General features: G+C 44.8%; 9 protein-coding genes and 2 pseudogenes across 12 annotated transcripts in view; 4 read left to right on the top strand and 7 right to left on the bottom strand.

Annotated features, from left to right (window-relative positions):
• Positions 1-28,023, top strand: part of MAP3K20 (mitogen-activated protein kinase kinase kinase 20) — a 216,017-nt gene extending 187,994 nt beyond the window's left edge. Inside the window, exons 16-20 of the mRNA XM_083154790.1 lie at positions 1,429-1,518; positions 15,007-15,123; positions 17,936-18,010; positions 21,201-21,336; positions 27,171-28,023. Of these exons, the coding sequence (XP_083010916.1) occupies positions 1,429-1,518; positions 15,007-15,123; positions 17,936-18,010; positions 21,201-21,336; positions 27,171-27,868 (1,116 nt within the window). The 3' untranslated portion in view covers positions 27,869-28,023. The remainder of the gene's footprint in view (positions 1-1,428; positions 1,519-15,006; positions 15,124-17,935; positions 18,011-21,200; positions 21,337-27,170) is intronic.
• Positions 28,024-66,062: 38,039 nt separating this feature from the next.
• CDCA7 (cell division cycle associated 7) lies at positions 66,063-82,484 on the top strand. Of its 2 annotated transcripts, none has more exons than XM_083154788.1 (10): positions 66,063-66,218; positions 68,739-68,858; positions 69,268-69,378; positions 70,173-70,421; positions 77,331-77,405; positions 77,795-77,989; positions 79,021-79,161; positions 79,635-79,784; positions 79,961-80,097; positions 80,180-82,484. In XM_083154788.1, exons 1-10 carry the CDS (start codon positions 66,198-66,200, stop codon positions 80,208-80,210), a joined length of 1,230 nt encoding a protein of 409 aa, XP_083010914.1. In that variant the 5' UTR covers positions 66,063-66,197; the 3' UTR covers positions 80,211-82,484. The 2 variants fall into 2 exon arrangements, with proteins under 2 accessions (XP_083010914.1, XP_083010915.1); XM_083154789.1 differs by lacking the exon at positions 66,063-66,218 and adding an exon at positions 66,274-66,434.
• A 1,191-nt stretch (positions 82,485-83,675) lies between these two features.
• LOC146021013 (dynein axonemal heavy chain 11-like) lies at positions 83,676-332,282 on the bottom strand. 3 transcript variants are annotated; one of them, XM_083154785.1, is made up of 37 exons: positions 332,150-332,282; positions 329,378-329,543; positions 327,401-327,503; positions 322,518-322,757; positions 316,938-317,099; positions 312,945-313,138; positions 308,894-309,056; positions 301,259-301,382; positions 296,453-296,595; positions 273,279-273,440; positions 265,194-265,427; positions 262,082-262,228; positions 250,444-250,557; positions 250,215-250,358; positions 238,611-238,793; positions 233,624-233,725; positions 228,465-228,599; positions 214,116-214,289; positions 212,607-212,842; positions 212,296-212,418; positions 202,160-202,364; positions 198,591-198,755; positions 181,326-181,466; positions 180,277-180,447; positions 174,025-174,147; positions 173,360-173,553; positions 168,063-168,211; positions 166,329-166,456; positions 151,073-151,300; positions 147,669-147,860; positions 145,041-145,160; positions 130,548-130,790; positions 108,692-108,874; positions 102,934-103,049; positions 89,016-89,128; positions 86,081-86,221; positions 83,676-84,886 (listed from the first exon to the last, which is right to left on the bottom strand). In XM_083154785.1, the coding sequence occupies exons 1-37, from the start codon at positions 332,274-332,276 to the stop codon at positions 84,639-84,641; spliced, it is 6,036 nt and encodes a 2,011-aa protein (XP_083010911.1). In that variant the 5' UTR covers positions 332,277-332,282; the 3' UTR covers positions 83,676-84,638. The 3 variants fall into 3 exon arrangements, with proteins under 3 accessions (XP_083010911.1, XP_083010912.1, XP_083010913.1); XM_083154786.1 differs by lacking the exons at positions 273,279-273,440; positions 296,453-296,595; positions 301,259-301,382; ... (5 more) ...; positions 329,378-329,543; positions 332,150-332,282 and adding an exon at positions 265,689-265,795; XM_083154787.1 differs by lacking the exons at positions 198,591-198,755; positions 202,160-202,364; positions 212,296-212,418; ... (17 more) ...; positions 329,378-329,543; positions 332,150-332,282 and adding an exon at positions 186,793-187,775.
• LOC146025460 (U2 spliceosomal RNA) lies at positions 96,417-96,489 on the top strand (annotated as a pseudogene).
• Positions 332,283-342,355: 10,073 nt separating the features above from the next.
• LOC146021333 (dynein axonemal heavy chain 17-like) lies at positions 342,356-348,198 on the bottom strand. The gene is made up of 5 exons (XM_083155125.1): positions 348,164-348,198; positions 346,878-347,028; positions 342,943-343,074; positions 342,689-342,862; positions 342,356-342,445 (listed from the first exon to the last, which is right to left on the bottom strand). Exons 1-5 carry the CDS (start codon positions 348,196-348,198, stop codon positions 342,356-342,358), a joined length of 582 nt encoding a protein of 193 aa, XP_083011251.1.
• A 555-nt stretch (positions 348,199-348,753) lies between these two features.
• Positions 348,754-367,968, bottom strand: LOC146021331 (dynein axonemal heavy chain 11-like). The gene is made up of 7 exons (XM_083155124.1): positions 367,753-367,968; positions 366,312-366,404; positions 362,092-362,286; positions 359,089-359,166; positions 358,045-358,177; positions 357,840-357,967; positions 348,754-348,906 (listed from the first exon to the last, which is right to left on the bottom strand). The coding sequence occupies exons 1-7, from the start codon at positions 367,966-367,968 to the stop codon at positions 348,754-348,756; spliced, it is 996 nt and encodes a 331-aa protein (XP_083011250.1).
• Positions 367,969-370,360: 2,392 nt separating this feature from the next.
• LOC146021330 (dynein beta chain, ciliary-like) lies at positions 370,361-379,757 on the bottom strand. Its single transcript, XM_083155123.1, has 5 exons — positions 379,653-379,757; positions 374,744-374,904; positions 371,442-371,598; positions 370,741-370,886; positions 370,361-370,481 (listed from the first exon to the last, which is right to left on the bottom strand). The coding sequence occupies exons 1-5, from the start codon at positions 379,755-379,757 to the stop codon at positions 370,361-370,363; spliced, it is 690 nt and encodes a 229-aa protein (XP_083011249.1).
• Positions 379,758-391,045: 11,288 nt separating this feature from the next.
• On the bottom strand, positions 391,046-401,393 carry LOC146021329 (dynein axonemal heavy chain 9-like). Its single transcript, XM_083155122.1, has 4 exons — positions 401,190-401,393; positions 399,597-399,688; positions 392,803-392,929; positions 391,046-391,063 (listed from the first exon to the last, which is right to left on the bottom strand). Exons 1-4 carry the CDS (start codon positions 401,391-401,393, stop codon positions 391,046-391,048), a joined length of 441 nt encoding a protein of 146 aa, XP_083011248.1.
• Positions 401,394-407,155: 5,762 nt separating this feature from the next.
• Positions 407,156-433,951, bottom strand: LOC146021328 (dynein axonemal heavy chain 11-like). Its single transcript, XM_083155121.1, has 5 exons — positions 433,762-433,951; positions 428,272-428,355; positions 411,756-411,878; positions 408,695-408,817; positions 407,156-407,263 (listed from the first exon to the last, which is right to left on the bottom strand). The coding sequence occupies exons 1-5, from the start codon at positions 433,885-433,887 to the stop codon at positions 407,156-407,158; spliced, it is 564 nt and encodes a 187-aa protein (XP_083011247.1). The 5' UTR covers positions 433,888-433,951.
• Positions 433,952-437,604: 3,653 nt separating this feature from the next.
• LOC146021327 (dynein beta chain, ciliary-like) lies at positions 437,605-458,780 on the bottom strand. Its single transcript, XM_083155120.1, has 8 exons — positions 458,736-458,780; positions 452,985-453,353; positions 451,708-452,040; positions 450,061-450,315; positions 448,393-448,562; positions 447,445-447,664; positions 437,684-437,800; positions 437,605-437,625 (listed from the first exon to the last, which is right to left on the bottom strand). Exons 1-8 carry the CDS (start codon positions 458,778-458,780, stop codon positions 437,605-437,607), a joined length of 1,530 nt encoding a protein of 509 aa, XP_083011246.1.
• A 29,049-nt stretch (positions 458,781-487,829) lies between these two features.
• Positions 487,830-487,968, top strand: LOC146025471 (U2 spliceosomal RNA; annotated as a pseudogene).
• The last annotated feature ends 35,584 nt before the right edge of the window (positions 487,969-523,552 follow it).

Raw genomic sequence — 523,552 nt, 5'->3', positions numbered from 1 at the left:
CTCGATGTGGTTCTGTCGGTTTTCTCTAGATACTTCAGTTTCCTTCTCACTGAAAAATGAAACATTGGGACTAATTTAGGTTGGGTCGCTAAGCAGCGCTCGTTTACTGCTTAGCGAGCACCGTAACGCTGCCTCGCCACACGCAGCAGCGCAAATACATGCATGCGCTGGCCCCCCCCCCACCATCCGATTATTGATGAATCACCCCCATTAGGTGCTTCTGTGTCCATTTAGTATAAAATATACTGTAGATTGCAAGCGCTACGGTGGCAGGGACTGGTACATTCTCTGTAATTGCTGAGAAATGTTCTATATAAACAACTGTTAATAAATATGAATGAAGGCAAGCAGAGGAGAGTTACAGCTGACATGGGTGTGTCCTGGCTTGAATCTGCAGTGTAAAAATAAAGCTTTGTCCGATCAAATATTTGCCCGAATTTAGTGGAATTTGCTCCCCACTGAAATGAATAGGCCATTGACATAAATAGATGATTGACATGAATAAGTTCCACAGCACGGTACATATTTTCCTTCATCATTGAGATCCAGTAAGTCTATGAATTGATGTATGATCAAAGTAAGAGGAGTCCCTAGGACAGACAATAACTGGCAGCCAACACTGGGACCACTTGTGATTGGCTAAGCAGCAGGAAAAAAAAGCTTCCACTTAATTCCTTATACAGTACTCTCAGGGGTAGATCTATGAAGCAGTGATAAGGGAAGAGAAGTGGTAAAGTGTCTGGTGCTTTATCACCGGCCAATCAGCTCCTGACTGTTAAGTTATAGGCTGGGTTTTAAAAACAGTACAGTCGGAGCTGATTGGCCGGTGATAAAGTACCAGGCACTTTATCACTTCTCCTCCCTTATCACTGCTTCATACATCTACCCCACTGAGCAGTTTTTGTTTTGGGAAGCAGGGTATTTTTTCTATCACATCGGCTCATTTAGGGACTTAGGGCCCCATTCAGATCCTATCTCAGGCTGATTAGCCCAGCGATCAGTTCTGAATCAGGCCCTTGGTGGGAGACTAAGGAATTATTTTTGAGCTATTGATTGCTGTTCGTTTAAGGCTGATTTAAATTGGGTTCCTAACATGTACCACATATGCCGGAAACCCCTGTAAATGAATGGGAAAAGCTGTGTTCTCAGTGTATTTGGAAATGCCTGCAAACATGTCAAGCGCATATCTACAGCATAAATATGCTTATTTGAGGCATACAAATGTCAAATGGTTATATTCATTTTCTATTGCATGTGTTGATGCAAACATGACTGCAGTGGGTAAGTAGCTTCTATCCCCAACATTGGGCATTATATAGTTGTTATTAAGTCTGTCCTTCCTGCATCTGTGATAGTCTTGGAGGTTCTAGGTACAAAGAGATTGAAAAGACAAACTGGGTGATGCGCTTTATCAAATCTGTTCCTTAGGATCTAGCATTTGAAGATGAAGACGAAGAAAAGATTGTGAACCTAGAACTGGTGTTTGGATACCATCTAAAATCTGGAAGCAACCCTGAGGTAAATGTCCATAATACTGCTCTCTATGGGCCTGATTCACACCTAGTCGCTGGGCTGCAAATCTTGGAGAAAAACACATTTCATTTCCATATTGATGATTCTGTCCTAAAAGAGCTGAGGTAAATAGCTCCAAGGCCTTGCACATAGAGCATATTTATCTTAGTCACAGAAACATACAGACATGTACTATAGTAGTCAAAATGGCGGCTTCTGTACTTTCAATTTGAACTGTGAATTTTTTACTTTCACTTTGAGCTGTGATCATTTTAGGGGCTTATTCTGGTTCACACGCAAAGGCAAATTTCTTCTCAAATGGATAAAACCATGTGCACTGCAGGTGTGGCAGATGTAACTTGTGCAGAGAGAGTTTTGGGTGAGTTATTATGTTTCTGTGCAGGGAAAATACTGGCTGCTTTATTTTTACACTGCAATATATATCTCAAAAGAAACCCCACCAAAATCTAATTCTCTGTGCACAAGTTACATCTACCCCACCTGCAGTGCACATGGTTTTGTCAAGTTAGAAACAGATCTGTGTCCCTTCAAATACTTTCTGTTAGTTTGGCGCACAAAGGAGTCATTTAGGACCTTAATCTGGTTGACACTCAACGCTGCGAATTGCGTGTGGACTAAACTCCACCCACAGCGCCACCTGCCCCCCATCGCAAGCCGCAATCACCCACACGGCTGCGAAAGGTTTGCATAATCGTCCATTTGCAGTCTTGGGTACGGGGGAGAAATCATTCGGCGACCATCGAATGATTTCTCCAGTGCTCGCACATCTGAGACACCTCTATGGTGTTTCTGATCTGCGATCGCCCTGTGCGGGATGCAGGCGGGCAGCTGACATCCGCTGACTTCAGCTGCCAGCCCCCGGCACCCGTGTTACCGGGAAATTTGCATGGGAGCGCCCAACGTTTTCATATGAATGTCCATGAAATGCTCGACGTTCCCATGGACTGTGCCCCCCGTCACCGCCCCCACGAGCCTCCGCCCGCACTGCTAGCTGAGAGCGGGATGGCAACATGTATTTCGTCGTGCCCGCTCGCACCCTCATCTGCACGTGCACAGAACGCGTGGGGGACCAAACCATATTAGGGCAGTGATGGCTAACCTTGGCAATCCAGCTGGTGTTGAACTACACATCCCAGCATGCCCTGCATCAGTTTTAGCATGGCCAAATAGTAAAACTGTAGCACGGCATGCTGGGATGTGTAGTTCAACAACGGCTGGAGTGTCAAGGTTAGTGATCACTGAATTAGAGTAACCCCTAAGTCAGAGGTTCCCAAAATTTTTTGAATCACGGCGCCCTAGAGCATCAAAATATTTTCAAGGCACCCCTAGGCCAAATACTTCTTATCGAGATTTTCAAGAAAAAAATATTAAAATAAGTGCATTGTGGTTATATGTCACAGTTATCTGGTGAGGGACAGAATTTGCTTCTGTTTGTCCACATACATTATGATTGGCAGCCACAAGCACTGGATTTGCCTGGTACATTGACCATAAATAATATGAATTGATCCTGGCCACCAACCCAAGGCACCCCTGCAAGTGATCTGAGGCACCCCAGGGTGCCTAGGCACACAGTTTGGGAACCACTGCCCTAAGTCCATCAAGTGGCCGCTAGTGGTCAGTGGTGGTACTTCACCTAATCAATCAGTGCAATTTGCCTATATCGCTCGAATGTGTACCCGGCATTAGAACTGTCCACAGACATATAGTACCTGGTGGGGTTATTTGCTGTTGGAAAAGCTAGCCTTGCTGTGTGTGTGTGTGTGTGTGTGTGTGTGTGTGTCTTTGTAGGGCCTATGTTTGGCAAATTACCTTGTAAACTCCATTAGTTCCCACTCAGTATTAATACATTCTCTATACAGCGTGGCATAATATGACAGCACTAATAAATGCAGATTACTGCTCCGTGTGGAACAAATCACTTCTCACTCCGGCTTTATCTCTCCATATCCATCCCTATATTACACATACACAGTCGCTTCTATCACAGAGGTATTTGTAGGTCAGACAAGCACCCTGGTGTTCAAATTGAAAATGTACAGAGATCTACATGAGAAAATGAATTTCATGCCCCTTTTCCCATGTGAATGATGAAAAAAAATCAATTAATTCTGAATACTGATCAACGCGGAGAATAATGATTCAGTGAAAACAATCTAATGAATTCTCCTTTCCTTTATTACCTGGTAGTTTTATGTTCTAATACACTGATCTGATGTCACACTGCGCCTGGTAGGGAAATCACTGTCGCTAATCGTTATATAATAATATATAAAAACCGTTCTGCTGCCCGAAATATAATTGTACTAGCCTTAAAGAACACATGATAATATTCCTGTGTTTGGGTAAGATAGAAGGACACAATAGAAGGACACAATATTGCCTGGGTACTCCCCTATGCTGCAATGTGATAGAACATGATTTAGAGGAGCATGCAGTTCCTGGTGGGTACTGCATCCATCCAATGGCGGCTTCTTCAGCTGCCTGCATCTGAAAACGCAGCATCAGTTCTACCGCTGCCCTGAACGGACCCCCGCCGCCCCACACGGAACCCCTGCCGACCCCCCCTCACCTGTGTCCGGGCAGCACAGCGCTGTGACCTCCTCCTCCTTGCACTGTAAATCCTCTTCCGTGTGCAGGGAGGAGGTGAGACTGCCCACCCGCAGCAGAAGCACATAAGCCGGGTAAGGGAGGGAGGGGGGAGCCGCCGGGACCCGCTGCGCATCGTTGGCTCACTGCAAAGGTCAGCTCTTAACGCAAGAGCTGTCCCTTGCCATAATTATTGCATATGTTAGAGCATAAGCAAAAGTTATGTCATCCATACCCTACTGTCAACATTCTGACAGTGTCGGCATTCCACTTGTTATTGCCGACCTTTTGACTACATCCCACGCACAGCAATGTTTCAGTCGTAGCTGTGGTGTTGCTAGCATCTCATGTCACATCTGTAATATGCCTCCTGTCTGTCCCGCACCGAAGGAGTCAATTATACAGAGGTTCCAGGGAAACTACCTTTCCACGTACAGTGCATCACGCTCACCACAAAGTCTGAGAGGGCTTCACGCTGTGACTGTTTCATCTTTCATAATTGTGTCAACAAAACATCAAGTTTCAAAAAAATAAATAAAAACGTAAGCCTTAAGTACGCGTATTACAAGTAAAGCCGTCCAAGTATAAGACTTTACAACACGCTGCCCTAATTAAAAGTATCCAGTTGAAAAGGGGCATATTTCTGCCTTTCTTAATTTAAGCTACATGTCATCTAGTCATGAAAACATGTCAGGACCTTTATAAACATGTCAGGCGATGATGCTTTCAAAGCTTATTTCGTATCGCGCAACGTGTATTGTGCCATTAAAAGTATGCTTCGTTTGACTCGCTTCAATTTAATCTTTAAGAATACCCAAAGGCTTTGTTTCAAACACAGAGAGAGAGAAAAAATAACATAAAAAATGCAATCGTATAGTAACCTTGTTGGCGCAGTGTCTAGTTAGTAGCAATCCCGCCTGACCTTAGGCACCCGCTATTGTTAAGTGTATAATACATTTACATATTTTGCAATAAAACATCAGTCATTTGCATTACAGTGTCAAGATTTATTTGATTTCTTCCACCTAAAAATGACTCATTTTCCTTTCTTGTATTTTTAAAAAACCAACTACTCTAAGCTTGTTTGAGAATAATCAAAAATTGCCCATTTAGCTAGAAGTCATTTTCTTTTCAAAAGGCAAATGTTATTTAATCTTTCAGCTGTTCATTGTGCCATCATAAATACTTTCTTTTCAGCACAGTTGTGGGGACTGAAATGAGCCCACTAATTGCCTCCCATTTCGACTGACATGTGGTGGTTTAGTGGAAAAGAATCACAGCGGGTAGAAGGAAATAGGAGGCTGAGAAAATGGGAGCTAATTATTTTCACTGCCTCATGTCAGGCTCTGTGTCAGCCTTGTTTTTACAAACTGGAAGGTTTAGCACTAAATAAAACAAACTGGCGTCATGTTTTCAGATACTGGCAGTGTCATGGAACCAGCTGCACATCTCAAAGACAATATAATGCCGGCATTCGTACGGACACCATCTGACAGTCACTGTGAGCCACTACTAATGAGGATATCACAGTGATGCCAAGTGAAAGGTGCTGAATAATTTATGATTCTACATCAGAACCGCAATAGTCCTTTACATCATTATGAGACATTGTTTTCCTGAAGAGATTAAAACATCCTTTAGTTCCAGACCCTGGAACCTACATTTGCTAAGAGAGGACTATTAATGGAATTTTTTGGGACACGTCCTTACCCTGGTGTTTTAAAAAAAAAATTTTTTTTACAAGAATATCTCATGGGACGAAGCTTTGGGGGGTCATGACACGTCGGCTATAGAAGGAGAGGAGAGAATTATCCTCACTTGTATTATCTAGATTTTTAAATCCGAAAAAGAATAAAGGGAAACGGGTTTAACATAATGAAAAACTAATCCAGGTGCGATAGATGAATGTTCAACTGTTGTGACTTGGAAACAGCAGGTCTCAGCATCTGAGCTAGATAATAGCAAAGACTTTGTAGGAGCTACTTTTAATAGCAGCGGGAACAGTTTTTTTTTTTTTTGTTTTATTACATTTTTTTATTAGATTTTCATTTTTTTTGCTCCATATTGCTGGCGTGTTTCACTATCAAAAAGTATGTACGCAGCTTCTAAGATGAATGTTTGGGGCAATACTTTATACTTTATTATGAAAGTTGCAAAGTAGTGCCTACGGTGATAACGATTGTACGTCAGTTTGAATGCATCAGTAGCTCCCCCTACGTCTTTGTATGGTTTACAGCTCCAGTACGTTGTACAGTGTCTGGGATTTAAATGGAGATTGGGTGGAGAGGTGATTTGCAGATAGCTCTGTTAGCATGCATCATATCACCGCTGATATCTCCAGCTGCAGCAGGATCCCAGGCGGCTGCGTGGAGCTGTTGGGTTGATGCATTTTTTTATGCATTATTCTGTTTCTTTGTGAAGTTTTGTTGCTTGTTTTGTCTTTTTTTTGTCTATTATTTATATAACAATATTTAGCCTCACAAAAAATAGTGGGAGTTTGAGAGTAAATATAAAGTGAATGTTTGAATATTACGGTAAGTATTTATGCTGCTTTAATAAACAACGCGCAATACAGGATATCACCAATTCTAATCGTCAAGTAGTGAAGTCAGCCATGATTATGAATGATTGTGTGTTATAAGATATAAGACACCATGTGATTGTGATTGCTATTTTTGGGGGCGCTCGAGCATCCTATTCGCAGCAATGGGACAGGCAAGTGTCTCACACGCATTCTCTGCGAATGGTGCGCCAAGGTGGTTCGCTGCAGTGCGATGGGAGGATAGATAAGGGCGTCTCCATCTGTAATTCAGACCTGGACGCACAGCTGCAAATTCGCAGACCGAGTGCTTATGGACAGACTGCGCACGCGTACAGCCTGTAGTATGCATGTGTGAGGCCGACCTGCAATAAAATAACTGGCTGGGTGAGTGCCAGGAAGCTGGCATTTTGGGGTGGTAACCGGACGCTTTTTGGGAGTGTCAGGGAAAACACAGACGTGGTCAGACATTTTAGGGGATGTCATGTGATGCCAGCTCCGGCCCTATTTCTATCACAGCTGCGAGTAAGTCCTGGGCTACGCACAGACTGCACAAACATCACTGCCCCTTTTCCACCACAAAATGGCTGCAGGCTATCTTTTTTATGTCTGTAGCTATTAGGGAATGCCAATCCCAGGGAATTTTTTTAATCAGTTATGGAATGGTAAAAAAATGCACAATCCCAGGATACCCGAAAATTGAGTTTGTCAATGAAAAGTCGCACTCCACACCTGGCATCCACCAAACCCAGACCCTCCGTACTGTCACACAGTGGCTGAGCGATGGTAGCACGCAGCAGGCAGGACCCTCCTACGCCAGGCACATTGTGTTACAAGACCTCTGACATCATCTTTTCACACTGCCGCACAGCCAGGGGCAGGAGCAGCCAGGCAGAGGGGGGGTGCACTAACATCCCCCGCTCCACTTCGCCCCATCCGCCAGCTACTGCAGCAATACTAATCGCATATGCTCTTAACATATGTGATTAGTGTCGCAAAGGACAGCTCTTGTGAAAAGAGCTGCCCTTTGCGAAGCAGCGCCGACAGCTCTCCCTTCCTCCTACCCGGCTGCTGCGAGGCAGGCTCCACCTCCTCCTCCTCCTCCCTGCACCTGGAAGGGGCTGTACGGGGCTAGGGAGGAGGAGGTCACTGGTGTGGGCAGCAGCGGGGGTCCGTCTTGGGTGGTGGCGGGTCGCCGTAAGAACCCCATAGGCTTCTATGAGTTTTCCTCCATACCAAAATGCAGTAAAAAACGCCCCCCAAACTCTAGATATTAGGGTCAGGTTATTATCAGCATAATACGACTAGCTGGTTGTATGCTTGTTGTCATCAAAATGTTTAATGCTTTTTTGCACATTGCCGTTACTGGAGGCTGACCGATGGGGCATTAAAAAAGGGATAGGCCGAGCTCCTCCAATCACCCCGATGAGGGAATTAACACCAAACAATGTTATTTATTTTGAAAAACATCTCTTTCTGGTAATACATTAATTGTTGACCCAGAATCATCCTAAATCGAATAATTTATATATATAAAAAAAAAAATCAAAACAGCTACTACACGTTGGCTAAGCATTTTACACTGGATTAACATTCCATAAAATAGTTTCAGAATTGATTTTGCTTTTAGGAGTGTAATCTTTATTATAAGTGTATTTGTCATTATAGATGAGAGAGTAATTCTCCAGTGCAGCAATAATTATTCACAGCACATCACATATTTTTATGCTAAATTAATCCATCACATCAAGGCTTCTGTAGACTATGAGTTTTAAATTAATTGTTGATCAATGCTTTGCACGCCTCACAGGCAAATATGCGGTAACTGCTGAACTATGACATGTGTGATGCTATTTGTTAACTGTAAAAAAATAAATCCTGATGTTGTTTTCACATACAGTGCATCCAGAAAGTATTCACAGCGCCTCACTTTGTCCACATTTTGTTATGTTACAGCCTTATTCCAAATTGGAATCAATTGATTATTTCCCACAAATTTCTACACACAATGCCCCATAAAGACCATGTGAAAAAAATGTTTTTGGGAGATTTTTGCAAATTTATAAAAAAATAAACAAAAAAAACTAAGAAATCACGTGCACATAAGTATTCAAAGCCTTTTCTCAATACTTTGTTGATGCACCTTTGGCAGCAATTACATCCTCGAGTCTTTGTAACTATGAGGACACAAGCTTGGCACACCTACTGTATCTTTGGGCATTTTTGCCCATTCCTCTTTGCATCACCTCTCAAGCTCCATCAGTTTAGGTGAGATGTCCGGTGCACAGCCATTTTTAGATCTCTCCAGAGATGTTCAATCGGCTACATGTCTGGGCTCTGGCTGGGTCGCTCAAGGACATTCACAGAGTAGTCCTGAAGCCACTCCTTTGATATGTTGGCTGTGTGCTTTGGGTCATTGTCCTGCTGAAAGATGTACCGTCGCCCCAGTATGAGTTCAAGAGCGCTCTGGAGCAGGTTTTCATCAAGGATTTCTCTGTACATTGCTGCATTTATCTTTCCCTCTATCCTGACTAGTCTCCCAGTTCCTGCCGCTGAAAAACATCCCCACAGCATGATACTGCCACCGCCATGCTTCACTGTAGGGATGGTATTGGCCTGGTGATGAGCGGTGCCTGGTTTCCTCCAAACATGACGTCTGGCAGTTACGCTATAGAGTTCAATGTTTGTGTCATCATGGTCTGAGAGTCCTTCAAGTGCATCCAGGTGAGCTGCCATGTGCTTTTTTTTTATTAAGGAGTGGCTTCCGTCTGGCCACTCTCCCACACAGGCCTGAATGGTGGATTGCCTTCGAGAAAGGTTCTCCTCTATCCACAGAGGAATGCTTTAGCTCTGACAGAGTGACCATCGGGTTCTTAGTCACCTCCTGCCAAAAACATGTCATAACAGAAAGTGAACACAATTTTTGCAGGGACACTGATCTATTTCAAACTTGCTGGATATGGAGAGAGGGAGCTGTGAAGACAGAGATTGGAGGTAGGAGCAGATAGGAACTGGGGTTGGGGTGAAGAATTTGTGGGCTAAAACTGTCACAGCTCAAAGTGAACGTAAAATTGGTCACAGCTCAAAGTGAAAGTACCTTGCAGAAGCTGTCATTTAGATGGGCTTTTAACTAGTGCAGTATAATACTTCAAGTCACTGTAGAAGTCAATGGGATCCAGAAAGGTCATCTAATCTCTCAGGATCTGTGTAGCAAGATGCAGCAGGGTTGTCTACTATCCCAGGAACTGTGTACAAGATCTGGGAAGGTTGTCTACTCTCCCAGCAGACATGGCCATAATACAAGAGGTAACGTCTACTTTCTCTAGAGCCATGGGCAGAATACAGGGGGCAGATGTGTACAGGATGCGGAAAGGTTGACAACTTTCCCCAGGAGCAATGCACAAAATGCAAGAGGGTTGTCTACTCTCTCTGGAGCCAGGCACAGGATTTGGGAGGGTCATCTTTCTTCCCATGAGCCATGGAAATTATATGGAAGGATTGTCTACTCTCCTGAGAGTCGGGAGAGCTCCCCCCAATCCAGGAATCTCACGGAAATTACTTTGCTACGTTTTGACCACTCTTGGCAATACAGACAAACTAATTGTTTTATTTTTTCAGTCACAACGCTTTGAACTTTTTGAAGACTTTTTCTGACCCATAGTAGATATGCAATGGTCTGTAATAGTCTCTAATCCTCTTTCCATAACAGTTATAATGTTAACGTAGAAAGACCAGGGAGCATTTATGCTGTAGGTTAAATGTGGGATTGTATACTACAGATTTACAACGCTCAGACCACAGAAAAACGACACGTTAAATTAGAATACAAATGGAAATGGAAGCACCGTCAATGTTTTCCCCATTAGAAGTATCACAGTCACAAGGGGAGAAAACATCATACACTTACAGTATAATGAGTTCAATCATTATGTTTTAAATAAATTAACAAATAACGTTGATAATTTGCTTCTGGGTAAATATATGTTATTAATATATTTGTAGTAACATTATTTAATTTTGTAAGGAGAGCAATATTGTTAATTGGTGTTTAAAAAATGTGATGATGAATTATTAAAAAGCTATTTGCTAGAACAAGCTAAATTAAAAATTGATTTTATTAAAAACAAATTTTTTAGGTGGGGAAATTGTACAGGTTCACGCCTGGCAAATATGTCCAAGCTGGTGAGGCGCAAGAACCATATAACTGTCCTTAGTTGCAAATGGCCCTGATTCTCTTATAATTAATTCTTCAGATATTTTAACGAGATTTCAAACTTATTTCCTCAAAACATATATTGCCCAAACATTGTGAACCTTATTTGCTATCTGCCCAAACTCGATGAGGCAGGACTTCCAGAGCTCTCACTATGTGAATTGTTGGGAGGCAGACATTGCGGACACAGAGATTTTCTTTTTAAGCTATCATAGAGATTCCGCTTCACAAAATTCCTGGCCCTGATGGATTATCCATAGAAAATGAGAAAATGTTTCAGGCTGAGATGGCGCTGACTCTGAGCGCCCTGTATTCCCATCGTTTAATGCAACTTACACCACCTTCATTTGGAAACCTGGGAAGGATCCTTTGTTGCCATCATCTTATCGTCCAATTACTTAATGTGGACTTGAAAATATTGACTATGGCAACCGATTTGCAAGGCATCTTGTCCTCGTTATTAATCGAACATCCGCTTGGTTTCGTTAGTGGCCATCATTCTGTGAAGGGCATATGATCTGCTATTGTGGCAGTGACAGCATCACCGTTATCTTCTCTAGTGACACAGTTAAACACGCTTCTCAGCCTGGATGCTCAAAACTTTTTGATACAGTGTTTTGGAAATATTTACATGAGGTCCTGTCTCGCTGTGGTTTTGGTGCGGATTTCAGAGCTTTGGTTAAAAAAAAATTATACTTCTCATTGAACCTTCTCTCTTAATAAATGGGCTTCGAAGCCATCGGGTCAAGGTAAGGCAAGGCAAGGTTGTTCCCTAAACCCATTTCTTTTTAACTTAGTATTAGACCCCATGCTTTGTGTTATCCATTCTTGGTCAGCAGTTGAGGGAATTCTGATTGGTAATCGGACTATTAAGATTTTGGCCTTTGCTGACTATTTTCTTGTGTATTTCAAATCCCAAAGTTTCTCTTATGCATAAGATCAAGCAATTTGTCTTGGCTTCAGAATTATCAGTTAACTTTGAGAAATCTGTAGCTTAATTACTTAAGAAATAATAATAATTTTATTTATATAGCGCTTATTCTTCAATAGGTCTCAAGCTGCTTAACAGATAGAATGAATGTAATACGGTACAAAAACAATTAAGTACAGAAAAGCTTTTCATAAACATTACTTAAGGGAATTAAGGAAATGCTTGAGTAAACAGGAAAGTCTTGAGTCTGTTTTTGAAGCATTCTAGAGTGGAGGCATCTCGAACTGTGCGGGGAAGGTTGTCCTCAGCACAAGAAAAAAGAGAAGTAGGAGCAGCGCTGTACTGAATATAAAAATATATTTAATTTAAGAATTGCAATTATACACGTTATCACAGTCAAAAAATAGACAAACAAGACTTACACACACATAACATTGAGAACTCCCCCCATTTAACTGGTGCTGGTTAGGCTTATTAATTTAGAATGCAATTGCTTCCTCAGGAGAAGTACTTCTCCTGAGGAAGCCGCTGAGAGGACACCACGGCGGAGAAACGCGTTGAGAGGGGACACTGAGGCTGCCAAATAACATCTGGCTGATGAATTGATCTCGGATATGACCGATTGCTAATGGTCAGAGAAATTCACCATCAATAACAAGCCATCTGCATGACCCCCGGATTACAAATAAGTATACCACGATAAATATGCACATTTCTGTGGGGACTTGAACTCAGTACTAACCTACTAACTGGCTCTGTATATGAGCAATAACCCTGCAATTGCATTCTAAATTAATAAGCCTAACCAGCACCAGTTAAAGAGGGGGAGTTCTCAATGTTATGTGTGTGTAAGTCTTGTTTGTCTATTTTTTGACTGTGATAACGTGTATAATTGCAATTCTTAAATTAAATATATTTTTATATTCAGTACAGCGCTGCTCCTACTTCTCTTTTTTCTTGTGCATATATTGATAGGGGTTTTGGTAATTCCCCTAAGGTTCAGCAGCAGTACAGAATATACAATCAGCGCTCGATATCAACCTGTGGTGTTTGTTGTCCTCAGCACACATGGGCCAGTGATATGGACCTACCTGTTGGCTAGACACTCCATTCCTTTATTAGGTATTCAAATTTAATTTATATACACTTAACATCAATGGCCATTCTTCAATTTATCTCTATTGCAAGGCTGAAAAACTTTAAGTATATCATGCATGAATAGGGAAAGTTTATTAAAAATGGTTTCTTCCTCTAGATTACTTTACCGTCTACAAACCCTTCCCATGTTGTTATGCCATAAGGACACTCTAGAACTAAATAGGCTTTTTTTGGAATTTCAAATGTCAGGTCAGGTAGTCCCGGATCAGCTTGATTAAAAATCCATGGTGGCACCAACTTTCCCAATGTGGTGTGATACAACTATTCTTCGACACCTTAGGGATTGGATTCAGTAGCCCAATGTTTATACAAATACAGGGCCTTATTCTGGTTCACTCCTTCTGGCAAAACTATTTATTTACAGTTTCTTATATAGAGATTCCGTTGAGATTTACAATAGTAGACAGTGATAAAACAAACTGGGTAACAACAGACAGACTTGGAGGTTAGAGGGCCCTGCTGCAAGCTTACAATCTCATTCTTAGATGGACAAAACCAGGGGGGGGGGGGCAGATGTACCATGTGCAGAGAGAGTTAGATTTGGGTGAGTTATTTTGTTTCTGTGCAGGGAAAATACTGGCTGCTTTATTCTCACACTGCAATATAGATCTCATTAAAAAAAAAAAACACCCAAATCTAACTCTCTCTTTGCACAAGTAACATCTACCCCACCCGCAGTGCACATGGTTTTGTCCATCTAAGAAGGAATTTACCAGAAGGAGTGAACCAGAATAAGGCCCACAGTTGTAGAACAAGGGTTCTTAGCAAAAACTCATCTTGTTGCGTTCTTTCATATACATGATGTGGATCTTGATCCTCTCATTCCTAGTAATCCCAGGCTTATGTCTATTAGACAGTTGTGGTTCATATTACACGAGAGGTTTTATGTGAACCCTCATATATCCCAATTTGTGCCCCTATTATGAAACCCGGAATTTTATAGTGGTGAGTCGGCCTACCGCTTTACTCTCTGGCATTTTGGAGGTAATTTGTAGTATTGGCCATCACTTGGACAAAACCGCTTTCTTTGCACAGGCTAGTTCAGGGGTTCTCAAACTCGGTCCTCAGGACCCCACACAGTTCATGTTTTCCAGGTCACCTGGCAGGTGCACAAGTGCATTCATTACTCAGGTTGAGCTAATTATATCACTTGTGATTCTGTGAGACCTGCAAAAAATGCACTGCGTGGGGTCCTGAGGACCGAGTTTGAGAGCCTATGGACTAGTTCTATATATACAGTACGGTATATTGAGGTATAATTTTGCAAGACCTAGTGTTTTCACAGGCCAAACATTACGGTAGCTATATTGCCCATCAGTAAACACCCGTGGGCCTGTACAATTCTTTGGATCAATTGCTGTTAGTCACTCCCCCATCAAGAGGCTCTTTCTGTTTACCAAACTCATTTGGCTGAAGTTTTTGCAGACCGATACGATGCTGCGTCTTCTGGAGCCGCAGCAGAACACAGAAGCCGTAGGAGGAGTCTGTTTACACAAAACATCTGTGGAATTAGCATATTATAATACAGCAGCTGAGTCCAAACATCCATAGTCTTTGTAAAACAGGTTTGAAACAATGTATCTCAGAATGAACTCCTCATCCATATAACATAACAATAACCAACAATGCAGTAACACCAGACAGAACAATAGACACCAGTGACATCCCACAATATTTGAGAATCCAGAGACAACTGTTATGTCTATTAGCTGGTATTTTGTATTATCATCAATGGCGGAGCTGAAGTGATACGTCCTAATTCATTATTGTAATTACTATCTGCAAATGCATTTCACAAACAGCTGATGATATTCCCATGCAAGTGCTTTGGTAGGTCTAGTAAAACAACCGTGAATTATTTGTCATGGAAACAAATATTTCCAATATCTTGTCTAGTTTTTCCATAGAACTCTGCAATCCATTAAATATCACCCAGCTTGTTCCTGTCTTACATTGTGCGTCGTCTCTATAAATAGATTTCTAAGAAATTAAAGGGACATTTTCTTGTCTCCAAATTAAAATAATCGTTTATCTGAATTCCAGGACAGTAAATGGAAAATGTACATGGAGTTGGATGGAGATGAAATCGCTGTAACATACATAAAGGACGTAACATTCAGCAGAAATCAGCCAGATGCAGAGGTTCTAAGGATGTCCAAAGTAAGTAATAGTGATGGTGAAGGCTTGTGTATTACTGAGCCACTGGCAGCGTCCTCCGCAAGATAGGGGCGGATCTATCTAGCATTGCAAAGAGGGACCAGTGGAGGAGTTGCCCACAGCAACCAATCAACTTTGAGGATGCATTTATTAAGTACATTCTATGAAATGATAGGTAGAACGATGGACAACTCCATCAGTGATCCACTTATCCACTCTATGCCATGCTTGATACATTAACCCCTGTTTCACATTAATTTTTCAAAACTCTAAAAATATTGTTCAATGTACCAATAGGTTTTAAATTAAAAAGAGGCAGATATACTAAGCATTACAGAGTGATAAAGTGAAGAGAGATAAACTACCAACCAATCAGCTCCTGTCATTTTTCAGCGGGTAGAGGTATTATACTGGCACATGATATCTCTTCCCGTTTTGCCTCCTCCACCACTCGTTTGTGAGTGGTGGAACAAAGACACCCCCACCGGCGATCCTTGCCAGTGCATCAGAACCCCCCCCCCCCCTCTCTGGTGGTGCCTTTGGGCATACATGAGATCTCCGTAGTATCTCCCCAATGCATTCCTATGCTGTCCCCGCTGTGGTGAATAGGCAAGAACACGTCCAGGTGCCAAAATCAATAGCTACAGTACAGGTGCCGCAATGGTCAAAGCATTACATCTGATAGATAGCGGTGACATTGAACAAATATATCCATGTTCAGCACTCCTACGCTGGTACATTGTCTCCCCCATAATGACTTATAATACATCTACCCTGCACCTTGTAACATGAAAGGAGCTGATTGGTTGGTACTTTATCTCTCTACAAGGCTTAGTACATCTCCCCCAAAATGTTAAAAAGTAAGTGTAAATATTTAAATCAGTCACACACACATATATATTTCAGAAGCATTATGGCCCTTGCCTGCAACCTAACCCCCCCCCCCCCCACTACAATAGTGCACTGCCAGGATAGGAAACCCCAGAAGATTTACCTGCATACCACTTTAACTAGTAGTAGTAGTATTACGTTTATTTATAAGGCACCGCAAAGTGTCCGCAGCGCCATACATAGCAAACAAAAAAAACAAATGACAAGGTAACGTACAGGGTGTGTTGAAAGATACAGTATAAATAGGGGTATAGCTGGTAGAACTAAAATCAGCATCAGTTCAGAAGTAGGTGTCAAAATTGTCGAGGAGACTGAAGATGAAGTAGAGGAAGGGAAGAACAGGACAGGAGCACAGGTGAGGTAATGAGGTAGGGTGAGTACGTGAGGAAGGAGGGCCCTACTCATAAGAGTTAACATACTAAAAGGAGGTGGGTGGACGAACGAAAAACAATAGGATAAGTAGGAACGGAGGCAGGATAGGAGGATCAAAAGAGGTTAGGAGGAGGGATAGGCTAGTCGAAAAAAGTGGGTTTTGAGGGAGCGCTTGAAGGAGGTAAGGGAATCAGAAAGCCTGATGGGTGGCGGGAGGTTGTTCCAGTGCAGGGGGGCAGCGCGAGAGAAGTCTTAGACACGGGAGTGGGAGGAGCTGATTAGGTGAGGTCAGTCGGCGGTCAGCGATGGAGCGAAGAGGACGGGAGGGAGTGTGGATAGATATCAGTGAAGAGAGGTAAGGAGCGGTGGAGGAGGAGAGAGCCTTGTAGGTGGTGGTGAGGAGTTCAAAGAGAACTCGGAAAGGAATGGGGAGCCAGTGAAGAGATAGACAGAGGGTGCCTTGCTTACAGAATATTTGCACTGTTGGCGCACCATGTGGCAGTACCAACCGCACGCCTGCTCCCGCCCATCAACTGCCGCTCAGAAACCATCGCCCTCCCATAACCATCCGAACATTCAACGCTCAGCTACAACTCACACACTTCAAATTTGGCACCAGCTCATGATTGCGATTGGCTGCCGCACAAATTTGAAATGCCTGCCAAAGTCAGCGAGGAGATGCAGAAGTGCGATCTCCGCTCTCCTCCCCTCAGAGTTGAAGGAGCCAGCGGCAGGGGTGGTGAGTGATCCAAAACACCCTGGAAGGTATGTCAGGGTATAAAACCCCACCTCTGAAGGGATTAATGGCCCCAGGGCAGGGAATTATACGATCATCCTGAGTTAATCGATGGATACTTAGTTGACCGATACTCACACAGATGATTCAATGCTTCTTCTTCAGATGCGGTATTGGACCACCAAAGGTGGCAAGAGGTGTCTACACCTGCGGCATTTACATAGTTTGAACTTCATGGCAGCGCTAAAGACGGCTGTGCTATTGAGTCCATCTTTGAATTAGGCCGAATGTTTGCAAGTGATGGACTGCTATGAGTTGTACAGTATTCGGTCAGAACTGGCTTTTGGGTGAAGGGCCTTCTTCATGCTAAAAAACAATAAAACAATACCAATATAGCAAGGATGTGCCAGTTGGCGTATTGGTCCTGCAGTAACTGACCGGTATACTGTGAAGGGATTTAAAGGTTAGCAAGCAAGTACATTTCTTATGTAGGGTACACACCAGAATGATTTGGCCTCAATTTCCCCAATTTCGATACAATCTTGACCAATTGTATGTAAATTAGGCATGTTTTGGATCCGATCCGATCAGGATTTGAAAACGACCCCTTCAACTGGGTACAAATCAGGATCGGAATCGGATCCGATGCATCGTATGGTTGTCTCACAATCTTCTCACGATCATGACCGTTCTGATGTGTACCCAGCATTAGAGGTTGGATGATGCAAAAGACAAGCAACGGCTTTGTAATACGTGTGCACTGACTTTATAAATGAAACTTTTGTAGCCAACTGTATCTTTGGTTCTTCTTTCCAGCCACCATTTGTAATGGAGAAGTGGATTGTGGGAATAACAGACAATGAGTCTGTAGAGTGCATTGTGACCTATGAGGTAAGCTATTCCCATACCATCACTAAGTGGCCTATCACTCCTGCAGGAACCATGCAATTAACCAGGTTCATGCATGTAGGGCATATGACGGGTTAATGCCCTCCTTTAATGGGGAATGTGTATGGACGTTTTCCCCCAAATCATTATTCCATATCTTTCTATCACAAGGCTGCCAGTTTCATAAGTTGCGTTTGACTTTGTATTGTATTGTCAGGGAACCTTGGTTATACCATGCGGATGTGTGCTTGCTACAATTAATACATAATACAATGTGCATATAAAAAAAATGTATAAAAACAATCCTGTGGTTCTGTATGCGAGGAAGGGACTGTGAAAAGCTGAAGGACTAATGAAGTATTCTGCACGTCTGCAGCAATGTGTTCAGCCCTGTTTGTTGTTACACGCCTCATTATTTCTGTTAGGAAACCTCTAGATCACAATCAGTGGGAACCACATCCCCGGATCGTTCTATCATTTCCCCTGTAAAATAATAGACATTGTGTCATTGTTTGCAGCAATGTCTGCCAGCGATGAGTTTGCATACTGACACCAGGCTTTGCCATTTCATATAATCAGTTATCATCATATGCATGTACAGTACATGCTTAGAAGCTCTCACAAGCAGGGCCCTCTTCCATCTTATGGTTTTTGTCCCCTCACTAAAGGCCCCCATACATTAGTCCAACTTGTCCTAAGGACAAGTCGGACCTGATTGTCCCGTCAGCTCCCCGGGATGGATCACATGCGATTAGGCACTTCATGTGCCAAGTTTTGCATGTGATAAATTGCATGCGATTTATCACATGCAACTCCTGGGGAGCTACAGGGACAATGGGAGTGGGGGACGGCAGTGGGGGTATGCCCGCGACCAGAGAGCTGGGCAGGGGAGTGCGGCACAGGGAGCAGAACAGGAGAGGAAGCCGATGCCGCCAGCGGGAGCAAGAGGGGGCCACCCAGGGAGTTGGGCAGGAGAAGACGCTGCCGGGCAGCGGCGGGAGCAGAGCACTTAAAAAAAAAAGGCCCATACAATCCATCGTTTGTATGGTCTTTTTTTTTTTAAAGTGCCCTGCTCCTGCCACTGGCAGCGTCTTTTCCTGCCCGACTCCCCCCCCCCCCCCTCCCTGCTACCACCGCCCGGTTCTGGTAGCCATCATACCCCGCCAGCTGCAGTTCCCTGCACGGCTCCGGCCAGCACATAAGATTTAGCAAATCTTATGTGCAGCCCGTCCGACCTCCTGACTCCGATCCGATGGGGCCGCACATCGGGTCGGAGAGGATGTCTACATATGTGATTTGCGTCGCTATCAATGTCCGATTAATCTGAATTGGGTGAAATCCTGCCTAGTGTATGGGGGCCTTTATACCATCATCTCCTGTCTGACAACAGCATCAGACCTTTAAGTTTGGCCGTCCTTCAGCTTATTTGGGTACTGTAACTGCTGCTGTAACAATGTCCTTGTTCTGCAGCGTTTTGTATTATTTTGTTTTGTCTTGTTTTTTATTATTAAATTGTATTGGCAAATTTGTATTGTATTTTGTCTTGTTTTGTATTTTATTTTGTCTTGTTTTGTATTGTATTGGCATTTTTTGTTTTATATTGTTTTATTTTGTTTTGTTTTGTATTGTATTTTTCATTTTGTCTTTTTTTTGTATTGTTTTGCTTTATCTTGATTTGCTCATTTGGTCTCTGTTTTGTATCCGGATGATAGAGCTACAATGTCTAGGAAAACAACCAATACTGTAGGTGAACACCATATGGTCGACATGCATTATTTCGGCAGCTACTAGAAGGTCGACATGACAATATTCAACCCACATATGGTCGGCATGGTTTTTTAAAATGTTTTCCCAACTTTTGCTTGATTTATTTTCCATGTGGACAACGATTGGGAATAGTAACGTGTAGCTAGCACAGCAGTAGCGGTGCCTGCCACCTTGCCCAAGGTGGGTCAGCAAAGTGAACCCACAGGGGTGCAAGTTTCTACTGGCGGTGGTTACATATTGCCAAATATACAAGATTTGACTGGAAAAAAATGTGCTTGAACCATTTATGTGTCGACAATTGTAAAGTTGACCTTTTGACCTTTAATCTGTCAACCTTTTGTAGCTGTCCGTCTTAGCTAGACACTGTAGATCTTCTTCCTGTTTATTGTATGTACAGTGTTTAGCTGCAGCAGAGCCCTTGTGGCCAGGGTTGGACTGGCCCACTGGGAAAAACCCGGGGGCCCACCTCCTCTGGTAGGGATCATGTTCCAGACTTGCGGTTGAATTATACCTTATACTGCACAGTACTACAGTATGGCATATGTTCTAAAGTGCATTGCTATTATAAATCTGGTACATTATCATGCATGCATTTACTATATATATTTATTAAGGGGACTAGGCCATCCACATACATAGTGGCCAAGCAGGTCTTGTTCAGCGGGACCCACATAGCCGCAAGGAAGAAGAAGGTGGGGGTGGGGGGGTCACACACAGTGACGTGGGCAGATCCTGCAGAACAGGATTTATAGTGTTACACAGTGTGTTAACCATGAAATCTGGTCTTTCCACTGTCTGGTCCTACTGCAGAATACTGCGGTAGGACCGGTGGCTACTCCCCTGCCGCTAATGGGTGGGTGGCCACATAGGAACGTGCAAACGGGACCCGATGCACCATTATATGTGGCCCGACCCTAAAAGTTAGGCAAACCAATGTGATGACTAGCCACAAACCCTCTGAAAACTGGCCACACTCCTGAACATGGGCCATACCACGCCATCCCCGGATTGGGGGGGGTTTGTCCTTCATGCCCCAGTTTGACACTGTTTGTGGCACCATATAAATCAAGGATAATAATCCTGCTCCTTCTAAATATTTGTACCATCATTGAATTACAAAGTCTTCTATGATTGTAATGAGTGACGTTCCCCTTTAAGCCTTTGTGCACATTTATATAATACATGGCGCTATACTGTGCCAGACACTTAGGCAATAATGGGAAACCCGTGCTCTCGGTAGGACAGCCAGTGACGGGGAGGGACTGGGAGACTGCAGCCAGTTGGCCCTGTTTATTTTCCCTAATAAAGATCACTCTAATTGTGTCTGTGTATCTATTTTGTATTTGCTGTTGTTTTGGTTAATTCATATGTGGAATGTTTATTGAGCTCTATTTTTTTAATTACTTGGTTATTTTGCTTTTAATAGAGCGATGTCAGAGTGCCTAAATTAACAAAACACATTCATAAAATCCACTGGAACAAGAAAAAGGAAGACGCGGTGAAATCAGTCCAACTCGCAATAAGGCAGATAAACTCCGAGAGCAAGCACAGCAACGACTCCAGTAAGATTCTCCCAATTACAGAACATTGTATCAGCTAATGCTAGCACTGATAACAGCTACAGTATAGAGGATGGAGGCTGCTTCCTACAGCTGGGGCCTGATTACATCCTGGGTGCTAAGTGCGTGGGTTCTGTGTCTTCTCCTAAAGACCGGCTACCAATTCCCCAGCATGCTTTCTCCAAAAGGAACGGCTGTAATCCGTGTTTATCATGCTGGAGAAAGGATATTAAAGCTGATGATGTGGAGGTTTTGCTACACTCAGGCCCTATTTCAGGTTGGCTCGGTATGCTGCGAACGAGCACCCGAGATGCCGCTCGCCACCTGGCAGATTGAGCTGCAACACCACTTACCACCCCCTCCCGCCGCTGACTCCTCCCAATACCATGCGATGACAGGGTGGGCTCCACTCGTACCCGGAGAAGGAAGAAATATGTGCCGGCGCTGGCTGTATCAAAGAACTAGAAAAACAACACAGTTCTCTAAATGAAAAATACACAAATGTATTAAATTACAATATTTGCATGGAGAGGTGAATCGGTTTAGACTAAAGAGTACTTGTGCACAATCACATAATATATCTCAGGGATACTTGATGTATTTGCTGTTTTTTGTATATGCGGCTGATAGAAAGTGCTGTATATATTACCATCCCATGGTAGCTGGGCGATTGATGTCCAGGAATGAGTGACGGTAGAGTCCTAGGTTGCCCTATATTTTCAAGGGCTCAGGTTTTCCCAATATGACAGTCCTCCTCTATTGGCTGGAGATTAGGGATCAGGCAGATATCCCATAGAAATTTGTATCCAGATGATGGTGGTGAGGGGCGTCTGTGGGTGATGGACACGTCACTGGTAGATGGATGGATGAAAACAGCAGTATTATAGAAGCTCAACGCGTTTCCCCGAGGTATGCACCCCGGCTTCATCAGGGGCTAGTGTTTTTCTAGTTCTTTGATACAGACAGCGCCGGCACATATTTCTTCCTTCTCCTTGATTGATTAGGGTTTGACAATCCTGTGCCGGCAGCTATTGATAGCGCACCACACATTTTATTTCTAATCTCACTCGTACCCATTGGAGTGCCCATCATTTTTTATGGGGACACCCATAAAACACTGGGCATTCACACAGATGAGCCCCAGTTTTGCCCCGTCCCTCCCTTCCTGCAGTGAATGGCCCGGCCCTGACAGGGTCCCTGACCATCACAGCTGGGACCTAATTCGGATCACTACTGTCCTGAATCAGCCCCTAAGTGAGGTCAATTTACTAAGATGGGAGTTCTGATGAAGATGGGATGTTGCCCATAGCAACCAATCAGATTCTACTTCTTATTTATTTAGCACCTTCTAGAAGATATTAGAATCGGATTGGTTGCTATGGGCAACATCCCATCTTCAATAGAACTCCCAGCTTAGTAAATTTACCTCTCTTTAGGCCAGATTCTCTAAGCTTCAAAAGTGATAAAATGGAGAGTGATAAACAGCCAGCCAATCAGCTCCTACCTGCCATGTCACAGACTGTGTTTGAAAAATGTCAGACAGGAGCTGATTGGCTGTCTGTTTATTACACTCCATTTTATCACTTTTGAAGCTTAGAGAATCTGGCCCTAACTCTTTAGTAAATAGACCTTTAGCTTTATATAGGGACTTGAGGCCCTAAGCCCTGCACTCTTCAGGAGGGCCTCAGCCATGCTAGGCTGCACTGCACCATTGCCAACATGGCTGAGAGGGCGCCTGCTCTGTCCCAGCAGATGGCCCACATCCTGGTCGTTAGACTCTTGCTGCTCTGCCAGTTGTGTGGCTGGTTTCTTGTGCAGGAATCATCTCCTAATCAGTCGTAAATATCAGCAGCACAGCTCCAAACCTTTAGTCAGGGCCCCATTTAACATTAAGGGGGGTATTCAATCCCTGCCGCTATTTTCGATGCAGGAAATAACGGCGGGCGCCTATTCAGTGCTCTCTTTCTCGGCAGCTTTGAAGATTCAGATCGACAGAACGTGCCGAACTTTAAAAGCTGCCAGGCCTGTATCACCGACAACGGCTGTGAATTGTCGCGATCACGGGCAAATCTCAACAATACACGGCCATTTACGCGGACATGCCCCTTTTTCGACGATCGGCAGGACATTGAATCCCACCTGGCATTGAGCAAAACGAAAACGGGCCAGGGTCACGGCTGTCGGGATGGATCGACAGTCGTGACCCGCGATTTGTATACCCCCCTGAGTCTTAATACCAGGGGCATATTTTATTTAGCATCGCATAGAAAGGAATATGCAGTTTCAATTCAGCAATACTGAATGACTGGCGAGGTCAGGTGACGACTAGCATCTGCTAAGTTATGCGCAATGGTGACGGCTAGTCTGCACATTTACATAACTCTGGTGTAAGTGGAACAGTAACAAGCAGCAGTTTGCTAAAATACTGAAAGGACATGAAGATACTATTTCATTTTATAAAAGTGATTTATACCACTGTTGTTTTGTATTAGAACACAGGAGCAAACTGGAGAGAAGTAGGTTCGGGGTAAATTTGAGTAAAAATTACTTCACAGCAAGGGTAGTGGACAAGTGGAATAGCACCCCCATCAGAGGTGGTAGAGGCTAAAGGTCCATACACACTGGGAAATTTCCCAGCGTGTATGGTCAAGGGTGAAGTGCAAATCACTGGCTGGAAAATCGCTCAGTCCATACACACTGAGCAATTTTCATGGTTTCATAGTAGGAGACTATGAGAAGCCGTTCACTTGTCCTGTCAAATAGGACTACGGATACAATATGGGTAAATATCACGTTAAATGATATTGCGCAATATGAAATGGCAGCTTTAAGGGGGGATCAGTCCAGAAAAAGGGTGTCCCCACACCACATATTGGCTTGAACGAAGGTGAGTATACAGGTATACAACAGGAAAGTTCCCTCCATCACTGCATTTACAATTAGATGGTACCACACGCTCCTTATCAGGGTTCAGCGTCTCCTCTTTTCCAATCAATACACATGATATAAGCCTGTGTATTGTATACTCACCTTCGTTCAGGACGACGTATGGCGGCAGCCTGGCAATGATGTGTGAGCATGCACACTAGCCGGTTTTGAGCTGAAAGCAGCTGAAAAGGTAAAAAGTGAGCTGATTTCATGTGTATGGACCTTAAGACAGTAGAGCAAATTAAACAAGCATGGTATAGACATAAAGATTACCTTACATAAGGATAAAATAGTGTTTGAAGAAACAATAGGGTTGAAAATGGGGCTAAATGAGCCAAGTGGTTCTTATGTGCCCTAAAAAAAAAGGCGGCCGCACTTTCGTAAAAAAAACAACATTTTAACGATCCATGTGTTTTACAACTGTATCAGATTTTTCGGGCATCGAAAAATCGGCAATTTAATTAAATAGGTCAAATGTAAGCTCAACCTGATAACACCGGAAAAAACTTTCGACTTGGGATGAACTTAAACAAAAGGTACAGGTACTGTATGGAATTATTCAGGACAAAACCTCTGAAAGTAAAGAGAGCAATCCTAACAAATGTCACAATAGTTTTTGGTCATTTAGTTCCACATTATATGATGTCTTGCCTACAACTATACTTCGTGGCCTGAAGTTGGAGTCCAAACTAGTCCAAAATATAGAGAGAAAAAATATGACACTTTTGGCGTAGCATTTTATTTAGCCGTTTCTATTAAAGCCACTTCCAATCCAATATCATTATTATGGCAGTAAATGGATATCACAAACCTCAGTTGTGGAAATCACTTTTATAAAGTTAAATTGTTCTGTTAAATACATATTAACAATACATTGTCCTTATATAGAGTATGTATGTATATTGCTTTATTTGTATGTGGTCACTTTTATCTCTAATGTTATCTCTGTAGATTGCCATCACTGTTTATTATACAATAATACAATTTTACACATAAGGAATATGTACAGGTATATAGTATATAAATAGTTATGTAAGAAATTACCAATTCTAGGATCTATTCTAATAACCAATTCTAGTATCCAATCTTAAGGGGTGTACACACGCTTCGATTTTGACAGGTTTTTGATTCGATTTTGCTTATAGAAGCAAAATCGAATCGAAATGGAATGGTTTTTAAGATGATTTCGATCTGCATTCGATTCAATGCGCGCTCCCGTTTTCTCTACATCAAAAAGAAAAATAGATTCTGCAGCCAAGAAAATATCAAATTCGATCCAGTAAATTAAATGTGTACAATTTGCCTTCAATGCAAATTGAATTCGATATCGAAATCGATATCGAATGCTAAGGTGCAGATCGAATGTGAAACCGAATGGAAAGCAAAGGCCAAATCGAATGGGGGTGGAATTGGAGAAATGGAAAGCAAATTGAATCAACAGTAAAATCAATGCGTGTGTACACACCTTATGTTCAAGATTCACAGATGATTTTGTTTTTATTATGTATAGAACTTTATGAATAAAGAGTTTCCAATTGGCCACAGAGGGGAGCTGTTGCTCCCTGGGAGGTAAAACAATGAGCTGTTGAAGAGTAAAGAGTATCGGGCATAATTTTGTATTTGTAAATTACATTTTATTAATGTTAATTACGAGTGGCATATTTTGCAACACTTTATTTGCATTTTAATGCAAATAAGATTCTCGCATTGGAATATTATTTGTTTTAAATAGGAAGATTTGTTAGATTTTTCCCAACAGAGAACTTACTTTATGTATTATTAGTTATTATTGATAGGTTTATAAAGGTGATGTTCACTTTGGGGCAAGTACTGAAGGTGACAGGGAAGTGCTCTATGCCACGGCCTGGTAATCTTTGTACAGTATTTGTAAAATTTAGTTTCCATCCTGTCTTTAATGATAAATCTCTCTGGAGCCCTTTTAAAGACCCTGGCCCCTGATACAGGGATGGATGCAAATGTATTCACAGCGGCTGATTTGTCGTTTCCTGCCAATGGAAATGGAGACACCAGAGTGTGGGATCGCAGTTGCCGCCAGTTACACACACCATCAAAAGAGGCACAAAGCACATTTTAATTTTAGCAGCCACCCCCATTATCGCCCACAAGTGGTGCCTGGCTGTCAATCACTTTGCAAATAAATACTCACTACAAATGTCGTCTCAAGCCCATTGCAGTACATGCACAACGCCAACAACAACAAAAATTTATCGCTGCACTGCATACAACATCGACATTGCATCCATCTCTGAAGCAGGCCCACGATACACATTCAAGGGTCTATATAATAATGGGGCCTACACACGGGGATATTCTGTTGAGCGATCTGAGCAATGTAGATCGCTCAGCAGAGATCGCTGAACAGTGATGTATCAGCGATGTGTGCCGAGCAATCTGTCAGAACCAGTGTTCTCTGGTGAGAACACTGGCCCTGACCGGCGATCTCACTAGATTTATCCAGCATGTTGGATATTAATCACCTGACGATAGCGATGCACGGGGCCATGCATCGCTGTGGCCCCTACACACGGAGCGATGAAGAGCATTTTCTAAGTGATCTAATGAGATCGCTTAGAAAATGCCCTGAAATCACCCCGCGTGTAGGCCCCTATACCAGCCAATCATTTCCTGTCTTGATACAGGCTACGGGGTCTAAGTACTAAGCCTTGGAGAGCAATAAAGTGGACAGAGATGAATTACCAGCCAATCAGCTCCTGTCATGCTACAAGTTCTGTATGAAAAATGAGTTAGGAGCTGGTTGATTGGTCCTTTATCTCCATTGAAGTGTCTTAAAAAATCTATATTTTAAATAGAGAAAAAAAGTTTTATATTTTTATAAATAGAATTTCAATATTACTTGCGGTCACTGATGCCATTTTTAATTGCTGCAGGTGTTGACTGCCAGTGGATCTATACGTTAAGGATGCGTCAGATGGCCATGGATAGGTCTTCCCAGCATCTGTCTGGCATGCCTGGCTCGCAGTCCTCCAGCCTTACTAATCTATCTCAGATTTTACCATACCTTCATAACCAAGAGTCTTATGCTGCTGCTGTCAAGCGGACACGTTCCACCTCAACGTTACAAATTACCCCTATCAATTACTCACGCAGCTCATCACCAACACAATTAGGAGTGACCAAAAATCTGTCTTCCTTGTCTATCCAAAGTTCTAAAGGCAGTAGTGCGTCAAGTACAGCTTCCGATAGCCCCTCTGAGAGAGAGAGGATCCGAAGCAGGGCAAATAATTCGTATTACTCCCACCAAAATGTCCACGGCGCGTCCATGCAAAGAAGAAGTGGCGGAAAAAGTCCTCATGCAAGCAATGGAAAATACTACAAGTCCTATACAATAGCACAAACCCACCCCAGGTCCCAGGAATACAAACCTCATAGAAATAGCCAAGTTCAACAGCGACCAATACCAGGAATGCCAGTGCCATCCTCAGATGCTGCCAATGGGGAACATAACAAGGTTAATAATGATGGTGAATGGATAAAGGTAGAATATTCAAAGAAAGGTCATAAGCAGCCTACAACAAGCAAATCGAAAAAAGACCGGCCCAAGGTGGCTAGCCGTAGCCGTCAATAGTATCAATTTAGGCCTACAATACTATTTATTTTAAAAGATGCTATAATTTTATCTAATTTAATTTGACTTTTTAACCTCAAATGTATCATAGCATTTTTTATTTATATTTATATATTTCCAAACAAAAAAAAGACGGTTTTTCTATGAAAATACAATTTGAGAATAAAATTTTAGAACTTTTTCATGATCTGGATGTTATTTATTTATGTTAACCAAGTTAAAAAAGTCAGTCTGTAGTATTTATATTATATACTGTAGTATTAAATGAAGGTGCAAGTTGCTGTTTCACATCAGAATTTGCAGGTTGCAATCCAATTAGAAACCCAATTAGATCACACGGAGAGTGATAAACAACCAGCCAATCTGCTCCTAACTGCCATTTTTACAGACTGGGTTTGAAAAATGACAGGTAGGAGCTGATTGGCTGGTTGTTTATCACTCTCCATTTTATCACTTTTTGAAGCTTGATACATCTGTCCCTAATTAGCCAATTGAAATTTACTTATTTAATACAATAATTAAATGTTATTTTGGGGGGGTTTAAGAAATGGTCTCCATTGACCACAAAAATCTAAAAAAAAAATGTGCTTTATGCACCCCAAATGTAATTGGAACATTTTTTTTTTATTGATTTACGTTTTTTTTTTTTTAAATCTCCTCAAAGTATGTCAAAAGCAACCATTTTCCTACATTTCTTTTTATTCTTTTCTTTATGAAAGTAATCAAAAAATCAGTTATTTAACACTCTTGAAATATCATCAGTATTTTATGACCATGAACAGCCTTCTGTATGATTCTGCAAACAAAATTAAAACATTTTTGGGGGCCCATGAAGGTCCCCATCATTTTTCATTCACTTCACAATAAGCAAACCCCCACCTCCCCTTGTAGGAATTGCAGATGAGCATCTTTATTTGGATTGGAGAACTCTGTGAGTTTCATGAAGCAACAAGTACCTAATTGGAGTAACCACATTTAGTAAAGTATAACATTTTCTGGGAAAGTGTGAGTCACTGTGCCACTGTTACTGTTGACGGGGGCCTTATCTGCTATGGTGTCCAGCAGTGTCCCAGCACGATCAGTAATGACTGCACTAAAGGTTGGTGTATGCTGTTACCTTGTACAGTATCTGTGCATCAAAGGGCTTGACTAGTTGTATAGTGGTCTCATCATGTAATGGGTCTGTACTGTATATCACCCCTTCCTCTCTCCGTGGGCCTTATTCTAGTTCACTCTTTCTGACAAAATCCTTCTTAGATGGACAAAACCATGTGCACTGCAGGTGGGGCAGATGTTACTTGTGCAGAGAGAATTAGATTTGGGTGAGTTATTTTGTTTCTGTGCAGGGTAAATACTGGCTGCTTTATTTTTACACTGCAATATAGATCTCACTTTGAAGTAAAACCCCACCCAAATCTAATTCTCTCTGCACAAGTAACATCTGCCCCACCTGCAGTGCACATGGTTTTGTCCATCTAAAGGAGCCCATACACGCTCCGTTCTGGGCGTCCGTTTTGTACTTTTAAAGTACACATCGTATCGCATCGCATGCCTTGTGCATGCATTGTGCATGCAATGCGATGCGATACGATGTAAAGCTAGTACAAAAAGTATGTGCAGCACATACTTTTTGTACTGTACGATGAGATGCGCGGAAGCGCACATCTCATAGTACAGAACGGACGGAGCAGGAACGGAGCGTGTATGGGCTCCTTAAGAAGGATTTTGTCAGAAAGAGTGAACTAGAATAAGGCCCCATGTGCTTTGTGTGTACACATTCTGGCCTGGGTATGATTCTGGTGGTAGTACAAGTCATCTTGTATTTAAATTAGCACCCTGTCCTCCAGGATCAATTAACAACCTTTATTTACATTAAATCTAGGGCTTACCGTTATTAAACAAAAATGTTACGTAGCAGTTCTCCAAGACCTTTAACTTGTTTCACGGGTTACAGTATATTGCCTGATAAAAATGTTCATCTGGCACTGGCCAAACAGAAAATGTAAAAAGAGGCTGAATATATGTAAAGGGTGTGGGATAGCTCACAGACTATCCGGGATATTCAATTATTTCCATTTTTTCGCATATCTGATCCCCGACTATTCAATTGAAGCCATTTTTGCCGCTATTGAAGGCCAATGGCTTTTTTTACTTTAGTTTTTTTGAGCGAAAAGGCATTGGCGAACAATGCCTAAATTTTTTTTTAGAAAAGAGTCACAATTTTGCCGGCAATGTGGCGAAAACACGTGAATCGGCGGCCAATTCACCGATCCAGGTGTTTCTCACCACTTTCAAATATTTCCCCTAGGCAAAAATCAGCACTAATTGAATACCCCCAATTAGACATTAGGGGTATTCAATTACTTAGACAGTCAATTAATTTGTCAAAATTTTGACATGCATTAGTTAGACATTAACATGTCGACAAGTAAAAGGTCGACATGGAAAAGTTGACACATTAAAATGTTGGCATGATTTTTTTTCACAATCTTTCGCATATAATTCTTTTCCCATTATACATATCCATTATTGGCATCCTTAATGCAGTAATAGATTGTGTTACATTTCCTCTACTAATGTCATTTCTTCCACTGTTTCCCCTGTCCCAGCAGTCAATAACTTGTTCTCCCCTTAGTTTAGCCCTGCTGTTGCCAGTTGTGACTTGAGGGGAATGTACTGTTGCCCAGGTCCGGCAGCAGTGGAGACTGTTTTATAAAGGGGCAATCACTTACAAGGAAAAAACATCCCTTCTAAGTGATTGCCAGCATCCCACACTGGTGCCGAACTCAGGTGGCATAACAATCTGCCATTGGTATCCAAAATGTAAAGTTCTTGTTCCAGGACAGGGAGGGTGCTGAGGGATGCTATATTCGGTCACTCAGTAGAATGGAACAAACCTCTCAACAGTCCCGGCAGTCCGCTAGAATCTGGACTGTGCGGGGTAATTGGATACTCTACGGAGTAATGGAAGGTAGGTTGTTTGATCTCTGGATTTTCCCTTTGCATATTGTATTGCATTACTTGTGTAGTTTCACGGTGGCAGTTACACCGTCAGCTTAACGTCCCTGCCAGAATCAGCGTAGTGTTCCCGTGGCCAGCGTAGTTAGCGTAGTCAGTCAGAATCAGCGTAGTGTTCCTGCGACCAGCGTAGTAGAATCAGCATAGTGTTCCCGCAGTCAGCGTAGTCAGTCAGAAGTAGCGTAGTGTTCCCTCGGCCGCTTAAGCATCCCTGTCAGATCCAGTGTAGTCAGTCAGTGTTGCTGTACCCTGCCGCAATAGCTACTCGGACGCAGGAGCGTCTCATTGCTGGAGCGTCTGAGACGCTCCTGCGTCCCAAACAGATGGAGCGCCTCTCCACCGGCGCCAGCATGATTCCCTCTCCGCCAAAGAGAGGAGATCATGCTGGCGCCAGCGGTGTGAGAGAGGCACTGACTAGGCTTGCCAGGGATGCCGGGGACAGAGATGCTGTTCCCGGCAACTGTACGGAAGTTACTTGTGTAGTTTCACGGCGGCAGCCTACACAGCTTAGGCTGCCGCCGTGAAACTACACAAGTAAGGCAGCCATTGGGCTACGCTGATAACGTAGCTTAGGCTGCCGCCATGAAACTACACAAGTAAGGCAGCCGTTGGGCTACGCTATTAGCGTAGCTTCAAACGTAGCGTAAGCTGCTGCCATGAAACTACACAAGTACCGAAGGCCCGAAAAAGATGCAAGTCCATGCTGGAGGTGGATCTTCCCATTTTTAGCAACTCTGCACATGTCTGAGGCCGCATACATGACTTCTGTGAGAGATGGCTAGTTGTACACGCTACAGTGGCTCAGCCGGATCTACACTTGTGGCTTAGTATGTGTAAGTGGGTGTCAACTGGGTATTTGCACATAGGATAAGTGTGCCATTGGTTTGTAATGGGCGTGTAAATGGAATCTTGTGCTATTCAGAGGTGAGCACAGTCACAGATCCATCTGATTTCAGACAGCTCTCCTTATCAAGTCCACGGTGATGATGATTTTAAAAGATTCTTTCACAAGCAGATTTATAGGACTAGTGTAGTCGCAAAGTCGGCCAACTTTGGGCACAAGCAGAAATGCATTCGCAATGTGGCTACAGATGTGTGCAAAATGTGCAAAACCATGGATCAGCTCCTGAGTGTTAAGGCCTCCATATATCTGAGATATGTTGGGTCACTGCCCCGATCCCCCAAAGGCGGGTCGTGGAATCGGTAATACCAAACGTTTTAAAATATCCCAATATCCCGAGTATGACTGTAAACAGTAGAGATTGACAAATCGGGCATATTTAACATGGTTAATTTCCCCGTTAGACCGCCAATCATCGATGGCTACCAATCGGTGGATCCAGACGGTGGATTGACAGTTCTGGTAGGCCTGGGGGGCTTTAATGCTACCTCACCATGATCGCCTGCATTTCATCACTATTAGACATACACAAGAATGATGTAGATATACAGTACGCGAGAGGTGGCCAGGAATGATAATGGCGCCATAAAAAATGCTCTTCACACAAAAACTGCAAGAGAAAAAATAATGTTTTTAATCTATTAACCATTCTGCCGAGATTAATTCTATGCTCCCCAGTGTGAGGAATTGGAAATGTGTGTTTTATTATACACTAAATCACAGGCCGGCTGCAGCAATGCAGTCAGCAGCTGGAGATCGGGAGAGATAATAGGAAGGAACTTCTGCGATCTGGGACTTTTACAATACACTTTAATGGAGCTGGAAATATACTGGCATTTTACCAACTACAACCAGACAGGTGGCAACCTTACTCATTATATTTCAAATATAGATATGCAGTTCCACAGTCACTTTTAAACAATGTAGCTCTTGCTGAGTATTCATCCTCCTGGGAACATCTATATCTGTGATTTTCAGCTTTAATGCTCATTGTAATTGTAATAATACAAGCAGAGATTGCCGTGAGTAATCAAATCAGTTGCTGGTCTACGCAGGAAACACTATGATTTATTTTGATGTTGATTGGTAGCAATCAATGCAATGGCTGTTACAGTAACAAGAGGCAGAGGAACAACGTGGTTTTATTCAGTACGTATCAGAAAGGGCTTTCAGCGTGACAAACTCTAAGGATTCACAAAGGGGATTGTTTGTACCTGCCTTGATTAGCACCTGAGTTAACTGAATGGTATAATGACGGCGCAGTAATTGCCGCTATCAGCTTGGGAATCAAAACATGAATAAGTGGACAATTATTTACTGCCTAAATGTTTTATAAAATAGTCTTCAGATTTGCAGAGTTAAGACGCGCGTAGGGCTGAATTGGCAGGAAGTTGGAAAATACTACTGTAGGCAAATATTATACAATACAGATTCTTCTCGAGCACTAACAGTATCTTTAATGCCTACAGTAAGAAATAGGATTTGCATAGAAGTCAAGAAAATCATTTACAGGGACACTGTTGGGAGTAATGTGCATGCAGGTGAGTCAGCCGCGGCGCAGCCTCGTCTGACCTGGGTGCACTACACTGTTCAGCACAACGCTTTGACTACTTACAGCTATAATGGCACCTTCTGTTACATTTTAAATGCATTTTTTTTTAAAACCTGTAGCGGTTTGCAGCCCTTTTCCTGCATGCGCAGTTCTAAGCAATCGTGAACTTCGGCATTGCATGGGACCTGAATCAGGCTATAGGTACACAGAAATGGCAAAGCAAGTGGACTTGTCAGGCATAATGGGACCTTTGTTGGGAAAAGGTGAAAAGAATCAACCAGAGATGTGGTTATCACTGGTAGTATGAGATGGTATTACGAGCCAGTGGTTCCCAACTCCATTCCTCATGTACCCTATACAGTTCACGTTTTCAAGGTCACCTGAGGATTTTTAAAATGTGACAGTTGGTGATACACATTGCATTGGCTGGGTGCTTGCGATTTGATCCCGATTCGATTTATATCGAATTGGGATCGAATCGAAAAGCAAGCAAAACACATTCGATTTGGACTATGTAGTCTTGCCTGCAGAGTCTATTTTTCTATTTGATTTTGATGCCGCGAATCGGAATTGAATGCGGCTGAAGACCATGCGATGTCCATTTGATTTTGCTTATATAAGCAAAATCAAATAGAAAACTAGACCAAATCGAAACGTGTGTAAGGGGCATTAGGGGTGTTTGAACACCGAGGATGGGAACCACTGTCCTTGTAGGTGGAGTAAGGACATATGGGTTTTACCTTTTACAGGGAAGCCCATTGTGTTCGTACACTTTACACACATGTACTGACAGATTACATACACCTACAGACAGTCCTTGTTTGATCAACTCAGTGCAGGAGAAGTTGTTCTGATCTTCACTTGAAGCAGGACGGGGTGTCAGGCAGCCTCTGAGCACAACATTACTCAGAAGAAGAGTATTTGCATACTGGAAGCATAGGAGCATAGATACAAAACCTCCGTAAGTGTTCTCATTATATAGTCCAAAATCCAAACCTTCACCTGCAGCCAATAGTGTACACATAATAACAGACAGCAGTAATAGTATGGTCATTTATATAGTACATCTTGTGACTTATTAGATGGCTACAATCCCCTAATTCTATAAACTGTAATATCTACCAGATTTCTGAGGATTTACATATTACTCAACTGCCTGGATTGCAACTACTATGAAGGACATTGTCTGTCACTACATGTCTTATGGTGGGTATGTACGATAAAGGTGCCCTTACAATGGTGCAATTTGGCCACTTTTTACCCGATTCCAACAGATCGGGCCATGAAATTGGGTGAGGTGTCCAAATAACACGTGTTTGATATCGATCCAATCAGAGGGCCCTGTAAACTCAATATCATTGACGATGGGTACTCATGCACATTGTTAACGCCCCCAGTAAGCTGAACATGCAGGTCAATTTTGGCTATAATAAGCTCCATGTTCAATGGGTCCCAGTGATGTAACTATTCCTGATTGAGATCTGATCACTGCTGTGTTAACTTACAGAGCCCTGCACTCACATAGTCATTGCCCCGACAGAGTGAATGAGTCCGCATATGAATTGTGAATGGATTGCTGGACACAATTTTTCTAGTCTGTGCAAGTGGGCGTAACTCTGACCTTTCCACAACTGTGGGACAGAGACCGCACATCAAGGCCTGGGCTGACGTCACACACTCTCACTGAAAATGCCTGGGCGCGCCTGTGTTTTTCCTGATACTTCCGGAAACCAGATGGTTACCATCAACAAATGCCGCCTTCCTGTCAGTGAACTTGCGAGGGGATTGCGAAAAAAGTTATCACTGACTTTTGACGCTGTTTGGCCTCGTACGCATGCGCAGTTGTTCAGTAATCTTATTAGCTTGCGAATTTGTAATACAGCGATCACCTCTGAATAACCCCCAATGTGTGTATGCTTAATTTATCCACTTACTGTGCAGATATGGGAGTCCAGTGCAGAGTTGACAGTAAATAAGAACAATTTCACACAGATGCACTGGCACCACATGCCCCTGGTTTACTACCAATCGTCACATAATTTGTGTGTAAATGCACTTGCATATATATAATATACCTATATACGGTATATTCGCATAAGTGCTGTGGTTGACACCCCCTAACGCCTATCTGTTCGGAAGTGTAGCTCTTGTCTCTGCATTCTAATAGATACCTGCACTGTGTTCTGAGCAGTAGAAAGGACATGGTCAATATTTCCAGCAATCGGGATGAGCTCTGCCATTTATTTACTTATTACAGTCCAGGTCTCCCTTATGATAAATGTATGTAAAGATGGGCCCCCTTCAGCCCTGGGCCCCATAGCAGCTGGACACCCTGCACCTATGGTAGTTACGTCCTTGGCCTGCTGGCAAGCTTACAATCTATATGGAAATCGGCATTGATACACAAGGATAGGTAATCTGTATTGCATAACTGCCCACCAGATTTCAAAGTTTCTTGGTGGGATGAATGATATGGTGACCCAACAAAGTAAGCCAGGGGTCAGGAGGAAAATAAGCAAAGATGCGTGCATGTTTGTGCTGTAAAGTAAGGATGTAATGGGGTGGGAAAGGTTTATAAAGCTAATGTGGAACATGATAAGCTGCCTTAAGAGGTGAGTTTTCAGGGAACACTTGAAGGTTTTGAGGCTGCATTTTACAGAGTGGGTTCAGCCCCTCCAAAAAGTCCCGCAATTGGGAGCGGGAACAGGTAATGCGTGTGGATGAGAGACGTGGATCTTGTGAAGAACGAAGAGGACGAGCTGGGAGATATTTTGAGATAAGAGATATGCAATGGTGTAGTTTGGTTTATGATCTTGTGTGTGAGTAAAAGTATTTTATATTGAGTACGGTACAATATAGGTAACCAATAGAGGGACTGACAGAGCAGCTTTGCAGACACTGAACATCTGGCAAGGAAGATTAGCCTTGCAGCTAATTTCATGAAATATTGTAGTGGTGAGAGTCCAGTATTGGGGAAGACCAGTAAGGAGACTATTGCAATAATCAAAGCGGGAGAGGATGAAAGCATGGAGCAGAGTTTTAGCAGTGTCTGGTGTAAGGTATGGCCTAATTTGGATATTTTTTTTAGACGTATGTAACTTGATTTTGAGACATTTTGAATGTGAGTAAAAAGGACAGTTCAGAGTAAAGGATGACCCCTAGGCAGCGAGCTTGTGGAGTAGGATTAATTGTGGTGTTCTCAACAGTGATAGAGATATCAGGTTGGTAACTACTGTTGGTTGGTGGAAATATAATTAATTCTGTTTTTTAGATATTCAGTTTGAGGTGGTAAGATGACATCCATGAAGAAACTGCAGAAAGGCATTCAGTAACACGGCCCAATACAGATGGTGATACGCCATCTTAACGTATAGGCACACTGGTCAGCTGCCAAGGGCCCACAATTCTAGGGGCCTCCGAGCAGGGCTGGATAGTGGTCACACAATCAAGATATGATTGAGGTTAATGGGTGTGTTTGGGCCACAATGCATTGCTTTGCCCTACAAAAGGACCCAAAATGTTTTTAGAATGACCCTATGGATGAGTGTCATAGCTGTGGGGACAGTTCCCCAGAATCTGAGAGGGAACTGAAATGAAAAATAATAGAATATTGTACTGTAGAGTTGGCCAATGACCATGGATAATTACCAACCATCGATGGTCTGAGGGCTATGGTAACTAGCAGCGACATTGATGGGAAGCCGCAGACTCAAAGGGCAAAGGCTGTCACAGTCTGCATTTTTGTGGGGTAAATCATTGTTGGCCCAATCATCATCGGTCTTTTACTAGTGGTTGAAAACCATGGACTATCGATGGCAGAGCCAGATCACATGATTCCAGAATATGGGTATTTGTAAGCAACAGGACCCAAGAGCCTGCCTTAGGTATGGCTCAGTTCAACTCAACTCTTACTAAACTTCTGCTGCAATCACGGACTTGAATTTATACTCTGAGCTAGAGGATACCACACAGTTACTGTCACTCAACAATACTTGTATCACAAGATAAATGTGATGGAAAACTGTCACAATCCTGCTGTATAATGAATCTTTACATGGAGATGAAAGGAACGGTAGAGGTGAGAGCGAGGTGCGCCTCAGCTTTTCTATAAATGCATGTTGCATTCATACACAAACTATATTTAAGCTATTTAAAAGAAGCGTAGAGACAGAAACGTATCAAAAACTCTTCATACACCTGAGAGAAGCTGGAAACACTCAAGTGTTCAAGTAAATGGTTCCAAGCTTTTACTGAGTCAGGGACAGCTTGACCTTCAGAATCTAGCAGTTTACAGAAACACAGTTTTTCTTGGAAGCAGCGACTGAGATTTTCCTGTAATCTCAGAGAACGGTGACAGATTAACTGAAATCATTAGAAGATGCTGCAAAGACCTCTGCATAGTAGTCTTGACAACAGTTTTACTGTGAACCTTGGGTTTTTCTTAACGTGTGCAATCGTGCCAACAATCACCTTAGTCTATCCATACAAATAGTAGCGTAATTTACTAAGTGCAGTTTATCATCAGTATTTTTTTTTTGCTGTGAATAAAGTAATTGGAGCAGTTTATACTTCACTTGTGCAAAAAATGCTTTTGTGTTATTGGAAGATGGCAATCGAAGGCTAGAAATATGTTGGTTCGTTGTTCTGGGCAATCCTTGGCATAAAAACATTGTTTGGCTTATGCCTAAATATGGCCACTGTATTATTTATTCCAGGGAGCCTGGATCAGTGTTACATAACAAGCAGTAGGCAGCCATATTCGGCTCGAGAACACGAGTCAGTTATGTTTGCACCACCTGGTGTGAGTAGCTGGTGAGAGGGTGTTTTCCTAGAGGGAAGTCAATGTGCTAAATACAGACTCGCTTCATCTCATTCAACATTCCACAGGAGGAATACAATTAGAAAATAAACAGATGAAGGCACAGGTGAATGAAGTAGATTACGTTGATCTTTTCCATTTATCCAGCTGTTTAATCAGCAAGAAACAAACAGTAAAAGCGTTTGTGTACACGGCATCATTTCACCTGATTTCTGTTATGTATAACAGGTGAACAGAGGAGAGATGACTGATCGTATATAACGTTGACTCTATGGGTGAAATTTACTAAGAATATGAATACGAAATTTCATATTCGTATTCTTAATACGAATGAACAAGACTGCATACGTCTGTTTCAGCCATATGCAATTTTGTGTTCCGGAGGATAATTTACAAAGCAGTCAAATACGACTGCTTTGGAAACCCTCCGATGGCGTATCCATTCGTATTAGCGGCCATATATACGGCCGCTAATACAAATTTGCATAGCCAGTCTGCATGGATCAGTCAGATCCGTGCAGGCTGCATTGTGTATAAAAAAAATATAGAAAAATAAATTAATTAATTTAAAAAACGGCGTGGGGTCCCCCCCCCCACAGCCGTAACCAGCACCAGGCTGAAAGAGCCAGGGCTGGTAATAAAAAAACAGGAAACCTGCCAAATAGGGGTTCCCTGATTTTTTACAACCAGCCCCAGGCTCCAGGGGGACAAAATGACTAGGGGTCCCCCGTATTTTAAGAACCAGCCCCAGGCCCAACCAGCCAGCAGGGTAATGCCACATCCGTGGGGAGACTTTTTATACAAGTCGGGGGGACCAAAGCATTAACCCTACCGAGCAGTCAGCCTGGCCTGGGGGAGTGGGGACCCCCCAATAAAAGGGGTGCCCCCCCCTCCAGGACTTACCTCACCAGTCTGAAGCCTGGTGCTGTCCCCAGTGACCCTGGAGTGGTGGTCACAGGGCTGATTAAGTGTAAAAAATAGAATAAACTATGAGTCCCAGCAAGCCTCCCCTGCATGCTGGGACTTAAAGAACCACAAGTCCCAGCATGCGGGGCATTAAAGGGCCCGCTGGCACTTTTAGTTCCACAGTATTAAAAATGGTAAAATAAACACACACAGACACATGAAAAATAAAACTTTAATACATCCAAAGCCCTTTCATACTGATACTTACCTATCTTGAGCCCGTAGGTGGGTCCCTGGGTCTGGGGCTCCATGGACCAGGGGTCCGGGGCTCCATGGTCCAGGGGTCTGCCAAAATCCATAGGGGACCTGTGGAAGGAAATTCTACTCACGGGTCTCCTATGGCATAGATCTGTCCTCTTCTTTCCTGTAGTAGTCCTCCGGTACTTGACAAAATAAAAAATTGACATCCCGGCACCAGCGAACAGGAAAAGCGCCGAAGGTTCATCTCCATCACTTCTCCTCTGAATTATTCTATTGGCTGCCTAGCGGCCAATCAGGAGCCGAATTTTGCGGCTCCTGATTGGCCGCTAGGCAGATCAGTGGCGCCGGCAATGGAAAATAGAGGAGATGCTTTTCAAGATGCCGGTGCTGCTGTGCTGTCATATAGGTACACTGACAGGCGCAGCACAGCCAGCAGCAACCACGGACGTGCAGAGCCTGCTGCATGTCCGTGGTTGCTGCTGGCTGCACTGTGCCTGTCACTGTATCTGTATGATGGCACAGCAGCGCCGGCAGCTTGATAAGCATCTCCTTCTATCTCTTCTATGGCTCTGCCCCTTCTTTACCTTCAGCCAGTTCCTCATTGCCATCTACTTTCTGGTTGGAGGAACAGGACCGCCCCCCCCATAAGCAGCCCAGTCCCCTCTAACTGGTTCTTCCTCTCAACCATCCCATCCAAAGGATCAAGCTCCACCCCTTACTTTCCATTGCTACGTGTGTTGTCCTGGCCAGAGGAGTGGAGGTACAACTAACAAGCCCTCTACCCAGCTGTCTCTTGGGCCCTGTCCCCACCTTCCACTGTACCAATCTGTAGGGTCATCCTCTGAATCTATTGTGGATACAAGACTTTATCATGGTGAGTTAAAATGAAGGGTGGCACAAGGATGGGTTAATGTTGTTGTGGGGAATGTAGCTCGATGTATAGGGGAGAGAGTACTGTAGTGATGTAGTGCAGCATATGGGGGTTTAGTGTAGTGATGAGGAGTAGCATATATGGGGTGAGATGTTTTGCTGTGAATATGGGGTATGTAGTGCAGCATGTAGTGCAATGATGTAGTACAGCATGTAGTGTGGATGTAGTGCATTGATGTAGTTAAGCATATAGTGGGGATGTACTGCAGTGAATAGGGGGTATGTAGTACAGGGACATAGGGCCTTATTCTAGTTCACTATTTCTGACAAAATCCTTCTTAGGTGGACAAAACCATGTGCACTGCAGAGGGGCAGATGTAACTTGTGCAGAGAGAGTTAGATTTGGGTGGGGTTTTACTTCAAAGTGAGATCTATATTGCAGTGTAAAAATAAAGCAGTCAGTATTTTCCTTGCACAGAAACAAAATAACTCAACCAAATCTAATTCTCTCTGCACATTTTACATTTGCCCCCCTGTAGTGCACATGGTTTTGTCCATTTAAGAAGGATTTTGTAAGAAAGAGTGAACTAGAATAAGGCCCATAGTCCCTTATTCTAGTTCAATCACAGAAAGTAAGCAGAACTATAGGGGGCTTTATGTGTTTGGTCATTAGGGTGTGTGGCATAAAGTTATTAAAGCATTACAGTGTTTTGCATAACGTCCACTAGGCATTACGGTGTGGGGCATAATGTGTAAAGGGTGTTTAGAAGGAAAAATTGTTGGGAGCCAATTGGCCTACCAGTATATTTTTGAATTGTGGGAGGAAACCGGAGTACCCGGAGGAAACCCACGCAAGTACGGGGAGAATATACAAACTCTGCACAGTTTGGGCCATGGTAGGAATGGAACCCATGACCTCAGTGGTGTGAGGCAGCAATGCTAACCATTACACCATCCGTACTGCCCCAGTATAAAAATTAAGGCTTGTTAATATAAACTTATTTTGAGTGAGCAGAGGTGCTATGATCCAAATTAACATAGCAGTACATATTCGTTCAGAAAATACTGCAAGAACCTATGAAATTTTGTTTTTGCAAAGAAACTGATTGCTAATTGGAAGAACTCAACAGAACGGACAAACTGCAGCATTGATGGGTATTTACAGAATGTTCTATGCTGATACAAATTCAAGAAAGGCTGAAGATTAGACCACATTCTGCGTCCTCAGCTGCACAATTCATCGAAACAAATAATAATAACTCAACACTATTCCAAATAAACTTTGTCCAAACAAAAATTTTGTCTCAAACTTTTTTTTTGTACAAAATTCTAAAACTGAAGAAAGATCTAAATGGTTATGTTTAAAATTTGCTAAAAATAAGAGCAGGACTTTAATATATTCCAGAGAAAGACACGGAACACATTAGATGTAATTCATTCATTACAAGACTTCAAATGGAAATAGCCTTATGCATTTCCCGCATACAATAAATAATTTCTTCAGCATCATATTTTGTGCTCTTCGTTTAAGATATACAACATAAACAATAGTAAGTGATTTGATAATTATTTTTTTTCTAACAGTTTGTATAATGCAGTAATTAAATAGAATATTTAAGCTTAAGGTACACATTCCACAATAAAATATTGGCATCCGGTAGAACAGCAGTTCCCAACCTTTTTTCTCTCCTGTACCCCTTGATTAGGCTTTTCATTTATGAGTACCCCCTCCCAATTTGAAATATCAACAGTATTTACAAGTGGAGCAGAAGTGAGCGGTATGTGCCTCCTTATATTAATGAGTAGCGGAGGACTAGTGTGCGGTCAAGAATCGGGTCCCTCTGTGTCTGGCCGCTGGCTGTGTGCTGCCTCTGGGCCGGTTCCTGCTAACTCCGTAGGATTAATGCTGGCTTCCTCCACTCATTTCAGTGCAGATGATCACTGATATCTGAGCGCAATGCAGGTAGCTCCCTGTGGATTGCTGGTCAGGCAAAAGATGACGATGCAGACGGAACCGGGAGTAACACAACATGGTTCATCTCCATGGAAATTGGAGACTTCTTACGCCATCAGAAGACTTCTTCTTCTGCCATTACCAATTTTATTTTCAAATACCCCAAAGTGGTCTTCAGCATTCCCCCAGGGGTATGAATAGGTAGGGAACCGCAGCAGTAGAAGCTAAATTATTTATCTGAAGGCTAAAGTTGTTGGATTGGTTTCTACAAGCAATATATGAGTTTTTTTTTTTTTTTAAATGTAGTAAGTCTACCCTATGGTCTGAGAGCAAGGAAGTTATAGAACCTGCAGAAGTGTTGGTCCTCACAGCTAAGAATCTGCTCGCATAACCACTAAATAAGTGAGCGCTAAAAGAGCTAGAGAGGAATCCTCACTCCACGCAGCGGAGCAATTCCCTGTGTTAGAGAACAGCAGGAGCAGATGGCTAAAATAATGGACTTTATGTCAGATGTCAGATCAACAATTAAGTACTGTGTGGTCGATTTAGTGGCAGCATATAAGGGGCCTGTGGTAAGGTGTTTTTTATGTGGATTTACAGACAATTCCCAACATTTTAGAGGGTCATGGACCGATTACTGTCATGCACACCTGTTAGGCTAGGCCCACCAAGGCATACCTCCCAACTCTAGAAGATCTGTAGGAGGGTCACCTAAATCGTGCACCCGAAATGTTGGGGGCTCGTCCTAGTGGAAAGAGGCATGAGCTGTACTTGTGACCCTTCCGCGAGGCCACGCCTCTGTGGAAGCGTGGCTAGCGGCTCTGTGAGCTGCTGACCATGCCACCAGCCCTTCAGTGAGGGGGGGGGGGGCGACTCCCAACTACCTCCCTCCCCGCCCCACTGCGGGACACTTCCGGACCTGGGAGCGGGACGCAGGAATGTCCAAGAAAACTGGGATGGTGCCAAGTAAAGCAGGACAGTTGGGAGGTATGCCAAGGGACAGCAAAGTTATCAGTCGGGTGATGACGTTACTACCATAAACTAGCAACATGTTACTTGTAGCCTTTCCCTGCTAATGCATTTTCCATTGCTCCCTTCTGATTACATAGGCCTATGAAGTTTTGGGTTCGTGAAATTCCAACTTTCATATTCACTATTTTTCTGTGAATTACACAAACTGTTTTTGTTTTAAGCGGAGTTGACATTGTTTTCTTTCTAGCCTAGACAAGAATGCACACTAGGAGTAAATCTAACTTGGGAGTTTTATTGAAGATCGGATGTTGCCCAGAGCAACCAGCCAGATGCTATCTATTATCTTCGAGGAGGTGCTAAATAAATAAGAAGTAAAATCACGATCACATCAGCCGCATTTTCGCGGCGTGTCGGCGGCAGGTTGGCGGCACTGTCAGCTTGTGAGCGGGTCGTACGTTTCTGTGCCGACCTGCTCACGAGCACCATCGTCCTGGTGTCTACCGGGCATTAGTCTGATGTTTTCCTTTCGGTCGTGAGTGCATGTAGAGGTCGCGCGGGGGGGGGGGGGGGGGGGTAAAAGAACAAAAAGCAGGCAAACTATGTAGGAAACTAGATATCCTACTGTACCTCACCAAATAAAGGCTCAATTACCATTATAATTTCACTGTGTAATGCACAATAGTTTCCATGAGGTGTTGCAATATGGAACAACTTTTTGAACTTTTCATTTATATACTCATTTAAAATGTATGATTATTATTATTTATTTATTTACAGTGTCTTATATAGCAGCAGATTTCATTGCGCTTTACAATAGTGATAAAACAAACTGGGTAACAACAGACAGACTTGGAGGTTATTATTATTATTATTATTATTATTATTATTATTATTATTATTATTATCTTTTAGTTACAAAAGGTTTAGTTACCTTCACAAAAGGATAACGTGCACTGGGTCGACTCAAGCTAAAAAAAACGACATGGAAACCGGTCAACATGATTTTTTCACATTTTCTGGTGTCAAAAATCTCATTCCCAATCAGAGCCACGTGGTTTGTAAATTGTGAAAAACACATGACAACCATTTCATGTCTTGACCATTGCCATTGTGACCTTTTGTCAATGTCAATCTAGTGCATGTCAACTTTTTTGCCCATGTCCACATGTTGTCATTTGTTGAGCTGGTGCATGTCAACTTTTTGGTGTCGATAATGACGGTCAACCTGGACACTATGGGTGAGATTTAATAGGATGAGAGATTCAGAAAGTGAGAGATTTAGTAAGAAATCTCCAGATTTTTTAAAGCGGCAATCATTTACACTGCAAAACCAGTTTGATTTTGAAGTGCAAATGATTGCCGGTTTAAAAAAACTGTGGCTCTATTAACTGGAACCACATAGTAATTGTACATGGTACACAAATATAACACTGCACAGCATGTAACATAAATGCAATACACAGCACAGCATACGTGCATAACAAAGGTGCCAAAATTCATAAATGACATACAAGCTGAGTAGAACAGATTACAGGGGTGTGGGTTGGGCAACGCTTTGAAGCTAGCAGGAGCGGGAGGTGGGATTCTGCACCGGCAACTTATGGGAGAGCAAACACTCAGAGTTGCTACAGGGGAGGAGAGAAGGGGTAGCTGGTGCTGGTGACATGCAGTGCGATAGGTAAGAACACAAGGGATTCAGAGATTTCTATAACATTTTTTGAAGAGCTTGTGGTCTCTCATCGAGAAAAAAAGACACTATCAATTGCAGCATTAAGGGGTGCAATAAACAGACCCTCTTTCTTTAATTGACATAAATATTTGTTTCTTTGTCAGATTATCATGAGTTGTTATCATAGGTGGTTCCAAAGTAGGGATGGCAATCGTTGCCATTGCCATTGTTGGTGGCATATTATGCAATAGATGGTTTTATCTATCGATGGACATCCATTTTCTTTGATTGGCCTGTGAGCCAATCAGAACCTGGGGGCCGGACTTCACAGGTGCTGGTGGCAGAGCTTTATCCCGTGTCCCGGACCCTTGGGAAAAAAAATAAAAAATAAATTTGGTTATGCTTGCCATGGATAGAGGGAAACCATCTGGTTCTCCCCCATCAATGGGAAAACTATTCTACATCGGCCATAAACCATCGATGATTATGAATGAATCATCGATGGGCGATGGCCATCTCGATTCCAAAGGTGGCCTGCAGAGCAATCTGTTAAACATTGTGACTTTGGAAGTGAACACAAAGCAAGAGCCCAGTAAAGTTCCTTGCAATAAATAATCAATAACACCTAAGAATCCAATAACAACATAAACTTTAAGCGTCATACAAAACTATTCTAGCAGTGTAATTTAATATGATAATTGATAAATGAATCATGGTCAAACATGCACAGCTATTTGAACTGGGCAAAATTGGAGCAATTAGAATCACATCAATTAAACAAAATAATTGAAATGAGCAGGATATACAGGATCCAATAGACGGCAGATTCTCACCTTGTGAGCGAATGACTCATTAATTAACCTTCTGTATAAAAGTGAACTTTACATGAGACACATAACTGTTCACTAGATGTCACTCTAGCTGACAGCTAGAGTGATAAGTCAGAGACATGAGGAATATGAGTCAGGGCACAGGTGTAAATCCTCTGGGTGAATCGCAGTGTTCAGCACATAAGCCATGCAATTTAAACCCTGAGTTTTACTTGCATGGTAAACACGAGGGTAATTGAAAATGTCTCTTACTGTATTTATTTATTTTCTTATATAGCGCAGCACATTCCGTTACAGTGTCTTATATAGCGCAGCAGATTCCGTTACAGTGTCTTATATAGCGCAGCAGATTCCGTTACAGTTTCTTATATAGCGCAGCAGATTCCGTTACAGTGTCTTATATAGCGCAGCAGATTCCGTTACAGCGTCTTATATAGCGCAGCAGATTCCGTTACAGTTTCTTATATAGCGCAGCAGATTCCGTTACAGCGTCTTATATAGCGCAGCAGATCCCGTTACAGTGTCTTATATAGCGCAGCAGATTCCGTTACAGTTTCTTATATAGCGCAGCAGATTCCGTTACAGTATCTTATATAGCGCAGCAGATTCCGTTACAGCGTCTTATATAGCGCAGCAGATTCCGTTACAGCGTCTTATATAGCGCAGCAGATTCCGTTACAGCGTCTTATATAGCGCAGCAGATTCCGTTACAGTGTCTTATATAGCGCAGCAGATTCTGTTACAGTGTCTTATATAGTGCAGCAGATTCCGTTACAGCGTCTTATATAATGCAGCAGATTCCGTTACAGCGTCTTATATAGCGCAGCAGATTCCGTTACAGTGTCTTATATAGCGCAGCAGATTCCGTTACAGTATCTTATATAGTGCAGCAGATTCCGTTACAGTTTCTTATATAGTGCAGCAGATTCCGTTACAGCGTCTTATATAGCGCAGCAGATTCCGTTACAGCGTCTTATATAGCGCAGCAGATTCCGTTACAGTTTCTTATATAGCGCAGCAGATTCCGTTACAGTTTCTTATATAGCGCAGCAGATTCCGTTACAGTTTCTTATATAGTGCAGCACATTAAGTTACAATGTCTTATATTGCGCAGCACATTCCGTTACAGTTTCTTATATAGCGCAGCAGATTCCGTTACAGTTTCTTATATAGTGCAGCAGATTCCGTTACAGTGTCTTATATAGCGCAGCAGATTCCGTTACAGTTTCTTATATAGTGCAGCAGATCCCGTTACAGTTTCTTATATAGTGCAGCACATTAAGTTACAATGTCTTATATTGCGCAGCACATTCCGTTACAGTTTCTTATATAGCGCAGCAGAATCCGTTGCGCTACAATTGTAGACAGAGATAGAACAAACTGGGTAACAACAGACAGACATGGAGGTAGAAAGGCCCTGCTGCAAGCTTACAATCTATATCTGGGGTAGCCAACTCTGGTCCTCGAGAGCTTGTTTTCCAGGTCACCACAAAGAATCACAAGTCAAGTAATTAGCGCCACCTGTGGATCATTTATAATGTGTCACCTTTGCAGCAGCTACTGTATGTTGTCTGGAAAATGTGAACTGTTGGTAGCTCTTGAGGACTGGAGTTGGCTACCACTGATCTATAGGGACTGGTATATCCTATCCGATGGACAATAAGTCGTAATGCTACACCAAACTGTTACCCTTTATTCCTAACTATGGGCATACCTAAGCATAACGCCGCATAGCGTAACTTATCTCCGTCCATGACACTCTTGTTATACCCTTATAGCGGTATTTTGTTAACAGTAATTCACACACTCAAACAGTATATCTCTGATTGCATCATGTAACTTCGTTATTTTGGACCTGATGAAAAGACCTGATAGGTCTTGAAACGTTGTCTCATCTGCCCAAGATGCCTTAAAAACTTTTTGCGCAATATAATATTTTTTTTTAAAAGTCCGTGGAGTGCCGCCTATTGTTTTCTATAGGGACCCAGCCAGGTACCCGAGGGAACACTTGCTTTTATATATATATATATATATATATATATATATATATATATATATATATATATATATATATATATACACAGTATATACTGTATCAGGGAGTGTCTCTGTCAGCTTACAGTAATAACTTACAGTAATAACTTTAATGTATTTAGTCCCTAGCGGACACAATGGCATGTATTCAATGCTCCTATGTCGCCGTAAATAACGGTGAGTGTGCATGTTTTTTTGAGAGTAGTGAAGTTTTCTCTCCTATTTTGTGCTTCCCTGTATTCAACTCTGTTGCTTCTCCAAAAATATTTTGCGAAGCTAACTCAGTTCACCCTGCACTTCTCCCCGGTGTTCGCAATGTCTGTTCAATGGGGATTTTAGTGTCTCTCTCCAAAAGTGTATTCAATGCACAAATTGCGAGTCCTGCTGGTTTCTTTTTTTAAAAATGTTCTCCATTTTTCCCTCGGCATCTTTTTTAGGTGAACTGTAGGGTTATCTTTGTTAAAGTTGTTATTTTTTTTTTGTTTTTTTATGGCTTATAAATTAAAAAAAAATGTACTCTAATGTATTTATTGCAAGTGCCATAATGCTGTACTTCTATATTAATTTATTTGGAATATAATAAGTTATTTTAATGGTAACCAATAAGAAATCATTTTGGAATGCTCCTAGTAATTTCCCATGCTTCCTCTCTTCTTCCTCACCTAACCCCCAAACAGGCTTTTAAACACGCTAACAATTATAAAATAAATTAAATAAAAACACAGGGCAAAGAAACAATGCCAAAAGCACAACACAAGGATAAAGGCCAAACAGAACAAAATACACCCGTCTGCACAAACCCAATTAAAATAGTCACACAGCCATTTGTTGTAAAATAAATACTGAACAAATCATTAACCTTTCTAAACCTTTGTAAAAAAATACAAGTCCACAAATGTGAGGAACACGCTGCTGAGATGAACACCCTGCTCAGGAATATCCCACTCTGACCAGCTCACGTGGAGAGCAGGAGATAACAGATGTCTCCAGTTACAGCACTCCCATTTGAACTCGCATAATTATGCTAAGTTCGCAAAAGGGGCCCGTGAGCTGGCCACACGTTGAATACTGAGGAAGTCAGAAATGAGGAGACAAGAAAAAGTGCCGAGCGCTTCAGCGAGATCACAGGGACACAGAACAGTGAGCGGTGAGCCAGACTCTCAAAAAAACATTGAATACTCCTCAATGGGGTAACAATGTAACACAATAGTAACAGAGTATAAATCATAGATACAATGGCCCTTATTCTGGTTGGTGCGGATATGTCCGCGTGCGTTCGTTCCGCCGATGTTTTGTGTTTGCGCATGTGCAGAGGCATATCTGCACATGTGCGAAAGGGACATACGTCCAAATTCCGCATGAATTGTTTACACTACGAACAGGGGGAGGAGAGGGGCGTGAAGGGCTGTTTGGCCTCATTAACATATGCATACACCCCACGTTTCATGGGCGTTCCCATGAAAACGCTGGGCGTACGTATGGTAATGCGGCCGTGATGCACGTGTAGGGGGCGGACATATGACATTGCCGGATGTCAGCTGCCCGCCCAGATCCCTGCTTTTGCATGGAGAAATGCCCGAGTGGTCTGAGCTCGCGGGAGCTGCCTGACCACTCGGTCCTGCATTGGATGGTATGCGACCATCGAATGATGGGGGAGGTTCCCAGAGATGGAGGAGGTGTATACATGAGAAATCCACTCGTGCTCCGTGCGGTCAGCGGCTTAGCGCATTCGGACGGAGTGAGCGATCCGTACGGAAGGCGGGGTTTAGGACGCACGGTCCTGGCCGCATATTCGGCTCCGGCCGCACAGACCAGAATAAGGCCCAATATTACAATACCTAACAGGGGAAAACAAATGTAAGTACAATCAGCAATTATACAACTACACCAATACAAAAGTAACAGTTACCGTCATCCTACACAGCGCTTCCTGGACCAGGAGACAGTACTCAGGATTGATCACAGCATATTGAGCTCCTAGGCCAGGGAACAGTAATTTAAAGGGAAAAAACAATAGGATTCAGCAGGTTTTCCATTGGTCAGGGGGTCAGCGTTCACCTCTTCTGATTGGCTTAGTCCAGATGCACAGTTGAGTCTTTGTTCCATGCTCGTCACCTTGCCCTAGGGGTCCCGCCATGAAGCTGGTTCAAACTGGATATAATATGAGCCCTTTCCATGTGGAAACACATTCATCGTATTTACTATGGTTCATAACCTGCTAAAATATGTACTACTATTTCCAATCAAACACCGGGACTAATAACACAATAAACATGATTGAAAACAAATATCTTTTAACCTTAAACTTGTGTATTTTATAGCTAAATGACTATACTGTATTTTATTATTATGAGAGTATACGTACCAGTAATAGCATAGGATGGGAGCAGCCAATGAAAGTCCAGTAATAGTGAATGGGAGCTAGTGACCCGTGCAGAAGACAGACACAGATCTTGTGCAGATCTTATAGCCCTTTCACATCGCAAATGCCGGGTCTCAATCGGGATTTGGACACGGGTTCCTCCTAGGTGTGACCCGGCATTTGCGATTCGGGTTACCCATTCACACCACACAGTGACCCAGGTTAGACCCGGGTTATTTGCGAGGGGTGAAAGGGGTCTTTACGTCTCTGTTTGCCCCCTCCCACCCATCGGGATGCAGTTGGCAGGTCGATTCTAATAGGGTCGACTGTCAATAGGTCGACTATTATTGTTCAACGGGCCATAGGTTAGCACATAAAAAAGGGTTGACGTACCTTATGTCGTCATGGTCAAAAGGTCAACACAAGCAATAGGTCGACATGAAAAAGGTGAACAGGAATTTTTAACTTTTAAGAAAAATAAAATTAATATTTTACAATCCAAGTGGAGATAGCGCAGCGATGCACCAGGCCCAAAGTTTGCTGGCCATGCGAGGGGGTATGGTACGCTTCTACCGTGTCCATGTTGGGATGGACCGCCACCCTGTGAGGGAACAATACTTAAGCAGGGTCAAGTAGCGCGCTGGGAAGATCGTGGCGGACAAACTCCACCCTGGCCATGACTTGTTTGATGTTCTCCCATCAGGTAGATGCTTCAGGTCCATCCCGGCCAAGTCATCTAGAACCGCAAAAAGCTTCTTCCTGACAGCTACTCAGCTATAGAACAATGTACTGTAAGATACTGATAATCTAACACCTGACTGCTCTGTCTAACACCTGACTGCTCTGTCTGACCACCTGACTGCTCTGTCTAACACCTGACTGCTCTGTCTAACACCTGACTGCTCTGTCTGACCACCTGACTGCTCTGTCTAACACCTGACTGCTCTGTCTAACACCTGACTGCTCTGTCTGACCACCTGACTGCTCTGTCTAACACCTGACTGCTCTGTCTAACACCTGACTGCTCTGTCTGACCACCTGACTGCTCTGTCTAACACCTGACTGCTCTGTCTAACACCTGACTGCTCTGTCTGACCGAGCCAATCATAACATGTGAATGTCATTTGTATGCGCACCTGATGCCATGTATGTATGTCCTGTCATCCCTCTTGTACCATGCTTGAAGCTGCACTGTATCCACAAACACTCCTAGTATATGAGAGTATACATGGCCAATAAAGTGATTCTGATGTCGACCTTTGTTAACATTGAAAAAAAAAAACATTAAAACCTCATGTCGACCTTTTCCATGACGGCATATTGCTTGTTGCAACCTGGAGTAAGTCGACTTTTAATTTGTCAACCTATTGACTGTCGACCTTATTAGTGTCAGCCCTATGACCCATACACCTCCCATCCAGCATTAGGGATACAAGCTCTGCTTAGCCCCCAGCTTTGTTGATGACATATAACCAGGGCTTAAAGTGGTCCTGGAGAGGTGGTGGAACTCATTTACCCTGACATCCCCCCCCCACACACACACACACACACACACACACACTCCACCCAATAGGAGGAACCCATGCCAGGTTCAGGGTAGCACAATCATATTCACATTACACCACATGTAGTGAACCTGATTCATATTATACCATAAAGTAGTGCCCCTTCTAAACCTCGGCTGTTTCTGTTCAGTGTGTTTCAACCTAAATATGACAGTGATGATCACCCGTCTGTTCTGATTGGTTCATCATACACTTGACTATGGGCCTGATTCCGAATCAGTTTCAGAATGATTTTCATATGCATGTTTTGTTCTTTCTATAACAATTACATGAGGACATATTACACATTACATGGCTTTAATGTTACATTAGGTACAAAAAAGCCGGTACTTATGTAGTATCTGGGCGTCCGATTTAGAAATCGGATCGCATCGCATCGCATGCGACCAAATCGTATGCGATGCGATGGTCAAGATTTTTCCATAGGATTCAATGTTAAAATGTCCATTTTAACATAGAATTCAATGGGAAAAAGGGGTCCTTTTCCTTTTCCCACTATCCAAGTGGGCATGGAGTTGGATATAAACCTGTGGCGAGCGTAGCGAGCCACCGAGCCCGAAGCGTGGCGAGCGTATCGAGCCCCGCGAGGGGACACAGAATACTTTTAAAGAAATATGCGTGCGCTCGCCACACTATATAAAATCAACTCTATGCCCACTTGGATAGTTGGGAAATGAACAGGACCTTCTTAACATTGAATCCTATGCAAAATCGCATCGAATCGCATCGCATCTGATTGTATGCCTTAAGGTAAGGCATACAATCACAAAATCGGCAGCCCAGATACTACATAAGTACCAAAAAGCCATTATTAATATGAATTACAGGAGAGGAGAGTCATATAATCCGGGTCACCTGAAGCAGGGGAGAGTGAGACAGATCTACTTATACACCTAATGGATAACTACAGGTTACTAATAATAGTGTTCTACACACGTGTGCACAGCACAGCTTCATTTCCAGGCAGGTTACCACATGTTTATCAGCATGGGTCATCATGTGCCGAACACCATGATTTATAACTTAGAATTGTATGATGTATGTACTGAATACAACTTTTAAGTTGGAGGATTTATATATCTGTCTTGACTTGTATTACATATGCCTCTGTCTTATCGCACTAGTTGGCACCTGCACCTTTTTGATTGAATAGTTATCTACAGTATCTCACACAAAGTTCATTGCCGTACAGAAGACTAATTAACGAGAACAGCTAAATGCCAGACTGCTGACACAGCTAGTTAGATCAACAATTCAGAGAGGGGATTCCCAGGTGCCGTCTGATCTTGCACATTACATTCATATAGGAAAGGTACCTGGATAAATGTATTTATATATATTTCAGACATACACATAGGATGTAGTCAGCATCCCAGCGTTCAGTATGCCTTGCTATCGTGAGGTCAGGGAATGGGGGTTAGGGTTTAGGCACTAGTGTTGAGGGTCAGGGTAAGGCTGCATGGGGGGGGGGAGAGATTGCCAGCATCACTATTCTGTCCACCGGCTTCTTGACCGCCGGTCATCTGTATGGGGTGTGGTATAAGAATCCCGACTGCCCGGACTCAGACAGTGAGGGAGCGGAGCGTAACGAAGCCCCTTGCGGGCACGGTGGCTCAGTGGATGCCCACGAGGGAGAATACCCGCTGGCCGTGTGTCTGGCTTTTAGCAGTCTGGATTCTGACGTCGGGGTAATGACTGTCGGAATCCTGACTGTCGGTGAGTCCTCCGGCACCCTCTGTATGCATCACACACACACAATTATATTAATGTATAAAATCAGCAAAACAAAAGTATGTTCTTGGAACTGGAAAAATAGCTACAAATGCTGCCAGCAGCAAACAGTGTCCATTCTAGTGAGGAACTGGCATGCGGTCGCATGTGGCGAAAAATCATTTGATGGTCGATCACATTGAATAATTTTTTTTCTCGGTTCGTAATGAAAAGTCAGCCTGGACTGACTTTTCACTTCAACGCCTTCCTCCAAATTCAGAGCGGTGCTGACATACGCGCAAACCCCGGACATCGGGGACGGGGACAAATTCCCCCCTAATGAACAGGTCTTAATCGGGCTGCAGAGTGACATAAAAAGACAGAGGGTGAGATTTAATAGGATGAGAGATTCAGAAAGTGAGAGATTTGGTAAGAAATCTCCAGTTTTTTTAAAGCGCCAATCATTCACACTGCAAAACCAGTTTGATTGTGCAGTGTAAATGATTGCCGCTTTAAAAAAACTGGAGATTTCTTACCAAATCTCTCACTTTCTGAATCTCTCATCCTATTAAATCTCACCCAGAAAGTTAGTTATGGCAATTTAAATAAAAATTAATTGGAACCCATAAATACAATGTTGTAACTTTTAAATTTACATAGATTTTATTTATTAAAATATAAGAGTTCTCATATTCAGTCAATACCCCATATTCATATAATCTTTTACATGAATATATCCTAGCACTGCTATATATTTTTTGGTGCGTATACAGGTGTTATTTGGTGCGTATACAGGTGTTATTTGGAAGTGACTATTCCCGATTTAGCAGCAGCGATAGAAAGACCCTTTAACAAGCACCCCAGATTTTTCACCTGGTAATCTCGTTTTTTCCATCCGTTTTACTACGGAAAGCATGGCCGCGGTTATTCAGTCATTTATCGGTTTTAAACCTCTTGGACAAGATTGCTTCACTATTGAAGTTGTTATAGAATCCTATTGCAGAACACTTACCAGCTTATTTTAGTTCTATTTTAGATTCTTTAGACTCAAGACTTTGCTGGATCACTTTAATCCTGCTTTTATAAAGGTAACAGCCCTTTATAAAGGCTATTATGGTGATTAGCTGTTAAAAATAAGGTGCTTACAAATAAACTTGCTGAGAGTCGATCCGCAACAGGTAGCCAACCAGGTTTATTTGGGGAAGAAATTCAGTATCAGATACCAGGGGCGAAATGTAATAGGGTGCGGTTTTTTTTCGTAACAAAAAAATCGCACCAAATCGCACATTTAAAAAAAATTTGAATTTTTTGCCGCAAATTCGCATATGTAATGAGATGCAAATTTGCGGCAAAAAAGTGCGATAGGGTGCGATTTCAGGCGATTTTTACTAACGAAAATGTGCACATTTTAAAACATGCGATTTTGTGTAAAAGAAAAAAAAAACGGGAAAAAAACGGCGTGGAGTGCCCCTCCTGAGCATAACAAGCCCCGGGCTCAAAGAGCCGATCCTGGTTTCATAAAATCACAGGAACGAACAAGTTGGGGTCCCCTGAATTTTATAAAACCAGCACCAGGCTCAAGGGCCGGTCCTGGTTCCCAAAATATGGGGGACAAAATGACTAGGGGTTCCCCGTATTTCAAGAACCAGCACCGGCCCAACCAGCCAGCAGGGTAATTCCACAGCCGGGGGGAGACTTTTTATACAAGTCCCCCCCGGCCAAAGCATTCACCCCCTGACCGGTCAACATGGGCAGGGGTCCTGGGGAAGTGGGGATCCCCCCCAAAGAAGGGGTTTCCCCCCTCAAAGACTTACCTGCCCATGCTGAAGCCCGGGGCTGTCCTCAATGCCCCTGGGCGGTGGGCATCGAGCTGATAAATGGTGTAAAAATATAGAAAAACTATTGTATACTGCTGTGGAACTATGAGTCCCAGCAAGCCTGCACCACATGCAGGGACTTGGAGAACCAAAGTCCCAGCATGTGGGGCAATAATTATTTCACACGGAGCCCATTCATCCATACTCACCTACTGTATGTTGATAGTAGATCGGTCCCCTTGTCCTGTAGAATCCATAGTGGGGTACCTGTGGAGATAAAACATACTTACCAGACGTCTTCAGCGCTTCTCCGGGTGCCCAGCAGCACTGTTATCACAGTCCGGTCTTCTGTTTACATCTGGGGCTCCGCCCCCAGACCGGGACTTAGGCCTGCCCACCAGCCAATGATGGTTCAGCATGGGGGTTTTCCCGGACCATAATTGGCTGGTGGGTCGGGCCTATGTAGTGCAATAACAGTGTGACAGTGCCCTGCTAACCCTGGATACAGACCCCCCTATGCAGGCTAATTACACCGCAGCACTTCCTCCTCCTTACCTGGCCCCATTTTGGCAGCAGTGGGAGGAAGGCAGGCAGGGAGATAGCTCTGAGTCTCAGGCCGAAGCACTAAATTGAATTCTCTCCCCCCTGCCTGATCAAGGACATCACTGAGAGCCGCCACCGGGGAGGTGGTTGAGGAGACCCCGGAGCACCAACTATGGGCTGCCGTTGCCATGCTACCTCCACTCTCATGCGGCCAGGACGTCACACCCACACATCCCCCACCCGCAGTACCCACGCATCCATCCCACCCCCGCTCCAACACTCACAGCACCCCCACGACTGCCCCTTACTCAACCGGTGCACCCGCGCACCTGCAACTCCAACACTATCCCTGCACCCGCCACTCCCCCCCACATCCCCCCCCAAGCACCTTCCCAACCCATGGCACCCTTGTACCGGACCCTCACCCACCCACCACACCTGTAACACCACTGCACCTGCCCCTCCACCACCCGCAGCACCCCCGCATCCACCTGTGGAAACACCAAACTCACCCCTCTCCATTCCGCAGTACACCCACACCCATCCCTACCCCACCCATGGCACACCGGCCTCTCCCCAGTGTCAAGCTAGATGTAAAAGGTTTAATTCGATGCCTTCCTGACGCTGGCTTGTATACTTGTGCTCACACCTCAGACAAGCCCACCCTCACTGGTCTGACATTCCGCACATACCACTGGAAGACCCCTGGTCACAGTTCTCTCAATCAGCTTGCAGGATCTTTGTGTTTCCCATCTGCTGGATCTTATCTACTGCACTTCCAAAGACACATTGCTCTTGTTTGGTGGTTCATGAACTTTAAAAATTGCCAAAGGGCAAAAGTACACAGTTCATGGGCTAGGAAAGATGTAATATGCACTGCAGCTATTTTATTAAGCAACTAAAAATTGTATAGATACAATAATGATTATCAGTTATTTATATAGCGCACACATATTCTGCAACGCTTCACAGAGAATATTTAAACAATCCCTGGCCCATTGAAGCTTACAATCTGTATCCCTTACCATGTACACAAACACACAGACATTGGCCAGTATTCATTGCCTCAGATTCGCCGTTTTTTTTCAGTGAATCTGGCAATTCGCTGGGTTAACGGCGAATTTTCTGTCACAAAAAACAATTCGTCATATTCAATGGAGGCAATTCGCCACAAATGAACAGCGAATGTCTGCCGATTCGCCATAAATGATTCTCCACAATTCGCCTGTGATTTTCAATGGGGTTTTTAGTGGAATTCGCTGACAGTGTATTCAATGCTCAAATGGAGAACTGCTTTCTCCATTGATTTTCGCCATGATTCTCCGTTTAGCATTCGGCAGCTTTTTTAGGTGAACTGTAATGTGATCTTTTAAATTAAAGCGTTTTTAATTTTTTTTTTTGTGTTAAAAAATCTGAATATTTTTCCTATGAAAGGGCATGCTATTTTTATTCATATACGTGCAGCACATGAATATATTTTTAATATATATATTTTTTTTTTAAACAATATATTTTTTTTTTTTTTACACATTCGCCAGCAGGGGGCCGGGAGCCGGAGCCGCTCATTAATATTCATATATTCACTGCACTGATCGGGACCAGTGAGTGTAGCGGCTCCGATCCCAGCACCCTGCCAGCACCCTGCGAGCCCTTCTTCACCCCCACAAAGTGACTGGACACCCCCACAGGTGGGACACATGTGTGTTGCTGCACTGATTGTGGTGGTGGGGGGGAGGGGATGTGGGGGACATGAGCTGACAGGCAAGAGGAGGGGACATGAGCTGACAGGCAGCGGAGGGGAAAGGGGTGAAGATACTGCTCATCAGTACACCCCGCCCGCTCTGTTCCCCGACCCCACAGACCTGCCTCAGCTGACGTAGAGACAGATCCAGCAGCAGTAGCAGACCTCCGTCTCAGGCAGCCCCAGCGCGGTGATAGCAGATGTCAGCGCTGGGACTGCTGGAGCCGGAGGTCTGCCACTGCTGCTTGAGCCGTCCCCATCCTCATGCTGTGCGGGGGCTCCTGGCAGTATCAGCGCGCTCCCCCGCCGGGACTCTGCTCAATCCCCTGCAGTGGCAGTGTAGCCGCAGCAGCAGGGGAGAGAGCCCTGCAGTATTCGCCCCAGAGAGTGATTATCGCCGTCAGGGGCAGAGAGCCCCTGACGCGTTGAATAGGGAGGACGGGAGGCTGCTGGGCGAATCTCTCTGAAGGGAGAATTGTGGCGAAAGTGCAGCGAATCCTACACAGGATTCGCTGCCAGCCGCCAGCCCGGCCATTGAATACTGGCCATTGTAGGGTCATTTTTTTGTTGGGAGCCAATTAACCTACCAGTATATTTTTGGATTGTGGGAGGAAACCGGAGTACCCGGAGGAAACCCATGCAAGTACGGGGAGAATATACAAACTCCGCACAGTGCTAACCATTACACCATCCGTACTGAGAGGGCCTGGTTAGATGAACAAGAGAATCTTTATCTCTCTCTAAGCTTTGATAAATCTTTCCCTATCTGCCCTGTGGATTGTAATGAGGTTTAGTGTTGTAAATTCAGAGTTGTAAATTGCACAGTGAAACTGTATGCAGACTATAGGGCACTGAACATCATTTATTAATTTTATTTCCAGTTATTTATATAGTGCACACATATTCCACAGTGCTTCACAGAAGGCCGTATTCTATGCCGTTTAACCCCCATGTCGGCCGCTCACCCTATTCAATGTTCAGAGGGAACCCTCATCCCTGTCAGATGACGGCGAGGATTCCCCCAAATGGCGAGGTTTGTGGCTAATGCAGGGAGCCCGCTGCATTTAGCCGCAAACCTCTCTGTTTTAGCGACCGCACACGCCGTTTCCACGTCACTGCAAAAACCCAGCGACATGGAAACGGCGTGTGCAGGGGGTCAGTTCAATACTGACCGTGCGAGCTGTGACAGCGAACAGTCAGCACTGCTCGCTGTCAGTGCTTGCAAAAGTCATTGCATATACCCCAGAGAATTCCCTTTGTATATAAGCTTAGACTGGATTTTAGCATCACAATGTAAAATAAATGTACAGAAGACATGACAATTTTCTTATCGCAGACTCATCTCTTTATGGGGTACAGTTTGAAAATTTAATTGCACTACATCCAATTAACCAACTGAAGTTTAGACAGCGGGCTGAGTCACAGATGGATGCTGTTTTCAGATCTGCACACACGCACAAGTCACAGTGCACATGTACAGATCTGGGTCTGCAGTTGGCATGATGCTGGCATTTAGGAGCAGAGACGGCGAGCATTAAAGAAAACGAGGATGTGTCAAACTCATTTTCTGTGTGTGCCAAAGCCAGTGGCCTTTGCGGTGTGAGAACAGACAAGTCTGCATTTTGCGTCTATTTACCTGTGTCTTAAGCATCACTTTACACGGCTGCTATGTACAAAAAAACTGTTTGTTTTAATATCTGCCGAATCAAGTGGCTTTACAGAGCAATATTGTGGTGTTGGTGTGGGAGCAGATGTTTGGTTGAGCCAATTGCTTTAATTACCAAGGGCCTGATACAGGGGGAGATTCTCTAAAGCAGAAATGCGGTAAAAACACCGTTATCGGGTTTTTACTGCATTTCTGTATACTCTATGGCCCCTCCGCAGTGGCAGCGCTGCGGAGGGAATCGCCAGCAAAAGCTGGCGATTACCTGTTGAAGCCTATGGGCTTCTTACCGCAGCGCTGTTTGAGGGATCCGTCATGGATCCCTCCCAGCATGCCCTGCGGCCGCATATGTTAGAGTATATGCCGTTATTAAGAATTCGGTGGCCGGCGAATGGGGGCGATAGCGGGCAGCGGATGTTACAACATCACGCCCTCAGAGATGTATGCGAATGCATTCGTATATGCGATCCTGTACGCTTTAGATGCTACTGCTGGAGTTGGCTGGAAATAATTTGAGATGCCCACCGATGGTCTAGCACATCTCTGGTTTGCATATCAGTGCTGATATACAGACCACACTGTGCTAGAAGCACTACAGCAGACAGCGACGCCCCAGGCAGGGAAGAGGAACTGCATGGGTTTTCAAAGATGGCGGGGGCTAGAATGAACACCAATGGCCTATATGCACGTATGGCAAATATTTGCATCTACCTACACGTACACAGCGGAAGTCACAGATCCTCCAATAATCTGAGTAACCCTACGGTCATGCAGAATGCCGGCAGGAACTGAGATGCCCCAAAAATGGTCGCAACACACCAGAAGGTTTTTTTTCAGCCACTCCCTGTAACCACCCCCATATGCTCTTTACAAATAAATCTTTACTGCAGGTGATTTCGCAAAGGTACATTGGTGCATGTGCAGAGGGACCACAATGCGACTGCAGTTGTCTGATGATCCCTCGACTGGCACTGCATGCATCTCTGAATTGAGCAGTCAATGTGGGGGGCATGAGAAATGTGAATTTTTTTCTTTTTGAAAACTTTTTTTTTAAAGAGATCCCATTAGCGCTTGTTTTTTTATGTCTGAAAAATTTGAATTTTTTTTTTTTGCAAAACACGAAGGATCCACAAAAATCATGGACCTAAGTGTTTTCATGGCTGCAGTTCCCGTAAAAAAAAGCTGCTTCTCTTGAATTTGGTTTCACCTGCCTGAAGCAGCATCGGGGCTAATTGGATAGCCCCAGATGAGGCAATTATGCGGTAATTGACTGTGTGTTCTTGCTTTAGTATTTTCTTTGTACCTGACCATGATAAAGTTGCTCATCTTTTGCTGAGGATACAAATTCTGAGGTTATTTGCTCCCAGGATAAAATGAAGAAAATGTTCAAATCCTGAAAATTATAAAAATGCAAAATACTTTGTAATTTCTCCTTACATCGTGTAAATTGTGTTTGGTTTTAGAAAAAAATAAATATTCTCACCCCTCTAAGTAATTTTAGGCGCGAATCATCAAGAAAGCATCTGCAAAGCCACAAAGAGGTTCTCTTGTAATATTTACTGCGTTTAAAAAAAAAATAATGTTAGCGAATGTTCTATCGCCCATGAATACATCATATTTCTCTAAACTTTTCTGTTGAGCATTTTGTAAAGAGGATAATGAAATACAAATTTAGTGCCAGTGTGTGCAACTTAATAACACTTTCTTGTGTGCTGTTGTATAGATCCACAATTACTTCAAATTGTGCACAAATAAACAGCTGGCGGTTTGTATTTAGAAGAAACATCTTGCGCATTATCCCTGCTGCATGAGGTTGTCTATTAAGGAGAGCCTAGCTATTTCTTCATTAAAGCAGAATACAATTCCATCACATTTTTATTGTCTCTAAATAGAAACCTAAAAAGGTTCTTTGGGATTACTTATACATGCAGTTGAAATTGAGTGTTCTTCTATTGTCTGACAGTAACCACTAAATGATAAAATGGTGCCCTCTGCAAATATTCATTTCTTATAATAACTAAAATAGCTGCAAATCTAATTCATGGTCCCATATGTCACTTACCAGGAGCTCATAAAAGATTGTTCGCTAACACATCCTTTCATCGTCCTCAAGCAGGAAAAAATCATTTGATGGTCACGATCATCGAATGATTTCTCCTGCCTTCGGAAATGAAAGTCAGTCTCAACTGTTATTTCCTGGGTGTCCATCTAGGGAACGCCCGCGGCCCAGTGGACGAGCCCTATTTCTGCCGCCGGACCTCCCTCCCGCAACAAACACTCCTGGCGAATCTGTAACTTGCAGAAGCCTGTCGTTGTCGGGGCTGCACATGCGCAAATACGCTTTTGTGTGTGTGCAGACCCCCAACCATCGGAACAGGGCCGAATTTGGCCCCGTCCAAGTCTTAAAATACGAGATTCAAAAGATCCATCTGGAAGTAGTGAGATGAAAGGTATAAACACATGGACTATGAGCATTCCATCTCTTATGTATATAATAAATAACAGAACCACCAGACACAAGGGTATGAGGGGCCAATCTCTAAAATACCCCATAAAACACTCTACTCCACCCCAATACCCCATAAAACACTCTAATGCACCACAACATCACACAAAACACTCTACTCCACCCCAACACCACACAAAACACTCTACTCCACCACAACATCACACAAAACACTCTACTCCACCCCAACATCACACAAAACACTCTACTTCACCACAACATCACACAAAACACTCTACTTCACCACAACATCACACAAAACACTCTACTTCACCACAACATCACACAAAACACTCTACTCCACCCCAACATAACACAAAACACTCTACTTCACCACAACATCACACAAAACACTCTACTCCACCACAACATCACACAAAACACTCTACTCCACCACCACAACATCACACAAAACACTCTACTCCACCCCAACATCAAACAAAACTCTCTACTCCACCACAACATCACACAAAACACTCTACTCCACCCCAACATAACACAAAACTCTCTACTCCACCACAACATCACACAAAACACTCTACTCCACCCCAACATAACACAAAACTCTCTACTCCACCACAACATCACACAAAACACTCTACTCCACCCCAACATCACACAAAACACTCTACTTCACCACAACATCACACAAAACACTCTACTTCACCACAACATCACACAAAACACTCTACTTCACCACAACATCACACAAAACACTCTACTTCACCACAACATCACACAAAACACTCTACTCCACCCCAACATAACACAAAACTCTCTACTCCACCCCAACATAACACAAAACACTCTACTTCACCACAACATCACACAAAACACTCTACTCCACCACAACATCACACAAAACACTCTACTCCACCACCACAACATCACACAAAACACTCTACTCCACCCCAACATAACACAAAACTCTCTACTCCACCACAACATCACACAAAACACTCTACTCCACCCCAACATCACACAAAACACTCTACTCCACTCTACTATAGAAAATGGGATAAACATAACACACTGTGTACCTTTTAAAAAGTAATGTTTTCTATTAGTCTCTTTTGTAATACTAAATAAACTTGCAAAGCAGGACACAAGTAGAATAAAAGGTAATTGCTCATCTTCTTGGCCACCGCTTACGCTACGGAACTACGTACTGTGAAACAAGCCCGCAGGGGGACAATGGTGCTGCTAAGCATCATCCTCCCCTCGCAGGCTCGCTTCACTCGCCACAACTTCACTGAAGGTAATAGATGGTGGTGTGGACACAGGAGGGTGCTGTAAAAGTACCTTTAGTTGTCGGAGACAGGTTCCCTCGCCGAAAATCCTTACGTAGCGCTTAAGTAGTGGCTAACGTAACTGGCATATCGGTGGCCGCAAAGATAAGGAAGTCTCGAATAAAATGGTCTTAGCATTATTTTCAAATATTGCAGACAATAGAAAAGAATTATGTGAAAACGCAACATTGTATAAACGGATTACCACACAAATAAAAGCAAATACAAAACTGACTGTAGAAGTGTCTTTTGCATTATTGACACTGCGCACGCATGCCGTGTCAGGTGCTGTAACTTCTGAGTGCAAGATGGAGGCAGCGGGAGAGGGATCACAATATCCCTCTCCTCCTTAGGCATTATGCAGCTAGACTTCAAGAACAAGCGATGAAAACCTACGCTTATTCTATTTGGTACATGGGACTCGTAGTCACTGCCAGGGCCGTAACTAGGGGGGGGGCTGGGGGGTCACGCGCACCGGGCGCTGGAGGGGGGGGGGGGGGGTGCTGTCAGGTCCGGGAGACAGCCAGCGGGGTTTCGGGGACTGATGTAGCCGAGTCCCGCTGCTGGCCAGCCGTATTGTAACTGTGTCTGTCAGCTAACCCGAGCGGGTAGCTCGCCGGGTGCTCAGTGGCTCGGCGCTTACTTTACGGTAAAGTTTACCTCCTGCCGCCAAGCGATGACGCGCTTCCCGACGGCGGAGAGGCAGGAGGTCACTATCTGACCTCCTGCCGCCAAGTGAGGGAACAGCACACAGCACAGCAGCACTTGCCTTCCCATCCCCAGCGCTAGAAATCGCGCTTTATTCCTCCTCCTTCCCTCATGCCTCATGACATGCCGTCAACGCCGCTGCTCCTCCCAATCATCTCCCTGCATCTGGTAATCGATGTTTCATTTTTAAACTGTGTCTGACTCCAGCCTGCATACCTACTGATGTATAATGGATATCATGTGTGCACTGTGGCAAATGTTTAATGACTCATTAAAGTTTAATGAGTCATTAAACATGTCATATGCCACACACATGATGCCCATTATACATATGCCCCACACCTTGATGCTCATTAATAAGGAGCATCAAGGTGTGTGGCATATGTATAATGGGCATCATGTGTGTGACATATATGTTTAATGGAGCATCACGCTGTGGGGCATATGTATAATGGGCATCATGTGTGTGACATAAGTTTAATGGAGCATCACGGTGTGTGTCATGTATAATGGGCATCACAGTGTGCTTCATATGTATAATGGCCATCATGGTGTGTGGCTTATGTATATGGAGCATCACGGTGTGTGTCATGTATAATGGGCATCACAGTGTGCGGCATATGTATAATGGGCATCACAGTGTGCGGCATATGTATAATGGGCATCACGGTGTGCGGCATATGTATAATGGGCATCACGGTGTGCGGCATATGTATAATGGGCATCACGGTGTGCGGCATATGTATAATGGAGCATCACGTTGTGGGGCATATGTATAATGGGCATCACGTTGTGGGGCATATGTATAATGGACATCATGTGTGTGGCATATGTATAATGGGCATCACGGTGTGCGGCATATGTATAATGGAGCATCACGTTGTGGGGCATATGTATAATGGGCATCACGTTGTGGGGCATATGTATAATGGACATCATGTGTGTGGCATATGTATAATGGAGCATCACGGTGCGGATCATATTTATAATGGGCATCACAGTATGCGCATAGGTATATTGGGCATCACGGACTGCACTTTTGGGGTCATGTGTATCTGGCACTGCACTATTGTGGGCATATGTGTATCACACCTCCATTTTCCATGGCCGCACCCCATGTGGCTACAGCTCTTAGAGAGCTGACCATGCCCTCATAGCGGAAAAAATGGGGGATGTAGTCTCGCAGGAGTACCACGGTAGTAGGTGAACGCTCTAATTTTGGCACGCGCAGATGTCTCCTCTACTCTGCCTCCTCTCCTCTGCCTCCAGTGTTGGGAGGTATGTTTGTGACATATTGGACATTGCAGTGTGTGGCACATTGTGTATCATTCAGGGACAGTGTTCTATCCAGTGGCAGCAGCAATTAACCATTGCTTATAATGTGTACTGGGGGGGCATTACGGTTTGTGGTGTAATGTGCTCTGGGCATTACGGTTTGTGGTGTAATGTGCTCTGGGCATTACGGTGTGTGCTGTAATGTGTACTGGGCAATATGTGCTATAATGTGAATTGATACCACTATGTGACCACACCACTTCCCCCCCCCCCCCCCCCAAAAAAAAATGCCCTAAATTTTTAGCGCGCGCCTTCGGCGCACTGTCCCTGTTTTCAGGTTCATATAGTTTCTAGAGGGATCATTTATAAATATATAATTCATTTCAGAATACAGTGTATATATAATATATGATATATTGTCTTGTTGTTGGTTTAATATCACCCTTCTGTTGTCTGTAAGCATATATATATATATATATATATATATAAATAAAAAAATATTATTTTTTACGGCGGGGGGGGGGGGGGGGGGGGGGTGTTCTAAATGAATGTCTTGCCCCGGGCACCAGAAACCCTAGTTTCGGCCCTGTCACCGCTATCCTCAGTGGGGTGTGTGATCCCCATGTACCAAATGATAAATGCATAGGTTTTCATAGCTTGCTCCTGAAGGTTATCTGCAAGTATATAACGCCTATGGGGGGTATTGCGACTCCTCTCCCATGTTTCACCAGCTGACTCGGGCCCTGATTCAGGTTGGCTTGCCGAATCTGTTCGTTGCCAGGGTCTGCACAGGCGCAAATACATTCTTTTGCATATGCAGAGCCCAAAACATTTGCCGAATTTGCCCCGTTCCGATTCATCTTGAATCAGGGCCATGGTGTGCATGCACTAGTTTGAATTTTGCGGAATATTGGACCTTATTCTGGTTGACCCCAAGGCTCTGCAACTCCCTGTATGTGCTGTGAGCCTTGCACTGTCTCTCTGTGCCTGCAAAACAAAACGAGTTGTGACTTGTGAGCCGAGTCATTAACACAACACACTGCATTGAGCTTTGTATCTCAACTCATTTCAATGGATCGTTTTGCCCATGGCTGCTGTGCACTGACCACACATGTATGGGAGAAATACAAAGCGCAGAGAGGTGCAGCAGCCCGCAGGAGGCGGGAGGAGGAGAGAATGATGAGAGAGATATTATACCGCTGTGATGTGGTGCGGGCAGGACCCAGCGTCAGCAGCCAGAGCCCCGCCTCCTGCACCCCGCCCACTACAAACTTTTCGCGGTAAAACTTTGGCGGGAAAGAAATCAGTGTGTCTGTGAGCGGTCCCGGAGCACGTGTGTGTACAGCAGCAGCAGCAGCAGCATCATGGATCCCTTCCGCCTACAGGTGAGTGCTCAGGGCGGGAGTAAAGATCTGCGGATGGTGGAGGTTAGGGGCTCCGGGGTGTGCACACCTGTCTGTCTAGGTGCAGGGTGACAGCGAAGGACACTGCGTGATAGCGCCCGGGGGGTGTCGCAGTGTAGTGTCCGCTGCCCAAGGGTGCATGATTGCGGATCCTCCCGCTACGTGACTCCACTTGAATCTCCTGTGGATTAGACGTGTGTAAGTGTCCCCGTGGGGTCCATGTATGCGTGTGCCAGCGAGGTGCATGTGTGTTTGTTCGCATGCATATCTGTGCATGTATGTGTGTCTGCATGCATTGTGTTAGTGTGGGGATGTGCGTGTATGTGTGTCTGCATGCATTGTGTTAGTGTGGGGATGTGCGTGTATGTGTGTCTGCATGCATTGTGTTAGTGTGGGGATGTGCGTGTATGTGTGTCTGCATGCATTGTGTTAGTGTGGGGATGTGCGTGTATGTGTGTCTGCATGCATTGTGTTAGTGTGGGGATGTGCGTGTATGTGTGTCTGCATGCATTGTGTTAGTGTGGGGATGTGCGTGTATGTGTGTCTGCATGCATTGTGTTAGTGTGGGGATGTGCGTGTATGTGTGTCTGCATGCATTGTGTTAGTGTGGGGATGTGCGTGTATGTGTGTCTGCATGCATTGTGTTAGTGTGGGGATGTGCGTGTATGTGTGTCTGCATGCATTGTGTTAGTGTGGGGATGTGCGTGTATGTGTGTCTGCATGCATTGTGTTAGTGTGGGGATGTGCGTGTATGTGTGTCTGCATGCTTTGTGTTAGTGTGGGGATGTGCGTGTATGTGTGTCTGCATGCTTTGTGTTTACTAGTGTGGGAATGTGCATGTATGTGTGTCTGCATGCTTTGTGTTTACTAGTGTGGGAATGTGCATGTATGTGTGTCCACATGCATTGTGTTTACTAGTGTATCTGGGATGTGTATGTATGTGTGTTTGCATGCTGTGTGTGTGTACTAGTGTGGGTATGTACATGCATATCAGGGGGATGTGCATGCATGTATGTGTGTGCTTGCAGTAGTAGAGGGAGTTTAACGTGTGTGCCAACTTCTCCAGGGGTGGCTATGTGTATGTATGAGACGGTGTCGTCAGGTGTGTGCCAATCTTTCTAAGGGGGGTGTTTACAAGCCTGTTTGTGTGGCAGTGTAAACATGGGTTGAGATCTATGTGTGCGGCCATGTATCCAGAGAAGTTGTGTCCTTGTACCAATGTGGGCATACATCGTTGTTTATCTTGGTAAACCCGCTTGAAGCAAATGCTTCGAAAGCTAGTCTGCTACCTTGTGTATGCCTCTGTGTGCATGCGTGAGAGAAAAAGATGTAGCCTCACTCGCTGCCAACAGGTTATTGATTGTGGCAATGTTTCAGAGACACAATCATACACTAAACATATATATCGGTGATCATGTGCACGTCACTGTATGTTCTTCTATCATTCATGCACATGTGAAGGTGCCCACACATTGATAGATTTAGTGTCCAATCCGATGTCTATTCAATTTTCCTTCAAATCCCGCATACGGAACAATTGAGAAAAAAAACGGTTAGAGGTTAGATGGGTTGTGTAACAACTATTTTTATCATTTTATTGTATACACTGGCTGGGGCTAGAGGTGGAGTTGGCGGGTGATGCCAATGCTTGGAGCTGGATCATGGCCACATCGTTCATTATGTCTGTGATGCCGAAACACGCTAAGTTTTTTTTTTTTTTTTTTTTCAATCTTACCGGGTGTAATGAGTGCATCTGATGTGCTCTTCCCAGCTCGTGTGTGTGTGTGAACATTAGATCGAAATAGATAACATTAACCACATGCGTCTTACATGGCGGCCTTTCTCTTTTTTTTTGTCTATTTTTAAAATGGGAAAGTATGCAGCCTTTGATGTTGCTGGTAGTTTAGTTTGCACCTGTTTCTAGAGTTGATTTTAAAACCATAACTTGTTTGCACCTTTTTTATTTTTCCCATTATACATAGTTTTTGCTGTAGGGTTTGTGTGTTACAAAGGTGACAATCCAGAGATGGCTATACCCTGCCCAGCGGAGATGGGGCGGAAGGGTAATGGTACATAGGAAAATGCGGTAAAACCCCTGTTTTACCGCATTTTCCCTTTAGTACATCCCGCCCAGAGTGAGCTGATTGTTTGAACTTGGTAGGCAAAGCAACCAATCTGGGTGCACACATCTGTTTCCTGTATGTTTAGCTCGGAAGTGTCTTCTACATGACCTGGCCCAGCAAGTGACAGGTCATAAATACTAGTCCTTAAATTAAAATGGTACATTTGGCTTTGCAGACTTATAGCTTTTCTGTTTTTCTTGATTTTTCAAAATGTGAGCTAGACAAGCTGTGGTATCTGGGCACCTATTGTGGTGGGTAAAATGGAGGACACCCATCCACGTGACGATATTATTACTGTATTGCCATAAGGATTCTTTTGGCGAGGTTTCCATTTGTTCTTACAGCAATGTTAAATGTGCTACCGCTTTATCCATTTCAGCAAACTGAAGAGAAAAAGAATTTCCAGAAATTTCGGAATGTGAACTTAATTCCCATGGAGACGTCGTCATCCTCCGATGACAGTTGTGACAGTTTTGGCTCTGATAATTTAGCAAACACAGTAAGTGTGGCAGAAGCATGCCTGGGAGCTGTGCCTTCCATGCTGGAAATGCTAGTAATGTGTTGTGCTTGATTGGAACCTGCATGCCTCTGCTAATATTTCTATAGAGCGCTTATGAATATACGCCGTCTCCTGTAATTTCATTTTACTTTTTTTGCTGGCGGTTCTAGGTGGTAATTGTTAGAAGTAGATTTTTCTGCTTATTTTCCACTTTGAAATGTCACCTGACCCCAAGGTGCTAGATGATTGCCACAATGCCTCCTGAAATGGTTATTAAACCTCGACCATTTTCTTAGTAACAAAAGCTATTCTTCTATAGTGCACTTGTAAATGTGATTTGGGTACTGAGCATTTTGTGGGGAAATGACGGCTAAACGTGTGTCTGTATATTTATCTCCCTCCTTTTCAGAAAAACATGTTTAGAAAAGGCACAAGTAAAGAACTGGCCAGAATATTTTCCACGGATTCGGATACAGAATCGTTTTGTGGATTTTCAGATGACGAGGTCCAGAATGCAATGGTGAGTTTCAGGTCCTTTAGTTTTCTGAAGAGGATTCTTTTCAATGGTCATTTAATAAATAAAACACTCTGGGGGATTCAGTTTGATTTTTCACTGCTGCCACCACTGCCTAAACGGGATAATGGGTTGTTGCTGAATTTGGGCACAATTCAACTCTCTGCCACCTCGCGGTGAAATGTGCAGTTACCCAAATGGCACTTTTAGCATCACACCTGTTAGTTTGGTTGCAATGTTATTATTTGATACGATTGAACATTGCTGGCTGATCTCCCATTACTTTGGATTGCCCCCTGGAAATTTAGTACAAGGGTTTGCTGAAGATGCAGCAACATATTGCGTACCTCTGCACAAAGATCTCCTTTATTGCCACTATGCGTGGTGATGCGGGAAGTCTTAAGGCCCATACACACCAGAAGATTCTTTCCAATCTGGCTGGTTGGAAGTTTTTTTTTTTTGGACATTTTTAGGAGCAAATGACAATTGATGGAAAACAGACAAATTGGTTAAATCAATTTATGCAGATGACTGCTTCTGTCCATTTTCCAGTGTTTTGCAGCAAACGGTTGATTGTAATTTGCTCCAAGACATTTCCAGATTTTCATTTCAACCAGTCAGATTGGAAAGATAATCTTCCAGTGTGTGCCTTTAGCGCTGCAATGATCATTATCCACTATCAGCATAGTCTGAACAGTCAATAGCTGAAATTGTGGCTTCCTGTAATTCACTGCCTATGACATAAACACCTAAGTCCGTTCTCTGTTGCTCTGTCAGACTTGAGCTGTTTTATTTTGTAGAAAATTGAATCTGATTCCGAGGAAGTGAAGCCTGTAAGAACTAGAAGGTCCATGAGAGGTCAAGCCAAAAAGAATGAGCCTCTGAAAGTAGCACTAAAGTTCCCACCAAAAAGGAATCCAAGAACAAATTCTGTCAAGGCGGAAGTGAAGAAGGAAGCAAAGGATGAAGGTTCTGATGTGTCGGATAGTGAGAGTGGCCCTGATTTCTTAAAGAAACGGGCCTTAAACATCAAACAAAACAAAGAAATGGTGCGTTAAATGCTTTCCACCTACATAAACTAATTTGTGGTTAATTATGGTCCATTTTTTAGCAACCTGACGCCCTGGGCAAGGTTTATCATATTTTTCCTTTTAACTCGATTTTTAAATACTGTATAGTTATCTTTATAGGATAGATGTGCAAAGTAAAGCCCGCCATACAGCTACACATCGATTGTCACATTGGGCTGTTTGGAACAAAAACCTGGTAATGGATGAGAGCAGATGGCAGTTGACCATTTGAATTGCTGGAAAACTGCTAAACTGCCATTCAGATACTACCAGGCTTTTGGCCAAATCTGACAACCAATCTGTAGATGTATGGCCATCTTAAGATTTGGTACGCTCGAATGCTTGATATAATGCCAATATGAGTGCATTACAGTAATACCAAAGAAAACACACAAACAGTAATATAATGCCAACGTCGCCACAAAAATAAAATTTCTCTTTCAATGGTCCTGGTGACACAGCTTCACATTGGGATGTAGGAGGGTCCGCAGGAGCCAGGCACCTATCCTAAAGCTTTTGGAGGGTAGGCTCCTCCCCTACTGCATCCCAGATTCCTCAGTTCGTGTTAGGTGCCCACTGGAGTGGGTGCTATTCTAAAGGGCTGCTGGAGCAGCCGAAGGAGTAGAGTTAGTTAGGGTTTTTATTATTTTATTAACTTCTACACTAGCTAGGTAGGCACAGTGTGAGGATTCTCATTAGTGAATCCTCACACTGCTAGCGCAGCAGGAGCTGACAGAAACGAGTCCTGTCAGCTCACTGTGCACGAGGGAGACGCTGTCTGGCCTCCCTGTGCAGCGCTTACAGCTTCTTTTAAGAAGCTGCCTGGGCTCCGGAGCGCTCTGAAACCGGCTTCACGCTAGGTGGGGATCATGGGGGACAGGCGCTCCGTGATGGCGGCGGCCATTTTCTGCGGAGCTTACACACTGAGCTCCTATACTGAGAGGACAGCAGTGTTGTTACAGGCATGTTCCGAGTGGTCCCCAGCTGAGGGGGAGATACTGGAACGAGGAGATCCTACAATGGGAGCGGCTGTCTGGGGGTAGTTGGCGCCAAAAGTCACAGACCCCGCAGCAGCAGGGACTTGGTCCCTTCCCTCACTCTGTTTTTGGCGCCATTCAGAACGCTTGCAGCGGAGCTGAGCTGGCTTACTGATCCTGACAGAGTGATTGGATTTCCTGGGCTTCGCTTTCCCCATTCTGAAGACTACAGAAAGCTAAGTGGCTGAGTACACTGTATATAATGTATGTACATTTAATGCTGTGACTGTGTTATTGAGAACATCATGTCTGAGCAACAGTCTGTGGTTTTGGGGGAGGGAGCCTTTAATGCAATGAGCGCTTGCAGTGGTTGTACACTGAAATTTGTCCCTAAGGGGGGCTTTTGTATTTTATGCGCTGCTGTGAAACCCATGGGGAGTGAACCCCAGAGGGTAGTGCATCGGACCTTGCGAGGGTTAAGTCCCTGAGACAGGTCGGAAAAATGCTTTGGTGCATTACTGGACAGGCAGAGTGATGGCTGGTAATTTCCCTAGACCAGGGCCATTCTCTCAGCAGTCCGGCCAGCTCTTTGCCTCGGACCCAGACAGATCCTGACTTATACAAGTCATGCAGGATACTGCTATGGGAATCAGCAGGTTTAAATTACTTGTTTGACAAGCTTTATGGTTACTCTGGGGGGACCCCTAAAAGGTCTGATTCAGTGCCATTATTAGCTGCTGATGAGGAGGGAGAGTACACAGACATACCCTGGGTTCAGGGTGATGTTTCTGAAGAGTCCTCACCCTCAGGGGTGGAGGATTTGATTACTGCTGTAAACAGGCATTGAATTTGTCTGTGAAGTAAAAAACTCCTGCTAAGGTTGTTTTTAAGAGACAGCGTGAGGGAAATGATATCTCTCTGCAGACAAGGGTATACAAGATTTATTGGAAAACCCCTGATATCTCTCTGCAGACAAGGGTTTACAAGATTTATTGGAAAACCCCTGACAAAAGGCTTTAGATGCCAAAATAGATGGTTAAGCCTGTATCCCATGCCTGAGGATCATGCAGACCTCTGGGAGAAAGTTCCAGTGGTAGAGGCTTCTGTGGTATACTTGTCAAAAACCAACTGTGCTACCAGTGCAAGCCTTCAAGCAAGCAAGTCCTCTGATTGGCTTCAGTCTGGGTCTCTAAGGCCAGGATTGGTGGGTCAGTGACCTGTGCTCTAGTTGACATACTGTCTTTTGTGTGTTGTTACTAGGCAGAGAAGTATAATGCTGCTGCAGAAATGTGATGCAGGCTGAGCAGGAAGCTCTCAAAATGGCTGCCAGAGTTTCCTCAGTGTTTGGAATGCCAGGAGAGTGCTCTGGCTTATAGCTTGGAAGGCAGATAACAAGTCTAAAAAGGCTTAGAGGCATTTGCTTTTAAAGGAAAGCTGTTATTGGTTTACAACTGGAAGAGATTAATAAGCAGGCCACAGGTGGAAAAAAGCACTTTCCTGCCTACCCCTGCAGCCAAAGCAGACATCAAGGTTTTCTGCTTTCAGGCCATCCTTTCGGCCCTCCCCTAGAGGAGGTGCGTCCTTTTGAGGACAGTCTTTTAAGGGATAGTCTCAGTCCTCCAGGGGCAAGGCCCCAAAGTCAAAATTTGGTTCTTTTTATAAGAAACCATAGGAGAGGAAAAATCCTCCGCATACTGCCAGGGGTTTTGCCCGGCGGTGTTTAAGGAGGGGGGACGTCTGTCACTGTTCAGAGACGCAGGGGCACTGTTAAGACCGGAACGCTTGGGTTAGAAATATAACCCAGGGTTAAAAGATTCCCTTCAAAGTTCTTCCACCGAGAAGGTTCATTCCTACACCACTGCCAAAGGAGGCTCGGCTCCGTACAGCTCTCTTGGGAGCGGCTCATTCTCTTTTAGAGAAGGGTGTGGTAGTCCCGGTCCCCAGAGCGGAGGGAAAAAAGGCTTTTATTTCACTCTGTTTTTGGTGCCCAAACCAGACGGGTCTTTCAGCTGATCCTAAACTTAAAGGCATTAATAGCTTTTTGTGGGTAGACCATTTCAAAATAGAGTCTCTACGGTCTGTGCTGCTAAGCCGGGACCAGGGAGAATTTTTAGCGTCCATGAAGGTCCAGGACGCATACTTGCAGGTTCCTATCCACCCGGAACTATTGGGGTGTGCAATAGGAGACCTTCTCCTGTAATTACAGGCGTTGCCTTTTGGTCTGGCCACAGCGTCAAGGGTATTCACCAAATAATGTCAGAAATGGCGGATGTGCTTCGACTGACGGAAATCATGGTTATTCCATTTTTGGACGACCTGCGGTTTAAAGCGGAGTCAGCAGACAAGTGAAGAGTCACTTGGCAGAAACCATCAGGTTTTGCAGATTCACGGCTGGCTTTTAAATTTACAAAAATCTCAATCGGTGCCGTCACAGAGACTCCAATTCTTGGGGATTGGTCTGGATACCCAGTTGCATTGGGTGTTTCTACCAGAGGCATAGGCCAGGGATCTGGCTGCCTTGGTACAGGAGATCCTAGGGTCTCAGAGCACAGCAGTATGGGGGTGACTCAAACTGCTGGGGAAGATGATGGCGTCTTTCGAGACGTTACAGTTCACCAGGTTCCACTCTAGAGTGTCCCAGCGGACAGGGAACTCTCAGACCATGAGGTCAGAACAAATGGTGTTGTTTTCAGAAACTCGATCCTTCCTAAAATGGTGGATGGAGGTGGATTCCCTTCGGGGGAGTCGGTCCCTGCAGTCCTGGAGCTGGGTGGTAGTCACTACCGACGCCAGTCTCAGAGGCTGAGGGGCAGTTGTCGTGGACCTGCGTCTGCAGGGCTTGTGGACTTTAGAGCAGAAAGACTGATACTTTACAGTCTGCCTTACTGATCAACATCTTGGAACTGAGGGCTGTGTGGAAGAGGTTTTCTCTGGCGGGAGAAAAGATTACAAGAGCTCCCTTTTAGGCATTCAGACCGACAACGTCACAGCTGTGGCGTATCTGAATCACCAGGGAGGCACACACAGCAATCTGGCCATGTGGGAAGTGTCCCGAATCTTCTTGTGGGCGGAACAGAATGTTCTAGCATTATCAGCAATCTTCATACCAGGAGTGGAGAATATAGAGGCCGACTTCCTGAGCAGGGAGAAACTGATGGAAGGAAAATGGAGGCTGAATCCACAAGTATTCCACTAGATTACAATAAGGGGTAAACCCCGGATAGGGACCTGAAGGCATACAGGTTCATCCATCAGGTACCCAGGTTGTATGACAGGACGTGGGATCCACTGGCAGAAGCAGTGGATGCCATGACTATCCCCTGGGAGGGGAATCTTCTTTATGATTTAACGCCAGTTCCAATACTGGCAAGAGAGTTGAAAACAATACAGGCCCAGACAATTCCAGTAATTTTAGTGGCCCCAGATTGGCCAGGGAGATCCTGGTACTCGAGGCTTCAGAGATTCTCTGTGGACTCGTGGCGTCTACATCTGAGGTCAGACCTTCTAAAACAAGGACCGTTCAACCAGCTGGATTCAGCTCGATTAATTTTGACGGTCTGGCTGTTGAAAACGCCATTTTGAGGAATATAGGATTCTCAAAGGCGGTGATTAACGCAATGAGGAAAGCCAGAAAGTCAGTGTCTTCTGTAAATTATTTTGGGGCCTGGAAGACCTATATTTGGTGGTGTGTAAGACAGAGATCACGCACATCGAGATTTAAAATGGCTAAATTGTTGGAGTTTTTTACAGGAGGGCCTTTCCTCTGGGTTAGGCCTTCAGTCACTCAGAGTACATATCTCGACCGTGTCAATTTTTCTTTCCAAAGAAGGATTGCGTTAGAACCAGAAGTACAGACCTTCCTGCAGGGGGTTTATCTATTGAAACCTCCCTACAACCAACCAGTAGCGCCAGGGGAATTATCTCTGGTTCTGGAGTACCTTAAAGAGGCGCCTTTTGAGCCGTTAAGGTCGGTTGACCTTAGTTTCCTTTCAGGGAAGCTGGTATTTTTGTTGGCGGTGGCGTCAAGAAAAAAAAAAAAAAAAAAAAAAAAAATATATCGGAGTTGATTGCTTTGTTCTTCAAGTCTTCCTCCCTTATATGTCACGATGATAGGGCTGCCTTTCGGACAGTACCCCTAGATTTTTACCAAAAGTAGTCTCTGCTTTTCATCTAAATCAGGAGATTGTTCTGCCTGTGTTTCAACCCTCAGAGGGTTGTTAGGAAAAGGGACAAATTAAGGAATTTGGATGTTGTGCGCGTCTTGCGCGTTTATGTGGACAGAGTTAAGAGTGTCAGAAAGACTGATACTTTACTGGTTTGTATGACATACACAAACTTAGTTGGCCTGCTTCTAAGCAGACCATTGCTAGGTGGTTGCGCTCTGTTATTGCGTTTGCATATACTAAAGTTGGTAGGCCTGTACCGGCCAGGATTAATGCGCATACCACCAGGTCGGTTGCCACCTCTTGGGCGGTTCGACATGGGGCAACAGCTGAGCAGGTTTGCAGGGCTGCCACTTGGTCTTCTGTTCATACTTTTGCCAAATTCGATAGGTTCCGTGAGTTCGCGTCGGTGGACGCATCATTCGGGCAAGCAGTGATGAAAACTGCAGACCTGAGCGTACCCACCCAAAAGGACCGGCTCTGGAACGTCCCAATGTGAAGCTGTGTCACCAGGACCATTGAAAGAGAAAAAGGGATTTTTGTAAGAACTTACCGTTCGAATCCCTTTCTCTGATATGGTCCTGGTGACACAGCGATCCCTCCCTTACGCTCAGTAAGTATGCCAGTGTTCATGATGTTTCATGTTATAATTGGTTGAAAAGTTAAATTTAAAATTGTGCATATAATATGTGCAGGTGTTTGTACTGAGTTAATGTATTCCAGTGGCTTTGAAAGATTGAACTGAGGAATCTGGGATGCAGTAGGGGAGGAGCCTACCCTCCAAAAGCTTTAGGATAGGTGCCTGGCTCCTGCGGACCCTCCTACATCCCAATGTGAAGCTGTGTCACCAGGACCATATCAGAGAAAGGGATTCGAACGGTAAGTTCTTACAAAAATCCCTTTGTATGCAATATAGAGGTTAAACTTTCATGTTGAGGACCCACTTCCGTTAACTCTTAACCCTATTGTTAGACTTCATGATTTGTATGGATATCATTGTTTTAAGTGACCAATACCTATTTGCTTAATCCTGTTTAAAAACACACAAACCCTGCCTGCTCCATTACATGGCTTTAGTGTAAGGTCCGTTACCTTCCAAAGCACTTGCTTTACTTCGAGCCTACTGCAGGGATGGCCATTGATCGTGGCACACTATGCAGTGGATTACCATCAGTGATTAGCCAGTGAAAGAAAATTGCTGACCAAGACATGGGGGCAGGGCTTTAGGGGTGTTGGGGGGCGGAGCTATTAAGTCCCGGCCCCTTGGGGGAAAAATTTTTTTTGTCGTGACACCGATGGAGGGAAACATCTGGTTCTCCTCAATCGATGGCAAAACTATTCTACATCGGTCATAAACCACCGATTATTTTGAATCGTCAATAGCCATCCCTAGTCTCCTTATGATGATCAATACTAAAGCCAGATACTCCAGTGGCTTAGGTGGACATGGCTAAAGGTGCCATTCACATGGTGCAGTAAAATTAGCAATATTGGTCCTTTTAGCTCTTCTGAGTGATATGGCTCCTCTTATCGCACCATTCCTATGCTGCAACAACGAGTGATGCACGCTCCTGCAGGGTGTCTACGACACCCTCCATCGTCTGTGCACACAGATGATGAAGCGGATTGTTAATGGGGGCTGTGGTCCTTGCTGGATCCCTACAGGTGCTGATATTGGCATTGCAGAACGTTTAATGACTTGGGTGTTTAGTTTATAACACATGTAAACTTTTTATTTAATATTGCAGCTTGCAAAGCTAATGGCAGAATTGAAAGACCTACCTGACTTCCTGTCCAGTAAAAACCCATTTTCTCCAAATCTGGTAAGTAGCTTGCTCAGAATTTCCTGAAAACGACCTCTGCATGTCATCCAAACAATATGGCAGATATTTCATCTCCCCCAGTAATGTGCCATGGGTAATTAATCCCATGGTAGACTGGTCAGTTCCATAAGCATCAGGGATGTTTTCCTTCACCGGGCTCTGGCTGGCAAAAGAAAATCTTTGATGCCTCCAGAAATGATTTGCTACCGCGGATATGTTTACATAGGAATTAGTGAGCCGTTTGCAGATTCTGTGCATTGCTGCCTGATGGCCTTTTGTTAATGCACAAATTTAATGGGTGTTGACATGCCATAAATTGCCTAAGCCCAGATTGTATGTGGGAAGATGTCACCAGTAGGCCATAAATGTATTTTATTTTTGGTATGCAGAAAACAAAGCGGACTCCTAGGACACCACAGTCTGCAGGACATGTTCGGAGGAATCCACAAAGAAACTCTCGCCCTCATACCAGGTCACGGTCGACAACTGACGGCCCACCCAGCCCGGCTCTGGATGATGATGATGATGAGGAAGATGACCACTACTACTTGGTTAGGAAAAGAAAGATGATGGATGACTTTGATGTAAGTTTCCGTATGATCAGCACACTGCAGGAATCACATACTACACTATAAACATATAAATGCGTCACACAAATATCTAAGCAGTTACAAATATACAGTAGGTCTTGATCTCTGTCCTGCTGCCTTGCCGTATGGCTCCTCAGACACTTATTTAAATTTTGAAGTTCAGTAATATCCATATTATTGGAGAAATGAGAACCCATGAAGACTTTACCACTTTAGTGGTATGGCCGGAAATTTTCCATGCTCAGCTGGCTGTCCGGGCATACCACCAACATGAAGGCGTGCACCACTGGCGCATCACCTCTCAGGGCACTTCCCACCTGTTGCTGCCCCTCGCCCCTCCGGCGATCATACGCCGGAGCTGCTATTAGTTGCAGTGAGCAGACGGGAGGCTCTCTGGGATGTTTGGGGGGGGACTCGGGAGTTTGGGCTCTCGAGCCGCCCCGAACATCCCCTGAGCCTGCCACCTTACTGGCTGCTGGGGCAGGGGAGTTCCAGCGTATGATCGCCAGAGCGGAGATTGGGGGGGGGGGGGGAGCTGGCCATACGTACTGTGGTGGGTTTTGCTGGGACAGGACAAACCTGCCTTGGTAGATTTGTCCTGCTCCAGCAAAACCCACCACTCAACGGGTTAATAGCAGCCCATCACAATCAAGGAATCAAGCTCGTGCTTTTGTTTTATGCTTCCTGTGGTCTGGGGAGAACATGGAGAAGTGGCATAAGCAAATTCAGGAACACGCTGCATACAACTTTATCCTCATTCCCAGGCCCCCCCCCACATTGCAACTTGCAGGAATGACTGCTGACTATGCAGGGAGGGAAGATGTAAGTAGTAACTTAGGACTTGAGGATAACGCTGTATGTGACCTAACTGGCAAGACACCTAATCACATTTCCTTGTGGTCTTTCTGCGGGTCCATGCTGTAGCCAGCATCCCCATTCTCTTGAGTATATAAGGTAGTATGAAAAAGGCACTTTTTCAGGTGTTATAGTGGCGTTGTTCTAAACATGCATGTTATGTATTGCAGGAAGACGATTATGTGCCCAGAGTCCGTCGCCAAAGTTCCATCACTTTGCCCCATATCATCCGACCAGTTGAGGACATTACAGAAGAGGAGCTGGATGCCATCTGTGTCATTGGGAGTGATAAAGTCTACAACAGAGCGACTGTAAGTATCACAATGTGTGACTCTTACTTTCATAAAGGTTCTGGACTACTAGCCACTATTAGGGCTGTTGTCTCATATGGCCTTGTGCTCTGAACATTCCAATGAAAGAAAGCATTTTACAGTAAAATGCTTGTTTACATAAATAACAGCAGTTCTTAAGCCCTGGACACATGGTGAGATATTGGCTAATGGCCAATTTGACTAAGCAATTTAGACCAGATGCATAAGATGCACTGGAGATTTTGATTAAGCGATGTTTGCGTCTATGATCTAGTCAATATTGCCTTGCCTGCACAGTCAATGTATGCTAAGCAATCTATGATAGACAATATTGCAGGATAAAACTGGGAGATTTTGACTAGTCACAATCTCCAGCCAAAATCTCACTCTGTACACCCCTTAACACTCCTAGAATGGTTTTAGATAAACTTATTTTAAATACAGCAGTTTAAACTTTCTTTGTTTTCATTTAGGGTACAACCTGCCATCAGTGCCGTCAGAAGACGATTGACACAAAGACTAATTGCCGGAACCCAGAGTGTATGGGTGTGAGGGGCCAGTTCTGTGGTCCGTGTCTGAAGAACCGGTATGGAGAGGAAGTGAGGACTGCTCTGCTTGATCCGGTAAGTCTGCTTTCACTGCACATCACTCGTTTTCCTAAAATATCATTCATTAGCTACCGCTGCCTGACTGTACAGTTTACAGGCAACCCAGAGAAAACAATCAGAGCTGCTTTCATTTTAATCTTATGTGCTAATGGACATTGTTTGCATCATGCGTATCTTTTTGTCCTTTCCAGGAGTGGCAGTGCCCCCCATGCAGAGGGATCTGTAACTGTAGTTTCTGCAGGCAGCGCAATGGTCGGTGTGCCACAGGTGTATTGGTTTACCTGGCCAAGTACCATGGATATGACAATGTTCATGCATATCTAAACAGGTAATGTATTAGCCTGGCATTATACCAGCCTCACAACTTGCTTTATTGTTATCTCTGGCTAAATTCTGTTCTTTCTTCACAGCTTGAAGAGGGAACTTGAAATGGAAGACTGAAAATGATCCGATTATTGCCTCCCTGATGATTTTGGTCACTAGAACACAATCCTCAGCATCCTTTGTTAGCCAGATACTAATACCATGTGTGATGTGGAGTTAAAATGTTCCATTGTTCAGTTAAGCCAAACAATGTTCGCCCATTGTGTGTTCTCTCTACTGAATGGTTTCTAAATTCGGTGCTAGCCAAATTAACAAAACTGGGAACTACACAATCAAAACTACCTGTTTGGGGGGTTTCTTGATGGCCACAGGTGGGAAAACACTGACACTGTAATGGTAAACACAAAAGGGGAAATTTAATGGGATGAGGGAATCAAAGAGATTTAGTAAGAAGTCTCTGGTCTTTTGAAAGCGGCATTCATTTACACTGATTTTGCTGTGTAAATTATTGCCGTGTTAAAAAAAAAAAAAACCTGGAGATTGCTTACTAAATCTTTTCTGAATCTCACCCTATTAAATTTCACCCATAGGATCTTACTGCATATATGAAGCAGTTATAGTCTTCACTGTGTAGCGCTGACAATGTTTTGTTAATGTAGAGTGCTTTTAGAGTTTGTCTGTTCCTTAGGGATAACCCTTTGCCTTCCAGGTCTTCTCTCTGAATCACAAATAAGATAATTGGCACCACTTCAACAAATAATCAATACATGTGGTCCCCGATGGCTGCATCTGAGAGATGTCAGTTTACAGGACATTCTATATTTGTATCTACCAGAAGCTTATAAATATATACTTTTGTCATATACTTATAGCTCCTGGCCTTCACTAAAATAGGTAGCAAAATCCCAGCTGACCAGTTTTTCCTCACCACCTGTAAAAGGACGTGTCCTGGGATTCAATTGTATTTCGTAGTTTTTCATTATGACCAGTTTTAAAAATTAGTCCTACGTGAAACTTTAGTACAAGGCCTGGTTTATTGTAGATGTTGCACATCGTGTATAGAGAGGTTTTAGGTTAATGGTCATGTTAATAGAGCTTTTTATATAAATACTAAAATTACCTTTTAAAAAAGACAGCTGTAAATTGTATATAGGCTAATTGTTTTTTTTTTTTTTTTTTGTTCTTGTATAATCCATATGTAGCTCTTCTGCAGTAAGATTCTCTTTATGATAAATGACAAATGGCCATTCCTGGAATACTGCCCCCACATAATGGTGGTTAGGGCATTTTGAAGCAGTACCATAATACTAGGTCACTTGTCCCTGTGCGTCCTTTAGTTACGGAGAATCTTACACAGGCATATTTATCTGACTTGGAAGAGACAAAAGGATTATTTCAGTTCCTGGGTTTTAAAGCTTGTATATATACGTTTTAATTGATAGATGGGCTGGTGGATCGCTCTGCTTGTAGCACAAGAAATATTGCTACGCTGGTTATTGGGGTATGAATAGAGTACTATGCTTGGAGATGTACGGTTGATTTATAACTAACCCTTTAAGTGCCAACTTCTCTGATGTCCAAAATATTGGCTAAAAGTGCCAACGTCTCACTTTTGTTATATAAATCTGAGTTTTAAAAAATCTTGTGAACCCCCCCCCCCCCCCTTCCTCCCCCAAAAGTGTGTATTTTTCCTGTATAAGGTAAACATTACAGGTCCTTATTATGAATGCAAAATATCCGCTTGGCAATTTTGTAGCCTGTTTTGACAAATTCACTTTGCACTCAAAGGGCTAATTCAAGGTCCATTCTAAACCTTTCACTGTGAAAAAAAAATTTGATCCCAACAGCCATATTCTTTTGAATGTAAAATTGGCCATTCCCTGTGCCTTCTACTGTAGAAAAATTCTGTTTAAATCACATTACTTTGTTGAAATGTAACCTGTAGTTAATAGAAAATACAGGTGTTTGTTATGGCTAAAACAATGTAAAAGGGGAAATTCAATTGTTTTTACTGAAGCTTTGCGTTAATGAGTAATTCTTCTTAGACGCCCATTACTTATCGTTCATGTTGTGCAAAAAAGAACCCAACTCCAGTTCTGGTCAAGGCACTCAAACCACTGACCTCACCGCTTCAGGAGCCAGCAAGCAGAAATATGGGTGTCTAATGGCAACAATTGAATTACTTCACTGGGTGCTCATTTAGTGAAGTTGTCATAAAACTATTTGAATTACCCTAAAAGCCTTCTAAATGGCAATCCTAACTACTAACTTTCACTGTGTAAATGTTCTGAAAATAAGACGTGAATACTTTGTTTTGGAAATAAACATTGTAATAAGCTTGTCATCTAGCTTCTCAGTTCATGTTTCATTAAAGTTTGTTTTTCTACTTTATATATGGCCATGTCTCGTTCATTGCATGGATTCTATTTACCGAAAAGGAACCTGTTCATTAAAGTCCTCTATCTCTGGAGTATACTGGTTTGGTTGTTTAAAGCTGGTACAGATCAACTATACAGTATGCTCTATAAAAGGGTATTCAGATAGCTGACAGACCATGTCTAGGTGGACACCGTGGTGAAAAGGTTGAGGTGAGTTTTTGGAGATTTTCGAGTCCATGTATATGCGCTGAGCACAGCAGTAAGGGAGAGTCACCTGGCACGGAGCAAGGCAACTGAATACGGTACACTTAGCTGGCTCCTTGTGTTCAGGTGTTTACACCAATCTGAACAACCTCAATGAAACCGACTTGTATCCAGCCAATCCTGAACCCTGTATCCAGCCAATCCTGAACCCTGTCACTCTTCAAACATGCATTCGCTGAACACATAACTTTTAGAGCTGATTGGCTCTAGCACCATTTATCAGCCAAAATTAGTTTTATCCCTCGTTAGACAATTCTCAAGGGTACCAAAGAATTTCTATGCCTGCACCATTGAGAGCATCCTGACCGGAAATATCACGGCCTGGTTTGGAAACGGCACCAAAAGGGACAGACAAGCTCTTCAGAAGGTTGTGCGATCGGCAGAGCGTACCATCCCTATCGAGCGTCCAGATCTGGACACTATATACAGCAAGCGATGCTGGACCAAAGCCAGGAAGATGATGAAGGACCTCAGCCATCCCAACAATTGACTCTTCTCCCTATTGCAATCAGGGAAATGCTACCGTTCATTTAGGCAAACACAGAGCGAATGAGAAGGAGCTTCTTTCCTGCCGCCTTCTCTCTACACCAGTGGTTCCCAACCCTGGTCCTCAAGTACCCCCAACAGTGCACGTTATATTTATTTCGGCCCATGTTATCCATGAACCAAAGTAGATTGCAGCACATTATTGGCTTGAGAGCCGTAGCTATGGGAGTGTACTGGCTTGTGGTACCTAGACTGGACATAAAGGAATACACATGGGCAGCAACCATTATCAGAAGGGCTGCTGCATAGAGCTCCTATCCCATACATACAGGTACTGGACTGCCTTATAAGTTTGTTTCTAGAGCACTTCTCTTCATTACGACTCTATGCGCTTTACAGTTGCGGTAGTCTCAAAGAATACAATAAAGGGAAGACAAATAATTGTGAGGAAATATTTGCATGACAATTTTAATGATGGGAGCAAAGACTAAATCAAAAAAATCATTCATTTCCCAGCAGTCATTAGCCCACTGGGGTATATTTAGTAAATTGTGGGTTTATAGGAGTGAAGCTGTTGCCCATGGCTCTCTGACCAAGCTAGATGAGAGGCATGGTGAGTGGACGGAAGGGGACTAATTACACTTCTCTGAAGGGGTGGGGGAAGGGTCCTAATGACACTGCTATGGGAGGGGAGATCTTTTAACACTATGGAAAGGGGGGCAGGAGGCAGACGCATGGGAAGAGGGTGTATGACACTATAGGTGGGAGGTTGAGATACAGAGTGGAGGCTTAGAGATGGTAGGGAGGTACAGGGGAGATAGATGGGAGTAAAGTACAGGTGTGGGAGTGAGGTACAGGGGAGTTGGAAGGTGGGAGTTCGTTTCATGTGGGAGATGGTAGACGAGAGTGAGGTGTAGAGGAGATGGAAGGTGGGAGTGAGGTTCAGGTGTGGCAGTATACATATAACTTCTATGGTAATGAAGCAGTAGGTGTCATGACTCCTGATTAATGATCTAGAGACTGTGTATGATCATTTGACACCGTGACCAATGGTATTAAGCTGTCCATCAGACATCCAATGAAGGCCCAGGAGATCATAGCCTCCTTACTCGCACACAATGGCACTGACCTGCCTCTGTTTTAGGAAAGGGAAGCAGTTGCCACCCTAGACCAGTACTGCATGTGTGTGCCATGCGTTTGTCTCATGTGCGAAGTACCATCCATGTGCAATACATGACCACCTCTAAATGATCCCCAATATGGTTCAAGTGTCAGGCTAAACAAGTAACACAAAATGGATACAAAGCAGCATAAAAATATAATACACCTCAAACAAACATCAGTAAAAATTGTGTTGATGTACTAAATTGAGAGCCAGAAACATAACAACGTAGCTCTGAGCTGTGCAATCTTTGTTTTACACACTTAACAGTAAAGCAACACCAGCAAGAATCCACTTTGAAGGCCTCTCCTTGGTCTTCAAGTGAAAAGCCCAAATATAGGTTGAACCTCTTATTTTTGTCTTGTAAACAGGGCATTCGTACATGTTTCTTGTGTCTTGTCTGTCGTTGGGAATAGCTCTCACAAAGATGACCGGCATCATTGGATTTGGGGACTTCAGACGTGCTTCAGCGATGTGTCCTCCTTGTATATCCCACTGGGCTCCTGCAACACCATGATACACAACAGAGTAATCGTAAGTGCACAATGACATTAACAGGCCCATAAGCTGTTCTAGGTACTAACAACTATGAATATCCCTACATGTCCACTGGGGTTTAAGTTCTAGAACATCTATCGTTCAAATATATTGCAATAAATGTTTTTGGTCAGTAACAGTCTTCAATTGAACAGTACACAGTAGTTCATAATGTGTTACGTACTAAAAGTATTTAGGGATCTAAGTAAATATGGGCACATCAACATTGGAGCTTTTTGCTTTAGTTATTTCATATTTTTAAAGTACAGGGATAACCCTAGCAGCAAAGGAATTCCTAGTGCGGGGATTCTGGTCATGTTTTGCATTTGTGATCGGTGCCTGCATGCACTGGTCAGCGTGGGCACCATCAGACCAATGCGGATCAGTAGCTGGTTGTAGGACGCAGAGAAGTGTAAGCCATCCAGGGAAGAAGTGAGCGGAGAACAGAACGAAATGAAGGCTCCTTCCCTGCTTGACTAGTTTGGAGAAATGTAAATGCAAGAGATACAAGTGGATGTCACAATTTTCAAGTAACTAGAGGGAGAATAAAAATATGGTTTTCTCCAGATAAAGGGCTAGTTGATTAAATACAACTTCCCATGAACTTTATCTGGGAGTTCATGAGAAATCGTTGACGACGCTATCGTTTGTGTGTCATCTAATGTGTACCCAGCTTTTGGGTGAAGCTTGAAAACAACATTCCCCATCTTTCCTTTCACTACCATCATTTACAATATACATGAGTGCTCATCCCTATCTGAAGCTGCTCATAAAGGTGATACGGTACACTCAGTGATTTCTAGGAGAACGTGGCCCATGAATAGACTATTATTGTGGAGAAACAGAAAAACTAGCGGGGAAGCCCAATGTTGGGTGTGTATTTTTACACCAGGTCCAACGGAGGCATTAAAGGGAACTGAACTCTTGCACATTTATGTCAATGTGAATGCTAAGTTATTAACACAATGTACTGAACACAGACTCCCAAGATTCCCAAATGAGGTATTGGTACTCATTTGGTACTGCAAAGCCCCATGTTTTCAATCCACGTGTGTCTGCCCTGAGAACTGTCCCAATCTGCGGATCATGATTTATCCTTATCTTGCCAGGATGGAATGAAAAGTAATGAGTAAGAAAAATCTCACACGCCCCTACTGTACCTTCCAAGTACAATCCATAGATGTATGCTCCCTCTCTGGCTGGCTGGGAAAATTCCTCCTTGTATTTCTTCATAACATCAACAGTGAGATGCATCTTATCCAGGGGCCATTCATTTTTCCGAGCTAAACTTTGCATGACAGCTGCAAGAATTGTTTTTAGTTGAATAATATAATTTGCAAATTGGTTCTTTTTATAATCACTCAGCATCTGTAACCACAGAGCTAAACACCAGTTTGCAAGATATGATATTCCCATAAATGTATGTTTCATAGTTAGATAAATGGCATGAGTGAAATAAAGCAGTTTTAAGCAGGAGAGCTCATTTCCAACCACCGCGCTTATTTCTCAAATCATTATACAACCTCTGTGTATTGGAAGAAGTAGCCAATTTCAGTTTTATTCATTTATGTTTTACGTTTCTTTTTATCCTGAAGAAAAATATTTAAAGCGATAGCGGAGCATACTGGGAGTTAAATATTGGCAAGCTAAAAAAAGGGGTAGCTTCCAAAATATTTTCCAGCTGTTCTAGAACTACATATCCCAGTACAGCCTTATCATTTCCAACTGTTCTAGAACTCCATATCCCACCACAAATTCATCATCAACCCTAATGGGCAAGAGCAGTGATGGCCAACCTTTGGCACTACAACTGTTATTGAACTGCACATCCCAGAATGCTCTGCATCAGTTTTAGTATGGCCAAACCGCAAAACTGTAGCAGGGCATGCTGGGATGTGTAGTTCAACAACAGTTGGAGTGCCAAAGGTTAGCCATCATTGAGCCAAGGTCTAACTACCATAGGTGCAGTGGTTGCGGCTGTTATGTGGCCCATAACTGTGAGGGGCCTACCTTTGCATGTATTAATACATTTTACATCATTGTGTGGTACAAAGGGGCCCTTACAATCTTTTGTTATGGGGCCTACAAATATAGAAACATAGAATTTGACGGCAGATAAGAACCATTTGACCCATCTAGTCTGCCCCTTTTTTATCCTTCAGGTAAACTCAACCCTTTTTGATCCTTATTTATAGAAACAGAATTTGACGGCAGATAAGAACCATTTGGCCCATCTAAATATCTAGTTACACCCTTGCTACCGGGTGATGCATTTTCTGAAAGTTGGTAAAGTCTGCTTATAATATGAACATATAACTTTAAAAAGTTTTAAGTAAAGGCCCCCATACACTAACTGGATTCAGGACGATTTCACCCGTTCCCAATGGAATGGGCCGAGAAATTGGCCTATATTGGGTCAGATCTGATGTGCAGTCCCGTGCGCATCGGACCTGAGTCGGAGGTCAGACCTTCCTCCCGGTGGGATATCCGGATGATAGATTGACTCTAAGTCGACAGTCATAAGGTCGATTGCTATTGGTCGACAGTGAAAAGGTTGACAGGGTCCAAATGTCGACATGCATTTTTTAACAAAATTATGAGCCAACATGTGCCGACAGCTGGTATTTCATACTCTATCATCCACTACGGCACGGAGGGAGAATATAATAGTGTGCCGAGTGCAGCAAGGCACCGTGTCCGAAGAATGACGTAGCGAGCAATGTGAGGGGACGCGGTACACTTAGGCGGTGTCCATGTCAACTTATGTCGATATAGACACCAAAAAAAAACATGAAAAACTCACGTCAGCCTTTTCCATTTCGACCTTTTGACCCTGTTGACCTTTTCACTGTCGTCCTTTTGAGTGTTGACCTTTTCACGGGCAACCTTTGCACACTGGCGACCTTTTGACCCTGTCAACCCTTTGACTGTCGACCATTAGTAGTCGACCATATGACTGTAGACCTACACATTCTAGATCTAATATACCATAACCCCTTGGAGGCGGGCCGGGGAACAGGGGTCGAATGCGATCCATCACAAGTTAAATGGCAGCATGTGATGGATCGCATGTGACCCTGGTTATCGGCTGGGCATACACTGCTAAGAGAAATTGCAGTAGATTATGCCCAGTTTAAGGATGGTATGCTAGTGGCTGGGGAAATAATGTTGGACCACAGCCTGCTTGAGCTCACTGCTTTCCAGTGCACCTTATGGGTCTCATCAGTGACATAAGTTTGGCCCAGGGGCAAGATAAATATTGGTATTTATTTATCCCCCCCCCCCCCCAACGAACACACATCATCTTATATAAATATATGTATGTATGGTATGATGGATATTATGTTTAGAATAATGAGAGTGGGACATCTATGGTCCTGGTGGGAGGAGGAGTCAGCCACAGAAGCGATATCAACGGCTTTCAATTAACTGATTCAAACTCACTGGAAAGGAGAGATGCCCCCTTTGGGAGCAGGAGCCCGGTGGCAGATGACTCCATTGCCTCCCAGAGTTCTGCGACTGGGCCTCCTTTGTAAGCATGGATAAAACTTTAATTTACTCCCAGAACTGTAAGTACAATAGCTGAGCCAATCAGACATCTATTTGCTTAGGAGAATTCTCCATTTAAAAAAAAGCAAATAATCCAATATCTATAATTTCCTTAAATATAGTTAAAACTGTAATACTACTGTAGTATATAGGTTGGTACGATTATTATTATTTTGGCTGCTAACGGTAACATTAGTTTCTGAAAGTCCCATCAGCTGCGCATTAACAGCACACACCACTGCAGATTTTATATATGTGCATCAACAAATCAGTCCCATCACTTTAATTGGCAAGTCTAATATCCCGAAGTACAATAAAATATGTATACATCATTTAATATATTCTAAAACGGCAAACCTGCATGGAACTATGATAAAGCGTGGAGGAAGAAAATAATTGTTTATGGCGCACAGTTAAGCAGTTCTGGTAATCATGTTGAAAAATACAATATTTATTCATTAGATCAAATTTAATGAGCCCTCCTGGCAGTAATTATAAAAATTACTGTAGCAGTAAATTACTAATGAGTTGTGATGTGCTCCCTACCTGTGAGGAAGGACTGCGGGTTGAAGAAACCTGATATCCAGACGACACTTGGGAGACAAAGATCTTGAGTCCAGGAGTCTAGTTCCCGGCAGCGAAGGAGCAGGTCACTATACCTAGAGATCGGGGGGAAAGGAAACCCTCAATACAGCTGGAGACCCTCCCATTATATCGCAGGTTTATTTTTCTAAAGTAATTCAAATGAAATAAAAAAAAGAATAAAAAGCCTCTTCCGCAAGTATCAATTAAATTCCTTGGCGAAGTTGAAATTGTAATCATTATGTATAGTATATTATTTGCGCAAGTGACATTATTATGGGCATATTTTAAATATATTAATTAATTTAAGCATTTTAAAACAAATTAACACCTTAGGAGTCACCTCTCATTTTCACGTTTGCCCTCAATTATCATTTGCATACACATTGTAACGTAGAGGTACATTTACTAATGTTTCTAAATTCTAAAAATAAAAAGAGGTGATAGCTCATATCAACCAATCAGAGTCTATCTATCAATTTTAAAGATGAGATAGAGAAATGATACACAGAATATGTTTGGTTGCTATGGACGACTTCACCTCTTCATTTTTAGAAGCTTTAGTAAATGTACCCCTTAGTGTAGATCAGGCATGTCCAAACTGTGGCCCTCCAGCTGGTGTGAATCTACACATCCCAGCATGCCTTGCCATAGTTTTAGCATTCCCTAATAGCAAAACTGTGGCATGGCATGATGGGACTTGTAGTTTCCCAACAGCTGGAGGGCCATAGTTTGGACATGCCTGGTGTAGATAGAATACATGAAGCATTAATGGTGCAGACAAGTTCTAGAACTAGAAGTTAAACGTTTAGAAAGCAGGTGGCAGATGAAAGGGACTTTGGAAGCTGGTCCTAACACTGTGATCCTGGCATGTGAAGGGAAGGCAGAATGCCCAGTGTCTTTATTAGAATTTAGGATTCATTCGTAGTTTATGAAGGTACATCCTAGGTGGTTAGTGTTGCCAGCTGCTTCAGGGGTTTTTTATGTGCATTTTATACCGCTTTCAGGCCGCACTCTGGACCCATGTTATTGCCATGTCCTTGTGTCTCCAAACCGGGTCGAGGTGCGGTGTGAAGGCGCCACTGTGAAAATTCCCAGGATGAGCAACACTAAATTTCAACCCTGGTCTTGACCAGGGTTGAACACGGCTCTAACCCGGGTTGGCGTGCAGTCTGAAAGCTCCCTACCCAGGTTATTCAACACTGCATTCATCAAACACAGCTATTGGGTGATTTCTCTGTCTCCTTTGATGAGGTCAGCGGCCAGAGACAATAAAAACAAGCAGCACATTTCAGTGCACACGTCTGAGGCAGCATTCCTGCAGTAGCACAGCCATGTCCTCAATGTGGTCAGCTGAGGAGGTGAGGGAATTGCTGAATATAAGGGGTATAACAGAGCAGGGAACCCACCAAAGCTGCTCTTTCGAGAAGTGAGAAGATTAAGTCAAATTCTTGGATAAAATAGAAATCCCTTTGTCAGCCTCAAGTGGAAATGGCCACTTAGTTTGGACTACATGCCCTAAAGGGATGATGGTTGAACTCAGACTTTTTTATTTAAAGAACTCAGAAGCTATTACATATGCCCCCAAATCTTGATGGTGCGCCAGAAAGAGGGAACAATTTGGACCATTTTTTCCAACTGGATTATTAAGAGGTTATTATGTGGCTATATATGGCCTAAATTCCCATTTTACAGATTGGCAAAAAAACAAAAAACAAAAAAAAACAACAGCATGTTAAATTTCCATCACTCAACGATCCTAATCATTTTTCGTTCAGAATCTCCAAATTGAGGGTTTCCAACATGTTCCCCAACCTAGGCATTGTCATAATGGGCAATTACCCCAATAACTACCTGATGTATGGGCCTAATTAGTTTTCAGTACAAGTGTATAAACCAACATACTTTGGGGGTGATTCTGATCTGGTCGCTGCATTGCTAATTCACAACGGCGACTGATGCTTACTGCTTGCTAATGCGCATAATCGTTGATGCGCATGTACAGGTCTTCACTGCGGGCGCTCTCGGAGGCTTGCATAGTCCTTCCTGGGCGTACCACAGAAAACACTGGAAAGCGAACCAAGGAGGCATCCTGCTTTCCAGGGGGCGGGCGGCTGACGTCACCGGATGTCAGCTGCCCGTCTTGTTCTTGGAGGGCGCCTTTAATCTAAGGCACCAGAGACTGATTTAGATTAGTGAGCACTTCAGAAATCATTCGATGGTCGGTGACCATCGAATGATTTTAGGCCCGCACACAAGGCTGCAAATGGATGTTTATGCAAAACGTAAATTTGCAGGCCTGCGGGGAAAGTCAGCATTTGAGCGGGGAGGGGGGGTCGGGCGGTCGTGCGGGCGGTGTTAGTGGGCTCGCAAAGCAGTGAAATTCGCTGCTTTGCAAATCTACCAGAATGACCTCCTTGTGTAGAGGCTCCAAGGTCTGGTGTCAGGAATACTGACCCTGTTTGTCTTAAACTCCTTGTGCTCTGAGCTTCTTATACCCAAGAATTAGGCATCAAGGCCCTTATTCAGATCTGATCGCAGTACAAATTTGGTCACAAAATGAGCAAAACCATGAATACAGGTGGGGCAGATGTAACATGTATAGAGAGAGTTAGATTTGTGTGAGTTATTTTGTTTCTGTGCAGGGTAAATACTGTCTGCTTTATTCTTACACTGCAATTTAGATTTCAGTTTCAACACACCCCACCCAAATGTAACTCTATCTGCACATATTACATCTGCCCCACCTGCAGTGCACATGGTTTTGCCCATTTTGAGAACAAATTTGTACTGGGATCAGAGCTGAATAAGGGCCCAAGTGTATGAATTTCAGGTACTCTTAGCAGACTGATGCTCAACCAATAGCATGACAAGATCTGACAACATTGGCTACATCCACGATATATATGCAGAGGTGTCAGTGTTTAATGTATGAAGATCTGGCATCTAAGACAAGCCAATTACTGTGCCTGAGAGTAGGAGATAAACAGGCAAAAAATAATGAATATTTATTAAGTTAAGGATAGTTAGGGATTTTTTTCTTCCTTTTACAAATGAAAACATAATCTCGTCTCAGAAAATCAATGATTCATTATCTATCTGCTGCCGATGACCTCTGAAGTAGTGTCACACAGAGAGTGCTTGTTAATGGAATGCAAATGTCCGAGTGTTCCATATTCTAAGAAGGACTTTTAAATAATTCCAAGAAATGTAGATGTTGCCAGAAGACGTGAGTCAGTGCTCGGACAAGATCACAGCTTGTTATTAAGACGCTTTCTTTGTCCTGAAAGCTTGGTTCAGCACCTCGGCGAGGTTGAAGGTCTGCTTTAAAATCCAAGTGCCTGATTCTGGTTGGCTTGGTAAACTGCGAAAATCGCAGATTACCGAGCGACAGAGAGGCCGGGACGGGACTAGCGGGACGCCGATTACCTGCCACACTGCTGCTGTGGAGGGGATGTGTAACGAAGACACGTCCCCTCGCAGGAGAAATCCTTAGATGGTCGCCTTTGCAAATAAAAGTTAGTCTCAACTGACTTTTATTTGAAGGCGAAGACAGAGCACAGAGTATACCCATGGGAATGCCCAGCGTTTTCATGGGGAACCCTATAAAACTGGGCCCAGTGCTGCCACAGAAATGCGCAAACCCCGACCATCAGGGCAGGGGCCGAATACGGATCATTGCGTGTGATCCAGCATCGGCCCCCCGAGTGTAAAGACATGGAAATGGCACCCTCACATCTGGCTTTTATTGGGTACTGTGTTAACGTAAGAGACACTTTTCTTTTGTAGAGGCCGTCGGTCAGATGACACCTTATCAAAAATTTCCTTGACAGTAGAGAAACACGCGTGCCAGATCATGATGACGTCCACACTGATCTCTACAGTAAGCCATGGTTTTCAATTACACCATAAACACGGCATTTGTCGCAAGGGCAGTAGGGAAATCACCAGGAAAATGCCCATCACGCCTTTTTCCTGGAGACAACTGGGTCTTCTAGTATACTGTAGCACATCACTTTCGTCTTCTAGCAAACACACTACAACCGGATACACGGGTGTGGTATATTTCACCGACAGTTGCGATTCCGACAGTCATTACTCAGACGTTGGAATCCCGAATGCACAGCGGGGGGAGCGCAATGAAGCCCCTTGTGGGCTCACTGCGCTTGCCACGCTGCAGTCACGGTGGCGAGCTGCGCTCCCCACCTATTTTATTCTCCCTCTACGGTGTACCCCCATGAGGGAGCAGTTGGGATTCCGACGTTGGAGTAATGACTGTCGGAATCCCGACTGTCGGGAAGCCGTCCGGCACCCGGATACACAAGCCCCCCCTCTCTTAAGCTGGCCATACATCAGAATGATTTCAGGCTCGAACGCACAATTTTGAAGGGTTGTGCAATGCATTTTGTCCTTAATTTTTGTGCACATCGTGAGGTGTTTTGGCATGATGCGCGGGCCCACGGGTTGTGAGGTCGATCCTATGATCTGAAGATGCTGCTAATGACCAGTATGCTGCCAGTTGCAGATCTTATGATAAATCTTATGTGAAATTACACACGTAAGATCTATGGTGTGTCTGGGAAACTCACGGGGAAATCGTATTATGATACGGATCGGAGGCTGGTCGTTCTGATGTATATATATTGTGTACCATAGCCCACACCCCCGGCCTATCACCTGGGCAACTCTTCCACCATCAGGAGCAATTACCTCCTACCCTGGAAACACTTATATCAGAAAGCCACAGGTGCTGCTAATCAGCCCAACCCCGATCATTGTAAATTTCTCCATTGTGAGACGAACAAAGGAATTCTATCACATCAGTTAGGAAACCTGGACTGGATCTGATTTTCCTGTTGCTGTTGCTCTAAAACCTGGTCTGGATCTGGACACGACTCTCTACTACTCTATGTTGAACCACCCCTGACCATGCACATATGCAGATAGGTGGCTGAATTTTGATAACCACCTGTCCATCAATCCCAGAATTTGCATCTGTTCTGTGTGTTTTCATGGATGGTAAGATCGTGTTGAAATACTGTCTAGAGCTAGTGATCCCAGCCTCTTACACATCGCGCTGTGGAGGAATAGAGTCTAGAACTGAAATATTCACACCCAACCCTTGTTGACTTTTCTGTAAGTCTTATTATATCTTTCACGTATCTAAAAACACATAAAAGTACAAATAACTGCTCATGAAGCAGATCTGACCAGCGAGGGCTGAATTATGACTATATTGCTCTATTGTTAATTCTCGACTTCAAAGCTTAGGAACAGAAAGAGCCTTTTTGTTTCCTCCAGGCACGGAACAGCTAACAGTACAAAGTACAAGTGTCAGGTGTAAGTGATAAGATCATATCCTGCGCAATCACATCGGTACAGCTTTGTAACACCGACAGGCTGACACACGCGGATGTTAGGGTTTTCTTCCAGAGTTACCATGAAAACAATGATAAATAATAAATAGCTGTGTGAGAAAGCAATAATCATGTATTAATTCAGGTATACGATCATTATCGATTCTGGTCGACATGCATCGGGTCGACCACTGAAGGTGGTCATGGCCTACGTTGACACATGAAATAGGTCCACATGGATAAGGTCGACAGAGATGGAAGGTTGACACAAGCATTAGGTCAACAATGGGAAAGTTTACAGTCAAAAGGTCGACATGAGTTTTTCACATTTTTTTCTTGACCCGACATGTGCTGACAGCCATTTTTTCATGCCCTACCATCCACTAGGCCGTGGATGGAGAATAGAGTAGGGTGCCTGAAGCATGGAGAGCGTAGCGAGCCATGCGAGGGGACGCAGTACACTTTGACAGTGTCCATATCTCTGTTGAACTTAGCCATGTCGATCTAATACACTGAGCCAAGCCTATAGGTCAGTGATGGAGATCATTGACACTCCATCTGTTGTTGAGCTACACATCCCAGCATGCCCTGGTATAGTTTTACTATTTGGCCATGCTAAAACTGCTGCAGGGCATGCTGGGATGTGTAGTTGAAGAACAGCTGAGGTGTCAAGGTTCTCATAACTGCTCATTACATTTATGAATTCAGAAACACTTAAAGCCTGGACCCAAGAACAACCTCATACCGCCCAACAGTCCTGTTTTTTGCCGGACTGTCCCGTTTCTTGGGGACGGTACTGCGTCTCGCCCGGGGCCGGCAGTGTCCTGCGGCGGTGGGGGGCAGTTGGGAGTTCCTCCAGCCTGAAGGAATAGACGCTGTGCGTACAGCATCAATTCACCGATACAGAGTGTGAAAAGGGGGCGTGGCTCGGTGGCATCATTTGTATATGACATGTCCACGCCCCCTTCCCAGCGCGGCACAAATGGTTGACATGCATTAGGTCAACAGGGTCAAAAGATTACATAACATGATGGTGAACACGTTTGGGGTTTTTACAGTTTTTGTGACAAATCTTGTATATTTGGTAATATGTAACCACCATCAGTAGAAATCTTTTTTAAAAATCACCATTTTTTTACGTCCACCATTGCAATGAACCTTTTGAACGTGATGAAGTAGACATAGTCAAACTTTCACCCAATGACCATATTGTGATAACCAATTACCTGCAGACCTAGACACTGTCTTACCATCATCTGAATGTCGGGAAACGGTATGGTGAAATAGCCTATGTGCCCTCTGCTCATGTGCGTTTCTATCTAGAACCGCCAACAAGTTTAGATTTACGCATTAACCTTTTGAGTGCCAAAATCTCTGTGAGTGATGCTCAAAATATCCACTATAAAAGCCAGCATCGCTCTCATTCATTATTTAATTCAAATTAAAAAATGTTGTGTAAAAAAAGATTATATTTTCTATATAAGGTGAACATTACAGGTCATTGCGGTGAATCAAAAAGTTTGCTTGCCAATTTTCACACCTATTTTGTCAAATTCACTTGACAATCAAAGGGTTAATAGTAACTGAAATCAGGCATCTATCTAGTTCTAGTCTGTGAAAACCTGTTTATTGTTAAAAGATTGTAGTATTATCTAAGCAAATTAACGGATTCACACAAATATTAAGAAAAGCTTTCATTAGAGTCAATGTAATAGTTATCTGCATAAAAACAGTAAAGTTGGTCTTTACTTTTACCTACACGTACTGTTTACATACATCTAACATGATGCCAAGACACCTACCACAATCTTTAACTAGGACTATTAGCCAAGGCCATAATACTGTAAAAGTGTTGTAAAATGTGATAACCCATTACACAGTATAACTGAAGCTGCCATATCTCTATGGGTGATGTGACTGCATCTTTAAAATGGGATAACCGCAAAATGTAATTTGAAGATTTCAAGGGCACAGCTTCACCTACTGACCAGGTGTCCATGTACTAACCATTGCTTCTCGGCCTTTTGGCTAAGATCAAGTGTAGTATCTGTTCTTTATCAGTTGGGTCTGGACCACCCCCTGGCAGAGAATAGAGAAAAGCAGTACCGTAGCATCTCGTTACTGAGCTGAGGATTAGTAATCACCTCATGTTCTGGGCGAGTGCTAGGAATGGCTTAGTATCGATGCCCTGCTGGGGAGGGAATACCATTCTTTCCACTGGTAGGGAGGGGAGAAGCATTGGGCTTTGAGATGGGGCTCTTGTTCAGGGGTCTTTGCCTCGGCCAGAGAGACAGCGAAAAGCCCAGCCCAGTACTCAATCCCTGGGAGAGGTGAAACGTCGGGACTGAGTAGGTGGTTTCTTCTTTCTCAGTTGGTCTATTTGGGCCTCTGCGGGGGAGACTCACCGAAAAAGCCCAGTGGAGTATCCATTCCCATGGCGGGGGGTCGGAAAGGGCCTGCTGGTGGAGCGGAGAAACACTTGGTCGGACACTGACTGGCCGGCTGCCTGGAGTCCGAGGCTGCACTGTGCCCCCGGGGAAACTCGGGGGTGCTGAACCTGCCCGGGTGATCCCCAAAATCACCTTGCACAAGTAAGCACTTGCACTGCGCACTTCCCCCTCTAGGTTAGGCATTACATCCTTACCTCGTCCTTTTGGATGGGGTAGGACAATTTTTCACACCCCCACCCCGGCCTTCTGGCTGGGGTCCTCTTTATTATTTATTTCTCTTCCTTCTCACGTTCATGCACTTTTTCACGTTTTCTGTTTTCTGTAGTGTGTCACTGTTTTTTTGGGTTGTGTGGTTGACCCTTATGGGCCTACCATTCCCCAATGTGCCGAAGCTCTCGCCTTTTGGGGAGAGCTTCGGTCCCCTCAAGGACGACCGCGAGCCGCAAGGCAGAGGGAAGTCTACTGAGGGTCTCTCCAAACCTTCGGGTGTGGAGGACCCACCGTCCTAACCCTTCCGGGGGTTGAGGAATGAGGGTCTCTCTAAGGTTCGGCGAAGAGGACCCACCGTTCCCTATTTTCCCCTCTTCGGCCTTATGGTTGAGAGGGGTTAGGGGAAAAACGGGGCCCTTCTCCTTCGGGAGAAAACCCAATTCGATCGCACGGCCCCCTTTGCACGTGTTTAGGCACAGCACTGGTGGTAGGGAGCACACCTCGGGCTCCTGAGTTTTTTCAAACTCATGTACTAACCCTTGGGACTAAACGCATACCTCCCAACATGACCCTCTCCAGAAGGAACACATTGCTCTGTTCCTGGACTTCCCTCTTAATATATAATTACCATCACCTTTGGTAATACATCTTTCTTATCAATGAATCTGTTCAAAACAGGTGATAGCAATCATAAATTAACAGAGAAGTTAAAAATAAGTTAGGAGCTGATTGGCTGGTACTAAGTAAATAGCAGGGGCGGATCTAGACTTTTCTTCTAGGGGGGGGGGGTGGTATAATCTTGACCCTCCCCCATTAGTCCTGACTCCTCCCCTTTCCCATCCCAACTCCTCCCCTTCCACAGTCCCGATTGCTCTCTTTTTTCACTCCTGGTTCACGTTACCAGTTACAAGGGGGGGAACCTGGCCTGGGGCAGGCAGGATCTTTGCAGAGTGACATGGTCTGGCAGTGGTTATGCATTGGGGGAGATGTCTTCTGCTAGTCGCTGCTGGGGGAGAGCCTGAAATATGTCGGGCATCATCGGCGCGGTCGGCATTGTGTCTCTCTTCGCTCACCTTCAGGAGTGCAGGGGAGGAGAGAGCCGCCCGCTGCCAATGCCCAGCCCAAACTAAGCTGCTGGAGCTTGATCCGGAGCACTGTCTGGGATTACCGCGCTGCACAGCCCCTCTCTCCCCAATGGTCACTTTCCCTGCAGAGCACCTTCTCTGCAGCGCGGACACTGGCAGCTGTCTCACTGCTACAGTGCCTGCGCTCCTCGCAGCACCTATTACCGTCAGAGCTGACTCCACACCGCCGACTGGGTTCACCAGGATGGTCATGGACGTCACATCGCTGCTGCCGCTTACCAGCAGCAGGGTCCCCTGCTCTAGCGCGCCACCTGCCCTGGTGCCCTGAGAGGCTGCTATGTCCTCTTCCTCCGGAATCATGGACTGGGAGTCCGGGTGCTGCAGGGAAGGACATAGACTTTGGGGGGAATTTACCAAAATGGATTCGTAAAAAATAGGTGTATTCGTAGGCAGAAATACACCTATTTTTTACACATTTGTATTTTCGGGTTTACTATCCCAAAAATACGGCAATTCGTATTCTTAAAGATGGCACATTCGTATTTGTATTTACAAATACGAATGTCTACACCATCGATAGAATACGACAGGAATCACCATTCAAAAGAATGGTGGTTCCTGATTTACTAAGCGGCCGTATTGATAATACGGCTGCTAATTGGTGTAAAACAGGCACGAAAATACGACAGGAAAATACACCTTGATTGTCCTGTCGTATTTGCTTTAAGCCTGCACGGATCAGTCAGATCCGTGCAGGCTGCAGTGTAAAAAAAAATAGAAAAATAAAGAAATAAAAAAAAAAACAGCGTGGGGTCCCCCCAACAGCTGTAACCAGCACCAGGCTGAAAGAGCCGGGGCCGGTAATTAAAAATCAGGGAACCCGACAAATAGGGTTTTTAACAACCAGCCCCAGGCTCCAGGTCCGGGGCTGGTTCCCAAAATACGGGGGACAAAATGACTAGGGGTCCCCCTGTATTTTAAGAACCAGCCCCAGGCCAAACCAGCCAGCAGGGTAATGCCACAGCCGGGGGGAGACTTTTTATACAAGTCCCCCCCGGCCAAACCATTAACCCTCTGACCAGTCAGCCTGGCCAGGGGCCCTGGGGTAGTGGGGACCCCCCCAATAAATGCCCCCCCCCTCCAGGACTTACCTGACCAGGCTGAAGCCTGGTGCTGTCCCCGGTGGCCACAGGGCTGATACTGGTGTAAAAAAAAATAGATGAATAAACTGTTGTTTTAAACTGTGGAACTATGAGTCCCAGCAAGCCTCCCCCGCAAGCTGGGACTTGAAGAACCACAAGTCCCAGCCTGCGGGGCATTAAAGGGCCCGCTGGGTCTTGTAGTTCCACAGTAAAAAAAATAGATCAATAAATACACACTGATACATGAAAAATAAAAGTTTAATAAATACATTACACACACACTGATACTTACCTATCTTGATCCCGTAGGTAGGTCCCAGAGTCTTGATCTGGTTCCGGATCCATGTAACCATTCTTCAGCATGTCGATTTCCATGTCGGCGTCTGGTCCGGGGTCCGAAGAAATCCATGCTGGACCTGTGGAAGGAAATCCAACTCCCAAGGAAACCACCCCCCCCCCCCCCATATGTGCAGCGCCGGGTAAATCAAGACTTATGGCCATGGGGAGATAGGGGCCGATGATGACATCAGCGTCCCTCCCTCCCAACATCTGGACCTACCTGAATTTTTCGAGCGGCACGCCCTGCAAATACCATTTGTCAATCAGGCAGCATACAGCCTGCGACCCCAGGCCATCACTGGCTGTGGCCAAATAGAGGGCTTGCGTACTGCGAACTGGGTGCATGCGCAGTCCTCTAATAATCATCAGGGCTGCAAATTTGCAGATCTGCAACGGGGTATGAATCGGCCCCTTTATCTCCATCAACTTTTTCTCTCTCCGAGGTTTAGTACATAGGTATATATTCAATTGATGCCGGATCCACGACGGAATTGTTTTGATGGAATGAATCCGACATCCATTATTCAATGCAGCGGCCAAATCTGGATGTCAAATTTGGCCGCTGATTGATGCTCACCCGGCCGGTGCAGGGACCATGTGGGAGAAGGCACAATTGCAAGGGAGGCAGCAGGAGGGTACAGGTATACGGTGGGAGGCTACGGAAGGTGGCTGGACGGTACAGGTTTGCGGCAGGAGGGTACGGGAGCAGTGTAAGCTGCTGCTCACCCGGCGCCGTCTTCCCTGCCTCAATCTGACATCTTTTCATGTCGGTTGAGATTGCCGGAAACATGGCTAAAACCGTTTTCCGTAAAAAAAAAACTGTTTCCGTCAAAAGCAGGTGGATTTGCGGCTATTCTGTCAATCCACCTGGTTTTCGGTAGGTCAAAATGTCCCGAACTGCCCAAAAAAACAGGTGGATTGACGGAATAGCCGCAAATCCACCTGCTTTTGATGGGAAAAACCAGCTAGCATTGACTAGATCGGAACCCCTTCCAATCTATCCATGTCAAAAAGTGGCATCTTTCTGGCAAGATGGCAGTTTAGACATCGATTGAATATACCCCATAGACCAATAAATGATGATGAAAAAATGGCAAGGAAGACTGGCCCTACCATAGAAACACATTTTCTGCAATATGGGAGGAGAGCACCATTATTCTACTCTGTGGGAAATATTTATTTATTATAAAATAATGATTTCTCTTGCATAATGTCTTTTTGATCAGAGCCATCATCAAGGATGTGCTTCTGCGTTCCTGCCTGCTTGTCTCCTCCTGTGCGATTTTCCCCATTCCTTTGAAGGATAGTGTGACAGGTGCGTTCATGTTAGTTAACCCACTATGTAAATGGATTTACGTTCAATTCATTATGAAGCAAAGCCATGCCGAACAACTGTACAATATATAAAAACATGTAATTTGCCATCGCATACAGCTTTTCCCAGCGAGAACAACAAATTGGCACTTTTAAAATTTTCGGACTGTTCTTACATTTTCATTTCCACAAGAATTTGTTTTAAATCAGTATAATTTCCCCGCACAATTACAGTACAGATACTCTTTAATGCATTTTAGTCAGATTCCCTTAAGATATGGAATTCAATGAATCTCTTTTGAAAATATTGTGTGAGACCAGAGTGCAGACAATGGAAAGCAAGATCAATTCTGGATTATGTGAAAGTCCTTATGTGCGATAAAAATAGCGCTAATTTAAAATCAATTTCAATAAAACATTAAGAACTGGAGTCTATGAAAAGAAGGAGAAGCCGGTAAACAAATTGTAGATAAGGATTTTTAGCGACTCATAAAGGGGAAAAAAGAGCTTATTCAGTTGGCCACTCGACTCACCAAGTATATAGAAATCTTATACTGATTTTCAATTACATTCACCCTCTTGGCTTCATCAGACGCCACTCCTCCTACAGTCACATTATTGTGTTATGGCTACACAAAATATGACATTTCTGCAATCCATTCTATCTGAGAATCACAGATATCAATATTTCTACAATTAGAGGATACATTTTAGAACGCTAGAGAGCCCAGCAGTCAGCTGACTATTACCAGGGTCTATTGATGTCTCATGTGGAACACGATCCGCTGCGGAAGTAGCTGGCTCACAAATATTAAGCTTAATATGATATTACACTTATAATACTATCGGTTAGTGGCGTATTTATAATGGGTGCAATTTGGCCATGATCCGGTCCGGGGGGGGGGGGTTGCATTGCCAGGGGTGTCATATCCGGTGGGGCTGCTCTGACACCTGTCACCAGGGAGAGGAGAAGGGGGAGAGTAGAGCCTCCCTGCATTGTCCGGGGATGTAATTAAAACCGGAACGGTCCGGACCACACAGGGAGGCTGTAATCTCCCCTTCCCCATGTCCCTGGTGAAAGCTATCACAGAGACCTCCCACGCCCCACCCCCTGGACATCAAACTCTGCATTCCAGAACTAGTTGTGTCCGGTCCTGCATTCCGGGATCTTGTCTGGGTCCGGTTTTTATTTAGTCCCAGTCTGGCCCTTGTATCCACCAGTGCCTACCCAGCCATTTACCACACTGCACATCCATGTAGATCCCTTCACCACCTCCAGCTCAGGCAGCGTACACGTGAGACCTAATGCCAAGCTTGTGCAGTAATACAGCAGAGACAGAACCCAGCAATATAATCATTCTACACTGTCATCAGAGGTTGTCAAACTTTTCTGTTTCCCTGAGACAGCTGTTAATTGGAGCTGCTGTCCCACACAGCATTGATAAGGGGTGCCAGGGGGCCTTATTCCGCGATGCAGGCTATGCCAATGATTTTGCAATTGAGAAATTATTGGTAAGTCGCGTGTCACTGCGGTAATGTGCACTCACCGCGATTGAGTTGCACTTATGCTCAAAGTAAGGATTTATTCAAAAGAGACTGACAGGAGGTGGCCATTTTGTGGTAGGTAAAGGGTGGCAAAAAGGCGGGTGTGTTGGGACTGTTTTCGGGGTGTATGTCAGCCGCAGACTGCGATCCTGTACGCAGGAATCACGCCTCCAACATCTCAGGTATTATGATTGACAATAGACTACTCAAGGAGTCCGGTTCTGCGTAGATGCCACAAATGTGTAGACAGTTGCGCACAGCAACAATGGAAATCCCAGGGGCTGAGTCAAAAATGGCATACAGTATGCGGCAGCATTGTAGTACAGCTGAGTCACACCCAGTATTTGGGCATATCAAGGAATTATAATAAACAGCTCCGTAATAAGACAACCCCAAGGTCATGGTTTCTGTTTCCCCATGAGCTGGAGCGGCAGACTTACCACTGCGCCAGGCTGTTTGTTGACGGATAAGCCAGCTTCATCCATGTGTCAGGGACGTAATCAAAGAAAAGGGCTGACTGCAGTTGCTCCATTTCGGAAGATATTGCCAACTCGCCCTAACAAAGGAAACATCAGTCAGTGATTAGCGTCTCAGATCTCGGCTGTGATAAGATGACGTGATAAATGCTGAAGAGCGCGTCGTTCCCTCTCACAGGTGAACACAAGGTGCTGAAAGGTGATTCCTAAAAAATGCAGAACCCTCAGCTTTCACCGGGAGCGTAACTCAATTTACCAACAGGAATATTAAGTAGCGGCAATAACTAACGTACTTCAGGTGCTGGGCCTGCAAGAGGGAAGAGATGCATTTGGTTTGCCAGCAGGATGATGTATATAACCTTTAGGGAAATATTAGAGATACATTTCCTGACATCCAGTTCACTCCTATATTTGTCCTGAACTTACCACACAGTGGCCCTCATTCAGCTTGGCATGGTAAGCAGCGAAGGTCACTGCTTACCGGGCGCTGAAATGCTGCCTCGCTGAATGCCCGGGGCTGAAGACGGGGCTAGGCGCTGATGACCTGTGATGTCACCTGCCTGCCCCTGGCAGGCATTAGCCCATCTGCGTTCCCATGGGAACTCTCTGCATTTTTATGGGAACGCTTTCTCATGGGCAATCCCGTTTTCACCCCCGCAGCGAACACCCCAGCGAGTATCTCGCCAAAGCCGTTCGGTGCCGGGCTCTGCACATGCGCAGACCTCCCACCATCGGTACGGGGCCTAATTCGCCCTGGTCCGAATGGTGCTGAATCACCCCTTGTGGCCTAATTGGGTGTGGATCAGTTCACAGACAACGTCCAAATGGACAGTCCATAGGTCAACATGCACAAGATCGACACTGAGAAAAGGTCAACATGCAAAGGTCATCATTGACAAAATGTGGACATGCATAAAGGTTGACAGTGACAAAGTATCAACACAAGCAGAAAGTCGACATGACAATGTTCGACACATGAAAAGGTCAACATGAGTTTTCACATTTTTATGTCAATGTCGACACCTGGACCCCCAAATAGCGTAGCGCATACCCTCATTTCGCTCACCACACATGGGGCCAGGTGCCTTGCTCTATTACCCCTGCGCTCGGCAACGTTACCATTGCAAATCGGACTCAACGTGGTTGGTAAACTATGATAAAGTCCAAAGAAATAGAAATAATTCACGTCAACATTTTCATGTGTCGACCATTGCCATGTCGACTTTTTGGATGTGTTGGCATTTTGTCACTGTGGACTTAGTATTGACCTATTGACTGTCAAACTAGACATTGCCTGTCAGACTTCCGGATGGCCTTTTACTTTTACCCTCTGGCAGAGGTCTCATTGGGAGGTGCGACATGTACCCCTCCGGCAGAGGTCTCATTGGGAGGTGCGACATGTACTCCTCCAGTAGAGATCTCATTAGGAGGTGCGACATGTACTCCTCTGGTAGAGATCTCATTGGGAGGTGCGACATGTACTCCTCCGGTAGAGATCTCATTGGGAGGTGCGACATGTACCCCTCCGGTAGAGGTCTCATTGGGAGGTGCTACATGTACTCTTCCGGTAGAGATCTCATTGGGAGGTGCGACATGTACCCCTCCGGCAGAGGTCTCATTGGGAGGTGCGACATGTACTCCTCTGGTAGAGATCTCATTGGGAAGTGCTACATGTACTCCTCCGGTAGAGATCTCATTGGGAGGTGCGACATGTACTCCTCCGGTAGAGATCTCATTGGGAAGTGCTACATGTACTCCTCCGCTAGAGATCTCATTGGGAGGTGCGACATGTACCCCTCCGGTAGAGGTCTCATTGGGAGGTGCGACATGTACCCCTCCGGTAGAGGTCTCATTGGGAGGTGCGACATGTACTCCTCTGGTAGAGATCTCATTGGGAAGTGCTACATGTACTCCTCCGGTAGAGATCTCATTGGGAGGTGCGACATGTACTCCTCCGGTAGAGATCTCATTGGGAAGTGCTACATGTACTCCTCCGGTAGAGATCTCATTGGGAGGTGCGACATGTACTCCTCCGGTAGAAATCTCATTGGGAAGTGCTTCATGTACTCCTCCGGTAGAGATCTCATTGGGAGGTGCGACATGTACTCCTCCAGTAGAGATCTCATTGGGAGGTGCGACATGTACTCCTCCGGTAGAGATCTCATTGGGAGGTGCGACATGTACTCCTCCGGTAGAGATCTCATTGGGAGGTGCGACATGTACTCCTCCGGCAGAGGTCTCATTGGGAGGTGCGACATGTACCCCTCCGGCAGAGGTCTCATTGGGAGGTGCGACATGTACTCCTCCGGTAGAGATCTCATTGGGAGGTGCGACATGTACTCCTCCGGTAGAGATATCATTGGGAGGTGCGACATGTACTCCTCCGGTAGAGATCTCATTGGGAGGTGCTACATGTACCCCTCCGGTAGAGATCTCATTGGGAGGTGCGACATGTACCCCTCCGGTAGAGATCTCATTGGGAGGTGCGACATGTACCCCTCCGGTAGAGATCTCATTGGGAGGTGCGACATGTACCCCTCCGGTAGAGGTCTCATTGGGAGGTGCGACATGTACCCCTCCGGCAGAGGTCTCATTGGGAGGTGCGACATGTACTCCTCTGGTAGAGATCTCATTGGGAAGTGCTACATGTACTCCTCCGGTAGAGATCTCATTGGGAGGTGCGACATGTACTCCTCCGGTAGAGATCTCATTGGGAAGTGCTACATGTACTCCTCCGGTAGAGATCTCATTGGGAGGTGCGACATGTACCCCTCCGGTAGAGGTCTCATTGGGAGGTGCGACATGTACCCCTCCGGCAGAGGTCTCATTGGGAGGTGCGACATGTACTCCTCCGGTAGAGATCTCATTGGGAAGTGCTACATGTACTCCTCCGGCAGAGATCTCATTGGGAGGTGCGACATGTACTCCTCCGGTAGAGATCTCATTGGGAAGTGCTACATGTACTCCTCCGGTAGAGATCTCATTGGGAGGTGCGACATGTACTCCTCCGGTAGAAATCTCATTGGGAAGTGCTACATGTACTCCTCCGGTAGAGATCTCATTGGGAGGTGCGACATGTACTACTCCAGTAGAGATCTCATTGGGAGGTGCGACATGTACTCCTCCGGTAGAGATCTCATTGGGAGGTGCGACATGTACTCCTCCGGTAGAGATCTCATTGGGAGGTGCGACATGTACTCCTCCGGTAGAGATCTCATTGGAAGGTGCGACATGTACTCCTCCGGCAGAGGTCTCATTGGGAGGTGCGACATGTACCCCTTCGGTAGAGATCTCATTGGAAGGTGCGACATGTACTCCTCCAGCAGAGGTCTCATTGGGAGGTGCGACATTTACCCCTTCGGTAGAGGTCTCATTGGAAGGTGTAACATGTACTCCTCCGGTAGAGACCTCATTGGAATATGCGACACGACCCCATCCCAGCTGTATTATGACACAATTTATTAAGCAGCTGGGTTGGGGCCATGACCACCAATTCCTCAGCAGTTTGCAAGGTTAGCCTCTCTCCTGGTTTCCCCGGACAGCTGCCCAAAATTTGGTGACTGTGATGTGTATGCCACCAGAGACACACGACTCTTCTTCGCCTCCTTCGCAAACATCTTTCGCCTGCTACAGAACCCAGCTCCCAGACTCTATACTTCTGCTAGAATACATATAAATACAGGCCCTTGCCTGGATCAATGTCTTACATGTTATTTACTGTGAGTGGAATATTGCAGAAATGTGATTTTAGGCAGCAATAGATTTTCCCAAGGGTAAGGTATTCTTGCTTTCTCTTATTCTCTCTATGTATTCTTGGAAAACACCAGTTCAAACAGCGGAGACGCAGCTTGAAGTGCAAGTCTCAACACTTGTCTATCAAAATGCCAGAAGAAGACACTGATCTTGCACGGACCACATCCCGAGCTGAGCGGCAAGTCTAGTCTCTATGGGACTCATTTAGGCATTGCTGGCTGTACAATCATTGCTGAGTATTTGCTCTCTGCAGAGTCAGGAACAGATAGCTTCACTTGGGAGCCTCTATCACATTCATTTAGAAATGATCCTGCATTCTGTAAAGCTGGACAAAGTTTAACTATATCATGACTTGTAGGAACCTTGCTTCAAAATGTCTTCCTGAATGCAATTCAATTTAGATAAAAAAAGAGACCTGCTTTAACGGTACACCATTTATTCACTGATATCACAGAATGCCAAGTTAGCATTTCTACCCTACTGCTATCCCACTCCTCCTGCCGACTAATCCTAACCATCCCCTCCTGCAGACTAATCCTAACCATCCCCTCCTGCAGACTAACCCTAACCATCCCCTCCCTCAGACTAATCCTAACCATCCCCTCCCGCAGACTAACCCTAACCATCCCCTCCTGCAGACTAACCCTAACCATCCCCTCCTGCACTCTAACTCTAAAATCCCCCCTGCAGACTAATCCTAACCATCCCCTCCCGTAGACTAACCCTAACCATCCTCTCCTGCAGACTAATCCTAACCATCCCCTCCTGCACTCTAAACTTAACCATCCCCTCTTGCAGACTAACCCTAAGCATTCCCTCCTGCAGACTAACCCTAGCCATCCCCTCCCGCAGACTAACCCTAACCATCTCCTCCCGCAGACTAATCCTAACCATCCCCTCCCGCAGACTAAACCTAACCATCCCCTCCCGCAGACTAACCCTAACCATCCCCTCCTGCAGACTTACCCTAGCCCTCTCCTCCTGCAGACTAACCCTAACCACCCCCTCCTGCAGACTAACCCTAAGCATCCCCTCCTGCAGACTAACCCTAACCATCCCCTCCCGCAGACTAACCTTAACCATCCCCTCCTGCAGACTAACCCTAGCCCTCTCCTACTGCAGACTAACCCTAACCACCCCATCCTGCAGATTAACCCTAAGCATCCCCTCCTGCAGACTAACCCTAACCATACCCTCCTGCAGACTTACCCTAGCCCTCTCCTCCTGCAGACTAACCCTAACCATCCCCTCCTGCAGACTAACCCTAACCATCCCCTCCTGCAGACTAACCCTAAGCACCCCCTCTTGCAGACTAACCCTAACCATCCCCTCCCGCAGACTAACCCTAACCATCCCCTCCCGCAGACTAACCCTAACATCCCCTCCCGCAGGCTAACCCTAACCATATCCTCCCGCAGACTAAACCTAACCATCTCCTCCCGCAGACTAACCCTAACCAACCCCCACCGCAGACTAACCCTAACCATCCCCTCCCGCAGACTAACCCTAACCATCCCCTCCTGCAGACTAACCCTAACCATCCCCTCCTGCAGACTTACCCTAGCCCTCTCCTCCTGCAGACTAACCCTAACCAATGGCAGCTGTGGCAGAGCGGGCGGAGGGCTGCTAAGCCTCCGACAGGATAGGTCGCGCAAGCGTCTAGTGCACACGCGCCCCCTACTGTTGGAGGATGTCAGCTGGCATTGGGCAGCGATTGGCGATAGAATCGCCAGGAGCACCTCAAATGAGAGCTGCTCTATTGTAGGCAAGGAAGAGCACCTTAGTCAAGTTTGTGTCACTCATGCCTATCTATAAATGGGGAGAGGAGGCTCCAGAGGAGCTGCTGCAGGACAGTTTAAAATTCAAACAGGGAAGACACACCAACTACCATTTCAAACTGACTAACTGGCAGTTGGTGTTTCTCCCATATCTGATTTGTAAATCAGCTGACCCATAGGCTGGTTTTTACCTTAAGGCCGAGATCAAGCTCTTTCAGCGAACGTCGGATTTCATGAATTAGGAGGTTCATCCTCTTGCATTCCTGGAAGCAAACTAGAATGTATGGAGTGCGCTCGGCCGTCTTTGACGTTATATCTGACATGTTAAAGCCTTCGGGGAGCTTATCCAAGATGTCCTCCAAGAATGTTTTAACCTGAAAATAAAAGCTGTACATTAGTGCCTCATAGATCTTACTCCTACAGCTGAATAATATCCCTATCGGAATACAAAAACTCTCAATGTAACTCTTACATATAAACCAAAATCAGAAGTATTTCTAATGAGCATTCCATGCTAAACTCTATTAGTAACACATCCTAGGCACATCTATCTTTCTGGCCCTTAAAAAGGACGATGGGTTTACTGGCTATGAACATCTGTATAAAATGAACCGGCTGGTGGCATTTTCTTTAAACGTAACTAAAATGGGAAGTTCCGTTTAGGGTTGAGTTCCACACGTGAAACATTAATTAGAAATGTGACTAACCGAGAGCCAATCCTTCTACCTGATCCAATGGGTATCATAGTCCTCTAGCATTCCAATTAAAAGATTCCAAGGAGAACTGTTATTATATTGTTGTAACAACAGTGTGACCACAGGCAGAATCGCTCAACTGACTGTGCATGGAGGCCGATTCAAACAAGGTTCCTACGGTTCTGAATTCTGCCCCGATTACGATTTTGGGGGTCAGCGTATCACACTCGCTGAGATGTTCAGACAGCAATGGGAGGGCCGGGGCTGTAGCAGGGGAACCAGTGTTTTATGTGCGTCCCCATAAAAACTCTGGGCATTCCAATGGGAATGCAGGGTGGCGATGCCTATGTGGGGCATACGTCACATGACATCAGCGCACTCCGAATTTGGAGATCAGCGGCCATCTGAATAGTAAGTATTGTGTTGCTTTTCAGATCGAAGGCTTCAGATATCATTCCATGGTGAACGGCCATGGAATGATTTCTTTCCTGGGGGATGGGGGGGGCCACATGCGAGGGAATTTTGGTGTCTGTGGGGGGGGGGGTTCGGAAGGGCAGCCTTCGGGACTTACCTGTTTGATAGGCTGCAAGCATACGCAGCCTAGCAAACATGTCTGAATCAGGCCCATGGTTCCGGATTCTTTTTTTCAATTTGAACATTGGGGGTTATTCTAGTTGATTCACCTTGTGAATGGCGGCCTGGGCGCCACCCATTCGCAAGGGCGATTCCCTCGCAGTGCCTATGAAGGATGCCATCTGGCCGCTCCCCACACCCGCGTCATCGGGGCATGTGCATGAGAACGCCAGTGGTCTCATGGGAACGCCCATGAAACGCTGGAAGTTCCGATATGCAAATGGCCCGGACCACTGCCCCACACCCCTTCACACCCCTTCACACCCCCTGCCTGCACACTTGGATGCATGCACCCGGGGGACAACCTGTTTGCCGTGGCCGCACACACCCAGCATCTGCACATGCACATAAATGCATCTGCGCATGTGCAGATGTACACCTTCGGACCCCTTGCGAAAGAAATGACAGAGTCATTAGGTCAAAAGGTCATGAGGTCGACATGGGTTATATCGACAGTCAAAAGGTCGACATGGGGTTTTTCACTGTTTTTTGAGCCGACATGTGCCGACAGGTGGTATTTCATGCCCTAGGCTGGTGTGGTGGAAGAATAAAACAGTGTGCCGAAGCATGGCGAGTGCAGAAAGCCATGCGAGGGGACGTGGTGCACTTTAACCTGTGTCCATGTAGACTGTGTCGACATTTGGGTAAAAAAAAAGTGAAAACCCCCATGTCGACCTTTTGACTGTCGACCTAATGACCCTGTCGAACTTATGACCCTGTCAACCTAACCCATGTTGACCTTCCTCCATGTTGACCTAGACACATGTCAACCTAATGGTGTTGACCTAATGACTGTCTAACAACTTGCTGGTGACCAACGAATCCACACCCATCTGAATTGCTACATTGTATTTAATCATCTTAGAGGCTCTGCAGCAGTCTAGCATACCAGGACATTACATAAAATAATCAGATCAGGTCCTGGGTATCCATCCTTCATAATACTGTAAAATGTACAGGAAGATGGAGGTCTGTTATCGTTACCAGTTTTATTTAACAATAATTCATACGTACACATTATATGCAAAGCTATATGAACCCGCAGTTAAATTCCCATTTGCTGTTTCAGGGGACAAAGATAAATTGGTGCAAAATTTGTGAAAAATGGCAACAAAAAGCCAGATGTAATTTAAAATAAGTGAAAATACCTTATACAATTTTATATTGACCCCAAGCATGGCAAATGTCAACAGAAAATGAATGTTTCTTACATAATCATATCTTAGTGGTATATTTATAATGGGCACCCATTTTTAAAAATAAATTCTTACAACCAGGGCCATCATCAGGGGGGGGGACTGTAGGGACTAGAGGCCCGGAACCGGAACATGGAGGCCCAGGGTTCAGTGGTGCATGCTCAGTGGACAGCCTTGGAAACAGTCAGCCCCATTCCCAGGACGCACATGCAGACAGGACAGATCAGTGCCGCCACACTGATGCTTTTGCGCTGCTCTCAGCTAGTATCTGACATCAGGGAGTGTCTGCTAGACAGAGCAGCTGACAACTGCCGCACAAAGCACAGAGGGCAATGAGAACGGAACCTGCCTGCATGTCTCTCCTGAGAGTCGGGTTCCACGTCTGCTGACCTATCTGCATGCGCATCCTTGGAGTCGGGCTGACGGTTTCCAAGGCTGACCAATAAGGATGCACCGCTGTCTGCTCCGGCCCCCACAGTCCTCCCTGATGGTGGCCCTGGATGAGAGTAAAGCAGACCATACACGGTCCGTTCAACGGATCCATTTGGGACTTAAACAGCACACATCGTGTCGGATCGCATCCCTAGTGCATGCAGTGTGCATGCACTGCGATCCGATACGATGTGTACCTAGTACAAAAAGTATGTGCAGCACATACTTTTTGTACCGTACTATGTGATGCACAGGAGCGCGCATCGCATAGTACAGAACGGAGCCGTACACAACGGAGCGTGTATGGGCTCCTTAAGATTAGTATGATTTCTGCAGGCATAGTAGAACAAACAAATAGATCTAAAAATATTTAAAAAAATTTAAAGTTACATAGTATGAGAATAGTTTTCAGTACATTGTCTTATACTGTGCATGTGTGCCCACCCCTGTTGTAGCTCCTCCCATCTTTGCCCACCACCATCCACCTATGCTCCCTGGGAGAAGGGCACCCTGCCATTTTTTCAGTCCCGAGTGTAAGACACAATGGGGTAAGATGGGGAGAGTGTAGGGGACAGAGGGGTAAGATGGGAAGAGTACAGTAAGATGGGGAGAGTGTAGGGGACAATGGGGTAAGATGGGGAGAGTGTAGGGGACAGTGGGGTAAGATGGGGAGAGTGTAGGTGACAGAGGGGTAAGATGGGAAGAGTACAGTAAGATGAGGAGAGTGTAGGGGACAGTGGGGTAAGATGGGCAGAGTGTAGAGGACAGTGGAGTAAGATGGGGAGAGTGTAGAGGACAGTGGGGTAAGATGGGGAGAGTGTAGGGGACAGTGGAGTAAGATGGGAAGAGTGCAGTAAAATGGGGAATGTTGGGCATAGTGGGGTAAGATGGGAAGAGCATAGGGAACAGTGGAGTAAGATGGGAAGAGTGCAGGGGACAGTGGTGTAAAATGGGAAAAGTGCAGTAAAATGGGGAGTGTTGGGGACAGTGTGGTAAGATTGGGAGAGTGTAGGGACAGTGGGGTAAAATGGGGAAAGGGTAGGGGACAGTGGGGTAAGATGGGGAACGTATAGGGGACAGTGGAGTAAACTGGGGAGAGTGTAGGGGACAGTGCAGTAAGAAGGGAAGCATTTAGTGGACAGTGGGGTAAGGTGTGGGGAGTGCATGTGTTGTTCTCTCCTTGTTATTACTCCAGGTTTTTGACACTTAAAATCACGATGTCGCCATCAATTTAAATTTTTAGCTTAATGATCTTTACCTTTAGCTATATGATTCACATGGTTTATACATTAGCAAATCACCAGCAGGTATGATATATATTTTTAGACCTGGATAAATTTGCTTTGACATAAAAGTCATTATAGATGACATGTAGACAATTTACTCTGACAAGCAAAAACCAGTTTCTTGTTGAATCACAGCCAGATAAAAAAGACGGTGCATCCTGAATTTATGGTCACATAACAACAAAAGCGTACAGTTGCCTAAACACGGGGGTGGGTCATCTTACCAGGGCAGGATTAAGGACCACATGGGCCTGGTGCTGAAAATGTCCCAGGGCCTATTAGGTTAAGTTGAGGAGGTGAAGCCAATGCCATGAAGGCATGTAGAAACCATACACTATAAAAGGCCTAGCCAACATGTTGCTCTCCAGCTGTTGTGAAACTACACATCCCAGCATGCCTTGCCACAGTTTCAGCATACCCTAATAGCAAAACTGTGGCAAGCTATGAAATGATTTGACACACCATGAGCTAGACCATTGACGGTCTAACTGCAATGTGTGGTGGGAAAGGGCGTTATTGCAAAGCTTGTTGTAGGAGCATGGCGGGGCCCCAGGTCAGCTGCTGAAGGAAAAAAAATAGATTACCCATAATGCACTCTGTGTTTACCCAGAATGCCACAGTGCACATATGCAAATTAGTTTACCCATAACTCACTCTGATTTTAAACAATGTCAGGTTTTATTGTTATTTACTTAGTGTAATTAATAGAAACAGTGATCAGCATACAATACTGTAAGTATTCTGCAAGACCAGATATAATTAAGACCAAAAAACACACAAAGGATTACTCTCCATGACCCTAAAAGCAATTGAAAACAAGGCCTTGAAAGTCGGCAGCATTGTTTTTCAATGGGTGTACATGTGTTGGGCTCTGACGGGGATCCCAACATCCGGTGCCCCAACAAGGGGGGTTCCAACTCACAGGGGCTATCTCCTACAAGGGGATAGTCAATGTAAGTCGGGATGCTTAATGTTGGAGCACCGGACGTCGGGATCCCCACCGTCGGAGTGTCATCTTGTGCCTGTACAAAACACCCAGGGGGGAAGATTGAACAGACTGACAGAGAAATCTTGGTCGGACGCTGATCGGTCGGTTGCTTGGAGTCCGAGGCTGCACTGTGCCCCCGGGGAAACTCGGGGGTGCCGAACATGCACGGGTGATCCCAAAAATCACCATGCACTAGTATGGCACTTGCACTGCGCACTTTCCCTTCAGGCGACGCTTCACGTCCTTACCCCGTCCTTTTGGATGGGGTAGGACAATTTTTCACACCCCCACTCTGGCCTTCTGGCTAGGGTCCTTTATTATTTATTTCTCTTCCCCCTCTCACGTTTGTCACTTTTCACGTTCCTTGTTTTTTGTAGTTTTGTCACGTTTTTTTGGGTTGTGTGGTCGACCCTTTCGGGCCTTCCATTTCCCCAATGTGCCGAAGCTCCCGCCTTTTGGGGAGAGCTTCGTGCCCCCCGAGGACGACCCCGAGCCGCAAGGCGGAGGGAAGTCTACCGAGGGTCTCTCCAAACCTTCGGGTGCGGAGGACCCACCGTCCTAACCCTTCCGGGGGTTGAGGAATGAGGGTCTCTCTAAGCTTCGGCGAAGAGGACCCACCGTTCCCTATTTTCCCCTCTTCGGCCTTATGGTTGAGAGGGGTTAGGGGAAAAACGGGGCCCTATCTCCTTCGGGAGATGGACCCACTTCGAACGCACGGCCCCCTTTGCACGTGTTTATTCACAGCACTGGTGGTAGGGAGCACACCTCGGGCTCCTGAGTTTTTTCAAACTCCCAACATCCGGTGCCCCAACAAGGGGGGTTCCAACTCACAGGGGCTATCTCCTACAAGGGGATAGTCAATGTAAGTCGGGATGCTTAATGTTGGAGCACCGGACGTCGGGATCCCCACCGTCAGAGTGTCATCTTGTGCCAGTACAAAACACCCAGGGGGGAAGAATCAACAGACCGACTCTTCCCCTTATCCACAAAAAAACTGTGAAAGATAGAAGTGTTTTCCAGAAGGGCTGCTGTAACATACCAGGTGCTTACTGTGGCACCCAGCAGCTGCTTCATCTGGCACATGCCATTTTTCCTCAGGGGCGTGTGACAGTTAAAACTGCCATTGGCTGCTGCTGGAAGTGTCTCATACTTTATGCGCTTTTGGATTAATCACTGTTTTCTTCAATTACCTGAGAGCTGCTCCTTTACTTTTCCCACGTAGTGGGGATGTGAGTGGTATTTAGGAATATTTTATGGGCCTTGCACATTTTTTTATTACCATATTGGAGTGCCACCTTGTCCGCAAATCCAATGTGTGTGTATATATATATATATATATATATATATATATATATATATATATATATATATATATATATATTTTGTAGGGGCTCTGCACTCACTAAATTAATTGATATTAATAAATAGTGGAGATTTAGTTCATGAATTGATCAATGCATTTATGCCTTCACGGTGGTTACAATACACATAGCTATCACATTAATGTTTGATTGCAGTAAGGGGGCTGCAGGCTTAAATGCATTGATCAATTCATGAACCAAATCTCCACTATATATTAATATCAGTTAATTTAGTGTGTGCGGAGCCCCTGCAATTTCTGTTTAAACAATGTGGTCACAAGCCATAGGGCACCCCAAAACTAGGAAAGGTGGGTGCCAATGTTAGTGTATAATATATATATATATATATATATATATATATATATATATACCAGCGTGGGGCCCGGCACTCCAAACAATGGCAGCAATAAGCGGTCGGTGCCTCCACAGCTCTGCAGGAGCAAATATAGACAGTGGTGGTGGTGTGGCACTCACGACTCTTACTCAGGTACACAAAAGGTATGCCAGTCAGAAATGAATCAACGTTTCAAATTTAATTTGTCATCAGGATCAGGATTTGTCATCCTGATGACAAATTAAATTTGAAACGTTGATTCATTTCTGACTGGCATACCTTTTGTGTACCTGAGTAAGAGTCGTGAGTGCCACACCACCACTATCTATATATATATATATATATATATATATATATATATATATATATATCCAAACAGATTGTTGTTTGATGCAACAAAGCGCACTCACCAGACTTCATCCACTGTTTAAAGGCAAATCTTTAATCCATGTCATCAAGCACAGTCGACGTTTCGAGTCTTAAACAACCCTTTGTCAAGACAGCTTATGGTGTCCTCACTCCATCTGAGCAGCAGCTAACTGAACAAGTCACAGACCCCCTGAAATACCAATCAACTCCGCCCCTAGGGTTGGAGTGTCTCAACCATAGCCAATCACGAATCTATAGTCAATAAACAAGGGCAGCAGTATCAGGTGTAATATTACTTACCATGCTAAACAGGGTCTGTACACCTGCACGCTGCCGCGATCACATAGCGGGCAGCATGCGTTCCATCTAAACAGACGGATTACCTCTTCCGGTATGTGTGTCATTGCCACATCATCTCCTAGCCGGAAGTCTATCAGCGTCATCACTGTAGTGATGCGCTGTACATCTCAACCTATCAGCGGAGCCCACCATGCGTTCCACTTCGTATTATACACTTCCTGGAGCCGCCATTTGCGTTCCACGCTCGGGTTTCAGTGTTATATTAATGTCATCTATATTTAGGATTACATTATGGCTTTATCAGGGTGCGCAGTCATTGTTCAGTATGCGGCTGCCCAGTAAAATATAAAAAACATCAATTATTACACTTTAAAATTGCCACAATCAATCCGATGGCTACCACTATCGGTCATCACCATCGGAATCGATTTTGGCAAAACATCTCTCTCCAGTGTTTGATATTATTATCTTATCCTCAAATAATATATAATGCAAACCTAGGCAAGGAAAAAATGAACAAGAACCCTACTCATAGAAAATTGCAAAATAACAATATCACAAATTATAGAAAATCGTTAGCATTGGATGATTGCCATCGATGTCACTGCTCCTCCAGGAACATGGTCAGAGTGTTTTTCTCGTTTAGCCCTTTGGGGGCTACAGTTTCAAGATAATGTATCCAGAAAGCTTCCTTTTTAAGGAGTGTCAGTCCACGGTCACCCCCTCTTGGTGATGGGGGTATCCAATCTATCACCATGTAGCGAAGATTTGAGATTTGGTGTTTGGCTCTCAAAAAGTGCATTGCTACCGGTTTATCTGAGGTGCCAGTAGCTAGTGCGGCCCGGATGGTGGATTTATGCTGGCTTATCCTCTCACGCAAAGTTCTTATAGTCTTTCCCACATATGCCAATCCACATGGGCACGTGAAGTAGTAGACTATGTGGTCTAATTGGCAATGTAGCCTATGGCGCAAGAAGATCTTCTTCCCACTATGGGGGTGGCAAAAGTATGTACCCACCATCAGTCCTTGACAGGTCGAACAGCCTAGACACTTGAAGCATCCTTTTTTCTTAGTCATCTAGTTGCTATCTGGTACTTCTAAGTGTCTCGTGCTTGTACGATACAAAGAGTCCTTCAGGTTACGGCCTCTCGTGATGCTCAGTAATGGCTTTGTTCCCTTCAACTTTTTGAAGGCCGGATCGGTGTCAACCAAATGCCAATTTTTACGTATTGAGTTTTGTGTTGTACTCAAATTGGTATCACAATGTACATTAAGTACCAGGCGTTCCTGTTTGATCTTATCAGTTGTATCATGCTTCATCTGGGGAGTGGCTCTGGCTTTCTTGAGACATCTCTCGATATCCTTTTTGTTGTATACTCTTGACAAAAATCTCTCAAAACACTCCGCCACTTGCCCCTCCGCAGTTTCACCATCAGAGTTATTGCGTAATACGCGAAGAAACTGAGATATGGGTAAATTTGATTTTAATTTTGGTGGATGGTGGCTTGTAGCCCACAGCAATGTATTGCGGTCCGTCTCTTTCCTAAAGAGTGTGTATTGTAGTATGCCTTCTTTCTGTGAAATGGTCACATCTAGGAAATTTATTCCAACAGTGCTGCAAGTAGCTGTGAAGCGCACTGGACTCGCAATTTCATTTAAATGTGTCACCATATCATTGAATGTGTCTACATCACCCTGCCAGATAATAATCACATCGTCAATAAAACGCTTGAAGTACACTAGGCGATCCCCATATTCTGGTATTATGTATGTTCTCTCATATTGGTCCATGTACAGGTTCGCGTAGCTAGGGGCCACATTGGACCCCATAGCTGTCCCCGCTAACTGTACAAAATGGTCACCTTCGTACATAAAATGATTTTCTTTCAAAACCAGTTCAAGGAGTGACAATAGAAATTCTACTGGGGGGCCTTTACTTTTACGTGCTTGTAAGGCTTCTCCCACTGCAAAAAGACCATCATCATGGGGTATAATTGTGTACAATGAGCACACATCAAGTGTGCCCAGTACCACATCATCTGGTAAAACCCGAATTTGGTCTAAATCCTTTAGCAAATGACCGGTGTCCTTTAAGTAGGTAGTGGTGTCTCTGACCAGGGGTTGTAAATGATAGTCAAGAAATTTAGCCAGGGGCTGTAAAACTGAACCCCTGGCCGAAATGATGGGACGTCCTGGTGGGTCCACAAGTGTCCTCTCCTCCTCTCCTCCTACAGCAGATTGATGAATATGAAAAAATTCACATGCCTTCTCTTGTGTCAGACCCTAGTAACAACTGGGTCCTAAAGCTACAGGAACAAATGGACACATATAAGAACAACCTTTTGGCTTTCAAAAGGGAGAAATTACGTAAAGTCCAGATGGACTATGAACAAAAAAGAGTTTATGAATGGCTCAATCCGACTCGTCCCCAAGGTCGAGCTAGGCCATTCAGAAAACGTCCTAATAAAAGGGGCGGAGCCAACCAGGACAGTTCCAACACCTCGCAAAGTGAGACGGATTCAGGTCCCACTGGCTCTGGCAGAGGGAGACTCCCTTTAGGGACCAAAACGCGGGCTATGCTATTGAAAAATCCAGATCCAGAGGCAGGAGGAGAACAAGGCGTGCAGGCCAAAACATCCGGCAAATCAAACAACAAAGTGTCGAAGTACAAAAATAATTAGTTTTCAATTTATCATCAGTATCGCTATCGGAGATTGAAATGCAGGTTTTGGCGAAAGGTTTGTCGTTTGTACCATCGAGACATACTGATCCCTTCCAGTGGAAGGTTGATACCTACAGACTGAATAGATCTTTACGTCTGAAAGACCATTTTGGTCGACAACCATCGCCTTCACCATCGATTACACCCGTTCCACCTATACCTCCGAAACTTCGACAAATTGCACCAAGATCCAAGTTTGATCCCATCACGTCAAATCCAGCCATTAAAACGTTTACCTGGCTTATGGAACAGCAAGCTGAAGTTTTTCAGTGCCCAACTTCTATGCCACTACAGCATAACCTCACAAAAGCGGAGAATGAGGCCCTAAAGTCCCTTTCTAAACGGAGGGACATTATTATTCGTGGGGCCGATAAAGGCGGAGCTGTGGTGGTTTTAAACACTGAGGACTACCGCCTAGAATGTGATCGATTACTCAGTGATATGTCTACCTATGGTTTGTTGGACAAAGACCCCACCTGGGGTTACAAAGCCGAATTGGATAAACTACTTAATGGTGCTGTTCGTGGTGGTATGATCTCACCATTATCAGTGGATTACCCTGTGGTGCCGTTATTCTACTGCATTCCTAAGATCCACAAGGCACTCAAGGACCCTACTGGCCGGCCCATCATTTCAGCCAGGGGGTCCTTGTACCATCCAATATCAGTATTCTTGGATGACTTATTGAATCCTTGTGTCCAAGCATTGCCCTCCTACCTAAAGGACACTACCTCTCTGCTAAGAATTTTGAGGGACTTACATCTTACTAAGGATTTGTCCACCTTTACATGTCTGTGTACGGCCGATGTGTCTAGCCTCTACACCTGCATCCCGCATGGTGCAGGTGTGGAGGCGGTGAGACAATTATTGACCAATAATCCTTTATACACTGGTCCTCCTATTGAGCTGTTTCTGGACCTGTTATTACTTGTACTGACCAGGAATTACTTCCTATATAATGGGAGGTTCTTCCTACAACGGTCTGGCGTGGCTATGGGATCCGCTGTGGCCCCCGCCTACGCCAACACATTTATGTACAGTATAGAGCAGTGGTAGCCAACCCTAGCCCTCGAGAGCTACCAACAGTTCACATTTTCCAGACAACCTAGCTGCTGCACAGCTGCACTCATTAATCACTGACACATTTTAAAAGATACACAGATGAGGCTAATTAGCTCACTTGTGATTCTGTGAGGAGACCTGGAAAACATGCACTGTTGGTAGCTCTCGAGGACTAGGGTTGGCTACCCCAGGTATAGAGAAACAATTGTTTTTTCATGGTGATAGTCTCATTCCTGGTGTTGTGCTGTATTATCGATATATCGATGATTTACTCATTTTTTGGTCAGAAAACCCCACACAACTTGAAGCTTTACTTATTGGACATAACAACAGTGGCAGTGTCATTCAGCTCACATCTCACATTGATTTGGGTAATGTTCAGTTTTTGGATGTGGACATCACTGTAGATAGTGGTCAGGTGATAACAGCTTTATATTCCAAGCCAACGGATAGAAATACCCTATTGCGCTACAACAGCTCACATCCCATTCCTCTGCGGAGTGGCCTCCCGTACTCACAATTATTGAGGGTACGGAGGATCACCTCTGATGAAAAAGCAGTACCTGGGGCCCTTAATACCATGGTTAATAAGTTTGTACAGAGGGGTTATCCACGTTCTACTCTGCTACCCATCAGAGACAAAGTCCTCAATTTATCCAGAGATAGTACTCTATGTGAGAAACCTGAGAAAATTCAAGATAGCCCTGCAGGTAAATTTCCCTGGGTGAATAAATTTTCAGTGGACAGTGGTCGCACCACCACTCTGGCGAAGAAGTGGTGGCCCATTGTGTCCACAGATAAGGACTTGCCCCTTTTACATAATACACAACTTATGCCCAGTTACTCTAGACAATCCAACCTGAAGGATCATTTGGTCAAACTCGACATATCAGGTTGGGATAAAAAAGCACCCACACATTTCCTCACTAGGAAAAATGGGTGCTTCAGATGTTTGGGGTGTGTTACCTGTAAAACCATGACTGTGAGCGATGTGTTTCTCCATCCTTTATCCAAAAAAAGTTTTTCTATCAAGTTTCCTTTAACTTGCAGTTCTACTTATGTTGTCTACCTTTTAACGTGCCCTTGTGGGCTGTCCTATGTGGGGAAGACCCAGCGTCAGTTTAAGGAACGCATGGCCCTGCATAGGACAGCCATCAATCAGGCCATTCAATCTGGCCACAGTGACCAGCCAATTGCTCGTCACTGTTTGACTTTTAAGCACTCGGTTGGTGACATTAAGTCTATTATTATTGATCATATACCCAGTACACTACGGGGGGGCAACAGGAACAAGGCATTACTACAACGAGAGAGCCAAGTGGATTTTTTTATTGGGGACTATGGCCCCCAATGGATTAAATGAGTCACTTGGACTCCAATGTTTTTTATAGGTTTAAGCCCAGGCTTGGCCTATACACTTGTTCTTCTGATATGTATCCGGGACTTAGTTCTTTTAATGAAGACTTATCTTCACCTATAACACGCTTACTTGTACTGCCTTGTATCCTGATGCGTCCCCTATATGTATCAATGTTGGTTGTGATTGACATTTGCCTAGCTGGGACACTGTTGTCAATAGGCTTCACTATGGGAGCCGTGTGTTTGTTCTTATGTATGTTTCCATGTGTATAGATATGTTTCCTGATTTTTATGGTGCTGGACCTAGCTATGTACAACAGCCATACTTGTGGTAATTCATGCAGCTGTTGTTTTTCATGTGTACACCATTTACAATTGCTCGGTGATATTATATAACTGAGCGTTGTTTTGTTTATACATGGGTTGCTAGGGAACCGATCGGGCTCCAATCAGAATCCGGGCTAGCATGACGCACTTCCGGTCTTGGTTGGCGCGGTCAGGAGAGTGCTCTGCTGGAGGGCGGAAGCTACACATTTGTGTGTGCTGATGCTCCCGGCGGCGCTTCCGGACGGGCAGTCATTGACCGGAGTTAGTGCTGCATGCCGTGCTGGGGATTTTCTGACTGCCGGACACGGGGGACGTGTGCAGCCGACGGGACACTTCCTGTTCTGGTCTGGCAATGCAGCTTGTCCCGCCGTCCGACAGGTGAGTTTGATCGGTTTGCTAATTGGGCTCTGGGGGTGTGTTTTATGTGCCTGCTATATATGTCAGTGTTTGATGTACCCATGTTGTATCTGCTGTCCTGCCCTGACGACAGGGGGTAACCCCGAAACGGTCGGTAATAAAAAGGACCTTTTTTCTTCAAGCCTGACGAGTGCCGCTTTCTTCCTGCCTCTATATTTGTGGACTTCAATTGGAGGGCACCGCAGCCCAACTCCAGCTAACAGTAAGCTGTATTATTTTCCATTTACCATTGAGTGCCGGATTCTTGCTACATGTATATATATATATATATATATATATATATATATATATATATATATATAGGAAAGAGGTGAGACGGGCGCCTTCTGGTGTAGTAGGTTTAGGTTCAATGTGGATCCCTTCACCTTTAGTGAGTGATCACCCCAGTGGTGTGTACGTGTACCGTTATTAGTGGATTCCAACCACTTTTTTATGAGCGTGTTATAGTCTCACCGCTTTCATAGATTTTTGCATAGAGGTTCCCTGGAACAGGAACCAATAGGAGAAGGAGCTGCCACTCTTAGAAGAAAGAGAAGATTGGTGTACCATAGGGGGAGAATTACACATCGTGTGATCAAGAGGATAGAACTTTCCTCGATCAGGAGAATCCACTCAGCGCTTGTACCACCCTCTTTTCCAATATATATATATATATATATATATATATATATATATATATATATATATATATATATATATATATATATATATATATATATAGCAATCCAAATCCCAAAGGATAAATCAGCACTCAGAAGACGGTCATCACTTGCAAATAAAATATATTTGGGGACGTTTCGGGGTATTAGCCCCGTCCCCAGCCCAAACCTACAGCCTCAGAATCATGCAACACAATAGTAACCCCCTTATACTGTACTTGCCACTTACACATTATGCCACATGGAATGAGCAAAAATTCACACCGGCTGAGCCAAAATTTACACTATGGCACATGGGTTGAGTCAAAATTCACGTTATGCCACACAGATTAAGGCAAAATTCACATTTTGCCATATGGATTGAGCCGAAATACACACTATTCCAAACGGATTGAGCAAAAATTCACAATGTGCTTTATAATTAAAAATACATATTACAAAATGAACACCATAATACCCATTACATGTTAAGTCACACACTATATTGTCCATTACGTATTATGCCAAACACCATAATGCCTATTAGCGCTGCTTACCTACATGCTCATCACCAGGGGTTCCATGCTCGTTGCCATGTGGGATTACATGCTCATTGCCAAGGGGGAATACATGCTTGAGGTAACTGCAGTACAGCTGCCGCCGGCACAAGTGACAGCCATTGACAGCCGGGCAGAGAGTAGGGGGCTGCCCTGTTTTATTCAGAGCACTGTAGGTTGAAGTAATACCCCAGAAAATGCAGGGACTTACCCGGGAATATGTTCCCAGGATCATGCAGGGACATTCCCTGCATTTTCTGATGTGAGGGGGAGAGAAAACAACCCCCTCTCCCCCCCTCCCTTTAACCAACTGGCTATATCTTCGGAACCAACTCATCAATTTACATGAGACCAGTATCATATTGAAGAACTTTTGAGTGGGCTTGAAATGATTTTGTGAAACTGGGACGTTTGGTTCTAGAGAAAAATGCCCTCAAACAACATGAACAGCCATGAAATTACATTTCAGAAATGAAAAAAATCGGTTTACCCGCAATATCTCTGGTATCAGCCAGCCTGGTATTAAATTGAAGGCCCAGCGATTTTGGTTTGACTGAGATCAACCTCAAGCTTCTGTGACGCCAGAGGGGGAACTAGCAGCCATTGGAACCAAGTAGGGGGCGGAATTAGCGGGTCCCATGTTATAGGTTTGCCCGGTGGTATCTCCAGTTCCCGGGGGGCTAGCGGCATGGGTCTGGGGTTGTTGGAAAGCCCTGGCGATCCGCTACAAATTAGGCCTATTTTTAAGAGTGGGCGTGGAGCTGCAGCTCCATCAGGCCCATTGTTAATCCGGCCCTGCATCTTACCCTACTGGCTCATGGTACCCCACTTTCCCCTTCAAATATTTTCTAACTTCTGCAAAATTATACATCCTTTCCAAAAACACACAGAGATTATAGCTGGTAGTACAATTTTGCACAGCGCCCAGTTGAGGGGAAGTGCCATGCTCCACCGCCTTATATGTGCTTAAATGCTTGTTCCAATATATTTCTAAACAATATTAACTATATACTATATATTTTGAGAATTTTAGCAAGTATGGATTGCTGCCTGCCATATTGGATTTGTTTGCAACTATTTGCTGTGATAGTTATCTTCTTCTATTGCAGCGCAATATACATGACAATAAATCTGATGCCTATGCAATAAATTCCAAATGCAATTTAACCATACTTGCCTTCTTTTGAAATAGCATGTCAGGGAGAGTGTGATGGTGGCACAGATAAGTGCGGATGTGTACTGCTACATCTGAGAGACACATCGTAAAATGACTCACACCCAAATGAAGATGAGCCCCCACATCAGTTAGAGAGATCTCCTGTACTTGTTGAAGAAAAGAAACTGATCCGTGTCAGGGTTGCTCGTGTATTGTGTTTCACATGTGGATCAATATAAGTGGCCATGAGAAATCTTATTTAATATGCATGCAGCCATAGGGATCATTGGGCCTTATAACCAATGCAGGGAAATGGGTACTTATGTAATATCTGGGCTCCCGTTTTTTTATGAGACAGCGTCCCCACGCGGGGCTCGCTACGCTTCGGGCACGGTGGCTTGCTGCGCTCGCCACACTATATAAAATCAACTCCATGCGTAGTTGGATAGTAGGGGTATGAAAAAATGGGGTGCATTTAACATGGGAGCCCAGATAATACATAAGTACCGGGAAATGTCATTGATGATTCCATTTGAATGTATACAGATGGAGCCCCTCTCATTCACTCTCAGCGCTCGCCAGAACCTCCTCGCTGGCGAACGCTGGAAGAGAGGGACTCCACCAGACTGGGACGCGCGTCTGTGTCATATGCACGCACATCCCAGTCACTCGGAGGCTGGGCGGCGTGACACTGCCTGTCTCCGCTTCAGTGAGATGGGCAGGGTTAGGGGGAGGTGCGAGGCGGGGCGGCGGTGGGGACTGACTATGACGGCCGGGGAGGCGGTTGACGGCGGCGGGGAGCTCCATCGGAACGGGGCTCACGAGTGTCTAGTGCGCATGCGCCCCCTTCCGACGGCTGGGGATGGAATTGCTGGCCCCTGCAAGGAAGAGGGGCGCTACGTCTGTATATCTGGGATTAATTTTTTCCCCCTTAAATGTAACAACTGCATAATGTGGTTTAGGTGAAATCAGGGATATTTCTAGACTTTCAGGGAGTTAGGGAGATTGCTGCTGTTTCACAGAGTCTCCTGCAGATTGCAGGAGGGTAGGCAACTATGATGAATAGGTAAACAAAACAATAAATTAATAATTAAGATCAAGAAACGCAAAATGAGGGTTTGATGGATTTTACTGCAACGTTTTAATTGTACTCATATACTCATATTAATTTTACAAGCATAACTGCAAGTGTTCCGCTCCTTTTCAAGCAGAGGTCTAGTGGCACCTTGGATGCGACCCAAATGCATTGGCAAATGCGGGGGGAGGGATGGGGCTGGATTCCAGTTGCCCAGAAACCCCCCACCTCTTGGCAAGTGGCTAAAATTATGACAACAATAGCAATATTAGCAATAATATGCAGTATAATACCCCTTTCACATCGCACTTTTAAAACGGTAAATTGCCGTTTTTTTCCCTTTTTAAAACGTTTAAGCCTGCACTGTGAATGCACCACAGCCGATTTACCGTTTAAAGTTAACTGGCATTTCGAACCGTGTAAAAAGCAGAGTCCTACACGGTTCCTTGCCGTTTTTTGTGCAATGTGAATGTGTACAATGCTATGCATTCACAGTGCAGGCTTAAACGTTTTAAAAAAGGGGAAAAAAAAACGGCAATTTACCGTTTTAAAAGTGCGATGTGAAAGGGGTATAAACCGGTATTTAAAACGGTAATCTGCGGCAATGTTAAGGCTCTGACCCGTTTTAATTACCGTTTTAAATACCGGTTTTTAAAACGTGTCGGCGATGTGAAAGTGGTATACGGGGCAATAGCAATATTTTGGTAACAGCTTCTAACAAGTTTCCTGTGTGTGTGTGGCTTTGAATCCACCATCAGTGCAGTAGACCAGAGAGCAGCTACCAGGAAGAAGAGACAGGAGCCTTACCATGAGGTGGGAGTTCCATTATGTTTGTGTATTTATTATAATAGTATATTTAACCTTTTCTTGAAAACTTATTTATACTATTTAAATGTTTGATACATCCAATACTATAGACCAGGGGTGGGGAACCTTTTTTGTGCCAAGGGCCAATTGTATGGGGAAAAAAGCCTTCGGGGGCAATATGTAAAAATTTCTCTTACAAATTGTCCTGCTGCAGCCGTACCATGCTCCGTCGGCTGCCGCTGAATAGGACTGACAGTCTCCGGCTGCTGCCGATTATGAAGAATCGCGTGAGAACTACCGACCTCAAGCGAGAATTCCCCAGGCGGGCCACTCAGACCGGCTACGGGGGCCGCATATGGCCCCCTGGCCTGAGGTTCCTCACCCCTGCTATAGACCATCTATAGTGTTAGATATTAATACTGTATCCCATACAGTATCCATTGTATAAAAATGCCAATATGTACATTAATGTCCGGGGATCAATACTCGGTTCTTCTACCTCTCCCCCAGGCTAACTCATTGCTCCACAGAGTGCGAGATTGTGGACTGAATTTTTAAACCCCGCTCTTGAAATCCTGCGTTTGCCACTGAAATGCACTGAACATCAGATGTGTGCGACTGAGCACTGTATATAAGATCATAATACACAACACAACAATGCTAATAACTACAAATAATAATAGCAAAATGTACAGGAAGCAATGATACTATGTGTGGCTGCATACTCTTTCTTTATATATCGTATATATGTGTCTGGGTGAATGTAAATGTGACTGTGACTGCATGTGTCTCTCTCGGAATATATATTACTGTAGAGAATAGATAATGAGTCTGGGGTTCATGCGGTGGAACAGAAAAGGTTGACATACCAGGGAATCCTTGCAAAGTAATATGTGTATTAGCGGATTTCCCAGTGGGTGTCACACCGTCAGTGTTACATTGAATAAGGGACATGGAAAAAAATAGTGTATTTATTATTTGTCTTACAAAGATTACATCCTTTGTGACCATATCAATATAATAATAATGTGAAACGTTAATGATGTTAGCAAGCGTGAAACACTGCGAGTCAGTGTTAGTGGTGTCAATCAATACCATTTACTTGGGAACTCTACATTGAAAGCTAACAAAAATAACCAGACACTTTCTAAACACTTTAATTAATCCCTCCACAGCAGTGACTCCTGCCTGGGATCAGCCTCAGATCATGATGATGTTCTTCAATAAACTCTCCAGTCTAATGAGATCGCTTTCATAAGTCTGATATTATGTTTTCCCTTGGGAGTCTAAATAAAAGGATAAACTTCTTTCAGTATCCTTCGCGTCTATCAATGTCTGTAATAAGCAAATAGAAGACGTAAAATATAGGGCCAGTTCAATTAGACAAGACTTGGTTTCGACTGAGAGTAATTGCAGCTGTATATGCCACACGTATGGTATTGCGGGATTCTCAGGAGGAAATTCACTACGATGGGAGTTTTATATCACTTGGGATGTTGCTATGGGCAACCAATTTATTAACTTCGGGAACAGGGGTGGGGAACCTATTTTGTGCCATGGGCCGTTTGTATGAGGAAATGTTCTAATTGTACTCATATGCTCATAAGCAGAGGTCTAGTGGCACCTTGGATGCACCTGGCAAATGCAGGGGGGCTGGATTCCAGTTGCCCAGAAACCCCCTCCTCTTGGCAAATGGCTAAAATTATGACAATAGCAAAATTAGCAATAATATGCAGTATAAGGGGCAGAGGAGAGCTGCTGCACATGCCCAGTGGTAGCAGCTTCTAACAAGTTTCCTGTGTGTGTGGATTTGAATCCACCATCAGTGCAGTAAACCAGAGAGCAGCTACCAGGAAGAAGAGACAGGAGCCTTACCATGAGGTGGGAGAATGTGAGCTTAGAAAGTTCACTACGAGTTCCATTATGTTTGTGTATTTATTATAATTGTATATTTAACCTTTTCTTGAAAACTTATTTATACTATTTAAATGTTTGATACATCCAATACTATAGACCCAGGGGCGGGGAACCTTTTTTGTGCCAAGGGCCGATTGTAGGGGGAAAAAAATCCTTCGGGGGCCATATGTAAAAATTTTGTCTTACAAATTGTCCTGCTGCAGCCGTCCCACGCTCCGGCGGCTGCTGAATAGGACTGACAGTCCCCGGCTGCTGTTGATTAAGAGTAATCTCGCGAGAACTACCGACCTCTCATGAGAATTCCCCTGTACTTTACTCCCGGCAAAGCCGGCGTGCGGGTGGGTAGGCCATTCAGACCGGCTACTGAGGTTCCCCACCCCTGTTCTAGAAGGTGGTAAATAAATAAGAAGTAGATTCTGATTGGTTGACCATAGCAACATCCCATGTGAAATATATCTCCCATCTTAGAAAATAAACCCCTCAGAGTTTTGTACCTAGCCCCAGAGGGCTTAATGCAAAGATCCACAAGTCCTGGGTGATATCGGGCTGTGATGTGGAGGGGGCTTGGTGCGTTGGGGGACAGACTCCTAACCGAATTAACCCCATATTGTAATCAAACAAACACTCCAATATTATAATACTTTGCAATAAGTATAAATAGAAACATTGAAATTGATGGCAAAAAAAAAAATGGGTTCATGTAATCTTCAAAATTTACTCTTCAGTACTATTATTCTATTTTGTCATTTGTATTTGGATATATAAAATGATTTATGTTCGGCCAATAGTATGGCCGCCATTAAATTAGGTTCACAGATACCAGGAAGGCAGACATTTTGTGAACTGAGCCAATATTAGAACGCAGACATCACTCTTTACCATACTTGCCAAAAATCCTGGAATGTCCCTGAGATTCCCACATTTTTGAGGCATTCAATAAACCTATGGAACCGTTGTCCGGCCTCCAACATGACAGTACAGGAGACAGGGCCCAATAATGCAACGGGTCAGCTCCGCCCCTCTACCGCCACCTCCTTCTCCCCTCTGGGAAGTCTTCTAGAGGGAATTTTAGAACATTTCCCATTGAACTGATAGGCAACATAACCATGAATATTGGTTCCACTCATAAAATGGCCCCCTCCACTGTTCATTGTACCTACCTACTCGCCCAGAATGTCCAAGAGACTCAAGAATTTTGGGAGGCATTCAGGACTCTGTGGAGAGTAGGCTAGCCTCCTGCAAACTGTCCACTTCCCAAGTGAAGTAAGTGATCTGTGGGCCTGATATTGGGATTCACATTGATCTGTGACATTGTGGCCCTGCCCCACAAATTGTGGCTCTGTACAATGGGTAGGGGGGCCGCCATAATGTGATCATTGCACCATACTCCTGCACACTCCACTTAGCCGACACTCACTAAGGGGGAGATTTTTTTAAAGAATAAGGGGGCAGATGTATTAAGCCTGGAGAAGAGATAAAATGGAGATAAAGTGAAAGGAAATAAAGCACCAACCAATCAACTGCCAACTGTCATTTTCAAAGACAGTTCATTGACTGGTGCTTTATCTCCTTTCACTTTGGGCCAGATGTACTAAGCTTCAAAAGTGATAAAATGGAGAGTGATAACGCACCAGCCAATCAACTTCTACTTGTCATTTTTCAAACTCAGCCTGTGACATGACAGGTAGGAGCTGATTGGTTGGTGGGTTATCACTCTTCATTTTATCACTTTTCAAGCTTAGTACATCTGGCCCTAATCTCCAGTTTATCTCTTCTACACGTTTAATACATCTGCCCCAAGGAGAGATAAAGTAAGCACCAATCAGTGCCTGCTCTTTTTCAAACATAGCCTGTCACATGACAGTTAGGAGCTGATTAATTTGTTCTTTATCTCAGCAAGTGTGATATGTGTACCATATAGATGCAGGCTGACACAATTATATAGCTAAAACAATTATATGTCTTGATACGATGTTTCCTGAACATAAAGTGCCTCAGCATGCTAATAGCTATAAGATATTACTCCGGAGAGGAGAGTTTCAGCAGCCGCTCAGGGGCCGGGGCATAAGAGTGACATCACTAAGCCCGCCCCCATGATGTTAAACCAGCTAATTCACGGATCTCCGTGGAGGGGCTAAAATGACACGATTGTGCCATTTTAGCTTCGCCCCCTCCTCTGAGACCTGAGGATTGCAGCATTTTAATGCCGCGATCCGGGGGACAGCGGGGGTCCCCCCTGAATCCGGGAGGGTTGCCCACCCTTCCGGGGGGCCGGGAGGGGGACCCGATTTTTGGGAGACTCCCGGAAATTCCGGGAGGGTCGGCAACACTGTATTACTGCTCAAATATCCTGGACATAAGCCGAAACAAAATGTGATAATTCTTATAAAGAATCCTTACATATATGAGACTAACCTTTTCCTCCTCTGTCTGAGGGGCCCCTTCACCAGCTATACAGTCCCGTGACTGTAATTCTAACAACATGCGAAAAAGATTGTCTGAAGTCACGGTTAAGAATTCAATTTCTGCGTTCGGGTGTAGCCCATAATGGACGGGGCTCTCAGGTGGCAACATCTCATCAATGTATCTGTGGTAGCCATGGTAATCAAGGTTAGAGGGTATCATGAATCCAGGCGCTAAGGCGAGTTTCCTGTCAAACTACAGAAAAAAAAGACACATTGAATGAACACATTATAACACATACAAATAATACTTTCCACCAAATCTGCTCTGGATCTTGGTAAAGACTGCAAGAAAATGACCATCGGTGACATCATGCGGAGGACAATGACCAAACTCTTATAGTAGAAACCTTAGAAAATCATCATCTCTATAGTTTTCATTCCCCTTGTTTTCTGCCCCTTTGGATCACTGGGGACCCTTATATTTGTGCTTTAAAGGAGTTTTATTGAATATGACAGAAAACAGAATTAATCCTTCTTGGCAGGGTGGCCCCAGATCCAAGTTTCCTGTGCTTTGACCAGCGGGATCCCTGTCTTTAATTCTCTTGTCCCTACAATTCTTTACAGCCATTGTTACAAGAGATCAAGAGAATGTCTGGCTTCGAGCATGCTGGTTCCGCTGCTCTGTGCAGCAAGTCTGACTAACTTACAGCATGAATAATATTAAGGGTCAAGTATTTTAAGGCTTAAAATATGAGGCTGGAATCATATCACGCAACATAAGGGTGTAGTATATACGGCGTTCTAATCTCATCAAAGAAGAAAATAGGTCTGTAGGATGATCCTTGTTTTCAGTACAGATTAAATGTACTGAGAAGGGATACACAGACATAAATGAGATTGCTTATAACTGTATATAGACATACAGGCTGGGGATTTCTATATTAAGGTAACTAGTGTGCCCTCTGCTAGCCCCTAGCGTAGATCAAATTAATAATAAAGCAATGCAAATGTACATTTTACTTTTCTATTATAAAATATATATCTATATCCACATAAATACATCTCTCTCCCTCTCTTGTTAAGTTATAAGTCATAACTTGCCAATTGCCAGTATACTGTAATAGTAAAATGAGCCTAGATATAAAACCTATTTATTTTTGAAAGTTTTTTTCTGAAGTATGCTAACAAAAGGTGCACAACAACGAAAAATTAGCAGAGAGGACAAAGAGGAGCAAGAAAGAGAGGGAGACATAGGGGTTTATTCTAGTCCATTCTTTCTGACAAAATCCTTCTTAGATGGACAAAACCATGTGCACTGCAGGGGACAGATGTAACATGTGCAGAGAGAATTAGATTTGGGTGAGTTATTTTGTTTCTGTGCAGGGAAAATACTGACTGCATGATTTTACACTTCAATATAGATCTCACTTTGAAGAAAAACCCCACCCAAATCTAATTCTCTCTGCACAAGTTACATCTGCCCCACCCGCAGTGCACATGGTTTTGTCCATCTAAGAAGGATTTTGTCAGAAAGAATGGACTAGAATAACCCCCTAAGAGAGATGGGGAGTTCAGGGAGATTGGAAGAGAGGATTTTATGGAAAAAGAGGAAATGAGAGAAAGAGGATCAGAGAGAAAGGGGAGGAGCGAGAGAGATGGAAGGTGTGAGTGGAAGTGAGAGAGAATGTTAATGAGAGAGGGAGAGAAAGACAGGGAGAGAGGGTGTCAGGGAGAAAGATAGATAAATGGTGTAAGGCAGAGAGACAGTCAGGGAGCGTGAGAGAGAGCAAGGGAATGAGAGAGAAAGGAAGAGAGATAAATGGAGGAGGAAGAGAGAGAAAGGGAGGAAGAGAATTAAAAGAAAGGATGAAGAGAGAGAAAGGCAGGGGGAGAGAGAGAGAGAGGTAGAAAAGGAGGGATAGAGATGAAAAGAGAGAGAAAAGGAGAGAGCGGGGAGAGAGAGAGAAGCATGAAGGGAGAGAAAGGAGACCAGAGAAGAAGAGATCTCTTTGTATTGTTCCTCAAAACATTCCTGAAACAAATTGTTACAGTTTGGCAGGACGCATTTTCCTGCTGAAAGAGGGTACTACCACCGGGAAATACCATTGCCATGAAGGGGGTACTCAGTCTACAACAAGGTTTACGAAGGTGGCAGGTGTCATAGTAACATTCACATAATTGCCAGGGCACAAGTTTTCCCAGCAGAACATTAAACATCCTAGCCTCTGATGTGTGACCTTGTGCATGTATACATTTTCACATTTCAACACTTACTTATATAAACCTGAAATAACGACTCGGAGACTTGGGTTTGGCAGAAATTGTTAGCTGAATTTATTTAAAACACTTTAAGCTAATTGCTTTTTATTAGAATTCCTTAATTAAATGGTGGCCCAGAAAGAACGGCTAGTGATCTAAGCTCCACCCCACGACTGACGTATGTAATGACGTATTCCCTACACAAGCGGTATGGCTCCACCTACTCCATTGACTGCCAACCCGAGCGGGTGGTCTCGCTGTCCCCCGAGCGGGTGATCTAGCGCAGGCCTATAGTCAATGAAGGTGAGCGCACCGAAAACAACCGATATGATGTATAAACATCGCTTACTGAAGACCTAAATCAATTAATCTGCCGTTCTTTCCCGCCAAAGCGGGGGTCCTGGTCCCAGGACAACCCCGCCCCGCCACCAGACTAGAGCACCAAAAAGGACGCTCCTAGGAAAAGATCCTCCACAAATCTGAGCTTCCCTTTCCTTACATAGGGGATTCTAACCGGGAGAGGCCCCGGACCGATGCTGTGCCCTTGGCCAACTGCCCCCTTCTAGGTCAGGGCCCGCAGCTTCCCTGCTGCGCTAACATGCGTCAGACCACTCAAGGTCATGGGCCCACAGCTTCCATGCTGTGCCCAATGGCCAACTGACCACTTACCGGTCAGGGCCCGCAGCTTCCCTGCTGCGCTAATCTGCATCAGACCCTCAAGGTCATGGGCCCACAGCTTCCATGCTGTGCCCAATGGCCAACTGACCACTTACAGGTCAAGGCCCGCAGCTTCCCTGCTGCGCTAGTATGTATCAGACCACTCAAGGTCTTGGGCCCCCAGCTTCAATGCTGTGCCCATGGCCAACTGACCACTTACAGGTCAGGGCCAGCAGCTTCCCTGCTGCGCTAGTATGCATCAGACCCCTTAAGGTCGGGGCCTACAGCTTCCATGCTGCGCCCATGGCCAACTGACCACTTGAAGGTCAGGGCCCACGGTTACCATCCTGCGCTAGTGGGCATCGGACCACTTGAGATCAGGGCTTACAGCTTCCATTTGGACTAAGGTGCGACCTGCCCTCCGTACCCCGATACTGTCTCTTCCCGACCCCTTATGGGTGGGTACAAGAATTGTGCACTGGTTTGTAAGGCTATGACATGTTAGTGTATTTTAGGAGGATCTGCCAAAGAAAATAAAATTTTCTGATGCCCAATTTTGGTTGCATATAATTTGGTAAAGTACCAATAGAACGCCCATTTCTGACACAAAGGGGGAAGGGTTCTGGGGAATGGGGATTACTCGGCCGGAGGACAAAAACGTCTGGACCTGCTGAGGGACTATTGACTATAGAATTCAGTCTGTCAGTTCAGGTAAAAAAGCGTGAAAACTCCGGACGCTCTGCTTAACAACAGAGCGTAGTTAATCCCCGAGTAGGATGGGCACAAATGACATACAAACATCCACCCAAGCGCTAGCGCAATCTGCTGGCACACTGCCCTCATGGCAGTAGATGTGGGCAGATGTACTTATTGTAACTAGCGGTATGCCATCGGCCTAAGACCCTAAATTTTGTTTTGCCGTGCGTCCTGCCCCTTGCCGCGGTTGTAGCCGCCCCTATTCTGTGAAAGTGTGTGCAGAATTCACTTGGTGAGAGGCCTAACCCTTCAAGGCATCAGCGCAACATCTAGCTGAATGGGTACCCCACTTCTAGGTCAGGGCCCGGAGCTTCCCTGCTGTGCCCAATGGCCCTCCGACCACTTACAGGTCAGGGCCTGCAGCTTCCCTGCTGCGCTAATATGCATCATACCAGTCAAGTTCGTGGGCCCCCAGCTTCCATGCTGTGCCCATGGCCGACTGACCACTTACAGGTCAGGGCCCGCAGCTTCCCTGCTGCACTAGTATGCATTAAACCCCTTAAGGTCGGCATGTCCCTTTTTTGCCCCACTTACTCCGCTTACTGTAGTTAAGTAAGAGGGATTACAATACTGCGCCGCTGAAGGCTGCTGTAACCGTTGTGAAGGTTGCCCTGTAGCGATGGCCGTGGGCCCCCCTGATCTGTGAGCTTCCGCATTAAGCCGTGTTTCCCTTAGAGAGAAAGGGCCATGACGTATAGCTGTAATTGGCTGTTGTGCCTGCGGCTCTCTTTCAAGCCTCGCGGATCTGCGGTGTAGCCATATTGGACCACCCCTGGCCAATCCGCCCTCCTGCCCTTACTGCTGTGTCCTTGCTTGCTCGCCCGTCTACTGGCATACCTGGCTGGCTGTGCGCTTAGGAGCCCTGGCCGTGCTACTTACTCCCGGCCCCTTCCTATCAAGAGTGGCTGGCATGAGGCACAGCATGCAGACAGGGAAGAACACCAAAAAACATTGTCTCACCACTGGAAGGACCGTCACCTGCTTGCTCTGACTCGGCTGTCCACCTCATCAACCTCCCTGTTCGATTTGGATGCGATTTCCAATTCCTTCCACGTTTTCTCGAGCAATTTGTCATCTGTGGAGACATGTGACTGGTCCCTGTCCTACTGCCCTCACATTTCCCTAATGCTGGAGCTATGTTATATACCAATATATAGTGCGATCCGCAGAGGGTGAAGTAGGGCTTTGGGGGGTGGGTTAAAAATGTTAATATGGTATCGCGACATATGGCCATATACGCCAGCCCCTTATGCCATGGCTAGCGAATAATAGGTTGAAGGATGCTATCATCCCGATGTATGTATTCCTGCAATTGCTACTATCTATGTGTTAGTGGTGATTCATATTGTTTCCATATTACATAGTGCTTTCCAGGGAACCTTTTACCCATAGCGCACTGCCCTGGATCTTAAAATCTATATTTCCTTCTATATGGACGCATATGCCCACTAAAGCTCATTTTGCTGTCAGCACCCCATGCATGTACCAGTATTATTGTGTGGAATATTATATATTATAATTGGGACAATTGGTTAATATTGTAATGCTGGCGGTGTAAGCTTTACCTATGGTGCTGCTTGTTGCCAAGCCGTAGGGAATATCTGAGCGGGAACCTAGCTCTGTCCATGCACCTAACTTCTGTGTTCCGCAGCCGAGCATGGCATCATTTTTCCGTTGCTGTTGTTTAATAGTAGATCTGAGTAGCAGATGGCGGCTCTTCTATCCTAGAATGTAGCTAATCGACCCTTAAAGGCTAGTGCTCTTCAATACTCATTGTGCTGTGCCCCTTGCATCTACTGTCATATTATGTCATCTATTTATTATGCCGTTATAAGGCCCCAATTTCTAGACCAATGCCTGGATAACAGTGATCCCTGAGACAAAACACCTTTTATTAACCACTGCATACCTAGGGATTGCGGCTGATCTTGTTGAGACATAAAACACCAAGGGGCCAAGTGTCAATTATAGCAAGAGTTTGCGGTTAGTGGGCAATATGGCAGAATATCTATAGATTGTAAGCTTGCATCAGGGTCCTCCTACTTCCCTGTCTGTTTGTTGTTCCCCCGTTTGATTTCCCCTTTCTCTCTGATTGTACAGCGCAACAGAATCTGCTGCGATATATAGGAAACTGCAAATCAATAGATCAATGCGCAAATGTGACAATTGTAGAAGGAAGTTTGACTCCTGTCCTAGAATATAGCTGCTCTCACCGTTAAAGGCTGTTGCTTTTGATTAACTCATTATGCGTTGCCCTGTACTTCCACCATCATATTATGTAGTCTATTTATTATGCTGTTATAAGGGTGCAACTTCCAGACAAATGCCCTGGAGAACGGTGATCCCTGAGCCAAACGCCTTTTACTGTATACCTAGGGATTGCGGCTGATCTTATTGTGACATAAAAAACACAAAGGGCAAACGTGTCAATTATAGAAAGAGATTGCTGTTAGTGGACAATATGACAGAATATGTATACCTTGTTAACTTGTACCCAGTTTGTTTTATCACTGTCTACAACTGTGAAGCGCAACAGAATCTGCTGCACTATACGGGAAACTCTAAATAATTAATTAGATCAATATTCAAACGTAGCAATTATAGCAGGAAATTGCTGCCAGTGGGGGGCCCACAGCAATATGGCAGCATCTGTGCAGTATGGCAGTACAGTGGTTAGCATCACTGCTACTAGCTGGCTTATTGCGTAATTGCAATACCTTGTCCAACCGTTTAAAAACATACTGTACCAGCATGCTTTTTCTTTTTTACAATTGTAACAGTATATAAACCTAATGCCGTCCGTCTGTCCTGGGGGTGGGCCATTAACCTAGGAGGCCCCTGTCAGGGGTGCAATCAATTGCCATATGACATCTATGTGGCCTCTGTGTCCTAACCAGCGGTTGGGATATACTAAGCTACTTTGACTACTAGTTTCAGGGAGATGATAGTTGGTCGAATAATTTTTGCACGGTGCCTTATGAGGCGGCGTGTCTAGTTCCCTATAAGTAAAGCTTGTGTACGTGGCACTTAGAAGCGTGGGTGTGTACTGCTACATCTGAGGGGAATTATTATTATTATTTTTGTTTTTTAAATTGCCTTATATCCCAATGTAGGTGAGGCCCGATGCAGTTATTTTGAGGCAAAATATAACAGTGTAATGTGTGCCTCCCGCAGTTACTCAGGGTTTCCTCACACACTCTAAAAACATGCTGTTAGGTTAATTGGGCAGACGGATGGGCCAACGGATAACTAAAGCATGGCAGTCCAAGTTATCCCCTTTTCCCTGCCAGGCCTCTCCAGCCTCTGCCTTTGCTTTCCTATTGTTTCCTATTTCCCCATGAAGATCCCCCCTTTAGCAGTGTTAAAACCCCTGCCATGTAGGGCTCCCTTTAAGGAAAACAGAGAGGAGTGAGGGGTCTAATGCGGGGGCAGGTGGGATTGATCTAGAGTCACTACCAGACCTTGGAAAAGACCTGGAGTGTTCCTCTGCCTCTGAGCCCCGCATTCCCCCGCCTCATATTCCTTGAGGTGAGTGCGTGCCGTCAGCGCCCTTGAGTGTCTGATACGGCTCCCCCTGTTATGCTTGTTGCTGGCATTACTCAACCCCCCCGCGCTGCTTCTCCCGTGCCGACCCCCCGCTGACCCTTGACCCGCGTCTTCCGGCTCCCTGCGAGGCCTTGCCGGTTGGAGCCATGGTGCTTCTGCTGACCTGGCTCCCTCCGGCGCCTCACCCGGCGCTCCCCCCCAGCGGCGTGATCGCATGCGCTCTCCCCCTCCCTTCCGCCATCCACGGGTGGGTGTGTATGGCAGCCCCGTCACTGCATTACCCCTGGATTCTGCCGCAGAGGGACCCGGCAGGCGGACGTAGGTAGGAGGGAACAATGCGCGGTGCTGCGGCTACACAGCTGATGTGTCGGTCGCTGCGGCACTGTCCAGTGCCTTGCTAATGGACCGGCATTGCGTGGCGGCAGCGGGGCGCCGTGGGGAACAAAGCGATGTCTCCGAGGCTTTGAAGCTCGGACCGGCAGCCGCAATAAAGCGTGCGGGCGGGCAGAAGGGGCGATGTGGACGCCATTGTTTTAGCGGGCATGCGGGCACAAAACAAACAACAAGGGGGAGGCAACAACCCCAGCAACAATCCCCCTGGCCTTAGAATAAGCAGATAATCAAAATCAAAATGGCTAGGTACATGCAGGCTAGTTAAACCCCGGCCTAGATTTTACAGCAGGGTCACAGTGGAAGACAAAAGACTTCCTCCAAAACTTCTCCAGGCTCTGTTATCTGCTCTACGTTCCCTGCAATACCCTGCTAATCTCATGGCCACCTAAGTGCAACTGCTCTATTAGTTAGCTAATTGTGTATGCTAGCACTGCAGTAAGGCCTAATAGTGTAAATAAAGGACATCACTCACCAGGACCATTCCAGTGAAATTCCACAGGGAAAAGAGGAAGACTCCTCCTTCCCTGCCTGTATTATCCCAGCTAACTCTGCCCTCCCCTGCTTTCCTATTGGCTCCGAGTCACATGCTCCGTGGTGTACACACAGCCTTGGATGTTTAATTCACTCCTTTCCTATGGCAGTCATTGCGTTATTCTTCTCAGAGCTGCCTCCGGAGGCTTGCCTTCTTCCCTTAGTGCTTTTCTTAGTGCTTGCCTTCTTCCCAGTGCCATTTCTTCCTGGGTAAATGATGGTTGGGGACAGGGGTCCGTCAGCATGAGCATTCTGACTGGTTGGCAGCTGCAAAACCGGATACGCAGCAAGGTGTGATGCATTGTGACATCTTTCTATCACAGCCAGCATTTACTTTTTTATGTGCTACAGTAGCTCTGTAGGATACGACCAGACAGGCTAGTCTTAGCTCCCCACACACATCCATGAACCTTGGGGACCCAAGACCCTGTTGCCGGCCCACCAATCATATTGGTGTACTTTTGGTAAGTACTTACCACTGCATACCGGGGAAACGGTCAGTTTTGTAGATGTTCTGATCCAATCATAATATGGGCTTTGTCAAAGTCCATCAGATCCGTATTTGCGTGCCCATTTTTCTTGCTTCTAACACATCAACTTGCCAATTGTTTACTTGCTGAATAATATATTCAACCCAGGGCACTGGCAGAGGGCCTGTCCAGCCAGTGTGCCAACTCAGGTACTCTATGCCATAGAGGGTGCAACTCCATGGTCCCAGGTAGTACAGGGGGTCCCATTGCATTACCGTATGTGGTGGCTCCTGCACACACGCCTATGGGCACAGAACTACTTGTTTTACTGCAGCATTTCACAAATAGTGGGGGGATATAGCAGCATCAGTGCCAGAGCAAAAAGTCTACCACTGCCAGTTTTTATGATGTGTGCGCTTTGTGAGAGAAGAGTATCCGTATAACTGGCATGTCTGTTATTGTGAATTAGCCTGGCTTGGGAACACATGAAGCTTATTGTACTTGTTAAGATAAGAAACATTCTACTGTGGGGCACTGGTATGTAGGGCACAACAGCAGCATACAGTATCAGGCACTACAAGAGTGAGGGCATATGGAGCAATACAATAGTGGGTGCACTTGTGACACTGCCGTGTGGGGACTTATGTGGCATAACAATGTGAGGGTATAATAAATGGAGAACTACGGGGTGGCATATTAACTAAAAAAACTACTGCAGGGGCATATAGGGCCTGATTCAGCTTTGTTAGTAAAACAAGAAAAGCACGAAAATGTTCAATAGGGCAGATGTAAGATTTGCAGAGAGATTTAGATTTGGATGGGATGTGTCCAAACGGAAATCCTGCAGTGTAAAAAGAAAGCTGTCTAGCATCTGTGGTCTACATGCAAAGGCAGCAAGTGTTTTCCCTGCACAGAAACAATATACGTGTAGTTGTTCCCCTTGCTTAGTGAAATGACTTGCTTTTTATGCCCTACTGAATGTGGCTCATAATATAGTAAGGTAGTATAGTATAGTGTTATTAACTTCTTTGTGGACATACTATTAACTGGAGCACTACTGTTATGGCATATCCTTATGTATATTTAACATGGTCACTACTGTGATTTCATATCATTAACAGGGGCACTACTGTGATGGCATATCATTCAAAAGTGGCACTACTGGGGCATGTCATTAACATGGTCATTACTATGGGTGTACATCATTAACAGGGGCACTACTGGGGCATATATTTAACATGGTTGCTACTGTGAGGACAAATCAATAACAGGGGCACTACTGTGATGGCATATCATTAAAAGTGTAATAGGGTGCGATTTTTTAGACAAAGTCAAAATTCGCATGCAATTTATTGCGATTTTTAGTAAGGAAAAAGTGTGGTTTTTAGTAACAAAAATTTGTAATTTTTGGAGCCATGTCCAATTTTTAGTAATGATAATGTGCAAGTTCTTAGACATGTGCGATTTTTTTAGACATGAAAGTGTGCAGTATTTAGTAGAAAAACAAATGGCGTGGGGTCCCCCCTCCTTAGCATAACCAGTCCCGGGCTCATTGAGGCTCCCCGTATTTCTGAAACCAGCCCTGGATTCTTGGACTGGTCCTGGTTCCCCAAAAAAACCTGGGCTCCCCGTATTTTAGAATCAGCACTGGGCTCCAATAGCCCACGGTGTCATGACATAGCCGGGGGACACTCTTTACGTAAGGTCCCTCAGCCGTACCATGCTCACTGTGGCTCAGCCCTGGATGGGGTACCTGGGGGAGTCCCTCAATAAAGGGGTCCCTCCCAGGCTTCACCCGTTTAGGGGCCAGATGCACTAAGCTTCAAAAGTGATAAAATGGAGAGTGATAAACAGCCAGCCAATCAGCATCTGCCTGACATTTTTCAAACACAGCCTGTGACATAGTAGGCAAGAGCTGATTGGCTGGCTTTTTATCACTCTCCATTTTATCAGTTTTGATTCTTAGTGCATCTGGCCCTAGGACTGAAGCCCTTGGGCTGTCCCCAACGTCCCTAGGCAGTGGATGCTTGGCTGATACATTGCTTTTTATGATTTTTATTTTATTGTTTTACAAGTCCCATCCGGCCTCCCCCACATGCTGGGACTTGGCGAACCATAAGTCCCAGCATAAGGGGCATTAACGGGCCTCCTTAAACTTATAGAATGTTCAAATAAAAAAACACACACACAGAGAAAAGTATGACTTTAATATGCATACATACACTAATTTTACTCCAGTATACCTAACAATCCAGGCTCCAGCGGTGTCTCTCTACTGTACACTGACAGTGGGGGTGAGCCGGCTTCCCTCCCACTGACTGCGGGGTGAGCCGGCTTCCCTCCCACTGACTGCGGGGTGAGCCGGCTTCCCTCCCACTGACTGCGGGGAGAGCCGGCTTCCCTCCCACTGACTGCGGGGAGAGCTAGCTTCCCTCCCACTGACTGCGGGGGTGAGCCGGCTTCCCTCCCACTGACTGCGGGGGTGAGCCGGCTTCTCTCCCACTGACTGCGGGGTGAGCCGGCTTCCCTCCCACTGACTGCGGGGGTGAGCCGGCTTCCCTCCCACTGACTGCGGGGGTGAGCCGTCTTCCCTCCCACTGACTGCGGGGGTGAGCCGGCTTCTCTCCCACTGACTGCGGGGTGAGCCGGCTTCCCTCCCACTGACTGCGGGGTGAGCAGGCTTCCCTCCCACTGACTGCGGGGTGAGCTGGCTTCCCTCCCACTGACTGCGGGGGTGAGCAGGCTTCCCTCCCACTGACTGCGGGGGTGAGCCGGCTTCCTCCTCAATAATGAGAGCAGGAAAACCCTGCTATCATGCTATAGAAGCACTCAGCCCTGGTTGGCGCATCTCTACCCCGCCCTGGTGCATGGTAGGGCATGAAATACCGCCTGTCGACACATGTCGGCACAAAGAAAAAGTGAAAAACCCCATGTCGACTGTCCCCATGTCGACCTAATGACCCTGTCTACCTAACCCCATATCGACCTTCAGTCATGTCGACATTCATGCATGTCAACCTAGTGGTGTCGACCTAATGCTTGTCGACCCAATTGTTGTAGACCTAGTGACCATATACCATATATCCCAACGTGTTCCGATGTTTCCCAGATTTTTATTTAAATACACAATTTTTTAATAGCATGCTCATCCTGTTTATTTCAGAATATAAATATAATGATCGTTTTGGATTAGCCTTATATCTGTTCCGTACTATTATAACAGTGTAAGAGGTCTCGGTTGCGTTTGTGAAATGACTCTGACAATGTTTATTGCAATGAGAATCTCCTGCGATGATTGCATGTGTACGCCGTGATTATCCCTCCGAGATGTCGCTGACACAACACTGAGCAGGAAGTGTCGGTAATGAGGGAGGTTAACACCACATCGTTTTTGCACCACCACGGATATATTTGCCTTACAATTAAACATGCCACATAGAGCTTCGATTGTCCCAGCAATATGATTGTCATTTAGTTTAATTGCTTCGTCGGCGTTGCTACAAGATCCTAAGTGAAATAGTTATTTACCATTCAGCTTTCCAACATCTCAGCTAAGTTATACTCGTGTTACATTAAACTTCCCGAAGCAGTGCCAGCAGACCAGTCATTACAAGCTAGGGGGGTTTTATTGAGTCTCAAGTATCCTAAACTGTGTGAGATCAGATCCTCCAAGGAGGGGGCGGAGCTAAAATGTCATAATCATGTCGCAACTAAGTCCCGCCCCCCGAAATGCTGCTGATAGTTTCCTTTCTATCTGAAGAGGAGACTGGAAAAGTAAAAACCTTGCACAAAGCAGTTTAAATTTAATGCTTAGCAAGCCAACTAATGCCACCCGCTAGGCGAGTGAATTCCCCCCCCCCCCCCCCCCCCCCCCTGCCACTGCACATACATTCCCGGTGCATTGCAAATGGATGTTTGCATAAACATCCAATTGCAAGGGTACGTACGGGGGGGCAAAATCATTTGGTCAAATGATCTTTCCCCTGTTCGCAAATATAAGTCAGTCTTGAGCACCTGGCACCGGGCTGATTTAAGTGTAGAATGACAGAATAAACTATTGCGGTATGTTGGGGAACTACACGTCCCAGCAAGCCTGCACTGCTTGCAGGAACTTGGAGTACCACAAGTCCCAGCATGTGAGGCATTAAAGGGCCCACTTGTTCTTGTAGTTCTACAACATAACAAATCGTTAGATAATATACAGACACATCGAACAGTACAATTTTATTACATACTACCATATACTACAATCATTCACACAATATACTCACCTACTGGCCCACCAATGGCCTGTCTTCTTCTCCAGTAGAAGTCTGTATGGGTCCCTGTGGAATAAAATTATACTTACTGAGTCCTCCGGTGAAGATCATGTCCTCTTGGTTCCATGTAGCATCAACGACAGAGTAAAAAAAAAAAGCAACAAGCAGACCAGCGTACTGGGAGTAGCTGAGAATGTATTGTTTACATCCGATGCTCCTCCCCCGAACTGCGGGATTGGCATGCCCTCAGTCAATCGGGAGCTGACTTTCGGCAAAACTGCCCGGGGGGAGGGGGGCATTAGATGGTGAGTGAATTTCGCCCTCTTCACACATCCAAGTGATCAGGTCTGACTTCCCTGTTGGATTTGCAGATTTTGCAGGCCTTGATAAAAGTTCAGAAATGGTTTAATCTGAGTTTGGAATAATTAAAGATTTTAGAATGAGGTGACACAATTCTATTTGCTAATGTTTTCCAACATTCCCAAACATTTTCTTCACAATAGGGCTGCATAAGTCGTGTTTGTTTTTAAACATCGGTTCTGATACAGATGAAGCCAGCCTCATTCAATGCCGGTGCCCGCCAGATCCTCTCCTCTGGCGAGCGCCGGCCATAGGGACTGGGTCGCGCCTGCGTCTCACGCGCACGTGCGTCCTAGTATCACAGCAGATTGGCAGCGTTCCCCTGCCCATCTCCGCTTCAGGGAGACGGGCAGGGTTTGTGGGGGGGTCGGGACAGTGAGGGGGACCTGAGGCGACGGCGGGGGAGGTGGCGGGGACCCAGGGCAAGCTCCATTGCCAAAGGGCATGGGAGCGTCTCGTGTGCGCGTGCCCCTGGCTCCATCTGAATGTCATTTATTAATGCTGCTTTGCGTGCTACACATTCCATGTTGTGCGAGTTAGAAGGATTCTAAGAGGCTGATTCAGACCTGTTCTCACAGGTACGTATTTATCCCGTACCTGATGGGGGGGGGACGGGTGCATGCACATGTGCGATAATGCCCATGTGCAAACACCCGTAGTGAGCGCCTTGGGTGTGGGGCGCTCGCTGGCTAAGTGACATGCAGGGAGCTCAGTGGGTCAAGCATTTCATGGGCTTACCCAGAAAAACGGTTGGCGCGACCATAGAAACGCTGGTCACAATATCTGTGACTGTTCAAATATTCTCTGTACAGCTCTGCGGAATATGTGTGCGCTATATAAGAAACTATTAATAAATAAGTGGATATATCCCAACCGGAGCTCAATCCTTTATTTGCGTGAACATCTACAATTCCCCGCTGCAAATTTAGTGAAATGTTTATCACATCCGCATAAAAAATGTGGATTATGATAAATATGCCCTCAAAACTGGAAATCTGTACTGATATATTAATATACTATGGGCCATATTCTTTCTTATTGTTTAGAACTAATATCACTTGTTGGTGCATGATGCACATATATAACACAGTACAACACACTCGTTTCTGAATGTCACACAATCCCCAGTGCTACAGACGTACAATTTAACAAGAAAAAACCACAACAATATTTGCTCTCGCTGTCAATAAAAAAGAATAAAGAAATCTCTATGATGTAGCGCCCAGAAGAGGGAGCTCTAGCTCTGTATTTTAATGGGAATCACACAGTCACCTGATTGGGCTGCATGTACTCCTCTAAGTATGTTCGGCAGAGTCGTCTGTCCCAGTCGTCTGTGATGTGACCACCGTACATTATCTCTCCAAACAAGTAACGGAGATCTTCCCATGGGACCTGGGTACAAAACCTTCACATTTAGGGCATGTCCAGGAGCAGAACTGCGTCTTCCTTACAGACATTCAGTGTGAACAGTGCATCAAAGGAGATGTCTCTTTACTAATAGCATATATTTTAGTATCAGTGGGCAATGTACACATGTATGTAATGCGGTCATTGTATGATGGGGATAGGAAACTCAATTCATGTGCGTGAGTATTATAATGGAATTGTGGATAAAATTGGGATGCTTAAATAATGAATAGTTTATTTTATCGCTAGCAAATGTGTGTGTGTGTGTGTGTATATATATATATATATATATATATATATATATATATATACATATATCTGTCAGATGGGGAGGCACTCAAAGACTTGGTACACACAGACTATATATATATATATATATATATATATATATATATATATATATATATATACATTGTAGGGGCTCTGCACACACTAAATTAACTGATAATAAATAGTGGAGATTTGGTTCATGAATTGATCAATGCATTTAAGCCTGCAGCCCCCTTCAAGGGACCCCACAATGGTTAACATAAGCTATGAAATAAGACTAATTAAAAAAATTAATCTAATAAACAATATATACTTAACATCGGCACTCACCTTTCCTAGTTTTGGGGTGCCCTATGGCTTGTGACCACATTGGGGGCTGCAGGCTTAAATGCATTGATCAATTCATGAACCAACACTCCACTATTTATTATCAGTTAATTTAGTGTGTGCAGAGCCCCTACAATTCTGTTTAAACAATGTGGTCACAAGCCATAGGGCACCCCAAAACTAGGAAAGGTGAGTGCCAATGTTAAGTGTATATATTGTTTATTAGATTAATTTTTTTTAATTAGTCTTATTGTGGTCACATTCTCTCATGCACCCTGTTTTTAACTAAGATTCCATAGCTTATGTTAACCATTTCCCTAGATGATTAGTGACAAGTGTGTTGGTAGCTGCTCACCTATAAAAGCAAAGTGTGCTGTGAGCTTCAGACCAGATAGCATGCCTGGAATCAAACATTGATGTGATAGCTATGTGTATTGTAACCATTTTCAGCGATAGTGCTAGGACCTGCAGAAAAGTGGGGTCCCGTGAAGGGGGCTGCAGGCTTAAATGCATTGATCAATTCATGAACCAAATCTCCACTATTTATTATCAGTTAATTTAGTGTGTGCAGAGCCCCTACAATGTCTGTTTAAACAATGTGGTCACAAGCCATAGGGCACCCCAAAACTAGGAAAGGTGAGTGCCGATGTTAAGTGTGTATATTATATATATATATATATATATATATATATATATATATATATATATAGTAAAAATAATATAAATATAAAAAAGTAAAAAAGGATAAACATTTAATACATCCAATGAGGGTTTAACAAAGACTACACATACAAATACAATAAATACATAAGAAAGGGGTAGTAGATGCGTTTAAAAAAAAATCACAATGAAATACATATGACTAGATTTCATACATGGACTTAAAAAATAAGAAATTTTCAGTGGAAAGTGAGGTAGTTATCAGAAGCTGCCCAACATGTTTCGTCACAACTGACTTCCTCCCTGAGGATATATATATATATATATTTTCAAGGTTTGATCCGGCACTCGCAGGGTATATGTAGTAAACGGCTCCGGTGCCTTCTTTGGAAGCAGCAGTTCCCATGTAGGTAAGGGAATGAAGCGGCACTCACGAGGCTTTGTGCAAAAGTAGAAAAGTCTTTCTTTATCCGACATGTTTCGGGGGGTAACCCTCCCGTCGTCAGGGATATGACGACGGGAGGGTTACCCCCTGAAACATGTCGGATAAATAAAGACTTTTCTACTTTTGCACAAAGCCTCGTGAGTGCCGCTTCATTCCCTTACCTATATATATATATATATATATATATATATATATATATATATATATATATATATATATACACACATTTCTTTTATGTATGTATTTAATTAATGTATGTATATTTATATGTAATGTTAGTGGTAGGACAGCACTCCAATCGTCAGTGGTACCTTACCTCCGGTGCCCGCCAGAAGACCAATGACGTCCCCCAATATAGCAGCGAGATTCGGCGGCACCTGGAGTTGGAAATAAATAGTCTGGAGACGGTTTAGTGATCAAACGTTTTCGATGTTATTGAAACATCTTCATCCTGATGAAGATGTTTCAATAACATTGAAAACGTTTGATCACTAAACCGTCTCCAGACTATTTATTTCCAACTCCAGGTGCCGTCGAATCTCGCTGCTATATTTATATGTATGTATGTTAAAAGGTTGTCTAGATATTCTTTTTAACAATTAAATCTAAACAAATCAAGTCAGTATATAAAATAATTATCTGTCATAGAAATATATCCCTTTAGTCCTAGTAATTAAACAAAAAAAATTCTTAAAAATATTTGCAAACAAATATATTGAAATCGCAGTTAATTCTACACCGTACTATAAATCACTGCACATTGAACGACATCTTTATACTAGGCATTATACCTGAGAGTTCGCTTCCAGGTAGTTGTATAGAACATTTACTGAAATTGTGAGGTCTCCAATGTTAAAAGGATACTTTCTATTCCACCCCTGGGGGCCAAATTTCCGCCTCTCGGCAACACAAGCGTGAAAGTAGCACAAGGAAAAGAAAATGCTTTTAAACTCTTGCTCACGGGTGCACTGGTCGAGGGTGTTCTGCAAGACAGCGAGGAGCGCACGATTTTACTAACCTGTCAATGATACATCAATTTCCCCTGGCATTATAATATTGTCTGCATTCCGCACAATCTTACACTTACCGTGTCATTACATGTTAACTGTGTGATATATCTGTACGGTGATATTGCAGTGCTGTGCAGGTAAATCAATAGCACAATCTCCGCGTGCTTACATAAAAGGTGAAAATCAATTGCTAGCAATAAACATTTAGATACTAATTGTAATGACAAGTAATATTAGCAAGCCCCCCAATTATGGAAAGAGGCGCACGTGCATCCAATGTGATGTGCTTACATCTTACAGCTAACGCTAAGCTACTCACAGAGGAGATCCAGACAAAATATATTTTAAGTATGTATAGAACGACAGAAACTGCATACACTATGGCCCTTATTCAGATCTGATTGTAGTACAAATTTATTCTCAAAATGGGCAAAACCATGTGCACTGCAGGTGGGGCAGATGTAACATGTGCAGAGAAAGTTAGATTTGGGTGGGGTGTGTTCAAACTGAACTCTGAATTGCAGTGTAAAAATAATGCAGCCAGTATTTACCCTGCACAGAAACAAAATAACTCACACAAATCTAACTCTCTCTCATGTTACATCTGCCCCACCTGCAGTGTACATGGGTTTGCCCATTTTGAGAACAAATTTGTACTGCGATCAGATCTGAATAAAGGCCCATATACTGCACACGCATTGGGTGCATGGGTAAAAATCCCGCCTGTACGCTAAGTTATACTTATCTGTGCTTTTAAAGAACCCCTATCTGAAAACAGCCATACTGTATCTCATGGTACATCTGGGAGAAAAAAGATTCCTTATTGCAGCTCCAAAAAATCTTTATTTTTGGCTGCTGGCTGCAAATGATAATAAATAGAGCCTTGAAGTTTTTTTTAAATCAAAGCTTGTAGGTAAAATTAGGAGAGATAAAGTACCAACCAATCAGCTTCTGCCTTACATTTTACAGGTTGTGTTTGAAAATGACAGGAGCGGATTGGTTGGTAAATTAGCTCACACAATTTTATATCTGTCCCAGTTTGATGAAATCCCTCTAAAAGTTTATAGCATAGCTTCTTCAGTCTTTCTTTCTTGGTGCCCCTCTTACAACTGGAGCCTAGCAGGCAGTGCCTCCAATGTCTCAGGGAGTAATGTAGGGTACACACCAGGGCGACCCGCTCACGATGCACATCGTGAGCGGGTCGTCAGTGTCTCGTCCGACCCGCTCACGGTGACGCGGGGGGGCACGACCCGCTCACGATGTGCACCGTGAGCGGGTCCAATCCGATGGCGACCCGCACCCGGCTGTATGGTCGTCATTGAGATCCTACCTGCAGCAGGGATCGGGCCCTAGTCGTCCTGGTGTGTACCCACCATTACACCACAATCCCAGTTGTATTTCCCCAGTTGTTGGGTTTGGAAACGCTGTGTTGCTGCCCACAATCAACCATTGGCTGTCAATTTGCCCTTGAATGTCCAGCAATGGCAAGCCATCACTGTGTCTGATCGCAGGGGGACCTCGCACATGCGCAAAGCATACCGTGCAAATGTGCGGGCATTCAATAACCACTCAGGCTGCAAATTCGCAGCCCAGTGAATGGCTCTGAATCAGGCCCTTGAAGCGGAGCGATGTTTGCCGTGAATTGTGCAATTGCAGCATCATGCATCCAATAAGGGATTGTACCAAATGTCGTAACGCAGTATGCTCCATCTGCACTGGCGTAACTATGAAATCAGCGCTTTTACAAAGTGCACATAAATAGGGTGGCCAATCCCGGGATCGGGATCGGCGGGATCCCGGGATTTGGCCCCCAAAACACCGGGATTTCAATCCCGGGATTGGCGTTTCCAATCCCGGGATTTCGGGACTAGACTGCGCATGCGCAGTTTAATGCCGGGTAGCGTCTGAGCATCGCTCAGACACTGCCCGGCTTCCCATGTACGCGGCACTGTGGCCCTGTGCAGTGTGACGAGGTCATAGGTCACGCTGCGCAGGCCACACAGGCGCACAGACAGCCTAAGCCGGCTTTACCTACATTGTCCTGGCCGCATCCTGCACGGCTCTCGGAAACCCCGCCCACCCACCTCCTGGAGAACTCGCTTACCCACCTCCCGCAGAACTCGCTTACCCATCCTGCCCGGCTCCCGATGACCCCGCCCACCCACCTAGCTCCCGGCAACGTCACCATGACCAGCCACCCACCGGGCTCTTGGCCGCATCTGCCTTGCCCTGTGACTGTGAATAAACATGCGGGGCATTTTTTTTTTTTAGGGAAGCCAATCCCGGGATCCCGGGAATCCCGGGATTGAGCATTTTTCAATCCCGAATCCCAGGATTGAAAAAATGCCCTGGGATTGGCTTCCCTACACATAATGGAGGAGACAAGAGGCACATATTCATCCGTGGGATATTGCCATCTTCTCATCCTCTTCGGACTCCATCAGCCTATGCTTAGTAATATCAGTCCAGCTTCCAGTTTGAATGGTGCGACCACATGTGACTATACAACAAATGCAGCTCTAGTCTTTTATTTATCATTTATTTTATTTTATTATGTTTGATATAACATTTTATTGTGATATATATTAAAATATTGTCACTTTTATTATTAAAAATATTCTGTAAGAGAACCGTCTTGTTATCCTTTAGCCAGCGCTGGCACTATTTTCTTTTTTGTAATCATTACTCTGGGGGAGTGACTTCCCCGTGCCACCTGCTGTTAATTGCACAACACACAAATTCCCTATATTCCGGAGTGGACACCCGGCATTTCAAAGGCCCGCCCACAAAAAAACGGTGGGCGCGTCCATACAAACGCTGGGCGGGAGCCAGGGAATGCAGGCGTTCCCCAATCTGCTTGGTGCAGGCAGCTGACTGCTGACCTCACATGACCTCAGCGCCCGGCTACAATTCGCAGAAGACCGTGCAGCCGAAAAGTAAGTCCTATTCCACCTTTTGGCTGCGAGCAGTGGAAAATGCATTAGATGGTAAGTAACCATCAAGGACATTTCCTCTGTGCGGGTGCATGCGAGCAAATGTAAAAGCATAAACATCCGCTCGCAGCTTAGCGAGGGGTTTCGAGGGGGGGGGGTGCGTTTGGGCAGCGTTGACCTGCTCGCTAGTCTCCGAATAGACGCAGCCTAGGGAGCAGGCCTTAATTACCCCCAATATACTATTATACTGACCTGATCAAAGTTATCCAAAGCAGCATGCAGATTTGCCAGCATTCCGGTTGGGGGTTCATTTGTAATTTTGATAGCATTTTCCAGGATCCCTTGTGGGATAATGTGCTCCTTGAGTGTCGGGGCTGGTTCAGCACTCATGAATACCCGGTAGTCCAGGTGGCTTCCATGGCTGTATTTTTCCAGTAATTTTTCTAAAGTGCTGAGCCATTTGGCTACAAGGTGAACATTCTGCGAACAGAAAATAATCAGGGCTTCAACTTCACATTTGGCAATAATAATAATGATAATAATAATGTTATTATTTGTCCTAATAGGCACAAAATACAAGTGTAACCGTAGATATTAGGGTAATGCTGAGTAAATATGAAAGTCCAAAGTCTATTGTTAAAGGATTCTTTAGCACAAACCTCTCGCACTGTGCGGGGAAGAGAGTTCCATTGTCAGAGCCACAAAGCTGAAAGCTCCACCCCCAGGTGAGTTAAGTGAGATTCTAGGTACAGTTAACAGTCTATCATCTACAGATCGCAGTAACTTAGTGGGGCAGTAATGGAATCATAAGCTGCTCCTAGTACCTTCGGCCCTGGTCATATAAATATCATGTAAATATATATATACACAAAACAAGAAGAAAAGGGGCGCTTCATGGTGCAGGTAAAACTTTTAATTAAGGAGGCCAATTGCTGACTCCACAGATAAAAGCAATTGCTCGTACCGAGAACAGTGTGGGCTGGTTACGGCGTGGTTTTACATAAAATACCGAGGCAATCTTCTCTACCACAAGGACCTTGATGTCAGGACACCGGAAGGCGAATGGCGCTGGTTTGCACCACCACGTCAGGAAGCCATCGGTCGTGGATCACCGCTGGAGGAGAGCGCTGGCTGGAGTAGGATGTGCGGGTATCACATACCACCACACCCTAACGCGTTTCGTCAGAGACTTCGTCAGATAGCCAGTGAGGGTAGAATGGGTGTTATGTGGCTGGTGCAGGGCTGGTTGTTTAATAAAATTATCTGAGAGAGCGCACTGTATTGATCACCAATTATTTATTAAAATAATTAATATTAAATTTAATAAGCAATAAATCACATATAGTTAATAGTTATATTTAAAACCATTTAAGCACATTTAAACATGGTTGGTTAATAGCCTGGCAGTTGTGTTTTGTACCATCTGCAAGTGGTGTACTATCATTCTTTTGCTGGGAGACCAAGGTAGAGGCAGGGGCGGAGATAACGTAAGGCAGCCCCCGCCACTGCTTGGGGGAGCGGGGGCTGCGTGGGCGCCGGGTGCTGGGCAAGTGAGTGTGACAGACAGAGAGTTTGTCACACTTCACTCAGTGGGAGCGGGGGCGGGTGCCGGACAAGTGAGTGTCCGGCACAAACACAGTACACAGTATGCGGCTGGGTGTTGTGCCGCTGCCGCCCGCACACCGCCGCCTGCCGCTGCCCGTGCGCTCGCTGATCACAGGCGAGTCGGCACGGGCGCGGCCATGACAGTGGATCTGTCACTGAAAAAAAATATATTTATTTGACGGGCGGGTGGGTTGCCCAATGGGAGGGAGGGAGGTCAGGAGAAACATCAAACATCCAATGGGATGCGGGCGGGTGGGCGGGCTTCTAGTGTCAGTCAGACGAGGCAGGGGAAGCAGCAGTGTCTGCTGGTCCCTGCCTCAGCTTCAGCTGCTATGCAATCACACACGCTGGAGCCTGGAGAGCCTGGCCAGAGGAGCTGGGAAGCCAGCAGGAGAGAGAAAGTGTCCCAGTCACAAACGAGTTAAGAACAGAGGTGTGTTTTTTTTATTTTACACCAGTACTATTTAAAATAAATATATAAATACTGTATAGGTGGGATCAGGCAGCATGGAGCATGTTCCCTTTCGGGGGCTGGCGGCTGCCGAATCTGCCCCGCCAGCCCCTGCAAGAATGACGGGCACTCCATCTGTATGTGTGTATATGTGTGTGTATATATATGGAAACATTACATCCAGAGGACATAGATGAGGCAGCACTCCTTTAGAAAATACAATAGAACTTTTAATTCATGTGGCAAAAGTTCATAGCCAGAGGGGACTGGGATGCAACTGATAGCATTACAAAGGCATGATAATCAGTGGATATAATCACCAAAGCGTAGCATAATCAGGCAGCAGTCAACGGAGCCGTTTCGGCTTATACAGCCTTCATCCTGGACTGACCCACATATATATATATACACACAGATGGAGTGCCTGTCATTCTTACAGGGGCTGGCGGTAGATTTGCCAGCCGCCGGAAGGGAACGTGTGCGCACCAGATGCGCATGTGTCCCCATGCCGCCTGATCCCACCTTTCCACTCCCCCCCCCCCCCTAAACCTGCCCATCTCCGCTTCACGGGCTCAAGTCCCCTGCCTCAAGGAAAAAGGGACGCGCATCCCAGTCAGATGGAGCGCCGGCCCACTAGCGGGGGTGTTCTGGCGAGTCCCAGCGCTTGCTGAGAGGCACTCCATCTTTGTACATTGTGAACAGGCAGCACTACTAGTGTCGGCAACTGGTGTGGACATATGTACAGGCAGCACTACTAGTGTCGGCAACTGGTGTGGACATATGTACAGGCAGCACTACTAGTGTCGGCAACTGCTGTGGGCATATGTATAATCAGCGCTACTAGTGTCGGCAACTGGTGTGGACATATGTACAGGCATTGCTACTAGTGTCGGCAACTGGTGTGGGCATATGTATAATCAGCGCTACTTAGGGTGACCAACTCATCCCTTTAATCCGGGACACATATTGATTACACAGATTCTGTGGCAGTTTAAAACTAGGTGAAATGGAGTCTTGAGGTGTGGCAGTTTAAAACCAGGTGAAATCCAGCCACAGAACCTGTGTAATTAATATGTGTCCCGGATTAAAGGGATGAGTTGGTCACCCTAGCGCTACTAGTGTCGGCAACTGGTGTGGACATATGTACAGGCAGCACTACTAGTGTCGGCAACTGGTGTGGACATATGTACAGGCAGCGCTACTAGTGTCGGCAACTGGTGTGGGCATATGTATAATCAGCGTTACTAGTGTCGGCAACTGGTGTGGACAAATGTACAGGCAGCGCTACTAGTGTCGGCAACTGGTGTGGGCATATGTATAATCAGCGCTACTAGTGTCGGCAACTGGTGTGGACATATGTACAGGCAGCGCTACTAGTGTCGGCAACTGGTGTGGGCATATGTATAATCAGTGCTACTAGTGTCGGCAACTGGTGTGGACATATATACAGGCAGCGCTACTAGTGTCGGCAACTGGTGTGGGCATATGTATAATCAGTGCTACTAGTGTCGGCAACTGGTGTGGACATATGTACAGGCAGCGCTACTAGTGTCGGCAACTGGTGTGAGCATTATTTATAAGTTGTGATACTACTACTGTCGGCAACTGGTGTGGTCGTTATGTACAGTATAAGTTGCGCTGCTACTGTCGGTAACTGTGTGTGTGTGTGTGTATATATTTATATATATATATATATATATATATATATATATATATATGTAACGCTTAGTTCACTTGCTTAGCTAATGTTTTGTGCCTCCACCCAAGCTTTTGTTATAATGACCCTATGGGTAATTAAATTAGGTTAGCTAGGGATAACCTCTAATTCTAATATACAGATTAGTTATTCAATACAATTATAAAGTAAAAACGTCTTTATATTTTTTATGATAAATTAACAACACTTAGGCTATATTAGTATACATTAGTATAATAACAATTATCAAATATTAAAGTGGAAAAACAAATATATATATACCTGTACAACAGACTACTTGCATGCAATACAAAAAACTTTAGAAAACCAATTTGTTAGATGTAAATATATATATACCCGGGTATAAATAAAAAATGTAAAATATTATTATTACTAATATGTCAATCCCAGTTATGCGCAGTTGGGGCCCATATAACATCCGGTATAGCCACTTACTGGATAAAGTCTCTGTATACTAGTAGAGCATTAAATTCCGCTGTGTTCTCCTTTTACGTAGTTTGACCTCCAGTTAATAACGTGTATCTTAGGTTTGTGTCCTTTGCAACAATGACATCCAAACTATACTTGTGCTGAATCACACCCTGAGAAGTATACTGTACAACTCTTCTCTATGGTCCAATTATGAACAATTAAAGTTCTTTTCTTTAATGTAAAGTAACTGTGTTAGCTGCATATGCGTTTATCTGAGCACAGTCCTGAGCAAATGATACAACGTTGCAATCGCTAGCAAATCACTTGAAATGTAACATTTAGATGAAAGCAGGTATCAATGTCCTCAGCTCAGTTGTGTAAGTTTAGGCCAGACTGTCAATGTATAAATGTATAAAGCTTTACTTTTATTCCTGAAACTGTTCCTCTGGAGCTTATATTGAGACTAAACTCACTTCTTAAACATGCAACGTGTCCTCATCAGTTTACGTTTGCAACAGATATTAGAAGCTGTCTGCACTTAGGATGTTAATAATTATAGTCTCTGTATTCATAAAACGACAGGAATTATCATCACATCATATGACGTAGATAGCATCTCTAACATAGCACCACACACAGATTATACTGGCTGCCTGGTCAGTGTACTACAGCTTGGCTGCTCCCCCAATCTCTGACTTGCTACAACTGGCTTGTGTATGCTGCAAGTAGTGTCTGTACACAATGCTGCTGGCTTCACTGATGCCACTCACCGCTGCGTGGACTATATAATCATCAGTCCTTCTTCACTTTATGGCCACTACAGCATCCATGGAAGAAAGTCTAGCACAGAAGCTGCTGCTGCTGCCAATTATAGTTAAGGCCCTGTATGGCTTTACTCTATTACTGACTCCTGCCGATGCCGAAAAGATCACCCTCACAACAGGTATTGCTCCCTTGATGCCCTGCTCTGGCTGTCACTCACTCACAGTGCCCGTCTTTGCTCTAGTTACAGCACAGCTTCTTTACCAGCAGTGCAGGTAGCTCCTAGGATGTCAGTCCTGCCTGGGGTTATGGCGGTTTTTCTTTCTAACTGTCACTATGAGATGTTTTCCTACTTTTCCCTAGGACTGTCATGTGACTGGCATCATGTGACTGGCATCATGTGACTCCCTTGTCACGAAGCATAAGGTGGCTCTGGAAGTTTCCACAAGTGTCCCTTTATTCTCTTGCCAGCCGTGTGTAAATACATGAAATACATTAAAATGTGTAAACACATGCAATATCTAAGTATATACATCATACATTAATTATGTTCCATCAATAAAAATGACATATATATACACATACATATACCTTCTCATGAACTACAGATTAACTTTTAAATCCTAGCCTGTGCCTATGGAAATATGTATTTATAGACAAAGGTTTTTCACAGATATGACTATATTTTCAGCAATGTATGCCTATCTGTTAGCATCTCTTACAATTATATGCCTATTCAGAGCACTGAGTTTAGTTTGAAAATAGGGCGCTACACTCTCCCCCTGGGGATTCTGACTTACATAAAGGTCAGGATCACCATACAGATTCATATTGGTCTTTCATCTACTAAGTGATATCTTTTTAAGCTTCAATATTAATTTAATTTCCTACATATCCAAAATAAGGCCAGGACATTACTATTCTAGGATGTACTAGCAAAGGGATTTCTGTAGGATTTCCTAGTTGTTCATAGGTAAAGATCCTAGGCGGTTTACATTCCCTTTTTGGTCTAGGTGATTTAGGTATTTCAGGTGCTTCTACACCTAAATCATCACCAGATGGGTCTTGTGATATTTGATCAATACTCCCACTCCAACACTCTTCATTAACATTGCTATTATTTTCTTTTTCCCAATCATTGTCAGTAAAATTCATCACAGGAGCCATGGGCCCAACTAACTTCTCACTACTGACAATTAGGGGCATATTCTCTTTGTAGTAACACCCATGTCTATATTCACAGGTATCTGACTCATCTCCATCTGCTATCTCCTCATCTGGTACAGTTGCCTTCAGGAAAGGTTTTGGATCAGTATCATTCAGTAATACATCAGTGTCTTCCCACCTTATATCTTGTGGTATGGGTAATAAATGCTGTCTATGATATGTTAATACAGGGCCTTGCCTGTTCTCTGATATTAGTTGATAGACAGGAATATTAGGTAGTTGATTTAAAACAATATAGGGTTCTGTTTTCCACCTATTTGCTATTTTTTTCTTCTAGGTAACCCCAAATGTCTAATTAATACCTTATCTCCAGGGGATAGTGGATGTTCCCTCACATGGGTGTCATATCTGAGTTTGTTTCTGTCTCCCAACTTTCTAGCAACATTTTGTGCCAGGTTGTGGGCTTCTTTTAATTGTCTCCGTAATTGTTTCACATATTTTGTGTGAGTGGGAGCAGAGGGGGTAGTAATCTTAGTTCCCAAACACACATCTATAGGTAAGCGAGCTTCCCTTCCGAACATGAGTAAATAGGGGGAGTATCCTGTGGCCTCATTTTTTGTACAATTATAGGCATGGACCAGATGTGAGATATATTGTCTCCATTGATGTTTTTGTTTTGTATTTAAAGTGCCTATCATATCCAGTAAGGTCCTGTTAAAACGTTCTGGTTGTGGATCTCCCTGTGGGTGGTATGGGGTGGTCCTCGATTTTTTTATACCACAGCAGTTACATAACTCATGAATTAGACGGCTCTCAAAATCTCTTCCTTGGTCAGAGTGAATTCTTCCTGGAAGGCCATAATGTATAAAAAACTTTTCCCATAAAGTCTTGGCTACTGTAATGGCTCGTTGGTTAGGGGTCACATATGCCTGAGCGTAACGTGTGAAATGATCTGTAATAACTAAAATGTTACTTTCCCGTCCGCTTGGATCTTCCAGTTTCAGAAAATCAATACATATTAAGTCCATTGGCCCAGAGCTGGTTATATTTACCATATAGGCTGATTTTGTGGGCAATGTTTTTCTTACTACACAACTGCCACATGTTTTGCAGAAGCGCTCTATGTCTTGATTCATAAGAGGCCAATAAAATCGTTCAGAGATTAACCCCTTAGTCTTTTCATATCCCAAATGGCCATGGTTATTGTGCAAGGATTTCATTACCATTGTTTTGTACTTTGCAGGTAATACTAGTTGTAATTTCTTGGTTCCATCCTGTCTTCTGATGCGTCTGTATAACAATCCTTGCATTACAATCAAATTCTTCCTTTGTCGAAAAAGAACTTTGGAATTGATGGAAAGGCTTGAATAAGTAATATCTGTTTGATGGTTTTCAACTGCATGGATAATGGGAAAAATATCTTTATCTTCATACTGCTCTTTTGACATCTCATCTTTACTCACTACCTCCAATCCCTCCATTATAGAATGGCTTAGCCAGCAGTACAGAGGAGGGATGGCCCTTTCTGATGCCCCTATCGATGTTATAATGACAGGTTCCACATGTCTTGTGATATGAATTTGATGACATAACCCTTTTACTTCTGCAGCTGGGACCTCAATCCACTCTTCCTGTGCAATATGGACATCCTTCCTTGGCAATCTAGATAATGCATCTGCATCCTGATTATTTATTCCTGGACGGTATTTAATGATAAAATTATAATTGGATAATGCTGCTAACCAGCGGTGACCAGTTGCATCTAACTTGGCCGTGGAATGTATGTAAGTTAAAGGGTTATTATCTGTCTGAACTACAAAGGAAACACCATATAAGTAATCATGGAATTTATCAACAATGGCCCATTTTAAAGCCAAGAACTCTAATTTATGAACTGGATATCTTTTCTCACTAATGGATAAACCCCTACTGACATATGAAATGGGCTTTAATTTATTTTCTTGCAGTTGGTACAATACTCCACCTAGTCCTTCATAGGAGGCATCAATGTGAACTTCATAGGGGAGTTCTGGGTTGGCATAAGCTAATACTGGTGAATTGGTTAAACTATATTTTAACTTTAGAAAAGCTTCTTCACACTGGACATCCCATCTTTCTCCAAAGGATTCCTGAGGTTTATAATAATTATCTCTTTTCAGGGATAGTTTCTTCTTCCAATTAGTGGGAGGATATCCCTTGGTTAATTCAGTTAAGGGTCGAGCCAGTTTGGAATACTGGGGTACAAATTTCCGGTAATATCCACAAAACCCCAAAAAGGACCGTAGATCTTTCAGGTTGTCTGGACGGGGCCAGTTCTTCACAACCTCAACTTTTTCTGGGTCGGTAGCTATACCTGCCCGGCTAACAATATGGCCTAAGTATCTTACTACTGATTGGCAAAATTTACACTTTTCCACTGATAGTTTCAGTCCTCTAGCTTGCAGCCTATCTAGTACTTTAAGGAGCCGCACATTGTGTTCCTCAAGAGTCTTTCCAAACACAATTATATCATCGAGATAAACCAATACTTCTCTGTAGCACATGTCCCCAACTGTTTTCTCCATAGTCCTCTGAAATGTAGCAGGTGCACCCTTAATTCCTTGGGGCATTTTCAAAAATTCAAAAAATCCGATAGGACAAATGAAAGCTGTTTTAGAGCGATCTTCTTTACTCATGGGGATTTGGTAATAACCGCTTCGCAAGTCTAGTACTGAGAACCACTGACTACCTTGAAGACAGTCTAGAGCTTCATCCACTTTCGGTACTGTGTATTGATCTGGTATAGTACGATCATTTAGAGTTCTATAATCAACACATAATCTAATTTCTCCATTTTTCTTTCGGGCGACCACAATAGGGGATGCATACGGACTTTCTGAATCAGCAATTACACTAGTTTCTAAAAGACCCCTTAAGTGTTTTCTCACATCCTCAAAGTCTGCAGGTGCTAACCTTCTTGACCTTTCTCTAAATGGGGTGTCATCTTTCAATCGAATATGATGTTCCACACCAGTAGCAGTACCTATATCCCACTCACTTTTGGAAAAAACTTGTTCTCTAAGTTGAAGTTGTTCCATCAACTGTTTTTTTCTTTCACAATCAATATCACTACCATCAAAACAGGGTTCTAAATTCAGGGACACTATTTTATTTGTTTTTGAATCTGTGGCAGGAAGTCCTGGTGCACAGTTCACTCTCTGGCATATGTAATTACTGTTAGCTGATTTACTATCTACAAAGCTAGGTTGTTCTTTTTCTTGCTTTTCACACCACTTAATCAGATTTTTGAACATGTTAGTATTAGTTCCTACTATGGCAGGTAATTCTCCGTTATCACCAGGGGAGTCAGGACAAACTAAAGCTATAAATGGAACAGTTTCATTTGGTGTGATCAACCCAGGTTCAAATGAAATTAGAGCCACAACATAGCCTAAATAAGGATACTTTTGTTCACTCAAGCCCCAGATTGTGAGACCACTAAGTGGTTGGATAGGTACATCTGAGATATACAAATTATACCAGGACTCAAAAATAATGGATACTTGAGATCCACTATCCATTAATACAGTACATTGATGTCCATTGATCATTGCTTTAACCAGTGGAGCCTTTCCCATTAAGCTATCAGGAAGACTATTTGACCACTGGGCACTCCCCATTGCTCGGACATTTATGACTGGGGAGTCTGTGAGGGGATCACAGAGCTCCCTTGTGCGTTTCCCGATTGGGATGGCATCCCCTGTGCAGTATAATTATTCTCTCTATTATTCCCAGAATTAAGGCATTCAAATGATCGATGTCCGATTTGCCCGCAACTATAACAAGTATAGGTAATGTGGTTACCCCTTTGCCTATTGGCTCCTCTTCCCATACCGGAAGGCATATTAACATTGTTGGTTTGTTTTATCTGTAATTCTATGAGTTGATCTATTTTCTTGTTTTGCTCTTCCAGCAATCTGAATAGCCTCTCATCCATAGTGGGTTGATCAGAAGCAGGAAGAACCACTTTTACTTTTTTTATAGTTTTCTCCCTATTTTCTATCTGGACTTCCTCCAATTTGACTTCTCTGACCAGCTCGGTTAAAGTAGGAGGAGGAACCTTTGTCATAGTACATCTTAATCGTTGAGCAACCGGATTATTAGTCAAAGCACCCTTGAGTATTTGCTTCATCCGTTGCTCATCCTCAGTTCCCTTAGCAAGACCTCCCTTATCAATAATTTTATAAATTAATCGATCAACTCTGTATATATAATGTGTTAATGTTTCTCCAGGCTCTTGATATGTGTTATTTAACCTGGCCAACAAATCCCCTACATCTTCCAATGTACCATATGAAAAATCTAAGGCTTCTATATAATCTTTTAGAGTAGCCTGGGAATTACTTCTTCTGGTAGCCTGAATAACTCCCATGGCTGGTCCCCTTAAACTTTCTACAACTCTCTGTTTCTTTATATGTTCCGGACACTGCCATTCTTCGGAGTGTTGTATTGCAGCCTCCCTCCACAATTCATAATTCTCTTCACCTGCAGGCACAGGTGATATCCCAGAGAAGATCCTTAAACGTCGGTATCCTCCCTCATAGTGCCACCTTTCCAGTTGACTAACAACTTTATCTACCACAGTTTCTACCTGGACCCCAGTTATTTCACCTTTATTCTCTTGTGGAACAGATTCTGAAGTGGTAGCATGGAAACAGCCCCCAGAAAATAATTCTCCTAATCCATGGTCCTCTGTTTCTGTGGCGTCTTCTCCCCCAATATTACCACCGTCTGGCCACAAAAGTTGTATCCTTCTTCCTGGTACATTTTCCATAGCAATCATTCTTGGAAAAAATACTTGGTCTAAATCGTTTCTGTTACTGATCAGTAAAGCAAATGGATCCCCATATTGTCCCTTCCACTTATCAACAATATATGGGTAACTTATTCCATACAATTTTTGTACCTCCTTTAGTACATTTTCCTCACTGACATCAGAGAAATTTCCTCCTAGCCCAAAACTGCACTGCACATTAACCCCTTTATCTCTACACCAACGGAAAATGTCTTCCCCAGTTACTATTTCCATCTTTTGATTTTGGTAAACAGGAGACAACTATATGTTCGGATCTCGGCTGGTGCCTCCAAAATGTAACGCTTAGTTCACTTGCTTAGCTAATGTTTTGTGCCTCCACCCAAGCTTTTGTTATAATGACCCTATGGGTAATTAAATTAGGTTAGCTAGGGATAACCTCTAATTCTAATATACAGATTAGTTATTCAATACAATTATAAAGTAAAAACGTCTTTATATTTTTTATGATAAATTAACAACACTTAGGCTATATTAGTATACATTAGTATAATAACAATTATCAAATATTAAAGTGGAAAAACAAATATATATATACCTGTACAACAGACTACTTGCATGCAATACAAAAAACTTTAGAAAACCAATTTGTTAGATGTAAATATATATATACCCGGGTATAAATAAAAAATGTAAAATATTATTATTACTAATATGTCAATCCCAGTTGTGCGCAGTTGGGGCCCATATAACATCCGGTATAGCCACTTACTGGATAAAGTCTCTGTATACTAGTAGAGCATTAAATTCCGCTGTGTTCTCCTTTTACGTAGTTTGACCTCCAGTTAATAACGTGTATCTTAGGTTTGTGTCCTTTGCAACAATGACATCCAAACTATACTTGTGCTGAATCACACCCTGAGAAGTATACTGTACAACTCTTCTCTATGGTCCAATTATGAACAATTAAAGTTCTTTTCTTTAATGTAAAGTAACTGTGTTAGCTGCATATGCGTTTATCTGAGCACAGTCCTGAGCAAATGATACAACGTTGCAATCGCTAGCAAATCACTTGAAATGTAACATTTAGATGAAAGCAGGTATCAATGTCCTCAGCTCAGTTGTGTAAGTTTAGGCCAGACTGTCAATGTATAAATGTATAAAGCTTTACTTTTATTCCTGAAACTGTTCCTCTGGAGCTTATATTGAGACTAAACTCACTTCTTAAACATGCAACGTGTCCTCATCAGTTTAAGTTTGCAACAGATATTAGAAGCTGTCTGCACTTAGGATGTTAATAATTATAGTCTCTGTATTCATAAAACGACAGGAATTATCATCACATCATATGACGTAGATAGCATCTCTAACATAGCACCACACACAGATTATACTGGCTGCCTGGTCATTGTACTACAGCTTGGCTGCTCCCCCAATCTCTGACTTGCTACAACTGGCTTGTGTATGCTGCAAGTAGTGTCTGTACACAATGCTGCTGGCTTCACTGATGCCACTCACCGCTGCGTGGACTATATAATCATCAGTCCTTCTTCACTTTATGGCCACTACAGCATCCATGGAAGAAAGTCTAGCACAGAAGCTGCTGCTGCTGCCAATTATAGTTAAGGCCCTGTATGGCTTTACTCTATTACTGACTCCTGCCGATGCCGAAAAGATCACCCTCACAACAGGTATTGCTCCCTTGATGCCCTGCTCTGGCTGTCACTCACTCACAGTGCCCGTCTTTGCTCTAGTTACAGCACAGCTTCTTTACCAGCAGTGCAGGTAGCTCCTAGGATGTCAGTCCTGCCTGGGGTTATGGCGGTTTTTCTTTCTAACTGTCACTATGAGATGTTTTCCTACTTTTCCCTAGGACTGTCATGTGACTGGCATCATGTGACTGGCATCATGTGACTCCCTTGTCACGAAGCATAAGGTGGCTCTGGAAGTTTCCACAAGTGTCCCTTTATTCTCTTGCCAGCCGTGTGTAAATACATGAAATACATTAAAATGTGTAAACACATGCAATATCTAAGTATATACATCATACATTAATTATGTTCCATCAATAAAAATGACATATATACACATACATATACCTTCTCATGAACTACAGATTAACTTTTAAATCCTAGCCTGTGCCTATGGAAATATGTATTTATAGACAAAGGTTTTTCACAGATATGACTATATTTTCAGCAATGTATGCCTATCTGTTAGCATCTCTTACAATTATATGCCTATTCAGAGCACTGAGTTTAGTTTGAAAATAGGGCGCTACATACTGTATATATATATATATATATATATATATATATATATAACAAGCGAGTATAGGGGCTGTAAAGTCACTTATTTGAACTTGACCAGTGGTCCTGAGCCTCCTGTTCAGACCGACAAGGGTTAATGAGCACTAGGACCGTTCAGTAATGACCACAGCTCCCTTCTCTACAAGCAACAACTCCAGGATCCACGGAGTGAAAAATCTGTACAAACAATAGAATGAGAAGGAGCACCCAATAGTGCATTAAAAGTGTATTTTAATAGACATAAAAACATCTGACACCTGGCTAAAACTTTGGCTTTGGTCTCCCGGATCGCTGCACTGCAAGCCAGCGTGTGGATGTCCGGCGGGACCTTGGATCAGACGGATGCCCAGCTGTATTGCCGTGGTATTTACTCATATGCCGTGTGGTACTGGTAACCAGTCCACAGTGTTTTATATCTTGGTATGAGTCCCCACTATTTGTATCCAGGATGGATGTTTTTATGTCTATTAAAATACAATTTTAATGCACTATTGGGCACTCCTTCTCATTCTATTGTTTGTACAGATATATATTTATATATATATAATCTATCGTGGTGGTAGGGCGGCACTTCACGGTTCAGTGTAAAATCAGCAGCACCAGGTGCCTTCCCCTGGAAGACAAGCACGTCCCCAAATATATCGTGGTGGTAGGGCGGCACTCCGGCGACTTTTCAGAATAAAGGAGACAGACGCCTGCTTACATCAACGTTTCAAGAGTTTTTAATCTCTTCATCAGGATCTATATCATATATATACAGCGCTACTACTGTCGGTAACTCTGGGCATTATGTAGTCATGTGTAGGTGTACTCGGGGCATTGCGTGGAGCATAATGTGTGTTGTAATATTATATGGGCATTATGGTGTGCGCTATATTGTGTAAGGAGCATTACGCTGTGTGGCGTACTACATAATGGGCATTACAATGTTATTAGTATTTTTATATGGCCACGCCCCTTCCCCATGAAGCATCGCTCCTACATTTTGCCGCGCGCCTACGGCGCGCACTCTCTTATTTTAGGTGTGGTGGTGGTGCACTCACCAATTTCCTTTCTGGCACAGGGTACCAAATGGTTGTTACGCCACTGGTTCTGTTGTGCTACTGTGTGGTGTAATTTGGAATGGGATTACTATTGTGTATGGTCCTTATGAGATGGCATGTCTCTCTTTCGGAGTGCACTGTATTTTTTACATGGGGGGGGAGGGGGCGCCGCAAAATTTTATGGCAGGGGGGAGCAAAATTTATAGTTACGCCACTGGGTAGAGGCATTGCAGTAGTCTTGGTGTGATAATACAAATCCATATAGATTGTAAGCTTGCGAGCAGGGCCCTCCTACCTCTATGTCGGTTTGTTTCTACCCAGTTTCTTTAATCACTGTTGTCTCCAATTGTAAAGCACAACGATATATATAAGAAATAAATGCATGGATGACTTTAGTCAGATCTTCTGAAATTGAAATCTCCACTAACGGAGATCTCCATTCAGGGCTGCCATCAGAAATTGTGGGGCCCAGGAACTGACAAAATAGGCAGGGCCCCCCTTCACTTTCACGAAGCCCCAGCATGCCTTGTGAAACCTCCGGTGTCTGCAGCACGGGCCGCACTACTCTACATCGACATTATTTCAAGGGAAATGTGAACTTTGTATATGACAATTATACTTTATAGACTCCAGTCCTGGGCCCTGCAGATCCCCATACACCAGCATTTTTCAACCACTGTGCCATGGCATGTCTCTTCTATTCATGTAAAGGGTCAATGTATTTTATTTTTGTTACCTGTGGGGACCAGTGTGATTGTTTTTTTTAATATGGGGGCCAATAGTTTTTTTTTTTTTTCTGTGGGGGCCAATGGGTTTTGCTCTGTGGGGATCTCATTGGTAATTTGAAAATCTTATTTAGTGTTCCGCAAGGTAAAAGGGTTGAAAATCTCTGCCATAGACACTATGCGATATTGTTCGCCTAGATCCTTGCAGCTTACTCAACAAACTAGAAGCGGGCCCTATGTTTACAAATGATATACAGGTCACTGCACCGCGAGAATGTTTCAATTTCAAAGAAATACCAATGCACAACTTGTGATCAATTCTATCGTCTATGTACTAAATAAAAACCCTGTTTCCCATCAGCACGAAATAAGTACAGTGTGTCATTTAAGAAAAATAAAACAGATATGACCATATATCCACTTTCATTCCACAAAAGCATTTTGCAGAAGCACAGATTATTTTTGTAGAAGTGCAGTCTTACAGCTCGGCAATGAAGCACTTCTAGAACAGACTGAATCGGCTTACTTGAAGTATAACCCAATGGCCTTCTTTTGATGCTTTTTCCATCGCTATTTCTGCAATGCCTTCCTGCCCTTGACCCAGAGAGATATTGCAAAGTTTTCCTGAGTCAATGGTAAATCCAAGTCTGTTACCTATGTGAAGCAGGCAATAATGTCATCCAGCCAGAACAACAAAGATTTCTAGCAAAACACCAGTGGAGAAACACATACATCAGAAATCTTTGCAAGAAGACAATAAACAATATTAAATAAGAACTCTAATGAGTATCAGATGCGTGTAGTGTATTTACCATGCTAAATGGAACCACATATTATGCATCACACTGATAAATGGATAATGTGTACCTACATGTGCAAGTTCTATAATTCCAGTCTTTATTGGGTGATGCTGATATTATATGGTGCGGTATAAAGACAGTGATATAATAAACTAGTGGCAGGGACTTTGTGGAAATGTGTTTATGGTTGTGTCAGTTGGAGGTTGGAGTTTCGAAGGATCAGGGTATGTGGGAGGTGTGCACAAGTGATAAGCTCCCTGTTCTAGCCACGCCCACAAATATGTGACATCACAGGGCGGTCGGACCAGAGTGAAGTTGATAGCACCCAGTGCCTCAGAATGCTACAGGTCAGCTTTTTAGGCGGCAGGGTGTGCTATTCCAGGGCAACAATGTTGCCACCCCTTAGACCATGCCCGCTGGGGGCAACACCCCTCGGCCACCCCTATTAACGGCCCATACACTATATCATTAACGATAGGTAAGTGTGTAACCTTCATACTCTGCTGTCTAAACTTAACCCTTCCGTCCAGCAGCCTAACCCCAACCCCCCCTTCTAGGTGCCTAATCCTAACCCTCCCTCCCCGCAACCTAAACCTTATCTCCCCCACAGCCTAATCCTAAATCTCTCCCCAGGGCCTAAACCTACCCCCCTCCCCCCTTCTCTGGCCTAAAACACCCCACAAACTTACACACAGCATCCCAGCAGTCGGGATTCTGGTGCCGGCTTCTTCATTGAGGTCGGAATTCCAACGCCAATCTCCTGGTGGTAATTGGAATGCCAGTGTCGGTAATGAGAACACCAGCATCCCCACCACCGCAATTTTATTGTCTTAATTGATGACACAGAAGGTTTTATTAAATAAGTAAAATTACTGTTTTGTTTTGGGCAGGGAAAACAGTAGAATGAAAGCCAAAAATTCACTCTTAAATCTTTTTGAAATAGACCTTTACGTTGGATCTTCTGGTGCTGCACGGTGTTGCGTCGATAAACCATTGATTAGCAGCTCACATGAGCAGGTCTGAGGTACGCTTCATTTACTAGGCTTGAACGCTAACATTTTGCTCAACTTGGCAGGGTTATACAGTGGCAATAACTAACAGCATCATTCAGCCATGTAATATACACCCCATGATTGTCTTACATAAAGCACAATGAGGATGGTACTTATGTAATATCTGGGCTCCCGTTTTTCTTATGAGACCGCGTCCCCTCGCGGGGCTCGCTACGCTCGCCACGCTTCGGGCACGGTGGCTCGCTGCGCTCGCCACACTATATAAATTCAACTCCATGCGTAGTTGGATAGTAGGGGTATGAAAAAATGGGGTGCATTTAACATGGGAGCCCAGATAATACATAAGTACCATGAGGATATATGTCAATTCCTGCTCATATGGCGCTCCACTAAGTACGTAAACATATATTTTGAATATGTATGTTATAAATGCCTTGTATACCCTACCGAGCATCTCTACGTCTTTCAGTGGATCAACTCCTGGAGAAAGGATAAAAAATATAGTGGTGGCTGGTCCACTCTCATGATAGGACTTGGCAAACTCTGTTTTACGCCTCTCCACGTACTTGGCTCCCAGTTTCTCTTCAACAAAATTTCTGTATGTTCGAAAATAATAAAAACATACAGTGAGTACAATAACAGTATAATACAGGCAAGCTTGATTGTCTTCAAATTCATGAACTGTAGACTCAATAATCGGTGTGCTCATGGGGAAACCACAAACTGAATCTAAAGTATCTTCTCCTCACATTTACGCTGGCTTTGAAGGAACAGTCTCTTTATGAATCCAGAATGTCAAATGTGAAAGCACTCTGTATGGATAACAGCCATCTTGGATTCAAAATGAGGCTAAGGGGGGTATTCAATCCCTGCCGCTATTTCCAATGGGGGAAGAAGCAACGGGCACCTATTCAATGCTGTCTGCCGGGCCCGTTTTGCCGAGAACAGCCGTGGATTATCGAGATCACAGCCATATCTCGACAATCCATGGCCGTTTATGCGACCACGCCCCCTATTTGCCGATCGGCAGACGGGACATTGAATCCCACCTGCCGATAAACAGGTGAGCGGGCCGAGGACGGGCCAGGGTCACGGCTGTCGGGATGTCCCAACAGTCGTGGCCCGGAATTGAATACCCCCCCCCCCCCATAGTCTTTCCTGGAGTCTGCTGAGAAATTTGGAGGAGACAACAGCAGGCACCACAGCCGGGCTGCCCAGGTGAGTATTTGAGGGTATAGGGCTTCCCCTTGCCTAGCTCCTGTGCTTGATTATGTCCACAATATAAATAAAATGTATAATCATAAATAAAGATATGTATACACCTGCAGCTACATTGCAAGGTTATCATAAAAAATTTATTTGAAGTTTGCACCCTATTGTTTAAAATATGTACATACAGTATAAGACATTATAGTGGGATACTTGCCAAAACAAACAATAAAAAAAAACACATACATTTGTGTATTTATACCTTACCACCAGGGCTATTTTTCAGTAGGCTCCAGCAGGAACTATGGCCCTTATTCTAGTTCACTCTTTCTGACAAAATATTTCTTAGATGGACAAAACCATGTGCACTGCAGGTGAGGCAGGTGTTACTTGTGCAGAGATAATTAGATTTGGGTGGGGTTTTACACCTGCCTCACCTGCAGTGCACATGGTTTTGTCCCTCTAAGAAATATTTTGTCAGAAAGAGTGAACTAGAAGAAGGGCCTCAGTTCCTGCTGGAGCCTGCTGAAAAATAGCCCTGTTTACCACTCACCCCTCCCCATATGAAGACATTTTGCAAATTGCTGTTATCAAACTTTAATGTAGAGGTGTATTGCAGGGTTGCCGACCCTCCCGGAATTTCCGGGAGTCTCCTGAAAATCGGGTACCCCCTCCCGGCCCCCGGAAGGGTGGGCAACCCTCCCGGATTCAGGGGGGACCCCCGCTGCCCCCCGGATCACGGCATTAAAATGCCGCAATCCTCGGGTCTCAGAGGAGGGGGCGGAGCTAAAACGGCACAATCGCGCCATTTTAGCCCCGCCCCCTCCATGGAGATCCCTGAATTCGCTGCTTTTAACAGTATGGGGGTGGGGCTTAGTGATGTCACTCGTAAGCCCCGCCCCCTGAGCGGCTGCTGAAACTCTCCTCTCCGGGCTTCTCCCGGAGAGGAGAATGTTAAAGTCGGCAACCCTGGTGTATTGTAACAATGTCAACAGTCCAAGTAGAAGAGCTGGTGCAGTCTGACCCGAACTCCCATCAGAAGCAAATTATACCCCTTTCAGCTATAACAGCAAATTACCGGGTGAAGCACTTATACCCAGTAATTTGTGTAGTGAGAAGGGTCACCGACCCTGCTTTTTACCAGGGTCGTCGACCCGGGATTTGTGACCCGGGTTGACCCTTTCACACTACACAAATTACCCGTGCAATTCAGCAAATTACCGGGTTGACCATTTTTAACCCGGTAATTTGCTGCTATGAGTGAAAGGGGGTCAGACTGTACTCAAAATGCCAGGTAATTGCTGGGTTGCATGTTTGAAAGGGGCATTATCCGGTTATAGCTTTTAAACCCGGGAATTTGCTGAAAAACCTGGGTTTTTCCGTGGTGTGAAAGGGTCAACCCGGGTCTTAAATCCCAGGTCACCGACCCTGGTCAAGAGCAGGATCAGCAACCCGGAATTTAAGACCTGGGTTGAACCTTTTACACCAAAGAAAACCCCAGGTTTTTCAACAAATTCCTGGGTTGAAAAGCTGTAACCCAGTAATTTGCTGGTGTGAATGGGGTATGAGAGATAACCATGTTGGTAATTCCATTGTGGGGCCAAATGTAATAGGGTGAGAGTTTCAGAAAGTGAGAGATTTTGGGAGAGTTTTCCCCTTTTTTTTAAAGCAGCAATCAATTACACTGCAAAACCAGGTTGATTTTGCCATGTAATTGATTGCTGCTTTAAAAACATGGGAAAACTCTCCCAAAATCTCTCACTTTCTGAAACTCTCACCCTATTACATTTGGCCCTTGGTCTGCATTAGAGAAATCAAGGGCCTGATGAGCCAATCGAACAGGTCAACACCGCCCACCCACCGCCTGACCGAACTCCAGCCCCCCCTGTCATGTTAATCCCTGCATTTGCATGCAAGGGAATGTGTACGCTTACACATCCCCTCGCATGTGGCGGAACGAAAGAGTGTGTGGTCTGAGCCCCTTGATAAATACCTATAGTAAATACTGCTAGTGCATGCATGATAATGTAACACATGTATAATCCAAGTGCACAGTCTAGAACCTAATCCCTAGAAAAGACGGTGGGGCCACCAGGGGTTCCCCAGTAGTCTATTGGTCCAGTTTATCCCTGGGCTTACAAATAGAAGATTGGGTTAATGGCTAGAGTCAAAATACACTCCATCCAACAACATTGCCATGCTGCAATGAAGTAGATGTCCACCCCTTGCTTGCCTCGCACGGATTAGCAGAAAGTGTGTTAGTACCAGGATCGGCCATGGAAGCTGGTAGCTCAATAATAACAGTGCCAACAACCACAATGCAGTGCCTTCTTCAGGAAAGGCCGCTATCAAGTGGGTGACTTGGTAAACAACTCATTTAATGATGGAAAGCAGCATACGAGCTGCAGTATCAAAGACATCTGCTCGACTCCGGCAGGATCCAGCTGGCTTTTATCAAGTGAACTTTACAAAGTGACTAGTTTGGGCTTCTCAGTACCTCTCCCTTATAAAGGATAAAACTGCTTTTGCTCATTTATTACAGCAGACTTGGCAGCCGGGAAGGATTTCACTTTTACAGGGAAGGCGGCTTGGAGGTATCACAGCTCACCCACGTGGGCACAATCTCAGGAGGAACCTTGGGCTGCATGTCACCACTCGCCCACAGCTGCCTGTTTACATTATGGGCTTCCAGAGAAACAAATCTCCAACGCTAGGAGTGAAGTTGTTTAACATCAAATCATTATATATATAAAAAAAAATGGTATCAGGCCAAATCTGTATCCCCGAATGACTTGTGCAGTGAAATGTATATCGTACAACTGTCTGCGGTAGTCTCTCCGTTTTTTTTAACCTTTAAACAACCAAAAAAACCTTATCTGCCAAATTCTACATTCCGAAAACTCATGGGGATTGATGCCAAGTCCAATGTAAATCAGCTTGTTTATATATACAGTATATAAATTGCTACTTCTCATTCCTACAATAATATTGACAGCACCACAGTATATGTGGCTGCAGATCTGTCTTCTCAAACACTGATATAAACATGGTCCAAGTACATTAAGGACATATTTACATATCGGTGACTAACGCCGACTTGCACAGAGTTGTAGGTGTTCCTGTCACTGTACATGGGGTCTATGTACTAAGCCTTGGAGAGAGATAAAGTTGATGGAGATAAAGGGGCAGATGTACTGTATTAAGCCTGGAAAAGAAATAAAGTGGAGATAAAGTGGAAATAAGGTAAAAGGAGATAAAGCACCAGCCATAGGGGCAGATGTATTAAGCCTTAACAAGAGCCAAACGGCTCCTTACTGACTTTTTTCAAACACAGGCTGTAACATGGCAGTTAGCAGGTGATTGGCTGGACATTTATCTCTCTTTATCACCCTTGCATTTACCTCTTGGCTTAATACATCTTCCCCAATGAACTGTGTTTTCAAAATGACAGTTGGGAGTTGATTGGCTGGTGCTTTATCTCCTTTTACCTTATCCCCACTTTATCTCTTCTTCAGGCTTCATACATCTAATGGGCCCCACACACTGGGCGACTTGCATGTAAATTGCTGTGCGTGTAGACAGTGCACAAAGTAATTTAAATGCGCAGCCCCCTGTTATAAATATGCCCAAGATTCAGAACAGCCACGCCGGATAATGTAGTGCAGTCGTCGCTCAGAAGCTCCTGCTCATCTCCCTGTTCATGTGTGAGCAGGGCCCTCTGAGCGACTGTCACTAAAGACACCAGAGAAGACCGCTGCCGAAGAGAAGACCGCTGACACCGCCGCAGAGAAGACCGCTGACACCGCCGCAGAGAAGCCCCACTGGCACCGCCGCAGAGAAACCCCACTGACACCGCCGCAGAGAAGCCCCACTGATGACGTCGCCGAGAAGACCCGCTGCACCGCGCCCGCCCGCTTCACTCAGTGGAAGCTGCAGGACTTGGTAAGTATTTTTTCTGTCCCCACTGTTCCACCAACGAATAAACGTTTGCAAGGTGGGGGGGGGACCACTAGCCACCAATGATACAACAGTGTAAGTTTTTTTTGGGGGGGGGGGGAGGGGTGCCAGGGACAGCCTCGGGCTTCAGCCAGTGACACCCTGGAGGGGGGGGGGGGGCGTTATTGGGGGGGGGGTGTCCCTACTCCCCCAGGGGCCTGGCCCGGGCTGACCAGCCACAGAGGTAGTGCTTTGGCTGCTGGACCTTATATAATAAGTGTCCCCCGGTACTGGTTTCAGGGAAAGGGGTGTGACCTCATTGCAAGGCCGTTCCCTATTTTTCCGCTGTGGGGGCATGGCAGGAGCTGTCAAAACTACTGGCCATGCTCTCTGTCCCCTTTGACTTCCTGTATAGATGGTTAATGTGGGACAGTTCTGTGATAATCGAGACAGTTGGGAGGAATGCTCTTGGGGGGTGTCTGAGTGCTGGTAGTAATACGCACTTATTATGAGGATGACCACAGCACTAGATATCCACTTCTGATTGGCTGATTGTGGAATGACATCATGAAGTAGTAACATAAAGTATATAAATATACCTAATAGCGTAAGTCATCCGGTCTGGCCTCAGCGCGCGCATCATAATCATTTTCTGTAGGGAGCTCTTGTTCTTCCATTCCTGAGGAAGACGTTCTCTTTCTGGACATTCAGATTCAATTACCCTTTTCCAGCGCTTAGGAGACCCTTCAATGTCTCTGTCTAGTCCACGGAATTCATCCATAAAGCTCATAGTCTATTCAATAAAGAGAAATAAGTTGGATATCTTCTCTAGCAACATTTATTTAATAGACTCTTATATATTCTGTATATCAGTGGTTCCCAAACTAAGTGCAAGGGCACCCTGGGGTGCTTGCAGAGGTGCCATGGATTGGTGGTCCTGGATCAAATTCAATTTTTTAGAGGCCATTTGATGGGTAAATCCAGACTTAAAGGCAGCCAATCATAAAATATTGGGCCAAACAGAAGCGCAACCTTCCCCACACCATATAACTATACCCAAGGATGACATATACCTGTAGGTAAAGGGCACCGAAACACTGTGGTAAAATACCGCTCATCTGAATCACCTTATAGGCATGTTATAGCCAAGTTTGTAATGAAATACTGGTTTATTAACCCTGTGACATCAACATAAAAATCCCAGCATCACTCCTCCAAAGAATACTTCCATTGGGAGGACCTGCGGTGACCTGCGCGAACCTACCTTAATAGTGCTCCATACTGAATTTGAAAGAAAGTCCAACGGACTATTATAAATGTGGTCAATGTTAAAGCGAAGTAAAAAGTCAAGTTCCTGAGCAGATATTTCTTTATTCATGATCAAAAGCTGAAAGAGTAAAATAAAGTGTAGTTAGATATGTGAAATGTAACGCGTAAGGCCTGTCACATTTCCGACGTGATTGCATGCATTACAAAGAGCCTCTCTTCTGTTATACGAGATCAGCTGGAGGGTGAGCGAGGAGTTCACGTAGTCAGGACAGTGGCTGTCACACTGACGAGATGTAAGGATATAATATATTGCTTTAGCTTGTGGCACATGTTTAGATGTGAGTGGAATTAACCTACAAGCTTTATAGTCAATAAAATACATTCTACTTATCTAATCCTCACTTTTCAGCAAAGAACAGTATCCAATTAGCTGCAGTAATTTACCGCAGCTAATGGATCGCCCTGGGGCTATCCAATTAGTAACAATTAGATCCAGGCAGCAAGTTTTATCAGCAATAGGCCACTGGAGACACGAATGTTTGTTTTCAATAATGCATGGTCCGGGAACCTATTTTGGATCCCATGTGATGTTGTTGGAAAGTGTAATTTACCTGATTAAAACATGCTATAACTTAACCTGTTTTTGCCATGCAGTAAATTACCACGTGCAATTGGATACCGGGCAAACTCTGAGCTGTAACTCTTTTTACAGATTCTTTCTTGAGAGAACTGATTACGCACATCCCATGAATGCCAATGGGCAGGGTTGGACTGTCCCGCAAGGGTGTAGACAGGGCAGCCATCAGAGGGGGACTGCGGGGACTCCAGTCCCAGGCAGAAAGGGGGCCCAGGACTGAAGTCTATCAAGTATAATTTGTCATAATGTCACTTGATGCAGTACCTGTAGAGGTTGAGTAGTGTGGGCAGTGCTGCGGACAAGGGAGTTCTCACCAGACACACCAGGGTTTTGACAAGGGAGGAGGGGTGCCCTGTCCATTTTGTCAGTCCTGTATGCCACAACTTTTGATGGCTGCCCTGGGTGTAGGGTAAATCACCAGGGAGTCCCACCCCCTCCTCTAATGTCAGGTTCCAGACCGCGCTCTCAGATTACACATTGGCCTCTATTCTGATTGACTCGCTCGGGCGCAAATTCGCACAGGGACTGTTGTTTTGGGTATGCACAGCAGCATTTCTGCGCATGTGCATATGCTAGGTGCGTGCGAACTGGGCAAAAAGTCTGTTCGCCGGGTGCACTCACCCAACCTTGCGAGCGGGGGTGGGGTGGAGAAGGGCCATATGTGAATTCCTCCACCTAATTGGTGTTCCCATGAAAACGCTGGGTGTACACAGCCGGATGTCAGCTGCCAGCCCAATTCCTTGCATTTCTACACGCATATGTATGGGTGGTCTGGACCACTCTTGCATATGAGTGCACCTTCGCCATCATTTGATGGTTGGCGACCATCAAAAGATGGGGGAGGTTCCCACTGGCATGCGATTGGATGTTCATGTAAAACATTCGTTCGTAAGCCTTACAAACGCATCCCGCATGCGAATGGGTGGCGCCGGCTAGCCATTCGCAAGACGGGGTTAGAGTGACTCACAAGGGTGTGAATCCGTGCCGAGCGAGTCAACCAGAATAAGGGCCATTGTTTATTAGAGGGTCAGTTACTTTACCTGATGGAACAGGAACATGGACGGACATCGATGCCTCGTTTCTTTCTATTGACACTATAGTCAGTGGTGGAACCAGGGTCAGTGATACCTGGTGCAGCCAAGAAAATACCATTGCAAGCCCAAAAAGGGGTATGGTTTCCTGCCACTGCATTTTTGAGTCACCCCTTGGTAGGGTGACACACGGGTGCAGACACATTCCCCGCAACCCCTTATGATTCCAGTGACTACAAAAACATTTGCTCTCTCGTCAATCAGAATTAGTGGATGGGTTAATGCAGGCATGGGCAAACTATGATCCTTCAGCTGTTGTGAAACTACAAGTCCCATCATGCACAGCCACAGTTTTGTTATTAAAGAATGCTAAAACTATGGCAAGACCTGATGGGACTTGTAGTGTCGCAACAGCTGAAGGGCCACAGTTTGACCATGCCTGGGTTAATGGATTTAATGTATTTTTTGTGTGATAACTACATTTAAAATATAGAACTACATTTACTAAAACCTAATACAGTTCTCATTGAGTTTTAAAAAGGGATCCCTTATCACATGTAGGGGACATAATGTTGTATATAGGTGTTGAATACTGATTCATGCGCACTAATTTGTAGGATGACTACTTCTTGGTTGCACCATATTTATTTTCATTTGCTGCTAAAATTACTATTATCTTATAAATACTAAATACTACTGTATATTGATTTTACTCACAAGATTCCTAACGAATCCTTAAAATACAATCTAAAGAATAAAATATATGTAGGGAATTGCCCCGGAAGATATTTATTTATTTATTTATTGACAGTTTCTTATATAGCGCATACATATTCTGCAGCCAATTAACCTACCAGTATATACTTGGATTGTGGGAGGAAACCGGAGTACCCGGAGTAAACCCACGCAAACACGGGGAAAATATACAAACTCCGCACAGTTAGGGCCATGGTGGGAATTGAACCCATGACCTCAGCGCCGTGAGGCAGTAATGCTAAGCATTACACCGTCCATGATGGCCAAAGATATGATCATATATCCAAATTTCTCTCGGATTTCAAATTCCCAAACATTTGAGGCTAATGTCCCGTTGAACCCTATGTGCGTTTCATAGACTCGGTACTGATAGAAATCCGTTATATAAGGTCTGGAAAATCCAACACTGATCTTATTTTATGTGTGGTAGTAAATGTAATGAGTCGTATTAAGATCATTGCATCCAGAGAACCGTTGAGCCGTTTTTGGATGCATTTCGTGAGCTTTGATGTTTGAGAGAACCAGCATTGGACAGTATTCATCCAGAGTTTACAACAAGCCAAAAGACTTGTTTTAATCAAAAAAACGATGTGTGACTTTGAATCAAAGGACTGGTGGACCCAGAATGGCTCCTGTCCATTTTTTACTGCCATACAAAAGTTAATGGAAAGAAGATTTGGGATGTCTAACGTAACACAAGTTGGAGAACATGCTTCTGCTAACTGGGTTCTGGTCTCGGCCTGACATCTGGATTTCACTATAAAGTATTATTGAAATTGGCGTTAGTCACCAATGCTATCTCCTTTGCAGTGAGTTCGCAAACTATTCTTATTGGATGTCTTTTTAATACTTTCCCTAAAGTCTTAATCTAATAAAACAAAAAAGAGGCATTGCTGGCAAAAACAAAGAACAACAAATTAAAACTGAACAAACAAATATGCTGTTGTTTAATAGGAAACAGCGGATTGTAATGACTTGTGTGGACATTCTGCGTCTGCTTTCACTAGATCGGTTGTTCTGTAGCCACAAAGCTTATGCTGAATGCTTAGGGAAAGTGTGCTGAGTAAATGTATTTGATGTTAGATTTTCTGATTGATTTGCTCCACTCACAAATCTGAGACTGAACAGTATTGCCAGGGGCTGTGAATGATCACATCGATCTGCATAGAGCAGCAGAGGACACACAGTTGTCAGCAGTCTAAGAGGTACTTGTTTCCTAGCACAGCGCCCGTCGTGGGTCATCGCATACCTTACCTTAAGGTATGCGATGGACGCGATTTTCTGTCACTTTTGAGCCTTTATTGCCGGCAATGAGAAAATTGCGTTGATTGCGTCCATCGCATGCCATTATAATGGCATGCGATGCGATCGATGCAATCAACGCGATTTTACATAGGGAACAATGTTAAATGGGCCAATAGACCTGATTTTTTATTGTATACCCACCCTTATGGGTAATTTGTATGTGAAATGGCCCCCATTGTTAACGCCACCTCACTATTGACGCCAACCCGAAGCGTGGCGAGCGCAGCGAGGCCGCGAGGGGCGGCGATATGCGTCCTCCGACCGTTTCATACCCCCACTATCCACGTCGGCGTGGAGTTGATTTAATAAAGTGTGTCGAGCGCAGAGAGCCACCGACCCCGAAGCATGGCGAGCGCAGCGTGCCCCGCGAGGGGACGCGTAATGCCTGTGAAGTAATGCGCATCCCCTCGAGGGGCTCTCTGCGCTCGCCATGCTTCGGGCTCGGTGGCTCGCTGCGCTCCGGGCTCGGTGGCTCACTGCGCTCCGGGCTCGGTGGCTCACTGCGCTCGACACACTTTATAAAATCAACTCCACGCCGAAGTGGATAATGGGGGTATTGACGCCAACTCGCCACGCTTCAAGTTGGCGTCAATAGTGGGGTGGCGTTAACAATGGGGGGGGGGGGGCATTTGACCCATACGGGGGGGTATGCAATAAAAATTGGGGTCTACGGTGTATTTTACATTGGGCACAATGTAAAGTTGGGTCTCAGGGACCATTTTACATTGATTCCAATGTAAAAATCGCGTCGATTGCATCGATCGCATAGCATGCGATTTGGTTGCATGCGATGCGATCCACACAATTTTTTAGGTCCCGATCAATGCAATTAAAATCGCTGGCGTCGTGCTAGGAAACAAGTACCATTCAAGATCTTTTAAAGGGACATTTTGCTTCTGGGCAAGTGCCCTTAAATACTGTACATCATGGTAAGTTGTATGTAATAGGATCTCGTTCATACTAACGCCTCTATTGAGAGAGTAACTCAGTGGGGACAGTTTACTAAGTTGGATGTTCTATTGAACTTGGTTGCCCATAGCAACCAATCAAATTCTATCTATTATCTTCTAGGTGCTTAATAAATAAGAAGTAGAATCTGATTGGTTGCTATTGGCAACATCCTATCTTCAATAGAATAGAATAAATTTACCCCAAAGTAGTGTTTTTGCCACTTCAATTAATATTAAAGTCAAATTCCTAGAGAAAATACATAATGGAATGGAGAGAATCGATTATTATATTATGAGTTAAGGACCTTTGCCTAGCGAAGACTCAGCAGGGAGCTACAGGGTGACCCTGCCCGATTTCTTTCATTCTCAGCTCTCACTAGCTACCTGGCCACAGAGCCAGATTTACTAAGCTTGAAAAGTGATAAACTACCAGCCAATGGTCTCACAAGTGTCATGTTATAGACTGGGTTTGAAAATGACAGTTAGGAGCTGGTTGGCTGGCAGTTTACCACTCTTCAATTTATTACTTTTTTAAGCTTTCCTGTCTGCCACAGGGTAGCGCGCGCCCTCCGTCTGCCCCAGGGGAGCGCGCGCCCTCCGTCTGCCCCAAGGGAGAGCGCGCCCTCCGCCTGCCCCAAGGGAGAGCGCGCCCTCCGTCTGCCCCAAGGGAGAGCGCGCCCTCCGTCTGCCCCAAGGGAGCGCGGAAGGAGCGACGGAAGCTACGGAAGGAGCGCGCTCCCCTGGGGCTGACGGAAGGCGCGCGCCTTCCGTCCGCCCCAGGGTCGCGCTCGCCCTCCATCTGCTCCAGGGGAGTGCGCACCCTCCTTCTGCCCCGGGGAAGGGCACACCTTTCCGTCTGCCCCAGGGGACCGGGCGCACCTTCCTTCTGCCTCAGAACTTGCAGGAACACATTGACATTAAATGTCAACAATTTGAACATGTCTAAATTTTTATCTCAAATTGACTGTCGACATTCAGAGCCTGTTGACATTCTGTCGACATTCAGAGCCTGCTGAAATCCAGTTTGTCAACATTCTGAAGTTTACATTCTGACTGGAACCCCTTTCATATTCATTTTATTAGTTTTCTAGGGTGCACCTTTCATTTACATGTATTAGCCGGCCTATTATCCTTTTATTATAAGTTGAGATTTAAATGCCGATCATCCCATTTCTGTGCTCTCAAAATTCAGTGACGTTTTTTTCCCAGTAATTGGAACCCCTGTGAATTACAGTAAGTCCAGATTTCAGCATTGGTCTCTTACCAACTATATTATAATGTTTCTTGTGTGTTCGCGGTATTTATGACCGGACTGGTTTGTGAAATAGAATCTAATTTAAATTCAGTCATTATTCATCATTACAAAAAAAGCGTCAGCTCAGTGGCCGAATGGTTAGGAACCACAGAGAAGCAGCAGACCTTAAAGGTTGAATGGGGCTTCTTATGTTGCTGTCTAAGTTATTTTGCTGACTACAATTTACATTTTAGTTATTTTTAGAATTTCTACTCCTACTCCCCTTACCTTCCAGTATGGGAGGCCATATGCAGTGGTGTACAATTGACCATACCTGGAATGCTAACTGGGCCGTGAAGGTTATTTTATCTCTTTCGAACAGTCCTCTGCTGATGTATATAAACGTGGAGTATGTCACGCAGTCAATGAGGTTATACACTCTCAATCGGACATCATCAGAAGGTTCTGCTTGCTGCACAGCCTTGTGAAACACGATATTAAAAGCCTGCACATGGGAAATTAATTCAGATTATGTCAATTAACAGTGAGGACCAGAGCAGGACAACTCTTAATTACAATTAACTCTCCAGTGCCGGCAGAAGATCTCTGTAAGTACAACCGTGCTCTCACTATTTCCTAGTCAACTGGTATAATTACTGCGAATGGATTTGCGGCTATTTACAGGCCTGCGATATTTTCTCAAACCGGGGCTAAGCAATTTGCAGGCTTGCACGGGGCGCGACTTCATTCTGGCGGGACGGCGCACAGATGGAGCTACTCTCATCTATTCCTTTAATAGGATTAAGTGAGTAATAGGATTACTCTGCTAATCCCCTGCTGTATTGTTCTATGTATTGTATTGCAGCTGAGAACAATAGGATAGCCACGGTGAGCCGTGCTGAGCCATGGCCTAAGGAAGATAAATGAGAGGGGCTCCATCTGTATATCCGATCATTGGGCTCCAAAAGTTAGCAGCCAATACGATCGGATCTTAATGAGGCCAAAGTACCAACCAATCAGGTCCTAAGTGTCATTTTTTAAATACAGTCTGTGAAATGACGGTTAGAAGCTAATATGCTGGTACTTTATCTCTCTGTGTGTTGTATCACTCTCCAGCTCTAATACATATTCCCATTAGCTTGCTTCTATGTTCAAGGAGGAGATTCATCAAGCTTGTAGAGAGATAACGTATTAGCCAATTAGCTTTAAGCTCTCATTTTATAGGCTGTGTTCGAAAATGTTCAGAGCTGATTGGTTAATACTTTATCTCTATCAAAACTTGAATAAATTGCCAAGTGTTGTAATAGTGCAGTGATAACTGACTGACATTAGTGCTGTTGGTTACGGAACATATATAAAGCCATGAATAATTTTGGATACAACCTTAAGAGAGAACTGGTACATGGGGCTGATTTTCTTCAGGTCATTCATGATAAAGTAGAGGAGGGAGGCGCGTGATGCTACAGTGCGATAGTGTTCCCGAGCCTCGTTGATCTTCACCTCATTGACTTTGGCTTCCAACACCTGCGGGCACAAAAAGAAGATACAGAGATAGAAACCAAAACCCAAACTCCATAACTTTGTATGTAGACACAGAAGAAGATTATGTCCGGCATTCTGGGAAGTCTTTTATATGCTAAACCAACCAGCTGCAATGCCAGTTGGGGACAATTCAATAAGCTTGTGGGCTCCCATGTAAGTAATGTCAAGATTTTATATTAATAAAAATCTTTATGTGTGTGTCAATCTTTTCCGTACGACTGTCTACATACTAGTTTATGCCAATTCTGAACTGAATAATGTCTGGCATCCCGTCTGTCAGGGCAAGGTGGCGTTCCTCTAGTAAGATGGCAGGAGCTGTATGGTGGCAGCAGGCTGGATATGCCGGTCTCTCTGGATGCCCAATTGGTGAGGATAGGTTCCCAAATGCACAGTCTCAGAGGTAAGTAAAGTGGGACTCCTGGGTCGTCAGCTGAGGCAGGAATTGTGGGTGACTTACTAGAGGAATGCCACCTTGCCCTCAACTTGAGGAATCTACAAATACTGTATGTTGGTACCAACAGACTCTTGCACATCCCATTAACCATCCTCCCAATCCAATTGGACAAGTCAGGTTTAGAAGACACTGGTGACTATAAACACACAAATGCACCACTGTTATTTTTCTGTTATTCCTTCTATTCCATATTTATGTACTTATTATTCTTTAACTATTAATATATTTTAATTCAGCATGCTTCACATGCAATTTTATATGTATCGTTATTAAATATGAATTTATCTTAATTCCATCATACACAGTTTTCATTGTTAAAGCGCAGCAAACCCCCCCCCCCCCCCTTCTTCCTGTTCTTTTAAAAAGGGCTCTTTTCCACCCAGCGCCCCACCGATATCCTGAGATCTAACCTTTGCCACCGGTTCAACAGGAAGTGCATGGAAGTATTAAAGATCTCGGGGAAATGAAGGTCTCTGTGACAAAGAGCTTACAATCCAACACTACTAAGATAATGGCAATGATACAGAAACGAATGAAGAGCGGGTTAAACGATCACTTTCTCCAGCTAATTGCTTATCGTTACCAAAATGTAACACAACCCGGCCACGTTTCAGTTCTTCCCATCCCAGAGAGAGTGCGCTTTGTCCGAACTCTTAATCATTTTCTTTGAAGAATAAACATTTGAATATTGTGCCATGCTGAGCAGAACACTAGTTTGTGCTCAAAAAGCTGGATAAAAATATTCATTGCAATGCTATGAATATTAGAAATCATATTTCATGCTCATAAGACTAGAGAAATGTGCATAATTGACTCCAGAAATATTCTGAAACAGTATAAATGGTGTTAATTTACCTCCTTCATCGCTCTGTAACCTCTGCAAATAAATGTGCTGCGACTATTAACAGGGGAAGGAAGCGAAGGTCAAGCAGAGAATGGGAACTCTCAGAATAATAAGCAGCAACTAAACTTCAGGATGTTGTTAAAGGTGGAGATTTAAGGAGAACTGAGCAGTTCTGGATTAAGGGTCTGGAGGGCCCGGGGTATTTAAGACAGGGGGGTCCTAAACGCTAAAATTAAAAGTGTCACTATGGGACCTTGTGATATGCAAAAATTCAACTGCATTAAAGCACCATTTGGCATGTCCCGAAGTTACTCTTCCTCCTGCTGCTCTGTACATGGGGACATTGACCCCCCCTTAAACTGGCACCCGGGCAGGTACTCCTAACATTATACAGAGCGGAGTGCCAGACTTTTTCCTTGGACGTATATATGTATATGTGCCTCTCTGTCCCTCCGCCCCCCCCTGCCCATCTCACTCCCTATATCTCTCCCTCCCCCTGTCACCCCTGCACCTCTCACTTTCCTCTTCTCTTCTTCTCTGTCCCCTTGCCCCTCTTTGTCCCCATTGCACCTCTCCATCCCCCTGTCCCCCCTGCACCTCTCACTTCCCCTTCTCTAACTGTCCCTCTGCCCCTCTTTGTCCCCATTGCACCTCTCCATCCCCCTATTCCTCCTGCAGCTCTCTATCCCTCTGTTACCCCTGCACCTCCCTGTCCCCATTGCACCTCTCCATCCCCCGTCCCGCATGCACCTCTCCATACTACCTGCACTTCTCCTTTCCCCTTTTAGTTGCCCCCCCCCCCCCCCTCACCTCTATGTCTGCATTGCACCTCTCCATCCCCATGTCTTTCCTGCACCACTACATGTTTCTGACCTCCCTGCACCTCGGTAATAGTTATAATTAACCATTAATCCTGTAGGATGCCACTACCTGCCTAATCGGATTCTATGGGCTGCAGCCAATGCAGCCTATAGAATCCAGATTTTGCACATGTGCCATCACCGGTACTGCACATGAACTGGGCATGGAGGTGAGGACTCTGTATGGCAGAGACTCAGAGCATGGCCAGAGGCAACCCCTCTTCCTACACCCAGGGTGGCACCATGCTGAAATTTGTAGTACCATGAAATAAAATGCTGGTCTATGCTCTAAGCACTAAGAACACTGATAAAATATATAGAAAACTCTGCCAATAGCATGGCTTAAATAGCGCATATTTAGCCAACCATGAGTGCAGCCACCAACAGACGATCGACTGAAAACTTAGGGGGTGATTCATGCTGGTTTGCAAAAGCAAACTCCTTCTTTAATGGACACAATCATGCTGCACTGCAGGTGGGGCAGATGTAACATGTGCAGAGAGAGTTACATTTGGGTGGGGTGTGTTCAAAGTGAAATCTAAATTGCAGTGTAAAAATTAAAGCAGCCAGCATTTACTCTGCACAGAAACAAAATAACTCACCTAAATGTAACTCTCTCTGTACATTTCGCATCTGCCCCACCTGCAGTGCAGCATGGTTTTGTTCATTAAATTAGGAGTTTGCTTTTGCAAACCAACCTGAATTACCCCCTTAATACGTGGGATATGCAGATGGTCTTTCCCATCTTTGAGCCTGGTGTAGGGGAGTTGTCACTTGGTGGTTTTAATAAAGAACAGTCCAAGATTTGGATATAGATGAGTGTGAAGGGCTGCATAGAAACATTATTACAGTAGAGTTCCCCAGTTGTCATTTCTAAGATTTGGTTTAGACTAAATCAACAATATTGCTATATGTTAATGCCTGTACTGTATATGTATGCTACTTAGTAAATTCAAAAGTGATGCATCCGACTTATCTTTCATTGAAAAATTTATTTTTGGACCCCAACTCCTGCATTATAGTGTACCAGTGTACCATAGTACCATTGTGGCTGGTTCTAGCTACGTATTGCATTGTCCCTCTAGTCTACCATTTCTGTGTGTCACATCGCATGATCATATATTATTTATCCATCTATTTAAACGCCAAATGGACCAAATGACTCATAATAGAAAGTGAAAGCTATTTTTGCAGGGACACTGATCTGTTTGAAACTTGCTGTATATGGAGAGAGGTAGCTGTGCAGACAGAGGAGATTGGAGGTAGGAGCAGATAGGGACAGGGGGCAGTGTGGAGAGATTGTGGGCTAAAAACAGTCACAGCTCAAAGTAAAAATAAAAACTATCACAGCTCAAAGTGAAAGTACATTTCAGAAACTGTCAGTTGAATGGGCTTTTAATTAGTATTGTATAAAATACCCCGGCTGCACCTGGTTCTTGAACATTGAACCCCGGTGAGACAGGAGTCTTGAAACTTGTAGACTGCATTAATAAACAGGGTGCAGGCAAGCACATTATTAAATTACAAATATTTGCTACAGTTCTCAATAAAAGCTGCGTTTTAACTTTTAACACCAGAGACCAAGAACTGAACTCTAGTGACAAACTGTGGCTTGAGTAGATCACCTACGAATACATATCTTCTTTACAAACAGCCAGCGGCTGTGGTCTACTACCCCCCCCCCCCCCCCCCCTCTGGCGTGTGGCGGGGTGAGGCAGGTGAGGCACAGCCTTTCCTGTCATACTAGCGTATATGCCGGAGTTTTTAATTTTTTAAATATGTCAAAAAATACAAATAAAATATAAAAAAAATCTTATTTTTATTATTCTAATAATTTTTATAGTCAAAACTCTGGAGTAAAAAGTCTATGGCAGGTGAGGCAGTGCCTCACCTGGCTATCTTTTCAGCACATCTCTTATCAAAACTCATCTAATCTCTAGCAGTGTTTACTGCTGCACATGTGTATAATTCCGGCATGTACCCCAGGGCTCATATATTGTGTGCAAATCTGGCTCTGATACTTGCCAGGGACTCCTCAGCCATTTACCTCACCGCACGTCCCTGCCATACTCTCTAAGGCCCCAAGCCTTTAGGGATTATTCTGGTTCACTTGCATGTGCACTGCAGGGGGGCAGATGTAACATGTGTTAGATTTGGGTGAGTTATTTTGTTTCTGTGCAGGGTAAACACTGGCTGCATTATTTTTACACTGCAATATAGATCTCAGTTTAAAGTACACATTCCACCCAAATGTAACTCTCTCTGCACATGTTACATCAGGTCCACCTGCAGTGCACAGGGTTCTGTCCATCTGAGAGTGAATTTTCCTTTGCGAGTGAACCAGAATAACTCCCTTTGTCCAGGCTACAAGGAAGAAAAAGTAAAGCGCAAAGTAAGGGAAGAATGTAAATAGCATGAATATAAAGAGTTGTTTTCATGTCTTCCTCAGTATAGACACTTTTGTGGGAAGGGCCTTTTTAAGAGCAATTTCATATTTCATGTTGAAAATAAATACATCTCAACTGTTGTAGACATATAAATCCCCATTTGTAGGTTAAATCAACATAATTATTGTAACTTGAAATTGTCAACAAGGTTTGTGGTGATTTAACATCATAACTAGGGGTACCCCAATGTATGATTTTAATCAGTGATGATTGTGCCTGTTTCTATGCCTCTTAATTTTTGATAATACATTTCTTTCAAGTTACATGTTACTTTTTCCTCGTGGTGAAGATTATTCTAATTAACCCGAGAATATAATTAGGCTCATGCATCAAAATTAGTCCTATTCGAGGTCCAAAAATAACGCTAATTTGTGTGTGCGGTGCTGGATGTGTGTCATCATGAGACACAATCTTCTATATATCCTGCAGCGGATTCAGTGCACAAGGTAAATGTAATACATGGAACGTTACAGCTCAAATGCAAATGACTACTTTATAGAAGTTTGTGGGTACATGATTACATATTTATTTATTAACAGTTTCTTATATAGCGCATACATATTCCACAGCGCTTTACAGAGAATAGTTGAACATTCACATCAGTCCCTGCCCTAGTAGAGTTTACAATCTATATTCCCTACCACATGTACACGCACAAAGACATTCTAGGGTTCATTTTTTTGTTGGAAGTCAATTGACCTACCAGCAGTGGTCGAAGTGAGGTGGTATACGGCGGTATGTCATACCGCCACTTCTATCGGGCGAGAAAAAAAAAAGCCCTCAGGCAGGGGCGGATTGGCCCACCGGGAAACCGGGCCGTTTCCCGGTGGGCCGGCACATTTTAAAGTTTTAGCGGCCGCCCACCCTCCCTGGCTGGGCCGCGGCCCGCCGAACCGCCATCTCCGCGGTTACCGGCCGCGGCCGCAGCAAAGTACTCTAATCAAAGATGGCCGCGGCCGGCCTCAGCTGTGACCAATTTAAAAATGGCCGCGGGAGGGCTGGTGCGCATGTGCGGCCGCACGCAGCACCTCCCGCGGTGCTTTCAGCCCGATTCACAGAGCTGACAGCTTCGGGCGGCTTCCTCCTCCTAGTGAGTTTTTTTTTACTGCTGTGCTGCTGGCTGACAGCAGGGGGAGCTAGCTGTGGATTCAGCGTGCAGCTCAGCTCCTCTCAGGCTGTACTCCACGAGGCCGGGGGATGCAGGAAGTTTCTTGAACCTGAAGCAAGCAGGGAAGGGGTGAGTGTTAAATGCCTTTGTTATTGGCTTTGTTACTATGCTGGCATTTGCTCTCCTGATATTGAGAGGGCAGTGTGTGTGTCTGTATGCTATATGTGTCAGTGTGTACATTATGTGTGTGTCTGTGTACATGCTGTATATGTGTGCTATGTTATGCTTTGTGTGTGTGTCAGTGTGTATATGCTGTGTCTATGCATGCCATGTGTATATGCTGTATGTATGTATATGATATATGTAAGTAATGTGTGTATATGCTATGTGTGTTGATGATTGTATGTGTGTGTGTGTGTGTTTGAAGTGTGTATATATGTGCTGTCTGTGTCTGTAGTGTGTAGTATGTGTGATGTTTTTGTAAGTATGCCATGTATGTATGTACAGCATGTATGTACAGTATGTCTGTGTACAAAAGTGTGTGTGTAATGATGTACAGTACATACAATACATGCACAGAACCCCCCCCCCCTTCCCCCACCCAACAAAATTCTGCATTTTCCCCAGTTCAGAGGTGGCATTGAATAGACAGGCTCCGGCAGGGGCGGATTGGCCCAATGGAAAACTGGGCCATTTCCCACAACTCATTTGAAGGGGCACTTTGCCCAAATAAAAAATGGCTGCGGGAGGGCTGCTGCGCATGCGCACGCTGCACCTCCCAGCGCCCGTTCCCCCTCCACCCGGCAGCTGAAGACTCGAGCAACAGCAGGTGAGCCGACTGTCAGCAGCAGCGTTAGAAGCAGGCAGACAGCAGCAGGTCTGAGGGCGGCCAAAGGAGGCAGGTATATGGCAGTGGCACTGCCAGAAATAATAATTTTTGGTCTCAGGGAAGTGTATTTGTGTGTGTATTTGTATACCAGGAACTTTCTTCGAGCACTGATTTACTTATTTTTCTTTGCTCCCCTGTCTACTCAGCGCCGCGGCTCAGTGGAGCTGTCTGTTTCCGCCCATGGGAACTCCGTCGCTCCCGTCATCCCCCTTCCGGCTGACAGATGGGGGGGGGGGGGGGGGGGCAGTGTACTGCCGGGCGGACTGGGAGGGAAGTTATTGCGGTAGGAAGAGGCGGTGGGGCTTATTGCAGCACTGCTGCTGCTGGGTTTCCGGAAGACAGCCGAGGTCGGACCTGGATACAGCGGCGGACCCGGAGCTTCCTGACCGTGCCAGGAATCTGCCTCTCGTGCACGCCGTCTCCTGTGGGTGCAGGAGGAAGCACCACTTCCTACATGTGTGCATAGTATGTATGTATTTATGTATGAATGAGGATGACAGTGTGTGTAGGATGTATGAATGAGGGTGGCAGTGTGTAGTATGTATGTATGTATGACGGCATCAGTGTGTGGAGTTTGTATAAATGTCGGCGGCAGTGTGTTTGTGTAGTATGAATGAGGGCGACAGTGTGTGTAGTATGTATGAATGAGGGCGACAGTGTGTGTAGTATGTATGAATGAGGGCGGCAGTGTGTGGAGTATGTATAAATGATGGCGGCAGTGTGTGTAGTATGTATGAATGAGAGCGTCAGTGTGTGTAGTATGTATGAATGAGGGCGGCAGTGTGTGGAGTATGTATAAATGATGGCGGCAGTGTGTGTAGTATGTATGAATGAGAGCGTCAGTGTGTGTAGTATGTATGAATGAGAGCGGCAGTGTGTGTAGTATTTATGAATGAGAGCAGCAGTGTGTGTAGTATTTATGAATGAGAGCGGCAGTGTGTGTAGTATTTATGAATGAGAGCGTCAGTGTGTGTAGTATGTATGAATGAGAGCGTCAGTGTGTGTAGTATGTATGAATGAGAGCGTCAGTGTGTGTAGTATGTATGAATGAGAGCAGCAGTGTGTGTAGTATTTATGAATGAGAGTGGCAGTCGGTGTAGTATGTATGAATGAGAGCGTCAGTGTGTGTAGTATGTATGAATGAGAGCGGCAGTGGGTGTAGTATTTATGAATGATGGCGGCAGTGGGTGTAGTATGTATGTATGTATGAATGAGGGCAGCAGTGTGTGTAGGATGTATGTATGACGGTGTCAGTGTGTGTAGTTTGTATAAATGATGGCGGCAGTGTGTGTGTGTAGTATGTATGTATGAATGAGGGCGGCAGTATGTAGTATGTATGTATGTATGTATGTATGACGGCATCAGTGTGTGTAGTTTGTATAAATGACGGCGGCAGTGTGTGTGTGTAGTATGTATGAATGAGAGCGGCAGTGTGTGTAGTATGTATGTATGTATGAGGGTGATAGTGTGTGTAGAATGTATGAATGAGGGAGGCAGTGTGTGTAGTATGTATAAATGAGAGCGTCAGTGTGTGTAGTATGTATGAATGAGGGAGGCAGTGTGTGTAGTATGTATAAATGAGAGCGTCAGTGTGTGTAGTATGTATGAATGAGAGCGGCAGTGGGTGTAGTATGTATGTATGAATGAGGGCGACAGTGTGTGTAGGATGTATGAATGAGGGTGGCAGTGTGTAGTATGTATGTATGACGGCGTCAGTGTGTGTAGTTTGTATAAATGACGGCGGCAGTGTGTGTGTGTGTGTAGTATGTATGAATGAGGGTGGCAGTGTGTGGAGTATGTATAAATGATGGTGGCAGTGTGTGTAGAATGTATGTATGATGGCGTCAGTGTGTGTAGTTTGTATAAATGATGGCGGCAGTGTGTGTGTGTAGTATGTAGTATGTATGTATGTATGAATGAGGGTGGCAGTGTGTAGTATGTATGTACAACGGTGTCTTTGTGTGTAGTTTGTATAAATGACGGCGGCAGTGTGTGTGTGTGTGTGTGTAGTATGTATAAATGATGGTGGCAGTGTGTGTAGAATGTATGAATGAGGCCGGCAGTGTGTGTGTGTAGTATGTATGAATGAGGGTGACAGTGTGTGTAGAATGTATGAATGAGGCCGGCATTGTGTGTAGAATGTATGAATGAGAGCGGTAGTGTGTGTAGTATGTATGAATGAGAGCGGCAGTGGGTGTAGTATGTATGAATGTAGAAGATGCTGCTACCTGGTAGAATATGCTGCTATCTGGGTCCTGGGGGAGAGGGAATGTAAAATGAAGGTAGATTCTACCTCCATTTTACATTTTAATTTAATTTGATTGCTCTGCATCGGATTAAACATTCCAAAGTGCACTAGTGGAGGGGGGCCTTTACACTTGAAAAGAGACCCCCTCCCACCTCATAACATTTTGCATCATTCAGTGAGGAGCATACAGCGAGGAGCCCTAGAAGACAGAAGGAGAAGAAAAGAGAAGAAAGACAGAAGGAGAAGAAAAGAGAAGAAAGACAGAAGGAGAAGAAAAGAGAAGAAAGACAGAAGGAGAAGAAAAGAGAAAGACAGAAGGAGAAGAAAGAAGACCAAGAACATGGTAAGTAAAAGAAAGATCATTATCTTGGCAGACAGTGGTTGTTTTAGGGGAGGGCAGTGCACCAACACCAACACATGCCCCCTGTCATTAAACACTAGTGAACAACATAATATTGTGTATGGTGGAGGCAGAAGCAGCCTGATCTGTGTCCCACACAGGGACGTAACTATCTGTGTGCCAGTTGTGCCTTGCCCACAGTGCATTTGCACTGTGGGCACACCATCTGGCAGCACCGTTTACCCACCACTGGCTGCTAGCAGCTGAACTACTGATGATGAGCTGAGAGACAGGGACAGGAGGAGAGTGCAGCGCAGAACGCACTCATACTCCCCTCTCGGCTGACATTTCAATTATGTATAATGGGCATCACGGTGTATGGCATATGTATAATGGGCATCACAGTGTGTGACCTATGTATAATGGACTCATTATACATAGGCCACACACCGTGATGCCCATTATACATTTGCCACACACAGTGATACTCAATATACATATGTGGCTCTCTCTGTGTCCTCGCTGTCACTCTCTGTCTGCTGTCACTCTCTCTGTCCTTGCCGGGGACATAGCCAGCAGCTCAGAGCCACTAGCCATGCCCCACAGCGTCAAAAATGGGGCGTGGCCTCATTAAAATAGGCCACACCCCACATTGCTAGGCCACGCCCCCCAAAAAATTGGGCGCACCTGCGGCGCGCAACATCCTACCTCCCCGCCCCCCGGGCTGCCTCAAGATATTTCCCGGGCTGGTTTTAATTCCCAATCCGCCCCTGCCCTCAGGACGCGCTCTGACACATCAGCAGCACGTCCTATGCTGTCACTCATGTACAGGTCCGGGTTGTGCAGCGCTTTGCTGTCACTCCCACCAGGGGCAGATTGGCCATTATAATCACCGAAAGATGATCATGTGGGGCTGGGGCTGGTGTAGTGAGCTGGCTCCGCCCACACAATTACATATGACTTCAAGAGCGAGCAAGACTTCCCCGAGTGCCTCAGGTTACAGAGCCTGCGCTGCCTCCAACTGCGCCTCAGACTACTGTATGCAGCCAGCCAGCCAGCCACCAGCGGGGTACTGTGCGGCGCAGCGGCGCTGACAGGGGCTCGGCAAGTAAATATGGAAAGGAGGTGGCGGGGCTGCTAAAAGGGCTTGCTCTTTGCAGCGGCCAGGTGGAGGCGGGGCCTCACAGGGCGTGCGCCCTGACCTTAGCCGCCTTGCCTCCTTATCTGTATGCATATTGTCGCCGTGTGGCCCCACCTCTCCATAATAACACCCCCTGAGTCCCTGTCCCCGCCGTTTATCAGCACCCCACTGCTGCCCCTAAGCCCCTCCTTCTCTTGCATATGTAATGTGCGACGGGGCGTCATGACGTCACGGGCACATTACCATATGCGCAAAATGTGCTTGGGCAGGACGGGGGCTCTCCAAACTGCATGGCTATATTGCTGCTGTAACTGGCAGGTGAGTGTAGCCAGGCATATGTCGGGACAGGTGACAGAGGACGAGTGGGAAGTGCTGATGTGTGACAGGAGGTAGGGGGAAGTGATTTGTGACAGGAGATGGGGGAAGTGATTTGTGACAGGAGATGGGGGAGGTGATCTGTGAAGGAGATGGTAGGTGGAGATGTGTGACAGAAGATGGGAGGATATGTGTGACAGGAGATGGGGGGATGTGTGACAGGAGATGGGGGGATGTGTGACAGGAGATGGGGGTTCTGAGGAGGAAATGAGTGACAGGAGAAGGGGGGAGGTGATGTGTGACAGCAGATGGGGTGGGAGATGTGGTGCAGGAGATGGGGGGAGATGTGTGACATGAGATGGGGGTGCTGAGGAGGAGATGTGTGACATGAGAGGGGGGGAGGTGGTGTGGGACAGCAGATGGGGGGGAGGAGATGTGGGACAGGAGATGGGGGTAGATGTGTGACAGGGGATGGGTGGAGGACATGTGTGACAGGAGATGGGGGGATGTGTGACATGAGATGGGGGAGGAGATGTGGGGGAGAGCATTGCCCCTGTTATACAGCAATCAGCAGAAAATGGCTGAGCGCCTGGCAGCTGAAGTCACGCCCTCTGCCTGCTCCTCTCCTGAATACAAAGTGTTGTGCTGTCTGCCGTTCAGTGTGCAGTGCTGGTGCAGTGCAGCAACAGAAGAGTACCAGTAACAGCAGTGGTAATTAACTGGTAAGTAAGTCAGCACTGCCACTGACTAAGTAGAATTATTGTTGTAGATTAGTTTGTGCCCTCTTATGCTTGTGCCCTCTTATGCTTCCACTGCCTGCTTCCTCCAGCGTTGCTTACCCTCCCGAATTGTCCAGGAGGGTCCCGGAAATAGGGTCCCCCTTCCAACCCCCCCTCCTCCCCCCACCTCCCCCCGCCTTTCACATGGGCCTCTACACCCTCTCCCTCATATCGAGATTTGCGCCTCTTTCGGGAGGGGGTGCGGCTAAATGGCAAATTGCGTCATTTAGTACCACCCCCTCCATGAAGAGCGGCATTTTCCGGGATGAGGGGTGGGGCTCCATGACAGTAAGCCTGACCCCTGGAAAAGCTGCAGAGTCTTCTCTCCGGGCCTCTCCCAGAGTGGAGACTCTAAAGCAGGGCTAGCCAAAAGTTCGATCGCGATCTACCAGTCGATTATGTAGCTCCCGCCGGTAGATCGGGATCAAGTGCTCTGCCAGCACACCTTACCCACAACCGTAGATGTCAGATAAGTAACGCCAATAAGCCCAGCAGCAGCGCATAATTAAAATAAAGCTCGGCCACTAGCCAATACCAGCTGCAATTGATTTCAATCCGTGCCAGGGATCTAATCAGTGCATATTTGCAGTGTGTGCTTTTATGTTGATTTATGTTGATCAGAATGTGAATTTGGGGCTCGTTCCCTGTGTCAGGATGTGAATTTTGGGCTCATTCCCTGTGTCAGAATGTGAATATCGGGCTCATTCCGTGTGTCAGAATGTAAATTTGGGGCACATTCCATGTGGCATAATGTGTAAATGACGTATTGCGTTTGGAGGGGTATGTTTTACACAGGGGGAGATGCCACTTTGCGTCACATCTTTCACTTGATATAATAATTGTTGTGGCGATTGGTACATCCACTCCGGCATTATGTAATTTAAAGGGCACCAATGGGTCGTAAGCCTCTTACTGAGTAAATGTTCTGCTGTATAGATGGAGCCTGCACTTTCCACTATTCTAGTCACATTGCAGCTGAATTACCGGCTGCTTCTCCCTGCACTGCACAAAGTGGCTGATTCAGACCTGCTCGCCAGGCTGCATATATTCGATGCCTAGCGAGCAGGTTAATGAAGAATGCACATTCCCTGGCCACCCGAATTGCTTCACTACCATGCGAGCATATGTGTATGCTTACACACCTGCTCGCATGCGGACGCAGAGAGGAAAATCATTAGATGGTTAGACAGACACTATTGATGTTTTAGTCTTGCCTGTCACCGGTGTCTTTAAGTATAATGATGTAGTAATCCCGCCTACTGTTATGCTGGCTCCACCCATTATTGATTTGTTGCTGCCTATGTGAGGCTACTTCCAGAAATTGTCCAGGGCCACTTTTAGTCCCCAATCCGCCTCTGCCAACATCCATCCACTAATTTGTACAGTGGCGAGAGTATCCCAATGTGTGCAGCTGAACCCCGGTGACACCCCTGATACCTCCAGTGTCAGTGCGGCAGTGTGAAGGTCCCCTGCCTTGTAGGACTTGCTTTGCGGGTCGCTGTGCCTCCGATCTGCAGTCTGCAGCAGGAAGCTGCTGTGAACACGGCTGTGTAGACCGTGCTCCTCTGCCCTCCTTCTGTGCCGCTGGCTCCATCTTCAATCCCGGTGGCGGGTGAGTGTGTGCCTCATTGCAACCTCTTCTATGTCGCCCTTTTGGCATGGGCTGCATGGAGGAGGCAGCTCCATCTTGCCCATGTGATTTTCCAGCTTGGATGCCTGCAGTTGGTATCTGCTGTTAACGGCTCTCCATATACAGGATCCTCGCCTGGCATGTTTGTAGCTTCGGTCCCTGACAGTTGTCCATTTACTTTGCATCACTCCCTGACTGCTGACTTGGGGAGCCCATGGGAAGACCTTTACAACAGATCCATAACTGAGAGGTGCAGGGGGGACAGGGGGTATGGAGAGGTGCAATGGGGACAGTGAGGTGCAGGATGGGGGGGCAGAGGGACAGGAGGATGGAGAAGTGCAATGGGGACAGCGAGGTGCAGGGGGGGCAGAGGGACAGTGGGTGCTGGTGCTCTGATCCAGTGGGTGCTCCACTTCAGGACACAGACAGCAACCCAAGGAGCCCATAGATGAAGATCAGTGAGCTGGTGAGTAGCAATTGTACAATATGGCCACTTTCCACAAGGTTTTGTATTTAATACAATATTGTATAGTGTTGCACTTTCCTGTATTATAGAGGATCCATATTGAGCAAGTAAATTATAACACCTTTTTGCACCTATACATCCTGTAGTCCAGTGCTCGAGTACTAGATAGTATAAGGGGTCCTAATAGTGTGGTGTACAATGTGTATAAGGGGTACACTACACTTAAAGACACGCCCCCTTTTCCAGTGGCCACACCCCCTTTTCCGGAGCGCACGCGCCTTCGGCGCGCGCTTAACTGCACCCTTTATTTTACCATACCCCCACTTTAAAATTTCCACTTCGAGCACTGCCTACCAGTATATTTTTGGATTGTGGGAGGAAACCGAAGTACCCGGAGGAATCCCACGCAAGCACGGGGAGAATATACAAACTCCACACAGTCAGGGCCATGGTGGGGATCGAACCCATGACCTCAGCTCTGTGAGGCAGTAACGCTAACCATCACATCATCCGTGATGCACATAAAGAAAGTTATGTTTCCATGTCAGTTGTGTACATATAAGAAATATACAAATGTTAAAAGGAAATCAGCGACCTCCTAATGTTATCGTTGTATGATTATTCTATATATATACACATACAGATGGGGTAGGTCTCATCGTTGCTGGCGGGTCGCCAGGACGTCCCCTCTGGCGACCCGCCAGCAGCCTCGCCAGCGAATATACTGAGAAGCGCGTGCGTCTCACGCGCGTCTCAGTCTCCGTCGCCAGCGCGATGGAAACCCTGTCCGTCTCCGCCTCAGGGAGACGGACAGGGTTAGGGGGGGGTGGTGCGGGCAGGCGGCGGGGACCACGGGTTACCGCCGGCAAGCCGGCGGGGACCCGGGGGAACGGATGGAAGCGCCGTCGGAAGGGGACGCGCGTGCATCGCGTGCGCGCGCGTCCTCTTCTCGCCATCGCCATCCCCTGCCAGGATGAGATCTGCTCCATCTGTATATACCTATTGACTATGACATCATAATTAACCTGCCAGAGAACAGGTGTATAGCAACATAAGAGCTCTGGTCCTGTTATGACTGGCTTGCCCCCTCTTTATTGCCTTGTGTAAATGCAGATGGAGGCAGCATCTGTGAGTGTGGTTCTGGTATATTACATGATTGCTTACTGTAGCTCCTCACTCTTATTATGTTGGGTGGTTGTGAAGCAGAGGCAGGACCATTTTTTCAGCTCTACAGCCCGTGAGCAAAGCAATGCACTACACAATCATTCACGGTAACCAATATAAAATGCAATACAATTTGCCACTCGCTCCTCCCATCCACCAATCAGAATGCTGGGCTCAAGGCACCTAAGACAGATGGGCCCTCCCGCCAGCAACTAACCCCGGTGGTACTTGCTGCATGCCTCCTCTCTTAAACCAAACAATTCATACACCAGGATCCCCCCTCTCCAGTGCCGTTGCACCACTCACCTCTGCTCCATGCTTCAGCCAGGGGCAGATTTAGGAGTCAGGCTGCCGGTAGGCACAACATTTTTGGCCGCGTCCCCGAGCCGAGACAGAGACAGCAGTGACACCCCTTATCCCCTTGTCAGCGTTGATGTCCCAGATCTACATCTACTGGCTGCAGCAGTTGACTTCTCTCTCTCTCTCTGACACCCCCCCCCCCCACGCCAGGAGAGCACCAACTGCATCAGTGGTTTATAATAAAGCCGCCCCATCCTCCATGCCCACCAACAACACATACCGATTCCGCAGTCTTCCTCAACTCTCTGCATGCGCATACAGTGCCGGCTCCGCGGTCAGGGAGTCATTGAGCCCAGGTCACGGAGCACGTGCACTAGTGATACTGACTGGCGGTCTGCAGTTCCCTTACTGCAGCAAAGACATGCAATGGGGAACAATAGAGTTAGCGCCCCCTACAGGCCTGGAGCCCGGCAGCAAATTACACAGTTGTCTCCCAGACTTGCGTCTCTGGTCTGCCGCTCGTTATAGGTGTTGCCCCTAGGCCCTTGCGTCATGGGCCTAGAGACAAATCAGACCCAGGCTGCAGCCCCAAACAGTGCAACCAGCAACAGAAGGATGGCTCTACGCTGCAGGGTGAGAGAGAAGACCCCATTCCATCGGGAAGGGCAGGACCATATTAAGCATTTCATCTTATAATGAGCAGAATAGGGCTAATGTTTTATTCAAGTTGCTTTTTTTATGGTTGCTTGTTACTTGATTTGGGCTTATTGTTTTTTTTTTCCTTTGTTTTGGGGCTTTTTTGGGGAACCACTGGACCAATAAAGGTAAGTTATTATTCTTCATTCAACACAGATTCTCACAAAAACGTAGGCAAGAAGTTGTGGATGAATAGATTTAAATCCCCATCCCTGTCCCGTTCGCATCTAGCAGTGTGGGCAAGGTGCGTGGGGTGGCGGTAATGGGCTGCGCCAATGGGAACGCGTGTACGGGGCTTTATCTTTACTTGGAATAAATATTTCTTGGCGCATACAAAGAACCACAAATATATACAGTGGCCACTTTTCAGTTGAAGTTTTTCTTTAGATTAAACATGAAAGTAAAATTTCTTAAATTCCCAAAGCTCCTACACTATAGTATTTATAAAAAATGTCAGTATTGTATAAAAGCCAGTTTTGTGCTGATAAATATTAGACATATAAAATATTTCTTAATATTAAAGACATAATAGTAAAGACATTAAGACAGCTTGTATAAATAGTGATTTGTATTTAAATAAAATAAAAAAAACATTTGTTGTTAGATATTTTGAGGGGGACTTTTAGATTTGGTTTGGGCTTGTTTTCAGTTGCTTGTTTTTATTCAGAGTTGATAACACTGGGCTCAGTTGTATCAGTTGCTTGTTTTAATTCAGAGTTGGTAACACTGGGCACAACCCGTGCCCCTGCGGGGTTGTAGCAAGAGAATTCCAGGCCCTCCACCCCTTAATCCGCCACTGGTGCAAAGCATTTTTTTTACTGCATCGGCCCTTACATGGACAAAGCTGTAGTGGTTGTGCATGGTTTATACAGTATATTCACAAACACATAACGCTGCAGGTGCAGCACTCTAGGTAGAAAATAACAGGATTTATATGTACAATAGTGCACCAACGTTTCAGATTGACAAAACCATGTGCACTGCAGGGGGGCAGATGTAACTTGTGCAGAGAGAATTAGTTTTGGGTGAGTTATTTTGTTTCTGTGCAGGGTAAATACTGGCTGCTTTATTTTTACACTGCAATATAGATATCACTTTGAAGTAAAACCCCACCCAAATCTAATTCTCTCTACACAAGTAACATCTGCCCCACCTGCAGTGCACATGGTTTTGTCCATCTATGAAGGAAATTGTCAGAAAGAGTGAACCAAAATAACCCCCTAACTGACTAACCTCATATACAGTAAGCTTTATCACATGCAAATGCTGTTCAACAGACACATGGGGCTGCATACCTGGATGCGCAAGAAGCGTGTATGTGTGTGTGTCTATGTATATAACTGCTATAAAAAAAATGCTGTTTATTAACTTTCGCACAGCTTTGCTCAGTGACATCCAGACATATACCGACAATACTTTACTTACCTTCATTTCTATTTCGGCTGCCGTGAGCTTTGTCGTTTCCAGCTTTTCCACAAGGAACGTGTCCCCCAGGAAATGAGTTTCGGCTGCCGAGAGGCGTGTCAGTAATTCATCCTCCAGCATTTTCAACTCAATTTTGAAATAATTCTGTTGCTTTGTGAGCTCGGACTGAAAAGAAAATGGTAAGTTTTAGACCTGTAATTCTATTTTAAACCTAAAATTGTAACAATGGGAATACACTTCGCAACCTTTTAATCTTTCTTATTATTCAAAATTTACAATACTCTGTGGTTCTAAAATGCAGAAGGTCAAGGCTAAAATCCAGGGAGAAAAAGGATTATAATTTGGGGCTTTTGCAGGCTCATTCTAATGACCATCTTGTTCCTTCTTCGTTCCATTTAATCACAGCAAAATCACCCTAAATGTTCTCTTCGTTATTTCCTGTTTTGTTTTCTAGTAGGGTAAAGCAAAGTGTACGTTCTAGAATTGTAGCCTTTTAGGCCTGATTCAGTATGCACTTGCAAAGCGGTGGCACCTGCGGGCGCTTTCTGTGCATGAAACCAGATGTGGATCCCCCTCTGGACAAAGACATTAGACTGTCCCTTGTATTAGCAGAGTATTGGGCATGCTGTGCTCCACAATCAATCTATAGGCAGAATGCAGCTGAATGTGGACCTTGTTCTAGTCCACACGCAGCGCTGCAAATTTCGAATCGCTGTGTGTGGATTTAACACCGCCCGCCACTCGCACAGCCGCTCCCCCCCCCCCCCCCCCCTTGCTTGGTGAGATTCCGACACGGCTATGTTTTTGCATAAACATCCATTCGCGGCCTTGGGTGCGGGGGACAAATCATTCGATGGTCTACTCTCTGGTGTCTTAGCCTTGCGTATTCTCAGTACGGGAAGAGGGTGGGCAGCTGACATCTGGTGACGTCAGCTGCCCGCCACCTGCACCCGCGTCACTGCCTAATTTTCATTGGATAGCCCATGGGCGTAGCCAGTCACCGCCCCACGCCCACTATCTGCACTGGTAGATGCGAACAGGATGGCAAACTAGCAGCTCGCCGTGCCAGCTCGCACCAAGTCTATGCACATGCGCAGAATGCGCATGCGGAGTAGTAAAACATTGGTGCGACCATGCAAATGCGCGGGGGACCGAGTGAACCAGAATAAGGCCCAGTGCCCATGGAGGACACTGGATATTCATTGTATTTATCCAGCAGGAAGTCAATAGAGTCAGGGCAGGATTTAAGGTGCCCATACACTAGTAATATTTATCTTCAGATCTGTTCCGACCAGTCAGATCTGAAGATAAATCTGCGTGTGTTTGGCCCCCTTAAGGACCACATGGGCCTGGTGCTGAAAATGTCCCAGGGCCTATTAGGTTAAGTTGAGGAGGTGAAGCCAATGCCATGTAGGCATGTAGAAACCATACACTATAAAACACTGGGCCCAGTAATTTGGCTCTCTTCACGGGGGTTCGTAGCCCCAGAAGGATGAGACAGCGAAAGGCTCAGTCTAGTATCCATTCCCAAGGAGCGGAGAAAGGCTGGGACTGAGTAGATGGTCCCATTCCAGAGGTTCGTAGCCTCTGATGGGGAGACCGCGAAAAGCCCAGCTCAGTACCTTAACCTTGGGATCGGAGAAACACTGAGACTGAGTAGATTGCTCTTCTGAGGGGGCCTCAGCCCCTAAGGGAGTCATTCGAAAAGCTCAGTGGAGTATCCATTCCCATGCCAGGGGCTGTAAAGTGCTCAATGATGGGAGCAGAGAAACACTTGGTCGGACCCTGTTTGGTCGGCTGCCTGGCTGCACGGGTGTTCCCAAAATCACCTTGCACTAGTATGGCATTTGCACTGCGCACTTCCCCTCTAGGTTAGGCTGCACATCCTTACCTCGTCCTTTTGGATGGGGTAGGACAATTTTTCACACCCCCGGCTGGGGTCCTCTTTATTATTTATTTCTTCCTTCTTCACGTTCGTCACTTTTCACGTTTTCTGTTTACTGTAGTGTGTCACGCTTTTGTCACGCCGTGTGTTTGACCCTTATCGGCCATCTACTCCCCAATGTATCAAAGCTCTCATCCTTTTGGGGAGAGCTTTGGTCCCTCGAGTGCGACCCCGAGCCACAAGGCGGAGGGAAGCCTACTGCGGGTCTCTCCAAACCTTAGGGTGCAGAGGACCCACCGTCCTAACCCTTCCGGGGTTGAGGAATGAGGGTCTCTCTGAGCTCCGACAAAGAGGACCCACCAATCTCTTTTTTCCCCTCTTCGGCCTTATGGTTGAGAGGAGTTAGGGGAGTAACGGGGCCCTTCTCCTTTGGGAGAGGGTCCATCGAACGCACGACCCCCTATGCACGACTTAGTCACTGCACTGGTGGTGGGAGCACACCATGGGCTCCCTGAGTTTCTTCAAACCCGATGTCCGGTGCTCTGACGGGGGGATCCTGCCTCACAAGGGCCTAGTGTTTGATGTTTTGGGCATCGATAGGCGAGGGTTGAATAGTTTTATGCCATCGATGGACAGCAACCAATGGTGATTATTTTCTTATTGTTTCCCCAGCCACTGTCTGCTGCTGCCCTACTACCACTTGTCATCTCGCTCCCTGTCACTGCAGTTTTCCAGGGCCAGCGATGATCAGCACTTACAGGGTGGTCTTGGTCAACTCAGTGGCAACGCATTTCAATTGGCCACCCAGCCGGGTGTGCGTGTGACGTGCCTGCTGTGCTGTGGCTGAGCTGTGTGGACATGTGCGCGTTCGCGCACTGCAGCTGAGCGGGTCACGTCGTGGAGTGAACTGCAGTGGTCTGAGAAGTTTTGTGTAGACTATAATGATAAATAACGATGACAGGCATAATGAGCAAGAGAACAGATACAATTTGAATTCTTTGATTTTCAAATAAATAAGGGAATTTCCAGGAATAGGAAAAGAGGACCAGGGAGGAAGGTAGCGACTCATTGGCATGTCCAAGCGGCTAATGTCCAAGGCTGCTGAGAGGAGGGGATCGGGTACTAATTACCCGGGCTTGCTGGAGGGGCCTGGAAGGGGGCCTGGTCTGCCTCCCCCCCCTTTCCCCTCCATCCCTCCAAGGCAGCAGCAGCAGCACACACCTCTACAGCATATGCTGACAGCAGCCCAGCATGAGTGTTTCACTACTGACAGCATGAGAGCTCATGCTGAGCCTGCTGTCTGCACAGCACATGCTGTAGGTGTATGCTGCTGCTGCTGCTGAGGGGGGGACAATAACACCCCCCCCCCCTCGACTTTAGACTTTCACGCCCCTTGAAACATTTTGGGGACGTGACCTAATTGCGGGAGGTGGCCATGCCTCCTGTGATTAGGCCACACCCCAAATTTTTTACTGGGGCCCGGCATACCTCTCTGCTAATGTCCAGAGCTTGCAAACAGAACTATTGTTCCGTTGTCATATTTACTGTCATAAAATTGACCATTTTTTACACCAAACAGACATTCATTCTGAATGGTTAGCAAACTCGTGCCAACCTGTCATTGATACTGCATAATGTATTTTTGGCTAGGGAAATAAATCCTACAAATTAAAGATAATTGTACCTTAAAATGTTCCAGGTCAGGTCTCTCCAAATTCACCACATCGGCCAGGAGTTGATCTTCTAAGCCATCTCGTGTAACAGTGAAATTGATTAATGTTGTCTGAGCCTGTATTTCCGGTTTATAATGAGGATTGGCAAGTTTGGTTTGAAGTATAAGTCGAAATTTGGGATGAAATTTACACTCTTTATCCCCAATTCGGATGTATCTAAAAAATGAGAAAGATTAAAAAAAAAAAAAAAAAAAAGATGAAATTCCAATTTGATCATATTTTTAAAAGTAAACTTCAAATTGTTATACATCTAATACGTTTTTTTAAATATATTTATTAACAGTTTCTTATATTGCACACACATGTTCTGCAGAACTTTACAGAGAGTATTTGAACATTCACATCAGTCCCTACCAGATATACACAAAGGGCTGTATTCAATGAGGCTGATTCGCCATGTTCAAGGTGAATCTTATTACTGAAAAAGTGATTCGCCCTATTCTACGTGCAATATTCGCCGACGGCGAACAGTGAATGATGGACAATTCACTGTCTGATAGTCTCCGCAATTCGCTGTGGTTTTTCAATGGGTTTATTTCAATGTTATTCGCCGTGAGTGTATTCAATGAGCAGATGGCGAATTGCTTTCTAAGTGATTTTCGCCGTGTGTCACCATGTAGCAATCGCCATCTTTTTATGGTGAACTTTTAAAATAAAGGTGCCAAAAAATCAGGAATTTTATTATCTGAAGGGGCATGCTATTTTTATTCATGTGCTTACATCACATGAATATATATTTAATTAAGAAAAAATATATTTTTTTTTACACATAACAGCCAGCAGGGGGCCGGGAGCCGCTCATTAGATATTTATATATTCACTGCTCCCCAGGGCCGGGCCTCAGGGCGGCACCAATCAAGGGCGGCACTTGCGGGCTGCTATTCCTTTTTTTTTTTTTTTAAAGGCATGCTGCCACTTGCAGTGCCGCTGTGGGTGTGCATGTTGAAGATCTATACCTCCCTAGTACGTCTATTCTATGCTGGGACCCCGACAGTCTCTACAACGGAGCGCTGGGCATCAGGAGAGATGATCGAGGGAATAAGCTCAGCCAGCTGGGGACTCCCGGACTCCCTCCTATCCAATCAGATCAGGCCATACCATCTAGCGATCACTGCGGTGACAGGTGTTCCACCCTCACACCCGGGCTGCCATTCTTTTAAATAGCAGCATGGCAGAGCGGGTGACAAGTGGGAAGTGACAAGCGGCGCCGCCGCTGACATGATTCATCATATGTCAGCGGCAGCGGCGCTCGTTACCCGCCGCTACCCTCCCGCTCTGCCATGCACACAGTAGTACATCACCGGCGGCGGCTCCCAGGCTGTATCCAATGGTCCCCCTGCGTCTCTTCACCTTAGTGAGCTGATTTGCTCAGGCTCACTGCCTCCAGCGCCCATTGGCTACTGTATACACACAGCCTATTGGCTGCTGTGTATGCAATGGGCGTGGAGAGCAGCTGAGCAAAGCTCATCCTGTGCTCAGTCAGTCAGTGTCTGAGAGACTGACTGAGACACAGTTACAGCAAATAAAGTGTCTGAGTGGCATTCTTATCGCCTGGATGGGGGATTTGGAGTATATTTATTTATTTATTTATTTACAGGTTCTTATATAGCGCAGCAGATTCCGTTGCGCTTTACAATAGTAGACAGTGATAAAACAAACTGGGTAACAACATACAGACTTGGAGGTAGGAGGGCCCTGCTGCAAGCTTACAATCTATAGGATATGAAAAAGTAAGCAATAATGCAGGTGCATTAAGAGTAATATAATGAAAAATAAATTATAACTTTTTATTATTATTATTGATAAAAATATGTGAAATATTATAAAACAGTAAGTGAAAAAAGGAATGAAAAAAAGTGTTTTAAAATGTAAGTAGCCACTGCCTATATTCAGTATATTAGGGACAATAATATGTGTATAATGTCAAGGTGCCCATACACTGAGCCGATTTGGGCGGATTGCGACAAATCGGGCCATGAAATTAGCCCAAATCGACTCGGCTTGATGCGCGGACCCAAGCAGGTGGTTGAACTGGCTGGCTGTCCACACACCTGTTCTGGGACCTCCTTCCCGTGCAGAGGGGGGCGGGCTGGGGGTCCAGCCAGAGGGGGGGGGGGGGGGGGGCGGCCAAAAATGTTGTGCCTAGGGGCGGCCTGACGCCTAAATTCGCCCCTGCTGCTCCCGATCATTACATATGCACAATCGGGAGCAGTGCTAGTGGCTCCCTACCCGGTCCCCTGCTAGCTCTCCTGGGGGGGCAGGGTTAAGAATCGCCATCAGGGGCAGCAAGCCCCTGCGGCATTGAATACTGTGACAGCGAGGGCCGGCAGTGAAGGCTCCAGCCCTCCGGAACACGGCAACTGTCCTGTTAAGGATTCGCTGCACATGTCGATAAATGTCATTGAATATTGCCCAGTCATTCTAGGATTAATTTTGTTAGGAGCCAATTAACCTACCCGTATATTTTTGGATTGTGAGAGGAAACCGGAGTACCCAGGGGAAACCCACGCATGCTCAGGGAGAATACACAAACTAGGGACAGTAAGGGCCATGGTGGGAATAGAACCCATGAACTCAGCGCTGTGAGGCTGTAATGCTATAACCATTACGCCATCCTTGCTGTCCCAAATATACAGAATCTTCCTCAGTCATGCATTTGAACTCTTTCGCAAAGTATCCGCTAAAATAGCCAGGGTCGCTCACATTTGTTATATAAATTCAAATAAAAAATGTGTAAATAACGATTATATTTCCTATATAAGGTGATGAATATAAATGTTTGCTTGGTAATTTTCACACCTATTTTTACAAACACACTTGGTGCTCAAAAGGTTTACAATGTTATTTGCATTCAATTTACTAATTAGGTCTAAAAAAAAATGGTACTTGTTTCCTAGAACGGCGCCCATCGCGGGCATCTCATGTACATCGCATGCCATTATAATGGCATGCGATGCGATGGCCACGATTTTACAAAGAAATGCATGGTAAAATGTAAATCGCATCATCACATCGCATGCGGTCCAAAAAACCGCATGCGATGCGACCGACGCGATTACCGATTTTACATAGGGAACAATGTTAAATGGCCCAATTGACCCGATTTTACATAGGGAACAATGTTAAATGACCCACAGACCCCAAATAGCCACCCTGAAGTGTGAAATGGCCCCCCCAATTGTTAATGCCACCCCACGATCAACGGCAACCCGAAGCATGGCGAGCGCAGCAAGCCCGCGAGGGGCGGCGGTACGCATCCTCCGACCTTTTCATACCCCCACTATCCACGTCGGCGTGGAGTTGAGAATAGAAAGTGTGGCGAGTGCAGCCAGCCACCGAGCCCGAAGCGTGGCGAGCCCCGCGAGGGGACACGGAATACGAGCCCGAAGTGTGGCGAGCGGACGCGGAATACATGTTATGTAATCCGTGTCCGCTCGCCACGCTTCGGGAGCGTGTTCCGCGTCCCTTCGCGGGGCTCGCTATGCTCGCCACGCTTCGGGCTCGTGGCTCGCTGCGCTCGCCACACTTTCTATTCTCATCTCCACGCCGCCGTGGATAGTGGGGGTATGAAAAGGTCGGAGGACGCGTACCGCCGCCCCTCGCGGGCTCACTGCGCTCACCACGCTTCGGGTTGACGTTGATCATGGGGTGGCGTTAACAATTGGGGGGGCCATTTCACACTTCAGGGTGGGTATTTGGGGTCTGTGGGCCATTTAACATTGTTAGACAAAAAAGGTGATGGTTTCCCAGCGCAGGTCTAATTCTAAATGTGAATCACCGATGGTACCAGGATTCTGAAGCTTGAACTAACGGAACCACACTGACCTTGGTGTTGGTCCCTATGGGCACATAAAGGTTTCTTTATACAGAAAAAACGATCTTCAAAAGACAGCCCAACAATTACTGATGTTTAATGTAACTGACCTGGGAACTAGTCCCTATGTGCACATCAAGGTATCTTTAACTCCAATCAAATGAGGCACCTCACACACTCTCAATGGACAGTACTGACCTGGGATATATTCCCTATGTTCGCATCACCTTCACACCCTGAGGAAGGATTGTATTTGAAACGCGTTGGTGTGAGGGAGGAAGCAGACAGTTTAAACCCATACGGACCTCTTCCATCAGGTTACTACAGTCCTTGTTTTCCCACTCAGTCCGGGTGAGAGGGAGGCATTGTTGCTGTTTTGGGTCTCCTGTTGTATACTCCCATCTTTTAAACTTTGATGTTTTACATCTGGAATTTTTTAATAAATATTTTTGCTGGAAGACTACCTGGTTGTCATCTCACACTTGACTGATCCATCCTGATGCAAAAGAAACCCTGATGTGTGTGAGGTGCCTCATTTGATTGGAGTTAAAGATACCTTGATGTGCACATAGGGACTAGTTCCCAGGTCAGTTACATTAAACATCAGTAATTGTTGGGCTGTCTTTTGAAGATCGTTTTTTGCTGTATAAAGAAACCTTTATGTGCCCATAGGGACCAACACCAAGGTCAGTGTGGTTCCGTTAGTTCAAGCTTCAGAATCCTGGTACCATCGGTGATTCACATTTAGAATTGGACCTGCGCTGGGAAACCATCACCTTTTCTGTCTTGCATGTACTTTGGAGTGGTGCTCCATGATAGTGACCTAGCAGCAGATCTAAGTGCGCTGTTGATACTGAGAATCCTTTTTTCAAATCTACGCATTTAACGTTGTTCCCTATGTGAAATCGGGTCAATTGGGCCATTTAACATTGTTCCCTATGTAAAATCGCGGTAATCGCGTTGGTCGCATCGCATGCGATTTTTTGGCCGCATGCGATCGACGCAATTTTTTCCCTTGCGATGCCTAAGATCAAAATCGTGGGCGCTGTTCTAGGAAACAAGTACCAAAAAAATAAATAACAAAAAATATATCACTGTGCTGTAAGTAACATTTCACGTTTTTAGGATCTGAGTCCCCTCCGTACTGGGCAAGTTTTCCTCTCACCTCTATCTACCAAAGAATTTGTTTTGAAGTCAACAGTCATTGAAATTCCGAATGACAAGCAAAGTGTTGTAAGTAGTAGTCATTTTCTGAGTCACAACACACTATGAAATCACTCCTTGAATCACATACCCCCAAGAGAGTGAGAAATTAAACATACCTTTCAGAGTAGCGCTGCACTGTGCAAGTGACTTCAGCCAGATCAATACTCAGCATGGGGAGGACTCTGCTACAGTTAGGAACCAGGGTTGCCTAATAGGGCATTTGTGCAAGGAAGCCAAATATTTTTGAAGGATTAGAGAAAAAAAAAGATACAAATGTCGTCCGGCTACTTGCACATTCCTTGTATTAGTAGCAGGTACCTGGGGGTGATGGCTGGGATAGCTGTACTGCTATAGACAACTATAACTAACGGTTTAATTAGACAAAGACAATAATGAAGTGACCTTAATCATAGATGGAATGTTGATTATTTGGCATAAAAATACCATGCATGTGCTTTAACTGCACCTAAGAAATAGGAAATTAAATAATGATTATAAAAATGGCATATCAGCAGTGATTGACACTTACTGTATAGCCCTTTTACATCCAAATACCGTATCAGACCTGGCATTTGGAGCACGGATCCAAGCCAGGTCGGATCCGGGATTTGCACCATTTACACTGCGGTGCCTACCCGCAGTGTAAATGGGGATGGTGTAAGGAGATGACATCATCTCCAAACGCCGGGATCGGCAGTCACCCCACCGGGACCGACGATCGCCACGCTGGGGGCAAGCCCAGCACCAAGGTAAGCTGCTGGGATTCCCCCAGCCCCCGTCCGCGAGGTGAATGGATGCCGTACACCGGCATCCATTCACCTCCTCCCTGTCTCTGCTGCTGTCTCCACAGTACAGCAGATAGCAGTGGAGGCTGTGTGTGAATCCCCCCCACCCCACCCATTTAACCTGCGGATGCTGCGGTCTGGAGATTGAGCTTCCCCCATTATTTTAAACGGGAGCCAGGTCAGATGACAAACACGTTTACACTGCCCTCTACCCAGGTCCTGCCTGTGTTCTACCCTTGTCAGGACCTGGGTAGAAGTCCCATGTAAAGGAACACGGGTAAACCCCTTTTACACCGCTGACCTGGGTCCACAAGGGAAAAACCCAGGTTTTTGCGGCGGTGTAAAGGGGTGTTATTGTTATTGGCGCAGCACGGATGGTGTAATGGTTAGCATTACTGCGTCACAGCACTGAGGTCATGGGTTCGATCCCCACCATGGCTCTAACTGTGCGGAGTTTGTATATTCTCACCGTGCTTGCGTGGGTTTCCTCCGGGTACTCCGGTTTCCTCCCACAATCCAAAAATATACAGAAAGGTTAATTGGCTTCCAACAAAATTTAACCCTAGAATGTCTGTGTGTGCATGTACATGTGGTAGGGAATATAGATTGTAAGCTCCACTGGGGCAGGGACTGATGTGAGTGTTCAAATATTCTCTGTAAATCGCTGCGGAATATGTATGCGCTATATAAGAAACTGTTAATAAATAATAAATTGTTACTGTTATACTGTAAGGCCAAATGTAATAGGGTGTGAGAATCAGAAAGTGAGAGATTTTGGGACAGTTTTCCCATTCCCAAAGCGGCAATCCTTTACACAGAAAAACTAGGTTGATTTTGCCATGCAATTGATTGCCGCTTTAAAAAAAAAAAAAAAGGGAAAACTCCCAAAATCTTTCACTTTCTGATTCCCACACTATTACATTTGGCCCTATAGCTGTCATGAACAATATAATCAAGATTTTATTGTACAGATCATAGCAACACTAGATGATAGGCACAAAAATATTGTTAAGGATATAGTTATCGCGCATATAGTTTACAAAAATCTTATGGGGCATATCCATAATCACTTAGTTTCTACAAAAATAGATGGAAATTACAATTTTTGCCTACAGTACTTTTATAATAATTAAGGGGGTTCCCACAAGATAAAACACCAATCAAGTGTTTAAATAAATGTCACAATGTTATACCACTATTGCTGTGTTTCCATAGGGGGTAGATGGATAATTCCAATAGTATTCCTCCTCCATATACGGTACCCAAAATTGAAAAGAGAGACAGATAGTGCAGACTGTCAACACATAACAATTTTAATATGGAGTACACTTACAATAGGGAGGGATAATAAAACACATGGGGGCAGATGTATTAAGCTTGGCAAAGAGATAAACTGGAGTTAAAGTGGAAGGAGATAAAGCACCAGCCAATCAGCTGTGTTTGAAATATGACAGTTGGGATCTGATTGGCTGGTGCGTTATCTCCTTCCACTTTATCTCCAGTTTATCTCTTCACCAGGCTTAATACATCTGCCCCATGGAGTCCAACAAACAGCAGGTTAAGATAATGCCAACATGGCGTTATCTTAACCTGCTGTTTGTTGGACTCTGGACCGGGGACCAATGTTCCCTTTAATTTTATGAAGGCTGTGTGTGGCAAAAGATATTGTCTGTGCAACTTTGGAAGGAAATTTAAATTTTTGTGCGTCACATAACGTATAAAGGCCTAGGTTTCGAGTTCTGTTGAGTTAATAAAGCAATTTGAATGTTTACAGACTTCACACACCACACATATAGGCTATAGCAGTGATTTTCAACCTTATTAAACTCGTGGCACACTAAACAAGATTTTAACCTTTGTGCGCTCAGTTGTAATGTCTGTGCGCGGGCTTGGCGAGTTGTGTGCGCGCGCACGCGCGCACAGCTTAGAGGGAACACTGCCGGGGACTCGTGCATATTGGACACCCAGTGAGAAGGACTAGTACCATATCTAGACTGGATTGCCCTGCTGCTGTGATTGTTCCAGTTCCTGTATTGCCCCGGGTTGAGGAGATCCATGTGTTTTATTATCCCTCCCTATTGTAAGTGTACTCCATATTAAAATTGTTATGTGTTGACAGTCTGCACTATCTGTCTCTCTTTTCAATTTTGGGTACTGTATATGGAGGAGGAATACTATTGGAATTATCCATCTACCCCCTATGGAAACACAGCAATAGTGGTATAACATTGTGACATTTATTTAAACACTTGATTGGTGTTTTATCTTGTGGGAACCCCCTAAGCGCTGGAGAACAGTCTCTTTTCTTTTGTATGCATCTTGTTTCAGGTCTTATTGGATGGCACCTTGAGATCTGTATATCTAGCTGCTATATGGTGTTTTTGTATAAGCGCACTTGAGCACTAAGTCACTTTATTGTTCTTATAATAATTAAGGGGTAGATGTATTAATATGTTTTTTTTTTTGTTCCTTAAATGCTTGGGCCCGCTTCACCATGTTATCGTGGTGAAGCGGGTCTGGACATCGCCTGCATGTCTCATTCAACTGGCATCCGTCATGGAAGTGCGTTAACTTACCCCCCCCCCCCCCTCCGACAGGAATACGCGTCCCCCCATATCGGATGTCAGCTGTGTCTCCAGCCATCTAATGCCCCTCGGCATTTGCTGGTCTTCAGTGCCTTCAAATTAAATGTGCCGGGTAATGTTTGCATGGGATGCTGGGAAATGGATGGAGTTGTATACCCGGTGCATGCTCTGTTTTAATTTGAGGACGCCAAAGGCCAGCAAGTGCCGTAGAGCTTTAGATGGCTGGGGACCCGCAGCGCCACATCAAGATGGCAAAGAAGACAGGGATACGGGTGTTCACATTGGCAGTTCATACATTAGAGCAGGGGTGTCAAACTCAAATTCATCGGGGGCCGCATCAGCAGTTTGCTCACCCTCAAAGGGGGTATCTGTAGGACTATGTGTCCACTCTTTATTATCATAATAGTGTCCTTCATACAAGTATGTCCCAAATAATACCACTGTAACTCAGCAGTAGCATTTCCCTCCTGCTATTGCTGTGAACTGCAGTGCATTAGGGCACACGCTGCCTGCACAGGGGGGCAGCACTCAGTCTTAGGGCATATGTCCTGCTTATTATCATGGGACACAGCAATTAATGATGGGCTGCAATGTGCCAGTGCACACACACACACATAGGCAGAGAGTTTGACACTTACCCGCTCTGATGCATCCACTCCAGTCTGAGCTGCTCCACCACCAAGGACACAGATGCGCTCTCACACAGGCGCATTTCCCCCTCCCTCCTGTGAGTAGCGCTCCTCGCACTATCTATCCAGGAGTGGGGGGCAGCGTGCTCCCGGTCACTGTGCAGTGCACACTCAGCAGTAAGTGACCTGGAGCGCACAGCAGCACCAGTCACCACGACGGACCTGCTCTTTCCTCTCTCTGGCTCCTATACAGCAGGTGGGAGCGGAGGAGGGGTTGACGACCGGCGGCACTGCGCTAGAGGGCAGACGTTCTCTGGCTTGTAGGCTGCCGCGCATGCGCTGAAGAAGCGGCTTTCTTGTTTAAAAAAAAAAAATCGAGAATAAAAGGCTGGCGGCGACTGCGCGGGCCACATGAAGAGGTCTGGCGGGCCGGATTTGGCCCGCGGGCCTTGTGTTTGACACCCCTGCATTAGAGGTACTAATTAAGTAATACCTGCGCCGATGTTACACATGCACCGTATCACCCATTTGTGAGAGTAATACATCAGGGGACGCGCTATCCCCTGAAATGTTGTTTTAAAACCTTGTTTCATGCACAAATAAAATACATGTGCGTGTATTTCATGGGTTTGATGTGTTTAAACAACATAAATGCAAGATACCTTAAGATATCTCATTCAAAATATAAAAAAATTCCAAAATGCAGAATAATCCAAAATTCTTCTGGTCCCGACCATTTTGGATAAGGGATACTCAACCTGTATACAGTATAGTGCTTTCCAAAAGCCACCACGTCTTCATCAGTATCAGCCATTGGGTTTAAAGAGACAACCATATTAAATAAAACATCACCGGCGTTTTGTATTTTAAATTATTGGTCCTCTTATTCCAAACCCAACGAGGCAGTTTAGAAAGAGTGTCATATAGTTAATGTGATCACTGGAGTAAATATTTGGGTCTCCTGTTAAACTGATACAGGAAAATTGAGGTTCTTCATATATACAATCCTTTGTACATTCCATTAGACAAGGTTGTATTCAGCCTCTCAAACACAGATATAATATCTACCTTCCTCTTTTAAGTGTATGCCTTCCAAGCAAAGGATCAAGAACAGGGTCAATAGATTCTTCTAAATTTTCTATTAGAACTGGATCTCCAGCGACTACAGCTTGCTCTATGACATCTACGTACCTGCGTAAGAAATTAAACAAACCTATTGTTATACATTCATTACTGCAGTAAGACGGGTCAGAACTTACAGTACCATTAATGATAACACAATAATGAGCAGTGCTACACTGAATGTGGTCTTATGATTCTTTACAGAGTGGAATTTCACAATGTATTATTATTTCTCATTATAATAAATGATTCCTTACCCCTTCTGACCCAAGTGAATAACTTTTAATCTGGATCCATATCTACTTTTAATCCACTTGATTCCTTGAAGTTGGGGGTCAATCATGAGAGGCCATCGTTCGCAATTTGATAAAATGGTGCCATTTTCAATAGACATTCTATCACTGGGCAATCCCTCGTTATTCCATTTTGCAATAGTTGCATCATCGGTCAGCATACATATAGGATCAAGTCCTTCCGTCATTGGAATAGGGAACTAAAACAGACAAGTAAGCAATAGTCACTCAGTAAAGCTCACTTCAATGTGTCCTTCAGTGTCTTTAGAAACAACCTCGTAAAGCCAATCTGCTTATAGATTCTAGTGATCTGGCAGATGGAAAATGCAAATATCGTTGTGGTCAAAGTCTGCGACGGGAAAAGTCTATAGGCTCCCATCCACTAGTGCGCTTTGGGCTCTTTTTTATCTGATTCCAAGGTATCGGGCCGAGGAACTGGATGAAAAGTGCCCAAATCGCATGTGTTTAAGTGTGATTCCGTGCAGAGATTGCCATTGGCGCACCAAGGATTCCATCGGATCCTGCAGTGAGGATGAGGAATGGGATCACATGCCATACTGTACATCACATGCAAAAGGACTGCATACGATAGATCCTACCAACCCAGGACATTTCGGGCGGCTCAAGGGGGATCGGCTGAGACTTTGCCCCTTAAAGAAGTTGCAGCAGTAGATGGGGGCTTAAGACTGTTTAGACTCTATTGTGTTTGACACCTCAACTGATTTCATTGTAACTCAAGTTTGTTATTAAGGTCTTAGATTAGACTTTACTCATTATTGCTTTGAGGATTGGACTGATTGGGATTAATAACTGGTGGCGTTATAATGCTGTCACTGGCATGTGCAGTAGGAGCCGAGGGGCTTGCCGCCCCTACAAAGGCTCCTACTTTAGGGAGATGAGACAGAAAAGAAGGGCCTGGTCACCCGTCAGGAATTGGGTGAGTACGAGTGTGGGCGGTGGGATGGGATAGGATGCAGCTGCGGGGTGTGGATAGTGCAAGGGAACTCCCAGCATTTTATGGGCGTCCCCATGAAAGCTGGACGTTCCCCTGGGAACGTGGGCGGGCCAATCCCTGACAAGGGGGAGTGGCTGAAGTCACATGATGTCAGCACCCGCCCCCACTTTCCATCGAATGATTTCTCTCACCCCTTCGCCTGCATGCGAGGGCATGTGTTCACCTACATCCCCTTGCATGGTACTAAGAATATCGGGTGCTGGGGGGGAAGCGTTCGTTCGGCCAGACGGCATTGAGGGTGGATTTTTTCAAGGGACTAGTTTGATTAAATTACTTTAAGGGTTTTAATTCTTCATTAATCTGTAATTCACAGACACAGGCTTCTGTTATGCCTGTCAAAGTTGTTTTGCCATAGCACACATGGCTACTCAGTGCGTTTCCTCCACTTGTGGTATTTTGCAATGGCAAATTGGTTGATATGTTCGCACAGCACATATGTTTCAATGCATTAGCCTCACCTTCTGTGCACTTAAATACGGCAGCCACAGGTGCTCTACTAGTTCATATCGGTACTTTTTGGAGAATGAGCCGGCATAGGAGATGAATGAAGCTGTGAGCAGGACATCTCCATAAAGTGTTTCCTCTTGTTTGCGGTACAGAGCTACAGACTGAGCCCAGCGCACATTCTCTGACTGCAATGCAAAGAGAAAAAGGTTTGAATTGTTCATGATATAATAGCATCCCTGACCAAATTCCTAAAGTCAGTCCATTTACAGGGAACCGGGGCACTGCAGCATCAATCTGTCTGAGCCTTGAGTTCAGGGCCACCGACAGGGGGGTCTGGGGGTACTTGAGTCCCTGGCCCCACCACTCTGACAGAGGGTAGGGCCCGAGCAGCTCTATCCCCAGCAGCACCCCGACCCTTCACTTTTCTTGTACACCGCCGCACCGCCCCGCACTCCCTCAATCATGATCCGCCGTCCAGCATGTAGGGTGCAGCCGGGCCCAGCAGTGAGCCCGCCCAGCTCAGAGTTCATTTCGGGCCACTGCGCACTGTGCTGTCACATCCTGCACCAACAAGTCGGATGCCGGGATTCGGAGCCTCCACACCGGAAGCCCACACAGCGCAGCGTGACATAATGATGTCACGCCGCGTGTGACAATAAGGAGCAGCGCAGCAGTCACGAGACTTGCTGCATGCTGCTGCCTGGAGAGAGAGGGAGGAGCTTCTGTCATGTGTTTAAAAAAATGGCAGTTGGAAGCTGATTGGTTGGAGCACCATATATTATAAGCAACGAGTTTTACAACTCATTGGGTGAATTCAATTGTAATGCGCTCGGCAGCCAGCAGATGGCTGGTGGTAGCTCCATTCAGTGTGATCAGCTGCTGGCAATGCAAAAAAGTGACCGGTTTAATGCTCAAAAGGGTCTTTTCACATCATGCTTATTTGTTTGGTCAGGTGTAACAGCTATGGGGTGAAACGTAAGCGATGGTGATATCCACCATCAATTGAATATCGCCCTGTGATCTCGCATCACTTTAGACGGGAGATAGGTTGGTGATAACAACTGAATTCTCAATTGAATTAGTTATGATTCATGCACAAAGTCATCTGAGTAAGATGTAACTAGCGTGAACTCTGGAATCACAAACTGTGATGGGGGTTAATGTCCAAGAAAATAGTTTTGACATCACTGAGAAAGCCACACCAGCCTGGCTATGACTAATGAGATTGAAAAACTAAAGGTGAGGACAGTGACACAGGCTTCAGCCAGGAGTGATGTACTGTATGCTAGGCTATTGTACTATTCTAAAAGATTACCCTCACTCCTCATCACTGTTCTCACCACCCTTCTGGATGCGGTCCACGGTTGCCTTAGCCAGGTTTGGACTGTCCCACAGTGGTACGGGGAACCCTAAAGTGGGACTCATTGCTTGAGGGCCCACCTCCTCCCCTGGGGATCAGGTTGCAGAATGTGTCCTTGAATTATAAATGTCATATTATACTGCACAAGATTCCATGTCATATATTCTCGAGTGTATTGCTGTTATTAATGTGGTAAATTCTCAGGCATGGACTATGTTTATCGTGGTTGGTTAGTCTTGGTTATTATGACACTTCTCAGAGAGTCAGAGACTCCCAAGAGAAGTGAACATTCCAGCTTGCTGCACAGAGAACAATCATTGGTTCTAGATGTATAACTCCTTGTAAAGTGCTAAAGGGGCGATAAAGCGGAAGCATAACAATGCAAGACTGTGGCCTTATTCTGATTGAGTTGGATGGATAAGAATTCGGACGGATTGTGGTTTTCAGCCCACTGGGAATGCGTACCAGTCACAATGCGCATGTGCTGCCACCCACCACCGTGAACGGTCGGACACAGTGGGCATAATGTGGGTGTATCACAGGGCACGACATCAAAAGTGGCCGAAACTGGGCATTAACCGGTGGCGTGCATTTGGGTGGTGACAACAAGTGCTGGGCGTACGCCTCGCATGAGTCTCCGACCGGTCAGAGCTTATCACATGAAAAACACTCTTCAGAAAAAAGCAAGTCTCAAGCCTTGTTGACCAGCCGAACACCAACTGCATGATCGGGCCCGCATTCGCCCGCGCAATCAACATGCACAATGCACATACACTCCCCAGCAGCATACAGCTTTCTCTCATTTATCCAGGGCCGGCGCCACCACTAGGCAAATCTAGGCATTTGCCTAGGGCGCCAGCCACTGGAGGGCGGCACTTCGCCCCTCGCCTCTCGCATGGAGGCTGCAGGGGTGTCCGTGCCGGGTACCTGCGGCACTGTGTGATCTGGCGGCGGGGTCCCTGCAGTGATGCGCGCTATCCGGCAGCCAGGCGGCGGCGCGGGAAGCGCTGCTGGGTTTGAAAACATTCCGCATGCTGATTGGCTGAGATTCAGCCAATCAGCGTGCGGTGAGTTTTCAAACCCATCAGCGCTTCCCGCGCCGCCTGGCTGCCAGATAGCGTGCATCACTGCAGGGAACCCGCTGCCAGATCACACAGCGCCGCAGGTACCCCCCCCCCGTAGGCACCGGGGCGCCCCACCCCCCCTCGCCTGGGGCGCTCCGGTGCCTTGCACCAGCCCTGCATTTATCAATTATCTACCTACATGCCTACAACACGGGAAGCATACTATGCAAGTTTAACCATTTACACCACTCTGCTGCCTTCCTATCGCTTGTATATTTCACTGCTTTAACACACAAACGCACCACTATTCATATTTATTTTTAAATGACCATTTGCTAATATGCGGAAATTGGCATACTGAAAACTCAATAAATAGACATGTAGTAAGGGTTCATTTGTATTCGCGAAGCCAATTAGTTAATTGAATGCAATCAACAACATACACTTTGGGTAATTGGTTAATGGGTTTGAGCATGAGTTCCATGCGGCTTCGTGCTGGGCCGTTTTAAACACCAGCAGAGGGCGTTTGGTCGACTCTCCGGCCATCCGCACTCAGGAAGACCGTGGCTTCCATCCGCAGCAATCTCAGACTCCTCCGATCCAATCTGGAGGGAGCCACATACAATTCAGCCTGCTGCTCTCACAAGTCCTGTTGTATGTCTTGACAAAGGGCACAGTGATGCCCGAAACGTCGACCTGCTGTATGTGACGTATGTTGGATTAAACTACAACTTTTTACTTGCTTCATCAAACTAGCCTGGTGAGTGCTCTCTGATATATATATATATATATATATATATATAGGTAGAGGAAGGTGGACGGCACTCACAAGGTCTTCTTAGCGTAATAAACACACCACACTTTGGCTTGTTAATCCAACGTTTCAAATCTTATTGAAAGATTTTTCGTCAGGGACACAAATACATAAAAAGTGCTTACCTTTATACCAGAGACAGACAGTGAAGATCTCCGTTGCGCCCGCCGCCGTCAGCGTGTAGTCCACTGTTGATGACGTCAACACCGTCTCCACGGTGTGACTCACTGGAACGCAAAAATGCGGAAGTATGCGCTCCAACTGGAGCCGCTTGAGCCGCACAGAGAACTGTGCTGTCATCACCGGAGCTGGAGGATTCATATACATAGAACGTGCGCTGCACTGCTGGCGGGTCTAAAAGATGCAGAAAACAAAATATTAAAAGTGATCACCCAAATGTGACGTTTACAAATAAAGAAAAAAATACATGTAAGAACACACAATTCTTCAGTCCATACACTGTGTTAATGATAACTAATAATTGCATGGAATACGAGGAGAGAAAAAATATAAATATAAATGCAGTAATGGAGAAATACATTGCATAAAAATGTTGAGGAAAAAAGATGGATGTCTGTTTTTAGTAAAAAAAATATTTGAATGAAGAAAGAGCATTTATTAGAAAAAAATCATTTTTAGAAAAAAAAACTCCCTTGAGAAAAAAATTTTTTTAGAAAAAAATTTTTTTGAAAGAGAAAAGTTTTTTCTTGTACTGTCCTCTTGATGTCAAAAAAGAAAAAAGTATCACAAAAAAGAGGATTTGTTTCTTCATCTTGGATTTAAAGAATGATGTTGTTGACCTAAAAAAAGGAACTCCATGAGAGATGTTCATTGAGGCCTCTCGGTGATACCGTGTCGAAGCGTGATATCCAAAGTGCTTCTTTTTGTAGGAGCAGTTTTGCTCGGTCTCCACCTCTTTTGGGCATTTCTACATGGTCGATGATCTTGTATCTTAGTTGAGCAAGTGAGTGTCTAGCTGTTTTAAAATGTTTTGCGACCGGTTGGTCAACATCTTTTCCATCCAGAATCTGGCGTATAGCATGACGATGTTGGTTAGCCCGTTCTCTGAAGGTGCAGACAGTTTTGCCTATATAGGCGAGTCCGCAGGGACACTTAATAATATAAATAACAAACTTGCTCAAACAGTTTAGGACATATTTGATGGCTACTTTCTGTCCAGAGTGAGGATGTGTGATAAATGGCCCAGTTTCCATATGGCCACACGTTGTGCATCCCACACATTTATAACAGCCATTCTTCTTAGTCATAAAGTGTGGATTGATGGTTGGTTCTGCTGTGACATCATTTCGTACAAGCCAATCTTTCATATTTTTGCCCCGTCGTTGGCAATTAAGTACTCTTTTGGTTTTAAAGACAGGAAGGTTGGGATCAGTTGCGACAATCGGCCATGTTTTCTTGATGGTTTTGGCCACCACTTCACTTGCTGTGGTGTAATTATTGACAAAGGGTATTATTTCTTGTGTTTTCTTTGGTTTAGTTTTCAAACAATCCTCCCTTGAGATGTTGAGGGCCTAGTTTTTTGCTGTTATCAGATCTTTATGTGAATATCCTCTTTGTAAAAATTTATATAGTAATTGATCCATCTGATTGACTGCTTCTTCGTTGTTACTGGTTATCCGCCTGACCCTTAAAAATTGTGAAAAGGGCAGCCCTCTTTTCATGGCGTTGGGATGGTGACTGCGGAAGTGTAGCAGAGTGTTCATGTCCGTTGGCTTAACATAGATGCCAGTTCTCAGTTGGTCATCTTCTTTTGTTATGAGGACATCAAGAAAATGAATTTGTCTCTTGTCACATTCGTAAGTGAACTTGATAGTAGGGTCCATTTGATTAATCTTGACCATTGCTTCTTCAAATTCATCTTGTGTCCCCTGCCAGAATATGATGATGTCATCGATGAAGCGTTTAAAAAATAATAATCGATGCCGGACATCTGGATTATCGAAGAATAAACGGTTTTCTACAGCGAACATGTGGGCATTCGCAAACGCCGGAGCTGCGTTGCTGCCCATCGCACACCCCATTTTTTGTATGTAGCATTCGCCATTAAAATAAAAAAAGTTTCTAGTCAACGTTTTTTCAAGCAGTAAAATCAGGAAGTCAATTGAAGGGCCTTTGTAATTGCTGTTGTCTTTCAGCAAGGTCTTTACCGATTCCAAACCTTCTTTGTGCGGTATGTTAGTGCACAGGCTTGTGACGTCTACACAACACATTAACACATCTGGAGAAATAGGACCTAGTCTTTGTAGATTGAGTAAAAGATCAGTAGTGTCCTTTTCACAATTTTTAAGGGTCAGGCGGATAACCAGTAACAACGAAGAAGCAGTCAATCAGATGGATCAATTACTATATAAATTTTTACAAAGAGGATATTCACATAAAGATCTGATAACAGCAAAAAACAAGGCCCTCAACATCTCAAGGGAGGATTGTTTGAAAACTAAACCAAAGAAAACACAAGAAATAATACCCTTTGTCAATAATTACACCACAGCAAGTGAAGTGGTGGCCAAAACCATCAAGAAAACATGGCCGATTGTCGCAACTGATCCCAACCTTCCTGTCTTTAAAACCAAAAGAGTACTTAATTGCCAACGACGGGGCAAAAATATGAAAGATTGGCTTGTACGAAATGATGTCACAGCAGAACCAACCATCAATCCACACTTTATGACTAAGAAGAATGGCTGTTATAAATGTGTGGGATGCACAACGTGTGGCCATATGGAAACTGGGCCATTTATCACACATCCTCACTCTGGACAGAAAGTAGCCATCAAATATGTCCTAAACTGTTTGAGCAAGTTTGTTATTTATATTATTAAGTGTCCCTGCGGACTCGCCTATATAGGCAAAACTGTCTGCACCTTCAGAGAACGGGCTAACCAACATCGTCATGCTATACGCCAGATTCTGGATGGAAAAGATGTTGACCAACCGGTCGCAAAACATTTTAAAACAGCTAGACACTCACTTGCTCAACTAAGATACAAGATCATCGACCATGTAGAAATGCCCAAAAGAGGTGGAGACCGAGCAAAACTGCTCCTACAAAAAGAAGCACTTTGGATATCACGCTTCGACACGGTATCACCGAGAGGCCTCAATGAACATCTCTCATGGAGTTCCTTTTTTTAGGTCAACAACATCATTCTTTAAATCCAAGATGAAGAAACAAATCCTCTTTTTTGTGATACTTTTTTCTTTTTTGACATCAAGAGGACAGTACAAGAAAAAACTTTTCTCTTTCAAAAAAATTTTTTTCTAAAAAAAATTTTTTTCTCAAGGGAGTTTTTTTTCTAAAAATGATTTTTTTCTAATAAATGCTCTTTCTTCATTCAAATATTTTTTTTACTAAAAACAGACATCCATCTTTTTTCCTCAACATTTTTATGCAATGTATTTCTCCATTACTGCATTTATATTTATATTTTTTCTCTCCTCGTATTCCATGCAATTATTAGTTATCATTAACACAGTGTATGGACTGAAGAATTGTGTGTTCTTACATGTATTTTTTTCTTTATTTGTAAACGTCACATTTGGGTGATCACTTTTAATATTTTGTTTTCTGCATCTTTTAGACCCGCCAGCAGTGCAGCGCACGTTCTATGTATATGAATCCTCCAGCTCCGGTGATGACAGCACAGTTCTCTGTGCGGCTCAAGCGGCTCCAGTTGGAGCGCATACTTCCGCATTTTTGCGTTCCAGTGAGTCACACCGTGGAGACGGTGTTGACGTCATCAACAGTGGACTACACGCTGACGGCGGCGGGCGCAACGGAGATCTTCACTGTCTGTCTCTGGTATAAAGGTAAGCACTTTTTATGTATTTGTGTCCCTGACGAAAACTCTTTCAATAAGATTTGAAACGTTGGATTAACAAGCCAAAGTGTGGTGTGTTTATTACGCTAAGAAGACCTTGTGAGTGCCGTCCACCTTCCTCTACCTGTACTGAGCATTTGAAAAAATCCTCTGGAAAGGCACCTGGGCCATAATTATAGGATTCTGGAGTGCCAGCCATCTCCCTACCTGTGTATATATATATATATATATATATATATCATTCCTTAAAGACACATTGAAGCTGTAACAGAATGCTAAGGGTAGTTCCTGATGCCATGTTCATCCGTACAGACACAGAACCATTATTAGTAGCTTGGATGTTGCTTTTATACGTTGTCTGTTATTTTGTGTAAGGAGCGGGAACATATACTGTAACACATCATTTCAGCATAACGAGGGAGCAATGAGCTAACAAATAACTAGTAGAATGTAGCAGTGCTTCCCACCTGACACATCTATTATCAGGTTACTGTGATCTATGGCCTGACAGTGAGCACCTAGAAGGATCAGATTTGCCTTTGGAGGATGAAGTGTGACCTAGAGGTAACAACACATTGTGTACAGTATCTAAGTGTCGTACACACGTTTTACAGTCGCAACCATCAGATTTTCATAGACAATAGAATCCTCATAGCAAAATAGTATTTTAAAATTGATTTTTATTAGTATAGAGACTGTGGCGATATGAATGAGTTAGAAAAATATACAACTGCAATCCATGAGTGGCTGTTATATGCATATAGGGGTGGACTAGTCTGGACTGGACATAGACCTCATCTAGACATCAAGTCCCTCAGGGAGTGTCAGCTTCCCCTCTATCTTCTCAGAGTTTGACAGCCTACCCCTCCTTTCACCATTTATGATAGCCTACCCCTCTCTCTACCCTGTGTGACAGTCGCCCTCTCTTCTTAATATATGACAGTCTACCCCTCCCTCACCTTAGTCTTTGACAGTCTACCCATCACTCCCCTATCTTCTGTATGATAGCTTCCCCTCCTTCCCCTCAGTGTGTGACCGACTACTTCTCTCTCCCCCCAGGTGTAACAGCCTACCCCTCCTTCCCCTCAGTGTGTCTCAGACTACTTCTCTCTCCCCCCAGGTGTAACAGCCTATCCCTCCTTCCCCTCAGAGTGTGACAGACTACTTCTCTCTCCCCCCAGGTGTAACAGCCTACCCTTCCTTACCCTCAGTATGTGACAGACTACTTCTCTCATCCCCCAGGTGTAACAGCCTACCCCTCCTTCCCCTCAGTGTGTCACAGACTATTTCTCTCTCCTCCCCCAGGTGTAACAGCCTATCCCTCCTTCCCCTCAGAGTGTGACAGACTACTTCTCTCTCCCCCCAGGTGTAACAGCCTACCCCTCCTTACCCTCAGTATGTGACAGACTACTTCTCTCACCCCCCAGGTGTAACAACCTACCCCTCCTTCCCCTCAGTATATGACAGACTACTTCTCTCTCTCCCCCAGGTGTAACAGCCTACCCCTCCTTCCCCTCAGAGTGTGACAGACTACTTCTATTTATCCCAGGTGTAACAGCCTACCCCTTCTTCCCCTCAGTGTGTCACAGACTACTTCTCTCTCCCCCCAGGTGTAACAGCCTACCCCTCCTTCCTCTCAGTATGTGACAGACTACTTCTCCCCCCCCCCAGGTGTAACAGCCTACCCCTCCTTCCTCTCAGTGTGTCACAGACTACTTCTCTCTCCCCCAGGTGTAACAGCCTACCCCTTCCCCTCAGTGTGTGACAGACTACTTCTATTTCCCCCAGGTGTAACAGCCTACCCCTCCTTCCCCTCAGTGTGTGACAGACTTCTTCTATTTCCACCCAGGTGTAACAGCCTACCCCTCCTTTCCCTCAGTGTGTCACAGACTACTTCTCTCTCCCCCCAGGTGTAACAGCCTACCCCTCCTTCCCCTCAGTGTGTGACAGACTACTGTACTTCTATTTCCACCAAGGTGTAACAGCCTACCCCTCCTTCCCCACAGTGTGTGACAGACTACTTCTCTCTCCCCCAGGTGTAACAGCCTACCCCTCCTTCCCCTCAGTATGTGACAGACTACTTCTCTCTCCACCCAGGTGTAACAGCCTACCCCTCCTTCCCCTCAGTGTGTCACAGACTACTTCTCTTTCCCCCCAGGTGCAACAGCCTACCCCTCCTTCCTCTCAGTGTGTCACAGACTACTTCTCTCTCCCCCAGGTGTAACAGCCTACCCCTTCCCCTCAGTGTGTGACAGACTACTTCTATTTCCCCCAGGTGTAACAGCCTACCCCTCCTTCCCCTCAGTGTGTGACAGACTTCTTCTATTTCCACCCAGGTGTAACAGCCTACCCCTCCTTCCCCTCAGTGTGTCACAGACTACTTCTCTCTCCCCCCAGGTGTAACAGCCTACCCCTCCTTCCCCTCAGTGTGTGACAGACTACTGTACTTCTATTTCCACCAAGGTGTAACAGCCTACCCCTCCTTCCCCACAGTGTGTGACAGACTACTTCTCTCTCCCCCAGGTGTAACAGCCTACCCCTCCTTCCCCTCAGTATGTGACAGACTACTTCTCTCTCCACCCAGGTGTAACAGCCTACCCCTCCTTCCCCTCAGTGTGTCACAGACTACTTCTCTCTCCCCCCAGGTGTAACAGCCTACCCCTCCTTCCCCTCAGTGTGTCACAGACTACTTCTCTTTCCCCCAAGGTGTAACAGCCTACCCCTCCTTCCCCTCAGTGTGTCACAGACTACTTCTCTTTCCCCCAGGTGTAACAGCCTACCCCTCCTTCCCATTAGTGTATGACAAACTACTTCTCTCTCCCCCCAGGTGTAACAGCCTACCCCTCCTTCCCCTCAGTATGTGACAGACTACTTCTCTCTCCCCCCGGGTGTAACAGCCTACCCCTCCTTCCCCTCAGTGTGTCACAGACTACTTCTCTTTCCCCCCAGGTGTAACAGCCTACCCCTCCTTCCCATTAGTCTATGACAAACTACCTCTCTCTCCCCCCAGGTGTAACAGCCTACCCCTCCTTCCCCTCAGTATGTGACAGACTACTTCTCTCTCCCCCGGGTGTAACAGCCTACCCCTCCTTCCCCTCAGTATGTGACAGACTACTTCTCTCTCCCCCCAGGTGTAACAGCTAGGGTTGCCACCTCAGGCATCTTCGATTCCTGGAGCCCCCACACACACACCTTCATGTGTGCGTGCGCTCCAGGAAAAATGGATGTGGCTTTGTAAAACAGGCATGACCTCTTCAGAAAAGTGGGCATGGCCTCTAATACAGACATGTATTGAAGTCCCTATTGTTACATTTAATAACACATTTCCCCTATTGACAACTCCTACACGGAGATACCTCATACATCCTCCCCTCACCCTGACACCAGTGACAACCTCACAGCAACTTCCCCCACCCCCTCACTTCTCTAACATGCATATCTGCCCCAAATACTGACCGTCCACACACACAAACACCCCCCCCCCCCCCTCCACACACAGACGGCTCTGCCCTGGGACTGATACACAGTAGCAGCCGGCTTATATCTCCTCTGAGACTCAGTTTGGGAAGAAGCACTGCTGCAGCATCCTAAGCTGTTAGCTGCACAGCGCTCCTCCGTCCTCTCCACTCCTGCGGCCCAGTTTAAATATTAGGTAGAGGGAGCTGTGGGGCGGGCAGCAACTCGCAAGTGCTGGAGACACACTGTGCATACCCTGTGGCCTTTCTGGCCCCTGGAGCTCACGCTCCGCTGGAACCACACTCCCTATGCCACTGACAGTGTGTGCACTCAGTTGGGAGGCTGTGGAAGCTTTCAAAGTCACCCGGATTCTGGGAGAGTCTGCAGAAACATTTTGGAGGGTTGCCACCAATTCAGGGAGAATCCAGGAAATCCTGGAGAGGTGGAAACCCTAGTAACAGCCTACCCCTCCTTCCCCTCAGTGTGTGACAGACTACTTCTCTCTCTCCCCCCAGGTGTAACAGTCTTCCTCTCTATCCCCTCAGTGTGTGACAGCCTACCCCTCCCTGCCCTAGTTGTCATAGCTTACCCCTCCCTCCACCCTGTGTGACAGTTTTCCCTCTTTCCCCACAAGGTGTGATAGCCTAACCATATCTCTCCTCAGTGTGTGATAGTCTACCCCTCCCTTCCCCCAGTGTGACAGTCCATCCTTCCCTTCTTTCTGTGTGACAGCTTCCTCTCCCTCCCCTCAATCTCCGCTCCCTTCCCCCCCCCCCCCATACACACACACATAGTCAACCACTCTTCTTCCCTCCACTCCCCTCAGTGGGTGAATGCCTGACTCTGATTTCCCCCTCCTCCATTAAGGGAGCAACAACAATTGTGTCTCACTCTAATCGGCATGTAACAGCCTCCTCTTCTCTTTATCAACCCCCCCTTCACCACACACACACACACACACACACCACACACACACACACACACCACACACACACACACACACACACACACACACACCTTGCAACAGGCTCTCCTCCTGTATGAAGGCTATTTAATAGTTGGGTTCTTTACTGATGCAGTTTTTAGGAGGTAATGCTAGGGCTGTTTGGAGAAATAGGCATTTCTATTACATGTGAATTCTATTATTTGGCTTGCAAGCCTAGTTGTATGAGAGAGGCCTAGTTCATTGTTATTGGACTGAATGGAGGCGAGGGAGATCAATATTTGAAATATGGGTGCAATTGATTTAATTTACACCCATTAAGTTTCACTTACTGCTCAGTTTTTCAGGATTTCTATAGTACAAACATCAAAACATTCTGCGATTGGCCAAGCAGTGATTGAGTTTAAGATATCGGCAGCAGTGTAAGCCATTGGTGTTCCCCCCACTGATGTCTGCCACTGGCAGAAAATACTGCCCAGAACCATTGATAGAAACATAGAATTTGATGGCAGATCAGAACCATTCAGCCCCTTTTTTAACCCTATTGTTACGTCAAACCCTATTCGATCTGTATTTTGCGGTAAAGCTATCCTTATGTCTATACCATGTATATTTAAATTGTACTACTGCCTCTGATGGGGGGCTATTCCACTTGTCCACTACCCTTCCTGTGAAGTAATTTTCCTCAGATTTACCCTGAGCCTCCCTCTCTGTTCTACAACTTCTCTTCCTGTGAAGAATATCTCCCACCCGTCCCTTGTTAAAACCCTTGATATATTTAAAAGTTCATGTCCCCCCTTTCCCTTCTCTGCTCCAAACTATACATATTGAGTTTTTTTAGTCTTTCTTTGTACGTTTTGTGATGTAGGCCATGTACTATTTTAGTTGCCCTTCTTTGTACCATCTATAGAGTATTTATATCCTTCTGGAGATATGGCCTCCATATCTAGACTCTAGATGAGGTCGTACCAGGGGTGGGCAATAAGTGGCCTTCCAGCTGTTGATGAACTACACATCCCAGCATGCCTTGCCTTGGTTTTGGTATTTGGCCATGCTGAAACTGATGCAAGGCATGCTGGGATGTGTAGTTCACCAACAGCTGGAGGGTCACTTATTGCCCACCCCTGACCTATACTGTACTATATTGCTACTGCTAAATCCTCTCCCTATGAAAGATGGTATGAAACTATGTAATGGTGTACCATTGATGTTCCAGCGGTGGTTCTGTGGAGCAGGGCTACTGGTAGGCAGCTTAGTAGCAGTGTAGCCGTAAAAAAGTTTTTAAAAAATTGGGCGAGCATCAGTGTTTGATAGCCATCCCTAGTCAAAGCTGCAAAATACCACATAACACAGAACATGGAATTCCTATAGGACAGTTCTTATTTTACATACAGTACCTTCGATTCTACTGGGATAGTTGGAATCATGTGCAGATAGGGAATATACCAAGGTCATGGTAACACCATAGTAACAGAAAGTAAATGTAGGGCAATATTTCAGTAACTGTGTACTGTAACCTTACTGTATTACTCACAGCATCCAATAAGAGTTCTTGTTTAATCCAGGTAATGAGATTAGGCCAATAGAACAACTTTCCTGTAACAATTACGCCAATATAACAGAAAAGGCATCCTATTAAACCAATCCGATGACTGTCAAATCAAAGCACTAAACACTTTGGGGGCAGAGCTCGGCTGCACATGATATTAGCCGTATATGATATCTACACATCAGCAGTGTTCCCGCGTACCTCTACGGAGTGCAAGAGAAAGCTAGCAATTAAATGCTGCAGAAACCAATACGGAAACCACTATTGCATCATACATGGATCTGCCACCTGCTAAAATGTTTATACAGTGACATCACCAGCAATACCCGTATATTTATACAGCTGGCTTTCACTTCTAAATCACTTTTTTTTTTATAGGATCTTTGCTTGCCATTAATATTTTTTTTACATAAGACCAGAAAACTGTTCCTATATATTAGGAAACTAAATCTGTTCTAGTCTAGCCTGCACAAAGTCTACGCTTGTGGAGATCAGTCTTGCAGCGCTCCTAAGACTTGACAATAACTCTGCTAGGGATTGTCTATAATCAAACCCAGGGCCATAAATAAAACTCAGATAAATCTTGTGGCCCGGCGTTTATCTACCTTTGCCTTCCCATTTATTTGGCTATGCAATTGAAATTCAATCACATCCCGTTACAAAGGAATAACATGCTGAACGGCAGTCAAGCATAGAGGAAAATTCACCAAATTAATCTTTAAATGGACATTGCTAGATCTGAGTGATTTAGTGACAAGATTAGAATTGATGATGGAAAAGGAAGGAGACTGGCTGACCGTCCTTTACACAGCTACAAAGCACATAGAGGATCTCTTTTCCCCCCCAGGAGCAATAGAATTAAGCCGAACCGGTTCCATAAATTTGTATTTATTTATCTGGCCCGTTGCAACAGCTGTTGACAACGCATTTCACAGTGATGTGTTTGGATGGTATCTGACCCACGAACAGTTAAGGAACTGGCCGAGAGACAATATATTCACCGGCAAACCAGCTCTTAAAAGCATCATTAACATTGTTTTATTGTTATTAGCACTCCATGCATTTTAATTAATCGCATTTATAGTGGATACATAATACTTAATATTCCAAAATGTATCACTCTTGATTTAAGTTCCTCTACAAAGAAGTGCTGGAAATGTACAAAGGTCATAAATGCATTTCTCCCATGAAAATAAATGCATGATAATGATATAATTCCTTTCAGCTCATCAGTTTCCCAGCTAAGTGCCTCTAGTATTGCTAGCTCAGTAGTGTATAACAAAGAAGTACTTTCTAGAGGTTGCTTCATTAGCCTGCCCTGTAGGACCTCACCTCCAGACCTTTCACTAATCTGTTGGCCAGCTGAATTGTCTTGTTAGTTCTGTTCACTTCCTCTTGACAGCGGATTTTCTTCATGGTAGCTTGTTCGAAGGACGCTGTCAATGCAGCCAGGTTGGTGTCTAATTCCTTTAAATGATAAGAAAGCAGTCATTTTTTGATTTCAGAAAGTTTATAGACAAAAGAACTAGAAACGTTTTGCAGTGTTGAGAATACTAGCCTAGGTTCTAAGAAAGTAAGCCCGTAAGATCGAATACCAAGCTTGGTTCATAAGATCTCAAAGATTTGCGAAACATTTAATTGTAAGATAATCACTATAATCATATATTGAAAACAGTATTCAGATATTCATGCATAGTATTAAAATCATTGGTACAGTATCTGATATACCATAAGTTATCCAATCAGTTCATGTTCTTCGCACAGAGGGCCCGAATCAGCATGAGAGTCTTTGTAGTTATGGGCATGTACCAGTGCACGAGGCCTTAAACTGTGGTTGCAGTGAATGAAATGTGGGCGCAGTCTAAAGGACAACATAGGGTGGCGAATTAGTGCTGCGGGAGCATGGTTGGACAATGCAGATGTGTCCGTACCATTTTGGGAAGAGCGCCGTGATGGCTGCGAGACATCACACATGGCCGCTGCAAACCCCAAAAATGTCTACCCTGTGACTGGCTTCGGAGCTATGCTGCACAGCCAGGTTACCCTTAATGTGCTAAGAGCTTGCACGGTAGGCATGCAAATGCAAAAGAGAGCAGGGCGGCATTGCCCAACCGCTAAAAGGCATTGGGAACACTGACTCTCTGTTCTGAACAAACATATAACAGGAAATCACAGGTGTTGTTAATTAGCAGACAGTGATTAACAATAGATCTTAGAAAAACCCATATTAGATCCAATCGGTCGTCTGCTGCTGCTGCTCTTCACCCTGGACTGATTCAGTTCATGTGGAATTATGCTGTCCCTGCCACATATATATATATATATATATATATATATATATATATATACAGATGGAGCCACTCTCGTTAAAGCGGCTCCTGGTGATTCTATCGCCATGGCCGGCCCACACCAGCTGCCGGAGTCTGACAGAATGGGGCGGGCATGCACGAGAAAGTCTTGTGCGGGCCCCAATCTGTCGGAAGCCCTGCCTGTCTCCTTGAAGCGGAGACGGGCAGGGAAGCCCCCTGTCCCTGCTCCCTGACGCCTTACTGACGGGGAAGCAGGAGCGAGTGAGCCGCTCGCGCGTCCCTGTCCACAGCCCGCACATCGCCGCCCTCCACCAGCACTCGCCAGATAGGGGGATCTGGGGAGCGCTTGGCAATGCTGAGGGCGGCTCCATCTGTATATATAACTCAACCCTGATGACGAGATAAATAAATTCTTGAAATGTTGGATGGTGGTGTGCTGGTCAAATGTGCTAACTTTTTAGTTATCACAGCCAATTTATGTTATATACATACATACATTATATATATATATATATATATATATATATATATATATATATATATATATATATATATATATAACGGGTGGGGGGGACGGCGGCACTCGCAAATGAAGAGACTGGAGACAACTTCTTCCACTAAGGTTTCGGAGCTCTCTGGCCCCTTTATCAAAGTGTAACAAACCACTGGTTTGTTACACTTTGATAAAGGGGCCAGAGAGCTCCAAAACGTTAGTGGAAGAAGTTGTCTCCAGTCTCTTCATTTGCGAGTGCCGCCGTCCCTCCCACCCGTTGCATACAGTGTCGGGAGTTCCGTGACACAAAGGAGGGCACCGCTTCATTTGATTTATCCTTAACCACAGCCACCAGCTACTTGGAGTGCCGCCCCTACAACTATATATATATATATATATATATATATATATATATATATATATAGTTACTTTTACAATTGCTTAGAGTATTCCTTTATAGTAAGTAGCAGCTATAGAAATTGCAATTAGCATTACGCATTTATCTTTAACATCTTTCGCTTACACTTTTTGCATATTAATGTGATTAAACTGCAGCAAACAATAAAGGAACTGCACTAATGTCTGTCATAATAATTTATTATTTTAAACTTTCCCCTTTTCTAAACAAGGGTAAGGCAACTCTCTTTTTTTTCAGCAACTATGATCAAACAATGTCACATCGCTGTGGCAAATGCTGTCCATATCTGGAATACAGAACAGCGCTAATTGTGCGGCGTAGCATTGCTTGAGCGTGTCAATCACACGCTCTGAATTGAGAAAAATTAGCTCGGTTCATTCTGTTAAATGATGTACCCAATTAAACCTGTTAGAATTCATGATCTTCAGTCAAGGTTAAATGAAAGTAGTTACTCCTGTCAGCTAGGTGATTAAATGCTGCCTACATCAGGCACATTTATGTGCAAAATTAAAATTTTGGTATAAAGCATGAATCTTTATGCATGCCCGTTAATTATCTCGCCGTTGTTCTAGTTATTAAATACCCACTGCATATTTTTTATTCTTCATCATGAGCTTCCTTTCAAAACTTATTTTGTACTTGTAAAACTGAAATTCAATATTTAAATAAATGGTAAATTGGGGGATTTGCCTGGAAATGTGTTTTTGGATTTCATAGCTCTTCGATAACTACTGAAATTCGAAATGTTAGACATTATTTTTTGAAAATGTATCGTTATATCTGTACCTAAGTTTTTTAAATGCAGTTTTTTGTTTAATGAAATTGCAATGATAGGCTGAAAGTCAGGGGTTTCCAACCAAAAGGGCTAATTTCAAATTATCAAAAGACACTCCTGCAATTAAATCTGCCAATAGTTTTTCAGAGAAGCAGCCACACCTGAAAAGGTACTTCGTAGGTACAATAAAATGTGTTAAATTTACATTTACGGTTCCTATAAGGAGGCTTCATTTTCTAACCAAGATGGCCGCTTTATTTCTGCACATGTGTGGAGCCATCTTGTCACTGTGTTGAAATTCCACATTGCAAGATAGACATCTTCCACTTAGCTCCGGGAAGACTGTATATATTTGCTGGTGGACCGCCACCGGAGGTAGACATAAAGGGGGAAATTTACTAAAGGAAATTTGTAAAAAATAGGTGTATTTGTATCCAGAAATATACTTATTTTTGACATTTACTATCCCGAAAATACGGCAATTCGTATTCGTATTGATAGCACATCAATACGAATACGAATTGCCGTATTTTCGGGATAGTAAATGTGAAAAGTAAGTGTATTTCTGGATACAAATACACCTATTTTTTACAAATTTTCTTTAGTAAATTTCCCCCAAATTCCAGCAAATGTATCATACCAAAGTCTGAATTCACAGATTAATTCAGCAGTATGATGATAGTAAATTTGCCCATCAGATAGAACTCTATGGCCATATACGGCCAAGTTCTATCAATGGTGTACTCCAGTGGTTCCCAAACTTTTTTGAATTAGGGCTCCCTGGAGTATCAGAATTGTTTTCACAGTACCGATAGGATAAAAGTTTCTTATTGGGAAATTTAGAAAAAATAGTAAAGTAAGTTGTGTTTATACTGTATGTCAGGTTTAGTTATGTGGGTAGGGACAGTATTCACTGTTCATCAACATAGTTTATGATTGGCAGCTACCATTGACATAACTATAAATTTTGCTTCCCCCTGCCAAAAAGTTTGTTGGTGTCAGTGTCGAGCGGTTGCCGGCACCCACACAGACCCCACTGTAGCTTGCTCCCCCAAGCCGTTGCTGGGGCTGCCTTACAGTAGTTACACCACTGGCAGCTACCAGCACTGGTTTTGCGTATTACAATGATCATTAACAATTTGCATTGGTCCTGTGCCACCAACATGAGGTACCCCTGCAAGGGTCCCGAGGCAATCTAGGTTTGGGAACCACTGGTGTGCTCATTCGTATACCCGAATTTGGCAGAACTTGCTGTACATAAAAAGGTCAAATCAGCCAAATCCAGCTGATTGTAAAGTTGTGAGTTGCTGGGTCCCAGACGTAATTAAGATTGAAGAGGTATGAATGGGTGCATTCTTACCCATTCGATCTTAGTAAATATCCCATATGAGTCCAGCTTCCATTCAACTCCGACCCAAAAGAGTAGCTATGGAAATTCTTACTGGTTTATTTGAATGTACAATATATTAACTGTAACCCTGTAATATTAACCCTGATAATTCAAGCTTGTTTTAAAAAACTTTTCACCTACGCCATTGCCATGTACATTCTTGTGATATATCCAGCCTAACACTGTGGTATTGCATGTACTGTACTCTGGGAATCACCACAATAGGCTACAACATTTTATGGTATTATTCAATGCTGTTTAGGCAAGCTATGATGACGAGTAGTGCCGGTAGCTCGCCGTCATAGCTCGTAGTTTTCAACTGACCCCCCTTCACTCGCCGTTTCCACCTTGCTGGTTCTTTTCAGCAAGGTGGAAACGGCGAATGCGGCCATCGAAACGGCAAGGCTTGCCACTATATGCAGCTGGTTTATTGAATTTGTGTGGACCTTGCTGTTTGGAGGAATTCTTGCCGTCCTCTGATGGCGAGGATTTCCCCGGAACATTGCATACGGTGAGGAGGTTAGATGGCGAGGATGGCTTTTTTTCTACAATCTTTGCCAAAAACAACCCATCCTCGTCTCACAAACCCCCTCGCCGGCGGCATTGAATACCGCCCAATGCTGTAACATATGGAACCTTTTTACCCAAACAGAAGACGGACAGCGTGTGCAATTATACTGAGTTATATTTTCTTTCATAGTTGTAGAAGCATTTTAAATGAAGCTTTTAAAATGCGTTGAGCCTTTTTCAATGGTCAGAACGGTCTACTTTCACTATACTGTATACCCAATAAATAAGGTTCTCAAACTCGGTCCGCAGGACCTTCACAAGGTTCATGATTTCCAGGTCACCAGGCAGCTGCACAGCTGCATTCATTACTCACTGACACTTTTTAAAAGATCCACAGGTGGAGCTAATTATTTCACTTGTGATTCTGCGAGGAGACCTGCAAAACATGCACTGTGTGGGGTCCTGATGCCCGAGTTTGAGAACCCGTGCTCTAGTGTAATGCTTAAGTAATGAACAGTTGATTACGGCTCCAAATAAAACTTTCCACATACAAACAGCTTAATGTATTAAGAACATGTGATATTGAGGACACATACCGCAAGCTTCTTCCTAATGACTTCAAGTTTCTCTGCTGCATAGACCAAGTCTGTAGTAGCTTGTGATAGTGACTGGCGCTTGTAATCCACTTCACAGTAAACCTAAAGTAATGGCATAGTTACCGAAAGTCTTCATTTTAAAAGTTCACAATATCAACACATAACGCTGAGACATAGCCGGCCTTTAGCATTCACTAAAGGGGTTATGTCTTTGGTTCCGGGTTTAACAAACAACAGCAACCTTAGCTTACCACTATCACAGTATCGCCAACAAGTAATGTATATAGGGGTAGATGTATGAAGCGGTGATAAGGGAGGAGAAGTGAACCAGAGGAGAAGTGGCCCATGGCAACCAATCAGCACTGAAGTAATATCTGTAATTTGCATAATGTAACATTTATACCAAAGCAGCTGATTGGTTGCTCACTTGTCCTCTCTTATTACTGCCTCATACTTCTACCCCACTGTTCCACATGCTCCCGACTCCTGTCCCCAATGAATCCCTCTCTGGCTATTTTAGGGATAGATCATCATTTATAAAGCAGTTGTTGTACATCAGATAATTAATAGGGTGACACAAAGTGAAATCACATATGCAAGTGAACGCTCACATTCACCATAGACTATAAACATGAAGCCCCGTTTATAATGCTCAATATTACTTCTTGTCTCTGTATTATATACTATGTATATATATATATATATATACATATATATATATATATAGTAACAGATACGCCTGGTCTGACAATATTACACATTCCGTATAACAGAGTTTATGAGTTCCAAATCAGCAGCTGAGAACGAGGGAGAGCGGTAAGGCGATGAAGGATGAGCGTGTCTCTCCCGGCTGTTCAGGTCACTTCACACAGGAATTTAATTGATTAGAATAAAATATGACTTTCACACTTCCTTTAAAAGTTCTCGCAGTTAATGAGCAAAGTGCACTTATGCAACAACGGTATAGAAAATTCTACGAACTATTTTGAAATGAGCTGGAGTTATTGGGTGAATTTTTTTTTTAAAGGGGAAATCATTTACACTTCAAAAATCCAACTGGTTTTGCAGTGTAAAGGATTGCCGCTTTAAAAAAAACCTGGAGATTTCTTACCAAATCTCTCACTTTCTGCTTAATGACAAGACGGATGTATCCCCAATATGAACATAAAGGGGATCAAACAGGACATTACAGGGACATACACAGAAATAAAACAAGTAGAGCATTAGCACTGTCATGAAAATACTAGAAACTTTAAAGGTCCATACACACTGAGTGATTTTCGCCCTTCTGAGCGACTTTCCGGGGGATGGATGACTTTCCATAGCAGGACACTATGAAAAAACATCCACCCGTCGCTCAAGCCCATTGCTCATCTGCTGCACGCTCCCGCATAGTTAGGGGACGGGGGAGTAATGGAGCTCCTTGCCCTCACTTCCAAACATTTGAGAAGTGCCAGTCATTGTACTGGGTTGTGAGGTGCCATGTAGGGTTACCATGGGCAGTGTGTCTGTATATATAATCCCCTTTCATGCTACTCCCCCTCCTGAAAGACTTTCTCTGCATGCCTCTTGGACCTTCCTTCCCCTCCCACCTAACTCTGACCTCTACAGTATATGGCTAGTATGACAGGGCTTGTTGTTCTCGTGGGACCAGCACTGGGTCGTACTCACCTCTCACTTCATATGCTCCCTCCTTTCCTCTTCCCCCTCAGCTACCCATTCACACTCCCCCCCTTCACTCATGGCACCCCTCAACCACCACACGGCCCCAACCACCCCATTTTCAACTGGGTCCAGCTGACAATGTATCCTGTAAGAGGGAAGAGTCCTTGCAAATCCTAAGACAAGATGGGAGCTATGAATGGATCCTCTGCATCCCTCCCTGATAACATCGATGATCAAATGGGAAAAAAAGGCACAGTCCTGTCAAAATCAGGAAAAATGGTAGCAGGGTCATCTTAACGTATGGGCTTAATGGGCAGATGCCCAGGGGCCCCAATCCTAGGGGCCTTCAAGCAGGGGCAAATTGGGCTTTGAGCATCTGCCCCCTGAGATTCTTGGGAGGCAGTAGAGAATATTAGAGCAGCTGGAAACATTCTCTTTCTGCTTCATAACCTGTAGCCAGACAGTGAATGGCTGTCAGCATGCTGATTGGTGGTAGATGGCTGGTGATATCCACCAATCAGAGTGCATCATTCCCTTCCTGCTTCCCAGCTTGCCACCAGACAGTTTATAGTTGTCAACATTCTGATTGGTGGATGGCTGGAAATTTACAAAGTGCAGACAGCCAATCATTGTATGGAAGCAAGTGGAGAGATGGTGCAGGACTGCAGGGGAAGCGTGTTATGATTTGTTTTAAGAAAAAAATATTCTTAAAACATTGCATTGCTTTGCCCAGGGCCACAATACTGTTAAGACGGCCCTGGCTGGGAGGTATGCTTTCTGTGCCATGAGAACTACTAGAAAAAGCAATCCCCTAAATGGATATTTTACAATGCAGGTCCCCTATATACAGTATCTACTGGTTTTATAATTCAGGTCCCCTACATCTTGGTTCCTTGGTTCCAGAGTGCACATAGGTAAAATCCCCACATCACACTGCATACCTTCCAACTGTCATTGGTGGCTCAGCAGGACCTTTGTGAACATTTGCAGGCGTGACCTCATGGAGAGGGGGCGTGGCCTTCAAATAGCATCACATGTGCAAAGCCATGCCCCTGTTTTGCCGCTGCTGCCCCTCTTCTTGTCGGGCATAGACCCTGTGTGCATGCACTCAGCGTCTATTCACCTCTGACAAGTGGGTGGCAGCAGGGACTCCCAACTTCCCCCCTCCCACTGTGGGACACTGCTGGCCCCATGTGGGAGGCAGGAACGTCCACAAAAACTGGGACGTTCCTGCTGAAAACGGGACAGTTGGGAGGTATGCACTGTAACCCATTAGTGCATCCTGTAAGAAACATCCTGAAAAAGGATATAAACAAGTTGAAATTCTGTAAAGAAATATATATATACTGTATAACACGCACATAAATCTGAAACGCTCACACTTCATGCAATAATTCCCAGCACACAACTCCAGTACTTACATACATCTTTTTGAAGTATCCAGGAGGTATGAGAGCAGATTGATAAATAACGCAGGGAAAACAAAATATTCATCATGACAAATAGTGAAAAATTAAGGATTTCAAGCAGCATTAATTACGCTCGGGTAAGATGAATAGGACCTCTCACAATTAATGAGGACATACACCTTTGTCTAAGTTTTACATCCACCTGTGATGAATGCTCTAGGACTGACGAAATACATCATGCTAACCTTTGAATTAACAGCGTGTTAATAGATTGACGTACGAGTGTGAAGAAAGCCTTTAATCATACACATTGTAACGCTCCCGAACTTGCTTTCCTACATGCATCAAATAATCAGGGAAAGTGGAATAGCTTGTAGCAGGGGAATAACTTGCAGCAATACAAAAGAAAGAGTATGCCCATGCTTTGCCTTAAGGTGCCCATACACTAGTAAGATTTATCTTCAGATCTGGCTTGGAACAAAAACATGGATATGGATGAGTGACAGTTTGTCAGTTTTCCAGCATTTGCAAGCAAATGGTCCACTGCCATTTGCTCTCATCCATAACCATGTTTTTATTCCAACCAGACAGATCTGCAGATAAATCTGCATGTGTATGGCCACCTAGAGGGGCAGATTTATTAAGCTTGGAGAAGTGATAAACTGGAGATAAAGTGGAGAAAAGGTAAAAGGAGATGAAGCACCAGCCAATCAGCTGTGTTTGAAAAAGACAGTTGGGAGCTGATTGGCTGGTGCTTTATCTCCTTTTACCTTTTCTCCGCTTTATCTCCAGTTTATCACTTCTCTAAGCTTAATAAATCTAGACTGGTGGCAGGATGCCCACCACCGCAATGGTTGGCCTAATGCCATCTAGGTGGTCGGAGCATACAGTACTTCTGTGCCATCGCTAGACTCTTGCCAGCTGTCACTGCCCAGCATTATAGCGAGAGACATCCCTCATAACTGTAATTGCCAAAAGTTTAGCACCTGTGGTACATACACATACCTGACTAAAGAGGGCGCCATATTAGTGGATGTGAGCACAAATTGTTCTACCAAGGGCCTGATTCTAGTTTTCTCGGTAAGCTACGAGGATTGCAGTTTACAAAGCATCTGAGATGCCACCCACTGAATACACGCCCCCTCCTGCCACCGATTCCCCCCGCTACAATGCGAGGGGATGTGTAACGAAAACACAGCTCCTTACATGCCTCCGCTGCAGAAAAATCATTCGATCACTGACCATCGAATGATTTCTTCTGGCTTCACAAATAGTTGGAACAGTGGGAAATGACTTTTATTTGCGAGCGACGGGACAAAGATGTGGCAGGCGGCTGATGTCCTGTCACATCAGCCACCGGCCCCCAGCACACATTGCCCTGCCCATGTACCCATGGGGATGTGCAGCTTTTTCATGGGGACGCCCATAAAACACTTGGTGTTCCCATGGGCGACCCCGTTCCCCCCCTGGCCGCCCCAATCCTTGCAAATGGCTCGGCGACTATGCAAGTCACCGAAGCTGTTGACAAAGGGGTGCTGCACCTAATGGGCAGAGCACAAACATCGGAACGGGGCCGAATTCACCCTGTTCCAAAAGTATCAGAATGAGGGCCCAAAAGTCCCCTGACCTGTTGTGTTTCACCATTCCAATCACCAAGGGATAGGTTTCCCTTTAAGAAAAACTCACGATAAATACAAATATGAGCTTGTTACTGATTTTATAACAAGAGATTCTCAACATATTAATATGTATCTGTCAGTGAGAAGGGACAATGCTAAGACGATCTCTAGAGAGGTTAGTAGATAATTAGCTTGCAAATTATTAGCACAAAGTAAACATGACAGCAACTACGACGTTCATAATTGCTCGACTGAATGGTATTATATTCTTGCTGGTCTATTATAACATTTTACCTCATGGAATTTAATGACATTGATAACCCAAGCACACAGGCCTGCCGCTGCGGACGACTTCGTACGCACAAATTCCGGGTTAAACTCGGGATCCTTCAGATATTCATCTTTTAATGCCTTGACTGTTACCTCTGGAATATGCTCTTTGTCAAAATGAATCAAATTCTGTAAAAATTCGTCCACCTAGAGGGAAATCAGCATATTATCAGTGGCAGACAATGGAGGCGTATGTAATGTAAGGTTCATATTGCTGCTTTCTCCGGTATAAGCAAATGGTTCCCTGACTGTATTGGTACATGTGCTCTGAGATGGGGGCAATCAGGCATTCACTCACCTGTACCACATGACTGTAATCATTGTACTGATTGGCTGGTCTTTTCCTTGGCACCTATTACACCATCCCATTCCACAGTGATGAACAGCTATTTCCTGTGCATTGTTATCTCTACAAGCATATATATATATATATATATACATATATATATATATATATTATATAGTTTTAGAATATAGCTCTAAGACACTGGCGCTTTTGATCACCCATGTACATTCATATAGTATTTAATCTAGCAAGTTTTGTTTGTATTTGATAGGTTGGCAGCCTAGTTCTCTGAAGTCCAACTTGGTAGATCGGATGATTTTTTTTTTGGGAAGGATGTGGAGAGAACACAGGTGCCTGACCAGACTTATATAGTAAATACTTATATAATCAATTTACACCAATATCACATTTTAATTTATAATCAAGGTAAACACAATATATAAAAGTTTGGTATAAAACAAACAGTATAAATATAAATATAAAAAGACAACTCAATTAATGTAGATGGAAAGGGGGTGGGTGGGGGGAACAGAGGATTATAGTGTGAGTGGGTAAAAGTGGATATGTTTTAGGCGTGGAAATTCTTAGGTAAAAAGCATAAGTTAAAAACCACAGTTCTCTGTACTTAGCTCATAAGATAGATATATAGTATTTGTACTTTTTCGATTTAGGATCTGTGGAGCAGAGCATCAGTTCCAAAGCTGATTAGCATGAAGGATTGGAGGGATGGTCCCAACGCATTTCGTCCACCTATGGACTTCTTCAAGGGGAGCAGGATAGTAAGGGAGTGTTCAGTAGGGGTTTATATACTATGTTTAATCAGATAGGGGTGTGGTTAGTGCCGGAACTGGAAGTGTCCGTCCGGATAATTGATAGCTTAAAAAGTGTTTAAATTTTGTTCCCAGTGGCTAGGGTCATATCTGTTATAATCTGGCCTCCTCATAAGTGCAATTAAATGTGGTTATTTTGTTTATTTCTTCGTGGTAGAGGCCGCGTTCTGATCGTGAATTCCGGATGTTCTCTCACTTCCGGAAGCATGTCATCATATATATATATATATATAAAACACCCAGTTGTGGAATGGCGCCTATAGTTCGTAAAGAATATCCATAAATATGGTAGTCCAGTATTCAGTGAAGCAACCGGAGGTAATCTTTCAAAACTTTTATTTTTTTTGTCCTTCAGCAAGTTGTACCAGGCCAAAACTGCAGTGTTAAGAAACATCCCTACGCGTTTCGTCTAGACAGACTTCATCAGGGAAACAGTTTTTAGTCTTTAAAGTGGATATTCAAATCACGAGGAGACAATTCCTCTAGGAAACCCTAAATGGGATTGGTTTGGACTCCGATCTCCTTTATGACCTTGGGAGGTTGACTATTCATTGACTATTTGAGACAATCAAATCAAAAATATATGGGGGACATTGGATATTGCACACTAATTCTAAACTTAGGGCCACCAATGTGACCAGGTACCTTCATCAGGTGGGTGAAGAGCATGGCACCCCTGAAGCAAGCAGAGGACAATCACCCCGAAGCACCAAACTAGTGAGATCTTAAAGTATTATGGCCCCATTTATCATAGGATTGCATATACAATGTGATCTGGGTGGGATCTATCATTCAGTATCGCATTGCAGTATGTCGTCCTTTTCGGCGAAATGTAGGTCCCTGCTGAAGGGACAGGAGCCCCAAAAGAAGCCGTCGGTACAATCTGCTTCGCCGGGTGTCTGTGCATGCGCGTTTAGTGCTGATCCATGTGTGACCCATGCTGAACACACTGCACCACTGGTAGTCCGGTAAGTGGCCCATAGGCTAAAATGGGCTACCGCCATCTCATAATGGTGGTAGCTCTGGGACCCGATGCGATGCTGTCTGATATTTATACATCGGGCAACACAACATCCACCGTAGAAACCTATGGGGGATGCGTTGGCCAGCGGGGAAGGAGGGATCACAGCAGGGATCGGAGATTCCTGCTGCAGTCCCACCATGATACATGCGGGTATACATTTCCATAATCATCCATTTGCCGCCTTGGGTGGGGGGGGAGAAATCACTTGATAGTCAGCGACCATCGAATGATTTCTCCAGCGCTCGCAGATCAGAGACACCTCTATGGTGTCTCTGATCTGCAAGCGCCCGGTGCGGGAAGCAGGTGGGCAGCTGACTTTATCTGCACGCCCCCCCACACCTGCGTCATCACCGGATTTCCCTGGGTACGCCCATAAAATGCTGGACATTCCCATGGGCTGTGTCCCCCACAGTCACAGGCCGGGTTTGAAAAATGACAGGTAGGAGCTGATTGGTTGGTGGTTTATCAATCTCCATTTAATCACTTTTCAAGGCTTAGTACATCTGGCCCATGTTCTAAAAAATATTTATATACATACACACATACAATATATATATGTAGTTCCAACGGTCTTGTCTCTCTGTTATATAGTGCAGAGCGCACATGAAAGCTGACAAGAATATGTCTTATTAAATTGGCCTTAAAAGATAAGTAAATACCAATTGTAATTACCCGACCTTTACTGCAGGTGCACCCGTCACATAACGCACTGTGCACCTAATGCATGGAGATAATTGTGGCATTAAATGTAGGGAAATAGGCATTTCCATCTTATGCCAGGGCTTTATGGGACAGAACACTGCGTATTATCTAGGTCTCCCCCACTGACAACGTGACAATCAGCAACACCGGTAGTTAAGGAAGAAATAAGTAATGTCTGGAATTTCTTTTATTATAACAAGCATATGTACATCTAGCTTCAGCTCAGACAGGTGCTATATTATTATTATTATTATTATTATATATATATATATTATACACAGTATTATTATTAATTACTGATCGGCCTTTTTTCATTGGTTGTCATAACATCTCTGTTTATTTAGGAAATCATGTTATAATTTGTTGATTCATTTTGCATTACTATACTACAGGGTTGCCTACCCTCCCGGAATGGCCGGGAGGGTCCCGAAAATCGAGTCCCCCTCCCGGTCCCCCTGGAAAGGCGGGCAGCCCTCCCGGATCCTGGGGGACCCCCACTCTGTCCCCTGATTGTGGCTCATTTTGGCCCCACGGAGATAGTCAAATCAGGTTATTTTCCAACCTGGGGGCAGGGCTTAATGGCATCACTCAAAAGCCCCGCTCCCCAAAGTCCTACTGAAAGTCTCCTCTCCGGGCTTTTCCCAGAGAGGAGATGACAAAAGTCGGCAACCCTGCTATACTAGTTACTTTATCTATCCTGCCATATCATCCTAAATAAGTCACTGACTTCTAACTAATATACATTGGTTATTTGCAGGCCCCTCGGCTTCACTGTCTGCTAATAAGTCAAACTCCCATTTATTTGTACAGAGTCTACTGCCACAGTAAAAGTCTATTGGACAGATGCAGTGCGCTGAGCGATCTTTCACTTGAGAGAACACAGGCGATCATGCGATGCAATATAAATCTAGTCAGGTGATAGTGACGTGGGGTACCATGCATTGCCGTCGCCCATACACAAGGACCCTTATTCTGGTTCACTCGCAAAGGCAAGTTCCTTCTCAAATGGACAAAACCATATGCACTGCAGGTGGGGCAGATGTAACATGTGCAGAGAAAATTAGATTTGGGTGGGGTTTTACTTCAAAGTGAGATCTATATTGCAGTGTAAAAATAAAGCAGCCAGTATTTACCCTGCACAGAAACAAAATTACTCACCCAAATCTAATTCTCTCTGCACATGTTACATCTGCCCCCCTGCAGTGCACATTGTTTTGTCATGCATCATGCCTAATGCTTGAGTCAAAACTTTCCAACCATGTCACCTTAGGCCTGTCGACCTATGTCATGTGTCGTTCTAATCCTTGTCGACCTTTCGTAGTTGACCTAAATGTATGTCGACCTTCAAAGTCTCGACCCTATGACCCATACCCAGAATTCTAATCTGTATCACTCTTGTTATATACTGTAACTAGATCCATCTCACAGCCTAGATGTTCTGTGCTGCCGGCGGCACGTGCGCTGCGACCGCTGTCCGTCACCCGGGGCTGCGGTGTCTGTGATATCACACTCTTTATAATTGGGAAGACAAAGCCGTTACAGTAGCCCCATCTGTAACCACACGCCGTAGCACATCCGCCTTCCTCTAACAGACGCGGTGCATTGTATTATACATACATACATGCATCCTCCAACATGCTGTGACCGACGTACAATGCTCGACAATTTCAGATCATCCCATTGAATACACTTTAAATCATATGGCATACATAATGGGATCATATATTTCTAATTAAATCCAGCACAATGGGCAAAAGAAATGGCACAGCGAACAGGTGAAGTGCGTCCATTTATATATAGAATATCAGAGGCGATATTGTACTATTACTATTATAACCTTTGCTTCCCCATCCTGCTTCCCCTGTAGACTGCTGGCTCAGCTTCTACTCATTCCTCCTTCATTCAGTCAAATATTAATCATTTCCCCGTTTTTTTTATTCCCGTCCCTTATAACAGCTGTATTCACATTTTCGAAAATATAAAATGAAGCCTTGTTTAGATACTGTAAACTGCTATTGTTATTTGAAAACAATTTAAAAATACACTACACAATGCTAACACAATACAAGAACAATAGTAGTTACTTCTGGAAGATATCCATAAAGATTTGACAGTGCTCTTAAAACAATGGGGGCGATTTAGTAGCTATTCTGCGATTTTTCGCTGTTCTACGCATGCGCGAATGCCGTAGCGTACATGCGCGAGAGCTTAAACTTCTGGAAAATGTGACTGCAGTATAAGTTTCAGCAGGGGCGGTGACAGGGCGGCATTGGGTGAAGGCAGTACGGACATTGGCGGCATGTCTGGACTAATTTCAGGGTGGTTCGTGGTGGCTGCCTGCCATCACATGCAGCCGCTGTGAGCCAAAACATGGTGGCTCTGCGCCTGCCTTCAAAGCTAGGCTGCACAGGCAGGGGGCTGCCATAGTTCTAGCTTTGTGATGTACTCACATTTCTGCAATGGCCCCCAGCATGCTAGAGAAACCAGTTGCAGGTTTGCGATTTTTCACAAACCTGCAAGTGAACTTAAATCAGGACCAATAAGTGATACAGAAGGATGAAGGATGATGTTACCGAAAGATGATGTATAAATATCGGAAGGATGATGTATAAATATTGAGCACCATTACTCCCGTCATCCAATAAGCAACCTAGGATCCTTCTCCAATAAATTCTGACAGTCAATGTTTATAGAGGTTGAACTTGATGGACGAATGTCTTTTTTCATCCTCAACTAGTATGTTACGTTATTATGTTACACTAACTTGTTTTTATGTGTCTTTTTCTCCGACCAATAGAGCAGACAAAATGGGTCTAACTCGGTGCTTGAGAAACCATAGGTCCATATCTACCCCAGTTCAGCTGTCAGCTCATTGAATACCTACAAATGACGCATGTTACCCCATTGACTACATTACAGGATCAATTAAAATTACCAACAAGCACAACAAATTGGTGTTGCGATGGCGTGGAACCGCTGGCAACAGCACATCAGATTGCCCCCATCTCATCCTGGACTCATGGATTTTAGAACCTAATAAATAAGTATATTTATTTTTTAATAGTATCTTAACATTCACATCAGTCCCTGCCCCAGTGGAGCTTACAATCTATACTCCCTACCACATGTACATGCACACACAGACATTCTAGGGTTCATTTTTGTTGGAAGCCAATTAACCTACCAGTATATTTTTGGATTGTGGGAGGAAACCAGAGTATCTGGAGGAAACCCACGCAAGCATAGGGAGAATATACAAACTCTGCACAGTTAGGGCAATGGTGGGAATAAAACCCATGACCTCAATGCTGTGAGGCAGTAATGCTAACCATTACACCATCCGTACTGCTCCAACAGAACAGTCCTCTCACATCTCCAACAGACCAGTCCTCTCACATCTCCAACAGACCAGTCCTCTCACATCTCCAACAGACCAGTCCTCTCACATCTCCAACAGACCAGTCCTCTCACATCTCCAACAGACCAGTCCTCTCACATCTCCAACAGACCAGTCCTCTCACATCTCCAACAGACCAGTCCTCTCACATCTCCAACAGAACAGTCCTCTCAAATCTCCAACAGAACAGTTCTCACACATTTCCAACAGACCAGTCCTCACATCTCCAACAGACCAGTCCTCTCACATCTCCAACAGAACAGTCCTCACATCTCCAACAGAACAGTCCTCTCACATCTCCAACAGACCAGTCCTCTCACATCTCCAACAGACCAGTCCTCTCACATCTCCAACAGAACAGTCCTCTCAAATCTCCAACAGAACAGTCCTCACACATTTCCAACAGACCAGTCCTCTTATCTCCAACAGACCAGTCCTCTCACATCTCCAACAGAACAGTCCTCACATCTCACATCTCCAACAGAACAGTCCTCTCACATCTCCAACAGAACAGTCCTCTCACATCTCCAACAGACCTGTCCTCTCACATCTCCAACAGACCAGTCCTCTCACATCTCCAACAGAACAGTCCTCTCACATCTCCAACAGAACAATCCTCTCACATCACCAACAGAACAGTCCTCTCACATCTCCAACAGAACAATCCTCTCACATCTCCAACAGAACAGTTCTCACACATTTCCAACAGACCAGTCCTCTCACATCTCCAACAGAACAGTCCTCTCACATCTCCAACAGAACAATCCTCTCACATCTCCACTAGAACAGTCCTCTCACATCTCCAACAGAACAGTCCTCTCACATCTCCAACAGACCAGTCCTCACACATTTCCAACAGACCAGTCCTCACATCTCCAACAGACCAGTCCTCTCACATCTCCGACAGAACAGTCCTCTCACATCTCCAACAGAACAGTCCTCTCACATCTCCAACAGAACAGTCCTCTCACATCTCCAACAGAACAGACATCTCACATCTCCAACAGAACAGTCCTCATGCATTTACAACAGATCAGTCCTCTCACATCTCCAACAGACCAGTCCTCTCACATCTCCAACAGATCAGTCCTCTCACATCTCCAACAGAACAATCCTCTCACATCTCCAACAGAACAGTCCTCTCACATATCCAACAGAACAGTCCTCTCACATCTCCAACAGAACAATCCTCTCACATCTCCAACAGAACAGTCCTCTCACATCTCCAACAGAACAGTCCTCTCACATCTCCAACAGACCAGTCCTCACACATTTCCAACAGACCAGTCCTCTCACATCTCCAACAGACCAGTCCTCTCACATCTCCGACAGAACAGTCCTCTCACATCTCCAACAGAACAGTCCTCTCACATCTCCAACAGAACAGTCCTCTCACATCTCCAACAGAACAGTCCTCTCACATCTCCAACAGAACAATCCTCTCACATCTCCACTAGAACAGTCCTCTCACATCTCCAACAGAACAGTCCTCTCACATCTCCAACAGACCAGTCCTCACACATTTCCAACAGACCAGTCCTCACATCTCCAACAGACCAGTCCTCTCACATCTCCGACAGAACAGTCCTCTCACATCTCCAACAGAACAGTCCTCTCACATCTCCAACAGAACAGTCCTCTCACATCTCCAACAGAACAGTCCTCTCACATCTCCAACAGAACAGACATCTCACATCTCCAACAGAACAGTCCTCATGCATTTACAACAGATCAGTCCTCTCACATCTCCAACAGACCAGTCCTCTCACATCTCCAACAGAACAGTCCTCTCACATCTCCAACAGAACAATCCTCTCACATCTCCAACAGAACAGTCCTCTCACATATCCAACAGAACAGTCCTCTCACATCTCCAACAGAACAATCCTCTCACATCTCCAACAGAACAGTCCTCTCACATCTCCAACAGAACAGTCCTCTCACATCTCCAACAGACCAGTCCTCACACATTTCCAACAGACCAGTCCTCTCACATCTCCAACAGACCAGTCCTCTCACATCTCCGACAGAACAGTCCTCTCACATCTCCAACAGAACAGTCCTCTCACATCTCCAACAAAACAGTCCTCTAACATCTCCAATAGAACAGTCCTCTCACACCTCCAACAGAACAGACATCTCACATCTCCAACAGAACAGTCCTCATGCATTTACAACAGATCAGTCCTCTCACATCTCCAACAGACCAGTCCTCTCACATCTCCAACAGAACAGTCCTCTCACATCTCCAACAGAACAATCCTCTCACATCTCCAACAGAACAGTCCTCTCACATCTCCAACAAAACAGTCCTCTCACATATCCAACAGAACAGTCCTCTCACATCTCCAACAGAACAGTCCTCTAACATCTCCAACAGAAGAGTCCTCTCACATCTCCAACAGAACAGTCCTCTCACATCTCCGACAGACCAGTCCTCTCACATCTCCAACAGAACAGTCCTCTCACATCTCAAACAGAACAGTCCTCTCACATCTCCAACAGAACACTCCTCTCACATCTCCAACAGAACAGTCCTCTCACATCTCCAACAGAACAGTCCTCTCACATATCCAACAGAACAGTCCTCTCACATCTCCAACAAAACAGTCCTCACGTATCTCCAACAGACCAGTCCTCTCACATCTCCAACAGAACAGTCCTCTCACATCTCCAACAGATCAGTCCTCTCACATCTCCAACAGAACAGTCCTCTCACAAAATTCAAAAGCAGTGGTTATGATCCACAGTCTTTAGAACAAATAGCAGAAGAAGTGGAAAATATAGAAAGAAGCAACTTGCTACGAGATAAAACAGAGCCAAATCCCATCAATTCAAATAAAAAGAAAACAGAATGGGCCTTCATTACGGGTTTTAGTTCACAACACAAACTAGTTGAACAATCTTTTAAAAAACATTGGAACCTCCTAAAGAAAGATACCACCATAGGGAACTTCATCCCCGATAAACCCACTTTCATATACAGACGTGCTCCTAATCTCAGCAATAATGTAGTACGGAGTGCCCTTCCATCAACTAAGAAAGGCACCATCACCACTAAAGGTTTCCACAGGTGTGGGGACTGCAAGGGATGTAGAGAGATTAAAAGCGGTGGAATTAGGAAAATTGAAGAGGTTAATATCGGAGGGAAAATCTGTAAAATCAGAAACTTCATAACTTGTAACACCAAGAATATTGTGTATGCCATAGAATGCTCGTGCAACCTATTCTATATAGGCCGGACCACCAGACCGTTTAAAATCAGAATGGGCGAACACTTAAACAACATCCGTAAAGGTCTGGAGACACACTCATTGTCCCACCACTTCAAGACTAAACATAACAGCTCCACTGCACACATTAAAAGGTTTATGGGAATCAAATCAGTAATTCTAGACCCAAGAAAAAGAAATCTAACAAGCACCCTGGCAAAAGAAGAGATGCGCTACATCTATGAACATAATACTCTTAAGCCAGGGGGGCTAAATTCTGATTTCGAGCTTAAATGGTTCTTATAGACCACCTTTTAGAACCACTTATATCTCTGCTTTCTTATCATCTACCCTACCTGCAGCACTTTTTTGGGACCTATATGTTCCACCTTCTTCTTCTACGTATACATTTCTTTTATTTGAGTGGGGAAAGTGCAATATCTATTTAGGGGAGAATTAGTCATACGCACTTTATACTATAAACTATTTTTATATTTTTTATATATATTTTGTACTATATATTTTAACTATATATTTAGTAAAGTACATATTTTTATATATATTTTTATTTAACATCTTTCTAAAAACCATATTTAAAAAAAAACTACATTATCGATTTTATATACAATACAAGATTTTATACTTGGTTTTTAATATCTGTATTTATTTTCACTCTCATTTTCTGGGTACGAGTGTCACTACCTTAAAGAACTTAGTCCCAGGCAGAAAGGATCAAAACTACTCGGGACCAAAAGAAAACTTGAATAAAGAGTTGTCCCCATGGAACCGAGAAACAGATATATTCTGCACTCCTTCATATTGTATTGGAGGACGGGCACAGAGAATGTGTATGGAACAGGAGACGCCGGGGACGCGGTCGCCTAGCAACCAGAGACTCATAAACCTCTGCCGGCACATGACGCGGCCACGTAAGGAGAACACGTGACCACGTTCTCAGAAGCCGGGAAGCCGCGTCTTGGTAACTAGGGACGCCTAGAGGACGTTACGCTGCGTCCTAACAACCGGACATACCCAGAAGACATCACGCCGCGTCCTGGCAACCAGGGACGCTTAGAGGACGTCAACGTAGGACGTCATGCCGCAGGGACGCCAGGAGGCTGGCGTGGGGGCGGGCAATGCAATCGGGAGGGGGATTTAAACCCGCACAGAAACAGAAACTTTTAACCTTGAAAAAGATCGCAGTCAGCGATTGAAACGCGTTGGTGTACGGGTCTGTGGAGGCACTGAGGAGAACGGAGGCCGCGATTACCAGCAGGGGGGACACTGCATTGGACTGAATCCGGACAGGACAGAGCGCTATCCCTTCAATCCACGCTTCATTTGAGAATTTTCCCAAAAGGAGTTCTCAATTTGATCTGGTAATTACAGACCACCTTCTCTCTCACAGCTTTTCCTCCACTACTCATTTGTGTATTGTTCATGTATATGTCAATATGTGTTACATTTAAATAAAAAAGGGTCATTGCCCTATATGCATCTCCTTTGCACATTTTCTTGCATATACACTGGACGAAATACCCCGGGGATAGGACGACATCCTGAAAGATATATTGAAAATTGCCTGTCATTTCGATTGAATTCTCGAGTGACATATACGGAGAAGAGGAACGGTATTTAATTATAAGGAACGTATATCTCCTTTTAATATTACCCTTCCTCAGTAGTGGCGCTGATAGTGGATCTATCCCAAAATCTTTGTTCGTTTTTATCAGTCCTCTCACATATCCAACAGAACAGTTACCTCACATCTCCAACAGACCAGTCCCCTAAAGCATTTCATGTGGACACTTGGTAAGTGACCAAAACTTCTTCGGAAGCATAAGTTTCATGTTTCTAATGTTGCTGACAGAACTTTTGCAATGCATAATTAAATTATGAGGTGTACGAGGAGAAATTAACCAATCAGCTCCTAACTGTCATTATACAGGATGTGTTTGAAAAACTATATCTAGATGGTAATTGGTTGGACTTGACCCCTCATCAAGATTCTTCTCCTATACAACAAAATGATCAGGTAAAACAAAGAAGTAAAGTCAGAAGCAGTTGTCATAAATGTCATTGTTGGCACCACCATGGCACGGGCACAGCGTTCTTACCTTGCTCATTACCACTTTTGCCGCCTTCCAGCTCCTGTCTTTAGGTATTTTGCCATTCGGCGATAAAAGAACAATTACGGCAGCAGCTACATTGGTTACAGCGGCTGGTGGGTTGGGAAAAGTTCTTAGCTCTGTAAGGTTTAACTGGACATTTGAAAAACAAGTTACATAAATCCTCTTTGCTGCAATGGAATGAAGATGACAAAGAGTTTACAAGGTGGGTATTTACCCGGTTTAGGGTGTTTAGAGCTGCATTTGCTGCTTGAAGAGCGGGTTCTGCCTTAGCAAGGTCATTTGTAGATTCTTGTTGTTGATTGATGATCTCTGCCTGAAGACCAGCTACCTATACATACAGAATGCCAATTTATCCTGTATCATTTACATAAAAATAAATAAAGCTTTCACTACAGCTGCAGCCATAACATGCAGCCTAAGGAACGGAACTGACAGGGCCGGCGCCACCACTAGGCAGGTCTAGGCATTTTCCTAGGGCGCCGGCTACTGGAGGGCGGTAGTGAGCTGGAAAGCTCTACCACCGCATCAGCAGAGGAGCAGGACAGAGAGCCGGAGGAAGGAGCAGGAGCAGGTGTTCGGTAAGTGAACACTCCCTCCCTTCCTCTCCCCCCCCCCAGCGGCACAGCGGCCACATCGTGCACCCCTTCCCTCCCCCCGGCGGCCGGGTAGCCACACCGCGCGAAACCCCCCCCCCCGGCGGCTGGACACGTCACGCACCCCACCCCCCCCAGCAGTTGAGCGCCGGGGCACCCCTCCCGCCTGGGGCGCTCCGGTGCCTAGCACCGGCCCTGGGAACTGAGCAGCTGTGTATATCCTGCAGCAGCTTCTCCCTCCAAGGTCGACATGGGGAAAGTCGACAGACAAAAGGTCGGTATGGGGTTTTTCACAGTTTTTTTGAGCCGACACGTGCCAACAGGTGGTATTTCATACCCTACCAATCCACTAGTGTGTCGTAGGGAGGCATCATGCCATAAACATGGAGAGCATAGCGAGCCATGCAAGGGGATGCGGTGCTACGTTTCAGTGTCGAAATTTGGGACAAAAAAAGTGAAAAACCCCATGTCAACCTTCCACATGTCGACCTAATGCTTGCCAACCTAATGACCCTGTTGACCTAACACATGTAGATCCTTCAGTCATATCAACCTTCATGCATGTCGACCTACTGGTGTCAACCTAATGCTTGTCGACCTAGTTGCTGTCTATCCAATGATCCATACCCAATAGGAGTCAGGTGTCTATGGGGCTTATTCATTAGCCTTATAAGTAGTTTTGTAAAAGTACCGGCATCATTAATTAAGCAGGTAATACGGGAGATTTCCCTTAAATCTCCTACTTACCTGTCAGTTCCCATACATTACTATGGGTTCCCCTAAAACACCTGGTTTCAGAATGAACCCACAAATAAGGATTCCAAAGATTTAAAAAGAAGGGACCACAGCAGCAGTGGTGTCATAAGAGAGGCGGGGGCCGTACCTGGGTGTCATTTGCTCAGTGGCATCACTGGGCCCCCTCTCAGTAAGGCTAGGCCCCTTCTGTGCGAGTCCATGCCCCTTTTGCCTAAAAGTTTATTAGGCCCCGCTACTGCATTGAGTGTTTGAACATTGGGGCTAATTGAGTTTGGATCTGTAATCTACAAAGTTGCAGATGACTGCAAGTAGAATGACGCTACCCAGACATAAAAAAAACCACCCCATATAAATGAAAGAGTTGATCGCTATCTGGCATCCATATGCAATTCTGAACCATCGAGGTTTGTGCAGTCTGTGCAGTTGTAACAATGTGCCCCAGTGCTGGGATAGCTTCCCTGCTCCCAGCACCGGAGCAGTGCAGGCACAGGGAGAGCGAGCTCCCCTGTGGTGCCCTGGGAGGGCCCCCAGGAAACCGCTTCTCCCAGCACGGAGATCAGCTGTCAGATCCCTGCGCCCAGAGGCGGAACTACCATTGGTGCAGCAGGTGCATTGCACCGGGGCCCCTGACAACTAAGGGGCCCACTGCTGCTCAAACCAGCAATGAAGTATTGTGAACTTTGGTTGGGGTGGAGGAGGGGGGCCCTAAACTATATATTTGCACCTGAGCCCACAACCCACAAGTTCCGCCACTGCCTGCGCCTATGGTGCGGACAGTGAAGCGCCGTCGGGCGGCAGTACGGAAGGAGAGGGGCTTTGAATTTGTCGCCGCTGCGGCCGCCAATCCAAAGTGCCGCTTGCGGCAGTTTGAATTTCCCGCCATTCGGCTCCCGAATAGGCGGCCAATAGGAGACGGCCGCGGCGAGCCAATCAGTGCTCGCCACACCGTACCCCACGTAAGACGCCACAGGGGGGTGGAAGAAGAGGATCCCCCGCCGGAGGAGCGCCAGAGAACAGAGTTCTGGCGGCCGCTGAAGAGGCCAGAAGACACCGGGATCAAGCAAGAAGATCTCCAGTGCCTTCTACGGGAATAAAAGAAGCGGCACCGCCAGCGGCAGAAGAAAGAAGATGGCGGCCGGTCCTGGAGAGGCCAGCGGGGGTGGAAAGCACTAGAGCTGATGAAGGCCCCCCCCCGGCGGCCTCTCCCAACATCAGGCTACCTACCCCTACCCTAAACCACTGGTGATCAGGCACTAGGCCCGTGGGCACAGTCCAGCCCTACCGGCCTGTGGTCATATTAGTCGGGCCCTCTCGGCCCGGGGGCATGTTATTGTTGGGCCCTTCTGGCCCATTGTCCCTGGTTAGGCCCTAGGCCTGTTTATTGTTAGTCGGGCCCCCAATTAGCCTGGCGCTAGGCCCGTGACACAATAGCTGGGCATAAGGCCCGAGGCCCAGTAGGACAGGCTATAGGCCTGTGGGCTATTGATTCAGGCACTAGGCCTGTGGCTAGTGAAAGGCATTAGGCCTGGGAGCAGCTAGAAGGGTGGTAAGTGGCTCTGGCACTAGGCTAGAGTCACTTGTGTAATTGATTAGTCAGGCACTAGGCCTGCACAACCGCTAAAGGCCTGTCAGTCATTTTAGGCCTCTTGAAGGGAAGGGGTGATTTTCAATCTCTTCTGAGAGGTCCTGCACCTGGAACAGTGGGCTCTGCGGCGGCTCTTCCCAGGGCCCGGACCTAGTAAAGAAAAGGGGAACGGCTGTTCCCCTCACATCACCACGAACTGCTGTTCGTGAGTAGGGCCGGTTCTAGGTAAGGGGAGGGTGATAAGTAAATTCCCACTGATTGTATTCTCTGTTGCTTAATGTTATTGTCTGTGTGTTTTTGACATGTGCTGTTTTGAATATTAGTTCATTGTTTGAGCGATTAGATACCTACAGCTTTAATGTAACGTTGTTAAGGGAGCGTAGGTCAGTTAGCCCTGTGTTAGGGAAAGTTATAGGATAGGGAGGTTGTGTTTCCCCTACAGTTGCTGCAGAGCGCCCGTCAAGGTGACAAGAGCCTGGGAGTGAGTAGTCTTCACGTTTGTCTGTCTCCCCTTCCCTTACGGTATATAAAGGCTTGGGGACTGCCCACGGACGTGTGATTCCCTTAACTAAACACCTAGGCGCGTGAGTGCCAATAGGTGAAGCTTGGTGGCTAAGGCTCCGGCCGATGTTGACCAGTCACCCAGCTGGTGAAGGTCGCGGCCACCCATAACCCCCTCCACATTCAACCCTCTGTGAGTATGACGGTGGAGCCTTCTTAACCACCCTTTTGTTCCTGACAGTACGGCGAGGATTACCGGGAGAGGAATCCATCCGGAGGAAGGTCCATTGGGTGCCGTGGTTCGACACGGCCTGAAGGTGAGAGGGTGCGGAGCCAGGTAAGTGGTCCGGAGACACCTGCACGGCAGCAGGCACCACACCGCACCACACTGCACCGCCCCTACACCCCTCTCACACAGTTGTGAGTACCTCTGAAAGCTTGTGACTGAAAAAGGGTGGAAGTGGTCATCGCTGACATGATCACAGACCCTCCTCAAAAATGCCTGGCTACGCCTGCATTGTTTATGACACACCCAGAAAAGGGCAGGTTCCACCCCCAAACTCCAACTTCCTGTCAGTCATAGCCCGACCTCACTATGTTTATGATCCATCCCCATTTTCTTTCGCCAATCACCATGACACACCCGCGTGTTGCGTACTGAACATATGTGTAGTCATTTGAGAATCGCTCCATTTGCAAATGCGAATTACCGATCCAAGCTCATTGAAGCCCCTTGTCATTGGATAATAGGTTGTTGTGATATCACCAACTGCAAGCCACTCAGTGTTCACCATACATGTTCTGTCTTCTTGAATAACATCAACAACCCAAGAAACATTAAACTTTATTTATATATATTGCCAACATATTCTGCAGAGGTGCACATCGAGCTGAGAGGAGTGTGCTTGTCAGATCATATAATATTCCAGGGAAACAGTAAAACTATTATAAAAGGCACAAATGTATGTTTTCAGTAAAGGACCATTGACGCATACAAAGGTTTGGAAGTCAATGTTAGGATATACTCACTGAAGGTGCCACTCAGCTGGGATAATGACGCACAGTCAGCTGACAGCTTCTAGGCCACAGGCTTCACATTTAAAGGTGGAAAAACAATTCTCTCATGATAGATTTCTTGGCAATTCACACGACAAATGAGGACACTCTCAGGGGATTACTATTCACAACCCCCTAAAGGCTTCAATTTAACAGGACGCTCGAAGTATATCTAACTAAGCTTCTCCATTATACAATGATCTCCGGGGATAAAAGCTGTTAGACAAAACCACCAAAATATTCAACATCCCTCAAGAGTTCGATGTTATATAAAAGGCTACAAAACGGTCTGCGTTAATAATACCAGCATAGATAATAAACTACACCTAGAGCAGGCATTTCCAAACTGTGGCCCTCCAGCTGTTGTGAAACTACACATCCCAGCATGCCTTGCCATAGTTTTAGCATTCCCTAATAGCAAAACTGTGGCAAGACATGATGGGACTTGTAGTTTCTATTGGCAGAGTGTATATAAGTACGTGCAGTGTGGTTGTTAGACCTCACACTTAGAAGATATAACCAGTTTGAAGGGTTTATTCAAGTGGCAGGCTTGTAGGTTACAACAGTACTTTAGTAGTTAACTTCAAGCAGTAATACAACTTGTACATTTGGTAACGACAGTCTCTGGTTGTTACTTAGCTGTAGCGTTTTGGCGCGTGCAGGGTAAATGACAGTCTGCTGGTTTACGCTGCGGTATCTCTCCCAGTCTCGCTGCTGCCAATGATGACTGATCTCCCTGTGCAAAAGTCACGCTGGTAACGGGATTACAGCGGGGGCTTGCTCCTATGCGCTCCGGTGCACGTGGAGCTACAAACAGCATGGACGGAGTCACACACGATCTGAGGCACACTCTAACGCGGGGACTTCCTCACAGGAAAGAGTAACGCTGCCAGCAGGGTCAGGGGTCTCTGCCCTGCTATTCGCTTAAGCGACCTGTCACTCAGGGTGACGCTTAACTACGTTGGTTGCAAGGGGGAAAAAAGAAGACTGTAAGTCTTACACTAAGCAGTGTATGCGGAGACAGGCGCTGAGCGCTGCAATCTAACACTCCCCCTCGCTTAAGGCTGTCTTCGGCTACATAAAAGAACTCAATACAATGCTTTGTCCTTTTGTAATACCTGTAACCGAAAATATGGTTAGAGAGAAAAAAAGACATTCAGAACATCAAAACTTCAAATCAACATTTTTGAACTTAGACAAGTCCACAGTCCTTCACGAACTTAATAAGCAAGTTTCCCGACAGTCCTTTAGTAAGCATGTCAGCGACATTCTGTTCACTTGCAATGTATTCAACATCAATGGACTTGTTCTCCACTAGTTCTCTGATGAAGTGATGTCTTATCGCGATGTGCTTTGACCTTCCATGGTGCTTGGTAGTACAGGAAAGATCTATTGCTCCCCTGTTATCACATGCGATACTGATAGTCTCTTCTTCATAAAGTAGACCTAACTCACACAAAGTCTCTTTGATCCAGAGTGCTTCTTTTGATGTCTCTGTAAGAGCCATGTATTCGGCCTCGGTTGTTGAGAGAGCAACGGTCGGTTGTTTTCTACTCGCCCAACTAACTGCTGCTCCGGCCAGTGTGAACAGGTAACCGGTGTGGGAACGACGATCATCTTCATCTGCTCCCCAGTCGGCATCGCAGAAGACTTTCAAATTTGAATTGCTTGTCTTGGCGAATTTTAATTTCAAGGAACTTGTACCTTTTAGGTATCTCAGAATCCTCTTCACTGCGATCCAGTGTTGTCTTCCAGGATTTATTGCAAATTGGCTCACCCGACTGACTGCATGAGTGATGTCTGGACGAGTTCCAATACTTGCATACATAAGACTTCCAACCACGTTCTTGTAAGGAACATCTTGCATTTCCTCTATTTCTTCTTGTGTGGTTGGTGACATACTTTTTGTAATCTTGATGCTTTTGTCAATTGGTGTATTCACTGACTTGGAGTCTGCCATCCCATACTTCAAGATTGTTGCCTCGATGTACGTTTGTTGGTCGACTGTGACTGTTCCCTTTTGCAAGTTTTGAACAATCCTCATGCCCAACAGATGATTGGCTGGACCTAAGTCTTTCAACTTGAATCTCTGTTTCAGTTGATCTCTTACACTTGTGATGTGATCTTCGTGACCTGCTATAAGTATATCATCCACATAGACTGCTATGATGAACAACTTTTCTCCCAGAGTTTTGTGATAAAGGCAGTGGTCAGTCTCTGATCTAATAAAATTCATTTCAAGCAGTACTGTGTCCAATTTTATGTACCAGCAACGACCACTCTGCTTTAGGCCATATATGGATTTCTTCAGAAGACACACTTTCTCTGTCTGAAGTTCATTCTCATCATAATGATCTGGTGATTCCATATAGATCTCTTCAAGTAGTTCTCCATTTAGAAACGCTGAATCGAAGTCTAATTGGTATAGCGGTAAGTCTTGTAAAGTGGCGACTGCAATTACTAATCTGAGAGTGTTATACCTCGCAACAGGTGAGTATATCTCCCCATAGTCAATTCCGGATCTCTGTGTGTATCCCTTAGCAACAAGACGGGCTTTGTAACGGGCAACTTCTCCGTCTGAATTTAACTTCTTGCAGAAGACCCACTTGTTCTTGACTGTCTTGCGGTTGCTTGGCCTATTTACTATGGTCCAAGTATCGTTCTCTCTCAGTGCTGATAACTCTGTGTCTATTGCAGATTTCCATTTCGCCCAATCACTGCACGCTTTCGCTTCTTGAATACTCTGAGGTTCACTGAAAGCAATATTCGCATATTCTTCCTCATATCTTCTGGCTGGTATGCCCTTGTTTCTTCTCACAGAAGCTCTTTTAGTTGGTTCGCTTCCTCCTTCAGTATTTTCTGTTGCAGGTATGCTTTCTATTTCACATACCTCTACTAGTGCTTGCTTTTCTTGCTCTTTTGCTTTTGTGGGTGATGCTGTTTCTTGAAATATCACATCTCTTGATTTCAGGAGACGTCTGTTCTCTGCATCCCAGAGCCTGTACCCTTTGCTCTCCTCACAATAGCCTAGCAATATGCACTGTCTTGATTTTGGGTCAAGTTTCTTCCTTCTCTCTTTTGGTATATGTGCATAAGCTCTGCTCCCAAAGACACGGAGGTGACTGATGTCTGGCTTCTTCCCAGACCAGGCCTCTAAGGGGGTTTTTCCCTTCACGGCCACTGTAGGTGTTCTGTTTTTCAGGTATACTGCAGTAGATACAGCTTCTGCCCAAAAACTCTTCTCCAGGCCAGCATCGTTCACCATCGCTCGTGCTCTTTCAACGATTGTTCTGTTCGCCCTTTCACTTACGCCATTCTGTTCAGGCGTGTAGGCAATCGTCAGCTGATGCTTTATGCCATGCCTTTTTAGGAAGTCGGTTAGTACTTCATTTTCGTACTCTCCCCCATTGTCGGATCTCAGGACCTTTAGTTTTAGGCCCGTCTGAGTTTCCACTAGGTTCTTGTACTCCACAATTTTCTTGACCACCTCACTTTTCTTCTTTATGAAGTATACGTGTGTCATTCTTGTGGCGTCATCGATGAGAGTCATGAAGTATTTGTAACCACTGGTTGACTCCTCTTCCATTGGTCCGCACACATCTGTGTGTACCAGAGCTAGTTGTGTTTCTGCTCTGCTTGCTGACTTGGGAAATGGGTTGCGGGTCTGCTTGCCTTTTATGCAACTCTCGCACACAGGTCTTCCGGTGTCTTTCACTGTGATTCCTGTTGCCATCCCATCAGCTAATTTCTGGACATTATCATATCCTAAGTGTCCCAAACGTCTGTGCCAGAGCTCCATGGACTCATTTTCAGCAGAGGCTGCCAAAGCTACACATTCATCTGTGTCTAGGACGTATAGTTGGTTGCATCGGGTTGCTGAAGCAATTACAGTCCCTCTTTCATTATGCACCATGCACTTGCCCTTTGCAAACTGGACTCTGTAGCCTTTTGCCTCGAGTACGCTGATAGCGATGAGGTTACTTCCCAATTCTGGTACATACAGGACGTCTTGGATATCTGTGACTACTGTCTGTCCCTCAATTCTTAGTCTCACTGTGATTGTCCCAACACTTGAAGCAGTAAGGATCTTTTCACCAATCCCGGTAACTGTTGTGGGGTTACACTGTGTTAAAGAATTGAACCACTCCTTGTTGCAGCTGAAGTGTCTAGAGGCTCCCGAGTCCATGTACCAGAGATCCCTCCTTGGCTTGTCTGTTACATTCAGTGCTGACTCGTTCTTTTTATCATGCCGCTTGTGCATGCCACTAGTGTTCTTCAGCCTGCATTCTGAAGCCTTGTGCCCTACTTTGTGGCACACATAACATTTGAATGTGCATTTCTTGGGTTTCGCACCCTTTGCTACTAAGGCAGAACCTTCAGCTATGGCATCCTTGTGGATTCTCTCTTGGAACTGTAGTAGTTTGGCTCTCACAACTTCAGTTGTAAGCTTGGTCTCATTTGACTCTAGTGCGACAACCAGAAAGTCAAATTCCTCTGTCAAATTCTGCAGCATTACCATTGCTACTTCTTCCTCATCCACTTTTGCTCCTACACACGCCAATTGCTGAGCTATCGATAGTATTTTATCAATATAGTCGTTCATGTCCTTGCATGCATTCAATTTTGTTCCATACAGTGTGCGTCTCAGACTTATCCTTCTCATTAAGCCTTTATTTTCATAAGCACCTTGTAGAGTTGTCCACATGTCCTTAGCGGACTCCTTCCCACAGATAGTAGAATAAACATGCTGCTCCACAGCCAGGCCTATTGTGCCAATGGCCTTGTCTACCTCTTCTGGGTTTGGACTTTCTCCTGGGGCTATTGTGACTTTCCATAGCTTCTCCCTCTTAAGCTGCATTTCCATAGCGAACTTCCATGTAGTGTAATTCTCTGAGCCTTTGAGCTTTGGAAAGTTCATGCTATGCCCTGTACTGTGCATTCTCGTTAACTCTTCCACAAATGGCAATTTAGAAATAATTCCTTTGTGTTCTTTTATGTACTGCGCTAGCACTTTGTCTTCAGGGGGTTAATCTTCGCGCACGTGACGTGCTGGGCCCATAACCTATTGGCAGAGTGTATATAAGTACGTGCAGTGTGGTTGTTAGACCTCACACTTAGAAGATATAACCAGTTTGAAGGGTTTATTCAAGTGGCAGGCTTGTAGGTTACAACAGTACTTTAGTAGTTAACTTCAAGCAGTAATACAACTTGTACATTTGGTAACGACAGTCTCTGGTTGTTACTTAGCTGTAGCGTTTTGGCGCGTGCAGGGTAAATGACAGTCTGCTGGTTTACGCTGCGGTATCTCTCCCAGTCTCGCTGCTGCCAATGATGACTGATCTCCCTGTGCAAAAGTCACGCTGGTAACGGGATTACAGCGGGGGCTTGCTCCTATGCGCTCCGGTGCACGTGGAGCTACAAACAGCATGGACGGAGTCACACACGATCTGAGGCACACTCTAACGCGGGGACTTCCTCACAGGAAAGAGTAACGCTGCCAGCAGGGTCAGGGGTCTCTGCCCTGCTATTCGCTTAAGCGACCTGTCACTCAGGGTGACGCTTAACTACGTTGGTTGCAAGGGGGAAAAAAGAAGACTGTAAGTCTTACACTAAGCAGTGTATGCGGAGACAGGCGCTGAGCGCTGCAATCTAACAGTTTCACAACAGCTGGAGGGCCATAGTTTGGACATGCCTGACTTAGAGCAATGGAGATAGTTGGCACAGGGGAAAGCAGGCAGAGAATTTTGGCTTAAACAATACAGAATACACAGATCCGGTTCCGGTGTGGAACTACATGTCCTCATGTCCATCCGCCTCTGCCCGCATCTCCTATATGAGCGATAGCCCCACACACGTGGTGATAGGGGTTTCAGGGAATCTTCATAATACCATTACGATATACAGTTGACTGTGAGAATGGTTTTCTCTAAAAGTGCCCCTATCATCTCCACGAATTAGAGGCTGCCCTGTTGTAAATGCTGCCTATGGAACCGGTGACATCACTGAGGTACATGGTGTAGGTGCACTTTCAGCACTTTCGACTACATATTTATTTTTGTCTTGGTCATTTGGGTTAAGGTATCTGATGACATGTCAGTCCAGGGTTTCATTTGTACATATTCTTAACATATTATAGACCCATATGGGCCAGATAATGGGCTAGATTCTCTAAGCTTCAAAAGTAATAAAACGGAGAGTGGTAAACAGCCAGCCAATCAGCTCTTACCTGCCATGTCACAGCCTGTGTTTGATAAATGTCAGGCAGGAGCTGATTGGTTGGTTGTTTATCACTCTCCATTTTATCACTTTTGAAGCTTAGTGAATCTGGCCCAATATATTTCTACCACATGAACAATGTTCTCATATTATCAGGGGTGCCAACAGCTCTGCCGGGCCCTGGTAAAATGAGAGGGTGTGGCCAGCGGGAGGGGACGTGGCCACACCCCTTTACAAAAAACTTAGCAGGGGGCGGCAGGGTGTGGGTGCAGGGCCGGATTATAATGGAGGCACAAGGGGTCAGTGCCCCTGGGCCCCCCTCTAGCTAGGGGCCCCCTGTGTTGGCATGTATTTTAAAAAATATATTTTTTTTTTTTTTTAGCTAAAGGTTTTGTGCATGGGAGTGGGGTAGTGCTGCAGCTTCACCTATCTGCCAATGTGACAATGATTAATGGTGCTGAGCATCAGGAGCCAAAGCACACTGATTGCACAAGTGTGCTATGCATTACTGGGAGTTGACAAAGTCCCATGACACTTTGCACCAGAGGGCAGAGGCTGAGAGGTTTGTGCTGAGCTCTGATTGGTGGAGCTCATTACATGCTTCTCAGGCCCATGGAGAACAGCAGCAGCAGCTTAGTCATGGGAGGGTTTTTAATCAGAGGCAGCACTAGGACTGTGAGGTCTCCTACAGAGTAAGGTGCAGAGGGACAAACACAGGCTTTTCATGTGGTAAGTATGTATGTGTACTGTACGTGTGTGTGTGTGTGTGTGTGTGTGTAATATCCCCTGCAATTACCCATTGACCAAGTTTATTCTGCCTTTACTTGACAGTGTAATATTCTCCCATGCAGTTTGCGGCCAGTAATGACAAGTGCAAGGGGGCCCCCCTGTCTAAAGTACCCCGGGCCCCCCGAAGGCTTAATCTGGCACTGTGTGGGTGGGATCACACACCCGCTCAAGGAGAGAGAGAGGACAGGCTGCCTCTCTCCCCAGCTCAGCACATAGCACTGAGCAGTGTGTGCTGGGTTGTGGAGAGAGGCTGCTGCACCAGTCTGCCCTCTCTCTCCCTCACTGCCCAGCTATCTGCAACAGGGGAGGGGGTAGCGGGCCCAGTTCCTTCCATCAGTCCCGGACAAAAATTGTACCTTTCTTTCCTCTGCATCTGCCACGGATTTCTCCAGGTTTAGTTTATCAGTCTCCTGCCTGATTTTATCTATGAGGGCTTCTGTGCATCTGTTCCGCTGGTGAAGTTCTACCTCCTGGGTGGCAAGTTTAGACTTTAGATCTTCTACCTACAACAGAGACTTGGTTAATTAAGTTTTAAAACAATATTTTCAATTATATTAAAACCAATTTGCTTAAGGAATAAACGTGGCCCCGGGCTCCATCATACACGTGTATAATTACTTTGTTCCTCTAGAGGTTGTGTAATTATGTTTCTGTATTTAGCAAACTACTTGCTTGGAGGCAGTACAAATGATAGAATTTTTAGTCATGATTTCAGCAGTGTCATTCTTGTATTGTGACAGTTCTTTAAAAGGAAAATAAATCTACAAATATACCTGCAGCGGTTAACGAACATTGTACTGCAATATCAATACAACACATATAATTGCTTACACAAAAAATGTAATGCACGTTGAATGAAACATGGAATTATTCCAGGCAATGTCTGTTTATAAAAGACAGTTCTTTATAGAAATGGGCATAAAATGGTGTAATAATAATATTGTAATTCCAGAGATGTTTGTACGGATCACAGCGACCTGTAATATTACTTTATATAAGAAATATAAACTTTTTTTTTTTTGTACACAACACATTTTATTCAAATTTATATAACAAATGTGAGCGACGCCGGCGTTTGTAGCAAATATGTTGAACATCTCTGACAGATGTTGGCACTCAAGGGGTTAATATACGAGCACTTTGCTATATAGCAAAGCTCAGGAATAATAGGGGATGCGGTCATTTGGAAAAACAAGATTAAGCAGCGCTTTCACACAATAATTGCAAGTATATGCATCAATCTAGTCATAAAAAATTTAATAAAACAATACACATAAAATTACAATAATAAAAACAGTAGAATTAATAGGACCACTATTTGAGTATAGTCACCACCGATGTTTAGGTAAACCTGCACTGATCTTGACAGCAGATGTCCAATGAAATATAGAGGGAGTCCGTCCATATGTTTGTATATCACCTGTGGATGCTTGTTTGATGGCCCGTTGGCAAAAGTTGGTATAGCCAGCCCGGGAAACCTTGTTTGTATACGCAATCCGATTACAGGAATGGTTGGTCGGTCTGCAACCTCACTGGTCAGAATTGAGGACAGGAACAGGATCAGATGGTTTAGCAGGAAGTCAAATGACGATTTTGCAAAGGATGGCAAAGTGACTCTTCTCAGGAGGGTGGTCCAAACGCACCAACGCGTTTCGCTGTGCTAACCCACAGCTTTATCAAGGATTTTGGGTTAGCACAGCGAAACGCGTTGGTGCGTTTGGACCACCCTCCTGAGAAGAGTCACTTTGCCATCCTTTGCAAAATCGTCATTTGACTTCCTGCTAAACCATCTGATCCTGTTCCTGTCCTCAATTCTGACCAGTGAGGTTGCAGACCGACCAACCATTCCTGTAATCGGATTGCGTATACAAACAAGGTTTCCCGGGCTGGCTATACCAACTTTTGCCAACGGGCCATCAAACAAGCATCCACAGGTGATATACAAACATATGGACGGACTCCCTCTATATTTCATTGGACATCTGCTGTCAAGATCAGTGCAGGTTTACCTAAACATCGGTGGTGACTATACACAAATAGTGGTCCTATTAATTCTACTGTTTTTATTATTGTAATTTTATGTATTGTTTTATTAAATTTTTTATGACTAGATTGATGCATATACTTGCAATTATTGTGTGAAAGCGCTGCTTAATCTTGTTTTTCCTGTTTTTCTTTATATTTGGGGAACTGACCACCCCCATAAGCAGCAGCTGACTAAGACAACCACTCATATACAAGCGCTCTAAATATTAACTTAGGTTAATTAGATGCGATCATTTGGTCTACAGCATTATGGTCGACAGTCATTAGGTCGACACCCTTAGTGCGACATGGGAAAAGGTCAACATGGGTCTAGGTCGACATGGGAAAAGGTCGAAAGGTCATTAGTTCATCAGGTCGTTAGTTTGACAGGTCATTCATTCGACATTGTCTAGGTCGACAGTCAAAAGGTCAACATGGGGTTTTTCACCTCACCATAGTGTGCCAAGCCATGCGAGGCACCGTACCTGAAGCATGGCAAGCTATGAGAGGGGACACTGTAGCCTTTGACGGTGTCCATGTTGACCATGTCGACATTCAGAACGAAATAAAGGGGGGGGGACACCCATGTTGACCTTTTGACCATCAACCTAGCCATTGACTGCCTAATGCTTGTGTTGACCTTCCAACCCGGTCGACCTTAGCCATGTATCGACCTAAGCCGTGTCAGCTTTCAGTTGTCAACCTAATGCATGTGGACATGATATTGGTCGACACAGTGACCCATACTCCATGTAGGTACGAGGAAGCTGGCTCTGTATTCCTCCCATGTGCATACTAACTGATCCCTCCCCTCTTCAGCCACATACAGAGCACAGAGTCTAGAAAGCGGTCATGATTTGACCCTTGACCAATAATCCTGCAGCGGGATGCAGCTAACATTCTGGCAGATGGCTTGCCGGAATCAAATACCGATACCAACATACAGAAGACGGTGCTGGCATCTCAACATTGATGAGGATACCAATGCCGGAATCCTGACTACCGGCACCACAAATGTAAGTACAGTATGCAGGGCGGGTTAGTATTAGGCGTTGGGGGGGGGGGGGGGGGGGGGAGAGAGTAGGTTTAGGCACTAGCAGGAGACTTAAGGTTACACTGCGAATGGGAGGGGGCATGTTAGGGTTAGGCTACTGGGCAGGAGGGTTGGATTTTGGGTGTGGGGATAGAGGGTTATACGCTAGCTGGGAGGGTTAGGGTGAGGCTATGCGGGGGGGGGGGGGGTTGTTAGGGTTAGTGTATGGGGATGGTTAAGGTTAGGGAGGGGCAGCAGGTAGGTAAGTATAGTAACTGACGGTAATCCATATGTACACAGTGGCATCAAGCACAATCTAGTCTCCTACAATGCATGAAACCATTATTTCTGCTGTAACAGTATGCAGATAATAATCACAGGGTCGGCTCCATCAGTGACTAGCGTCTCACCTGGAAGGCTGTTGTTTGCAGCTTCTGTAATCCATTTTCCAGCCTTTCCATTTTCTGAACCAGCTCATTTCTTTTCTTCTCCAGGAGATTCCAGTACAATTTAATAAGCTCCAGGAAGCTCTTTGGAGTCACGTAGTTGTAATGCTTCTCGTTCTGCTGGTATTTTACGCTGACTTCATTGACACTTGTGTGCGCAAATGTTATGAATTGGCTGATGGATTTTTTTACATCAGGCTGTAATGTGAACAGAAAAGTTATTAACTGCGTTACTATGCCAACTGCCAAGCTACAATAATCGCTGATAATAATATAATGCATTTTAAACTATTAATGATTCCAATTATATATTATATATTTAAGAGAACATTTTTAAAGCGCCATATACCTAAAACGTGGACTTTGATGTTGGGGTGCCTTGAGGACCACATTTAGGTACCATTGATCTATTGGCAAAAAAAATTTTGCTTATACATTATATACAGTGGCGGCACTTACCATTATAGAGGAGTGGGGCTGCTGCAATGCAGGCCCCCCCTCCGCTGCCGTCCACATCCAGCCATGCTCCCTGGCTCCTCCCATCCACCGCCGTGCTCCACGGCCATGCGCGCTCCCGACTCCCCTACACGGGGCCAGCGCATGCGCAGTACCTTCATACATACTGCGCATGCGCTGGCCCAAGCCTCCGTGGGCTGCCTTTTAAGCAGCCCCCGGAGGCTTGATCAGGGTCCCCGGGTTCCGGATCATGCGCAGTATGGTCTGCGGTACTGCACATGCACAGAACCCGTTTTGGGGGCTGCTGCGCATTAGCGCAGAAAGAGGCATTCCGGAGGGAGGGAACACCTCCCAGTGGGATGCCTTGAGTGACTGGCAGTTCGGACTTCCAATAGGAAGTCACTGCCAGTCACAGTGAAGCCAGTAAAGCCTCACAGACTGCATCTGGCTTCACTTTCGGCAGAGAGTGGCGGATTTGACTTGGGGGGGGGTGCAGCCCTGCAGCCCATAGGTAAAAAACGCCACTGATTATATAGTAATAATATGAGAACAAGAAGGTTAAAATCTGGGTACTTGTCTAATATCTGGGCGCCCGATTTTTTTCATTGCATTGCATTGCATCGCATGCAATATAGTAGCATACAATTCATGCAATGTGATTTTTCATTGTAAAGACACAATTTTTTATTGTATAGTCACCCATGGGTGATTTCATACCCCCATTATCCAACTACGCATGGAGTTGATTTTATATAGTGTGGCGAGCGCAGCGAACCTCACGAGGGGACGCAGAATACATGTAAAGTAATCCCCGTCCCCTCGTAGGGGCTGGCTGCGCTCGCCACGCTTCGGGCTCGGTGGCTGGCTGCGCTCGCCACACTATATAAATTCAACTCCATGCATACTTGGATAGTGGGGGTATGAAATCACCCATGGGTGACTATACAATTAAAAATCTGGTCTTTACAATGAAAAATCGCATCGCATCGCATGCCTTAAGTAGTGGCATGCAATGATAAAATCGGGCGCCCAGATAATACATAAGTACCAAAATCTGTGTTTCTGAAATACTTAATTCTGTCGGGAATATCCTATTAGCCCCAATGCCGTTTCGGCCAATCAAAATGGCCAGATATTGCAATAAATGATTTGATGGTCATTACCGCAGTATCTTATTAGCATCTAAAAATGGACCTGTGATCAGGCAAATATAAATGGGATCAGGGATAAATCCCTGATCCCATGCGTTATCGTGGATCCCAGTGGCTGCATATCAGGGATTATGGAGGAGTTAACGCTTGGCCCTGGAGGCTAATTTGCCAAATAAATTTTAATAGTAAATATAAGGACTAGTGACTAGGCCGCTGCAGCATGCAAACAACTTTGCAAGTTGAAAAAGGAGAACCAAAGTATGGGAGAATTGCTGGCGGATTTAATGGTATGGTGGTGGTATCTTTGAGATGATGTTCACACTCTTGGCTGAACAAGAGGACCCCAACAAATTTACCTGACACCTGCTTGAACCACCTCAACAATCCTCCTCATTCTGCTATTGGGACACTTCGGACATCGTCTCAAAGATACCAACACCATACCAGGAAATCTACCATCGGTGATCATCATTCCAAGTGTTTGGGTTGCTTCAAGGTGGAGATGTATTAAACCATTTAATTCTTTGGACTTTAATACACGGAGTCCCACTAACAACAGTTGGTCCCCAAGGAAGACGGAGCTATATACAGTAGGAACAAGCAGGATATATGCATTGTCAGGATTTAATGGGGTTATAACATACCTCGTTATGCCAAACAGTATGTCACAAGTTTTTAATTCTTTTTTATATATTTTTATTGGTTTGCTTAATAAATCCACTTGGCAATTTTTAACCGATCCAATGTTCAAGAAATTAATTTTTAGTGCTACTCTGTTATGCCTGTTGTATTTGTACCATCAGGGACCTGACTATTCCCTTGAGTTAGCGGCTTGTTAACATGATCCTGTTGGTAACACGGCCCTGATATTTACTTAGGCAAATAATCGTTCACATCGGGGGGAAAGGACGGTGGCATTGGGGCCAAGTCCCCTTCAGGGGTTAAAGTTAAGGGGGAACAGGGTGGAACTGAGTGCCACCACCTCTAATGGTGAGGTGGAACATCTTAACTTCAACATTGGCCCTGAACAGTCATTCTCACAGAAAAGCATTCTAGTTTGCAGGGGATATCAAAAACCCTACCACTGGCCCTGTCACTGCCTAATGGGGATAGGGGAGAGGGGGGGGGGGGTAATTAGGTGGCATAGAGAAATGTGGGGTAGAAGTTATAGAGTCCCTGGTACTTTATCACCGGCCAATCATCTCCTAATTGTCCCTTTTTATACCCAGCCTGTAACTCAACAGTCAGGAGCTGATTGGCTGGTGATAGAGTACCAGGCACTTTGTCACTTCTCCTCCCTTATCACTGCTTCATACACCTACCCCTGAGTTCCCCCACCTCTGCATGACCACTTTAAGCCCTGCTCCCCGTGGAGCCGATTAGCAGCGGTGAAGTACCGCGGCTAATAGGACACCCCACATATCTAATAAATATTTAGCCAAGCCTGTCCTTATTGTCTTGTATCATTTGTATGTAAAAGAGTTCTATATATTTTTACCTATTAATATTTCACATTGGTATACAGCTAGGAGTGGAAATGCCTGTTAGCTGCCACCTTAATGTAAGACACCTCCTCTTACATATTTATAACCAAATATTTTCTTTGCCTGCATTCCCCGTTGCTTCTTGCACGAGAGATGACAGATTTCTTGCATGCGGGCTTAATTCTGCCGTTGGCATTCATGCCTGCTCCCCTGCTCCGCATGGCAAATGTATTTCCACACTTGTCAGGATGACGGACAGGGAGAGAATGAGCACAAGGGTGATCTCTGCTTGTCATTACATACAATAGCCCAGTATAAACCATGATCTGTAGGGGAGGCAAACAGCATCCGAGACCCTGGAACATATTAAGTTTGCCTGTAGGACACGCATGGCTACACTGGGGTGTCTAACCCCATTCATAATAGATGCTAATCTTCTCAGGGCTGAATGATGACAACACTTCCTGCCCTTCACGGGAGTCAGAGCTGGGTTCTATCAAAGGACTCAAAGAGCCTGCTAATTAGACTAATTCCTTTTGTCATGAATTATTTATTTCCATTGGTAACTGATTACTGTGACATTAATGGGTTCTGCTCAACTTGGTTCTTCTGGTATACGTTAAAAGCATAATGTTTGATAGGGGGATAAAAAAATTGTAGTTATTTTGCTCTAGGCCTCTGATATCTACACAGAACATTAGGGAAATCTGTCAGTGCTCGGATAACCTTTCTCCAACCGATTCATGGCAATAGTAATACGCTGTAATAACAGCAGCAGCGAGTGCGGGATTCAGATGTAGGTTCCCTCTCTGTATATGCGGCACCTGGTAACTTGTCACAATGCTTATTTTATTTTTATTGCTGTGCTGTAAAGCAGCTGCACCCAGCTGGTACATTGTCCCTGAGTTTGGCAGTCGCTAGTGACAGCGTCATTGTCACTGCATTTCTGTCTCCTGCATTCAGCTATATAAGCAGCAATGAACCCAGTGTAGTAATATACAAGACAAATTAGATAATGGCCCTTATTCAGATCAGATCTGATCGCAGTACAAATTTGTTCTCAAAATGGGCAAAACCATGTGCACTGCAGGTCGGGCAGATGTAACAGATGTAACATGGGAGAGTTAGATTTGTCTGAGTTATTTTGTTTCTGTGCAGGGTAAATACTGGCTGCTTTATTCTTACACTGCAATTTAGATTTCAGTTTCAACACACCCCGTCCAAATCTAACTCTATCCGCACATGTTACATCTGCCCCACCTGCAGTGCACATGGTTTTGCCCATTTTGAGAACAAACTTGGACTGCGATCAGATTACTTCCAATTAACCCTAATCTGTGTGTTAGCAATCCCATTAACCCTTTCAGTGCCAACATCTCTGTGAGAGATGTTCAAAATATCCACTAAAAATGTTACAGTTGTTATATAAATTCAAATAAAAAATGTTGCGTTAAAAAAATATTATGTTTCCTATACAAGGTAATCATTACAGGTAATTATGATGAATAAAAATGTTTGCTTGGCACTTTTCACACCTACGTTGAAAAATTCACTCGGCACGCATAGGGTTAATGTATCAGACGCGCCTCTGGTTAAAATAAGGATTAAATAAAACATAATTGACGATAATTGGAAAATTAAATAAACGGAAGCTCAAAAATAGTCTGTAAATGATTGCAGTTGTATGTACTGCATTAAAAGTACATTGTTTAAATAATCCCCCTTTAAATCTTTAGAGCACAGGGGAAAATGTTATTTAAAAATTATTTTCGGGCAGTAGATGCCTTAAAAGGAAATCTAGTATTTTCTGTGCTGAATTTAAAAAAAATATGTTGGACTGAAATTCCAAAAAAGAGGAATCTGAAGATGCTGTAAAACTCTCCACTCATAACATGGTTAAAAAAAACATTATATTGTTGTGATGTGTGTAAATATCTTGATCATGGACATTTGCGGTATTTGTGAATATTTTACTTGATTTCTGAAGTGTGAGTATGCAGCTAGCAAAAGGATTCTCAGCACTGGAACTGAGTTATATTGTTATATCACATCATCTACAAATTGATTCAAATGGATTGATTTGTCTATGATTTATCCAAGACGTGGTTAAACAATCAGACACTACAAAGGAACACCACGCATAGTTTTATTTCTATTAATAACCCTTGATTGACTGGAAACTTAAAACCCAGAATATCAGATATTTATTCAAATGTTTTCCCAGAGCTGCTGCTGCACATTGGCCCTTATTCTGGTTCACTCGCAAAGGCAAATGGACAAAACCATGTGCACTGCAGGTGGGGCAGATGTAACTTGTGCAGATTTGGGTGGGGTATTACTTCAAAGTGAGTTCTATATTGCAGAGTAAAAATAAAGCAGTCAGTATTTTCTCTGCACAGAAAAAAAATAACTCACCCAAATCTAAATCTCTCTGCACATGTTACATCTGCCCCCCCCCCCCCCCCTGCAGTGCACATGGTAAAGAAAAATGTATATTTTTTTGCTATGTAAACTGCCAAATTATGTGCAAGAATGTCTGCTTCTTTATATGTTATGGTAAATGGCTTATTCCTTATTAACGTTTTGAGTGACAACATCTCTGTGAGAGATGTTCAATATATCTGCTAAAAATGCCAGCATCGCTCACATTTGTTATATATATTCAAATAAAAAATGTTATGTAAAAAAAAGATTATATTTCCTATATAAGATAAACATTACAGGTCATTATGATGAATACAAATGTTTGCTTGGTAATTTTCACACCTATTTTGACAAATTCACTTAAAATTAGTGCTGAACGGCTTATTCCTTGATTAAAATCGCTGATGAATATGTGTGACTGACTTTCATGGAAATTTGGCATCACTCATCATAGCACAACGAGCAAATTCTAAAGTTTTTGAGTTTGGAGATTGTTTCCTTCTTTACCACCTATCATATATTTCTTTGACTTCCATTCTGACGATTTCAGTTGACTTGTATGCAGTGACTTGTATAATACTGTAGATGGTAGTCTGATAATCAAGAATTTTAATTGTTTGCATTGCTTTGAAAACAAAAAAAAAGTTTTATCTATCTACAGCAGGAGTGGCCAAACCGGTCCTCGAGATCTACCAATGGTCCACGATTTCCAGGTTACCTAGCTGGTGCACAGCTGTAGTCATTACTAACTGTCACATTTTAAAACATGCGGCATTCATTCCTACTATAGATCCACAGGTTGGCTGGAAAACATGCACCGTTGGTAGATCTTGAGGACAGGTTTGGCCACCCCTGATCTACAGTATTGACCAGCTGGGTGACAGGCTGCTATGTTCCATGCCAGAAGGTTAAAACTGTGGGTATAAGTTGTTACAGTAACTTGTTCTTATACAGTAACGTACAGTGCTTCGTAGACAATAAAATACAGCACGTTCGAATGTAAATATGTAAAGTTAAAAAATAAAACTGTAGCGAGATTTTCCAGGCAAATAAAGTACAAGAACTTACAAGAAATAAGTGCACTTTATGTGCAGGAAGTGTTTGCAATTACTGTAAATATATTTGGCAGTAGGGGGGTTCACAAAAAAAAATGGGAGAGCATATATTATACCAGCATGGTGTATGTTAAACCACAGGCAGCCTACAACTTGGAAAAAATACCCAGAAGGATTCTGTTCAGATTTGACTCCTAAATAACCATATGAAAGCTCGAATGAACGAAACACAAATAACACATTCAGCTGCAGCAGAAGTTATTGCTAAAGTAGTAGATAATTGGAGCCATTATTCAAAAGTAATTGGTAAAAAAAAATGCTGTCTTAAATTTGCCAGTCAATAGAAAAGACGCAATGAAATGTTAATACAATACAAATATATTTTTTAAAAGTGTTTTAACGTGGCGGCCGTATATCCAGCGCCGCAGACAATTCCGAATTCATTTGAGCAGATGTTCTTTAGCTGAAAATTGTACTGAACGGTTTGGATTTAAATATAAACACTCTATTTATTCTTCGGCGGTTTAGACACTGAATCCTGAGTCGTTAATTTGGTAGACTTCGCTAAAACAAGCGGAAGCACCAAGAACTTCAACAAAAATAAGATCTCAGGTTTAAATCTTAAATAAATAGTTTGATGGCACAAAAAGGTGTATTTAACGTACGCATGCTGCTATCATCCGCAAATATTCAACACTTTTTTGCACTTTTCCATAAATTTCAGTTGTAGTTGCAAATAGAATTGTTTATGGGATTAATCTTGACAAAACCAGGATGGGATTTCGGCAGTCTACAGGCTGCGGTTACTTGGAGGCTGGCTATAATTAACAGTATGAGGGTAGGAACTTCAAGGATAAGTGGTGTGAAGGCTTCAGAGAAAGTATAACTGAGATACCCTGGCAAAAGTATATATTTTGGAAACTGAAAGAGACCTCAGTCCATTATACTGTGACAACTAGAATGTAAAGGCTATACCTGTATGAGGATCAATCTTGTTAGTGAGTCTGACAAGCTTAGGGAATAGGGACAAGTTGCTGCATGTTTCAGAGAAACATTTGTACCTTTTCCAGAGAGGTTGATCCCCTACTCTCCTTAGAGACTAATTAATTGTGTTTAACATATTTCCCTATGTGTTTCACTATACGATGAGGATCTCCCTGGCCGGATATATGGTATTATCACAAGAAACCTCTAATACTGCATTTGAAGACCATCAGGTCAGACCTACAGCACTGTTGCACGCCAAAAACACAGTGACAATCTTGTGCACATACAGATACTAAATACTTTTAGAAGATTGTAAATCCTGCACCTGGAGTCAAGAAATGTTACATTTAAGCTTGGTGTATAATATTTACTCAGACATTTGACTCCTGTACAATAACAGATGAGACGATTAACCATATATATGTCATGTATACAGATGACTACAGGAGGAATTGGTACAGTGCACAAAGAATCATGTAATGTCTTACTTACATCAGGTCCATCCAGCTTCTGAATGAAGCTGCTGCTGACTGACTGTAGCGCAATCGGCGGCCATGAATGGAACCAGTCTATTGCGGTACAGTTCACCAAGGCAGGGAATTTTCGTGCTCTGGTTCTTAATGTGAAGCCCACAGGTGAAAAACATAATACAACCTGAAATTCATAATTATACAAAAGATTAAAGGTTTATTGTTCTTTAATATACAGTTACTAATACTGCTTTCACATTGCAACCCTGCTTTCAACCCATTTTTGTAAACATTTCATAAAACGGGTCAAAAAACAGATAAACCCCTTCACATTGCAAGTTGTAACCAGTATATTACTGTTTATATACCATTTTTTGTACCTTTCACATTCAACCCGTTTCACCCATAAAATAACGGCTTCTTTGCAATAAAACTCTGTTGTGCACTTCCTGCTTGTGGGCGGTGACAACATGCAGGGAGACAACCAATGACCCTTGTGCAGATTATCTTGTGTAGTTCAAACCGATTCTGGGCCGTTCAGACTGAAGGAAAAACGTCTCAGAACCGTGTAGGATCCTGCCTTTAAAACGTTTTCAAATGCCGGTATTCTGTAACCAGTAAATTGACTGGGGACATTTCACATTGCAGCTGGTACCGTTTCAAAATGCTAAAAAAACGGCAATATACCGGCTTACAAGTGCAATGTGAAAGGGGTATTAACCTAATAGTATAAAATGTGTGGATCTAAAACAAGAAGCACACAAGAGGAATCATGTATGCAAAATAAACTATTGCTAAATAATGTCATAGGTATTGCAGGATAGGAGGGAACAATGGCCCATTTTTAGGCTGCGTTCCAAATGGAAGCTGAAAAAAGTGTAATATATTTGTACTACAGTACTGTATATTTGTACACAGTATGAATTCATTAAATGAACAGTTTCAGATATGGCATAAGCACATGATAACAGATTGATGTTTTACACCCCTCTGTTCTGTAAATGTAAAATTAGATATATTATGCTCTTTGGAGATTATTTTCTGAGCTATAATATTGTTTTAGGTATGTACGAGGCTGCTCTTAAATAGTGTGTATTTTTGCATTTCTGTCTAAAACAATACACATTTTAATCTGCATAAATGTAGACTTTCAGCTATATATTATTATCATAACAGAGATGCTTTCCATATATTTAAACATAAATACATTCCGCACAGATTTATATCGATTTGGCCTTAGAAATGTGTGTGTGTGTGTATATGTGGATCCATAAACAGAGCATATTGGCCCTTATTCTGATCGGTGCGGATATTCCCGCATTCTTACGGAGCGGTCCGCACGCCACGGTGTTCTGCCGCGTGCGGCCATCGTCCGTAGAAACGCCCACGGGTCCTCCGCATTCGGACGGACTCACTCTTTAAGAACAGGGCGTGTTTACGGACGACATACAAACCATGCGTGTGCGGGAGAAACACTCAGATTCTGCACGGTATTACAGAGTATTACAGAGTATGCTCGGGAATACCGCATCCGAACGGGAGCCAAGCGGTGCTACCGCCCGTAAGCGGAGTATTTACGCCAAACAACCCACTATTATGTATCTTCTGCAATACATCACATGACCCACTTATTCAATTACCTATCCTCATAAAAAACTTCTTATTTTGAATTGGAATCAATTAGATGCCAATATATCCTTACAAGCATGCCTAACACATGCATTGCACACATTAACCCTTACAGCAATTGAAGTGCAATGGTTTCAATTAAAGCACTGACAAGCGTCCTATTAGTGAGTAATGAGTAAAGGAGTCGATTCTATTGGGTTCAGGTGTTAATGCTTGTAGTCATTAGGCGTACGTTCGCCTACCGCATGAACGAGTGGTGTCCGCAAAGCAATAGTACACTTGTGGACACCGCACATTTCTTCCCTTTTTGATCGCGTGCATTCGGAGTGCTATCCGAATGTACGCCCCCCAACATAAGTGTACTCCCCCGTGTCCGCCCATGTTTCCGCCCCGTTTTGCCCACTTTGAAACTACGCCCATGTGTCATTCCGCATGACGCCCATAATACGCCCATATTTCCCGACTGATTGCGGGGAACAGTTTGGGACGGGATTTGGCCGAACTGGTACGGAGTCATGGCCTGGCACATGCGCGTTGCGTTCTCCACGCATGCGCAGACGGCGTAAAGACGCCATCCGAAAGTATGCGGTAAAGTACGCGTCAATCAGAATAAGGGCCATTGTGACATATTTAAGGGGCCCCTGTCACATTAATTCGAGAGCAGGCGTGGCCAACAGGGCTGCCACTAGAAAGTACGCGGCCCGGGATAGATTTCTAGTCCGCCCCCCCCCCCCTTCAGTTACCGCTGCCACCTGTGCTGCCCCACACACACACACACTCTGCATACATAAATACAGTATTTTCACACACACACTGGGCACGCATATATGTATGCTCCATAATAATGCCCCAGTTCATTTTCTGAACCACAGTAGTGACTTAGATACATACTGTTGATTATTTTTTGAACCATTATACTGTAGTTCCTTAGTTTACATGATGTCACATAATAGGGCTGCCAATACACATTATGCCATACAGTATCACCAGGGCCATACTAAGCCTTTGGGGGGGCCCAGGTCACTTTATACAGGGGGGCCCTTCCCACTTGTCATTACTGGCCACAAACTGCGTGGGAGAATATTACACTGTCAAAACACAGAGTAAAGGCAGTATAAACTTAGTCAATGGGTAACTGCAGGGGGAGGTTTAATATAATATATATTATTATTATTATAATATATATATATATATATATGTATATATATATATATACCACATGAAAAGCCTGTGTTTGTCCCTCTTTACCTTACTCTGTAGAAGACCTTACAAGACCCTAACCCTTAGCGCTGCCTCTGATTAAACCCTCCCATGACGAGGCCACTGCTGCTGCTGTCCTCCATGGGCCTGAGAAGAATGTGATGAGCTCCACCAATTAGAGCTCAGCACAAGCCTCTCAGCCTCTGACCTCTTGTGCAAAGTCTCAAGGGACTTAGTCAACTTCCAGTAATGGGTACTTGTGGAGTATCACGGCTCCCACGACCTTAATCGTATGCTGATCGTATGATAAAAAATCGCATCGCATCGTATACGATCAAATCGCATGCGATGCGATCGCACCCGATTTTGCACTGAAATGCATCAAAATGCATTGAAATGTGTAGTAAACATGTGAAATGCCCCCAAATGCCATTTTTCATAGTGTACCACCCCCACTATCAACGTCAACCCGAAGCGTGGCGAGCGCAGCGAGCCCGCGAGGGGCGGCGGTACGCATCCTACAACCTTTTCATACCCCCACTATCCACGTCGGCGTGGAGTTGAGAATAAAGTGTGGCGATCGTAGCGAGCCACCGAGCCCGAAGCGTGGCGAGCGCAGCGAGCCCAGCGAGGGGACGCGGATACCTTCACAGCTATACGCGTCCCCTCGTGGGTTTCACAGGTATCCACGTCCCCTCGCGGGGCTCGCTGCGCTCGCCACGCTTCGGGCACGGTGGCTCGCTGCGCTCGCCACACTTTCTATTCTCAACTCCACGCCAACATGGATAGTGGGGGTATGAAAAGGTCGTAGGACGCGTAACGCCGCCCCTCGCTTCGGGTTGGCATTGATATTGGGGGTGGTACACAGTGAAAAATGACAGTTGGGGGCCAATTAACATGTTTAATACTAATTTTAATGCATTTGGATGCATTTAAGATCAAAAAGTATGCCATCGCATCGCATCGCATCGGATGCCATTGTATGACATCCGATGCGATCGCATACGATTTTTGACCAAAAATGCTGAAAAATCGGTAAAAATCGCATTGCATCGTATATCATCGTATGCCACTACATATGGCATACAATGCCATACGATGGGAGCCGTGATACTCCACAAGTACCCAGTAATGCACAGCACACTCATGCAATCACTGTGCTTTGGCTCCCAATGCTCAGCACCATTAATCATTGTCACATTGGCAGATAGGTGAAGCTGCAGCACCACCCCAGTCCCATGCACAAAGCCTTTAGCTAAAGAAAAAAAAACTGCATGCCGACCACAGGGGAGCCCTAGATAGAGGGGGCGCAGGGGTACTAGGGGGGGGAGCCCCCACCCCCCTTAATCCAGCCCTGACTGTGTCCACAGTTCATATACTGTAGTGAAACATTAGAGTAAGCCAGTTCTTATTTTGTAACATAGTGCCCTCCAAATTACAATGAGCAGATCAGATTATAACATATTACAATGCCCTCCTGTTCATATTGTTCCACATTACAATTGCCTCCAGTTCAAATGTAGCCAAATTACCATTATAACACCTCCTACACACAATGTCATGTCACACAGATCAGGCTGGGCAATGGAAAAGACCCAACTGCTTAGCAGGCAAATCTGGAAAAGTGATATGCAACCTTATATCCATGGTCCAGGCCCCCATTGGCCTCCGGGCCTCATAGCAATAGCACCATGTGTACCCACTATAGTTAAGCCCATACACACACACACATAGATAGATAGATAGATAGATAGATAGATAGATAGATAGATAGATAGATAGATACACACACACAGGTACTCAGCCAGAACTTTGTGGGGCCCATAGTGACATTTTGAAGAGGAACCTGTCCCAATATAACTTTTTCTGGTCTCTGAGCAGAGAAAATTTACTGAGATGCTTCTTATGATGAGTAAAACGATATATCTTAAATCACATTTGTCTCTCACCACTAAATCAGAGTTTAAATACTTAAAAAACATAAACGTATAAAGTTAATATACATTGTTCAGAGCGAACCCAACAGTCCCCTGTAGCTCAGCTTTCCTTAAAATACCTCTCCAGTCGAACCCACTTACATCATGTTCCAATAGGAGGTAAATATGATGCAATAAGTAAAGCTGATGTGACATCGCTTGGTATGTATGTATCTGAGAAATCACAGGGTTAACAGTGAAATGCGTAAGTCCTACATATTGCGCATCCACTGTATTGGATAATGGGGTCTATCCAGCGGCGTAACTACATTTTGGGCGCCCCCCGCCGTTAAAGGGAGGGCGCCCAGCCACTCACCCGCCCCTCCTCCCGCCGCCCGCCGCACCAACCCCCGCAGTCTTACCTAGGTTCAGTACGCGCTGGTCCCGGCTCCCTTCTTCTGCTATGAGGACCACCACAAAATGTCTGCCCCCATACAGCAGACAGTTTCAGAGAACTGTGTGCTATATGGGGGCGGCCATTTTGTGGTGGTCCTCAGCAGAAGAAGGGAGCCGGGACCAGCGCATACTGAACACAGGTAAAGACTAGGGATGGGGGTTTGAGGGGGTTGGTGTGGCGGGCGGCGGGGTGTAACGTAACTATAGCACTGCAGCCCCCGGCGCCCGCACATGCATAGCGCCCCCCCGCGGTCGCGGGGGCTGCGGTGCTATAGTTACGCTACTGGGTCTATCCCTTCCAGTCTGAACCAGACTCAGACCTCCCCCTTTTTTGCCACTTTGGAAACAACAGAGAATTGGAATATGTTTTCCATCACCAGGAATATGGTGGCTAACAACATTGTCTCTCCATTGTACATCAGCAAGCTCTTTGCCTTATAGCACAAGACCACACCATACTGTAATTTTGGAGATCCCAAACAGCTGGTCATTACCACGTTTCTACAGTACCGGTAACACGCCATTTCCACTAAAGTCTGGCTTATAAGGAACTATATTCTAAGGTCCTATAGGAACGGACTGTCTCCATATTCTGTTTTATTATAATATCAGACAAGTATATGTGCAAGATTTCTGTTTTAATCACTGTATAGCTTTTTAATAAATATTATCGTGAAGATAATCCAATCTTTTACATGGTTTTATAGCGCTGCTTCTCCATTCTGTTGTTTTTTTTCTAACCACATACAATGCCAATGTTCACGTAGCTGGGTGTTGTTCTAATGTCCTGCCAGTTAGAGGCACATAATACTGCATCACAAGCAACCTGCTGCCCAGTGCTGAAATAGAACATGATATAACATGATAAACCTAATTATTATGGGTGGTATAAGATTACTATTTAGCGTGGATTAGTACCGCCAATGGGGCTGAGCAATTAGCCCTTATGCTTATGACATTTTTAAGATTTTTCTGGCCCAAGACATATATGTCACCAAGTATCCTGACTGTTATAGCATCAGGGCGATCTGATTATCTCATTTATGCCGTTACCAAAAATATTACTGGTTTATTTATAAATGAAACCATGACATTGTAATATGCGACCACCACCGCCACAGTAAGTGATGCTCTCCATTATTTGAATCTCATTTAAATAATCCCATCCTGTGAATTAAATCAAATGTAAATCAAGGAGGACAGATGTACCCAGCTGGCATTACGGCAAAGAGCACACTGATCCGCCTAACTCCACCCTACCGATAATGCACAGGGTCAGACCCCCACAGATAACGCCATCTGTACATGCACATATGTGACGTTCTTAAAAAAAAAAAAGACGCACTTACACAAAAATCAGAAAAAATCAATCAGCAATGCAGACTCACATCTGTTGCAACAAATAGACAGATCCACGGACAAAAGGGTTAAACCCATCCAAAGACTTCAATGCACTTAGGGTATACTTTTCACCCGGCAGCTCCAAGACACCTGGATTCCACAGGTGTTAGTAAATCTAAAGGAAAAAACAAGAGCGCTCCATAGTGCAATATTTAAAGATAGACAAAGTTTTATTTAAAACAAACTTTCCACGCAAGGGCGTAACTACCATGGGTGCAGGGGGTGCAGCTGCTATGGGGCCCAGAGCTGAGAGGGGCCCATTTTGCCTGTCAAAGTATTATATGCTTTATGCATTTTTTAGCATTAGGTGAGAAATAGGGGCCCTTACAAACTTTTGCTATGGGGCCCACATGTTTCTAGTTACGCCACTGTTTCCACGATTAGACAGGTACTGGGTAACATACGAACAAGCAGGTGGGCAGACAGCAACACCAGGCCACGCCCCAACGCGTTTCGTAGTCACGTACGTCGTCAGCCCTCTGACGAAGTACATGACTTCGAAACGCGTTGGTGTGTGGCCTGGTGTTGCTGTCTGCCTACCTGCTTGTTCGTGATGTTCCAGTGTTCCTGAGTGTAACCGCTCCTACAGTAAGCGTGTCTGGGACACTTACATTATTTGCTGCTATCGTGCGGTTGTTGAATCGCTGATTGTGGTACGTTACCCAGTACCTGTCTAATCGTGGAAAGTTTGTTTTAAATAAAACTTTGTCTATCTTTAAATATTGCACTATGGTGCGCTCTTGTTTCTCCCTTTAGATATATATATATATATATATATATATATGTGTATATATATATATATATATATATATCTGCTGGAACGGGCAGTGTGTTCTACATACATCCTGTCTGATAAGTTGTGACAGTTGCTCTGTCAATCAACTCTGGCTTGTGCAGCGAGTGTACACATGGTCGGCGATTCGCCCATACACACAGGACCTCATTCTAGTTCATTCGGTCCCCGGCGTGTTCGCACCAGGGACCGATGTTTTATCATGGGCATATGCACATGTGCAGGGCTTCTGTGCGGGCGTCTTTGGAAATTTGCATGGTCTCCATGGCGGTTGCACAGAGGGGGAGGGTGGGGTAGAGGCGGGCAGGGGGCGTTTGCATGTGAACACCCTGCATTTCCTGGGTGTACTCACCAAAATGCTGGGTGAAAGCAGGCGGCCAGCTGCGTCCCGGGGGCAGGCGGCTGACTTAACCAGATGTCAACCGCCAGCCCGGTTCTCAGAGCAGAGACTGACTTTATTCAAAAAATCCATTCGCAAAGCTGCGGGGATGTTCAGAGCGCGGTGGGGGGCGTTAGAAGTCTCGCTAAGCAGCGAAGTACCGCTGCTTTGTGAGCCAACCAGAATGCCCTCCACAGAACGATGCAACATATGTTTTGATATATCGGCTGTGCTAAACCACCAATGCAATATGTCTGTAAATAACATCACCAAAGTACTAGCTGGTGCATTTACAGCCCCCTTTATTTTGGAATGACAATGTGCTTCAAATATGTCCAGTGTTTACCCACTGAAATGAATTGAACAACATTATGTGAATAGCATTACATTGTGCACATAAATAGCTATTTTATTGCAGATGTCCTGTAGTCCCCTAGTAAATTCTCAATCTTCCTATGACTGCTTGGGTAACAGGTCTACCCAATTGCAAATTCCATAATGCAGTCAGCACCAATTTACTTCAACAATTCCTATGTCACTCTAGCATAATAAGAACAATGGTAAAAAAATAGAAAGTCAACTGTTTTTGAGCCTTTAGTGCTGTAACGTACCTCCGGTGTATCTTCAAAATTAAAAACATATGCATACCTCCCAACTTCTGTGCTGTTGAAATAGGGACACTCGCGCGGCAAAACGTCCGGAAAGGGGCGGGCGTATGCAAATGAGGGCGCAGCTTATGCTAATTAGCCGCAGCCTCATTTTTATACGAGAATAGACACTGTGCGCATGCGCACAGCGTCTATTCTATTAGATTGGGGGGTCTCCCAACTGCCACCCCCCGCAGCGGGACAATGCCTGCTGCGGGTGGGACAGCGGGACAGGACCCGGAAATCGGGACTGTCCCGCTGTAATCGTGACAGTTGGGAGGTATGCATATGCATAAAAAAAACCTAGAGCCCCCTTTTGTATTCTTATTATTTATTTATTAACAGTTTCTTATATAGCGCATACATATTCCGTAGCGCTTTACAGAGAATATTTGAACATTCACATCAGTCCCTGCCCCGGTGGAGCTTACAATCTATATTCCCTACCACATATACACGCACACACAGACATTCTAAGGTTAATTTTTGTCGGGAGCCAATTAGCCTACCAGTATATTTTTGGATTGTGGGAGGAAACCGGAGTACCCGGAGAAAACCCACGCAAGCACGGGGAGAATATACAAACTCCGCACAGTTAGAGCCATGGTGGGAATCGAACCCATGACCTCAGCACTGCGAGGCAGTAATACTAACCATTACACCATCAGTAACGCCTTGTATTCTTTTATATGTGTGTTTTTTCTCTGTGTTTTATTACTTTATTCTACTGTTTGTATGTCCTGATATTTTTTTGATAACCTGAGATATAATTCAATAAATATTTAATACTGAAAAAACAACAACAATATATGGACAAAAGAATGTCTACATTTTAGTAGAAATAAAAAAATTCTATACTATAAATTTGATCCACTATAATGATGTTAATTCTCAAAGCAAATAAAAAAAATATTCTATAGCAGGAACATATATAATTATAGCTGTGATTACCACGACTCAGAACATCTTTGAAGAACAGAACTAAAACTACAAGCAAAACATTGATACTAAAAAAGACAAAACTACAAATGCAAAAAAATAGCTCGGCGATTAGCAGCACAGACTATGAAATAAGAACATATGACTTTAAGTTTGGATGACTTTAGACCAGTCGTTGTTTCTCCAGGTTGTTAGTTTGATATAATACATAAAAAGTAGCATAATATGTATAGTTTTCCGTAGAGTGAATATTATTAGTGTTATCACAGCACCTCTGTTTTATATTCCGGTCACTTTCGCAACGTGATCGCTGTAATAGATTACCCACAGACTGCCCAGCAGAGGATGCGCCTACTTCTAAAATGCTATGAAAAGACCTCAATCACTCGCTTTTCCTTATGTGATCAGCGGACTCTGTAAGCTGCACTTAAAAGCAACCGCAAGATAAAAACGCTGAAGGCAAGACTTGGGGAGGCTATTATGCTTGCGTCCCCTCCCCCAGATTTCACACACTTTCATGGCTGCATGTGAACTCTGCACACTGAGAAGGGTTCAAGCTTCAATCCACAACCTGATCAGTGGGGAAAAAAGTTATAATAAGGTGCTCAAGCCACAAAAATAGGGTGCCCTGCATCTCTGTTACAGAAATAGGGACATAATCAGAAACTAACCGGGCACGATTTAATATAACAATACCAATACAAATAGTAGTAGGTTATCAATTTATTATATATCTATATATCAGCCGTACAAATAGTAAATAGGAATTGGGGTTACATGTGACCACTGGTGTCCCACTCTCTAAAATATGTCACAGATTACTATGTCTAATAAAGATTGATAAAAAGTAAAAAAAAAAAAAGTAAAATAACTATAAGAACAACAGAATAGGACAAACCACATTAAGGTAAAAAAGCACATATGGAAGAAAATCCTTTATCTTCTATTTGGAGCAAAAGATGAATCAGGGATTATCCAACACATATCATCCCTCGAGATGTAGAAATAGATCGGTACTTGTGAGTTATCCGGGCTGCCGATTTTTTCATCGCGCCCGAAATCGTGGGCATCGCGTCGGTCGTGGCCGTTATAAGGAGCCGCGACGCGATGCCCACGATTTCCCATAGACAGTAATGTTAAAAGACACGATGGACCCGATTTCCCATAGACAGTAATGTTAAAAGACGCGATGGACCCGATTTCCCATAGACAGCAATGTTAAAATAAAATGACAATGTGAAATTGGCCAATATGGCCATTTCACATTGGATATGTTTTTAAAAAAAATGTTTCATGGCCCCCCACCACCGTTAACGCCACCCCGCTATTGACGCCAACCCGAAGCGTGGCGAGTGCAGCGAGCCCGCGGTACGCGTCCTCCGACCTTTTCATGCCCTACTATCCACTAGGGCGTGGAGTGAGAATAGAATAGTGTGGCGAGCGCAGCGAGCCCGCGAGCCCGAAGCGTGGCGAGCGCAGCGAGCCCCGCGAGGGGACGCGGACACCTTCACAGGTATCCGTGTGCCCTTGCGGGCTTCACAGGTGTCCGCGTCCCCTCGCGGGGCTCGCTGCGCTCGCCACGCTTCGGGCTCGGTGGCGCGCTGCGCTCGCCACACTATTCTATTCTCACTCCACGCCCTAGTGGATAGTAGGGCATGAAAAGGTCGGAGGACACGTACCGCCGCCCCTCGCGGGCTCGCTGCGCTCGCCACGCTTCGGGTTGGCGTCAATAGTGGGGTGGCGTTAACGGTGGTGGGGGGCCATGAAACATTTTTTTTAAAAACATATTGGCCAATTTCACATTGTCATTTTATTTTAACATTGCTGTCTATGGGAAATCGGGTCCATCGCGTCTTTTAACATTACTGTCTATGGGAAATCGGGTCCATCGTGTCTTTTAACATTACTGTCTATGGGAAATCGTGGGCATCGCGTCGCGGCCCCTTATAACGGCCACGACCGACGCGATGCCCCCGATTTGGGGCTAAATCGCGGGCATCGCGTCGGTCGGGTGTCCTTAAGTTAACCAAACTTAAGGACAAAATCGGCAGCCCGGATAACTCACAAGTACCAATAGATCATTACTGGCGTGTAACATAGAAACAGGATAGTAATTGCACCATACAACATTAAAATGATTTAATTAATATATATATACAGTATATATACAGGTTGAGTATCCCGTATCCGAATATCCGTTATCCGAATTATTCGGAAAACCATACTTTCCAGAAAGTGGAAAAAAAATTGTTTTGCTAAAAACTCACTAGGGACATCTGTAACAGCACTACTGGTGACATGATATGTAATTGCCACTATATATGTACAAGAAAATGATTGCTTGGCATTCAAATTCAATATCTGAGATAGTACACAAATTTTGTTTTGAAACCTTGTTTTTTTAACAAATAAAATATATTTGTGTGTATTTTATGTGGTAATAAAATATATTTGTGTTTATTTTATGTGTTTATACAGCATAAATGCAAGATACTTCAAAATACATCATTGAAATATTAAAATATTCCAAAATACGGAATAATCCGTTATCCAAAATTCTCCTGGTCCCGAGCATTTTGGATATGGGATACTCAACCTGTAATAGGTTTTTGCAATAGTGTTGGCCAATAATATGAGCCTGCCCTCCGCTTGTCAGGTAACCACGTCTTATAGGTCCCTATCATTAAAGAGGTTCCCCTCTGGGGCAGGGCTGTATTAAGGGGGGCACAGGGTCAGTACCCCTGGGCCCCCTGTGGTCGGCATGTATTTTTCAAAAATATATATATATATATATTTTTTTTTAGCTAAAGGTTTTGTGCATGGGAGTGGGGGTAGTGCTGCAGCTTCACTTATCTGCCAATGTGACAATGATTAATGGTGCTGAGCATCGGGAGCCAAGGTACACTGACTGCACAAGTGTGCCGTGCATTACTGGGAGTTGACTAAAACACCATGAGACTTTGCACAAGGGGTCAGATGCTGAAAGGCTTTTGCTGAGCTCTGATTGGTGGAGCTCATTACATGCTTCTTAGGCCCAATGAGGACAGCAGCCTCGTCATGGGAGGGTTTTAAATCAGAGGCAGTGCTGAGGCTTTGAGGTCTCCTACAGTCCTACAGAGTAAGGTACAGAGAGACAAACACAGACATTTCATGTGGTATGTATGTATGTATGTATGTATGTATGTATGTATGTATATATGTATATACTCCACCCCCCCTGCAGTTACCCATTGACCAAGGTTATACTGCCTTTACTCAGTGTTTTGACAGTAATGAGGAAGGGCCCCCCCCTCTTGTCTAAAGTGACTTAGGCCCCCCCGAAGGCCTAATCCGGCCCTGCTCTGCTGAACTGCCACATCCAAACCACCAAATAAGATAAAGTGAAGTATCAGAGTGTTAGTATAAAAATAAAGTATCAGAGTTTTAGGTAGGTGAAAATGGCTGCTTACTGTTACAAGTGTTCAAAAAAGTGAAATAAATAGATCTGTGAAAGTGGTACATAGATAGAAAACAAGCACAGAGTGATATGAATGTTAAATGGTGGTAACCCCAAAATGGTCCAAACAGAGCAATCCATAAAGTACAATATGCATGTACCAGAAGTCACAATGAGGAATGCACATCAATGCAAATGTTTGTTTTCCCAATGCCAATGCAGGTTGCCCCGGATGTTCTCCAGAAATGTAGAAAACAATACATGGCATAGTACAGCAAAAGTAAAGTAACGGCGCTCATAATCAATAAAGTGCATGCGGATCACTGTGCCACTTGTAAAAGTGCTTATCTGAATTATGTTGGACTAGATACCAGACCAGCAAAATGACGAAACACCATAACAGTAATGGTAGCAGCAGCGGCTGTGCGCACCCTTGAGCAACACTTGAACTGTTCCATCAGGCGCCATCTAGTGGCTGCCAGTGTACTTGAATTCCCCCAAAGAGGGGATGTGCAGTGTTAGCCTTTTAAACTATATAGGATGCTCCATAGTGGTGTAATAAGATATTCCCTCCGGTTATTTTTAGCCACGTGAGGACATTTATTAATTTATTTATTTACAGTTTCTTATATAGCGCAGCAGATTCCGTTGCGCTTTACAATGGTAGACAGTGATAAAACAAACTGGGTAACGACAGACAGACTTGGAGGTTAGAGGGCCCTGCTCAAAGCTTACAATCTATAGGGATATAGGAGGGAAACACAAGGACAGGCACCAGTAATAGCATAGCAGTCCCACCAAGTTACAGAAGGGAAGCTATATAATACATAAGTGCCTCGGAGGGTTATGCGTGTAGAACTTAAATATGATAGGCTTGCCTGAAGAGGTGAGTTTTCAGGGAACACTTGAAAGTTTGGAGGCTTGTGGAGAGTCTTATTGTGCGTGGAAGGGCATTCCATATGGTGGGAGCAGCCCGATGAAAGTCCTGTAATAGTGAATGGGAGCTAGTGATCCGTTCAGAAGAGAGACTCAGATCTTGTGCAGAACAGAGTGGTCGAGATGGGAGATATTTTTTGATAAGTAAAGAGATATATGCTGGTGCAGTATGGCTTTATATGCGAGTAGAAGTGTTTTATATTGAATACGGTAAGATACAGGCAACCAATGGAGGGACTGGAAGAGCGGATCAGCAGACAATGAGCGTCTTGCAAGGAATATCAGCCTAGCAGCAGCATTTAAAATGGATTGCAGTGGTGAGAGTCTGTTCTTGGGAAGACCAGTTAGGAGGCTATTGCTATAATCAATGCGGGATATAATGAGTGCATGGACAAGAGATTTAGTAGTGTCTTGTGTGAGATACGGTCGTAGTTTGGATATGTTTTTTAGATGCATTTAACATGATTTGGAGACAGATTGAATGTGGGGAAGAAAGGACAGTTCAGAGTCGAGGATAACCCCTAAGCAACGAGCTTGTGGGGTAGGGTAGATTGTCGAGTTGTCAACAGCGATGGAGATATCAGGATGGTAACTGTTCTTAGTTGGCGGGAATATAAGTAATTCCGTTTTGGAAATATTGAGTTTCAGTTGGCGATAAGACATCCAAAGTGAGATGGCAGAGAGACATTCAGAGACTCAACCCAAAACCACTGGTGACAACTCTGGGGTTGATAGATAGATTTGAGTATCATCCGCATATAATTGATAGTAAAATCCGAAAGAGCTGATTAGTTTGCCAAGAGAGGAAGTATAGATTGAGAAAAGCAGAGGACCTAAGACTGAGCCTTGTGGAACTCCGACTGACAGAGGTAATGAAGAGGAAGTAGCGTCAGAGAAGCAAACATTGAAAGAGCGATCAGATAGGTAAGATGTAAACCAGGAAAGGGCTGTCTCATTAAGACCTAGGGAGTGTAGTGTTTGTAAGAGCAGAGTGTGATCGTCAGTGTCAAAAGCATCAGAAAGATCTAGAAGAATAAGTAGTGAGTAATGGCCTTTAGACTTATCAGTTACCAGATCATTCACCACTTTAGTCAGTGCTGTCTCAGTGGAGTGTTGAGAGCAAAAGCCTGACTGAATCAGGTCTAATAGGGTGTGAGAGTTAAGAAAGTTTGTGAGGCGAGAGTAGACAAGTCTCTCCAGTAGCTTGGAGAGGCATGGGAGCTGAGAGATCGGACGATAGTTAGAGAGAGTTAGGGTCAGAATTGTGTTTTTCAGAATGGGAGTAATCACTGCATGTTTGAGCAGAGAAGGAAAAGTACCAGTAGCAAGAGAGAGATTGCAGATTTTAGTTAAGGTTGGAATAAGCACAGGAGGTAGATTTTTAATGACTTGTGCAGGTATAGGATCAAGAGGAGAGGTAGTAGAGTAAGAGGATAAGAAGAGTGTGGATACTTCTTTTTCATTTGTGGGCTCAAATGAAGAGAAAGTGCCAGAGTTTTCAGGTGGGGAAGAAAGAGGGTTAGAGGTTGTGGAGCATACCATTTAATCTTGGATGTTATCAATCTTGTCCTTAAAGTAGAAGGCAAGTTCTTGTGCACTGATGGTAGCCGGTGGGGGAGGAGGGGGAAGGTACAGAAGAGACTTAAATGTGTTAAAAAGTCACTTAGGGATGGTGGCATGAGAAGAGATGAGAGATTGGTAGTATGTTTGTTTGGTAGCATCCAAAGCATTGCAGTAGGAGTGGTAGCTAGTCTTATATGTGAGGAAATCAGTCATATTATGAGATTTACGCCATTGGCGTTCTACTTTACGTGACTGATTTCGTAGTTGTCTTGTTGTTTTGGTGTGCCACGGTTGGCATCTAAGCCTACGTGGGGTGTAATGGGTAGCTGGAGCCACTTCATCAAGGGCTGTTTCAAGGGTCTGGTAGAGGTGGGAAACAGCAGAGTCAGGAGAGGTAAATGTAGAATTTAGTGAGAGCTGTTGTTGCAGGGAGGTGGAAAGTTGTGGAAAATTAATAGCATTAGTATTTCTGCGGGTTATAGTAGGCTTGCATGATTTCAGTGTCAGTGAGCTTGGGGTAATGGAGGAGAGCGAGAGGGTAATGAGATTGTGATTAGAGAGAGGGACGGGAGTGTTAGTAAAATCAGAGACTGAGCCACAGCCTGGTGAAAACAAGGTCAAGGCAGTGGCCTTCCTCATGAGTAGAGGAGTCAGACCACTGGGAGAGGCCGAGAGAGGAGGTTAGAGAGAGGAGTTTGGAAGCATGCAAAGATGGTGGACTGTCAATAGCAATATTGAAGTCACCTAGGATGACAGTGGAGATGTCAGAGGATAAGAAATGGGGGAGCCAGGCAGAGAAATCTTCTAGAAATTGAGTTTTGGGAAGCCCAGGTGGGCGATAGATAGCAGCAACACGCAGAGAGAAAGGGGAGAAAACCCTAAGAGTGAACTTCAAATGATGTAAATGTGAGTGAAGGAGCAGATGGTAGAACTGAGTATGTGAAGTCTTGTGACAGTAATATACCAACCCCACCTCCTTTACAGTTACCAGGCCTGGTGGTGTGAGTGAAGTGGAAACCACCATGTGACAGTGCTGCAGGCGAGGCCGTGTCTGATTGTGTGACCATGTTACAGTTACCAGGCCTGGGGGTGTGAGTGAAGTGGAAACCACCATGTGACAGTGCTGCAGGCGAGGCCGTGTCTGATTGTGTGAGCCAGGTTTCTGTAATGGCCAGCAGGTTGAAGTTGTGAGAGATGAAGAGGTCATGGATGGGTGTTAATTTATTGCAAACAGAGCGTGCATTCAATAGGGCACATTTAAGTTGTTTGGTGTGTGGTGTAATACTGTAATAAAACTAATGTATGTCACACAGGGCCGCCAATAGGGGGGTGCTGTGGGTACAGCTGTCCCAGGCTCCAGCCTCTGGAAGGGCCAGGGCAGCTCATTTTGCCCACCGCAACCCCCCTGACTGCCTCCGCTGTGCTCAGTGTGCTGAACAAAGCAGGACCCGGAGCACAGGCTAATTCAACCCAGGATGCCGGGGGCCAATTAAAATGCTGCACCGGCTTTTGAGCCAATCAGAGCTCGCGTACTGGCAGCCAATCAGAGCAGCAGCCGGTACGCAAGCTCTAATTGGCTCACCAGCCTGTGCTGCATTTCTAATTGTCTACAGGCATCCTGAGTTGAAGAAGCCTGCGTTCTGCCTCTGGGCTGCAGCTGCACAGAAGAGGAGATGGGGGGGCAGGAGCCGGGTTATGGTAATCAAGTGAGGAGGGGAGGGGGAGGGGGCGGGGGGCTCGGGGCCCGAACTGAAAATGAGACCTGTGCCCCAAAATTCCTGATGGCAGCCCTGATGTCACATAACCAACACTCGGCCGGACCACATAACAGCATAGTTACCTCCCCTCCTGCATTCTGCAGGAGACTCCCTGACATTGCAGCAATCTCCCTCTCTCCCTCATTAGTCTAGCAATCTCCCTCATGTCACCTAGCCCACATTACACTGTTACATCATAGTTACCTCCCCTCCTGCATTCTGCAGGAGACTCCCTGACATAGCAGCAATCTCCCTATCTCCCTCATTAGTCTAGCAATCTCCCTCATGTCACCTAGTCCACATTACACTGTTACATCATAGTTACCTCCCCTCCGGCATTCTGCAGGAGACTCCCTGACATAGCAGCAATCTCCCTCTCTCCCTCATTAGTCTAGCAATCTCCCTCATGTCACCTAGCCCACATTACACTGTTACACCATAGTTACCTCCCCTCCTGCATTCTGCAGGAGACTCCCTGAAATAGCAGCAATCTCCCTCTCTCCCTCATTAGTCTAGCAATCTCCCTCATGTCACCTAGCCCACATTACACTGTTACATCATAGTTACCTCCCCTCCGGCATTCTGCAGGAGACTCCCTGAAATAGCAGCAATCTCCCTCTCTCCCTCATCAGTCTAGCAATCTCTCTCATGTCACCTAGCCCACATTACACTGTTACATCATAGTTACCTCCCCTCCGGCATTCTGCAGGAGACTCCCTGAAATAGCAGCAATCTCCCTCTCTCCCTCATTAGTCTAGCAATCTCCCTCATGTCACCTAGCCCACATTACACTGTTACATCATAGTTACCTCCCCTCCGGCATTCTGCAGGAGACTCCCTGAAATAGCAGCAATCTCCCTCTCTCCCTCATTAGTCTAGTAATCTCCCTCCTGTCACCTAGCCCACATTACACTGTTACATCGTAGTTACCTCCCCTCCTGCATTCTGCAGGAGACTCCCTGAAATAACAGCAATCTCCCTCTCTCCCTCATTAGTCTAGCAATCTCCCTCCTGTCACCTAGCCTACATTACACTGTTACATCATAGTTACCTCCCCTCCGGCATTCTGCAGGAGACTCCCTGAAATAGCAGCAATCTCCCTCTCTCCCTCATTAGTCTAGCAATCTCTCTCATGTCACCTAGCCCACATTACACTGTTACATCATAGTTACCTCCCCTCCGGCATTCTGCAGGAGACTCCCTGAAATAACAGCAATCTCCCTCTCTCCCTCATTAGTCTAGCAATCTCCCTCATTTCACCTAGCCCACATTACACTGTTACACCATAGTTACCTCCCCTCCTGCATTCTGCAGGAGACTCCCTGAAATAACAGCAATCTCCCTCTCTCCCTCATTAGTCTAGCAATCTCCCTCATTTCACCTAGCCCACATTACACTGTTACATCATAGTTACCTCCCCTCCTGCATTCTGCAGGAGACTCCCTGAAATAACAGCAATCTCCCTCTCTCCATCATTAGTCTAGCAATCTCCCTCATTTCACCTAGCCCACATTACACTGTTACATCATAGTTACCTCCCCTCGTGCATTCTGCAGGAGACTCCCTGACATAGCAGCAATCTCCCCCTCTCCCTCATTAGTCTAGCAATCTCCCTCATGTCACCTAGCCCACATTACACTGTTACATTTTTTGGGGGGAAAAGGAATGAGAGACAGATACATTTACATTGAATCATCCGTCCCATTTCCCAGCACTTTACCAAGTATAGTAGCTCTTACTAACTGCTTTGGGGCTCATCTACATTTGTATATAAGTAATTTTACAAGATTCCCCTCAGATGTAGCAGTACACACCCACACTTCTAGGCGCCACGTTCACAATCTCTTTTCACAATCTCTTTATATATGGAACTAGACACGCCCTTTGGGAGGAGCATGACATGACCCCTCAATGGGGCGCTGTGCAAAATTCTATTACCAACTATAATCTCCCTGAAACTAGTTTTCAAAAGTAGGCAAGTATGCATAACAGTTTGCAGATGTTTTGCTTCTCAGACTTTTCTGATTTGATTCTACAAGGGCTCTATATACATATGTATACTTAAAGGAAGATGCAGAGTTTTCCCTCACCTGACTGTAATGATACCTAACACAGTGAAGTATAAGAGAGAATTCGGTACTTATGTATTATCTGGGCTCCCATGTTAAATGCACCCCATTTTTTCATACCCCTACTATCCAACTACGCATGGAGTTGATTTTATATAGTGTGGTGAGCGCAGCGAGCCACCGTGCCCGAAGCGTGGCGAGCCGACGCGGTCTGATAAGAAAAACGGGAGCCCAGATATTACATAAGTACCGAGAATTCACAGGGCACGTACAGTATGAGGCCCAGTGGAGATGATGGTCCACTTGGACATGACGCTAGATCTTTGCATGTTGTATTCTATTTACATGTGATCTGCAGATGGGTTGCTAGGTTGACAGGGTCTAGGTTGACAGTCAAAAGTCGACCATTATTGTCAGTCAAAAGGACGACGCATAAAAAAATCCATGTGTTAGGTCGACATGGTCAAAGGGTCAACACACGCAAAACGTCGACTTGAAAAACGGTCAACATAGAAAAAGGCTGACATGAGTTTTTCACTTTTTTGTTGTCTATGTCAACACAGGTCAGCATGGACACCATATAAGTGTACCGCTGTGCTCGCCATACTTTGGGCACAGGGCCTCGCTGCGCTCAGCACCCTATTTTCTTCTTCCTCTGAGACCACCAAAAATAATGAAAAAGTCATGTCGAACATTTTTCCATGTCAACCTTTTGACCGTGTCAACCTAATGCATGTTGACCTTATTCATGTGTCAACCTTTTGACTGTCCACCAATAGTGGATGACCTTTTGAATGTCAACTAATACACTGTTGGGCTAATGACCACATCCCCTGCAGATGAGGTGTTCTCTCGCAATCATTGCATGGGCCTATAGGTGCCGATTCTGTGGGTGCTCAAGGGCCCGAGCACCCACGGAAATTGATGAGCACCCACGGGCCCGAGTCCCGCTGCTGGGCCACCATATTAACTTGGTAATTTGCGGCTGCAGCACCCACATAACTGGACCCGCCACCTGGGAAACAGTATGCCGGGAAGAGTGTATTCTGTCCGCGGAGTACCTGCACTGTGGGGGCATTTATGTACCTGCACTGTGGGGGCATTTATGTACCTGCACTGTGGGGGCATTTATGTACCTGCACTGTGGGGGCATTTATGTACCTGCACTGTGGGGGCATTTATGTACCTGCACTGTGGGGGCATTTATGTACCTGCACTGTGGGGGCATTTATGTATCTGCACTGTGGGGGCATTTATGTACCTGCACTGTGGGAGCATTTATGTACCTGCACTGTGGGGGCATTTATGTACCTGCACTGTGGGGGCATTTATGTACCTGCACTGTGGGGGCATTTATGTACCTGCACTGTGGGGGCATTTATGTACCTGCACTGTGGGAGCATTTATGTACCTGCACTGTGGGGGCATTTATGTACCTGCACTGTGGGGGCATTTATGTACCTGCACTGTGGGGGCATTTATGTACCTGCACTGTGGGGGCATTTATGTATCTGCACTGTGGGAGCATTTATGTACCTGCACTGTGGGGGCATTTATGTATCTGCACTGTGGGGGCATTTATGGATGTGGAACACTGTTGCTGTAATTTGAATATTGGAGACAACTATGCTCCATAATATAAATTGGTATTATTTTGTAGCCACACCCCTTCCCCATGAAGCCACTCCTCTATATTTTTAGCTTGAGCACCCACCAGCAAAAACATAAATCGCCACCTATGCATGGGCCGACTCCTTTCGAAGCCCCTGTCCCTGCCCTGTGATTTCTAGTACATTTGGGGGAAATTGTCATTTGGGAAAACTTTTGTGATTACTTTTGTGTGCAAATTTGCCATCCACACCCCACTTGGCAGCAAACTCTGCATCTGTTCCCAGAAGCGTCGCTTGCATAAATTTCCACACGTTCAGAACTTTATTGGTCGGGCAAAGCTTCAGACCTGGTCTCACGGCAGCCTATTAGCAGCGCCGTGTGATCACTGTGCGCATAGTTAGCCGCCACCCCGTCACAGTGTAATCCCGCCCTTTGCCAGCCTGTGAATGGGTAGGGAAGATGTCGCACTGCAGTGAAAAGCTGCGTATCCAGGGTCGTAACTAGATATTCGTAGGCCCCATAGCAAAAGTTAGGGGACCCCCTATTTAGCAACGGATGGTAATAAATGTATGTAAAACATATTACTTAGACAGTAAAGATGGGCCCCCTTCAGCTCTGGGCCCCATAGCAGCTGCATCCCTTGCACCTATGGTAGTTACGTCCTTGCGTGTATCCATTCTCAGCTCACTCACAGTCTAATGATCTCCCCACGTTGTGCAGTCTCGGAGTAGCCTTAGACTTACTTGGCGGCTGCAACAGAATCAGCATTATCGAGATCGGAGCTGACGCCTCCTGAAAACGACTGCACACACCTGCGTATTCCCTGACACTCCCAGAAACGGAGGCTTCCTGTCAATCAACTTGCGAACGGCCCGCGATAAAAATAAATAGCAGGATTTCATTGCACTATGGCCTCACGCATGCGTTCTACGAGCCTTGCGCATGTGCAGTCTATCAATAATCGGTCACTGTGCAAATCCGCACAGCAGAGAGTTAGGTCTGAATCAGGCCCTTTGATTCTCAATTTAAATTCATGAATTAAATCATTTATAGATTTTACTGTGCCATTGAACAGCTTCATACAGATGGAGCAGCTGTCAGCCAGCCTGCCCCGTCGCCATATCTTCTGTGCCGGTGCAGGCTGGTGGACGGCAGCTCCATCTGATGGGGACGCGCAAGCGTCTTGCTCATGCCTGCCCGTCAGCAAGGCGGTGGGGAGCGGCTTCCCTGCCCGTCTCCGCTGCAGGGAGATGGGGATTCGGGGGAGATGCGGGCGGCTGGAGAGAGAGCGGGCGGAGCGGCAGAGCGGGTCAGAGGGCGGCTACAACCTCATACAGAAAGTGAGCGTCTCGTGCACACGCCCCCTTCTGTTGACTGGCAGCAGGTATTGAATGTCGATAGAATTGACAAAAACAGCTCAAATGAGAGCTACTCTATCTGTAGCTTCTAACAAAATAGTGCAAATACTACCAAAAAGGGTGAAAATGTCCTATAGCCGCCACAAACTAAAATCTGCTTAAACTCTGAGTGTGAGAAAATCCCTAACAAGAAGATGCCTAGTCATATAAATGTCACCAGTGGCGTAGCTAGAAATTGTTCTCCCCCTGCCAAAAAAATTCCGGCGCCCCCACCCCCAAGAAGGGGCGAGGCGATGGACTACAGGTGCTGCTGGCTGATCTGACAGGCAACTGAAGCAGCAGTGAGCGCTGAATTGTTCCTGGTTCATGCATATCTAATGAGCGGGGACCCACATTTAATATGCACTGCACTGGGTCCCTACTCATTAGATATGTATAGGGCGGGACCAGCTCAGCGCTCACTGCTGCCTGGGTCACCTGTCAGTTCAGCCAGCGGCGCCCACCACAGACCCCATTTGTGCTGCTCCCCCAAGCCGCAGCGGGGTCTGCCACATATGTAACTACGCCACTGAATGTCACATTAAAGGCAACTTTTGTTTCAAAACTAATTTTTGGATTTTTTTTTTATCATGCCGTGTAAAATCCCACCAAACTATCGTCACCCTTACAATGTTTGCAGTGATAATGAACGTCCCTGTTACATTCTAGTAGGACAAATATGGATAAATAATGGCAGTATTTTAGCGCAGATGCCTATATGCAAACAGACGGATGGCCAGATATTTTTGTAGGGAACATTGTAACTTCTCAACACACAATACGCATTTTCTTATCATTCAATAACAGCAGTCACACCGAAGCAGCATCAATCAGTTCTCAAGCACAATGTGTCGTGTTTTTCTATAGAAAGCGAAAAAATAGCACACAGAATAGGACATTCTTTTTTATCCTGCGATAATGTTTAAAGGATAATAAAAAATAAAAAAAGTAATACAATATATCATTAGGCTATTGGAGTGAAGTGGATTCTGATGGGGACAATTTGCTTCCAGAAAGGTTGTGTTCTTCTTGAATTCTCATTTCTGATTTCATTAGTTTATGCTCACCTTTAGCTGTCGACGGATTCTGTCAATAAAGAACTGCCAGCAGTTTTCTCTGGAGTCTGGGAGGCCAAGAGCTCGGAGCTCCATCCGGGCAGAAGAAACGATGTTGTCCATCTCCTCTTCACTGAAAAGGTCGGGGATATCGCCTGCATGCAACCAAAACAGACAGCATGGTTGGGAAGCAGTGGCGGCTCCAGGGGTGGGGGCTGTGGCACAGTTCAAAATTCAAATAAGGGAGCTCCACCCACTGCCAGTAAATGACATTCCAAACTGATTGATTGTCAGTCGGTGTGGCTCCTCTATTTGAATTTTGAACTGTGCTGCAGACTCACCCCTGGATCCGCCAATGTATATAAAGAAGGTATTATGCACCCCCTTTAACTTTTAATATCATTGTTAACATGACAAGCGACAAGTATTAGGGCCAAACATCAACAATCACAAATAACGGATCATCAATGCGCCATTTTCCCCCCTGATGATTACCATACAGAAGCCATCTACAGCCTGATGGAATAGTGAAGTACAGCATGTTGGACAACCTGATTTACCAATTCTGATTACGTTCTCGGTTGGAATCGGTGATTGTTGAAGCCCATACATTTCCACTTTTTTTTGTACCCAATAATAAAAAAAAATGCAGAATTGCCCCAATTGATTGCTGATGTACGGGTCCCATAAGCAGGGCAGCCGAGAGGGGGGGGGGGGCAGGTACTAATTACACTAGCCCGGGCTTGCTGGAGGGGCCCGGTAGGGGCCCTGGTCCTACGCCCCCCTTCCCTGTCCCTCCCGGCATCAGCAGCGGCAAACATACAGCATGTGCTGTGCTGACAGCAGGCTCAGCATGTATGTCTCACTGACAACGTGAGAACTCATGCTGAGCCTGCTGTCAGCACAGTAAATGCTGTAGATGTGTGCTGCTGCTGCAGAGTTTAGAGTTTTCTTTCACCCCATCTAAACATTTTGGGGGCGTGGCCTAAGCACAGGAGGTGGCCACACCCCCACAATTAGGCCATGCCCCCAAAATGTTACTGGGGCCCGGCATTCCTCTCGGCTGCCCTGCCCATAAGAATAGCATCAATTATTAATTCATTATATCACTAAAGTCTTATAGCCTCAGCATATTGCAAGATGCCAATTAGGGGAACATTTACATTTAAATCTTCTGTCTATCATTCTCTGTTGGATCGTAGAAAAAGATAAACGGTTTCTGATTGGTTGTTATGGGCAACACCACCTCTCCATTTTTAGCAACTTTAGTAAATTTTCTCTTGCTCCTTCCCCTTTCTCTATCTGACACTCCCCCTCTCTTGCACCTCTCACTCTCATTGCCTTCTTTTTCCATGAAGCCCCGTCTCTCCCTGACCACCCCTTTCTCCTTCTTGCTCCTCTCTCTTTTTCACTCTCTCCAACACCCTCCTTGTACCTCACTCCACTCACTCTTTCTTCTTCCCCCCTAAGAGGCATTGTGGTGAGAGTGGAAGGGGGTTTAATTCAAAAGCATAATATGTGATGGCCCCCGGAAATGGTGGATTAGGACCCAGACATTTTTTCCCTGAACGCGATCACTGGGTTGCCCACATGTTCTTGTTTGGAAGTCACAAGCACTAGATTTGCCAGTCACTTTGACGATAAATAATTTAATTTGATCAACAAACACCAACCTAAGACAACCCTTCAAGAGTCTTGTGGGCACCCCAGGGATTCATGTTCTTCCTACGCCTGTTGCAATGATTTGCCTAGTCATTTGTGATTATATGCTAATATGGGCAGAAGTTAGCCCATACAAAAGACTGCCCACTGCGATCGCAACATATGCCTATGGCACCACAACTGGGTCACTACACACAGGGCCGGCGCCACCACTAGGCAGCTTTAGGCATTTGCATTTCCGGCCACAGGAGGGCAGCACTAGGAAGCAGGTCCCCCCTACCCCCTGGATCGAGGTGAGCGGTGCAACTCCTCCCACCCCCGGAGCAACACGGTGACCACCACCACATCAACTCGGCGACCACCACCACATCACCCGCCAGCCCCTTCCCTCCGTGGAGTGGGTGAGTGCCAGGGCACACCCCACTCCCCACGCCTTGCACCGTTCCTGACTACACAGGGATCAAAGATACATACTGTACCTCCCAACTGTTATGTTTACAGCGGGACAGTTCCGCTATTTGGAGATTGTCCCGCTGTCCCTCCCACGGGTGGCAATGTCTTTGGGCTGGGGGGCAGTTGGGGGATCCAGAGTTCACCACTACTCTGGTGGTCGCTGAAAAGATGCCATGTGCCTGCGTACAGCATCTCATCTTCAGTGCAGGGAAGAGGGAGGGCAGTGATGGGGCCGGAGGCTGCCCAGTCGCTAGGAGAGACTTCGGAACGGCAGGTCTCGATTTGGAGATTTGAAAAGTTGGGAGTTATGCAGATACTAATGTATGCACACCCAGGAAATGCCGTCCGAACGTCCATGACATCAAAGCAAACAACACACCAACATATACAACTCAAAAGCAGTTTGAAAGCAGTGTGTCTATGAACATAACAACGCGCTCTTCTAGACAACTCTAGAAATGTTTTTAGCCTTCACTTTTTTCGGTTGATGAATGCTACTAGCTGTGCCTTTAATTGTATATTTTTGAAATTATACCGGAGAAAAGTGTCTTCTTGTGGAACAAGTAAAGATAAAACCCAATTTAGAAAAAAAAATTAAATTCATAATAAACCGAATTATTGCTGATTGCAACTCATTATATTAAGCAGCTTGTTTGTCTTATGTCACGGAGGTGACTCACCAGCCCCCTATTACAAATATGCACAAATGACCTTTCACACCTGCTGATGAAGCCTATTCAAGCCCCAGTGCCCTGTACTCATTTAAGATGTGTTATTCCTCCACTGTTTTGATCATTTATGTATTTATAAGATTTTTTTTTTCTCTTCCTATTTGCTCATTCCTGGTCTCCATTATTTAAAAAAAAGCAGATAATCTGGGAGATTATCATTAGCCTCTATTAATAACTGTAAAAAAAAATCAGTTTCATGAATAATTTGACAAAATGATGTCCCCTCTTCCCCCAAGACATAAAAAAATTAATAAGATGTAGGATTTTTTTTTTTGCATTTGAATATTTAACCAAACACCGGCACTGGTTCCTTTGTAAATACAGCGGCTCAGGTGCCTTCCAATGCGCTTGGGATATTGCGATTGAAATAGCGGCACTCAGAGTATTTTGAGAAAAGCAATAGGTTTTATAAGGCATAAACATGCAAAAAAGAGAACCGACGTTTCGGGGTAACAACACCCCGTTTTCAAGGTCACCATTCTGCACCTTGAAAATGGGGGTGTTACCCCGAAACGTCAGTTCACTTTTTCGCATTTTTATGACTTATGAAAACTATTGATTTTCACAGAAGACTGAGTGCCGCCATTTCTATCGCAATATATATAAATATATATATATATATATATATACTTTCATTAATTTAGTTTAATTTGTAGTCCATTATTTCCAAATATATAGTAAAACCATACATACAACCAAGGCAAAACATTTAAAACTTTTTAATAAGATTTAAGACTTTTAGGTAACAAAACAAATGTGCAACCAGGCTTGTGTGGCCTATTGGTAACAATGGGGGTTATTCAGGCCTGATTGCTTCTCTGCTCGTCGAATAGCTGCAAATCCATTTGCAACTCACTCCCCATCAAATAATTTTTCCATTGTGTTCAGTCTGTGCTTACTCAGAGGCCAGAGCTGGCATCACAGGCCTGCGTTTTCCATGACACTCCCAGTAAATGGTCTGCTACCACCAGGGGCGCTTATTGGTTGGCACAGTGACTGAGAGGGCGTGGCCAAGGTGGCGTGGTCATGTCCTTGTGGAAACAAAAAATCTTTTGTGTGGAAGGGCTGCAGAGTGCTGGTTAGTGGTTGGGTTGGTTCGAGATCGCACACCCGCATGTAGGGAAAGCGAGGACAGGTCACTAGAGTTACCTCTCTACCTATCTCTGAGCAGCATGTGCTTAGCTGAGGAGGGAGGCTGTGCTGCAGTGGCAGCCTGTCTTCCCTCACTAACTGGCCGACTCCCTGCAACGCAGGTCTGGGTAAAAAGTATCCGCTTCCTCTCAATCAACTTGCGTATGGCTAGCAATTAAAACATACGCTGAGTTTTATTGCTGGATGGCCTTGCCAGGAAGGGGCGGGGGGCCAGAAGTTGTGACGTGATAGGGGGAAGAGGGAAGGAGGCTGAGCGGGGTTTGGCAATTGTGTTTGCATCATTGTGGCCATGTCATGCACTGCACAATTCCGATATTACAGGCATTGTACTGCAGGGGGTGAGACCATAATAGTGCAATTCATCATGAATCATGTCCTCTGGTCCCCACAGCCACCCCTGGTCCCCACAGCCACCCCTGCTGATGGCGGGTTGCGGGTGACTGTGGAGTTTGTGGTGATGCCTCCTCTAGTGAGTCCATCCCCCTAACACATAACAACTGCTGCCCCTCTTGCTTGCCTGAGCTGGCTGCCCTTTCCTGGTGAGGCAATCCAGCAATAAAACTTAGCATCTTTCCCCACCTCTCCTGGAGGCCGGGACGCATATTAGCATCTAGTAGCATTATATGCATAAAGATTTTAGCAAAGGACAGCTTTTGCGGTAAGAGCTGCCCTTTGCAATGATAGAACTTCCAGGTTTTGTATCTAGAGTCCTATCTTCCTCATCAAACGGCATTTTCAAGTTTGTTCGTTTGCTGCATCTCGCCCATTGTCTTTTCATCATAAAACTGAATAGAATCTTATATAAAGACATCTACTGTACCTGATGCCAGCATGTCATTGACTAGAACAAGGAATCGTTCATCAGGAATCTGAGCGTCTGTGTGCAGGAACACTGTCGCAATATTCTTCACACCAACTTTAAAGTACAACGTGGCGATGTCACTCTGCAGAAAGAGACCAAAATAAACATTAGTATAACAAATGCCACCAACACAAATCAATTTTGTTTCAGTTTTTTTTTTAAACAGAGGCCATAGATACATGGACACTTGAAAAGGGGACGTGGTTACAAGTCACACTCCCATTTTTTTGGCATGCTGGGACATTGATAGGGTTCCCTCCCTACATTTGCTCCAACCGACAGATAGAGCAGTCCCCGAAAAGCAGGAATCAACAAAATCATGATGACTGGGTGGTATGCATATATATGGGATGTTGCTATGGGGAACAAATCAGACACTATCTATTATCTTCTAGAAGGTGCTAAATAAATAGGAAGTACATTCTGATTGGTTGCCCATAGCAACATCCCATGTGAAATAGAACTCCCATTTTTAGTAAATCCCCCCCCCAATCTGTCCGATTGTGAATGGTAATCTCTGACTACAGTCCTTGTGAAATGCCAAGGCACAGAACCGTATATAAGCAGCACAGCACGTCGAAGAAGTCAGCATGTTCACTGCCTTCACAAATTTGTTATGGAGCTGAACAGAGGCCACTGGAGAGCCAAGATCTTCTATGACTACAGGAGAGATTTTACTGACTGAGAGCTGTTGTGTATAAGTGGTTTGCAGAATTTCGGCAAGAGGCAAGAGGACCATGGGGAGTGATGCAGCTGACCTGTGTCCACCATCATCAAAGACAATAGTTGAGGTGGATGCCGGGGTGACTGTGACCCAGTTAGTAAAGGAGAACTGAAGGCATCTCATCAGGATCCATCCACTTGGTACTCCATGGAAAAGCTTGGCTTGTGTAAGTTCAGGTGACTTTGTGCCATCTGGAAGACCATCACTGGCAATGAATCCTGGATCAACAGTTATGACCCCAAGACCAAACACCAGTCGATGCGATTGGACTCTGGTTGGAGGTGTGTCACCACAAAAGTTCCATTGATGCTATTGTAGCCAAGACTGGGCATGTAGCTACTGTACACGGGTGGGCTGGGCCAGGGGGCCGGGTGCCATGTGCCCCCTGGGCCGCTTTACCAGTTACTGCTGCAGGCCATCTGGTGATCCAGTGCATTGTCCACCTCCTCCAGCCCTCCTGCTGTCAACTGCACCGGCCGCAGCTTTCAGAACATGGCCATGGCTACATGAAAATGGCTGCTGGCCCCCTGCATTGAGGACATGTCCTCAGTGCAGATGACACCAACGCTGTCCGCCCATGTGTCTGACCAGTGGGGATTGGGGAAGAGCAGACGGAGAAAAAGGCAGAGAGGCGGGATCTGCAGCAGCACAGACCCGGAGACCGGCAAAAGATAGAGAAGCAGCCACACCTCAGGACAGGTGACACTCATTATCTAAATGAACAAATATATATTTCTGCCATTTACAGCCTGTGTTGTCCTCCTGTTATTATGCAGGGGGGCAGCCTGAGGTGTCCTGGTATTATGCAGGGGGAGCAGCCTTTGGTGTCCTGTTATTATGCTGGGGAAGCAGCCTGTGGTGTCCTGGTATTATGCCGGGGGAGCATCCTGTGGTGTCCTGGTGTTATGCTGGGGGAGTAGTCTGTGGTGTCATGGTATTATGCAGGGGGAGCAGCCTGTGGTGTCCTGGTATTATGCAGGGGGAGCAGCCTGCGGTGTCCTGTTGTTATTATCATTATTATTATTATTAGTAGTAGTAGCATTATTATACAGGGGGAGCAGGGTTTTTTCCAGCCCTTAGCAGCCCCCCTCAGCCAGCAGGCCCCTGCTACTGTACCCCTAATACATCAGAGCACCATCACTGGATACACCAACCTATGTCTACTGCAAATGCTGGAAGTCATTTCCAGGCACTGTCCAAGAACTTTTGGCTGATGAATGCATTCAGGAGCTTGGTTATCTGCGGTACAGTCCAGACCTGGCCCCATGCAACTTTGTGTTTCCACAAATGCACCTGACAATGGCGCTCAAAGCAACAGATATGTGTTTGAAAAGTAAAGTGCGTGGCCAAACATCTCTGCCTTCTGGTGCACTGCTGAGGTGGCGTGCCAATAGGCCATAGTCATGTGACTTGCAACATGTCCCTGTAGCCACACACCTTTTTGGCGACAAGGTATCAACTTAATCCCATACATAAATAAAAAATGAAACAACAATCTACAGTATCAAACATGGCATTGTATTGAACTTCTAAATGTTATTTTTCTGAGGAATTTCATGGAGCACAATTATCTTTGGAGCATGAATATATTTTTGTTTAATTAGCCACATTTCTTAATAACGTTAATGACTTATTAATGTTGGACCATATTCAGGTAGAAGGTGCACATTTTTAACATGGCAAAACCTTGTTGCAAGTTTATGTATGGTCACATTTACAGATGAAAGGGGGGATGTTTTAGCTCAACTCTAAATCGTTGTTCCTTCTGTTTGGCCGTTAGAGCCAACACCACATTTACCCTTGGAACAGTTCATAAAAGTCCCCCATGCTTCCCCCTCCTGTGTGTATTCAAAATGGCGTCAACGGAATGTATCCTGTTACCTGGCAGCGAGAACATAACAGGAAAATGCGTAGCCTCAGGCATTACATAACACACACCAGAACACTTGAGTATAAATCAAAACATCTGTCTATAAATCAAAACATACATTAAGTATATATTGTGGGAAAACCACTGATTTCCATTTTAACAAACGGGTGACAATAGTTTGTCATTTTGCAAAAGAGAAAATCGTCGTCAACCACAATTTGCGAATTAGTCAAAGTTACCGTTCCAAAACGTTAAGTTGGGAACCATGGCAACGGCTGCATCCCTTCCATCAGCTAAAGGAGACTTTTGCGGCAATTAAAGATGAGTTAAGAAATTTGTTTATTTGTTTTGTATAATTGTGGCGCTGCTTATTCCGCATTGACCTGCAAGCCGGTTTGAAAAGCAATCTTTCCAAATGGATAATTAGGCAAACAATTACTTTGAGACATTATTTACACAGGAGAAGACTCAGTGCTATTTTAATTGTGGTGAAGTGTTGGAAATGGCATTGTTTTTGTAGTAGATCATAACAATAAAAGCGTGGTCACCTGTTTGTTGCTGGGGAGGCCTACAAAACATTATTTAGCAAGTCCAAAGGCTAATGCAAATCTTTTCTGTCACATGCTCCTCCCTTTACCCTTGATTAGGGAGGCCAATCCCGGGATCGGGATCGGCGGGATCACGAGATTTAGGCCTAAAATCGGCGGGATTTGAATCCCGGGATTGAAGCTTTCAATCCTGGGATTTCGGGATTAGTATCCCAGTGCTAAATGTACTTTTTTTTCCAAAGCCGGGCAGCGCTGAGCACTTTAGAATGGCTCAGATGCTGCCCGGCTGTCTGCTGCATACCCCCGTTGGCTGATTGGTCCGCTCCGCTGTCAGTGTCATGACGGCGCCCAGGCTGCGCAGCGTGACCCCTGACATCACGCCACGCTGCGAAGCCCGTCCGCCGCCATGCCTGTCAGTGCACTTCAGCACAAGCACTGTCGCTCAGCCGCCCGCCCGGCCGCTGCATGGATGGACGGACGGACATCGCTCCTGCTGCTGCCTGTCACCATACCTCTGTAAGTGACAGAGGCAGGGGGATGGGGTAGAGTGGCGGGCGGGCAGGTGGGGTGAATAAGAGGGCATTTATATTGCTATTTGGGGGGGGCGGGTCATTTTTTTTTTATTAGGGAGGCCAATCCCGGGATTCCCGGGATCCCAGGATTGAGCATTTTTCAATCCCGAATCCCGGGATTGAAAAAATGCCCCGGGATTGGCCTCCCTACCCTTGATGCTCCTCACTCATTATTATATTACCACGGCAACCAATGTGAAGGTGTCTAATATCTCCCATGTACTACTAGATATATACTATCTTCAATATATGACCTAACCGCTGCATTCATCAACTAAATGTATTATTAAAGACAGTAGATTTCCATTCTAGATTTACTTTAATAACATAGATTACAATGATATACTTATTTGTTCCTATTTACTTCTATCCTTCTGCCAGGGGTGTAAGTAGACCTTTGTGGGCCCAAGAGCAAGACTTTAAAAGGGTACTCCTGTGCTCTGCGTGAGTGATCGGGAGAGTGTGTGTGTCTGTGTGTGTGTGTGTGTGTGGGGGGGGGGGGTTTGGTTTTGAGGTGATGGGGTCAGAACACTACATCCATGCCACATACACAGTAAGCAACTCCTCCAGAGAGTACTACCCCCTTCATCTCTGGCTCTCATCCAAAGTGTATGAACCCCCATTCTCCCCAGCTTACATCCAGAGTGTATGAACACCCCCATCCTCCTCACTAATCTCTAATGGGCCCCATACATCAGCAATCACAATTAATGGATTTCCAGATCCAGGGATTTTTGGGCCAGATAAATGGATTCTACAATCTATCTGACTTTGCCCACACATTACAGATTTATTTCAGTGATCGGCAGATTTTTCCATCTAAAGATTGCATCTTCATATCTGGAACTTGCCCAATCGATTGTCATTTCAGCTGTTCATAATGTAAATAGATGAAGAAGACGAATTGGGAATGCCCACACATATAAAAAAGATCTGCAGATAATACCAGATTATTAAGCATGTTTGGAAATCTGATTAAGCAATCGATTGGCGATCCCTATTAATTTTTGATTGGGATTGCCAAAAGGGGGAGCCCACACATCTAAAATTTATTGTGGCAATCATCTCCAGATCTGAGGATTGTCACAATTAATTGCTGATGTATGGGGCCCTTTACTCCATCCTCCACTCCACATAGACATAGTACTAACCCCACCAGAGAGTACTAACCCCATATGACGAAGCTCACACAGAGAGAGTATTAACATAGTGTGGTCCAGCTCTCACCCAAAAATACTACCTCCCATGCAGCCCACCAACAGTATAACCCACATACATAGTACCTAACCCAGTGGTTCCCAAACTGTGCGCCGTGGCTCCCTGGGGTGCCTCGGGACACATGCAGGGGTGCCCTGGGTTGGTGGTCCAGGAGCAATTAAAATTATTAATGGTTAATTATTTATAAGCAAAACCAGTGCTGGTGGCTGGCAATCATAAAATGTGTGCAAACGGAAGCAGATCCTGCCCTTTACCACATAACTGACCTTAAGAATCACATATAAACCCAATCTAATTCAAAAAAATTTGGCCATGGGGTGCCGTGAAAAAATTCTTATACTCTAGGGTGCCGTGATTCAAAAAAGATTGGGAACCCCTGACCTAACCTATTCTTCCCAGCACTCACCCAGAGACTACTACACCTATCCTCCTCAGCTATCACCCACCTTCTCCAGCTCTAAGCTACTACCCCCATTCACCCAAACCAGAGAAAATTACTCCCCATTCTCTCCACCTCTTACACTCAGTTCTCCAAACCTTTAAGCCAAAATAGTATCCTCATCCTCCCCAGCCCCAGTACTACCCCCATCCTCCCCAGCCAGTGTACTATCCCTATCCTCCCAAGTCAGAATGACCTATGCAGCAAGTTCTCCAATGAGACCTCCCCCCCCCAGCAATTTCCCAATGGTACAGGATGTTTCCTGGGACCCCCAGTATTGTACATTCTTGCTGCGCCATCCACAGCAGTCAAAGAGAAGGTATTCCTCCACAGGGTAGGAAGGTGGTAGAGGTGGCGCTGTGACCTGGGTTGAGTCACTAGCAGCTGCTGGTTTAAATCGGGTTAGTTAGGCCCGAACTAGGCAAAGAGAAAAAAAAAGGGGGTATAGCAGCGCTTTAAATGGAATATTTAAAATACCATAAAAATTATAATTAGTAAAGGATTGGACTGATTGTACAATTAAAAGCAATAATACATTTTATTCATAAAGTGACCAAATTGTGCTGGTACGATAAAGAGTTTGGGGGGGAGGGGGGGTGAGAAATTGGGATCACAATGCAAGGCTGTCCATTCCTATTATGCCTGGGACCATATAAAGTGCAGATGCAAAGACAGTTGGGTAGGGATTACCGTCCACCTGTAGACACGCTGGGGTGTAAGTTTCTCTCCCTGGGACTCAAGGCCCAAGTTGGTATTAGGGACGAGTCACCGTCCAGAGTTGGGGAGACACCCGGAGTTGGCACTCCCAAAGATGGTGCTGGGGTCCTTAGAGATGTTATAATGTCCATCTCTAAGGACCCCAGCACCATCTTTGGGAGTGCCAACTCCGGGTGTTTCCCCAACTCTGGACGGTGACTCGGCCCTAATACCAACTTGGGCCTTGAGTCCCAGGGAGAGAAACTTACACCCCAGCGTGTCTACAGGTGGACGGTAATCCCTACCCAACTGTCTTTGCATCTGCACTTTATATGGTCCCAGGCATAATAGGAATGGACAGCCTTGCATTGTGATCCCAATTTCTTCCCCCACCCCTCCCCCCAAACTCTTTATCGTACCAGCACAATTTGGTCACTTTATGAATAAAATGTATTATTGCTTTTAATTGTACAATCAGTCCAATCCTTTACTAATTATCATTTTTATGGTATTTTAAATATTCCATTTAAAGCGCTGCTATACACCCTTTTTTTTCTCTTTGCCATCCACAGCAGTGCCTGCCTAGTCTTGACACAGATCCAGCGCTATTATTCTCTAGCTCGACTCAGGAGAAGAAGGGGTTGTGACCCTCAGGAGGGGCGAGGCCTGTGGTAGGGGTGGGGCTTCAGCCACTTAATGGCTGCTGTAGCAGGAAAAAAAACTTTCCCCGTCTATAGCAGCAGCACTGCCTGGCTGATTGGCGCTGTGGTTCTGCTCTGATGCTGCCTATCATATAGTTTGACAGATGCAGCAGCGGAGCAGGGAGAGCACCTTTGTAGCCTTGCTCCTCCCTGCGGGCTGACACTGGGAGTAAGGCACTACAGTCTTTAGCAGCCCCTGCACCTATGGTGCATATACATTTACCAATCATCAGCCCGATGTGTTGTGGCTGATGTCCTAACTGGGTAGGCATTTAAAAGTGCCCACCCACTGGAGATGTCAGTGGGTGGTCACACGGTGGTCCCTGCAACAAGTGTATGACTGCCCACACACACACACAGCCAGATGCATCGATATATCTGTCGCCAGATCTGGTTTGCTGGGCCAGTGCTATATGTCTTTCACATCCATATCGGGAGTACATACCCGCCATCGGGCTCATGATACATCGGCCTTTGGTTGTTGGATCGCTCAGTGTGTACCATTGGGCGTGTTATGGGAGTGCAAAGTGCTGGTGCATACACAGATTCATAATCACTCTCCTAGGTGTTCATACTTAAATGGAATTTCTACTAATACAAGTTTCAATGGTGTGCCCAATGATGGCGTTTAGAGATGCACCAATCAGTATTCCAGCATCTGAAGGCACTGAAAGTGGGTGCCCCAGTCCTTGCACATTCAGACACACAAGCATTACTGTACAGTCGGTGACACGACTACGGCAAAACACGCTAACACAATCACAGCAGCATGCGAATCAGCCCCATAATACGCATGAAACCTCTTCTAGAAATAACACATCTTACCCGGAAATCGTTAATGCTGTACCCTTTACGGAGAGTTATTTGGAAAACTTCAAGTGAACTGAGAAAAGCTGCCAGACGACATAAGCTTTGTTTGCCGCTACCTCCAACTCCAATCAGCAGCGCATTTCCATACGGGAACTCCAGGATTCTACTAATGCGGCAGCTGGAAAAATGAGAAAGGAGACAGAGAGGAGCCTTTCAAATGATTAAACATAATTAAACAAGAGTCAGATTCACTTTCCGATGTCCTATGTATTACAGTTACACACTGGAGGTTTATTTACTAAAGGTACATTTTTTTAAATCGATTTTAAATCGAAGACAATCAACCCGAATCAATACTGTTTTTCAGGAGCCAAAACACAAATTTACTAACAGACAGGGCTATGTAAGACTACTCAGCAACCAAGAAATAACTTCAACCTACTGCCACCCCGCCCCCCTTTCCAAACCCCAACCCCACATTGCCACCATACGTCAAAAAGTCAAAACGCCTCCTGTAATAATGTTGACATTTCCAATGTCAACAGCAGGTCAACACTGACGATGTGGTTGATGATGATGATGTAGTTAAAATGCATAATTAATGTTAACAACTGTAAAATGTCAACATTGTCATAATGTTCACATTTACACTATTGTTGGTGTTAGGGATAGATAGAAAATGAGACCAAGTGCAAAGTGTCGATATTTCAACAGTCGACATTGCATCAGTGTCGACATGTAACACTGACTTGATTGTAACTACTCAACTTGCTTGATGAATGTCAACATGGTTCCGGACGATATTCTGAACATGTTGACATGTTCATGGTTGACATTACAACCACGTCAGCATAATCATTTATAGATAATGAATATTGTTGTTGGGAACACCAACAAAATATACCGCACCTGAAATATTGGATTCCACCCAACCCTTACTGTGTAGAGTTGAGATGTATTAAAGAGGCGGCTGATTTTGTTCTGAAATTTGGTCCATTTCCCCCCCTTCTATGCTTTTTAAGCGCAACCATAACAGTTTATACTGTAATGCAAAGGTGAAAACTGGTCCACTGACTCTTATCCATTCCATGCAGACAGTGCAAACTATTACCCCTTTCACACCGCACTTGTTAAACGGTATATTGCCATTTTTTTCCCATTTCAAAACGTTTACGGCTGCAGTGGGAAAGCGCCATAGTTGATTTACCGGTTAAAGATAACCGGTATTTCAAAACGTTTAAAAAGCAGAGTCCTACACGTTTCAGAGCCGTGTTTTTTGCAGTGAGAATGGCTCTGAAACGGTTCTTAGTAAAAACAACAGATTACAGACCTGTGATAGGCTGTCCCTGCATTCTGCCTTGAAACATGTTCAGGTGATTAAACAGGTTGACTGATGTGAATGGTACTTAAACGGTATTTAAAATGGTGATCTACTGCAATGTGAAGGCTCAGACCCATTTTAAATACCGTTTAAAAATACCGGATTTTGAAACGTTTTGGCAGTGTGAAAGCGGTATTATTGAACCGTCCGTCAGTCTGACACATTTGTATGTTTTGGGACTGGTTAGAACATGAACGGTACAAGCTCTTAGGTTTCACAGCCTTTTTTCTCTGCTACAAGAACAACACGGCACGACGATGAGGTTAAACACTGTAAGGCAATTGTCCCTTATTTTGTTCAATGCATTTCTGTTTGCCCTGTTGCTTTTCACACAGGTTTCATTCGGCGTTTTGCTTAACATTTTGTCACCATAGATTACAGGCAGACGCTGGGAACTGTACAAACCATGAAAGGCTTACTGCACAAAGCTGTACGGAACTAATATTGTCACACAAATGATCCTAATTCAACAACAAATCTATTTTCTCATGGTTCTTATGTCGGTTTAGTGACTTTAGTCATAAATAGCGGATTGTAACCAGGGCGTTCATAATCAATTATCTGTGCTTGAGCTGTAACACAATTATAGAGTCGTATCACTTACCTATTTGCTGCATGCATACAGAACACAATATGTTTAGGTCACCTGACTTATAGGGACAGTTACATTTATCTATTTAGATATTATGCTGTACTCTCACTTGGGGGGTTATTCTGGTTCTATATTCAGGGTTGCCTACCATAAATTGTGTCACCCTCCCGGCCCCGCGGAAAGGTGGGCAATCCTCTCGGATTCTGCCTCACCCCCCAGCTTCTCCCGTGCAGCTGCCGGTCGCCTCCTTCAATTACTGCGATTCGCAAGATTTTTTATTTTATTTTTTGCAAGGAGGGGGCGGGGATAAATATGCAAATAGTATCATTTAGCCCCGTCCCTCCTTGAGGTCCTGCAAATCGAGGGGATTTCCAGTGCTGGGGGCGGGGCTTGATGATGTCTTATTTAGACCCCGCCCCCAGAAGTGATGCTGCCAGTCTCCTCTCCGGGCTTCTCCCAGAGAGGAGAGTTTAAATGTAGGTAAGTATGTCTATATTGCAGTGTAAAAATAAAGCAGTCAGTATTTTTCCTGCACAGAAACAAAATAACTCACCCAAATCTAATTCTCTGCACATTTTACATCTGCCCCCCTGCAGTGCACATGGTTTTGTCCATCTAAGAAGGAATTTTCCAGAAGGAGTGAACCAATAAACTTTGATACAGTTATGACACCAGTGTGTGATCAAAATTAATAAATAAACTGAATTGTTCTACAATAGTTACCAAACATCGAGGTTGCATTTTTTGGGGGAGAAGGTTGGCCTTTCATGGCATCACTGCTATGCTACTAGGCTGGGGGAGGGATAGCCATCGACCATCGATGAATCATAATCATTGATGGTTTATGGTCGATGTAGAATAGTTTTGCCATTGATGTGGGAGAACCAAATAGTTTTCCTCCATCAATGGCACAGCATAAACTAAATTTTTTTTTTATTCTCACGAAGTTGCAGGGACACAGAGCATAGTTCCGCCCCTGACACCAGTGAAGCCACATCCCCATGATCTGATTGGCCCATGGGACAGTCAGTCAAAGAAAAAAACGGAGGCACTGTAACATGGCATAATTTGAACTGGAGGGCACTCTAATGTAGCACAGTATGAATATGGAATAATATGACCTGGGGACACTTTGAATTGCTGATACTGTGTGGCATAATGTGACATCATGTGAACTAGGGAACTTCTATAGCTCAGATAAACAAACTTATGGGGTTTAATCAATTAACTGCTGAGAAGAGGGGTCTCGAGAATCACCGGGACACAGGCCTCTTCCCACCCTCCTGCATAAAACCTGACAATCTCTCAACCTAACCTGTTTAAGCTCACTTCTTCGCCTTCTGTGTCACCCCAGTCTGTCTAACCCTCCCCTTTAGAATGTAAGCTCTCACAAGCAGGGCCCTCTCTCCTTATGTGCCTTTCTTAGAATATATAAACCTCTGCCACCCTGATAATTGCTTCAGTGTCCTGTCCCCTGGTGCAACTATCCGTATTAACCATGTACTTGTTCTAAACGGTCTTGTGCTGTAATTTGTTATGTGTTTTTGCTAATAACTATACTCTGTAAAGCGCTGCGGAATATGTATGCGCTATATAAGAGACTGTTAATAAATAATAATAATAAATATATTACTATGGGGCCCACAAAGTTCTGGTTATGCCCCTGTTCATCCTCTTGGGGTTTTGCATGCATGCACACACTGCTGTAGTAATTCAGGAGGAATCGCCAGGGAAAACTATGAAAAAACAAGCTGCACCTTACATTTAGTCCCAAACTTGGCCAAACATCCAATGGTGAGCCACTTTAAAATAAGAATATTAACATTGTTCAACATTCAATGTAGGCCATTTTTTAATAAAAAAAATAAAAAAAATTACAATTAATTTTAACATTTAACCAGACTGTTTGAATTGCAAATAAAAAAAATTGGACTGCATCTAACCAGCTAGTATATTCTTCTATATGCTTCTTTGTGTAACCCTAAATGTAAATACTTGGACAACTCTGGATGAGACAGGGATAATGCACATAAAACTGTTACATGCATAGCTTTACCAATATCCATAATAGTTTGCCATTCCATATAACTCACATGTGCTGAATAGCTTCCTCAAACAGAACCAGATTCATCGCAGCGTGAATCTCATTGTAGTGTTCTAGAGCATCTGATAGGATTCTCGTCAGCTTTTCCCAGTCAGATACCGGGAAGTAGCGCGGCTCTCCAACCCCATGGGCATAGTGGCAATAGATTAAAGGCTTATTGATTAATATGTGCTCATCTACACCCTGCAAGAGAGATAACAGGACAGAAATGCACTTATTAGATACTTATATACTAGAAATAACATTTGGATTAATTTTTCATATTCAGGCATTACAATTGGCTATTCCATTCCACATTGTTTTATTTAAAAAGAATATGGTACAAAATATGGTACAGAAAAGCAAAATGATACTAAATACTGATTATAAGGTGATACCCACACTATAATGCTATAGTTAGTGCTGAATATAAGGTACTAGTTATCCCACCCACACTATAATACTATAGGCGATACTGAATATAAGGTATAGTTATCCAACCCACACTATAATACTACAGCTAATACTGATTATACTGTAATGTACTAGTCATCCCACCCACACTGTAATACTATAGGCTATACTGAATATAAGGTATAGTTATCCAACCCACACTATAATACTACAGTTAATACTGAATATACTGTAAGGTACTAGTCATCGCACCCACACAATAATACTACAGCTAATACTGAATATAAGGTACTAGTTATCCCACCCATACTATATTACTATAGCTAATCTCTTATATATTTGGCTACATCTGTCACTCAAAGTGTGTGAGTGTGTGTATAACAGGAGGGACACAATGCTCTGTTTCTGGACTTCTCCCTTAATTAATGATTGCCAGCACCGGTGTTGAAGCACCTTTCTAATCAATTAATGTGTGAAACAGGTGATGGCAATCCTACATTATGAGGGAAGTCCAGAAACAGAGCAATGTGTCCCTCCTGGAGAGGGTCATGTTGGGAGGTATGTGACTGACTCACATGACAGAGAACCAGCCCAGTGAGCCCACAGTGCCAGACACCCTCTGCCTCTCCATGTTGCCCAGCAAAGACACTGCACCAGGTGAGCGCCCCCCGCCGCCCCACCCCCACCCACGATTCGCGCCCTCCCCCTGTGACCCCCCTCCCGCGATTCGCGGCACCCCCCGCAACCCCCCCTCCCGCGATTCGCGGCAAAACACACCCCCCCGCGACCCCCCCTCCTGCGATTCGCGGCACACACCCCCGCCCCCCCCCTCCCGCGGTTCGCGACAAACCCCCCTCCCCGCGATTCGCGGCAAAACCCCCCCGCAAGATTCGCGGCACACCCCCCCCCGCGATTCGCGGCAAACCCACCCCCCCTCCCCATGGCTATGGTCGACAATGAAAAAGGTTGACATTTTGAGATTTATTTTTCATTTTTTGAATGTTCTCATATTCATTCTCATGTGTCGACACGGTCACCAATGAAATGCCACACTTATGTCAACATTTACATGTGTTGATTTTTTCTTGTGCCGATTCACGGCACCCCCCCCCCGCGACCCCTCCCGCGATTCACGGCACCCCGCCTGCGACCACCCCCTCCCGTGATTCGCGGCACCACCCCACCCTGTGACCCCCCCACCCGCAATTCTGTCCCCTCCCTCGATTCACGGCACCCCCCGCGCCCCTCCCACAATTCACGGCACCCCTGTTCCCCTCTTTAGTCCCACGTATGCCCACACACCCCTATCACTACCCAGCTTCCTGCTCTCCTGAACCATAACTTCCACCACTGGGGAGTCGCTGACGCTGTGTTGCCCACATACCCCTATCATGCCTCATAGCCCAGCCTCCTGCTCTCATGCACCCTAACTCCCACCCAGTAGGATTAGACACGGACTCAGGGCCACCGTCCTGTACTCCTGTACTGCCATGCTGGACCCTCACCCACTGGTAGAAGCTGCACTGTGTCTCCCACCCTCCTCTTTAGTCCCCCTTATGGCCACACACCCCTATCACCGTAGGGCACGATAAATCACCTAGTACTGAATATAAGGTACTAGTTATCCCACTCACACTATAATACTATAGACAGTGGAGTAACTATGGAGGGTGCAGGGGATGCAACTGCTATGGGGCCCGGGCCTTGGGGGGGGGGGGGGCCGTGGCCCTGCATGCAATCCACTGCACCTTTTTATTGTATTTAAGTAATGCTGCGTGCATAGGCAGTGTCGGAGGCTCTTTCCTGTACCCTCTTCCCTTCCCTGTCATTGGCAGTGTACATGGCTTCTCCCTCCCTATCCCCCTCCCATCTCTATCGCTGCCGGGGCTCAACGTCACTATCTAGTGACCAGCCCCAGCGTGAATCACGCAGCACTTTTGATGCTGTCTGCACCGTCCGGTTGTTCCTCCCGGTCCCCCTCCCCTCTCTATCGCTGCCGGGGCTCGTGCACCGTCCGGCTGTTCCAGCCTTCCTCCCTGTCCCCCACCCCTCTCTATTGCGGCAGGGCTGGACGTCACTATATAGTGACGAGCCCCGGCGTGAATCACGCAGAACCCGCCCTGTTCGGAAGTATGGGAGCTGCCTGCAGATGCTGAAGAGAGAGGATGATTGGCAGACTAAGGGCAGTATTCAATTAGAAAAATTCTCCGTCTTTTATGGCGAGTTTGTGCTTTTCTCGCGTTGGACGGAGACTTTTGCTCTCAAAAAGCGAGCAACCCAATTCAACGTGCACTTCTCGCCTTCTTTCTAAGTGATTTTCGCTGTGTCTCTCCGTGTAGCAATTCTCCATCTTTTCATGGAGAAGTGGAATGTGAACTTTTACAATAAAAGGTTTTTTGTTTTAATTTTGGTGTAAAAAAATCAGGAATTTTAATCTGTGAAAGGGCATGCTATTTTTATTCATGTGCACGTGAATATATATTTAATTAAAAAAAAAAAATATATATATATATATATATATTTTTTTTTTTACACAGAGCAGCCAGCAGGGGGCCGGGAGCCGAGCCGCTCATTAGATATTCATATATTTACTGCACCCGATCATTACATATGCACGATCGGGTGCAGTGAATACCCGGCCGCCTGTTGGCTCTCTCGGCGGGCAGCCTGTGCTGCCTGGCTCCCGGGGAACCCACCTCCCCCCCACATACGATCTGGGGCAGGCAGGGAGACTTCCATCTCCCTGCCTGCCACCGTCCTCAGGCTCCCTGCGGCGTCACCTCATACGCCGGATTGGCTGATACCGCGAGGGGCGGCGAGTATCAGTCACATTGAATAGTGTATACAGTGCCGTGACGGAGAATCTCCAAACATGGAGAGTCTCCGCAAAAACACGGCGAGTGCATGGCGAGCGAAAAAAAACGCTAGCCATGCACGGAGAATAATCACATTGAATACTGCCCTCAGAGCTGGCACAGTCTGCAGCAGCTGAAGCCCAGTGCCGACAAGGGGGACCCTGCTGGAGGTATACCGCAGCACTTATGCTTCAGAGTGTGGGGAGGTGCTTTCTCTCTCCCCGTTTCTTCTTGAAAAACCCTCACACTATTGCTTCCCTTTTTTCTCTCCCTCCCTGACATTCTCTCCAACTCTTGCTCACACCCCTCCTTTCTCCAACTCCCACCTCTCTGGCACCCTTTTTCTCTGTCACTTCTCTCTCTCCCTAACCACCCTCTGTCTCCCCTCTTTTTTTCCCCAACACCCTCTTTGACTGGGGTGAGGGGGCCCTTTTCAACATTTTGCTATGGGGCCCCGAAGGTGATAGTTACGCCTCTGACTATAGATAATACTGAATATAATGTACTAGTTATCCCACTCACACTATAATACTATAGATAATACTGAATATAACGTACTAGCCATCCCACCCACACTATAATACTATAGTTAATACTGAATATAAGGTACTAGTTATTCCACCCACACATGTGCAGCGCAATCGCTGCCTGCCTATAATCACTCAATAGCGAAAACATTGGCATAGTGTACAACTCTTCCTGCAGAACCTAATGAGGTCAATCAGATGTTCTACCTCAAAAAATCTCTTTGCTGTATCGATGACCACCTTCTTAAAGTGTTCTATATCCTTCTCTTCCATGAGCTTATCCGAGTACACTCGGCACGATTCATGTAACCACAAGTGGACTAAGTCGCTAGAGAAGCGGACACACTCCGGAGATGCAAAAAGTATTCCCTGGAAAGCACAACATAGAAAGCACAGTTATAGAAATGCCGGGGACTAGAAGAAGAACAAGCATATCTAGGGGTATCAGGAATGATAGAGCAACAGTGCATTGGCAGTCATAGGTCGGCACCATTTGGTAGACAGATTAAAGGTCAACAGATGAAAGGTTTACCGGTTTAAGATCAACAGGTATAAAAGATTGACAGTTCAATAGCATATAATGAGTCCTCATTTGTACTGAGGGCGGTTGCATAACATGGAATAAACAGTATGTTTCCTAAAAAAAAAAAAGTGTGTCTACATTTTCACCCTGTCGACCTTTTGTAGCTGCTATGAGTATCACAAAGAGAAAAACCGCACAAGGACTAATTTGTTATATTGGGGGAAATTTACTAAAGGAAATTTGTAAAAAATAGGTGTATTTGTATCCAGAAATACACTTATTTTTTACATTTACTATCACGAAAATACGGCAATTCATATTCGTATTGGTAGCACATCAATACGAATACGAATTGCAGTATTTTCGGGATAGTAAATGTCAAAAATAAGTGTATTTCTGGATACAAATACACCTATTTTTTTACAATTTTCTTTAGTAAATTTCCCCCATTGTTTCCAAAAAATCCCCTTGTTATTAAATTCTTCCAAAATTGTTTAGATTTTATTTCACAGGGGGTGCAACCTCAGACTAGTAGACTGGAGATAGGAGAAGAGAGAAAGAAAGAGTCTGTTTGTGGCACACTCTAGACATTAATTGTTAAAATGTACCTTTTATTAGCTTATAATTAAAAATGATTACAACAGTGAAATTTTAAAGACTATTCGTAGATTATGTGTGCAGGAAAAATAGCAAATAGCAAACCGACAGTTTACACATTTGGAGCACTTAAAACTCCCTTTCTTAGGTGTGAGCCAAGTACTCTTTCTAACTTGTACAATATCTGATTTAGCAATAATGTCCCTGATACTATTGCTCTTTTAATATATAAATTGAGATAAAGGCTGACAGAGTCTGTTAGCCTTTATCTCAACTTATAGATGTTTGGTTACAATCGACAGTACAGAGTACCCCGTATTATTTAAAAGACACTACTGATTTCATTAATAAATTAAAAGCATTAGGACCACTGCCCTCCTCCTCCTCTCTACTTGTGTCATTTGATGTTTCAAGTTTATATACAAACATAAACATGTAGATGGTCTGTATGCGGTCAGGAGCTTGGTTACCAACAGTCCACATTACAAGGGTCCTAATATAATTTTTTTATTATTGCTTATGGAAGTTGTTTTGACAAAAACATTTTTTTTTTAATTTGAAAACACTTTTTATTTACAGTTACAAGGGACCACTATGGGCACTAATATGGCCCCAGCTTATGCAAATTTATACATGCATTTATATGAATTACAGTATATTATGGCAAATTATTTATTTTCATTCCATACACATTTTCATGTTCGTTATATAGAGGATTTATTTCTTATTTGGACTGGCGGAACTAAGCTCCTGACCAACTTCATTGACCATCTTAACTCATTAGCTACTTCTATTCGATTTACCTCAGCCTATAGTGAATCTACATTATGCTTTTTGGATGTCAACATTCAGATTGATAATGGCATAATTACCACACAACTGTATATAGGAAACCTACAGATAAAAACACTCTACTATTTGCGGATGGTTTCCATCCACAACCTTTAAAAATAGGGCTACCCCTGTCTCAATTAATGAGGGTTGTACAAGTGACATCTGACCTGTTACAACAACAGGACTCTTTGCAAGAAATGGGTAGGAAATTTGTTGATAGAGGTTACCCTGAACATGAAATGGATGAGACTATTAAATAATGTGTTGATATGACACAAGATCAGTTGTTACAATCTGCCTCTAAAAAGAGCATTGCAAATAGAATAACCTTTGTCTCCACCTATTCTATTGCCTCAAAGAGATATGTGAAACCATATTGAAGCATTGGCATATCCTACAAGCTGACGCCACCATTGGCAATTTAAGTCTGGTTACGCCTTTATTTTTAGTTACAAAAAGAGCAAAAGTATAAGGGACATTGGGGCAGATGTATTAAGCCTTAACAAGAGATAAATGCAAGGGTGATAAGGAGAGATAAACGTCCGGCCAATCAGCTCCTTACTGACTTTTTTCAAACACAGCCTGTAACATGGCAGTTGGCAGGTGATTGGCTGGATGTTTATCTCTCCTTATCACCCTTGCATTTATCTCTTTGTAAAGCTTAATACATCTGCCCCATTATTGCTAAATCAGGTCTTGTACCAGTTAGAAAGTGTACTTGGCTTACACCTAAGAAAGGGAGTTTCAAGTGCTCCAAATGTGTAAACTGTCGGTTTGCTATCACCAATCCTTTTTTTACAGATACCAAAACTGGATACAATTATGATATCAAATTTCATCTGGATTGTGATATTCGATTTGTTATCTATGCAATAATTTGTCCGTGTCAGAAAGGGTATATTGGAAAGACAATAAGGACCCTCAAAGAAAGGATTGCACTTCATCGCTCCTCTATTAATAAGGCCTTTTCTCTTATGGATTCCAATACTCCACAAGTGGCCAAACATTACTGTATGTTATGCATAAGCATTCACTAAAGGATTTTCCATTTCAACCAATTGATCGTATTCCACCCTTACGGAGGGGTGGTGACCGTGGTAACTGATACTTCAGAGGGAATGTTATTGGATCAACCAACTTGGCTCTATTTCACCTTGTGGACTCAATGAAGAACATTCATTTAACTGCTTCTTATAACATGACATATTGTTGTGTGTTTTGCTTTTTTCTAAAATAATTTTTTCATTATTTTGATATTCTTTTGCACTTTTGTTATGGTGTATTTGTATGTACATTGTGAGACCATGATATACATAAGATGTTGTTAAACTGGATGAGATTGGAGCCATGATCGCTATTTGGATTCACCCTCTGTGTGACATTTAGGGGGAAATTCACTAAAGGAAATTTGTAAAAAAATAGGTGTATTTGTATCCAGAAATACACTTATTTTTGACATTTACTATCCCGAAAATACGGCAATTCGTATTCGTATTGATGTGCTATCAATACAAATTGCCGTATTTTCGGGATAGTAAATGTCAAAAATAAGTGTATTTCTGGATACAAATACACCTATTTTTTACAAATTTCCTTTAGTAAATTTCCCCCTTATTCTCAATAATGATATATATTCAGTGTAGAGGTGTCCCTTTATTACTGTGAGTTAGGAGACAGTAGACATACATTTGTCTGAGCGGTCAGCGCTACTGTATGTGCGGCTTAGTGCCGTTCTATGGTGCTGTATCTTATGTTGTCTCGCGTTGTCAAGGGGAGGGGGGCGCCCAACTAGTCCGGATGCCGCTCCTCCTTTTTTTCCAGACCACGCTACCATGGGTTGCCTTAGTGACGCACTCGGTGACGGATTTCCGGGTGATGTCACGTCCGGCAGCCCAGTCTCCATGCTGTCACAGCAGCTTTTACTATTAATTTTCTTGCCATCTCTGTTCACACACAGGTGAATGCATTTATCCAATTTAAGCTCTGTCTAGGCTGTTATTTAAACCAGTTCAAGCTGACAGTTTACTATGCGCCTGACGATGGCAACTGACCGAAACAGCTGTTGAGCATGGCGGGCTTTCGGTGGATGCTGCTTTCATTTCTTGTTAAGTATGATACATTATGGCTGATTTTGGCGCTCCCACTGTATGGATTTTGAATAATTTTTGAAAGAGCCTTCTTGTCTTTATATGACTTTTTTCATATAAACTTTTCTTGGACTTAAACTTTTGTTGGTGTGCCAATTTATAAAGCACCTCAGATTACATTTCCTTATGTGATTGAGCACCCGCCTGTTGGATCCAAAAGTTGTTTCCTGCTATATTATATATATATATATATATATATATATATATATGGGGGGGGGGGGCACACTGCACTAGGATAAAAAGTAATCAGCAACTCTGAAAGGGTCCCCTTTTAGACGGAACCAAAAGTAGAGATCAAGAATGGGTTGAGTGCGCCAAACCTTAAAAGCAGAAACAAAATACGTTCAAAATAGTATTTAATAAAAAAAGCAGTCAGGGCTTAACAATGTGAACATAGATTTTTTAGTATGGATCAATGATTCTGATAAACATAATAAAAGATCCTCTTATCGAATGAACAAAATGATCAAAGAAACAATGTATTTGGCCCGATGCGTTTCGTCATGTTGTTGACTTCATCAGGGGCAAAAGGGTACATCAGTTGTATAGAATGACCATACAATATTCTTATATGGAATGGGATTCCTCAGAAGAATATGGTGGTCCTACACACAATAGTCCTTTGGATGATATTGGAAAGTGGGACTGGTAACAGTTTGAGAGCTATCCACCTTCAGTAAATCTTCAAAGTGTTAAGGGGATTATATCGTTCAGATTGGTGAAGCTGGGCGCTAAAAGGTTTCTCGGCAATCAGCAATAATATAGTGGTCCAGTGAGAAAGGTGTGCACAGTTCCACTCCTAAGGCAGGATTCCACATTCCACGGGTGTGATATGGCGGTCCGACAGGGGGGATCCCGACAGTCAGTATCCAGACGTCGGAATACCACAGGACAGGTGGGCGAGCGCAAAGAAGCCCCTTGCGGGCTTGCTGTGCTTGCCACGCTGCAGGCTCGGTGGCTCGCTTCGCATGCCACAGGTTCTATTCTCCCTTTATTGGGATTGGTGACCCCCACAACGGAGAATACCCCCTGTGAGTCGGGATCCCCCCTGTCGGAGCACTGGCAGTCGGGATTCCGACATCAGGATACTGACCGTCGGGATCCCCCCTGTCGGGCAGTCATCCGGCACCCCATACCACAACCCCCTGCCGGTGATATTACTTTACATATACATTGTGATACAGGTCGAGTACATTCCAGAAAGTGAAGAAATTTTTTTTTTTTTCATAAAAACTCACTGGGGACATTTGTAACAGCACTACTGAGGACATGACATGTAACTGGCACTATATATGTACAAGACAATGATTGCTTGCCATTCAAATTCAGTATCTGAGATAGTACACAAATTTTGTTTCATGTTTTGAAACCTTGTTTTATGTGTGTATTTTATGTGGTAATAAAATATATATGTGTGTATTTTATGTGCTTATACAGCATAAATGCTAGATACTTCAAAAAACATCACTGAAATATTAAAATATTCCGAAATACGGAATAATCCGTTATCCAAAATTCTCCTGGTCCCGAGCATTTTGGATAAGGGATACTCAACCTGTACTTGCTTTTTTTTTGTACTACACAACAGAAACATGTTTGTTTATAAGTAATGGTTATGTGCTGTTGGCCGCTGTATGGATTATCTGATTCACATGAAACAAGATGAATATAACATATGAACAATACCTGAAATATATGCGTCAGATCTCTCAGGTTAAAGATATAATGGAATCTTATCGCAGTGGGCAGAAAGTTCTGGGTCATTTTGTGGTGCAGACAAATGGCCGCTTGTATCAGTGTCGGCAGAGTCCGGACCACACTGTAACTGAAGCCGCCATGTTGGAAGTAAGCACCTATTATCTTGCTGTAGATAGTAGTTATTGCTTCTGAGCCAGGAAAGTGCACAGCGAATACCGAAAAGTGTCTCTAGAAAATTAAACACACAACATGATAATAAACCTGAAAACTTGTTATTACATAGTTGTTACTATAGGACCACTAAGTCCCAACACTGTCATTTCCAGATATGAACCGTGCCGTGTGTTATACCAATAGCGTGAACGACCCTTTAAGAAGTCAATAATAATTAACACGTTTTCATGTGTTAATGAGAGGGGGGGGGAGGGAGAGAGAGAGAGAGGGCGCTCTTCAGTTAAAAAAACCTCACACATTGGTCAGATCCTGAATTGTACGCAGTGCATTACACACAAAACGGCAACTGTTGGCAGCAGCACTTTGGGAGGTCGTCCAGCACAGGGCAAGGTCACCCCACATGCCGGATCCCGCCCCACAAACCAATTGTAAAATTTGGCAATTGCATTGCTACTTTGCGAGCGCTTAGCTATACAGTGACTCGCTCGTATAATACCGGCACCCCCCTGGTTGTGCAGCCGTTACAAAACCAGGCACAGGGCCGCCATCTTTTGGGTGGCAGAGGCTGCGTGTGACCCAAATGGTCCGGACATGCCTACGTTGTGTGGGCTTTGCCCCAGCAACGCTGAGTCACCACCCTGTCGCAGCCCACCATCATCCATTAGACTGCAGTAGCAGTTTCTGCAATTCAAGGCATGCGCAGATTAGCAAAATCGCCAATTAGTTATTACCATCACCAATTAGGGATGGTAATAATTGTAATAATGGCAATTATCGAATCTGCGTAGCCTGCTAAATCAGGCCGAATGTGCGCGTGACGTTGCGTACGTCTCAGAATCAGGATTATCATCCAAAAACCTTAGCCAGATGAAGACACACAGGGTATTCAGCTCAGCTTCCGTTATTAACAAAAAATCTGCATCACGCATAGAAATATACGGCCTGATTCACACCTGATCTCACAGCTGCAAATTCGCACAGTGGCTGTTTATCGATACACTGAGCGTGTTTATGGTTCGCAGTATGCATGCGCGAGACCGTGCTGTGATGAACTCCTGCAACTATTTCTGAGGATATTCAGGCATGCCAAAGTTAGGGGAGGGTGTGTGACATCAGTTACAGATTGGATATGCCTATACTCATCGCAGTAAGCCCTGGGCTACGCAGTGGCAGTGATGAGTTGTGGCCAATGTAAAAATCAATCGATGGTGAGACTGTTACGATGGGTTTTGAATTTTTTCACTCGGGTGCGAAGAGATGTCCAGCCGTACACATCCATTCGCATGGGGCAGTACAGATGGTGTAATGGTTATAGCATTACTGCCTCACAGCACCGAGGTCATGGGTTCTATCCCCACCATGTGTTATATATACGGGGCAGTACAGACAGTGTAATGGTTACATTACTGCCTCACAGCACTGAGGTCATGGGTTCTATCCCCACCATGTGTTATATATACGGGGCAGTACGGACGGTGTAATGGTTACATTACTGCCTCACAGCGCTGAGGTCATGGGTTCTATCCCCACCATGTGTTATATATACAGGGCAGTATGGATGGTGTAATGGTTACATTACTGCCTCACAGCGCTGAGGTCATGGGTTCTATCCCCACCATGTGTTATATATACGGGGCAGTACGGACGGTGTAATGGTTACATTACTGCCTCACAGCACTGAGGTCATGGGTTCTATCCCCACCATGTGTTATATATACGGGGCAGTACGGATGGTGTAATGGTTACATTACTGCCTCACAGCACTGAGGTCATGGGTTCTATCCCCACCATGTGTTATATATACGGGCAGTACGGATGGTGTAATGGTTATAGCATTACTGCCTCACAGCACCGAGGTCATAGGTTCTATCCCCACCATGTGTTATATATACGGGGCAGTACGGATGGTGTAATGGTTACATTACTGCCTCACAGCACTGAAGTCATGGGTTCTATTCCCACCATGTGTTATATATACGGGGCAGTACGGATGGTGTAATGGTTACATTACTGCCTCACAGCACTGAAGTCATGGGTTCTATTCCCACCATGTGTTATATATACGGGGCAGTACGGACGGTGTAATGGTTATAGCATTACTGCCTCACAGCACCGAGGTCATGGGTTCTATCCCCACCATGTGTTATATATACGGGGCAGTACGGATGGTGTAATGGTTAGCATTACTGCCTCACAGCACTGAAGTCATGGGTTCTATTCCCACCATGTGTTATATATACGGGGCAGTACGGACGGTGTAATGGTTATAGCATTACTGCCTCACAGCACCGAGGTCATGGGTTCTATCCCCACCATGTGTTATATATACGGGGCAGTACAGATGGTGTAATGGTTATAGCATTACTGCCTCACAGCACTGAGGTCATGGGTTCTATTCCCACCATGTGTTATATATACGGGGCAGTACGGACGGTGTAATGGTTAGCATTACTGCCTCACAGCACTGAAGTCATGGGTTCTATCCCCACCATGTGTTATATATACGGGGCAGTACGGATGGTGTAATGGTTACATTACTGCCTCACAGTGCTGAGGTCATGGGTTCTATTCCCACCATGTGTTATATATACGGGGCAGTACGGATGGTGTAATGGTTATATTACTGCCTCACAGCACTGAGGTCATGGGTTCTATCCCCACCATGTGTTATATATACGGGGCAGTACGGATGGTGTAATGGTTAGCATTACTGCCTCACAGCGCTGAGGTCATGGGTTCTATCCCCACCATGTGTTATATATACGGGGCAGTACGGATGGTGTAATGGTTACATTACTGACTCACAGTGCTGAGGTCATGGGTTTTATCCCCACCATGTGTTATATATATGGGGCAGTACGGATGGTGTAATGGTTAGCATTACTGCCTCACAGCACTGAGGTCATGGGTTCTATCCCCACCATGTGTTATATATACGGGGCAGTACGGATGGTGTAATGGTTAGCATTACTGCCTCACAGCACTGAGGTCATGGGTTCTATCCCCACCATGTGTTATATATACGGGGCAGTACGGATGGTGTAATGGTTACATTACTGCCTCACAGCGCTGAGGTCATGGGTTCTATCCTCACCATGTGTTATATATACGGGGCAGTACGGATGGTGTAATGGTTATATTACTGCCTCACAGCACTGAGGTCATGGGTTCTATCCCCACCATGTGTTATATATACGGGGCAGTACGGATGGTGTAATGGTTATAGCATTACTGCCTCACAGCACTGAAGTCATGGGTTCTATCCCCACCATGTGTTATATATACGGGGCAGTACGGATGGTGTAATGGTTACATTACTGCCTCACAGTGCTGAGGTCATGGGTTCTATTCCCACCATGTGTTATATATACGGGGCAGTACGGATGGTGTAATGGTTATATTACTGCCTCACAGCACTGAGGTCATGGGTTCTATCCCCACCATGTGTTATATATACGGGGCAGTACGGATGGTGTAATGGTTAGCATTACTGCCTCACAGCGCTGAGGTCATGGGTTCTATCCCCACCATGTGTTATATATACGGGGCAGTACGGATGGTGTAATGGTTACATTACTGACTCACAGTGCTGAGGTCATGGGTTTTATCCCCACCATGTGTTATATATATGGGGCAGTACGGATGGTGTAATGGTTACATTACTGCCTCACAGCACTGAGGTCATGGGTTCTATCCCCACCATGTGTTATATATACGGGGCAGTACGGATGGTGTAATGGTTAGCATTACTGCCTCACAGCACTGAGGTCATGGGTTCTATCCTCACCATGTGTTATATATACGGGGCAGTACGGATGGTGTAATGGTTATATTACTGCCTCACAGCACTGAGGTCATGGGTTCTATCCCCACCATGTGTTATATATACGGGGCAGTACGGATGGTGTAATGGTTACATTACTGCCTCACAGCACTGAGGTCATGGGTTCAATTCTTACCATGGTCCTAACTGTGCGGAGTGTGTATATTCTCCCTGTGCTTGGGTGGGTTTCCTCTGGGTACTCCAGTTTCCTCCCACAATCCAAAAATATACTGGTAGGTTAATTGGCTCCCAAAAATTTAACCCTAGAATGTCTGTGTGTGGTGTATGTGGTAGGGAATATAGATTGTAAGCTCCACTGGGGCAGGGACTGATGTTAATGTTCAAATATTCTCTGTAAAGCGCTGCGGAATATGTGTGCGCTATATAATAATAATAATAATAAATAATAAATAAATATGGTACACATTCAGCTGCAAGGCGGAATTTTCACTGGAGTGGGGCGGAGGATAAACTGGCTGTGAGAATTTGCATCCATGCGATAAGTCCTGAATGAGGCCCAAGGTGCAAACACCTTGCATGAATGCCAACTATTTACAGTGCTGCATTCCGCATGTGTATGTCATGTATGTTCAGAATTTACACGGCTGTCCTGGTACACCTATTAATAGAACATTTAGTTTATCCCGCAGGTTGTCAGTTCCTGGTACAAAACTAATCTTCTTATACCGTGTCTGTTGTAAAGTGCTGAGAAAACTACTGGTGCTATAAAAATACAATTTATTATACAAAGATGTACTGACCTTTCTCTCAGTCGCTATGGTTACTACAGATCATATATCTGACAGGTCAGCTCATGCATCAAATGCAATGCCTCGTACAGTAAAGACAAGTGACATGCTGAATGATACATTACCTGGAGCCGAGGATTAATGGAAAAACTTCCAGCGGTGGGATTCATGCACGTTATGTATTGGCACTTGTGTATTTCTTTAGCCAGCAATTTCTGTCTGTCATACCTGTAGTAATCACATAAACACAAATACTAACTCATGCAGTGCCAGGTTCAATGATCGCATCCAACTAACAACTCTGTTATTATCTAGAAACAGGCAGCCTATGATATCCGAAGGTGAACTGTAAGAGCAAAATAAACGAACATATATTGAGTTATTAATTCATTTTAGTCCTCGTTTAAGTTGCAAGTGTCAATGAGGCAATTCAGATTTATAGGCTCTTAAATTCTTTAGAACTATTAGTACTTGAAAGACACACAAAACACGTTCCCCCAGCACACCTAGGGGCCTTTGAAATAAGATTTGAAAAACCAAATGGTACAGGCCGGGAATCCCTTATCTGGATATCCAAAAAGCTAAATATTCCAAAAAACAGTAGGTCTTCACAGTATCCCGGGGTTTTTTGTTTTTGTTTTTTTTATCCCCGAACCTAAATGGTTTTGTTTTTCATACTCGTCTGGTCCCTCTTTATCCTAAATGCTAAGGACCATGAGCATTTCGGATAGGGAATTGTTCCAGATTTTGTAATATCTGTTATTTCACACTCAACTGGTTCTCAGGTGTCCTACGGCATCCACAGTGAAAAGCAAGTGCAAATAGCTCAAGCGATGATAAACTTCTCGGCTGAGGGATTGTGTGAGCTTTGCATAGTTTTGTTCAGGTAGGGAAACAGTTAACAGGCTAGACATGTAGGTCATTTAAATAAGGGGAGTGTTAGGGAGGGGCTAGTAGACATTTTGGATGATGCACTAGATTCTTCCATCTCTTTCTTAGGAACTTTCCCGTCCCTCTCTCCCCAGGTCACCTTTTTGTCCCCACCCGTTTTTACTTTTTATTTGCCAGTTGGGGTTTGTCAACCTATTTTTGTGGCGGGAAAGAACGGCAGTTACAGTGGCTATTGCGCTGCTGTTTTGAGGGTGCGCTCTTTGCCCAATACAGTGTATACAATTTCTTTCCTACCGGGGGTCGTTGGGGCTGTCTGGCCGGTTCTATTAAGGTGAATTGGAGAGATAGTTGGAGACCCGGCATTTGTTGGCATTGCCAATAAATTAAAGAATACCATTACGTGGACATGAGTGTTGGCGTTTAGTCGTGATGTCACTGTGGTTCTGGCCGTTCCTTCTTATTGCCACCATATTTAGTTTAAAGAGTTTGGTTGACCAATTAGGTTGATTCAATTAGTTTAGAATAAAGTCTGGTTGACCAATTTTTAAAGGCATTTCAGTTGTCCGTGTGGTTATTTCTAGTTGTTAGTTAAATAGTGATAAGATTATTGTGCAATGATGTCACACAATACATATCTGCCAAAAGAAATATGTTCCCCGGAGTCTGTCTTCATAGGCATTCCAGGTAGCAATGATCCACCCGTGCAATGCATCATTGAGACCAGGCATAAGCCAAAAGGGGGATGCGGTGGGACACCTGAGGACAGGCGAGTGAGAAAACAAAAGATATTCCAAAATCCAGAATAATCCCCTATCCGAAATGCTTCTGGTCCCAAGCATTTCAGATAAGGGATACTCAACGTGTAGTGGATAATTCAGAGATCTTATACCCCTTTCACACCAGAAGCAAATTACCGGATTAAAGCTTTTCAACCCAGGAATTTGCTGAAAAACCTGGGTTTTTCTTTGGTGTGAAAGGGTCAACACGGGTCTTAAATCCCAGCGCTCCGACCCTGCTCTTGTCCAGGGTCAGATCTGTGTTTATCAGCATGTGCATTGTGTGAAGTACGGATCAACGATCCCTACAGAAAACTACACATTGTTAAACCATGCAGCAATATATATATATATATATATATATATATATATATATATATATCTCATCAGTGGGGTCACATAAGAAATGAATGTAGGGAGGAAGCATACACTCACCAATGGCTGTAATCTAGGTGTTGCCTAATTAAGGTATGAGGTTGCACTGTACTATATGCATCAACTTCTGGCATGTTCAGGTCATCTATAAAATAAATCAGTTTTTTGGTGCCTGGAGGGGAGTAGTTCCGTCCAGCTCTCTTTTCCAGGGGCTTCTCTAGTATGCCTGTTTAAAATACAGTAAATAATACTTATTATTTCTAATATTACAGTGAATAGTTATAATCCAGAAGACATGAATTACAACTGAAGACAATCATTTAATGAAATTCACAAATAGGTAAAGTATAAATGAGAAAAAGTTTAAAAACAGTACTATGAAATCTTCAGATTATTGTTCGCAGCACAGCCCCTGCACCCGGCATCAGCCCTTGCCCCTGCTATGCACTTTCCCATGCCTGGTGGTGACCAGGTCCCTGTCGCTAACAAGGTCATGCTGGGAACACATCTTCTAGTGCGTACCCAGAGTAATATGGGTACACATCTTCTAGTGTGTACCCAGAGTTGACCAATATTCAATTGGTCAACTTTTCCCTTCTTCAAATCCTCAACAAGCCACAGCATAAGACACATGGTCCGATTTCAACCATAATAAGAAGTGTGGTATCACCCTGCTATAAAGTTGGTCAGTGAAAGATTGGTGCTTTTGTTTGAGGGCACAAAAACAAAGCACCCGCACTTTCCCCCTCAGCTATTAACTCAATAGCACTGTCCAGTGTATCAAACGTTTACAAACTATTAACAAAACACTTTACTCCAAAAAATTATTCGGAAAATCATCATTTATTTTAGCCTTTGCACTGCAAGACCAGTGCTGTAAGATCAAAGCTGGAATTGTCAGCCAATCACAAGTACTTTTCCCAAACTGTCAGCTTGTAATAGGCTGTCGGTGAAGTGGACTCCCAACTAACTACCAATGATTCTAGTCATTTGTTTGTGTGAGTGGGCACAATGTTTTTATGAGGATTTTTTGTTTTTTTATTTCAGACACTGATGGGTCAAGAAAAAGAAAGATTATTTATCATGGTGTGTATTAAAAGCCTAAAATAAAACATAATTTACTAATCTCATAAACCATTTATAGATGATTTGGAAGACACTTTATGCAACTTTTTCATGATAGAAATGCACAATTAACTCTAATTATCCTCTGTGCACTTCAATGAAATCTACTTTACAGGTCAATCATTTCTGTGTAAGCTGCTCCCCCTACTATGGAAAATGGAACAGATGGATTTAAATATTGACTGCGGTCTTTCACTGTTTTATGTACAGTTACTGATCCATTTCCTTCTGGGTGTAACAAAAATCACCCCGCCAAGGATAATAACTAGCATTGAGATAGTATACAAACCTGTATATATATATTGTATATAAATATTTTTTTTGGGGGGGGGGGACATCGTTGAAAAGACTCTAGAGACTCTGCTGCATTGAGAAGGTCTCCAAATATGAGCCTGCGGCGTTAATTTAAATACATTATCCGGGAAAATGAAAACCTGTCTTTCCACTGCACTGTAACTAATACATTGTATAAAGGGTCTGACTCAAATGCGGTTGGAGAGTGCACCATTGCTGCTTACATGAAAACAGCAGTGATACACAGATATGTTATTGCGGCAAGAGGCGTATGGTATAAGTAGACACATCCTGCATGCAACTGTTATCCGGTGCTGGGTCCAAGAATCACCTGTGACAACATAGGCTAATGATGTCATGCAGCTCGGCAACAACAGCCCCAAGAGGCCAAGAAATCTCAGCCAGAAGACAGAGATCCTGGACTTGGCACAAGGGTCAGAACTCCCAGAAGTAATGGAGATGCCTGCATCTGGGATCCATGCTTCAAGTGTGACCACTGCTCTTCCAATGGACCACTGCTCTTCCAATGGAGCTCTGTGGCACAAAATCACGAAGTATGTAGGAAATTATAGGGTACTTGTGTAGTATCATGGCTCCCACGATGGGCATCGTACAGGGAAAAATCGCATGCGATGTGATGCAATGCCATTTTTCACAAATATCATGGACATGTGTTAACATCATGTAAAATTCACCCCAAATGTAATTTTTCACACTGTACCACCCCCACTATCAACGCCAACCCGAAGCGTGGCGAGCCCAGTGACCCCGCGAGGGGCGGCGGTACGCGTCCTACAACCTTTTCATACCCCCACTATCCACGTCGGCGTGGAGTTGAGAATAGAAAGTGTGGCGCGGATACCTGTGAAGGTATCCGCGTCCCCTCGCGGGGCTCGCTGCACTCGCCATGCTTAGGGCTCGCCACACTTTCTATTCTCAACTCCACGCCGACGTGGATAGTGGGGGTATGACACCTTCTGAGGTGTCGACCTAAGCCCATGTGGACCTTCAGTGGTTGACCTAATGCACAAATTGTCTTTAGGTGTCTGAACTGATCTGGTGGAAAGGATTTGTCAAGCTCATTCAATGAAGGCAACCACATAATCACATGTGTATTCTACTATTACTTGCTATAATTACAACAATTTAAAATAACACATATTTATAATTTTGCACCAAAATACATTTTTGTTATTAATTCTTGAAATGTGTTTAAAACTACTATCCTTGTAAGATACTATAATGTATACAGTACACTAATCTTTTTCTTATAGTGTTCTTCACATTTGAATTTAAAAAGCTGCCTTCTGCTAATTGCAAGTCGTTAGCAGATCATCGGCAACATAAAGATTAACTGACAACGAAACAGATTCCAAAGTTTGGCTCGAAACCAATGCCAGCGATGTCACTTACGTTGGAGCATTGCAGACGTGGTGTAGTAGTTAAAGGGCACCTTGGCCACCATGTATTCTTCTGGCAATTTGGATAACTTATCAGACACCAGGACAGTTTTACCAACACCGGCATTGCCAACCAGCATTATCGGCTTCCCCTTTTCTAGCAACAGATCCAGGAAGTATCTCAAGCAAACTGTTTCTGCGGTATGCACTAGGACTGTCTGGATGAATAAAGACAGAAGCAATAGATAAGCTGGCTACTATGACTTGTGCGGTCCATCAGAACAATAAACATTTAGTGAATTATTAGACCAGCTATTCACACATAAAAGTTTCTATACAGTATGTCCAAACATCACTTCAGGAGAGGACAATAAAAGAGCTGATTCTGAGACGGGAGCAAAGCAAGCAGAGCAAGTGGACTGCGCAATGTAACTTTGTATCTTTAGGCCCCACCACCTTGCGATACAATTTTACAAATAGCAAGTCGAACAAGTGAGGGCAGTACCAAATTAACATGTTCCTCATAGAAAGATGTCATATTGGCCTAGCCATCTCCCCAAGGACCCGCAATTCCCAGCATTGTCCTCCCTAGGAAAGGGCAAGATGTGGGAGAGCCGCCTACTCTTCTGAGGTTCCAGGAACCTTCCCAAAATTTGAGGAATCTCCCTGACATTTTGGGATAGTAGGTAAGTATAATGTAGCAGCTAAAGCTACAATAAAAAAACCATCTGAACAAATAATATATTCACTGGAACCTACCAAATGTATAGTGGCAGTAATCACCCGAGCTTTGATTTAAGTGACCACTTGTTTACACCAGGAGAACATCCCAAGTGGTGTTTACATCCGTACTAAACAAGAGCCATTTTATCCTGAAGATTTTGATCATTGTATCAAGACAAATGAGCCTATAACCAAATACCAGAGCTCTCAACTGTAAAAGGGGGATAATTGTGGTGGGCGCCACAAACTAAATCTAAGCAGTGAACCCAACCATGCCTAAGGCTGAAACCTGGAACTTAAAGGGTTTTTATGCCATAAACATTCCTCCCAGACTATTGAATACTGCCGTGAAGACCACAAATTGTAGTTCAAATGTGTCTTCACTTTAAGTGCACTGGATCATTTACTTTAACAACGTGAACACGTTCTCATTACCACGTTCAACTTGATTACGACAGAGCCTAATACTTAAAAGCACTCTTGAAGTGGAAGAAGGCATGAACGCATGATCAATTCCTAATAAACTGAGCAACGAGCTAATGTGTGTTGAGTGATTTGGACAAGAAATATCAGATGAAAGATGTACAGGAGATAGACAAAATGTGGCTGATAAGGATAGGAGCAGACAGAAGGGTGTGCTTGTTCAGACACTTAATTGCACGTGGCGCGAGAAGAGTTCATGAATTCTGAAGTTTAAGGCGGTAGTGATTGTAAAACTATGGAAATAGAAGAGAACATATCAGTAGGAACATTCAAGGCCTATTACAGGATGGATTTATATTTTATGCTATTAGACAAAGCTTTGCAGTAATTGTTAGGTTTTTTGGTGATGGGTGTATGAACAGGAGGATGGATAACTCATGGAGAATAGCTTCCATTTCTTCTAGTCAAAAAACTATTTGCATGTAGATTGTAGGCTCAAGTTTGCGCTTCTACCTTTTAAAACATTTTATAAATAATCTCTGATTTCCATAGGAAAATGGTGCACATGTATTATGCAAATCTAGGCACATCTATGACTGATTGGCAATACAGTTTAGCAAGAAACATCCGCCTCCTTCCAATGGTAAGTGTGAATCTTTGCATCATTGCAGATGCCACCATCATGGCCTGCTGGTCCACATACTTAACTGTAAAATATGGCGCAATAGCAGAAATATATGAGAATTCAATCTAATGCACTAATCAGGAATGATATAGGAAGAAAGTTGGTCTTTATAATTTTCTCTTGTTTCTTTTTTTTCTCTTCAGGCAGCTATTCTTATTTATTAGTCTGGAATACCATGGCAACCACAGTCACATGGACACTCTCTTCCTTCTCCTCCTCTCCCATCACATGACATAAGAGCTGAACGCCTGTGTCTCTGTAGCAGACTGATTGAGTCTCTGTCATTTTTTGGTTGCCAAAAAAAGAGATTTTGAAAATCACACTTTCATGGTTTATAAATGAGTCTTGGAGCCTGATGTACTGGTGGACATGGTATTTAAGACCTGCATGATGACTGATTATCAATAGACTGCGCATGTGTACACCCCGGAGCATGCATGCACTAGGCCTTCCTGCACTTAAATCCTGCTACTTTTTTTATTGCTGGCAGTACGCAATCTGACAGGAATTAGGCGCCTGGGGGTGGTAACTGGTTTTCTGGAGTGCCAGATAAAAAGCTGGGAGTGACAGGGAAACAGCAGACGTGCCCAAGCATTTTAGGGGAGGGTGTGTGACATCAGCTCCAGGCCGGATATACTGTACCTGCCGCAGAGTAAGGGGGAGATTCTCTAAACTAAAATTGCAATAAAAACCCGGTATCTGGGTTTTTACCGCATTTTGGGATGCTCTAGACATCCCCCGCTGGGTTACCGCAACGGGGGGCATCGCCAGCATAACCTGGCGATGCCCCATAGAAGCCTATGGGCTTCTACCGCGACCCACCACTGCCCCGCACCAACCCCCCTCACCTGTGCAGCTGTGCTGCCAGGACCTGTGACCTCCTCCTCCCTGCACTGTAATCCTCTTCCGGGTGCAGGGAGGAGAGCCAGCCCCCCCCCCTCCCCCGCCGCAGCAGCAGCACCAGGTAAGGGAGGGAGCCACCACTGACTCACCGCAAAGGACAGCTATTAACGCAAGAGCTGTCCTTTGCCATAATTATCGCATATGTTAGAGCATATGCGATAATTATGTCAGCGATGGGCGGCGAAGGGGGGCGGAGCTGGGCTGCGGATGTTAGAACATCCCACCCTAAGTCTCTGACTACTCTGATCCTGCGATGACATTCGATGGTGACCTTGTTACGATGGATTTTGAACACATTAATTCGCTAGACGGGATTTTACTCTGGCGGGGCTGCATCTAACTGAATGTTGCTGTGCGATCAGGTCACAATTACCCCAGAGACATGGCTGCATCTTTGGGATGCCCATCTGCAACTTTATGAAAATGCCACTACAAAGCCCGTCCCTGGAACACATCAGTGTGAATGAATGTGCAAGGACTGAGATGCCCACTGTGAGCTTCTGTAGATGCTAATAAATTAGCTGGTGCATCTTCAGTTGATGCCATAGGTTGCACCATCATACCGTGCACCAGCCCAACAGCAGCTGCACATTTTCGATCTCATTATTATTTCCAACATAATCATCTGTATGCAGTCAGTTCATCGGCACACCCATGGCTTATCCATAACACGCCCATAAGGTGGCCTATCCCTGCGTGTCTGCTTAGTCACCTCCCGGTCACAGCCTAGGAATGCCCAGCGGGGCTGATTCAGATGCAGTCACAGCACTGAAGCAGCAGTGATATTTTTAGTGGTGGAACTGCAAGGCATCACAAGTCTGGAAACCGCATAGAAGCCAACTGACCAAAGCCATTGCATACTCAATTGAAATAGCATCACTGAAGCCCTGAGCTGCAACGCTGGCGCCATGTTTTATGCATACTAGATTGCACTAACACACCGATGGCGACATGAAAACAAAGATCCCACCCTGCCAGGGCCGGAGCTACCTGCTCAGCAGAGGATGCAAAACAGGGAGGCCCCAGGCTTGAGAGGCTATCCTGCTGGTGCCGGCTGACGCTGACAAGCTATTAGACAGCCAGCGGTGCTAACACGGGCATGTGAAGCGAGGCTCCCCTGTGTCAGGTCTCTCTGTCCTCTCTCTTCCCCTCCTCCCCACTCCCCTGAGTCTTCAGGTCTCTTCGGCTTTCTCCGTTCTGACTCCTCCGGCTTCTCCCTGCTGCATCCGGGGTCCTCAGGGTTGGGCTCACTCTTAAGCCTGAGAGGATGTATCAGCGGCAGCTCTACCTTACCGTGATCTCCAGGCTGAAGATACCTTTTATGGGGAGTTTGGCCCCAGCCGGCAGCTCTGTGTTTAGGAGCTGAAGCTCCCTTCTCAGGAGAAAATGCCACTGCATACTAATCGCCAAGGGCGTAACTACCATAGGTGCAGGGGGTGCAGCTGCTATGGGGCCCAGAGCTGAAAGGGGCCCACTTTGCCTGTCAAAGTATCATGTGCTGCATAAAGTTTTCAGCATTAGGTGATAAATAGGGGCCCTTGCAACATTTTGCTATGGGGCCCACATGTATCTATTTACGCAGCTGCTAATCGCTTAATACATGGCAGCATCTCTGCCATCACAGAGATGCTTGAGGGCCTCCTGCACCTCTGTCAGGGTAAAAGAGGTAAAATGGATGATAACAAGGTTATCAACTGAGGCGCAAAGAATGGGTGGTCTGGCCGAGATGCAGTGTACTGAAAAAAGGGTTGTCACACCCGTGCATATACAGAAAAACAAGGAATGGGTGTACACCGCGCTACCTAATTAAATTCCCATAATGGGTAAATATAAAGTGCCAATAACGTTCAATAATAAAACACAATTTAATAATAAATTCTTAATATAAAATAACAACAATAAGTTGGAATTTAAAAATGCATGCTGCTAGATAGGAATGCCTAAGAGGGGATTTGTAATGGTGGGCCAGTCCATACGGTACCGTATCAGTCCCTGGTAAGATCCATTCCTGTAGTGCCTTTTTATCCTGATGGGTCCACTAACCATGGAATGCTTTGTTTGTTTTAATCCTTATCTGGTGGAAATTTCCCATATGAGATTGTACTCTCTAGCAGGTTTAAGAGGAGGATCCACTCAAATGGACTGCTGGTGACCCCTGTAGAGGAAGGGGGGAGCAGTGGCAAACATGTTAGCAATGAGTGTGGAAAAGCCTGGTCCGGTCTTTCAAGGTTCCTGTGGCAAAGGTGCTGGCAAACATACACTCCCTCTTATCCACCAACGCGTTTCGCCCAAAAAAGTGGCTTTATCAAGGTATAAGCCACTTTTTTGGGTGAAACGCATTGGTGGATAAGAGGGAGTGTGTTTGCCAGCACCTTTGCCACAGGAACCTTGAAAGGTGAATTGGTACTATTATGTGTCCATGCTCCTTCCCCACAAAGCCACGTCCTAAATTTTTGCTGCACGCCTCCGGTATGCACTGTCCCTATTTTCAGAGTGTCCGTGTATGTTTGTATGGTGAGAGGGGGAGGGACCCAATTCCTTTTTCTGTCACAGGGGGGCACCAAATGTATAGTTACTACACTGCTGCTACTGGGCACATGATGTGGCACTACCACTACGGGCATTAAACACCTTTTTTAGCGTCCACCTTCGGCACTTTCTTTCTCTTTGTATAGTATTGGAGGGTGCAAATTTATAGTTTGCGGGAGCTCGCCGAACACCCTAGCACTGGCCCTGCAACCTACCAACCTATTACTAATAATAGGGGTAACAGCTGTCCACTTTGCAGATAAGAAGAAGCCAGTTTGTGCCTCTCCAAGATAGCATCTGGCACTCAACATTGGGCACTGGGGTGATAGCTAAGAATAAATGAGTGACTATATGCCAGTTTTTAGGCACTCCCTGGACCCTGGTACCCTAGGTGACATCACAGTGTCACCAAGCGGCAGCTCCAACCCTGGCTGTCTAGACTGTGTGTTGGTACACTCTAATGAAGCTATACAGTGGCCAGTAAAAGTCATTTGCTCCTATTAAAATGCTGCCAGCCGGCCCTTGGTTGTATTGCTAAGCAATGACACAGTTCAGCCAAAGGGTTAATAAGCAGAAGAAATGTCTTCCAGTCATATGTCATATTAGTGTGATTCAGTCAGTACCCATTTAACTCTCTGTATTTCCTCTTCAGTAAGCTTTGCATAAAACTAACCCAAACCCACATGGGTTTCTATAATACCCTTACAGAATGACAATGAATGATAGCACGTAGGTGGAAGCTGCCTGAAGAAAGCTCAATTGTAACAAGAAAAAAAAATTGACATTTTAGACTTTAAATGTTACACAGTTTTTATAAAGCTTCAGTCAATTTATTTTATTTATTCTAATGAGGAGCATTACAACTGCTTTACTGCACTGAGGCAAGAATCGATCACATCATTAATCACACCTCGTGAATAGTCACAAATCAGGCCCTAACAGCAAGCACTGAATCAGGAGCAACGAAGCATAAACTCCTTCACAATTTATGATCTCTTCAATTGCATCTTTTCAACCATTAAATTGCAAGATACCATAAATTTTTATCTTTTTCACTTCAGTCACATTATTGATTCTGCCTTGTGAAATATAGAATCGCTGTAAATCTGGGCTATTGAATTAATTTTAAGTCTTGACTTCAAATCGGGAACCCAACATAGTAGTAAGGTTGTTAATTCACACTGAGGAACAAATGAGAGAAACATTAAAATTTAAATGGACAACAGGGACCTGAAAGAGCCATAGTTCTGTCAGCTACAGTCCCCATCAACCTTCACGGCATTTTCTGCCATTTACTTTGGCGTATAAAAGAAACAAAGCAATAAACACAAATGATATGTAAACTACCTACAAAAAGCATCCTACGTACTTAAAAGTAAATATGAAAAACCAAAACAAATAATAAAATATTTCCTTTTAAGATAAAAAAGAAGTAAGTTTTGGGCCTCAAAATTTACATTATTATAATTTATTACATTTAAAAATGATTCTATAGTTCAAAAATCATGCCAAGTAAAATTAGTTATAAATATCTAGTATTTAATATTTTATTGATATAATTTATTATCATTTTCTCTACCAACTGAAAGTTTATTTGCTCATTTTCTTTTCTTAGCAAAAGATGTCAAGGCAATTGATTTTTTTTATTATTTATTTTATTGAAGCTTTATCAAGTGATATCATATGTAAAAAAAAAAAAAAAAAGCACAAGTATACATAGAGTATATATATAGAGAGAGCATATATATAGAGTTTTGTAATGACAATATCCAATATTTGCATCACAGTAAATGAGATCAAATAATATTATTTTATATTAATTGAAATGTTGGGGAAAAAAAGTTAAAATGGCTCATATAGGGGGGTATTCAAGCTAGCGCGACAGCCGTGCCCCTGTCCCGTTCTCACTTTGCTTGACTGGAGCTCGGCAGTCGGGATTCAATGTCCCGGCCGCCAAGCGGCGAGAAGGGGGCGTGGCCGCGAGCTGAGGCCGAAAATACTCGAGCTCCGGCCGGGAGCTCGAGTATTTCCGGCTTTTCTCGGCAGAACGAGCCCGAAAGCTTCTGAAGTCGGGCTCGTTCTGCCGAGAACCCCTGTTCAATACTGTCGGGGTAGACAGCAGTGGCGTAGCTAGCATAAGGCAGCCCCCGCTGCCGCTTGGGGGAGCGTGCGGCAGCAGGGTCTGTGTGGGCGCCGGCAGGGCTGCCCCCCCCCGACTCCTCGTCTACCCCTCCCAATAGCAGCAGCAAAAGCAGCAGTGTCTGAACCCCCCCTCCCCCTCCTGAGCAGCGGCAGCGCTGCCTGACTCTTCATCTACCCCTCCTAATAACAGCAGTACAGGCAGCAGTGTCTGAAACTCCACCAAACCTGCCCCTCCTGAGCAGCGGCAGCGCTGCTTCACTCCTGGCTGTCACTGTGCATATAACAGGCTGCTGTGCCTAGTGCTGCCCTCCGGACCGTCATCATCCAGAGCCACCTCCAGTCCCCCTCCAGTCCCCACGTGTCATGTGCGGGGCCACCCACATATTCCCCCGCGCACACCCGCCTCCGAATTACCTGCAGGAGCGCAAATCGTATGGGGAGCAGGAGAATGGCGTGCGGATTAGGACGGAGCCGGAGACAGGCGCTCTGATGGGGAACACTGCAGGAGACAGCCCACCCGCAGCGCAGATGCCGGAGGGGGTAAGGAACACAAATAGGAGACAGATCAGAAGCAGCAACCCTAGTGTAGACAATGCATGAGGGCTGAGGAAGGGGGGCTGAGGCGCACAGTCAAGTTGTAATGGACTATGTGTGTATGTATGTGTGTGTATATGTATGTATGTATGTGTGTGTGTGTGTGTGTGTGTGTGGGGGGGGGGTTGGCCAATGATGTGAGAAAGCCACACTTGGTGATGGGGGTATGGGAGAGCCACAATTGGTGATGGGGGTATGGGAGAGCCACACTTGGTGATGGGGGTATGGGAGAGCCACACTTGGTGATGGGGGTATGGGAGAGCCACACTTGGTGATGGGGGTATGGGAGAGCCACACTGGGTGTGGGGAATCTCACAGCCAGAGCCACCACCACTAACTGGAGCCTCCACCGGACCACACACACACATATATATATGTGTGTAGTTAGGGCCCCAATGCACTGCTTTGCCATGGGGCCCACACTGCTGTTAATATGGCCCTGGGCACACACCGGCACCCGCCTGGCGCACTGACACTGGGAGTGAGTGACATGATGAATGTGGGGGCTGCAGCTACTCCCCGGCTGCTTTGTTTTTAAAGGGCAGCCAAGCCTGCAGCGGGAGGTGAAACGGATGCCTGGCTGTTCCAGAAGCCACGGATGTAAGTGGCGTGCTGCCCGGCCAAGCCTCCACTAGCCAGCGGGCAGCAGCACATAAGTGCTTTTTCCTCTCTTCATGTGCTGCAGCCAGGGTGACAAGCTCCCTGCTCCCCTTGGAAGGTGGTAAGCAGGGAGATGTGGGGCTCACTTTCAGCGTAAAATACGTATGTATATATATATATATATATATATATATAAATATATATATATATAGTGGGGCTCACTTTCAGTGTATATATAATTTCTAAAATATGAGGGGGCGGGGGGGGGGGGGGGCGCCAGAAACTTTTTTGGCAGGGGGGAGCTAAATTTCTAGTTACGCCACTGGTAGACAGCATTGAATAGGGCCCCACAGCCATTGAATACTCCCGTTAATGTTTGCGTTTCTAGGGTTCACAGATTACAGAAGCATCTGAATTAAATGCAGACAGATGTGCACAATGATGATGATGTTGGGTGCAGTTGAACAAGTTATCTTAAACTACGCACAAATTTTAGTCACATTATGCATGAATCCAGTGTCTATGTGGATACAGTGTGATTGAGATGCACGGTCTCAAAAAAAAATTCAAAATTGTATTGGGTGCTACTGGGCAGTAAGTGGGAGGTGCCAGGGAGATACAGTAGCTATGCTGAGGCCATAATGAAGTTTAGCTGAAGTGGCTGCAAAATCAGATGCATAATCGCTCACATTGGAGGCCACACTCTGATGGGCAATATGCAGCTACCATAGGATTGATACAATTTTTGCTGGTGTGACCCCCCCATAAAAAAAAACCTGTATTTTCACTAAAAATTTCCAACTGGAAGGGAAACCTCCCCTACTCTCACCTATAGTTGCTCTTCTGTGCTGGTGGCAGGAAAAACCGACGAGACAATTCAATCAGGAGTGCAGCACTACATGCACTTTCCTTTGCACAAGCCCTGAAGATAAAGCCGCACTGGCTTTGAAACGTCGGCATAATGCTTGTATTTTTTTTGACATCTGCACATAAAAATTGGATTTATTACATCTAGCTGACTGAGTGCCGCCTGTTTCTTTGGGGGTTCCCCCCTAGAATCAACCCTGCTGTGTATATATATATATATATATATATATATATATATATATATATAAAAGCAGAGAAAAGACTTTAGTGCAGGTGTCACAAAAAACCACCTGCACTAAAGATTTTTGTGATGGTGACACCTGCACTAAAGATTTTTGTGATTCAAACCCGTGAGTGCCGCCCGTCTTTTCTCTGCTTTTGTAATACAAACCATTGGGAAGGCAACACGGTCCATCGCAGCTGACAACCAGAGTGCCGACCGACCAAAATATCTCCAAAACTGCCAGCACTCCCAGCTTTGTCTATAAATACACATGTACAGTTCCAAGGAATAACCAGCACTCCAGAGGGACAAAAAGTGTGAATAAAACTTATATTAAAAAAAAAAGCAAAGTTTCAGGGCATCAGCCTCTCCGTCAGGACATGACAACCTATGCTGTACGCTTTGTCTGGATAGGACCGGAACGTCGGTATGACTTTTTATTCTGTATGATTAAAATGTTCAAGTTTTAAACTCATCAGCAAGACTGGTGAGTGCAACCCTAAATTACTCTATATCTATATTGGATTCCGTTACATCTGAGAGGGGGTCTTGACAAAGGTCAAAGCATAGACCGAAACGTTGACCGCTAACCCACTGTCATGGTATGTATTAAAAGTTATCTGCAAGCAAGAGAGGACCCAAAAATTTGGAAGAGCCTATATTGGAAACTTTCGGGTTCGTGGCACCCCAGCAAGTGATTGATGTGGAGGAGAGTGCTGTCCTATTTGGATAAATATATATATGTCTGTACTTAGTACATACTTGATTTGCATCACTCAGTTCACTCGACATGACAGGTATTGAGGTCCTTATTGGGTTGGTATATATTTATGCATTTATTATGCCAAAAAATGTAGACTTACCTGTAAAGGAAGATCTGGGGTCATATCAAATTCTGGAATCCTTTCTGTCCACGGAGTAAATTTCTTTGTGTTAGGGTCAATAAAGTAATCGAACACTGTACCATTTGACGGGAATTTAATGGTTCTCATTTCCTTGTTCCACCATCGGCTGAATAGCAAACGGTAATCGATTAGCTGGAACAACATTTTAAAAGTAAGTCAATAAACAAACTGCTGGTGAGTATTTCATTCCATCTGAATCAGGCATCACCTACCTGATCCTGAAAGAGCGCGCCCCCAAAAGACCAGACGCAAGCAAAAACAAAATACATTTCATAAAGCTCCCGGGGGGAATCTGGCGGGGTATTGTCAACAGTCAAAAGACAATCCAGTAAGGCGCACAATGTCTGGGGAAAATATTAAACAACAATTGTACTGTAAATTACAATTCAGTAACACAAAATACATTAATACACAAAATATATAAAATGCCATCTGTTTTAGATGCTAACCTTTAATTTCAGAAATCCATGAAATATACATTTCAGGGTTTACTCAATCAATTAAATGTTATTGGTACAAAAAAAGTATATATATATATATATATATATATATATATATATATATATATATATATATATATATATATATATTAAAATATCTTAAAAGTATTTTATTTTTATTTTGATATACTGTATATAATTTTTTTGTAATACTTAATCTTAATCCATGATCTAATTATTATACTTTATTGCAATAGTGAGTATGAATGTCATTGCTTAGAAGTGGTGAATACTCATTTAATAACCATTAATATGTAATAGCAGCTTGCAAATATTTGCACTACAACTACACAAAAATGGGTGTATGCAAATAGGTCCTGAGTGCATCTGCCCTCGAAACCAAATAGCATGGAAATTTATTTTATGCTTTATTTTTTTTATTACATTTTTAACATTTTATGCCTTTTTTTGGTCTTTTAAAGACTTTCTTTTATTACTTATGTAATAATGTGAAGGTCAATACATTGATTGCATTTGCTACTTTCTGGAAACTGAGAAATATTCTTTATGACAATTGTTGTTAATTTTTTTTTTTGAGGGTTTTAAAATCCCTCATATCAGTGAATTGTGTCTATAAATATTATTGTTTACCTTTATACTGGACATTCTGCCTAGCTCACACATGTGACTAAGTATGTGGTTCATCACCTAAGTATTACAACCAGTGACGGTTTTCCTCTATGGGCTGCAGGACTGCAGCCCCCACCAGGTAAAATCCTCCGCCTCAACATCACCAGTGGCCTCACTGTGACTGGCAGTGACTTCCTATTTGAAGTCCTACCTGTCAGTCACTTGCATGACAGGCAGTACCATTGGGAGATGTTCCCTCCCTCTGGGACTGCCAGTCCAGGCTGTAATAGGCAGAGAGCTGACTTCTGGTCGGAAGCCACTCCCTGCCTTACTGTGCAGCCCTAGCCAGCTTCTATGGGCTGTAGCCAAAGCAGCCTATAGAAGCCAGACTTTTGTGTATGCTCAATACCTGCGCTGGTACTGCACATGTGCTGGGCCTGGTGTCTGACAGCTGTATTGTACAGGCGCCTGGACCCTGAAAGCGGGGATCGGAAGAGACCTGGCTGCGGGGACCAGTATAGATCCGGTGGTGGGGAATGGCGCAGACCCGGCGGTGCAGCAAGCAGCAACCCTCCTCCTACTCACAGGAGCTGCCACTGATTAAAACTATTAATTTTATTAATTGAGGGCTAGCTTGATCTGTTTATGGAGGCTTATCACTGGCATCCTGTATAGGGCAGTTGCTTGTAATAGTGGACTATTATGTGAGTAAGCAATACTTGTAATAGACAAACTGCTCGATAAGCTCACAGAACTTCTCTTTGACTCCTAGGGGCAAAAGTAATAGGGTGTGAGAATCAGAAAAAGTTAGAGCTTTTGGGAGAGTGTTCCCATTTTTTTTATAACAGCAATAATTTACATGGCAAAATCAACCTGATTTTTCAGTGTAAATGATTTAATGCTTTAAAAAAAATGGGAAAACTCTCCCAATATTTTTCATTTTCTGAATCTCACACCCTATTACAAGTGGTTCTCAAACTTGGTCCTCGGGATCCCACACAGTTCACGTTTTCCAGGTCACCCGGCAAGTGCACAGGTGCATTCATTACTCATTGACAAATTTTAAAGGTCCACAGGTGTAGCTAATTATTTCACATGTGATTCTGTGAGGAGACCTGCAAAACATGCACTGTGTGGGGTCATGAGGACTGAGTTAGAGAACCTGTACCCTATTACATATGGCCCCTAATATTCATATACTTTATATCTGTATATTCCCCAACGTAGTAGAAAATAATAGTAGGTGAATGCATTCACCGATTCTCTTTCTGACATGGCAGTGATTTATTTGTACATAACACAAGTCGCAGGACTATGACATCATGCAAATAGGTGATGTCATAGAAATTAGAAAGCAGCAATTTTTTTTATTTATTCATCATGTTGGATACAACATGGTGAATAGGGCAACACCAAAATGTCAACATGAAATGGTTGACATGAGTTTTTCCCGAATGGGATTTTCATACTGTAGTTTAACATCTACAGTACGTGGACTTCGTTTAGGAATGGTGAAGTGTCCTGAACCATGGCCAAGCTACACACTACACTGTTTGGGGTCCGCATGTTCAAGTGTCTGACATTGACACAAAAAACGTGAAAAACGCATGTCGACTTTTCGTGTGTTGACCTTTTGTCACAGCTGACCATGTGCATGTTGACTTTTTGCCAATGCCAGCTACAGATGGAGCACCTGCCATCGCTGGCGAGCGCCAGTGGCAGGGGCTTCACTGAACTGGGACGCGTGTGCGTCTCACGGGGACGCTGCGTGTCCCTGCCCATCTCCACTTCAGGGAGAAGGGCAGGGTTAGTGGGCGCTCGGGGCAGCGAGGGCGGCGGCGGGGACCGGAGACAGGCTCCGTTGTCCAGGGGGCGCGTGGGCGTCTCGTGCGCGTGCACCCCCTGGCGGGGCTGGCACGATGGCCGGGCTGGCATAAGAAATGCCAGCCCTGCAAGGATGAGGCCAGCCCCATCTGTATGTGCACGTCGACCTTTTGATGTTGACCAAGACACTGTGAGGTAAATTTTGATAAAGCTTCTAAAAATGAGAAGAGGTGATGTTGCCCATATCCACCAATCAGATTCTGTCTGTCATTTCTCGATTGCATCCTAGACAGAATCTGATTGGTTGATATGGGCAACATCACCTCTTCTCATTTTTAGAAGCTTTAGTAAATTCACCCCTGTCTATCCTATGGGGTATGGGCCATTGGGTCAACCAACTATATATCAACATGCATTGGGTCCACCACTGAAGGTCGACGCCTGAACTAGATTCCCATGGGTATGGTCGACAGGGTTGGAAGGTTGACACAAGCATTAGATCCAGGGGCTTAACTAGATATTCATAGGCCCCAAAGCAAAAGTTTGTAAGGGCCCCCTATTTAGTGACTGGTGGTGATTAATGTACGTAAAATACATTAGACAGTAAAGATGGGCCCCCTTCAGCTCTGGGCCCCATAGCAGCTGCACTCCTTGCACCTATGGTAGTTACGCCCTTTATTAGATTGACAATGGCAAAGTCACCAGTCAAAATGTTTGACATGAGTTTTTTACAGTTTTTTTTGGTCCCGAGTGTTGACATAGTCAACATGGACACCATCAAATTGTACCGCTTGCCATGCTTTGGGCATGGTGCCACTCTATTATATTCTCCCTCCCCGTGGATAGTAGGGCATGAAATACCGCCTGATGGCACATGTCGGCTCCAAAAAAACGTGAAAAACTCATGTGGACCTTTTGACTGTCAACCTTGCCATTGTCGACCTAAGGATTGTGTCGTCCTACAAACCCTGTCAATATTAGCCATGACGACCTATTTCAGGTATTGACCTAAGGCCTGTCGACCTTCAGTGCTCGACTCAACGCATGTCAACCTTTATAGGTTCCACCTAAGACCGTATCCCATCCTATGATGCCTATCTACCTGAGCAAGGGTTAACTTTATGCGCATTTTAATGTATTCTAATGGGATCTTTCTTCAATAACACTAATATTTTTTGTTGGGTAAAAATGTAGAATTCACAGGATCATGCATCGCATGTGAAAAGACTGACAATAAAATGCATTGCCTTTACCTGTACCATGCTGTTTTCGGGGATTGGAGTTATAGTTTTTAAATTACATCGCACTTGCTCCAAGCAGTACGGAACGTACTTATCAAACAATATGGTCAGATTTGCCTTTTCTGACTGAGCCTGACGAGTCTCGATCCAGCTGGTCACGTAACTGAAATCAGACACAGCGCAAAGCAATAATGTGCAGCGGGATTTGCATTTCATTTAGATGTCCTCGCTATTGTGAAGGTAAATAAGAAACACAATTGCAATACAAAAACAGCCCGGCACACGTTTCAATAACCCTTTTAATGCTGGCGGTTGCACGCTGGCAATATTAAAGGAGGACTATTAGCATTATAAGATCTGGATTTAAAATTTTGGAGAACACGTTGCTCTGCATGAATATTTCTACAGGCAACTGCTTAAAAGGGAATGATCATGAAGATATAATATTAGGCGACGACTAATGTCTTACATTGTTACTCTGCGGTTTTTGTGGCGCTGATTACTGGGCAAACTAGCCTGCTAACCGAAATACAATGCTGGATAAATGGTGTATTACTGCTAATCTATCGGCTCTCCTTGTCTGCAGATTTCTTGCATCTGATATAAAGCCCACCTGGTAGATTAAGGCTATTTTGGCTTGTGAAGGACCCCACAGAACATATTAGGGGGTATATTTAATAATTTGGAGAAAATTGGGATATAGATAAAAAAGGCGCAAAAATAGAGATACTTGGGAGTATAAGTTCGAGTTCCTTCCCTTTCAGGGTGGGTTGTATTTTGTATATTTAATAATGTTCGATTTTGTATTTGATTTAATTTGTCTGACATCGAAGCAAATCAGCATTCTTTTTCACTGATCAAATCACACATTTCCTAAGATTTGATTCTAAAATAGATTTCAACATCTAATTTAATGTTGTTCGCTTCTCACTGGTGATTTATGTCCGGTTTAGAACGTTCATTTCAATATAGGACATAAAATCACCTATAAACAATAGGACAAACACTTCACTATTGGTATTCTATTGGATTCTAATTCCTACAGCCCTGGTAAACCACATGTTTGGGTCCCATTTTATCAGAGATGTCCACAGATCCTCAAGGGAATCTTGATTTCTTTTAAAATTTATGAAAACATGTGGAGATTTTATAGGGTTACTAGTTAAAAGCCCGTTCAAATGTCGGCATCTGCAATGTACTTTTACTTTAAACTGTGACCATTTTAACTTTCACTTTGAAATGTGACAGTTTTTAGCCCACAAATGCTCCACCCCACCGGAGTCCCTATCTGCTCCTACCTCCAACATCTTTCTTCACATCTCCCTTTCTCCATATCCAAAAAGTTTAGAAGTGACCAATGTCCCTGCAAAATTTACTTTCACTTTCTGTAAAGGAGATTACGGTATGGCCTGATTTATTGACAGATGCTATAGCAATTGGATGTAATACCTGTCAGTCACAGGCACACAACACAGCCCCATAGGAAAGTTTTTTCACCCTCTGCGACTGCCAAGCTGGACTGTGACTAGCTGAGAGCGGCTTCCGGTAGCAAGCCACTCCCTCCCTTTTTCTACAGCCCTAGCCAGCTTCTATGGGCTGCAGCCAATGCAGTCCATAGAAGCAGGTGCTTTGTGAATGTGCAGCTCAGACCGCTTGTGCACTGGTCCCAGCACTTGCCAGTTCAGGGGCTGACTGTCTCTTCCTCTTTGCAGTCCTCTACCTCAGTCAGGTAGGTGTTATACAGCAAAAACTGAGTGATGGGGTAGTTGGTAAGTTCACCCTATTATTTTCTTATATTTAAGTACAAGATATCCACGGTATTTGGAAAGACGATATTCTAGTAATAACTGATGCATACACATGAAAATAAAAAGACAGAAGGCTTTACTCACGGACTCCATCCTAGGTCCTGTTTATTGACATAGAGGATCCCAGCTCTTGATACAGTCGCTGGGGTCGCTGCTCGAAGGTGACTAATTTCAAACAACAGCCGCATGGAAGGCATCAGCGAGATACGCTCATTACTAGCCAAGGTTAGAACCTAAGCAAGATAAGACGGCAATCAAATCTCTGACGCTTTGCTAAAACGACCACAACCATTAACATCTAGAAAGAAATTAATCCATGCTGTACAATTAAAAGTTTTCCTGCATTTTTTATTCCTTACAGTTGTCACTTTAAGTTTTTCTTGGCTGAACTTTAAAAAAAAGAGAAAAGCCAGGACTGTGGCTAATGACCAAGATCTACAAATTCTATGACTTGCAAAAAGGCTCCGTGTCATGACCAATGTTCCCTCTAATTTTACGAAGCCTGTGTGCGGCAAAAGATTTTGGCTGTGCAACTTTGGAAGGAAATTACAAATTTTGTGCGTCACTTATATATAACTGGAAAATGACGTTCAGCATTTGTGTTAACTTTACTTTAAAATGATATTAAACATTCAAAACACAACACACAATGTAGTTAATGTAGTTAACACATTAATTGAGTCCACAACAGCAAAAAGTGGACCACTGCTGCTTTGTGCGCTCATTTGGAATGTCTGTGCGCACGCTCGGCAGGTTGTGTGCGCGCGCACACGCGCACAGCTTAGAGGGAACACTGGTCATGACCCAGGAATAATTATATACAGTACGGCAGATTAAAGCTCTGTAATGTCAGTAATATTTCGGAGCAGTTGCAGACCACTAAAAGACAATTTTTGTAGGAAGATTGTCCATGCAAATGACAGGCACAGTTTAAGATAGAATCGCCAGCCTCCACCAGCCCCCTGCCAGCCGCTGGAAGGGGGCGCGCACGCACAAGACGCTAGTGCGCCTGTTCCAACAGAACTCTCTTCCGCCTGCCGCCGCCTCCCCACACCCCCTCCCCTAACCCCGCCCGTCTCCCTGAAGCGGAGATGGGCGGGGTTTCCGCTCCCCGCCGCCGAGTGACTGGGATGCCCGTGCCTGTGAGACGCTTGTGTGTCCCAGTCAGATGGAGCACCTCTCCGTTGGCGAAAGTATCTTTTGTTAATTCAAACTGTGTTATGCTTTATACAATTGAAGATGAGCAGATGCTCAAAGAAACGCGCTTGCTTACAACAGTAAGAAACAATCAGTAAAATAGCAAAAATAAATGTTAAGACGCAAACCTATTGAATTGAATTGGGCCAGGAAAATTCATGCATGGAAAAGCATACTGGATTCATAAAAAAGTGCATTCTTTATACAGGGAGGCTTCATTCCCTAACCAAGATGGCCACTGAACCTATTACTGCGCATGTGCTGCTCCATTATGTCATCATGGTGGAATATGGACATCTTTCACTTAAAAGGGGTGCACTCCCTACAGACTGCAGGGTGTGGAGCTCCGCCCAGAGGCCCCAGACTAAGGAGCATGGGCGCTTTAAGAGAGGAGGAGGACTGTGTGCAGCATCCACTGGCCGGGCCCCCTACTCTCTGCTGGGAGCAGCGCCCACTCATCATCTACCGCAGTAGAGACTGAGCACTAGACCACTCAGGCTCTACTATGCTGCGGCCTTCATCGCGGGACTCCTGAGGGTATGTATTAAAGAATGGGTTCAGTGTGGGCCCCCCTGGGACTCCGGGGCCCTTGTGCATCGCACACATTGCACCCATTATAGATAAGCCACTGGATTCAAGGTGGTCTACATAAAAGGCATTGATTATTTGATTAGTGTCGGAGTTGAAGGAATTAAAACCTTTTTTGGGAAGTAAATGAATCAAACCTTATAATCCACATGTGTTATATTATTGGGTATGGGTCATAGGGTCGAAGAGAGGAAGTCGACATGCATTAGGTCGACCACTGGAGGTCGACATGCATGAAGGTCGGCATGTCTTAAGGTTGACGGGGTCAATAGGTCGAGACATGCATTAGGTCGACAGTGAAAAGGTCGACGTGTGGTTTTTCACTTTTTTTTGTCCAGAATGTCAACACAGTCGACATGGACACTGTAACGTTTCACCACGTCCACTCGCATTTTATTCTCCCATCACACCCTAGTGGATGGTAGGGCATGAAATACCGCCTGTTGGCACATGTCGGCTTTAAAAAAAGTGAAGACCCTATGTCGATTTTTTGACTGTCGAACTTCTCCATGTCCTCTTAATGCATGTGTAGACCTAATGACCCTGTCGACCTAACCCCATGTCGGCCTTGGCTCATGTCCACATTCATGCATGTCGACCTTCCTCTTGTCAACCTAGTAACCGTATACCATATTATTATACAACATGGGAGTGCAGAAGACTATAAATGCTGTGTGATTTAGCACAAGATGTATCAAAGCTTGCAGCCCGATAAACTGGAGAGAGACCAACCAACCAAACAACCAATCACCTTGTGTCATTTTCCAACACAGCCTGTGGCATGACAGCTAAAAGCTGGTAAATTAGAACTTCATCCCTCTCCATTTTATTTCTCTCCAAGACTTGGCACATACCCCTTATAATTTAAACTGAATATCCCATTTGTAATACAGTAATATATAATGGTAATAATATGAATAGCTTTATACTCCTTACATTTGCTGAAGCATTACAGTTTTGATAATTGTCCTTTTCTTGCCACTCTCCATGTCACACGTAACCATTCACTTCCCACGCTAGAAAGAACAATACATCTATAGATATTTCTCTTCATTTACTGAAACACTTCAAAGCTCTGCCCAGAGCAGTGCAGTCTCCTAGTCACATGGAGCAGAACCTTCATAGTACTATAGTATCATACTGCTTATTATTATCGTTATGTTACTTCTGCTTTATTTTATCCTCAAAATTTTTTGGGAAGAGGGTGTAGCCCAGTGGCGTAACTAAGTTTTGGGCGCCCCCCCGCCGTTAAGGGGGGGGGGGCTCCCCCCGCCGCTGCCCCGCCAAGCCCCCCCCAGTCCCCCCCAATCCCCTGCAGCCTTACCTATCGCGCTGGTCCCGGCGGCTCCGTTCTTCTTCTGCTGAGGACCACCACAAAATGGCGCCCCCATACAGCAGACAGTTTCAGAGAACAGTGTGCTATATGGGGACGGCCATTTTGTGGTGGTCCTCAACAGAAGAACGGAGCCGCCGGGACCAGCGAGATAGGTAAGTTTCACAACATCTGGAGGGCCAACGTTGGACATGCCTGCTTTAGGGCCTCCTTCATCCACATGATTATATAGGTCATGATGTGATTCAACTGACTGAAGTAGGACTGTGACCACACACCAACATAAACTGATCTATATCTTAAGGCAAACAGAGGAGTGCATGGGGCTGTATGGTGCTGGTTTCTTTACAAAATTCAGTAATGCATGCTGCCACTTGCCAGTCAAGTATATTGGTGCCTTGATTAAAAAAAACCTGAACCATATACTGGTATTCTGACCCAATGAGGTTTTTTTTTTTTTTTTAACTGGACGTACTGTATGTGCCATTGGGCTCACTATAACTTCTCAGCCTTTTCCCTAATGTAAAATTTAGTATCATATAAGGAAAACAAGGTCTAAGTCACCAAGTCTCGCCCAACTCATTGTGCCAGTGCCAGTGCCCTTAGAAATGAATAGCCACTGAGAGCTCGGTCAAACTCCAACACTGGAAGTGACTGTGATCATGCCCATTTTATAAAAGGTATGTGCTGGGGAATCAGGCCCAGGTACTTTGTACCCACTTCTCCCCCTCTTGGCTCCCCTGACCCCAGAAAAAGTGCTGGGAGTGGCTGAAAATGCCTAGAAGAAGGGTCAGGGACCAACACTTTATTTTCTTTATCCTATATGACATATGACTTGGCAAATGTATTATTTATATCCGCTGACTGCAAGGCTGGTGTCCACAGACCAAAGACCCCAATACACTCAAGCACTGTACTGGGGGAGGACCACGCGCCTTTGTGTCAAATAATATAAAATAGTTTTTACATAGTTACATAGTAGGTAAGGTTGAAAAAAGACTTGCGTCCATCTAGTTCAACCTGGTATAGATATCCATTGCTGATTTGGTAGGTTCTGGTATTTTACAGACAAATTATATTTCTTATTTGTACCCATGGATGTTTTTCTCCAGTAAATGTTTGTCCAACTTTGCCTTGAACGCATTTAATGAGCCAGCCGTTACCACCTCTCTGGGAAGAGAGTTCCAGAGTTTGACTGTTCTGACCGTAAAGAAATTCTTTCTACTAGCTGAATTAAATCTTTTTTCTTCTAATCTATACTCATGCCCTCGCGTCCTAGATTCCTTTCTAGTAGAAAATAGGGTGTGTGACAGTTCCTTATATTGGCCCTTGATATACTTGTACATGTTGAGCATGTCCCCCCTTAAACGTCTCTTTTCTAATGTAAATAGTCCCAAATTGCTTAATCTCTCCCCGTAGCTTAAATTCTCCATTCCCCTAATAAGCTTTGTTGCTCGCCTTTGGACTTTTTCTAATTCTATGATGTCCTTTTTATAGTGTGGGGCCCAGAACTGTACTCCGTACTCTAGGTGAGGTCTCACCAATGCTTTATATAGTGGCATAATTACCCTTGAGTTCCTAGTTTCCATTCCCCTCTTAATACATGCCAGAATTTTGTTGGCCTTTTTTGTAGCTACATTACAATGGGCACTACATCCTAGATTGCTGTCTATTTGGACTCCTAGATCCTTTTCAAGTATGGAATTACCCAGTTCCTCTCCGCTAAGGTTGTAACTTGCACACTGGTTGTGTCTCCCAAGGTGCATAACCTTACATTTATCTACATTGAACCTCATCTTCCATTTTTTTGCCCACTCATCTAGAATTGCAAGATCATTTTGAAGCATGGTGACATCTTCTGGTGATTTGATGACTTTGCTAAGTTTTGTATCGTCCGCAAAGATGGATACATTGCTGAGTAACCCTATCCCAATATCGTTAATAAAAATGTTAAACAAAATGGGCCCCAAAACCGAACCCTGGGGCACTCCACTTAGTACCGGTATCATATCTGATACGGCACCATTCACAACCACTCTTTGTTCTCTATTACATAGCCAATTCCCTACCCATCTGCAGATATTTTCACCCAATCCTAGGTTCTCCATTTTATTAATCAATCTCTTGTGTGGGACAGTATCAAATGCTTTAGCGAAATCTAGGAAAATCACATCTACAGCATTTCCATTATCGAGGTTTTTGCTAACCTCTTCATAGAACCCTAGTAGATTAGTTTGGCATGAACGATTTTTCATGAACCCATGTTGGTTAGTACTGAGTAGACGGTGATGATCTCAATATTCCTGGATACCATCCCTTAAAAATCCTTCAAATAGTTTACCCACAATTGATGTTAAACTAACGGGTCTGTAATTAGCGGGATCTTCCTTTTTTCCTTTTTTGAATATTGGCACTACCTCTGCTATTCTCCAATCTTTTGGTACTATACCTGACGATAGTGACTTGCTAAAGATATAATGTAGGGGGGTAGCTAGTTCATCCTTTAATTCCATTAATACCCTCGGATGAATCCCATCTGGCCCTTGTGACTTATTTGTTTTGAGTTTGCTTAGCCTCAGTATTATTTCCTTTGGCGTGAAATCCACAATGAGATCTGGCTTATTTGTCCCGTTTGTGGTAAATGTTCGTTCCACAGTCTGCTCTCCCTTAGTAAATACTGATGGAGAAGAACTCATTTAACAGTTTTGCTTTTCCCTTGTCCTCAGTAACACTTTTTCCACTAGTATCAGTTAGTGGGCCTATGTTTTCCTTAATTAAACGTTTACTATTTATGTATTTAAAAAACTTCTTTGGGTTGGTTTTGCTTTCAGTGGCTATGCACTCTTCATATAATATTTTAGCTGCTTTGATTACCCCTTTACAAGTTTTGTTTGATTCTTTGTATTTTGCGAACGCCTCCTCATTCAAGTTATTTTTATAGAATTTAAAGGCTCTGGTTTTATTGTTGATAGCTGACCTTACTTCTTTGTCCAACCATGGTGGTTTTTTTTTTGTTGAATTTACCTTTAGTTACTTTAGGAATGTATTCAATAGTTAGTGAATCAAGCACCTTTTTTAGAGTATCCCACATTTCCTCTGCATTTTTCCCCTCCATAACCGTTTCCCACCCAATTCCTGTTAGGGCTTCCCTGAATAATTCAAAGTTCGCTTTTCTGAAGTTTAGTATTTTTGCAGATCCTTTTTGATGTAATTTACTGAAGTTGATTTCCAGTGAAACCATATTGTGATCACTATTCCCTAATTGTTCAATTACTTTCGTGTTTGAAACTAAGTCTGTGTTATTTGTTAATACTAAGTCCAAGAGCGCCTCATCACGAGTTGGAGTTTCTACCGTTTGTGTAATAAACTGGTCTTTAAGTAAGCTTAAGAACCCATTGCTTCTTGCTGATTTACCTGTTTCGTTTTCCCAATCAATGTCGGGTAAATTAAAATCCCCCATAATTAATACCTGACCCTGATTTGATGCTTGTTTGATTTGGTTTAAAAGAAGAGACTCTTCCCTTTCATTTATATTTGGTGGTCTATAGCATACCCCTATTATAAATTTGTTTTTTGGTTTCTTATTATTGTCGGTTATCTCTGCCCACACTGTCTCCGAGTTGTCGTCTTCCAGGTCTGTGCTCATATTTTTCTCACAGGATGTTAAGTTATTATTTACATATAGGCACACACCCCCGCCCCTTCTATTTTCCCTGTCTTTCCTGTAGAGTGTATATCCCTCCATGTTTAATGCCCAGTCATGCGACTCATTACACCATGTTTCTGTAATACCAATGATGTCGTAGTCATCCCTACTGATCACCGTTTCAAGCTCCCCGATTTTACTCACTAAGCTTCTTGCATTAGCCAGTAAGCATTTTAATTTATGTTTATTTTTAGATATGGCTCTAATATTGTGATTAGTTTCACCCCAGGACCCATTTGAATTCTTTACTAGCTTCCTCTTTCCCCTCTCCCCTTCAATAGACTCTCTACAGGCCTCCCCACCATGCACACTGCCTGCCCTCTCCATAGTTCCGGGAATTATTCCTCTGTCATTCCCTCCTTCCCGTATACTAAGATCATCTGTACCTAAGAACTGTAATGGGGTAACTTGACTGTTACAACATAACATTTTATTACATGACATTCCTGATGCACCCTGAGAGTTACCCCCGATTATACCCTTGTTATGTCCCAGGGCTTTGTCTATGTCTCCGTCCCCCCCCCCCCATCTCCTTCCCCCATATGATTCCTGATCCCAGTCCGGCTTCTCTCCCTGATGGTCCCATAATGTCTTGCTGCCCCCACCCCCCCGTCGCCTAGTTTAAAATCTCCTCCAACCCTCTAACCATCCTTCCCCCCAGCACCGCAGCCCCCTCCTCGTTCAGGTGCAATCCATCACGGCAAAAAAGATGGCGCCTGACCGAGAAGTCCGCCCAGTGTTCCATGAACACGAATCCCTCTTTCCTACACCAATCCTTAAGCCACACATTTACCTCCCTGATCTCCCTCTGCCTCCCTGAGCTAGCGCGTGGCACTGGTAATATTTCCGAGAAAATTACCCTAGATGTCCTCGCCTTTAATTTCTTACCTAATTCCCTATACTCTTTCTTGAGGACATCCCACCTACCATTGACTTTGTCGTTGGTGCCGATGTGCACCAAGACCGCCGGGTTGCTCCCAGCCCCTCCCAACAATCTGTCGACTCGGTCCGCGATGTGCCGTACCTGAGCACCCGGGAGGCAACAGACCGTGCGGCGATCGCGGTCCCGATAGCAGATTGCCCTGTCTGTTCTCCTAATGATGGAATCCCCTACCACCACTATCTGCCTTGGTACCTCACTAACTGTCATCCCGTTTGAGCTAGAGGGACCGCTCCTCTGGTTGCTAGAGGGAGCCGTCTCCTCCAGCTCCGTCATTTCGTCTCCATCCTCCCCCGAAACTTTGTCCAACCGGGCAAATTTGTTCGGGTGTGATAGATCCGAGATGTCGTTCCTGTCCCTCCTGTCCCTCTTGTTTCCCCTTCTAACCGTGACCCAGCTGGCTACCTGATCCTCCTCCTCTACCAGTGACCCCATCTGCAACTCCTCCACCGTTCTATTTAGGCTTTGCTCAAGATTGGAAATATCCCTCAGTCGCTGAACGGTCCGCTCTAGATCAGTGACCTGGGCTTCCAGGGCGGACGTTCGCTCACATCTCGTGCAGATGTATTCGCACTGGGACTCTTGCTCCAGGTGCACATACATCTTGCACAACATGCACTGAGTGAGATTCTCAATCAGGGCCCCACCCATTTTATCTACCTCCCTGCGACTAACCCCCTAGTATACAGTAGAGAGTTAAATTACAATGCAATTACACACTACAAGTGAATTTTTATCAAAATATAAGAAAGTTGATACTTATCTGTTCCTGCAGCTGTGTCGGATCGGGCACATCGCATCGCATGCGACCATCGGATGCGATGCGATGCGATGACCCGATTTTTCCATAGGAATCAATGTTAAAATGGACTGAGTCCATTTTAACATGGAATTCAATGGGAAAAAGGGGTCCTTTTCATACCCCTACTATCCAAGTGGGCATGGAGTTGGATATAAACCTGTGGCGAGCGTAGCGAGCCACCGAGCCCGAAGCGTGGCGAGCGTAGCGAGCCCCGCGAGGGGACATAGAATACCGTCCCCTCGCGGGGCTCGCTTCGCTCGCCACGCTTCGGGCTCGGTGGCTCGCTACGCTCGCCACAGGTTTATATCCAACTCCATGCCCACTTGGATAGTAGGGGTATGAAGAGGACCCCTTTTTCCCATTGAATTCCATGTTAAAATGGACTCCGTCAATTTTAACATTGATTCCTATGGAAAAATCGGGTCATCGCATCCGATGGTCGCATGCGATGCGATGCGATATCGCATCGCATCGCATCTGATTGTATGCCTTAACTTAAGGCATACAATCAAAAAATCGGGCGCCCAGATAACTCATAAGTACCGGGAGTTTCCCTTAATAATTCAATAAAATATTTTATCAACGATAACCAAAACAAACCTTGTTATCGTCCATGACCGTGTTTAACGATTCAATCCACATTGGATCGATATCTCCATCAAGGACAATCCACTTTGGGCCGTTATGAGGGTTGATAAAAAGTTCCCTCATCGTGAAAGAAAATAGACCTAAAAATATAGATGAGTTACTACAAATGTGTAGATACAGAGTAATGCGACAACCAGTCCAGGAGTGTTATAATTACCGTCCTTCCACTCCCTTGTTGCAGGGTGAAGAAAGCCGAAGAGTTCATCGGTAGTCACAGCTTTCGGGTTGATGTCGTGCCATATGGGTTTTAACATCATATTGAAATATGTTCGATGTAAAGTCTTCAGGATCTAGAGAGTGTGTTAAGAATCAGGTATTTGTTATCATAGCAGGATTCAGGTGTTTGCGGAATAAAGAATTTGCCTGGTTAATCTTTTAATTAGATTGGCCATTTCTGATGTCCGTCTTGGTCTATGCTGCTCCAAAAAAGACTTTTTAGGAAATTTGGGAGGGGGAACCTGGGGGAGGAGGTGGATGGCATAGGATGGTCATGCATTCAGGGGGTTATTCTAAATCAATTGATACCCCCGGATTCACAGCCGTTGTGTGTGAGCACTCACAGCGCTCTCGTACACAGAAGTCCGGGTGGGGGACGTGGAGGGGCGTGGGGAGGAGAGCTGGGAAATTTGCCTATGGGAACGCGCAGTGTTTCACAGGTGTTCCCATGGTAATTCCCCAATGACGCAGGTTCGGGGGATGGGCAGCTGATATTAGCGGATGTCAGCTGCCCGCCCTGTCCTCGCACAGGGCGCCCGCAGGTCTGAGACACCATAGAGTGCTGAAAAAATCATTCCATGGGATTTCTCCCCCGCGCCCAAGACTGTGAATGGATGATTATGCAAATTATCCATTCGCATGCCTGCGGGGTTTGGGGGACCGTGCGGGGGGATTGTCATCTGGGAGACTCGCAAGGCTGCAAAATTTGCAGCCTTGCGAGTCAACCAGAATCAGAACCTCAATTTCTGGTTGCTAAAGCTTATTAATAGAACCATCTGGGATTATTTTTTCAAACCTTATACCCAATGGTTCTTGGTGATGGACAAGATCTACTCGCTATGTCCTCTTTCATCCAACCAGTGTTAGAGGAACTGGGGCAATGTATGCATAGAAATGTATAAGATATGTATATTTCTATAGCTTTCATTAGCTAAAAACATAATAGAGAACAAGAATATAAAGCACAGACACAATACATAATTACCATGCTTTTGCCTGTCCCGGCATTGCCTACAACAAAAACAGAATGACGGACTGCGAGCAGCTCTTCTAACTGGGTCACCTGAGGCAAGACATAGAGAAAAAGTAGAAAATGAGCCACAGGTCAGGATTATGCTCAAATGCAATCTATTCTTACAGTATGTCCAGTAATTGTCTAGCTGTAATTACCTAAATCACATTACATTCAACCACAGCCCACACACACACACACACACACACACACACACACACCTCATTAGGCAGAGCGTAGACCAGTGCCAGGGAATTCCTACCCTACTTCCAATAAAGGGACAATGGTCCCACAAGGAAGGGGTGTGGCCACAGCCACACAATGATAACTCCAATTAAAATGACAACACACAGTAGCATAATCATATACACATCACACCGCATGTAGTGCCCTTGATTCATATTAAATTACACAGTAGTGCACCTTATTCACATAATGACCACAGTTGTGCTGTCACTCAAGCAGTTAACTGTGCAGCTCCCTCAGCAGCTTCCCCACCTCTGAATCCCTCCAGGCCCCTCTCACTCTGGCTTCAGCAAGCACAGAGCCTGCTCCTCTTAGTGGCTCTTCTTCACTTCAGTGGTATACCTCCCAACTTCTGTGCTGATGAAATAGGGACATGTCCGAAAAGGGGGCTGGGCATATGCAAATGAGGGTGCGGCTTATGCTAATTAGCCACGACCTCATTTTCATACAAGAATAGCGTCTATTCTATTAGATTGGGGGGTCTCCCAACTGCAACCCCCCGCAGCGGGACAATGCCTGACGCGGGTGGGACAGCGGGACAGGACCCGAAAATCGGGACTGTCCCGCTGTAATCGTGACAGTTGGGAGGTATGCAGTGGCGGTGACAGTATGACATCACATACACTGTAGGTAGAAGAAGAAGCCGCTGGGACAGGCTTTTCTGTTGGAATTACGGTTCATGGCTGTGTTATAGGTGGAACTCAGTTCTCCCTACCATTAGAGGAGGTAGAACTCAGTTCCACCCCGTTCCCCTCACTTTAACCCCTGCCCAAAACTCCAGTCTGGACTCATAGGTCCGAGTCTGAATCTCAGTTAATAATCTTATTTGTGTATTAGCCTAGGGCACCTGGAACCTTTAATCAGGTTCTGCCCTAATTGATTTCAATTTTTTTAAATTTTTCCCCCTAAAATACTGCTAATTCCAGCCTCATCAGTACATACTTTATAATTGTGTCCCTTTGTGTGTTTGACAGTTTATATTTAAACAATGAAAAAGTTAAAAATTATACACTAGTACTAAGATGAGGTTTCTGGCACTGCTGGCCAGTTTGAGAATAGAAAATCCATTTGCAAAAAGGAAGAGTGATACAGGAACCTCCACACATTCCCCTCCACACCTACTAGTACATCTTGGCAATCCCCTCCCACAAAAGTGAAATCTCACTTTTCAAATGATGTACCAAACAAAGCAAAATCAGGTGCCCAATAAGCATTCGGTACAGAACACCGGTAGTTGTCCCCATTCTCCTCACCTTTGACTGTAGTACCTGAACAGATGGTGCAAATAGTAGCAGTAACCAGGAAGTCTAGCGATTGGTCTGTGTGGACCAGTAAACAACTACAGTACATGGTTTAACATACTACTCTACTCCTACTTCTGTGAGTAGAAAGAACCTGTGAGGAAAACGGAAGCCTTCCCAATCAAGAAGGTAAGTAGTGTCCACCACTAAGGATGTACAGAAGTCTGCAAAGCCAGATAAGCCAGTGGTGAGGTCAGCCATTGAGTGCAAATAGGCTGGGGAAGATCTGGGGATCCCGATGGTGATGGGGCTTGGCAGGTATCATTAGCTGTAGTGATTTCAAGGGGTAATGAGGGCAGATGATTGGGTCTAGTAGGAGACGGGGCCACAGCAGATGTTGAGCTGAGATAGTGAACAGATATTTGCAAGTTTGACCATGTGCACATACTGTAGGCCTTTTACATGGTTGTATCAATAAGGTGATTATGGTTAGAAACTGCAATGGGGTATTAATCTGATTTTTGGATGTGGAGGGACTCTTTGACCATGTGGCACAGTGGTGAGTGATAAGTTCTCCCTATCATATACTGTAGATGTTTGTTATTGGAATTTGTTATATCCAGTGAATATATAATCAAACAAAACAGTATTCAAAATTTACAAAGCCGTCATAAATATACACTAATTAAATTCAGCCTATTTACATCTCCTGGTCTTTATTTTAGAGATGTTACAGAGCATATCTAGAATTTGTGGCCATTTTAGAGGTATGTGGTGATAATCAGATTATTGAATAATTCACATCAGTCCTTGCACCATTTGAATTTACAGTCTAAATTACCCATCCTCGCACTATTGACAGAAACCCAGAGAAAACTCATGCAAACATGTGGGGGCGGTATCTAAACTCCACACAAATAACACCCATGGCACTAAGACTGAGGAAGCAATGCTAACCATTACACCACTGTGCTACAGACACTAGAATTTTTTATAAAAAATTTTTTGCAGCAATCTGTTGTAGCAAAAACGTCAGTAATACTGAATACCAAAAATAGATCACAGGAAAATATGATGCTTTTTTTTTTTTTTACCCTCCGTTATTTGTGATGTACAAGAAATAAGGTGGTGCCTGAGAAATCTGAAGCGGGAAATAAAACTAAAGTTAAATAACCATTATAGGAAAAGAAGAATAAAACAACCATGTATGTCATGGATCTAATTAGCTTATATTTATGCTCTTCCTTGCATTTCAAAGAGAAACCTGGAATCAAAGCCTGCTCCCCGGTGCAATGTATTATATTAACATTTAATCTTCTTGAAAAAAAAAAAAAAAGAAGAGGCGTGAAGACTTTGTTTATTGCTCCGGCGATTAAAAGCATTAGCCAGATGCTGAATACCATGGGCATCAAACAACAGTGATCATTATAGCTTTCAATCACCCCATTTACAATGTACAACGCACTAAGCAGAAAGCCATTATTTCCACCTTTAGAATAAAGTTTTCCTCCGGCTGCAGACGCAGCTCGGCAATGGACTGGCGGACCATCTGTTCCAACTGCACGTCTCTCTTCCTGGGCACTTCCAGCAGGGGAAACAAGTCACTGATGAGACCCAGAAATATCGTCACATCATTGGTTACTATCTTAGGAAGATTGAAGTCCCTCAGGGCTCTCATCAAAACCTAGGAAAAAGGAACAACACTGTAATTATATGCGATAATAACACGCCGTAACATAAGGCATAAAATGAACAAACGTTATGAGAAACTCTTCCTCGGACGATTAGGACACGTATGGCTTGTTAGCCTCAATCTGTTTCTTACACGATAGATCACCTTACTGTTATTTTATAATAAGAAATGTAATCGGAAAGATTTCTTAGTAGGTGGCCATCGTGATATACAGTAGGAAGGAATACGGAGGTTTCTAGATCGATATGCAGGACAGAACTTCTAAATATAAACAACATGGGGGAAATGTAATAGGATGAGAGATTCAGAAAGTGAGAGATTTGGTAAGAAATATCCAGGTTTTTTTTTTTTTTAAGCGGCAATCATTTACACTGCAAAATCAAACTGGTTTTGCAGTGTAAATGATTGCCGCTTTATGCATCCTACGACCTTTTCATACCCCCACTATCCACGTCGGTGTGGAGTTGAGAATAGAAAGTGTGGCGAGCGCAGCGAGCCACCGAGCCCGAAGCGTGGCGAGCGGCCGCGTATACCTTCACAGGTATACGCGTCCCCTCACGGGCTTCACAGGTGTCCGCGTCCCCTCGCGGGGCTCGCTGCGCTCGCCGTGATTCGGGCTCGGTGGCTCGCTGCGCTCACCACACTTTCCATTCTCAACTCCAAGCCGACCTGGATAGTGGGGGTATGAAAAGGTCGTAGAACGCATACCGTCGCCCTTCGCGGGCTCGCTGCGCTCGTTGATAGTGGGGGTGGTACAGCCTCAAAAATGCCATTTGGGGGCCATTGAACATGTTTAATACTAATTCCAATGCATTTGGATGCTTTTCAGTGAAAAATCGTATGCGATCGCATGCGATGCGATTGCATACGATGCGATTGCATACGATTTTGACAAAAAACGGCAAAAATCGGTAAAAATCGCATCGTATCGCATGCCACTATATATGGCATGCGATGGCATGCGATGGGAGCCGTGATAATCCACAAGTACCAAATAATAATAACAGTATAATAAAAATAATAATAATCAGACAGATGTTTGTGTAAACATGATTGGTGCATAGAACAACGTTGGAGATGTGGTATAACTAATATAGTAAGGAAAATATATAGAAAATCTTAACTACACTTTAAAGCTATTGATTAAATAGAAAACAGGACAAAGTATGGTCTGAATTTATGGTGTGAGACATTTAATAGTGACGCTATCTCACGCTATCCAATTGAAAAAAAATTGGCACAACCCTGCAGGAAATGTTTTTACAAAATTGGGAAGACTGTACCCTAAAAAAATAAAATTACGTATTGGGTAACAGTATAGAACAGTGGTTCCCAAACTGTGCGCCTAGGCTCCCTGGGGTGCCTTGGAGCACTTGCAGGGGTGCCTCAGGTTGGTGGTTCAATTTATTTATTGCCAATGAAATAGGCAAAAAAATTGCATAGTTGCAGGTAAAACGTTGCACCACAGGAAAAATAAAAATAATTGCATTTAATTGGAAAAGTTTTTAGAGCTGAATGGTAGAGGTCATTGCACACATGGGGGTTTATTTACTAAGATGGGTGTTCTATTGAAGATGGGATTTTGTCCATAGCAACCAATCAAAATTGTCTTCTTACATATTTAGTGCCTTCTACAAGATATAATGTATAATTTGATTGGTTGCACATAGCAACATACGATCTTTAATAGAACGTCTCCTCTGCATATACTTGGTGGTCAGTACTATTAGGTCCGATTTGCAGAATGCAGATTTGTATATTGCAACCCAATTAGTAACTCGAATTGAACCAGTCAGTGTCGCTCACCGTAAAACCCCCTCCCCGACTGCCTCCTCTGTGCTTCCTGCGCTGCGCTCGGTGCACTGAACGAAGCACAGGCTTCTTCAATGCAGGAGGTCACCAGCCGGTGCTGTGTTTTATTTGGCCGCAGACGTCCAGCAATGAAGAAGCCTGTGCTTCAGGACCAGCAGGAGGGGATGAGGAGCAGGAGTCGGGCGGTGAGTGAAGGGATGGGGGGGGGGGGGGAGGGGCCTGGACTGGAAATCAGTCCCGGGCCCCAAAATTCCTGGTCCCTGGGCATGGGACCTTCAATGCAGAACCCATATATTGCGTAGGAGGATACATCCAATAATAATATTTTCTGTCAATAGCTTATATTATCTCCTGGCCACAATAGGTTATATTGCCATAGCAACCAATCCCCTACTTCACTGTAACACAATGCCACAATGCCAGTCTTACATGTACATGTGTCTAAAAACCACTAATAACTGGAAAACTGCCCAAACTATTATTCTACATTATTAAATGTTATACTAAATGGTCATTGGGAAAATTAAGGGTATGTATTACCAGCAATTCACAGTATTAATAGCACCTTAAAGACAACTGTAAACCATTAGGAATAAAGTAATGTAACTGTATACCAATTAGGTATCCGCTGCAGTCCTGAAATGAGTGAGATTCAATTGGTACTGCTACTACCAAGGGGGAAGCACAGTTGTTGCCTAGTGGCCCCCTTCCTTTAGGGTGGGTCAAGGGGATGTGGTACGGGACTCCGACAGTCGGGATCCCGACAGTCATTATCCCGGAGTCAGACAGCATGGCGAGCGCAGGAAAGCCCCTTGCGGGCTCGCTGCGCTCGCCACGCTGCGGCCACGGTGGCTCATTTCCCTGTGACACCTATTCTATTCTATTCTCCCTCTATGGGGGTCGTGGACCCCCACAAGGGAAAATAGCGGGTGGCCGTCGGGCACCCGGCTGTCGGCGTTTTGACAGTCGGGATCCCGACGTCGGGTAAACGACTGTTGGGATCCTGATTGTCGGGAACCCGTCCGGCACCAGGGTCAAGGAACCCATTTTCTGTGAGGTGATCACATGACCATTTTTTTTTACTAAATAAACAATTTAGCGGCTTCACATGAGATAAAATTGTACTCAAGAAACAATCAAGGAGCATAACTATGAAATAAGAGGACTGCATGTTTTAAATGACACTAATGTTGGGATATGTACCGAGTTCAAAAGTCCCTCCGCATTTAACGCGGTCTCTGGCTACAGTTCTCCTCTGCAGCTATAGAAGTCCAGTCCCATTTCACAGACCGTGCAGATGAAAAGTAAGTCCTGGGCTTCCTGTCGTCTGCATACCAGGAAATTCCTTAGATGGTAAGTAACCAGCGGGGTCCCTACAGAAGATGGGAACTAGCAGCGGTATTAATACCGCTACTAGTTCCCATTCGCCGCAGGGACCCCCGCAGCTGACGGCATATCCGCTGCTGGGACCGCACTGCCGTGGCCCGTACCGTGGGTGCTCCTCACTTTCCGTGGGTGCTCGGTTTCGGCGCCTATGTGTAAGACACATCTGCTCGCAGCATAGCAGAGGGGATTCAGGAGGCCTTAACCTGCTTGCAAGGCTCTGCCCCCTCTGTTCTGAATAAAGGCAACCTAGCGAGCTGGTCTGAATCGGGCCCTTTGCAAACATTCTCTTCGAGGAGACTTCATTAACAGTCACTGCGGAGGGACTACCTTCCTGGACATGTAAAACAAGGACACACAGATATTTTAAGCTTAGTGACTGTAAGGTTTGTAGGCTGCCTTAAAAATGTTGGAAATAAACAATCAATATTCGGGGGGCTAGTCACATCAGCGAGGCATCAGGCACAGAAAATACAGAGAGCAATCACTATTAGTGATCCCCGAGGGTGATATACACTGATGATCCAGTAGATCAGTGGCGTCAAACTCAAGGCCCTACAGCTGTTGTGGAACTACACATCCTAGCATGCCCTGCCACAGATTTTATAAAATGGATTGCTAAACCTGTGGCAGGGAATGCTGGGACGTGTAGTTCCACAACAGCTGAAGGGCCATGAGTTTGACACCACTGTAGTAGATGATGATGAACTACTTTGGGTCACTGTCCCACAGCTGAGAACTCCTGACAATTTTAGCTACAGTTTTTCTGACAGTAAAGAAAACATTGAAAAAGCGAGTACGTTTGCCATAAGCGCACACACCTGGTCTTCTGGTCTGCTCCTGTCTTCCCGTTTTAGTGATCCAGCCACAACTAAGACAGATTTTATGGCTCTGAGACCCCAATCATAATGATCCTGCAAAATGTAGTGGGTTACATAAAATAATTACAATAAGCAACACACAGGAAAGGAAGAAAGAGGAGCATATAGAGAGGGAGAAAGAAAAAGGGTAACAGAAAAAAGAGAGAGAAAAAGGTGGAAGTGTGTCAGGAGGAAAGAGAAACTCACAGCGGGTTATGAAGAAATATAGGGAATGACTACTGGGGAAAGAGAGATGGAGTTGGGGGCGGAACTGTATAAAGAGCGGAAGAAAGAGAAACACAGGAAAAATAGAGGAAAAATACAGGCAATGCCAGAAACAATATTTTTCTAAACACTGGGATATAGGGCTCCATATAAGAGGGGGGAAGCGGTCATCTATTAGAATGAACTTAGGTCTACAGTCATTAGGTCGACCCCACTAGGTCGACTGGCAGGAAGGTCGACATGGGCCAAGGTCGACATGACTTAAGGTCGAATTTGCATAAAGGTCGACATGAGGAAGGTCGACTGGTCATAAGGTCGACATGGGTTTTTCACTGTTTTTTGAGCCGACATGTGCCGACAGGCGGTATTTCATGCCCTACCATCCACTAGGGCGTGGTGGGAGAATAAAATAGTGTGCCGAGCGCAGCGAGGCACCGTGCCCGAAGCATTGCGAGCGAAGCGAGGGTCCGATTCTCATTGCCAACTGTGTCCATGTCGACTGTGTCGACATTCGGATCAAAAAACAGTGAAAAACCCATGTCGACCTTATGACCAGTCGACCTTCCTCATGTCGACCTTTATGCAAATTCGACCTTAAGTCATGTCGACCTTGGCCCATGTCGACCTTAAGTCAGGTCGACCTTCCTGCCAGTCGACCTAGTGGGGTCGACCTAATGACTGTAGACCTAAGTTCATTCTGACAGATGTACCGCTTCCAAGAGGGGACCATAACCACTTTGGCTCTTACTAAAGAGGTTATGAACTCATTTAGTATTTATCAAACAGTGGTAAGCATCTGCAAATGGCGTCAGCAGTACATTGGGGACCCTGCAACTGCATTCCTGGCTTCAGTAAAGTTTTCTAGACTTTGTTGAGACCAAGCCGGGAGGAGACACTGCAATGTGCATGCCCACATGGACGTTTCACTTGCACATTACTTATTAGCCAGAGTCTAGCAGCTGCAGGCCACACAGCAGAAGATGGCACAGAGGAAGGTAACACCACTGGATCTCGCCAGGAGAGGCAAATTATGTCCAATACTGGTAGCATATTCTATAGCATCGTGTCATACTAAACTAAATATACCAGCAGTGATTAAGGTGATTATCAAAAGGAGTCTTTGCAGTTAAATATCCGTTCCATCATTTCCCCTGTTGGGATTTAGCGCGGGCATTACCTGTTTGGAGAGGAGCTGGCCGCACAGAGTGTACAGACTGATGAACTTCCTTGAGAGCATCCTGGCATCTATAAAGCCTTCTGCTACCAACATGATTTCACATATAAGTTCAAAATCGGGAATGACCATGGCACACGGACTACATGGAACGGGATGGAAGAGAAACAAAAGTGGCATAAACTGTATCCCATTTCCCAACTTCCCAATTTCCGGCATCCCAGTTGGGCCATTTTTTTATTTTCAATTGGATTCTCAAGGCAACCGAGTAGTCTTCGATTTAATACATTGGTCATGAATTCCAAGAACACACTGTCCATTGGTAAATATGATATGCTGGATAGTACAGGTTATAATGTGCAGGACATTCATAGCTGCACTGCGCTGGGATCGGAGGACTGGGTAGAAGTGTTGCTCTCTAAGGTAAACCTCATCTAATTTTTGCCCAAATTATTGTAGTCTTATTTATACAACCCAACATACTATCCACATTCCCCGGTTATAATGAAGGTTATATATTCTGTATTTTCTACAGCACCTGTGCATAGCCTAACCATGAAATAAGCCAAGACACTACTTTGCATGACAGCAGGGCCACCAATAGCGGGGGTGTTGTGGGTACAGCTGTCCTGGGCTCCGGCCTCTGGAAGGGCCCGGGCAGATCATTTTGCCCACCGCAACCTTCCAACTGTGCTGCGTTCACTGCACTGAAAAAAAGCAGGTCCCGGAGCGCAGGCTTATTCAACCCAGGACACTGGCAGGACACTGGCGGCCAATTAAAATGCTGCCAGTATGCACGCTCTGATTGGCTCACCAGACGGTGCTGCATTTTAATTGGCCGCCGGCATCCTGAGTTGAAGAAGTCTACGTTCCGGGAACTCTCGGCTGCAGCTCAGCGGAAGAGGAGATGGGAGAACAGGAGCCGGGTTACGGTAAGTCAAGTGAGATGGGGGGGGGGGCCTAGACTGGAAATGAGTCCTGGGCCCCAAATTCTTGATGGCGGGCCTGCATGACAGCCTCTGTTAACTTGCTAATTTGCATCCAATTGTCATTGTTCTAGAACTGATAATGTCCATAGGATAACCTGTAGGCTTATTCATGGCGTGCAGTAGGAGATACCATAACCCTTTATCTAATGTACGCCTGCCATTATTTTATACACAATTGAGCGAATGCATGTTTGGAGACCAGCAAGGCATGAAGGTGGAAGTAACTGAGGTCTTGGTGAACTGATTAATATATAGACTATGCTGTAAATGGATTGGAGAGGACAGTGTGCTAGTTCTGTCAGCATGGATTATGTAGGAGGAGGGGTACAACAGAGTGAGAAGGAAAAGAGACGGATGACAAATGAACATAGGGAAAATGCAGAGATTCTAGTGTCATAGCCTGGGGCACAACAGCTGATAGCTGCACTCTGCTGCAATAGTGAACAGCAGACAGTTAAATCCCCCCATACAGTATGTGCAATATAGTAAGGGATATGCAGGTTTAATAGTAAAGCATATTCAATATAGCAGCTGATTGTTAAAAAAAGAAAAACTCCTGGAGCTGACCCAGTGGGAGAGCCGCTCCAGTTCACAGAGGATAGGGCCTAATTCAGGCTTCATCACAGGGCCAATTTGTTCTCAAAATGGGCAAAATCATGTGTACTGCAGGTGGGGCAGATGTAACATGTGCAGAGAGAGTTACATTATCATTTGGATGGGGTGTGTTCAAACTGAAATCTAAATTGCACTGTAAAAAAAAAGCAGCCAGTATTTACCCTGCACGGAAACAAACAAACTCACCCAAATCTAAACGCATAGTGTTATGGGTACCTTAACTTTCTCCGCACAGGTTACATTTGCCTATTTTGAGAACAAATTTGTCCTGCGATCAGGACTGAATTAGGCCCTTAAACAAATCATCATACACTTGCCCAGAAAACACATGCAGCCAGTGATCTAGGGTATGTGTTGCCTTTCTCCTCCCTCTCTCATTGCTCCCACCCCCGATTCTGGTCCCAGCAATGAGAGACAGAACTCTAGCAAGAAAACAGCACCAATGTAAGAGGTGGTAGATGCTGGAGTACATGGCCCCTCCCTCCTTTGGTGGCTCCTCCCACCCCCAAACACACACACATTGGACCTTCTACCTCTGCTGTTGCCGTGGGAGCAACAAATTGCAGGAACGGAAGACTCTGATCAGCAACCAGCCTGTACAGCGGAGGACCACTTAGCAAATATAAACATACATGTGTTCATGGATATAATATATCTGCTGGATAGTTCACCCAAGGGATCGGCAGCACTGTATACAGTGGGCGCCTTGCGACGGTTGGAAATCAGCATGCTTCACACACTCATAACCCTGCCCCAAGACTCCTTTGAGTGCTGTTGTGATTGGGGTGTTGGTAGTTAATGCGAGCAGAGTAGGGCACCAACAGCTATCTTGCCTCTGGGCACCTGGTATGAACTTATGCCCCTACTCCGCACACCTGCACAGCTTGCCATGCCGCACAGACAATGCCAGGCCTGGGTATTTAATGCTCACCCCTCTTAAACTCTTAGCACTATAGCCGACTACACAGCTGCCAGATTCCGATATAAAAGTACAATGACTGTTACATTTACCGGAAAAGAGCTTTAACATTTTCTGGAAGTTCCGCTCTACCAGCATATCCCGGGTTAAGAGTGATGAAGATCCCAACTGTACTTATCAGCTCAATTGTCTGTCCCAGAAAGTGAAATCTATAAAACATGAATATGAAATATTGGGATTTATATAAAAAAGGATCATTTATTCAATATACACATTTATGTCTTTTATCAATCTTTAAGTACAGTATAGTTATTAAAATAGAAAATACAAAAAAAAACATGATTTTCTTCATGTGGATTTTCTGCATCAGTATGAGTTTTTACAGTATCAATACTACTACTATTACGGTATTGTAGCAGATTAGTAACATTTGATACAATTATGGGAGTGGCAAGTGATTTTGTATACCTTTTCTTGTTGTGTCGAATGGCATCTTGAATTGTCTTGACTTGTACAGCAATTACAGACAGCACTTCTACGGATATACGGTTAAATTCATCAAAGCAACCCCAGACTCCTGTCTGACATAAGCCTTTATAGATGTTTCCTAGGGACTAGCAAATAATCATAGAAAAATAAATAATGATAGACAGCTAGACAGACAGCTAGACAGACAGACAGACAGACAGACAGACAGATAGATAGATAGATAGATAGATAGATAGACAGATAGATAGATAGATAGATAGATTCTGTATCAGTGTTTTTCAACCACCTTGCCGTGGCACACTACTGTGCCTTGAGCTGTTCTAAAGTGTGCCACTGCCGCCAGATCTAGAGATGCCCAACCCGTTTACAGCCACCACCAGTTCAACTGTTATTTACTGGTCTCTTCTTTTCATGTAAAGGGCCAATGTATTTTATTTTTGTTACCTGTGGGGACCAGTGCGATTGTTTTTTTATATGGGGGCCAATAGGTTTTTTTTTTTTCCTGTGGGGCAAATGTGTTTTGCCCTGTGGGGATTTCGTGGTGTGCCTTGGCAATTTTAAAATCTTATTTAGTGTGCCGCAAGGTAAAAAGGTTGACAATCACTGCTCTATATCATTAGCCTGATTTAAATTTAAAAAGAATCTACAGTACATCAAATAAACAGTTGACTGTGACACACCTTATAGTCCATTTGCTCTGAGCAGTTAAATACATAAACCATAATTCCCAAGGAGCGGCCAAGGTCTTTGGTGGTCTCTGTCTTCCCAGTTCCTGCAGGACCTGAAAGGGCACCACTCATGGCTAGGTGAAGAGACTGAGTCAGGGTTATGTAGCATCTGAAATGGTAGAAATACTGTGAAGATAAATAGGATCTTTACACTGTATTACTGATAGGTAATATCAACAGTAAAGGGATATTTGTCTGGATTTTGTTTTATATGGGATAATATAACTATGATATTTACTATACTTGGTCAGAGTACCTGCTGTATTTATTTTTAAATGTATTATTTATTATTTATTTATTAACAGTTCTTATATAGCGCACACATATTCCGCAGCGCTTTACAGAGAATATTTGAACATTCACATCAGTCCCTGCCCCAGTGGAGCTTACAATCTATATTCCGTACCACATGTACACACGCACACAGACATTCTAGGGTTAATTTTGTTGGAAGCCAATTCATCTACCAGTATATTTTTGGATTGTGGGAGGAAACTGGAGTACCCGGAGGAAACCCACGCAAGCACGGGGAGAATATACAAACTCCGCACAGTTAGGGCCATGGTAGGTATCGAACCCATGACCTCAGCGCTGTGAGGCAGTAATGCTAACCACTACACCATCTGGTTCCACGCACGCCTACAAGAGAAGGAACAGGGCTGGAAAGTGATCAGCAGCGCAGATGATTTCAGCTCAGACAATTGTATGCTGGTTTGCACCGACAGAGACTAGGCCATCTTTTTGCCAATCTTAGCCTCTAAGCATCAATAGCACCCTCGCGGGATCAGCAATATTGGCACACCAGATTGATGCAACTTTCATTTTGGGCCTGAATCACCTGTTCGCTAGGCTGCGTATGTTCACCTAGCAAACAGATAAACACCCCCCCCCCCCCACACACACACACACACACACACACACACACACACACTTTCACATCCCTCGCATGCGGCCGAACAAGTGAAAAATCATTCAATTTTTTTCCACCGTTTGCAGGAAAAAGTCAGTCTAGACTGACTTTTATCTTGGCTGGAGATGGCCGAATTCGGGACGGGTGCTGACGTCATGTGAGTAGGCATCGACGTGCCTGAGTTCACAGAGGAAAGCCCAGTGTTTTTATGGGGACGCCCATCATAAAATGCTTGGTGTTCCCCTGCACCAGCCCCCTGTCCGCCCCCTCGGCGAGAGTGATAGTTGCGGGAGGCATTCGCACAGTATATTCACGCATGCGCAGACCCCCATCATAGAAATCAGGACTGAACTAATGGGTCTGAATCAGGCCCAATGTGTGATAAGATTGAGGTGTCAGTATATGCAAACACTTTCGTTACTAGGTTTATGTCTTTTATAACATCTCTGAATTCTCACCCTGATTGCAGATATTATTAAATTGCACGGCGACGGTCTTTGAATTGCGTTAATGCATTGTTTTTCTTTTCACTTTATTTAATTAGAATTTGAAGTGTGAAAGAAAAGCTGCACTTAAAAATAAATCATAAACCAGTGAGTAGTTCTTTGTTATACATTTATTAAGTCATTCCGAATGGTCATCTAAACGCCGCTCGCCCGCAGGAACGCCCACTCTCCCCTCGCATGTCGATTTCCCCGCATGCATGAAAATGGGTGTTTAGCATCGAATGATTTTGCAAGCGCTCTCAGATCTAAGTCAGCCTCTGCTGACCTCAGAACTCCGGGGCCCTTGTACGGGAAGAGGGCGGGCGGATGACAAATGCTGGGCGTTCCCATGCTCCGTGCAAAGGGGCTGGCGAATAATCAATTTTCTGAATGCGCAGTCCAGGGGAGCGAGTGAACTAGAATCAGGCTCCTAGTATCAATCTTCTCATGTTGATAACAATATATATACAGGGCTGGTGCCACCACTAGGCAGCTCTAGGCATATGCCTGGGGCGCCGGCCACTGGAAGGCGGTACTGAGCCGCCAAGAAAAAGGTACCATAGAGAGGTACCATGGAAAGCAGGGAGCAGGTGAGCATTCCTCACCCGCCCCCACGGCAGTATCGCCAGCACACACACCCAATCAAGCGCCTGACACCCCCCCTGTCTGCGGGAATCAAGCGCCCGATAGGGCCCCCCCGTGCCGCAGTATCGTTCACAACGCCCTGCCCCCCCGGAGCGCATATAGTGGTTGCTGAAATCCACCCCCCCCCTCCCCCAGTGGAGAGAGGGGTAGTGGGGGGGCGGTCGGCTGGGGGGATTGCCTGGGGCAAAGAAACGCTTTGCACCGGCCCTGTATATATATTATGCATTATTGTATGACATCATTGTCAATAAATATACTATACTGTCGCTTCCTTTTGTAAGCATTTTTAACTTGGGGCACAATTTATTTTCTCTGCACCAACTAAGACATTCATTGTTAGCCCACGTTTTTGTTTTTAGTAGAGCACTTAGGGAACATACTGTATGCATTGGTTATTTTCTCTGCCCCTATCCCATTATACTGAGTGGCAAACGTAAGAAGCAAAGGATCAAGAATTTCTTTGTTGGGAAACTTTGAATGAATACAAGCTATGGGTGGAGGTTTTTACAGTGATTGCAGTGATTGGAAGACTGCCTGTCCAATCAGGAGCCATACTGCACACAGCTTCCATTCCTAGCTGTTAATGCAGGGCCTAGTGATGGACCTCTAGCATAGAACTCTTAGGGGTTTATATAGTAAGCCTTGGAAGTGGACATATATAAAGTACCAGTCAATCAGCTGTATCCCCCTCCCCTGTCCCTTTAACAGATGTCATAATGGATATAGATGGGCTCATGCTTTAGATGATTATTTGCAGTGCTGGGTTCTCTGCTCTATAAACTGGCAAAGGTTGTTTGTGTGGGAGAAAGGAAAGGAACGTGGGTGCATCCACCCTCTGGGAATCTTCCCTGTAGGGTTTATATCCTATCCGCCCCTGGCCGTGATTAATAGGTAATACAACACTGCCACTAAACTGCTAAAGTGACGGCAATGAACATACAATTGGGCAGATGTATTAAACCTGGTGAATAGATAAAGTGAAGATAAAGTGGAAGGTGATAATGCACCGGCCAATCAGCTATGTTTGAAAAATGACAGTTGGGAGCTGATTGGCTGGTGCGCTATCAACTTCCACTTTATCTCCACTTTATCTCTTCCCCAGGCTTAATACATCTGCCCCAAGGTGAGAGTAAAGAGGTGCCCTAAATTGGACACATGCTCACACTGCTTCATTTTGTGATTCTACACTAATCAGCCAACAATTCTGTCCGCACCTGTCAGTAAGTGGTGTTATCACAAGGCGAGGGGTATTGCCAAGGTATTCATAGGAATAATGAAACTGAGCATCGCAGATATTAGCATAACACTCCTTTGTGCCTTCATCCCATCGGTGGCGCAGCTGCGACAGCCATGTGAAGGCTTGACCATTGGAGATCTAAAAATGTTAAGAACATGTAAAATTAAATAAAAGCAAAATATCAGATACAAATAATTCATTCTTACCCACCACGCAGCACATATTAAGAAGGAACTTTGGGGGCAGATGTTTTAATCCTGGTGAAGTTATAGATGGAAGATGATAATACAAGAGCCAATCTCCTTGTAACTGTCATTTTCAAGTCCAGTGTGTAACATGACAATTGGGAACTGATTGGCTGGTGTGTTATCACCTTCATTTATAACTTTATCACTTCTCCAGCTTAATATATCTGCCCTTCAGGGGTAGATTTATTAAGCTCGACGAAGTGATAAAGTCTCTGGTTTTTATCACCGGACAATCAGCTCCTACTTGTCATTTTTCAAACCAAGCCTGTAACTTCACAGTTAGCAGCTGATTGGGCCGTGATAAAAACCAGCCACTTTATCACTTCACCGAGCTTAATAAATCTACCCCTGAGTTCTTACAAGGATATTTCACATAGAATATAGTTCAAAGGAGGATGCTGTAGATACGCTAAATCCACAAGCCAACTTGTGGATTGGATGGTGGATCTCCATTATGTTAACTGGATTTCTATGCGGCGTAATATAAAATTAACATGGCATTGTGGGCACTACAATATGGAATAAGGTGAACTAGGGGAACTATGTGGCATAAAGTGAAAAAGAGTTACTGTGTGACATAACATGAACTTGGGACACTTCAATGTGGCATAATATTAACTAGGGAACTGCATGGCATAATGTTCACTAGGCCACTACTATAGGGCATAAAATGAACAGGGGTACAACTATGGGGCATAAAAATGAACAGGGGCACAACTATGGGGCATAAAATGAACAGAGGCACTAGTATGGGACATACTATTAATAACCACTGTGGAGAAGTGTCTCTGTAGAAACATTGGAGACTACTTTGACATGTACTGTAGCTATGGAGGCCACAAAGTTCTAATGAGACACCTACATGTGATGGTTTGAATTCATAAATTTAAGTCCTTTGGCGCTGTGGAAATTATTGTACACTCATCCGGACTTTAAAGATTGAATTAAAATTTATTTCAGTAATCATTTGAAGGGAGTGGTCTCATTTCTGCACTACTCAGTCACTCAAGAAAGATGCAGAGTTGACCTACTCCTTGCTGTTCTCGGAAATGCACCACTCCGCTCAACTGCTTTCTTCTGCTTGTGCAAACTTGTGTTCCTCCTCCACCTTCTCCATAACCCTGTACAGCTAGTTGAGAATACATCTGTCCATGCACAAGTTTAGGTACAAAACCAGCAGGAAGCTGGTGTATACAGTGCAGTGGCCATTTTGTCCGCCATTATTTGAGTTGATCAGGAAGTTTCCTTACAGAATCAACATACATCTGACAAATGCTTATTTAAATATAACAAGTTCTATTTTATTTATTGCGTCCATTTAAAATGTCAGCACTTTTATGCTATGGCATCACTTAGCATGGTTCGGTAGCAGACATTAGGACATAATGCTGATCTTCTATAGCTCATTACAGCGCTGTCTCCGGCTTGGCCCTTGTGCCATGGCATCTGATATATGACGGCATTTGAATGCTGCCAAGAAAAGATGGAGGCATTTGTACGTTGCCAGCTCAATCCCATATTGTCATAAATGGAGATAAACCTTGATATTTGAAAATAAAAGGGCAAATACTATCTTTAATTTACATCCGGCATTTTAAATGTTTAAAACTGTGACACATCAATCTTCACCATTGTTAGTTGGGATGATAATAGCTTGGTAGTATTTAGACTTCTGTTTCTTAGCCAAAAAGTCAAGAGGTATGGAAAATAAATGGTAATGAGGAGAAAACTGAACCATAGAGTCCACCAAGAGAAAGGGTTGATCTGACAGAGATGATGGCTTACTGTGTGGAGTATTGTTTGACTGTACATTGTTTATATGACAATAAAAGTTATTTATGAACCACAGTAAGTACAGTATGTGTACAAAGGATTCTATTTTTCACAAAGGTTCCTAAGAAAGTCTTCATGAGCAACATATTTCCAGAAAATATGTCATCTTGACTCCTTTAACTATACTTAAGTGTCTTTACCACATGAAACAACTTTTTATTTGCTACTGCAGTGTCCCTATCCATCTCTTGTTTGCATTTGCACCTGCCCAATACCTGGTGAAAGACATCCATACAAAATCAGACAGATCTCAATAGTGGTGCAGAGGGGGGAGCCGGTACTAATTATCTATGGCCGGTCTTGTGCAGAGACCCTGATCTGCTGCCCCCCATTCTCCAGTATAGATGTGGTCAGCGACATCTTCCCGTGGAAAGATGGTACCGCACATTGAAGTCGAAGACCCTGGCACTGTGCCATAGTCTTTACTCACTCAGCATTATCTTCCCAAATATCACCGGGAAGATGGCTCTTGCAGGGGAAGAGGGACTTGCTTATTGATAAAGAAAGGTAGGAAAGGTAGTGAAAAACCCCATGTCGACCTTTTGACTGTCGACCTAGCCCATGTCGACCTAATGCTTGTGTCGACCTAATGTCATGTCGACCTAGAGCCATGTCGACCTAGAGCCATGACGACCTTAACCCATGTCAACCTTGCTGCATGTCGACCTAGTGGTGTTGACCCAATGCTTGTCGACCTAGTTATTGTAGACCAAACGATCCATACCCCTTGGTTGTGGCCCTCTACATCAATGTATCTCAACATAGCCCACAATGCCTACAACACACCCTCCGAACACTTAGCCTATGTGCCTCCCAGTTGTACCCATTTAGCTGCAAGTGGAAATGAAACTAATGCTGGCCACACCTCAGAGCAACTTTTCTCCAACCATCCAACTAGTTGCTTGGATGGAATAAAAATATGGTACTGGAAGGGAGCAAAGGACAATCAGAAATGTGCTCACAAACCCAGGAAAATGGACAAAAACATTCAGTCAAATTGTTTAAATCAAACAGGTTCAACTACAGTACCGTGGCCCTTATTCTGATCGGTGCGGATATATCCGCGTGCGTTCGGCCCGCCGATGTTTTGTGTCTGCGCATGTGCAGAGGCGTCTCTGCGCATGTGCGAGCGGGGCGTACAGCCAAATTCCGCATGATATGTGAACACTCCGAACAGGGGGTGGAGAGGGGCGTGAAGGGCTATTTGGGCTCATTACCATATGCATACGCCCTGCGTTTCATGGGAGTTCCCATGAAAACGCTGGGCGTACGTATGGTAATGCGGCCGTGACGCACGTGTAGGGGGAGGACATATGACATCGCCGGATGTCAGCTGCCCGCCCAGATCCCTGCTTTTGCACGGAAAAATGTCCGTGTGGTCTGAGGTTGCGGGTGCTGGTGGAGCACTCGGTCCTGCATTCGATGGTCTGCGACCATCGAATGATGGGGGAGGTTCCCTTAGATCAGTGGTGGGGAACCTCAGGCCCGGGGGCCGTATGCGGCCCCCGGAGCCGGTCTGAGTGGCCCTCCCACCCACCCGGCGGCTTTGTCGGGAGTCAAGTACAGGGGAATTCTCGCAAGAGGTCGGTAGTTCTCGCGAGATTCCTCTTAATCAACAGCAGAGGGAGACTGTCAGTCATATTTATCGGCAGCCGCCGGAGCGTGGGACGGCTGCAGCAGGACAATTTGTAAGAGAAATTTTACATATGGCCCCCGAAGGATTTTTTCCCCATACAAATGGCCCTTGCCACAAAAAAGGTTCCCCACCCCTGCCTTAGATGGAGGAGGTGTATTCCGTGAAAAATACACGTGCGGTCCGGTCGGACAGCTTCTTACCGCATACGGACGGAGTTGGCGATCCGTATGGAAGGCGGGGTTTCGCACGCACGGTCCTGGCCGCATAATCGGCTCCGGCCGCACCGATCAGAATAAGGGCCCGTGTCTGAGCGACTGTTTTTGTCCCTTTCCAGATTTTGGGAGCATATTTCTGAAGTAAATATTACATTTGCTCCCATCCAGTTCCATATTTTTATTCCATCCAAGCAACTAGTTGGCTGGTTGGGGGAAAGTTGGTCTGATGTGTGGCCAGCATAAGTTGGGTATGACGTTCAATCATTTGTAGTTGATCATAGTTATATGCATTCGGACATCGAGCATATGTAAAACTTAAAGTCACAAGAGCTTCCAGCAGAACAGTGTAGCGTCAACCTCTCATGCAGGCCCACGGTGGGAATTTATTTTTGTTCAAAATTCATATCAATCCAAATACCTTAATAGGCCCTCAAAAAGACAAACGTTCTCTGATGAACTGGAATAGAAAGTCTTAAGGCTGTGGCTTATTAGAACACTTCTGCCATGTTGAAAATGTTTATATACAGTAGTATTTCAAGTGTACTGAAGAGAAATTATCCACCATTAACAGAAAACAATCAAACACCAATAAATATTATTCTCGCCGGAGATAAAAGAGTGTTTTCATCATTGTCGGAATTGTTTATAAGATAAGAATCGAAAACAACGGTGAATACAGCTGTCACGTTCAAAGTTGCAAGTTCAATTATCAGCATAATCCTTAAACATTTAGACAATCTTTTTTTCCCCATGAAAATTTGCCAATTCTTTAAGTCATAAGTATAATTGTCTAAATGGGAATGTGAAAACCTAACAAAAAAAATAAAAAATTACTACATCAAAACAATCTGTCACTTTTACACATAGGCAGGGGCGAGCTTTTCAACAAATGAAATGATTCTTTATTTCATGCTTTTAAAAATGCATTAGGGTAATTGCTCTGCATTAAATTACCTTCTGTGCAATAAGCTTGGCTACTACATCTCTGGCGTGAACATCAATTGTGCATATTGTCATGATCTTCTGACGCACTCCGGGGGTAAGTTCCACTAACAGCATGCTTATAAGGGCATTCAGCTGAGCAATCTGCAAAATAATTACACTCATATGAGATATTAAACTCTGTAAAAATCAAATCTGTCATGCATAAAGTGCTAAATGCATCTGTGAAATTTATAGCGCCTCCGACAAAGGGTTGCATTGTTGTTCTAAGGCAAAAACAAACAAACGGTTCCATTATCTGACGCTTTTCACTTTAAGGAGACGTCACTTAGCGGTGTAAATAATTATACATATTTTGGGGGTTTTCGACCCGAGAACTTTTCTCTGAAGGCATTTGTTTTTAAGGTCGAAGAGACTAATTTTGATCCATTTTTCACATGTTAAGTTGTAAAGTGAGCGTTCTTAAAAATGGCTGGTATTTAAAAATGCTGTAGGATGTTGGATAATTTGAATGCCATTGCCCATAAACCCTTGCTGTGCCATGCAAATATATATTATTTGAATCCATTAGTCAGGATGTAGCGAAGGAGTTGAACCAATCTGCAACACCAGGAAATGGGTCTGCAGCCCACTCTGCAGCGCTCATATGAGGGGCGTAACCGCTATTACAGTTACCATATACTGTACTACTGTACATATGTTTTTGGTAAAGAATTTAGGAAAATCTATTTAATTTTTTTTTTTTTTTTTTTATCGCAAACCCGTACAATAGGTGAAACTGAGATATTTAGACATGCAAAATAATCATATTATGCAGATTCTAGGATGGCAAAATTAGACTAAACTTTTGCAGTCCAAATTTTATTTTGCAATTCAAACAGTCTGGTTTAAATGTTTAAGTTAATTGTTTTTGTTTTATAATTCAAAAATGGTCTACATTGATTGTTGAACGATGTTAATGTTCTTATTTTAAAGTGGCTCACCATTGGATCTGCTTCTAGCGCTAGGGCTGTTGAGCCTGACTGAGCCTAGTCGTTAGACCTGACAGGGTTCAGGCTGTGTATGGCTGTATGTGGCCATGCATGTTAATTAAGGACGGAACAGTAATCATTCAGTAAACCTTCCTGGTATGTACCGGAAATCTTGCATGGTCCAGTGTGAAGGGCAATCAACCCAACCAACAGCAAAATTACTGTTCCTATTAATGTGCACCTAGCGTAAGTGTTCAATTCTGTATATATAACTTCACAGACATATAGCAGCACTCCCGTAAAATAATGAACTCAAACGCAGGTAATCAGCAAGAACGTTTTGCAGTTTAATAATCACCTCTTCATCAGATATATATATATATATATATATATATATATAATGTCCAGAGTGGAGCTGCACATCCTCTTCAATATTCATTAATCGGTGGTGCCATCCACAGACCCCCTCTGGGGTATAACAATAGCGTACAGACGGCGGCACTCAGCACAAATCATAAGCAGGAAACAGCAGTAACTTCAACGTTTCGAACCAGCTTTATTGGGAACCCAATAAAGCTGGTTCGAAACGTTGAAGTTACTGCTGTTTCCTGCTTATGATTTGTGCTGAGTGCCGCCGTCTGTACGCTATATATATATATATATATATAGGTAGGAGAGGGTGCGGCACTCACAATCTTTCATTCAAATAACTTGATACGACCACCGATATGTCATCAACGTTTCAAAACCTTTACTGTTTTGTCATCAGGATCCTGATGACAAAACAGTAAAGGTTTTGAAACGTTGATGACATATCGGTGGTCGTATCAAGTTATTTGAATGAAAGATTGTGAGTGCCGCACCCTCTCCTACCTATATATATATATATATATATATATAGCGTACAGACGGCGGCACTCAGCACAAATCATAAGCAGGAAACAGCAGTAATCATTTGCCCACAACGTTACTGGGAGTGCCGGACCTCTCTCCTCTATATATATATATATATATATATATATATAATAGAGGCAAGCAGTGGCCCCCCAGGTTTGGTTAAAAACTTCTTATATGTAATCAATGCAACATGTACACGCAGGTCTCTTCTGTCAAGACTTACAGGTGCACACTCCAAAACACATCTGAATCAGAACCAGAGGCCCAGATGTTCAGGAAGCAAAATTCTGGAATTGTCAATGTAAAACTACTGTATGGATCATTGCATTTACAATGCATGACAATCAGATGGCGAGAACCATTTTCAAAACCGGCAATCTTTATTAATAGTAAACACAGGAAATGATCAAAATACGTATTTAAGCTCTCGCTGATTTTCATTGTGTAACGCACTGATGAACTGTCCATTTGAGTTAATCGTACATCACATCTTCATAATATAAAATGGTGACAGGTCCAGGGACAATTATACCAAAAATAATTTCTAGGCAAAGTTATTTTTCATAAAAAAACAAAATAAGAATAAAAGTTTTAAAAAAATCACGTGCAAGTCCCTGAAAAGTACCCCAGTGATTCTTACAGTGCATTCCTAGGAATGATAAAATATACACGTGATCTACAGTAGTAATATATATTTTTTACACACTCTGGCAGCTACCTGCTTGCGATTGTAATCTTTCAGTGCGTTTTCAAAGCCTTCTTCGACTCTCTCAAAGACAATTTCCACGTCTGTGGCCCACCAAATCTGGCTGGCGGTGAGGGCAACCTGCGCAGGGAAATCGAACAGCCACTGATCCCGCAGTTTGTCCTCGTAACCTGCCACAGCATCCATGATTTCGTGCTGAACCGTTGACCTCATGGTTTCTTCTAGGAGTCTCAGCCAACTTTCAGCCTTTAATTGACCAAGAAATTCACATCATGCTAAATAGTATCATGAAAATAATACCAATAGGAATAATAATATGAAGAATTCAAATATGCTCTTAGCTATGATGCCAGTATCTACACTAGATACTTCCCTAATTTCTTCCCTCTTGTCGAAGACCTCTTCTCCTCACATTTCACTTACAGCTCTCTCCTACTCAGTGTTAAGTTCTATCTCCCTGTACTGTTCTATTGTATGCCCCCTGTACGGCACAGCAAAACACATAATAGATGAAACCTCTGAAATGTGCAGAGAGAGTTACATTTGGGTGAGTTATTTTGTTTCTGTGCAGAGTAAAATAGGAATTTGGTACTCACCGATAATTCCCTTTCTCCGAATCCGAAGGGGACACTGAAGTACTACGCTGGGGATAGTGTGGTGTTATGGAGGAGTTGGCACTTTAAGAACTTGAAGTGTGGTGTGGCTCCTCCCCCTCTATCCCCCCCTCAGACTCCAGTCTTAGTTACTGTGCCCGAGAGGAGAAAAGAGACCAGGAAACCTCTGACAGAGAGAGAGAGAGAATGAAAACAAGACACCGAAACAAAAATAAGTCAAAAGAACTTACATACAGACCATCGCATGCAACACAACCTGGCCACATGCGACCTGTAAAAACCCCTCCCTTACCAGAAGACCAGTGCCGGGAGGGCGCTCAGTGTCCCCTTCGGATTCGGAGAAAGGGAATTATCGGTGAGTACCAAATTCCTATTTTCTCCTTCATCCTCTGGGGACACTGAAGTACTACGCTGGGGACGTCCCAAAGCCATCCCCACGGGCGGGAAGGCGCTGGGCATCCTGAAGCACCGCGCGGCCAAACCTAGTAGAGGATGCCGCGAAGGTGTCAAACCTATAAAACTTAATAAAGGTATTGGGCCCAGACCAAGTGGCTGCCCTACATACCTGAGAAAGAGACACCCCCCTGGCCGCCGCCCAAGAAGGTCCCACCGAACGGGTGGAATGAGACGAAACTCTAGTAGGCGGAGGCCGGGAGGCCTGAACATAAGCTTGTTTAATGGTTAGACAAATCCACCTGGCCAAAGTTTGCTTGGTAGCCGGCCAACCACGTTTTGCGGAACAGTATAGGACAAACAGCGAATCCGACTTCCTGAGATCCTTGGTTCTGTCCACATAAACCTGCAAAGTTCTGACCACATCCAGTGAAGCGAACTCTCCTGTCAAGGCCGGAACCACGATTGGCTGATTAAGATGATAAGCCGTCACCACCTTTGGCAAGTAATCCAATCTAGTCCGGAGTTCCGCCCTATCTGAGTGGAACACCAAATACGGAGAACGACATGAGAGAGCACTGAGGTCAGACACTCGTCTAGCCGTTGCCAAAGCCAGTAAGATCACCGTCTTCCAGGTAAGTAAACGTAAATCAATAGATTCTAAAGGCTCAAACACCTCCAACTTGAGATAGTCCAGCACCAAAGGAAGATCCCAAGGTTCTTCCGGAGGTCTTACCGGAGGCTGCAGCCTTAGAACCCCATTCAAAAATGTTTGTATTTCCGGCATCAAGGCTAATCGCCTATGAAAGAAAACCGACAAGGCGGACACCTGGACCTTAAGGGACCCTAAACGAAGGCCCGCCTCAAACCCTGATTGCAGAAACCTCAACAATCGGGACAAAGAAAAAACAGCTGTAGGGCACTTGTGTCGTTCACACCACGACACATAAGCCTTCCAAATCCTGTAATAATGCCGGGAAGTAACCTCCTTCCTGGCTCTCATCATTGTGGGAATGACCTCTTTTGGTACCCCACGCCTACTCAGCAGCTCGGCCTCAACAGCCACGCCATCAAACGCAGCTGCCTTAATTCTTGGTAGACGAATGGTCCCTGTTGCAATAGATCCTCTCTTTGAGGCAGTAGCCAGGGTTGATCTATCAGGAGCCCCTGAAGATCGGCAAACCAAGGCCGACGAGGCCAATTTGGAGCTATGAAAATCACCGTTGCCTTCTCGCGCTTGATCCGTTTGAGTACTAACTGAATCAAGGGTAACGGAGGGAACACATAGATTAGATGGTAATTCCACTCTGCGGTCAGAGCATCCGTCGCCACTGCCTCCGGATCTCGTGACCTGGAACAATACTGAGCCACCTTGCAATTCCGTTTGGATGCCATCATGTCTATCTGAGGTAACCCCCAACGATTGACAATCTGGCCAAACACCTCCGGATGCAGTGCCCACTCCCCTGGGTGCACATCCTGGCGACTTAAGTAGTCCGCTTCCCAATTGTCCACCCCTGGAATGAACACCGCCGAGAAGGCCAGAGAATTCCTCTCCGCCCATTGAAGGATCGGGCGTACCTCCTGCATAGCTGCCCGACTGCGCGTTCCACCCTGTCTGTTGATATATGCCACAGCCGTGGCATTGTCCGACTGAATTCGGATCGGCTTCCCTCTGATGAACAGGTCCGCCTTGAGAAGAGCCAGACGGATAGCCCGAATCTCCAGAATATTTATCGGCAGCCTTGATTCCTGCGGAGACCAACGGCCCTGAAAGTGACGTCCCATCACAACCGCCCCCCAGCCCCTCAGGCTGGCATCCGTCGTGATGATAGTCCACTCCCAGACTCCGAACCGACGCCCCTCCAACAGATTGGCCGTGTGAAGCCACCAGTGAAGGGACAGCCGACTGCAGGGTGAAAGAATTACCGTCCTGTGCATGTGGACATGCGAACCCGACCACTGTCTCAACAGATCGAGTTGAAAAGTCCTGGAGTGGAAACGGCCGAAAGGCAGAGCCTCGAAGGAGGCGACCATCTTGCCAAGCAACCGAATGCAAAGGTGCACAGACACCCTCCGAGGACGAAGCACCTGCTTCACCAAGTCCTGAATCGAGGCAATTTTCTCCAAAGGAAGGAAGACCCGCTGTACTTCTGTGTCCAGAATCAGTCCAAGAAACAAAATCCTTTGGGAAGGTACCATCTGGGATTTCCCATAGTTTAGAATCCAGCCATGCCGAATCAAGGTCTGACAAGTCACGTGAAGCGCCTGTTCCAGCTGACTCTTGGATCCGGCTTTTATCAACAAATCGTCCAGATACGGAACAATCTTGACTCCTAGTGTGTGGAGAAAGGCAACCATGACTGCCATTACCTTGGTGAAAAGGCGAGGCGCCGATGACAGGCCAAAGGGCAGAGCCCGAAATTGAAAATGTTGGTCCTTGATTGCGAACCGAAGGAACCTCTGGTGTAAGTCGTAAATGGGAATATGTAGATAGGCATCCTTGACGTCCAAGGATGCCAAATATTCCCCCGGTTCCAGACCTGCCACCACCGAGCGAAGCGACTCCATTTTGAATCTGTGGTACATAATGTACTCGTTCAGCTTCTTTAAATTTAAGATCGGCCTTACCGACCCGTCTGGTTTTGGAACCAGGAAAAGAGGAGAATAAAACCCCTCTTTGCGTTGATCGGTTGGGACATGCATTACCACGCCGGCTGATAACAACCGCTGAACTGCTTGGAGTAGTAACTGAGAGTCTTTTTCCGCATGCGGAAGACCCATCGTAAAAAACTGTTGAGGAGGAGAACCGGCAAACTCTAGTTTGTATCCCCGAGACACGACTGAGAGAACCCACTTGTCCTTGCAGGATTCTTCCCAGGCCTGCCGGAAATCCAGAAGCCGCGCTCCTACTCTGGGATCCCCCAGGTAGGAGGGGAGGGCGTCATGCCGCGGGCTTTTCTGGCTGCTTGGAGTCTGCACGCCGGGAGCCAGGGTTCGCGGCGGAGGTGGCGGCGCCAAAGCCTCTACCTCTACCACGGCCCGAGGTAAAGGAACCTCTGGACTTACCTCTAAATTTCGGGGCCCCTCGAAAGGAGTGAAAAGCCGGACCCTGGTAAGGTTTTTTCGGAGGAGGCGCTGAGGAAGGGAGGAAGGTAGATTTACCCCCTGTCGCCTGAGCAATTAATCTATCCAGCTCTGGGCCAAAAAGAACATCCCCCGTAAAGGGAAGAGCTTCCACTGCTTTTTTTATATCCGCCTCCGCCTGCCAAGACTTAAGCCACAAAGACCGTCTGGCTGTAATAGACAGAGCTGAGATCCTTGCCACCAGTGAAGCCGAATCCCTGGCCGCCTCTCCAATATATGCCGCGGATTCCCGCATTTGATCAGCCAACTGAGCTAACTCCTCAGGAGGCCTCTGCTGATCCAAGCCCCTGGACAAATCCTCTGCCCATTTCTCCATGGCCCTGCTGACCCAGGAGATAACAAAAATAGGACGCAAAGAGACCCCAGCCGTAGAAAAGATGTGCTTAAGCCCCGCCTCCAAACGCCTATCTGGCGCCTCCTTCAGGGCCACCGCTCCCGGAATGGGAAGCGCTGCCTTCTTTGAAAGCTTAGAGACGGAAGCGTCCGCTAACGGCGGGTTCTCCCATTTCGCCCTGGCTTCCGGGGCAAAAGGGTAAGACGCCTTAAAGCGCCTGGATAACTGAAACTTTTTCTCAGGCACTTTCCAAATGTCCAACAGAGGCTTCTCCAACTCTATGGACTCAGGAAAAGTTACCGCAGCCTTAACAGGACGCCAAAAATAGAAACCGGAGCAGGAGGTTCTTGCTCAGTAACATTAAGGTCTAAACCTTGAGCCTCATCCTGAACACCCTGCTCTTCATCCACAGGCGCAAAGGTATCATCCAACGCCTGGCACTCCCCCTCTTCTAGAGGGTTAACTTCCTCCTCATCAGAGGTATCAATCCTCAAAACCAAAGGAGCACCCCTTTTTTTAGGTGGAGGAGGGGCGCTGGACTGTGTAGGCATAACGGTGGATTGTACCAGCGAATCCACTGACCTAATCAACTCTCTGGCCCATGAAGGCTCAGCAGAAGACATAGTAGACAGATGAGAATGTAAAATCTCCCTGTCCCTACGAGACGCTGCCAGCTCAGAAGCTAAGGTAGCTAACACACTTGTAACCCCTTCAGCATTAAGGAGAGCAGCTTGCTGTTGAACAGCCCCTCCTTTATAGCAATCCTTACACAGTGACACACCTTTCACATGTTGTGTAAATTGCTGATTACACTGAGTGCAAGTGAACAGCTTCTGAGAAGCCTTAGAGCCAGAAGCTTTTGTTGCCATAATGCAATCCAATACAAACACTTCCTTCACACAGCACACTCTAACACACAGATAGCAGTGTAAACCCAGCAGTGTAAAAGGAGGAAATACAATAGGGGGAGAGGAGCTCACCTTCCCCGAATTAGGCCCACCTGAACACTCCAAGCGGGGACTCCTAAAAGGAGAACCCCTTCACTCACCCAGCGCAGTGACACAGTCTGTCCAGTCTGGGTGAAGCGCCTTGCTGTCCTGTAGCAGAAGAATCCGATGAGACACAGCAAGCAGAGGAAGGCAGCGTGGGCAGAGAGGCAGCGTTTGCCGCGCTGAGGATCTTTAATGCGGAGGAGACGCCCATGACACGCCTCCTCCTTCCTCCGTCCCAGCGCGCGCTGAGGACAGCGGCGCTGAGACACAATCTGCCCCTCAGCTGGACCAGCGCGCGACTCTGGTCCAGCAGTCACCCGGCGCACAGCGCCTTGCGTCCTGATCCCTCCGGCGGGTGACATAGCCGACGGAGCGGTAACACAAGCCGCGAGCAGCTGTGGCGGCTCCCCCGCATCTAACATGCAGGCGGCTGAGGTCAGCAGCGTGCGCCGCACGCAGAGCCGCTCTGACCTCCCGGAGAGCTTGTATACACTGCAGGCAGCCAGTCTAACACCCAGGCTGCCTGCACACTTCATAATAAACAACAAAAAATAAATAAAATAAGGACAAACAGAGACTCCTGCGGGAGCCTCTTGCCCAGGGATCCTACTCCTCCGGGCACTAAACTAAGACTGGAGTCTGAGGGGGGGATAGAGGGGGAGGAGCCACACCACACTTCAAGTTCTTAAAGTGCCAACTCCTCCATAACACCACACTATCCCCAGCGTAGTACTTCAGTGTCCCCAGAGGATGAAGGAGAAATATTATTGGCTGATGTAACTCTGCACAGGTTACATCTGCCTCATCTGCAGTGCACATGGTTCTGTTCATTAAAGGAGGAGTTTGCTTTTGCAAACTAACCTGAATTACCCCTTAATTCCCTTCAATGCTGTGCAAAACCCTCCCCCTCTCAGTTTGCCTGTGGATTACCTAACTAAGCACTCATTGAAAGCAAAACTCATTTTGAGTAACATTTATTGCAGGGTTGCCTACCTGACCCTCTCCATAAGGGAGAAAATGCTCTGTTCCTGGACTTCCCTGGTAATGTATGAATGCCATCACCTATGGTGAAACCAGGGCCGGCGCCACCACTAGGCAGTGTTAGGCATTTGCCTAGGGCGCCGGCCACTGGGGGCGGTGGTCGGGAGCAGGCCCCCCCCGCCGGCGCAGCACAGCGGCCGTATCCCGCCCCCCCCCCCCCAGGATCAGCGCGCCGGGCCGCATCGCACCCCCCGGCCCCCGGAGCAGGATGGTGGCCGAATATCCCCCTGGATCAGCACGCCGGGCCGCATCGCACCCCCCAGAGCAGCACGGTGGCCGAATCCCCCCCAACCTGGATCGGCGGGCCAGCCGTATCCAACCCCCCCCCCCCTGGAGCGGCGAGCCTTGCACCAGCACTGGGTGAAACGCCTTTCTTATCAATTACCTAGCTCCCCACAGGTGATGCCAATCATACATTACCAGGGAAGTCCAGGAACAGAGCATTTACTCCCTAAAGGAGAGGGTCAGGTGGGCAACCCTGATTTATTGCACTGCTTTTCCACAAGTGTAACACTCCTTATTTATTGGTTCTTGTGTGTTCTGTATGGTTAATAATTGGATTTATAGGACCTCTGGCTATGTAACCTCACTTTTGTCTGTTGAATTATTACCTTATTTCAGTGTCATATATTCCTGCTTCTTCCCCTTTCGGATACTGAGCTTATACTGCATGAGCTCTGTTCCTTCCCTCTAACCATTTTGTATTTTTCTCTTTTGCCTGAAAGCCAAGCGGCATTCCAAGCAGTTTGTGCTGAAGACTGCGGAGAATCTGGGTTCTGTAAGAATTCTCTCAAAGGAAGAACTTGCCTATAATATGTGACAATGCCTGCCTAGGTTGGGGTCCAGTTATGTCCCGGGTGTGTGACTGTGAGATAGTCATTAGCAGTGGCGGAACTTGTGAGTGGTTGTCCCGGGTGCAAAAAAATATGATTTGGGCCCCCCTCCTCCACCCCAACCCAAGTTCACAATATGCCATACAGCAGTGGGCCCCTTAGTCCCCAGGGGCCCTGGTTCAATACACCTGCTGCACCAATGGTAGTTCCGCCTCTGGTCATGACACATTCCAAAAGTAGTATCTGTTACAAACAGCTGGGGTTTTCTGAGTATGTGCTCAATAAAGTCCTAATGTCATTAGTTTATGTAGTACTAAACATTTTTCATCTGTCTTACCTGGCCCTTGCATACACATGGTTTGGTGAAGTGCACAAACTCCCCTTCTCTACTGTACATTCCTACGGCCGTCTTGCACTCATAATCTTCATCCTCAAATCTCAGATCAGCCATGTTGTCAAACAACTTTAGAAAATGCCTCATTACCTGTTTAAACATAGACATAGCAGCATCATGAATATCTCTCTATCATGGTGGACTAAGGTGACCCATAAGCTAGGTCACCTTAGTCCACCATCTACCCAACCCATCCAGCTGGCAGAAATAGTGGCCGGGATTGAATACCTCCTTAATGATTAAAAACTGATCTTTTTGTTTGTTCCCTGTTACTTTGTCTGTTCGTTAAGACAAGATAGCTGTCTGAGAGCATCAAATGTGCTACTGTCAACACACACTACATTTCTAAAGGGTACAAGGCCATCCGTCTCCTTAGCATCATATTATTAAGATGTTTGCTACTCATTTGCTACTCACTGTGAAGAACCTCCCTGGATTTTGCGGAAAGAAGGAAAATGAGAAGCAAAGTCTTGGAAGGTTGTTACACTCCTAAAACATTCAAACCTGAAAGCTCACCTGGAATAATCTTGAGTGATGATTTCAACCCATACCATACAACGTACACTAAACCCAGATGGACAAAGGCCACAGAGTACCCCACTGCTGAAAAAAAGTAATAAAAAAGACTAAAGACTAAACTTTGCCAAAATTGACTAATCCCAATCCTTCTTCAAATTCTGTGGGCAGAGAAAGCCAAAACATGACTCTTTTGCTATACAGACCACTGATATATTTATAGGCAACAGAATGAAGATTTTAAGGAGAACAGCATACCTATGGTCAAATATGGTAAAGCTTTCATAATGTTACAGTGTTCCTTGCTGCCCTCGGCACTGGAAGAACCGTATTGAAGAAATCGTGAAATTAGAGAATTGCCAAGGCATTTTGGAGGAAAATGTGCTACTCAGTCAAAGAAAACTAGTTTTGTATCAAAGATAATGGGTCTTCCAGCATGATAAAGGTCTTCCACACATTGAAAATCACAAAAGAATGGATGAAAAGGAAAAAATGGACTTTAAACTGGCCATCAGTGAGTCCTGACCTCAATCCAACTGAAAATATTTTTCTGAAAGTTAAAATCTGCTACTGGGGAAAGGAATCCTGTAAACATTCAAAAGCTTCAACAAATTGCAGAATGGAAGAGTGGGAGGTGGATGTAGAAATATATTTTTTTTGTTCACGAGGAGATGCATCTCGCTCACCTGATACAATGAAACAAGGTGAGCGAGATGTGTCTCCTCGCGTGAGTCACAATGATGATGTCACTTGTTGTGCGCGATTGTGCCGGGAAGCTGAACCTGCTGTGCAATCAAACACCTTACACATGGGTACTTAAGGTGAGTGTATTTGCTGTGTTGTTTGAGCCTGATGACAATGCTTTGCTAAGAATTGAAACATTGCCATTCTTATTAAATTCACATTTTATTTGGATGGAGGGCTGCTTTTTTGGATTATTATATGCATTGGAGGTAGTGGGCACCTGTCCCAGCTATTGCTTACCACGAGGTTGTGCCGGACCTTCTGCATACTTGCCTACCCTCCCGGAATGGCCGGGAGGGTCCCGCAAGTTGGGTCCGCCTCCCGGCCCCCCAAGAAGGAGAGCAAGTATCCTGCTTTAACGCTGAAGCCACTGCTCCCCCTTCCCCGCTGTATAAGATCCCAAATTTCGTGGGTCCGCATGGAGGGGACAGGCCTAAAATGAGGCGAATTGAATTATTTTAGCCCCTCTCCCAATCTGCGGACCCGCAAATTAACACCGCTGATTGCCATAGGGGTGGGACTTGGTGACATCAGCCTCGTCCCGCCTTCGACAAGTAGCCTCGTCCTGCCCCCCTTTCACTGCCCTCCAGGCTTATCACAGAGAGGAGTGATAAAAAGTAATCCAGAGGGGGGTTAGGGTTATGTTGTTGGGGGGGGGGGGGGTTCGGTTCGGGTTAGACAGTAGAGGAGGATTAGAGTTAAGCAGTGCTATACTAGAATGCTGGTGGATCAGTGGTTTGGTGCAGGGCCTTGGAGCTGTCACTGGAGAGGGTAAGTCAATGCCAGGCCACCAGGATGAATTTTAAGATTCTAACATGTTGACATTTCATCACTGTCTACATGATGAATGTTGACATAATCAACATTATGATATTATTTCATACCCAACCGTAATTGCTAATGGTTCCCCCCATGTGTTCAGATTGGCTGGACATCTTAGTTGCCTTTTAAGTCACAGTCCAGTAATACATGATGAATGTCAATGTCAACATCATATCTACATACCTCCCAACAGTCCCGATTTTATCGGGACAGTCCCGATGTCCCACCCGCGGGTGGCAGTGTCCCGCGGTGTGGGGGGGCTGTTGGGAGTCCCCCCTGTCAGCTGCTAAGCAGCGGGGAATAAACGCTGTGCGCATGCGCACAGCGTCTATTCCCGCAGCCAGGGGACTGGGGGCATGGCTAGAGGCTCACAGAGCCTCTGGGTCATGCCCCCATAGCGGCAAAATGGGGGCGTGGCCTCGCGGCAGAGCCGCGAGTATAGGCCACGCCCCCCAATTAGGTCACGTCCCCACGAAAATTTTGACGCGCCTCCGGCGCGCAGGAGCATCGTCCCGCCTACAGAGCTTCAAAAGTTGGGAGGTATGTATCTACATGATGATTGTCGACATGTCAACATCAATATTACGACTGTTGTCAATTCATACCCAACCATAGCTGCTAATGGTGCCCACACGTGTACAGATTGGCTGGCCATCTTAGTTGCCTAAAGTCACAGTCCAGTAATATAGAACAGATATCCGTTCAGTTGATAAGACCAACAAAAGAAATGAACAATTCCCTACACAGTTCTGGTGTACCTGCTTAGGCTGAGTGCCTTTGGAAATTATTTCCAATAAATCCACTGAAGAAACAAAATAAAATCTTGGGAATTTCAGACGTTTGGACTCCAGGTAGTCTGACAGTGACTTTTCACATAACGTAAGCCTAAGGAAAAGTACATAAAAAATATTTGTCTGGGAACAACGATATGCCGGTCTGCAAACCACTGAAAACAGTCTACAGATATTGCAGGGGCGGGCTGGGCCGGGGGGCAGAGTGCCATATGCCCCCCGGGCCGCTTACCCACCCACTGGCTGCGGGCCGTGCTGCGGCTGGATCAGCTTCTCCAGCCCTCCTGCACTGGCCGCGGCTTCCAGAACACGGCCGCGGCTACAGGAAAATGGCCGCCGGCCCCCTGCACTGAGGACATGTTCTCAGTGCAGGAGGCCGGCGGCCATTTTCCTGTAGCCGCGGCCGTGTTCTGGAAGCCGCGGCCAGCGCAGGAGGGCTGGAGAAGCTGATCCAGCCGCAGCACGGCCCGCAGCTAGCGAGTGGGTAAGCGCTCTCCCCCCCCCCCCCTCCCTCACCCCAGCATATGTGTTTCTGTCACTATGGGGGGCATATCTGGCACTGTGTGGGGGCATATCTGGCACTGTGTGGGGGCATATCTGGCACTGTGTGGGGGCATATCTGGCACTGTGTGGGGGCATATGTGTATCTGGCACTGTGGGGGGCATATCTGGCACTGTGGGGGCATATATGTATTTGGCACTGTGGGGGCATATGTGTATCTGGCACAGTGGGGCATATGTGTATTTGGCACTGTGGGGGCATATGTGTATCTGGCACTGTGGGGGCATATGTGTATTTGGCACTGTGGGGGCATATGTGTATTTGGCACTGTGGGGGCATATGTGTATCTGGCACTGTGGGGCATATGTGTATTTGGCACTGTGGGGGCATATCTGGCACTGTGGGGGCATATGTGTATCTGGCACTGTGGGGGCATATGTGTATCTGGCACTGTGGGGACATATGTGTATCTGGCACTGTGGGGGCATATGTGTCTGGCACTGTGGGGGCATATGTGTATTTGGCACTGTGGGGGCATATGTGTCTCTGGCACTGTGGGGGCATATGTGTCTCTGGCACTGTGGGGGCATATGTGTCTCTGGCACTGTGGGGGCATATCTGGCACTGTGGGGGCATATGTGTCTTTGGCACTGTGGGGGAATATGTGTCTCTGGCACTGAGGGGGCATATGTGTCTCTGGCACTGTGGGGGCATATGTGTCTCTGGCACTGTGGGGGAATATGTGTCTCTGGCACTGTGGGGGAATATGTGTCTCTGGCACTGTGGGGGCATATGTGTCTCTGGCACTGTGGGGGCATATGTGTCTCTGGCACTCTGGGGGCATATCTGGCACTGTGGAGGAATATGCGTATTTGGCACTGTGGCAGAATATCTGGCACTGTGGCGGCATTTGTGTCTGGCACTGTGGGGGCATATGTGTATTTGGTACTGTGGCGGAATATCTTGCACTGTGGGGGCATATCTGGCACTGTGGACATCACATTGTGCGGTGTAATGGGCATCATGGTATGGGGCGTAATGGACATTACGGTGTGGGGAGCATTGGGTAATTGCCATCACAGTATGGGGTGTAATGGGCATCAAGGTGTGCAGCATAATGTGTAATTAGCATCACAGTGTGCGGTGTATTGAGTAATTAGCATCGCAGTGTTTGGGCGTAATGTGTAACTGGCATCATGGTTTTCAGCATAATGTGTAATTGGCATTACAGCATTTGGCTTTATGTGTAATGGGTATTACAAGGTTCGCTAAAATGTGCAATCTGCAGGTACACAATACAATCATGGTACAGGCAACGCCCCTTATGATAGGCCACGCCCCTAATTTTTTGGCGCGCCTACGGCGCGCAAAAGCATTCCTTCCGACGGTGACTTGGCTGATTATGGGCCAGTGCTCTGGACTTGCCCCCTAGGCTAAAAGTTGCCAGCCAGCCCCTGTATGGGGGTATTCAAGCCTGCCCAATATTTCTGATAGTCGGAAATGTCGTCCAGGATCTATGAATCAGGGACGTTTTTGGCCAAGACCATTTACTGCAGATTAAAATCTGCATTGTCAGAAATGGTCGCTAAACTGTCAAACTGATGTTTTTGAAAATAAAAATGTTCATTCGTTGATCCACATCTTTGACTGTTGGAATGTTTCCGAAAAACGGGCAAAACATTAAATACGTAGAATTCCAACTTTTCCAGGCAAAAACTGCTGACATTTCCTCCTGTCAGAAATATCGTCAGGGATTGTATACCCCCCTTAGTCACACAAAAACACAAAACCAAGTTCAATTTTTCAAAGTGTTTTGAATAACTACAGCTTTATCAAAAGCAGAACAAACGAGAATATGTGGTAATTTGTTTGGCAAACATAGAATTATGTAGTCTATAATGTATCACTAGGGATGAGTCGTATGAGTTGCTTTGTGGGAAAATCTGACACATTTTGAGACATATAATAAAACATTTGATGTGATTTGTTTAGCAATAACAGAATATTTCTGTTTAAGAATCAATGATTTAGTTGTAGTACATTCTCTACAGCGTGCCACCGCTCACTGTACAATCAAACCGGAGACTGACAGCAGACTGTCGCTTATTTGTTATTTTATAAGAATATTCGAAAACCTTTTCTTTTGTCATAGCAGAATACTATGGGGCTCATTCAGACCTGAACGCTGCTGCGCAATTTAACAGTGCTGCAGCCCAGCCAGAGTGAAATCTCACCCCATTGAAGACTGCAAACTGCATAGCGCGGTTTGCGAAGAGTAGCTGGATCGGCGATTAGCTTCCAATACAAATCCATTCACAAGATCTTGCTCACTTTGATTACAGCAGGCACTATATTTTAGGCTGATAAGAGACGGGGGGATATGTACATGTGTCAAGGATTTTGTTTACCGAATGAATACATATTTAGGAAACATAAATAAATGTGTGTATATAGAACTGCATCATAAAATGACAACGGATTTCATTTTCCTTCAAGGGGGGTTTCTGTGTATCAGAACCCCCCCCTGTGTGCGCCACTGTGTGAATATAGAACTGCGTCATAAAATGACAATGGATTTTATTTTCCTTTGGAAATCAATTTGGACTGATACAAAATAGATTAACTAAATAAAAGCAATAACAATGAATACAGCTGCCATTTAGAATTGTAGGATGGGGAGAAAGGAGGTCACCAAAAATCCCCTTGGAAAAAAAAAAAGAAAAGCACACCCACATATTTTATGGAGATCAGACAATAAATAGCATTTCTTTGGGTACTAATTTGTCTCTTTAAAGCAGATTAAAACCTTAACTAATTTGCCTTTAATATCCGGCCGAAAAGGTAATGACTCATAACATCTGTGCACTGGGTGAAAATTGGCTGCACAAGTCTCATTTGGTACAAGATAAATTGCAATCATTTGTTATCATTTAATTAAACCTTTATTTATACATATATTCATAACTACATTTTTTGTATGTTTAAATAATGTTGCCAACAAAATGCCTTTCATGAATATACTGTATACTTTTATAAAAATATATATCTACCTTGTAACAAGATATACTATAAAGGAATACATCTATTTTTTATATGGATCAACTGAAATTCACATTTTGGGGAAAGGTTTTGTGTATGAAGCAAAATCAATTGCAGTATCGTCGCTTACTCCTTCCCCGCTGAGGTTTTCACACCCAGTCTGCTGAGTATATTTTTGCACTGGTCACAGGGCCAGATTATAGGAGGGGCCATGCTGGAACTCCCACACCTTAGGGGTCTCCACACACAGTCCCCCAGAATTGTCCACTGGTACTATTGACCCTTGAGTGCCATCATCTCTTTGAGTGCCATCATATGCTAAAACTGCCAGCATCGCTCACATTTGTTATATAAATTCAAATAAGAAATATTGTGTAAAAAAAAGATTATGGGGGGGGGGGGGGGATTTAATAGGATGAGACATTCAGAAAGTGAGAGATTTGGTAAGAAATCTCCAATTTTTTTAAAGCAGCAATCATTTACACTGCAGTTTGATTTTGAATTGTAAATGATTGACGCTTTAAAAAAACCCTGGAGATTTCTTACCAAATCTCTCACTTTCTAAATCTCTCATCTATTAAATGTCACCCGTAGTTTCATGTATAAGGTAAACATTACAGGTCATTATGTTGAATAAAAATGTTTACTTGGCAATTTTCACACCTATTTTGACAAATTCACTTGGCACGCAAGGGATTGCATCGAAGTTCTAAGCAATGGCAAATGCAGGCAGGTATGCACCTCCTCTGCATTTGTATGGCAATGGATAGCATATGCTAAGCGGCTATGAGCAGCTTATCATATCTGATCCAGGGCCGGCGCTACCCACTCAGCGAGGGATGCAAAGCAGGGAGGCGCCAGGCTAAAGAGGTGCTCCCCCTCCCCGTTCTGCATCCCCGCTGATCACTGCTCTGCTCAGTTGTGCTGCTGCTGCCTGTGAAAGCGCAGAAAAACCTCCCACCACCACCAGTCCCACTCCCGTTTAAAAGCATTAAAGTTAGCGCCGCTGGTCCCGGAAAGGGGCGGAGCTTCATGTGACATAGGGGCGTGACTAAAATGGGAAAATGGGCGGAGCTACATTGGAGAGCGTTTCCTGTGTCAAACTGGCAGCCGGTAAGTGGGGACAATCAGTGAGAGAATGAGTGTGTGTTGTGTGTGTTGTGTGTGTGGGGGGGGGGGGGGGTGTGGGGCATTATTTGTAGAAGTTGTGCAGCTATTGGGAACATTGGGCCTGATTCTGGGCTTTGTGTATCCTCTAAGCCCTGCCCGGAACCCGCACGAACGTCTGACCGCCCTTGCACGCCAAATTTCCCTGCCGGCATGCGAATGGATGCTTTGCATAAACATCCATTCGCAACCTTGTGTGTGTGGGAGCAAAATCTTTCGATGGTCGCTGACCATCGAATGATTTTGCAGGTGCTTGCAGATGTAAGACACCTCTCTGGTGTCTTACGTCTGCGAGCGCCCTGTTCGGGAAGTGGGTGGGCGGCTGACATCAGCTGCCCACTCCCCGCACCCGCGTCACAGGTGAATTTCCATGGGAACGCCCATGATACGCAGGGCGTTCCCATGGGCATGACGATGGCCTGCCGCCCCCCCCCCCATGTGTGTGAGTGGCCAGCGAATAATCAATTTGCCGTGCCCGCTCGCTCACAGAGGCTGCACATGCACATAAATACTTATATGCGTACGCAGGCTCTAAAAATCGCACCCCAGTGCGAACACGCAGTGGAGCGATTCAAATAGAATTACCCCCATTATGCGTGTAAACAGTGCTGCTACTATTGACATAATGGGTGTAAATGGAGCCGCTGATATGGGCATTGTGCGTGTATATGGCGCTGATACTGAGGGAATTATGCGTGCAAATGGTGCTGCTTTTATGAGCATTATGTATGTAAACTTCGCTGCTACTGAGGAAATTATGCATGCAAACGGCACTGATACAAGGACCAATATGTGTGTAAATGGCACTGCTACTGAGGGCATTAAGTGTGTAAATGGCGCTGCTACTTGGGATATTAAGCATGTAAACGGTACTGCTACTATGGGCATTATGCGTTTAAACGGTGCTGCTACTGCAGACAATATGTGTTAGTGACACCGATGCTACTAGGGGCATGGTTTGTAAGCAGTGCTGCTCCTGCGGACATTGGGCCTGATTCTGGTTCATCTGCAAAAGCAAATTCTCTTTCTAATGGACAAAACCATGCTGCACTGCAGTGTCATCAGAATCAGGGGCACTACGTGTTGTGTAATGTGAATAAGATTGTGCTACCGTGTGGCGTAACTTGTAATGGGGATACTATTGTGTGTCTACATTTATTTCTTGTGAGACTACACCCTTTTTTCAGCGTGCGCCCCTGGTGTGCACTTTCCCTTTGTAAAGTATCGGAGGACGCAAATTTATAGTTTGCAGGAGGGCGCCGAACACCCTAGCACCGGCCCTGATCTGATCTATGCTGATTTTGACCCATAGAGTGTTTTCAGTATCCTTCCCCATTCACTAGTTATTTACTGTTGTCTGCACTCTAGTTACTGGGTGGGAGACCTCCATTAAATAAACCCTGCCGGGACATTATAAAGTTATCACACTTTTCAAACGTTCCAGATTCCAGTAGCTGCTACAGTAGCGGTGGAGGCAAGATTTTCTACCCTTTGTACTCCTACAATACTGAGGATTAGCACTTTTTATGTATATAACCAAGACAACATCAACTTGTTCTTAGGATTTATGCGGCTAAGTATCACTGCTGATGACTTATTTGATTGGTAATCTCTCTTCTCATACTGGGATTGCTGACCTACAGATAGAGTCATCCTCATCTAGCCCTTTTAATAGGACTTAATCGTATGCTAATCCCCTACTGTATTGTTCTCTGTATTGTATTGCAGCTGAGAACACTAGGCCTTGGTGAGCCATGGCTCACCATGGCTATCCAGAGATAGCTAGTTGAAGAAGGCTCCATCTGTAAAGTATAGCAGGGGACTAACGCTTGAGACGCATAGCACTTTTACTGTAAATGATTTATGTAATTAACATGCTGGCAATCCAACTTATCATATACAAATTCTGGGGCCTGGGGTTTTCCTTTTACTTCCTACATGTATTGAGCAATAACATTTACTTAGAAATACAAAATAATAAAAGTGAAATCAGGTTTGGGGTTTATAGCTCCATGTATGATGGTTTTATAAACAAAATTAATTGAATTCAGACCTTTGCTGAAGAGCCTCCAACTTTTCAAGCAGTCCTGGATCATTTGTGACATCTACGACTATACTCGAATTAATAATGTTCTCCATTAGACCCTAAAGAAAAACAACATATATGCTATTTTTTTAATATATAGATAGCTAGACAGATATATATATATTATACAGTATATATATATACACAATAGCTGGTTGTTTGGCCATCCGGATAAAAAACCTCCGTCTGCCGTGGTGACTTCCTAAATTTGCATATACATAAACAAATCCTCCATCCACATTTTAGGGGACAGGTTAATGCCACCCGACCGAACGCCCAAACACCTTCCTCCCCCCCCCCACCTCGCAAATCCCAGCATGCAAGGATGTGTATGCTTACACATCCTCTGGCATACAGCCGCACAGAGGAAACATCATGCGATGGTCGCTCGCATCGAATAATTTTTCCTCCTTTCGTGGAAAAAAGTTGGTCTATGGAGATGGCCAAAAAGGGGACGGGCACTGATGTCATGTGATGTCATCCGCAGCTGGCATCGCCACACCTGCCTCTGGGCAGGGCCGTAACTAGGGGGGGGCTAGGGGGTCACGCGCACCGGGCGCTGGAGGGTGGGGGCGCTAGTTTGGTGTCCCGGCAGCGTGGTCCCTGGGATGAGCAGCGGGGGTCCGGGGACTGGTGGGTTAACGCCAGGTCCTAGCGGGGTCCCGGGGACTGGTGGGTTAACTCCGGCTCCTAGCGCTGCCGGACGGTGGGCGGGAGGCAGGTTTTGAAAAGACTTGCCGGACGCTGATTGGCTGAATTCAGCCAATCAGCGTCCGGCAAGTCTTTTCAAAGTCATCAGCGCTTCCCGCCGCCAGGCAGATAGCGCTAGGAGACAGAGTGAGTGAAGGCTGCCGCTACACCAGTCCCTGGACCCCTGGACGCTACACACAGGTATGTTGGCAGCGGGGGTCCAGGGACTGGTGTAGCGGCAGCTTTCACATACACAGCCGCTCGCTATTTGCCTGGCGGTGGGAAGCGCTGATGATTTTGAAAAGACTTGCCGGACGCTGATTGGCTGAATTTAGCCAATCAGCGTCCAGCAAGTCTTTTCAAAATCTGCCTCCCGCCCACCGCCCGGCAGCGCTAGGAGCCGGAGTTAACCTTCTCCAGTCCCCGGACCCCCGCTGCCTGACCCCAAGGCAGTGATTTTTTTTTGGGGGGGGGGCGTCCAAATGACTGCCGACCCGGGCGCCGAAACACCTAGTTTCGGCCCTGCTCTGGGAACTATGCGCTATGAATAGTTTTTTTCCGCGAGCCACGTTTTCAGGTTAGGGAACACAAAGAATTTGCAGGGGGCCAAGCCGGGAAAGTACGGTGTATGCGGCAACAATTCGTGCAATTTGGCCGCAACAATTCCGTATGATGGAGCTGGTGCATTGTCGTGGCGGAAAAAAAAAATAACATATGAATCAATCTGAAATTTGGTATGGCGTTGTTTGAAATATGGTAGTACACGATAGTAATACCAACTTTCCTCAGCAACGCCACCTGTCTTCAAACACAGGTACTTATTAATCCAGCCTTGTATATATTACACAGACCAGATTGCGAGGGACATACCTTAAAATCAAAATCTATTTCTTCAAATCTTCTGGCATCCTCTGGAAGTTGATTTCTAATGTCTTCCGAATTAGCAAATATACTTTGCAGATGAGCCCATGTTTTCTGTACTTCCAACCAGACAGAAATGACCAGGTCAGCCACCATTAATTTCTTCTGCCACCTGCTCACCTCCACCGAGAAGAAATCCACATATTTGCTCATCAGAATATTCTGTAACTGTACCTGGGAAGGTAAGTCACATGTGTGTGTGAGGTGCAAGTGATTGGCCAGTGCAGCATGTACAAGGAAAAGCAATACTGTAGCTCTGATGGAAATGTATATACAACCATACCTCTAAGTTATTTCTAAGTCTGCTATACTCAGGGCTATTTTTCAGCAGGCTCCAGCAGGAACTGAGGCCCTTATTCTAGTTCACTCTTTCTGACAGAATCTTTCTTAGATGGACAAAACCATGTGCACTGCAGGGGGGGGGGGGCAGATTTAAAATGTGCAGAGAGAATTAGATTTGGGTGAGTCGTTTTGTTTCTGTGCAGGGTAAATACTGACTTCTTTATTTTTGCACTGCAATATTGATCTCACTTTGAAGTAAAACTCCACCCAAATCTAATTATCTCTGCACAAGTAACACCTGCCCCACCTGCAGTGCACATGGTTTTGTCCATCTAAGAAGGATTTTGTCAGAAAGAGTGAACTAGAATAAGGGCCTCAGTTCCTGCTGGAGCCTACTGAAAAATAGCCCTGGCTATACTGATACTTTATTCTGGTTATTGTTAACTATTTATATTGCACCAGTATACACAGTGGTGTAAAAAGCATATGTGTCGATCATTTCACTTCCTGTCACGTTTCTGCTTACAATATACATTCATCAAAATCCAATTAACCAACAATATGTTTTTGGAGGAAACCAACGCACTTGGAGGAGATCCATTCAAAGGGAGAATATGCAAACACCACACATATAGATCATGACTGGGAGTTGTACTCGTGACCTAAGTTCTGTGAGGTAACAATACTATGCTATAACCTGCCAATCAAGACCAAGAAGAAGCACTTCACTTCTGAACCTTTCACTCTCACCGTATGAGCTATCCTTCTCATCTCCTTCTCTATCTTTGCCACGTCACTCCTCTAGTCAAATGGATGGAATAAACTCACTGTTCTTTTACTTTTAGTAGGTCCAGACAAAAAGGAAAGTCCACTGAGACTTCTGATATGTAACCAGCAGAAAACGGTGACCTTCCATTTTGTCCCAGTGCATGAATTAATAATGTAAAGGTACTGCCAGTCACCCCAGCACCCTATCCCACCCCCCAATATTTTGCCTTGTGGTTGGCTGAAGTCTATTGAAATACTCTCTCGGCCATAATAACACATTATAGCAGAGCTACGAATGTGTATGACAATCAAAGATGCCATATCTTCTCATTGAAGAGACAAGTGGATGAAGGTGTTATATAACAATACACTGAAAAATGAGAGTTAGTTTCATAGAAGAAGAATGTGTTATGACCTAGGGATTATAGTAGCAAGCATGGGTAAAAGTGGCAGTGGATGGGACTTAGTTCCACCACCTGTAATGGTAGGTGGAAGTAGTTCAACTTCCATCACAGCCGTGCACAGTTGTTCCAACAGAAATGCCCACCCTACCACCCACATCAATAGACAAGCTGCAGCCACTTGGGTGGAGGCTCCGTGGTTCTCCACCCGCGGCTCGCCCCTCCCAATACTCTGTGTCTGTTGGACGGCGCTCGTCCCCTCCTCATTTTCCAGGTGGCGGGGGATTAGTTCCAGCACCACTCCAGGTTAACTTTAAGCACTGGTAACAATCTTATTTTAATCTAGTTAAAAGCCTGTCAAAATTCTGGATTCTGCACTGTACTTTCATTATGAGATGTGACAGATTTTGCTTTCATTTTGAGCTGTGATAGTTTTTAGACCACAAGCTCTTCACCTCACCCCCAGTCCCTATCTGCTCCTGCCTCCAATTTCTGTCTTTAGAGCTCTCTCTCTCTCTCTCTCCAGAAAGTTTAAAACAGATAAGTGTCCCTGCAAAAAATGCTTTCACTTTCTGCTATGACATATTTTAGCACACAAAGGAGTAATGACCTTTGTGTGGCCTCTAGTGGCCTGTGTCGATACCTCTCCTCATTGAGCTGACAAGTACTTAGCCATATATATATATATATATATATATATAGATAGATGTTATTAATCTATTTTCTGACAAATGTTTGTGGATAGTGCTATGTCCAGTTCTTAAGTTCTAATAAATTAACTGTAAATATTTTGGTTTCTTCTAAGCACCTTTATCCATTCGCCTCTGCCATTATATTTGCAATAGTGCGTATAAATCTTAGAATCGATAATGAATAACTATTGCGGCTGGTGTATTCTGTGTATTAAACACTGTTAGGAAGGTAAGACAACTCCGGTGTAATCTGTGTATTAAACACTGTTAGGAAGGTAAGATAACTCCGGGTTCCCGGCATACGTCACATCCGCCCCGGATCCATGGCAATTTAATCGGCTGATCCGTTCTAAGAGTTAGATCTCTGATAAAGATCCTCAGCGACTTAGATTGACATAATATCCCCAGACCGCTATATGGAGCCGCATTTCGGTTTGTAAAAAGTAATATTTGGTAACGATCAGCAGTGGAACGCATGTGCGTTCCATACGAACATATGCGTTCCATGGGAACAAAATGGCGCCGATTTGGAACGCACGGCGGTTTCGCCGTGCAGTCCACAGCAAATTATCCCGGCTTATATATTGGTAAATTTACCACCAGTACCATAATTATTGAGACCCCTGGGGGCACTATATAGTAACCCATTTTTGAGGATTACCTTCCCCTGTGAGGCAGCAGAAACGCACTTTTTAGTTGAGATTTAAACAGGAAGTGACGTAGCCATGGACACATACTAGCAGTCATTCAGCATTTGAATACACTAGAGTGAGCACCTGGTCACCCAGTCTTATGTAAGTACTTAACTCCATGCTACTACTGAGGTTATTGTTACTCCTTTTCTTTAATTACTGTCTTATATCAGACCATTACTCATTTTGTATGTAAACTGAATGGAATTTCTTTGACTTGTTTTTAAAGTTTCTTGCCGATCCTTGATGTTAACACCAGTTAACACCAGTTTAAAAGGTGTGGAAATACAGAGTATTTGGGGATATACTTTTGGTCCATTTTCACTAATGTTCTGAGGTTTGGCGACATGTAAGTCTTTAAATTAATATATATTTCAAGGGTGATGGTGATGGTTCAACAGAGTGGGTAAAAAAAAACTAAAAAAACCTGACCCTGCCACTATATATGTATAGGAGAGAAAATACCCAGCGCAAAAAGTCCAACAGTCTTATATCAGGAATGGTCCGAATGTCCCATAAATGTGTGCAGCTCCAATACAAGGATCCAACCACGAATCCAAAATGGGGTATGCTTGTAGAAAAGAGAAGAATGAAGCGCACCAATCAGCAATAAATTTGACAAATTTTACTTATATAACTGCTGACATACATAGGGTTAAAAGTAGAAAGCTTGCCATGTGGACAGGGCTATACAGCCGGACCCAGCGTCGATGGAGAACCGTGAGCAGTGATCAGTTGCAGACGGGGCGCATCAGGACCAGAACAGACAGCCGGGAACTTCCACAGGTACAGCACGGACCAGACCAGGACGTCACCATGTCGGGAACAGGTAACCACGCCCAACGCGTTTCGTCACAGTTACAGACTTCGTCAGGGGGTGTGACTATCCCCTGACATCCACAGTCTTTTATACCATTTATACAGGTGCCGCTCGGCAATCAATTATTAATTAAAAGGTACCAGATCACATTTGGACCAATTTAAAAACCAAATACAAAGTATATAATACACATATCCTGCACGCTGATACATATCAGAAAGTTTTAAAAGGACCACTAAAATATATATATATATATCTCCATTTAGATACACATCTACACAGTTCTTGCTTGGGATATTCTAATATTTGCTATATCTATTAAAGACGTTCCAAGAAGGTACCAATTTCAAAAGTATTTATATTGTCCTATTATTGTATGTTAAGTTGTTACACTTGGGTTTTCAATAGATTTAATGCACCAATGTGATAATGATGGGAACATCCATAAATTGCTTTGTTTTTAAAATATATATATAAATAATGCTATAATGTACATTATCACTGAATATGGATGAACCTTTTTATACAAGTCTTATTTTTTGTGTTCCCCAATAAGGGCTCTGTTTTACCCTATATATTGAAATTTAATCTATGTTATGTATACAAATGTAACTTATGACCTGTCAATCATTTTCTCTCTCCATTGTCCTTCTCTCCTTCTCCGATCCCCTCATTTTCTTAAAATCCAGTACAAATTGGTATTTTATTATATGTATGTTTATCATTTTCAGTGCTTTCGCACCAATTTCAATCGACATATCAAATGCCCCTGATGAAGTCACGTGGTTGACGAAACGCGTTGGGCCTATCTTCTATATCAGATTGTAAACATACTGTGTAAAGAAACTCTGTAAAATGACTGTGTAACTCTGCATGATTCTATTTAAGCCAAATTGGTGGCCTTTTTTTATTAAATATTTGTACTTTTAAAAAAAGGAAGTTGTATGATTTACCATAGCGCACCCTTTGTTGTATATATATATATATATATATATATATATATATATATATATATATATGTTATTAATCTATTTTCTGACAAATGTTTGTGGATAGTGCTATGTCCAGTTCTTAAGTTCTAATAAATTAACTGTAAATATTTTGGTTTCTTCTAAGCACCTTCATTCATTCGCCTCTTCGATTAATGGTGATAAGTTTTGGGTTCTGGTACAGTATATTATATTTATTAATGGGATGAAGTAAAATCACCAAGATGAGGACATTAACCACTAGGTAAGGGCAGTTTATTTGCCCCCGACCTATGTCCCCCAAGATCTTTGTCCATTAAGTACGAGTGACTACTTCATGGAACTCCGAGATATGTTCATTTGTATGTTGTCATAATGAACTATGTAACGGTCCACAAAGATAATAATTAAGAGAAGATGCCGTTCCTCCCGCCACTGTGCCCCACAAAACGACTAAAGTTTCCTCTCCAGCATCTAACGTCTGGACTTTGCCAAAGCCAACGAAATACTCCCCACTGATGTAAAAGAAACTGAAATTAGGAATGAATTGAATTGCTGATCACAGAGGTCCATTTTCTGTGTACCGGCTCTAAGAATAGTGTGGCTCTCAAGAGACAAATTGAACACTAAAAAAAGAAAACTGCAAAACAAGTGAAAAAAATGTTAAATGCTTAAAAAACACACTCGTTTGTTCCAAGCAGCCACTCACAATGGAACTGATGGCTGTATTCAGCTCCAAGCCATCAGCCGAGCAACTTTGCTCTGATTCTTGATTCTTTATTCAAACCAAACAGGAGCAGAAGCAGTTGGGCATACTTAAGCAATAAGGAACCGCAGGCAAGCACTTTCCTATAAGTGTCCCTGCACTTTGTACATGTTGTCAAGCGTCACAGCTGGGTCCAAGCGCCTTCATAAAATTATAATATATTTAAGAAAGCTCTAGATCCAGTCACCGCTTTCCTTTATAAGTAAAAAAAAACCTTTGCCTTCCTATAAATCCATCAATAGTCTCAAATATGCAACCGGAACAATGGCATGTTTATTTCGTTCAGGTAGGAACAAACTTTAGTTGATATAATGCGTATTGTATTTCACAACAAAGTAATAATTCTGCTTTATAAGTTCACAATCTGAACACAAGGTTGTTTCAGCAGCAGACACAATGGGGTCATTCAGACCTGTTTGCTAGGCTGTGTATACTCGCAGCCCTAGTGAACAGGTCAGCGCCACCCCGCCGAACTCCTGGTTCAAAGTTTGCCACAGTAAGCACAGAAAGCAGCTTCTGTATGCAATTATGCTAATTGCTGAAGGAGGCGCCTTGTGCAATAGACTCCTCCTGCATGCTTGTGTGATCCGTTGCTCTGTACGAAGATGCAGCGTCGTATCATCTGAGTAAGCCTCTGGGGAATACAAGCTGAAGAGGTCAGTAGATACAGACTCTGGCCTCTGTACTACCTCTCCCTGCTGGCCCGAAAACATACCAGCACATGTGCAGTTACAGTAGATGTACATAAACCATAGGTATTGACCCCTTGATCAGCGGCGTAACTATCATTTCGGCGCCCCCCCGCCGATAATAAAACACCCCCCCCCCCTCATCCCACCACCACTCCGGACGCCCATGCCCCCCCCCCGCCCGCATACTTACCTGTATTCGCTGCGCTGGTCCCGGCTCCCATCCTGGCTTCATTCTGATATGAAACACGGACCATCACAAAATGACCGCCCCCATACAGCAGACAGTTTCAGAGAACTGGCTGCTATATGGGGGCGGACATTTTATGATAGCCCGTCGCAATAGCAGAATGAAGCCAATAGCACCGCAGCCCCCCCGGCGCCCGCACTTACCCAGCGCCTCCCCGCGACCGCGGGGGCTGCGGTGCTGTAGATACGCCACTGCCCTTGATCACTATTCACAAACAGCACATTACTGAGTTTGTTTGTTTATCAGGAATGTGGTCAAAATCCCATGTGCTCTCCCAAAATCTCTCACTTTCTGATTCTCACACCCTATTACATTTAGCCCCCTGTGTGACTTCTGGTGGTAATCAGGGCCAGTGTAAGGCTTCTCTGAACCCTAGGCAAAACTTCAACCCCCCACCCCCAATCCCACAACGCCATGGTACATAAAAAAAGACAGTTGCATCAGGGGACAGGTTACAGAAGCAATTATTAGGCAGAGATATATATATATTCTAAGAAAAGTACATGAGGAGAGAGGGCCCTGCTCGTGAGAGCTTACATTCTAAAGGGGAGGGTCAGAAAGACAGGGGTGACACAGAAGGGGAAGAAGTGAGCATAAACAGAAGGTTAGAATGATAGATTGCTGGGGTTAATGAAGAAGTGGGTCTTGAGAGTCCGTTTAAAGTTTTGTAAGGAGGTGGAGACTCTGATAGGGAGAGGCAGAGAATTCCAGAGATAAGGAGCACAAAGGACAAAATCTTGGCGGCGGGAATGGGAGGAAGTGACCAGTTGGCAGGAGAGGCAACGTGCATTTGTGGAGCGAAGAGAGTGGGAGGGAGTGTAAAGAGAGACAAGGTCATATATGTAGGCGAGAGACAAATGGGTGATGGCTTTGTAAGTGAGTGTAAGGAGCTTCGATTGTATTCTGAAGGGAACAAGAGCCAGTGCAGGGCTTGTAAGAGGGGAGGTGGACATAGTACATTTGGAGAGGAAGATGAGCCGGGCAGCAGCATTGAGGATAGATTGGAGTGTTCAAAATTTTGGGCCAGCGGAAAGAAAAAGGGGAAAATAATTAATACTATGCTCTTTGAAATATTGTTAGACCTCATGCCACCAAATTGTAACATACAGTACAGTAGGTAGGCTACCTGATTGTCTTCAAGTGTCTCTATCAGGTTCTCATCTGATTTTAGCAATGGCGTTCCAGTGGCAGGGTGCTGCTCATAAGAAAACTGCATAGTGCTCCAAGTATGGTTCATCTCAACAAGGACCTGGGTGGAGAAGTAGGATTGCATTAATCATTTTATGGCATTGATCATTTTGTTTTCGCTACAGATTTTCAGGTGCGAATTAAGGGTCACATGGGAATATAGGGCTGAAAAAATGTTTAAAGGCCTATACTGGAAGGTAGAGGAGATGTGACCAGTGATGTATGGGTGTGGCTAGTGATGTGTGGGTGTGGTCAGTGCCATGTGGGTGTGTACACTCCTTACAATATCAGCCACAATGTCTCCCTTAGAGCGGGATGTACTAAAGCAAAAATGCAGTAAAACCCCTTTTTCTGGGTTTTTATCACATTGCCAAATGTACTAAAACTTGACCAAACCTCTCAGTACTCTCCACAGCCACTGCATCTCTCTGCACATGCGCAGGCGAACTCCCAGTCATAAACCCAAAAGTCCAGGAGCCTTACTAATCTCAGATGTTAGTACATATGCGATTAGTATCACTGCAATGCGTGGCGGGATGTTAGTACATCCTGCCCTAAAGATGTTAAGGAAAACAGAAATACAGTTGTAATAGTTTTAAATTGAAAGGCTAGCTGGGGACTGGTCAACACTACTCTGTCATGATGATGTCATGATGATGTCATGATGATGGGGCTGGGCCTATATTTATGTGGAGCGCTGCAGCTGAAGCGCAATCTCCTCATACAGATTTTCTACATACAGATGGAGCCTTCTTCAACCAGCCATCTCTAGATAGCCATGGTTAGCCATGGCTCACCAAGGCCTATTGTTCTCAGCTGCAATACAATACATACAACAATACAGTAGGGGATTAGCAGAGGATTAAGGGGGTTATTCTGAATCGTACACAGCAGGGCTGCGCATGTGCATATGCAGGGTGTGTGCACCCACGGCGAACAAACTGTTCGCCGGGTGCCCGCACCCAGGACAGTGAATGGGGCAGCCCATTAGCATATGGGAATGCCCATCGTTTCATGGGCGTTCCCATGAGAACGCTGGGTGCTCTCATGCTAATGAGGCCATGACGCTGGTGCGGGGGGGGGGGGGGCCCAGATGACATCACCGGATGTCAGCTGCCCCCCCCCCCCCCACTTCCTTCCCAGCGTGCACGCAAATGTAAGTGACTTGAAAGTCACTTTTATATGCATGCACGCACCGCATCATTTGATGTTCGGCGACCATTGAAAGATGTGGGTGTTCCCCCCTGGCCTGCGAATGGATGTTACTGTGCCTTGTGAATCAACCAGAATAACCCCCTAAGTCTGACAGCTCTGACTCACTTAGGGCTAGATGCACCAAGCTTCAAAAAGTGATAAAATGGAGAGTGATAAACAACCAGCCAATCAGCATTTAACTGCCATGTTACAGGCTGGGTTTGAAAAATGACAAGTAGGAGCTGATTGGCTGGTTGTTTATCACTCTCCACTGTATCACCTTTTGAAGCTTGATACATCTGGCCCTTAACCCCTTGAGTGGTAGGTTTTGCTGCGGCAGGACAAACCTATCAGGGCAGGTTAGTCCTGCCCCAGCAAAACCCACCACAGTTGGAAGCCCCCCTCCCTCACTTCTGCTCCGGCTTTAGTACGATGGAGCTTCCCTGCCGCCGCTGCCTTAGCCGCTGGCCTGTCACATTCAGCAGTGACGTCGGCGGCAGGCTGGGGCATGTTCGCGGCTCGGGAGGACTCGGGTGCCTGAGCGCTCCCGAGTCCCCCCGAGCCGCCCTGAACATCCCCGAGCCGGGGGAGCGGGGTTAGAAAAGCTCCAGCGTGCGATCGTCGGAGCACAGGTGATGGGAGGGTTGGGAGACTGACTGGGGGGGGGGGGGTCTAGAGGTGCTGCGCCAGTGGTGCACACCTGGACACCACTGGCGCGCACCTATTTCATATTTGTGGTATAGGTAGGACAGCACGCTGCGGCATAGTCATACCACTCAAGGGGTTAATCCTACTAAAAGGGCTAGATGAGGATGGCTCTATGTATGACTGTAAGATACCTGTACAATGCAGGTGCATCTCATCACAAGCTGTTTTCTTAGTTTTTATGGCCATAACTTGTATCTCATGTTACAGGAACTTGGTGACTGCGCTGCTAATCATTGATCTGCAAACCAATAGAGGAATCGGGTGCAAGTCAAAAACCAGAAGCATCACCTAAAGATTTGCAGTCTGCACATGTGCTGGAAAAGGCAACATACTCGTCATTACACGAGATACAGTTGGTTCACCCCACGCCTGGCCAGATCTTCCATTTGAATAATGTAGTAGCCTAGGACATCTGTTTTTTAACCAGCATGGGGCTGATGTTAATGCCATCCAGCATGGGGCTGATGTTAATGCCATCCAGTATGGGGCTGATGTTAATGCCATCGGCTGTGGATGGCGAAGGAGTGAGAGGTGTGACCGCATGCATGAAGTCATACATATAGTAACATAAGCATAAGGTAATAAATCTAGCTGTCCACTCTTGTGGGTGATTTGCATTTCACTTAGAATTAGGACTGTGTGAGCTGCATCTGGCTAGCAAGGTGCTTGGATGCTAGTGGCAGGCACACTGTCAAACATCCTAAGAACACATTGGGCAGTAGCAAACTTCACAAGTGCTGATGGCCCCACCCTCGCTGTGACATCATGATGTCATGTACTCAGGGGGTGGGGCTAGCACAGGGTGCACTGCCTCCCGAGTCCCTACTACGGCACTGTGTGGGACTATTTTCCCAAGGTTATGAAACTCAGATTTCTATTAATATCTTTGTTTTACCAGCATTAACCTTTCTTCAATCCTTCCTGCTTAGAATATGGAAATTAATATATAACTAGATTAATGTAATTTAGGCATTTACTTTTTACTTTAGGTATCACTTGGCACATGCTTGTTGCTACACCTGTTTTGCATGACTGATTCTTTATAATAATTATCGCAGCAGTGTCTCACTGTCAGCAAAGTATCAATGACAACTTACCTTTTCTATTGCCATTTCCTTCACAGCCTTATCCACTATGTTCTTCACCTCATCTTCTACCCTATGTAGCTGCAGAGCCAAGAGATCCCCAAGGACAGTTTCTTCATTCATTACAAATCTTACCTTGGGGATAATAAAACACAGCGTCAGTCACTGGCAGCAGGCTGTAAGGAAGCGACAGAGTCAGTGCTGATATAAATGTACCCCAGTCTTGCTCATTAGTTGCAACCAATGTCTCCTCCGGACAGCGGGGTTCTGCAATTCATTCACTGCTCTAAGTGACTTTATTAAATTTTTAACAGTGGAAACCAAGCCCAAGTAGACGTCCCAGGTTCTTATCTCTTTATCCAACGTCTTCATTTCCTAAAATACGAAGGTAAGGAGCTCAATAGCATAAGATACATTGTACTCCATTAGTCTATATAATAAGCAACAATCTAGCTTCCCTACTAATTTGACTTGTCACAATATAATTCTTTACTTGTAATATGTGATACAATGCAGTGACTGACAGTCTTGCCAAATCATTTCTGAAAAAATCAGAAACTTATACCGCTTTCACATTGCAAAATGCAGGGTCACACCGGGACTTTGAAATGGTTCAGTCCCAGTGTGAACCTGCATTTTGCGCTGTCCAGATCACTTGACATCAGCGAACCGCAATATTGACAGATGCGTAGTCTGAGCATCTGAGCACTCACACAGACGCTGCCCGGCTGTTCCCGATGCACTGCGCATCGTGTCGGTCAGAAGTCACGCTGTGCAGACCGAACATCCGCTCCTCCCTCCCACAGCCACACAGTATCGCTCCCCAGCCCGGCTCCCAGACGTACCTCCAGCTCTCCGGCCTGGCTCCCTGACACGCCTCAATTAACAACAGCATTGCTCCCGGGCCTGGCTCCCAGCCGCCCACCCGCACAGCTCTGGGCATTTTTTTTATTTATTATGGAAGCCAATCCCAGGATTTTGGGAATCCCAGGATTGGGCATTTTTCAATTTTTCCAGGATTGAAAAAAATGCCTCAGGTTTGGCATCCCGACACCTAACTTTCTTGCATGGAACACTGTCTGTTGCCCAGAGACTTCCTATTCCGCATAGAGTGGTCCGGCCAACATAAGCCCCTTACTCTTACAATATGTGTAATGGGTGGTATTATACATCCATACAATTGCTTTACTGGTAGTTTTTCTTTTTAAGTAAATTTTTAACTTGTTCAAACTGTAAATATCAAGTTAAATCCTATGGTAACGAGTCATTATACTTGCATTTCTTATAGGTAAAATAGATTATTTAGCACCACAGCTCACTGCAATATGGAATCTCTACACTAGTGGGATTTTGGCCCGATTTCACCTGAGTCTGATGGGTAAAATCGGGCACAATGTGTTTGACACCCACTCGGACCAAATGTGCGGTCCCATGCACATTGGTCAGAGGTCGAACGAGCTACACATAAGATAAAGCGTATGTGCAGCCGCCAGCAGCACACCGCAGATGCTTCCAAAATCCCTTGAACTCCCTCGGTAGATCCCCAGGAGTCCTTTTACATGCGATAAATTCTATAATATATTTTTGCTTGGAACAGGTATTTACAAAAAATGTGCCCAAAAACACATAGGGCCCACCAAAAAAAAATGCAGACCTACAGTATGTGTTTTTACAGCAGCTACTGCAGGAAAAATGGGTATTAATCAGGGGTTTTGTTTTGCATACATGAGGCAGGTAAAACCAAATCCCCAATAGGTGCTGGCTTTGGGGCTAATAGAATAGATCGAAATGAGTAAATCAGCTGCAGTAAATTACCACAGCTAATTACATACCAGTCAAAAGTCTAAATCGTGCATTTGAGAAAAAAAAATCATATAAGAGATGTACTCAGTGGTATAACTCCAAATAACATTGCAGATACTGGCCACCAGGCTCCAGCTGTCAGAGGGGCACCAAGAAAGAAAGACTGAGGGTGCTGCTTAACAGGTATCTCCAGTCATTTAGAAGAGATTTGTTACAGTTACTGCTGACTGCTGTCCAAAGGGATACAGGCATATCCCACCTGGAGCTGACGTCACACACATTCCCCTAAAACACTTGGGCACGCCTGCATTTTCCGTGACATTAACAGCGTTTTTCTCACACGCCTGTGTTTTTCTTAACATTTCCACTAAACGGCTGGTTACCACACCCAGGTGCCTGCTTTCTGTCAATCACCTTGCTAAGGGCTAGCATAGGAAAAAAGTAGCAGGATTCCTTCACTGTGCACATGTGGCCTATACGCATGCACACTTTATCAATAACCATCTGCTTTGCTGAAGAGTAATGGAATGGGTGATAACAGGTCAGAGTGTGTATATATAGTAAGCTACAGCTCTGCTGTTGTGTGTTATATGATGAAAGAAAGGAGAGCAGAAGTTGTCTTATGGAAATTCACTAATTATTATAATAACCATTTTAGGTGGGTTTTAATAAAAAAACAAAAACGTTGTGCCATTTTTCCAGAGATGGGCGCATGTGCAGTAGAGTCCTCTAGTGTTTAGATTCATCAATGGATGCTGCACACGGGCCTCCTCCTGTATACAAGACATAGTTGCCTACCCTCCTGCATTCAGCAGAAGACTCCCTGACATAGCAGCAATCTCCCTCTCTCCCTCATTAGTCTAGCAATCTCCCTCACGTCATCTAGCCCACATTACACTGTTACATCATAGTTACCCCCCCTCCTGCATTCAGCAGAAGACTCCCTGAAATAGCAGCAATCTCCCTCTCTCCCTCATTAGTCTAGCAATCTCCCTCATTTCACCTAGCACACATTACACTGTTACATCATAGTTACCTACCCTCCTGCATTCAGCGGAAGACTCTCTGAAATAGCAGCAATCTCCCTCATTAGTCTAGCAATCTCCCTCATTTCACCTAGCCCACATTACACTGTTGCATCATAGTTACCTCCCCTCCTGCATTCTGCAGGAGACTCCCTGACATAGCAGCAATCTCCCTCTCTCCCTCATTAGTCTAGCAATCTCCCTCATGTCACCTAGCCCACATTACACTGTTACACCATAGTTACCTCCCCTCCTGCATTCTGCAGGAGACATAGCAGCAATCTCCCTCTCTCCCTCATTAGTCTAGCAATCTCCCTCATGTCACCTAGCCCACATTACACTGTTACACCATAGTTGCCTACCCTCCTGGATTCTGCAGGAGACTCCCTGAAATAGCAGCAATCTCCCTCTCTCCCTCATTAGTCTAGCAATCTCCCTCATTTCACCTAGCCCACATTACACTGTTATATTTTTGGGAAAAAAGGAATGAGAGACAGATACATTTACATTGAATCATCAGCACCATTTCCCAGCACTTTACCAAGTATAGTATCTCTTACTAACTGCTTTGGGGCTCATCTACATTTGGATATAAGTCATTTTAAAAGATTCCCCTCAGATGTAGCAGTGCACACCCACGCTTCTAGGTGCCACGTTCACAATCTCTTTTCACAATCTCTCCATATATGGAACTAGACACGCCCTTTGGGAGGAGCATGACACGCCCCCTCAATGGGGCGCTGTGCAAAATTATACTACCAACTATAATCTCCCTGAAACTATTTTTCAAAAGTAGGCAATTATGATACAAGATATAGGCCCTTATTCTCGTTGAATCGTACGGATGCATATTTCGGACGGCACCGAGTGTTCTTAGCCCCGCCTACCATAGGGATCGCTCACACCGTCCAACTGCAGTAAGATGGACCGCGAGTGGATGTTTCATGTGAACACCTCCCCCATCTGTGGGAACCTCCCCCATCCTCCGATGGTCGCTGACCAACAAATGATGGACCGAGTGGTCAGACAGCACTGAGTGCTCCAGACCACCCAGACATTTTTCCGTATGAAAGCAGTGATACGGGCGGGCAGCAGACATCCGGCTATGTCAGCTGTCCGCCCCCACACATGTGTCATGGCCGGATTACCATACGTACGCCCAGCGTTTGCATGGGAACACCCATGAAACGCGGGGCGTATGCATATGGTAATGAGCCCAAACAGCCCTTCACACCCCTCTCCACCCCCTGCTCGGATGGTTCCAACCGATCGTTTTCTGCACGGAACTCACTCCGCAATATAACAACACTGATACAGTAGCACAGTCTCATCTTTTTATCACCTGAACTTTGAAAGCTGCAAATAATTGCCAAGCAATTAGCAGAAGGATTATATAAGTGGATCCTTTCGCAAAATTCTTAAGTGGTGCTTTGAATTACTCATTAAAAAAGACAGACGTGTTATCATGGTGACAGAAGTTTTAATTAAAGAGAAATATTTTGGAATTTTGAAGTAGGTTTTCTTTTAATAACAAAATGTGTTTTGTCATAAGCAAAGAAGAAAGAACGAGAAGATTTATGGGGCGTACACACGTAGCAATATAGGGCCCTTTTCTAAGCCATCTCCCTAGATAGGGTAGAAAATGCCCCTACATCGCTCCATGGGGGTTATTCCAGTTGATTTGCAAGGCTGCGAATTCACAGCCTTGCAAGTCCACCAAACCCCGCCTTGCGAATGTGGCGCCAACCACCCATTCGCAAGGGAGGCTCGCACACAGGGCATGCGAATGGATGTTACACTGTAACAGGGGAAACCTCCCACATCTTTCAATGGTTGCCGACCATCGAAAGATGTGGAAGGTACTTGCTTTGAGCGACCTTACATATGCGGGAATGTTCAGGGGGAAGTGGGAGGGCAGCTGACATCCGGTGATGCCGCATTCGCATGAGAATGCCCAGCGTCCTCATGGGACCTATTCATTCGATGGTCACAATCAGTTGATGGTCGCCCACCCTGTACAGGACCAGGTGATGTCAGCATCCCACCCCCAGCAGCCGCGTCACTGCCTGATTTCCATGGGAACACCTATGAAAATCTGTGTGTTCCCACCCGCCGCCACTACACCCCCCCCCCGTCCGCACTGATGTGTGCGAACGGGATGGCGAAGTGCACATTCGCATTAGGAGAACACAGGGTTGCCGACTTTAAGTTTCAGCAGCTGCTTAGGGGGCGGGGCTTACGAGTGACTTCACTAAGCCCCGCCCCATGCTGTTAAAGCAGCGAATTCACGGATCTCCGTGGAGGGGCGGGGCTAAAATGACGCGATTGTGCCGTTTTAGCTCCGCCCCCTCTGAGACCCGAGGATTGTGTCATTTTAATGCCGCGATCCGGGGGTCAGCGGGGGTCCCCCCTGAATCCGGGAGGGTTGTCCACCCTTCCGGGTGGCCGGGAGGGGGTACCAGATTTTCGGGAGACTCCGGAAATTCCGGGAGGGTCGGCAACCCTGGGAGAACATCGGTTCCCCGTGAGAACGCACGGGTGACCGAGCAAATCAGAATAACCCCCTAGTGCTGGGTGCAGATGATACATTTTTTCTTGCATGTATGGATGAGATTACTGCGTGTGTCCCAGTGATAGTATAAGCAGGCTTTTGATTACCTTTTTGCAGTGATGATAAGGTTCTGCAGCCACCTGATAAGCAGATAGCGCTCCTGTAAATGCTTGCTAGAAACCCCTAGAGTCTGATTTACATACTTATCTTGCACTGATGATATCAGTGTGGGTAGTGAGAATGATGCCATACACAAGGAGACAGAAGGGTTTACTGCAGCTCATTGTTATCATTTGCTGGTGGAAGTCAGGAAGTTGTGTAACCTCTGCTGTCCACAATGTACAAAGTCTGCCCTTTCATCTCTTGCCTGCTTGTTGTCACAGGGAACCTTAAGGAAAGGTGCCCATATGTTCTAGCTGTGCTGCGCTTGGAATCCCAGGAACAGTTCACCATCTGTTTAGTCTAGTAAGTAATTTAGTATTATGCAAAAATAATGGACTTTATTCTAATTCAATCGGTCCCTCGCACAGGGAACCAATGTTCTGCCTTTGTGCATGCGCTGGAGCATTTCTGCGCATGTGCAGGGGGCGAGCGGGCATGGCGAACTACATGTTCACCGTTCCACTCGCACCCAGGGCCGGATTATAATGGAGGCACAAGGGGTCAGTGCCCCTGGGCCCCCCACTACCTAGGGGCCCCCTGTGGTTTGTTTTTTTTAGCTAAAGGTTTTGTGCATGGGAGTGGGGTAGTGCTGCAGCTTCACCTATCTGCCAATGTGACAATGATTAATGGTGCTGAGCATCAGGAGCCAAGGCACACTGATTGCACAAGTGTGCAGTGCATTCCTGGGATTTGTCTAAGTCCCATGACACTTTAAACCAGAGGGCAGAGGCTGAGAGGATTGTGCTGAGCTCTAATTGGTGGAGCTCATTACATGCCCATGGAGAACAGCAGCAGCAGCAGCAGCTTAGTCATGGGAGGGTTTTTAATCAAAGGCAGCACTAGGACTGTGAGGTCTCCTACAGAGTAAGGTGCAGAGGGACAAACACAGGCTTTTCATATGGTATGTATTTATGTGTATGTGTGTGTGTATATATGTGTATATATATATATATACAGACAGGTACGGCGGCACCCGGAGGCTTAGTAAAGGAAGCAACAACTGCAGGTTAGCGTGATCAAACGTTTTCGATGTTTATTTTTTTTTTTGAATAAAGTTTTTTTATTTTGCAGGTAGTAAATACAGAGCAAAACAGCGAATCAGACATCGTGCACATGAATCAATCGGTCCAAATCAGTCAAAATAAAGCATCAGAATGTACATTGCGTTCACATACAGTATTATTATTTTGCAAGGGAATACTTCAACTGATTAAAAAGGATGAAAATAATTTCGCCAATTTACTCTGACTGAGTAGCCATCTTATTTTCTGTTTTTTTTTTATTATATATTTAAAGAGACAAACAATAGAGGAGAGAAAAGGAAAGAAAAGGAGAAAGAAGTAAATGAAAAGTAGAGAATCTTTAGTCACTAATGAGTGCGCATATTTGGGGGTTCGGTCCCACCCAGAGTAGCATGTCAGTGGGCATCATAAATTGCATAGTACTTAGATGGATATTAGCCTTATGGTTATCAGCATCCAAATCCCGCGCTACATACTGGCCCTGGCTTCATCAAGTATGAGTAGAGTGCGGGGATTCCAACCACCTGCCCCATATCTTGTCAAATTTAGGAAGAGTGCCCCTAGACATGTATACGTATTTTTCATGCTGCACTGTGGTGTTAACCAGTGCCCTCCACTCCGCCACCGTGGGTCCCAGGTCAGCCATCCAGTGCCTAGCTATGACGACTTTAGCAAGGGAGCATAAGTTGGTTACATATTGACCCTCAGTGTTGTTTAGTGAAGTGCTTGCTTTACTACCCAGAACACACATCTTGGGGGTCAGGGCCTGCCCAGATATTCCAGTAGATGTTATGACCGACTTAACCGCCACCCAGAATGAGCTAACTAGGGGGCATTCCCAGAGGAGATGCCACAGGTTCCCCTGCAAAAATCCACACTTTGGGCAGGCCGAAGAGGTCCGTCCTCCAAATTTAACCAGGGTGGATGGAGTCAGGTATGTTCTGTGCGTGATAAATATCTGAACCTGCTGGAACCTCGCGGAGACCGTGGCATGTCGTGACGAGGCCAATGCCTCCTCCCACTCCTCCTCCTCAAAGGTTCCAACATCGTTCTCCCACTTGGCCCTTAGGGCGGGAAGTGAGTCTTTGTGTAGGAAGGATAATAGGAATGAATAGGCCAGAGAGATGGTTTTGACCCGTCCGAGATTGGCCAGGAATATTTTTGCTGGGGAAGCTAGTAGTTCAGGGGGGCCATTGTTAAACTGGGTATTTAGGGCATGGCGTAACTGCAGATACCTAAAGAAGTGCACCCGGGGCAACCCAAACTCTTCCCTCAACTGCTGGAAGGACTTCAGCACAGCTGCCTCATATATTTGTCCAATCGTCACCACTCCCCCAGACGACCACAGACTCCTACCCGACAAACAGGCAAGTTCAGGTAATTTGGTGGAATGCCAGAGGGGAGCTCCAGGGTCTATAGCTGTGTATCCCATCAAGGATTGGGCTTCCTGCCATATCTTGACAGCCTGGACCACCAAGGGAGGGGCGCCCCTTGGCACCCTCCCACCCAGTAGTAGCTGTGTGGGTGTGATACCGGGGCATATTTGGTGTAGAAATGTGGTCGGGAGTGAACTTTGATCGGTGTCCTGCGCCCAATGCCTAAGGAGTGAGAACTGGCCAGCATAGTAATATAGTCTGAATTGTGGCAGAGCCAGGCCCCCTTCTGCCCGTGGCCTGGTAAGGGTGCTGATACTAATTCTGGGGCGTTTGTTGGCCCATATCAATGAAGACAGTAAGCTGTTTAAGTGTCTGAAAAAGGAGGCAGGCACGTACACCGGGGACTGATTAAGGGCATACGTTATTAGTCTGTAGGATCATTTTAACCAAATTGACTCTGCCAATGACATTTAGGGGTAACTTGGTCCATACCGACAGTTTATCTTTAACCATGGACAGCAGCGGATTTAGGTTCCTAGGTATAAAATCTTGACTAGTATTAGTGATAATAATCCCCAGGTACTTGAAGTGGGAGACCCAGCTAAGTGGAAGAGGGGTGCCCATGGTCACGGGTGGTGGACCTCTCAGGGGCATGATGGAGGATTTGGACCAGTTCACCGTAAGTCCGGAGAAGCTGCCAAAGTCCCCCATCAGTCGCAGGGCAGTCGGCACAGAGAGTCTATAATCTTTTAAAAACAGGAGTAGGTCGTCAGCATAAAGTGCCACTGTGTCCGTTCTCTGACCCAGTTGGAGCCCGACTATATCTCGGTGTGTCCTAAGCAGACAGGCAAGCGGTTCTACTGCTATGGCGAAAAGGCCAGGAGAGAGGGGGCATCCCTGTCTAGTGCCCCTTCCCAGCGCGAAGGGAGGTGAAACATGACTGTTGACAGAGATCCTGGCCATCGGGCAGACGTACAACAACTGGACCCACCTTAAATATTGTGGACCGAAGCCCATACGTTTCATTACCTGCCATAGATAAGGCCATTCGACAGAGTCGAAGGCCTTATTTGCGTCGAATGAAACAATAGCTGAGTGCGTTTCCTCACTATGGGTGGCCTGAATATGAGTGAACAGCCGTCTTAAATTTATACTGGTGGACATACCCGGCATGAAGCCGGTTTGATCCGGGTGAATGATTGATAATATTACACTATTTAGCCGAATAGCCAGGATCTTCGCCAAGATCTTAACATCCGTGGTAATCAGGGAGATGGGTCTGTATGAGTCAGGGTACTCAGGGTTTTTCCCGGGCTTGGGTATAACTACTATAACCGCCTCGGACATAGAGTCCGGTAACACATTGAGGTCGAAGAGCTCATTGAATAGCTTCAAAAGCTTAGGGGCAAATGAGTCTAAATGCATCCTGTACAGCTCCACTGGGACTCCGTCTACTCCCGGGGCCTTACCCCCGGGGAACGATCGAATCGCAGTCTCTATCTCAGTAGTTGTGATGGGCGCCTCGAGGGAAGACTTAGCTCCCTCAGACAGTGTGGGTAAGTCAATACGGTCCAGGTATTCAGTGAGTTCCTCCTGCGTGCATGTTAGGCGTGTGCGGTACAACTCCCTATAGAAGTCTAGAAATACATCTGCTATTTCTTTGGGGGATGTCCTCAGTACTCCGTCAGAGTCAAATATTTGGGCCACAGAGTTTGCGGGGCGGTCCAGGTGTACCAGGTGAGCCAGGAGGCTGCCTGTTTTGTCAGCATTCATGTACAGTCTGTGGGATTTAAACAATAGACTACGAGCATTGCGCTCCTCCAGGTGAGAGACCCAGGAGTTTTGTGCTAGCTCCCATTTTGCCCTGGACTCCTCTGACCCCTCCTCCAAATGAGTAATCTCCGTGTTCCGACATTCGTCCTCCAGTGCAATACCCTTTGCCTTATATGTTCGTTTAGTGGAGGCTATTTTAGATATAAGGGTGCCTCGTAGGTATGCTTTAAATGCCTCCCACACTATCGGGGCAGGGGCTGTGCCTGTGTTTATGTCAAAGTACCCGTCCCACAGGTTCTGGAGGTCCGAGGATTCTCCAAACTGCAGTAACCAGGAGGGATGTAGCTTCCAAAAGGACTGTCCCCTCTGGCATTCCATCTCCACCGTCAGTAACAGAGGAGAGTGGTCTGAAACGCCCCTCGCCTTATAGCAAATGTCTTGGAGTCTGGGCAGTACTGAGGGAGTGACGAGGGCCAGATCAATACGTGAAAAGGAGTGGTGAGACTTGGAAAAGCAGGAGTACTGGGTGACCGCCGGGTGTTTTAGTCGCCAGGCATCTCTGTAGCCAATTGACTCTACATATTTAGCAAAACCTGTGGAGCGGTCATCAGGGGGAACGGAGTCGGGTGGCCACCATCTGTCTAGCCTTGGATTCATTAGCTTATTAAAGTCCCCGAGACATATGACTGGCGTATCAGGGGATTGGGCCACATAGGCAGCCGCTTGTTTTAAAACATCATAGTTAAAAGGAGGTGGGACGTAGACCGCTAGGATAAAGAAGGGCTGGGAGTATAGCCTACATTGGAGGAAAACGTATCTGCCCAGTGGGTCAGTCTTAACATCATCCAGCACAAATTGCACAGACTTGTTTATTAGTACTGAGACCCCTCTAGAGTGAGTAGAGTGTGAGCTATGGTACACCCACCCCACCCAGGGCCTACGTAGTGACATTAGTTTGTTTCCTTCCAGATGGGTCTCAATCAGGCAGGTGATGTCCGATCTATACTGCTTAACCATTTTAAGAACTAGAGAGCGTTTAATTCTATCATTCAACCCCCGGACATTCCAGGCTAGAATATTAAGTTGCGTCATGTTGGAGTATCGGGTATGGGCCGTACGGAGTTGTGGTGGTGACACTGCCATCTTGCGGGCCTGAGTAAACTACAGCTAACATCTGAGCAAACCTCGCACCCTCCAATTGTATGCATAATAAGTCATAGCATTTAGTGTGACTAATAGAAAGAAAAGAAAGAGAAAAACAAGAAAAAATGGAAAGAACAATCCCAACATAATACGCCCCCTCCCTGTATACCTCCCCCAACCTAGGCATACTTATATCCCTAAACCTAGTACCTAAGAAACTACCAAACTATGGGAGCAATCAGTTAATAACTACCAATGCAAGCTCCGGGGCCCCCTGGCCATATATTGCCTACACTTGCCTACAACATTATATGTGCGGAAAAAGAAAAAACAGGTGCAAAGTATTTATCAATGTACCCCCCCTGCCTCCCCCCTCCCCCCCCCCCCACCCCACTTATAGTAGAATACGTTAAATCAATTATAACACAGTTCTATTCATATTCACGGTAATCAGCAACAACAGCTCCACTCGGATGGCTTGGGACCGTCTGAAGAGCTCAAGTGAAATGAAAGAAGTGTCTAATTAAATGAGGATCAATTCCCGCTTCTGGTGGCTTAGGGTATCAGGCCGGGGCCATCTGGCGGGCACCTGGTGCAAAACGATCAAGCCATGCTGCCACCTCACGAGGACTATTGAAGAATTTAGTCTCTCCTTCTGCTACTACCCTCAGCCGGGCCGGGAACAGCATAGAGTATGAGAGGTCCAGTTCGCGCAATCTGCGCTTCACGGGAACAAATGAGGCCCTCTCCTTCTGCACTTCGATAGCAAAATCAGGGAATGTGGAAATGGCGGCGCCATTTCTAATCATAGGGCCTTTGGTGCGGTTCAGGCGCAGGATTGTGTCCCGGTCCTTATAATGTAGAAGTTTAGCTATGAGGGTTCTGGGTGGAGCGCCCGGAGGGAGTGGGCGGGTAGGGATTCTGTGTGCCCTTTCGACAGCAAATTGGGAGGTGAAAGATTCTCTGCCAAAAGTCTCAATAAGCCAGGCCTCCAAGAATGCCTCTGGCGCCGTGCCCTCCTCCTTTTCTGGCAGGCCTACGAAGCGGACATTGTTCCTCCTCAGACGGCCCTCCATGTCCATTAATTTGTTCTGGATGCTTGTGACCTGTTGAGTCAGTGTAGATACTGTGGTTTTCATAGGATCAATTGCGTCCTCAACCGTCGAGACCCGGGTCTCCACCTCCCCCACCCGCTCCCTAATGCGCTGCACATCCTGCCTAAGGAGGGATAGATCACACTGTACCTTCTCCATTTTGTCAGATAAACGTTTCTCAGTGCCAGCAATGGCCACCAAGATTTGTTGGAGAGAGGGGGGTGCAGGTAAAACATCTCCATCAGGGGAGGTTTCAGAATCGACTGAGCTGCCAGAGTTCTGTCCGGAGTCCCCTGGGGGTGGCTGTGGGCCCTGCGCCTCTTGTCCTCTTGCAAATTTGGCCAGCTTTGCTGCAGAGGTACTGTGGTTCTGTTTCACCATAATTGATAGATGTCAGGCTGATGTTGATGTTGATGTGGATTATATCACTTGCTCAGGTAGTGGGTTGTAAGGAGAATACAGTGCAGGGCAATGGGTGATCTGTGGTGGTATATACAGGGCAGTTCAGCAGGGATGGAATATAAGGCTCCACTCAGGGGTTACTAAACGCCTGTGTCTCTGTGTGCTTGTGTATGCGCTGATGATCACAAAATGGCGCCCGCAGCACAGGGCTCAGCTAGCTTTGGGGTAGTGGAAGCAGGCTGTTTTCCCCACTGGAGACTCCTTTTCGGGTGAGGGGTGTCCACTGATCTGCGTTGCCCTCAGCTGGGCATACAGTGAAGGGTAGTGGCAGCTTATGGTGGTGTTCCCTGGGCGGGTGCAGCGGGCTGGGGATGCGGAGTCTTGCTTGAGGGGTCTCTGCGGGCAGTGTGCTATCAGCGCTGCTTCGCGCCAAGATGGCGTCCGCAGCACAGAACTCACCAGGCTCCAGGCAGGTACTGAGACTCAGGATTTCCCCCTCGCCGTGGGCACCGCTGTCCGGTGGAAGTTGCCGGCGGGTAGGTGTCCCAAGGGGATCTCCTCCGCTACGCCGTCTCAACAGCGGGCGTGAGGATAGACGCAGGCTGTGTGGCGTGGGGAGGTAGGCCGCAGTCCTCACCTCGGTCCGGCGGGCTGAATAACGGCGCCGGGACCTGGTTTTCCGGGCGGGCTGCTCGTGCGGGGTGTTGTGGGGTCACCTGGCAGCCGTTCGCGGTAATGTCGGGTGATTTAGTAGGCGCAGGATGGGTAATCGGATGGACAGCCAGGGAGCTCCTGCCGGACACGTCCTACCCGCTCGCCGCCGTAGCCACGCCCCCCGTTTTCGATGTTTATTACATCGTCATCAGGATAGTGCACATAAGAACAAGGCATACCTTTATACATTAGCCACACCACGTGAAGGTACCCACACACTCCCAGTGCGGGTGATGCGCCCATGGATGACGTCATCGTCCCGTTACCGGTTGTTGGGGTAACCGTCAGAGTAAATACAAAGCCAGGTACATTACTTAGTGGACGTGCTGCTCTCCAAAAAAAAAAAAAAAAAAAACTTTGTATATATATATATATATATATATATATATATATATATATATATATATATATATATATATATATATATATATATATATATATACACATACAGTTACCCATTGACCAAGTTTATACTGCCTTTACTCTGTGTTTTGACAGTGTAATATTCTCCCATGCAGTGTGCGGCCAGTAATGACAAGTGCAAGGGGGCCCCCCTGGCTAAAGTACCCCGGGCCCCCCGAAGGCTTAATCTGGCACTGCTCGCACCTATTGATTACACATCTCTGTGATGGATATCTACTACTGTATCAGTTCACTAATACCCCTTTCACACCAGAAAATGCAGGGACTTACCTAAAAATACAGTCCAGAGATCATGCAGGGACATTCCCGGGTTGTCCCCTTTCACACCCGCCTAGTCCCTGCATTTTCTGGTGTGAGGGGGAGAGTTAGTGCAGGCACCAGGAGGCGGTGTGAGCTTATGATGCTGGTGGGGCTGGCCTGGGATTGGCTCAGAGCTGTGAGTGGGATGGAGGGGGTGTGCGAACGCCTGGGATTGGCCAGACCAACCGCCCCCCCCCCGCAGGCCTGACCTCCTGGACTGGCACCTGTCCCACCCCCACACGAATGGGATCCATGTGGACACCTGGGACTGCCTGCAGACACCGGGACCATCCGTCCTCCTGTGTGGGCACAGGGGCACTGCTTCCAGCCCCTGGGCGCTCTGCTGCCGCCGCTGTCTCTTCTTCCTGCCAGAAGGGAGGGGGGGCACACACCATCCCCAGCACTTACCCAGCACCTTCTTCAGCGGTGCAGAGCACGTGTCGCTCACTTCCAGCACCGCGGCCAGCGACAGAAAGCCGGGATCCCAGGTAAGTACCTTTCACACCAGCCGGGAAGGGCCCGAGAGCAACCCTGCTGGCTAGCAGGGTTGGAGTCCTGGCAAATTGTTCTGGGGAACCTTTCACACCAGCGCTAGTCACGGGTTGTTCCCAGGACCAACCTGGAAATTTAGGCTGGTGTGAAAGGGGTATTAGTTTGATACCTGTCATTATTATCAGTGCACACTGGCAAAAGCCCAATTGGAGCAAAATATCCTTCTGAATAAGGGATGGATACACTGTTGTTGCAGTCATTACACTGCACCAGGGTCAGCAGTGATTAAAGGGCCTGTAGCCAGGCGGACCAGGCTGTGCTACCAGTAGTGCCCCTCCTGTCATTTTTAAGACTTTAAACAATTAAGCAAGTGACTCAGCCAGGGAACTACACATATCAGGTCCACCAGGCATTGAATGCTCCACAGTGGCTTCCCTCTCCCCCAGTGACCAGCCAACATACCACCAAGCTCAGATTACGTGGCATGTATCAGCTCCCCTCTTCCTAATCCTCTCCTGAGTTATTGACTGTGCTGCCTCCCTTCACCCCACTGTCCCAGGTCAATGCTCAATTTGCAGGAAAGAAGGAGAAGTAGGAAAACCATCTGGTTGGGTCCAGGCTGCTCGGATCAGTAAGAGTAGACATCTGATTGGCAGAAACTTTACTGCATGCACCTCCATGCATCTACTGAAGCCACAGCAGGCGCCTCATCGATGTACTGCATGCCCCTTGCTCTGCCAGATTGGCACAGGATTTAACCTACCGTATGTGGCCACATTTGTATTGGTGGGTTTGGTGTTTGGTTATGGATTGCGGCACTGGTGGGCTGTGTACTGGATGAAGGTCAGATCATTGGAAAATGTTACATAAAACTGTTATCATTCCAGTGAGTATGGGGTGTAGTATGGGGCGCCATACCATGGGTTCAATGCATACTGGGGCAAAAATGGGGGAGCAGTGTACTAAAGGGTCCAATTGTCACTGTGTATACTAAGGGGTACAATGGGGGGTATATGGGGTGGTGTGTGTGTACTGATGAGTACCATGTGTTTTTTGTGTATGCTGACGGGGACCATGTGAGTACTGTTGCGTAATATAGGGGTGCCGTGTACTGAGGGGTACAATGGAAGTCACTGTGTATAGTGTATAGAGTCTAATACCAAGGCACTAAACCCCAGACCCAGAGTTCCTGAACCTATCTTTCCAGAAGAGTATTATAGGAAGCACGAACATTGGGTGGTATTATGGAAGTTGTTGTGTACTAAGGGTTACTATCAAGATACTGGGCCCAATTCAGACCTGTACGCAGGGCAGGGAATTCGTACCCTACTGATTATCGGAAGACCCTGCATGCGCACAGTACGCTGTCCCCTTGCTATTGGACCATAGTAAGACTAGCCTTTGTGGCCGCTCACAAGGTGATTTGATAGGTGCCGGGCTTTTGGGAGGCCCGGAAAATGCAGGTGTTCCTCGGGCGTTGGGCCTTCTCCCCACGGCCTTCACAGCGACTGAGTAAATCTGCGAGCACGGGCAATATCATTCTATGCACCTGTGTGCACGGCTGTGAACGCATTCGCTTAGGGATGGCCATCGATGATTCGAAATCATCGATGGTTCATGGCCGATGTTGAATAATTTTGCCATCGATGGGAGAGAACCAGATGGTTTCCCTCTATCGATGGAACAGCAAAACAATGTTTTGCTTTTTTTTTTCAAAGTGCCGGGACACAGAGCATAGCTCCGCCCCCCAACACCTGTGAAGCCCCGCCCCCTGTGTTTTGATTGGCCCGCAGGCCACTCAATCAAACACAATGGATGACCATCGATATGTAAAAATATCGATGGTCATCCATTGCATAGTTTAGCACTATTGATGGCCAGTTGCAGAACTGCCATCGATGGCAATGGCAACGATAGCCATCCCTACATTCGCTACCTTGCACAGGGGCGGGGGATGGAGCTCGACAGGGCTACGTAACCCAGTAGTGCAGCCAGTGATTGATGAAGATCCGACGGTATCTCGTTAGTGCAGGGAGGGAGGGGCTGCTCCAACCCTGCCCCCATACTGCCCACATTCCTTGTGGCCTGGGGGGAGCTGTTGCAGAGGTGGCGTGCACCCAGCCTCCCAACGCACATGTTGGAGGCAGAACAGATTCCATGAAACCCTAGAGATACAATTGATTGCAGCAGGTTACACATTCTTACAAGCCCAGAGAGGTAATGTAGATAGTGGTAAATTGTTCATTACCTTTGCAAATCTTCTCAGTTCCATGTCCATTTGCTCTACATTAATCTGTTTCCATGGTGTTTTCATCCAGTCTCTAATGCTCGTCTGATAAAAAAAAAAAAAAAAAAAAAGACAAAATAATAACTTTCTAGGCAAACTGGTGAATGTGACACACTGCAGTGCTGTACCTCCTCCTTCTCCTAGTGCGCACCGCGGCAGCTGGTGGAGGAGGAACAGTGTAATCGTGTGTCATGTCATATGGGGGTGCCAGTGCGCTATTATAGGCTGGCGCCGCGGCTGGCCGGGTGAAAGTTAAAGCCACGACTGCAGTGTCTGCCAGGGTCCCATGGGAAGTGCTAGGGGAAATCAGAGTCTGGACACCGGTAAAGCCTACTATGCCTAGGGGCGGTTCTGATGGTGATCACTGCTGCTTTGCTCTGCAGAGCAGATGGTGATCACTGAATAGCATGGACGTGTGGTGAGGTAAATGGCTGAGAAATGGCTGAGAAATCCAACTACCAGAGCCAGATTTGCACACAATATATGAGCCACGGGGTACATGCCAGCATTATACACATGTGCAGCAAATAATATTGCTGGAGATTCACTGAGTTTTGATAAGAGATGTGCAAAAAAGGTAGCCAGGTGAGGCACTGCAGGTGAGGCACTGTAGGTGAGGCACTGCCTCACCTGCCATAGACTTTTATTCCAGAGTTTTGACTATAAAAATGATTAGAATAAAAATAAGAATTTTTGGTACTTATGTATTACTACTTAAGGCATGCAATGCAATGTGATTTTTCATTGTAAAGACCTGATTTTTAAATGTATAGTCAACCATGGGTGATTTCATATCCCCACTATCCAACTACGCATGGAGTTGATTTTATATAGTGTGGCGAGCGCAGCGAGCCACCGAGCCCGAATCGTGGTGAGCGCAGCGTGCCCCGCGAGGGGACGTGGATAACTTTACATGTATTCTGCGTCCCCTCGCGGGGCGCGCTGCGCGCGCCACGCTTCGGGCTCGGTGGCTCGCCACACTATGGCCCTTATTCTGGTTGGTGCGGTCAGAGCCGCACACGGGGCTCCGACCGCACAAACCAAGGGCCGCCCACCAGACGGATCGCCACGGCCGTCCGTACACGGACGGCTGGCGATCCGCATTAAAATGGTGGAGGCTACGCCTCCACCATGGTGGGAGCTGCCCCCTGCATTCGATGGTCGTCGACCATCGAAGGCAGGCCCGCACGCCGCGGCAGCTCCCGCAAGCTAAGACCACACGGACAATCGTCCGTGTGGTAGCTTGTATGGGGGCTGAAAGCTGACATCCGGCGACGTCAGCTTTCCGCCCCCATGTCATGGTAATGAGGGCGTCATGCCCTCATTACCATGCATACGCCCCGCGTTTGCATGGGAACGCCCATGAAACGCGGGGCGTACACATAGGGAAATGAGGGACTGAAGCCCCTCACGCCCCTATACGCCCCCTTTGCGTCGTCGAAATTTTTTACACGGAGAATTCCCCTGCACATGCGCAGAGTGACCTCTGCGCATGTGCAGAGAGAAAACATCGGCGGTACGGCCGCATGCGGGCCGTACCGCATCAATCTGAATAAGGGCCTATATACAATCAACTCCATGCATAGTTGGATAGTGGGGGTATGAAATCACCCATGGGTGACTATACAATAAAAAATTGGTTCTTTACAATGAAAAATCGCATTGCATTGCATTGTATGCCACTATATTGCATGCGATGCGATGCAATGCAATGCAATGAAAAAATCGGGCGTCCAGAGAATACATAAGTACCAAATTTTTATATATTCTTTATATTTGACATACTTTATAAACTCACAATTGATTAGATGCCGTGCGCATGCACACAACATCTATCAGTGCAGGGAGCGGAGACAGGGGCTGCCCAGTGCTGGACTCACCCCCCAAAATGGGCGGGGGGGGGGGGGGTTGTGGTGCTACGACCACCAAATCTACACCGGATGGATGGTAAGTATAATTTTTATTTCACATGTACCCTTTTGAACTTTCTTTGGACAAGTGGACCGAACCTACAGGATCAAGTAAGTTTGGATGGTTGAAGTATGTAATAAAGTTATACTGTACTTTATTTGTGTGGATTTCAGTTCTTTTGGTATTGGTTCTGTAGTGTGACTGCAAGTCCCAGCAGGCCCATAAAAGCATGCTGTCCCTGTATTATGGAGAGGCTTGCTGGGTCTTGTAGTTCTACAACAAAACCCAATACTTACGCTTATTCTTTTTTTAACCCTTCATCTTTACACCATCAGCCCGGTGCCCCGCCTAGGGTCACCGGGGACAGCCCCGTGCTTGAGCCCGGAACTTGGTTTTCCCTGGAGGGGGGGGGTGCCTTTATTGGTCACAGAGGACGGTTTGGCTGCGGGACCTTATATAATAAGTTCCCCTGGCTGTGGCATTACCATGATGGCTATTTGAGATGCTATTTGTGCTGGTTCCCAAGATACTGGGGACCCCTACTTCTTTTGCTCCCTGCATTTTGGGAAGCAGGACCAGGCCAAGAGCCCGGTGCTAGTTATAATAATACAGGGGGACCCCAGGTCTTTTTTCCTCTGTATTTCTGCAACAAGCACCGTCTCAAAGAGAGGAGGCTGGTTATGCTCGTTGGGGGGGGGGGGGGGGGGGCATTCAGTTTTTTAATTTATATATATTTTTTCTACACAGAGAAGCCTACACGGAGCTTCATGCTCGTTCTTATTTGCTTGCTGGGGTAACTCGGCAGCCAAATACAAATCACTCCACCATTGGAAAATGAAAATCCGAAGAATACGGCAGTTTAGTAAATAAGCCATATTCTCAGTTCATATTTTTGGACAGATTATGGCCGATCCCAGTCGTACCCATTCGTACACGGGACCGGCCGTAATCAGGGCTCTTTCCCCACAGACATTTTGCTTGATCAGAAGTGTTCCTATTGGTTTTGCAGGCAAGTGTAACTGGGTCTCTCTAAATAAATAGAATTCTCGCCAGCCATGCAATTTCACACCAAGGTAATGACTTTGCAATTATAGTAATGATGAAAAGCAAATAGCCAAACTTATCAACGTCCGTGTTTAATTGGCCGGAGCATGTTGATGTCAACTAATTTAGCAGAGTCTAAGGAGCAACTATTTCCATGTAGTTTATTAATTGGTGTAGATTAGACATGAGCTAATTGAGTGACCTGTTTGTGGGTCATTGGGAAGTAGAACATAACTGCGTGGCAGCAGATCTGAAATAGAATGGCTTCCTTTACACCTTATACCATCGGACACAATGTATGTATATTTATACCTAAATGTTATCTATCGTATAGAAAACAAAATTATATAGATGGTGATTCTAAATGACTCGCTAAGCAGCGTTAATTTACTGCCATGTAACGCTGCCCGCACGATTGCCCCCCCCCCTCTCCGCCATCGTTTCCCCACGCAACCATGCAGGAGGATGTTTAATGAAGACACCTCCCTTCGGATGCCACCGCCGCTGACTTATATTTGCTGCCGCTGGGATGAAGACAGGGCGGGCAGCTGGCATCATGTGACATCAACCTCCCACCCCTAGCAGGCCTGCCCCCATACCCATGGGAACATCCAGCTTATTCATGGAGATGCCCATGATACTACCCTGGGCATTCCCATGGCCCAGTGCCGCCACCGCCCCAGTCCCTCCCTCCCCTCATCAAACTGCCGCAGTTGTTCGGAATCGGGGTTTGCACATACACTACGTGTGACCCAGAATCGGCCCCATACTGTATATTCTACTCTGTATTGTTGGATAATTGTAGGCTCTCAAAATAATTGTAATTGCGATCTGAGCATTGATACAATAGTTGCTACTTCCCACAGCGGCACTGGCTGTTGGCGCTGGAACCAAAGACGAGGGACCCACTGCTGGCAGAACTCCAACATCAGCACATATCTTTCCACAGCAGCAGGACATATATCTGGCTCATCCAAAAGCCAATTGCAGCTCGTGGGTCAGCAGCCAAATAGTAGTAGCTGGCTCCTGGGTGCTGCCTGTTTTACCTCTGACCTCCTACAAAAAGTTAAAGCCACTTTAATATTTTTATGCTAAACTCTGCCAGACTTTATGCTAATTTTTTTTAAGTGACTATATCTTACTATTATATATCCCCCTTTCCTATTTTCATCTTTCAAGTGTATAAATAAAATTTCCTATTTTTTATCTATTATATTATTGTCCTCATACTTAGCAATTAGAGTCGCCGGAACCCTATCCCTTTCTATTTATAATTTTAACCTAGCCTTCTACCGAGGCTCTTTTTTAGAGGTAAGATGACACCTTAGTCCATAAGGTTTTTTTTGCATTTAAGGACATTTAAAATTAATTATATTTACACTTTTTACCTTTTTATTGATTTTTTACAAATTGAGCATCATTATCTTTGGCATATAACTAAACATTTCACAGACACAAAGGAGAGCACATGGGGAGTAAAAGGGTTACCTAGAATGATGAAGGGGTCATTGAATTCAAATTTTCATACCCAAACTTTGGAATATGGATATGAGTATAGGAACGACAAATACGGCATAGGTAGCGTCAGTCGAAATCATGGCACTGCCCCTGCTGTTTTGCAACCACTGTATTTTCCAACAGCGGGGGAGGGCTACACTTCATTCTGACCCAGTGGCCAACCCCTGCTGTTTGAAGCAGATTTTTGATGCATTGTACGCCATAGACCTTATACTCGGTCCATTCGTTGGTCCGTGTGCGATCACACAGGGCCGATGTTTGCGCTTTGAACACGCGCATTTCTGCGCATGTGCATGAGCTTGGTGCATGCACCCATCCTTGCGGGTGGCGGGGGGCATTGGACTGGCCCATTAGCGTTTTCATGCTAATGCGGCCGTAAAGGACATGCAGAGGGCAGGCAGCTGACATCCCCGAATAATCACCGGATCACCGGCTAATTCTGTCGGGAGGCCAAAGATCATATTGGGGGTTATTCTAGTCCATTCTTTCTGACAAAATCCTTCTTAGATGGACAAAACCATGTGCACTGCGGGTGGGGCAGATGTAACATGTGCAGAGAGAATTAGATTTGGGTGGGGTTTTTCTTCAAAGTGAGATCTATATTGAAGTGTAAAATCATGCAGTCAGTGTTTACCCTGCACAGAAACAAAATAACTCACCCAAATCTAATTCTCTCTGCACATGTTACATCTGCCCCCCTGCAGTGCACATGGTTTTGTCCATCTAAGAAGGATTTTGTCAGAAAGAATGAACTAGAATAAATCCCATTGTTTAATGTCATGTATAAAGGTGATGATATATGAGTTTTAGGGTACAGTAAACTACATTGTTCAGTATTACTCCGACATGCCACTGCAGCCCTGTTATAACTGGCGCACTGGGGGTCTGAATTCGGACCTGTGCGAACAGTCTGAATCGGCCTCGATATCCCTTTAATCATGGAGTACTTTTGGTTGCAGCTCTGAAGCGGCGTCTTACCCGAACAAATATCACCATATCCCATACGGACTTCAGCAAGGTGATGGCGGCGCGACACTGATGCAGCTGTTTATATTCCGGGACGCTCATTTCAAACAGGTCTGCCGTCTCCTGCAGTTTTCTCATCTCATCCTCCAGCACTGAAATATTCCTGTGGGTCTGCGGAGAGGAATACAGTCATTTTGTCAGAAAGATGCTGCATCTCAGTTGTGACAGTTTAGAGTCCGAGAAGTGTGAATTATCTGCTGTTACACTTGACTACGTCTTAGAGAGTGCTCGTACTGTATTTACAGGGGATGAGTCCTGGCAAGGCTGGCTGAAGTCCTACTTAACACTAACAGGTACAACACTGTCAAACGGTGGCTGAGAATTTCATAGACAGGTTCCGGACGAGTGGAAGTAATTCATATCTCACTTTTTCCAGCTCTGTACATAATATGCATTTGTATGGTATTAAAAAAGATAAAGCTTCAATGCTTTACAGTGTGTGCCTACAAGCGTATTATTCTTTTGTAAGCCAGACTTTCATCCATATATAAATATATAATACATAAGTTAAACTCAAATTCAAGATCCTTTATCTCTCATTTAAAACCATACTCCGGCCCAAGTCTGCAACCCCTAATTGTAGCAGTATTCAAGTCCAGATCAATTGGGGGACCCCGTCACATTAATTCTCACCTACCAGTGTCTGCCTTATCTCACCGTCTCTCCTAGAGACTACCTGCACTCTGATTGGTGGATAACTTCAGTCATCCACCAATTGGTGTTTATAGACATCCCACAATTTTGTGATTGGTGGATGGCTATAGCTATCCACCAATCAGCATTATTTAGAATAATAAGTGCCCAAATGGGCCATTGCTGTGCTACAAGTACCTGACAGTCATTCTGTATTTATTTATACCATAATCGGAGCCTCATCAGAATGCCTCCTAGCCATCTGTTTCATACAGAGGACGGTCTGGGAGGCAGACCTTACTTGGCACAGTCAAAAGATGTGTGTTGTCATGGAGGGTTTCAGGGTTTTTCAAAAAACTCTGCATATGTCACTGAGAAATACGTCATGTATGCTGCCTTGGTCCATCTAATTCACGATTTCTCAAAATCAGTCTTCAGCACCCTTAACAGTTCATGTTTTCCAGGGCACCTGTGGATGTGTAGAATGTGTCAGTTATACTGGTTATATCTACAGCCCCAACTCCACATAATGCTGATCCATTTCATTGATTTATCGGCGGATTGAGAAAAAGACAGCAAATTTGGGTTGTGAAGCAGCAAGTCGGATCTCTCCCCAGTGTCGGCGCCAGCTAAGTATCCTGGAAACCATGCACTGTTGGTGGTGAGAACTCAGTTTCAGAAGCACCGCACTGATTGGTTGACCATTATCAGCAAGCTGTGACTCCACCAATAATAAAGCTAGTTAGACTCCACAGGCACATCTTTTATACTGATTTAGGTGAGGATATCATGAACCTGACCAAGAAGTGGCTACATTCAGTGACCCTTACACACCACTATAATTTTCCAAACATCCTATGTTAGCATCAATCGTTGACAAATCAAGTCTCGGCATCGGTGTGGAAAGAGTAAGTATAGCTGAAGTCCTAGTTCTGACCTGTATTTACTATCTTGGGTTGGATATGGGGCTTAAGTATGAAAAGGGTATTAGAGAGATGCTTTACAGACCACGTCCGATAAAGAGGATCAGTATGAAATCCCGACCGCCGCAATGGCCTACAAGGGGGGGCCATGGATCACACACACACACAACCTTGCGGGCTCGCTACGCTCGGCACACGACACCCATACAGGGACAAAGTGTCGGCATTGCGGCGGTCGGAATTCCAGCATCGGTATTTCGACCGCCAGGATTTTGACTGCATCCCCGATAGAGATTGTGCAGAAATAAGAAAAGTGGGATATCCACCACTGGGCTCAGCGGCTGGATACACATCACCGTTTTAAGCGCCCCTCCCCCCCCCCCCCCCGCCGCCCCACCAAGCACCCACAATCCCCCGCCGCCCCGCCGCCCATGCAAACCCCCCCCCCCCCCAATCCCCTGGAGCCTTACCTATCGCGCTGGTCCCGGCGGCTCCATTCTTCTTCTGCTGAGGACCACCACAAAATGGCCGCCCCCATACAGCAGACAGTTTCAGAGAACTGCGTGCTATATGGGGGCGGCCATTTTGTGGTGGTCCTCATCAGAAGAACGGAGCCGCCGGGACCAGCGAGATAGGTAAGTCTGCGGGGGATTGGGGGGGGGTGTAACTATAGCACCGCAGCCCCCGGCGCCCCCACATGCACAGCGCCCCCCCCCCTTCCCGCGGTGGCGGGGGCTGCGGTGCTATAGTTACGCCGCTGTGGCTTTAGTAAATTTCACGTTTGCCTCTATTTCTCCCTGTTGTTGATTCCACACTGTCTATCTGTCTATCTTCTACACAAAGAATTATAATATACTGTATGTCAGGCAAGGCCAAACTATGGCCTTTAAGATGTTGTGAAACTACAAGTTCCATCATGCCTTGCCACATTTTGGCTATTAGGTAATGCTAAAACTATGGCAAGACATGCTGGGACATGTAGTTTCACAAGAGCTGTAGGGTCACAGTTTGGCCATACCTGTTGTATGTAAAAAGTATTGTAAATAAAACTATACAAGAATAATTTTAACATGAATTAGACAACTCTGATAGTAACCCCTAGTTTAAAAATCCTATTACGAAATATTTATTTCAACAAAATATGTTTGCTAATATAATGCATTCTCATTGCCGCCCCTGCAAAATCCCTGGTTTTTGTTCCCGTGTTTTTGGCGGGGCACAGAGCATCTCAGCTCTACAGACCCCATTCATACTGCACCTTAGACCTGGGAAATTCCCGTGTCTGCCCCATTCACACTGCTTCCCCTGGTATGCCTGCCATCAAGTGTGTGGCATCTAAGAGCAGCTTTGATTGGCTGTTTAAAAAGCAGCTTTGAGCAATGCAATGAACTTGCTTTTTTGCATTTTGTGAGAAAAACCCGGGTCCAGCCTGTTCACATTGCCACACACCTGTGTATTACCCAGGAAAAACCCTGCAAAAAACCTGTGTGTAATTCCCAGGGCATAACACCCGGGAATTTTACAAAGACCCTTTCACACAGAGACACGACACAGAAATTACTGCTTGCCCTGGCAAATACCCGGGTTTTTGCGGCAGTGAGAATGGGGTATAACTGTAATAATATACACCCTATGTAGGCAGAGCATTGTCTGTTTTTAAGAATATACGAGGTCCATGCAATTTAAGTGAAATTATGCCAAAATAGATAAATAATAAGAACATATTACTTTGTCCAGGTGTTTGTACGGATCTTCAGCTTCAAATTTAAAAATTATTTCATTTTTAAATCGATTTCGAAATTCTTGCTGTTTAACCTAGTGGGTTAAAAAAAAAGGATGATTAAAAAAAACGACACTATCGATAATCACAATATAACACTTTTTTTTTATTTGTGCTATTTATTATATATATTGCAGCTTCTAAATTATTTTTTTCTCTTGACGCAGTTAAAAAAAAAAAATATTTGAAATTATATTTAAAATCACGCAGATCTCGCCGGTAATGCTCACATGCCGAATAAAAAAACATTTTAAATCTATATTTTGATCTGACGAGAGTTTTACAGTGTTTGAATTGGAAAGAGATTAGACATAATTGAAAATAAAAGACACGCGGGCCTCACTAACATTTTACTGAAGTGGGCTGCAAATTATCAGATCCATCCAGAGTGCATTACCAAGAAACATTGAATTGTTATCTTTAGACACCCTTTTTTCTAAGAGTTTACAATTTCTCAGTTCAGTGAAGCTTAGCTCCAGCCTGTTATCGGGACAAAAAGAGAAAAATCATTTGCTTCAGAGCACAGAACCGATCTCACCTCAAAGAGGACACATTTCCTCCTGATAACAGATACTTCATTTGCCTGCAGAGGAGACACTTCATGCTTTACTATAAATGCAATCTTCTTCAGGTTTTTCCACCTCTCTGGCAATTCCTACAAATATAATGGAGCAGATATAGTTTACCTCTATGCATTCTAAGCTTCAAATCAATAATGAGAACAGAACAGTTTATTTGTAACGCACCGTGACCCTGGAAAGAAAAATGTCTTGAAAAAACAATGGTTTTATAAGTACATCTCCTATGTTAATTACAGTTCTGATCTGTTGTTACTAATTTTGGCCTACAGTAATACCTGCTTCTAAATGTGAGCTGTAGTAATTCAACAGCATCTATACTATACTATACTATACTATACTATACTATACCTATATGAACAATGGTAGCACTTGCTTGTTAGTGCACCCTTACACAAACCTACCTTTGTGCCACTTTTGTGCAGTGTTGGTACATGACCACATTTTGGACATATCCGCACAGTCAGAGAAGGCTATCACAGGATATTGGAGAAACCAGCTGAAGAATTTTACAAAACTTAGTTTAGGGTCTGAATTTGAGCTCCAACGGTAAACATCTGGAAATACCATGATTTGCAGCAGTGCTGTGAAGAGGCAAGGGTAAATAAAGCAATCCTTCGCCGCCTTACCTCGGACCCATTGTCATTGATTAACACACAATTCTGTCCGCTTTGCTATAAAGTGGGCAGGATGTAGAAGAGCTGCCTACACTTCCGGGGCTGTGGGGATACTGCAGCTTCCCCAGAGGGTAGGCAAGTAAGGCATAAGTTCATCCCAGTCACCAAGAGGAAAATTGGAAATGGCGGCCCTCCATCTGGCTGCGCAGCCAGGGGTCTACTCTTGGTATGTGAGCGTTTCGCTTGCATGTTTGTAATGCGATTGCAAAACACATCGCTGGGAGGGACCTCGCATAACTACATCTCAAGCTGAATCAGGCTTTGAGTGCAAATTGGAGATAAAGCTGCCCGGGGTAGTGTGCTTCCTTAATGCAGCAGACACCAGGGAGTTTTTACCCATCTGGGGGTGGGTTTTAATAAGTGGAAATGTTGCGCACAGCAAACAGTACTTTAGTAAATATATTTGAAGGAGTACATGCAACAGGAGTTGTGGTCAAGGCCGACAAGAGATATCTTGGGGCCTGGTACACTTTTACCTCTGGTTCCCTCCTCCCCCTGAATCCCAAATCCCCTTTTTGGAAATTGAACCTAAGAAAGATGTGCTATCACATATTATACCACACTGCAGTGTCTACACATTATTTTTACAATGTAGTACCCATACATTATACCGTACTGCAGTCCAAACACATTATACCACACCACAGAGTGTACACAATATACCACACTGCAGTACCTACACATTATACCACACTGAGGTACCCACACTGTGGTGCCCACCCACTATGCCGCACTAGTCCAAAACAATAATGCCACACTGTAATGCCCACACAATATGCCACACTGAAGCAACCACCCCCCGCATTCATGATGTGATGCCCCCACAGTCTAGTCACAGCAGAAGCCTCAGCATCAGTCGCAGCCTCAGTGTGTCACTCCTACGAGGCTGCAACTGTTTATCTCCATGGGTCAGAGGAGCATGTGATGGGCTCCTCCAATCAGAGCTCTGCACATGCTCCTCTGACCCTCCAGTACAGCCTCATGGGAGTAAATACCCAGTAGTGCATTTCCCCAGCTTAACCCCACTGCCTGCCTGAATCTCTGAGTCTCAAAGTCTCTCTAAACCTTGAGGCCCGGGATAAAAGGAGTGTGTTTTGCAGATGGGCATAGAATCATAACCAGGGCTTTATGTCTAATGGCATTCAATGAAAGGCTTTCCATAATATCCCCCTAATCCAGGACACCTATGATTTAAACAGGTTCTGTGGCTGGCTAAATTCAAGCCTGCATTTCACCTGGTTTTAATCAGCCACAGAACCTGTGCAAATCATAGGTGTACTGGATTAGGGGGATATTATGGTAAGCCTATTAATGACATGCATTGACAGCACCTTTATGACCACTAGAGGCCACTCAAAGGACCAAATTACTCTTTTGTGTGCTGAAAGATGTCATAACAGAAAGTAAAAGCAAATTTTGCAGGGACACTGACCTTTTTCAAACTTGCTGGATATGGAGAGAAGGTGCTGTGAACACAGAGATTGGAGATAGGAGCAGATAGGGACTATGGGTGGGGTGGAGAGTTTGTGGGCTAAAAACTGTCACAGCTCAAAGTGCATTGCAGAAGCTGTCATTTTGAAGGCCTTTTAACTAGTTTATTCTTATAATTATTCATTCATTGGACTGGATGCAACGGGTTGCAAGTCCGACAGCTGTGCGGGATGCTGGCTGAACTCTGAAGTTAATTTACAAGGCCGCCAGACTCACAACGCATTACATCCCACACATAGAACCATTTTTTGAAACAGGGAGAAATCAGTTTCTCTGATTATAGAATAGAAGGGATTGGTACGAAATCCTGGCGGTCAAAATCCCGCCGTGGGAATCCCGACCGCCAAAATCCCGACAAGGGGGGATGTGGATCGCCCCCCCTTGCGGCCTCTCTGCGCTCGCCATGCAGCGGTCCCGGTGCATCGATACCCTCGGAACACTAATTTATTCTCCCTCTATGGGTGTCGTGGACACCCATAGAGGGACAAAGTTTTGGGATTTCGGCGGTCGGGATTTTGACGGCTGGGATTCCGACCGGCGGGATTTCAACTGCATCCCGAATAGAAGCTAGAGACCTTATATCAACTTCTATCTTTAGGTGAGTACCAATAATATTTGTCATGGCAAAAAAGCACTGACAATACATTCAGAAGATGTTAAATATGGGTGCAACACAGCTTAAGTACCAAATGGAGCAACAACGAAGACATTTTGTGGTGATCCTGTTACAGATAAGCAATAGCTTAGATAGTGGTATTGATCAAACCAGCAGGTCAAAGGTCACGTACTCGTGACTAGCCAAATTAACTATTAGCCATTGGCGTTTTACAGTAGCAGTACATGGTGGTATCCATGCTTCATTTGATACCCGATGTGGGAGGGTATATAGTATGCCGCCAGGGGTGTGTGGCCTGGCAGATAGAGGTATTGTCTGGAGCCTCCATTTTTATCACTTCCGGGGTCCTGGAGATGCAGGCTCACCTCAGAGACTGTCTGGTCTGCAGTGCCGGCTCCTGCACTGTGACAGAAGCCAAGTGCTGCACATAATGTTAAAGAGAAGTACTTGGCTCCTGTCAATGAGGAGGCGTTGTCACTTTTGTATCACCACTAGGGCATGCCCCTAGTGATGCCACTGGCAGTACTACTTATTTTCTTATCTATTATGCCACAATAAATGATGTACGAAACAATGACGTTGTCTGATGGAAGGGCTGTAATACAGCAGAGAAAATACCAAGATGTATGGATATAAAGTGTGGCCGGCCATGACAGCCAGGATAGCTACCACATGCTAACACAAGTATATGCCTGCCTTTATGTATGTAGTCGTACCAACTATTGTGGACAGTCTGCAGCTCCTGCTATCAATGTCCCCACTTATACCACTTATAGGTGGTAGACTTGGCGGGCAAGTCTAATTCTGCTTCACGATCTGATAGAACAAATGCAGTGCCATGCTACTACATATAGCAGCCCCCCTCCCCATGCACCGTCCTACCGCCATTCCTCCCTTCCTCCTGGCCAATGCCAGCAACCCGCCGGGTCCCGGCGTTCGTCAATATCGAATCGGTATAGACAGCGGCCGGTTTCTGTTAATATCTGGTCTGTCTAACTCATCTGAGCACAAACCTATACAAATTGTTATAACACTGGGACATCTTAACTAAATCTGTGTTGCTTAGATATACCCTCATTATTAAATAACCCAAGGTGTAAAAAAAAAACATATTTTATTACTTTTCTATGTTCCCCTGTATTACCCTGTATTAAATTTGCTATTATAAATGTATTATCCAAATAAATACTGTAAGACAAGCTGAACTTTAGGGCCCCCTTATTTTTTATTTGAATTTAGCATCTGGGAACAGATGAAGGTGCATATAAATGAGACTCCGGAATGGTGCACGGGGAAGGCAGGGAAGCACAATCTTGAAAATTCAGGTTTTGAAAGGATATTACCATACTGAAACATGTTGACAGGGGAAGCATTTAGCCGGTATGAGGGCGATCTGAATTCAAAAGCAAGTAATCAGTTTCAATGGTCAGTGGCTACGTTAGCCGCACAGCATAGGTCTATGCATTTACCAAGAAATTAAACATCAAAAGCTATCCTCATTTTCTCCCCCCCAAAAAATAAGAGCTTTACACAAGGCTTAACTCAGTAGAAAAATTGAGCCCATACAATTTAAAGCAATTTGATATAATTAGTAAAATAACCTCGGCTCCTAACGAGGTATTCTTCTCCTCTCCGGGCTAGATGGTGTCTGTACCCATGGACTGGGATATTAAGGCGAGGGGAATTTTAATGCTTGCATGGATTTTTCTGTTGCTTTTTTTACGCTTAGCTGGTTACTGTAGCGTCTGAAATTTGTCATCATGTTTTTTTTGCAATCGACGAGAGTGCAGAATGTATTGTCTTCTGCTTACAACAGAACGTGTGAGATGAGTATGTGATTGAAAAGAGAAGGATATTTCAAATAAATGGACTTTGGATCATACCGAGCGTAAGAATATGAATAAGTTCAGTCGTTTATATTTTAACTGTATATTGCAGTGTTTCATTTTTTATTTGCAGGTATAGCTGATGCATTGGCCCTCATTCCAGTCTATTCGGTCCCCCGCACGTTCGCACAGAGGACCGATGGTGCAGGCCCTCGCTGACCTGCACTGTTGGAGTGACGCTAGCACAGTGGGGGGTGGGAAGGAGGCGGAGGTGGGCGGACGGGGGTGGTGACAGCTAGGGGGCGTGGGAACGGCCAGCGTTTCATGGGCGTTCCCATGCAAACACTTGCCGTTTCCATGCTAATGCGGCATGACGCGGTGTGCCGTTGGCTGACGGCTGACATCACATGACGTCAGCCACCCGCCTTGTCTTCGGCCAGGCCCACACTAATGTAAATCAGTCTCCACTGACTTATATTTGCGTGGCCTGAAGAATTCATTCAATGGTCGGTGACCGCCAGCGGGACATGCAAGGGGATTTGTCTTCGTGACAAATTCTCCGCACTGGGGGTACGGCGTGCTTCGCAGCTTACTGAGTCAACCAGAGTAAGGGCCACTGTGTGCACTATGAGAAAAATTATTTGGTTATTTTTTTAAATACAGTGTATATCAAAGCTTACAAGTCTCAGGGATCGCTGTGGGTAATGACCATTTGATCCTGTTTGTTTCCAATATTATATTGCGCTTCACAGAATGTAAATGTCCGTAGAGTCCAAAGTGTGCGCTACTGTAGCTTCTCATACAGATCCTGATTATGAGATGGATAGAGATGCAGCATTAGATCAACAAGCCGAAGTGTCAGACCTCTGAGTAACCCTCAATCAGAATTGGGTAGTCTCTTTTGTACATGTCCTGGAGTGTAGCCACAAGGTTTCGATATAGAAATATTCCGTGAGATTAGGCAAGTATATATTTATTGTTACTAAGATGATAGAAGAAAACACTGTTGTCTCTTCAGAGAAAGTGTTTAACTGTATATAAGACAAATGCATCTTCAACATGTACATTGTTCTTTAAATTTACTTAATTTAATGTCAGAAATAATAAACTCGGACACTCTGGCAATTGGACAGGGCAGACATACAGACATGGACAGGGCATACATACTTTACACATTTGGACAGGGTACACATACTGTTACATGTGGACAGGGCAGACATACTGTATACACTTGAACTGAGCACATTTATACATGTGGACAGAGTAGACATACACACTTGGACATGGCATACATACTGTTCACACTTGGAAAGGGCAGACATACTGTACACACTTGGACAGAGCAGGCATACACACTTGGACAGGAGATGCATACTGTTACATGTGGGCAGGGCAGACATACTGTACACACTTGGACTGAGCACATTATACACATCATGACAGAGTAGACATACACACTTTGACAGGGCATACATACTGTACACACTTGGAAAGGGCAGACATACTGTACACACTTGGACAGGGTATACATACTGTTACATGTGGACACTTGGACTGTGCACATATACACAGAGTAGACATACACACCTGGACAGGGCAGACAAAAATGGATACAAATATCTTTGGCTCATTTGGATAGTTGTGGCGTTCTAGTTTCTGGCCGTAGATCGTATAGTGAAATGCTTACTGCATCATATTTATCACGTGTATTTATTAAGGCACAGGAAAAGCTAAGTGCAAACATGTGCAGCTTGGCTATTACCAGCTCGTACTATTCAGCAACAACAGGTTTAGAAGCTGAGCACATTTTCTAAATATCCCCAGCACTTATTGTGGTTAGGAATAATGACTAGTTGACTTGGCATTTTCAGTATGGCATTTTCAGAGTTGCTTTTTAAATTGCCTGTAATGTTAATCGCATCACTGATTGCGACTATTTTGCGACTATTTTCAAAAATGTTAACAACTACATTCGCACAGTATTTTTTATCACCTGCAGGTAAATGTGTAACATCTATAAAAGTAGGATACTTTATCATCATCTCAGTACCATTAACCCTTCAAAGACTCCTCGGATACAAACGTATAACATTTCTTTGTAACATACTGTAGTTTTAGTTCATATGTTTAACACTAAAGGTCCATACACATTGGGCGACTAAGCCCAGCGTGTATGGACAGCGATGACCACTGTCATCGCTGGAGGGGGGAGCTGCTCAGTGCATACACACTGAGCGGCTTTCCCCTTGCCCGGCACTGTCAGCAAGGGGCGGACGGCTTTGCATAGCACAGCGCTATGCAAAGCTGTCCACAAAGCTGCTCATCTGCTGGTAATACAAGTAGAGGAGCGGCTTTCCTGGTGATGATGCGGAAAAGCGCATCACTGCTCACCGCTCATCGCCGGGCCATACACACACACTGGGCGGCTTTGAGCTGAAAGCCGCTCAAAACACCAAGTTTGAGCGGCTTTCAGCTCAAAATCGCCCAGTGTGTATGGGCCTTTAGTTGCCTTCCAAAATATTTATTCTTTGTTTTTGCACTATTGCTCTGTTTGTGATTCCTGCTTTAAACAATCAAATATTTTGTAGGTCGTAGTTACGTTTTATCAGCTTTTTTCCTGGACACCCATAGGCCAATCCTGTTGTGTGACATCATAGCCGAGTCATCGGATTGATTTATTCACCTACAAATGTGGCTTGTTTGGACAAGATCCAACTGTTCAGAGGCAGCCCCCGGGTTGGGAAGTTAGATGTTTTTCAGCATTAATGAAGAACAGTTGTTGGGTTTCACTATTATTTATGTATTATTCATTATCAGTTATTTATATACTGTAACGCACACATATTCCGCAGCGCATACATAGAATATTTGAACATTCACATCAGTTCCTGCCCCAGTGGAGCTTACAATATATATATTCCCTACCACATGTACAAGCACACACATTCACTCTTGGGTTAGTTTTTGTCGGAAGCCAAACCTACCAGAATATTTTTGGATTGTTTGAGGAAACCGGAGTACCCAGAGGAAACCGATACATGTACCCAAGTACAGGGAGAATATACAAACTCCGCACAGTTAGGGCCATGGTGGGAATCGAACCCATGACCTCAGCGCTGAGAGGCAATAATGCTAACCATTACACCATCCCTGCTTCCAACATCTCTATGGATATGTACTTATATTTAAATACTATACATATAATTATTAGTCACGCGTTTAGAATTCACCTAAACATGTAGAAAACGCAATTAAAAACATATACACTGTGATTACTGTTATAACTAATTATTAATCAGGTTTCATACAGTTACAATACAGAAAAATGCATGTTATTATTATAATTTTTACTACTATTTTATTATTATTATTATTTTTATATTACTACCATTATTATAATAATTATTTATTCACTATTAATCTGATTATTATTCAGATTTTTTATATTCTCTTTTAATTAGAAGGCACGTGGGCTGCATAGCACTGTACAAGAGAGTTTATAAATCTGTATTTAACCTTAAGCAACTAAGCTTTATCTGTTTTAGTATTACTCTTCTGTTCCGACTCCATACATAATATGTGTCCACTAATCCTTGGGATCTGATTTTAAGATAGAACCAGACCAATTCTATTATTATTTAGATTGAAGACTTATTGTTGTAACAGGGACTTCAATACAGTTTTTCAGTCTATGTTATTTACTGTATATTGTTTGTTCTATATACTCCCACAATGTACGGCACTGCCTTAAAAGTTGGCCATTTTGAAATATTTCATATTAATAATGCTCATTAGCTTTCTCTTTCAACTATAAAAAAAAAATTCTCTTGCGTCTAGGTTGCTGAAAAACTTTTAGATTTCAATTCACTTGATGTTATCGAGCGATAATGGCTTCACATTTATTGAAATTACAGGGTTTTGAGCTCAATTCATCAATGTAAAAAAAAAAAGCGTTTTTTTCTGTTTTGTTTTTTTACAGAAGGGGGAAAGTGGTTCAATTGAATCCAATGCTCAATTATTTTAAATGTTAGTAACTCCAACAAAGTAGAAAACATTCAAAGACTATTGTTATAGTACTGTTCAGAATGTTCAGAATGAAATAACAGTAATCTAATTTCTTTCAGTGATATTTAAAAAGGTTTGTGCCAAGAATTTAAAGTGCTTTCTTGTAGTCCTATAACTGGTTCTAACGTAATCAAAGGATGTGGGATGGCAATGGAAAGATTTAAAAATAATACAGCAAGAGCTGAGAATGGTCTAACTTTCCTTTTGTAGGCGCTTATTCTGTTATTTATTTTTCATTTGAAGGTCAGAATAGTGCCGTATGCTAGTGGTAAATGACAATCATTAAGGACTAGTGCTCAACCCTTAAAGTGTTTTACCAATAAGATACACAATTGTAAACATTTGTAAAGTATTTTTAGGTCTGTTGCTGACATTGCCGATGGGACTGGCTCCAAGACGATGTATGATAGAACTTCGGAAGTATGGGATTGGTGCCAAAAGCCGTAGGGCATTTTACAGGGGAGGGTTTGCATGTTAAAATAACGACTGGAGAAATAATAATTTATTTCCTACAGTAGCCGGTTTCTGGATCGCCGAAAACAAGCCATCCTCCCATCTAACCACCTCACCAGCCGCTCAACCTATTCTATGTTCTGGGGGAATCCTTGCCATCAGAGGATGGCGAGAATTCCCCCGAATGGCAAGGTTCAAAGAAAATGCAGTGAGCCCTCTTCATATAGTGGCAACCCTTGCCATTTTGACGGCCGCAGTCGCCACTTCCACCTCGTTGGAATAACCTAACAAGGTGGAAGCGGCGAGTGCAGGGGGGGGGTCAGTTGAATACTGACCCGCAAGCTGTGACGATGAGCTATTGGCGTTGCTCACCGTCACAGATCGCCATAGGCATTGAATACACCCCATTGTCTCTTTGTCCCAATTTAGATACATAACCCAATTATTGTTGGTCTTCCTCATAATGCTAAACCCATTCCCATGGATCTAGTGCAGAACCACCTTTCTTCACGTGAATCGTTCCTTGCTTATCAGTTCTACGCTTATTACTGAATCACCTTACACAAAGAAAATAATCAATACTTGTTTCTTACTTCAATTTGGGTGTAGATATATTCAGGCAGTTGCTGTCCGTAGGTGCGGAGTAGCTCAGCAGTAGATTTAAGGTATCTGAAGTGTTCTTCTGTGGATGACCTATCCCGTATTGCCATCAAATGACCCATAGTTTCCATCAGGACATCACAATCTTCGCCCTTACCTTTCCTGGTTAGGCCTTTCTCCGTATGTCGAATAAATCCAGCAAGTTCATTAACACTAAAAGATAAGCAATTACCTTTTTTAAGCAAACATAGGATATTTAATAATTGGCAAGTATTTAATATATTTTTCAGGACAAACATGTAAAAATATAGTAAAGCAGAACTAATAAACAAGAGCACTTTTGATCTTAGGTGATCTCAAATTCAAAGACGGGCAAACAAATCAAAGTGGCTTATTTTTTAATGTACCTATTTTTTGCAAACCTAAAATCCTATAACACTGCGTACATGAGGTCCTCATCAGGAGGAAGTCATTGCTGAGGTCCATGAACAAATGTCCATGTTGATGTCAGTGGTGAATGATCAGCTATTTGTCATGACAATTTACTGCATCACTAGGGTTGGTGGTGCCTGAATGGAAGAGGGCATGGGTGTGTGTCTGCTTGGCCACATCCCCTATTGTATGATTGCGTGACCAGATGTCATACCTCCATCCTCATCCCGGTGGGGACTTGCTTAGCCCACAACCACTTCCTGCACACATGTGCACATCATTCAACACCACTGCACTGCTATTTTGGTGTCACCACCTCATATGGTGGCAACCATATAGTGATGTCACTGTGCACTACTGCTGGAAATGTTAACTGCTATGCATTACATTATTTATAATTTGTTTTTCAAATTATATTGTTAGTAAAAAGAAATGTAAAAAGTAATAAAATACACTAAGATTTTCTATGATCATCTGGAACTAGACAAAGTCATCCACATGTAAGTTACCTGCATGTAACCTGGTTTACTAAATGATCTTTAAACATAAGACTCCATCTCTTGATAGCATTCATCAGAGAGACTTTGAAAGGTTTCACATCGACGAGGAGCCAGCCGTTAAACGTCCTTTCGTTTTCAAACTCCCCAACTTCATGGTAAAGCGACTCATAGACATTGATCTGTAAACAAATGACAGGTCAACAGTTAGTAATATAAATCCATCTACTATCCAGAGCTCTTACTTTCTCATTTAAATTGGCACTTGCCTCCCCCAAAATATTTTAAATTTGAATGTCTAAATGAGATTTATGAGTTTTACTACATAGAAACCGGTTCTGGTAACCAATGGTAGACTCTACCGCTATAAGCTATGTGCAGCCATCTCACCCTCATCACACCTTGGACATATTTCATCTGCGCTCACTGGACTCAAACCTTCCTTTTACCACCACGTTATTGCTACAGCAGTTCCCTAATCATACTTAAAGTAGGAAAAAGGCCACCTTCAGGCTTTCAAATCGGGTTCCGCTCCAGATCCATACAGGGATGATCTAAGTGGTATCCTAGACTGAATCAATGCCAAATAGAGGCTGAAATCACCACAGTACAAAGCCCTTTATGGATGCTACAGGCAACAAAAAAAACGGTCATGTGACGTCATCCGCCCACTTCGAGCAGACATGGTCACGCTTGCATTCGCAGGAGTATGCCCTGCATTTCTATGGGCACATGTGCCGTTTGCATGGGCACACCCATGAAACGCTGGGCGGACGCCAGCGACCAGCCCCTGGCTACCAATCATTTTGCGAACGCCCGGGCGAGTGAAAAACTCACCGAAGGCATTCGCTCCGGGGTTTGCCCATGGGCAAGAGTGACTATGCGCATTCGCAGACCCCTATCATCGTTGACCAGGCAACGATGTTGCCCCCATGCAGTGCCCCCATGTTGCACTGCAGGTGAGACAGATGTAACCTGTGCAGAGAGAGTTAGATTTGGGTGAGTTATTTTGTTTCTGTGCAGGGTAAATACTGGCTGCTTTATTTTTACACTGCAATTTAGATTTCAGTTTTAACACCCCCCCCCCCCACACCCAAATCTAACTCTCTCTGCACATGTTACATCTGCCCCACCTGCAGTACAGCATGGGTTTTCCCATTTTGAGAACAAATTTGCCCTGCAATCAGGGCTGAATTAGGCCCTATGGTCCGGATGTATTGCAGTGTAGGGATGTTGGCCGAACTGAGCATTTTTTTAAAGGGGCAATCACTTAAAAGGCAAACTGATGCCCCCAAATCTCAGCCTATCACACTAGACCCGAATGGAAGGCTACTAGTGTATTTTAAGTAAACTCTCTAGCTCCCTATACAGTATAATCCTACAAATATCCACATTACGGGGATGCTAAATGATAGCAAACAGTTGTCATGGAACAGAGGTTAGAATTCCTTCTACAACATCAATCCGAATATATTGCACTACGTTCTTCTTCATTTAATATCAATTACTCAGAAGAACAGGGGTTATCTACATTTTGGTATATGATGGTTTTCCAGTTAAAACAGAGAGCTGATGTTCAGCTTCAGGGCGGCGGTTACCGGTGTATATCCGACCGGAGCCACAATATTTTCCACTGGCTGACAATTCAAATTGAGTCATTTTGTTTCAGTAGCGCTTTACCTGTTTCCTGAAGTGCTCTAACTGTGGCGAACATTCCTGCAGTTCATAATCTGCATACATTTCCATCTCTTCGGCGCTGAGGAAGCGGCCGTACTGGAGGAACTGCTTCATGAATTCTGTTTTATCATCCGTCCACAAATAGCTGTACTTTTTAAAGTGTCTCTGATACTCTTTCACATTTACAATGGTCGAGTGCACCCTTCTCATAATTCCGCCACGCATTTCTTTCAGCTCCTCCATCTCATCAACATCGAGCTACATGCAAGACATAAAAATGAGTTGTATGTGAAAGACTGTGATTATTTTTCCCAATAAAGAAAGAAATGTAGAAATGCTTCTACAAGGAAAGGTGGGGAGACAACTACTATTCAATTTGCAGAGTGCCGGAGTGTTCAGTCACAGCTGAGGTGGAAGGCAGTGGCGGGCCTTTAAGCTGAAATGGTCTACTTTGAATGAATTAGCATTCACGGCTTTAAACTGAGCTGACTGGTGAATACCCGATGCTGATTTATACTGAATGTACTGATATAATAGGTACACTACGAATATTCCTGACCTACGCCTGTGAAATGTATAGCAAGTCATCCTATTGTGGTATATTGAGAGAGAACAGAGGCAGGCTAACTAGATTCTTTCTGTATTACAGACATACGTGCTCCTCGCTGTATTTTTAGCATTAGTTTGGTGACAGAGGAACAGTTTTTGCAATTTTACTACACTAGATGCTAGATCAGCAACCTCTCCTCTGTATATTGCTGGGGAGGCCCAGAAGCTACGTTTTGTTGTGCAGCATACTGTATACAGCATAGTCCTGCCTACAGCTCGCGACCTACTCCACCACCACCACCACCACCACACACACACACACACACACACACACACACACACACACACACACACACACACACACACACACACACACACACACACACAAACATTTCAAATGTGCCAGTCAATGCTGAAGAGCAGAGCACCGCACTGCCTCAATCACATAATACAGGGTTCTTCCCAACAGTCACGATTACCGCGGGAATGTCCCGGTTTTCGGGGACATTCCCGCGTCCCTCCCGCGTCCCTCCCACGGCCGGCACAGAGCCTCTGGGTCATGTCCCAATAGCAGAAAAATGGGGGCGTGGCCTCTCGGGAGAACTGCAAGTATAGGCCACGCCCCTTTATTAAGGCCACGCCCCTGGAATTTTCGTTGCTCCTCCGGCGCGCATCATTCTGTCCCTCCTCCATCTCTTTGTAAGTTGGGAGGTCGGCAAACACTATAATCCACCACAGCTCTCTCACAGCAGCTCTCTCGCAGCAGGTCTGCACTACAGAACATGCGGAGCAATGCCCCATGTCTCTCCTATAGCATCCATTATCCATAGATGCACCCTGGGCTCCCCAGACAATGGGGGGGGGGGCTATTCAGAACTGATAGGTGCAAATTGCCAAGGTGGATGACTATTGCACATCTGCGCATGCCCACAGATTGTAGCACTCATGCACGAGCCCAAGCAGCAGAAAAAAATCCAGCGTTCTTTTTTCTTGCTAGCCATTTACAAGTTGATTGACAGGTGGCTGGCGGTTGGGGGTGGCAACTGGTCATTTTCTGTCGGCACCCCTGAATATACTGCACAGAAAGGAATTATTAAATACCTGATATGTTGCTTTCCCAAGGTGTGGTGCAACACGCGGTATATAAGATGCAATCCGAAAGGTGTCCCGAATTAAACCCTCTATGATGTTATAGAAATTGCCGCTGATGTTCAGTTCCAAGGAAGGCGCAAAGTTCATCTCACTTCCATTAAGAAAGAGTTCCACTTTAAACAATGGAGGATTTTTAAGTGATGGCTCTGTGTTATCAATCAAGTACTGAAGCGAACACTTAACCGCTTGGAACAATCCATCTAAAATCATGTGGTCTATGTACCCCGTGTAGGACTTCCATTTATCACAGTGCGGCTCTGCTTGAAACAACTGCTGATTGTGCTACAAAAAAAAAAAACTGAGATTATTAAGTTCATAGGCTAACAACACCACTCTGCAAACTAGCATTTACCCTTGCCTGGACTTAGGCGTAAGGGGGAGATTGGGCAAAGTTTGAAGAGTGATAAAGTACCAACCAATCAGCTTCTGTAATTTTTCAAACATAGCCTGTAACATAGTAGTTAGGAGCTGATTGGCTGGCACATAGGGGGTAATTTTGATTGACTCGCATTCCTGCCCAATGTTTGTAGGACTGTGCGTAGTGTATAATGGGTGGGTGTGGTATAACTGCCCGATGGTGCCCCGACAGTGGGGCGAGTGCAAAGAAGCCCCTTGCGGGCTCGGTGAATCGCTGCGCTCACCACAAGTTCTATTCTCCCTCCTGGGGGGGGGTCATGGACCCCCAGAAGGGAGAATAGTCCCTGGCAGTAGGGATCCCCCCTGTCGGGATTCCGATGTCAGTATACTGACTGTTGGGATCCCGATTGTCGGACAGTCCTCTGGCAGCCACTATGGTCATGTGCAGTTCTGAATGGCTTTCGGCGAATTGCATAGTCACCGAGCCCTTCGAAAACAACAGGGAAGGTCAATGGTGGATGGCGGCAGGGACGGAGATTGCCCATGGGGACGCCCAGCATTTTATGGGTGTCCTATGAAAATGCTGGGCTTTCCCATGTCTATGCGCGGGCGGGCCGATGCCTACCGGGGGCAGGCAGCTGATGTCATAGGACATCAGCCGCCCACACCGTCTTCGCCCCCAGCAGTTGCAAATAAAAGTCGGTTACCACTGACTCTTATGTGTGAATGTAGGATAAATCATTTGATGGTAGGCGACCATCGAATGATTTCTCCTGCTGCGGAGACATGCGAGGGGATGTGTTTTTGTTACGCATCCCCTCGCATGTTATAGAGAGGATGTGCCCCCCGGAACCTGTGTAAGTTTATACCTGAAGAAGTCCTTGAATCTTCTGTCCCGCGTCTTCAGCAATAATGTAATGTTTGGCTATTCTCTCTTTGTCCCTTCCATTTTTGCTGGCAATAAAATTAGTTTCGCTGAGTTTGGTTATTACGTTCCGCATCATCTCCTCGTTCTGTTTAGCTTTTTGAACTCGTTTATCCACACTGTAGATAAGTTCTCGTGCGTCTTTAATGTATTCATCCAAATCTGGCATGTGCCACGTCAGCTGAGTAAGGGCTGGATCCAACTTCTCACGTATCTGTGTGAGCTCATCATGAATAAGTTCCCTCTCTACTGGCAAGATGGTCTTCTGAAGCCTGTTGAGCCATTGTGCTATCAGGTCCAGGTTTCCGATATACTGTTAAAGACAGAAAAATCTGAAATAGGTGCATCACCAACGTGCTGTGTAATACAGTATAGTAGTTGTGGAAGGAGCTAGTGAACGCCACTGTTTATATTTCTTTCTAAAGGTGCATACACACGGAACGATGCCGGAAGCGTTCCTATATCGTTCACGAGTGTAAGTCCACACGAAACGATTTAATACACTTCACAAAAGTTTGGTCTATGATCTTCCTGCATGCAGGGAAAATCATACACCATCGTTAAAGATCGGCGGGTACACACATCGTTAACGATGCATGGAACGATTTGAACAATTGGTTGTTCCCATTGATCGGCAATGCCCACATTGTCCTTCCAATCATTACGTGTGTATGACCCATTAGCCAGCATTTAGATCGGTGCTGCTGTATTTTCTTATGAGGAGAGTACAATCTACCACTCCGCTAGACCATAAGCTCACACATGCAGGGCACTCCTACCCCTAGGTTTTAACCTTGCACTATCCTTGTCTTCAGTGAGCTCCCACTTATGCTACTTTCAGATTGCAAATGCAGGGTCCCGGTGCGACCCTGCATTTGCGGTTTGTTCACATTGCCTCTGCGAACCGGCAATATTTTCAGTCTACTGACGTCATGTGGGGGCACTGCGGAGCGTCGGCGCATCATCAGGGCCGGGGGAGGAGGCAGAGCTTAGAGTTGGCGCTGCTCCAAGCACTGCCTCCTCCATAGTGTGAACGAAAAACGGATTGCTCAACCCGTTTAACCCGTTCACACTGCACAGCAACACGGCAAGGAACCGGTAAGAACTCTGCTTTTTACCCGGTTCGTAGTGTCGTGTTGCGTCTTTCACGTTGCACTAATTGCCGGTTTTTATCCCATTTTTATGTTTGATACATCCTGTACTTATTTGTCATTATCTCAATTTGTTATCTGAATGAACCCTTTGAGTGCCGACGTTGCTGGGAGCGATCCTCAAAATATCCGTTAAAAAACGCCAGCGTCGCTCACAGCGACTGTTCTTTCAGTATAAATAAATACAGATACGGCCGAGTCAATTGAATCCAAATAAAGAACAGTCGCTGTGAGCGGCACTGGTATTTTTAACAGATATTTTGAGGATCTCTCGCAGCGACATTGGCAATTCAAAGGGTTAATAAAAAAAACAGGTTTGCTTGGTAATTTTCACACCTATTTTGACAAATTCCCTTGGCACTCAAAGGGTTAAGAAGATTCTCTAAAATGAAACCACTGTGAAGGTGGCTATGCACTAGTGCGATTTTGCCCCATTTCACCTGATTCTGACACGTAGGGCCAAGAGATAGGGTGGAATTAGGCAAGTCACGTGTTTTGAATGTACTCCGTTCTGTCCTGTGCCCTTGCTGCTTGTAGGACCTGTCAGATAGGACAGCCTCCGACCGCACTTGCTGGGATTGTATGTGATATATTACATGCAAAAAGATCTGCACGAGATAGATCGCATACAATCCTGCCAAGGGCGATTCATGGGGGATCGCGTGCCTCCCCTCGAAGAAATCATACAAGTGTATGGGGGCTTTTACACAATAACCCCATTATGGAAACCTTTTCACATGTCTGTTCTGTCAGAAACATTTGCTTACCTTAATCAGTTTATATTTGCAGATGGAGTAATTGAATTGGTGCTTTTTTCACCTACGTGAGAAATCTGCACTTTTTGATGATTTTTATGTCCACTTAAAATTCAGCCTATTCAATTAAGGTGGCATTGTAAAAAAAAAACATGTATCATCAAATTACACATCGCTATATGTGTTTTCGGCAAAATTGCAGGCGCTTTCAGCTTTTTTTGCCAATGCTTTTCAAACCCCCCCCCCCCCACTTAGTGTTATTACAAGGATGACAAGGTTACTCCCAACAGCAAGCACAGTATATTTTAGTTACACATATTACACATCCACCACCCTGGCACCTCCATGTGCTTTCCTAAAGCTCAAGAATTACAGTGGGAAAAGCTGAGAGTGAGATGCAAAATTTTGGATAAGACGCCCGATCCGAATACATCAAAACTTTGCTGTTAGTCCAAAAGTGGATGAACAATAATATGTTCTCAGTGCTCGTGATACTGTACCATGACAATGTGTGCTGTTACTAGAGCTGTAACTATACTCTTTGGTGCCCTGTGGATTTAAACCCATAACCTATTGCATTCCAGTCAAACACCCTACTCATCAAGCTATTTGATTCTGCATAAAAATATGATATTTCTAACTATGTGATGCTACCTGTTCTTTGTTAAAAAAAAAAAAAAAAAATATCACTGCCATTGCAATGCTGGTAATATTTTCACGAAGGAGAGGTAAGCTTCAAATAATTAGAATCTCTAGCTTTCTATGCAAGAGCAAATAGCTCAATGTGTAGAGTGTCTGTCTGCAATACCACAGGTGATGGTTTTGAATCCGGGTATGTTAGCATCTTGAAATGTAATAAAGGACAGTGTGGCTAAAAAGGAGCTTTTAAGTAAAGTAGACGAATTTTGTATAGGTATTAATGACTTAAGGGTTAGGGGAAGGGAACAGCAGAGATCAGGAGATGTCGGGCCTCAAAGAGGATGTAAGCCACAAGTGAAAGTAATTAAAACTAATTAATGACATGTACTGTCAACAGCGCCCCCTATCCTGCAGCACTGTGCGGTGGCACACTCCGCACCTCCCCAGTTATGGTCCTGGCTGTTACTGTACCTTTTGAAGTGTCTTTCTTTTCATATACAAATCTTTTGCCACATCAGGGATGTTAAACATTTTCAGGAGCTGGAGATATTTCACCTCACGCAGAACAGCTGCTAACTAAGAGGATGTAAAACATGGATTTTTAAAATAGGACTAAAATACAACTGTTGCTCTTTTAGTTACACAACTACATCACTGACCACATGTTTAGTGTGATGCTCTAATGCTATTGCATTTAGTTATAGTGATTTATATTTCCTACTGCAAGTTAGTACAAAATAGCAACACCACCAGCACACCTGTACTGCCGATACAACCAGCTCTCCTGCACTGCCAACACCCCGCTCTGAGGACACTGATAGCAACCCTGCTCTGCCAACACCCCATGTCGCAGTAAGTGCATTATGGCTGTATCCAACCTGCACTGTATCCAACACATACTATGGCCCTTATTCTGGCTCACTCGCAAAGGCATATTCCTTCTCAAATGGACAAAACCATGTGCACTGCAGGTGGGGCAGATGTAATTTGTGCAGAGAGAGTTAAGGTGCCCATACACTGCCTGCGATGTCTCGCAGCAGTGTACGGACACCCGATACCCTGCGACCTTCCCGGCGGCAGGGACACATGCGATCCGTTGTGATGGATCGCATGAGTCCATGCTTCCAGCCCGCGTCGCCACCTGGAGGAATGGCGGCGAGGCCGGTCGGGTTTGATGCGCACGGGACTGCGCATCGGACCCCACGGCATGTCAGGGAGAGGCGATTTGGTCCAATTTAACGGGCCGATTGGTCGCAATTGGCCGAAATCGGACCAAATCGCCTCGATGTATGGGGGCCTTTAGATTTGGGTAGAGTTTTACTTTAACATGAGATCTATATTGCAGTGTAAAAATAAAGCAATCGGTATTTTCCCTGCACAGAAACTCACCCAAATGTTACTCTCTCTCTGCACATGTTACATCTGCCCCCCCCCCTTGCAAGTGCACATGGTTCTGTCCATTTGAGAAGGAATATGTCTTTGTATGTGAACCAGAATAAGGGCACACTGTATCCAATCCACACTGTATCGGTGTATCACACAGATGACTCGGGCATGAGCACAGGTTATTCTGATTCATTCGGAAAGGCACAATCACTCTTTGGACAAAACCATATGCACTGCAGGTGGGGCTGATGTAACATGTGCAGAGAGAGATAACTCTAACTCTCTGCACATGTTACATCAGCCCCACCTGCAGTGCATATGGTTTTGTCCATTAGAGAGTGATTGTGCCTTTCCGAGTGAATCAGAATAACCCCCATAGTACCGTGCGCATGTGCAGTCGTTCGATAATTGCTTGGGCTGCAAATTTGCAGCCCAGCAACAAGGTCTGAATTAGACCCTGTATCCGACATCCACTGTATCCAACCTGCTTTGTATCCAAACCACACTATGCCCTGCACTGTGTATGATGTGCACTGTATCTGTGGAAAAAAAAGGGGGGTAGAGGTCTGCGCTACAGCCGATATGTGTAGTTGCTGCTGAGTAGAGGTATACTACCAATACCTTGTATAGGGGGTCAGTGGGTGGAGCGATGTGTTATACTCTGCGCAAGACTATACATATGCCGAAAAAACACACTATACTACTTGTAGTATTTTAAATAATATCATTTTTTTTTTAGAAATTTAGCAGTTCAAAAATCAATATAGCAGTTCAAAATTAATATAAAATTCATTAGACAGTTAACTAATACCAGTATACACACTGGGGGATGGTTTGACAGTACAAGACAAACATACACAAAACATCAATTTTCAAGCACCGAGGTTCAATATCTCCTTTTTAAAGTGATGTGTGCAAATGTCCTTTTAGGGGTAATTAGTTTTCCCTTTTTAGGGTAGGTTTTTACCTTGGGTCCTTTTATGCACAGAGTTCAAATTGTATCCATAAAGATGGTTGCTTACCAGGATGGCTGAGGGTCTGCCGGCAGACTTCCCAGGTGGACTGCGTGGTAACTTGCACAGGTCCAATGGGATCCAAAATGTTCCAGATACATCGACTAGTTTCACCTCAATAAGGCTTCGTCAGGATGCTGAATAAACTTGAAAATTGATGTTTTGTGTATGTTTGTCTTGTACTGTCAAACCATCCCCCAGTGTGTATACCGGTATTAGTTAACTGTCTAATGAATTTTATATTAATTTTGAACTGCTATATTGATTTTTGAACTGCTAAATTTCTAAAAAAAAAACTGATATGCCCTGTGTGCAGCTCCAATGGAATGTGGAACTATGTGGCGTAATGTGAATAATGCACACTACTGTGTGGCGTAATGTGAATAATGAACACTACTGTGTGGTGTTATGTGAATTGGTACTAATATGTAGCCATGCCCCTTCATCGTGAAGCCACACCTCTAAATTTCCAATGCATGCCTAATGTGTGCACTGTCCATATTTTGTATGGGGGGGGGGTCACTAATTCCCTTTCTGGCAAACTGCACCAAAATGTCTAGTAACGGCATTGCCTAAATGTCATCTACACTCAATCCTCCTGCAGTCACAAGATTGGGCAGAAATGTGCCACACCAGCAGTGCACACGGTTTTGCCAGCTACACAATATATTTACATTGTTACTTTGTTAAGTTTTCCTGTGCTAGTTCCATCCCATTACACGTCTAAAAATGTGAAGTAAATCAGAATTACCTTAGGGGTAAAGTTGGTTTTGTATAGGCCATCCTCATCGTACATTAGTATTGGTTGACCTAAATTTGTTTCACAGAGATCACAGAGGTCTTCCGTCCAGCTCTTAAATGTTTCCTGATCATGAGCATCTAAAAGTTCCATAAACTTATCATATTTCTCAAAAATCCTAGTAGCTTCATCAGTCTGCAGGGCCCTGTAAGATTAGGATACAATATTCCACATTATTATGGGAATAAAACTGATAAACGTACCCCCCCAAAATCCACCTAATAAAAAAGACACAGGTTGGCAAAGGATGCGGCTATGACCCGGATGACCTGGATGCCAGTGGTCGAAATAACGATGTTAGAATTCTGACTGACAACCACAACGCCGGTGCCAGAATTCTGAAATCAGTGGCGATAACGAAGCCAAAATTCTAACAGCTGGTATCCCAAACATAAGTATGCTGATAGGCCGGAGGGTGGGGTGGGGTGGCGGTGTAAAAGGTTTATGCATTATAGGTAACCTAGGGTTAGGCTGCAGGGTGGGGGAGATTTGGGTTAGTCACTAATGGGGGGGGGCAGCCCGTCGCCTCCACCATCCCAAGCCCCTCCCCCCCACACTGCTAAGTACGAACGGGATGGCAAACTAGCAGTCCGCCGTCCCCGCTCGCACCCAGCTTAGGCACATGCGCAGGCAGAAAGCATCACTCCCCTGTGTGAGCCCTCTGTCTGATGGCATTGGTGACACACATTTTCTTTCTAATTCATTAGGCAAAGTCTGCCTCAAACCTTAATTGTTTTGGATTTGGATTTCAGTTCAGTTTAAACTTAATTTAAAATAAAATGTTAATTATTGATACAATTCCATAAAAATCATTAAACTGCTAAAATCATGGAAAAGCCCCAAATTCAGATTTAAAATCCCAATTCCATACTGCCGGAAGATCAGAACTGGGACTGTTAGGATCGGATGTTTTTGGGAGCAGCGGTTAATAGGTGCTGTGCTCGTCGGTTCATCCATTTCCGAAGACCCTATAGGTTTCTATTGGGGCTGCTAAACCGTCAGAATAACAAAGCTCTGTAGGGCAAAGCAGCAAACGCTATCTGAAGATGTGTTAGCCCATAGTAGGCTACTCCATTGTATTTATCTTCAGAGAGGGATCCTCCATGCACAGTAAGAAGTTGCCTGCTGAGCTGACCACTTTTTTAGTTGCCCCAGCAACAATAAATAAATGCTGTCATGTGACTGTAATGTTATTTGGAAAATAATTATCACGTCCCAACAACATAACAAAATGTGTAGAGAAGCGATATCTATTCCCATATAGAATGTCATGTGCAAGGTGATATTGCTCCAGCCAATCAGCTCCAACATGTAAATGAACTGTTATGAGCTGATTGGCTGGTGCAATATCACCTTGCACACAACATTCATTATGGGGATAGATACCACTTCTCCAAGCGTCACACATTTACCCCTGAATGCAAACAAAGCACTGACAACACTCCAGATGCTGTGTGAGAAGAGCAGTGAGAACGGCAGCTCTGGCAGGATGAGAGCAGAGCAGGGAAACGACGCTTTCTCCACAAGCCGGCAGTACATGGCATATTTTAAAATCAAAAGCAGAGAGGCGCTTTGAAGCATTTGAGAAAACAACCAAGATACAAGACAGGTGACTGCATTATCAGTCCGTATTTAACTCGTACGTACCTGCCGACTTTTTAAAACTCCTCTCCGGGAGAAGCCCGGAGAGGAGTGAAAGGGGGTGGGAAGAGGCTAAGTTTCGGGGGCGGGGTGAGGCTGACGTCACCAAGACCCGCCCCCATGACAGGCAGCCGCATCAATTTGCGGGTCCGTGCATGGGGGGAAGCGCTAAAATGAAGTGAAATGACGCGGTTCGCGTCATTTTAAGCCCGCCCCCTCCCCTCGTGAAATTTTTATACTGTGGGGAATGGGGGAGCAGGGGCTGTGGCGAAAATGTGGAAGACTTGTCCACCTTCCCGGGGGGGGCCGGGAGGGGGACCTGATTTGCAGGACCCTCCCGACCGTTCCGGGAGGGTAGGCAAGTATATATTTAACTTACTCGTGATTAACGTGCTTGAACGATAATCTGTGCCTCTGCAATCTCTCTCTCAATTCATGAGACCATTTTAAATTCCCAGAAGTAAGAGGCATATTTTTATGCAGCAGGTTATTGCCATTTTCACACTGCAAGATAAAAATGCATTAGAATTAATATTATAAACAGTGCCACAATGTTTAAGGTTCTCAAGTGATCATCACCCTTGTTTCATTCAGGGCCATTTCTAGAGCCCGACAAGCTCTTTCTCTAGAGCCCGAGTGCCTGCTACAATGACCATTGCTGCAGAGAGTATTCCGTATGTAATTCTATCGAAAATGTCTCTCCCAAAATGGCCTCCTATAGAATGCTTAACAACTAATGCTTAACCAAGCTGTTCTGCTACCTTCTGTGTTTGTGCATGTGTAAAGAGAGAGCTGTAGGGTGACATTTAATGGGATGATATATCTCGACTAAAAAAAAATGACTGAATTTGCAAGTTTTTACGAAATCGCCAACTTAATAGGACGCGAATTGCGGTAAAAATCGTCCTTTTTGCCGCGAAAATCGCACATTCTGACCTGTCGATTTTTTCAACACACTTTAATTCATATCCAGATGTTTTGCCATTAAAAAGTATACAACTCGCAAATATAATAGGATGCGATTTTGGGAAAACATTACCAAAAATCGCAACACAAATAGACCAGGGACTGGCAGACGAGTTTGACAGACCCATGCACAGACCAGTGCGATCTGCGCATGGTTCTGTCCATAAAAATGTGTAAAAGTAAAAAATAAAAATGGCGTGGGATCCCCCTCAAAAAATCACAGGGCAAACCAAATAGGGCTGGTCTTGGTTCCCAAAATAAGTGGGCTAAAATGAGTAGGGGGCCCCTTTTTTCAAGAACCAGCACCAGGCCCAACCAGCCAGCAGGGTAATGCCACAGCTGGGGGTAGACTTTTTATATGTCTCCCCGGCCAAAGCATTCACCCACTGACCGGTCAGCATGGGCATGGAAGTGGGGACCCCTGCTAATTTTTGTCCCCCGTATTTTGGGAACCAGGACCAGCCCTTGAGCTTGGTGCTGGTTTTAAAATATCCATGGGACCCCTATTTGGTTTTCCCGTGATTGTTTTTGGAACCGGAACTGGCTCTGCTCAGGAGGGGGGACCCCACACCTTTTTTTTTTCTACAAACAAACACACATTACCATGTCTTCAAAATCGCATATGTCCACAAATTTCTACAATTTCATTACCAAAATTCACATATTTTCATGACTAAAAAATCGCACCTTATCACACTTTTCACCCGCAAATGCAAATCCTATTAAATAGTCATTCTTTTTTTAAAATTCCCGATTTCAGATAACGCGATAATGTGCGATTTCCGAACTTTTCTAAAAATCGCATCCCATTAAATGTCACCTGTAGTTTTATTCTCTGCCAGCAGATGGCAGTGTTTCGGAGTCGCCCGCTGTGTGACAAGCGCAGTGAGCCCGCAAGGGGGGCGAACCACGGCCCCCCCCCTTGTCGGCATTGCGGCGGTCGGGATTCCGGCGTCCGTTATTTCGACCATCGGGATTCCGACTGCCGGGATTTCATACTGTTCCCCTCTTTCTGATATGTTTGCTATGTATGGAGGTCTGCTGCTAAGTATGAAGGTCTGCTGCTTAGTCAGGAACACAGATCAAGGACACATATCATGCTTACGGTTCTCTTCTGGGTGAGATATATTTTCTTGCAAGAGCTGATTTCTATTTCAAACATTGTAAGGAGTTTTTCATAATTTGGGGAAACAAGAGAATGAATCACTGGCCGTTCCAGCAGGGGGCCAAAGATTTGCAGAACCTGCAACATACAAGGAGCGGAATGACATTGTTATGTATTTATGTGCAGCAAAACATAATGGAGGAAAAAATGTTTATTATAAATGTAGTATTAGTACATCGTGCGAATACATGGGGAACATTGCAGCGCTGCTATAGGGGACAATGACCTCCCTGTGAAGGTGCAGGGGCCACTTTGCCGGAATTTGTTTTGGAAGAGATGGGACCACAACTCCCTGGATCTGCCGCCCCCGCGGTACCCAGTCCGATTACCAGTCTTGGAATAAATGACTTGTACTTGTCATGAATCGGGGGGGCACCACATATGCACCTGATTCGGGCCAGTCCGCCAGAGAACAGGTCAGCGCCAGCGACCATGGAATGATTTCTTCAGCGTTTGCAGATCTGAGACACCTCTATGGTGTCTCAGACCTGCGGGCGCCCTGTGCTAGGACAGAGTGGGCCGCTTATGTCAGCTGCCCACTCCCCGCAACCACGTCACCAGGCAATTTGCCTGAGAATGCCCAGCGTTCTCATGGGAACGCCTATGAAACACTGGGCGTTCCTGTATGCTAATTGCCCGGCCCGCCTCCTCACGCTCCCTGCCCAGACTTCTGTGTGTGAGAGCTGTGCGCGCTCGCACACAGTGGCTGCACGTGCGCATAAAAACCTATACACATGCGCAGTCATAAACAATCGGTCCCCTGCGCAAACTCCCAGGGGGGAGGGGGGGCGTTTGTATCTGAATAACCACCATAGGTTAGAGTAATTGCTATGGGTTGCTAGCTTTACATAAACTGTATTTTCCACATCATTTTCTACATTATTTAATTACTATTTCCCATATGCCTGTTCTCTTGCAGGAAGACCCGTGGGAGATGGCACAGCCAGTGAACCCGATCCTTGATTAATCAATTAAAGTACAGGTAATAATTGTCTGAAAACTTCCCATTGCCGCGGACGTGACTATAATGCAGCGATCTGTTTTTTTTTTAATCTTCCGTCTCAGTAATCAGTTCAAAAACATCCAGGCGAAAATGATATGCTAATACCCCTCTAAAATTGTAAAAAGGGATTAATTCCGAACAGTAATAACACTCAAAATATTTATTTTCATGTGCGCCATGTGAAGGGGCTCTGCCAGGAATTCGCTATCTGCCAAAGAGTAGGAGCTGCTTCTTTTTTTTTTTTCCCCGAACAAACACACTCAGTGGCTTTCAATGGAACATGAAACCAAGCACTTCACTCAGATGTGTGTCAGCTTTCATCAGAGCTCAATACAATACGCTTGACTCTTGTGTAGATAAGGTTTCAAGCACTTTTCAGAGAGCCTCTTTATCCAGTAAAAATGAAGACACATTATGGCTGTTATTAAACTATTGTGCTGGCATAATATACTGATAAGGCGCAGTCAATGAGCAGGCAGCTATTTCATAACACTTTTTCTGATTGCGTTTCCTTTGTCGCGGGACGAGATGTTGCAGATTGCCGAAGGCTTTCAATGCGGATACACCAGGTCACAGATTCGACAAGCACTCCGCACTAAAACGCTTTGTGACACTTTCTTTGTCCGTCTGTGACCATCAAAACAAAAAACGTTTCTGAGTGGGCTTGGGTATGCAGCGGTAATTTGGCGATGCTCTTAGAACGCTGCCCATTCATAGGCCGGCATTGGAGAGAAATATTTTAAACACTTTTCCCTCTAGCGTCAGCAGTTAGGTAGAGAAAGCGGATTAAAGGGCTTAAAAGGCTTAAACAAGACCGACTTACGATGGTAATGAGGCCGTGAAGCAGGTGTGGGCATTGCAGGATGGTGGGGGCGGCGACGGACTGGTGACTCCGAGCTGCAGGGTCTTCGATTTAGTGTTGTGGGGGCCTGGTCTGGATGTTTTTTTTTGGGGGGGGGCACGCGGATGTGTGAAGGCTGCGCAGCCAGGGGGCTACCGGTAGTATATAAGTGCTTTGGGCTGGCTTATGCACACAGGACCTGATTAGGTTTCACGGCACCCAGAAAGTTAGTATACTGGGGATGGTTAGGTTGCAGGGGGGATGTTAGGGTTAGGCACTAAGAAGAGAGGATTAGGCACTAAGTGGGTATGGTTAGGGTTAAGCCTGGGGTGAGGACGGTGGCTGTTAATGTTAGGCACTAAGTGGGAAGGGTTAGGGTTAGTGGCACAGAGAGAGGGAAGGGTACACATTACAAGGGCCTGGTGAATGGGGGGCTGGGGTTGGCAACTCACAACCCCCCACCCTTACCCGTCGGCTTCCTCTTACATCCCCAACCTGTGCTACAGTGACTGCACTATCTGTGCAGTGGTGGCAGTGGGAGGGTGGGGTTGGGTGGTGGGGGGCGTGTTAGTGATCATACCTCCTGATCTGCTTCTGGCTGGAGTGCACAATGGTGCCCTCATCTGGAACGCATCAAAAATACTTATTATAATTATACTTTTTGGGAACCAGGTGTGGTCATACCCCCTTCCATTAGGGAACATACCTCTCCTCCCATTATCTAGGCCCTGCAACACTGCAAGGAAGCGACTGTGCATATAAACACCTCCTGTTAGCATTAGGGAGGATCCGAGTGTTGCGTAAGGGGGCACTACCTCCGATCATATCACAACCAAAGGGTGGCAATTCGCAATGGTTGTAGGCACCAGTCAGCGAGCATCTGACAATAGGTTCCAGACACAAAAAATTTCTGACTGCTAAAAACGGGAACAAAGCACCTTCTGCGTTAAGAAAACAGCGATGGGCGCCGCCCTCTAAATGTCACAGCATGTCAGCAACTGTAAGCGACATCACAAGATCCATTCTGCAGAATGGAAACATTCAGGGGCGTAACTCCCAGAGTCAATGGAGGCTCCAGCATCCGGGCTCCAAGCCCTGAAGGGGCACCTGCATGTAAAGCAGCTCCTATGTAATTCACAGCGGGATCTGCGTGTGACCACTGCTCTTACAGTGGAGGTGTGCGGCACACCTGTAGCTAATCAGCTCTATACCAGGAGCCCTGCTATAGAGGTCAAGATGACTCCTTCCTGGTACCAATCAGCTGCAGCAAGCAATGTTGCTTGAATGTGAGATGATACAAACAGACGAATGTTAACACACACCATATTTGGGGGGGCACCAAACTCCAACTTGCCTCCGGGCGACTGAGATAAACTTACGCCCCTGGCATTATCACCTACTCAGACACCCGTACATGGTATTTGTATTCAACCCAACTGGTTTGCGTACAAATAGGAATCGGATATTGAATATTTTGCTGTTTGTCGCTTTCATATCTTGAAATGAATAAACTGGAACTTTCTAAATACAAAAATGTTACAAATCTGTAGTTATGTGTAACAAAGGCATCACCAGAACAATGAATAGGAATCAAATGAGTTTCATCAAAGGGGGAAGGGGGGGAGAAAGAAAAAGTTTTAGCAACAGGATGTTATACAGTTGATTACATAACCACAGAGCTAGCCTATAACTATTGCCAGTTGGTGATGGTTTCTTTAAAATGCTCATAATTCTCCTAAATGACTGGCAGCGGAATTAGTGGGTGCTGCCGCATAATTCTGCTGCGATTGCTGCATTTGAGACACAATCATTTTTCCATTTTGTTTCGGGTGCCCCCACACCAGGTAAAAGGTTACTTAACTTTATCATTCTGATCGTCTGGTAGCGTATAAAGCATGGAACCCCAGTCTTCATTATAAATACACCGAGCTCTGTGGTCATACCACCTGGACAGCCACTGTCCCGTCTACAATTTAATGATGATTTTAAAATGTCTCTGCTACTTTTTCAGCCGAATTCTTACAGCGTCGCTAGTAAAACTGTTTTTCACACAGTGGGATATTGTCCTTGGCAGCAATTTTCCCTGCTGTCATCCTTTTTATTTTCCTTGTACTCCTCTTTTTACCCCTAGTGAGTACCTTTTATTATGTTGACATTGTATTTTTTACTGTGTCCTCTGCATCTTTTTTTGGAGTTTTATGAAACTGTTCAACTCTTTTGAATTGTTTAGACAATGAGCAGCGATACTACTTACTGCTCCGCACACGGAACCTGACAGCACCTTCCTGTCTGCTCTTTAAGGGAATGATTCCACACTGCTTGCTAAGCAGCGGTCTTTCATTGCTTAGCGAGTGGCTTAACGCCGCCCGGCCGAATTCCCCTGTCCCTCTCTAGGTAACATGCGAGGGGATGTATGTTAACACATCCCCTCGCATGCAGCTAAAGGGGAGAGAAATCGAACGGTCTTCTATTTCCTTCGGTGTCCGGTGATGAGGGGGCGGGTGCTTGAGTCCCGCCACCCCATGCAGGCATCGGCCCACCTGCGTTCCCCTTTAGCCCCCCAGACTGCCTCCCTCCCCTACCCATACAGACTCCTCTGCGACTGTGATATTCGCTGAAGGCGTTTGTACAGCAGCCCTGCACAGAGACGCACAATCGGTCTCCAGCACGAATACGCTGGGGACCAATCGCTATTGAATCGGGCCTTTCTCCTTCAGGTGAAGACAGACTGATTTGTTCCTTCTGGTATTTCACTTACCTTAAATGCCGATTCCAGTCCATTGGACTCATTGAATGCCAAGTTCAAAATCCGGCCTAAATGATGGTCGAAGCCGTTTATTTGCTGACGGTATCTCGTGTAATCAGTCACAAAGCCCTGGAACATAGATTTATATCAAGTCACAGCAGCCCATCCCATTTCCATTTACCCATCATTCCATAGGGCAGTGCTTCGCAACCTCGGCCCTCAAGGCACACAAAGGAGTTTATTCACTAAGAGAGTTCTACTGAATATGGGATGTTGCTATTGGCAACCAATCTGATTCAATCTATTAACATCTAGAAGGTGCAAAACAAATAAGAAGCAGATTCTGGTTGGTTGCTATGGGCAACATCCCACCTCGAGTAGAAATCGCATCATAAACCCCAAAGGGTGAAATTTACTAAGATGTGAAATACATTTCACAGGTCATGTTGCTATGGGTAACCAATCAGAATCTACTTCTTATTTATTTACCACCCTCTAGAAGATAGTAGACAGGATGTGATTGATTGCCCATAGCAACATCACCTGTGAAGTGTATTTCACATCTTAGTAAATTTCACCCAAAGAGTCCAGGTTTTAGGGACATACATTGTTGAGCATAGAGGCTTAAATCAAAATAACTGAGGACTATTTAAAGCACCTATGCTCAAGTTTGGATATCCTTAAAATCCTGTACTGTTAGGTGTACATTCACAATGTCAACATTTAAAATGTGGACAGCAGAATGTCTAATGTTATGATGTTGACATGGTTAAAATGTCAACATTAGTGTTATAACACTGCTGAAGTTTAGGGGTGGGGATGGGGAACGTTGAAGACAATGGGGGCATTTTGGCTCCATTTTCTGGGGGTGCTATAAGATCGTTTTGCCGGCCACTCAAATGCAGTGTCGGACTGAGAAATGAAGGGCCCACCGGGAAATGCGTGATAGGGGCCCTTTTTCTAGGGGTGTGGCTAATCTCAAGAGGGGGCTGCCGCAGAGGTTTGGCTAGCCCTAAAGTCCCCCCGTATAGTAGTCAGAGGGATCAGGCTGAGAAATCGTGTGAAAAGTAGGCTCATGGGGGATCGGCCGGCCATAAACTGTTTTGACTTCTCAGCATAGCCCCAGGAGGAGATAGGGTCCCCCCCCCCCAATACAAGGGGCCCACTGGGGGTTTCCCTATGTGCCCCTGTGGGTCAGATCAACCCTGCTTTAATGTCACATGTTCACGTTGATGCTGCGTCTTCGGACGCAGACAGCGGATCGCAAAAGTGATCTTTTTATAAGAGCCTCCTATGACTTACAGTATGCAGCGTGCCATTTGCATCCCATCCCCTTTTAAATCTGCCTCATAGACTCTTAGCTCTACTAGGGCAGGGAATGACGTAAATCGCTGAAAGATTGTCTAGAAATATGTATGTGTGCGCTATACTAACTAGATAACTGGCAATAATAAATAAATACATTGAATTGATTCCTGGGATTCTGCTAGCCACGATGTGATTGGTTGGCAGGAAGGGGAGACCCAATGACTCGAAGCTTCGATCTCACATCAGTAGAGATTATGTGACTCTCTTGATGTTGGTAAACCAATCAGCAGTGCTATCTAGCTAAATTGATGTATATCGGCCATTCATTTATGTGGTCTTTAAACTGTCTTTCTACAAATAGCTCACAAATCTATTGAAATGAATGGGATATAATGGAAAAACTGGACGGTGAAATCAATTGGAAAATGACAGAACAATGCTTTTTAAGCTGTTTTTGTACACAATGTGCTCCCATAGAGATCTATTGACTTTTTCAAGTGCCGTAATATGCTTTGGATGCACTGAAATGCAATGAGCAGAATCTATATAATTGTGCTACTTTTATAACGTACCCAGAGGCAAGTACAAGCGGAGATGGACACAATGAATAGAATAGATTTATTTTTGCGTCAGCATCCGCTGCAAAAAAAGCGATGCAGACTAGTGTTCGAACAAGATCGGTCTGAAGAGCCAATGGCTTTGATGATGTTAGATCTAAGGCTTCTTCCAAAGCTGTCCTATAAGCCCCGCTACAAATCAGAACTTTACAGATGGGAAAATGCACAAAAATACTTACCATATCTCTATAATCTAGAGGATCGTATTTGCCTTCCTGTAGCAATCGCCAAATTTCATTCGTCTCCTCGCTCATGAGATGAACTTCTTCACTGAGAATTTTACCTCTAAATCCACCAATTTCAACTTTTTCTAACTTCAAATAATCGATGGCTGCTGTGAACATTTCCTTAAACACAAAATGTAAAAAATCGGTAAAGTATATCCTTCTTTTCACTTTCTAAATTAGGATGTTTATTTACGGAGCAAAAAAAAAAGTAATCTACACTGATGAGTCCTGTCCAAATAATATGGAAACAGCCTGTTTGTAGGTGTGAGGGGGTGGTATCGGAATACCGTCAGGCGGAATCCCGATGCTTAGAATGTCATCTGATGACAATAAGTATTTTAAACGTAACCCTACCATTAACCCTATCCCTCTTCTCCCACAGCCTAACCCCAGGGTTACCGACTTTTAGGCTGCCCTATCCGGGAGAGGGCAGCCAGCTCAGGAGGTAAGGGGTGGAGCCAGCGGCCGTGTCACATAAGGGGTGTATACGGATGCGGGCTATCAAAATTAGCATTAGGGTGGGGGTGTGGCCATTTCATTTGCATAATCATGGCTACAACCTTTGCTATGTAATGCCGGTATTTCAGGCATTACACCGGGTGGCGGGCCGTGATGACAAGAATCGCTCGCGGGGGGGGGGGGGGGGGCTTGGGGTCAGCTGCGGGAGGATGGCTTGTCCATCTTTCCGGGGGGCCAGGAGGAGGACTTGATTTTTGGGTAAACTGAGGGCACAATGAAGGTAAGACCTAAAAATTTACACTAATTGCTAGTCTTGGAGATGGATTTGGGGCGCGGCTCCCCTTGGGTTGGTGTAACCGAGTTGCTTTCAGGGTGGCACACCCTAACATTATTTAGCACTATTTATTTTCACTAATATTATACTTCCTAGCACTACACTTTTTAACCTCTAGCTCCTGCTTCTTTCTTATTAACACACATTTATAGCTTAGTTTTTCACTTGTGTGCTGCCCTGGGGTGACTGGCTTATGCTGGCCTTTTTGGGGTCCGCGCCCCAGATTCTTAGTATTAGGGACCCACCAGAAATGAGGTTACCGTGAAGCTGGTTGGTGGGCAAATATTTCTTGGCCAATGAATATACCAAGAACCTCTATTATTGATTGATTTTGATTAATAATATGGAGTGTCCATCTGCACCACATGTCTTTCTTTGCAGAACTACAAGTCCCAGCATGATAGCACCTCATGTAAATCGGGTGTGCATTCTAAGATCCCCCCTCCATTGATTTTTGGGTATGCCTAACCCTAACCGTCCCCCCCCCCCCCCCCCCACAGTCTAGCTCATAGGCAAATGCAGGGGGGTTTCTGGTTGCCTGGAAACCCCCCTCCTCTTGGCAAGTGACTTTAATTATGACAGTAGTACTGGTATATAATATGATCAATATAGCTGCCACCACATCATGCAGTGTCAAGGTGCCCATACACGGTACAATTGCTGGGTGCGATGGGATGCACATTCCCATCACACATCTCATCGCACAGCTCAACAAGTATGTGCTGCACATACTTTTTGTACTAGATCTCATCTCATCTCATTGCATTGCAAAACCTATGCGATGCGATGCGATATGATATTGTATACAATAATTGTACCGTGTGTGGGCACCTTAAGGGACAGAGCAGAGCTGCTGCACTTGCCTAGAGTACCAACTTCTAGTACATTTACTGCAGGCATGTCCAAACTATGGCCCTCCAGCTGTTGTGAAACTACAATTCCCCTCATGCGTTGCCACTGTTTTGCATTTAGGGAATGCTAAAACTATGGCAAGGCATGCTGGGAGGTGTAGTTTCACAACAGCTGGAGGGCCGCAGTTTGGACATGCCTGATTTACTGTATGTGTGGATCTGAGACCTCAAGCATTGTAATGGACCAGAGAGTAGCTGCCAGGAGGAAGAGACAGGAGCCCAGGGTTGCTGACTTGCAAAAAATCCTCTCCAGGAGAAGCCCGGAGAGGAATCTTTCATTACGAGTTTGGAGGCGGGGCTTAACGGTGACATCATGAACACGATTGTGCCATTTTAGCTCCGCCCCCTCCTCTGAGACCCGCGGATTGCAGCATTTTGCCGCGATCGGGGGGGGCTCAGTGGGGGTCCCCCTGATTCTGGGAGGGTTTCCCACCCTTCCGGGGGCCGGGAGGGGGGACCCGATTTTCGGGAGACTCCCGCAAATTCCGGGAGGGTCGGCAACCCTGCAGGAGCCTTACCATGAAGTGGGAGATTGTGAGCTTAGAAAGTACAGTACTGGTTCTATTATGTTTTTGTATTTATTTATTATAGGTTTAACCTTTTCCTGACCACTTATCTTATTCAATTGTTTGAAACAGCCTATACCAGTGGTTCCCAAACTGTGTGCCTAGGCTCCCTGGGGTGCCTCGGTACACTTGCAGGGGTGCCCCGGGTTCGTCATCCAGGACCTATTCAAATTATTTATGTTCAATTATTTCTGGACAAAACCAGTGCTGGTGGCTGCCAATCATAAAATGTGTACAATCAGAACCAAATCCTGCCCTTTACCACATAACTCAACCTAAGATACACATATAAACACAATCTACTTAATTTGATATATATTTTCTGGGGCCTAGGGGTGCCGTGGAAAAATTCTGATACTCTAGGGTGCCGTGATTAGAAAAAGATTGGGAGCCCCAGGCCTATACTAATATAGACCATATATACTGTATACTGTTAAATATTAATACTGTATTCCATACAATATCTAGTTTATAAAAAGACCAATTTTCAAGGCTGTTACGCTCCCCCCAGTCTCCCGTACTTACTGTGTGGGAGACTTTGGATAACATTTGGAAACCCCCCTTTAAATATCCTGCGTTTGCCACTGTAGCTCTATCTATCCCTTCCTGCGGTCTATCCCTAACCCTAATCATCCCCCGTCACAGCCTAACCCTAACTGTCCTAAACCTCTCCCTAGTGCAGGCATTGCCAACCACAGTCCTCAAGACGCATTAACCGCGTACCATTTAGTGATATCCAGGCACCGATGTTTAAATCCAAATAGCTGATGTACTAATTAAGTCACCTGTGCTGAAGCCTGGATATCACTAAAACTAGACCGTTAATGTGCCTTGAGCACCGTGTTTGGAAATGGCTGCCCTAGTGCCTAAATTTTAAATTGAAACTAACCCTAGTAACCCTAATACTTACATTGGGCATCCATTGGCATTGTCAGTGTTAGGATTCCAGTGTTGGGATTCTAACCATTAGGATCCCAACCGCCGGAATCCTAACTAGATCCCGGTGGGAATCTGTCTTAGCCCTTGACCATTGTACACTCATAACTTCTAAACTTTGTGTGAATGAAATGTATCCTCAAAGGTTACATTTATTTGTGGCCCTGTATAATAGATAACTATGATTATCATAGTTTACGACATACAGATGTGTCCTCTCTCGTCTGACCTCTGAACGTGGCGCTCCTGCATACTAGTCATGATTGCGACTAGCCGTGCCCACCCATTCGAAGGGAGCTTCTGCACCCATGCAATCCTATGGCGCACATGTGCACTGCACTACCCTAACCGCCACAGGCATGCTAGTCGATTGATGCAGCTAGTGGCGATAGATTCCGGACCTTAGTCAAGGTTAGCAGCACCACAAGTATCACACTTGGAGAAATCAGCAAGCTTGCCTGATAAAGGTCCAGAATGAGGTTGAAACGTTATATCAATCTTTTCCAATATAAAACAGATCTCAAAGCTTTGGCTGTTGTAGCTGGTGGATGCCTACAACCGAATGAAACATAACATATTTGGCAGATAATGGCACAGATCATAGATTCTGGCATTTAGCCCCATTGACCTGGGCATCCCAAAATCAGCAGTCCTGCGGATATCAGTCCGGCAGAAGGCTCCATGTAACTCACGCAGGCATGAAAATCAGCCACACTGACAATAATTACAATAATGTCCTGCAGCTCCATCATCTCTGGCTGATGTCTCCGGCTTAATAGACGTGCTAAGCATCATTAGCACAGTCAGAAATGCCTCCATTTTCATAAATGAATATTCAATGGGTGTAAACGCCTCCATATGAATATGCAGCAGATACGGAATGTCAGCCTGGGATGTAGAGATAGCTTTCTGATAGCCGTGTTAATAAGTATTACCGGCTCAGGCAGGGGAACCGGAGAATATGTTAATATATGTACAACTGTTTGTAAAAAACAATAATGATTAGACGCTGGCATTGCTATAATGTTTTTATATAAAGCTAGAATTATAGCCATATCCTATAAACTTAGACTGCAATCATATTATATACAGAGCCCATCTGAAATACATTTCCCACAGCCTATAGGGACAGTGTAATGATACCATGGTCAGTGTAAGTAACCAATCACCAGATTGCATTCATTGGGGAAGAAGACAAACGAGTGGAGGAGGTGGGGTTCATTTCCGTTCTCTGAATTATTTTATTTATTTATTAATAAATGCTGGGCATCTATTCTATTAAACAAGGATTTACGCAGCTGCAGCTGACTATCTAGTGCCCTATGCAAGTCCTCTCCAGTCATCCACCAAGCAGCATGCTGAGAGCCATTCACTGTCTGGCCGCAGGCTGGTAAGAAGGAAGTTAATGCTGCTTGGTTGCTCTGTTTGTTTGTGACTCACAGTCAAGGCGACCAGGCAGCTCTCTACTGCCTCCCAAGAAGCTCAAGAGGCAGATGCCCACAACCCAATCTGCCCCAGCTCGAAGGCCCCTAGAAAATGGAGGGGGGTCTTAGGCAGCTGCTCAAGGTAGCCCAAACTTGTCAGTAGAAATGGCCGTGGAACAGTGATGGTTTGTTCCGTGCAGCAACACCACTTATACAGTTATGGCCCTGGCTGCAGACCACTACTCAGTGTTTTAGACATTACATAGAAAGGCTTAACATTCCTATTTTTAAACTAAAATATAACACATGAATTTAATTATGAATTAATTATTTTGTCATTTTCAATTATTATATTTTGGCCTTTGAAGTTACTATGAATACACTTTCCTCTCTCATGTATTCCATATGAAGAAGGCTAACCAATGCAGGAGCCCGCAGAGATGTTGGTCGGGATCTGGTTTGTAGGAGTCTCTGAACCAGTGTCAGGATCTTGCGGATTCTGATTGACAGAGTGCTGGAAGCTGAAGGGATTGATGTAGTTCCATTCAACAAATGGGGGTAAACGTAATAAGGTGCGATTTTGTAAAAGGTGCAATTTTTTGGTCTAATTATCGGCAAATTGCATGTTTTCTGCGAATCTGCAGTAACGCTCGCATGTCTTGCCATGACGGAAAAAAAATCACACTTCAAAAATCGCTTTCAGAGGTTTCGCCATTGAAAGCATCAAAAACGCAAACGTAAAAGGTTTTTTTTTTTTTAAATAAAGCTGTATTGTTTTGTAAACATTGGAAATGTGATCATATTATCCAAATGCCTACACACTGTACTACATTGGGATCATGAGCCTGAGATTTTTCCAGTTTATCTGCACAATGCTGAAACAATTGTTCAGTCACACTATGCAATAAAACTGGACAAACACCCAGTTTTCAGCAAATTAGTACAATTATTGCATAGTGTGTACCTACCTTAATAGGTATTACACAACAGATCACCTGTGTTAGCAGGTAGTCTGCTCCTGAAATCTATTGGTGGTGTTCGATGTATAACAAAAGACATATCTCACCTCAATGTACAGTAGTCTTTCCAAAACACTTTCAAACCTGAAGAACACTAGGTTGGATGGGAAATCCCATTCTTTGATTCTGCCACAATTTGCAGAACTCAGGGCTACTTTCTCCACGCAAAATGAATATGTTTTCTTGAAAGCGCGAAACATCTCAACAGTCATTTGGACTCTCTCCAAGCCTTCTTCTAGCTCCATTTTGAAGATCTCCTCAGGAATTAGGAAGTTCTCAGACTTTTATTAATTTCAAAGTTGAAATAGAAAGAATATAAACGTAAAAATGGTAAGTATCAAATAAACTTATGTATTTAAGTATATAAATATGTGGGAAATATTTACCAGTGATAGTATATTACAACTCTAGAGTTCTCATCTAGGGCCAGATGTATCAAGCTTCAAAAAGTGATAATGTAGAAAGTGATAAACAGCCAGCCAATCAGCTCCTCCCTTCCATGCTACAGGCTGGGTTTGAAAAATAGCAGGTAGGAGCTGATTGGCTCCTTGCTTATCACTCTCCACTTGATCACTTTTTGAAGCTTGATACATCTGGCCCTCGTCACTATTAAAGGCATAATAGGCCTATGTAATTAAAGACCGATGCAGTGATGCCCTATTATGGTAATGCAGCAGGAGACCTCTGGTAATAAGGGTAGTGTCTAGATCCCCTTCAGTTTTGACAATTTTCCCATCATACCCTAGGTCCACGTATACCTGGAGGAGGAATATAAATCCGTGCCCAAAGCGTGCGAGTGTAGCGAGCCCGCGAGGGTACAATGCAGCTAAAATAAAACAAAATAACCAACACCTACGCTACGTGAATTACAGATAAAATGAAAACGTTGTGAGGGCATCTAACAACTTCCGCCCTCACTGAACATCACATCCTGTAATCCAAACTGAAGGGGATCTAGTCTCTACCCTGGTATAAGTAGACAGCTCCTGCATGCTTTAGCGATCAGCATCTACTCAGCTGCGACAACATCGGCCGACTACGTGATCCATCAGATCGGGTAAGTTGTTTGCTGTAGTTCTTATAAAGAGGCCAGGAAATAGCCTTCTTCCAACTGAGATCCTGGCATCGGCACTCCCCCATAATAAAAATGACAGGCCTCCATTTTGGAAACAGTGGCCGTCACCACCCACTTGTTGCCCCCCATTGACAGCAGACTGTCAATCACTGCAATTGCAAAAGTAGTCCATCCAAAGACGCAGAACTCATAATGGGGCAGATGTATTAAGCCTTAACAAGAGATAAATCCAAGGGTGATAAAGAGAGATCCACGTCCAGCCAATCAGCTCCTTACTGACTTTTTTCAAACACAGCCTGTAACATGGCAGTTAGCAGGTGATTGGCTGGACGTTTATCTCTCCTTATCACCCTTGAATTTATCTCTTGTTAAGGCTTAATACATCTGCCCCAATGCCTCTAAATACTTCAGTCCTAACCCCATGGGGTAATGCTATACGTAGCCCTTTTATCTTAACACGTCATTTTTAACCGATTTCTCATTATTTCTGTTTGATTGATGCAAACGATCCAATAATATTTTTTTTCATACTTCAAATGAATTTAAGATGATAAATAATACTTTATGATAAACTGAGCGGAAGTCTAGAGAACAATGTCGTCTTACTCTGTCGATGAGAAGATTGCAGAACTCTTGCAAGAGCACAATGATGCGCTGAGGGCAGCTGTAACAGCGGGAGTTGGTCCATATGAGAAAGATGGTGTGAAAGAGAGGCCTGAAGAATCCTTCGATGTCTGCGAAGTTTGATTCTTTCAAATGAGCAATGTAAAATTTCAGAGGACGAAGATGCAAATCAATTTCTTGCGCTTCAGACAGAGCTACAGGAATAGAGAAATCAGAATCGCTTAACTTTATTGAAAACAACACATTGAATAAAACATCATGAGGCTGATTCTGAGTTGCTTGCTACTGCGTCTTTCGCATCCTCCAGTGCAGTCTTAACAGCATTGTAGGCACTGTGGCCCCCATACCCACCCATTCACCGAAATAATACAAATTTATGACAGGTCTCTACTGTGGCCCTGCGCCACCTCTCTACACGCTCTCATGCTTTGATCATCTGTGCAACACGAGACTCAGTATCAGTCCATCAATGCAGTAATATATGCAAAGTAACATGAGAAATAAATGTTATATTGAATTCAGATTTTTTTAGTTATAAAAAATCTTGCATGTGTACATCAGTCTTCGGCCCCTGCTGTCCCTCGATCTGGCAGCTATCCCCCCTCTACTGCCCCCCCCCCCCTTACCTACTACTGATTACACATTGGGCCAAGAAATCTGGTGAAAAGTGGCCAAATTACATGTGTTTGACATCCGATCCGATGTATGTTCCTGTGCGCATCAGACCGGAATCCGGCAATTGAACCTGCTGCACATAAGATATATCGGCATTGTAGCCATCAGTGCACATCATGTGCCAAATTGGATGGAAGTACTTCCAGGGAGTAATTCAAGGGAAATTGGATGTGACCGGCACCTCAGACATGTGGTGGAACGTAGTTCCACCCCGTGTGTCACCCCCACCCCACACACACACACACTTTCCCCCCTAGGGTCAAGGGATTGATGGACAGAAAGGGGAGAGAAAGACGGTGGTGACATAGATGGGAAGATGGGGTAAGACACTTTAAGTGTCTAGACACCCCCCCCCCCCCTGCCCAACCCGTAATGCCCCCAAAGGGGGAGAGGGGGAGATACATTTATCTGAGACCGAAAGAGTGATGGTTGGGAAGGGGCACAGAGATGAGTCAGGGGAAAGGTAACAGATCACAGCGAGAAATGGCTAGCAAACCGGAATATGATGTAACAAAAACAAAAAAAATTCCTCTAACTAGCAGCCCTATTATCTATGACACAGACTGTATCATCACTGGTAAATGTCAATGTGAATATCTTTATTCAGTAAAAAGCTATTGACTAAGTCAATATAATAGTTCAGACCAAACAGAGAAAAACCACAAGGACAAGGTTATTTTTCCTACCTTCATCCACTTTATTAATTAGACCCATGAAGCTTGTGTAATAACTACTCCTTTTATTCTGCAGTTTCTCAATAACTTTTTGAAACTCCGAAGTCTGAAGCTATGGACAAATAAGGGACAATTTGTGAATATTTCGTATTGTGTCTTATGCTAACAACACACGGCACCAAGGTTCTTGCAGACACAAACAGTTATAAGCAAACACATGGGAAGAACGATGCAAAATACAAACTACCCATTGATTAGGAAGAGGGTAACGAGGCGGAGACTTCTTTGTTGTGCAACCTCAGGTTTCTTGCTGCCCCAAATGTGCCCATGCCTACTTTGAATTAAATCTATTCCTAAATAAATCATGACCACTTTTAGTAGCATCAGTAATGACAATTGTTGATTTTGCATAAAGAACAAGATACAATAACAACATACAACATATAATAACTCAAAAATGTTAAAGCTGCTACAAGGGATATTCTTATTTGTGTATTTTTCCTATTAGCTGTGATGGCTTTGCAGGCGTGTATCATCACGGCAGCGTCCACACTTTACGGCAGCCGTAATTCTCAAAAAAGTGAGAATTCGGGCTGAAACCAGTCCGCGCAGGGTGGGAGATTACGCATCATTGCCGCCGTTTAAACGCCACGGCAAGGGAACATCACATTTAATAGGAGCAACCCCTTGGAAGGAGCAAATAAGTATTCCTCTGCATTTCCTTGAGGTTGTTTATGTATGGAATTTACTGTCCACTGCGATTGTCATCATTATCATCTGCATTACACCGGTCAGTTAGGTGCAAGAGATTTGCCAGAAACAGGCCCATAATCAGGATCCCAATGTCCAAAATCCCAATACTCAAATTTTTGAAGAATCCTGACAGTGTTAGGGTTAGGTTGTAGGTACTAGGGAGAGAGTTAGGCCATATAGGGAGGCCACGATAGGGATTGATGGGATTTTGGCTTTAAATCACAGAGACTTGAATCCCGGGATTGGAGCTTCCAAACCTGGAACTCTAGGATTAGTAGGCGCATGCGTAAATTAACTTTTCTTAATGCCGAACAGCGCAGAGCATTTTTAGTATACTGCTCAAATGCTGGCTGGAGGCTCCTGAGCCTCCAGCTGTGCAACTGCTGCACAGCCCATCCACCTTACGGCACCCGTCCGCAATTCCACTGTCATCCATGGTGATGGTCCTCATGCTGCCTACCACCACTGCACAGCCCTGTGTAAGTTACCATGCAGGGCGAGGGGTGTATGCGTGTGGAGTTCATCTTTACAATGACAACCTGGCTGTTGCAACGACCAAGTGGCGCCGCGGATGGCTGCCTAGGTGCTGTGCAGCTCAGCAAATATACAGGATGTTCCCTGTGTCTCCCCTGTACATGTCCATCGCCCTCCCCAGGGTACATCTAGCATAGCCAATAAAGCTGATTCTGACAAACTAAAACCCTGGAATCCAGGGATTGAGCATTTTCTAATCTCGGGATTGAAAAAAACGCCCCTGAATTGGCATCCCTAGTTAGACACTACAGAGAGAGTTAAGGTAAGATATAGGCACTAAGGAGAGAGATAGTGTTAGACACTTTAGGAGACGTTAGACACTAGGGAAAGAGCTAGGGTTAGGACAAGGCACTAGGGAAAGAGCTACTGTTACACACTAGAGAGAGACAGTTAGTGTTAGACCTAGGCATAGGCACTAGGGTTAGGTACTAGGGAGAGAGACACTCCGGAGAGTTTAGACACTAGGGAAAGAGCCAGGGTTAGGGCAAGGCACTAGGGAGAGAGGTAGGGTTAGATCTAGAGTTAGGTGCTAGGGTTAGGTACCAGGAGGAAAGTTAGGGTTAGTCATTAGGGAGAGAGCTATGGTTAGATCTAGGGAGAGAGTTAATGTTACAGACTAAGGAGAGAGCTAGGGTTAAATATAGTTAGGCACTAAGGAGAGAGTTAGGGTTAGATATAGGGTTAGACACTTGGGAGAGGGTTAGGCTTAGATCTAGGGAGAGAGTTAATGTTACAGACTAAGGAGAGAGTTAGGGTTAGATGTAGGGTTAGGCACTAAGGAGAGAGTTAGGGTTAGATATAGGGTTAGACACTTGGGAGAAGGTTAGGCTTAGATCTAGGGAGAGAGTTAATGTTACAGACTAAGAAGAGAGTTAGGGTTAGATGTAGGGTTAGGCACTAAGGAGAGAGTTAGGGTTAGATATAGGGTTAGACACTTGGGAGAGGGTTAGGCTTAGATCTAGGGAGAGAGTTAATGTTACAGACTAAGGAGAGAGTTAGGGTTAGATGTAGGGTTAGGCACTAAGGAGAGAGTTAGGGTTAGATATAGGGTTAGACACTTGGGAGAGGGTTAGGCTTAGATCTAGGGAGAGAGTTAATGTTACACACTAAGAAGAGAGTTAGGGTTAGATGTAGGGTTAGGCACTAAGGAGAGAGTTTGGTTAGGGTTAGGCAGTAGGGAGAGAGTAAGAGTTCCTGATTCATCAGGATTCTACTGTTGGGATTTTGACCATCATTTCACACCCAACCAGTCACACTAACAGCATCTGTAATGTTTGCACAATATCTAGTACTGTATCTCTACATAATTATCTACATTATTTAATGATTTTTACCTGGTAACGAACGCTGAGTAAGTTTTCTTTCTGCATCATCCAAAACTCCAGTTCAGTAGATGGTCCTGGATGCTCACCCTGCAAAATCTTCTGCGCCGAGTCCCGGTTTAGGATCTCGGTTATTTGATGGGTCCATTGGATTATCATGGTCTCTATGTAGTGCAGAGTGATCCTCTCGTTACTGCTCACACTGATGCAGGTAAATTCATAAAAACACTTTTGTTAATAAAAAATTTTTGCAAAACTAAAATCCAAAATAAGTTAGTGAAGATCTTATATCCACCCTCAAAGATTTTCCTCATTACACACAGGCCATGGATTTTCTAAACACATTTTTAAGTTTATCATTAATAATGACACATAGAAGAGTCATCCAAACATTGATATAGCAAAGCAGGGGCAAAACAGTGAATTTGAAACCCATAGCAAAACATAATCAGGTTCTTTAGGTCCCTCCTCTTGCTCTAAAAATGAGCATGCACTGTACTATGCCATCCATATGTTATGCCTATCTTCAATGGATACATTATGTTCTGTTTATTTTCCATTGTCATTGAATATTTCCTGCTCCAACATTCTTCATCATTGTTGTTCATCTTACTGTTTTTGGACTATGTCCTTTGTTCATGTATTTTTTGGATTGCATACGTTTTGATACATGTAATTCTTCAATAAAAAGTATAGTGGTAGTGTGGGTTGTGGGAGCCTTGGAGGAGGGTCGCTCTATCCTCTGGACTCATAATAATCCCCCTGAACCCATGGTAGTTCTTCCTGTCAGAGCCATGACTAGATATTTTAGCGCCTTGTGCTAGAAAAAAGCTTTGGTTTCCCCCATATTTTTCATACGGACAGTGGCCTTTATTCTGATCTGATCGCAGTACACATTTGTTTGGAAAATGGGCAAAACCATGTGCACTGCACGTGGGGCAGATGGAACATGTGCAGAGAGAGTTATTTTGTTTCTATGCAGGGCTGCATTATTTTTACTCTGCAATTTAGGTTTCAGTTCACACCCCACCCAAATGTAACTCTCTCTGCACATGTTACATCTGCCCCATCTGCAGTGCACATGGTTTTGCCCATTTTCCAAACAAATTTGTACTGCGATCAGATCTGAATAAGGGCCAGTGAGTGGGGAAGGGACATGGCCACAGAGTACCCGAATCGAATTACGACACAAACTTATTCACTTTACACTGAACAGTAGTGTCCTTTATTAAGGTTATGCCACACAGTAGTACCTCATTGTCACATCATGTCACACAGTAGTACCTCTTATACACATAACACCACACAGTGGTTCCTCTTATACACATAAAACCACACGGTAGAGCATTTATTCACATTGATCAACACAGTAGTTCCCCTTAAACACATAACAACACACAGTTGAACCATTTATACACATTATGCAAAATATTAGTAGTAGTGCCCCTTATAACACATTATACCACACAATAACACCACTTATACACATTATGACACACAGTAGCAATACCCCTTACTGTTCTTATTATTTCCTGAATTATTGTCAGCATGAAAATGGCAATTGATCTGTGACCAGGATAAGCTTTACACTGACACTATCAGTAACTGACTCAGAGACACTGCTGGCTGCCTGGGTTTTACTCGTGGCACAGATACAATTAGTTGGCCGGCTTTCCCATACTATAACAGCGGTAATGAGTTGCAGTGACATCACAAGCCAAAGTCTCATTCCTGCAGCATGGAGGAACTGCAGAGGAGCATGCTCAACGAGTCACACACTGAAGAAGTGCATGCTGGAGCCACTCAGCCAACTCATGTGAGTTACATTACTTATGTGGTTAGAGGACAACTTCATCAGGAAGTAAATTTTAAAAAATGATGGTGGGTTGTGGTGGTGGGTGGTCAGATCAGGGAGCATTGACAAATAGATATACTTTAGGAGCAACACTGCAATTCCTGGGACAAGGAAATCAATACATGTACATAACTGGTGGGAGGTGGTCAGTCACATGTTAGGTTGTTGGTGCTGGTGGGACACAGGGGGAGAATGAGGCAGTAAGGACACTGGGAATGGCACTGGAGAGATCAGGGAGATGTTGATGGAGGGAGGAATGCAATGTTTTCCAGAATGCAGAATAATGAAAGGGAAGTAAAAGATTCCACACACTCACATGTTGACTTCTTCATCTTCTGTATATGTGGGCAGCGTTAAGAAGGTTCTTCCTGAAATGAGCCCTTGCAAGTTCAATATTTTACACTTCAGTTTATCAATATGGCTCTTTATGTCTTTTAGATAGTCCTTTGGCCAGTCCTTATAGATCAGTGGGTTAGAAAGAATTCCAAGCAGCACCTGGTAAACATGTTGCAGATTCAGCTATAAGACACCAAACTGTACTAAAGTGATGAAAAGTGAAAAAAAAGCAAACATTGTCCATTGCCCTAATCTTTTCTACCCTGTAGCATCCTGGCCAAGTATTACATGCATTTCTGGTGTAGTGGGACCTCTAGCATCAGTCTCCTCCAAGGCAGCGGCCATTGCAGGCAACGAGCATGTAACTCCTTGCAACGAACAAGCGCCAGGAGCGCTGGCGGATGGCGGGGGCTCAGCGGCGGCAGCAGAATTTGAAAAACTATAGAACACCGGGTGGCCCTCTGATTGGCTAAGAGAGCTCTCAGCCAATCAGAGGCCTCACATTCAGGTGGCCACTGATTAGCTGAGAGAGCTCAGTGCTCACACCACCACCCAACAGCAGAGCACTGCGCTACACCACCGCCCAAAATCGGATGCCAACCGCCAACACTGTTGCCGCCAATTGCTGCTGCCACTGATCGCATCACGAGCAATCGCATGTGGTTAAAAGCCACTTGCGATCGCTCATGCAATTCAATAGATATTATGTTCAGCAAATAATATCTATCGACATGACATCCCACCAGCGGGCCCGTGCATCACGCCAGGTGACCCATTCTACGTGCATACATCACTTCATTTTATTGCACAGATGCGGTCAAAATCAAAGGACTGCATGCAATATTGCCCTAATGGGCACCGTTACTGTAATCACCCACAGGCAACACTCTACAAGTTCTGCAGTGGGGCCATGGGATTTCGAGAAGTCAACTCTCCTTCCAGCTCATTAGAACCTTTCAAAAATAGTGATAGATAAAAAGGCCCCTTGCCTGTGATAGAAAGTATATGGGTTAATTTGCAATTGGAACTACAGCTGGGTACACACTGGGCGAAATGGGTGATATCGTCCATATCGTTGACGATATAGCGTATATATTATCCAGTGTGTACTGTCAATATGGTTAACGATGCACGAGGCTGCGGGTCATTCGCGACTCCCCCCTGTCATCTGTACATCAGCAACTGCATGTACGGAGCGGGGGCGGGTGAGGTCACAGCAATATCGTGAATGATATCGGGCAGTGTGTACAGTAATAATCGTTCTCCAGTGTCGCCGACCACCTTACATGGAAAGATTAAAGGTGCCCATACACTAGTAAGATTTATCTTCAGATCTGGCTGGTTGGAACAAAAACATGGTTATGGATGAGTGACAGTTTGTCACTTTTCCAGCATTTCCAAGCAAATGGTCAACTGTCATTTGCTCTCATCCATAACCATGTATTTGTTCCAACCAGCCAGATCTGAAGATAAATCTGCGTGTGTATGGCCACCTTAACTGCAAAACATACAGTATCTGCCTCCTTCACTTTAAAATTAATGCTTACAGGATATTGATATAATGTACTGAATAGTATAACACGCTATCTAGAGGTAACTATGGAAGACAGGCAAAGCGCTGACCGCACCTTACCTCGGTGATGAGTACAGAGACTTGCTCTAGCACCAGGCAGGACACCTCGCTCATGACAACGTCATGCTTAAAGTCACTTGATGAAATCTTCTTTGGTGTTTTCTTCAACAAGCAGAAGAGTTTGGTTTTCCAGGTGACAGATAACTGTTGTGATATAACAATCATATATAACTGCTACGTTTAATACATGTGATTTGGGAATGATGACAAATATAGCTGTGTCAAAGAAAAGCAATTTAATACATATTTAATGAAAAGTTTTGCTGAAACACTGAAATCCGATGTATTATGAATCTTGCATGTATTAATAATATGTAGTGCACTATGGGCCCGATTCAGACTTGCTTGCTGGGTTTCGAGTAAACAGCGATTCCCCGAACCTCCGCCCGCCCCTGTGGTTCAGGAGTAGGGTTTAGGATCATGTTGTCAACAGCAATAGAGATGTCAGCTGGGTAACACTGGAGGGTGGGACAGTATTACATATATTAAGGTTGCATTTTATTATTTCGACATCCAAAATGGAATGGTAGAATAGAAAGACGCAGCATTCTACCTTTCCAGAATAGGGGGCACAATTTTGGGATAAGCTGGGTCACACTGCAGACTGCTGGGGTCAGTCGCTGGTTCAACCTCGGTCACAAAGGGGGTCAATACTTCTGGGGCACCTATCACACCATGACCTGTGGTGTCTCAGCAATGACCTGGGTCATAGGCTCAGTGTGTAAGGGCATACATCCCAACTGTCCTGCTTTCCGCGGGAACGTCCCATTTTTTGGGGACGTTCCCAGGGCCAGCAGTGTCCTACGGCAGGGGGGAAGCCAATTGGGAGTCTCCGCTGCCACCCGCATGCGCACAGCATGTATTCCCCACAGGCAGAGGAGCATCAGCGACAAAATAGGGGGGCGTGTCCTCACGTGAGTGATGCGATTTGAAGGTCATGCCCCCTTACCAAGAGGCCACGCCCACAACTTTAGGGTGCGCAAAGGTCCCTCTTCAGGGTTGTGGAAAGTTGGAGGTATGGATTTACAAATCATTACCTCTAAACTAATGTATTAAGACATGTGCACTATGTGGAGATGATTAAACTAGTTCTGGGGTAGCCAACTCCAGTCCTCGAGAGATACCAACAGTTCCAGGTCTCCCTACAGAATCGCAAGTAAAGTAATTAGCTCCACCATTGGATCTTTTAAAATGTGTCAGTCAGTAATGAGTGCACCTGCACAGCAGCTAGGTTGTCTGGAAATTATGAACTGTTGGTAGCTCTCGAGGACTGGAGTTGGCTACCACTGCACTAGAGGGTGTGGATCATTTGGTCTACAACAACTAGGTCGATAAGCATTGGGTCGACACCACTAGGTTGACAAGCAGCAAGGTCGACATGGGTTAAGGTCGACATGGGTTAAGGTCGACATGGGTTAAGGTCGACATGGCATTAGGGCGACACAAACATTAGGTCGACATGGGCTAGGTCGACAGGGGGTTTTTCACTTTTTTTTACCCGAATGTCGACAGTCGACATGGACACAGTTTGAAGTGCCCTGCATCCCCTCGCATCGCTCCCTTCGGCTCACCATGCTTCAGGCTGAAATTGGCTGGCTGTTTATCACTCTCTATTTTATCACTTTTGAAGATTAGAGAATCTAGCCCTGAAGGAGAGGGTCAGGTAGGCAACCATGACCTTGACCCATGTCGACCTTGCTGCATGTCGACCTAGTGGTGTCGACCCAATGCTTGTCGACCTAGTTGTTGTAGACCCAAACCTCCCAACTGTCCCGCTAAACGCGGGAACATCCCGGTTTTTGTGGACGTTCCCGGGTCCCTCCCACAGCCGGCAGTGTCGGGGGGGGGGATTAGTTGGGATTCCCCCCCCCCCCCCAATCTGACAGAATAGACGCTGCGCACATGCGCACGGTGTCTATTCGCGGCCGAAAAGGAGTCGTGGCATAATTTGCCTAAGCCACGCCCCAATTTACATACACCACACCCCCTTTTCAGGCACTTGCTCGGCTTCTCCGCAGGAGTGTCCATATTCTGATATTCATAAAGTTGGGAAATATGTAGACCTAATGACCGTATCCCAAACTAGATTGCTAGGAGTCATTCTGGCTTATTAGTTCACCAGTTCATTTCACATTGCAAACCTGCTTTCAACCCAATTTTGTAGACGTGTCTTAATATGGGTCAAAAGCCAGTTAAACCCCTTTCATATTGCATGTTGTAAATGGTATATTGCAGTTTCAATACCGTTTTTGTACCTTTCAGATTCAACCCGTTTCACCCATAGAAAGCCATACATTTTCATTTTAAATGTTTATTTCCTGCTTGTGGGCGGGGATCATGCAGGGAGATAACCTATCACCCTTGTGTGGTTATCATTTGTAGCAAATACCGTTTCTGAGCTGTTCAGACTGCAGGGAAAACGGCTCAGAAACGTGTAGGATCCTGCTTTTAACAAGTTTCAAAACATACTTGCCTACCTGACCCCAGGGTTGCCGACCCTGCCGCATTTAGCGGGAGTATCCCGCCTTTTGATCCTTTCTCCCGGTCTCCCGGGAATATATCGGATCCTCCCGCTTTAGCCTGCCTGTAAAAAAAAAAACCAGTGACTGCGCATGCGTAAGTCACAGAGTGCAGGGTCTGACGGCGACCTCACGGCATCCTATTAGATGCCGGCCGGGGTTCTGTAGGACCGGACTTGGTCACCGTCATAGCCCTGGCAGCAGAGCACAGCATGGGCTAGCCGAAGGAGCAGCAGAGTGAGCGGCACAAGCAGCAGAGGGCAGCGCCGCAGACATGGTAAGCTAGCGGCTGGCTGCTTCCCTCCTGCTTTTCTCCCTCTGCTCCCCGCTGTTCTCTTTAATAGGGCTCAGGCTGTCTTCCCCTCCCAGACTGTCTCTCTCCCCCCCTCACTGCAGACCCCCACGCTCACGCTGCTGCTGCATGAGGGTGCAGGTCGCAGGAGGAGAGGAACGGTTCATTTTATAAAGCTGCAGCAGCGTGGAGGGATGGAGGGAAGAAGGAAGGTTTTCAAATTTGATAAATGTAGCACTAAAGTACACTTTGAAATGTACCTTGGATAGCTCCGCCCATGGCCCCGCCCCATTTACATGTCATAAATGGGGCGGGGCCATGGGCGGAGCTATCCAAATTACGCTTGAGAGCTCCCTATGCCCCCTATTTCCTAAAACAAACTGCTCTCTCCCGCAAAGCCCAGCTGAGAAGTCGGCAAGTATGCCTGACCCTCTCCATGAGGGAGAAAATGCTCTGTTCCTGGACTTCCCTGGTAATGTATGATTGCCATAACATGTGATGAAACACTTTTCTTATCAACTACCTGGTAAGTCCAGGAACAGAGCATTTTCTCCCTCATGGAGAGGGTCAGGTAGGCAAGTATGTTTCAAAATTTCTTCTCAGCCTTTTAGCTAAGATCAAGTGTAGTATCTGTTCTTATCAGTTGAGTCTGGACCGCCCCCTGGCAGAGAATAGAGAAAAGCAGTACCGTAGCATCTTGTTACTGAGCTGAGGACGAGCATTACCTCATGTTCTGGACAAGTGCTAGGAATGGCTGAGTATCGATGCCCTGCTAGGGAGGTAATACCATTCTCTCCACTGGTAGGGAGGGGAGAAGCATCGGTGCTTTGAGATGGGGCTCTTGTTCAGGGGTCTTTGCCTCTGTGGGAGAGTCACTCGAAAAGCCCGGTCTAGTATCCACTCCCAGGAAGAAGGGAAAAGCTGGGACCGAGTAGATTGCTCTCTGGTCCGGGGGTAACATGTCGCCCCCGGCCAGGGAGACAGCGAAAAGCCCAGCCCAGTACTCAATCCCTGGGAGAGGTGAAACGTCGGGACTGAGTAGGTGGTTTCTTCTTCCTCAGGTGGTCCATTTGGGCCTCTGCGGGGGAGACTCACCGAAAAAGCCCGGTGGAGTATCCATTCCCATGCCGGGGGTCGGAAAGGGCCCACTGGCTGAGCGGAGAAACACTTGGTCGGACGCTGACTGGCTGGCTGCTTGGAGTCCGAGGCTGCACTGTGCCCCCAGGGAAACTCGGGGGTGCTGAACATGCACGGGTGATCCCCAAATCACCTGGCACAAGTAAGCACTTGCACTGCGCACTTCCCCCTCTAGGTTAGCGCTTCACGTCCTTACCTCGTCCTTTTGGATGGGGTAGGACAATTTTTCACACCCCCCACCCCGGCCTTCTGGCTGGGGTCCTCTTTATTATTTATTTCTCTTCTTCTCCACGTTCGTGCACTTTTTCACGTTTTCTGTTTTCTGTAGTGTGTCGGTCCTCCCGAGGACGACCCCGAGCCGCAAGGCGGAGGGAAGTCCACTGCGGGTCTCTCCAAACCATGGGGTGCGGAGGACCCACCGTCCTAACCCTTTTGGGGGTTGAGGAATGAGGGTCTCTCTAAGCTTCGGCGAAGAGGACCCACCGTTCCCTATTTTCCCCTCTTTGGCCTTATGGTTGAGAGGGGTTAGGGGAAAAACGGGGCCCGTCTCCTCCGGGAGATAAGCCCACTCGAACGCACGGCCCCCTTTGCACGTGTTTAGGCACAGCACTGGTGGTAGGGAGCACACCTCGGGCTCCTGAGTTTTTTCAAACTCAGTATGTTTCAAAATTAAAGGACAATTTTTCACACCCCCACCCCGGCCTTCTGGCTAGGGTCCTTTATTATTTATTTCTCTTCCCCTCTCACGTTCGTCACTTTTCACGTTCCTTGTTTTTTTGTAGTTTTGTCACGTTTTTTTGGGTAGTGTGGTCGACCCTTTCGGGCCTTCCATTTCCCCAATGTGCCGAAGCTCTCGCCTTTTGGGGAGAGCTTCGTGCCCCCCGAGGACGACCCCGAGCCGCAAGGTGGAGGGAAGTCTACTGAGGGTCTCTCCAAACCTTCGGGTGCGGAGGACCCACCGTCCTAACCCTTCCGGGGGTTGAGGAATGAGGGTCTCTCTAAGCTTCGGCGAGGAGGACCCACCGTTCCCTATTTTCCCCTATTCGGCCTTATGGTTGAGAGGGGTTAGGGGAAAAACGGGGCCCTATCTCCTTCGGTAGATGGACCCACTTCGATCGCACGGCCCCCTTTGCACGTGTTTAGGCACAGCACTGGTGGTAGGGAGCACACCTCGGGCTCCTGAGTTTCTTCAAACTCAGTATGTTTCAAAATACCGGTATTCTGTAACCGGTAAATTGACAATGGAGCATTCACACTGCAGCTGTTCCCGTTTTAAAATGGTAAAAAAACGGCAATATACCGTGTTAAAGCTGCAATGTGAAAGGGGTATCAGTTCACAAGTCACATGATCCACTGCACATCAGCTGCTATATTATCCCGAGTCAGTTCCTCTAAACTACCATGGGTGGCACTGCTGCACTCAGACACATGTATTACGGCATGTGGAGATGATTGAACTACATTGTCTTGAGTAATTCTAGATGCACATTAGTTCTAGCATTCATTTAGTTCAGTGAGTACAACTTTCATGATACAAGCCCGATCAGCCTCCACAGGGCATAGGGGTAGATGTATTTGGGAGAAGTGATATAAGCGCACATTAAGGGCCTGATTCAGGTTGGATTGCAAAAGCAAACTCCGTCTCTAATGGACAAAACCATGTGCACTGCAGGTGGGGCAGATGTAACATGTGCAGAGAGAGTTACATTTGGATGGGGTGTGTTCAAACTGAAATCTAAATTGCAGTGTAAAAATGAAACAGCCAGTATTTACTCGGCACAGAAATAAAATAAGTCACCCAAATCCAACTCTCTCTGCACATGTTACATCTGCCCCACCTGCAGTGCACATGGTTTTGTCCATTAAAGGAGTTTGCTTTTGCAAATCAACCTGAATTACCCCCTATGTTAGCTGATACCGAAACTCCACCCCTTTCATTATCGGCACTGCTATCTTTAGATAAGGCATTTCTAGGTGGGTGCGGCCCCGCACCGGGTGTCACCCTTCATTGGGGTGACACCACAAAGAGCCGCACTCATCCTGCATCCGCACCACCACCGGCCGACATTTGCTCCCGCACTGGGAACCCCGCCGCTCGCCCGGCAGAATAGACGTGATGTGACAACCGGGCAGAGTGGTGGGATGCCCGACTGCCTTCAGAGCTGGTCCACACCGCAGCTGTTTGAAACCTCGCACCGGGTTGCAACACCTGTAGCTTTCGATAGGGAGGAGAGACACAACACATCATCACTGAGGGATTGTTGTAGGATGAGTTTTTATTCCCCCACTTCCCTTAGCAGACAAGATATTCATATATTGCCAGTGTAGCTTCCTGATCCGCCTCGGTAGAGAGTAATTGAATCATCCTCCCCCTACCCCAGGTGGCATATGTATCAAAGGTCAGCAAGAGATAAAGTGGACAGAGATAAAGTACCAACCAATCAGCTCCTGCCAACACAGTGATAGATGTATTACCATTATAGGGGATAAGCGGTACCAGCACATCAGCCAAAGGGGCTTTAGTGCATCCGAACACCCGATGACAGGGTTTTTACCATGTTTTCCCGTTAGAGCATCCCGCCACACTAATGCCCCTTTCCCACTGCAGCCTTAAAACGGTATATTGCCGATTTTTGAGGGCAAAATACCGTTTAAGGCTGCAGTGGGAAAGCGCCAGAGTTGAAATACCGTTTAAAGTTAAACGGTATTTCAACCCGTTTTCAAAGCAGTGTTTTAAACGGTAATCTACCGTTTAAGAGGCAATGGGAATGCATCTTAAACGGTATTCTTAATGTAAACAGGCTACAATTCAAGCGATTGGTTGTTGCCTGTGTTGTGACACTCCCCACAACCCTGAAAAGCCCATTAAAGTCACAGGCACTCATTTGTGCTGTAAAAACGTTTTGAAGAGCTAAAACGTTTTACCTGCAATGGGAATGGTACTTAAATGGCATTTAAAACTGTAATCTGCTGCAGTGGGAATGCTAAATACCGTTTCAGATTACCTGTAACTTAAAACGGGTCTGCAGTGGGAAAGCAGCATAAGCTGATGCACTGTGTGGTCAAGCAGGGATCGCCAGAGGCGGGAGTCTTCTCCCACGTCTATCTATGTCTGTTCTCTGTATTTTAATTCACCACTAGGAGAAACACTGTCTGATAGGCTGAGCTCCTCTATGTATGAGCAAATCAGCTCTCTTCTGCATTTGCGCATGACTGTACCACTGATAGTTCAAACCATTAAATGCTCTAAGCCCCGCACACACTGGTCACCTTTCACCTGGAAGTCGCTCAGTTTAATCGTCTGAGCGTCTTTCAGCATGAAAGCCGCCCAGTGTGCGCGGGGCAGCGATGAGCGCTGCTGAACACTCCTGCATCATTGCTGCAGGCCGCCGCTCATCTGCTGATATTACAAGTAGAGGAGCGGCCTATGCACTGAGCATTTTTCAGCCCATCGATTGTCCCCATCATCGTGCACCATACACGGGGGGTAATACTGCCCAATAATAAGTAGAGATGTGCGGGCTCGGATTTCAGAGATCCGAGCCCCCACGGACGTCATCATTCCGAGCCCGATTCCGAGCAGCGCTCGGAGATTCCCGTCTGACTCGGTCCGTCCGCGTGATTAGAACGTCATCTCCCGGCGTCGGATTTCGCGAGGCTTTATAAGCGGCTGCCGCGCCCGCCATCTTCACTCCAGTAAAGTAGTGGGTTGGGAGAGGGTGTGTTGGTGCTGCTGCTGGGGGTTAAACTTGAGCTTGACCTTGAGCTTTTGCAATCGCTGGTGCTGTCTCTCAGTGCTGCTGTGTAGTAGTCTAACTGTGTACTTGTAGTACTACTGTCTCCTCTGTGCGGTCTACCTCTGGTGTGCTGTGCTGCCTGTAATTGATTATTTTATTTGCTGGGGCTGTCTCCCTCAGTGCTGCTGTGTACTCTGTTCTCAGCTTAGGACAACAGTCTAACTGTGTACTTGTAGTACTACTGTCTCCTCTGTGCGGTCTACCTCTGGTGAGCTGTGCTGTAATTAATTATTTTATTTGCTAGGGCTGTCTCCCTCAGTGCTGCTGTGTACTATGTTCTCCTCTGCTTAGGAGAACAGTCTAACTGTGTACCTGCCTGTAGTACTACTGTCTCCTCTGTGCTGGGGCATACCTCTGGTGCTGTGCTGTGCCATTTATTATATATATTAATAATTAATTAATTAATTATATTAAATAAATATATATAGTCCACTGGTGCTGCACTGCTGCCTGCACTGAATCTGCCAGTCTGGCGGTCTGTGGTCTGGGGCTCACAGCCTAATAAATAATAATGCCGTATATCTTATCTAGTTACCTGTGTGGTCTGGGGCTCACTGGCTAATAAATAATTAAATACTGCCTGCCTAATAAATAATTAAATACTGCCGTGTATCTCTACCTTTGTGGTCTGGGGCTCACTGGCTATACTGCCGTATGTACCGTCTGGTCTGGGGCTCACTGGCTAATAAATAATTAAATACTGCCGTATATCTCTACCTTTGTGGTCTGGGGCTCACTGGCTATACTGCCGTATGTACCCTCTGGTCTGGGGCTCACTGGCTAATAAATAATTAAATACTGCCGTATATCTCTACCTTTGTGGTCTGGGGCTCACTGGCTAATAAATAATTAAATACTGCCGTATATCTCTACCTTTGTGGTCTGGGGCTCACTGGCTATACTGCCGTATGTACCGTCTGGTCTGGGGCTCACTGGCTATTAAATAATTAAATACTGCCATATATCTCTACCTTTGTGGTCTGGGGCTCACTGGCTATACTGCCGTATGTACCGTCTGGTCTGGGGCTCACTGGCTAATAAATAATTAAATACTGCTGTATATCTCTACCTTTGTGGTCTGGGGCTCACTGGCTATACTGCCGTATGTACCGTCTGGTCTGGGGCTCACTGGCTAATAAATAATTAAATACTGCCTGCCTAATAAATAATTAAATACTGCCGTATATCTCTACCTTTGTGGTCTGGGGCTCACTGGCTATACTGCCGTATGTACCGTCTGGTCTGGGGCTCACTGGCTAATAAATAATTAAATACTGCCTGCCTAATAAATGATTAAATACTGCCGTATATCTCTACCTTTGTGGTCTGGGGCTCACTGGCTATACTGCCGTATGTACCGTCTGGTCTGGGGCTCACTGGCTAATAAATAATTAAATACTGCCGTATATCTCTACCTTTGTGGTCTGGGGCTCACTGGCTATGCTGCCGTATGTACCGTCTGGTCTGGGGCTCACTGGCTAATAAATAATTAAATACTGCCTGCCTAATAAATAATTAAATATTGCCGTATATCTCTACCTTTGTGGTCTGGGGCTCACTGGCTATACTGCCGTATGTACCGTCTGGTCTGGGGCTCACTGGCTAATAAATAATTAAATACTGCCGTATATCTCTACCTTTGTGGTCTGGGGCTCACTGGCTATACTGCCGTATGAACCGTCTGGTCTGGGGCTCACTGGTTAATAAATAATTAAATACTGCCGTATATTTCTACCTTTGTGGTCTGGGGCTCACTGGCTATACTGCCGTATGTACCGTCTGGTCTGGGGCTCACTGGCTAATAAATAATTAAATACTGCCGTATATCTCTACCTTTGTGGTCTGGGGCTCACTGGCTATGCTGCCGTATGTACCGTCTGGTCTGGGGCTCACTGGCTAATAAATAATTAAATACTGCCTGCCTAATAAATAATTAAATATTGCCGTATATCTCTACCTTTGTGGTCTGGGGCTCACTGGCTATACTGCCGTATGTACCGTCTGGTCTGGGGCTCACTGCCTAATAAATAAATACTGCCGTAAATCTCTACCTTTGTGGTCTGGGGCTCACTGGCTATGCTGCCGTATGTACCGTCTGGTCTGGGGCTCACTGGCTAATAAATAATTAAATACTGCCTGCCTAATAAATAATTAAATATTGCCGTATATCTCTACCTTTGTGGTCTGGGGCTCACTGGCTATACTGCCGTATGTACCGTCTGGTCTGGGGCTCACTGGCTAATAAATAATTAAATACTGCCGTATATCTCTACCTTTGTGGTCTGGGGCTCACTGGCTATACTGCCGTATGAACCGTCTGGTCTGGGGCTCACTGGCTAATAAATAATTAAATACTGCCGTATATCTCTACCTTTGTGGTCTGGGGCTCACTGGCTATACTGCCGTATGTACCGTCTGGTCTGGGGCTCACTGGCTAATAAATAATTAAATACTGCCGTATATCTCTACCTTTGTGGTCTGGGGCTCACTGGCTATACTGCCGTATGTACCGTCTGGTCTGGGGCTCACTGGCTAATAAATAATTAAATACTGCCTGCCTAATAAATAATTAAATACTGCCGTATATCTCTACCTTTGTGGTCTGGGGCTCACTGGCTATACTGTCGTATGTACCGTCTGGTCTGGGGCTCACTGGCTAATAAATAATTAAATACTGACGTATATCTCTACCTTTGTGGTCTGGGGCTCACTGGCTATACTGCCGTATGTACCGTCTGGTCTGGGGCTCACTGGCTAATAAATAATTAAATACTGCCGTATATCTCTACCTTTGTCGTCTGGGGCTCACTGGCTAATAAATAATTAAATACTGCCGTATATCTCTACCTTTGTGGTCTGGGGCTCACTGGCTATACTGCCATATGTACCGTCTGGTCTGGGGCTCACTGGCTATTAAATAATTAAATACTGCCGTATATCTCTACCTTTGTGGTCTGGGGCTCACTGGCTATACTGCCGTATGTACTGTCTGGTCTGGGGCTCACTGGCTAATAAATAATTAAATACTGCCGTATATCTCTACCTTTGTGGTCTGGGGCTCACTGGCTAATAAATAATTAAATTCTGCCGTATATCTCTACCTTTGTGGTCTGGGGCTCACTGGCTATACTGCCGTATGTACCGTCTGGTCTGGGGCTCACTGGCTAATAAATAATTAAATACTGCCTGCCTAATAAATAATTAAATACTGCCGTATATCTCTACCTTTGTGGTCTGGGGCTCACTGGCTATACTGCCGTATGTACCGTCTGGCCTGGGGCTCACTGGCTAATAAATAATTAAATACTGCCGTATATCTCTACCTTTGTGGTCTGGGGCTCACTGGCTATACTGCCGTATGTACCGTCTGGTCTGGGGCTCACTGGCTAATAAATAATTAAATACTGCCGTATATCTCTACCTTTGTGGTCTGGGGCTCACTGGCTATACTGCCGTATGTACCGTCTGGTCTGGGGCTCACTGGCTAATAAATAATTAAATACTGCCGTATATCTCTACCTTTGTGGTCTGGGGCTCACTGGCTATACTGCCGTATTTACCGTCTGATCTGGGGCTCACTGGCTAATAAATAATTAAATACTGCCATATATCTCTACCTTTGTGGTCTGGGGCTCACTGGCTATACTGCCGTATGTACCGTCTGGTCTGGGGCTCACTGGCTAATAAATAATTAAATACTGCCGTATATCTCTACCTTTGTGGTCTGGGGCTCACTGGCTATACTGCCGTATGTACCGTCTGGTCTGGGGCTCACTGCCTAATAAATAAATACTGCCGTAAATCTCTACCTTTGTGGTCTGGGGCTCACTGCCTAATACTGCCGTACCTGTCTGGTCTGGGGCTCTCTGCCTAATACTGCCGTACCTGTGTGGTCTGTGGCTCACTGCCCAATACTGCCGTATCTACCCTCTGGTCTGGGGCTCACTGCCTAAATACTGCCGTATATCATTATCTACCTGTCTGGTCTGGGGCTCTCTGCCTAATACTGCCGTACCTGTCTGGTGTGTGGCTCACTGCCTAATACTGCTGTATCTGTATAACTGCCTGCTGGTGCATACTCACTGACATATATAATTGCACTCCAGTGGCGCTGTTCTGTGACATAACTCCACAATAATAATGGAGATCCAAAATATGGAGGTTAACAAACAAAGGAAAGATGAAGATGCACTTCCTCATAGTTCTGAAGCTGCTGCCACTTGTCATGACATAGACGATGAAATGCCAACAACGTCGTCTGCCACGGCCGATGCCCAGTGTGAAAGCAGAGGGCATGTACAATTGAAACCAAACTTCCGTAAAAGGAATAAAAATATGAAATGTAAATCGTTGGAAGAGAAACTTAAACTTGGCAATATGCCATTTACGACACGGAGTGGCAAGATACGGCTAAGGCCATGGCCTAACTTCATGACTAGTGGTGCAGCTTCAGATGACGAGGAAAGTCCTCCTCCTCCTCTCTCCCCGCCCAATAGGAAATCAAAGAGAGTTAGGCTGACACCGACTCAAAAAAGTCTGAAAAAATTTCAGAAAAAAAAACAGAAACAAATTCAGAAAATAAATCTGGAAAAAACTCATCCTTCTAAAGACATATCCCAAATCCCCACGGAGAGTCCGAGGGTGGCGGTGGTTGTGATGCCGGACCTTCCCATCACTGTACGTGAAGAGGTGGCTCCTTCCACCATTTGCAGTACGTCCTCTGCATATGCTGGAAGGATCACCCACAGTCTAGTTCCAGATTTTATTAGTGAAGGTGATGTTGTACACCAGGAGGAGGATATTGATGTAGCTGGCACTGCAGAGGAAGTTGTCGAGGAGGATGGAGACTTGGTTTGCTTAAATGACGCACCAGGGGGGAATGAGGCACCTGTGGGGGAAAAAGTTGTTGTCCATGGGATGAAAAAGCCCATCGTCATGCCTGGACAAAGGACCAATAAATCCACCTCTGCGGTCTGGGATTTTTTTTATCCGCATCCGGACAACAAAAGTATTGCCATTTGTAGCTTATGTAAAACTCCAATAAGCAGGGGTAAGGAACTTGCCCACCTAGGGACAACCTCCCTTTAACGTCACCTAAAGACGCGTCATGGTTCAGTGTTTAGTCCAGAAAGTGCGGCTAGCAGTCCAGCGACACCTAAATCACTTGGTCCTCCTTTTGGAGCCAAATGCCTGAAAAGCACACCACCAACTCCCTCCTCGACAAATTCCTCCTCGATCCGGATAGGGGGGAGTCCTGCAGTCCATCTCACCTGCATGAATGACTCCATAGATTCCTCCGGAGAATCCTGCAGCACTACGCCTACTACTACTACTGCCGCTGCTGCTGCTGCTGCTCCTGGAAGTCAGTCATCATCCCAGAGGGGAAGTCAGTCATCATCCCAGAGGGGAAGTCGTAAGACCGCTACGTCTTTCACTAAGCAATTGACCGTCCAACAGTCATTTTCCATGAGGATGAAATGCGACAGCAGTCATCCTATGGCAAAGCGGATAACTGCGGCCTTGACAGCTATGTTGGTGTTAGACGTGCGTCCGGTGTCCGCCATCAATGGAGTGGGATTTAAACAGTTGATGCAGGTATTGTGTCCCCGGTACCAAATCCCGTCTAGATTCCACTTCACTAGGCAGGCGATACCCGCAATGTACAGGGAGGTCAGAAAAAGTGTCCTCAGTGCCCTGAAAAATGCGGCTGTACCCACTGTACACTTAACTACAGACATGTGGACAAGTGGATCAGGGCAAACTAAGGACTATTTGTGGTGTCGGACAACGCCAGTAACATTGTGCGGGCATTAAACATGGGCAATTTCCAGCACGTGCCATGTTTTGCCCACACAATAAATTTGGTGGTGCAGCATTTTATAAAAAATGACAGGAGTGTGCAGGAGATGCTTGCGGTGGCACGCAAAATTTGCGGACACTTTCGGCATTCTGACACAGCCTGCCGAAGGCTGGAGCGGGAGCAAAAACTCTGCAACCTGCCCTGCCATCAGCTGAAACAAGAGGTGGTGACGCGCTGGAACTCCACCCTCTATATGCTGCAGAGGATGGAGGAGCAGCAAAAGGCCATTCAAGCCTACACAGCCACCTATGACATAGGCAGAGGAGCGGGGCTGCACCTGACTCAAGCGCAGTGGAGGCTGATTTCCGTGTTGTGCAAGGTTCTCCAGCCGTTTGAAGTAGCCACACGTGAAGTCAGTTCCGACACTGCCTGCATTAGTCAGGTGATTCCCCTGATCAGGCTGTAACAAAAGCAGCTGGAGAAAGTGAAGGAGGAGCTAAAGTGGAGCGATTCCGCAAAGCATGTCGCTATTGTGGATGAAGCCCTCCATACACTTTGCCAGGATACGAGGGTGGTCAGTCTGTTAAAGTCAGAGGAATACATTTTGGCCACAGTGCTCGATCCTCGGTTTAAAGCGTATGTTGTGTCTCTGTTTCCGGCGGACACAAGTCTACAAAGGTGCAAAGACCTGCTGGTCAGGAGATTGTCATCTGAAGGGGACCGTGACATGGCCCCAGCTCCTCCTTCATTTTCTCCCACACCTGTGCCTGTGAGGAAACAGCTGCGATTTCCCACACAACCCGCTGGCGGGGATGCAGGGCAGGCAGGAGGGAGTTTGGACATCTGGTCCGGACTCAAGGACCTGCCAACGATTGCTGACATGTCTACTGTCGGTGCATTGGATGCTGTCAACATTGAAAAAATGGTGGATGATTACTTTGGTGACAGCATCCAAGTAGACATGTCAGACAGTCCTTACCTGTACTGGCAGGAAAAAAAGGCAGTTTGGAAACCCCTGTACAAACTTGCTCTATTTTACCTGAGTTGTCCCCCCTCCAGTGTGTACTCCGAAAGAGTATTCAGTGCAGCGGGGAACCTGGTCAGTGAGCGGCGAAGGAGGTTGCTCCCGAAAAATGTTGAGAAAATGATGTTTATAAAAATGAATTATCACTTATTCAATGAAGACCAGGAATTGCCTCCAGAGATTATAACTCGACCTGTGATTGTGGAGTCCAGCGGGGACGAATTGATAATCTCTGAGAATGAGGAAGTACACACTGAAGGGGGCGAGGAATCAGAGGAGGAGGAGGAGGATGATGATGAGTGACTATGACATCTTGTTGCTGTAGAGCCAGTTTATACAGGGAGATATTATGAATTGGTTTATTTTTTGTGGGGGCCCAAACAAACCAATCATTTCAGCCACAGTTTTTTAGGCCCTGTCGCTGAAATGTTTGGTTTGTTAAAGTGTGCATGTCCTATTTTCGCAACATAATGGTGGGTGGGAGGGCCCAAGGACAATTCCATCTTGCATCACCATTCATTATTCCTACTACTGAGAGTCATTCATATGTGGGACTTGTCTTTTTAATGCATACAACTGTTTGCATTCCACTTGATTGCTGCACCTTCATGGGTGAGAATGTGATCTCCCTGACCTGGGGGAGTCAGGGCTGGGGCAGGAAGGCTCAATTACACTTCTTTTTTTGGGCGGCTAAACTTTTTTTTACCTGTCTGGTCTGGTGCCCACTGCTGAGACTCATTTTTAAATGAGGGACTTGTCTTGAAATGCATATAACTCTTTGCATTCCACTGATTGCTGCACCTTCATGGGTGAGAATGTGATCTCCCTGACCTGGGGGAGTCAGGGCTGGGGCAGGAAGGCTCAATTACACTTCTTTTTTTGGGCTGCTAAACTTTTTTGTGGGCGGCTGCAATTACACTTCTTTTTGGGCGGCTGCAATTACACTTCTTTGGGGGTGGCTAAACTTTTATGAGCGCAGCTGCAATTACACTTCTTTGCGGGCGGCTGCAATTACACTTCTTTTTGGGCGGCTGCAATTACACTTCTTTTTGGGCGGCTGCAATTACACTTTTTTGAGGGCGGCTGCAATTACACTTCTTTGCGGGCGGCTGCAATTACACTTCTTTTTGGGCGGCTGCAATTACACTTCTTTTTGGGCGGCTGCAATTACACTTCTTTTTGGGCGACTGCAATTACACTTCTTTGGGGGCGGCTGCAATTACACATCTTTGGGGGCACAGGGGCACTCCAGGGGCACAGGGGGTATCCTGTATTGGGCTGCCACACATTTTTTTAAATATGGCTATCCACAGATTGTTCAGCCTGCCATTTGAGATTGGGATCTTTTATCACAGAGACCAACTGCACATCAGGGTCAGGATCAGCCAGGTTGTTAAACGGGGTTTCGACCATGAATCAATCACATCATAAAATTAATTAATAATCAATCAATCATAACCAGAATCAAGCCAGATAGGGGTCTTGTTAAATATTAAACTGACCAAAACAGATACACACACAACTAGTACTGCCTCATCTACCTGTCTGGTCTGGTGCCCACTGCTGAGAGTCATTTTAATGAGGTACTTGTCTTGAAATGCATACAACTCTTTGCATTCCACTGATTGCTGTACCTTCATGGGTGAGAATGTGATCTCCCTGACCTGGGGGAGTCAGGGCTGGGGCAGGAAGGCTCAATTACACTTCTTTTTTTGGGCGGCTAAACTTTTTTGTGGGCGGCTGCAATTACACTTCTTTGCGGGCGGCTGCAATTACACTTCTTTGGGGGCGGCTGCAATTACACTTCTTTTTGGGCGGCTGCAATTACACTTCTTTTTGGGCGGCTGCAATTACACTTCTTTTTGGGCGGCTGCAAATACACTTCTTTACGGGCGGCTGCAATTACACTTCCTTGGGGGCGGCTGCAATTACACTTCTTTTTGGGCGGCTGCAATTACACTTCTTTTTGGGTGGCTGCAATTACACTTCTTTTTGGGTGGCTGCAATTACACTTCTTTGGGGGCGGCTGCAATTACACTTCTTTGGGGGCACAGGGGCACTCCAGGGGCACAGGGGGTATCCTGTAGTGGGCTGCCACACATTTTTTTAAATATGGCTATCCACAGATTGTTCAGCCTGCCATTTGAGATTGGGATCTTTTATCACAGAGACCAACTGCACATCAGGGTCAGGATCAGCCAGGTTGTTAAACGGGGTTTCGACCATGAATCAATCACATCATAAAATTAATTAATAATCAATCAATCATAACCAGAATCAAGCCAGATAGGGGTCTTGTTAAATATTAAACTGACCAAAACAGATACACACACAACTAGTACTGCCTCATCTAACTGTCTGGTCTGGTGCCCACTGCTGAGAGGCAATTAAACTTCTTTGGGGGCGGCTGCAATTACACTTCTTTGGGGGTGGCTGCAATTACACTTCTTTTTGGGTGGCTAAACTTTTCTTTACCTGTCTGGTCTGGTGCCCACTGCTGGGAGTCATTCGTATGAGGGACTTGTCTTTTAAATGCATACAACTGTTTGCATTCCACTTGATTGCTGCACCAATCGCCCACTGCTGGTTGCAGCTCTCACCCTGCATTAATTTGGGAGTCTGCCACTGCAGTCTTTTTTTTTGGAGCCTTGAAACTTTTAGGGATGCTGTACTAGCCGACACCTTTAGGTGGACTCTGGTCTGTCTTGTATACAGCACAGTGGTCTCGTGTGCAAGAGATTGTTCTCTGTCCTCTTTTGGATTTGTGTCACCATCACCATCTTCATGGGTGAGAATGTGATCTCCCTGACCTGGGGGAGTCAGGGCTGGTGCAGGAAGGCTGCAATTACACTTCTTTTTGGGCGGCTAAACTTTTTTGTGGGCGGCTGCAATGAAACTTCTTTTTGTGCGGCTGCAATTAAACTTCTTTGGGGGCGGCTAAACTTTTTTGAGGGCGGCTGCAATTAAACTTCTTTGGGGACGGCTGCAATTACACTTCTTTTTGGGCGGCTGCAATTAAACTTCTTTGGGGGCGGCTGCAATTAAACTTATTTGGGGGCGGCTAAACTTTTTTGAGGGAGGCTGCAATGAAAATTCTTTTTGTGCGGCTGCAATTAAACTTCTTTGGGGGCGGCTAAACTTTTTTGAGGGCGGCTGCAATTAAACTTCTTTGGGGACGGCTGCAATTACACTTCTTTTTGGGCGGCTGCAATTAAACTTCTTTGGGGGCGGCTGCAATTAAACTTCTTTGGGGGCGGCTAAACTTTTTTGAGGGAGGCTGCAATGAAAATTCTTTTTGTGCAGCTGCAATTAAACTTCTTTGGGGGCGGCTAAACTTTTTTGAGGGCGGCTGCAATTACACTTCTTTGGGGGCGGCTAAATTTTTTTTTACCTGTCTGGTCTGGTGCCCACTGCTGAGAGTCATTTGTATGAAGGACTTGTCTTTGAAATGCATATAACTCTTTGCATTCCACTGATTGTTGCACCAATCGCCCACTGCTCCTCGGCTGCACTGTGTAAACAGTGCACAATCAAGCCAGATAGGGGTCTTGGTGCTTGTTTTGAGGTTGTAGCAGGGGAGTGCAGCTACGAGTCGTAACACCTTGATAGAAGATCAGTACTTCTCTACCGGCAAAGGACATCCTCCTCGACAGAGCGCGCAGCTTCACGAGGGACGCATGTGAAGCAGTGAGCAAAGGGAACACCCGCCTAGCGAGCCAGATCACCTGAATCCACCCTAGCGATCAATAGAGTTACAGAAGTCGCAGCCAGATAGAACTCTTCCAGCTGCCACCTAGTCATTGATTAGCCCCCTCCCCTCCACCCATTAGGCAATGATTGACGAGACGAATGGTAATAATAAATAATAAATGAATAATATTACTAATCACCAAATAAAAAATCAGATGAAATTAATTATAAATAATCATAATCACAATCAAGACAGATAGGGGTCTTATGAAATATTAAACTGACCAAAACAGATACACACTCTGCACCATCGAGCAGGTGATCACTGACATGCCAGGTGCAACGGTCTTTAGCACCCTGAATGCCAAGTGTGGGTTTTGGCAGATCCCTCTGGACAGAGCCTCTTCCATGCTTACTGCCTTCATGACCCCTATTGGGTGCTACGTCTTCCTACGCATGCCCTATGGCATCACCACAGGCAGCGAAGTTTTCCAGCACTGCATGGAGCAACAGTTTGCTGGCTCTCCCTTTGACATCATCGCTGTCAGCATCCTCCTTATCTGCACAGCCGGGTCCATCAGTTACTGCCACTGATGCAACCAATGCTAGTGATGGTTATGCATGCCCTATGGCATCACCACGGGCAGCGAAGTTTTCCAGCGCTGCATGGAGCAACAGTTCGCTGGCTCTCCCTTTGACATCATCGCTGTCAGCATCCTCCTTATCTGCACAGCCAGGTCCATCTGCCACTGCTGCAACCAATGCTAGTGATGGTTTACATTACATTACATCTTCCATCTCCCACCTTAAAATTGATTAGCCCACTCCCCTACACCCATTAGGCAATGATTTAAGAGACGACTGGTAATAATAAATGAATAATAATCACAAAATTAAACAATCAGATTACATTATCACACAATCAAGCCAGATAGGGGTCTTGTTGGATGATAAAGTGATCAAAACAGTTACACACTTGCAGACAAACTCTGTGCTGCACAAAATGCCCACCGCTCCTTGGCTGCACATGGTAAACAGTGCATGATCAAGCCAGATAGGTATCTTTTATGGGCCTATTTTTTTAAACTGCCATCATGTCTGCCGCTGCAGTGCCACTCTTACATGAGCCACGTGTTTGTGCCGCACACTTGTGTGGCTTAGCATAGTTATCCAGCTACCTCAGTGCAAACTTTCGCAATAAAAACAATATTGTGAGGTGTCAGGTGTTCAGAATACACTGGAAATGAGTGTAAATGAATGTTATTGAGGTCAATATAGCGTAGGAGCAAAAAAACCCAACAAATTATGCGATTTTAGCTGTTTTTATGCATTTTTAACAAAAAAATCAGAACCCAAAACCCAAAAAAATCCAAACAGAAAACACTTAGGAGGTGTTTTGCCAAAACCCATTAGAACCCAAAACCTCAAGGTAATCAGAACCCAAAACCCGAAAAGGGCCAGTGCACATCTCTAATAATAAGTGTATGGACCTTAAGAAATTGTGGTCTTGTTCCATCATTAGACATGTAATGATTGCCATGAAAAAGTAACCATTTAATGCCGTCCTTCCCATAGGAAGCCCTAGTCTAGCACCAACCCTGTCATACTCTATAAGGAGGCCTTGGACTGAAGTAAATGCTACGCAGTTAATGTACAAAGTTATGCGGTAAGGTAAGGACGACACAGGACACTCACCAGCACATCAGAAGCATGCAGGCTGCCCCCTGGCCCAGTAAATAACAGCAGCCTCTGACTCTCCGCGGTCTCCAGGAAGGTCAGTAACAGCCTCAGGTTATCTTCCGATGACACAAACCGATTCCACTTCTCAGCTTTGAGTTTCAGGGACTTAAAGGCAAGTTCCTTGATGAAATCTATGCGTTCATCCCCAGCCAGGCAGCTGAGGGGCGATTCATGCGGGATCATGGTACCATTGAGGTCAGTTCCATGTTCACTCCCTGGGCTGGGAGAGACTTTGTCAAGCTGCATCAAAACAATTTGAATTTCCCACCCCGTCCCCATATTCTACCTACCTCTCCCTGTGCGGCGATATGCCAGCCAACATATTTCTCCCTGTGTCCTCTGCAGATGCACCCAGCAGTGCTGCCTCAGCCGCAAGCTGTGTAATTACAGATGAATTATATAAGAAGCACCCGGAGCCCAGGTCCTGATGTAACTGAAGTCTCACATGCTTGCTGCAGCCCAGCTACTGTAACACAATCTCATCCCGAGACACAGTCCTGCCCTCTCATCTCTAGCCCTAATCACAATACCACAGACCCAGCGTAATATGCCGCGGTTCCAAATGTGTACATAGATGCCGTACAGTTATACTGTAATTCAATATAGAGATGGTCAGGAAATCGTTGCTGATACTTTCCTGTTGTATATATATATATATATTAACCCTTTGAGTGCCAAGAGAATTTGTTAAAAATAGATGTGAAAATTGCCAAGCAAACTTTTGTATCCATCATAATAACCTGTAATGTTACCTTATACAGGGAATATAATCTTTCTCTGCGCAACATTTTTTATTTGCATTTATATAACAAATGTGAGCGACGCTGGCATTTTTAGCAGATATTTTGCAGATCCTTCACAGAGATGTCGGCACCCAAATGGTTAATATTATGAATAGTGATATAGCACAATTTCCAGAAAGGTACCGTGTTAATTCTTTCAAGGAAAGGCACACGTTTACCGTGTTAAATGGGCACATTACCATGAAATTCCTCATGAGTTTTTCGGAAGGGAGACACAGGCTTGGGGCCAAGACCACCCGTCGCTCCCCCTCCTGTTGCTCCCCCTTTCCTCATCCCGAGCCCTGCCACTGCCCCCTCTAAGTTCCCCCGAGCCATGCTGAACATCCCCTGCTTATTAGAACTAATGGGAGCTCTGTCATACGATCGAGTGATGGGAGGGGAGGGAAGAAGAGAGCGGCCACTGGGGGGTGCCCAGACAGGTGCCAGTAGTGCACAGCTGCAGGCACCACTGGCGCACACCTTCATCTTAGTGGTATGCCCGAAAATTATTTGAGACCAAGTGGTTAAGAGAGGAGCCTTCTCCGGTCGGGCCCCATCCTCTTTCCCAGCCACCGCAGCGCCGCTCCACTTGCCTGTATGAGCACCCTACAAGGCCTGGGCATGCGCCTGATGAGTTGACAGATGGTCTCCTGAGGGATCTCCTCCTAGACCTGGACTAAAGCATCCGCCAACACCTGGACAGTCTGTGGCGCAAGTGGATGGAGCGAGACATGATGTCCCAGATGTGCTCAATTGGATTCAGGTCTGGGAAACGGGCGGGCCAGTCCATAGCATCAATGCCTTCGTCTTGCAGGAACTGCTGACACACTCCAGCCACATGAGGTCTAGCATTGTCTTGCATTAGGAGGAACCCAGGGCCAACCGCACCAGCATATGGTCTCACAATGAGCCTGAGGAGCCTCATCTCGGTATCTAATGGCAGTCAGGCTACCTCGGCGAGCACATGGAGGGCTGTGCGGCCCCCAAAGAAATGACACCCACACCATTACTGACCCACTGCCAAACCGGTCATGCTGGAGGATGTTGCAGGCAGCAGAACCTTCTCCTTGGCGTCTCCAGACTATGTCACCTCTGTCATGTGCTCAGTGTGAACCTGCTTTCATCAGTAAAGAGCACAGGGTGCCAGTGGCGAATTTCCCAATCTTGGTGTTCTCTGGCAAATGCCTAACGTCCTGTTGGGTTGTAAGCACAACCCCCACCTGTCGACGTCGGGCCCTCATACCACCCTCATGGAGTCTGTTTCTGACTGTTTGAGTAGACACATGCACATTTGTGGCCTGCTGGAGGTCATTTTGCAGGGATCTGGTAGTGCTCCTCCTGTTCTTCCTTGCACAAAGGTGTAGGTAGCGGTCTTGCTCCTGGGTTGTTGCCCTCCTACAGCCTCCTCTATGTCTCCTGATGTACTAGCCTGTCTCCTGGTAGCGCCTCTCCATGTTCTGGATACTACGCTGACAGACACATCAAACCTTCTTGCCACAGCTCGCATTGATGTGCCATCCTGGATGAGCTGCACTACCTGAGCCACTACCTGTGGGTTGTAGACTCCGTCTCATACTACCACTAGAGTGAAAGCACCGCCAGCTTTCAATAGTGACCAAAACATCAGCCAGAAAGCATAGGAGCTGAGAAGTGGTCTGTGGTCACCAGCAGAACAACTCCTTTATTGGGGGTGTCTTGCTAATTGCCTATAATTTCCACCTTTTGTCTATTCCATTTGCACAACAGCACGTGAAATTGATTGGCAATCAGTGTTGCTTCCTAAGTGGACAGTTTGATTTCACAGAAGTGTGATTGACTTGGAGTTACATTGTGTTGTTTAAGTGTTCCCTTTATTTGTTGAGCAGTGTATATGTGTATATATATATATATAAACGTACAGGAATCGGCACTCCCAATAAGATGCAGTAATGTTGAGCCGGTGCCTTCACAATGGGTAGGTATGTAGGTAGGAACGGTGCGGCACTCTCAGCATAATAAAGAAACTATTACACACCAGCCGTTGGTACAGGTACAACCCACTTTTTTGTTAGACACAATGACATTCCTTAATCAAGTACAGAGGTTGGAAAATATACCAACATCTTGCTGGCTTGTGACTATAGATGTGGTGAATCTATATACTACGATACCACACGCATTAGGACTCTGTGCATTAAGGAGATTCTTGTTACAGCATAGCGATTTTTCACCATCTAAAATTGACTTCATTATTTCATTAATGGAATTGGTGTTGCATAATAACTTCTTTATCTATAATAACGAATATTATCTCCAGATACAGGGATGTTCTATGGGATCCTCAGTAGCCCCAGTATATGCTAACATATTCATGTTTATGATTGAAAGTGATGTCTTTTTTTCTGACAAGTCTATCTCTGATTCTATATTAATGCTTAAACGATTTATCGATGATCTCTTCGTTATTTGGACAGGGGATAAGGATACTCTGATTAATCTTATTGAACAGCATAATAATACTGACAGTCCAACTAAATTCACATACGAGATCAATGCTTCCAATGTACATTTCCTAGATGTTGATATTTTCAAAATTGGTGATAAATTGGTGACTAAAGTTTACACTAAAGCAACTGATAGGAATACATTCCTACAACCTCAAAGTTGTCACCCTAAACCACTGATAAGGGGGTTGCCTTACTCCCAGATGGTGAGGTTTAGACGCATTAACAGTGACACAGATAATTGCTCAGCGCAAATTGATCAACTTATTGTTAAACTTTTGTCTAGGGGATATGACAAAAACCAATTGTTGGCTTGCAAGGATAGAGTTATGAATATAGATCGCATAACGTTGCTGACACCTAAAAATAAAAGTGAGTCCCCTGATACCGTTATCCCGTGGGTTAACCAATTTAATGTGAATTCTACAGCTATCACCCAAGTAATTAAATCTAAATGGCCTATTGTGCAAAGTGATAAATCACTACCCTTTTCTAAAAAACGTATTATGCCCTGCTTTTCTAGGGGCAGCAATTTGCGGAATAAATTAGTGAAAACTAATATAACATACCAACCTGAATCTCCTGACCCTAATTGGTTGGCACCCAGTAGGAAAGGTTGTTTTAGATGCACGTGTATCACTTGTCAGTTTCTTTTAACTGGTGACACATTTAACCATCCGCATACTGGTCATAAATTTAAAATAAAACATAATTTCACTTGTTCATCTTCTTATGTTGTGTATCAACTTATTTGTCCCTGCAGCTTACAGTATATTGGCAAAACCACCTGTAAATTTAAAGAACGTATGACAACGCACAGAAGCACTATAAGACAAGCACTGATCTCTGGCAAAAGCGATCAACCCGTGGCACGGCATTTTGCCGAATTTAAACATCCTTTAAATAGCCTAAGGTATCGTATGATAGACTGTATTCCATTTTCCAACAGAGGCGGTGACCGTGCACTTAAATTGCTTCAATGCTAGGCGCAATGGATATATCGCCTGGATGTTATTGCTCCAAAGGGTCTCAATGAACAGATCTCATTCTCTATCTTTCGTTAAAAATTAAAAATGATTATTGTTGATACTAGTTGTATATTAAGATGCTGTGTTTCCTTCTGCATGTATAGCTGCGGTGCAATGCATTGTGAACATTTTAAACATGTACTTTTTTTGTATGTATTTTTCCTTATACTTTCTATGTATTTATAACACTCTGTTTTTATCATGATAATTAACACTAATTGCTAACACCTTGTTCATGATATCAGCTCTCTCCAGTGGAAGCCAGTGGGTGTGTCCCCCCACCCCCTTCTGCCCGACTCACCTTGATGTTCACCTATTTAAGTTTGCTGTATGTTTGTATTCACCATCCTAATGAAAATTTTTCTATAAAAATTGAAACGTTGACCACTATTGGTGTGTAAGAGTTTCTTTATTATGCTGGGAGTGCCGCACCGTTCCTACATATATATATATATATATATATATATATATATATCGTGATCCCGGCGTTCAGAATCCCGACGCCGAAATCCCGACCACCGAAATCCCGACACATTCTCCCCACGTGGGTGTCCACGACACCCATGGAGGGAGAATAAATTAGTGTGCCGAGCGTAGAGAGGCACCGAGCCCGCTGCGTGGCGAGCGCAGCGAGCCCGCAAGGGGGGGCGATCCACGTCCCCCCCTTGTCGGCATTTCGGCTGTCGGGATTCCGGCGTCGGGATTCTGAACGCCGGGATCCCGACTGCCGGGATTCAGTACTGAATCCAGCCTGCAGTTACTGATGGTAGAACTTCCATTTGTCCCTATAGTTTTTCGTGTAAGTGAGCCGGAGGAGAAGTAGCCCATGGCAACCAATCAGCACTGAAGTAACATCTATAATTTGCATAATACAAAATTATACAGAGCAGCTGATTGGTTCTGTAGCATGCAATAGCTTGCTCTTTACAATGTGATGTAGAAATCATGCATTATGCCAAGATAATTGTTTTATCTTCTCATTAACCCTTTCCTACATAGCTGTCATCATAGTTAAGTCTTGGAAACTCTCATTTCCACATGAGTTAAGTGAAAGTTGGTGCGCTACATAGACCCCTTTGTGCAGCTTTTTGGGTCATGACCAGTATTAATTTCCAGCATTGTTATTTTAAATTTTTAATTTTTTGTTACATTACATTGGATTATGTTCACCATCTATTGTGCTTCCTCTGCAAATGCCTAGACTGGGAATAAAAGGAACCCATTGAAAGATTTGGGTGAGTTCCAATTATATTGTATATTGCCGCCTCAGAGATGGATACAAATGTTTCAATCTTAAAAGCTCTACAGCAGGGGTCTTCAACCTTTAAGACAGCGTGGGCCACCTAAAAAAATCCAGTGAAGCCCGAGGGCCACTAAAATCGCCTACGGAATTTCAGACAGCCCCATAGAATCACAGCTCCCCTATAACGTCAGCACAGTCCTTCATAGATAGTTGGCACAGCCACCCATACTCAGCACATAACCCCCCACACACACACACACACACACACACACACACACCCTAATAGTTATCAGCAGCCAATTTGGGTTCCAGTGCAAACAGTAAAATATGTGCCCCCCCCCATATATAATTTGATATTGAATAAATTGCACGCGCCGTAGGCGCGCTCCCAAAAACGGGTGTGACCTAATTATAAGGGGCGTGGTCTAATTATAACGAGTGTGAACTAGCAGGAAAACAATTACCTGACACCTCTTTTGCAACCTGCATGACCAGACATTGGTTACCGCAGGAATGGTCGTTGTCCTCACACGCTTAAGTTGACTGAAGGCTGCACAATGACATATAAACATGAAGGCCCACACAGTGAAATAGTATGCCTCACAGATCAAACCCAAACAATGAAAGGCTACTTAAATCAATATACACTGTTACACTGTTTATCCGTGATGCCCATTACACATTGTGCATCACACCATAGTGTCCATTAGACATTATGCCACACACCGTAATACCTGTTGTACATTATGTCATACACCATAATGCCCATTACACATTATGCCGCACCGTGATGCCCATTACACATTAATCCACACAAAATTATGCCCATTGCACATTATGCCCCACACTGATGCCCATTATGCCACAGACCATAATGCCAGCAGTACTCCTGCTTATACATATGATGCCCCAGCAGTGCCCCTCACCTAATGCCCCAGCAGTGCCCCTCACACACAATGCCCCAGCAGTGCCCCTCACACACAATGCCCCAGCAGTGCCCCTCACACACAATGCCCCAGCAGTGCCCCTCACACACAATGCCCCAGCAGTGCCCCTCACACACAATGTCCCCAGTAATGCCCCTCACACACAATGCCCCCAGTAATGCCTGCAGCTTTGCCAGGTCCCCTGCTCCCGCCAGATGTACCTCCTCATCCTGCAGCTTTGATGGGTCACCTGCTTCCACCATCCATGCCTCCTCCTGCAGTTTCGCCGGGTCCCCTCCGCCAGCTGTGCCTCCTCCTCCTGCAGTTCCAGTGCCGGGTCCCCTGCTCCCGCCAGCTGCGTCTCCTCCTCCCGCAGCTTCGCCGGGTCCCAACTCCCCAGCTCGTGACCAGACGTGCCTCCTCCTCCCTCAGCCGCGCTGGATCCACTCCTCTGCCCTGCCTGCAGCCAATGGAAATCGGGTAGGCGGCACCCAAGGGGACTCCATTACACTGCCTCCCTCGGCAGCATTTTCTTTTACTTGAAAAAAAAAATCCTGTGCATGGTGGGCAGGGGGCCACTGAGATCAGCTCCGCGGGCCACTCGTGGCCCGCGGGCCATGGGTTGAAGACCCCTGCTCTACAGCCTCTGGTTAAATTGTCTCCATATACAGAAAAACTCTCCCAGTCGCCTTCATCGGGTTGGGATCATTTGGTCTACAACATGATGGTCGACACCATTAGGTCGACATGGGTCTAGGTCGACATGGGTCTAGGTCGACATGGTTATAAGTCGAAAGGTCATTAGTTCGACAGGTCATTAGTTCGACAATGTCTATGTCGACAGTCAAAAGGTCGACATGGGGTCTTTCACTGTTTTTTTTACCTGAATGTCAACACAGTCAACATGGACACAGTTTCAAGAGCACAGCATCCCCTCGCATCGCTCGCAATGCTCCCACCACGCCCTAGTGGATGGTAGGGCATGAAATACTGCCTGTCGGCACATGTCGGCTCAAAAAACATTGCAAAACCCCATGTGGACCTTTTCACTGTCGACATAGATATTGTCGAACTAACGACCTGTCGATCTAGAACCAAGTCAACATTTTCCTATGTCGACCTAGACCCATGTCGACCTAATGGTGTCGACCTATTGACTGTTGACCATCATGCGGTAGACCAAATGACCGCATCCCCCTTCATCCTGCATTCAAAACCAAATATATGTATTGGCGATGTGTGCATAATCGTTCATGATGTTACACCTATTCTGTGGGGAACACGTTCTGCCATCTCCATGCTAAGCAGTAGTATATCCGGACAAAGCAGGGGCAGATTAACATTGAGGCAGATAGAGCTACAGCTCCAGTCCTCCACCCAAAAATAGGCCCATCATCATGACTGCATGATAAGGCAATCTTTCTATTTTAATGTAAAGGGAGTTCAAAAACTCCATACGCAGTGAGGTACTCTGCAGCTGTAGGAGGCCAGAAAGAAAGACACCTTCAACACTTAGGGGGGTATTCAATACCGGGTCACGACTGTTGATTAATCCCAACAGCCATGACCTTGGCCCCTTTTAGCTTTGCTCAACTGCATATCGGCAGACGGGATTCAATGTCCCGCCTGCCGATCGGCAAAAAGGGGGGGTGTCCGCGTAAACAGCTGTGGATTGTCAAGATTTGGCCGTGATCGCGACAATTCACACCCGTTCTCGGCAAAACGGTGCCAACAGCTTTTAAAGTCGGGCCCGTTCTGGCGATCTGCCTCTACAATGCTGTCGGGCAAGACAGCATTGAATAGGTAACCGCCACTATTTCCCCTGTCGGAAATAGCGACGGGGATTGAATACTCCCTTAATGTAAATAAGTACATAATTCATTTTTTTCATGCAAATAAATTGTTTAAAAACAATGATGTTGTCATATTACTTAGAAGTTAGCACCCACTCCCTGCGTTGAGACTTTCTTAGCACACAGTCACACACAGTCACTGCAGAGGGACTTTTTGAACTCCCTGTCTTTAGGGAGCTAGTGGGGCTGCGCTTGAAAAAGGGGCTGCGTTTGGGGATTTGCTTTCGGCCTCCTTTATAAGCCGCAGTTCCCAATGGATTTTAGAAGCTCTTTGGATAGCTCCCAGCAAAAACCGTGGGCAATTGAATACTGTCCTAGGAAAATAAAGTTATTCTGGGCATTGATTACCCAGAATAATGGATAACGGGTACAATAAGAGGCCCTCCAGGTGCTGTAGGGTCGCTTATTGCCCATCAAGCCCTGCAACAGTTTTAGCATGGCTAAATAGCATAAATATAGCAGGGCTTGCTGGGATGTGTAGTGCGATAACAGCTGGAGGCCCATTTATTGCCCACCCCTGCGTCTAAGGCCATTCAAAACAAAAGACGAAGGTATAATTCACGAGGCAAGCTTATGAATGTGGAAACACAATGTGTCTGTGTGTAGCACAGAATCGCTTCACACCTGCCTGCAGAAACCAGATACTGAGGTAGAATGAGAAACCTGCCTTTTGTTTGTGTGTGAGAGAGAATGAATTCAGATCATGTGCAAAGTATTGACACACGTGCACTAGTTGTAATGTTTACCAAGCAGCTAAAGATGCAATTAGTAGTGTAATTACAACTACAGTATTACCAGCATAATCCCAGACTATGGTGAGAAAATGGGTGGTGTAATGGTTAGCATTGCTGCCTCACAGCACTGAGGTCATGGGTTCGATTCCCACCATGGCTCTAACTGTGCAGAGTTATACATTCTCCCCGTACTTGTGTGGGTTTCCTCCGGGTACTCCAGTTTCCTCCCACAATCCCAAAAAATATACTGGTAGGCTAATTGGCTCCCAACAAATTAACCCTAGAATGTCTGTGTGTGTGTACATGTGGTAGGGAATATAGATTGTAAGCTCCACTGGGGCAGCGACTGATGTGAATGTTCAAATATTCTCTGTAAAGCGCTGCGGAATATGTGTGCACTATATAAGAAACTGTTAATAAATAAATAAAATGACAGACTGGAGGGAGAGGAGGCTGCCACTGTACGTTCATAGCTAATCTGGTATCAGGTTCTACCTGGAATGCAGTGGAGCGGATGGATGACAGATTAGTGTATGGCGAAATGAATAATATATGTGTTTTATGGAATTGTTAACCTGTTCTTCATAAATGGACTCGTGCCTGTAAAAAGTGAAGTCTGCAAATTGTTTTGACTATATCCCATTATCGATGATAAGTCAATTTGTAAATTACACTGGTCAACATCATTTTTTCTTGTCGACAGTCACATGGTGAGGAAATGCTTTGTTGGGCCAATCTATACAGCTCATAGACTAGATAGAGCCGAGGTCACAAATGTCAAGCTGTCGGCATAGATGACTGGCACACTAACTAGCAAGCTAGCCTGCTTAGGGCCTGTTAGAGACGGACTTATGAGCTGTCCACAGCTGCCGAAACACAGCAGGCAGCGGAACAGTCAGCAGCACCTTTGCGAGCCAGTCAGTGCCGCAGCACAAGGCCTACCCGTCAGAGACTAAGATTTAGCAGTGTATGGGCCTGATTCAGAATTGCCAGTATTACAAAAAAGCAAGTAACTGATTAAAGAAATGTTGCACTGCAGGTGGGACTTATACAACATGTGCAGAGAGATTTATATTTGGGTGGGTTATATTCGTACTATGCAGGGTAAATACTGGCTGCATTTGCGTGTAGCCCACAAAGTATTATTACACTGAAATTTCAGTTTGAACACGCCCCACTCAAACCTAAATCTCTCTGCACTTTACATCTGCCCCACCTGCAGTGCAAAATGGTTTTGCCTAGTTGTGTTCTATTTTGCTGTGCTTGCAACTCTGAAGCAGGCCCTGCAGTCTGCAACTTGCATTATTTGGATCCAGGTACGCTTGTAGGATGAGGTAGGGCGCTGTTACAATCGGTCCTTTCCATGTAGTGCCGGTCCGTGAGTCTCATTTATGTGTTATGTTGTCCCTACTGCTGCATGGGTATATTTTGACACCATAATGTATAAATCTTTTTATATGTTCTTTATGGCCTGTCACCCACAAACAGGGGCACAATATGTCTCACTCTAGCCCCTCCCCACTCTCACCTTTATGTGAAACCTCCAGCAACTTCCTCCTTCTCCATGCAGCCTAATCACATCTACATAAGTAGACATGGACACCACATAATTGTACTGCTGTGCTCGCCATGCTTCGGGCACTATTGTAGTCTCACTCTATGCCCACGAGGGATGCGGTCAAAATCCCGACGCCAGAATCCCAACCGCCACAATGCCGGCACTTTGTCCCTCTATGGGTGTCCACGACACCTATAGAGAGAGAATCAATTAGTGTGCCGAGCGTAGCGAGGCACCGGGCCCGCTGCCTGGCGAGTGCAGCAAGCCCACAAGGCGGGGGGCGATCCCCGCCCCCCCCCCCCTTGTCGGCATTGCGGCGGTCGGGAATCTGACCACCGGGATTTCATACTGATCCCGCCCACAAGGGTGGTAAAGTGTAAAAAAGTTATTTTAAAAGAAAATCATGAAGAGCTCAAGTCGACCATTTGGCCATGTCAACCAATAGTGGCCGACCTTTTGACTGTTGACCCTAGACACTGTATGGTATGGGTCAACCAACTGAAGGTCGATATACATTGGATCGGCCACTAAAAGACGACCTGGGCTAGGCCAACGCCTAAAATAGGTTGACATGCTGAAGGCCAACATGGTTGGAGGGTCAACACAATCATTAGGTCGAGCCAAAAGGTCGACATGGGTTTTTCACTTCTTTTTTTTGCGACTGCCGACATGGACACGGTATGGGTGCGCCATGCTTTTCGACACGGTGCCTCGCTACACTATTATATACTCCCTCCAATCCCTAGTGGATGGTAGGGCATGAAATATGAAAAACACATGTCAACCTAGACACTGTCTACTTACCAAACATGTTGCCCTATTTCACGTATCAACCTAGCCCATGCCGACCCAATGTATGTCGACCTTACGACCATGTACAAGACCCAATGACTGGATACCCTCTTTGCTCATTTGGTCGCACACTTGCACCCCACAAAAAGTATTTATACCAGCAAGGTCCCTCTAAAGCAGACGATTATGGTATTTCAGATCTACAAGGTCTAGGTCTACAGTCATAAGGTCAACAATGTCAAAAAGTCAACATGAGGTTTTTCATGTTTTTTTTTTTGGTGTCTATGTCAACATAGGTCAATAAGGACACATCTATGTGTACCACTACACTCGCCATGCTTCGGGCACGTTGTCTCGCTGCACTCGGCACACTATTACATTTTCCCTCCACACCGTAGTGGATGGTAGGGCATGTAATACCTCCGTCAGCACGTTGGCTCAATTTAAAATAACAAAAAAAAAAACCCTCATGTTGACCTTTTGACCTTGTCGACCAATAATGGTTGGCCTTATGACTAGAACCAATCTATCAAGTGTCCGGATACCGAAGCAGACATGCAATGTTGCACCAGCACATATATTTCTATCAGTAATAAACGTATTACCAACGGCCATTTTCTACCCAACACGAGATGTATAAACAGGTCATTTCGAGCATAGAATCCAAAAACATCATCAGAAATTTTGCATCACTGAAGGTTTTTGACATATTTTGAAATGTAAAGTATTTAATCACAGTAACTCAGCCAGACTCCGTTGTGGATGCATGATGGAGTACACATCCTGCCCAGAGTCCTCATCTTCATCAATCTGTGCTGGTGCAGAACCAGGGGAGGATGTTTTATCACAGCTGGATGCTAAGGGGCAGATCCGCTATTGCCGTGTCCCAGCATTGTGGCTAACCATTATAAGGAATATGGGTTCCTCACACGATTGGCCAATACAAGTGCCAATTTTACCTTTGGTAGCCTTTTCTTGAACTTGGTATTTTGAATCTTCAGGAGTACTTTTTTGTGTGTGTGTGTGATGAAGCAATAGTAGCCATTGAAATACATGGGTATGAATACCATCCTGTTTTGTTATGTATGCAGTAAGTTCATACCAACCTGTTAGCGCATTGTTAAAGTAGGCTAGTAAAACATACGAAGACTTTGATAAAGCACGCTGAACTGGTGAAACGCGTTAGGTTGTGACTCCCTCACTCTCAGGATTGGTCCTTCAGCCACCTTCTACTACCCACCGCTTCCATCCAATGCCGCTTTGGAGATCCATCTACAGGACCACCACATCCAGCTTGGGACCCAACAACAGAGAACCATCTCCAGGTGAGCTCCACCATCTTTAGCCACCTGTTGAGACTCCCCTCCCCACCGGGTACACAAGCACGGACCTCTGACAGAGATCCATCTCCAGGTGTGGCATCCACATCACAGCCACCTGTCCCAGTCAAGTACCATCCTGAGGACCACTACCACCCCTTCAAAAAACTGACCTCTGAACTCTTCAGGTGAATCACCATCATAGTCACCTTAAAGAGGTCACCCCATTTGCCCCTCTATTAACTGGCACACCGGCCTCAGGCTCTTCTGGCCATTGGATCTACAATTGTCCCACCTCCCATCCACAGACTTCCCTTGCGGTTCTCCATTTGGACATTCCCCAATTGAGTGAACACAACTTCCTCCCCAATTTGCCACCATCCCAAGTAGTGGAACTGTACACATCGGCCACGGTAAAGTACACTTAACAATTGGACCAAAACCCAAGCCTTGAAGCCTGGGTGGCTCCACCATCCATACTGACAGAGATATTTTATCATTTTATACCCAGTATATGTGATTGTCAATCCATTTATTATATGTGTGGTTTTTTTTTCAAAATTATAACTTTTTATTATACATCCTATGGTGATTATTCCTCCTCAAACTAGTGCTGTGCCACCGCGTTCTTTCACTTCTTGATTGTGGGACGAACTACCCCACATTAGCACAGCAGCTGGGATCTAAACCTATACCAGCGCCTGTCTGTCCCCGAGGAGACATCACTTCCACAGCCAGGATAAAAGCTGGGGCTCCAAGAATTCTTGCCTAACTGGTGCTACTCATCAGACAAACCAGTTGAAAGTAAATTGACAAATAATGATGTTTACTTTTCCCATGGTATGGGATAAGCCAGGGCTGGGCAATTGTGGCCCTCCAGATGTTGAGGAACTACACATCCCAGCATGCCTTGCATCAGTTTCAGCATGGCCACATAGCAAAACTAATGCAAAGCATCCTGGGATGTATAGGACCCCTGTACCAACTTCTTTGTGTAGAAAAAGCATTTCTGGGCATTCCAGCAGAACTAAGCATACCATAAAGTAATCTGTGCCTCACGAAGAATGGCTGCCTGTTTCTTCACCGTTTGTAGGTGCGGGTGCATCGATAAATCGGAGACAGCAGAGGAAAGAGTCATAATACACAGAATTTACAGCAGAATATCACCCCAAAACTCAAGACAAATCACAGCAAAGGATGAATGAAAGGATTTTGTTTGTGACCTGAAACTGACAGACTACAGCTGTTGAGTTCTAAGACTAAAAACTATATAACCTTCTGCCTCACATTTAAGTTTTTGAACAAGAAACATTTTTGGGATACAATTGAATGTGTGCATGTACAGTGAATGGTTTAATTTGTTGTTCAGCACAATACTAGCCATAGTCTGAAAAGCATTACTCCATAATAAGAACACACTCCCTTTAGTGCCTCTGGTTTATGTATGTATGTGTATATATATATATATATATATATATATATATATATATATATATATATATATATATGTATGTATGTATGTATGTATGTATGTATGTATGTATGTATGTATGTATGTATGTATGTATGTATGTATGTATGTATGTATGTATGTATGTATATATATATATATATATATTTGAGCACCATGGGAATGTCAAAATAGGTGTGCAAATTGCCCTTTATGTGCCACCGTTGCTGTGAAAGATCTTTAAAATATGTTAAAAATGCCAGCGCCACTCACAGCAACTTTTTTTTTTTTGGGGTGTAATATTGAAAAAAAAATTTCAATTCTTTGACTGGCCTGTATTTGTATTTATTTATACTAAAAGAACATCCGCTGTGAGCGACACTGGCTTTAACAGATATTTTGAGGAACTCACAGCAACGCTGGCACTCAAACAGATAAGTTAGCTGAAAGGTAGATTCACCAAGTACTGCGGTTTGTGTTTTTTAGTATGTAGGCTGTCCCATAATCGCTAAGAAGTGACCGGAGAGAAACCACTATTGCTGGAGATAACCCCATAAAGTACACTCCATTCGTTGCACCATACTGAAGAATTTTTTGAATGCGGTGTTTAAAGACAATGCTTCCAGCATAGCTAAAAGAAGGAATATTTGTTGGGCCTCAAATAAAGAAACTGCTTATGGATTAAATATTTAATGCTAAATTGACAAGAATAGAATCTTCTGAAGGTTGCAGAGCATGGATACTTAGGGAACAGAAAATATGTCAACTACACATCCATCATTATTGGACAGCTGCAAGACTATGTGTTGTATAATGCCATTAACAGTCCTTTTACATACCCATATAGACTTTCCTGGACAACCTGGGTAGTGTAAGTAATAAACAAGGACTTTCACCAAGACGGTCTGACAATGAAGCTTTGATTCCTGGGATATGGGGGACTGGTTAGGTGGGACTGATACTCGTTCCTTTTCAGAGATCAAAAAATCATCATACAAACAAAGTATCAGCAGCCTAGATCCCTAAAGCAATGAGACAAAAATTTTATTTATCAACAATTACATTGCAGCTAATTTGGATTAAGAATCTCTGAATTGTATTTGCTGTAGTTTTGTAGATGAATACACTGAACCTATTTCAAAACCGTAGAGTTAATAGATTTACATTTTTTTTTTTTAAAAGATCAGATTGTTACCGCTTTTGTTGTGTATGCGATAGGACAGAAAATCTGATTTTCCCATGCAATTCAGCAACCCTAAATTAGGCAAAAATGCAATCACATTGAAAACATTGATTTTTTTAGTCGCAGACTCAGTGACTGAGATACATGGAAAACCGCTATACCAGGCCCAAGGTTCCAAAGAACCCCTGAAGATGGCTACAGATTCATTAATTTATAACTTCTGAATGTGCGCTAGTTATTTTTATTGCAATACAGTAAGTGTGACATCATGCCTTGATGCCTCACTACTCTTGTGACAGGCAGAGAAACCGCAACACAAAGAGGGGGGAACTAGGTGACACAGAAGGTGGTATGGGTGGCTGTAGAAAAATGAAACTGCAGCTGCACACTAAACGCTAAGAAAATAGGTAAAAAAAACAAGTTTAATAAACTCTGCATGGAAGTAAAATGGAGGGTTCTTGGCATAAGCTTTAGCCAATGATATGGACTCAATAACCACCATAGCCAGGTGACCTCACCAGTTAGATCGTTAACATTCCTAGTCACACAAAACATACAAGTGTCACATCAAATCATTCATCAGTTACCTTGTGTGTACTTGTCCCACTGAGTGGCTACAAAATTACATTTTAACAGAATTGCATAGGACCTGAGAGTTCACTCACAGCATATGGAGGCTAGATGTACAAGGATGCACCTATATCAGGAGTAGCCAACTCCAGTCCCCTGATCTATATGCATTATCGGGTTGAACCTATACTACAGGCAGGTCCAAAGTGTGGCCTTCCAGCTGTTGTGAAAATACACATCCCAGCATGCCTTGCCATAGTTTTAGCATTCCCCAATAGCAAAACTATGGCAAAGCATGATGGGACTTGTAATTTCACAACAGCTGGAGGGCCATAGTTTGGACATGCCTGCTATACTACAAGATGTGTACAAATTATATTACTATGCAAAAAGGCATTTTCTGGACCACACAATTTTCTATGTGAATACTGACTCGAGTCGCTATCTGCCCAGGGAGGAACAGATGACTATTCAGAGGTTCCGCACTGCAGAGAAACCACAAGTAAAGCTAAGCCATACACTATACAATTATCTGCCAGATCTGTCTGGCATGGAAATGTAACGGATGAGCGCAAATACCGTTTTCTCTCAAGAACTGAAAAATGGTCAACCAAATTTGTTACATCAAATGGATTTAAACCTTTGTTCCAAAGTCCATTTCTAGTTGGTTTTACAGAATTTGGGAGCAAATGATCATTTGTCATTTTCTCCCATACATTACCAGATTTTCATTCCAACCAGAAAGACTGGAAAGAATCTTATACCGTATGTCCAGCTTAACAAGTATAGAAGGAAATTGAATAATGGTTCATGAGTCAACATATACTAAAACCCATGACTGAAGAGTTGCCGAAAGCCGTCATATAATAATCAGTTCAAGTAATGTAGTTTGTCAAAAAAAGAACAAGGTAACAATTTATATCTAAAATTGGAAGTCACTGTTTAATAAACAGGTTCTAATGACATATCCACATTTCTATTTACCTATAAAGTAAACGGTATCTGGTCAATAAACCCTATGGCTGGGGTAGCCAACCCTAGTCCTCGAGAGCTACCAACAGTGCATGTTTTGCAGGTCTCCTCACAGAATCACGTGAGCTAATTAGCTCCATCTGTGTATCTTTTAAAATGTGTCAGTGATTAATGAGTGCAGCTGTGCAGCATCTAGATTTTCTGGAAAATGTGAACTGTTGGTAGCTCTCGAGGGCTAGGGTTGGCTACCACTGCCCTATGGCCAAGGTCTTTTTTTTTTCTTTTTCTTTACCATCCACAGGGACACAGATAGGGAATGCTAACATGGTGTGCTGTGTGAGGGGGAGACCATACACGAATTTAGCATACATATGATGATATCTACAAACTGAAAAAAAAAAAAAATATTTAAAAAAAGTTGACTTTCACGTTGACATCTGTTGACCATCAACCATATATATATACCATAACCCACGTAAACCTCTAGTATAAATATTTGATAAGTAGGGTCCATCCATATAGAATGTGTATTTAAAAAAATAAAAAAAAAAAGACTCCCATTACTATGCAAGGAGTAAAAAAAATTAAGAAAAAGAAAAGCTGTAAGAGCCCAGATAACATTTCCTGTTGTCGCTAAAGGTTAAATCTGCCCCATCTGGTGCTGAAACACATCTAGCCGAGGACAACTAACAAATGGGAAAGAAATTTTCAAATAAAGGTTTTAAAATACACGACATGGGGGCAGACTTATTAAGCATTAAGAGAAGAGACAGTTGAAGGTGATAACACATCAGCCACTCAGCTCCTAACTGTCAAGTTACAGACAAGGTTTAAAATTATGAGTTAGGAGCAGATTGGCTGGTGTGTTCTCACCTACCACTTTATTGCTTAATACATCTGCCCCTGTGTGAGCAGGGGTATGGGCAATATTGTAATCAACTTGCATCTAGGGGTATACCTGTGTCCAATGGGCTTCCAAGGGAGGGACCCACAAAATTCAAATAAAGTAGAGCAAAGAATTTTTGTCATCATTCCAAACATGTTCCTGCACCTGAAAACTTGCGTGGTCAGACTACACTTTCATTGAAGGTAGCCCCTTCCAAGTTGCAGGTTACATGTGTTCACAAGTAAAGTATTTAAACCGATTAGGGACAAGCAAAAAAAAAAGACAAACCTGAGTGTTCCTCAATACTGACAAAAAGGTACAAATTAGGCCAGCCACCCTGTCTGACCTACTACCCGGGATTTCATCGACCCAATACTATTGCAGGTTCTTAAATCCCGGGTAGACCCTTTCAGACATACACTAGTCCCGGGTTGATGCGCCTTCATGTGAAAATGATTTGCACATCTGTCTGAAAGTGGGTATAAATCAATTAAAAAATAGGTGTGTGTAAATAGTCCTGAAGTAAACCATACACAACATTCTTCATTGGCAATTTAAAAAGGACTATGGGCAGTTTTAAAAAGCCATGAAGACATGTGGTCTGCTGATTTACACCAAAATTTCTTTACTTTATTCCTCATCCTAGCACTACAGATGCAGTAACTGCCTGAAATCACTCTCGGCAAGCAAAGCCAAAAATTAACAAAAGATAAAAATTTACAAAAAACAAAAAGGGGTTTCCAAAAGAATGCATAGCATAACACAATTTATTATTCCATTAGATGCGCTAATTTTGTAGAGAAAAAAAAATGTGCTATTTAATTTTCAAATTGTGACAGAACAGCGATGAGCTACCTCAATTAGCACCACTATAATTTTTTTTTTTTTTTAAATGTTCATAACAAAATTTAAACCAATTATTGCAACTACTCAAGTTTAGGTAAAAATAAAAACACAAGAAATCATTTTCCAATATAAAGTAAACCATTTACAGATTAAGAGATTTTTACTTTATTTTTTTTTAATCTACCTATGCAGCAAAATTCCACCTACATGCATATTACAGAAATATACCATAACGAAACACATAGGAGCAAGTATAAAAATGCAACATGTTTTAAACAAAGACATAAATCTTAACCTATTTCATGGTAGCAAAATCATGGGAGTATAATTTTAAGCCAAGAAATTAACACATGGAATAAAAAGTGAAGACTTAAAAAAAAATAGGATGCCAGGCTTGAGTGTACAAGACAGTGTTTCACATCACATACAACTTTTAAATGTTATTACAGTTTAATTGGGTGAGGATATTGGATTGCAGTAAGTGCTGACATAACAAAAGTG

Source organism: Crinia signifera, chromosome 7 (assembly GCF_055691185.1).
Source record: "Crinia signifera chromosome 7, ASM5569118v1, whole genome shotgun sequence".
Lineage (NCBI taxonomy): Eukaryota > Metazoa > Chordata > Amphibia > Anura > Myobatrachidae > Crinia > Crinia signifera.
Note: the sequence above shows the minus strand (reverse complement) of the source record. Positions and strands in the feature narration are given on the sequence as shown.

Coding starts and splice junctions, on each gene's coding strand:
- CDCA7 (XM_083154788.1), top strand. CDS start 66,198: ATGGATCCCTTCCGCCTACAG. Junction 66,219..68,738: donor TGGATCCCTTCCGCCTACAG/GTGAGTGCTCAG, acceptor TATCCATTTCAG/CAAACTGAAGAGAAAAAGAA. Junction 70,422..77,330: donor TCAAACAAAACAAAGAAATG/GTGCGTTAAATG, acceptor TTAATATTGCAG/CTTGCAAAGCTAATGGCAGA.
- LOC146021013 (XM_083154785.1), bottom strand. CDS start 332,276: ATGCTGGTTGGCAATGCCGGTGTTGGTAAAACTGTCCTGGTGTCTGAT. Junction 174,148..180,276: donor CGGCCCAGTTAGCATTCCAG/GTATGGTCAATT, acceptor TTACTCTTTCAG/CTTTTGATCATGAATAAAGA. Junction 108,875..130,547: donor CTCAGACAGAGGAGGAAAAG/GTTAGTCTCATA, acceptor TTTTATTTTCAG/GTTAAAACATTCTTGGAGGA.
- LOC146021333 (XM_083155125.1), bottom strand. CDS start 348,198: ATGGAGAAAGGGAGATGTGAAGAAAGATGTTGGAG. Junction 343,075..346,877: donor CCGAAAACAGCATGGTACAG/GTAAAGGCAATG, acceptor TATTTTCCCCAG/ACATTGTGCGCCTTACTGGA. Junction 342,863..342,942: donor GCGCGCTCTTTCAGGATCAG/GTAGGTGATGCC, acceptor ATGTTGTTCCAG/CTAATCGATTACCGTTTGCT.
- LOC146021331 (XM_083155124.1), bottom strand. CDS start 367,968: ATGCCGGAAATTGGGAAGTTGGGAAATGGGATACAGTTTATGCCACTT. Junction 359,167..362,091: donor AGGAAAACTTTATTCTAAAG/GTGGAAATAATG, acceptor GTCTTGCCTCAG/GTGACCCAGTTAGAAGAGCT. Junction 348,907..357,839: donor CGGTCATGGACGATAACAAG/GTTTGTTTTGGT, acceptor TATCTTGCTTAG/GTTCTAACCTTGGCTAGTAA.
- LOC146021330 (XM_083155123.1), bottom strand. CDS start 379,757: ATGCTGTTAGTGGAACTTACCCCCGGAGTGCGTCAGAAGATCATGACA. Junction 370,887..371,441: donor CAGAGCAAATGGACTATAAG/GTGTGTCACAGT, acceptor ATTATTTGCTAG/TCCCTAGGAAACATCTATAA. Junction 370,482..370,740: donor ATTCGACACAACAAGAAAAG/GTATACAAAATC, acceptor CATGTTTTATAG/ATTTCACTTTCTGGGACAGA.
- LOC146021329 (XM_083155122.1), bottom strand. CDS start 401,393: ATGAGCAAATATGTGGATTTCTTCTCGGTGGAGGTGAGCAGGTGGCAG. Junction 399,689..401,189: donor AAATAGATTTTGATTTTAAG/GTATGTCCCTCG, acceptor GTTTTTCTTTAG/GGTCTAATGGAGAACATTAT. Junction 392,930..399,596: donor TTGGAGGCTCTTCAGCAAAG/GTCTGAATTCAA, acceptor ACTTTTCCTTAG/GCTTACGTTATGTGAAAAGT.
- LOC146021328 (XM_083155121.1), bottom strand. CDS start 433,887: ATGAGAAAACTGCAGGAGACGGCAGACCTGTTTGAAATGAGCGTCCCG. Junction 408,818..411,755: donor AGGAAATGGCAATAGAAAAG/GTAAGTTGTCAT, acceptor TTCTCCACCCAG/GTCCTTGTTGAGATGAACCA. Junction 407,264..408,694: donor AGACACTTGAAGACAATCAG/GTAGCCTACCTA, acceptor TGTATTCCCCAG/AGGCTTACTCAGATGATACG.
- LOC146021327 (XM_083155120.1), bottom strand. CDS start 458,780: ATGTACGATGAGGATGGCCTATACAAAACCAACTTTACCCCTAAG. Junction 450,316..451,707: donor TTGGGAAAGCAACATATCAG/GTATTTAATAAT, acceptor TCTTGCATGTAG/CTCGATGTTGATGAGATGGA. Junction 447,665..448,392: donor GTAAACCAGGTTACATGCAG/GTAACTTACATG, acceptor CTTATCTTTTAG/TGTTAATGAACTTGCTGGAT.